The sequence below is a fragment of the Cryptomeria japonica genome, chromosome 6 (assembly GCF_030272615.1).
Source record: "Cryptomeria japonica chromosome 6, Sugi_1.0, whole genome shotgun sequence".
NCBI classification, from domain to species: Eukaryota; Viridiplantae; Streptophyta; class Pinopsida; order Cupressales; family Cupressaceae; genus Cryptomeria; species Cryptomeria japonica.
The window spans coordinates 86,489,494-87,066,209 of record NC_081410.1 but is presented as its reverse complement, the minus strand read 5'-3'; positions in this window follow the sequence as shown (position 1 = coordinate 87,066,209).

Below are 576,716 nucleotides of genomic sequence, written 5' to 3'. Positions count from 1 at the left end.
TTTATGTTGCTTATTGATGATTACTCTAGAATGATGTGGGTTGCATTTTTTAAAGAAAAATCAGAAGCTCTTGAGAAATTCAAAATTTTAAAAGATATGTTTGAGACAGAAATAGGATTGAAGGTAAAATGCTTAAGATCAGATCAAGGTGGTGAATTTACATTTGGTGAGTTCAACAACTTTTATGAGAAGCATGGAATCAAAAAACAATTCTCTACACCTAGAACCCTACAATAAAATGGAATAGTGGAAAGGAAGAGCATAACTATCTTAGATGCTACAAGTTCAATGATGATGTAAGCCAAATTGCCTGATATCTATTGGAGAGAAGTTGTCAATACTATGGTATACACTTTTCACAAAGTACACATAAAAGGTGATACCGGCAAGACTCCTTATGAATTATGGTTCGGTCATACTCCTATTGTCAGATATTTAAAAATTTTTGGAAGCAAATTCTATATTAGAAGAGATGATGCACTAGGGAAATTTGATCCTGGATGTGATGAAGGAATATTTATGGGTTATTCTACTAAGAGTAAAGCATATATGTGTTATAACAAAAGATTGAATAGGATAATGGAAAGCATAAATGTCAAAGTGGATGAGCAAGGTAATAATTAGATCAGATCATATGACAATGGACAGGAAGATGAAATTATCAGATCAGAACCGGTTGTGCAAGAATCAGTTCAGAGAATTGATCCAGTTTCTTTGGTTACATCATAAAATTCGACAGTGACTGTTGATGTTGATGCAAGGGCACTAGTCTAGTTCTTGCCAGTTGAGCATTTTTTAGTGGAATTGCTTGAGAGCATGGCATTTCATTGTGTTTGAGTGTTTAGCATTGTGGTTTTGGGTTTATTCCCTTGTGTTCATGGTCTTTATCATGTTCGAGTTTCATAGCATTTGGTGTTGTTTCCGATGAGATGTGGATTCCGGTATTATCTCGATTAATATGTTCTTACCAGTTAGTCTGGTTGTATGTTGAGCTAAGATGATTTCGGGTTGCAATTGATCTTCGTGGCTTGCAGATCATTGGAGATGTTGCTTTGGGACTTAGCCGATATTTCTGAAAGTCCGTAAATCATTTGAAGACAGAGCTTTGAGATTGAAGGAAGATGTAGAACTAGTTAGATTCTGATCCAGTAGCACTAAGACCGAAAGGTTGAGGTCTGGACTAGGATAGAAGTAGGAGACAAATACCGAAGGCTGACTTGATGTATAGATGATCTGTGGATCTTGTAATTGTATTGTAAGCATTGTCTATATCTTGGACTATATACCAGCATGTGGCATGTATAATGCTTCAAATTTTAATAAGATTCATTCACATTGTTTACTAGTTATGTGTTATGTGTTGTTACTGGTTGTTATTCTTGCTATTTTTGGCACCTTGTTACCGGTTACCAATATCCTTTGCATGGTTTATATTTTAAGTTGCAAGGTTGGTCCATCCTTCATTGGATCTCCCTACCTTGACTGCGTCAAATGGTATTAGAGTTGGTTCATGAACCTGTTGTTTGACAGAGTGCTTTTTGTGCACTTGTTGGTTAGAGAGAAGATTGAGGCAACTTGTGGACTTGTTTAGATCATTGAACGTGAGGCAAAGCAAGGTTTGCAGGTAAACCATCAATCCTCGAGCTTGATATTGAGGAAGTTAATGGGTGGATACTTCAATAGATCGCCAATTAAGGAAAGCTATAGTTTAGACTGGTAGATCATCGTGGAGAGGCAACCAGAAGTTGTGGTTCGATCATTGAATCCCCTGAGGAAGTTGCAAGTACCTACTAATCGATCGTCGAACCAGATCAAGTGATGGGACACACTTTCAATTAACCTCGAAAGTCTCATGCAGGAGCACTGATCTAGTTCTTACCATTGAGCAATTTTTAGTGGAATTGCCTGAGTGTGGCATTTCTTCATGTTTCAGTGTTTAACATTGTGGTTTTGGGTTTATTACCTTGTGTTTGTGGTCTTTATCATGTTCAAGTTTCATAGCATTTGGCGGTGTTTCCAGTGAGATGTGGATTTTGGTATTGTCCTGGTTGATATGTTCTTATCGGTTTGTCTAGTTGTAAGTTGAGCTAAGATGATTTTGGGTTGTGGTTTATCTCCATGACTTGTGGATCATTGGAGATTTTTCTTTGGGCCTTGGTTGGTATTCTCGAAAGCCCGTGCATGGTTTTATGATTTGGAGATTATTCTTAGTGATTTGAGCCGACATGTTACTGTTGCACATTTCATGAACCGGTTGGTCTTTGGGCCAACTTGATTGAGTTGTAATTATTTGCAGATGGTATAAATGGAATCTTGTGAATCATTTGAAGACAAGAGAGAAGTTAGAATATTGAAGGCAAATCTTTGAGATTGAGTGAAGATGTAGAACTGGCAATATTTTGATCCATTAGGACTGGGGCCGAAAGACTGAGGTACGCATTAGGATAGAACCAATAGACTGTTATCGAGCCTGACTTGATGTGTAAATGATCTGCAGATCTTGTAATTTCATTGTAAGCATTGATTGTATCCTGGACTGCGATCCAACATGTGGCATGTATAATCCTTAAAATTGTAATAAGATTCAATCACATTTTTTATTGGTTATGTGTTATGTGTTGTTACCAGTTGTTCTTCCTATTATTTCTAGCACCTTGTTACTGGTTACCGGTATGATTTGCATGGTTTATGTTTTAAGGTACAAGGTTGGGCCGTCCTTCATTGGATCTCCCTGCCCTTACTGCGTCAGATGAGCATAAAGAGTCAGAAAGTCAATATAATTCTAAGACTCTCAGGTATGTGAAGCTAAATAATTTTGAAGATCAAATCATTGGAGATAAGAGGAAAGGTGTGATGACAAGAAGAAGGTTAGCTGCCGAAGAGGTATGCTTAATTTCTCAAATTGAACTATGATTTTTTATTGAAGTAAGTAAAGATGAAAATTGGATGAGAGCTATGGAAGAAGAATTGAATCAGATAGAAAAGAATAAAACATGGGAATTGGTTCCTAGGCCTAAAGATAAAATGTTATTGGAACTAAATGGGTTTTGAAGAATAAATTAAATGAGGAAGGTCAGGTTGTAAGAAACAAGGCTAGATTGATTTGCAAAGGATATTTACAGGAAGAAGGAGTTGATTATGATGCAACTTATGATCTGGTTGCAAGGATTGAAGCAGTAAGACTATTTCTCGCCTATTCTAGACACAAGAACTACAAGGTATATCAGATGGATGTTAAATGTGCGTTTATGAATGGAGATCTTGAAGAAGGCTATGTTGAACAACCTGATGGATTTTCATTGTCAGAGGACAAGAACATAGTTTGGAGATTGAAGAAAGCTTTATATGGATTGAAACAAGCCCCTAGAGCATGGTATACTAGATTAGATAAGTATCTTTCAAATCTTGGTTTTATCAAAGGTAATGCTAATTGTAACTTATATTATAAGATTGAGCATGATGACATGCTGATAATTGAAGTCTTTGTTGATGAATATTATATTTGGAGGAGAAGAAAATCTATGCATGAAATTTGTTGATGATATGAAGAATGAATTTGAAATGTCTATGATTGGAGATGAAATTTTTCTTAGGTTTGCAGATTACTCAGACTAATAAAGGCATTTTCATTTGTCAAACTAAGTATGTGAAGGAATTTCTTAAGAAATATGGTCTTGAAAATTCAAAACCTGCTGGTACTCCTATGATATCCGATTGCAAATTGTCTAAGGAAGATGAATCTCCAAGAGTAAACCCATCTAGATACAAATAAATGATTGGCAGATTGTTGTACTTAAGTCAAACAAGACTGGATATAATGAATGTTGTATGCATTGCTTTAGGATTTCAGTCTGATCCGAGAGGAAGTCATGATATTGTTGTTACAAGAATATTCAGATATTTGGCAGGAACAACATATTATGGGTTATGGTATCCAAAGGATGATGATTTTAGATTATATGCCTATACAAACTTGGACTAGGAAAGAGACGTGGATGATAGAAAGAGCACTAGAGGTGGTGCATTCTTTCTTGGGAAGAAGTTGGTTTCATGGCTTATCAAGAAACAATCATGCACTTCATTATCTACCACTAAAGATGAATATGTAGCTATTGCAACTAACTATACTTAGATCTTATGGATGAATAAAATGTTGAAGGATATAAGGGTAAGTTATAATAAGCTTATTTTTATTCACTATGATAATACTGTTGCTATTGATATGTCAAAGAACCTCGTATTTCACTGCAAATCAAAACACATTTCTATAAGGTATAATTTCTTGAAGGAAAAGGTTGAAGGAAAGGAAGTTAGATTGGTTTATGTGCCTACTATGGAATAGATTGCAGATATTATAACAAAACCATTGCCTAAAGACTCTTTTCAGTATCTCAAAGATTAGTTGGGGGTCACCACCCCTCCGACAGAGACTTAGAGATGCAAGGATGCATCAATCCGGTGAGCTTATCAGTAACATCTTATGATCCAGGTTGATGGGATGATGCTATTGCTCAGGGGGAGGCATCAATTATTTGGTTTAGCATCAACCCTTTGTCATTTTTGTCAAAGGGGTAGATAGTGCTCAGGTGAAAATTAGAAAATCTTAGGGGGAGAGATATTTTGTTGGGTTCTTGATTGTTTGGGGAGATTGTTCACATTCCTTGGCACTTGGATTTTTTTCACATTTAGTGTTGCCATCAATGCCAAAGGGGGAGATTGTTGGAAATGTTGTTCTCAAATTCTGATTCCCTTTAAAAACCCTTATAATAAAATAATAAACTTTATATGCTGAAGAGAAATCAAAGAAAAGGAAACTTCAGAACAACATATGAAAAGGTTTTAAAACCTTCTACACTTCAAACTTATCCAAATTTCGGGCGGTTATACCTTAGGTGAATTCTTTCACACTTTTAAACAAAATCCACAGTAACCATTATCCAAAAACCAGTGGATCTTATCACCTCAAAATTAACTAAAACAAAGAAATAAAGCTTATGCTCATATTCAATATCGACCTACAAGATGTGTAAAAGATAACCACAATAGATACCAGTGCCTTATCCAGGCCACAGAGTCATCTAAGATCAAACAATAATCTCACAATTAAACATCTCCATTCATCCCATCACTTCGGCTTCTATCAAACCCCACATATGCCTGACATATATAAGAATTCACCCTCATCACAACTAGATAGCATTCATCAAATTCAAAGTCTCCCACAAGGAATTTACTGATACAAATGATTCCTGCATATTTAATTCCCCTCCTGAAGAGAAAAGCTAAGAAACACATCTATTTAAGATTGCCTTACAATCCATATTCAAATTAATAACCCTAGATTACTCAAATTGAAAACAACAAATATTTGCAAGCACACTTGAAGACAACATGGATTCTAGGCTCAAAGTTGATGGTCTGTGTATTGATATTTAATTCAGAAAATATTACAAGACACTTAAAAGTTCTCCATAAGACTCAAAGAAAGCTCAGATAAATTTCTGCAACATTTTCTTACAATTACTTGCGATCCTTTTTTAGAAGTCCTGGTATCCATTTATAATAGCATGGATGCATACAAGCTTTGGACCTTTCAAAAGAAAGTTTGTTACAAAAAACCATCTTTTCCAAGAAGTGGTTACAAGTCCTTTTCAGCATCTGCAGCTTCCTTTGCTTGTTGTTCTATTGCAACTTCTTCTAATTGCTCCACATCCATCACCGTGTAATTTCTTGTCCACTCCTGGTATACATCATCAGCAGGCCATGAGAAGTTAATCACTTTTCCCTTTGTCTTGGCTAATCTTTTCCAAGAGTTCCTCATTTTGTTAACCTTTGAATTTAGAAAACCATAATGTGACTTGATTTTCTCTATCTCTTCAATTGTTTTGACAAATAGGGAAGTATCATCTGTATTGATAATTCCTTTTATTTTTAATGATAGGTTGGCTTCTAATTCATTAAGCCATATTTGTTTGTCCTTCAATTGAGTTGGAATAGCAAAACCCCTTGGGAGTAATTCAAAAACTTGATCAGTGTACTCTTTCTTGTACAAGTTGATCTTTCTATCTGCATTATCTACTCCTTCTGCTAACTTTTCTAGATCCTTTGTTAAGCCACAAGTGGATTTGATAATGGGGTCAGCCCCTGCCTCACCATAAGATACACAAATAAGTTCTAGATCCTACTCTTTGGGTTTCCACTTGTCAAAAATAGGCATTAGAATAGCCTTGTCTCCATTGAGCTCATTCCACATGTCCAAAATTTTGCTCATGTTGTTATACATTAATGAGGACTCTATGGTGTCAGCAAAACTCAAAATTGTAGCCCTCACTCTCTCTTCATATTTCTTTGCAAACAGGGCTTGGGCCTGTTTTAGCTTCTCCAATTCATGGGGAGTGATCTCAACTGATTGGGAACTAGAAGGTGCTAGAGATGGTGGGAATTCAATAATGGGGCAAGAAGGTGGAGGCCATGTAGGAGAAGAAGTGATCATCAATGTTGAGGACTCACCTTGATGGTATTGTCCTACCAATTGGCTTTTCAACTTGGCAATGATGCTATCTTTACCCATTACCACCTCCTTGGCATTATTGTAAGCTTTTAAAACTATCTCCAACTTATCTTGGAGATCTGCCTTTTCCTTTGCTTCTTTCTCTGCCACTACAACACTGAACTTTGCAGTCTCTAGGACTGTGATTGCAGCTTCTACTACCCCTATGTCTTGGACTCTCTTAACAATCATGCCTCCAAGGTAGCTTGACCCTGGGGTATCCTTTTTCTTTCTATTTTCATCTCTTTTCAGAGACCACATGACCAGGGCAGCATTATCCTTGCTAAAGGTCACTCCTTCCATTGGCTTTGTCTCCTTCCTTACTACATCAAGAATCAATGCATCAACTATATCCCATTCAAGGAGAATCAACACACCAGCTTTATCCAACATCTCTCTTCCTTTCTTAGGAGTGATTTCTTTGAACTCCTCCATCATTTCTTTCTTAACCTCTTCCTCCAGTTGGGTTGTATCCTTGAGAGGTTGTTCACTTACCTTTTGCTCACATCTGATCTTTAATTGATCAATATTTTGCTTCCATAAAAATTGCATAAAAGCTCCTGATGTGACAAAATTACTGTCAGCTAGGAATTCTTCACTAGCTTTCTTAACAATAAGGTCCAATTCTTGGCCCTTTAACTCACCATCAATCAAATCCATTTCAGCACTAGGTGGCTCTTCGGGCATCCCCTCTTGGGTCTCCTCATAGGTATAGGCAATCTCACTGAGAATCCCTAACTACAATAATTGTTTAGCCACAGCTTGTTCATCTCCAATGTGGATAGGAGATTGAGATGGAGAATATTGAGGCTCATCAGTTTCAATTTCCTTTCCCACTCTTTGTCTCTTAGGGGAATCCTGAATGTCAATGACATCTTCAATCTTCCATTTGATAACTTAGTGATGAACAAATAGTACCAAACCGGTACTAAGAGGGAGGGGGGGTGAATCAGTACAAACAAAAAATACAGTCCTTAACCGGTTCAACAACAATTACTCCAAATGACTGGCAAACAATGACACCGGTTTGAAACAGAGTGCAACCGGTAAAATCTAGAACAACTAAAACAGTCATAAACCGGTTACTCATTAGCTTTCCACTCAACTCAAAACTACACTACCATTTCGCCCTTATGCATGAATAGGTAATCTATCATCATATCTTCACAACAGCTAGTTTAACATGTTTTATTGACAGGCATAAAACATAGAACCATCATATGCTTAACAGGCAATAACAAAGCATCACAAGATAAAAGCATCACACATGACACATATTTTTCACGTGGAAACCCAACTAGGAAAAACCACAATGGGGATGAATACCCACAAGCTTGTTGTTGAACCCTTTACAATTTTTCTCTGTTAGGAGCCTTGTCCGGTTAAAGACTGATACAATAGGTTCTGTTAGGAACCGATCCTATTAGGGATCACCCGGTTAAGGGATGGCTACAATACCCAGTTAAGGGTTAAACCCTGTTAAGGGCACCTTGTTAGAGGAGTTCAAAAACTCAATAGCTAAAGGATTTCCAGAGCTCTCTAGCTTTCCAGATCTCAGTAACTTTGAGTTACCCTATTAAGGGATTTACAGCAAGCTGGTTAAGACTACCCTGTTAGGGGATTTTCAGCCAGTTAGTTAAGGCTGCCCTGTTAGGGGTTTTTCCAACTGTTGAAGTGGTTAAAGATCAATAGGTATATCAATGACCTAATAATAGCACTCAATGCCAATGCAGATCCGCTTAAGCTCCTCTTCACCTTTTGCACTTACATTCTGCAGGTATCACTTCTCTCCTCTGGTCTAGCAAGAATCACGTATCCCTTCTCTTGGATACACACACACAACTTTTGCCAACAACACTAGAAAGAGTCACGACATCGACCTTATAGAAAATAGTTAGGTTGGAAGCATAAACCCTAAACCCTAAACCTAATAGGTTAAGGAATTCAAATGGTTCAATCCTGACCATTGAGTATACTGCATTAATCTCCATCGTTCATTTTCTGTCGTTTCCATGGTGGCTGATAACCAATCACATGTTATCATTGTTTTATAGTCTTCTCATATTCCCGAGGTAGATAGGCAAGATCTTCTTCATGCACGATCCTTCATGTACACAAGGCTTACGTGGCAACACAATCTTGTTCTTTATTATCATGCTAACTCATCACACAAAGTCACTGGTTGAGCCACACAGGCTTGAAGCACTTCAACCAGAAACCCTAAATTTGAGACTACGAACTGGTAGTCACTCAACGCTTCCATGTGTCGGTTCCCATAACCATATGCTGGTTCACCTTTGAACAAGCACACCGCTTCACTTTGGCACAAATGTCAGTTCACAGTGTTATACCGATTCTCACATATGCCAGTTCACACCTTTGCAACATATTGACATCAATGACAACATACAATGTCATTATGTCCTCATACTGGTTCACATAATGCCAACAATCTCTGTCTTTGGCATTGATGGCAATATACAAAGATATCTCTCCGCTTCACTTCTTCTCCCCAAATTTTTGCAGATATCTTCTCTGATATATCTTCTTCGCTTCACATCTTCTCCCCCTTTGACAACAATGCCAAAGTGGAGGCACAAGCTTCCCTGTTCCATTATGTTGCTCCCCCTAAGGAGTAGCATCCTTCAACACATCAATCCAAAATAAATTTGACTATGCAATACCTAACTGATGTGGAGCATATGCTTTTCGTTCACCTCCTGAAGGGGCTGTACCCCTAATTCACCTCTTAAGTGTGTAAATGTAGTCTTTGGAAGAGGCTTGGTGAATATGTCTGCTAACTGCTCCTTATTGGACACATGCTCCAGTGCAATCTCTTTGTTCTGAACCTTTTCCCTCAAGAAATGATACTTAAGCTCAAAGTGCTTGGTTCTAGAATGTAAAACTAGATTCTTGGAGATATTAATTGCACTAGTATTGTCACAAAATATACTTATCAGTTCTGATACAGGAACTTTGAAGCCTTTCAATACATTCTTCATCCAAATTGTCTAAGTGTAGTTCATGAAATTTGCAACATACTCCGCTTTCGCTATAGAGTGAGAGATACAACTCTGCTTCTTACTCATCCATGAGACCAGTCTACCACCAAGGAAGAATGCACCACCGGTTGTGCTCTTCTGGTCATCTACATTACCAGCCCAATCAGCATCTGTGAACACTTTCAAGTTAAAGTCCTTGTTATATGGATACCACAATCCATAGTCAACAGTTCCCTTTAGATACCTAAGAATCTGCTTGACTGCAACCAAGTGGGATTCTCTTGGACTTTTCTGGAACCTTGCAGTAATGCCAACTGCATGTGCAATATCCAGTCTGCTATGCACTACATAATGTAACTTTCCAATCATGGATCGGTATTCCTCATCAACCAATGCTGAGTCATCCTCTTTTGATAATTTGCAACCGGTCACCATCGGTGTACCAACTAGTTTGCTATCTTCCATGCCAAAGGTCTTCAACACCTCTTTGACATATTTGGACTGAGTGATAAAGATTCCATCTTTCATCTACTAGATCTGTAGTCCAATGAAGAACTTAATCTCCCCTATGAGTGACATCTCAAACTCTTTCTTCATCTCATCTGCAAACTCATGACTCATCTTGTCATCTCCACCAAAGATAATGTCATCAACAAATACCTCACAGGTCAGGATCTGATCTCCTTTAGACTTCAAGTAGATATGGCTATCTTCACTTGTTCTCTCAAATCCAATCTTCACAAGATGGGAATGCAAACATTCATACCATGCAATAGGTTCCTCCTTTAGACCATATAAGGCTTTATGTAGCCTACATACCATGTCACTGTCTTCAGATAGGGCAAACCCATCTGGTTGCTCAATGTACACCTCCTCTTCAAGTACACCATTTAGGAATGCAGATTTTACATCCATTTGATATACCTTGAATCCTTTAAAAGATGCATATGCAAGAAGCATACGAACTCCTTCCAATATGGCTACAAGAGCAAAGGTTTCTCCATAGTCTTCTCCTTCTTCTTGAGCATATCCTTTGCACACCAACCTGGCTTTGTTCCTAATCACTGTGCCATCCTCATTTAGCTTGTTTCTGAACACCCATTTGGTGCCAATGAAATTTTTATGCTCTGGTCTGGGTACCAAGGACCATGTACCATTTTTCTCTATCTAGTCAAGTTCCTCTTCCATTGCCTTGATCTAGTCTTCATCTTTATGAGCCTCTTTGAATGATTTACGCTCAAATTCAGAGATCATACATGAGTTTTCTCTGATCTTCCTTCTTGTAAGGATTCCTACATCCTTACCTCCTATGATCTGCTTAGGATCATGATTCAGCTTGACATACTGAGGAATAGTCTTGACTAGTTCTTCTTGCTTTTCCTCTTCATCCTCATCTTCATCAGTATCAGCATTCACCGGTTCAGGAACACTGTTACTGGTACTTGGTTGACTGACAACCGGTTCCCAGAAGGTTGCAACCGGTTCATTTACGGCTTGCTCACTGTCAGTTCCCTCTGATTTCTCAGAGGTTTTATCAACTCTCACATTGATACTTTCCATAATTCTCTGAGTCCTATTGTTGAAACACTTGAGAGCTTTACTCTTGGTGGAATATCCGAGGAATATTCCCTCATCACATTTAGCTTCAAATTTGCTCTGGTGTTCACTCCTCTTGATGTAACATTTGCTACCAAATACTCTAAAGTAGCTAACCACAGGTATCTTACTGGTCCAGTATTCATAAGGAGTTTTATCCTTACCTTTCTTGATGAGTGCCCGGTTCATTGTGTAGACTACAGTGCTCACCGCTTCTCTCCAAAAGGTGTGAGCTACCTTTCCTTGAATCAACATGGTTCAAGCTACTTCAACCATAGTCCAGTTATTCCTCTCTGCTAGGCCATTCTGTTGTGGAGTCTGGGGGGTAGACAGTTGCCTCTTGATGCCATGTTCTTCACAGTACTTGTTGAATTCACTGGAAGTGAATTCCCCTCCTTGATCAGTTCTCAGGCACTTGATCCTTTTACCGCTTTCCTTCTCCACTAATGCTCTGAAAGATTTAAACTTTACAAAGGCTTCAGACTTGTCTTTCAAGAATGTGACCCACATCATTCTTGAGTAGTCATCAATGAGAATCATGAAGTACCTATCACCCTACACACTCCTAGTTTTCACAGGACCACACAAATTAGTATGCACAAGATCAAGCAAGTTGTCAGCAATGAAAGATTTACCTTTGAAGGTTGAGGAAGACATTTTCCCCAATTGACATTCTCTGCACAAGGTATTATCCGGTTTTCTTAGCACTGGCAACCCTCTAACTACCTTGATCTTACTGGCCTTTACAATGTTATCAAAGTTTACATGGCAGAGTCTCCTATGCCATATCCAGCTATCATCAAATTTAGTCATAAGACATGTACTTATATTTTCATTCAGATGAAATAGGTTACCTTTGGTCTGCATGCTGGTGGCCACTAATTCACCATATTTTCCTTTGATTCTGCAAACTCCATTCTTAAATTCCAGAGTGAGGCCACTGTCATTCAGCTGGGCAACACTCAAAAGGTTGTGTCTAAGACCATCAACCCAATACACATTGTCAGCACTACTCTTTCCATTCAAAGAGATGGACCCTCTGCCTTTGACCATGCATGGTGCATCATTGCCAAAGTGAACCACACCACCATCATACTCCTCCAAGGATAGAAACTTTCTCCAGTCACTAGTCATATGGTGAGAATAGCCACTGTCAATGATCCACTCATTGGAATTATCAAACCAGGAGACAAGAGCCTTCTTGTCTGACACATCTTCCTTGATAGAAACAAACACAATATCTTCATTTTCTTCATCCTCTAGTTCTTCATCTGTGACACCTTCATCAACTGCCACAAAATAGTTTCTCTGGGTTCCTCCTTTGAATTTCTTGATCCTTTTTGGTTTGTCCTTGTTGTCGCCACTAGGACAATTCATAGATATATGTCCTATCCAGTTACAGGAAAAACATTTCAAAAGGAGCTTACCTCTGTATTTACTGGTTCCTTTTGGAAATTTCCTGGCAAAAAGAGCTTCAAATACCATCAGAAACTCTTCATCATCCATTACTATGCTCTGTCTTGGTTCAGCACTAGTGCTTGCTTCTTTTCCTTTCCTAGATGGTACAACAGAAGCTCTAAAAGTTGATTCAGTCTTTTGAACACTGCCATCAAAACTATTTAGCTCATAGGCTATCAACTTTGCTATGATGGAGTCTAAGGATACCTTAGTCTTGTCTATTGATCTCAGCTCCTGAATAGCAGCAACCCTTATTGCATAGATTGGCAATAGGGATCTCAGGACTTTGCTTACCATAGTAGAATCTTCCATTTTACCACCTACACTCTTGATATCTCCAACAACGGTTTTGATTCTTATTACATACTGTTTAATGGTCTCACCTTCAACCATCCGCATATCTTCAAACTTCCCTCTAAGGCTTTCTTCCTTAGCTTGTTTTACATGCTCATCACCACCATAGATATTTTCAAGAGTATCCCATACCTCTTTGGGATTTTCCTTATCTTGGACATCAATAAACTCAATGTTGGATAAACTACTAATTAGGGCTTCCATGACTTGCCCATTCTCCTGCATCTCTCTCTTTTGGTCATCAGTGAGAGTACTAGTAGGGGAAACATAGACATTCTCAACATAGCTCCAGTGTTGAGCACCCATGCTTCTGATGTATATCTTCATTCTGTCTTTCCATATACTAAAATTTTCTCTGCTAAACTTTGGACCTTCCCTCTTCATCATTAGACTGGGATCTTTACCTCAAGCGGTTAAGCTTATAACATAGAGGACTTGGAGGATGCTCTGATACCAATTGATAACTCAATGATGAAAAAATAGTACCAAACTAGTACTGAGAGGGGGGGGGAGTGAATTAGTACAAACAAAAATACAGTCCTTAACCGGTTCAACAGCAATTACTCCAAATGACTGGCAAACAGTGACACCGGTTTGAAACAGAGTGCAACCGGTAAAATCCAGAATAACTAAAATAGTCATAAATTGGTTACTCACTTATCTTTCCACTCAACTCAAAACTACACTACCATTTTGCCCTTATGCATGAATAGGTAATCTATCATCATATCTTCACAACAGCTAGTTCAACATGTTTTATTGACAGGCATAAAACATAGAACCATCATATGCTTAACAGGTAATAACAAAGCATCACAAGATAAAAGCATCACAGATGACACACATATTTTTCACGTGGAAACCCAACTGGGGAAAAAAACGGTGGGGATGAATACCCACAAGCTTGTTGTTGAACCCTTTAGAAGTTCACTTTGTTAGGAGCCTTGTCCGGTTAAAGACTGATACAATAGGTTATGTTAGGAATCGATCCTGTTAGGGATCACCTAGTTAAGGGATGGCTACAATACCTGGTTAAGGGTTAAACCTTGTTAAGGGAACCTTGTTAGAGGATTTTAAAAACTCAATAGCTAAAGTATTTCAAGAGCTCTCTATCTTTCCAGATCTCAATAACTTTGAGTTACCCTGTTAAGGGATTTACAGTAAGCCGGTTAAGACTACCCTGTTAGGAGATTTTCAGCAAGTCGGTTAAGGCTACCCTGTTAGGGGGTTTTCCAACTCTTGAAGTGGTTAAAGATCAACAGGTATATAAATGACCTGATAATAGCACTTAATGCCAATTCAGATCAGCTTAAGCTCCTCTTCACCTTTTGCACTTACATTCTGTAGGTATCACCTCTCTCCTCTGGTCTGGCAAGAATCACGTATCCCTTCTCTTGGATACACACACACAGCTTTTGCCAACAACACTAGAAAGAGTCACGACATCGACCTTATAGAAAATAGTTAGGTCGGAAGCATAAACCCTAAGCCCTAAACCTAATATGTTAAGGAATTCAAATGGTTCAATCCTGACCATTGAGTATACTGCATTAATCTCCATCATTCTTTTTCCACCCTTTCCATGGCGGCTGATAACCCATCACATGTTATCACCATTTTACAGTCTTCTCATATTCCTGAGGTAGATAGGCAAGATCTTCTTCATGCACGATCCTTCATGTACACAAAGCTTACATGGCAACACAATCTTGTTCTTTGTTATCATGCTAACTCACCGCACAAAGTCACTGGTTGAGCCACACAAGCTTGAAGCACTTCAATCGAAAACCCTAAAGTTGAGACTACGAACTGGTAGTCATTCAACGCTTCCATGTGCCAGTTCCCATAACCATATGCTAGTTCACCTTTGAAAAAGCACACTTCACTTTGGCACAAATGTCAGTTGACAATGTTATACCAGTTCTCACATATGCCGGTTCACACCTCTGCAACATATTGACATCAATGACAACATACAATGTCATTATGTCCTCATACTGATTCACATAATGCCAACAAATTTTCCCTTTTGAAGTGGAAGGCTCACCTGTCATTGGCATCATCACAGTGTACTTTGACTTCTTGCACATTACATAGTCACCAGCTGGGATAGCTCTAGAAAAGGCAGGCTTAGCCAAGACCATCTTAACCTTATTAGACTCATTTTGCATTATGGCCTCTCTCTTTTCTCTTAAGGTCTGCATGAGGTCTTCAAAATAAAGAATTAGGAATTTTATTTTCTCCTCAAATGTATTGAAGCTAGAAAGAGGGTCATAGCTAGTGTCAAATTGACGGATAAAATCAAGGGCTTTCTTATATGCAACCCACATCTCCTTCCTCAGTTCCTACTCATGTAAGCTGAGTTCATTTCTAATCAGATCTTCTGCAAACTGAAATTGATGTGGCCTACCTCTACACACTGCTCTTTTTCTGAACATGTCATTGAAAAACTCCTCAGGGTCTGCACATATTGACACTACAGTTGACAGTCTATATGGCTTTAAGAATTCTTCAAAATATTTCCATCCACCCTTAGTGATTACAAAATGGTGGGCCATGGTAATAGTTGGGATAATTGTCCCTTTACCCTTGTTAGTTAACTCAGCCTCCTGCACTCCTCCAATCTATCTTAATACTTTTGCAATCCCTATCTTTAATGGGACCTGATAGGGTAGTAAATAGGGGGTGCCACTGTAATAATAGTAGACACAGGGTACAAATATATGTCTCCCCAATTGTGAACAATCTTGATATCCTCTGCAAACTCCTTAGGTCTGAGAAACTCCAAAAGAGCCTTAGGAATTCTAGGGTTTTCTCTACATAGAATAATCCTAATTTTAGATGCAAAGCATCTATCAAACTTTAGATAACTTGCATCCTCTCTATCCCAGGATAGAATAGTACTCCACAATTGCACTGACATCTCCTCTTTATCCTTTATCTTGATCAGGTCCATTTCCTTTGCAAAGTAATCAGCACCTTTGAACAAGAACATGTGCATTAACATGGAATACCATGCAAATGGCCTATGCACCTCACCATTCTTGATTCCTACTAGCCCTTTATGAATTGCATCAGCAAGGTATGAGGCATAATCAAATGTTATCTCTAGGGAGGGGTTTAGAATTTGTGCAATCATTAACATATAATGGGTTGGCATATTCTTTTCAGCATCTTCTCCAAAGATCTGGCATATTACCCAATATATACCCTTAGCTCTCAGAGTAAATAAGTTGAGAGAGAATGGTTCAATTGTGCTGGGGCCTACAATTGTTAACCCCCCTATCTTTACAAAGAATTCTTTCAATGGGCTACTTCTCAGATGATCCCTTTGTGCATTGTAAACCTGGGCTAACGATACAAAGTCAATAGGCTCTAACAAATTGGAGGACTCACTGAGTTAAAACACTTTCCTGAATTCATCTTCATTTATCTCAATCAATACTGATCCCTTTATGTTCCTGATGCATCTTGCCATAGGGTCATAATTCTGTGCAATTAGGGCTAAAAGATCTACATCCAAAAAAACACTTGGGACCACAAGCTTTCCTACATCCTATTCCCATATGCCATTCAAAGGAGCTGGGGAATTGCTTTGCCCAAAACTGACTTTGAATAGTCCTAAGCTTGACAATCCTATTTCAGGGTCCCTCAACCAATTACCCTTATCATAAAGGCCATCTCCAATTTTTCGATGAGGGTTCTTGGGTACTAGCTCTTTGGTCTTAGCCCCAACATTGGTGGACATGGTTAATTGCTCTAAAAAATCATCACAGATATTTCGGTCCTGGTAATTCACCTTCCCTATTAATTCTCTTTTGGGTGCCATTCTAGTCAAACAATTATACCACTAGAAGCTAACACAGACCTCCAATGAATTAATTCACACACCCGTATTTGAGAACAAACCAAGAGTTATCAAGAGAAGCACAAAAAACCTTATTACTCGCCTGAAGAAAATCGCCCTGCAACAATTCGCTCTGCAAAATACTTCGATGAAACAATACTTAGCAGTCAAGTTGATGCAAACTGAAAATGACAAGTTGGCATTTAAGTTTTTAGAAATTAACTCCACATGCTTTGACTTTCTTTTCAAAATTGAATTCGCCAAATCAAATTAAAAACTAGGTCCAACGGGTCATAATTTCTCTAAGTCTTTCCTCTGTTTCGCTCTTTCGCTATTTCACAGAACATAAAACCTATGCTTTTTTCTTTCGCGAAACAACGCTAGCCATTGGATCATGAGAACTTACATCGCCTTTATCTTCATTTGATCTCTTTGCTTTAGTGTCGAGCCCTACCTCATTTTCACCACTTCGCGGACTTTAACAGTCATGCACTTTTCCTTTGCGAAGCCGTGCCAAGCGTTAGATTGAACTCGAATCACCTGGTCTTTAACTCCAATCGGGATGGTCAATCTTACTTACTAACCGTGCCTCATCTTGATGGCTAACAATTTTTGCCATTTCGCTGAAGTTAAGCTATGGGCATCTTCAGGCCACGAAACAATGAGAAGCGTTGGATCAATCTTGAGATGAATACCTTTTAAGTGGGCCCTTTATCCGAGGATTGCTTACCCCACTTGTTCTCCAGTTGATAAATGCCACATGGTAGTCAGCCATTAGCCCTAGAAACTTCTTTCGATTCCACATTTAATCCACCACGTGTTATCTTTATTACTCCCACATAACTACCGGTTACACCTAGGCGAGCCCTCAACCACCTTGTTTAAAACCACATGTCACTCGACACATCACTATCGAGCTCTACAAAAAGTGGCAGTTGTTATGCCATGTCACGCCTCTATGTGATTTCCACCTATCTTTCGTGACTTCACGAACATTATTCTTCGTTTGGCTTGCAACCATGAAACCACGAGAACTGTTAGGTGAAAACAGACTTGATCGGCTTTTAACTTCGGGCCCTGCCTATCTTTGGGCCCACCAGCCTTTTCACCACTTCGCAGGCTTTAGTTCACTAGCATCTTACCTTCGCGAATCCACATGAGCCATCAGGTCTCAAGAACCTGCTCTTTGTTTATTCCTTTTATGACAACCTTGCCCGGGCTCACTGCAAACCGCCAACTAAGTGCCTTGTCACTGCTCTATCATTGCCAACTGGACCAACCACGTTCACTACCACCTTTAGCGGGACCCTTTACCTTTTCGCTATTTCACTGAAGGTAGAACTCGTGCATCTCCCGGTCGTGAATCAACATGAGCCATTGATCCTTTTCCAACCCGATCACTCTTTAACCAAAGAAGACCGCTTGTCTCTGGGACCCGCGAAACCCTTTCGCCATTTTGCAAAGATTAAAACATGTTCAGCTTGATCTCACGAAACCACGCTGTCCATCCAATCAGATGAAACTTGATGGGTGTTTAGCTTTAGTCCAAACCTATATGCCAGGTCCACTTTCTCCTTTCGCTACTTCACGGAAGCTTAACTTTCAAGCACTTTTTGGTCGCAAATCAATGCGGGTCGTCAGATCAACACAAAGTTGCATGATGCTTATAAGGCCCGACGGACATTAGAAAAGGTAGATTAAAAATGAACAAAAATTAAAACTTTTAAAGGGACTGCCTAGGTAAATGACAAGGGGGGAACACTTTTTATGATAAATGGACCCATCACTTAAGTGACTAAAGTAACGCCAAATTAGAAATTAGAAGGGGTTTTTCTCAGATATTGAAACGACTTTAAAACCTAAACCCTAAACCCCTTAGGACTCAAAACAAATTTTAAAGAACATGGGCGAAACCTGACTCAAAAACTTCATAAACTTAGCTAATTATGGGAAAAGAATACCCATTTTTTGAACAGTGATAACAGTGGCTCTGACTGGGATGGTTGATTGCAAGATCAACACAAGAAACTCAAAAAAGTCAGGAGAAACAGACCAAAAACAAGCCCAAAAAAAACCACTAAAGAAAACCTAAATATATACAAACACGGACCTACTGTGCATGGACTTCAAGAAAAGTAATGCTTCAGGAATTGTCCATGCACTAGAAATTCTTGTACTTCATCATTCATATTCTTTAGAAAGTATGAGTCTTTTCCATTCACATCATAGAGCACAGAGGGGCCGATCCATAATGACTCAAACTTCTTATGCTTTCCCTTGTCTTGTCCTTTTGCATTCCACTGAAGAACAACATCACCGATTTGAAACTTTCTCAATGATGTCCTTTTGTCAAACAGATACTTAGACTATAATTGGATCTTCAAATTTCTCTTATGGGCTAAAGTTCTGATTTCTTCCACTTCCACCATCTGAATCATTCGGTCCTCCATAGGCTCAGACAACTCCATGGCTTTAGCTTGCAAGAATTTATATACTGGGAGAAGATTGTTTACTGGCCCTCTAGCTTGTGTACCATAAACCAGTTCAAAAGGTGGCATTCCAATGGCCTTCTTGATAGTAATTCTATCAGCCCACAAAGCTAATTTCAACTTTTGATCCCATGACCTCTTGTTCTCTTCTAAGATTTTCTTAATAATGTTCAAGAGGCTTTTATTACTGGATTTAGCTTGTCCATTCCCTTGAGGATGATAGGGTGAAGAGTAGGACATAATTATCCCATGACTAGTGTAAAATGTAACAAACTCTTCAGACCTAAAACTCATAGCATTATCCATTAATAATTTTGCAGGGACTCCAAATCTAGTTATAACACTATCTATCAGGAACTCGATGACAACTTTACTTGTAGCTCTCCTGGTGGGTATGGCCTTGATCCATTTAGTAAAATAGTCAGTTGCTACTATAATCCACCTGTCGCCTCTTCCTGATCTTTCAACAATTTCTCCAATAAAATCAATGCCCCACTAGACAAAAGGGGCTTCCACTGTTACCAGATTTAAAGGTAAAGTTCCTTCATATTTTAGCTTGGATGAAAATCTTTGGCATGGGTCACATTTCCTAACATGTTCATGAGCATCTTTAAATAAGGTAGGCCAATAATACCCAGCCCTGACTATCTTTCCAGCAGTTGTCTTAGCAGAGTAATGACCTCCGCATACTCCATCATGCATTCAAGTCAACACTTTCTTGGCCTAGAATTCATCTAAACACATTAGTAATGCCCCATATCTATTTCTCCAAAAAAGGTCACCTTGAATGAGAACATATTTTTGAGACTTAAGCTTTAGTGTCCTTTTCTGATTTTGGGTCATCCCTTCTAAAAATGTAGCATCTCTCAAGAAATGTACTACTTCTGAATACCAGGGTTGCTTTTCAATGCTGGTGACTACAATGTTTTCAACTTCAACATTGTTTATTTCAACACCAAGAAGATTGGATTCAGCCATAAGCTTTGCCAGGCCTAAGCCTCTCACCAATTTGGTGATCTTTATTTCCAAATCAAATTCTTGGATTCTGTTAATCCATCTGCACATTTTGCCTATGACCTCAGATTGGAATAAAATGTCCTTGACTGCAGCATGTGGAACATAAGCAACTACTTGTGCATTTACAAGATATGGCCTGAAAGCCTTGACAACTTTAACCAAAGCATATGCCTATTTTTCCATGATCTCATACCTTAATTCTGCTACTTGTAAAGACTTTCTATAGAAAGCTATGGGAAGTTCAAATCCCTCATTATCCTTTTGCAACAACACTACAGCAACTATATGATATGAAGCAAAAGAGAACAAAGAAAAGGGTTTACTATAATCTGAGGATATCAACACAGGTGCTCCCTGAATAGCTCTTTTAATCTCAGCAAAAGCCTTTGAAGCTTCTTGATCCCAACAAAATTTTGTATCCTTCTTGAGTAGTCTAACACTGGGCTTTACCACCTCTGTAAAGTTTGCAATGAATCTTCTAACAAAATTAACTTTGCCTAAAAAAGACTGAATACCTTTAACACTCTTTGGTTTAGGCACATTGTTTATTGCTTCAATTCTTTCAGGATCTATCCTTACCCCTTCCTTGGTGACAATATGTCCCAGCAACTTCCCTTCAGTAACAACAAAATGACACTTCTTGGGGTTTAATGACACACCAAATTCCAAAGCCTTACTGAACACTTGTTCCAAATGTCTACATTGGTCATCAGCCCTTTTGGAGAAACATGTTAAATCATCTTGGTACACAACCATGATGATGTTGATAAATTATTTGAAGGCTACATCCATTGCTCTTTGAAATGTAGCTCCAACATTTTTTAATCTAAATGGCATCCTTACATAAACATATGTTCCCCAAGGGGTGGTGAAAGCGGTTTTGAATTTCTCAGATTCCTTCACTAGCACCTGATTATACCCTGAGAAACCGTCCATCATTGACAAAAGATCATAGCTAGTTACTCTCTGCAGCATGGCTTCCATATTGGGAGAAGAATAATTATCCTTCAGGGGAGCAACATTTAAATTTCTAAAATCAACACACAATCTTATGTCCCCATTTTTATTTCTAACTGGGACTAAATTGGAGACCCATGAAGAATGTCTTATAGGTTTAATAATCCCCCCTTCTCTTAGCTTAGTCAATTCTTGCTGCATCTTGGTTTCTAGTAGGAGATTAATAGGTCTCTGCTTTTGTCTGAAAGGCTTAGCATCTAGAAGTAAAGGAACTTCATGCTGAAAAAGGTCTTGTCTATATGCCTTTAGGTCTTCATAGGACCAAGCAAACACATGCTTATATCTTTTCAATAAATTAATAAGATTAGTTCTGACATGAGGAGACAAGTTTTTTCCAATGTATACCATCTTAGGGGATAATTTGGTCCCCAAGTTTACTTCCTCCAATTCTTCTAACTTGGTAGTAGATTACTGGTGTAGGTGAGTGTCATTATAGCTAAACATGCCCTCAAGCTCTACCAACCCTTTCTGTATCTCATTTGTTTCCAACTGAACCAAGTCATTACCGAATACTCTCTCTGTTGTCAATAACCTCTACTAATGCATTGCAGTCAATTTTCTATCCATCATAATCATCGATGCATTGTATGAACCTAAGAATATCTTCATCATCAGCAAAAACTTGCCAATTATACACATTATCAAGGATGGCAGGCCTAGATTTTATTTCCACGGTGGATATTCCGGTTAGTGTTGCATCATCATTTTTCAATGCAACATTGGCTAAAAAGTCTACCATGATATTCTTTGATCTCTCTATCCAATTAATAGAAAAAGCACAAAAATGCTCAATGATATCCCAAACTGCATGCTTATATCTTTTCAATCTATCATTTTTTGATGCATATTTGGATCTTACCTAAGAGATAACCAATTCTGAATCTCCTAAGACTTTCAATAGTTGTATCCCATGCCTTTTTGCAACTTCAAGCCCCAATAGCAGAGCTTCATATTCTGCAGTGTTATTTGTGCACTGAAAGGCTAATAAAAAAGAATATTTAAAAGTCATACCTAATGGGGATACAAAAAGAAATCCTACTCCAGACCCTTCTTTGGAGCAAGCTCCATCAAAATACATTTACCATAGACCATGTTGTTGTGATTCTAATTCAATCACAATAGAGTCAGTATTTTTTAACTGAGGTAAAATTGGTTGTACTCTAAAGTTGTCAAGATCCACATCAATCATACAATTGAGCATGCTAGGATCCACATTTTCAATTACTCTAGGAGCATGTGGTTCTCTATATAACTTGACTTGACTGCCATTTATTGGGATGGTAGCATAAGATAAATCCAATTGGACATTTCCACCTACTGTTGCTGCCCACTGCTTGGATAATAACATGCCATAATGAGGCTTAGTGTCAGTGACAATAACATCCATCTTATAGGTTGCTTCAGGGAAGGCTGCTATCTTCACTTCAACATCTTTCATTGTACCTATTACAGGAACTTCTCTGTTATCCATAGCATAACATTTCCCATATACCGTAGTCACTGATAGTCCTAATTCTTTCATAACACCATAAGGCATTACATTAGCGGTAGCACCTGAATCTATCATACATTTTTTTATCAACCAGTTATTTACTAACAAAGTGACATAAAAAGGATCTAAAGGATCTTGAGTAATAGTTGTTCCAACATAAACCTCTGGGGTTTGGAACTTTTGATCCTTTCCATTTTTAACTGAATCGGTGGGTAGTATTGTGTTACTGTCAGATATATTAGAAAACAAAGGCAAGGCAGCTTCTGTATGTTCTTTTATTTTTAGTAACTCTATTAATGGGACAGTAACTTTCATTTGTGTAAAAGCCTGAGCCATGTCAAATGCGGAATTGCTGCTCAACTCAGTATTAGCTTTAACTGTTTCTACCTTAGGCTAACTCACCTTCTTTGTCGTGGCAGCTCCTTATGTATCATTTGTATTTTTATCATTTGTACTCTTGGGTACATCTTTAATTTGTTCTTTCTTTTCTTGACCCATTTGAGGGGTAGCAGCACTACTTGTTGCCCTTTTATGAAAAACCTCTTTTATAAACATAGAACCAGGTTCACCCTTGATCACTATCCTTTTTGGTGCTCCTCAGGTTATAATTGTGCTTTGCCTTAGCTATAGCACCCTTGGTGAGATTTTTCACTTCTTCCTCACTAGGCCTTCTAAGATGAACTTCTTCATCTTCAATGGTTACCACATTCAAAATAGGATGCCAATCATGTGTTAGTTGCTCTTGAAAGGACCTTTTACTGTCCAACACATCACTAAATTCACTTTGTACAGATTCCTCATCACTTTCTACAATGGTTTCAAACATATTAATATCAGGCTCGGCCTCTTGTCTCATGGACTCTTCTAGGGCTTGAGCAACTACACACTGATGAGGAGAATGTGGCCCATCACAAGCAATACACCAAGGAGTGTTCTCTATGTTGTGAATGGTTTTTCCTTTTAAGGGATCAAGGGTGTCTTGGCTCTAAACATTCTTAGGCTTCTCGTTCTGAGGTTTACCATCCTTCCAATTGGTATTATAAGGCATATCATGCAATCTGGGAGGTCTATCTTGCCAATTGTAATGAGGCTTATCACTTTTATTTACCTTATCAGTTAGATCCTTCATAGCAGTGACTAACTTTTCTATCTTATCTTCCTCCTTAGCAACTTTGTTTGGTTGCTATTTTGTTTCCTGCCATAGCCTACCATCAGTTCTTCTTCCTAATTTTCCAGATGCTTTCCTATTGCTCTCCACATTGACAGCAATTCTGAATGCATCGCTCAGGCTATGTGGATTCTTATCCCTTAAAATATAAGCCATTTTGGAATCAAATACATTATACTAAGTGTTCAGGCACATGTTATCATCTAGTCTCATCACCTAATACAACCTATGCATGGCTTTCTGAAATCCAGCATTGAAATTGGTGACCATTTCATTATCAGATTTTATAATATTATTGAATTCATTTAACATGAAACTCACATTTGTTTTGTCACCATATTATTCTTGAAAGAAATTTTTGAAATCCTCCCAAGACCCAATGCTATTAATAGGGAGACCTCTATACCAATCTCTTGCATCATGTATTAGGGATTGGACAAATAATTTCATTATGACATCTTCATCTTCTATCTCATAATCATTTATCAAGTCACCAAAAGATTTTAAATGCTCCTCTACACTAATTGCATTATTTCTAGCAAACTTAGGAAGTCTATCTCTTAACTCAATAGGAACATGGTTGGGATATCCTGGGATTCCATCAAAAAATAACTGTCTATACTGTTCTAAGTTGACAGGTCTCCTTTGGAAAGGGTTAACAACATTGTTATTACCCATGTTCATTCTCACAGTAGGGATTTGAGTCTGAGAGATTTGATTATTCTGGTTAATTACAGGGGCTTGACTGGCTATTGTTGTGTTGACAAGCAAAGTGGGATGAAATTTAACAGCGGGGAGGGAAACTTGCTGAGGAACAGGCTTATTGAGATCTTCGGATGGGAAAATGATAGGGGGAGCTTTTAGATAATCAATTTTTCTTTTAACTTCCTGGTTAGCTGCCTCTAATTCAGCTTTCTCTAGCTCCATTTGTAGATCTTATTTCTCTTTCCTCATTCTTTCCATTTCCCTTTCATGTGCTGATAATCTATGAGAAATGTCCACTATAGTCTTTGATCCTGACCCGCCTTCCATGCATTTTTTCTTTCCTTTACCAACCTCATTTCCAACAGGTTGTGGGTCACTAAAAACCTCCTTATTCAGTTGGATTACTGACTTATACGCTGGTTTGGCTTTGGGGACTAGAATTTCCCTGATCACAGGACCTCCATCATCACTCTTTTCCTTTTCTTGGGCCAACAATTCAAGATCAGCAATCTGCCTAAGAAGCCTATCTCTTTCCATCAGTTTTGCTTTGACTTCCTTCTCCCTATTTGCTTCCTTTTGGGCTCTTAAGGAGATTAAGTGATGAACCTTTCTATTTAGGTCTTCTATTTCTTGGGACACTTCATCTTCATCAGGGAAAATCTCCTCAGAGTCAGATATGTTAACTTGGTCTATATCAATCAAGCTGAGGTTTCCATCAACTGTTCTAGGCATAGAATGTCTAACTACATTAGAACTACTTATGTCTTTCCCAGAAAAACTAGCATGAGATATATCTTGATTTAAAAATTGAACATCATCTATATTTCCAAATAATCCAGAATGAAAACCTAAAACATCATGTTTAGATTCTCGGGAAGAAGAATTAGATTTCGTATATACAAGTCTATCAGATACCTTACTAGTATTGTTACCTTTTTGCACCCATGCAACATTTGATGGCTCATGTAATACTGATCTTTTCTAACCTCTTTGTGACTATTCAGGTAATCCCTCCTGCAACGTCTCACTAGGATTTTTCTTCATGAATGACCTAGTGTTCTTTCCTCCTTGCATTATGCTTGTTTCCTTTCAGAATTTTCTTATTTTAAAAGGACTAGTTGAACTAACAGAGTCGCCACCCACAGATCTATGGGAAATATGAAAACAAGCTTTGAACAAAATACTGCAAATCATTAGACCAACATCACATATCAAATATCATGTAAATTTCTTTAAATGAATATATCAAGACATCACCGATATTTTATTTTAAACACCAATCTGCATCTGGATTCATAGTATGACTCAATCCCCAGCAGAGTCGCCACTTTTGTTGTTCTCAAATTCTGATTCCCTTTAAAAACCCTTATAATAAAATATTAAACTTTTTCTGCTGAAGAGAAATCAAAGAAAAGGAAACTTCAAAACAGCATATGACAAGGTTTTAAAACCTTCTACACTTCGAACTTATCCAAAGTTCAGGCGGGTATACCTTAGGTGAATTCTTTCACACTTTTAAACAAAATCCACAGTAACCATTGTCCAAAAACCAGTGGATCTTATTTCCTCAAAATTAACTGAAACAAAGAAATAAAGCTTATGCTCATATTCAATATCGACCTACAAGATGTGTAAAAGATAACCACAATAGATACCAATGCCTTATCCAGGCCACAGAGTCATCTAAGCTCAAACAATAATCTCATAATTAAACATCTCCATTCATCCCATCACTTTGGCTTCTATAAAACCCCACATATGATTGACATACATAAGAATTTACCCTCATCACAACTAAATAGCATTCATCAAATTCAAAGTCTCCCACAAGGAATTTACTGATAGAAATGATTCCTGCATCTTTAATTCCCCTCCTGAAGAGAAAAGCTAAGAAACGCATCTATTTAAGATTGCCTTACAATCCATATTCAAATGAATAACCCTAGATTACTCAAATTGAAAATAGCAAATATTTGCAAGCACACTTGAAGACAACATGGATTCTAGGCTCAAAGTTGATGGTCTGTGTATTGATATTTAATTCAGAAAATATTACAAGACACTTAAATATTCTCCATAAGACTCAAAGAAAGCTCAGATAAATTTCTACAGCGTTTTCTTACAATTACTTGTGATCCTTTTTTAGAAGTCCTAGTATCCATTTATAATAGCATGGATGCATACAAGCTTTGGACCTTTCAAAAGAAAGTTTGTTACAAACAACCATCTTTTCCAAGAAGTGGTTACAAGTCCTTTTCAACATCTGCGGCTTCCTCTGCTTGTTGTTCTGTTGCAACTTCTTCTAACTGCTCCACATCCATCACTGTGTACTTTCTTGTCCACTCCTAGTATACATCGTCAACAGGCCACGAGAAGTTAATCACTTTTCCCTTCGTCTTGGCTAATCTTTTCCAAGAGTTCCTTATTTTTTTAACCTCTGAATTTAGAAAACCATAATGTGAGTTGATTTTCTCTATCTCTTCAATTGTTTTGACAAATAGGGAAGTATCATCTACATTGATAATTCCTTTTATTTTTAATGATAGGTTGGCTTCTAATTCATTAAGAAATATTTGTTTGTCCTTCAATTGAGTTGGACTGGCAAAACCCCTATGGAGTAATTCAAAAACTTCATCAGTGTACTCTTTCTTGTACAAGTTGATCTTTCTATTTGCATTATCTACTCCTACTAACTTTGCTTGATCCTTTGTTAAGTCACAAGTGGATTTGATAATGGGGTCAGTGTTGGCATTATGTGAACCAGTATAAGGACATAACGATATTGTATGTTGTCATTGATGTCAATATGTGAGAAGAGAGAACCGACATATGTGTGAACCGGTATATATGACAAAGTGAAGCAGTATATTTGTTCAAGATGAACCGGCATGTCAAGGTGAACCGGCACATGGAAGCACTATATGACTACCGGTTGGTAGGTAGTTTCCACTTTAGGATTTTTGGTTGGAGTGCCTCAAGTCTATGTGACTCAATCAGTGATATTTGAGTTAGCAGCATAACGATGAATAGATCGTGTTGCCACGTAAGCTCTATGCACGTGAAGGATCTTGCATGAAGAAGACAATCCCTATCTACCTCGGGAATGTGTGAAGTTTTGTCAAACAGTGTTAACGTGTGATGGGTTATCAACCGCCATGAAATCGGTGGATAATGGATGATGGAGAATGTCTTGAGATCAATTCAAGATTGTTGCATTTAATGCAGTATGATTCAACAGTCAGGATTGAACCACTTGAATGGCTTAACCTAACAGGTTTAGGGTTTATGGTTTTTGCTACCGACCTGTCTGTTTCCTATAAGGTCGATGTTGTGTTTCTTTCTGAGGTTGTTGGAAAAAGTTGTGTGTGTGTATCCAAGGGAAGTGATATGTGATTCTTGCCAGACCAAAGGAGAGAAGAGATACCTACAAAGTGAATGTGTAGAAGGTGAAGAGGAGCCAAAACAGATCTGCATTAGAATTGAGTGCTGTTACTAGATCATTGTAATTCTTGTTGATCTTTAACCACTTCAACAGTTGTGAAATCCCTTAACAGGGTAGCCTTAATTGGCTTGATACAAATCTCCTAACAAGGTAGCTTTAACCGGCTTGATTAAAGTCCCCTAACAAGGTAACTCGAAGTTAATGAGTTCTGGGAAGCTATAGAGCATTGGAGATCCTTTAGCTATTGAGTTCTTGAAATCCTCTAACAAGGTACCCCTAACCAGGTTTAACCCTTAACCAGGTGATCCCTAATAGGATCAGTTCCTAACAGAACCTATTGTAATGTTTTTAACCGGACAAGACTCCTAACAGAGCGGACTTCTAAAGAGTTCAAAAGTAGCTTGTGGGTATTCATCCCCACCGTGGTTTTTCCCAGTTGGGTTTCCACATGAAAAATATGTGTGTCATGTGTGATGCTTTTATCTTGTGATGCTTTGTTATTACATGTTGAGCATATGATGGTTCTATGTTTTATGCCTTTCTATAAAACATATTGAACTAACTATTATGAAGATCTGATGATATTTTACCTATTCATGCATGAGGGTGTAATGGTACTATAGTATTGAGCTAAGAGGAAAGCTTAGTGAGTGATCGGTTTATGATTGTTTTAGTTGTTCTGGGTCTTACCGGTTGTACTCTGTTTCAACCACTATCCCTGTTTGACAGTCTTTTGGAGTATTTGTTGTCAAACCGGTTTTGGACTGTATTTGTGTTTGTATTGATTCACCCCCCCTCTCAGTACTAGTTTGGCACTATTCATTCATCATTGAGTTATCAGTCAGCCCCTGCCTCACCATAAGATACACAAATAAGTTCTAGATCCTGCTCTTTGGGTTTCCACTTGTCAAAAATAGGCATTAGAACAGCCTTGTCTCCATTGAGCTCATTCCACATGTCCAAAAATTTTCTCATGTTGTTGTACATTAATTAAGACCTTATGCTGTCAGCAAAACTCAAAATTGTAGCCCTCACTCTCTCTTCATATTTCTTTGCAAACAGGGCTTGGGCCTGTTTTAGCTTCTCCAATTCATGGGGAGTGATCTCAACCGATTGGGAACTAGAAGGTACTAGAGATGGTGGTAATTTAATGATGGGGCAAGTAGGTGGAGGCCGTGCAGGAGAAGAAGTGATCATCAATGTTCAGGACTCACCTTGATGGTATTGTCCTGCCAATTGGCTCTTCAACTTGGCAATGATGCTATCTTTACCCATTACCACCTCCTTGGCATTATTGTAAGCTTTTAAAACTGTCTCCAACCTATCTTGGAGATCTTCCTTTTCCTTTGCTTCTTTCTCTGCCACTGCAACACTGAACTTTGCAGTCTTTAGGACTATGATTGCAACTTCTACTACCCTTGTGTCTTGGACTCTCTTAACAATCATGCCTCCAAGGTAGCTTGACCTTGTGGTATCCTTTTTCTTTCTATTTTCATCTCTTTTCAGAGACCACATGACTAGGGCAGCATTATCCTTGCTAAAGGTCACTCCTTCCATTGGCTTTGTCTCCTTCCTTACTGCATCAAGAATCAATGAATCAACTATATCCCATTCAGGGAGAATCAACACACCAGCTTTATCCAACATCTCTCTTTATTTCTTATATGCAACCCACTTCTCCTTCCTCAGTTCCTGCTCATCTAAGCTGAATTCATTTCTAATTAGATCTTCCGGGAACTGAAATTGATGTGGCCTACCTCTACACACTGCTCTTTTTCTGAACATGCCATTGAAAAAGTCCTCAGGGTCTACACATCTTGACACTGCAGTTGACAGTCTATATGGCTTAAAGAATTCTTCAAAATATTTCCATCCACCCTTAGTGATTACAAAATGGTGGGCCATGGTAATAGTTGGGAAAATTGTCCCTTTACCCCTGGTAGTTAACTCAGCCTCTTGCACTCCTCCAATCTGTCTTAATATTTCTGCAATCCCTATCTTTAATGGGACCTGATAGGGTAGTAAATAGGGGGTGCCACTCTAAAAATAGTAGACACAGGGTACAAATATATGTCTCCCCAATTGTGAACAATCTTGATATCCTCTGCAAACTCCTTAGGTCTGAGAAACTCCAAAAGAGCCTTAGGAATTCTAGGGTTTTCTCTGCATAGAAGAATCCTAATTTCAGATGCAAAGCATCTATCAAACTTTAGATAACTTGCATCCTCTCTATCCCAAGATAGAACAGTACTCCACAATTGAACTGACATCTCCTCTTTATCCTTTATCTTGATCAGGTCCATTTCCTTTGCAAAGTAATCAACACCTTTGAACAAGAACATCTGCACTAACATGGAATACCATCCAAATGGCCTATCCACCTTACCATTCTTGATTCCTACTAGCCCTTTATGAATTGCATCAGCAAGGTATGAGGAATAATCAAATGTTATCGCTAGGGAGGGGTTTAGAATTTGTGCAATCATTAACATATAATGGGTTGGCATATTCTTTTCAGCATCTTCTCCAAAGATCTGGCATAATGCCCAATACATACCCTTAGCTCTTAGAGTAAATAAGTTGAGAGAGAATGGTTCAATTGTGCTGGGGCTTACAACTATTAACCCCCCTATCTTTACAAAGAATTCTTTCAATGGGCCACTTCTAAGATGATCCCTTTGTGTGTTGTAAACCTAGGCTAATGACACAAATTCAATAGGCTCTAACAAGTTGGAGGACTCACTGAGTTTAAACACTTTCCTGAATTCATCTTCATTTATCTCAATAAAGACTGATCCCTTTATGTTCCTAATGCATCTTGCCACAGGGTCATAATTCTTTGCAATGAGGGCTAACAGATCTACATCCAAAAAAACACCTGGGACCACAAGCTTTCCTACATCCTATTCCCATATGCCATTCAAAGGAGCTGGGGAATTCCTTTGCCCAAAACCAACTTTGAATAGTCCTAAGCCTGACAATCCTATTTTAGGGTCCCTCAACCAATTACCCTTATCATAAAGGCCATCTCCAATTTTTAGACGAGGGTTCTTGGGTACTAGCTCTTTGGCCTTAGCCCCAGCGTTGGTGGACATGGTTAATTGCTCTAAAAAATCATCACAGATATTTCGGTCCTGGTAATTCACCTTCCCTATTAATTCTCTTTTGGGTGCCATTCTGGTCAAAGAATTATACCACTAGAAGCTAACATAGACCTCCAATGAAGTAATTCACACAGCAGTATTTGAGAACAAACCAAGAGTTATCAAGAGAAGCACAAAAAACCTGATTACTCGCTTGAAGAAAATCACCCTGCAACAATTCACTCTGCAACAAACTTTGATGAAACAATACTTAGCAGTCAAGTTGATGCGGACTCAAAAGGACAAGTTGGCATTTAAGTTTTTAGAAATTCACTCCGCATGCTTCAGCTTTCTTTTCAGAATTGAATTCGCCAAATCAAATTCAAAACTAGCTCCAACAAGTCATAATTTCTCTAAGTCTTTCCCTATTTTGCTCTTTCGCTATTTCGCAGAACATAAAACCTATGCTTTTTTCTTTCATGAAACAATGCTAGTCGTTGGATCACGAGAACTTACATTGCCTTTATCTCCATTTGATCTCTTTTCTTTAGTGTCGGGCCCTACCCCATTTTCGCCACTTCGCGGACTTTAATAGTCATGCACTTTTCCTTCATGAAGCTGCGCCAAGCGTTAGATTGAACTCAAATCACTTGGTCTTTAACTCCAACTGAGACGGTCAATCTTACTTACTAACCACGCCTCATCTTGATGGCTAACGGTTTTCGCCATTTCGCTGAAGTTAAGCTATGGGCATCTTCAAGCCATGAAACAAAGAGAAGCGTTGGATCAATCTTGAGATGAATGCCTTTTAAGTGGGCCCTTTATCCGGGGATTACTTACCGCACTTGTTCTCCAGTTGATAAACGCCACATGGTAGTCGGTCATTAGCCCTAGAAAATTCTCTAGGTTCCACCTTTAATCCGCCACGTGTTATCTTTATTACTCCCACATAACTGGCGGTTACACCTAGGTGGGCCCTCAACCACTTTTTTTAAAACCACGTGTCACTCAACACATCACTATCGAACTCTACAAAAAGTGGCAGCTATTATGCCATGTCACGCCTCCATGTGATTTCCACCTATCTTTCGCAACTTTGTGAACATTATTCTTCATTTGGCTTGCATTCATGAAACCACAAGAACTGTTAGATGAAAATAGACCTGGTTGGCTTTTAACTTCAGGCCCTGCCTGTCTTTGGGCCCACCGGCCTTTTCGCCACTTCACAGGATTTAATTCACTAGCATCTTACCTTCACAAATCCATGCGAGCCATCAGGTCTCAGGAACCTACTCTTTGTTTATTCCTTTTATGACAATCTTGCCCGGGCCCACTGTAGACCGCCAACTAAGTACCTAGTCACTGCTCTATCATTGCCAGCTGGACCTATAACATTCGCTGCCACCTTTAGTGGGACCCTTTACCTTATCACTATTTCGCTGAAGGTAGAACTCGTGCATCTCCCGGTCATGAATCAACATGAGCCATTGATCCTTTTCCAACCTGATCACTCTTTAACCAAAGAAGACCGCTTGTCTCTGGGACCAGCCAAACCCTTTCGCCATTTCGCGAAGGTTAAAACACGTTCAACTTAATCTCACGAAACCACGATGTCCATCCGATCAGATGAAACTTGATCGGTGTTTAGCTTCAGTCCAAACCTATATGTCGGGTCCACTTTCACCTTTCGCTACTTCGTGGAAGCTTAACTTTTGAGCACTTTTTGGTCGGGAATCAACATGGGCCGTCAGATCAACAAAAAGTTGCATGATGCTTATAAGGCCCGACGGACATTAGAAAAGGCAGATTAAAAATGAACAAAAATTAAAACATTTAAAGGGACTGCCTAGGTAAATGACAAGGGGGGAACACTTTTTATGATAAATGGACCCATCACTTAAGTGACTAAAGTAATGCCAAATTAGAAACCAGAAGGGGTTTTTCTCAGATATTGAAACGACTTTAAAACCTAAACCCTGAACCCCTTAGGACTCAAAACAATTGTTAAAGAACATGGGCGATACCTGACTCAAAAACTTCATAAACTTAGCTAATTATGGGAAAAGAATACCCATTTTTTGAATAGTGATAATAGGAAATATGCTTAAATTTTTTATGTGTTGTCATTGATGTCAACATAGTGCTCCAGTTGGATATGGTTCTTTCCTAGTTGGTTACTGCTATCCCAGTTGGACTTGGTTTTGGTCTGATTTTGATCTGTTATGATTAGATTGGTTGTGTCATTTTTTGGATGATTATTCAGGATGATTATATGCTTGTCACATTCAGTTGGTTCAATATTTGGTGCTCTGGAAGCTATTGCTTATGTTCTGGATTACCAGTTGATATTTCCTGGTACCAATTGGCTTTACCAATTGGTGATATTCAATGATTTGGTTAATTGATTTTGGTCTGGCTTATAGAAATGGTTCCTCATGTGCTGAAGGAATTCTTGATCATGTCCTAATTGTTTGTTGGCTTCATATTAGCTGGCATGATGATTTGGTGGTCCTATTTGGATCCGATTGGTTATTCTGTGTTATTGCACTAAGGGTTTCTACCGGTTGGTGAAATGTGCTGATATAGGTCTTAGCGGAATTTTCGGCAAATATAATTGATTGGGAATCAGGATTAGGTCCATGATATGTAATGTAAATCATAATATTCGTCTAGTGGTATCGTGTGATGTAATTTTTATAATTATGGTTTATGGGTTTAGGGTTTAGCCGACCTTGTTATCAAGGTTGATGATTTGTATTTATAGGTGACTTATTCATGCAATTTAGATGTCGGTATGGTTATTTCTACATTATCAGAGAGAGGTTTATGTGCGAACAAGATGTGTCATTCAATGAAGGTTTGAGAAGGTTTTATTTTTGCAGGGTAGATATTTGTGCTTAACCGAAACTGTATCAAGCATTAGGAGATGCTACTTTCATAGTTCATTTTCTTCGGATTGTAATCCGATGTCTATGTAAGTCAGTGAGAATTGTTTTTGTGATGAGTAGTGAGATCTAAGTGGTTGGCCTAATTGCAAGTGAAATCCCCATTGTAATAATTTCACATATTACTACAAAATTATTTTCTGACTGTGGGTAGGGTTTCCCACTGTGGTTTTTCCCTTTACCGGGTTTTCCACGTCAAAAATATTGGTGTTGTGTGTCATGTGCTTTCATGCTTTGTCTTTCACTATGATGTTTATATTATGCTCTAGTAAATGGTTTATAATTTGCATTAATTTCTTATAGTTGTGGAAAACTTATTCACTTCCCCCCCCCTTCTTAGTTTTCCTCCGCTATCAAAGATTCTAACAGTTTCTGCATTGTAACTTGCTGGAATCCCTTCCCAACCCTGTTTTGAATGCACTCTGAAAAAAATAGAAAATGATGTCATGAATAGTTGGAACCTTGCATATGAGATCATTTGGATACAAGCAATCACAAGAACCACCTGGCTTGATGAAACAATAATCTGTGAGTGAAATATAAATGCTCAAAGTGAGCTCTCTCGAAACACACTTCAGTGTGCAATCCGTAGAACTTAACAAATTTCAAATGGTTTGATCTTGGTAAATAGGTCAAATGAGGTCCTGGGAATCTACAAGGGGCACACAAAATTGCAAGGAACATAGGGGAATGGGAATTTCCTCGTGATAATAAACCAGGTGTGAGATTCAAGCCTCCAAAGTAGGCTACTTAGGATTTTCTGAACATATGCACTTATGAACCTTTGTTGATCCCTCAAATCAGGTGCTTGAAAAATGCATCTAATCTAATCATGGGAAGCTACAACATGATCAATGTACTTACTGAAAGGTATCCAACACCTTCCCATAGGCATTTTGCATAATAATTATGGGGCTTCAAAATATATCTCTCCAAAGTGAGCTACTTGGGCAAGTTTTTCAAGGGTACCTTTGAGTGCAAAAGGCAAAAATTTTACATGCGTCCACAAAAATTATCCAAACTTTGGAGGTCCCAACACCTAATACTTATACTTTATTACTTAATCCACAAACTCTTTAAACTTATTTTTATCAACAACAATGAAAGATATAATAGTTAATCACAATGTAGAAGAGAACATTAGATTTACTTGGAAAACCCAAATAGGGAAAAACCATAAGGAGAGTCAACACACAATATATGAAATGATTACAATATAGTTTTTAGGTTCACTATCAAGGAAACTCATTTCTCCCTGGACGAATTGTAGGGTAGAGAACACAACTCTAGGGCAAGATACAAGGCTTGCAATCGAAAGATCACTTCTCTAGGGTAAGATACAATGAATATATGAATCAACAACAAGTATGTGTTGAATAATATTGCCTCTAACAATATTTAAACATAAATTTTTCCTTGAATCTTCATCTCAAGTGTTGAACTCTATAGAAATCACCACACACTGACCATGTCACAACTAACTTTTGTAAATGATATAATAATGTAGGCATATCACACTCATTTTACACACACACACACATACACACTCTCATACATTCAAAATCAACTTTATCTTCTATATATATCTTCTTCTTCGTTGTAAAAATCAATTAGGCTGGCCAAAATAAAGGACAAGCATAAATCCTATCAAATTAGCCATCAAAACATAATTTTGGTGAAAATAGTTTAATCCAAAAGATAGGGAGGAATTAAAAACATCTTAATACTTCTTTCTGATGAATACTAAGAGGGGGGGGTGAATTAGTATGCCTAAGAACTTAACCAAACTCTTAAACAATTTTCCAGTAGACTGGTGTAGTAATTTAAACAACAAACTAGTTAAAACATAAATAAGCCAAATAGAAAATAGAGCATTCACCCACAGAAGCACAATCACCATAACACAAGATATTTTGACATGGAAACCCAAATGGGAAAAACCATGGTGATTAAAACTCACCAGTCAACTATCCGCAGAATAGTAACCAGACCAGTTAAGGCCTTACAATGTTCTTCACTAGAATAGATCTTGTTAGGAATCCAGATCTCTGTTAGGAGATAAGTCTTGTTAAAGACTACCCTGTTAAAGGATTTCAGATCCATGACTGTGAACCACCTTGTTAGAGGATTTACAATAGGCTTGGCTGCGCCTACTCGGTTAAGGGTTTCAGACTTGTCGAAGAGATTAGTAATCAACAAGTGAATGATCTAGAAGATAGCATAGAATGCTTGATTAGATCCTTGGCAGTTCTTCGTTAATGCATTACAACATTACTTTAGTCTTCTATCCTTTGCACTCACAAGCACTGTAGTGAGATACCTATTTCGCACAAACCTAATATGCTCTACAATACTCGCACACATCAATCCTTCAAAACCCTAGACATGATGTCCTCATATAGGAATCTGATTTCATGTCAGTCCAATAAGATTAGACTACAATTTCCTAGGTACAATGCATCTAGACATATTTGGTAACACGACACAGAAACACCGCTAAAGTGTCGGTGGATGATAACTCATCACACTTTACAATTATACCAGTTTGGCACAGTATACCAATTACCGGTTTAATGAATAAGACTGGAAAAATGGAACATAATGTTCCGATCAAAAGATTAACTACCTCTAGGGGTCTTCGTTCTGCTTGAGGTTTTCATATCGCTATGACCAGTAAGCTTCTTCTTCAAAACACCGATAGTCTTCAACAAATAAAGACTATACATACAATGGCATTTAATATCAATGTGAACAACACCACATATTACTAGTGGAGAATAACTCATACATAAAATAAGTGTGTGTCCATCAATGACAATCACAGATTAGACATCATCAAAATCCCAACAATCTCCCCCTTTGGCATTTATGGCAACACTTAGGAAAATTTTGACATCTAAGTGCTTACAAAACAAAAACAGATGCCATAATCAAAATTACTCCCCTTAAGCATATACACTACTCCCTTTGCAAAAATTACAAGTATGTGCATGAAATTTTCAATACTACTCCCCCTTTGCCAACAATGACAAAGTAATGCAAACACTCCCTGTTTCACCAAAATTTACCATAGTGTTATTGCATAAAACAGAGTATATGTTCATGGCAATAAAGAGTAAAACTTCTCAAAAAGAGATTTAAAGTTTTTCAGAAAATTCTTCATGTCTGAAGACCATGAATCAAGAAGTGAGGTAGAAATTTCACTCTCTGTCTTCATCTGGAAGGCTAATTCTTCCATTGCATATATGGTGCTCATCTCCTATGTTACAGTAATGGCTTCCAAGTTCAGGAAGCACTTCTGAAGAACCTGCAATCTTTGTAATAGAAGCAACTGGAGCTCCCACAGATCTTGAGTCCGCTTGCAGATCTCGGATTCAATCTTTGCAATCTGACGCTGGTGAGTGTGAACGAATCATATGGAAATTTGAAGTTGTCGATATACTTCTTTAACTCCGATTGGAGTCGACTCTTCTATTGCAGAGCATCTTCACAAAATAGGTGAGGTTGGCAAATTTTTCTCAAGAGTAGGTTGCCTTCACCCATAGCTAAAATTATATCATACTTTTGCTTAAGTAGTTTTTCTCTATCTACATCCATTTGCTTTACTAATGAATCTTTTAGAGCTTTTTCATGCTTCTTCTCTACAAAAACCTGGGCAACATATTTTAAAGATTGTACTTGATCATCTACCACCATGCAAAGAAGTTTTAACTTGGCCAGCGAGGAATCGGTACTGGGAAGGTTAGTACCAGGAATTAGATTGGAAAGAGTGTCAACAGAAAACTGAATGACATCATGTTCTTTCTTTTTCCTCAGATCTTCCAATCTGACCTACGCTAGTTGAATGCTCCTCAGTAGCTCACTTTCATCAACCGATTGAGTAAGACAGTCAAGAGTCAAATCGATGGGACCAGTCAGATCAACCTGCTTGGCTTGATCTCCAGTTGCCTTAGGAGTTTGTCCTCCTTCCTTTTCCTTGATCTCCTCTGGTCTTTTCTTCTCCTCTTCTTCTTTTTCCTTGACTACCTTGGCGACCTTCTCTCTCTCCTCTTCCTCTCTCTTCTTCTCTTCTTCTTTCTTTCGCTTTTCTTCCCTCTTTTTCTCTTCTTCCTTTTTCTTCTCTTCTTCCTTCTTCTTCTCCTCTTCCTCCTTCTTCTTCTCATCTTCTTTCTTCTTCTCCTCTTCCTTCTTCTTCTTTTCTTCCTTCTCTTCTCTCTCTTTCTCTTGTCTCGCTTTCTCTACTTTCTGTTTCTCTTGTTATTCTTTCTACACTTTCTCTTTTACTAGTTTCTCTTTCTCCTATTTCTCTTTTTCTAGTTTCTCTTTTTCATGTTTCTCGTTTGCCGCATTCTCATCCTTTTCTTTCTTGACTCTCTCCTTTTCATCTTTCTCCTTCACTGGATTGGTATCCTCAACATCTAGTGCATCAACATCAATGGATTCATTTTGAACATCAATTGGTTCATTTTGATCTGCTATTCTTTCACCCAGACTGTCAAAGATTTCATCTAGTTTGGTTGTGGATAGGTCAGGCTCTTGCTCAGCCAGTCGATTAGCTTTAGATACTTTCTGCATTTTGACAACTTCTTTAACCTGTAGATGAGTGTCTTTTTCCACTTTAGAGGTTTTACCACTAAGTAGCTGAAGTCTTCCTTTTCGCATGAAAAAGATGCCTTTGTACTGATTAAAAATCTTATATAATTCTGAATTAGAGGCATTAGGAAAATATTTCTTCCCTAATTTCTTGCTCCTTTTCAATGACAATGCGCCATTTATTATCCAAATAATTATACAAAGAATTAGGAATAATAGGTTTAATGTCAATTGGAGACCGATCATTACCACACAAATATTTAATGACCTCTAGCTCTACTTCTTCCTTTTCACTATCGATAAGATCATCAAAATAATCCTTTAGATCATCAAGTACTTTCCTTTTAACATTCTTCATAAATCTTTGAAAGTGAGTCATAGGCTGGTAAGAAGCAACATGTATATTTATCGGTGTAGAGGTTGCTGGTACATTACCAATGGACTCGTCTTCTTGCTTTATTGCCTTGTCTTCTTCATTTCTACCTTCAGTTCAATGTCTTTTGAATCCAATGAATTATTCTTGGTTTTTCTCTTCCTTTCGAATACCTTTGGCAGAATAGCCTACAGTTTCTTTTTAGCTAGTGACCTCTTGGTCACTCTAGGACTGGCAATAGATGTAACCGGTGTCGATGCCGATGACACTGCTTTACTCTTTTTCTGCTTCAGTACTTCAATATATTTGAACCTCTTAGAGTAAGTACTGGTCCTCTTCTTCTTTTGGATCCAGTGGTGAATCAAGTGGGGTAGAGGCATACCCTATGAGTATATCATTTACCAATTCATAGCCCATAGGCTCAACTTCATCTTTTCTAGGCTCAACTGCTTCCATTATGTAGTGATCTACTTTGCTTGTGAAACAGATATCCTCTTCATACTTTTTAATCAGATCACCAGATATTCTCATTCTCTGGTTCATCTTTAGTTTTAACTCATTAAAATACTTGTTCAGAGTCTCCGGATATGCAATTCCCACTACTTGCAAAATCTCCTTTATTTGTTTGGAAACTGGTAGGTCACTCAACCATTGAACATCACCAACTCCTGGAAAATATCCTTGAAAATAGAAAAACAAACTGACAAGCAGTTGACCAAACTTAAACCTCAGAGTTTTGTCCACTTTGATGGACTTTAGGTTCTCCATGAGTTGTTTCTGCATGCAGGTACATAGGTCACATTTTGTATTCTCCTTGATCATCCTATAAGCGGCATGCACTACAGCTGTAGGAACATAATTCATTTTGCTAGCATAGAATACTCTATACCCAATTACCATGCACGTATTTTTCACCAAGTCATCTTTAATGGTGTTTACAGTCATTACCTATTGGTTGCTCATAGAACTGGTGAGCTCTGTCACTTTGGTTTTGATGATCTTGCGAAGAACGAGAACTTCCCCAACATTGCAGAAACTGGTCACGGCATGAATTGCCTCTAGTGTAATATCATGGGTTTGCTCAAGGTACATCTTATCACCATGAAACCTACTAAGAATAATCCTAATGTGTTCTTCTGTAAAATCCTCGAGAAAATATACTGCATTGTGAGGTTTCTTCTTCTTGATTATGTTGTACTCAAGTTTAATCTTATTATCATTTCCACATAACAGACTCAGCTGGGAGTGAATCACTAGAGACCCTAGGTCTTCTAGTTTGCAATCAATATATCCTAAAACATCCCCTTCAACAATGACTCTGACGGGAATTTGAGATAGGGCATTGTACTTCACCTTCCTCCTAAGAAACTTAGATGATTCCTCAGGTTCTATAGAACTAGAAGGGATTTCAGATGTAGAAGCCATATCAAGATAATTACAAATGATGAGAGCGATTCGACGAAAAATACCTTATTATTCCAAACCAGGGTTCGCCGATATCGAACTAGGGTACACTGATGTTGAACACAACACACTTCTCCAAAAGCTTGTTTACCACTCTGACCTCCACTCTAAATGACTGCAAAAATCTTGTGCCAGATATCTTCCTGAATTCTTTTGAATGCAAGATGAATCTTTCATGTTTCTCTACTCAAGCTAGAGAAATTCTTCTTTGAAAATAGGTAAGTAAAAATGATGACGAAAGTCACTTTTAAATATGCTCCTACCTACCATAATAAATGCATCACCGTTAGGGCACAAACCCTAACTTTTCCTTTTATCACTTCATTTCTTCTTTCGGTCGACAGGTAACCAATACCGATAAAGGCACTTTACCAATATACTCCAGGGGTTTGAGACATTGTTACCAATATGTTCCCCCTAAGCTTTTCGAAGCTCAGTTTGCTGGTTCAAGGATCTCCACACTAGGTGCAGATACTGGTACATCTTGTGGCTTCTCTTCAGATTTCTTTTTCCAAGTTTTATCCATACCCACCTGAACAGTTTTAACATCGATCTTCCCTTCTGGGTCGACCAGTATGTCTTCTGATGGATTCTTTCTCAGTCTGCATGCTCTGGCAATGTGTCCTAGTTCGTTGCAATGATAGCATACCATACTAGGTATTCTCCATGGTCTGGTGTCCACATTTCCATCCTTCCTTTTGCATGTTGCAGCAGTGTGACCGCTACCACGACAGATCAAATAGGTTGCTCTCCAACTATTTGCTGTTACATAACCATTTGACCAATGGTCATAGGTTCTGGATCATAGGAGGTTCCGGGACAACTCCTTTAGATCTTGGTGCATAACTTCCAGAGTTGTTCATAACCGACCTGCACTCAAAAGCTCTATGCCCAAACTTGTTGCATGCATAACAGTGACCATTAAATGTACCAGTTCTAGCCACATTGTTTTGTATGTAGGGAAAATTATTGTTAGCCTTGATCCTACATACATTGGCAGTATGTCCTTCCTTATGATAGTTGAAGCATACAGGTTTAAACTTTGACTTACCTTTGCTCTTGTTGTTGTTCTTAGGTGTTGATTGCTCCTTTGGTGCATCACTCTTGGCTCCAGAGGTTTCACCTTCCTCATATGCAAAGAAATTAAGTCCAGTGGTATCCTTTGATGGATTCACTGATTCCAACATTTGTTCTAGTTTAGCAACACTCCGGTTGAACTTTGCAAGTATCTCCTTTTATTCAGAAAGTTCCTTGGAAAGAGCATCATTAGTTTTCATAAAAGTTTCATTTTGAGAGATAGCAGCATTGAGGTCTGGTTGTATTTCTTCTTTCTCTTCATTACCCTCTTGTAGATGAGCGGTGATGGTACCAATCTCTTGTTTCAGCTTAGAGATCTCACGCTCCCTGTCCTTCACTAAATCTTTAGCTTTTCTTCTATTTTCTAGCTCATGACTCATTTTGATAGTCAATCCTTCCAATTCCCTCCTTAGGGTAGTTTTGGATTCATTTAGTTTCTCCACTTCTTCAACTAGGGCCTCCATGTCTACTTCATTGGAAGAGCTATTTTTAGCAAACTCCATCAATTGCTCAGCAAGTTCTTTTCTTGTGGCTAAAGAGGCTTTATACTTGATTTTGAGTTCATCATAGGCTCTCTCAGACTCAGTCAGACGGTGTGTGAGTTCCCTCATGTTGTATTCCCCCATATCTCCTTCCAAGTGGTTAGACTTATAGAAAGGTTGGCTCTGATACCAATTGATGAATACTAAGAGGGGGGGGTGAATTAGTATGCCTAAGAACTTAACCAAACTCTTAAACAATTTCTAGTAGACTGGTGTAGTAGTTTAAACAACAAACTGGTTAAAACATAAATAAGCCAAATAGAAAATAGAGCATTCACCCATAGAAGCACAATCACCATAACATAATATATTTTGATGTGGAAACCCAAATGGGAAAAACCACGGCGAGTAAACCTCACAAGTTGAATATCTGCAGAATAGTAACCAGACTGGTTAAGGTCAGACCGGTTAAGGCCTTACAATGTTCTTCACCAGAACAGATCCTGTTAGGAATCCAGATCTCTGTTAGGAGATAAGTCTTGTTAAAGACTACCCTATTAAAAGACTTCAGATCCACGACTGTGAACCACCTTGTTAGAGGATTTACAATAGGCTTGGATGGGCCTACCGAGTTAAGGGTTTCAGACTTGTCGAAGAGATTAGTAATCAACAAGTGAATGATCTAGAAGATAGCACAGAATGCTTGATTAGATCCTTGACAGTTCTCCATTAATGCATTACAACATTACTTCAATCTTCTATCCTTTGCACTCACAAGCTCCATAGTGAGATACCTATTTCGTACAAACCTAATCTGATGTACAATACTCGCACACATCAATCCTTCAAAACCCTAGACATAGACATGATGTCCTCATATAGGAATCTGATTTCATGTCGGTCCAATAAGATTATACTACAATTTCCTAGTTACAGTGCATCTACACATATTTGGTAACATGACATAGAAACAACGCTAAAGTGTCAGTGGATGATAACTCATCACACTTTACAATTATACCGGTTTGGCACAGTATACCGATTACCGGTTTAACGAATAAGACTGGAAAACTGGAATATAATGTTCCACTCAAGAGATTAACTACCGCTAGGGGTCTTCGTTCCTCTTGAGGTCTTCATACCGCTACGACCAGTAAGCTTCTTCTTCAAAACACCGATAGTCTTCAACAAATAAAGATTATAAATACAATGACATATAATACCGATGTGAACAACACAACACATATTACCGGTGGAGAATAACTCATAGATAACATAAGTGTGTGTCCATCAATGACAATCACAACTTAGACATCATCAAAATACCAACACTTTCCAAGCAGGTGTGAACAATTCACATGCTATCAATCATCCTCCAAAGGTCAACGACAAAGTTATGTGTAGATATACCAAAAAATATGCTACAAGTTGGCCCTGAATGCATCTTCCAGATGGACAAGCTCAATGTGAACCCTCGCATACCAAGGTGGGACCCAGAATTAGTGCAACACAAAATTTGAAGCAATCAAAGATACCCAAGTATTTACTGCACACCAATGAATCAGATTGGTCAAGTGACCCAAAGCAGTTATCTTGAAACATAAATTGCAATCACCATGTTTCATCTAATAGACCTTCTAACCTTATGTGGAGAACACAACGATGTTCCTTGAACATCTAGAAACATTCTCAAATCCTTCCTTCACTTCTTCATATCAAGATCTTACTAGTACATAACAAATACTGAATACTTCATTATGTAGAGCTAGTCAAACATAGAACACAATATCATTACTTGCAGAACAAAACACCATTTGATAATTGAACTAAGACACAAAATATACATTGTAAACATGTCCTCAAATCCACAACAACAAAATATCAATGCGAAGAAATGCAGAGCATTTCTTGGACCACTTCTAATAGAGAACCAAACTATCGGTCAATACTAAATACTAACCTAACTAGTTTCCACACCAGGGATCTGAAAAGATAGGAGTGCAATTTCCAGAAATCATAAAGATTATATCCATGTCCTCATGACAATATCCACAAATGTGCAGGAATGCAAAGCATTCTTCTAGGCACACATCAGTACATACTACTTATACTAACTTGCTCCCTCAAGCTTCTAGGGACCAAACTATCATAGAAAAAATAACTTCTCATTTAGTACATTATATTCATTATATTGTCATGAATCTAATTCTCATGTTAATATCTGAACATCAGCATACCATTACTACCATTAGTATTACCAATAATTTAAATATAGTCACCTCAGTGCAAACATCATACAACAAGGAGGTTGACATCCACAAACCATCTCCAACCAATATCTTTTTGTTCCTCTCATCAAGCTCTTCATACTAGGTAAGAAAATCATGACAACAATAGACAATGTTGTCTCATCATCTCATAATCAATGATCTACTCAATCATACATATCAATACTCATGTCAGTCATGACACTACTGTCAAGAAACACTTCCTCAATAATTGCAACAATCATTGCTTACTAGTGCACTAGAATCATCTCTATATTGTTGCATGTGTGATAAGATAAATGTTAACATCATATAAGAAAAAAATATTTCATCAACTCTCTCCATAGAGAAACATCCAAATATCAGTATTGTCAACCTTGTTACCAAAGTATGTTAAATATCAACACCAAGATGGTGGACATCAAATACAAAGCATCTGCTCAACACATCCTTGAGACCCTTTACAATTTGTAATGGAACATATCAAAAACACACTGTACTATCCATAGTCTTCCTTCAATAATTTCTTATTCAACTACACCATGTGACAAAACTTAGCCAGCAACATCAGCAACAAGCAAGTAGGTAACTACCATAGAGAACCATCAATCAAAATCAATGTAGACACCATACAACTTCACCATTACTATAGAAAGGAAGCCAACAAGTAGTTAGTAACAATTAACATATCCACAAAGTCACCTTAACATCGAACAGTAGACAACCGCAATCACCATATCCACAAAGACACCTTAAAATCTTAACATTTGTCACCAGTTAGGAACCACACCATCAAAGACACCTCAACATCCATTACCAGGAAAGGACCATATATACAATATATGTTGTTGGACATCAGGATGACAATAATGACAATACATATTGCTAACAATATCAAGTATATATAGGGATGAAGTAGCAACAATATCATTTTTACATGCCACAAAAGATATGTCTGCATAAAGTGTAGTAGCATAAGTAATGTGAGAATATATAGATGCTAATATAATACATTAAGAAATAGTATGGTGAAGGGTAATAAATCTTAACTAATAAATAAATGTAAAAAATATTGTAAAACAAAAACTTTAAGGCCAAATCTAGATTATTTTGTGTGTATGTGTGTGTGCACTCATGCTTCTACATGTGTGCCCAAAAAATTAAAATTAGGATATGGCAATGAAGCACAAGGATGAAAATGGGATATAAAATTGAAAGGAAGGTGCAAAATTAGAAAAATGTAGATCTAGAAACCATAACTAGAATAATAAATCCTAGAAAGAAATCAAGGTCGTGTAGGATGAAACAAACTCATCAAAATGTAAAGGAAAATAAAATTTCATTAAATGTTGAACTTGGGTCAATTTTTTAGTAGCAACCAATTAAATATAAATAAATAAAAAATAATTAATGTCAGTTGGGAAGAGTAAAGAAATTTCAACATACTTGTTCTATTGGAAAGGTAAGTGCATAGAAGAAAGGTGTTTAGCTCATTGATTGGAAAATACATGGCTTTGATGATGATTTTGAACCTTGATTGCTTTAGTTCTAAAAATAGGATCTCTCTATCAAGATAGAAAAATAAATGTCATTATTTAGTTAGAATTTAAATTTAAATTTATGAAAAGGAAAGGATCAAGTCCATGATTGTAGACTCAACCTTGCAACTCTAAGAAAACGATCCTTGACAAACAAGCAATCAAATTTACATGGATAATGTTTATCGTATAGAATGTAATATATGTCACGCTTAGATAAATAAATTGAATTATATATAAAGATCTAAGTGAAGGTTAAAGAAACCAACCCATATATGTGTATACACACACACACACATATATATATATAAAAGATATTTTATAAGGTTAATGTCTATAGAAAGATTTTGGTGTTATACTTAATGCTTTAGTCATTATTGATGTTGTTTTCATTTCAGAATTGTTTCAATGTTAAAACAGTTAAAATCTTATTATTGAATTCACTATTCCTACCCATTTTAATAAGGACAGGTCTAATCTCCACACAAAATGGAAGTCCCTATAAATTCAAAATCTGCAAAACGTCATAGATTTTCACCAACCCAATTCTTATAACTAACCTTCATGATACTTTTAAAACCAAAAATATTTAAACAAAAAACCGTAGATTTATGGAGAATAACCGGAACGTTTTAATGAATGGTTGCAGATTTTTGTGTACTAAATGAATTCCTCGACATATAAAATCAGTACTACCGTTTGTTCCAACAAGTATTCAAGTGTACGAGTGGAGAAGAAATTCAAATAAATGCTAGTGCAGGACGAAAGCAACGTCTGTGGCTGAAGATGAACCACATTGCAGAATTATGTTCAGACGTACTTAGTGAACTTACTCACCATACTTATTCAGCATGATAATGACTTCAATCCAACCTCTTCTTTTGGTGTGGTTGTGCTTAAAGCTCAGAGAAATTGTATGAAAATGACAATTTTGTACATGAGAGCATTGCTATCGTTGGAAGTAATATCATTTGAAATATCTAAAGGGTACAGATAATGAAATTTAGTGTCCGGAAGCTTTTGATGCATCCACGCCTCAAAATGCCAAGAGGCCATTATTCGGTTGTTGGTCATAATTGAACAAAAACAAGGACATTCGTTTTAGGGTTTATGATGGCACAGTTGTAGACTTTTGTTTGCACTAGACTATTCTTTCTCAAAGAATATGATGTATGATGTCTTGTGTCTTTTACTAAAGACAAAGTTATTTTGAGCTTTATTTAATGATTTTAAAAGAATTTCATATGAATTATTCTAGCTGTTCATTATTATAATTTTTTTATTGAGGATTATTTGTTGAATATATTCTTTTTTTTATTGTTTAGTTTTTATTATGATTTGTTGTGTCTTTTACTCAAAAGACAAAAAAAAATCATTTGATTGATTTTATTTTAGTTTTTTAGCTATTAATAATTATAATTTTTATTGAGGATTATATGTGGAACATGTGTTTGTGTATTGTTTACCTTTTTATTTTGTAATTCTTTAGGATATAGTTTTATATTCCTTCTTATCTATTATACATTTGTAATAATGAAAATTGTTTCTCTCCATATTTTTCAATTGTTGTGCACTCACTTTTAGTCAACTATCCTCATCACAACAAAAAGAGTACAAATGTGATAATTTCTACTAAGGAATGACACATATCCCAAGACTTATTTGATTCCATATGCAATCATTTCGAGAGATCAATCTTTATCCTTACTGTAATGTACCATTTCTAGATGCAAATATTAACCCTCATCAATAATTCATACATAATGACAAGTGTTCTCATCCTATGCTTTGAGATAGAAAAACTCATGATCGAAGAATAAAAATGCACTTTCCTAAGTTTACCTTTAGTGCCATACAGTAAAATGGGGAACCTAATTAATTAATGAAGTCATTTTTATTTTTATTTTGACTCTAACACCTCCTTTATTACAACATAAGGATAAGCTAAATATCAAATGATGAATGCATGGATGGATGTATAGATGGATGATTTCAATACTTGATTATGTTCCAATGTAGAAAAATATAAATCTCATAAGCAAAGAGAAGGAGAAAACCACATGGGAAAAAAATCATCTTCAAAAGAGAAAAAATTAAATAAATGTGTAGTAGTAAAATAAGGAAAGGAGGACTCAATATGACCCTCAAAGGACTACTTTTGTCATATAAGTACATTTAATCTACCCCTAAAAGAAGAAAGAATATGGGAATATGAGTCCCCCACATGAAGAAGTGGCTCATATGCTAATTTTTATTGAGGATTATATGTGGAACATGTGTTTGTGTATTGTTTATTTTTTTATTTTGTAATTCTTTAGGATGTAGTTTTATATTCCTTCTTATCTATTATACATTTGTAATAATGAGAACTGTTTCTCTCCATATTTTTCAATTGTTGCGCACTCACTTTTAGTCAACTATACTAATCACAATAATAAGAGTACAAATGTGATACTTTCTACTAAGGAATGACACATAGCCCAAAACTTATTTGATTCCATATGCAATCATTTTGAGAGAACAATATTTATCCTTACTGCAATGTACCATTTCTAGATGCAAATATTAACCCTCATTAGTAATTCATAGATAATGACAAGTGTTCTCATCCTATGCTTTAAGACAGAAAAACTCATGATCTAAGAATAAAAATGCACTTTCCTAAGTTTACCTTGAGTGCCATAAAGTAAAATGGGGGACCTAATTAATGAAGTGATTTTTAATTTTATTTTGACTCTAACACCTCCTTTATTATAACTTAAGGATAAGCTAAATATATAATCATGAATGCATGGATGGATGTATAGACAGATGACGTCAATACTTAATAAGGCTCTGATGTAGAAAAAGATAAATCTCTCATTAGCAAAGAGAGGGAGAAAACCACATGGGAAAAAAATCGTCTTCAAAAGAGAAAAAATAAAATAAATGTGTAGTAGTGAAATAAGGAAAGGAGGACTCAATATGACCCTGAAAGGATTACTTTTGTCATATAAGTACATTTAATGTCCCCCTAAAAGAAGAAAGGATATGGGAATATGAGTTCCCCACATGAAGAAGCAATTCATATACTAATTTTTATTGAGGATTATATGTGGAACATGTGTTTGTGTATTGTTTATTTTTTTATTTTGTAATTCTTTAGGATGTAGTTTTATATTCCTTCTTATCTATTATACATTTGTAATAATGAAAATTGTTTCTCTCTATATTGTTCAATTGTTGTCCACTCACTTTTAAATTCAACTATCCTCATCATAATAATAAGAGTACAAATGCGATAATTTCTACTAAGGAATGATGCATAGCCCAAGACTTATTTGATTCCATATGCAATCATTTCGAGAGATCAATCTTTATCCTTACTATAATGTACCATTTCTAGATGCATATATTAACCCTCATTAATAATTCATAGATAATGACAAGTGTTCTCATCCTATGCTTTCAGACAGAAAAACTCATGATCTAAGAATAAAAATGCACTTTCCTAAGTTTAACTTGAGTGCCATACAGTAAAATGGGTAACCTAAATTAATGAAGTCATTTTTATTTTTATTTTGACTCTAAAACCTCCTTTATTACAACTTAAGGATAAGCTAAATATCAAATGATGAATGCATCGATGGACGTATAGATGGATGACTTCAATACTTAATGAGGTTCCGATGTAGAAAAATATAAATCTCATAAGAAAAGAGAAGGAGAAAACCACATCAGAAAAAAATCATCTTCAAAAGAGAAAAAAATAAATAAATGTGTAGTAGTGAAATAAGGAAAGGAGGACTCAATATGACCCTCAAAGGACTACTTTTGTCATATAAGTAAATAAGTAAATTTACTCTCCCCCTAAAAGAAGAAAGAATATGGGAATATGAGTCCCCCACATGAAGAAGCAGCTCATGTGCTAATTTTTATTGAGGATTATATGTGGAACATGTGTTTGTGTATTGTTTATTTTTTTATTTTGTAATTCTTTAGGATGTAGTTTTATATCGTTCTTATCTATTATACATTTGTAATAATGAGAATTGTTTCTCTCCATATTTTTCAATTGTTGCGCACTCACTTTTAGTAAACTATACTAATCACAATAATAAGAGTACAAATGTGATACTTTATACTAAGGAATGACACATAGCCCAAAACTTATTTGATTCCATATGCAATCATTTAAAGATCCTTTTTTATCCTTACTGTTTAATGTACCATTTCTAGATGCAAATATTAACCCTCATTATTAATTCATAGATAATGACAAGTGTTCTCATCCTATGCTTTGCGATAGAAAAACTAGTGATCTAAGAATAAAAATGCACTTTCCTAAGTTTACCTTGAGTGCCATAAAGTAAAATGGGGGACCTAATTAATGAAGTGAATTTTATTTTTTATTTGACTCTAACACCTCCTTTATTATAACTTAAGGATAAGCTAAATATCTAATCATGAATGCATGGATGGATGTATAGACAGATGACTTCAATACTTAATGAGGTTTTGATGTAGAAAAAGATAAATCTCTCATAAGCAAAGAGAAGGAGAAAACCACATGGGGAAAAAATCGTCTTCAAAAGAGAAAAAATAAAATAAATGTGTAGTAGTGAAATAAGGAAAGGAGGACTCAATATGACCCTCAAAGGATTACTTTTGTCATATAAGTACATTTAATGTTCCCCTAAAAGAAGAAAGGATATGGGAATATGAGTCGCCCACATGAAGAAGTAACTCATATGCTAGTTTTTATTGAGGATTATATGTGGAACATGTGTTTGTGTATTGTTTATTTTTTTATTTTGTAATTCTTTAGGATGTAGTTTTATTTTCCTTCTTATCTATTATACATTTGTAATAATGAAAATTGTTTCTCTCTATATTGTTCAATTGTTGTGCACTTACTTTTAACTTCAACTATCCTCGTCATAATAATAAGAGCACAAATGTGATAATTTCTACTAAGGAATGACACATAGCCCAAGACTTATTTGATTCCATATGCAATCATTCCGAGAGATCAGTCTTTATCCTTACTGTAATGTACCATTTCTAGATGCAAATATTAACCCTCATTAATAATTCATAGATAATGATGAGTGTTCTCATCCTATGCTTTCAGAAAGAAAAACTCATGATATAAGAATAGAAAAGTACTTTCCTAAGTTTACCTTGACTGCCATAAAGTAAAATGGGGGGCCTAATTAATTAATGAAGTGATTTTTATTTTTATTTTGACTCTAACACCTCCTTTATTATAACTTAAGGATAAGCTAAATATTGAATGATGAATGCATGGATGGATGTATAGATAGATGACTTCAATACTTAATGAGGTTTCGATGTAGAAAATGATAAATCTCTCATAAGAAAAGAGAAGGAGAGAACCACACGGGAAAAAAATCATCTTCAAAAGAGAAAAAATAAAATAAATGTGTAGTGGTGAAGTAAGGAAAGGAGGACTCAATATGACCCTCAAAGGACTACTTTTGTCATATAAGTATATTTCATGTCCCCCTAAAAGAAGAAAGAATATGGGAATATGAGTCCCCCACATGAAGAAGCAACTCATATGCTAATTTTTATTGAGGATTATATGTGGAAAATGTGTTTGTGTATTGTTTATTTTTTTATTTGGTAATTCTTTAGGATGTAGTTTTATATTCCTTCTTAGCTATTATACATTTGTAATAATAAAAAAAATTTCTCTCCATATTTTTCAATTGTTGTGCACTTTCTTTTAGTCAACTATCCTCATCACAATAATAAGAGTACAACTGTGATAATTTCTACTAAGGAATGACACATAGCCCAAGACTTATTTGATTTCATATGCAATCATTTCGAGAGATCCATCGTTATGCTTACTATAATGTACTATTTCTAGATGCAAATATTAACCCTCATTAGCAATTCATAGATAATGACAAGTGTTCTCATCCTATGCTTTGAGACAGGAAAACTCATGATCTAAGAATAAAAAAGTACTTTCCTAAGTTTACCTTGAGTGTCATAAAGTAAAATGGGGGACCTAATTAATTAATGAAGTGATTTTTATTTTTATTTTGACTCTAACACCTCCTTTATTATAACTTAAGGATAAGATAAATATCTAATGATGAATGCATGGATGGATGTATAGACGGATGACTTCAATACTTAATGAGGTTCTGATGTAGAAAAAGATAAATCTCTCATAAGCAAAGAGAAGCAGAAAACCACATGGGAAAAAAATCGTCTTCAAAAAAGAAAAAAGAAAATAAATGTGTAGTAGTGAAATAAGGAAAGGATTCAATATGACCCTCAAAGGATTACTTTTGTCATATAAGCAAATTTAATGTCCCCCTAAAAGTAGAAAAAACATGGGAATATGAGTCCCCCACATGAAGAAGTAGCTCATATGCTATTTTTTATTGAGGATTATAAGTGGAACATGTATTTGTGTATTATTTATTTTTTTATTTTGTAATTCTTTAGGATGTACTTTTATATTCCTTCTTATCTATTATACATTTGTAATAATGAAAATTGTTTCTCTCCATATTTTTCAATTGTTGTGCACTCACATTTAGTCAACTATCCTCATCACAATAATAAGAGTACGAATGCGATAATTTCTACTAAGCAATGACACATAGCCCAAGACTTATTTGATTCCATATGCAATCATTTAGAGAGATCAATATTTATCCTTAGTGTAATGTACCATTTCAATATGCAAATATTAACCCTCATTAATAATTCATAGATAATGACAAGTATTCTCATCCTATGCTTTTAGACAGAAAAACTCATGATCTAAGAATAAAAAAGAACTTTCCTAACTTTACCTTGAGTGCCATAAAGTAAAATGGGGGACCTAATTAATTAATGAAGTGATTTTTTATTTTTTATTTTCACTGTAACACCTCCTTTATTATAACTTAAGAATAAGCTAAATATCTAATCATGAATGCATGGATGGATGTATAGACTGCTGAATTCAATACTTAATGAGGTTCCAATGTATAAAAAGATAAATCTCTCATAAACAAAGAGAAGGAGAAAACCACATGGTAAAAAATCGTCTTCAAAAGAGAAAAAATAAAATAAATGTGTAGTAGTGAAATAAGGAAAGGAGGACTCAATATGACCCTCAAAGGATTACTTTTGTCATATAAGTACATTTAATGTCCCCCTAAAAGAAGAAATAATATGGGAATATGAGTCCCCCACATGAAGAAGCAGCTCATATGCTAATTTTTATTGAGGATTATATGTGGAACATGTGTTTGTGTATTGTTTATTTTTTATTTTGTAATTATTTAGGATGTAGTTTTATATTCCCTCTTATCTATTATACATTTGTAATAATGCAAAATGTTTCTCTCTATATTTTTCAATTGTTGTGCACTCACTTTTAGTCAACTATCCTCATCACAATAATAAGAGTACAAATGCGATAATTTCTACTAAGGAATGACACATAGCCCAAGACCTATTTGACTCCATATGCAATCATTTCAAGAGATCAATCTTTATCCTTACTGTAATTTACCATTTCTAGATGCAAATATTAACCCTCATTAATAATTCATAGATAATGACAAGTGTTCTCATCCTATGCTTTGAGATAGAAAAACTTGTGATCTAAGAATAAAAAAGCACTTTCCTAAGTTTACCTTGAGTTCCATAAAGTAAAATGGGGGACCTAATTAATTAATGAAGTGATTTTTATTTTTATTTTGACTCTAACACCTCCTTTATTACAACTTAAGGATAAGCTAAATATCTAATTATGAATGCATGGATGGATGTATAGACGGATGACTTCAATACTTAATGAGGTTTCGATGTAGAAAAAGATAAATCTCTCACAAGAAAAGAGAAGGAGAAAACCACATGGGAAAAAAATCATCTTCAAAAGAGAAAAGAAAAAATAAATGTGTAGTAGTGAAATAAGGAAAGGAGGACTCAATATGACCCTCAAAGGACTAATTTTTTCATATAAGTACATTTCATGTCCCCCTAAAAGAAGAAAGAATATGGGAATATGAGTCCCCCACATGAAGAAGAAGCTCAAATGCTAATTTTTATTGAGGATTATATGTGGAACATGTGTTTGTGTATTGTTAATTTTTTTATTTTTTTATTCTTTAGGATGTAGTTTTTATATTCCTTCTTAGCTATTATACATTTGTATTAATGAAAATTGTTTCTGTCCATATTTTTCAATTATTGTGCACTCGCTTTTAGTCAACTATCCTCATCACAATAATAAGAGTACAAATGCGATAATTTCTACTAAGGAATGGCACATAGCCCAAGACTTATTTGATTCCATATGCAATCATTTTGAGAGATCAATTTTTATCCTTATTGTAATTTACCATTTCTAGATGCAAATATTAACCCTCATTAATAATTAATAGATAATGACAAGTGTTCTTATCCTATTCTTTGAGACAGAAAAAATCATGATCTGAGAATAAAAATGCACTTTCCTAATTTTAGGTTGAGTGCCATAAAGTAAAATGGGGTACCTAATTAATTAATCAAGTGATTTTTTATTTGTTTTACTCTAACACCTCCTTTATTACAACTTAAGGATAAGCTAAATATCTAATGATGAATGCATGGATGGATGTATAGATGGATGATTTCAATACATAATGAGGTTATGATGTAGAAAAAGATAAATCTCTCATAAGCAAAGAGAAGGAGAAAACGACATGGGCAAAAAATCGTCTTCAAAAGAGAAAAAATAAAATAAATGTGTAGTAGTGAAATAAGGAAAAGAGGACTCAATATGACTCTCAAAGGACTAATTTTTTCATATAAGAACATTTAATGTCCCCTAAAAGAAGAAAGAATATGGGAATATGAATCCCCCACATGAAGAAGCAGCTCATATGCTAATGATTAAATCCCGAGGATAGAATATGATATGTTGCAATCAAATAACATTTCTCCCCTAGGAATAAATAGAGAAAGTAGTTATTGGAGAAGCCATTCCCATGAGATAGACAAATAGGGAATCCTATGTTGCAGATATAGAGAAATATGTTTTCATTGATCCCAGCCTATGTTGTACTCTTATATGCTAACCAAAGATACACTTGTATGACTAAGAGAGTTAAGTGCATATATGGTTGTTGGATACAATGGATCACTGAGAGGGGGGTGAATCGGTGATTTAAACACTTCTTCTATAATAAAGGATATAACGGTACTATATAAAATAGATAGAGTGCTGATTAGTAAGCCAAAAAATGCAAACTAAGTGTGTGAAAGGATTTGCTATAACATCAAAATAACACAAATACAAGAATGCATCACATAACACCAAATATATGAGGAAAACCCAATCAGGGAAAAACCTCGATGATAATAGCTGATGGAGATCTTCTGCTCCAATTCAACATCATAATGAAAATGATCTGATTACAATTTTAGGACACCAACCCAACGAACACCAACCCCTCATTTATGAGAAGCGACTCAAAGGAGCACCAACCTCTGAACAATTTATAGGCTACAACCTAAAGGAGCGACAACCCCAACACTAAGCACCTACTCAATGAAGACAATATGAAAATTCAAATACATAAGTGAATTCCCTATTGCAAATAAAGTTTTGCAACCCTCTAATATTCTTTTCTACCAGTTTCAATCTTACTGGTCTGTGAAACTTCCACCCACACTACAACACTGCCTTTATGCTGCTCCTTACTCTATTGAAACTTCTCTCCCGCTAACTGCTGGATTCACTTCGCACTTGCCCACACTTTGCCAAGTTTTGTCTCTGCCAATTTGTTCTCTTCCGATTCACACACACCTTACTGGTTTCTCCTTCAACACATAATCACTTAAGATTTTTCTTGTTTTTCACTCAAACAATGTTTTCTCCCTTACCTTCACTCACCAGCACCATCACATATCATTTAGCAACAACATCCTCATCGATTTAGACTTTTATATTGGTAAGCAAGTCTTCCCGCCAAAAACCAATTCAAACTTCAGGCGGTTAGGGTTTCTTTCCTTCAATCAAAACCATATCCAATCTGATTCGATCTTCCTTGGATCATTCACCTACTTTGGGGAGATGAATTTGTACATGTTTTTATTCATCCAATGCATGTTTTCTAAAAATAGCAAACTTCACCTTGCTTTACGGCCTTGATCTTTGTTGACCTCATTTCACCTAGCTATTTCTAATTGAAGGTCAATCTGCATTCGGATTTCGTGCCTTGATCACAATGCCAACAACTGCCTGATCATTCTCTGATGTCCATTATTCCTTGAGTTGCATCAGTTTGTCACTAACCCGTGATTTATATTTTTATCATTTAATGACCACCTGCTACACAGAGAACCATGTCGATGAACATTTCATTGACCTCTGCATGTTTTCCACCTCATCTCCATGGGGCACACATCAACATACATTCAACTCATTGACAAAGAGTCGGTTCAAACTAGAACATCTCTATCAGTACAAACCCTTACCGGTATGTCCAACACACTGATCAATCACTCTTATTGGCCACACATCATCTTGATAGTTCATCTTGCCTTCTGGTATATCTTCATGCTATTGATTATGTTCTGCTCACTGGGTGTTGTTGTGATTCATCAACATTCTGCCTCTTCATGAGAAAAAAATAAGCAACCTTCATACTGGTTTATGCCTTATTGATTATGTTAGGATTCCTAAAGATACTGAGAGGGGGGGTTGAATCAGTATCTAACCGATTTACATATTTTCTAACCTTATTAAGTAATTCACATTCCAAAACAATGTACTGGTAAACAATAATTAATACAGTAAATATGAATAATAAACACAACATAGAAAGAACACCATAACACAAGATTTTTGGCGAGGAAACCCTGTGTGGGAAAAACCTCGGTGGGATTTGTGACCCACAATATTCACTCACTGGCCAATGAATGGATATTACTTGCAATAGTGTGCCTGCACATGCCAAAAGGCCAACTGCCTAGAGCTCACTACTCAAATACAAAAGGAAGTCTCACTGACTTAAAAAATGGAATATGAGAATCCAATATAATGTACTGCTACAAAAAGCATCTGCTATGCCAGGTTCAATATTGGTTGAAGCTCATACAATAACCATAAAGCTTTCTACAAGATCTACCTTAGTATTTTCTCTACATATCCATCCTATCATCTCATTACAAAATTATCTACAAGATCTCATACTTATATATGAGTCTTATTACAATATGTCATGTCAGCTTAAAAAAATAAATTACAATTAAATACAATATATAATAAACAAAGTCCTATCGGCTAGGGTGTCGGTAAACATCCTTGTCACTGCCGATGAATTATCTGTCGGTGTAGAGTCTACCAGTGTCGGTGCCATAAGATTTCAAGGTTGCCATCAATGACAATACCTTGAATCACCTACAATTCTCATTGGAGTGTGCAATGCCAGCAATCTCCCCCTTTGGCATTGATGGCAACACCCATGAGAAAAATTCAAAATTGTATCCAAAAATTGAAGTCCAAAAATCTTACCAAAACTGTGTGCTCGCCCTAAGCAGATGATCTCTTTAGTCAATCATTTTTCTCTTCTCTACTACTCCCCCTTTGACATGAATGACAAAGGCTGTCAAAATGTCAACTAAGTGTAGTTTTAGCTCAAACCTTGTAACCGATTGGTTACAATCTGAAATAGGTCTGCTAATACCAAATTTAGGCTCTGAGTGAACCTGTCATTGTCCTTCAATGCTTCCTCTATTCTTTGAATTGTATTGGTGAGGTGATGCATTTTCTCTTCTGGTGTCTTTTCTCTCTGAACAAGTGCCTCTGAGATCTCTTTCTGTAAAGAGATGAGGTTATCCAATTTAGGACTAAGCCTACATTTAAGATCTTTTGCCTTTCCTTTTATTCTTTCCTTTTCTTTCTCCAATTTCTCAAGTTTCTCCTCAAATCCAGCTATCTCTTGTTCTATAACTAATATTGGTTCTGATGAACCAATGATATTGTCAGCTATATCATTTTTTTCTTCTTGTACTTTGTTGATCTCCTTATCGATCCACTATCAAAAGATTTGTCTTACATGTATCTCTATATAGTTCCTTAAACTCCATTGATGTTTTACTCAGTGTCGGTAAGAGGGTATCAATGTGTCTCATGCACTTCTTTATTGTCTCATCAAAGAATTTCTCTTTTTCCTTATCCATTTTCTCTTTAAATGTCTCTTCATTTATTTGATCAAAAGTCAATATGTTGCCAGTGATATACTTAGACAATGTGTCTAATTGACTCAAGGAATCTATTTTCTACATTGCACTTGGGTGCAATCAATTTAAGAATGGGGATGGTATCATCTATAGCCTTATATGCCAGTGCATTACATTCAGTAATCTTCTTAATGGAATCCAATAATACCTCAGTTACATTTGTTGGTCTGAATTTAGTCATGGAAGTACCAGATGACTATCCAACTACCTTAACAATCTCTATGCTACCAATGTGAGTAACCACTTTTCTTTCCTCGACCTCTGGTGGGCCAGTTTGTTTCTACATTTCTATCAGCAAAGGTTTAGGCTTCTTAGCTATTTTCGGTGGCACTGTCTCTGTATGTACCTGTGACTCAACCTTTTTCTCTGCTTTATTCTTAGTGGGTTTCACTGTGCTCTCTACTACCAGTTTTTCTGATTGTTTATTTGTGGTATCCACTATCGGTTTCTCTATTTGCACCTCTGCACTATCCACTACCAGTGATTCAATAGGTTTCTCTTTATTTTCTGTGGTTGGTTGCTCAACTTGAATCCCAATCTCAATGTTATCAGTTGGTGTTTCAACTGCAATATTGTCACTCTGTGGCTCAGTAGCCACATATTTCTTCTCACTAGTGGTCTCCTTATCAACCACAATATTGACCTCTTGAGTATCAATGTTTATTGTATACATGATTTCTAATTTAGGATTTGTATCCTCATGTGGAGTCTCCACATCCTCAATAGTCGGTGTGGCATCTGTCTGAACCAATGGAGTAACAAAAGGAGGTGGCAAATTGTCTGTCACTTTTATATTTGGCAGTCCACCTACCTTGCCTTTACCTTTTTCCTTATCCTTTTGGTATACCTTAAAATCTTTAGGTCTTTTCAGCTCTTCTTGTTTCTCCTTTTCCACAAAGAAGATGTCCCATTTATCTGTTGTCTCTTCTAATATCTCATTAACTCTGCCGACCATTAGACTTACATGCCAGTGACCACTAGAAAATACTGTCCTGTTAGCCTCACTTATCAACTCATCAATTTCTTCTACTGATTTCACATGGTGAGCAACAAGTAGCTTCTCAATTTTTATTTTCTTGTCTAGTTCCATAATAGCTAGCCTTTTAGCATCAAGTCGCCTATAGAAATCACTAGGTAAGTCATCTACCACCTCTATCAAAACTTTCTTGTAAATATCTAGGTGTAAGATGATACTATTTTCTATGCTTTCCTTTTCTTCATTGGTAAATGTATCATACAATTTACTAACATTTGATAAATTTCCATCATCTGTTATTTCATTTAGTAGATTGTCAAGAAGAGGGATAACTTGTTTTTCCTTTTTCTTCATTGGTGACATATTTTTAGCTAGGGGCCTTACTACCTATTGTTTCTGCCTTGTTGTCCTAGTTTTCTTGGGAGGAGGAGAGGGTACCGGTGAAGGTTTTCTCTTCCTATCTACTCTTTTAAACTCAGTTGGGATATCACTTTCTAATGAAGTTCCAACCGGTGAGATGTGAGCTTCCGGTTGTAACCCTTCCCAGTCACTTTCCTTGATACCAGTGATATTCATTACATTTTACTTTATCTCTTTAACCTACTTAGATGCTTTAGATATATTTCTCCCTTCTCTTTCTCTGTTTTAGTGTTTGCACCCCACTTTTAATGGTTTTAGCATTACCAAACACTTTTCCTCTGGTTCTCTAGGGGCTTCAAGTAGGGCTTTGAAATATGTCTTAATAATGTTCACATCAGCCTCATAACCCATCTCTGACACCCAAATAGTTCTAGGAAGAATTGCTTCCATCCAGATCTCATCCTTCTTAATCACAAAACAAATTTCTTTCTGATATTTTTCTACAATACTTTGAGGTAACCTTTCCCTAGTCTTCATTTTAGCCTTAAATGCTTGGAAATATTCAATTATTTTGTTTTCCCATGTCGGTGAAGATATCCAACAGTTGTTTACCTACTAGTATGTCATAACCAAAGTCTTTTTTGCCTATACTGGGAACTTCTTTTGTAATATATAGCATTAGGCATACAAGAAGATTGCCAAATCTGGAAGTACCTTTCTTATCTCCTTTTATTTTCTTCAAATTATCAATTAACTCATCTTTTAACCACTCACTTACATCTATTTTAGCATCATTGTTGACCATATCATATGCACTCTTGATACATAGACTGGAAACTAAGTTCAGTCGGTTATCATGTGTGATTTTGTATCCTAAGATCATGCTAATGGATCTAACATTGTCATATTTCATATCATTAACTCTTAGGGATCTGGTGTCATAGGTTGCACCAGTTAAAGTCATCACTGTGTTGTTTGGGACTTTCTTGGTCTTATCTGGCCTGCTATCGGTGGAAGGTAAGCCATTCACAGGATTAACTACTTCTCTTGTGATCTTATGGATAGAGTCTAACCAAAATAATTCTCCATGGAATCTACTGAGTACAATCCTCACAACTTCCTTAGGAAATTCCAGGATGTCAAGGATTTCCACAAAATCTAGGGTTTTAATAACCTTATGTTCTAGTTTTACAATTCCACTTTCATCACAAATCACATTTTTGTACATTTTCACGATTTCATCTGAACCTAGTTCCTCAATATGGCAATGTATGTAAATACCTGAGTCTTCTGCATATGCAACTCCTTTAGGGATTTTAGAAAATGCACCTAGGGTATCATTCTATTTTGCTACTTCAGGAATAATCTTGAATACAGGTCTAGGGCATTTAACCACTTCAATAAAAATAGGGTTTGCAATGAATTCAGGAGTAGAGGAGGAAGCCATTGATAAATGCCTTAATCTGCCTTTTAGGTTTGGATGCTTGAAATATTTTGCTTCACTTCTCGTTGTGAATGCCTTTGCTTGGGTTTTTCGTGCTCTTAGGAAATTTGAATGCTCAGTGAATGAAAAAGAGTGAAAAACACTGATTTATAATGTCTTTTCCTTCAACTACCACAATAAATGTCTGCAAGTTAAGTGAAAATTAACACATCTGTCGGTAATTAAGAAGTTCATCTTCTCACCATCAACTGAGGGTAAACTTGCATGATTTTCAATTTGATGCCATACCCCCAAAATGTTTCTTTTCAGTTAGATGAAGAATCTCCTTTCGGTGGAGTAATACTCTATTCTACTGGTGAAGGAATAGTCTCATCAACATTCTAATCTCTCTTTCTAATCCATTGTTTTGAAAATTATTGCTTTACCTCATCAACCTTCTCTTTTCCTTTCAAACTGGGTCCTTTGTTATTTTTCGGTGAAGTCTTACTTCTACAAAAATTTTCAATATGTTCAATCTTGTTACAAGCATAACATGTCACATTGTTCTTTTGAATATCCTTTCCATATCCTATGTTGGTTTGTGTTCTGCATTGATTAGATAGGTGTCCAAATCTTCCATAAACATAACATCTTACATTCATTCTGCAATTTTCTGAATTATGACCAATTTTGTTGCATTTAGAACATTGATCGATGGGTGCATTAGTGTTTTGATAGTTTCTAGATCTACTCTAATTTTCTCTATGACCATATTTGTTACAGTTAAAGCATTTCCCATTAAATTTGTAGGCATTAGGTTGTCTTACCGGTTTGCTGTGATCATGATTGTTTGCAGTACCAGAGCTTTCACCAATTTCAAATCCAAGTCCATTAGTGTCTCCATTAGGTTTCTGAATTTTCAACATATCATCAAGTTCTTCTGAAATTTTATTGAATTTCTCTTTGTGTTTATTTGCAGTAGCCAACTCATTTTCCAAAAAATCCTTCTATCTTATAAGTTCAGTTTTATCATGTTCCATGTGAATCAAATCTGTCTTCAACACATCATTTTCATGACTGAGTCTTAGATTTTCATTTCTAGCATCATTGAGTCTCCTAGTCAAGTCATCTTTATTCTTCTTTTTGTCTTCAATGTCTTTACAAATCTCATAGTCATGTCTTGCATCTCATTCCTCAAGGTCATGTTTTCTTGCCTCATCTTGCTTACAAGATCATTAAGAGTTTCCTTTTCATCATCATCATTTTGTATCTTCTCATAAATTTCTCTTCTTTTGTTTATAGCAATAGTGAGATTCTCCTGAGGTCCTTGAATGAATTCATGTGTAGTCTTTAGATCATCTTCAAGTTTGAAATTTTTTATTTTTTTGCATCAAAGTCTGCAAGAGCTATTCCCAATCACTTTCTTAAGTTTTCCATCTGTATCGGTGTCAAAATCTTCCTCAAGCTATTAGACTTTTGAAAATAGAGGACCAAGCTCTGATACCAATTGTTAGGATTCCCAAAGATACTGAGAGGGGGGGTGAATTAGTATCTAACTGGTTTATAGATTTTCTAAACTTATTAAGTAATTTGCGTTCCAAAACAATGTATCGGTAAACAAGAATTAATGTAGCAAATATGAATAATAAACACACCATAGAAAACACACCATAACACAAGATTTTTGGTGAGGAAACCTGGTGTGGGAAAAACCTCAGTGGGATTTGTGACCCACAATATTCACTCATTGGCCAATGAATGGATATTACTTACAATAGTGTGCATGCACATGCATGAAGGCTAACTTCCTAGAGCTCACTACTCAAATACAAAAGGAAGTCTTGCTGACTTACAAAATGGATTATGAGAATCCAATATAATGTACTGCTACAAAAAGCATATGCTATGCCAGGTTTAGTATTGGTTGAAGCTCATACACTAACCATAAACCTTTCTACAAGATCTGCCTTAGTATTCACTTTACATATCCATCCTATCATCTCATTACAAAATGATCTACAAGATCTCATACTTATATATGAGTCTTATTACAATATGCCATGTTGGCTTACAAAAATATATTATAATTAGATACAATATATAATAAACAAAGTCCTATCGGCTAGGGTGCTGATAAACATCCTTGTTGCTGCCGGTGAACTATCTATCGATGCCGATGCCATAAGATTACAAGCTTTCCATCATGACAATACCTTCAATCATCTACAATTCTCATTGGAGTGTGCAATGCCAATAGATTATAACTCAAGTATGCCAACTCAATCCAACATCTCACCTCATACTAGTGGTATCATCTATCAACTCATTAAATACTTCCCTTCTTTGTATCGGTTCAATCTTCTTCATACCGGTTGACACACTCTACTAGTAACTTGCAATACCGGTTGACATCAATGACAACTTAATGCCAACAATCTCTCCCTTTGGCATTGATGTCAACACTTTCTGTTCTGATTTCTCTCACCCTTTGACAACAATGGAAAAGGGAACCTTAGTATGACACCAATCATACTACCAGAGTCTAGCCATTATCTCTCCCTTATCTTCAACTAGTAGGACACATTCTCCCCCTTTGTCCATGGTTCATTATTCAAGAGTCATAAGATAGTAATAATTGTTGACTCCCCTTGAACCATACAACTCCCTACACATTTAAGTGTTGCAGGATGGTTGGACAACTCCCATCTTTTTTCTCAAGTACTTAAATGTGCCCAAAGGAAGTGGCTTGGGAAATATGTCAACAATCAACTCACCAGTTCAAACATATTCTACTATGACCTCCTTGTCTACTACCTTCTCCTTCAAGAAGTGATACTTGATTGCAATGTGTTTTGTTCTTGAGTGCATTACTGGATTCTTGGAGATGTTGATTACACTTGAGTTATCACACTAGATTGGAATAGGTTCCGGTATCTCCACCTGTATGTCCTTTGGTATTTGCTTCATCAATAATATCTATGAACAACGTGTAGCAACTTCTATATACTCTGGCTCAGCAATAGATAATGACACTGAATCTTGCTTCTTGCTGTGCCATGATACCAACCGGTCTCCTAGGTAGAAAGAACCTCCACTTGTACTCTTTTGGTCATCAATACAGCTTGCCCAATCTACATCAGTATAAACCTGCAAAGTGAAGTATCCTTTCTTTGGGTACCATAGGCCATAACTAATTGTTCCTTGTAGGTACCTAAAGATTCTCCTGACTACATTTAAGTGAGACTATTTAGGAGTAGCTTGGAATCTTGCAACCATGCAAATTGCTTGTAAAATATCTAGTCTAGATGCTATTAGGTATAACAAACTACAAATCATAGACCTATATAGTGTCTGCTCTACTTCTAGTGACTCGTCTTGTTTTCTCAATTTACAACTGGTAACCATGGGAGTACTTACCAGTTTGTTTTCCTCCATTTGAAAAATTTTCAACATGTCTTTAACATACTTAGTTTGTGAGATGAAAATTCCTTTCTCCTACTGTGAGATCTACAAACCAAGAAAATAGGAGAACTCACCCAGCATAGACATCTCAAATTTTGTCTTTATCTGATCTGCAAATTCTTTGCACATGATTTCCTTGTCTCCACAAAAGATAATGTCATCCACATATACAACAACTATAATCATATGATCTCCTTTTACCTTAATATACAATTTGATGTTTGCATTCCCTTTTCGAAATCCTTTCTCTTTCAAGTATTTTTCTAACTAGGAATACCATGCTCTAGGGGCCTGCTTCAAACCATACAAGGCTTTCTTGAACCGACATACAAAATTGTCATCATCATGTAATAGATATCCTTCTGGTTGTTCCATATACACTTCTTCTTCAAGATTACCATTCAAAAAAGCAAATTTTACATCCATTTGGTAAACCTTTTTATCCTTTATAGGCAGAGAAAGATAAAACCATTCTTATTGCCTTTAATCTAGCAGCTGGTACAAAGGTTTCTTCAAAGTGAATACCTTCCACTTGAGAATACCCTTTGCAAACTAACCTTTCTTTATACTGGATTATCTTGCCTTCTTCATTCATTTTGTTCTAGTAGACCCACTTGGTACCTATGACATTCTTGTCTGCTGGTCTAGGAACAAGTTCCCAAGTTTGATTTTTCTCAATTTTTTTCAGCTATTCATCCATGGCATCTCCCCACTTTTCACTTTTGCAAGATTCATCAAAAATTTTGGGCTCAAGTTCTGTTATGACACAAAAATTTACCTGCTCATCATTCTAGGATAGTCTCCTTTTGGTTTGCACACCTTCATTTTTATCTCCTATGATCTGTTCTTCCAGATGGTTCTTCTGCACATACCGGTTGGGGTTCTTGCTTGGTGCTTCTTCTACTGGTCCATTGTCAGATTGTTCTTCATTTTCAATGTCTAAATCACCATTGTAGGGTGCCAATGTAGATATTCTCTGATGTAGGTCTTCATCTATTCTCACATTTATACTATGAACCATTTTTATTAATCTCTTGTTGTAGCATTTGTAGGCTTTTCTATTTGTTGAGTAACCTAAGAATATTCCTTCATCACTCTAGGAATTCAAACTTCCTAATCCATTAGCATCTCTTTTGATGAAATACTTACTTTCAAACACTCTAAAATGCTTGAGTGATGGTTTCTGATCATACCATAACTCATAAGGAGTCATTCTACTGTTCACTCTTAGCTATACCTAGTTTAATGTGTAGACAATAGTATGAACCACTTCCTTCTAGTATGTATTTGGTATGTTGGCCTCATTCAACATTGTTATAGCCATCTCCTTCACTTTCCTATTCTTCATTTCTACCACAACATTATGATGTGGTGTTCTTGCTATTGAATACTATCTTCAAATTCCATGTTTCTTACAGTAGTCAATAAACTCATTTGAAGAATATTCTCCACCCCCGTCTGATCTTAAGCACTTTAACCGATGTCCACTATTATTTTCAACCATCCTTCTAAAAATATTGAATCTTTCAAATGTCTATGATTTTTCATGCAAAAATGTCACCCAAGTTGTCCTTGAGTAGTCATCAATGAATAGCATGAAGTATCTCTCACTAGTCAGAGCCCTTGTCCTTGTTGGTCTACACAAATCTGTATGTACTAACTCTAGAGGTCTTTAGGTATTGTACTCTTTTATTTTTCAACTCACTTTGATTTTCTTGCCTTTGATGCATTCATCATAAAATGTACTTGTTGGTTTAGTTATTTTTGGAATATTTCTTACATATTGGTTTTTTCTTATCTTCACTAGATTGTCAAAGTTCACATGGTCTAATCTTTGGTGCCACAACCAACTTTCATCAACCTATCCCATCATGCATTGGGACTCATAGCATTCCTTTAGATTGTAAACATTAGCATATGTCCTCTTTCCTTCTACCACAACTTGTTTGGTACTTTTATTGCTTATTTGACAACCAGTAGAGTCAAATGTGAACTTGTACCCTTTGTCACACATCTAACTTACACTCAGTAGATTATGCTTCAGTCCTTCCACATAGTACACATCATGAGCCTTGATATTTTCATAAATATTTAAGTACCACGACCCTTAATCTTGATGGAGGAGTTGTCACTAAACCAGACAAAACCACCATTCCAATCATAATGCTTGATAAACTTTTTCTTGTCTCTCATCATGTGATTTGAGCAACCACTATCTACTACTCATGGATTCCTCCTTTCAGTAGGTAGAGTAGTCTACATAATCAATCTTGACTCTATCTTGTTCTTCTCCTTTTCTACCCAGACCCATTTCTCATCTATCTATTCCTCTTCTGCCATCTTGTGTTCTGGTTTTGTCTCTTTCTTCTGATCCGATACTATTTTCTTTTGCTCATTAGTTCTTAGTTTACAATGCCTTGCTATGTGACCCAAATTTTGGCACTTATAATATTTCACATTAGCATTGAAAGATGTATTCAAGGCATTCTTGTAGGACATCTACACATTTTGCCTACACTCATAACTTTTATGACCAAACTCATTGCAATTGTAACATGTGACATTTGTACTTTGTAATGCAGCAAATGAGTGTATACTTTGAAAACCGAGGTTTACATTTATCTTCCTACAATCTGCCATTCTATGACCAAACTTATTACAATCATGACAATAACCATGAAAGTTTGGAACATATCAGTTCGGTTACTTTTATCCTGCAAACAACTTCCTCACTGGCGGTCTTCCTTTCATGCTGCTAACTTTGGTGAATCCTTCATGATCAATTCTTGCATTTCCCCTTGGATTTGCATGTCGGTGCATTGAGTATGGCCTCTAGTTCATTGATTATGTATACTAGTTTCTAACTGCATCTGCATATGTCTTCTTACTGGTATCCTTATTTACCATGAATGTCTTCTTCTCTTCACCTTCATTTGTAGAAGTGAACCATATCTCCTTACCAGATGTGTCTCTATTTTTTAAAATTTGTCCTTCTTCAAATCCTAAGCCACTGGTATCCTTTCAAGACTTTTGCTTTCTCAACATTTTATCTAGGGCCTCTATGCTGCTTTCATACTTGGTTCAAATCATTAGTTCATTCTTGCTCTTCTTCCAGATTATGATGCTCCTTCTCTTTTTCACTCAAACCAGTACTAGTAGCTTCACAGATACTCTTGGCCTCTTCCAACTGAAGTTTTAGATCTGCAATTGTTTTCTAGGATTCTTCATGAGATTTATCCAACATCTCTTGTTATTCTGCTATAGACTTTTTCACCTTCTTTAGATCTCTTCTTGTTTTCTTCAGATCTTCCAAGGCATTGATGAGATCTTCTTCAAGATCTACTTCTCCTTCTTTCTCTTCTTATTCTCCTTCTTCTAGTACCAAGACCTCTTGAGACATAAAAAGATTCGCTTTGATTTCATCTTCACTGCAGCAGTCATCTAAGGCACTCTCCTCATCTGTGGTATCATTTTCTGTTAGGTCCCAGAGCCAAATGAGAGGGGGGGTGAATCAGTTGTCTAATAAATTCAAACCAAAACAACTTAACCAACTTATTGATTAATACCGGTAAACCAGTCTTTTATACCAATAGACAGTTTTATCAGCTAATTGCAATACCGGTAAAGATTAATGCATGAAACAAAAGACAAAGTCATCCACAACACATAAGACCAATATTTGTACGTGGAAACCCTGTAAGGGGAAAAACCATGGTGGAAAACCTTACCCACAATCAGATGATACTACTACAGATAGTAAGTGTATACAAATGGGGTCTGCACATGCAGAAAGGCCAAGCACCTAGAGCTCACTACTCAAACACAAAATAGGAGTCACATTGACTACAATTGGATGGTTAAATGCAATAAGGATGTACTTCTCAAAATAGCAACTTCATATGCTGGATTTAGTACCGGTGTAGTTCTTATATGCTTTCACAAAAACCTTGCTTCACCTTCAAATGATGTCTACATGTATAGCTCTACTTATTCTTATATATACCTTCACACAATTCTTCTTCACATTCCACATCCGATCTTACATACAAGATCTTACATTTATATCATAACCTAGGACCAATTTTAGTAGGTCGGCTCTAAAGGATATTACAATAAATCAATTTACAAATAAAACAATATCCGATGCAATACCAATTCAACATGTCGGCTTGATGCATTTACAACAATAATAAATCATCTCTATAGCATGCCATGTTGATCTGGAAAAGATAATCCTACCGGTGTATAATATGAATATGCCAATAAACAAATCTTAAAGACAAAGTGTCCAAATGATGTCTTCGACATAATCAATTGTTTTCCATGCCATTCCAAGTGTCGGTGATCATTATATCCTTCCAGTGTACCAGATACCAGTGACTGTGCATGATTCATTTGCTTGTTGGTGAATGTTGTCGATTCTCCAAAGTGTTAGAGTTGATAAGTGTTAGTAGGTGTTGACATCAATGACAAAACCATACCAAAATACAAACAATCTCCCCCTTTGGCATTGATGGCAACACAAGATGGAAAACCATCAAAGTGCCAAAATAGAAATAGCAAATACCAAAAGCCAACAAAAGCCAACAATCTCCCAAAAGAGATCATAACCATAAATAAAAAATTCAGATATAAATAATCTCTCCCAAAGTAACAATCTATCCCCCCGAGTGTGACATGTGTTTCCTTGTGTTTTTCCATACCAATCTCTCCCCCTTTGACATCAATTGCCAAAGTGAAAACTTTTTTTAGATACAAAATACCAACCAATTCAGTATACCAACTACTCCCCCTGAGAAGTAGCTTCCTCATCAAAGCCAGAGTAAAAGATTTCTCTTTTAATTCTACCAGTTGATGACAAACATCAACTTCCTAAGTATCTACCAGTGGGGCTATGACCCCAAGCTAATCTCTGAGATATTCAAAAGTCTCCTTAGGTAGAGGTTTAGTGAAAATATCTGCAATCTGCTCTTTAGTATTCACATAAACCAGTTTTATTTCTTTTGCTTCAACATTCTCCCTTAGAAAATTCAGTTTGATAAAAACATGTTTGGTTTTAGAATGTAGTACCAGATTCTTAGATATATCAATTGTCACAGTGTTATCACAATAGATAGTAATAGGTTCCTTGCATTTTACCTTTATGTCTTTCAACATTTGTTTAAGCCATAGTACCTGTGTATAGTTAGTTGCTGCTGCAACATATTTTGATTCTGTTATTCATAAGGATGTACAACTTTGTTTCTTACTCAACCAAGAAACTAGTCTACTTCCAAGAAAAAATGCTCCACCGGTGGTGCTTTTTCTATCATCCACATCTCCTACCCAATTTGCATCTGTTTATGCACATAATTCAAATTTTTCATCTCTAGGATACCATAATCCAATATTTGTTGTGCCTTGCAAGTACCAAAAAATCCTTTTTACTGTTGATTCATGATTTTCTCTAGGATTACTCTGAAATCTTGAAACAATACATATTGCACTCATGATATTAGGTCTTGTTTGTGTCAAAAACAGTAAACCTCCTATCATAGATTTGTATCTAGTCAGATTAACAGGTGTAGATTCATCCCTTAGTGATAATTTGTCATTTGTAGTCATAGGTGTTCTTACCAGTTTAGAGTTCTCCATCCCAAATTTCTTTAGTAACTCATTCAAGTACTTGGATTTACTCAAGAATATACCTTTATCAGTCTGTGAAATCTGCAATCCTAAAAATAATTTTATTTCTCCAATCATAGACATTTCAAATTCTTGCTACATTTCAATAGAAAATTCTTTACATAATTCATCTTCTCCTCCAAAGATTATATCATCAACAAAAACTTCTATAACCAAGATGTCATCATTTGTCACTTTATAATATAAGTTGATGTCAGCATTACCTTTAGAAAAACCAATCTTCAAAAGATACTTATCCAATCTTGCATACCAAGCTCTTGGAGCTTGCTTCAACCCATACAAAGCTTTCCTTAACCTACAAACCATATCTTTGTTATCTATCAAAGAAAATCCATTAGGTTGTTCAATGTAAACTTCTTCTTCAAGGTCTCCATTAAAAAATTCACATTTAATATCCATTTGATATACTTTGTAGTTCTTATGTGCTGCAAAAGCCAAAAATAATCTGACTCCCTCAATTTTAGCTACCAGTGCAAAGGTCTCATTATAATCGATTCCCTCTTTCTGAGAATATCCCTTACACACTAGTCTTACTTTATTTCTGATAACCTTACCATCTTCATTAAGTTTGTTTCTGAATACCCATTTGGTTCCAATTACATTTTTATCTTTAGGCCGGGGAACTAATATCCAAGTGTTATTCTTCTCAATTTGCTCTAATTCTTCTTCCATAGCTTTAATCCAGTGTTTATCTTCACATGCCTCATTAATTGATGATGGTTCAATTTGAGAAATAAGACATACCTCATCATTTGCCAATCTTCCTCTTGTCATAACTCCTTTATATTTGTTTCCAATTATCTGATCTTCAAAATGATTCAGTCTTACATATAGAGGTGTCTTTGTTTGTTGTTGTTCCTTAGTTACAGTGGAATTTTCAAATGATACCGGTGTAACTAGATCTTCATTCTGTACTGGTGGGTTTAGTGTAGGTTCATTTGTCAGAATTTCTGTTGCCGGTTAGAATCTTTATACCTTGAAGTTCCTCTGAATTGTTCATCAATCTTCACATTTGTAATCTCAACAATTTTTTGCAATCTTTTGTTAAAACATCTATATGCCTTACTCTTAGATGAATAACCAAGAAATATTCCTTGATCACTTCTAGGATCAAATTTCCCAATATACTCATCTCTTCTAATATAGCATTTACTTCCAAATATTCTGAAATATTTAAGAGTAGGAGTAATACCAAACCATAGTTCATGAGGGGTCTTATTGGTTTCACCTTTGATGTGAACTTTGTTGAATGTGTAGACTGTTGTACTTACTGCCTCTCTCTAGTACACATGTGGTAGATTTTCTTCTGATAACATACTTCTTGTTGCATCCAAGATAGTTCTATTTTTCCTTTCAACATCTCCATTCTGCTGTGGTGTCCGAGGTGCTGATAGTTGTCTTCTGATTCCATTCACTTCACAGAATGCATTAAATTCTTTAGATGTAAATTCTCCTCCTTGATCTGATCTCAAACATTTGATTTTCTTACCAGTTTCATTTTCTACCATTGCTTTGAAAAGTTTGAACTTTCCAAGTGCTTCTGATTTTTCTCTAAGAAAAGTAACCCAACACATTCTAGAGTAGTCATGAATGATTAGCATGAAATATCTATCACCTTGCAAACTTTTAGTTCTAGCTAGACCACATAAATAAGTATGGATTAAGTCAAGAGCATTATTTGATTTTTTTGGAATACTTTTAAAAGTAGCTCTAACTTATTTTCCAAATTGACATTCCTTACATATTGTATTTTGAGGTTTGACAATTTTAGGTAAATCTCTAACTTCCTTAGTAGTACTGATTTTTACCATGCAATCAAAGTTTACATGTCAGAGTCTCTTATGCCATAGCCAGCTTTCATCAATATGTGCAATGAAGCATGTCTTTTCACTATTATTCAAATGAAAGATATTACCTCTATTTTGATTATCAGTTGCAATTTCCAAACCAGTTCTATTCATGATTTTGCATTTTCCATTTTTGAATTGTAATTGAAATCCTTTTTCAACTAATTGACCAACACTTAAAAGATTATACTTTAAACCTTCAACATAGTAAACATTGTCAGTATTGTGCTTACCATCAAGAGATATTGTACCTTTACCTTTGATCAGACAAGATTTATCATCTCCAAATCTTACTAAGCCTCCATTATATTCTTGAAAGTTCAAGAATTTACTTTTATCTCCAATCATATGATGTGAGCATCTTGAATCAATGATCCATTCATCCTTTACTTCAACTTTAGCTGTCAGGGCCTGCTCTACCAGTTGAATGGTAGGTGTCGGTTGGTCTTTTGTTATAGCAACAAAAACCCATCCATTGTCTATCAGATCCTCATTAGAATCATCAATCACTCCTACATCAACAAGATAACAAGATTTGTCTTTATTCTTCTTAAATCTGTATCTCTGATATTCAGGGTTAGGCTTGTATGTTTTTCTAGCTTCTTCTCTTAGTCTAGCATGTCTATCAGGGCATCTTGAAGCCATAAGACCAATCTTATTATAGTTAAAACATTTAAAGGGTTCTTTACCTTCATACTTACTTGCAATTGGACCTTTAGGCATTTTTCTTGCAAATAGTGCTTCAAGTTCTTCATTTTCTCTCCTGCTTTCCTCAAGTTCTCTTGCATAAAAGGCTTACCAATCAGATTTGTCAAATGATGGTGCAGATGATGTTGATGCCTTAAAAGCTAAATTTGTCTTTATAGTAGCAATAGGACCAAATTCCTCAATTTCAAAAGCTGAGAGTTTTCCAATCAATGTATCCCTAGTTACTGATGTATTAGGCATTGTTCTTAACTCATTTATAGTAGTAACCTTCATTTTATATGTCATTGGCAATCCTCTTAAAACTTTTGAAACAATTTCATATTCACTTAAGGTTCCTCCACAACATTTAATACCCAAAACAATTTCATTAACTCTTTCCATAAAAGCAGAAATCCTTTCATCTTCTTCCATTTTCGGATTTTCATACCTGACCTGAAAGATTTCAAGTTTTGCAATTTTGATTGTGGAATCTCCTTCATTTAGTGTTTCCAAATGATCCCAAATAGCTTTAGTAGTGGATCTATCTGATAATCCCATGATTTGTTGATCTATTAATGCGCTCAAAAGTGCTTCTCTTGGTTTGCAGTCATTTTCTTCATCTTTAGCCAAGTTTAATGGATTAGGCTCACTGGTTGTAGGAGTTGTATAGCCATTCTTTGTAACATCCCAGATGTCCTTTCCAATGCAAATCAGATGTGTCTCCATTATGATCCTCCATATGCCATAGTTGGTTCCATCAAGTTTAGGACTGTCCTTCCTGAAATAGTTAGTAGACATTAGATCTCCTCAAGTTGTTAAAATTTTGCAAAAGAGGACTAGGCTCCGATACCTATTGTTAGGTCTCGGAGGCAACTAATAGGGGTGGGTGAATCAATTGTCTAATAAATTCAAACCAAAACAACTTAACAAACTTATTGCTTAATACTGGTAAACTAGTCTTTTATATCGGTAGATAGTTTTATGAGTTAATTGCAATACTGGTAAAGATTAATGCATGAAACAAAAGACAAAGTCATCCACAACACATAACACCAATATTTGTATGTGGAAACCTTATAAGGGGAAAAACCATGGTGGGAAACCTTACCCACAATTAGATGATACTACTATAGATAGTAAGTGTATACAAATGGGGTGTGTACATGCAGAAAGGCCAAGCGCCTAGAGCTCACTACTCAAACACAAAAATAGGAGTCACATTGACTACAATTGGATGGTTAAATCCAATAAGGATGTACTGCTCAAAATAGCATCTTCATATGTTGGATTCAGTACTAGTGTATTTCTTATATGCTTTCACAAAAACCTTGCTTCACCTTCAAATGGTGTCTACGTGTATAGCTATGCTTATTCTCACATATACCTTCACACAATTCTTCTTCGCATTCCACATCGGATCTTACAAATAAGATCTTACATTTATATCATAACCTATGACCAATTTTAGTAGGTCGGCTCTAAAGGATATTACAATAAATCAATTTACAAATAAAACAATATCTGATGCAATATCAATTCAACATGTCGGCTTGATGCATTTACAACAATAATAAATCATCTCCATAGCATGCCATGCTGATCTGGAAAAGATAATCCTGCTGATGTATAACCTGGACCATTTTTTTGGTAACAACAAATATGCAAATACGAATATGCCAATAAACAAATCTTAAAGACAAAGTGTCCAAATGATTTCTTCAACATAACCAAGTGCTTTCCATGCCATTACAAGTGTCGATGATCATTATAGCCTATCGGTGTACCAGATACTGATGATTATGCATGAGTCATTTGCTTGCTGGTGAATGTTGTTGATTCTCCAAAGTGCCAGAGTTGATCAGTGTTAGTAGGTGTTGACATCAATGACAAAACCATACCAAAATACCAACATTTTCATGTGTGTAAAGACTTCTCTGCTTCTAGTTGTCTCTTCTACCATGCCGATAGATGTTTTTCTTCTTGTCTTTACCGAATGATCTGCTACCACTTGATTGAACATCTTTATCCTTATCATCAAATGGACATTTGGTAGCAAAATGTCCAATCTTTCTACAGTTGAAACATTTCAAGGGCAGCTTGCCTTTTTATTTACTGGAAACCCTCTTGAGTCTTCTGACAAAGTCTGCCATGATATCATCAAAATCTTCACCGGTTATATCTTGAGTAGAATCTTCTTTTCCTTTCCTTGATGTTTTGAATGTGGCTTCTTTCTACACAACCTCAGTACTGACAATCCTCATCTCATAAGAAGTTATGGAAGCATATTACTCATCCATTGTAAAGGTTTTCAGATCTTTTACTTCTTCTATTGCTGAAACATTTGTATCATACTTAGATGTGAGAGATCTAAGTACTTTCCTCACTACCACCTCATATTTTATTTCTTCTCCATGCCTTCTAATGGTGTTTGTTGTTTCATCAACCCTTTGGAGATAGTCAACAATATTCTCTTCATCTCTCATCTTCAAGCCCTCAAGATGTGTTCTCAAAGTTTGTATCTTAGGTTCCTTGACTTTAGTATCACCTTCAAATATTTTCTACAACTTATCCCAAGTCTATTTGGCAGATGAGAAGTGCATAACCTTAACAAACTCATTATTAGATAACCCACTAAGAATGCCATTTTTAGCTTTAGCATTGTTCTCATATTCCTTCTTAGCATCTGGATCAGTAGGGGGATTATTAGGGACTGTATACCCATTCACAACCAACATCCATACATCAAAACTTAGAGAGGACAAATAGGTTTCCATTCCTCTACTCCAAAATGCATAGTTGACACCATCAAACATAGGACCTTTTGAGGAGGCGGATTGATTCCTTGCCATCATGAACACTTGATAGGATCTACCCAAGCTAGAGAATTCTTTGACAAAACAATGAACCTAAGCTATGATACCAATTTTTGGACACAATGGATCACTGAGAGGGGGGTGAATCAACGATTTAAACACTTCTTCTCTAGTAAAAATATATCGGTACTATATAAAATAGACAGAGTACTGACCGGTAAGAGAAACAATGCAAACTAAGTGTGTGAAAGGATTTTCTATTAAATCCAAATAGCACATACACAAGAATGCATCACATAACATCAAATATAAGAGGAAAACTCAATGTGGGAAAAACCTTGGGGTGAATATCTGTTGGAGATCTTTTTCTCCAATTCAGCCTCACAATGAAAAATGAAACCCCTGATTTATGAGCACCAACTCAAAGGAGCACCAACCCCTAAAGAATTTATGGGATACAACCTAAAGGAGCTACAACCCCTACACTAAGCATTTTTTCAGTGAAGATAATATGAAAATTCAAATACATAAGTGAATTCCCTATTGCAAATGAAGTTTTGCAACCCTCTAATATTTTGCTCTACTAGTTCCAATCTTACCGTTCTATGAAACCTCCACACACACTACAATACTACCTTTATGATGGTCCTTACTCTATTGAAACTTCTCTCCCTTTGACTTCTAGATTCACTTCACACTTGCCCATGCTTTTCCAGGTTCTGTCTCTACTGGTTTTTTCTCTTTCGGTTCACACACACCTTACTGGTTTCTCCTTCAACACACAGTCACTTAAGAATTTTCTTGTTTTTCACTCAAACAATCATTTCTCCCATAATTTCACCTACTAGCATCATCACATATCATTTATCAGTAGTAGCCTCATTGATTTAGACTTATATATTTGAAAGGAAGTCTTCCCACCAAAAACCAATTCAAACTTGAGGCGGTTAGGGTTTCTTTCTTGTTGGCATTTTGGTACTAATTTTATTTTGATGTCAAATGACTTGATGGAGATCTAGTGAGCATAAAGAATGAAGTTCTACTAGTATGGGATGCTCTATCAGTTAACAGAAGAAGAACACTCTATCAGCAAAGGGTTTCACCGAGATGTGTTTGTCGGACTGACTACATGTTGGTAGGTCATGTCTTGATCCATGTGATGTCATGTGGAGTTGAGGTGTCAAGTAGGGTGTGGTTGGTGAAGCTTCATCGATAGGGTTGATGAAATAGATAATCGCCATTAATGAAGGAGCCATGAATCATGAGATTGCATCAGATCGATTGTGGCTTGAGAAAGAAGGAATGATAGAGGAAGATCAGGGAGCAGTTGATGCTTGGATCGAAGCAAGAAGATCTGATTAAAAGAATACCTTGAGAAGGAAACAATAGAAATACTAATAGTGGTTTGATAGATGTAGATCCAAATAATGGATCATGTTTCCCTTATCTGAAAAAAGCATTTTAAAAAGGTGCACAAATGGCAAAGATGGAACAATGGCCATCAAGGTGATTAGATCATGCAGGATCTGATTGGATTTGGTTTGCCTCATAGATGGTGAGGAAACCCTAACCATCAAAACTTTGAATTGCATTTTGGTGGGAAATCACCGAATAAGAGATCAGAGCCTTTGACAGAAATGGGTTGATACAGTGAAGATTGAGTGGTCAAGAGAAGTAAGAGTGAGCAAGGAGAAAACTCTAGAAGGTGACATGAGCGAAGTTGCAGTGTGAGTGAGAAATCAAATCGGTGAGAGGATTCTACTGTTAGTGTCAGAGTCTAACAGTTGAACCTAACCAGTAAGGTGTGACAAAGTAGGAAGAATCCTAGAGTGAAAAAGTGTGTTGAGAGATTTTATGTGATAGGGAGAGAAAGATAATAGAGTTTGAGAAATAGAGATAGTGATCTCACAATCGGTAGTGTGATCTCTAGTGAAGGAGAAAATACTGTAAACTGGTAGAGAGTTATTTGATTCAAGAGTTGTAGAATTCATTTGCAACAAGAAGCCTTAACTGTATTCAAATAGTATTTCATTATATGTTGCCAATTTGAAGCTTGGTGCAGGGGTTGATGCTCCTTGGGTTGGTGCCCAAAATCTTTGTAAATCTATGTTTTACTTGTGAGGCTAGATTGGAGCAATAGTCTCCAGCAGCTCTTCTCACTAAGGTTTTTCCCATATTGGGTTTTCCTTGTAAATATGGTGTTGTGAATCTCTTGAGTGTGGATGATCTCTTTGTTCTTCTCTCTTTCATTACCGATATGACTGTTTAGTGGTTAAGTAAAAATTTGACTGTCTAGAATTGGATTGGTAAAGACTAAAGAGATAGGAACGACTCATTCACCCCCCTCTCAATGGTACTCTATGTTCAAAAATTGGTATCAGAGCCACGTTCCCAGTTGTATATGGTGAAAATGGATAACAATAATAACAATATTGAAAGGCTAAAATGAATCCAACCACTAAACCCTAGCCTAACAATGAACAAAGATCCACCATAACATATGAAGATAACCTAAGACAATGCAAAATAACTCAAAATCACAAAGATTATACCATCACATGTCCAATAGGGTTTTGATCTCCATTCTTCCTATCTCCATTGATCTTGCTTGATATATTTGCTCTCAGATTTTTATATGCACAAGAGCTCAACAAAGAACGGAATGTGGTTGCAAGTAGGATCGTAGTGTAGCCAAGTCTTCAAGATTAGTCATTAGGGTTTGACAATGAAGAAAGCATCTCCTTAAATAGAAGACACAATAAGAAATGGAGGGTTAAGATTGAGAGGTGTAAAAAGAGAGGTCGGCTAGGATTAGAGGGTAGGTAAAAGAAATACCAAAATAATGAAAGAGGTAGGTAGTGTATGAATTAAGAGATGAATGACATGTGTCATGTGTAGAAAAAGATAATGAATTAATTAAATAAATAAATATTTATTTAATTAATAGAAGAAGTAGGATAATTAAATAAATAAAATATTTATTTAATTTAGGAAAAGGATAATTTAAATAAATAAATGTATTTATTTAAATGAGAAATAAGGCTAGAAGAGGATAAATGAATTAATTAAATAAATAAAGATTTATTTAATTAATAGAAGAATTAGGCTTAGATAATTAAATAAATAAAATATTTATTTAATTAGACATGGCAATTTTGAGTGTCTACATTTTGCCCCTCTTTGAGACAATGTGGCTTGTCGCGTTGTTTCTAAGAAGATAAGATGAACTGATACAGAGTTGCCCCAGGATGGCAATGATATGACCCCTCGAGAGATTGGATGAAAAAGTCTGGAAAGATTGCAGACAATCTCTCGATAAGAAAGACGGGATAAAATGGACTGATCGGATAAAGTGACAGAGTCACGGGATGAAGAATACTAACCCGGGAAATGAAGACGAGGGCTAGGGTAGGCTATAAGATAGACCACGGGCAAAAGACATCCTCATTGTCATCCACACCCTTAGAAGATCACAGTGCAGAGCGAAAAAAGAGCAGCAGTAGTCAGCAGCGATGGCTTTCATTCATAGATTCGACCGCGTTTGCCGATTCCAGCGACCAGCAGATGCAGGAGAGCCGGTAAGTACCCGAGAACCTCCTCGTACTTTCACGCATTTCAAGTTTTGTCATTAATGCTCAATAGGTAGCAATAAATGCGCTAGGAATAGGGTAGTTAAAAAATGCAAAAACGCGCAACCGCGTCTGTGTCTGTGCCAAGCGCGTCTATGTCGGACAGGCGTGTCTGTGTCGGGTCCAGGCGCGTCTATGCCTATAACCGCGTTTGTGCTGAATGCGGACGCGTTTGTGAAATGTAGAAGCGTTTGTGCCCTGTAGGGGTGTTTATGTCATGTAGGGACGTCTGTGTTCCCTGGTCGCGTTTGTGCATGGTATAGGCACGTTTGTGTTCAGAAAGTGCGTCTGTGTTGCAGAAGCGCGTTTGTGCAGTCTATAAGCGCGTTTAGGAGTTAAAAGCGCATTTGTGAGTCAAAATGCATAGTTTGAGCCTTCTAGGTCAAATCGACAGTTCTGTGATGAACATACGCTCTCGATTGGATAAGCTGTTGAGAGGATACACTCAAGCAGGTCCTCTAGGAAGATTAGGATAGATCAAGGCACTTTGTGATGAACAGGGAGCACCAAGATAGGCAGCACTTTGTGATGAACAGGGAGTGCGAATGTGAGTAACACTTTGTGATGAACAGGGAATGTCACACACGTAGTACTTTGTGATGAACAGGGAGTACTACTAGGATAGATAGCAACACTTTGTGATGAACAGTGAGTGTCACTAGGATAAATAGCTATGTGCATTTAGATAGCGAGTAGCATTTTGTGATAAACAGTGAATGCCACTATAACTGACATGATTGATTGGTTGACTGCAGGAGTATCTGCCTATGTTGGAGTCACGGGAGAGATTCCCATCGACTCAGAGGTTGCGACCAGAGTTGTCGATTCAGGACATGATTTCTATTGAGGAGATGGGTCTCACACATGTGCTATATGTGCCTGAGTTTCGGGCAAACATGGGTTTGCTGACTGCACTGGCGGAGAGATGGCACTCCGAGACTTGCACGTTTCACTTGCCTATGGGTGAGATGATAGTGACGCTTGAGGACGTCTACAGGATTCTGCATATTCCGATCGATGGAGAGTTGATTCCATATGATCGAGATGGTGACAGGGAGGCACTGAGACAGGTATTCCAGGATCCCGGGTTGGAGATGCGAGCAGGTCACGTGGCATGGGATACCATGACCGCTACAGGTTTAGCTTTACCAGCTGTTATCGGAGGAGTCATCAGTGGGTACTTTTGTTCGGACAGAGCTACATGAGGATTGGCAGTTGGCTGGGGAGGGGCATTGGAGACACTGGTGACTGAGCACACCAGATATGCATGGGGGCCATGTGTCCTGGCACATTTATACTATGAGCTGCATCAGTTTGTTTACCACGGATCAGTGGGCTTGGGCTGTGGAGTGACTCTCCTACAGGTGTGGGCATATGAGCACCTGCCGATCACACGACCTATCCACTTCAGAGGCAGAGGGCATTGACGGAGCTTTGTGCATTTGTACGATATGATTACATCACAGCCTCGGATTGGTTGACTGGAGCATTGGAGACGCGTCATAGATGATATTGATATGGTTATCTAGAGGCCGTACCTGGGGTGCGAGGAGTGGGATGACGACGCATTGGAGCTACCCTATGCATTCAGGAGCAGGTATCTGATTGGGCGGATGCCCTATATTCTGGAGAGGTAGCTTGTTGACAGGGTATGCAGATAGTTTGGCAGGATTCAGCGGATGCCACGAGGCTCGGGCATGTATGCCCGTATAGTCAGAGATCAGGTATAGTTCGGGCCGCTGTTATCATATGATCAGGTCATGACACAACTGGCAGAGATGATGCCATTACCATGGGACATGTGGCCGGAGGTAGAGGATGCAGGGATGGATGCAGTGTACTCTGCGTATTGGGTAGAGCATCCCTTTCCGAGATTGACAGATCCAGGAGAGCTGTTGGAGGGAGAGGCTGGAGGGGATGATGATGATGATGGTGGAGGAGATGGAGGCAGGGGTCGACGGAGGCGGAGGGGAGTGGTGGGAGAGAGGCGAGTAGCACCTCGGAGGGAGGGAGGACAGGAGAGAGCAGCTCAGGTGGTGAGGGGTCGAGGTGGATTGCCCCTACAGGTACCAGCAGCACAGGGTCCTAGAGCACAGGGACCTAGACAGGTGCAGGGACAGGGATAGGCACAGGGACAGGTACCTATTCAGGCACCTAGATAGGTGTAGGCGGAGGCACAGGTACAGGCACCTACAGAGGAGGAGCCACAGGCAGAGGCTGAGGGTGGAGATCCTGAGGAGGATGAGCTGTTGGAGCTGCGAGAGATCTGTCAGGGTCAAGCAGATGAGATTGCTGATTTGGTGCGTGAGAGGGATCACCTCAGGATCAGGCTCAGGGACACAGAGCGGGAGAGAGACCAGGCCATCCAGAGATATACTGAGGCTGAGACAGCTCTGAGGGCAGGGAGGCGGGCAGCAGAGGATGTAGGGGCAGGCTACGCATATGTGCTGCGAGCCGGGGAAGAGATCGCCTACTGGAGGGATCTGTACTATGGTGCCGTGCTAGCGGATCAGCGGGCGAGGAGCTTCCATAGATCGTCACGCACAGCGACGGCTACAGGAGGGAGTCGTAGGAGGAAGGCATCCAGTGGTGGGGTCATGGGACCTCCACCACCACCAGACAGGCAGGGGGATCCTGGAGCGGGACCATCTAGAGCTCAGACTCCGTCGAGGCCAGGCGGCTCTGAGGGAGGGAGTTCATCATAGCCATAGAGGGCTCCCCTTTGTATCAGTATATGTACCATTTTTGTATTGTAGACACCTGCAGGTGATTTTGTAGCCATATGATTCTTTTGACATCATTGTATCATGACATTTTTGATTATATATGAGAGATGATCCATTTTTGCGGCAGCTATATGCATGTGTACCTTATGTGATGAAATGTTCTTATGTGATGCTTATGATATGGATGCAAATATGATGCAATGCAATATATTTTTGTTCTTTTATGTTGTATATGTGATGCATGATGCAAATGTGAATGTATGTAATGCAAATGAATATGATAATGCAAATGATTATTTACATAATGAAAATGTGAGATGTGCTAACATGTGTTGTATGCAGGATGTGATGCAATTGTGATATCTATATGTATGTATGAAATGCTTATATGTGGTGATGTAGGTGTAACTATATGAAATGCAAATGTTTTTGGTGTGTCATTATACTCAGTCATGTGATAGCGGGCTACGTGGACTCGAGAAGGACAATGGAAGTCAATCAAGAAAGGGGGATGGAAGACAGAAGACATGAAAGTGAAAGAGCTTCTTGTGCATTATCATCATTGAGCTTATTATGGCAGAATAGGTTATGACAATCGAGGCATATGTTTGACCCAGAAAGTCATTGTACCTGTTTGCATGGAGATAAGACAGTCACAAACAAGGAATGCCCCAGTTCACACTAGACTCACAGTGTCCTCATATCCTTGGACAAGTCATAGCATTACTAAAAGACAATCCACAGACAACAAATGCAAATAGGCGATGATACCCCATCCTCGCCTTTCTAGTCAAAGACATCCTGGAGATAGAATCTCTAGTCAAAGACATCCTGGAAAAGCTAAAAGACATGTCACCAAAAAGATAAAATCAAAAGAAAACCAAGACTCGACACCAACATCCACTTTAGTCCTCAAGTTTAGTGTCTCTTGTCACTTGTTTAAGTCTTATTCGATTGCGGTCACAATGTTCACTTTCACAAAAAGGATAGATAGCACTAAACCAAATGTTGTCTGAGTCTGTTGAAAGATTTGATTTTGTTGAAGCTCATTGTTGCTGCTGTGTCTCATTTGAAACTGACTGAATCTATGAAACTGATACTTTATTGCGGAGAAGACGAAACTTTATTGCGGACTGGCGATACAGATGTTGCTTTATTGCGGATTGTGCGCGAATAGACTTGAAGGAAGCTGGAAGAAACTGTACTCCTCGAAACATGTGATGTTCTCAGTTCCACACCCATTACTAGACGTAGGATTTGCCTTAGCCACAGAGAGGATCTGATTTATTATGGATGGAAAGGGAGTGAAAAGGGAGGGTTATGGATGGCTAACCAATCTTAGGTAGATCAATAACAAGCCATTATGGGAATAGGTAAGTTTATTTGTGAGTGAATAGGTTGTGAGTGTGTGCAAAGTGAAAGATGAAAGAGAATCCTGAAGGAGAGAGGAGCAAAGTCTCTACGCATGGCGCTGGTGACCCAGTTTTCACCATGGTACTTGCCCAGGGCGCCACTGAAGTGGTTTTCACCATTGGACGAAATTATTTCTCTTTACTTTTTTTTCGATTTTTCAATTTTTTTGTTGTCACAAGGCGCCTGTTTGCCAGGTTTTCACCAAGTGACGATTTTTTTGTTTTATAATTTTTTTTTGTATTTTTGAAATTTTTGATTTTTTTTTTTTTTGTATTTTCAAATTAGGATACTCTGAAGAGCTATGTGTAGAACCTGCGAAGGTGCATGCTGTTGATAGGATCCTCCAAGGGTTCACCTTCTGTAGTTGAGAGCTGATATGCCCCAGATCCATATACCGCTGTAATGATGTAAGGACCAAGCCAGTTTGGTTCGAACTTGCCCTTCTTATCTCTGTCTTGCTGATTCTTGGGGTTCTCTCTGAGTACTAAGTCACCTACCTCAAATGTGCGAGGCATAACTTTGTGATTGTAACTGCGACTCATTCGTTGTTGGTAAGCCTTGAGATGATTAAAAGCAGTGTGCCTTCGTTCCTCCAGCAGTTCTAGTTCTTGTAAGCGAGAGACCCTATAGTCTTCATCGTTGATTATGTTTCTCAAGGAGACCCGTAAAGAAGGTAGCTCAACCTCAATAGGCAAGATGGCTTCAGAGCCGTAAACAAGTGAGTAGGGTGTAGCTCCTGTAGGTGTGCGGACACTTGTGCGATAGGCCCAGAGTGCAGGATTGAGTTGGATATGCCAGTTACGGCCAGCGTTGTCGACTGTCTTTTTAAGGATTTTGAGAATTGTTTTATTAGACGCCTCAGCTTGGCCATTACCTTGGGGGTAATATGGTGTGGAGAAACGGTGAGAGATATGGAAGCACTCACAGAGTTCACGAACATCCTGATTTTTGAAGGGACGCCCGTTATCAGTAATAATGGAAGTAGGAATCCCGTATCGGCAAATGATGTAGTTCAGGATGAAGGTAGCGATTTGTTTCCCAGTAACTTGTGTGAGAGGCATGACTTCAATCCACTTTGTGAAATACTCTGTGGCTGTGATAATGAATTTATGTCCATTGGAAGAAGGAGGGTGAATCTTGCCTATGAGATCGAGTCCCCACTGACAAAAGGGCCAAGGAGATGCAAGTGGTTGTAGTTCCTGTGCTGGTGCATGTATGAGGTCTCCATGAATTTGACACTGCTTACACTTCTTGACAAACTGATATGCATCTTTATCCATAGTAGGCCAGTAGTATCCAGTCCTGATGAGTTTCTTGGCCAAGGTAGGACCACTAGTATGCGGACCACATATCCCTTCATGCACTTCTCGTAACGCAATCTGAGCTTTGTCACTCTCTAAACATCTAAGAAGAGTGCCATCTAGACCTTGTTGGTATAGGATATCTGCTAAAATGACGTATCGAGAGGATTGGCGAATGAAAGTGCGGCGTTGATTGTTCGATAGATCGGGAGGTAAGATATTGTTGTGAAGGTATGTGAATATGGAACCATATAACTAGGATTCAGGACCAACAACACATATCATTTCTGTAGGAGTGATCTCATATGACGGAATCAGCAGGTTGTCTACCAAGAATTCATAGCAGGTCTCATTTTGCAGTAGATCAATGAACGAAGCAATTGTAGCCATGGCATCAGCAGCGCGATTCTGTTCTCTTGGTATCTGCTCAAACTCTATCTTTGCAAAGTGCTGTTTCAGATCATCTACCAGTTGTTTGTAAGGCATTAGCTTTTCATCTTTTGTTTGATAATCATCAGTTGCTTGACGGATGACAAGTTGAGAATCCCCAAAAACACGAAGTTCTTGAATCTTCCATTGAACTGCAATTCTTAACCCAGTTGTTAATGCCTCATATTCCACTATATTGTTAGTGCAAGGAAATGATAAGCGGTATGACTTTGGTATAGAATCACCTTGGGGAGTTATAAAGAGTATACCTGCTCCTGCCCCGTGCTGTGTGTATGAGCCGTCAAAATATAATTGCCATGGCTTTGCAGGTGATATTGTTAGAATGGACTCATCTGGAAATTCTGACTGTAGAGGAACATCATCTATCATGGGAGCATCTGCTAGTTGATCTGCGATGGCTTGTCCTTTTATATCTTTTCTGTCCACATATTCAATGTCGAATTCACTCAAAATCATTACCCACTTGGCCAACCGCCCAGTAAGTGTAGCTTTGTTGAGAAGATATTTTAGTGGATCAATTCTGGCAATCAACTTAGTCTTGTGAGTGAGCATATAATGTCGTAATTTTTGTGAAGCAAAGACCACAGTGAGACATGCACGCTCGATTGGTGTGTAGGTTAGCTCATATCCCACCAATGTGCGACTGATATAGTAGACCGCTTTTTCCTTGCCGTCAGGTATTTGCTGTGCTAGGAGTGCCCCCAGTGCTGTCGGAGTAGCTGATATGTAAAGTAGCAATGGTTGATCTGGAATTGGTGGCATCAAAACTGGTGGGTTCAAAAGATAATCTTTGAGCGCCTGAAAAGCCTGTTGAGAGTTCTCATCCCATTTGAACTTGATGTTTTTGTGTAGCAGGTGCTGGAAAGGGTTACACTTATCTGCAAGTTGTGCTATGAATCTTCGTATGGACTGGAGTCTCCCTTGTAAAGACCGAAGTTGACTGATATTCTTGGGTGGCGGCATGTCCAATATAGCCTTGACCTTTGCTGGATCAGCTTCTATTCCTCTTTTAGCCACAATGAATCCTAGGAGCTTCCCGGAGGTTACTCCAAAGACACATTTCTTAGGATTTAGTCTTACTTTGTATTTTTCTAGCCGATCAAAGACAATTGAAAGTATGTCCAAGTGTGTGTCTCTGTCTATTGATTTAACCAAAAGGTCGTCAACATAATCTTCCACCGTTACATGCATGAGATCATGAAAGATAGTGGTCATCGCTCTTTGATAAGTGGTGCCTGCATTTTTCAGCCCAAAGGGCATAACATTCCAACAGAAGGTTCCCCATGGACAAGTGAATGATGTTTTATGTTGATCTTTAGGTGCAATCCTGATCTAATTATATCCAGAAAATCCATCCATTAAAGATAACATTTCATGGCCTGCTGTGAGATCAACAATCAAGTCAATGTTTGGTAATGGAAAATCGTCCTTTGGACAAGCCTTGTTGATATCTCTGAAGTCTCTACATATTCGAATGCTGCGATCTGGTTTGCTGACAGGTACTAAATTGGAAATCCATTCAGGATAATCAATTGGGCATATGAATCTGACATCCAATAATTTCTCCAGCTCTGCCTTGACTAGCAATGCCACTTGTGGATGCATTTTCCTTAATTTCTGCTTTACTGGTTTTGCCCCTGGTTTGACTGTTAAATGATGCATCACCAAATCCGGGTCTAGCCCAGGCATATCAGCGTATGACCATGCGAAGTTGATTTGTCGTCCCTTAAAGAAGCTTATGAATTTTTCTCTCTCAGCCTCTGTCAATGATTGAGCCAAAAATATGTTGTGTGGAACCTCTGCTGTACCAATGTTTGTCTTTATAGTCTCCTCTACCAACATGGATGATTTTTCCTCATATGATGCTGGGAGAATGTCGAGCCTTCCATCTTCGAGCACCTCAGAGAGGTTTTCACCCTCAGATACGTCCTTTCTTTTTACTTTTTTGGAGTCAGATAGCGCCACAGTGTGGTTTTCGCCATAAGACCCTTGTTTTGTTTTTATTTTCACATTTTTGCGACTAGAAGGCCCGACACCTTCACCAAAGTATGCTATGTTGTTGAGCTCTATGGCGTATCCTGCTTTGTGGTCTCTAGGGGGAAGATCATCTCAAATGCCAAGGTAGTCGATAATAGCTTCATCATTTTGAAATGTATCAAATTGTGCTGGTCCGTCATGATCCCAGTCAATGAGTTGGGGGTGGACGAGGGGAAGGTCTTTAGTGTTTACAAAGTTCGCAAGGCTAATAGTGAAGATGTGGTTATATTCAGGTATGTCAAGATAGTCATCGAGGTCATCAATGGCACTCTCCTCATCAGTTTCGATCGTGAGTGAGTCCAAATTATCATCACTAGTAGCACCCTCAGGGACAGGTGTCCTCATCCTATGTGATCTTGACCTAGGGCCTTGAAGCGAAGCTTGTGCGGGATCCTTATGGGTTGGTTCTTGACCAACTCTGAATTTTCTGTAAAATTCCTCCTCCTCTGTAGGTTCATCTGGCTCTCTGAATGTCTCTTTGAGTTCATAGTCACTGGAGGATTTGTCTGAACCCCATTCCCACTCATTGGAGTCTGTGGAATAGTAATTCTCTTGTTGAACTTCAGCAACTTTGATTCGCCATGTCTCTTTTGTTCTTTTATTATGTAGTCTGGGATTCAGAAAACCAAGCCCCTTGGAGCATTCCCTTCTTGTAGTTAGCTCAGGTTGTAAGGGCTCCATGACACCTTCTTTGCGTAGTCCGAGAGGGCTTTTTCCATCATACTCGAATCTTTGTAAAATTTTGAAGCCTTTGCCATAGTTCTCACATGGTATAATAATTTGATCCCGTGTGTCCTCTTCAACGTCCTCATATAGCATTTTATATAAATTTTCTTCTTCTAGTTCACCCCATTTTTGAAAGATGGTAGGATCCCATTTGAGTATCATGATGGAGATTTGCTTGTTAGGATGTGGCCTCCGATATTCCTTGGGAGAGGTCATGACTTGTCGTAAAAACATTGTTTGATTCAAAGTGTATTCTCCCATGCCTTTGTCTTGAAACTTGGCTCTAAGTTCACCTTGTTTGGATGTCGAGGGCTTTAATGACTCAGGATCAATGTACGCCGAAGAAGGAGTAGCCTCATGATTGCTGGGAATGATAGTCTCAGTATGTGATCTCAAGTTATTGCAATATATGAATGGATTTGGATCACCATTGACCGTTACCTCGAATCCATTATGAGGAAACTTAATGCACTGATGGTATGTTGATGGGACTGCCCTCATTTCATGAATCCACGGACGTCCTAACAATATGTTATACGTGAGATCTAGATCTAGGACTTGACAAACCACATCCTTTGTGACTGGTCCTATTCTTAGTGGTAAGGTGACTGTACCCTTGGACGAGCGCTCTTCATCATCATAAGCCTTGATGGTGATTTGGCTTGTAGAATTCACAGCCTTGTCAGAATATCCCAATTGTCTGATGGTGCTCAATGTACAAATATTAAGACCTGCTCCTCCATCTATCAGGACTCCTTTTATTCAGTGTTTCTGTATGAAGGCTTCAACATGTAGAGGTGCATTATGTGGCTGACTTATGGAGGCATCATCGGCTTCTGTGAATGTGAGGGAGTGTGGAACGGATAGGTATCCCACCATGGCTTGAAACTGGTCCACGTTCAGATCAGTAGGGACGGCAGTATCTCTCAAGGTTTTGTCAAGGATAGCTTTATGTGCAGGAGATATGCATAAGAGCTCAAGAATAGAGATGAGCGCAGGTGTCTTTCCTAGTTGTTCTACAAGGTCGTACTCAGGCTTGGTTGATGAAAGATTGGTATTCTTAGTAGAGGCACCTGGCAATGTAATCTTACCTCGACGAGTTGTAACATGACATTCAGAGGTAGATGCGGACGAAGATCCCACACCTTTTAGGACAATTTTGGGTCTTTGAGAAGAATTCTCAGGATTTTTATTTTTGATAGTAATGGTAGAAATATGATTGTCCATTGAGATGTGATTGATAGTAGAATCATAATTGTAAGGTGCTCTAGTGTAATTGGCTTGATCATCTGTGACTTTGCCTTTTCCTTTGTCATGTTTTGGGAATGGTTCCTTAAACACCTCATGCTCTTGGTTAGATGAATGTCCCTCAATCTCTATATCTCCTCTGTCAATGAGATCTTGTACAATGTTTTTCAATGGATGGCAATTACCTGTCTTGTGACCCTTGCTCTTATGAAACTCACAATACTCATCATCATTCCACCAATTTGGTTTTACCTTTGGTTCATAAGGAGGAAAGTCTGGAATTGTGATTACTTTGTTTGCTACAAGTTTTTTGAATACTGATTCAAGTGGTTCTCCCAATGGAGTGTACTTCCTTCGTGGTTTAGAAGTTGTTTGATTGTTCACTTGATTATTGGTAGAATTTGATCCAGAAAAGACGAACTTTGGTCTCACTGTGTTGGCATCAACAACACCATCATTAACCGTGTTCTTGTTCTTGTTCCAAAATTTTGGTTTGTCCTTTCCTTTGAAGTCCTCTTTGTTTTCTTTGAATAGTTTGATAACTCCTTGTTCAATTAAGACCTTTTCTGTTGCTAGGCCCTTTTCAATGACATCCTTGAATGTAGATAAACAAGCTTTTCTGAGATCATAGCCAATAGCTTTATTAACGTTTTGTGTAAACATCTCCACCATCTGTTTTTGCGGGATTTCACAAGAGCATCTGCTAGCTAGGTTTCTCCATCTCTGTAAAAATGTTGCGAAAGATTCTCCTTCTTTTTGTTTCGTATTGCACAAGGTAGTAACTGAGACATCTGTTTCAATGTTGTAAGAGAAATGCTGAATGAATGCTTCTGCTAAGTCGCCCCATGACTTAATACCAGGAGGTAATTGAGAAAACCATTCCATAGCTTGATCGCCTAAGCTCTGTGGGAATAACCTCATCAAGTATGTTTCTTCTGCCGCTACCTCAATGCAAGCTGTGAAGAATTGTCTTATGTGTGCCTTGGGGTCTCCTCTCCCTCTATATTTGTCGAATTTCGGTGTCACAAAGTGTGGAGGAAATGGAGGCATTGGAATGCTCTTATCGAAGGGATAAGGGCATATATCTCTCATAGTGTATGTAGGTTTTGATGTACTCATGTCCTCCACTTTCTTTTGTAGATCTCTAATTTGTTGCTCCAAATTATTCTTGGGAGGAGATTGATTTCTTGTTGCATACCCCATGTTTGAAACACCCATTTGAGGAGGAACTTGTTGCATGTATGGATGATACTGATCATAGACATGTCCATATGGAGGTCTATATTGTTGTGACATATATGGAGCACTTGGCATAACTTCTTGTTGGGGGACCCCATATCTGTTTTGTGTGTATAAACCATATTCAATAGGCCTTTCATTTTCCATTGTGTTGCCCCCAATTTTGACATGAGGTCTCCTTGTGTCAAAATTTTGAGGATGTCCTTGAGTATCCACTTGTTTTGATTGATTCATACCTTGAGCATGTGATTGAGCATAAGGCCTCCATGATGGTCCTTGAGTGTAAGTATCATATGTTTGAGCTTGTGTATGTGGGATTGCTGGCTTCTGAAGCAAAACTGATGGTGACTCCGGCATCATATTATTCAGTCCTCTATTTCCTCCACTATTTGGTCTTCTTTGATCCATGTTGGGTTGAGTTTGTTGTGAGGGTCGACTTTCCATAAGTTGAGATAAGTCAAAATCATGCGGTATTTTAGCTCCACTTTGTGCTATCATGTTTAAAAAGTATTGACGATCTCTCCTCATTATCTCTTCAACCAATCTATTGAATTGGGGATCCATTATGGATTCTTGTATGTCTGCTGATAGTATTGAAGAATTATCCACAGTGTCATTGTGTGTAGCATTGTTGTTTATAGTGTTTGCGCTCTCCACATTTGGATTGTGTCTATAAACATTCATGTCTGGTAATGTAGTGTGCTCAGGATTGTAGAATAGATCATTGTCATACTCATAAGAACTCATGTTTGCGGATTCTTGAGCTTCTTTAGCTATTCTCCTAGATTTTTGAAGGCGGGTTTCAACCATGAACTAGGTGTTAGACCAAGATGAGAGACTAGATGAAAAATGACAAGAGTATGGAAGACCCAGAGTTGTATGGAGCGTAAATGAATCTTGGGGTGTACTTGCAATGTCCAAAGTGTAAGACCAAGTATGTAAGTAGTAGAGTAGGTGTGACTTCCAAAGAGAGGATAGTTTCTCTTGATGAGGTAAGCTGACCTTGACTCTAAGTAAGACCAAATGAGACCCAAAGGTAAGAAACCTTGATGAGGGACCACTTAGCAAAGTGTAGTAGTATGTAGTGTGTTGAAAGAGTATAGTGAGGACAAGAAAGTGACCTTTTTGACTCAAGTTTAGACAAGTATGAATGTAAAATGAGGTATGAAGCAATGATGGACTGTGTAAAACCTTAGAACAGGCTGAATGCTAGATGAAACCTGAAGAGACAACCTAAGAAGCTCAAGTATGCCGAAACTGATTTTCTTTGTTTGCTTGACTGTTAAAATCTTCAAATCCTGACACAGACGCCTCTGTATACTTCACAGACGCATTTTCCAGACACAGACGCTACTCTGTTTGACGCAGACGCTGACAAAAACACAGACGCTATTCTGTACTTCATAGATGCGCTTATCTGACGCAGACGTGGTTTGAACAAACACAGACGTGTTTCTGTAACCTTAGTGCAATTTTTCCTATCTGTGAAATTGTTTTGTTGTAACCAAATCTGATTATTCGACTGTTTTTCGTGACAAGAGGACACAATATTGGTGACTCAATGTTTGCAAACTGTTTAGACTCCAAAAGTGTGTTGTTTGATGTAAAAAGTTTTTGCATACACTTGAAGACACAAAAGACACAATGTTTTGTTGTTTTGTCTTGAATGTTTGAGTGTTTAGCATAAGACAAGCACAAATCTTAGGGCTGACCAAGACAATAGTTGTTGATCCCACATAGGGTTTTACCCCCGGGGCTACGCTATTCAGAGCGGATACTTAGATGCTTGACCTCACTGGCTCCACCCTCAGCACTCACTTCTTAGGTCAGCCAAGCATCAGTCCCCATGAAAACTCCCCATGGCGAACTTTGTATCTCTACTAAGAACCGTATGTGTGTGGGCCGCTACCAGAGGTCCGACCTCCTGCCTCAACAACTAGAAGGATTTGGGCATCTAAAACAAAGAGGTGCTAGTAAGGGCATCCGCTCGTGTGGCCATACATGCGACACTTTCAGCTCTATAAATATAGAAGGCTCCCAGCCGGTAGGGGTTACGCCCTACAAATGATCAAATAAATTTGATCAAACGGGTTTATGGGGAGACATAGTGTCGGTATGAACTAATCAGCACACGTTATTCATAGTTTTCACCATGAATACATTTGATTATAGTGGTTTGGATGAGGTGGGTTTTCCTCGCTACCACTTGGGTCGTTCTCTTCTCACTAGTAGTCCTAATGACCACACGGGAAGACAGGCCCTCTAAAGATTAAACAAAAAGAGCCTATTGCTCAAGACACAAAAGACAATGATTCAATTTTAGTGCACCAATGGAAGTGTTTGCTAAGCTATGAAAACAAGGCACACAACAAAACTACAAAACCCTAGCCAAGGCTCTGCAACAAAATTGTTAGTAGTTTGGGTTGTTTCAAATGATCACCCCTTCCTGCAAGCACACAAGTTAGGTAAATTTTAGAAAACCCAAAAGACTTTGTGAAAAGGGGCCTTCAACAAAAACGTTTTTGCCTCCAAAGCAAGCTGCACAAAACCAGGTTAACTAGATCTGCAAGAGTTAGCCGAAAATAAACCAGATCTGAAACCCTAAGTACAAAATCCGAAAACCCGAATCAAAGAAAATTGAAAAATTTGCAAAACAGAAAGCACAGACGCTTCTATACCAGACTCAAACGCGTCTGTACGACACAGACGCTGTTCTGTGATTCACAGACACGATCAGAGGTCACAGACACGACTTTCGAATGCAGACGCGATAAGATCTAGCACAGACGCGGTTAAAATTCTCAGATGTGATTCCAGAAACCTGCAAAAAAATAAAATCTGGCAAAACACAGACGTGATTAAAGATATTGCAGACGCCTCTGAAATACAAAAACGCGACCCGAACACTTGCAGACGCGGAAAAACCTAAAATGTTGTCGAAAACTGTCCGATCTGCAACTTCAAAAATGCAAAATCTGCAACAAAATGTTAAATGCAAAGGGACAAGAGTCCCACCGGGCGTGCCAAAATGTATATGGTGAAAATGGATAACAATAATAACAATATTGAAAGGCTAAAATGAATCCAACCACTAAACCCTAGCCTAACAATGAACAAAGATCCACCATAACATATGAAGATAACCTAAGACAATGCAAAATAACTCAAAATCACAAAGATTATACCATCACATGTCCAATAGGGTTTTGATCTCCATTCTTCCTATCTCCATTGATCTTGCTTGATATATTTGCTCTTAGATTTTTATATGCACAAGAGCTCAACAAAGAACGGAATGTGGTTGCAAGTAGGATCGTAGTGTAGCCAAGTCTTCAAGATTAGTCATTAGGGTTTGACAATGAAGAAAGCATCTCCTTAAATAGAAGACACAATAAGAAATGGAGGGTTAAGATTGAGAGGTGTAAAAAGAGAGGTCAGCTAGGATTAGAGGGTAGGTAAAAGAAATACCAAAATAATGAAAGAGGTAGGTAGTGTATGAATTAAGAGATGAATGACATGTGTCATGTGTAGAAAAAGATAATGAATTAATTAAATAAATAAATATTTATTTAATTAATAGAAGAAGTAGGATAATTAAATAAATAAAATATTTATTTAATTTAGGAAAAGGATAATTTAAATAAATAAATGTATTTATTTAAATGAGAAATAAGGCTAGAAGAGGATAAATGAATTAATTAAATAAATAAAGATTTATTTAATTAATAGAAGAATTAGGCTTAGATAATTAAATAAATAAAATATTTATTTAATTAGACATGGCAATTTTGAGTGTCTACACCAGTTATCCTTAAACCTTGGGTAGATTCTAGACTTTGAGCACAATGGAAAGAAGTGAGTCTGCTTCCTCAAAAGCCCCTATGTTTAATGGATCCAGCTATGCCTTCTGGAGCAGAAGAATGGAGACCTATATTTCATCTCTTGGTTTTGATGTGTGGATGGCGGTCAGGAATGGGTATGTTGTTCGCAATACTCCTCCCACTAATTCAGATGCAAAAAGGAAGTATGAAAATAATGAAATGGCAAAACATGCCATCTTGAGTGGACTTTCCGACAATGAACTTATCAAAGTCATACACTGTGTTTTAGCAAAGGAGGCATGGGAAAAATTGCAGAGGTTGTTTGAGGGAGATGCAAAGGTCAAGAAAGCCAAGCTGCAAACATTGAGAATCCAACTTGAAAGCATCAAAATGAAAGATGGTGAAAAGATTGCAGACTATCTTCACAGATTTGATGAAATTGTGAATACTATTAGAGGACTTGGAGAAGACATCGCAAATGAAATTCTTGTCAAAAAGATACTTATATCTCTCACTCCTAAATATGATATTAAAGTGTCAGCCATAGAAGAAGCCAAGGATCTAAAGACTTTTACAATGGATGAACTATTTGGTTCCCTAACAACCTATGAGATGAGAACAACCGGTGAGACTTCTACAAGGAAAGAGGAAGCATTCAACATCACCAAAAAGGGAAAAGAAGTTGTTACTCATAAAGAATCTAGTGAAGACTCTAATGCTAAAGTAGAAAACTTTGTTACGAAGCTCAAAAGAGGATTTGACCAGTACAAGGGAAAGCTACCACTTAAATGCTTCAACTGCGGGAAGGTAGGACACTTTGCTGCAAGCTGTCCTTACAAAGAAGCTGGTGTAGATGAGTCAAGAGAGTTCAAAAGATCTACTGGCAAAGATAGAGAAAGGAATGACTACTGGCAGGGAAGAAGAGGCTACCGGAACCAAAATAGCCTATATACCATTGAGGATGACACAATAGATGATGAAGATCCACCAAAAGATGATGACCATGAGAATGACATAAAAGTAAATCTCTTCATGGCACTCGACAGAATGAAGATGACGAAGAAGAATATATTGAGGCTAAAGTGGATTTGGAAAGTGAACTTATCAGTGCACTTGAAGAATTGAGTAAAACAAGAAGGGAACTCAAGAGGGTTAAGGTTGGTGCAGTAGATGAACAAGATCTCTTGAAGTAGTCTCTGGAAGAATCCGGTTAAATCATATTTGACTTAAAACTGTAGCTGGAAGAAACTAAGAGGATCGGTGAAGCTACAACCCTTGATTTGACAAGGAAAGAAAAGGAGCATCAAGAGATGTAAGCAAAAATAATAAAGCTCAGAAAGGAGCTTAAAGAAAGAAAAGAAGAAATAAGGACAAGAAGTAAGTATGAAGGCAACACTAAGGCTTTGGATAAGATGTTAGGCAAACAAAAGCAATCCAAAGACACCAGAGGTTTAGGCTTTGAAGCTGGTCAAGGTTCAACCCACAAAGATAAATCCAACAAAGAGATAATGTTCACCTCTTCAATTGATGGTGAAGAAAAGAAGACATTCACTGTAGGCAAGGATATTGGCAAAAAGACATATGCAAATGCTGTTAGAACTCAACATCCAAACCAGTATGTAGAAATGAATCAGAGGCCATTCTTCATGCATAAATATGCAGACCCAAGAAGGAATGCCAAGATTGACCGAGAAGGATTCACTAGATTCAATAACATGAATGGAAGACACCCAATGACGCAGTTCCATTCAGGACCAAGACAACTCAACTGGTATGTATCAGACTTTCATGGTTATTGTTACTGGTGTAATAAGTTTGGGCACAAAATAGCTAACTATGGATTAAACAATAAGCACTCTATGAATTATGCAAGTAGAAATTCATTTAATGCACTCTGGGATATGGATATTGTCTGCTATCAATGCAATGGATTTGGGCATAAGAGTTTTGATTGTAGAAAGAGCAAACCGGTACCCTACAAAAATATTAAGGATGTTCCCTTTAATAAAAATATAAAATTCTATAACTATTAAGAATTTGGACACATAGAAAAGTTATGCAAAAACAAGAAGATCAAGAAAATGAAGGAAAAACTAGATCATGAACTAGTAATTGAACCTAAGCTGAATATAGCAGCTGACAAGAAGAAGGAGATCAAACTGGTTTTGGTTGAGAAATAAAAGGAAAAGGCATAATCGAGTCTCATAGTGCAGACTACCTTGCATGCTGAAAGTAAAAATCTATGGGTGGTAGATAGTGGCTGCTCAAATCATATGACTGGTGAAAAAAGGAAATTCACTAAGCTTGAAGATTGGAATGGTGGATTGGTAAGGTTTGGAGACAATTACTGCATCAAAATAAAGGGAAAAGGAACACTAAGCATTGATGGAAAACTAAAGGCACATGATGTATACTATGTGGAATGCCTCAAAAATAGTCTGCTGAGTGTGAGGTAGATGTGTGACAAAGGTTACAAATTCACCTTTGACTCAATTGGCTGCCAGATAAAGAAAGACCATACCGGTAAAGTTGTGGTTGAAGGAAAGAGAACTGATGGAAATGTTTATAATCTAAAGGAATGCTATGAGTCCCAATGTATGTTAGGACAAGTAGATGAAAGTTGGTTGTGGCACATAAGATTAAGCCACATAAATTTTGATAAATTAGTTACAATAAGCAAAAAGGAGTGTGTGAGGAATATTCCACTCATCATTAAACCGGTAAACACATTTTATGATGAATGTGTAAAATCTAAGCAAACAAAAGTGAGTTTTAGGACAAAGGAGCACAACACCTCCAAGCCACTTGAAAGTGTGCGTACAGATCTATGTGGTCCAACTAGAAGAAGAGCACTCGCCAGTGAAAGATATTTCATGCTCTTCATTGATGAATACTCAAGGATGACATGGGTTGCCTTTCTACAAGATAAATCAAAAGCATTGGAAAGATTCAAGATCTTTTGAAAAATGGTAGAAAAGGAAAGTGGGTATAAATTAAAGTGCCAAATATTAGATAGGGGTGGAGAGTTCACATCAAATGAATTTGAAGATTATTGTGAAAAACATGGAATTAGAAGGCAATACTCTTCTCCTAGAACACCACAACAAAATGGAGTGGTAGAAAGGAAGAACATGACAGTCAAAGAGATGGCCAGAATCATGTTGAATGAGGCCAGTCTGTCTGATACTTATTGGAAAGAAGGTATTCATACTGTTCCATACACTTTGAACCGGGTTCAATTAAGAACAAACAACAAGATGACACCTTATGAGTTATGGTATGACCAGAAGCCATCAATCAAATATTTCAAAGTATTTGGAAGCAAGTGCTTCATTAAGAAAGATATGGATGGTTTGGGAAGTTTTGACTCTAGGAGTGATGAAGGGATCTTCCTTGGTTACTCATCTAACAACAAAGCATACAAATGCTACAATAAAAGACTAAGAAGAGTTGTGGAAAGTGTATATGTAAGAGTTGATGAAGATATGCACAGATGTTCTCAACCACATGTTGACTAGTATGATGACTCTAGTGATGAATATTATGAAGCTTAGATAGAAACTGCACCAGACGTAGTATCCTAGAAGGTTCCCAACCAGTATGTACAGTTGAATCACCCGAAAGAGAAAATTCTAGGGAATAAGAATGATGGTGTGCACACTAGATGAAGACTTTCTCAGAATAATGAACAAGTCAACCTATGCCTCATAACTGAAGTTGAACCCAAAACTTTTAGTGAGGCTAGCAAGAGACAAGAATGGATGGATTCCATGGAAGAAGAACTGCACCAGATTGAGAATAATAAGACTTGGGAGTTAGTCCCTAGACTGGAAGACAAGAATATCATTGGTACAAAGTGGGTCTACCAAAAAAAAATGAATGAAGAAGGTAAGATTGTAAGGCATAAAGATAGACTAGTGTGCAAAGGATACTCTCAAGTAGAAGGGATTGACTTTGAAGAAACAATTACACCAGTGGCTATATTAGAAGCAATTAGGATGTTTCTAGCTTACTCTGCCTACAAGGGCTACAAAGTATACCAAATGGATGTAAAATTTGCTTTTCTAAATGGAAATTTATAAGAAGTATACATGAAGCAACTAGAAGGATTTATATTGCATGATGATGAGACATTTGTGTGTCAATTGAAGAAGGCTCTCTATGGTTTGAAGCAAGCTCCTAGAGCATGGCACTCAAGATTAGATCAGTATTTGAAGGAGAAAGGATTCAAAAGGGAAGTGTTGATAGTAATTTATACATACGGAAAGATGGGAATCACATGATTATTGTGGTTGTGTATGTAGATGACATCATCTTTGGAGGCAAAAAGGATACTCTCTATAAAGAGTTTGCTAATTAGATGCAGTCAAAATTTGAGATGTCAATGCTTGGTGAATTAACTTACTTCCTTGGCTTGCAGATATTACAGAAAGATAAAGGAATCTTTATCTCACAGGTCAGGTATGCAAAGGAGATGCTGAAGAAATTCCAATTGGAAGATTGCAAACTGGTAAGTACTCCCATGGTGACAGGTAGCAAATTGAGTAAGAATGATGAATCACCAGTAGTCGATCAGACTCTGGACAGATCCATGATAAGCAGTCTATTGTATCAGATTGCTTCAAGACCAGATATAGTTCAAGTAGTATTAATGGTAGCCAGATTCCAAGTTGCACCAAAGAAGTCACACATGAATGTTGTTAGTAGAATTTTTAGGTACCTACAAGGAACGCTCAGCTCTAGTTTGTGGTATCCTAAATAGGGAGATTTTATCTTGGAAGCATACACTAATGCTGATTGGGAAGGATGCATTGATGATAGAAAGAGGACAAGCGATGGTGCATTCTTTCTAGGTGACTGGTTGGTCTCTTGGAATAGAAAGAAGGAGGACTCAGTCTCCTTATCCATTGTTGAAGCTGAGTACATTGTTGCTGCTACATGCTACACTCAAGTGCTTTGGATGAAGAAGACTCTCAAAGATATCCAAGTGGACATCACTGATCCCATTCTCATCTGGTGTGACAATTCGAGTGAAATCAACATTGCAAAGAATCTAGTCATGCATTCCAGAACAAAACACATTGCAATCAAATATCACTTCCTAAGAGAGAAGGTTGAAGGATAGGAGGTAAGAATGGATTATGTTCCTACTGGTGAACAAGTAGCAGACATTTTCACCAAACCATTACTAGTCAACACTTTTGAGTACCTCCGACACAAGTTGGGCATTGTATCATCTTCCTAGGAAGGTCTTATGTGGCTTAGGGGGAGCCTGGTATGGATCAAAGAGGGAGTGCACAAGTACCCTTTATCATTGCTTCAAAGGGGGAGAAATGTATCGATATATATATGAAGCATGTATCGGTATATATATGAAGTGATTTGTGATCTATGAAAAGGTTGACATCAATGCCAAAGGGGGAGATTGTTGGTATTTTGGCACTAAGTTGTCATTGATGTCAACTGGCTTGATGGAGATCCAGTGAGCATAAAGAATGAAGGTCTTTCGGTATGGGATGCTCTACCAGTTAACAGAAGAAGAATACTCTATCAGAAAAGGGTTTCACCGGGATGTGTTCGCCAGACTGACTACGTTTTGGTAGGTCATGTCTTGATTGGTGTGATGTCATGTGGAGCTGAGGTGTCAAGTAGGGTGTGGTTGGTGAAGCTTCATCGACAGGGTTGATGAAACAGATAATCGCCATTAATGAAGGAGCCACGAATCATGAGATTTCATCAGATCAATTGCAACTCAAGGAAGAAGGAATGATAGAGGAAGATCAAGGAGCAGTTGGTGCCTGGATCAAAGCAAGAAAATCTAATTGAAAGAATACCTCAAGAAGGAAACATCAAAAATATTAATAGTAGTTTGACAGATGTAGATCTGAATAATGGATGGTGTTTCCCTTATCTGGAAAACGTATTTTAAAAAGTGCGCAAATGGTGAAGATGGAACAATGGCCATCAAGGTGATCAGATCATGCAGGATCTAATTGGATTTGGTTTACCTTGTAGATGGTGAGGAAACCCTAACCGTCAAAACTTTGAATTGCATTTTGGTGGGAAATCACTGAATAAGAGATGAGAGCTCTAGATAGAAATGGGTTGATACTATGAAGATTGAGTGGCCAAGAGAAGTAAGAGTGTGCAAGGAGAAAACTTCAAAAGGTGACATGAGCAAAGTTGTAGTGTGAGTGAGCAAGAAAATCGGTGAGAGGATTCTACTGGTAGTGTCATATTCTGTAGTTGAAGCTAACCGGTAAGGTGTGGCAGAGCAAGAAGCATCCTAGAGTAAAAAAGTGTGTTGAGAGATTGTATGTGACAGGGAGAGAAAGATAACAGAGTTTGAGAAATAGAGACAGTGATCTCACAATTGGTAGTGTGAGCTCTAGTGAAGGAGAAAAGACTGTAAACTGGTAGAGAGTTATTTGATTCAAGAGTTGCAATATTAATTTGCAACAAGAAGCCTTAACTGTATTCAAATAGTATTTCTTTATATGTTGCCAAGTTGAATCTTGGTGTAGGGGTTGGTGCTCCTTGGGTTGGTGCCCAAAATCTTTGTAAATCTATGTTTTACTTGTGAGGCTGGATTGGAGTAGTTGTCTCCAACACCTCTTCTTACTGAGGTTTTTCCCATATTGGGTTTTCCTCATAAATATGGTGTTGTAAATCTCTTGAGTGTGGATGATTTCTTTGTTCTTCTCTCTTGCATTACCAGTATGACTATTTAGTGGTTAAGTAAAAAGTTGACTGTCTGGAATTGGATTGATAAAGACTAAAGAGATAGGAACCACTAATTCACCCCCCTCTTAGTGGTACTCTGTGTTCAACATTTCCTTCAATCAAATATGTATCCAATCTGATTTGATCTGCCTTGGATCACTCACCTGCTTTGGGGAGATGTATTTGTACACGTTTTTATTCATCCAATGCATGTTTGCAAAAACTAGCAAACTTCACCTTGCTTTATAGGCTTGATCTTTGTCGACCTCATTTTACCCAGCTATTTCTAACTGAAGGTCAATCTACAATAAGATTTTGTGCCTTGATCACAATGCCAACAATTGCCTAATCATTCTCTAATGTCCATTCTTCCTCGAGCCGCATCAGTCTGTCATCAACCTGTGATTTGTGGTTTTATCATTTAATAACCACCTGCTACACATACAACCATGTCAATGAACATTTTATCAACCTTTGTTTGTTTTCCACCTCAGCTCAATGGGGCACACATCAACATACATTCAACTTATTGACAAAGAGTTAGTTCAAACTAGAACATCTCTACCTATACAAACCCTTACCGGTATGTCCAACACACTGATCAATCACTCTTACTAGTAAAACATCATCTTGAGAGTTCATCTTTCCTTTCGGTATGTCTTCATGCCATTCTTTCTGCTCTTCTCATTGGTTGTTGTTGTGATTCATCAACATTTTGCCTCTTCATCACAAACAATTAACCATCCTTATACTGGTTTATGCCTTACCAGTTATAACTCAAGCATGCCAAATCACTGCTGCATCTCACCTCATACCAGTGGTATCATTTGTCAACTCATAGCAGACTTCTCTTCTTTATGCCGGTTCAATCTTCTTCATACCAGTTGACACACTCTTCCAGTAACCTGCAATATCGGTTGATATCAGTGACAACTCAATGCCAACAATGGTATGCACATGTTATCTTGATGGTGTAGTTCAACCCTACAAAGATATGAAAGACAAACATTTTGCATTGTAGTGATGTGGAGGATGAGTAAGTATTTACTATACACAATTGTATTTAATCCACTAAAATTCATATCCATATTGTGTATCCTTGATGAGTTAGTGGTTTGATTAGATCTATATCAAAGATAATTAATTGGGATGTCTAAGTATTATGCGGTAATTAGTACACATGTCTAAAGTCATTTGTTGTAATCTACTATCAATTTGATAGACCACAAATAGTGACATGTTAGACAAAATATTTAAGGCATTAACATTATCTTTTGAGGCAAACACTATATTCTTGTCCACATTCTTGCACATAGAAATATATTATCTTATGGTTTAGAAGTTAAGTTTGTTGAGCTATAGAGATTTTATATTTAGAGTTTCATGCCACAACCTCTTCTAAAATGAAAGTTAGAGTTGAGAGTGTACCAAAATTTTCTATGGCAATGTAAAGGGTCTTAGAGGTCAAGATAGAATTCTCCACGTTCCACCATACTATTTGACATGGTCATGCGATTTTGAGGATATGCTTGTGGATGTATAAGGTACATTCTATTTAATTTCCAGATGTTCTAGTGTACAACAAGTTTAGCCTTCATAGTTCCAGAGTGATACAGTTAAATCAATATGCTCTACCTTTACCTATACAAATGGCTATGTACTTTCCCTAGCCTGTATTAAACATATATTAAAAGGGATGTATTAAAATTGTTTGAAAAGGGTAAAAGTATGTGTAGATTGATCTTCATAATGATATTCATCTCTCTCTGATACCACAAAATAGTCTAGTATTGTTTCTTTAGGTGTCTAATGGATAATGGGTATTATTTTAATGATTGTGCCATGTTTCTTTGTGCCTGCACCACTTTGAGAGTTTGCAATGAAATGTGTTAATGCCCAATTCAATATTTCTCTGAACAACATCATGTTATCTATAAGTTATAATTTTTGTATATACTAGTAGGATGTTTGAGAGTGGTGTAAGATCTCTAGGAGTGAAAATGCAAATTCTAGTTTTTAAAGTATTCATATAAATTTCAGATAGTCAAATTTTAGTAAGCATAATTCTTGTACCAACTATTGGTCATCTGGAGGAATTGATTATGTGTTGCATTAATGTTTTGTCATTGATGTCAATACTATTTGTTTTGGATGCTTTACTAGCACCTGCCTGGTCTCGATAGGTTGAGAGGTTTCTGGTTGGTTTGGATACGACATGATCCAGTATGCTCTAGTATGGTTTGGTTATGAAATTGGCTTATTCATGATACTCATGTTCATATTCAGTAAGTTGGTTTTGTTCTGGTGATCATATGCTATCCTTCTTGCTTGGAAGCTTGGCTTGTGGTTTCAGCGAGGGTTTCACTGACAGAGCTTTTCATGAAGATCTTTGATGATATGCATAAGTGGTGTTGGTGTTGCCTCTGATGGAGATTTAGGATGATGATGATAATAATGTTCAAGACTTGGTGGATGAAGATCATTGCTTTAGTGTGTGGACCTATATTGGGTCCTGGTTAATCTAGGTTATGGACCGACTTAATGTAATGTGTGGATTGGACCTCTCAATGTGTTTCTAGGATGTCTTATGTGTTGGATATTATTTGTTTGGTCTAAAGCCAACATGTTTTGTAATTATGTAATTGGTTTATTGTTTGGTGGCCGACCTGATTGTTTATGGTCGAGGGTTTGTATATATATGATGTAAGATCTCATTGTAGATTACCATAGGCATATGGTCATGGAATGGGATATGGATATGTAATGTGCGAATAATGTAATATCATTTAGGAAGAGGATTTGGTTGATCATTGGAGTTAGAATTGGGTTTATGTAAGAGGATTTAGTCCTCCAATATTGAGCTTAACTGGAACTGTACTCAAGCATAGGAGAAGCTATCTTTGTATTTCATTCATTATTCTGGATTATAGCCTAGATTTGTATGTAGTTAGTGAAGCTCCTTTTGTGATGAGCAGTACGCTCTAGGCTATTGTCCTTCCTGCAAGTGTAGGCCCCTCAATTGTAATTCACATACTTACTGCAGAAGTATTATCTGACTGTCTGTAGGCTTCCCACCATGGTTTTTCCCTTTACTGGGTTTTCCATGTATAAGTCTTGGTGTCATGTGGATGGTATTTATTCTCTGATTATTATTTATGATTAATTAGTTTAACTGCTATTCCTGTATTTGGTTTAAGCATTCCAGTATTAATTTTTTGGGTTTTGGTACTAAATTTTTAATTGCTAAATGTTCTGGTAATCTGTGATAACTAATTCACCCCCACCTCTTAGTTGTCTTCCGGTTATTTGAATTGTCTAACAATTGGCATCAAAGCTTTGGTCCTCTTTACAGAAATCTTAATCACTTGAGGAAGATCCTATGGTGACTAAAAGTTCAAGTTCATCCAGTTCATCTGGAAATATCTTTCAGAGACATATTCCTAGGCTTGATGGAAAAAATTACACAGTATGGAAGATTCAAATGGAGACTCATCTGAGATGTCTTGGCAAGGAGATTTGGGAGATCACATAGAATGGTATTACACCTCATAATCTGGCATCTAAAAATCCTCCTCTGACAAACTTGGATAAGGATCTTGAGAATGATTGTAGAGCAAAAGAAGCCCTCATGTGTGCACTTTTTGATCAGCAAATAATGGGATTAACCGACAAATCATCTGGAAAGGCTATATAAGATAAGTTGGAGACTCTTAATGAAGGTGACCATATAGTGAATATTTCTAAACTTGATGGTTACTAGGTGATATATGAAAACCTGAAGATGGAAGAAAATGAAAGGATTACTAGATTCATGGAATGGGTAAATGAGATTGTTGTGGGAATTCAAGGTTGTGGTGGAACTCTGAGTGAATATGAAATTGTTTCTAAAGCTCTGAGAGCTCTACCACTGACTTACAAGATGAAGGCTACTACTATTAATGAGTTCAGAATAATGGCTAATACATATGTCAACAAAGATACCTTGGTTGGGAAATTATCTTCTTTTGAGCTTGAAGAATTTGGACCTTCTGGACCTGTGAAGTCTGAACCTATTTTTCATAAATCTAGATCAGCAACTAGTAATAAATATTGGAAAGCTTTATATGGAAAGGAATTGGATGATATGAATAGAGAAGATGATGAGTTTGAGAAACTTGAAGCACTTTTTGCTAGAAGAGTACCTAAAGTACTGGTAAGAAGTAAGTCTGAAGGAAAAGAACCTTTTAAATTTTTTGCATGTAATAAGATTGGTCATTTTGCATCTAGATGTCTTGAAAGAAATTCAAGATTTGAAGAAAGAGTTAGAAGATCTTTTAAGCCTAACCTTGGTAGAACAAGTATAAGTACAGGAAAAATAGAGACAAATCATGTTACATAGTGGATGAGGAAGGCATTACTGATTCTGATGATGAATCGGCAGAAGACTTTGCTAGTGGTTCCGACAATGGGAAGGAATGGGTATTCTTGGCTATCAAGGAAGATGTGCCAGCAATGGAAGAGAATGTACCTAAAGAGAAGGAACTTCCTACTAAAATTGAAGACAAGGATGAATGGGTAATTGACACTAGTTGTTCACATCATATGACTGGAAATAAAGGTAACTTTCTATCTTTGCAAGAATTTGATGGCGATCTGGTTAGATTTGGAGATGAAAAAGCATGTATGATCAAAGGAAAAGGAACTATATCATTAGATGGTAAGAACAATACTGATAATGATTATTATGTTGAAGGTTTAAGGCATAATCTTTTGAGTGTAGGATAAATGGTAGATAAGGGATTTCAATTATAGTTTAAGGATGGGAAATGCAAAATCATTAATAGATCTGGTTTGGAGATTGCAATCGGTACATAGACAAAAGGTAATATATTTCATTTGAATTCCAATGGGAAGACATGTTTGATTGTACAAATTGATGAGAGTTGGTTATGGCATAAAAGGTTGTGTCATGTGAATTTTGATTGCATTGTGAAGATCAGTTCAATTAAGGCAATTAGAGATATACCTAAGATTGTGAAGCCCTATAATTCAATATGTAAAGAATGTCAAATCGATAAACAGGCCAGAACATCTTTTAGGAGTATACAAGATAAATCTAATTATGTTCTTGATCTTATTCATACTGATTGTTGTGGCCCTTCTAGAGTTAAAAGTTTTCAAGGTGATACATATTTCATGCTAATCATTGATGATTATTCTAGAATGATGTGGGTTACTTTTCTAAGGGAGAAATCTGAAGCATTTGAAAATTTTAAAATATTTAAGGCTAAATTCGAAACTAAAATAGGATTGAAGATTAAATGTTTGAGGTCAGATCATGGTGGAGAAGTCACATCCAGTGAGTTTAATAACTTTTGTGAGAAGCATGGTATAAGGAGACAATTTTCTGCTCCCCAGACACCTCAATAGAATGGAGTTGTGGAAAGGAAGAACATAACTATCTTGGATGTTGTTAGAACAATGATGATGGAAGCTATTCTACCTCATATCTACTAGAGAGAAGCAGTGAGCACAATGGTTTATACACTCAACAAAGTACATATCAAAGGAGAAACCGGTAAGACACCTTATGAATTATGGTTTGGCAATACACCTACAGTTAAGTATTTTAGAATTTGTTGTAGTAAATGTTATATCAGGAGAGATGATACCATTGGCAAATTTGATCCTAGATGTGATGATGACATATATCTTGGTTATTCTAATGAAAGAAAGGCATATAGATGTTATAACAAGAGATTGCAGAGAATTATGGAGAGTGCTAATGTCAAGGTGGATGAGATGAATAGAGGTCAAATTAGAGTTTATGACAAGGAACCAGTGGTGGAAATGATTATATCTAAATTGGTAGCATCTTTACCAGAATAGACTGTTGAACCAGTTACTCCGACAGTATCGGAAAATTGTATAGTAACTGAAGAACCGAGAAGAGGGACAGTGAGTCAAATGAATCCTAGGTATGTGAGATTGAATCATTTAGAAGATCATATCATTGGGGATAAGAACAATGGAGTTATGACAAGAAGAAGATTGGCAACTAATGAGGTATGTTTAATTTTTCAAGTAGAACCAATATCAATAACTAAAGCATGTAAAGATGAATATTGTTTGAAAGCTATGGAAGAAGAATTAGATCAAATTGAGAAGAACAACACATGGACTTTGGTTCCCTGGCCTAAAAATAAGAAGGTTATTGGAACTAAATGTGTTTTTAGAAATAAATTGAATGAGGATGGTCAAGTTGTAAGGAATAAGGCTAGATTGGTTTGTAAAGGATACTCTGAGAAGGAAGGAATTGATTATGGAGAGGCTTTTACACCTGTAACTAGGATTGAAGCTATAAGATTATTTATTGCCTATGCTAACCATAAATGCTACAAGGTTTATCAGATGGATGTTAAGTGTGCATTTTTGAATAGGGATCTTGATGAGGAAGTTTATATTGAGCAACCTGATGGTTTTTCACTATCGGATGATACAAACATGGTTTGAAAGTTAAGGAAAGCTTTATATGGATTAAAATCGACACCTAGAGCTTGGTATGCAAGGTTGGACAAATATATTTTGAAGCTTGGTTTTACTAAGGGTAATGTTAACAATAATTTATATTATAAGATCACTGATGATGGTATACTGATTATTGAAGTATTTGTTGATGACATTATTTTTGGAGGTGAAGATAAGTTATGCATGGAATTTTCTAAGAATATCGAGAAGGAATTTGAAATGTCTATGATTGGGGAAATAAAAAAATTTCTTATGTTTTCAGACTACTTAGACTAAAAAAGGTATTTTCATCTATCAAACTAAGTATGCTAGGGAAATGTTGAAGCAATTTGGTATGGGAGATTCTAAACTGGTAAGTACCCCTATGGTTACAAGTGAGAAATTGACAAGGAAAGATGTTTCTGCACCGGTAAATCCTACAAGATACAAATCTATGATTCGAGATCTGCTTTATTTGACTCAGACTATACCTAACATAATGACTATTGTTTGTATTACATCTAAATTTTAGAGTGATCGTAGAGAAAATCATGAGAGTGTGGTGAAAAGGATTTTTAGATACTTGCAATGTACATCAGAATATGGTTCGTGGTACCCTAAGGATGATGACTTACTTTATATGCATATACAGATGTTGATTAGGCTTGAGATGTTAATGATTGAAAAAGTACTTCTGGTGGAGCCTTCTTTCTTAGAAAGAAGTTGATTTCATTCATCAACAAGAAATAATCATATACTTCTTTATCTACTACTAAAGCTGAATATGTTGTTGCTGCTACTAATTATACATAGGTTTTATGGATGAAGCAAATGTTGAAGGATATCAAAGTGCATTGCATTGGACTAGTAGTTATTCACTGTGATAACTCTAAGACAAAGCACATATCTATCAAGTATAAATTTTTAAAGGAGAAGGTAGAAGAAAATGAAGTCAGACTAGTTTATTTGAACACTAAAGAGAAGATTGTAGATATTTTCACTAAACCTTTTCCTAAAGAACTATTTGAGTACCTGAGAGACAAGTTAGGGGTTTCTGCCCCTCTGGTAGAGAATTGATTGATTCTTTTTGGAATCAATCCGGTATGCATTATTAGAGATATTATTCATTCCGGCACTGATGTGGGGATGCTATTGCTCAGGGGGGAGTAGTTAGATTTGTTATTCAGTGGTTACTTTGATATTTTTGTCAGGTTTCTAGTATTGATGTCAAAGGGGAGAGATATTGATATGAAAAATAAAAACTCAAGGAGTTGTATACATTAGGGGGAGAGACATATGTGTTAAATACTTGATCAGTCCCAAAGACACTGAGAGGGGGGGTGAATTAGTGTTTAACTGGTGAATGAAATATTTAAACTTGTTTGTAACTTTACATCCCAAATTAATGTACCGGTAAATAAGCAATAAAGCAATAAGAGAAATAATAGTATAACCATCAATGCACACCATAACACAGATACTTTTGGTGAGGAAACCCAGTAGGGGAAAAACCTCGGTGGGATTTGTGACCCACAATATTTACTCACTGGCCAATATGAATAAATATTACTGATACAATAGGGGCTTGCACATGCAGGAAGATCAACAACCTAGAGATCACTGCTCAATTACAAAAAGGAGTCACACTAACTACAAAATTGGATAATTAAATCCAATGTCAATGTATTGCTCAAAATAGCATCTGCAATGCTGGATTCAATACCAGTTTAAGCTCTGTCAAATACCTCTACCATAAACCTTTCTTTGCTCTACTCTACTCTTATTTTCTCATCAAAAGTATTACATCAAAATCCATATACATATATTTGCTTTATTTTATCGCTTGCATTAATTACCTATACATATTTTGCATACCTTTTTACTCTTTTTCTCACTTACAAAATGACCTATAAGATCTCATACATATATGAGTCTTTACAATAAATCATGTCGTCTATACAATATAATTTCCATGTCGGCTAGGGTGCCAATAAGATCTTATGTTGGTGTAGACTGGGTGCTGGTGAGAATAATCTTGTTGTGTCTACTGGTGTTGGTAGATTATGTTTGTTGCCGGTGTAAGCTGTGAACCATGCTACCAGTTGGTTGCCATCAATGATAACATCAACTATTCTCATATAAGTGTATAATGCCAACAATCTCCCCCTTTGGCATTGATGGCAATACTCATGAGAAAAATCCAAAAACTGATATCCAAAAATAGGAGTGCTCCCCCTGAGCAAATTATCTCTTCTGTACATTTTTCTCCATACTACTACTCCCCCTTTGACATCAATGACAAAGGATGTCAAAAAGAGTCAAATAATTGAAAATTATACCTCATAGCCAGTATTCAGTTATAAACTATTTGAAAGATATCCACCAAAATCAGATTAAGACTTTACATAAATTTGGTGTTGTCAGAGATAATGGTTTCAGTCTGTTCGATCATACCGATTAGATAATGCATCTATTGCTTCGATGATCTTTCTCCTTGAATTTTTTCCTTGGATAGCTCAATCCATTGAGTTATAAGGTTGTCCAATCTAGGACCAAGTTTTTTTTTCAGCTTACATGCCTTCATTCTCATCTTTGCTTTTTCTTTTTCTAGTTTTTCAATCTTTTCCTCAAAAACTATCATTTCTTGATAAAAAACTGAGGTAAGTTCTGAAGAACCTATCATGTTGTTCGCTATATCATCAATATCTTTCTGTGTTTTGTTTATCTCTTCATCAGTGTCTTATGTCAGGTTGTGAGGCTTGCATGCTTGCTTATACAATTATTTATATTCTAGAATAGTGGAATTAAGTATCGATAATAAAGAGTCAATATGCTCAGTACAATCCTTGATAGTCTTATCAAAGAATTCACATTTTTCCTTGTTCACCCTTTCCTTAACAATATCTTCATTTATTTTATCTACAGTTAGCATATTTGAAGCAATGAATTTGGATAATGTGTCCAATTTACCTAAAGATCCATCAATATGATCTATCTTACATGTCGGTGCAATCATTTTCAAAATAGGTAGAGTATCATCAATGGCCTTAAATGCTAAGGTGTTGCAATCTGTGATCCTCTTTATTGAATCCAAAAGTACATCAGTCATATTTGTAGGTCTGTAATACATGGTGGAAGTGCTAGCTAGAGTGTGAAGTTCTGCAGTAGGTTTCTTATCATCTCCGGGTGTCTGCACATTAACCAATTCAATTGTCTTACTTCCATCATTTACCTTTTCCTTGTCCACTATTTATTCCTTTTGCTCATTTTTTGTTTCAACTTTTTTTTCATCCTTACTATCATTCTTACTCTCTGTCTTGTTGACTGTTAGTTCAACTATACTCTGTTCTTGTCCTTTTCTAGTTTCATTTTGTACTTCTATTTTTGCTTCTATCGGTTTCTCATTGTTAAGATGAGTAGCATCTGGGATGGTATTTGTTTCCCTAACTTCAACTACTATCTCAATGTTCTGAGAGTCAATAGTGTTGATCGGTGACTAAGAGATTTCAATATTTGTAGCTTCAGTTGCTTTGCCTCTATGGTTTCCTTGTCCATGACAATGTTGAAGTCCTGAGTGTCCACATTCATGGTAAAAAGAATGTTTGACTCTGGATTAGTATCATCTTGTTTCATTTCTTCTACCTTCTCTTCTAGTTGATTGTCAGGTTGTAGTAGTGCCTCTGTAGTTATTGGTGGGGTGTCCTGTGTTGGTGGAGGAAGGTTATCCTTGACCATTATATTAGGTACACTACCAATTTTACTTTTACCTTTATCCTTCTGATATACCTTTGCAAAAGACATATATTTTCTGTCTATCCTTTTCTTCTTTCTTCTCTCTTTCCACAAAGAATATGTCTCATTTGTCTATCATTTCATCTACAATTTCCTTTACTCGACCTGCCATAAGGCTAACCTATCGGTAACCACTCACAAAAACTATTATGTTTGCCTCTAAAATTAAGTCATCAATTTCATGTTTGGATTTAACAAGATGTAAAACAAGTAGAGCCTCTACTTTCAATTTCTTATCTAATTCCATTACCGACATCCTTTTAGCTTCTAACCTCAAATACAAATCATTAGGCAGATCATCTACAACCTTAATGAGAACTTTCTTGTAGATATTAGGATGTAAGATAATGCTTTCCTCTATAGTGTTTTTATTTGCATCCTTGAAAGAATGATAAAGTTTATTCACATTGCTAAGGTTACCTTCTTGTGTGATTTCATTTATCAACTCTTCCAGTGTAAGAGTATCTGGTGCGTTAGGTTCTTGTTTCTTCTTTGGAGTGACCTTCTTCTTCGGACCACTAGGCTCTCTTATAGCCTATTGCTTCTTTCTTTGTGTCCTTGACTTCTTTGGAGATGGAGTAGGTTTTGGTGAAGGTTTTCTTTTCTTTCTTTCAACTCTTTTAAATTCAGCTGCTTTATCACTTTCTATCTCAGAAGAAGTAACAACTGGGGAAACATGAGCTACTGGTGTCTACTCTAATTAACTTTCTTTCATACTAACAACAATACCGCCAAGACTCATTAAACCCTCTGTGACATCTTTTACCATTTTAGAAGCACCTTTCATGAATTTGTCTCTTTTCTTTCTCTGCTTCATCGTGGCTACATCACTTTAAATTATTTCAACACTACCAAATATTTTCTCTGATGGTTCTGGTGGACCATCTAGGAGTATTTTTGCATATGACTCCAAAATGTGAGAGTCCACCTCATAGCCCACTTCAGTAATCCATATAGTTTTGGGTCTAACTACTTCCATCCAGATTTCATCTCTCTTTACTACAAAGCATATTTGTTTATCATATTTGTCTACGATGCTTTGGGAAATCCTTTCTCTTTGTTTCATTTTAGTTTGAAAATTCTTAAAGTAATATTTAACCAACTCATCACTGTTAGCTCCCATATCGGTGATTGCCTCCTTTATCTGTTTTCTAATAGAAGTATCATAGGTAAAATCCTTATGACCTATGTTGGGGATCCCCTTTGAAAAGTAAAGCATTAAACATACTAACATATTTAGAAACTTGAATGTTCCTTTCTTGTCACCTTATATCTTATCCGAAATTTCTAGCAATTCATCCTTCAACCATTCACAAATATCAATCTTTGCATTTTTTACAATCATCTCATGTGTACTATGAATGCATGAACTAGACACAGAATTCAACCTATTTGTGTGACCAACTTTATATCCAATTATCATGCTAGTAAATTTAACATTTTTATCCTTTATGTCATTGACCCTAAGTGACCAGTTGTCATATGTAACTTTGGTTAAGCTCATAACTTCCTTGTTAGGGATTTTCTTCTTCTTGTTAGGTCTAGAACCAGTGGAGGGTAAACTAGTAACAACTTTAATAGCTTCCTTGGTAATATTAAATACTGAGTCCAACCACATAAATTCTCCGTGAACCTTGCTAAGGACATAGAAGATGACTTCATCTGAGAATTCTGGCATATGGAGGATGTCTATGAAACCTAAATCTTCAACTACCTTATGTTCCGATTTCACTATCCCATCCTTGTCAATAACTACATTCATGTACATGTTCATCAAATCTTTAGATCCTAAAATTTGTATGTTGCAATGTATGTATTCCCTAGGGTCTTCATTGAACACGACTCCCTTCAGGATTTTAAAAAATGCACCAATAGAATCATCCTATTTTTCTATCTTGGGAATGATCTTAAAAATAGGTCTACATCATTTAATATTTTGCACAATGGTAGGGTCTGCTATGAATTCAAGAACAAAACATGAAGATGCCATTGTGAAAGAATAATACCTTTTTGTTGGGACCTATAAAATCTTGAGGGTTTAGGGTTTTTGCTATTTCACAAAAACATTTGGAAAAATTAAATTTTTTTAGCGCATTATTGTAATTCATATTGAACTTGAACCCTTGAATCTTTTTGGTTCAAGGTACAAGGTTAAAACATTTCTCTTGCATGATTCGTGACTTTGTAAGGTTTTTTAATAAGCAAGTGAGAATGCATTATGTCAGTTTTGAACCATTTGCAAATCGGTTCAAGGTTCAAGGATCAAAATTTCCCTTTCTTTTGATTAAAGGTCTTTGCTCATTGCCTTTTTCAACTTAAGTGGAAGGGTTTGTGCATCATCAAGAGGGGCCCCCTTCTAAGTCTAGGCCTGGGTGGGTTCTGATAAATTTTATTTTATTTTCTAGGTCCTATGTCTTTTCCTATTTCTGGCAGTTTTTTGAACTTCTGCCTTATCGACAAGACCTACCTCGATTGGCAGGACTCATCCCGATGAGGTCATAGGTGGTGTGAGTGGAGTTATCGGGTATCGGGTTGAGCGATTTCATGCTATCCTGACCACCCAATGACATGGTACAAGTGGAGGAGGTAATATAGTGGTGACATCAGCCATCAGAATAGCTCAATGTAATGCTACCTAATGACTCAATGAAACATCATCTAGAGCACGAAGTTTGTCATCAGCCATCAGAAATTAAGTTTTGAAGTTATCTCGATGACTTAATGGATAGTGCAAAAAAGTGCGAAGCGCAGAAAGATGGCATTGGCCATCGGGTTTGCATGTTTAGAGAGATCTCGATGACTCAATGGAAGGGCCCAGGTAGCCCATTTATCCCACATTGGCCATAGGGAGGAGCATTTCAATATTTATGTGCAAGGCAGCATATATCCTAAGTGTTAAAGCTTACAAGATTTTGGCAAGTGGTAGCTTAGAAGTGGTGGCCCCCCTGTGCACATCTCAAAGCACCCAAAATTTTGCAATAAAAGGGCAAGTTAATCAATGAGTAGGTTGAATGTAGATCCACAACCATCACTATATCACCATGTGAAGGTGATTGACTATTAATGGTCATGAATTGGTGACTGATGAGGTGGCAAACAAGTGGCAGACATGTGGTGACACCATGGTATAGGATGTAGCTTCTTAGAGGGGCTAAGGTTCAAGCAGATCAAGAAAGATAAATAGTGATCAAGATGGATCCGAGGGCTGTCACTATGTCATGACATAAAAATGCTCGCCATATATCGCCTGTGACTTGGCGACAAACCACTAGTGGTGAACCATGGTTGACAATTAATGCAAGCGATTAAGGTAGGCGGTTCATTTTGGCACTTAGTGGAGGTCGTGATAAGGTGTCAGAGTATAGAACCTAGAATGAATACCCTCACAACAGGTGGCACCCAGTTGTGAACTCCAGGGCCAATCAAAGGGTGCCACATGGCAGAGTAGGTGGTATGTCATCAAGATGAATGTTGGGTAGACCTTGGTTGTGATGAACCTCTAAATGGTTTCACTGAAAGCTCGGTTCCATCGACAAGGGCACATCAAAGAAATATCAACTGATCTCGCTGATAAAATAATGGTTGTTGTACTCAAAATATGATTCCCTTCAATGTCCTTAGAGTAATATGATTTAAACAGGGTGCAGAGGAGACATCAAAAGATAAGAAAACCTCAGAGACAACATATGACAAGGTTTGATTGAACCTTCTACACTTCGGGCTTCCTTGGAGCCCAGGCGGGTATACCTTTGTGAAATAACTTCACACTTTTAAACAATAAACCCATAGCAAACCAGTCCAGAAAACCAGTGGATTTATTCACCTTGAAATCAACTAAAAAAAAAGAATGGAATGATACTTAACTTCAGCATTTTGATCAACAAAGCATGCAATAAACAACTTTGATTAATACCAGTGCTTTATCCAAGGTTACAGAGTCACCTAAACTCAAATAAACATCCTGAAACAATATATCTTTATTCTTCCCATCAACTTGGTTTCCACCAATCCTTGCATATTCCTGGCACATACAAGAATTCATTCATTTCAAACTAAACTATGGTCCTCAAAATTCAAAGTTCCTTCCAAAGAATATACTGGTATGAGTGATCTTGCGTATTCAATCTCCCTCCTAAAGAGAAAAGCTAACAAACACTTATACTGAGATTGCTTTGCAACTCCATTCAAACAAAAAATCCTGGATTATTCAGAATAAAAACAGTAAATAAATTTGTGAACAAACTTGAAGACAACACAAAGCTTTACTCAAAACCGATGGCCTGTATATTGATATTCATTTGAAGAGATGTTACAAGATAGTCTGATTCTCCATTAAACTTTGGAAAAGCTCAGATAAAGTTTTGCAGCGTTTTCTTACAAAATTTTTGTGATCCTTTTCCCTCTACTCTTGGTATCCATTTATAACAACATGGATGCACAAAGCTTCGGACTTCTCGAGGAGAGTTTGTTACAATTATTTCAAAAATTGAAGAGGTTACAATTTTTACGTAAAACAATTATGCACTCTTTTCAGCCTCTGCAGTCTGTTCAACAGGTTGTTCGGTTGCAACCTCTTCTAGCTTTTCAGGGGCGCTCTCCAACTGCTTCGGATCATAGGTGGAATATTTAACTCCCCACTCATTATATGTCTCTTCTGTCAGCCATGAAAAATTAATCACATCATTTTTAACTTTAGTCAACATTTTCCAAGAATTTCTCAGTTTGTTGACTTCTGAGTTAAGAAAACCTTAATGTGATTTAATTCTTTCTATTTCCTATATTGTTATAACAAAGAAAGAGGTGTCATCAAGATCAATGATTCCCTTAACCCTTGCTGACAATTTGACTTCTATCTCTTTGAGCCATATTTGCTTATCTTTTAGCTGATCTAGATTGGCAAAAATTCCTGGGAGCAACTCAACAACCTGATCAGTGTATTCCTTCTTACATAGATTGACCTTCCTATCCATATTATCTACATCTACTGCCAATTGCATTAAAACTTTAGCAACATCAGAGGTAGACTTGATAATGGGATTGGCCCTTGCTTCATCACAGGATACACACATGAACTCTAGATCTTGCTCCCTAGGCCTCCATCTGTCAAAAATGGGTGTCAAAATGGCCTTATCTCTGCTTAGTTCATTCCATATCTCCATGACTTTTCCCACATTGTTGTAAAGCAATGAGGCATTTATAGTATCTGCAAAACTGGAGATTGTGGCCTTTATTTTCTCCTCATATTTCCCTGCATAAAAGGCCTGAGCCTACTTCAGGTTCTCTAGTTCTTGGGGAGTAATCTCAATCATTTGGGAGCTGGAAGGTGTAGGAGATGGTGGAAGTTCAATAATGGGGCTAGTAGGCGGAGGTCTTGCAAGAGAAGAGGAAATCATCAATGTTGAAGACTCACCTTGTTGGTGTTGTCCCATTAGTTGGCTCTGCAATTTGGCAATGATGCTATCTTTACCTCTTACCTCCTCCTTGGCACTATTATAGGCCTTCAAAACTATTTCCAACTTGATTTGGAGGGCCTCCTTTTCTTTGGCTTCCTTCTTAGCCACTGCAACACTGAATTTTGCAGTTTCTAGCACAGTGCTAGTAGCCTCTACTACCCCTGTACTCTGCACTCTTTTTACCATCAATCTACCAAGGTGACTTGACCCTGCAGTGTCTTTGCCCTTTTTGCCCTCATTTCTCTTAAGGGACCACATAACTAGTGTAGCATTATCCTTACTGAATGTAACCCCTTCCATGGGTTTAGTTTCTTTTCTTACTGCATCCAGCACCAGAGCATCAGCAATATTCCATTCTAGCAAGATGAGTACTCCAGCTTGTGCTACTAGTTCTCTTCCTTGTTCAGGAGTGATGGTTTTAAATTCTTCCATCATCTCCTATTTTATTTCTTCCTCCACTGAGGCAGGATCTTTGTTGGGCTGCTCTGCCTTTCTTGTCTCACATCTAGCATTATATCTATCTATATGCTGCTTCCAAATGAATTGCATGAATGCTTCAGATGTGACAAAGTTGTCATCAGCTAAAAAGGCACTACTTGCCTTTTTTATCTCAAGATCCCACTCCTGGCCTTTAAGTTCAGTTGAGGTAATGTCCATTTCAGCTTCAATGGGCTCTTCTGGCATCCCTTCTTCCACTTCATCATAAGTGTATGCAATCTCCCCCAAGTTGCCCAACTGCAAGAGGTGTGCAGCTACTGCTTGTTCATCTCCTATGTGGATGGGGGATTGGGATGGGGAATACAAGGGTGTATCTAATTGCACTTCCTTCCCCACCCTTTGCTTCTTTGGGCTATCTTGGATGTCAATGACATTTTGTACTTTCCTCTTTCCTTTCGATGAAGAGGGCTCCCCTGTTGTAGGCACCAGCACACTGTAACCTGATTTCTTATGCAGGGTGTAGTCACCAGGAGGGATTGCTTTGGTGGAAGCTGACTTGCCCAAGATCATTCTAGCCTTTTAAGGGTTACTCTTAATCATAGCTTCCCTCTTCTCCTTCAGTGTTTGCATCACATCTTGAAAGCAAACAATCAAAAATTTTATTTTTTCTTCCAATGGGAAAAAGCTAGACAATGGGTCATAGCTAGCATCAAATTGATGCACAAAATCCAAGGCTTTCTTGTAAGCCACCCACTTTTCTTTCCTCAACTCCTACTCATCTAAATCAAATTCATTTCTAATGAGATCTTCAAGAAATTGAAACTGATGAGGCCTACCTCTGCATGCTACCTTCTTCCTGAACACACCATTGAAGAAGTCCTCTGGATCAGCACATCTGGACACTGTAGTGGATAAATGGTAGGGTTTAAGGAAATCCTCAAAGCAATTCCAACCTCCCTTTGTAATTACGAATTGGTGGGCTATGGTGGCTAAAGGGAAAATAGTTCCTTTACCTCTGCCTGTTAACTCTACCTCTTGCAGGCCACCAATTTGTCTAAGCATCTTAGCTATTCCCGCTTTCAGAGGGACCTGGTAAGGTAACAAAAATGGAGTACCCCTGAAACCAAAAACTCTAAAAACCGTGGAGACTAGATATAAGTACATGTCACCCCAGTTATGAACAATTTTGATGCTTTCTGCGAATTCTTTTGGCCTTAGGAATTCCAGAAGAACCTTGGGGACTCTTGGGTTATCAGAGTAAAGGAGAGTCCTTATTTTAGATGCAAAATATTTATCAAACTTTAGGAAACTAGCATCCTCTCTGTCACATGACAACACAGTACTCTATAATTGTACTGGCATTTTCTCTCCTTCCTTTTCCTTAACTAGGTCCATTCCACTGGCGAAATAATCACCACCTTTGAAGAGAAAAAGGTGCATTAAGAGTGAATACCATCCGAATGGCCTATCCACCTTTCCATTTTTTATTCCTATCAACCCTCCATGGATAGCATCGGCAATGTAAGAAGCATAATCAAATGTGATAGCAAGAGAAGGATTCAAAATCTGAACAATCATTAACAAGTAATGATTTGGCATATTTGCTTTAGCATCTTCTCCTAGAACTTGGCAAAGTTCCCAATACATTCCTTTAGCCCTCAAAGTAAACATACTCAATGAAAAAGGCTCTTGTGTGTTGGGCCCTACAACTGCTAACCCTCCTATTTTTAGAAAAGTTCTTTAAGAGGCCCATTCCTAAGATGACTACTCTATGCACTGTACACTTGGGCTAATTGTGTGAAATTTATGGGTTCCAGGAAGTTTGTGAACTCATTGAGCCCAAATGCTATTCTTAATTCTTCTGCATTAATTTTCACAAGGGTTTTCCCATTTACATCCCGGATGCATCTTGTGACTGAATCAGAGTTCAATGCCATTTGGGTTAGCATGTCTGTATCCATGAATACCCCTGGGACTACTAGTTTCCCAACATCTAGTTCCCAAATACTATTTTGAGGAGCAGGAGAATTCCTCATTCCAAATCCGACTCTTAAAAGCCCCAACCCGGATAGTCCAACTCGTGGGTCTCTCAACCAATTACCTTTGTCATACAATCCTTCTCCTATCTTCAGACGGGGAGCCCTGGGCACTAACTCTTTGGCCTTTGATGTCTAGTTAGTTGACAACGTCAACTGTTCTAAAAAATCATCACATACACTTCTTTCTAAATAATCAACCTTACTGGAAACTTCCCTTTTAGGAGCCATTTGAAAATGCAAGAAAATGAATACACTCTTAAACAATCCTGCAACACGAGAATGATTTTACTTTAAAACACCACACAAGAATTGCTACAAAATATGAAAGAACCTGATGCTTGCTCGAAGGAATTTTGCTCTGCAACTGAACTGCCTGCTCTGTATTTGAAAAAGATAACTCTGCGTTGCTCTTTTGCAAAATCTTTTAAAAGATATCTTTACTTGGTTGTTAGGAAATCAAATACTTGTACTCTAGGCCTTAACTATAACATTGATTACGCATGCTTCGGCCGTCCCTTTAAAATCGAATTGATACGAGAATTCATATTTTAGCTCCAATGGGTTGCAACCTTCCTGCAAGTGTCTCACTGTACCTTTTCGTTATTGACGGCTTTGTCTTTAGTCTGGGTCCCGCTCTTCTATTGGCTACATAATACCACGCGACACCCATCCATTGGCCTTAAAAATCCCTTTACATTCCACTTGATACTGACTGCATGTCTCTCTTTATACTGTGATGGGCCCACATTTTCTTCTTTGACCATGTCATCATCACGACACGTGGACGGATCTCGTTAACTCTCACTATTTCGTGGGCTTAAAGAGTGAGCATTTTACCCTTGCGAAATAGCGCGAGCCATTGGATCATCCCTCAAGTTGATCACTAATTAATCCTTTTAAAAAGGTTCTCAGGAATGGTGGGCCCACTGACTTGTCACCAACACCTGGCATCCAGTCAGCTACAGTGCTGATTTGGCGCTTTGTTATTCGCCAAAAGAAACCGCAAGGGGCCCCACTTTTGTCTCAACAGGTCTACCTCTCACGTCATCATCACGACACGTGGACAGCTCATATTAACTCTCGCTATTTCGTGGGCTTTAAAAGTGAGCATTTTACCCTTGCGAAATAGCGCCAACCATTGGATCATCTTTTAAGTTGACCAGCATTTAATCTTATGAGAAGGCTCTCAGGAGATGGTGGGCCCGCTAACTCGTCATGAACACATGGCATCCTTATCACTCACGGAGCTGATTTGTCATTTTCTTATTTGCCAAAAGGGAACCATAGGGACCCACATTTTCCTTTTAGATCGCGTGTCATCACGACATGTGGACGGTTCTTGTTCATTCTCGCTATTTCGCGGGCTTAAGGAGTGAGCACTTTACCCTTGCAAAATAGCACCGGCCGTTGGATCATCTTTTAAGTTGACCGGCATTTAATCTTATGAGAAGGCTCTCAGGAGATGGTGGGCCCGCTAACTCGTCATGAACACCTGGTGCCTTGTCACTCGTGGAGCTGACTTGTCACTCTGTCATTTGCTGGAAGGAGCCACGGGATCTCTATAAATTGTTGACAGCTGTACCTACCAAGTCATCTCCACCTGTGACCCGACTCATCTTTGGGGCCCACTTTTGAACCTTTAATCCTGACCCGCTGACTGTGGTGAATTGTGCCATGTGCTACCTTTTAATACGCCAGAAGAAAACCATGAGGCTCCAACTGCCTCTGACAGCTACACCCGTTAATTCCTCCGTCATGACACATGGACAACCCTCGTTCATTCTCTCTATTTCACGGGCTTAAAGAGTGAGCATTTTACCCTTGTGAAATAGCACCGACCGTCGGATCATCTCTTAAATTTATCGACATTTACTGGGCCCGATACTTTAGAAGGAAGCATACAAGGCGTAAAATTTTCAAATAATTAACGTAGCCGCCTAGGCAAAAAAAAAGGGGGGACACTTCTTACGACCCCACAACCCATAACTTCAGTGAATAAAGTAACAGAAGATTAGAAACCAGAGGGTTTAACACAAAAAGATAAGATCTAGAAAAATCAAAAAACCCTTAAACCCCTAAGGTTTAGAACAAAGCTGAAGCACTTGGGACTACACCCTATTTGGAAAAATTTTAAGGTACCATAGCCAATTATGGGAAAAGAAGAACCCAATTTTAAAATAGTGATAATAGCGGCTCTGACTGGGGATGGTTGATTGTGAGATCAACACAAGAAAACTCAGAAACTTTGGAGAAACAGACCAAAACACAAACCAAAACCAGGAAAGCAGGAAAGAAAACAAAATATATACAAACAAAGGACCTACCGTGCATGGACATTAAGAGAAATAATGCTTCAGGAATTGTCCATGCACTGGAAATTCCTGCATTTCATCATTCATATTCTTCAAAAAATATGAATCCTTACCATTCAAGCCACAAACCACAAAAGGGCCAATCCATAATAATTCAAACTTTTTATGCTTTCCTTTATCCTGTCCTTTTGCATTCCACTGAAGAACCATGTCATCAATTTGAAACTTCCTTAAGGATGTCCTTTTATCAAAAAGATACTTTAACTGCAACTGGATCTTCTGATTTTTCTTATGGGCAGAAATCCTAAACTCCTCCATTTCTACAATTTGGATCATTCTATTCTCCATTGGTTCAGATATTTCCATGTCCTCATCCTGCAAAAACTTATACACTGGAAGAAGGTTATTTACTGGTAATCTGGCTTGGGTACCATAAACCAACTCAAAAGGTGACATTCCAATGGATGTTTTTACTGTTATTCTATCTGCCCACAGAGCTAACTTCAACTTTTGATCCCAAGATCTCTTGTTCTCTTCTAAAATTTTCTTGATGATATTTAACAAGCTTTTGTTGCTGGATTCTGCTTGTCCATTCCCCTGAGGGTGATAAGGTGATGAGTATGACATGAGTATACCATGACTAATGCAAAAACATACAAATTCTTCTGATCTAAAACACATAGCATTATCCATTACCAATTTTGCAGGTGTTCCAAATCTAGTAATAATATTATCCATCAGGAAATCAATGACAATTTTACTAGTAACTCTTCTTGTAGGAATAGCTTCTATCCATTTGGTAAAATAATCTGTGGCCACTATAATCCATCCATGACCTCTTCCTAACTTCTGAACAATTTCTCCAATAAAATCAATGCCCCATTGGACAAAAGGAGCTTCTACAGAGACTGGATTTAGGGGTAAGGCTCCTTCATACTTGAGCTTAGAAGAAAATCTTTGACATGGATCACATCTTCAAACATATGCATGGGTATCCTTAAATAAGGTAGGCCAATAATACCCAGCCCGTATTATCTTACCAACAGTAGTCTTAGCAGAATAGTGACCTCCACATACTCCATCATGCATTTCAATCAACACCTGTTTAGCTTGAAATTCATCCAAACACATTAGTAACTCTCCATCTCTTTTTCTCCAGAAAAGATCACCCTGAATGAGCACATACTTTTGGGACTTGAGCTTTAAAGTTCTCTTCTGATTGTGTGTCATTTCTTCTGGCAGTATGTTACCTTTCAATACTTGGATTATCTCTGTGTACCACGGTTGTCTCTCAATACTAGTAACCAAAGTATCTCCAACCTCAACATTATGTACTTCTACATTCATGAGATTTGACTTAGTCATGAACTTAGCCAAACCTAACCCTCTCACCAATTTAGTGATTTTTATCTCCAAATTGAACTCCTGAATTCTATTGATCCATCTGCATCTCTTCCCAGTAACCTCAGACTGAGACAAAATATCTTTAACTGCAGCATGTGGAACATAAGCAATGATGTTTGCATTCACCAAATATGGCCTAAAAGCTTTAACGGCTTTGACTAAGGCATAAGCTTGTTTCTCCATGGTTTCATATTTTAGTTTTGTCACTTGCAAAGATTTGCTATAGAAAGCTATGGGATGTTCATATCCTTCATTGTCCTTTTGTAATAATACTGCAGCCACCGTGTGATATGAGGCAAAAGAGAACAAAGAAAAAGGCTTACCATAATCCAGGGATTTCAACACTGGTGCTTCCTAGATTGCCTTCTTAATCTCTTCAAAAGCTTTTGAAGCTTCTTGATCCCAATGAAACTTTGCATCCTTCTTGAGCAACTTGACAATAGGCTTCACTATCTCAGCAAAGTTTGCAATGAATCTCCTGACAAAATTCACTTTGCCTAAAAAAGACTGGATTTCTTTCACATTTTTAGGTTCAGACACTCTGTTGATTGCTTCAATTCTCTCAGGGTCTATTCTTATCCCTTCCTTGGAAACTATGTGTCCCAATAACTTTCCTTCAGTGACCCCAAAATGACATTTCTTAGGATTCAGTGATACACCAAATTCCAAGGCTTTATCGAACACCTTCTCTAGATGTCCATAATGATCATCAGCTTTCTTTGAGAAATAGGTTAGATCATCTTGGTAAACTACCATAATGATATTTATTAATTCCTTAAAAGCCACGTCCATAGCTCTCTGAAATGTAGCTCCTGCATTTTTTAATCCAAACAACATTCTCACATATACATAGGTTCCCCATGGAGTAGTGAAAGCTATTTTAAACTATTCAGACTCCTTTACTAGCACTTGATTGTATCCTAAGAAACCATCCATCATGGATAAAAGATCACATCCTGTCACTCTTTCTAGCATTGCTTCCATATTTGGGGATGAATAATTATCTTTTAGGGAAGCAACATTAAGATTCCTAAAATCAACACACAATCTGATGTCTCCATTCTTCTTTCTTACTGGGACCAGATTAGAGACCCATGAAGAATGTCTTATTGGTTTGATAATCCCCCCTTCTCTCAATTTAGTCAACTCTTGTTGCATTTTAGTTTCTAATAAGGGGTTGATAGGTCTCTGTTTCTGTCTGAAAGGATTAGCATCTGGAAGTAAGGGAACTTCATGCTGAAAAAGATCTTGTCTATATGCCTTTAGGTCTTCATAAGACCAAGCAAAAACATGCTTATACCTTTTCAATAAATTGATAAGGTTAGTCCTAACATGAGGGGGTAATTTCTTTCCAATATATACCAACTTAGGGAATGATTATGTCCCCAGGTTTACCTCCTCCAATTCTTCTAACTTGGTGGTAGATTGCTGGTGTAAATGACTATCATTATAACTAAACATACTTTCTAGCTCCACCAACCCTTTAGGTATCTCGTTAGTTTCCAACTGGACAATATCATTTCCAAACACTGTCTCTCTATTATCCACCACTTCCACCAATGCATTGCAATCAATCTTTTGTCCATCATAATTATCAACACATTGGATGAACCTAAGAATATCTTCATCATCAGAAAAAACTTGCCAATTATATATATTATCAGGGATGGCCAGCCTAGATTTTATTTCCACAGTGGAAATACCAGTTAGCATTGCATCATCATTTTTTAAAGCAACATTAGCTAGGAAATCTGCCATAATATTTTTTGTTCGCTCTACCCAATTGATAGAAAATGCATCAAAATATTCAATAACATCCCAAACAACATGCTTATATTGCTTCAATTTATCATTCTTGGATGCATATTTAGATCTCACCTGAGAGACAACCAACTCTGAATCCCCCATTACTTTCAACAGTTGGATTCCATGCCTTATCGCAACCTCAAGTCCTAGTAACAGGGCTTCATACTCTGCAGTATTATTTGTGCACTGTAATGCCAATAAGAATGAGTATTTGAAAGTTATACCTGATGGGGACACAAAAAGAACCCCTGCTCCAGATCCTTCTTTAGAGCAAGCTCCATCAAAATACATCTACCACAACCCATATTGCTGTGCTTGTAGCTCGACCACAATTGGGTCAGTGTTCTTCAATTGAGGTGATATTGGTTGGAGTCTGAAGTTATCTAAATCCACATCAATCATACAATTAAGCATACTTGGGTCCACATTTTCAATTACCTTAGGAGCTCGTGGCTCCCTGTATAGTTTGACCTGATTGCCACCAATAGGAATAGTAGCATAAGACAAGTCCAGTTGAACATTTCCCCCCACTGCTGCTGCCCACTGCCTAGAAAGTAACATACCATAGTGGGGTTTAGTATCAGTAACAATAACATCCATTTTATAAGTAGCTTCAGGAAATGTAGCTATTTTTACTTCTACATCTTTCATTGTACCTATCACAGGCACTTCTCTGTTATCCATGGCATAACATTTCCCATACACAGTAGTTACTGATAGCCCTAATTCTTTCATAACACCATAGGGCATTACATTAGCAGCTGCCCCTGAATCTATCATGCAATTTTTAATCAACCAGTTATTGACTAGCAAAGTAACATAGAAGGGATCTACCTGAGAAGGCTCCTGAGTGATAGTGGTTCCAACATATACCTCTGGGGTTTGGAACTCTAGATCCTTTACAACTCTATCTGAACCAGTGGGTAATACTGAGTCACCATCAGATATACCAGAGAATAAAGATAAAGCTGCATCCTTATGTTCTTTAATCTTTAGTAATTCTATTAATGGAACAGTGACTTTCATTTGAGTTAAAGCTTGGGCCATATCAAATGTAGAATTATTACATTTTTCAGTATGAACCTTAACCTTTTCTGATTTGAATTGACTGGCCTTTTTCACTATCTCTGCCTTTTGTACATCATCAGCATTTTTGGCATCTATGCCTTTAGGTAAGTCTCTAACTTGTTCCTCTTTTTCTTGACTAGCTTTAAGAATAGTAGTAACACTACTTGATGCCCCTTTCTTTGTGACTTCTTTTACAAACATAGAACTTGGTTCACCTTGGTCAGTGTCTCTCTTGGTGCTTCTCAGATTGTAGTTATGTTTTGCTTTGGCAATTGCAGCCTTAGTGAGATTTTTAACTTCTTCCTCACTAGGCCTCCTAAGATGAACTTCTTCATCTTCAATTGTTACCATGTTCAATGTAAGATGCCAACCTAAGGCTACCTGTCCTTGCACTAACCTTTCATTATCTAGGACATCACTGTATTCACTATGCATAGATTCCTCATCACTTTCTATGATGGTTTCAAACATATTAATATCAGGCTCTGCTTCTGGCCTCATAGATTCTTCCAGAGCTTGAGCCACTGCACACTGATGAGGAGAATGTGGTCCATCACAAGCAATATACCAAGGAGTATTTTCTATATTATTAACAGTTTTCCCTTTTAAAGGATCTGGTGTGTCTTGGCTTTGGGCAATTTTAGGCTTCTCAACTTGGGGTTTACCATCCTTCCAATTTGTATTGTATGGCATATCATGTAATCTAGGAGGTCTATCTTGCCAGTTATAATGGGGCTTATCATTTTTGTTGACCTTAGCAGTCAAATCTTTCATAGTAGTAACTAGTTTTTCTATTTTATCCTCCTCTTTAGCAACTTTGTTAGGTTGCTGTTTGGTTTCATGCCATAATCTGCCATCTGTCCTTCTTCCTAATTTTCTAGACGCTTTTCTATTACTTTCTACATTTATGGCAATTCTAAAAGCATCCCTCACGTTATGAGGATTTTTATCTCTCAAGATATAAGCCATTTTGGAATCAAATGCATTATAGTATGTATTAAGGCACATATTGTCATCTAGCCTTATTACCTGATACAATCTATGCATAGCTTTCTGGAATCTAGCATTGAAATCAGTGACTATTTCATTTTTAGATTTTCTAATGTTATTGAACTCATTCAACATGAAACTCACATTAGTCTTATCACCGTACTATTCTTGAAAGCAATTTTTGAAATCTTCCCATGAACCTATGCTAGCTACTGGAAGACCTCTGTACCAATCTCTTGCATCATCAACCAGGGATTGAACGAACATTTTCATAATAACATCTTCATCTGCTATCTCATAATCATTTATCAAATCCCCAAAATATTTCAGATGTTCCTCAGCACTGACTGCATTGTTCCCAACAAGCTTATGGAGTTTATCTCTTAGCTCAGTGGGAACATGATTTGGATACCCTGGGATCCCATCAAAAAACAATTGCCTATATTGTTCTAGATTAATTGGCCTTCTTTGAAAAGGGGAAATAGTACTATTATTTCCCATGATCATTTTAGCTTTTGGGATTGGAGATTGAGATGTTTGGGTGTACTGTTTATTTGAGGGTAATTGGCATACTGAGACAATATTAGCATGTACTACAGGTTGAGTATTGACCTGAGGAAAAGAGATGTGTTGGGGATTAGGCTTGCTAAGATCTTCAGATGGGAATGTAATAGGGGGAGATTTTAAGTAGTTAATCTTTCTTTTAACCTCCTGATTTGCTGCTTCTAACTCATCCTTTTCCAATTCCATTTGGAGGTCTTCCTTTTCCTTTCTCATCCTTTCCATCTCTCTCTCATGTGCTAGAATCCTATGAGAAATCCCTTCTGCAGTTTTAGACTCTACTTCATCATCTACCCATATCTATTTTCCTTTGTCTAAATTGACTTTAGGAAGTTGGGAGTTATTAGATACTTCCTTAATTAGTTGGACTATAGACTTAGAAGCCGGTCTAATCTTAGGAATTAGGATCTCCCTAATCAATGGGCCTTCCTCATCACTTTTTTCTTTCTCTTTAGCAAGCATTTCAAGATCAGCTATCTGTCTAAGGAGCCTATCTCTCTCCATCAATTTGGCTTTAACCTCCTTTTCCTTATTTGCCTCCTTTTGGGCTCTTAGAGAGATTAAATGATGGACTCTTTTGTTTAAATCTTCAATTTCTTGAGACATTTTATCCTCATCAGGGTAGTTTTCTTCAGAGTCTGATGCATTAATTTGATCTATGTCAATTAAGCTAATATTCCCATCTATTGTTCTAGGAACAGAGTGTCTAATTACATTTGAACTGGTTCTATCTTTTGCAGAAACACTAACATGAGATAGATCTTGATTTAACATAGGTGCATCATCAATATTTCCAAACAATCCTGAATGGAAACCTAAAATATCATGCTCTAAATCTCTAGAAGATGAATTTGACTTTGCATAGACAGGTCGATCAGGCATCTTACCAGTATTGTTGTTTTTCTGCACCCATGTAGCATTTGATGGCTCATGCATCACAGATCTCTTCTGGCCTCTTCGTGACTGTTTTGGCAGACCTTCTTGCAAGGTTTCACGAGGATGTTTCTTCATGAATGATCTTGTGTTCTTATTTCTTTGCATCTCGCTTGTCTTTCTTTTAGAAAATTTGTATCTCACAAGGACTGGTTCACAAGTTACAGAGTCGCCACCCACAAAACTATGGGAAAAATGAAAACAAGCAGTCTTACCCACAAACACACAATAATATTCTCCACAAGTCTCGGCATAGATCTGTGTCTATATCTTTGTTATAACTCTCCCCAAAAGAGTCGCCACTTTTGTTGTACTCAAAATCTGATTCCCTTCAATGTCCTTAGAGTAATATGATTTAGACAGGGTGCAGAGGAGACATCAAAAGATAAGAAAATCTTAGAGCCAACATATGACAAGGTTTGATTAAACCTTCTACACGTTGGGCTTCCTTGGAGCCCAGGCGGGTATACCTTTGTGAAATAACTTCACACTTTTAAACAATAAACCCACAACAAACCAGTCCAAAAAACCAGTGGATTTATTCACCTTGAAATCAACTGAAAACAAAGAGTGGAACGATACTTAACTTCAACATTTTGATCAACAAAGCATGCAATAAACAAATTCGATTAATACCAATGCTTTATCCAAGGTTACAGAGTCACCTAAACTCAAATAAACATCCTGAAACAATATATCTTTATGCTTCCCATCAACTCGGTTTCCACCAATCCTTGCATATGCCTGACATGTACAAGAATTCATTCATTTCAAACTAAACTATGGTCCTCAAAATTCAAAGTTCCTTCCAAAGAATTTACTGGTATGAGTGATCTTGCATATTTAATCTCCCTCCTAAAGAGAAAAGCTAACAAACACTTATACTGAGATTGCTTTGCAACTCCATTCAAACAGAAAATCCTGGATTATTCAGAATGAAAACAGTAAATAAATTTGTGAACAAACTTGAAGACAACACAAAGCTTTACTCAAAACCGATGGCCTATATATTGATATTCATTTGAAGAGATGTTACAAGAAAGTCTGATTTTCCATTAAACTTTGGAAAAGCTCAGATAAATTTCTGCAGCGTTTTCTTACAAAATTTTTGTGATCCTTTTCCCTCTAGTCCTGGTATCCATTTATAACAACATGGATGCACAAAGCTTCGGACTTCTCGAGGAGAGTTTGTTACAATTATTTCAAAAATTGAAGAGGTTACAATTTTTACGTAAAATAGTTATGCACTCTTTTCAGTCTCTGTAGTCTGTTCAACAGGTTGTTCGATTGCAACCTCTTCTGGCTTTTCAGGGGTGCTCTCGAACTGCTCCAGATCATGGGTGGAATATTTAACTCCCCACTCATTATATGTCTCTTCTGTCGGCCATGAAAAATTAATCACATCATTTTTAACTTTAGTCAACCTTTTCCAAGAATTTCTCAGTTTGTTGACTTCTAAGTTAAGAAAACCATAATGTGATTTAATTCTTTCTATTTCCTATATTGTTATAACAAAGAAAGAGGTGTCATCAAGATCAATGATTCCCTTAACCCTTGCTGACAATTTGACTTCTATCTCTTTGAGCCATATTTGCTTATCTTTTAGCTGATCTAGATTGGCAAAAATTCCTGGGAGCAACTCAAAAACCTGATCAGTGTATTCCTTCTTATATAGATTGACCTTCTTATCCATATTATCTACATCTACTGCCAATTGCATTAAAACTTTAGCAACATCAGAGGTAGACTTGATAATGGGATTGGCCCTTGCTTCATCATAGGATACACACATGAACTCTAGATCTTGCTCCCTAGGCCTCCATCTGTCAAAAATGGGTGTCAAAATGGCCTTATCTCTCCTTAATTCATTCCATATCTCCATGAATTTTCCCACATTGTTGTAAAGCAATGAGGCATTTATAGTATCTGCAAAACTGGAGATTGTGGCCTTTATTTTCTCCTCATATTTCCCTGCATAAAAGGCCTGAATCTGCTTCAGGTTCTCTAGTTCTTGGGGAGTAATCTCAATCATTTGGGAGCTGGAAGGTGCAGGAGATGGTGGAAATTCAATAATGGGGCTAGTAGGTGGAGGTCTTGCAGGAAAAGAGGAAATCATCAATGTTGAAGACTCACCTTGTTGGTGTTGTCCCATTAGCTGGCTCTGCAATTTGGCAATGATGCTATCTTTACCTCTTACCTCCTCCTTGGCACTATTATAGGCCTTCAAAACTGTTTCCAACTTGATTTGGAGGGCCTCCTTTTCTTTGGCTTCCTTCTCAGCCATTGCAACACTGAATTTTGCAGTTTCTAGCACAGTGCTAGCAGCCACTACTACCCCTGTACTCTGCACTCTTTTTACCATCAATCCACCAAGGTGACTTGACCCTGCAGTGTCTTTGCCCTTTTTGCTCTCATTTCTCTCAAGGGACCACATAACTAGTGCAGCATTATCCTTACTGAATGTAACCCCTTCCATGGGTTTAGTTTCTTTTCTTACTGCATCCAGCACCAGAGCATCAACAATATTCGTTTCTGGCAAGATGAGTACTCTAGCTTGTGCTACTAGATCTCTTCCTTGTTCAGGAGTGATGGTTTTAAATTCTTCCATCATCTCCTATTTTATTTCTTCCTCCACTGAGGCTGGATCTTTGTTGGGCTGCTCTGCCTTTTTTGTCTCACATCTAGCATTATATCTATCTATATGCTGCTTCCAAATGAATTGCATGAATGCTTCAGATGTGACAAAGTTGTCATCAGCTAAAAAGGCACTACTTGCCTTTTTATGTCAAGATCCCACTCTTGGCCTTTAAGTTCAGTTGAGGTAATGTCCATTTCAGCTTCAATGGGCTCTTCTGGCATCCCTTCTTCCACTTCATCATAAGTGTATGCAATCTCCCCCAAGTTGCCCAACTGCAAGAGGTGTGCAGCTGCTGCTTGTTCATCTCCTATGTGGATGGGGGATTGGGATGGGGAATACAAGGGTGTATCTGATTGCACTTCCTTCTCCACCCTTTGCTTCTTTGGGCTATCTTGGATGTCAATGACATTTTGTACTTTCCTCTTTCCTTTGGATGAAGACGGCTCCCCTGTTGTAGGCACCAGCACACTGTAACCTGATTTCTTATGCAGGGTGTAGTCACCAGGAGGGATTGCTTTGGTGGAAGCTGACTTGCCCAAGATCATTCTAGCCTTTTAAGGGTTACTCTTAATCATAGCTTCCCTCTTCTCCTTCAGTGTTTGCATCACATCTTCAAAGCAAACAATCAAAAATTTTATTTTTTCTTCCAATGGGAAAAAGCTAGACAATGGGTCATAGCTAGCATCAAATTGATGCACAAAATCCAAGGCTTTCTTGTAAGCCACCCACTTTTCTTTCCTCAACTCCTGCTCATCTAAATCAAATTCATTTCTGATGAGATCTCCAAGAAATTGAAACTGATGAGGCCTAACTTTGCATGCTACCTTCTTCCTGAACACACCATTGAAGAAGTCCTCTGGATCAGCACATCTGGACACTGCAGTGGATAAATGGTAGGGTTTAAGGAAATCCTCAAAGCAATTCCAACCTCCCTTTGTAATTACGAATTGGTGGGCTATGGTGGCTAAAGGGAAAATAGTTCCTTTACCTCTGCCTGTTAACTCTACCTCTTGCAGGCCACCAATTTGTCTAAGGATCTCAGCTATTCCCACTTTGAGAGGGACCTGGTAAGGTAACAAAAATGGAGTACCCCTGAAACCAAAAACTCTAAAAACCATGGAGACTAGATATAAGTACATGTCACCCCAGTTATGAACAATTTTGATGTTTTCTGCGAATTCTTTTGGCCTTAGGAATTCCAGAAGAACCTTGGGGACTCTTGGGTTATCAGAGTAAAGGAGAGTCCTTATTTTAGATGCAAAATATTTATCGAACTTTAGGAAACTAGCATCCTCTCTGTCCCATGACAACACAGTACTCCATAATTGTACTGGCATTTTCTCTCCTTCCTTTTCCTTAACTAGGTCCATTCCACTGGCGAAATAATCACCACCTTTGAAGAGAAAAAGGTGCATTAAGAATGAATACCATCCGAATGGCCTATCCACCTTTCCATTTTCTATTCCTATCAACCCTCCATGGATAGCATCGGCAATGTAAGAAGCATAATCAAATGTGATAGCAAGAGAAGGATTCAAAATCTGAACAATCATTAACAAGTAATGATTTGGCATATTTGCTTCAGCATCTTCTCCTAGAACTTGGCAAAGTGCCCATTACATTCTTTTAGCAATCAAAGTAAACATACTCAATGAAAAAGGCTCTTCTGTGTTGGGCCCTACAACTGCTAACCCTCCTATTTTTAGAAAAAGTTCTTTAAGAGGCCCATTCCTAAGATGACTCCTCTGTGCACTATACACTTGGGCTAGTTGTGTGAAATTTATGGGTTCCAGGAAGTTTGTGAACTCATTGAGCCCAAATGCTGTTCTTAATTCTTCTGCATTAATTTCTACAAGGGTTTTCCCATTTATATCCCGGATGCATCTTGTGACTGAATCATAGTTCAATGCCATTTGGGTTAGCAAGTCTGTATCCATGAATACCCCTGGGACTACTAATTTCCCAACATCTAGTTCCCAAATACTATTTTGAGGAGCAGGAGAATTCCTCATTCCAAATCCGACTCTAAACAGCCCCAACCCGGATAGTCCAACCCATGGGTCTCTCAACCAATTACCTTTGTCATACAATCCTTCTCCTATCTTCAGCCAGGGAGCCCTGGGCACTAATTCTTTGGCCTTTGATTCCTGGTTAGTTGACAACATCAACTGTTCTAAAAAATCATCACATACACTTCTTTCTAAATAATCAACCTTACCGGAAACTTCCCTTTTAGGAGCCATTTGAAAATGCAAGAAAATGAATACACTCTTAAACAATCCTGCAACACGAGAATGATTTTACTTTAAAACACCACACAAGAATTGCTACAAAATATGAAAGAACCTGATGCTTGCTCGAAAGAATTTTGCTCTGCAATTGAACCACCTGCTCTGTATTTGAAAAAGATAACTCTGCGTTGCTCTTCTGCAAAATCTTTTAAAATATATCTTTACTTGGTTGTTAGGAAATCAAATACTTGTACTCTGGGTCTTAACTATAACATTGATTCCGCATGCTTCGGCCATCCCTTCAAAATCAAATTCATACGAGAATTCATATTTTAGCTCCAACGGGTTGCAGCCTTCCTGCAAGTGTCTCACTGTACCTTTTCGTTATTGACGGCTTTGTCTTTAGTTTGGGTCCCACTCTTCTATTGGCTACATAATACCACGTGGCACCCAACCATTGGCCTTAAAAATCCCTTTACTTTCCACTTGATACTAACCGCATGTCTCTCTTTATACTGTGACGGGCCCACATTTTCTTCTTTGACCATGTCATCATCACGACATGTGGATGGCTCTCGTTAACTGTCGCTATTTCGCGGGCTTAAAGAGTGAGCATTTTACCCTTGCGAAATAGCATGGGCCGTTGGATCATCCCTCAAGTTGATCACTAATTAATCCTTTTAAAAAGGTTCTCAGGAATGGTGGGCCCACTGACTCGTCACCAACACTTGGCATCCGGTCACCTGCAGCGCTGATTTGCTGCTTTTTCAGTCGCCAAAAGAAACCGCAAGGGGCCCCACTTTTGTCTCAACAAGTCTACCTCTCACGTCATCATCACGACACGTGGACGGCTCATATTAAGTCTCGCTATTTCGCGGGCTTAAAGAGTGAGCATTTTACCCTTGCCAAATAGCACCGACCGTTGGATCATCTTTTAAGTTGACTGGCATTTAATCTTATGAGAAGGCTCTCAGGAGATGGTGGGCCCGCTAACTCGTCATGAACACATGGCATCCTTATCACTCGTAGAGCTGATTTGTCATTTTCTTATTTGCCAGAAGGTAACCATAGGGACCCACATTTTCCTTTTAGACCGCATGTCATCACGACACGTAGACGGTTCTTGTTCATTCTCGCTATTTCGTGGGCTTAAGGAGTGAGCACTTTACCCTTTCGAAATAGTGCCGGTCGTTGGATCATCTTTTAAGTTGACCGTCATTTAATCTTATGAGAAGGTTCTCAGGAGATGGTGGGCCCGCTAACTCATCATGAACACCTGGCACCTTATCACTCGCGGAGCTGACTTGTCACTTTGTCATTTGCTGGAAGGAGCCACAGGATCTCAATAAATTGTTAACAGCTGTACCTACCAGGTCATCTCCACCTGAGACCCGACTCATCTTTGGGGCCCACTTTTGAACCTTTAATCCTGACCTGCTGACTTTGGTGACTTGTGCCACGTGCTACCTTTTAATACGCCAGAAGAAAACCATGAGGCTCCAACTGCCTCTGACAACTACACCCGTTACTTCCTCCGTCATGACACATGGATGGCCCTCGTTCATTCTCGCTATTTCGCGGGCTTAAAGAGTGAGCATTTTACCCTTGTGAAATAGCACCGACCGTTGGATCATCTCTTAAATTGATCAACATTTACTGGGCCCGATACTTTAGAAGGAAGCATACAAGGCGTAAAATTTTCAAATAATTAACGTAGCCGCCTAGGCAAAAAACAAGGGGGGACACTTCTTACGACCCTGCGACCCATAACTTAAGTGAATAAAGCATCCGAAGATTAGAAACCAGAGGGTTTAACACAAAAAGATAAGATCTAAAAAAATCAAAAAACCCTTAAACCCCTAAGGTTTAGAACAAAGCTGAAGCACTCAGGACTACACCCTATTCGAAAAAATTTCAAGGTACCATAGCCAATTATGGGAAAAGAAGAACCCAATTTTAAAACAGTGATAACAATGTACATGATGAACTTTAAAGTGTCTGTCATTGAGATTATTGACCAAATTTTGGAGAGTCTTGTAGAGATACAAAATGAAACAAGGCAAGAAGTTGTAGCATAATAAGCTAAGATGAGAAAATGGGCATTCAATAAGGTATAATCTGTTGTTCTAAAAAATGAGTAACACAAGTTCACTTGCAATTTATCTATGAAATAGCCAATTTCAATCAATGAAGAACTTCAGGACTTGGACAACATGACAAGGATTTAAATCCGTCTACTCTTCAAGCTCTACAAAACCTAGGTGGGTATACCTTTGATGCATAGAATCAGACCCATTACACACATATGACATCATTAAAAAAGCAGATAAATCTCATTAAAGTCTCAGAACAAGGAGGGTACTATAGATGGGCTAAATCTACACATACAACTCATCTATGTTTGAGCATGAGATAGGTGGAACATTACCACATAACAGAAAAAGAAAGATATTCTAATTTGATTTTTAAATGCTGCAAGTAATCTCTAGCTATAATGGACTAGTGCCTTAACCTAGGCAAGGAGTCAAATACATAACATTATATGAGAACCTAGTTGCAAATCCGGCTTACCAAAATATCCCTGCATTAATGGCTGACATTAATACAATCTACATTCATTCATAGAACCATACATATCCAAACAATGATTCAGTTTCAGAATTTCTACTCCAAGAATTTAAATCCTTTCTGTAAAAGATTCCTAAGAATAGGAATTTCAGTCCCCCTTAGAGAGGATAAACTCAAAATCTCTTGAAAATTGAATTATATTGAAACTGGCAACAAATGCCTGAAGACAATTCTATGGCACTTTACACCTGCCTTACACATGTATGACGTGCAACTAAACCAATTACAATCTTATGCAAAATACCCAAAAACAAAACTAAAACTCTAAAAACATTATTGAACTAGAAATTCATTGCAAACTTGGAACCATTTGGAATTCTCCCTTGGAGCCATTTACCAAAAAATTGGAACCCCTACAAATGAGAAGAACTAAGAATATGAAGAAGAGGAAAAAAACCAGATTTGTATCACAAATTGCCAACTGTCATCTTTCCCTAACTGAAAATATTCTTTGCATCATTCCAATGGAAACTACTCTCAAAATATTTGGCATGTGTTTAAATTGATGATAGAAACAAACTTTTCATTTTGAGATCTTTCCAATGACATATAATATACCTATATTGGGTAAAAAATAACCCATCAGCCATTAATTTCTCTTTACAGTCAATCATTTAAATTTTTGCATTTTTTGACATAATCAGAACTATATTTTTAATTTTGATTTTTCCCTTTTTGCTATGTGTTGTTCTAAAAAATGAGCAAACCAAGTTCACCTGCAATCTATCTATGAAATAGCCAACTTCATACAATGAAGAACTTCAGGACTTGGACAACATAACAAGGATTTGAATCCTTCTACTCTTCAGGTTTTGCATTGCAAACTTGGAACCATTTGGAATTCTCCCTTGGAGCCATTTACCAAAAAATTGGAACCCCTGCAAATGAGAAGAACTAAGAATATGAAGAAGAGGAAAAAAACCAGATTTGTATCACAAATTACCAAGTGTCATCTTTCCCTAACTGAAAATATTCTTTGCATCATTCCAGTGGAAACTGCTCTCAAAATATTTGACATGTGTTTAAATTGATGATAGAAACAAACTTCTCATTTTGAGAGCTTTCCAATGACATATAATATACCTATATTGGATAAAAAATAACCCATCAGCCATTAATTTCTCTTTACAGTCAATCATTTAAATTTTTGCATTTTTTGACATAATCAGAACTATATTTTTAATTTTGATTTTTCCCTTTTTGCTGTGTGTTGTTCTAAAAAATGAGAAAACCAAGCTCACCTGCAATCTATCTATGAAATAGCCAACTTCATACAATGAAGAACTTCAGGACTTGGACAACATAACAAGGATTTGAATCCTTCTACTCTTCAAGCTCTGCAAAACCTAGGTGGGTGTACCTTTGATTCATTAACTCAGACCCATTACACACATATGATAGCATCAGTAAAAGAAGATAGATCTCATAAGGCCTAAACAACTAGGATGTTACTACAGATGAGATAGATCTACATTGACATCTCAACTAAGTTGAAGCATGAGATAGGTGGAACAAACTAAAACTACAAACATAAAATTAAATGGATATTTGATTTTAAAAATCTCTGGGAATCCCCAAAATATGCAAGACCAGTGCCTTATTCATGGGCAGAGTCATACATCAAACTGTAAATGAAAACCTCCATTGCAAGTCCACCTTCATCATTGAATATCCCTGCATTAGTGCCTTACAAAAATGCATTACTCAACTCACTCACAAAATCATCAAATCTTGAAAATATATCCCATTATCTATGATTGACTACAGAGCTTAAATTCTTCCTTGAAGAATGCCTACAAATAATCATAACAATCTCCTTGAGATTGACAAACTCCAGCCTCCTTGAGGAATTAATTTGTAACAAAGAAATATACATTTAGAGACAACTTTATGTGAATTTATGCATGCCTTACGTACATATAAATCTGCAACAAGAAACACTTACAACAAGAAAACATACTCCATTACTAGAAAAAGGACATTGTATTACAAACTTGGAAAAACTCAGAATTGGAAACCAAGATTAAGGAGAATCCCTCACAAAATATATAACCTTTACAAATGAGAAGACAAAGAGAATAAGAAGTAAAGGACCGAGATTAGATTTCATCTCTAACCAAGACAACTGCCCCGTCTTTCAGCATTAACTGCCCACACACTTGGCCTGTAGAAAATCCTCTCTTTCTGACTGAAAAATAAATTCTAAGATCCCGAGGTAACTGCCCCAAAAATACTTGTCGTGGGTTACACTTCACTACACAGATGGATTCCTCAGATCGAGAGCTTTCCAATGATATACAATACATCTATATTTGGGTAAAAATTAACCCTCAGGCGAATTAATCTCTCAGACCCTTCCAACCAACCAGTCATTCATTTCTCCTTTTTCACTATAGTCTGAAACTAAATTTTTAACCTTTGAATCTCTCAGATAGATCTCCGCCATGTGGCACCTCTAGATTGGCTCCGATGTCCTTATTCTGCCACCTTAGCACCAACTGGACTCACTGCCAGAATGAAGTCCTTTGTTTGTCCTTTCTTTGTCGCTGATCTGTGATGATTATTCATCGCACATCTCTGCATAATAGATCAGCGACCACCGTTGGATCCATTCCAAACTACCCGCTGTTTATCTTTCCTCTAAACTGTTGTCCTGCCAGGTCCCACCACTTGGTTGCTAACTCACGTCACTTAGCCATCACGCATCTTTCCATAGTGACATGGTGACCACCATCGGATCAACTCACCCGACCATTGGATCATCCTCAACTTGTTTGGCCTTTATCTCTTCTGAGTGGCTCCCTCTATCACTTTGTCCATCTGTGCCATGTGTCAATGTTTGGTTCACCTACGGATCCACCTAATCATCACATGGGCCTGCCACTAGACTTAGGCTTGCCCTGGTTATTCTTCTATACTCTGCCACGTGGCACATCTTGATTCACACTAAGCCCACCTAGATGACCACCTCAACTACCACCTGGCTAGTTGCTATGTCGCGGGGGATAATTGTTGAGCAGCTTCATCTTGCGGTATAGAGATGACCATTGATCTGCTTTCAACCTACTCGATCCTTAACACCTGAGCTACTCACTTTTTCTATATGTGCCTTGTCACCAAGTCATGAGGGATAGCTGGCAAGCATCTTTCTATCACGGTATATAGACCACCATTAGATCTCTTCACCCACCGTCCGATCTTCCCTAATCTGCCTGACCTTTACCTTGGCTGATCTACTCCCTTCTACCATGTGTTAGCCTCTGGTTCACTTATGAGATCCACCTGGGAACCACTTGTCTTTCCACCTCAGTGCCACCAGACCCACCATTCACATTTTGGTTTGTTCGACATCAGTCTTTTGGCGAAACTTCCCCTTCAACGAGCCGTTCACATGTCTCATCAAACCCATAGTTTCATCGATGCCCTTATTTTATCGACGGGACCAGTTTGGATTTCTTCAATGCACCTATGTCGATGGAACTGAGCCTTCAGAGAAACCTTTTAGAGATTCATCGCGGCCAAGGTCAGCTCACTAAGTCACCTACCATCTATTCTGCCATGTGACCGTCACTTCACCATCGCTGAACCCACCACTTGGACCTGGGCCCATCACCTCACCAGCTACTGGATCGCCACCTCATCAGTCGCCAAGTCACAGCGATTAAAAATCGAGCACTTTCGCAAAGCGGTATAGCGATGGTCGTCCGATCATCTATAACCTGCTCGCCCATGAATTTTCCCTTTTACTGCAAAATTTGGCCACTTTGAGATGCATGTGCACACGGGGGGCCCACCAACACTAAGCTGCTACTTGCCAAAAGCTCGCAAGCTTTGACACTAAGGATATATGCAGCCTTTCTTTTAAATGTGATAAATTTCCTCCACGAGACCAATGTGGGATAAATGGTCTACACCTGGCCCTTTGCTTGAAAACCCTCTGAGTCCTTTCCTCTGTTACGTGACTCTTGCCATTTCCTTCTGCCTAAAGGTTTTTGAGTCTCTTCCAGAACCACATAGGGGCACTGACTATACACCAACCAATTGCATTTACTTGGAATTTTTGCACGAGCAGAGGATGCAAACTGGGTTTTTTTTTTCCTTCTTTGAAATGAATGCCTATCGAGCTAACCCATTAGGTGGTCCTTTGATAGCTGATTCAAAAAATAGAAATGGGCCTCCCAAATTCATGAAAATTTTATGAGTCCCAACACTCTTCATTCATTTGTGCCACTTGTCAGCTCCTAGTTTACTCGTGGGTACACCTAGGTGCCACCTGACCTACCACCTCACCTTGAGCTAGACTTGCCACTAGACCCAGGCCTGCCTTGTCGTTGATTCGTGATGGGTAATTGGTGAGAAATTTCCCTTCATAGATCAGCAACCACCATTGGATCATCTAACTTGCACACCCACTAACCTCTATTTCCATCACAAAATTTCATTGCCTTGAGATGTGCGTGCATGTGTGCATGGGGTCCACTGGGTGCTGAGCCTTCTTACTTGCCAAAAGCCTCTTTTCTTTTGGACACTAAGGATGTGACTGGTTTTGTATTTGAATAATACAGAGTTCCATCTCACCACCAATGTGGGATAAAGGCTTTATGCCTATGCTAATTTCTAAGTCTCTTTTTTTTTTAGCCTGTGCATGGTTTTGCATTTATTTGGCAATTTTTTAAAACTTTTCACTTGGTAAAATAATTGCCCTGCTAGGAATCTTTATTTTGAGTAAATACACCGGTTGTTGGATTTGTTTTATCTTCTATAATAGTTTGTTAAGAGATCATTGTCACCTCTGAGTGAAAATACTTTACCACACAATCCATATACTAACCTTTTACTCATTATTGAAACATTTTCACTTTCAATTGTACAATCCCTTTTGATAGAAAATTTTACCCATACCGGTAAAATCATTAACCCTTCTATCTCTTCCTCTTTAAAATTTATGCAGATACTTCACAAGCCTTTTATCTCTTATCCATTTTTTTATATGTGAAAGTTTTTCTCTGTTGTGGGTAAAACATGTTTACCTTGTTACCCTCATTATCACCACCAGTAAAACTCTTCACCAATAATTTCTTATAAAACATATATCCACTAGTTAAATAAAATTTAGATTTGAAATATTTTCATCCTGCATATGAACTATGAACAAAAATATTATTGTTCCATAGCACACAGTTGTATTTTTCACTTTGTATCCTGTGATTCTATCACAAATATTACTACCCCCATCAAAACTTACAAACTGCTGCAGGCATGGAAGAAAAATGGCAAAGGGCGTGGGGTCTGGCTTTACTTCTGTTGGTTGCACCTGCTGAAATTTCTAAAGCCGTATTAATAAATATACATTGTTTTCCTACAACCATGGCGGTCCTGAGACTATGGAAAAACCTACATTTTATCTTGCCAAAAATTTAGAGCAAAGAAAATCCCCTTCATTGCAATGCCGCAATGAGTAATGTCCCTCCTTTTTCCATTCGCACCATCATGGTATTTCAGAGATGTAAATAAAATTGCAAGGGAGATAACATTTGATTTTAATTTTTTAACTTTCCCGAGCCCACCAAATGCTATATGCACTTTCATTTAAAATAATTATAAAATGACTTAAGTGATATTTCGAATACCAAATAATATGTTTAATAATGTTATCTCAAAACATTATTAAATAATTTCCTGAACCATTTTTCCAATTTACTCCATATGTAATTATTATTTAAATCATAATAATGATTAAAATAATAATATATTACCATTGATCTGGAACCATTAGAATATCTATTTGGATCAATCATCTGCAAAAATTTAATCATTGAAACTTGATTTTTATTGTTTTGCAAAATGATCAAAACCACCTTTGTACCCCTGGAAACTGCCTTCAAAAACCACTCAAATGGCCACTTCAGACCATGCCATCTGACAAGCATATAGACTGATATATTGTTAATCACCCTGAAAAATATATTTCCTTTAAGATTAATAAGTTGCAATATTTTAATCCCCAAAGTTCACTACTTAGCTATTTGTGCACTGAAAACTGCCAAAAACCTCTTCAAGCCTAGTTTCAAAACAATTTTGAAAACATATCAGATAAAATCATGAAGAGCTAGAAACTGGCAAACATACTCATTTAAATACAAGTAATCTCATGGACCAAGTGTTTTGAGAAAATATTCATCCAAGTGAAATATTAATACTCAAAGTGGCCCATTTACATGATGTTTCTGAAACATTGAAAAAGTCCATATGGAATGAGCCTTGAAAACTGACCAAACGAAGAGTTGGGGGGCTATAATTTGGGTAGATGGTAGAAAAAACTATAGATATTCATGGTGTACTTCCACTTTTAATTTCAGGTCAACCGGGTGTGAGATACAAAATTCCAAAAAGGGTACTAAACTGTTGTTTTACATTGTCTGATTTGCAGAAAACAACAAATTGCAAATGATTTAGCTTTGGCAAACAAGTCAAGTGAAATCATAGGAGCCTGATAAGGAGAAAGTTAGTACATAATTTTGCAAGTAACACAAGGGAACAATAATTTCTTCATGACAATCAACTAGGCATTTATTACACATATGCAAAGTGGCGCTTTGACTAGCTATTAAAATAGGGACTTATGCAAATAACACAAACTACAAATGGATTGGGCTTGCCAAACTAAGCAAATGGATTCATAGGGACTTGAAATTTGGCATTTGGACACACCTATATGTCTATAATTCAGGGGTACACTTTATTTAACATGACGATCAACTAGTCATGAAATGCAAGGCCTCAAAGTAAGTCATTTGATAAAAGCTCTACATGTGCATAAAACAACTTTCAGTCCACCCCTTGAAATGGGTACTTGACAAACTGATCTAAACTGAATTTTGAAAGTTGTAACCCATTGCATGGGCTCAATGAAAGATGTAGAACACATTTCCAAAGTGTTTTCTCATGACAATCATTGGGTTGCATTTTACATGCCCTCAAAGTAGGCCTCTCAGGTTGATTCATTAGGTGGTCATTTAAAAGTGCAGATGCAAAATTTTGAAATGCGCCTCTCAAATTTCTCAAAATTTAATGAGTCCCAATAGAATCATCAATTACAAAAGAAGGGATAGACTCTCTCAAAGATAAGAACAAAAGATTTGGACCAAATAAAGGGTGAGTACTCTAATGGGAAAGGACAAAGAGGAGATAGAGAGGATGGGGAAAGGAATAGAAGAAAAGACTATAAATATCTTGTTAGACACAATACACCACTAAGAGGGGGAGGGGGTGAATCCATGGTTCTCAAATCTTTTCCTTTTGGCTTTCTTTTGTGAGCAACATCGGTTTGTGAATCAAGCACAATGCAAACTTATCGGTTAGTAATGAGACTAACTCAAATACACACACACACAAGGAGATATCACACAACACTAGCATATACGAGGAAAACCCAAGATGGGAAAAACCTTGGTGAGAAATGTTGTTGGAGACTACTGCTCCAATCCAACCTCATAGTAAAACACAGTTACAAAGTTTAGGGCACCAACCCAAGGAGCACCAACCCCTGACTTTAGGGCACCAACCTGAGGAGCTACAACCCCTATTAGATTTATAGGATACAACCCAAAGGAGCACCAACCCCTGCACCGAGCTACAACTCAGTGTTCACAATGTAAAATTCAAATACATAAGTTGTTATCATGTTATAAGTGAATCTTGCAACCTTATCAAATGTCTTACTCTATCGGTAAAGCACTTCTCTCTTCTACCGACTCACTCTTCTTCCTGCTCTGCACTTGCTGCTACTCTACTGGATTTGCACCTCACTCTCTACACATCACCAATTTCACACTCTGCTAGTGTAGTCACTACCTATTCTTCTCTCCAACCGGTTGAAATCTTCAACCAAGTTCACTCCCCCTCTCTTGCTCGTTGAGCACTTAGCTGATCTTGTCTTTACTTGCAGAAGTCTACAACTTTGCAATAATACAATATTCTCTCTATTCTCCAAAAACAAACAATCTCTTAGGCCTTTTTACTTATAGCCCAGATTTCCCGCCAAATGCCAATACAAATTTTAGGTGGTTGGGGTTTCTTCACCATCTTCAAGACATACCAAATCCAATCAGATCTTGCAAGATCTAATCTTTCTGACATCTGAATGCATATCTCTTCCATAGTTGTGTTTCCTTGATCATGCCCTTTAATCTTGGTGATTTTCTTTTTACCTTCTCGGCAAATCCTTTGGATAGTCACAAGAGATCTGTCAGGTTGTTTCCTTCATCACCTGGATTTTCTCAATCTCTTAGCTGGCTCATAGTTGTCTTTCACACCTCGAGCCTCAAACCACTACAATCCTTCTGCAACATGCCCTATGATTTGAGTGACTTTTTATTAAAGCTAACCAACCCCTACAATAACCCCATCATTTGTATATTCTATCTTTATCCAACCGCAGGTATTCCTTGTTGAGTCCATGTTGACTATTTGCTAGCTCGACACTTCAAGTCAGTCCAAGTAGGATCATTGACCAACCACCTTACTGGTTCCTCACTTCGGTTGGTTTGCTAACCCTTCTGGTCTCAACAATTCTACTAGTTACTTTGTCATATCTACTCTCATCTTGAGCTATTGATGGAACTCTCAAACTGGGCTCCAAACTGGTAAGTCCTAAGTATGTTGATTTCCACAAATGGAAATTCTTCTGCAACAACACCTTGTATATATTACCGATGGACTCATATACTAGTTACCAATCTTGATGACATCATGTCATTAACCTTCACAAGACCCCTACCTTCTTTCAGAGAGATCAGATTCCTATACTTACATTTACACATCCTTTCTTTTTGATCAAGGATGTTCCTTCCTCTACTGGTTTGTCTAGGTGACAAACACTTCAGGCTTCCTCTAACTCTTCTCAAGATGACTGCAACTTCTTTTGGTGGGAGTCCTACTATTCTACAACCTCACAGCATACTGGTTCATTCTTCTCTTCTAGTGTTGAAGTGATTCAGATAACAGTATGCCTCTTCATCCTAGGTAACCTCTCACAACACTTCTCCACCTCTTCACACAAGTCTAGTACTAGTTTGTGTACTAATGGCCTCTGAGGTCATCTTCCTTATCTTTATCGATGTTCAACAACACAAGGTGATATCCAAGATATCACATCCTGTACTCCTTCATAACAGTGTTGTACATACATTTCTTCTACTGGTAATCATCCCATACCAATTGACATCAATGACAACACAATACCAACAATCTCCCCCTCTGGCGTTGATGTCAACACATGTAGTATCTGAGATATTATAGAATTCTTCTCCCCCTTTGACACAATGACAAAGGGTACTGTCAGGCTATTATTACTCTTTGTTTGTGTTGGTCACTGACAGAATACTTTCTTGGATGTAACACTTTCTTAGATACCACTAGTTATCTTATCACCGGTTGTTACATCTTGTCAAGTCACAACACTTGAGATGAGGAACTTAACCATCATCTTACACCAATTGAGTAAGCGAGTTTGAAGTCAAGAAAGACTGATACCAATTATTGATGTGTCAGTGAATATTTTTCTCCTATCGGTCAACTTGCAACACCTTTGCAAATCCCATCTCCTTCAGTTTGGGCAGTCAGCATTCTTACCAGTTCAAGCAAGCCATCTTCATCACGAGCACTTGAACTCCCCCTGAGTCTTGCATCTCTAGGTTCTTATTTCCAGATGGGTACCGTACCGAGATTCCAATCTTCACCATAAACTAGTTTAGTTGTTCATATGTAATCATCAGATGATCCATCAACTCCATTTTATCCAGCACAACTTATGACATGATCTTGGACTTACACAATGTCAGACAATGTTACCATCATGCCAGAAATCAATCTAGTTATCCCAAAAGAATGCATGTTTGCATGAAAAATCATGGGGCCAACATGTGTCATTCAGGTCTTTTCCAATACTACTTGATACATAAACTCAACATCCCTGCTACTGGGGTTATTGCAATGATTTTCAACTTCATTGTTTTACATAACTTGTTTTGCATACAAGCCGGTAACATCCTACATATACCAGTTAACACTTGATACCAATTGTTAACCTTTACTCATTGAATCATGTAGTGGTGATCCATCATTGATCTATAGGTGTGTAGTCAAGGAGACACCTACACAGTCTTATCTTTACATTTTCTTCCTTTATGCAGGCAACAACATGTTCTTCCATATTGCCTTCTTCACAAAGGGGGGATGAGTGATACATTCAAAGTGGTACTCCCTCTAAGATCCTACATCTCCTTTAGGCCTTAGGAGATATCACCTATGCATTTAATGCACACTACTAATCCATGGTCTTCTACCTCCATATCTACCTGGTCTCACTTTTCTTCCCCTTTTTAGTTCAGGGAGCAAGTTTTGCCTTCTTCTACTGATGGGACCTTTCTCTTTCAGATCCTTCACCATGACCAGAAATGGTGCTGTAATAGCACACAACATCCTTCCCAACCTCGTGATTGGGGAATCTTCTATCATATTAGTTTGACCATCTCCTCCTATTCATGCTACTTTGACTAGCAATAGGAACCAGTAGACCTCTTACTCCTATAGGGACATATCTCCCCTAGTTCCATGCAGATCTTTGCCTTGCATATGCTTTGTTTTCACATTTCCATAGAGCATGGCCATTTTGTTGGCCTCTATGTAGTTGCAGGTTCCTCTTCCTGCATTCAAGCTCTCTATGGCCAGAACCATTGTAGTTATGACAACCAATCTTTGCATAACCAAGAGAAGGAAAATGCATGTATCTTCTTCTAGATATATTCTTCATATCAACATGTTTTCTATGAGATCATATCTTGTCCTTTCTAGATCTCATTCTACACTCCCTTACCTTATGGCCATAAACATTACACGTAAAGCAGTAATTGCTAAATGATTGCATATGACTTACATGTTTATATTGCAATGCATGAGAAGATCTTGCCAGCTTCACATCCCCATATTTTCCTTTTTGAGAACAGGCATAAGGTTGTCTATTCTGAGCAACTCTTCCATCTAATCTCTTCTTCTTCTCCCAAACTTGCCTCTACCTATGGGTGGTAGCATTTCTTTTCCCTCTACCAGTGGAGGGTCTCCTTTGCTGCTTCCTCATCTTTCTACTTCTAGTAAGAGTTTCTTCTCCCATCTTCCCCTTACCTATGGGATCTGTATGAGAATACTTTCTTGTAGCATTGATCTTCACCTTTTTCTACAAGTCCACACCAGTTGTGGTTAGGTCAATCTATTTTAGAGGATCACTCCTAATTGGAGAGGTCTGTTCTTTGTTTTCTTCAAGCAACCATTGAAGTTTTTTGTTTCTTATTTCTTGCTGAGAGGCTAGATCTTTACACTGACGTGCTTTGGTTTCTTTTGCCCGAGTCTTTAGCTCTGAGATGCATTTCTCTGATTCTTCAAGGCATTTGTCTAACTAGTTTTGTTTCACAAAAGAAGCATTCTTGAATAGCTTGTATTCTTTTTCAACTCTATTGAGCTCTTCAAATGTATTTACAAGATCTCCTTCAAGGTCAACTTCTTCTTCTTCCTCATCATCAGAAGGATCTTGATGGAAATATCTTTTTGCCATGTCTTCCTCTTCATCATCATCACTTCTCAACTTATCTTGTTGAGGAGAGGTGGTTGCCCAACCACTTTCAGATTCTTGGGCCACTAGAAGTTGAGCACCATCTTCTTCACAGTAGCGGCTGCTGGAAGAACCATCTTCCTCATCCAGATAAATATGAGATGTATTTCTCATATCTCCTTCAAATGTAGGATCTACTGTTGAGGGTTCATTTCCATAGAGATTCTCCAATATTTCCCATAAGCTCTTTTTCATCTTACACCTATCAACCTGTGAATAGAAATCACTAGTGAGTGCACTGAAAATAGCCTGCATGTCTTCTTCATTGCACTAGTTTCTTCTTTCTTCTACGCATCCAATAGGAAAATTGATCTTTCTAGGGAGACCATCAACTACTCACATCCATACATCGAACCCTAAAGAAGATAAGAAGACTTCCATTCTACAACTCTAAATAGAAAAATTTGAACCATCAAATACTGGAGCAGAAGTAGATACTGAACAAACCATTGTGTCCTTAGGCCAGAATCTACCCAAGTTGGAGAACATTCTTCTAACTAGGAACCTACACTTCGATACCAATTGTTAGACATAATGCACCACTGAGAGGGGGAGGGGGTGAATTAGTGGTTCTCAAATATTTTCCTTTTGGCTTTCTTTTATGAGCAACACCATTTTGTGAATCAAGCACAATGCAGACTTACCAGTTAGTAATGAGACTAACTCAAACACACACACACACAAGGAGACATCACATAACACTAGCATATATGAGGCAAACCCAAGATGGGAAAAACCTCAGCGAGCAATGTTGCTAGAGACTATTGCTCCAATCTAGCCTCACAGTAAAACATAGTTACAAAGCTTAGGGCACCAACCTAAGGAGCACCAACCCCTGACTTTAGGGCACCAACTCAAGGAGATACAACCCCTATTAGATTTATGGGCTACAACCCAAAGGAGCACCAACCCCTGCACCGAGCTACAACTCAGTGTTCAAAATGGAAACTTCAAATACATAAGTTGTTATCATATTACAAGTGAATCTTGCAACCTTATCAAATGTCTTACTCTATCAGTAAAGTACTTCTCTCTTCTACTGACACTCTTCTTCCTGCTCTACACCTACAACTACTCTACTAGATTTGCACCTCACTCTCTACACATCACCGGTTTCACACTCTGCTGGTGTGGTCACTACCGGTTCTTCTCTCCAACTGGTTGAAAGCTTCAACCAAGTTCACTCTCCCTCTCTTGCTCATTGAGCACTCGACTGATCTTGTCTTTACTTGCAGAAGTCTACAACTTCACAATAATATAGTATTCTCTCTATTCTACACTAACAAACAATCTCTTAGGCCTTTTTACTTATAGCCCAAATTTCCTGCCAAATGCCAATTCAAAACTCCGGCAGTTAGGTTTTCTTCACCATCATTGAGACATACCAAATCCAATCAGATCTTGCAAGATTTGATCTTTCTAACATCTGAATGCATATCTCTTCCATAGTCGTGTTTCCTTAATCATGCCCTTTAATCTTGGTGATTTTCTTTTTACCTTCTCGGTAAATCCTTCGGTTAGTCACAAGAGATCTGTTAGGTTGTTTCCTTTATCGCCTTGATCTTCTCAATCTCTTAGCTATCTTGTAGTTGTCTTTTAGACCTCGAGCTTCAAACCCCTACAATCCTTCTGCAACATGTCCTGTGATTTGAGTGACTTTTCATTAAAGTTGATCAACCCCTGCAACAACCCCATCATTTGTACATTCTATCTTTATCCAATCACGGGTTTTCCATGTTGACTCCATGTCGACTATTTACCAGCTCGACATTTCAAGTCGGTCCAAGTAGGATCACCAACCAACCACCTTAGCGGTTCCTAACTTCAGCCGGTATGCTAACCCTTCTGGTCTCAACCATTCTACTAGTTACTTTTGTTATATCTGCTCTCATCTTGAGCTATCGATGGAGCTCTCAAACCGGTCTCTAGACTAGTAAGTCCTAAATATGCTGATTTCCACAAATGGGAAATCTTCTACAACAACATCTTGCATATATAACCGATGGAATCATATACCGGTTACCACTCTTGATGACATCATGTCATTAACCTTCAAAATACCCCTATCTTCTTTCAGAGAGATCAGATTCCTATACTTACATTTACACATCCTTTCTTCCTGATCAAGGATGTTCCTTCCTCTACTAGTTTGTCTACGTGACAAACACTTTAGACTTCCTGTAACTCTTCTCAAGATGACTACAATTTCTTTTGGTGGGAGTCCTACTATTCTGCAACCTCACAACATACTAGTTCATTCTTCTCTTCTAGTGTTGAAATGATTCAGATAACATTCTGCCTCTTCATCCTAAGTAACCTCTCACAACACTTCTCCACCTCTTCACACAAGTTAGGCACTAGCTTGTGTATTGATGGCCTCTGAGGTCATCTTCCTTATCTTTACCGGTGTTCAACAACACAAGGTGATATCCAAGATATCACATCCTGTACTCCTTCATAACAATGTTGCACATACATCTCTTCTACTAGTAATCATCCCATACCGGTTGACATCAATGACAACACAATGCCAAAATATCTTAGAGGAGATAAAGAAAGCTAAAGTGGTTCTTGAATAACAAGCTCCTTCAAATTGTTTTAATTTCTTAGATATACTTGATGTTCCCACCCAAGACAAATTTATTAACTTTTAATGTTCATATGGTAGAATATGGTGAAGGTAAAACTAATGATAAGTAGAGTGAGGAGACTACTCCTCTAGAGAATACTAGTGACAAGGTGTATAACAATAAGGTAAATTGGGTGTCCCTCCTTTGAGGAACATAAATATAGTTGAAGGGAAAAGAAATTCTCTTCCAAATAAGAAAATAGTGCATGATGAGAAGAAAGAGGATAATCTTGAAAAATTTTAGGATACTACAGAGAAGAAAGTTGAGAAGAAAGATGCTTCTAAGAGAAGTCATGAGATAGGTTAGGGATCCTCTTGTTGGGATTAAGGTACCTCAACCTTAGGAGTCCCAAGGATAATTATTTAATTCATTAAATGGATATATCTTGTTGATGTTTTTCATTCAATGATATATTATAAGTGTCCAAAGTGATATGCTACATTGTGGAACTTGATGACAATTTGAGTTGCAATTATTATTGAGGAGAGTGAGAAATTGTGACACTTGTCACAATGAGGGGTTTTTAAAGAAGAGAAATTATTAGGAGCTCCTCAAGTTCCTTCCAAGTGACATGTGGTAGTATCTTTTTCTTATCCTTAAGCATGGATTTGGAAATATTATCAGTGGGACCAAATCTTCCACTCGTATATGCCTAGAGTAAAATGGAAAGTCCTAATTTGGAAAAGGATTATTTTTCTCATATTGGATGCCTTGTATGTGAGGATTGAATAATATTTTTATTAAATATTATTTATTCAATAGTTATGCAAAACGGAGTTTCTATATTACATGTAGAAAATACATTGAATGTGAACACATTTGTAGATACATTGAATGTGGACATTTTCAAGAAGCTACTAAATTTTGCATTGTAATATTTATAAATACAAGTGTTTTGTAAGAAAATCTTAGGAGAGAGGAGTTCATTTTGTAGGGGTTATACTACCAAATTTCTTCCAAGATAGAGTAGCATGCAAATCTTCATGTAAATACTTAGATCTTGAAGATTGTATTGTAACTGTATTTTGTTGCTAAATAATACAATGGCTCTATGTTTTTGGATTGTGGGGATTTTTTTACCTAGAAGAGTTTTCCCCATGTAAATTTTGATTCTATAATGTTGAATATTAATGTATGCATCCTGTTGAAGCTATGTGATCTAACAAGAATTAAAATTGCATGAACTTCCCTTTAAGGTTTTAATCAAGGGAAATAAATTGTCTCTATTTTGCTTAATGGCATTTTAGTATCTTTTTGTATCAACATAGTCATTCATTTGTGAAGAAACAATAGATACTAGTGTAGACGTCTAAAAATGGTCAACGCTTGGGGAGTCATACTTTAACATTGGTGCATTGCCTTATTTTAGGTTTTTTTGCGTCACATTAACATTTCTTCTATGTTGTGTACTTGTTCTTTATCATTTGTGAGCATCGAGTCCTTCTTCTGCATTCTTCATTTGTCTCGCTTTCGAATTTGGTCTTGTTGATAACAATCTTCAGTCATGATTTTGGTCAATCTGTAATGCCCCGCCAGGAAAACCCTAAGGGTTTAAGTTAAAAACACTCAAATAGAGTGTAAATATATATATATATATATTTATAATAATAGTTAAGAACGTTAATAATAAGTTACAACAATAAGAAAATTTGGAGTTATCCCAATGACTATGCCCCATAACATAGCGACAAGTTAATTCCATCTAATCCATGATTACACATAATATCCATCCACAAGACTGGTTTGCACAACACAATAGGCCACATGTGAGTATGTCTAATGCTCGGTCAAAGGTAACATACATGATCCACTTCTCTATTCCTGCTCTCAGAATAAATACATGATCAACAAATGTCCAACATCTCACTCGAGGGCTTGATGGTGCTAGGGTACACCGTAGTGGTGCTACCTTCCATACAAGTCCCTTGTGAATATCCTTTGTTGTGTAAGGTGTTTAGCCTCCAAGAGATAGTCACCACTCATAGGTAGGTAGTCGATCCCAGCTGTTTCACAGCCTCACATACCCCCATCCTCAAGGTTCCCTGCATCTACTTCCTCGTATACACTCATCCAAGACTGTCTCCTACGTGCTTGGAGAGGAATTCGCATTGCAACACAAGACCAGCATACAAAAACAACAAGGATAAACCAGTTTAGCCACCAAAGTACAAAAGAATAAAGGTAATAATTGTCAATTCCAGCAATAAAACAAGAAAATAATTTCCAGATTTGCAACATCAAATCAAGTAAGATCAAGTTTGCAAGATTGTGGCTAAACTGTCAAGGTCAAAGTAAAATAAATAACTGGCCCACAAGGAAATAAATAAATAAATAAAAGAGAATCATAAGTGCACATTACATCACTACGTGACTAGTAACTAGCCACCAACGAGGAAGGAAGGAACAATCATCTAGCTATCCTAGTAGCTCATCATGTGGTGTGGCCAAGTCACACATCCGCATGGCATGGTGGTGTGCACCTCGGCATCACCCCGCATCACGTCGTCACATGGCATGGCTCTACCCTATACCTAGCGGTAGGCTGCATGGAATGTCTACTGAATCCCACATCATGTCTCAGCACGGCATGGCAATACTCCAAGTGGATAGGGCAAGCAATGGATGTATCCCACATGGCAGTGTACCTCACGGATAAGGCACGCACTGGTCACACTCCGCATAGCGATGTTCCTCTCAGGATACTCGCCGTAAGCCAGAAGTATGCATGGCTAAGGTCTACCCACAAGTCTACCAACACTAGTCAGTTGGCAACCTATGTAAGAACAATAACATGCCTCCCATGAAGACAAGGCAACAGATGCTCCAATAGAATCCATCAATTTGCTCAAAAACTATCATCTATATGCTCAAAATAAAGGATAGGAATAAGGCTGGCACACATGAACCTCGTAAATCGATTCATCACAAGGGGAAGTATAGAGTACACCTACGTTATAGTTCATTACAAAACCATACTTTTCCTTAAAATAGGGAAGCTAAAGTTGCTTCGCATCGACATTACTCGTACGCTGTTCATACTATTCAAGGAATGGTGAATTCTACTACTACCCCTTCACATACTGACTTATCAACAACCTGTGGGTTGGCACTCAGTAAGGAAACAAATAAGCAACATCACATAGATAGGTATGGTTTCCCATACTCATAAGCAAACATATCCCCCATGGTTGATTACTTCACCATCCCATGGGCACACAAAACAAGTACAGGTTTTCTCACAACACACATAGAATATCACCATTACTGGTTTAGTCACATTTACGGGGAGTACTTTACATTATGCTAACATATACTTAAGGGAAGTTTTAATTATGGTTTACACATGAATCACCAAACAAAGTTTACTCTAGATACATGTTCTGAAATTCTCAACCATTCAAATTTACACAAAGAAATTACATCATTCTAATATCTTTCTCAATCTTCCCTAAGCATTTTCATTCACATTACTAACTATGCAATTTTCCTTTTCCAAGGAGAAAAACTTTCCCCTTTCAATTAGAAGCCCAAAGCAACATACAACTTCATATGCATTATAAGAATTCCTTCCAAATCACTGCATTCTAAATAGTATTCCAAAAACAACAATTCCTATATTTTAGGCAAGAGGAGGAAGAGAGTTGGAAAATCGATTATTTCCTACGAATACACAAGAATTTCAAGATCACACCATATGCTCGAATATAAGTCTATCATTTTAGTAGCACAGTTTTCATTTCACTATCTTTTAGGAAGGTGTCAAAGCATCCTAACATGACATTTCTAGTCATTGTTGTTGCACTATAATATTCTAGTTTTCCGAACCAGAATTCAAGACAACCAAATTTTCTTTTGTAATACAAGCCTTCTTGAGAACAATCACTATTTGTAATACAATACAATACAATAACACATCAAATTTAACATTGAAATTTCATAATACGACAAGGAGGTAAATGAAGAGCTATCTACTAGATTTTACACATTTAATGCATACAATTCAACAAGTCTTTCATTTACTCCTTAAACACAATGAGAAAATTATCTAAATCCAAAGCAAGTTAAATGGTGCGTCACTTAATAGGTCCTAAATCACACTAGTTGAATAAGCACATAAAATAATCTTCCGAGGAGCACAATAATACACTCCTGAAGCTACTACGACATGTCCTCTTTTGGTATCCCCTTCACATCAAGCAATTTTCACAAAATCACTATGCGCATTTTAATGCACCTTACTTAAGATGGAATTTAATTATATTGCTCCTACCAAGCACATGGAGAACCCTTTAATGAAAACATACAATTTTCTATCATTAACCAAAAATTAACTCCCAAAACAATCCTTTTCACAATCTAAAACACAAAAACGTTATAAGGCTCACAAAAGGCTCAAGAAATATCATCCTTTCTCTTGCAATTAGAAAACTTAAATAAGAGATAACTACACATATCAATTCCTTTTAATTTACTAGAGAGAGAGAAGGAGACGAGTCATAATCACTCAATGTACTACGTAATAAGCATTAACATTAGCCATACTAGTCTTTCAAGTGGACAATGATTAAAATCGATCAATACCATAAACAAGCACATACCGTACTTTTAGATTCAAGATATTAACAACCAACCCAGATGGATTAATCAAAAGGGTAAAATAAATTGAAAATGAAGGTACATTTGAATCCCTTTTAAAGTAAGAGACATCGTAGACCAAGACCTCAATAAGCAGACAAACACCCATAATTATTCCCAAAACACCCACATCAATAAGGTGAAAACAAGGTGTGAACGCACACGTTACACATAAGTGGGGTTTGTTAAATCACACCCTCACATCAAGGAGGACAAGCATACAACATAAGATAGACACACACACAACAACTAAGGGCACAAGTGAAACCAGAGATCCTAGTGTTGCAACATGGGCTCTGATACCAAGTGTAATGCCCCGCCAAGAAACCCCTAAGGGTTTAAGTTAAAAACACTCAAATAGAGTGTAAATATTTTTATTTTTTTTATTTTTTTATAATAATAGTTAAGAACGTTAATAATAAGTTACAACAATAAGAAAATTTGGAGTTATCTAAAACTTAGATACCACAGCGGAAGGCTAAACAATCCTAAGGAGTTTCCCAATGCGATTACGTAACCTTACTCCCAACTCAACACACGTCAATTGATCCAATACACTGGATAACTTAATTACGAGATAATGCATAAGACTTGATTATACATATGTTCAATGATTTGACATCTTATAATTTTAGGAAGTGTTCCTTTACTTTGGGTGGTTAGGAGGCCATCGAGAGGTTATTTACTCAATGCACTTTAATTCATAATTTCATTAGGAGGCCTCCCAATAGGTTCAAGCATTTAATATAATGAAGTTCATTCATTGGGTTTGAGGTATTCATTCACAATTGATATCATCCTTTAATACTAAAAGTATGGCTAATAAGGTGAGATACATTCATTAAGGATTAAACTACAATTAATAGAGTGTGGTCCCTTCATTTGATTTCATGCATAGCCAACTAATGAGTTGTAGTTCTTTTATGGAGGATAAAATGTGAGTAGCCATAGAATTCATTCATTGAAGTTTTAATAATACTAATAGAAGGAGCTCGATTCATTAAGGAGAAAATGTATTAGGAACACATAAGTTCATTCTTTAAATTAGAATATAGTTAGCAAGATGAAATTCATCATTACAGGATTAAAATATAAGTTCATAGTGGTGTTCTTCCATTAGGATTAAAATACAATTATCTTATTGCATATCACTCTTTTTAGTTAAATGAAGTTAATATGAGAGAGAATCTTTTACTAAGATTTAATGTATAAACAACTAATTGAATCCTTCCCTTTTCAGTTCATTTTTAGCAATCATAAAGAAATTCATTTATTTGGGTTATAATTATGGAAGGCTAGTTGAGTTTCCCCAATTATCAAGTTAATCTTGGTAAGGATTATTGTTAAGATTAAAACATAAATAAGTAAACAAATTTATCCAATATAGTGAAGTATGATTAACATGGCGTTACTCATTTACTAAGGTAAAAAGGTAAATATCTATATGAGGTTCATCCTTTAAATTTTGACTTAGAATTTATAACATTAATTCAAACTTTGTTTCCCATTCACATTCGTTCGATTTACCAACTTATATCAAGCTAAAACAATAAAGGCATCCTAATGAGATTCATTTCTCTATTACTTCTTTATTTAACATAAACCAAATACTTTTCCATAATCATAATTTACAATGTCCTATGAATCTGATTTACTACATTCCTCAAGATGTCTGATTTTGTGCACTTTGATTTAAATTCGTTAGTTTTTCCATCATACACTTATACAAGATAACAACCATCCATGATAATTTAAAGCATGAAGCATAGGAAGTTAAAACATTGCATAACACAGATATGATCTCAGAGTTCACCCCTAAAGGGCTACATCTCCGGGTCTGCTCAACTGCAAGACCCCTTTGGTATTATATCGTTAGGAAAACATAATTTATAAGTCTTTTACATCTTGGCCACTTAGGCAAATACAATCAATATACAACAGACACCTCGGTCGGAATTTACATAATGATCCCTTTTGAAGTGGATCCAACTGAACACTTCAAGGCAATTACAAGTTTAAATGACTGACGATACTCTGACTAGAGGCGTAATCCAACTATGACCAACACAAGTAACTAGATGATAGGGTCTGAAACAAATACATCAAGGTATGCCGCCACCCTAAACAAGGCAACTACGGAACTTAAACTTACAACATTTTCTTTTTAAATCGGTACGATATCAAATTTACATGCATCCTACTAGCATATCGTTGAGGTAATAACAAAATATATGAAGATAAATTTAGATTCATATTCCATGAAAACTTCTCATTAACATGTATTACCAAACGTTAACCAGAGTACAATTATTTCAAAGATTCCCAACTAAGACCATATTTAATCTTTGTTCCAAAGAATACTCCCCGATTAGATTTGGTCCCCAAAATTTAATGTTAACTAATATAAATCTAAAAATCCATGATCAATGAATACCCCCTTTTTTATCCACAAATTTAAATATACGAACTATGTATTTAACGTGTATATATATATATATATATTTGACTTTAAAATCTACTTTCAAATAAAATGGGTCTTCCTACAAATTTATTACAACTTCCTTTATACTTTCCCATGACATTTTTCTTTCACTTTATAAATGCCAATATTATATATTATTCTTTTAACAACAACAAAAAACAATATATATATAAAAAATTTAAAACAAACTTTATTATCTTATTTTTTTAATTTTTTTTTAGGCAAACCCTAAACTTATGACGCAGGACCTGCGACCCACAATGTGGATGCAGGTTCTATGACCACACTGTGGACGTAGGCTACTGCCCACATTGTGGTCGCAGTCCCTGTGGCCTACACTGTGGACGCAGCCTGCGGCCCACATTGTGGATGCAGCCTGCGGCCCACAATGTGGTCGTAGTCCCTGCGGCCCACGTTGTGGACGCAACCTACGGCCCACACTGTGGACGCAGCCTGCAACCCACAATGTGGTCACGGGGAGGGCTGCAAACTACGGCGACACCGCGGGGAAGGGGGCGGGTTGAGCTTCGGCTTCCCCCCTCGAAACCCTAAATTTTACCCTTTTTTTTTTGTTTAATTTATTTTTTTTTGATATAAATTTTTTTAATACAGTCCAGCTCGACTCAAGCAATTTTTTTTTGAAAAAACACAAAATGAAACAACTAAAATACCATAAATCCTCCATTAACCATTTATCACAGATCCATTCATTTTCCAGATTTTACCAGAACTTCATTATGGGAAAAATATTTCCTATCAAGTTGAAAATCACAAAATCCATTAAGAACAAAGATTTGATTCAAGAAACAACCAAGTTTGAAAGAAAACTGAAACTAAACCTCAAAGAAAATATTCATGGGTAATACCCCCTTTTTTTTTATTCAATAAATAAATAAAAGAGTAGATTTGAATCCTACCTCATGACACATTCCGGGCAAGAAATTTGATGAAGAGCTCCACCTGCAACTCCAAGCAAATCCCTCATTTTTCCAAAAATTTCCCCATCTCCATTTTTTTTTTCTTCTTTCCAAAAAATGCTCTCAGGAAAGAACCACCAAAAACATTTCAAAACTAGGTTAAATGAGAAACCCTATTTTTGCCCTAATTTTCAATTTTGAATTTAGGCATTTTTTTTTTGAAAATAAAAGAAACATGAAAAATGGAAACCATTATTTTCCACTGCTCAATAAATCTAACTTGTTTTATTCTAATTAAAATTAACATGCTTCTATTTCTTATTTAATTCTAATTTTAATCTCTCAATATCAATTTAGGCCTACATTTATATTTTGAACTGTTAACAAGGGTGAGATATTTAAATTAATTTAAATCTCAAAAATCAATCCTTTATACAATATCAATTTGCAAGTAAAAAGAATAATTTCCTTTTAAATAATAAAATTTACCCTTTCTCTTCCAACATGCGAAAATGATTAATTTATTTCTATTTCTCAAATGACTTTAAATCTTTCCTTTCTAAAACGCATAGCTCATTAAATTCGTTATTATTAAATTTAACTATTAAATTGACTCGCTATAACATAATAAAGCGACCTTTTAAAATAAATGACTAATCTAATGCAAGAGTCTTATTTATTCTAATTTCTCAACTACATATGCATAAATGAGCACATTAATCCAAGTTAAATACCTTAAGCTTGCTACAATAATAACTAAAGCAATCTCTTTAAATTAATGGTTAATCGTATAAAAGAAACTACTTATTTAAATTTCTATATCACTAATGTGTACGTCTACTCATTAAATTGAATTTAATACTTAGGATAACAAACTCCACAACAAACTCCACTTACCCCGCACAAGGCATGCAAATCGAGGAAGTCCACCAAATCACATGACACGCAATCCAATGAAAAGAGGGGCCCATGAACCACACACGCGATGCTCACCTGACCATGGCTAAGGCAAGACAAGAGTTTTATGACCCCCAAATCTGAATTCTAAGGATGAAGGAGGCATACTCAACCTTGCAAATCCCAAAGGAGATGAACCTTGCCCTAAGCGGTGTTGTACCTGCAATCTCCTGCACCCGTGAATTCATACAAGCATGCATATACATATACATATTCAATGAGGGCGTTAGCTCAAGATTTATCACAAGAGTTAGGAAATAATTACATTTACACAAGAATCGATGCAAGAGAACAATAATAAATTTGAACAATTATTTATATTATCTAAACTACACATTGCATCATGGTTAACCTACCATTCAAGAATGCCACATAGGAAGTCAACCAAGGTCAAACGGGTTTTACAAGTCCAACTAGGGTAGGGGCATTACACAATCTTATCTTGTCGCATCAATGTGCGTGCTCATTTGTCATCATTTTGGACATCGTCAATCCTAATTAGGGTTTTGTCCTCTTATCAATCTTGTCATCTTGCGATCGATTTGTCATTGATCATTGTCATTTTCAATCTTATCATCATGTGATCGATTTGTCATCAATCATTGTCATTTTCAATCTTGTCATCTTGCGATCGATTTGTCATCGATCATGGTCATTTTCAATCTTGTTGTTTTGCAATCTATTTTGTCATCAATCCTTTTCCTCTTGTTAATTTTGTCATTTTACGATCGATTTGTCATTGATCATCGTCTTTCTCAATTATGTCAATTTGGATCAATTAGTCATTGTTCCTCATCAATTGGCGCATTTATCAATCAAATCATTTGTCAGCATTGGTCCTTTGTCAGTTAGAATCATGATCAAATTGAATCGACATCAAATCAATCTTACATCAAAACCTAATTATCATTCTTGCATTTTTTTAATTCATCTTCTAGGGTTTCATGATTTATTCATTTAACCTTGTTTGTCATTTCTCCCTCTAGGTTAAATTGTTTATTTATCCTAAGTCTTCTTATCATAATTAAATGTTTATTTAATTGGCTAAATAATTCTTCCCTCTTTGTGAATTAATTAATAAATGAAAAATTGTTAATTAATTCACTTAATTCCTAATTTCCTCAATTTCTAATTCCCAATTTCTAATTTCTAATTTCCTAATTTCTATTTCATCTAATTTCAATTCTCTCCTATTTTTCTCCTAATTTCATGGGAATGACATAGAAAATTTGTCATAATTTGTCATAATTGACAATCAATCAATTTTGACATAGTAATTTGTCATTATTGACAATCAATCAATCTTGCATAGAAAGTGTCAATTTGTCATAATTTGTCATAATTGTCATTCTTGATTTGAAATTTCCATTCGAATCAAATTCATGCTAATCTTGTCTTTTCTCCAATTTGTCTATAAATTGGATGAATTTATTCAATCATGCCCCCTACCTAGTCGAATCAATCACGCTTCGAGTATTCTTGGGCTACTATCTTGTCTACTTGCTTTCACATCATGCTTATGCACTAGTAGGTGAGATCCACAAACAAAACTATTTGAAGGAGAAAGAAGGACAATGGAGCCACATGAAGGAGAAATTCAAGTCTGCATTTGGTTTGCTTAGTTTTCAATCTTGAATGTCTTGTTTTTATGTTTTCATTGGATGTAATTAGGATTGATCATTGCATTTGAGCTTTCGTGATTGAGCTAGATTAATATTGCTACTTGCTTTGATGATTTCCGAATTTCCTAGCTACAAGTAGATGTACATACTCATATCAGATGACTTTCTAGGATGACCAATTTCCCATTATTTGATATCAGAGCTTTGTTCTAGGATTTGTAGGTTCCTTATATGTGTGCTATGTTAGTTGCATGTACTTGTATGGACTCACATGTTGTATGCATGTATTTCCATGTTAATAGAATGTTTTTTTTATGAGTTGCATATACTTACATGGACTTGCATGTTGTTTTCATGTGGTTGCATATCAATGCATATGAAGATCCTTTGTTTTTTGGGTTTTGGATATTCCTTCTGTGAAGATTTCTTAATCTGACAAGCTTGAGGGAATCTAAAGGAATCAGTTGAAGATTGATCGTTTGGTGAGTGGAAGTCTTACAATTGTTTTTATTTTTAGGAGATGGAAGATAATTTGAAGGATGGTGAAGACAAATAAAATGGAGTTCATCATGTTGAAATGACATCAATCTTAAGCTCCTTTTTGAGAGAAAAAAATATTGATGCATGGGGTGTGATATTTTACATTTTGTGGTGGCATGCAACAAAGTTTTCATATTAGGCATCTATGATAGGATCTCTAGTGATATGAAGAAGCTTGGTTTGTTTCAACTATGGCATGGTGTTCTCATGTTGGGTGCTTTTTTTTCTAGTATTGGAAGGTTCTTATTTTCTTACTTGAATGCATTGATATTATGGAGTTGATCATTTGATGATCTAGAAGCTTTTGAAATCTCGTCTCCCTTGCATGCATGTACTAATGGTAGTTAAGTTAACCTCCTTGGTGATTTTAAAACTTTTGAGTCTAAACCAGATGCGAAGTGGGTATGGATGTGCATGTGTGCTCTCAAACATAGTGGTTTTGCATGTTTTACATGGTCAAGAAAATTTGTGTGTTGAACTGCTATTTTCTAGACCCAAGTTCCTTTGGGTTGTTTCTAGATGATATAGTTGTAGTTTGGCATGCATGATTTATGTATGGTGAGAGGAGGTGTTATGCTTTATTTGTAAGGGGATGTCAAAATGTGATAAGTCACTCAACATTTTTATGGTGATTCTTTTTGGATTCCTAGGCTATGGTGCTCGATGTGGGAATGATTGGAAAATTGGATATGTGCTTGATTCAGTGTTTGAGTCCTATTGTCTACATGATTATTCTCTTTGAGATCTCAGTTTGCATGTCACTAATGTGATAGTCTCATGTTTTCATGTTGTAATAATTGGATCTTTGAGTTATGAAGTTGTGTGGATAGGTCACCCCTTTAATTTCAATAGGATAACTTGGATGTGGACTATCTATATCCATGAGGTTTGATTCAATTTTTATGAAAACTTGTAAGTTGGCCTTGTTTGTAGTCACTTTGTGCATTGGTCTAGTTGCTTTGAGATGAGAGAATAGATGATGGATGAATACTAGGACAATTGGTTATGGGGTCCTATTTCCTAGTGTATTTCCTTGGTTTTGAGACCTTGGTTTGACTTAGTGTGATTAGAAGTACACTTGTATATGTGTAGACTTGGATGATTTTCAGATTTGGGAGATGGTGTGTAATTCACTTTTAGAGCTTAGTATAACTATTCAATTTGTATTTTATTAGTGACTATGTATTCATCACTTTGGTGATGGATGTTCTTCTTTAGTGATGTAAATATTTTGGAGGGACTCTTAGATCTTGTTGTTGTGGAAGAGTTCCTTCACCTTTGCATGTATACTATTTGATAATGTGTAACATCTCAAGGCTATGGAGGACTCTTGGAGTCTTTGGTTGAGGTGTTGGTGGTGCTTGATAGCTGAGTTCAGTTTAGAGTATGTTGGTGTTATGTAATGGGATACTCTTATTTGTGCACTTTAGAGTTTGGAATGATACATTGATCTTGAGACCATGATATGTTCACTTGGAGCATGTGATCTCCTAAGAGGAGATGGCTAGATCATGATATCATGATGGGTTCCTAAATTTGTAGATTAGAGATTTCATAGTGATATGGTGAGTTCTCTTTGTATTGATTGCATTAGTTATGTCTTTTAGAGCTTCATAAGAATGAAATATTATATTTTGGAGCTTAGAATAGGTTTATTAGTTGTTGGTTCTCAAGTCCATACATGGAGACTTGGGTGAGGCTAGAGTTCTCTTGAGATGAGAGACATGTTCTAATATGGTTACTCTTGATGATATTTTAGTTGGAAGTCCAAGGAGCCTACACCTTGGTTGGATGTGACTTCAAAAGATACCTATGAGGATATTGTTGGCAAATGCACACTCCAATGAGACATTGTAGGTGATTGAAGGTTTTGTCATTGATGCCAACCTTACAATCCTATGACACCAGCAAGACAATTCATCGGCACCGGCAAAGACAGACTCTACACTGGCACAGAGACCATCGGCAGCAAAAGGAAGCATGCTGGCACAGGAGCCGACAAGAATTTTGTTTATAATATATTTTGTTAATTATTGTAAAATCATTGTAAGCCGACTTGGCAAGTTGTAAAATAACTCATATATATAAGAGATCATAGTAGAACATTTTATAATAGAAGAAAGAAAATATATAGGTGAAATAAGGCAGACCTATTATGCGAATTATAGGTTAAGGGTTTATGTATGAAGCAGAGCTATAAACCGGTACTGGATCTCGCATAGTAGATGCTATTTTGAAGCAGTACAAGACATTGGATTTATATAATCCATTTTGTAAGTTAGTGAGACTTCCCATTTTGTAATTGAGCAGTGAGCTCTAGGCACTTGGCCTTCCTACATGTGCAGGCCCCTCTTATATTAGTAATATTCTCTTATTGGCTAGTAAGTGAATATTGTGGGTCACAAATCCCACCTAGGTTTTTCCCAGACTAGGTTTCCTTGGTAAACTACTGTGTTATGGTGTGTTTTTCATGTGGTTACTATTATCTTTGTTTATTACATTATTTCTTGTTTACTGGTATGTAGTATTAATATGTTCTACATGTTTTAAGACAAGAAAATCTACCAACCGGTTAGATACTGATTCACCCCCCCTCTCAGTATCTATGGGAATCCTAACAATTGGTATCAGATCTTGGTCCTCTATTTTTAGAAGCCTAATAGCTTGAGGGAGATCTTGACATCGGTAGAGATGGAAAACTTGATGAAGCAATTAGAAGCAGCTCTCTCAGACTATGATGCAGAAAAATTGAAAAATATCAAACTTGAAGATGACCTAAAAGCTGCACAGGATATTATTCAAGCACTTAAAGAAAATCTTACCATTTCAAGAAACAAGAGAAGAGAACTTTTGGAAAAGATGCAAAATGAGAATGATGAAAAGGAAACTCTTAGTGATATGATGAATAAGCTAAAACAAGAAAACATGACAACAAAGAATGAGATGCAGGATATGACTATGAGATTTTGTAAAGAAATTGAAGATAGAAAGAAGAATGAAGAAGGCTTGACTAGAAGACTGAATGATGTTGCAAATGAAAACACAAGACTTAGCTATCAAAATGATATGTTGAAGATAGATCTGATACATGCACAAAATGACTTAAATGAACTCATGAGACAAAAAGGTATCTTGGAAGGAGAACTAGCTGTTGCAAATCAACATAAAGACAAATTCAAGAAAAGCTCAGAAGAACTTGGTGACTTGTTGAAGAATCAGAAATCTAATGGTGACACTAATGGTCTTGGCTTTGAAGCTGGTGAAAGCTCCGGTACTGCAAACACACAGGATCATGGCAAACTAGTAAGACAACCTACTTCTTATTAATTTAATGGCAAATGCTTTAACTATAACAAGTATGGTCAAAGAGCAAATCAATATAGATATAGAAATTATCAGAATACAAATACACCCACTAGTTAATGTTCAAAATGCAACAAAATTGGTTACAATTCAAAGAATTGCAGAATGAATGTGAGATGTTATGTTTGTGGAAGATTTGGACATTTATCTAATCAATACAGAACACAAACTGGCATAGGATATGGAAAAGCTATTTAGAAAAATAATGTGACTGTAGCATCGTAAATTGTATGCACTTGCTAGGGTGGTACAATTTCACACCTAGTTTAGCACCCGCCTTAGTGCATTTTACATTCTACATTGTATTTCTCCTTAAGCACTTAATTAATCAAATTAATTAGGTCTAAGGTCCTATTTCGTCGTCCTTTGCATCATAAAGTTGGGCCCTTTCGCTAAAGCGCGCCCTTCGCATTTTATTCCTCCAATACATCACTCAATCAAAAACCCTAATTAAGTCCTATTTCGAACTTGGGGGCTTGGTTTCGGGGTCAAAACATCTCAAAATCACCTGTAACTTCGGGATTCTCTCTAAAATCATCATATCCGATGGCCCTAAAAATTTGGTGAAAAGTTGTCAGGACCGTGGCGCCCGGAGTGCACATGGTCCCAGACATTTTTCTCAAAATTTTGGGAGTGCGATCCAATCATAAAATAAAGCTTAACCCCAAGAAATTGGTGGGATATTCAATCTCTAGGTTGGCCAAAAGATGAAATTACGATCTAGGGTTTCCTACATAAGAGCTCTCTTTCTTCATTTGAAGGGATCTGGATTTTTGTTTTCAGGAACCTCATATGCAGCGAAAGAGCAGGTCTTTGAAGACTTCAACAACATTCAACATCCTTCTATCAAGCATCTATCAATTTCATTCCTTCACTTAGGGCTTGGAAGACATTGAAGAACAATAGGAGATTACCGACTGAAGATTGGCTTGTACTCCTCCCTTGAGGGTTGGGTATGATTTCATGTTGTTTTCATGTCTTTGCATAAGCTTCAATACATCATTTATTCATGCTTTAGATCACATTGCATCTTGATTTAGAGAATTTACATTATCACTTACAAGCAATTAGGGTTTACTTTCTAGGTTGCTCTAGTTTGCTTTCTTGCATTTTAGGACCTTGCACACACACTAGGTCTGCACACACAATACATTTTACAAAACAACTTGGCTATTCATGGAGGTGGAAATCACTGAAGCGGGGGTTTGACTAAGGCAAAACCCTATATAGCCACCCATACACCCTTTTTTAGATATCATTGCAGGTTTCTGGATTCGGACGATGCCGCGGGATACAGATCCGGAGAGAGAAGGTCGAGACAGCACTCTGTATTAAATTGCAGAGAAGAAGACTGGGACAGGGGCGCTGGTCGCCCTGGTCCTACCAGGATAGGGGTGCTGGGCGCCCTGTCCCTGGGACAGAGGCACTGGGCGCCCTGGTCCTCCGAACAGACAACTTTCAGATAGCTTTCCGACAGTGTTTCAGAGTGTAGAATGACAGTTTCCGGTGCAGTTTTCAGGACAGTGGCGCCCGCGCCCCCGTCCCGAACATTTTCAGTCCGATTTTGACTCTGGGTACACATCTGCATTCTTATTTCATCCTTGTATTTACAGTTGTTCATTGTTTAATCTCAATTCTGCAATTTTGTTATTAGTTCATATTTGCACTTTGGGATTAGGGTTTGAACTTGCATTACTTGATCTTACAATTTCAGCAAGGGAATAGAAATCCTAATAGATATCCCATGGCTCTCTCTTTCACAAAAAGAAGTAGCCAATTGTGCGATATCTCTAGGCTCTTTCGTATTCCGTAATGTGTGTCAAAAGGTAGGATTAGGGCATGTTAACCTAGTCTCGCTTTTTCCCCTACACATTTTGGTGAACCCGACGTGAAACTATCATTGCTTCCTCTTGCATTGCATTTGTTAGATCTAGATCTAGATTTAGTGTGTTTTCATTTCATTTTCATTAAAAAAAAAAAAAAAGAGGAGAGTGTGTTTCTTTGCATTGTGTGTTTAAATTTTATGCAATCTTTTCAAAATGTCAGATTTTTATTTGCAAAATGTTCATGCTTTTGATGATTATTATGAGTATAGCCAAGATGAATTAGATGAAGCTTTAGATGAGTTTTTAAACCCTAAGGATGCCAAACCTTCATTTTACCAAAAACTCATAAACCTTGTTACTATGCCATTTAGGTGTGATGAGAAAGATAAGTCGAATGATTCCTCTCAAGGATACATTCCTATCCACTCTTCCCCTGAATCTAGTAACATGGTTGTTTTCAATAATCCCCTCTATGAGGAGATGTCTCCTTTTGAATCAAAAGATAAACCTTTTAACCGATATGATCATGCTTTGTTGGATGATGCTCTTGATGACTTTGTGGCTTTATCGAAATCTTTAAACAAGAACAAGACCTCTAAATTGGTTAACATGATAAACTTGAATGAACATAATAAGCCTCTCTTTGAAGTCCAAGGTGCTTATCCTTCTCCCACCTTTCAAGTTCCTAAATCACCTCTCCTTACTATCCAGGGAAGGTATGATCATGATTCCTTTCATACCCCGAATAAACCAATCATCACCGTGCAAGGAAGAAAACCTATAAGTCCTTATAGTTATGCTAAGAAAATAACTAGAGAGTTATCATGCGGTTGCCCATACTTATCACACCAGAAATAATAGGTAACCTAATCCTCCTCCTGTTATTCCAGTCTCTCTTCCTAATCCTCAACCAATTCTTCCACAAGCTCCCTGTATTTCGCAAGTTATGGGTAAGGAATATGATCTCATAGAACAACTTAAAGCTACCCCTGCTAAGATATCCCTTTGGGATTTGATTCAAACTTCTTCCGCTCATCATGGAATGTTACAAGATGCCTTGAAAGATTTTAATGTTCCTCCACCGAATACATCTAGTAATATAGCATCTTTGGTTAACTCTGTGATGAATCCTAAAGCTCAAATTGTGTTTACCCAAGATGAGTTGCCTATTAGTGAAATTCAACAACAATATGATCCCTTGATGATTGTGGTTATCATGAAAGACACTGCTATAAGATGAACACTAGTAGATAATGGCTCTGGCCTTAATGTGTGTAGCATTAATCTATTGCATAAGATGAATGTGGATACGTCTCTTATTGAGCCTGACTCTCATCCCATTCGTGGCTTTGACAATGTGGCTAAGACTTCATTAGGTATCATCACCTTACCTCTCACAGTAGGACCTGTTACTTTGCCTACTCCTATCCATGTTATGCCGGGAAATTTAACATATAACTTATTATTAGGGAGGCCTTGGATTCACAGCATGCAAGCTGTCCCCTCTACATTGCATAGACAAGTTAAATTCATTTATAACAATAAGACATATACTTTGATAGGTGATACTAATTTTCAAGCTTGTCTACAAACATCTAATTCTAAAGGAGATTCTTCTAAGCCATCCTCGTCTAGTGATGACTCTTTAAACAAGAAACCTATTGATAAGTCTTCGCTCTCTGATGATCAAAATTCTTGGGATGAGTCTGGAGCTCTTGAAGAAGATTCTTCTCGACTTGAAATAACACATAAAAAGGATTTTGATTCTGAGAAGGTTCTCGCAGAAGATGATTGGGGATCTCTTGATTTTAACCCTACTTTTGTAGGTGAATATAAGGTTCCTTCTAGAGAAATCAAAGTTGAAAAGAAGGAAGAAGCTAAAAATCATAAAGTTGAAAAGAAAGAAGAAACTAAAAATCAATCAACCTAACCTGAATCTATGAGTAATAATTTTGTGGCCGCTTCTCAAACTTCTTCTCCTCACACCTCTAATTATGAAGAATTTGATTCTTTGTCTTATGAAAAACCACCTTCTCTTCTTGAAATGGCTGATCGTTATGGTCGTGGTTTTCGCATCTTTGCTAAGCATGGGTATCATGGAAAAGGTTGTGGTGCTCATGAACAAGGGATAAGAGTTCCTCTAGAGACTAATTTTCACAATTATGCCTTTGGACTTGGCTATAATCCTTGCAGACGTACTAAAGCTTCTAAAAGACCATGCATTAGTGTTAATGCTATCTCTACATCTTTATCAATACAACACCCTGAGTATATTGATGAGGATCCTTTAGGTGATTGTGCTTTGGATATCTTCCCCACCGACGATGCTTTAGCTGAGTTCTTGGGAGCCTATGACACTCTTCCTCGTTATCATCACAATAGGGGACTCCCTTATTGTTTGAACACTGAAGCCTATTTTGGAAAAGAGATTGATAACGATGAGATTGTGAAAGAATTCCCTCAGTTAAAGGATACTCCTCAACAAAGTAATCTTCTCATAAGTGACACCACTGATGTTAAGATGGATCCTTGCAATAAAGAGAAAGTTATTAAAATTGGGAAATTTTTGGATGAAGAGGAACAGAAACAATATGAAGAACTATTGCATGAATTCCCTGAGATCTTTGCTTGAACATACTCTGACATGCCTGGTATAGATCCTAAGATCATTACTCATAATATTGTCTTTGTTCCTGATGCTAAGCCTGTGAAACAAAAGATTCAAAAAATGAATCCTAAGGTGGCTCTGCTTGTTAAGGCTGAGATTGAAAAATTATTGGAAGCTGGATTTATCCGCCCTATTGACTATTCCCCATGGATTTCAAATATTGTCGTTGTGGCTAAACCAAACAACAAAATAAGAATGTGTACTGACTTTCAAGATCTAAATAAGACTTCTTTAAAAGATGATTTCCCCCTTCCAAACATTGACATGATAGTTGATTCTACGGCAGGACATGCCTTGTTATCCTTCATGGATGGTTTTTCAGGCTACAATCAAATTTTCATAAACCCTCAAGATCAATTCAAAACCGCTTTCACCACTCCTTGGGGTACGTTTTGTTGGATAATGATGCCTTTTGGACTTAAAAATTCCGGTGCAACTTATCAACGAGCGATGACCCTTATCTTTCATGATTATATGCATAAGATTTTAGAGGATTATGTTGATGATATTTTAGCCAAATCCTTTCTTCGCATGGATCATGTTAAAATCCTTCGTCAAATCTTTGAAAGAATTCGTAAATATCACATGCGCTTGAATCCCTGAAAATGTGTTTTTGGTGTGGATAGTGGAAAACTATTAGGATTCATAGTTTCGCATCGTGGGATTGAGGTGGACACTAAGAAAATAGATGCTATTGTTAATATGCCACCTCCTAGAAATGTGTCTCAACTTAAAAGCTTACAAGGAAAGATTCAAGCTATTCGTAGGTTCGTGTCTCAGCTTGCGGATCATACCTTTCCTTTTACTCAACTTCTTAAAAAGGATATCACTTTTCAATGGAATGAGGATTGTCAGCAAGCATTTGAAGATTTAAAAGTGTATTTGGCTAGTCCTCCTATTCTTCAACCTGCCGAACCTTCTAAACCCTTCCTTCTGTATACAGCTGCTTCCTCTCATGCTCTCGCAGCATTGTTGGCACAACATGATAAAGATGGTAAGGAATGTCCGGTTTATTACATAAGTCGTACCTTACTCGATTATGAGACCTGATATTCTATGATAGAAAGACAATGCTTGGCCTTGGTATTTGCGACTCAGAAATTGAGACATTATCTTTTAAATTCAGAAGTCCATGTCATGGTAAAATTTGATCCTTTGAAGCATCTTTTCTCTAAAACTGATTTATCAAGACATCTAGCTAAGTGGGTTATGATGTTAACTGAATTTGACCTTAAAATTGTTTCACAAAGAGCAATTAAAGGACAAGCGTTGACCGATCACTTAGTTGAGGCCCCTTCACCTTTCTCCTTCCCTAACCCTGAGTCTTTTCCTGATGACTTCATTCTTTCTATAGAGAAAGATGAAACTTGGGAGTTATACTTTGATGGCTCTAAGTGTCGTACGGGATCGGGGGCAGGTGTTGTTCTGATTTCTCCTACAAAGAAACCTATTCCCTTATCATGTCGTCTAAATTTCCTGTGTACCAATAACATTGCTGAGTATGAGGCTCTTATAGTGGGAATAAAAGCAGCCTTAGCTCTGAATATAAAACACATACATATCTATGGAGATTCGCAATTGATTATAAGACAAGTAACAGGAATGTATCAAGCAAAACAAGACAAATTATCACAATATAAAGACCTTGCTATCTCTTTATTACAAACATTTGATTCTTATACCATGGAACCCGTTCCTCGAAAAGATAATCGACATGCGGATGCAATGGCATGTGTGGCTTCTCTTGTATCTTTAGAGGACCCCGTGGTCGATCTTAAATTCGTTATTCACAACCTTATTTCTCTAGCTATTGTAGACGATTCTAGCTTGGTAACATGTTGTGATTTTATAGACTCAGATGAATGGTACTCGCATATCGTAAGATATTTGACCGATGGTACCTTTCCTGATTCCGCTAATAGGAACACTAGGGCTAGAATCGGCAAGTTGTCTACTAGGTATATCATTCTTTCTAATGTCCTTTACTGAAGGGGTTATGATGGTCTTCTCCTTCATTGTCTTAACAAGTCAGAAATCCCTGTTGCTCTTGAAGAGGCACATTCAGGTGCCTGTGGGGGGCATTTTGGGGGCAAATCCTTGGTTCATAGATTGCTTCATATGGGATACTACTGGCAAACTATGCAGAAGGATTCCTTTTCATTTGTTAAAAAATGTCATCAATGTCAACAACACAATAATCTGATTCATGCTCCTGCCCAAGAACTTCATTCTCAAGTAGCTTCTTGGCCTTTCTCCGCATGGGGTTTGGATCTTATCAGAAAAATCTCTCCTCCTTCATCTCAAGGACACACCTTCATTATAACCGCAACAGATTACTCTACGAAGTGGGTAGAAGCTATTCCCCTTCGCTCTACTACTGCTGAAGTGATTTGTCAATTTCTTCTAGAAAACATTATTTCTTGATTCGGGATACCTTCCACTATTATCTCAGATAATGGGACATCGTTTAAGAACAAGGATGTGAAGAAATTCCTCGAGAAGTATCATATCAAACATCGATTTTCTACACCATACTATCCTCAGTCAAATGGTCAAGCCGAATCATCCAATAAGATAATTGAACAAATTCTTCGCAAAACCATGAATAAGCATGGTAAGGATTGGAGTAACCAGCTAATCTATGCTCTTTGGGCCTACCGAACGAGTGTACGAATTGCTACGGGAACTACTCCTTATAATCTTGTTTATGGTGCTGACGCTATTATGCCCTTAGAGTTAGAGATTCCATCACTTAGGGTTTCTCTCAAAGGTATAGTAGATGATGACTCTTATGGAGAACAACGACTTCAATAGCTTGAGATGCTTGATGAACAGCGTATACATGCTCTTGAGCATATTCAAGCGTATCACAAAACTTTACAACGAAGCTATAATGATAAGGTCATTCAACGTTCCTTCTCAATAGGTGACTTAGTCCTTTATGAGAATCAGTGCAATGTGAATGCCTTACCTGCAGAAAAGGGAAAATTTAGTCCTAATTGGCTTGGACCATATATCGTTATTGAGGATTATGGATTAGGTGCTTACAAAATAGCGGATGTAGACGGTATGCCTCTTAAAGAACCTATTAATGCTATGCACTTGCGTAGATATTATGCTTAATTCTTCAACATTGGATAATATGTTAGTATCTCCTAATTAGAGCAAAATAGAATTAAATGTTATGTTGTTTAATCTATATTGCTTCATTCCTGACAAGCATGTCTTCTTACTTTATAGTTTGTCTTGAATTCATTTATGTAAATTGTAAAAGATTTACATTCTCATTATGCTAGCATATTATACAGTGTTGTTATGTGTTAAGTAGAATCGTATCATGTTGTGTTTAAGTTCAAAAATTAAATCACATTAGTTATATGATTCTTAGACTTAATGCATATTTCTTCCTTATCATCAATGTTGTACTTGATTAAATATTTTAATTAAGTCACACATGTATCAATTTAATCATGGAGCATTGAGAAATCAATCACATGGAAATTAAATTATGAACATACATGTACATTTACCAGATGTATTAGATTTAATCAAAACAAAATATACATTGTTTTAAGCATTAAAGATAACACATTTGAGACAAAAGATAAGCATGTATATATACATATATATATATGTGTGGATCGTATACAAATATAGGTCACTGTATATCCAAAATGTGACCTCTTTTTTACATCATAAAATCATCTCCTATCCCTAGGGCTAGTGGCTGGAGAGTGTCGACTGGACGCTCCCTCCTGATCTGGCCATGAAGGTGGACCCATGGGTGTGTAGCGCGATACAAACCGTGAGTGACTCTGAGAGGAACTCCTACGATCCCTATCCATAAGGATCGCGCGATAGGTGGTAGCCTCGGCCTGAGCCGCTGCTAGATCTCGCCGCGCCTGCTGGAGGTCCTCTGATAGGACTCTCTCTCTCTGTCGTGCCTACTGGAGGTCCTCTGATAGGAATCTCTCTCTCTCCCTCCATATATCTACCTGTACTCGGAATGGGGAAAATAAATCCTCATGCTGACCTGCGTTCCCCTGAGGCCTATAGGCAATCTGTGAGGAACTCGGGATCTGTGCTATCATGGAAATGTCTGTCATTGCCTGCTGAATCAGGGAACGCCACTCCTGCACATTAGCTGTAGCAGTAGAACAGATTTTTGTTAGTACCATTCTATATCATCAAAACATTATTCAATCAATATAAACCTACTATACCTGGATCTCCCTCACGCCAGTAGGGATCATGATATGGTAGCATCTGTGCTTGGGAACCGCTAGGCTCCCCTCGCTCAAATAATCTATGCACGATGGGTGTAGGCTGGACGGTACTAGGAATAGGTCTCCATATCGCCTCATGTTCCCCCTGTTGGGGAATAAGAGGTGGATCCAGAGCTATGGTATCATCTCCTGAATGATGGGGAGTTGCATCCGACTCCTCCTCATCATCTCTATCCTCCTCCTCGTCGTCCTCCTCATCGTCCTCCTCGTCATCTCTATCCTCCTCCTCATCGTCCTCCTTGTCATCCTCATCCTCGTCCTCATCCGCTTCATCACCTACATCCTCCTCATCCTCCTCTCTATCTGTATCCTCCTCCTCCTCCTCAGCACTGGGCTGATCGCCTATAGGTGGATCAGGATCTCCTACCTCCTCATGACCCTCTCCCTCCTCTGGCTCCTCTGACCTGGATCCCTAGTCCTCATCTCGATCTCCATGTCTCCATGGGCCTGGATAGCCTGTCGGATGATTTGGTGGAAAGTGAGGACCTGGATATGATCTCATAAACCATGAGACGTACCTCCGCTACGCTCCAGGCTCTGCAGAATAATCAGTGACTACATCCTGATCAGATCCCTCTAAGTCTATTGTCTCGATGTCATCTATCGTCAGTCTCGCTACTGCTCTAGGTCTGGGAAGGACCCGTGATTGTCGAGTATAGATGGGCACATCAGCTGGAACACACTGCTCTAGCCTGAACTGCCTCCGTACTCGGTCAAAGTAGAATGGGACTATGATGTGTGAATATCATCCCTGCAGTAGGCGGTTCCTCTGTAGGCATGCTAACTGTCTCTCCATACCATCCCATCTGTGCATCCGTAGGTAAGGTCTCCACATTGTCACCTCAGCTGTCAGTCTGTCAAAAATCACTCTCTAATATAACAAATCTCCAAATCTCCACTCGCTGGTAAGTGGATAAGTGAACACCCTGGGTCGTTCACTCGCTATACTCAGTGGAAAGACAACGGGCTTGGTGCATGTGAAGTGCTCTAAAATCCACACTTGCAGAAGTGTGCATGTCATCAAACTGAACCCCTGTCTGAATACATACTCCTCAAGGTCGTGATAGAGATGTGCAAGCATACTCCGACCCCAAGCATACACTCTCCTGTGTCTCTCCATCGCTCTGATACACCATGTGAGACCCCCATGCATGTGCGTCCCTCGCCCATTAGGGCAGACGGCTAGTGCTATGATGGCGATCATAAGGCGTCTCAGAAGGGGTACCTCCCCTGTAGGATGTAAGAGCCAACTGACCATGATGCGACCTCTCGTCTCGTTCAGCATGACTCTCCCTATGCAATACACCTGCTCTCTCTGATGATCCTCCGCTGACCGATCGGTCGCGTATGTAACAGTCACTCCTCTGATAGGAAGACGAAGTATACGGTACACATCCTCGAGTGTGACTGTCAGCTCTCCTACTGGAAGGTGAAAAGTGCATGTGTTAGGATCCCATCGCTCCATCAATGCCATCAGCATCGCAGGATGGAACCGAATGGCTGGCATGAGGATCACATACCACAATCCCACAATCGATAGTGTGTCTCTCTCTGACTGAGTCAACCACGGAATCTGATCTCACAAACTGCGAAGAATATGTCCCGTTGTATGCTCTCTCATGTACGGGAGACCCTGCAACACAAAAACATAACCGTAATCAGTACTCGATCATCAAAATCGCTAATGCAAACTGTCAAACATCATGTGCTAGTCCTGAAACCCCTCGCCAAGCCCTGATTGGGGACCATGGCGCCCTGTCAGGGACCATGGCGCCCTGAGGGGACCATGGCGCCTTGAAGGGACCATGGTGCCCCTGTCAGGGACCATGGCACCCTGAGGGGACCAGGGCGCCTTGGGTGGGCCCCGGTCAGCCTTTAAGGCCCGTATACGATCACAAAAAAGTCAAAATGCGAAAAAATCAAAAGTCAAACATTCAGTCAACTCACCTCGTCTAGTGGCTCATCGTCGATCATGGCCTGGCACAGGATCTCGATCCTCGTGGGATGCTCCGGTCGTCGTGAAGGCATGATGATGGCTATGTGGGCTTTGCTACACTAAATAGTATTCTGAAATCAACAAAGTGACAAATGTAAGTGTCACTTTCAAAGTATATACTCTCATTTGTTTATCTTCACTTTTTGAAACCCTAATTTTCCTCTATCATTCATTTTATCATAACTTGGGTTTGAGAGATGCGATTTTTGAGCCATTTGTTGCGTTGGAATCATATTTCCCTTCTCTTACTCTCGGGATGTTCCAAAAAGTGCTCTGATGAAGCCTATTTAGTGAACACCCCTCATCAATACTCTCTTACACAATTTGTCGCAAGTAAACATGCTACCCTGTTTCACCTCCCTAATAAGCAAGTCAAAACAGGGGGGGCATATAGTTACTCACAGATTTCATCACTTTCCCTAGTAAGCATTAGGTGATTTTGTGATCTAATGTGTGTTTTGTAGGGTTCGGTTCCTAACTGTGTACTGCAGATACCGCTGGGGGCTTCGTCCGACAACTTATGGATATATCCTTTTTCAAATGATGTTTACTTTTCTGTACTTTAGCTTGCATATGCACGTAGTACTCATATGACCGCTAAAGTGGGGGCTAAATGTAGTGTCGTAAATTGTACGCACTTGCTAGGGTGGTACAATTTCACACCTAGTTTAGCACCCGCCTTAGTGCATTTTACATTCTGCATTGCATTTCTCCTTAAGCACTTAATTAATCAAATTAATTAGGTCTAAGGTCCTATTTCGTCATCCTTTGCATCATAAAGTTGGGCCCTTTCGCTAAAGTGGGCCCTTCGCATTTTATTCCTCCAATACATCACTCAATCAAAAACCCTAATTAAGTCCTATTTCAAACTTGGGGGCTTGGTTTCAGGGTCAAAACATCTCGAAATCACCTGTAACTTCGGGATTCTCTCTAAAATCATCATATCCGATGGCCCTGAAAATTTGGTGAAAAGTTGTCCGGACCATGGCGCCCGGAGTGCACATGGTCCCGGACATTTTCCCGAAATTTTGGGAGTGCGATCCAATCATAAAATAAAGCTTAACCCCAAGAAATTGGTAGGATATTCAATCTCTAGGTCGGCCAAAAGATGAAATTACGATCTAGGGTTTCCTACATAAGAGCTCTCTTTCTTCATTTGAAGGGATCTGGATTTTTGTTTTTCAGGAACCTCATATGCAGCGAAAGAGCAGGTCTTTGAAGACTTCAACAACATTCAACATCCTTCTATCAAGCATCTATCAATTTCATTCCTTCACTTAGGGCTTGGAAGACATTGAAGAACAATAGAAGATTACCAACTAAAGATTGGCTTGTACTCCTCCCTTGAGGGTTGGGTATGATTTCATGTTGTTTTCATGTCTTTGCATAAGATTCAATACATCATTTATTCATGCTTTAGATCACATTGCATCTTGATTTAGAGCATTTACATTATCACTTACAAGCAATTAGGGTTTACTTTCTAGGTTGCTTTAGTTTGCTTTCTTGCATTTTAGGACCTTGCACACACACTAGGTCTGCACACACAATACATTTTACAAAACAACTTGGCTATTCATGGAGGTGGAAATCACCGAAGCGGGGGTTTGACTAAGGCAAAACCCTATATAGCCGCCCATACACCCTTTTTCAGATATCATTGCAGGTTTTGGGATTCGGACGACGCCGCGGGATACAGATCCGAAGAGAGAGGGTCGAGATAGCACTCTGTATCAAATTGCAGAGCAGAAGACTGGGACAGGGGTGCTGGGCACCCTGGTCCTGCCAGGACAGGGGCACTGGGTGCCTTGGTCCCTGGGACAGAGGCACTGGGCGCCCTGGTCCTCCGGACAGACAACTTTCTGACAGTGTTTCAGAGTGTAGAACGACAGTTTCCGGTGCAGTTTTCAGGACAGTGGCGCCCGCGCCCCCGTCCCGAACATTTTTAGTCCGATTTTGACTCCGGGTACACATCTGCATTCTTATTTCATCCCTTTATTTATAGCTGTTCATTGTTTAATCTCAATTCTGCAATTTTTTTATTAGTTCGTACTTGGACTTTGGGATTAGGGTTTGAACTTGCATTACTTGATCTTACAATTTCAGCAAGGGAATAGAAATCCTAATAGATATCCCATGGCTCTCTCTTTCACAAAAATAAGTAGCCAATTGTGTGATATCTCTAGGCTATTTCGTATTCTGTAATGTGTGTCAAAAGGTAGGATTAGGGCATGTTAACCTAGTCTCGCTTTTTCCCCTACACAGTGACTTGTTATGCCTGTAACAAGATTGGACATATTGCAAAATTTTATAGAAGAAAATCCTCACCAGTAAATAACAAAGGTCCTAGTTTGAAAGGTAAAGAAAAAGTTGAAGAAGTAAATCAGGAATTCTCAAAATAATGGATCAGGAAATTAGAACTAAATGTTGATAGGAATACTCCTCCACCAACAAAATAGAGTAACACTCCATCTGTAGAACATAGTAACACTCCATTGACAGAACAAAGTAACACTCCACCAGTAGGAGACTCTTCATCTAACTGAAAAAAATTTCGTTGAGGGTTTAGCAATCAAATGTAAAACATGCTATTATTCCCTTGGTTGATGGTGAGAAGTTAGAATTACTTCTATACCAGCAAATAAGTTAAGTCATTACTTAACTGGCAAGCACTAAATGTGGTGGTTGGCAAAAATAACATTATAAATCAGTGTTTTGGCTCCAATTTCATTTCACCAAGCATTCAAACAATCAAAGAGTGTGAAAATTCCTTAGCAAAGATATTTCAAGCAAAGAAGCAAAGCAATTAAGCAAGCAATCTTTCCTAAGGCAGATAAAGGTATTTATATCCATGGCTTCTTCATTTGTTCCTGAATTCATAGCAAACCCCACTGTAGTCAAAGTGATTAAATGTCCTAGACCCATTTTTCAGTTAGCTCCCGAAATTGCTAAGAAGGATGATAATGTTTGTGCATTTTCTCAAATTCCCAAAGTAGTTTTTGCAGAAGACCCTAGAATGTACATTCATTGTCACATAGAAGAATTAGGTGATGAGGAAATCAAGAGCATATATAAAATTGTAATTTGTGATGATTCCAATAATGTGAAACCTGAACACAAAATAGTTGAAACCCTAGGATTCACTAAAATTCTCAGTATTCTGGATTTCCTTAAGGATGTTATAAGGATAGTTTTAAGTAGGGTTCATGGTGAATTCTTCTAGTTAGACTCAGTTCACAAAATCACAAAAGAGGTAGTAAAGGCTGTGACAGGGTTACCCTCCATTGATAACAGACCTGATAAGACAAAGAAGGTCTCAAATGGCCCAGTGATGAACCTAACAAGTGCAACATTTGACAAGATATCTTTAAGAGTGAATGATGTAACCGACATCAATGTCAGATTCATTAGCATGATTTTAGGCTATAAAACCATAGATGCAAATAGGTTAAACTCAGTCTCTAGCCTATGCATAAAGAGTGCCTATGATATGATCAAGGATAATGCAAAAATAGATGTGTGTGAATGGTTGAAAGATGAGCTTATTGATAATCTTGGAAAAATTAAGAAAGACAAAAAGGGGACATTTAGATTTGGAAACCTACTTGTCTATTTAATGCTGCACATAACAAAATAGGTGCCCAGTATCAGTAATAAGTATCTTGGTTTTGATATAACAGTAGGCAAATAATTATCTGACTTACTAAATAACATGGGTGAAAACAGAGAAAAGAATATAAATGCGTACTTTTAGGCATTGAAGGCCTAGATGAATACTAGAGTTAGACTTTCACAAGCAATTGTAAATAAGTATAAGGATGAAATATGCTTTGTTATTAAGAAGGATGAGATTTGGATGGAGGCAGATGTCTGAAGAACCATTTGGGTTACTGAAATGGGTTATGAAACTGATGACAACATAATTGAAACATATGCAAAATCCCTTCTGGAAGCACCTAAGGAACCTAAAGAAGAGGTATTTGGCAGTGCTGAGACTATTGAAAACCAAATCTAATCAAAGAAAAGGGTAAAGAAGGTAGAAGCAACAGTAAGAAGAGGATCTAGGCAAGAAAAAGCTATCAAAGAAGATGTACTTAAACAAACCTGTATCACTGAAGATGAGTTAGAAACACTATAGCGAAAAACTCACCTTTCACCAGTAGCAACTTCTTCGGAAAGTGACATGCCAGCTACACTTAAAAGAGTTGTGAGGAAAAGAGAACCTTCACCGGTATCTACACCTTCTCCTAGAAGAACAAGACAAAAATAATAGGTAGTAAGGCCCCCGACTAAGAAGATAACTCCAAAGAAGAAGAAGTTAACACCCAAGAAGAAGACTCATCAAAACATTGCTCCAATTGACAAACTACTAGATGAAATAATAGAGGATGGACAACTGAAAAAAATCAATAAATTATATGATTCATTATCATTTGATGACAAGGAGAAAGCTAAAAACAATGTAATTCTACACTTGGACATTTACAAGAAATTTCTAATGCAAGTTGTAGATGAATTACTGGCAGAACTGTTTAAAAGACTTGAAGCTAGAAGGCAAGTTGTTGTAGAACTTGATAAGAAAATGAAAATTGAAAAACTACTTGATGTTTATCCTATCAACTCACCAAAAGAGATAGATGATTTGATCTCAAAGGCTAACCGGTCAGTGTTTTCAATTGCACACTGGCATGTAGCACTTATGGTTGGTAGAGTAAATGAGGTAGCAGAGGAAACTACAAATGCATGGGACATATTCCTTTTAGAGAAGGAAAAGCAGGAAGAATATAGAAAACCCAAACACATCAACGTATATCAAAAGGATAAGGATAAGGGAAAAGGCAAGGTTGGTAGACCACCTAACATAAAAATAAAAGATAACTTATCCCCACCACCTCTAAATACTCCATCGATAGTGACTACTGATAATCAACCAGATAGTGAGAGTATGGACATATCAAAGGAGGACACCAATCCTAACTCTGAGGTATTATACACAGTGGACATTGATACTCACAAGGTCAATATTGTGGTAGATAAGAATACAACCAAGAAGATAGATATGTCTAATGAGCAACCGGTAACTGATGGTATAGAAGGTAAATTGATAGATGATAACACAGTGCAACAAGAAGAGAAATAGGCTCCATCATAGCAATAGGTTCACACAGAGACAGTGCCACCAGCAACAGTTGAGCAATACAATCCTTTGCTTAAAGAAATGGAAACACAAACTGACCTATGAGAGGTCACCATAAGAAAGGATATTGCTCCCACCGGCAGAATATAGAGTGTTGGCCCTTCAAGTACAGAATTCAAACCAACTAATGTAACAAAAGTTTTTTTGGATTCCATAAAGAAGATAACAGATTGTAGCTCACAGGCTTACAAGGCAATAGATGACACCATTCCAATTTTGAAAATGATAGCACCAAAATGTAATGTAGATAATAAAGATTCTTTGAGTCAACTTGACACTTTGTCTAAGGATATTACTGAAAACACTATGACAGTTGAACAAATAAAAGAGTAAGCATTCAAGGAGAGATTAGAGAAGGAAAAACACAAATTCTTTGAGGATGAAATAAAGAAGTGTACAAGGCAATTTGACACACTTCTACCGGAACTATGTAGCACATTGAAGGAATTCAAAACTTTGTACAGGGATACATGTAAAACTAACTTTCTGACAGTTGATGTAGACAAGAAAATTAGCAAGATACAGGAAGAAATAAATCAACTAGCTGACAATTTCATCAATTCATCTGATTCATTATCAGTTTTTGAGCAGAAAATAACAGGTTTTGAGGAAGAACTACTAAATTTGGAAAGAGATAAAGAAAGAATAAAAGGAAAGGCTAAAGATCTTAAATGGAGACTTAGTCCAAAATTCGACTATCTCGCCTCCTTAAGGAAAGAAATATCTGATGCCTTGGTTGCAGGACAAAAAACACCGACAGAGCAAATGCAACACCTCGCCTATACAGTTCTGAGGATAGAGGCCAAAGTAAAAGACAACAAGAAGTTCATTGAGAGCTTGAATTTGGTTTTGGCAGATCTTTTTCAGATTGTAACCAACTAGTTACAAGGATGAAGCAGGAAACCACACTCTATTGACACTTTGACAACCTTTCTCATTGATGCCAAAGGGGGAGTAGTGGAATGAGAAAAATAATCAACAAATGACTCATCAACTTAGCGGGAGCACATATTCTTTTGGTACAAATTTTTGGTAAGACAATACTAGTAGATTCTTTTTGGATGACAGTTTTTGGATTTTTCTCATGAGTGTTGCCATCAATGCCAAAGGGGGAGATTGTTGGCAAATACACACTCCAATGAGACATTGTAGGTAATTGAAGGTTTTGTCATTGATGGCAACCTTACAATCCTATGACACCAGCAAGACAATTCACCGGCACTGGAAAAGATAGACTCTACACCAACACAGAGACCACCAACAGCAAAAGGAAGCATATAGGCACAGAAGTCGACAGGAATTTTGTTTATAATATATTTTGTTAATTATTGTAAAATCATTGTAAGCCGACTTGGCAAGTTATAAAATGACTCATATATATAAGAGATCATTGTAGAACATTTTGTAATAGAAGAAAGAAAATATATAGGCGACATAAGGCAGACCTATTATGTGAATTATAGGTTAAGGGTTTATATATGAAGCAAAGCTATAAACCGGTACTGGATCTGGCATAGTAGATGCTATTTTGAAGAAGTACAGTGATTGGATTTATATAATCCATTTTGTAAATCAGTGAGACTTCCCATTTTGTAATTGAGCAATGAACTCTAGGCACTTGGCCTTCCTGCATGTGTAGGCCCCTCATGTAGTAGTAATATTCTCTTATTGGCCAGTAAGTGAATATTGTGGGTCACAAATCCCATTGATGTTTTTCCCACACCAGGTTTCCTCATTAAACTACTATGTTATGGTGTGTTTTTCATGTGGTCACTGTTATCTTTGTTTATTGCATTATTTCTTGTTTACTGGTATGCAGTATTAATATGTTCTACATGTTTTAAGTCAAGAAAATCTATCAACAAATTAGATATTGATTCACCCCCCCTCTCAGTATCTATGGGAATCCTAACAGATATTGTTATTGGATGATTCATGTTCACTTCCAAGATATCTTGGAGGAGCATTCACATTCCCCACTCTTGGTCTACTCAACAATTTATCACTTGAGAGGTATAACCCATTTCTTCTCTTAGGTTCTTTATATTTTTCTTTCATATGATTGGATCAAGTGCTACGATTAGATGGTTCTAGAGGATTCATTATGTGAGATGGACAACATAGTTATTTCCTTGGGTATATTTTTATTTATGATTATCATAGGGGATGGTTTCTAAAATAGGAAATGCAGTAGTTTGATCTTCTTTGAGAGGCTTGCATCCATGAAGATACATGATATATATGTTATGTTTTATCTCTCGAGGTTGAACAAGTTTGAATATTGTTGTATCTTTTATTTAAGGTGGTGAAGAAGTTATTGCTTGGCACAACTGACACTTAGAGGTGCATGTAGAAGGGGATTCTACATGTTTATGGTTTTAAGTTTCTCTTAGGTATTAGTGATCTTCTTGGATGTTTGTATCCACATAACATTAGATGTGAGGTTTTTTGTGTAGTTGTAATGCTCATTAGTTTGTGGTCATGTGTTATCACTTGTTTCTGAGGTGATGGCATGTAGGTTCCTATATCTCATTTTCTATCAGATGTAGAGAACTTGGGAGAGGAGTGGAGACATGTTGAGAGAGATGTTTCTTGGAACAGTATTGTTGTAGTATTTGCATATATTTGTGGATGGTCCTTGGTGCTATTGGCAATTGATACTTATCTGTGTTATAGGTGTTGTCATTGTTGGAAACACACTTAATGGGAGATCTGACAATCAAGGTAACTAGCATTCACTTCACCAGCATTCAGGGAACCGATAGGCATGTAACCAGAAACCTTGGAACCAGTGTTCTAAGGCCAACATAGGAGATTTATCTGACAAGAGTGGAAGAGGCAACAATCATATTGTTTCATGTTTATATTTTATTTGGGTTGACATGTGTCTTATCATTTGTAATATGGTTGTAAGATGACATAAGGCATTTGTGTTTATTCATGTAATTGGGTATATAAGTTAGTCCAGGTTAGGTCATTTTAAGGATATGACAGATAAGAGATGTGATAGGTTATGTGATGGTATATGAGTGAGATATTGATTGATAGAATGAAAATGTAATGATCTGCAATCGGTCTTGATTATTTGTCTAGAGGTTTGGGAAGAAATCTAATCTATCGATAAGGAAGGTTATAGTATAACCGATACAAATAGTACTTTAACTGGAACTCATCTAGCATAGCAAATGCTCATTCTGAATTTGGTTTTTGTTTGTAATCCAGTACTTTGGATCTATAGTTAGTGAGGCTCCTTTTTTTATGAGTAGTATGCTCTATGAAGTGTGCTTTCATGCATGTGCAAGCCCCTCTTGTAATATTTATTCAGTTGGCCAATGGATAGATATTGTGGGTCTCCAATTCCACCTTAGTTTTTCCTCTTTGAGGCTTTCCATCTATAAATCTCTATTTTATGGTATTGATTGATGTGGTTGCATTAATATTACTTGTTGTTACTTTATTTTATGCATACTGGTTATTAAGTGGATTTGTTAATAAGATTAAAAATATTATAACCAGTAGAACACTGATTCACCATCCCTCTCAATGTTCTTGGATTCCAACAATTGGTATCAGAGATTGGTTCCTTGGGATAAGTCTAACAGCTTGAGGAAGATCATGTATGTGGAATCCATGGAGATGAGTCTATAGAAGGAACCTGAAGTATCACTTGAAGACTATGATGCTGAAAGGTTGAAGTACTTGAAGCTGCAAGATGAGTTGAATTTTGCAAAGGAATTCATCCTTACCCTACAGGGGAGGTTATCATCTGCTCAAGCTAAAAGAAAGGAAATTTTATAAAATATGGATGATGAAGAGAAGAATTCCCTTAAGGAATTATGTCAGAAGATGAGTCAAGAGAATAATGTCATGAAGAACGAGATGCAAGCCATGACCATGAGGATATCCAAGGAAATTGAAGACCGAAAGAAGAATGAAGAAAATATTGCTATATCTCTAGAAGATAGATCTAAGGAATGCATTAGGCTAGCACATGAAAATGATGTGTTGAGAACTGAGTTGGTCCAATCACAAAACAATAAGCAAGAGCTAGAAATAATGGTGACAGTCCTAAGAAGTGATATGGATGCTACAAATGAATACAAAGAAAATTTTAGGGTTAGTTATGCAAGGCTTGATGAATTACTGAAGGATCAAAGAGACACTGGAGACACTAGATGTCTTGGATTTGACCATGGAGAAAGCTCTGGTACTACAAATTAGGGGAATCTATCAGAAAACTCAATGCGCACAAATTTAATGGTAGATGCTTTGTTTGTAATAAGTTTGGTCATAGAGAAAGTCAATGTAGGAATAGAGAAAATCAGAATCATAATGCAGTTCCTAGTCAGTGTTCAAAATATAATAGGTATGGTCATAGGACAAAATATTGTAGAATGAATGTGAGATGTCATGCATGTGGAAAGTTTCGACATATGGCTAATCAATGTAGGTCAAAGAACGATCAAGGACTCAACAAGGCAATTCAAAAGAACAATGTTACTTGCTATGCATACAATAAAATAGGACACATTGCTAAATATTGTAGAAGAAAGAATACACTAGAAGGGAATGACACATCTAATGAGAAGGGAAAGAAAAAGGTTGATGAAATCTAGAAAGCTCATTCTAAACTGTGGGTTGGAAAATCTGATGATCAACCGATAGAGGCAAATTCACCAGTTACTCAACCAATAGACAAAATGTTCCTGCACTGATAGGAAACACATCTGGTAACTAGGGGATTATCCTTAGGGGGAGGGAAATGAATGATAGATTTGACATTACCCCCGGTAGTGGTCTGAAAGCTTGTTTTAGATCTTGGTGAAATTAGCTTGGAGGATAACCGGCGCTGAGATAATGGATTTTGTATCTGATATCATATGTTGAGATGCATTAATATCAATAAGGAATTAGGGTATCATGGGATAAAAAGGATAATTTTCTTCATTTCTGATCTCACAACACTCAGAGAGAGTTTAAGGCGATTTAGAGCATTTTTTAGTATTTTTAGAGCAGATTTTCAAAGGATTTTACTAGCTTAGGTTGAGAGGTATTTTCTCTCTTTTTCATGCTACTTTTTTGAATTGTAATGGCTTTTGGATCTACTCCCACTCTGAGAGATGTGGCTACCCCTATTGTGGTGGACATTAAGGATCATCCACGTCCAGAATTTAAGAAATGCCCTCAAATTGCAAAGGGCGATGACTCAATCGATGCATTTTATAGGGTTTCTAATGGAGTTCTTTATGTGGAAGATGTGAGAGCATATATTCAATGCACTCTAGAGGATCTAGGATCATCAAAGATTAAGTCAATTTACTTGTCCACTTTTTTGAAAAAGGATGGATTGATCAAACCAAAATTTCAAATTTTGAAGGATCGGGGTTTCACTGATAATTTGGAGATACATGAGTTAGAGGATGAGATGATTCAATATGTGTTGAGATGAGTCCATGGTGAGCTCATATGGATTAACCAGCCCTACAAAATCACCAAGGAGGTGATTCATGCTATCACTAGTTTACCTTAGGTCAGATAGACACCAGGCAAGAGGAAGATTCTAAATAATGAGGTGAACAAGCTAATCGGTGCCACCTTTGACAACCAGTCGATGTGGATTAGTACCATCAGGGATAAAGATGTTCAATTTGCAAGAATGGTAATTGGATACAAGGTAACTCAATCAAACTGGTTGAACTCTATTTCTAGTTCTTGTATCTACTTTACACACAAGATGGTAAAGGAAAATGTTAAATATGATCTTTCTCAGTGGATGTGTGATGAGTTGATTTCAAATTTGGGAAAGATTAAGGGAAAAGTGAAAGGTACATTCTAGTATGGGAATCTCATCAATTGTCTTTTTAATGCTTTTCTTTTTGAATGAGATACTGGGATCCAGTAAGAGGTAATGGGCCTTTGATGTACTGGTAGGAAAATAGATTAAGGATGTCTTGAGGAATTTGGGACAGGACAGAGACTCCATTATGTGGGGTTATTTCAAAGCATTTTAGAAAGCAATGAAGAAGAGGGAAAGGATACTTAAGCATATATTTGACAAACACTCTACTGACATATGCTTCATGGTGAAAAAGAATGAAACTTTAATGGAGGCAGTGCAACCTAGAACTATTTGAGTTACTAAAATGGGCTATGAGGTTGATGCATAGATCTTGGATCTCTATGCCAAGATTCTTATAGATGCCTTGGTTGATGAGAAAGAGAAAAATTTTGGTACTACAAAGCAGAAGGAATCCGAAGTAAAGATAGGTTTTAGTAAGAAGAAAAGGGAAGGACAAATAAAGAAGGTTGGATAGGTTCTCCAACAAATGTCCTCTAAGATCAAACAAATCATTGGTTTGGTAGAGCCATCTCCTCCAACAGCTTTACAATCTTTTCTGTAAGTTGGAGCCGAAAAAGGTATATCGAAGAGGAAGAAACTAGAGACCTTTATTGCCCTTGTTGAATTTGGCTTTGAGACTGGGGAAGAAACCCCAAAGATTCCTAAGATCTACATGAGGATTACAAGAAAAAAGCCCAAGGAAGGGAAGCTGCACAAAAACAAAGTCATTCCTCTAGTAGCATAGAAGAAAATTTTGAAGGAGAGGAAACCTACTGAGAAAAGGAAACCGACCAAGGAGTTTTCTCCCACCCCCAGTAAGAAGAAGAAATTAGACCTAGATGACCAATGATCATGTCCCGAGATAAATCTACACATATTAATGATTAATTTATAGACAACAAACAAGAAAAATATCATGTTCCTTCCTTGTTCCTCTAGTCAGAGACATCCTAGAGTTACTCAGAAATCATGATAGCGAAAATCAAGATTAAAAAGTTGAACAATCATGTTAAAATCATTATCCAAATGATGTCATCCATTGAAAAGTGTGTGATGTTCTTAGACTAACTTTGTGATAGTTTGATGGTTGATAATTTGATCTCGTGTTCAACACTGGATGTGTCTCAGTTTTTGCTTGATAAGGGTTGTCTAACTGTTGTTCTTCTTGTTTGATTAAACTCAAAATAATAAAAAGAAATTTCCCCTAGCTAGGTGCAGGATTTTGCCCCAATCTTAGAAACAAATTCATTATGATATAACCAATGATCCAAACCATGGCGAGGAGCCACCCGGATGCCTGTGTATGTACAAGGCTTTACTATGGATATGAACAATGCTTAATGAATGCAAGCAGAAGGATGCATGAACTAATAGATGGAAGAGCTAGTGGACATATAGTGTCTGTTTGCTAGGTTTTTCACCATCTGATTTTTTTGCACTTTTTCTCTTATTTGATTTTTTTTGGATTTTCTGCTTTTTCACTTTTTTTTTCACTGTTTTTGGATTTTTTGCTTTTTCACTTTTTTTTTTTTCACTTTTTCACCGTTTTAGGATTTTCTACTTTTTCATTTTTATTTTTATTTTCTACTTTTTCAAGGTTCCTCAAGCTAATCCCAGTCCTGTGTTGATAGCTGATATGCTCCTAACTCAAATACTATTGTGACCACAAACAGACCTAACCATTTTGGTTCAAACTTTCCTTTCTTTCCTCGATCTGCCTGGTTGTGTGGATTTTACTTGAGTACTAGTTCCCTAACTTGAAAAACTCATGGTTTGACCCTATGATTATAACTTCGGCACATTCTTTGCTGATATACCTTTAAATAATCAAAGGTATTTTGTCTTCATTCATGGATCAATTCTAACTCTTGCAATCTAGATACTCATTGTTCTTCATCTAGGATAAAACCTTTTAATGATAATTGTAGAGAGGGTATCTCTACTTCTATTGGCAGTATTGCTTTTGATCCATAAACAAGAGAGAAAGGTGTGGTACGTGTTGGTGTATGGATACTAGTACAGTAGGCCCATAGAGTAGGGTTCAATTGAAAATGTCAATTTGTACCAACATCATTCATTGTCTTTTTTAGGATTTTCAAAATAGTTTTATTTGATGCTTCTGCTTGCCCATTTACTTATGGATAGTAGGGTGTGGAAAATTTGTGTTGGATCTTGAATTTCTCACATAGCTCTTGTAAATCCTAATTCTTGAATGGTCGCCCATTATCAATGATATTGGTCATAGGCATTCCATAGCAACAGAGGATGTAGTTCAAGATAAATGCATCAATTTGTTTTCCTATGATATTTGTGAGAGGTACTGTCTAAATCCATTTTGTTAAATATTCTGTAGCTACAAGGATGAATTTGTGACCATTAGATGAAGAAGGATTTATCTTTCCTACTAGATCAATACCCCATTGGTAGAAAGGCCAAGATGTTGCCAAAGCATGAAGTTCTTTTGTTGGTGCATGAATCAAATTCCCATGGATCTGACATTGTTTGCATGTTCTAGCTATCTGAAAATAATCTCATTCCATAGTTGTCCAATAATAGCCCAAGCATATGAGTTTTTTCGAAAGGGTAAGACCACTTGAATTAGTGCCATAAATGTCGTTAAGGACTTCATGTAAGGCCTTCTCAGATTCTTCTTGTTTGAGACATCTTAAAAGAGTACCATCTAGACCTCATTTAAATAGAGTATCTGTGACAAGAGTAAAATGGGAGGATTGGTGAATAAAGTTTCTCTTTTGATTTTTCGATAAGTCAAGAGGGAGGATTTTATCTTTCAGCTATGTATAAGTTTGGGCATAGCGGGAGGAATCATTCCCAACAAGGTGACATATAGTTTGGGAATCGAGACAATTATGAGTAGGGTAAAACAACTCTTCCACCAAGAATTCATAACACTCTTGATTTTCCTGTCTCTGAAGGAGAGAAGCAAGTGTAGCCATGGAATTTGCTGCTTTGTTGTCATTCCTTGGAATCTTCTAAAAAGTTATTTCTACAAAGCATTTTTTTATATCATCAACCATCTTTGTATAAGGCATTAACTTTTCATCCTTTGTTTGATAATAGTCTTTAATTTGATTGATGACGAGATGAGAGTCTCGAAAGACTTGAAGTTGTGTAATGTTCCATTTTATAGCCATTTTGATGCCTGTAAGCAAAGATTCATGTAGTCACATAAATCTGTCCACTTAATTAAATAAATATTTAGTATTTATTTGATTATTTAACCATCAATCAATAATTAATTAAATTAATATTTAATTAATTCATCTTAACCCTCTTCTCCTATTAATTAAATAAATTATTCAATTTATTTGATTTAATTCACTTAACCAAATTCAGACCATTAATTAAATAAATAAATCATATTTGTTTAATTAAATATTCTCTCACATTTAAATAAATTAATATTTATTTAAATCCCCCAAAATCCCACCTCTCACATTTAAATAAATTAACATTTATTTAAATCACCTTTATCCTCCACCCACTTGTATTTTCCTACAAAAGCAAGTTGCACAATTATTTTAAATAAATTATTTATTTAAATCACCCTTATCCTCCACTCACTTGTATTTTCCTACAAAAGCAAGTTGCACAACTATTTTAAATAAATTATTTATTTAAAATCATATTTATCCTCACCCACTTGAAACCTTTAATGGTTTCCCTTAAAGTCTTCAAACTTGATGGCTTCCTTCTATAGTCTTCTTAAGCCTTTAATGGTTTCCCTTAAAGTCTTCAAACTTGATGGCTTTAAAGTCTTCAAACTTAATGGCTTTCCTTAAAGTCTTCTTAAGACTTTAATTACTTCCCTTAAAGTCTTCAAGCCTTTAATGGTTTCCTTCAAAGTCTTCAAGCATTTTAATGCTTTATCTTCCTTTTTCTCATTTAAATAAATTAATATTTATTTGAATATTTACCCAAATGCAAATTACACCATTTAATTGAAATAAATGATTTTATTTTAATTGAAAATACCAAAATTTCTCCCACTTGCATTTTCCTACAAAATCCACTTGCATGCCTAAACCCCTTCTAGATTCTTCTAAACCCTTCCTAATTAACCTAATCCATCCCCTAAATATTGTCACATTCCTAAGCAAATTGGAGTCACTTCTCAAAGACTCCAAAGTCTTTGAAAATCAATTAATGCTTTGTGTGTTCAACAAATTAACCTCTAAAGTCTTCCAAACCACTTATGGCTCTTACATGACCATTAATGGTTAATTCCACTTGCACCCATGGTTAAGGACTTTGACCCCTAACTTAACCCTCATGTAACCCATGTGTGTCTTCAAAGCATTTATTTCTTTGACTAGGGTAACCATCATGTCCCCTCAAGCATTTAATGTTCCTTATCTCTCCTCTCAAGCCTCCTCATGGTGACACTTGTCAACATGGGATTGGGTTGAAAGTCTCACATGGATTGAATATCTTTCAATCCTAACCCTTGTTAAGATTACTCAATCTTAACCCTTCATTTCCCCACTTCTTCTATAAATAGAACCCTTCTCCTCAAGCAAAAAAGAGGAAGCATTAGAGTATTGTTGTTATACTAGCATTAGCATAGAGCTTTCTCATAGCATCACTATCTACACTTGCATAGCATTTGCTTATCATATTCAACCATCTTGAATCTCCATATGGCATCCATGGCTAGTGCTAAAAGCTGAGAGCTACACTCATTTGGGACTTGGAGAGGAGAGGAACAAGGGAGGAGCAACTATGAGCATCTTGATTAGCTATTTTATTCTATGTTTATATGCTTTGTATTTCATGCTTAATATCTCTCTTGATATGCCTGTTTAGGATAATCTTTTGTTGCTAACACTAACGTTTGTTTCTTGTGCTCTTGTGTGTGTTGCCATCAAACAGATTTTCTAATCCTTTTTGCAGAGCATCATTTGGTGAACCCGACGTGAATCCAAACACCAAAAAGATCAACTTTTTTTTTTAACCAATAACATGTTTGAATGTTGAAAATGTCACACAGGTTGCGTTTTTGACACTGTTTTGGCGTGTTTGACATTATTTTAGTCCTATTCACCCTGTTTCAGTGCTTTTGCCTTCTCTTGTCTTTCCCTTTCTTTTAGTGCATTTGTGTTAAATAGTGCCTCTGTTCAAACGCAGACTAGCACTATTGTAACAGAACGTTGTACAAATCACCTTGTAACAAAAAAAAAAAAAACCAAAAAATAAAAATAAAAATTAGGCTTGTAGAAGCCCACCAAATAGGTGGATTTTACTAACTATTTTTCTATTTTGTGTAGATTTAAATTAGATTAAAAAGTAGATTTATATTTTTTACTAACTTGTTTTTGAAGTTGGTTTTAAAAATGAATTCACTTTTTATTTTGGTTTAAAATTAACTTCACATTTCAAATTTGGGCTTTTAAAAAAGAATCACACATTTGTTTGGGGCTCTTAAAAAGAATTTCATTGTTCCAAGGTGTAAAGCGGAAAATCGCGGTCGAACCCTAGTTGGTCTCCCCTCTTCTAACTCCGAGGAGAGAGAAGGGAGGTTCGCTAGGATTCAATGGGTTTTCACTTAGGGGGAAGACTTTACATTCAAAAGAGGGGTTGAAACTCATAAGATCCAATCCCACACAATGTAAGGTTGGATGCTAAATGAATTTCAAGGGTTTGGAAAGCAAAGCTACCCTCTTTTGTAAAGAATGTTGATTAAGGAAATTAAGCTAAGAATGCATAGAAAGTCATAAAGATTCACTTATAAACTGAGTTCAGGTTATAGGATGAAGCTGCGGACCTGGAATTAGCAGTAAAATGTCGATACGACGCTGTCCTGCAAATTTGAGAAAAAGTTGTTGGGACGATGGTGCCTGGCGCCACGGTCCTCCAAAAAATCCGCGAAACGAAGTGGGATCGGTTCGTCTCTGCACAAGGATTCCAGATCTTCAATCTCAGCCGCGTACCTACAACCTACACACAGAAAAGAGAAGACGATTGGGGGGTTAGGGATTAGGGGTTTGCCTTTAGGTCAAACCCCGGTTTTGGAATTAACCAAGAAATGAGCAAGTGCTGTAAATGTAAATGACTGTAATGTAAAACAAGTACTAATACCTTGTTCTAAGGATGTTTGTATCCTTATGTGCAAAGGTTTAGATGTTGTATGTTGTAGTATGTAGCATGTAATAAGTGATCTCCTCTTCAATGGTTGAATCCTTGACTTGAATGCAACACTTAGCCTTGAATGGAGACTTGAAATGATCAATTGCTTGAAGGAATGCTTGAATGCTTGAGTATAGTTTCCACGTTTTTTCCGTCATGTATGTGTTCTCCCCAAATGAGAGAGAAAAATGTAGTTTATATACTTGTCAATTAGGGCTGATAGACTGATTTTCCCGACCTTAGGCCGACCAGGGAAGTATATTTCCAAATTGCAATAAAAAAGACCCGATATCACTTAGGAAACCGGCCCCAAAATAGGACCCAGGGACCAGGGCGCTGGGCACCATGGTCCTGGAGGACCAGGGCGCTGGGCACCCTGGTCTTGAAGGACCAGGGCGCTGGGCGCTCTGGTCCCACCTCCGGGACAGTGGGGTGCAAGGAGGTTCAGGCCAAGGTGCTTGAAAAATGCAGTTTTCAGTGTCGTGAGCAAGTTTTGGGGTCTCCATTCAGGTTGCGTGTTGCGTCGCCATCGTGAAGACCGAAATGCAGTCGAAATTGCAAGTGTCGCAATTTTAGGACGCTACACAAGGTAAAAAGAACCACAAACTTATACAAAACAACTTTATTTCTTGCAAGTTAGGAAACAAACTTCATTTTGGTGCTTAAAATCAACAAAACAAAATTTATTTTCTTGCATCAACTTAAAAGAAATTTACAATCAACACTTTGTTTTGGGTGATCTAAAAAGAACAAGCCATTTTTCCTTCAAGCTCAAAAACAATTTTACTTCAAGCAAGACGTGTTTTCAATTCAGATGACTAGGATTTCAAAGTTCCTAGTTTACAAAATATTTTGCCTTTGAAGTTAAAAAGAACACCATGACTATTGGAGCAACAGCTCCAAATAGTTAGATCACATTGCAATGACAGATTAAAAAGAACAAGTGTATTTTGTGTTTGGCACACTTGTGCAAAAGAGTTGGTCGAGTGGTCCCACTTCTAACACACACTATCCTCTCCCTTGGCTTTCGTGGTCCTAGGTGCAAGAGAAAAGTGTTAGTAACACTCCAATTTTATGTTTTTAAGAGAGGCCTGCCAAGGGATCGATACTCTTGGGAATGACCTCGAGCAGTAAATCTTTCGAGCTGCTATAGAAATCAGGTGAGAGCGAAAGCTGTAGCCTTGGGTATAGCTGTTCCTATACTATAACTGGCCGAAAGGACAAATGGGCCCCACCACCAGTTACAAGGCTCTTAAGTGAGTCACTGCAGAATGAACTTATGTCCAAAAACATCGAACATGACTAAACACCTTTAAGTAGTAGCCCACCCATTCTATTGATTGAGGATATTTGAGATATAATTTAGTGCAAGAGCATAGATGGTTTTGCTCCCAAGATACTCACCATACATATTTCCTTGAGTAGAAACATAGCTTTTTGAAAAGTCACTTGTGGCTTGATAAAAGTGGTGACTCCCCCATCATAGGGATCATCTATTTGTTATGCTTATGCAAGACTTAGTATATCACATCCTTACCTGCCACGATAGGATTCATAAGGTATGTAGTACCAAAGTCGAAGAAATATCAAGATGTGGGCTAAATTTATCACAACTGGCCATTTGACCTTAGGGATAAAAAGTGTTTGAAGTGTGTTCATTTTAAAGACCAAGTACAAATTGAGCCGACTTCAGGCTTTGGAAATACACCTTAAAATACATCTAAAGGAAGGGTTATATACAAGTCCAAGGATTGGGTTGATCTAGACCCATACTCATTTGTGCCTTTGGAGGCAACATTCTTGTGTTTGTGTGCTTGCTTTGTTTTCTTGTCAAAGAAAAATCAGAAAATCAATCCCAAAAACAAAGTATTCATCCAACATTTCTCAAAAACAAACAAAAATACCAAAAACAAAGTGCAAAACAAAAAAGAGTCAAAATTTTATGACCATTCTTCACATCTTGCGAAAGAAGAAGCATCATCAGAATATCAACTTGAAAAGAAGACCATTAAGCTCAAAGGCTTTGATCAAAAGAAGGAAGTTCTTCTATATAAATAGACAAATCTTTGTCTCACATAGAGTCTTTCGGCATCGCATGCGTCTCTACCTTCAAGGCAAAACAAACAAATTTGATTCAAAGACATTGAACCGCAGAGCTTTTATGCAATATAGAGCTCTGAGTTATCACAAAAACCAAGGAGGAAAGATTAATCCCAACTTCTTCCCAAACATCTATATCACATACAACACAGCTCGAGAAATACCACCAACACCCGAAAGGGAAGAGATAGAGTTTGTCCCATTTGTAACACAAAGTTTTTATTGAAGTTGAAAACATTTTCATCCATCATCTCACTCATACATCATCACTTCATCATCAATCCGTCCCAACTCTCAAAACATTAAGAGGTTCTTGTCCCAAGTTCTCTTTTAGATATTGCTTGAAATCAAACACATCACATCACTTTTTAGATTGTTTCTACATCTAGGATAAGCTCATCCTAAGAGACACATCTACTTAGGTTAAAACTAGTTCATGAGTGAATCCTCTCATTACTAGGTAGTTAAATCTATAACACATCTCAGATTTCTCTACACCTTATCACATCAAAACTTATCAAACAAACAAGCAATTCAAAGAAGGAATTTCGGTTACATCCACCTTAAAGGTGCTAGAGATCCAAGTACAACACAATTCACCAACCATCAATCTCTCATTTCATCAAAAACTCATCATCATTTTCACACAACTTCAACAAAGACTTATAAACAAAATGGCTCAAACCCGATCACGGTCAAGGCAACGAGAAATAGAAATGGAAGAAGAAGAAGAGGAAAATCTCAATGAATTTCAAGAAGCACTTGGAGGAAATGCAGATGACGAAAACCCAAGTACTCCCACTCCTGCAACGATAGAAAGGGCTCAACATAACCCTCTCTTTAACAAATTGTTTGACGAAATACTCAGGAGCAATGCGGGTGCTCACTTCTTAAAACTCGCTCAAGAAGGAGCAAAACTCCCCTCTGACTTTGATTTTACCCAATTAAGACAAGCATCAGAAAGACAAAGTTGCCATGAAGAGGAAAGAGGTAGAGATCGCATCAGATATAACATTCCTCGAGGTAACCCACCACCTCCTCCTCCAAATGAAATGGAGATGTTGCAGCAACAAGTCGAGAATCTCGCCCAACAGCTTCATAGTGGTGTCAAGACTAACCAATTCTCACTCAATGACATCTGTCCCTATCCTTTTGATAGGAATCTTTACATGCCACCATTTCCACGAGGATTTGAAACACCCAAATTTGAAAAATATAGAGGAAAGGGGGATCCCCATGATCATGTCAGAGAATTTCATTCCACTTGTCTTGAAGTAGCATATGAAGACACCTACCTAATGCACCGTTTTCCCCAAAGCTTGGGAGGAACAACCACATCATGGTTTTCTCGCTTACCAGGTGGCATTAGAACATTTGAGGAACTCATCCAGAAGTTCCTAGCACATTATTCTCATAACATTGAATGCGACATCACCATGGCTGATCTGTGCAACACCAAACAAAAACTAGGTGAACTATTCTCAGTATTCCTGCAATGATGGTGCCAAATGTCTAGCAGACGTTCTCTTCAGTTACCTGAACAAGAACTAGTGGAAATATTCATTTCCAACTTAAACGAAGAAATGGAATTTCACCTAGATGTCAAAGACACAAACTCTTTTAATGATATGATCACCAAGGGTTTAAAATGTGAATGGGCACTCATCAAGAAAGGACTCATCAAAATCTATAATGAACCAAAGGATGGTCCTCGCCCATGCTTCAATAGTGATAAATCGAGCTTCTGAAATAAAAACAAGAATATCGTCAACGATGGGGTTGTGGATGCCCGAACTATCCAAAATGCACAACCTATGGTTTGGTTTGCAGGACAAAATCCTCCACCTCAGAATAACACAAATGTTCCTTCCAATCAAGGTTGCATCACATCTCACGATGAACGTAGACCTCGTCAGCAAAAACAGAAATGCACATACACTCCCTTAGGGGAACCCATTGAAACAGTATTGCGACAACTCATTTCTCAAAATTTGGTCACTCTACCTAAACTATCAAACTATGAGCCTCAGGTCAAACCGGCATGGTGGAGAGATACTGAACACTGTGAATTCCATCAAGGAAGAGGGCACAAGACAAGTAATTGTCACCGATTGAAAGATCTCATTCAGGATCTTATTGATCGAGAAGAAATTGAAATTGAAGGACATGACCCAAAAACAACAAATAATGATCATCTGATGTTCAAAAATCCACTTCCATCACAAGATCAAAGGGGTCCTTCCACTTCTAGGCAAGGCACTGATACCACTGATTATACGCAGGCTGTGTATAATTACACTATAAATCATCTGTATTATGCCAATGAACAAGTTGCAACCATAACCTTCAAAAATCCCAACTCAAATTGCAATGTTGTTATGCGTCGCGGCAAAGTTACCATCAAGGCAGCTCCACAAGGCACCACCTCCATCCCAAAGCAGTACAATCTTGTGGAACAATTAGACAAAACCCCTATGCTTATATCCATTTTAGAGCTTTTGCGCCTATCGCCCTCTCATAAAACTATCTTGGATCAAGCACTCCAAGAGGCATCAGTCCCTACAAATCTAAATACGGACCAATTTCAAGCCATGGTTGGAAGTCTCAAGTCATCACCTTATCTCACTTTTTCTGAAAGTGACAACTCTTCCTTCCAGCAACCTCATAACGCTTTGCTACACATTGAAGGCTTTATCAACCAACACAGGATCAAGCGAGTCTTGATTGATAATGGAGCAGACCTGAACATTTGTACACTACAGTTGGTCACAGCATTTGGGCTATGTGGTAGAATCAGTGGATCCTCGTAAGAAGATCACAATCAAAGCCTATGACGATGCAGAGCGTTCATTGAAAGGAGCTGTGGTACTACCAATCCGAGTGGGCCCCATGGTAAAACACATCATTTTTCAAGTTTTGGACCTCCCTCTGCCCTACAATCTATTGTTAGGAAGACCTTGGATACATGCCATGTAAGCCGTTCCATCTACCTACCATCAATGTATCAAGTTCCCACATAATGGTGTAGAGACCACAATCTTGGGTGATGCAAATCCCTTTGCATATTGCCATAATATTAGCCATCAACCAAAAATTACCATTCCCAATAATAGAGAAGCCATTTCCTCCACATCATATATAAGTCCTGCCTCTCTTGCCCATTCAAACACCACTATACCCAAGTAAGAAAAGCTTAAGATGAAGATCGCAGAGGAAGGTCCTGGGGAATACAACTTGAGTCAACTCTTTTGTGTGGGACAAATGCCCACTTCTCCTTGAACACATGGTAAACCACAACAGTTACTCCAACAACCCATAGTCACGCCAGCATGTGCTTTGATGCCTTTCATCCTTGGAAAGAGTCAAGAAGAAGAAACCCAAGATGAGGACTTGGCGGAATGGATCTATAAAGATCCCATCACCACTGATCTACCACAAGTTAAACTTCCAATGGATCAGTATGGCAAAGGCCTCCTCATTATGCAAAGAATGGGGTATGATGGTTAGAGTGCTTTAGGATATTGTAAACAAGGACAACATGAACCTCTACTACTGGAATTAAAGCCCAAAGGTAACACAGGCCTAGGCTTTGAAAAAGAGATCTTTCCTAAGCTCAGATTCAAAGGAAAACCCAACAAACCATTTTGTCCACCTACTGCAAAGAGGACACCTTTTATAATCAAGGCACCATCAAGCACCATCCCAACTACCCCATCGAGGCTCAAAACCCCAACACAACTATCACCAATACCAATCATCCCACCAAGTGAACCAGTAATCCCATAAATAGTACCATTAGTAGCAGCAACTGTGTCAGAACCCGCAGCAGCATCTATAGCACCAGTAGTTCTAGCAGAAGCAACTGAGTCAATATTACCGATACTCCTTGTACTAGATTCCTTGATCCCCATCAATCTTCCTGCAACACCGATCACTACAAAGGTACATCAACCAATCACACCTGCAGTGTTTAACTCAAAAGACATCCCAGTATGGTATAGCAATCGGATGCTGGAAAGTGACTCAGAGACTGACTCACATGAGTGGGAATTTGATTCTGTACAGCTGAACACTTCAGATGAAGAAGACACATCACCACCTCCACCATGCAAAGACATCCCTGTTTATGGAGAAGCACAGATAAAGACCACTTGGGTTCCTAAACTGGAAACATCTTCCACAGACCCTACGTCTCATCCTACACCTGATTCTGACAGGGAGAGTACCATTAACGACCTTCACCATAATGTCTTAACCCTCACTGATACATCTAATGCACTTAACCTAATCGATGAAGTAATGCCCATTATCCACCCTGAACTCATCGAATGGAACCAACCAAATTCCCCATGCCTTGACTTCTTCCAAAACAATGAGGCCATCATTGAATTTTTGGAATTAAGGGATAACCTACCAAGCGAGGATCACAAAGCTAGATTCGCCATTGAACTTAATAGCACAGCATACTTCGGGGCGGATGCCAAACTTTTCAGCTGCAAAAATATAACAATAAAACATGGATCTTCCAATGAAAACCACACTGTGGCACTATTTGATCCGACAAAAGTAAAAAGAAAGAGCGTATCCAATGGTGAAAACCTCTCTGAGGCACCTGAGGATGAAGGGTTTGACATCCTCCCTGCTAGTATACAACAGGAACGATCAACGATTCTCATCGAGGAAACCAAAGAATACAATGTGGGGACTCTTGAAAATCCTCATCTCATACATTTGGCATCTCTTCTCATTCCAGAGGAATAGCCTAAATTTATAGAGTTCTTTCAATAGCGTCAGATCAACTTTGCATGGTCATATGCAGACATGCCTGGGCTTGATCCTGATTTAGTCATGCATCACCTCACCGTAACAGAAGGAGCCAAACTTGTCAAGCAGAAGCTTCATAAGATGCATCCCCAGATTGCAATGCTAGTCGAAACAGAACTCAAGAAACTCCTAGATGTTGGTTTCATTAGGCCAATTGTTTATGCAGAATGGATCTCCAACATTGTGCCTATCGGAAAACCAAAAGGGGGCATCCTCATTTGTACTGACTTCAGAGATTTGAATAAGGCATGTCCTAAGGATGACTTCCCCCTACCAAATATCGACATCATAGTGGATCTGACAGCAGGACATGCCATGCTTTCACTCATGGATGGCTTTTCAGGATACAATCAAATAAAGACCGCACCAGAGGACCAACATAAGATAGCCTTCACCTATCCATGGGGCACATATTGCTGGAATGTAATGCCCTTTGGTCTAAAGAGTGTAGGAGCAACCTATCAAAGAGAAATGACCACCATCTTCCATGACATGATGCATACTATGATGGAAGATTATGTTGATGACTTACTAGCAAAATCACTCACCAGAGAAGGGCATCTCCACATCTTAGATAAAATCTTTGATAGACTGGAACAATACAATGTTCGACTCAACCTAAAGAAATGTGTCTTTGGAGTAACCTCCGGGAAACTTCTACGATACATTGTCTCAAGCAAAGGCATTGAGGTCGATCCAGCAAAGGTTAAGGCAATCATGGACATGCCACCTCCAAAGAATATCAGTCAGCTAAGGACATTACAAGGGCGACTTCAATCCATCTGAAGATTCATTGCACAATTAGCTGATAAGTGTCACCCATTCACACACCTGCTACACAAGAATATCCGCTTTCAGTGGGATGCCCGATGCCAGCAAGCATTTTAGACGCTTAAAGACTATCTCATGAATCCACCATTGCTGATCCCACCAGATCCAAGTAGACCGTTGTTATTCTATATCTCAACAACAAGTACAGCATTGGGTGTACTACTGGCACAACATAATACAAAAAGGAAAGAGTGTGCTATTTACTACATCTCTTGCACACTGGTGGGCTATGAACTCAATTACACACCTATTGAGAAAGCTTGCCTAGCAGTAATCTTGGAAGCTACTAAACTGAGGCACTCTCTGTTAACACATAAAGTGCAACTCATTACAAAGATTGATCCACTCAAGTATTTACTCAGCAAAGCAGCACTGACAGGTCACTTGGCCAAATGGGTAATGATTCTAAGTGAATTTGACATTGAGTATGTAGATCGTAAAGCTATCAAAGGTCAAGTTATTGCAGATCAATTGGCCGATGCACCACTCATAGGCGATCATCCTATCATTTCCAATTTTCTAGATGAAGAGATATTCATGATCACAACAGCACAACCATAGAAATTATATTTTGATGGTTCATACACTAGGCATGGCTCGGGGGCAGGCATTCTATTTATTACACCTCAAGGTGACAGCATCCCGAAGTCTTATAGGCTCACATTTCCATGCACAAACAACATAGCAAAATATGAGGCCTTGATCACAGGACTCAGGCTAGCAGTACAATGGAAATTACAAGAACTGCAAGTATATGGCGACTCACAACTGGTCATTCGACAAGCAACTGATGAATATCAGACCAAGGATGATAAACTCATGCCATATAAGCAAATGGTGGACACTCTAAAGACATCATTTATTACTATCACTTTTGAGCAGATACCAAGAGATCAGAATTGAGCTGCTGACGCTATGGCTACCATCACATCTTTCCTAGATCTTCCACAAAATTCAACACGCTACGAGTTCTTGGTAGAATAGCTTTGGATCCCCGCTTACGATATCCCTAAATTCGAGATGATATGTTGCCTTGTCGGTTCTAAATCCCCATGATATGGTGAGTTCTACACCTAACTCCGCGATCACACCCTTCCTCCCAACCAATCAAATAACCAACGTAAAACCTTTGTTCGCCAAACTGCTCGATATACCATTATTGCCGAAACCCTATACCAACGTAGTCTTGATGGTACTCTCCTTCGATGTCTGGAACAAGGTGAGATAACAAAGGTTTTGGAAAAGGTACATGAAGGAATTTGCAGGACTCACTCAAGTGGTCCATCACTAGCCAAGAAGATCATGCGAGCTAGATACTATTAGCCATCTATGGAAAAGGATTCCTACTACTTTGTCAGGAAATGCAAGAAATATCAAGTTCACGGCGACCTGATACATGCACCAGCCCAAGAACTACAACCAATCACAATACCATGGCCTTTTTGTCAATGGGGCCTTGATCTTGTGGGTAAGATTCATCCATCTTCATCCAACGGCCATAAATTTATTATTACCACCACTGAATATTTCACAAAGTGGATCGAGGTTGTTCCACTTACCCAAGTCACCGACAAGTAGATCACCTCATTCATCCTCAAGTACATCATTTGCCGGTATGGTGTGCCCATGTCCATCGTCACAGATAACGGTCTTCCTTTCAAAAATCAAGATGTCCATGAACTCTGTGAGAAATTTCATATCCAACACTGCTTTTCCACTCCCTACTACCCACAAGGCAATGGTCAGGTCAAAGCATCCAATAAAAACATATTGAGGATCCTCAAGAAGACAGTCAATGATGCCGGTCGTGATTGGCATGTTCAATTGAATCCAGCACTATGGGCATATTGAACTAGCATTCGAACCCCTACAGGTGCAACTCCTTATTCATTGGTCTATGGTGTAGAAGCTATCTTGCCTATTGAGGTTGAGATACCATCATTACGGGTTTCCTTGCACAATCTCATTGACGATGAAGCATACCAAGTATCCCGTCTTCAAGAATTAGAATTACTTGATGAGAAGCGACAAGCTGCATACAACCATCTCAAAGCCTATCAGCAGCGCATGAGCAGAAGCTACAATCATCGAGTTAGACCTCATACATTTGAGATAGGTGATCTTGTTCTACGAGAGAATCCTCACAACCAACCAAACAAAGAACATCAAGGCAAGTTTTGAATCAAACTGGCTGGGCCCATATGTTGTCACTGCTGTATTCGGGTCCGGGCCATATCAGTTGGCTACATCCGAAGGAGAACCGCTTGCAGATCCAATCAATAGCATGCACCTCAAATGGTTTTATACCTAAGGTGTATAGAGCATTAGGCTCCCCTACATACCAAAAAATACCAAAAACATTTCAAAAAAAATATTCTGAAGAAAATACAAAAACATTCAAAAAAGTAAAGAAAAATCATGCATCCAAATGGTGAACAACCACTCCGGTGGCACCTTGGGTAAGTACGATGGTGAAAACCTGGCAAACAGGCACCACTCATAAAGGCTATGGCTCCATTGTCTTTCAGACTTGTTGTGATCATATCTACTTCATACATACATCCATCCATCCAACACCATGGCTTGTTATTCCTCTGCAATTATGATAGTACTCCATACATCTTGCATCCCGCTTTTTCATAGTCATGTCTAAAACTGGGGCAATGCCTTTAACCTATTGATGGAAGTGGATTCTACATTGTCTTATGATTCATTAAGTTCTTCATTCAAAGCAATCGTCAAAAATCCAAAAACATTTAAAAAAATATATATATCTTGCAAAAATCCAAAAACATTAAAAAATGTCTCAACAAAAATATCAAAAACATTCAAAATCAACAAAATCCAAAAACATTAGAAAACATCAAAAATCACACAAAAACATGGCAACACCTTGTACATACTCATCTGCGTAGATACAAAACAAACATTGACATAATACTCACACGATGACCATTTACTAATCGACCACACAATCAACATCCAACAAATCGGAAACTGTCTTTAAACAAGGATGCATCCTTCCTTACCAAAACAAAGACAAAAGTGATGTTTTCTTTGACAAGAAAATTATGTTGAGCTATCAAATACTTGGTTGATTTATGAGTACAATCATTTGTTTATTTGTATCGGGATCTTTCAGCATTGTTTTGTATCGTTTGCGCATTACTTCTGATGAAGTACTGGGGCATGTACTAATGGTGTCTACATGGGAAGTTCACCAAGCTACATGATCTTATGCCAAATGCAATCATAGATCATTGCAGCTTGCTGACTACAACGTATACCTCGACCATATGAGCATGAACCATTACCAAGGATCCATATTCTTTATTCTTTATGTATATATTGTTTGTTTGCAGGTACAATTCTCTTTCTTTGGTTCCTCCTACCTCATCCAAACTGGATAAAGGTTTTATCTCTTATTACGGTATGCACTTGTCTCAGGATATGATCAGCCTAAGATCAAGGAGGATGATCCAAGTCATGCATGAAAGGAGATAATCCTTGTCTGTTCTGCAAGCAATACTCAGGTCAACTTGATCCATTATATCAAGTTGCTTGTATTAACTTGCTATATCAAATCCATGTAAGAAATACTCTAGTCATCTTGAATCTTTATGTCAAGTTGCTTGTATTTTTTTACAACATTTTAAAGCTCAATGATGAAAAATAAAGCACCATGGATCATCATTCCATCTCATCTTCTTCCATAGGACTCGGTCCTAGTCCTCCATATCTTCTATCTAACATCGAATCCCCCCTCACCCTCCCTATCTTGATCATCAACATCATCCTAATCCCTTCATCGCTTCCCATCCTCACTCATCCACAAAATTAAGCCAGTTACTCTATCTACACAGATACATCGACTCCCACACACCTAGACTATCAACAGATACTCTGATCAAGTATCTTCGGGTCTCAATAGGTAATCGATCATGGTAATCCTAGACTACATCAGGCATTTATCATAATGACCTAGTCTCAACGGGGCTGCTATGATTCCCCACAATCATCCATCCCATGCACACACTATCAATTGATCAACCAATCAAACACAATCCAATGGACAATTACATCAATTGTCTAAGTCTCAATGAGTATTTTTCTTCATATACCTTGACTTCATCGGGCAATTACATCAATTGTCTACGTCACATTAGGTCACTTTGATTCACTCACTCAGACTTTATCATGTCCAAGCGACCAACTGACATCAACTGTCACGCTTTGACTTGACCGGGGCAATTAAACCGATTGCACCAAATTGTCCAACCAATTTTGATCAATTATATAGCATCAATCCAAACCCCACACTACATCTTCTATGTATCTCTTGCATGACCTCAGGGTACTCACTGGCTTGTTGTTTCTTCATATTCACTCCATTTTCTCCCATTCTTTCATCATTAGTTCTATTTTCTTCTATTCTACCTCCCCTCCACTTTTCATTCTTTTTCGAGAGATCGCCCGATTTTTCAAAAAAAAATTTGGCCCATCTCTTGAGGGGGCATACCACCCATTAAATTTACATTTTATGGGGCATTTCTTCACACCTATTTTTCTTTCTTTGAAACGATGCGATAAAACTGCACCGTCTCAAAGAGAGGCAAATGTAGTCACATAAATCTGTCCACTAAGTTAAATGAATATTTAGTATTTATTTGATTATTTAACCATCAATCAATAATTAATTAAATTAATATTTAATTAATTCATCTTAACCCTCTTCTCCTATTAATTAAATAAATTATTCAATTTATTTGATTTAATTCGCTTAACCAAATTCAGACCATTAATTAAATAAATAAATCATATTTGTTTGATTAAATCTTCTCTCACATTTAAATAAATTAATATTTATTTAAATGCCCCAAAATCCCACCTCTCACATTTAAATATATTAACATTTATTTAAATCACCTTTATCCTCCGCCCACTTATATTTTCCTACAAAAGCAAGTTGCACAATTATTTTAAATAAATTATTTATTTAAATCACCTTTATCCTCCACCCACTTGTATTTTCCTACAAAAGCAAGTTGCACAACTATTTTAAATAAATTATTTATTTAAAATCGTATTTATCCTCACCCACTTGAAACCTTTAATGGTTTCCCTTAAAGTCTTCAAACTTGATGGCTTTAAAGTCTTCAAACTTGATGGCTTCCTTCTATAGTCTTCTTAAGCCTTTAATGGTTTCCCTTAAAGTCTTCAAACTTGATGGCTTTAAAGTCTTCAAACTTGATGGCTTCCTTCTATAGTCTTCTTAAGCCTTTAATGGTTTCCCTTAAAGTCTTCAAACTTGATGGCTTTAAAGTCTTCAAACTTAATGGCTTCCCTTAAAGTCTTCTTAAGACTTTAATTGCTTCCCTTAAAGTCTTCAAGCCTTTAATGGTTTCCTTCAAAGTCTTCAAGCATTTTAATGCTTTATCTTCCTTTTTCTCATTTAAATAAATTAATATTTATTTGAATATTTACCCAAATGCAAATTACACCATTTAATTGAAATAAATGATTTTATTTTAATTGAAAATACCAAAATTTCTCCTACTTGCATTTTCCTACAAAATCCACTTGCATGCCTAAACCCCTTCTAGATTTTTCTAAACCCTTCCTAATTAACCTAATCCATCCCCTAAATATTGTCACATTCCTAAGCAAATTGGAGTCACTTCTCAAAGACTCCAAAGTCTTTGAAAATCAATTAATGCTTTGTGTGTTCAACAAATTAACCTCTAAAGTCTTCCAAACCACTTATGGCTCTTACATGACCATTAATGGTTAATTCCACTTGCACCCATGGTTAAGGACTTTGACCCCTAACTTAACCCTCATGTAACCCATGTGTGTCTTCAAAGCATTTATTTCTTTGACTAGGGTAACCATCATGTCCCCTCAAGCATTTAATGCTCCTTATCTCTCCTCTCAAGCCTCCTCATGGTGACACTTGTCAACATGGGATTGGGTTGAAAGTCTCACATGGATTGAATATATTTCAATCCTAACCCTTCTTAAGATTACTCAATCTTAACCCTTCATTTCCCCACTTCTTCTATAAATAGAACCCTTCTCCTCAAGCAAAAAAGAGGAAGCATTAGAGTATTGTTGTTATACTAACATTAGCATAGAGCTTTCTCATAGCATCACTATCTACACTTGCATAGCATTTTCTTATCATATTCAACCATCTTGAATCTCCATATGGCATCCATGGCTAGTGCTAAAAGCTGAGAGCTACACTCATTTGGGACTTGGAGAGGAGAGGAACAAGGGAGGAGCAACTATGAGCATCTTGATTAGCTATTTTATTCTATGTTTATATGCTTTGTATTTCATGCTTAATATCTCTCTTGATATGCCTGTTTAGGATAATCTTTTGCTGCTAACACTAACGTTTGTTTCTTGTGCTCTTGTGTGTGTTGCCATCAAACAGATTTTCTAATCCTTTTTGCAGAGCATCACTTCATATTCTATTATATTGTTGGTGCATGGAAAGCTTAATTTATATACTTTTGGAATTGTATGACCTTGTGGTGTGATGAATAGAATACCTTCTCCTGATCCATGTGTTCTTTTATTGATGCCTATTCCTAGACTGATATTTGGGTGATGTATTATAAGATCTATATCGAACCCTAGAATGTCTACATATGGCCAAGTAAAATTGATTTGCCTTTGTTTAAATAATTCCATACATTGTTGCCTTGCTAATTCTAATAGAGAAGTTGTTGGATATAGATCAGTTGGGCCAATGTTAACTGCCTTTATTAGTTCCATCAGGATAGATGACCTCTTTTGATAACATTTAGGTAAGGTGTCAAATCTCCCATCTTCTAGTGCTTCAAGGAGGTTTTCACCATTAGATGCATCCTTTGTTTTTACTTTTTCTTGATCTAATGTTGCCAAGAAATGGTTTTCAACATTAGACTTAATATTGTTTTCTTGATTTTCACTTTTGCAACTAGGAGATTTGTCACCCACTTGACTCAAAGATACGTTAGCTAAATCCCTCATGAAATTTGTTGTAGGTTCAATTGTATTAAGATATAAGTATATGGAATGGTCATTAGGAAAGGTATCAATGGTAGTATGTCTTTCATTTTCCTAGTTCATAGGTTCAGGAGGGATTAAGGATAAAGCATCCTCATGTTGGATAATTTCAAAGATATTAGTGGTCATTATAGAGATGTCTAGGCTTTCAGTATGTATTTCCATGTCTAGAACGATACTCTCATCAGAATGACCTTTCATAAGTAGCTCCTGATTGTCCTTGATTAAGTCCAAGTAAACCGAATGTGATTCTGATTCAAGTGGGATAGTTCCTAATGTTTGTCCTGCATATGTGTGAACTATATCGACTCCTACATCTTCTTCTTCCCTTTCAATTTGAAGTTGCTCTTGTGTTTTCTCCATGATAGAAAATATTCTCTGTTCCCTCGATCTTTTAGTTGCATTTGTTTTTCCATGTTTGACAAAATTGAGGCAAATGATTGTTCTTTGGATTGTGTCCTTCAATATGTCACCTCTCTATTATGTGAAACAATGACCTCTTGAGCTGGTTTTACATTACTACAATATTAAAATGGATTCGAATCTACTGAGATCATGATTTCCTACCCATTGTAGGGAAACTTTAACCACTAATGATATGTTGATGGAACAACTTGTATGTCATGTATCCAGGGTCTTCCCAAGAGTATGTTGTATGATAAGTCCAAGTATAGAACTTGGAATGTTGTGTCTTTCTGTAAAGGTCCCACTCTGATGGGTAACATCAAAATTCCTTTAGAGGAACATTCTTCTTCATCATAGGCTTTGATTTTTATCTTTTTCTGGGGATCAATTGCATCTTCAAAATAACCTAGAGCATGAACAAGACTCAAAGAGAAAATGTTTAACGCCACTCCCCCATCTATTAGGACACATTTAATGAGCGTTCTATGAATGAGGACTTCAATTTGCAAGTGAGCATTATGGGGATGTTGCAAGGAATCAATGCTTGGATATGAAGGAGATGGACTTTGAATAGGATCCTCTGAAATAGGTTTGATGGGTATTAAGGATATCCCTTGGGGAATTTCATTTTTGGGTGTATTGTTTGGTGATAATGCTATGGAAGATTCTTGCAAGATTTTAAGAGGTGTAGGATTAGATGCCTTTGGAGAGTCAATTTTCTTATTGGGGGATGAGCCTTGCTAGACATAGGTGCACGATTTAGATCTTCTTTAGCAAAATCCTGTAGGGATCTCTTTAAGAGTTGCATAAAAGAGCCACATTTCTTCTGAGATGTATTTGAATCCTTGTGAGATTTTGACATAGTTGTATTTTGGTTTTGGACTTGTTTGATTTCTCTGATACGTTGGCGTCTTATGTATTCTTCTTGTATTTTGCTTTGGTATTTTATGTTATTATGATCTTCAGCTATCTCAAAAGTTTTGATTTCCATCTCTACGATCTTTCATCTCTGAGCCCTAGTTAAAATGGGCATACATGCGTGTTAGATTTTGTGCTAGGATTCGATTGTCCAAAATTTATTTTGATAAGTGATCAACTATTAATGTAGATGTGATAAAGTGATATGACACGAAAAGATGATTCAAGTGTTTAAAAGTTTGCAAGTGTTTTGATCTTCGGTTTTGGAGTGCAATGATGATAATTTTGATAAAAACAAAGTCCAATAGGAACAATATATCCTATGATGTGGGACAAGGTTGTCCTAACCAAATGTTGTAGTTTCATGATAGAGGATGATAGATCCTAATGAGAAACTATATTTTGAGTGATTAGTTTATCAAAGAGGGTGATGATGCACTTTGAGATGTTTAGATCTTGAACTTATTGAAGGCAAATACTTGAAAATCTTGAGGTGTCTATTTCTAGAGTTTGATTTGACAGATGATAACTTGACCAAGAGAACCAAGAAGACAATCCAAGCACAAAATGACAGATGACAGGTGTTTATGCTCACTATAAACTGACCAAGCGAATATGATAGATCTGTAAAAGACATGCAAGAAGATAGTTCTGGATAGACAGAGACATAAATTCATACGACAGATTACATAGCACTGAATGACAATTTAGATAGGCTCATACGACAATCCAAAAAATTTGCATGACAGAAGACATAAACTTGTACGAGATTTCTCACACAACCAGATGACAAATGATGACACAAAATTCCCTACTAAACTGGCTCGTACGACAATTCTCACTTGACCAGACAATGAAAGATAACCCCATTTTTTTTGCTAAACTGGCTCGTCTGACAATTCTAACTGGACCAGACGATAAAAGATAACCCCATTTTTTCTACTAAACTGGCTCATACGATAATTATCACTAGACCATGCCAAAAATTAGATGCCTCATACGACAAAATAAAAAACTCATATGACAAAGAACAAAATAGAGACAAAAATGTTTGTTTGGCAGAATTTTGATTAATGAAGTTTGATGTTTTGCTTTTGTTTTCCAATTTTAAAGGTTTGATTTTCTATTTTAGGTATGAAGACACAACAAACATGCGATATGTTTTTCTACCTAAGGAAGTTGGCTGAGAGAGAAAACATTTTCTTGCAAGCTTAGGTACACACCCAATAGCTAATCAAAATACGGTCGTTGAGTCTCATGCAATGGATTCTCAACTCCATATTATCTGACTCCAAATGCTAATGGGGGCACGATATGGCAAGTGTCTTGGTAGAGTTACTATCTCTCTTGCACAAAGATTATCCCCCTTTCAGAAGTGAATCAGGTAGCTTCTAATTTAATTGGAACTAGTAAGGGATCCATTTGGCACGTTGGGGTATAAACTCAATTAAGAGGTCTCCCAACCTTGAAAACCAAGGTTTGATATACCTAAAGGTACGAAGGATAGATATTCTCGAGCACTGTTGTTGACTTTATTTTCATCAAATCACATTTATTTTATAGTGGGTTAGAGTACTTGGTGTTAGTCATTCCCACTTGGGTTGTTCCCCTCTCACCAACCTTAATGGCTTAGAGTTATTAGCTCCTCGGGAGGGCAGGCCCGCTAAAGATATGCACTATTGAAAGAAAAAGATGAGTCTATCTTTTTGATCACCTAAGAAAGGTGAGAGCATACTCACCTATCATCAAAACACATAATACATTATTGCTCATTCCCTTTAGCAAAAATAAGTGTGCCTAGAAAGTTTAAAGAAGACATAAAGTTTGGTTGAGTCCTCCTAGGCAACCTGTGAAATAGATACATTAGTAGTCATGATGTTTGGATGAAATGAAGCTTTGACAAGCGTAATCTTCGATAATCGTCCTGCAAAAACTAGTTAGGTTGCCAAAAAACTCACAAACAAACGAGGGTTAGCATTAGTAATAACCAAATTGAAGCATGAAAACCCTAAAATGCAATCTGTTTTGAAAACACAGAAATATAATTTCATATGATAATTCTCACCTGATCATATGACAATTCTCTCTACTCATATGCGGACACAAAGGAACTTGTATGAGGAAAAAAGGGAACTCATACGAAATTTAGAATCACACCCGACCATAAACCTGCTAAATTGGAAATTTGATGATGCTAAGAGGCCAAAAAAGAGATTTCTGACCCCACAGTGGGCGCCAAAATGTCATGCTTGTGAAGTGTGATACCTACATCTACAACACAAAAACACTCAATAGATCATTAGAAGCATGGTTTGCAAATAATAAGAAAACAAATATGAACCATGACAAAGTGACCTATCGCCTCCTAAGAGATGCGAGTATGGATTTTCTCTCAGATCTAGATTAGAAATCCTAGTGACTTGACTACACCTAAACGGAGGATTTGAAATGATAATGATATGAAAAGATGAGATTGATTAAGCTAGATTGATCCAAGAGACTAAATAAGCTAATGATATGCATGATTAAGCTATGATGATGATGCAATTAAGCTAGAAAAGAGATTGATTAAGCTATATGATTCAACAATTATGCTATAAAATGATCAAATTAAACTAAATCTAAGATGCAATTTCTTATAACAACAATGCTAAAATGATATGCCTATAGTAACAATGCCTAAATTGATAATGAGATGGGGTATGCCTATAATAACAATGCATAAGATGAAAATGAGATGGGATCTTTATTGCTCCAAAATGGGGATATATATGGGATTTCCAAGGCCAAGGGTGAGGTTGCAGGAATCAATGGTCAAGATTGAGTTTGAAGATATCAAGGGTGAAATTGGAGGAGTTGGAGAAGAGGTTGGAGGAAGAGACACTTGTCAAATCTGTGGTGACAAGTGTCAAGGAGCTTTTCTCATAAAAGGGCAAGTGTCCAAGAGAGGAGACATGTGGCCAAAGTTCCATGTGTCTCAAGAAGAAAATACCCACACCATAGGAGGTTAGGATAAGGAGGTTAGAATGTGCAAGATAGGATAGGGTTGGCTAAACCCAGGATTAGGTGGAATGGGTTAGGTTAGGTGGTTAGAAGTTAGGACTCATGGGTAATTTGAATTTAAAAATTCAAATAATAGGAAAAAATTAATTAATTCTCAACAACTCATAAATTGATTTGTTTTGATTAAATAGAGGATTAGAAGAATTGATTGAAGTGGGGGGATGATTAATCAATTTGAATTAATTAATCAAAGGGCACTATGAAATGAACTTTAATGAATAAATCCTTAGATTTATTAATAAGTAGATGAAAGGGAGAATTTAATCAAATTTCCTAATGAAATCAATTAAATAAGGAAGGGAGATTAATTAAATAATTGCTTATTTAATTAACTATTTTCAGACCATTTTTAGGTGTATACATTAGGTAATGATTAAGTAATTGGGATTAGGAACATTTGGATTGGTGTTTTTAAATGAACCTAATGGGGTTTAAATGGGTTGCATTATTAATGAAGGGAATTCATGATAGATAGATTAGAGGTTGATCCTATATATATGCATGGAAAAATTATTTGTTAGATAAGTAGATTGCATTGGATTATAGTAGCATTCATGATGTTATTTCTTATGGTAATGTTGTAGGTAATAACTTTGGGATACCCTAGGGAAGATGAATGTTGATTTGTGTTTATTTTTTCTTGTGTTATGAGATTGTATGATTATGCTTTTATGTTCATGATGGATATATGTGTTGTATTAGATGATGTTAAAAAAACAAGTCTCTAGTTGCATGTTAGTTAGCTTTATTTCTCTAGGGTATTTTGGCGGGCATTACAACATGTTTCATCTAAAATTCATCTTGAAGTTGACCTCATTAGAATTTTGAGATGTTGTGGAGGATATAAATAGAAGAACAAATTATTTTTGATATGTGAAAATTAAGTAAGATGGAGTAAGTTTGTGAAAAATGGATTGCAAGATCCACATATGTCAAATGCATCTCTTATAGCAGTTCAAGCTCATATTTTTCATTGTAATCTTTTTGTATCCTACTTTGAGATAATGAATCTCCTTCATAGGTCATTGTATCTTTCTCACCAAGTCCATCAAGGAACAATGGGCTTACTTAGGTAGTTATCCTTAAAACTATATTGTAATAATAATTCATTTATATTGTTAGATAACTCTCATCATGGGTTTTCCATGTAAAAATCTTGGTGTCCTTGAGTGGATTTGTTAGGTCCCAAAGACAAATGAGAGGGGAGGGGAGGGGGGGGGGGGGTGAATCAGTTGTCCAATAAATTCAACCAAAATTAACTTAACCAAAACTTAATGCTTAATTCTGGTAAACCAAACTTTATGCCGATAGACAGTTTTATTAGTTAATTGCAGTACCGGTAAAGATTAATGCATGAAATAGAAAGACAATAACATCCACAATAGATAACACAAATATTTGTATTTGGAAGCCCTATAAGGGGAAAAACCATGGTGGGAATCCTTACCCACAATCAAATGATACTACTATAGATAGTATGTGTGTACAATATGGAGTCTGCACATGCAGAAAGGCCAGCTGCCTAGAGCTCACTGCTCAATCACAAAATGAGAGTCACACTGACTATGATTGGATGGTTAAATCCAATGATAATGTACTACATAAAATAGCATCTTCATATGCTAGATTCAGTACTGGTTTAGTTCTGATTGCTTTCACAAAAATCTTCCTTCAACCTTCAAATGATGTCTGCGTGTATAGCTCTTCTTATTTTCACATATATCCTATTACAATACCTTTTTTTTTTAATCGCATACCAATCTTATAAATGAGATCTTACATTTATACCATAACTTAAGATCAACTGAATAGGTTGGCTCACTAAAAGATATTACAATAAAATCAATTACAAATGAGTCAATAAGCAATGCATCATGTCGGCTCAATGCATTTACAATAATAATAAATCATCTGCATAACATGTCATGCTGATCTGGAATAGATATGCTTGTCAGTGCATAACCTAGACCTATTTGCTGGTAACATCAAATATGCAAACCCGAATAGACCAATAACCAAATCGCTAAAACCAAGTGATCAAATAATGTCTTCAACATAACCAAGTAGTCTCCAAGTCATTCCAAGTGCCAATGAACAATATAACCTATTGGTGAACCAAATGTCGGTGACTATGCATAAGTCACTTGACTTGCTCGTGACCATAACCAAGGATCTGTAAGTGCTGATAAGGTTGACAAGTGTTGACATCAATGACAAAACCATATCAACATATCCAAAATACCAACAAGAATGTGATGGTGCATGCTTTTATTTTAGTTCTTCATCATATTTGATATATAATTTTTAAATAGATTGTTAAGTTTAATAAAATACTGGTTCACCCCCCTCTCAGTATTTTGCTATGTTGAACAAGAAGTAGCATTAACAAGTTATTAGAAAATTATTTGTGAGATTGTAGATATATCATTCTTACTCACATATGTGTCATGATAAAAATATGATTTCTCATAGTTCTTATTATCCATTAAACCAATTTGGATCTACAAATTAATTGAATCATAAGTTATATGATAATTTTAGCAAGTAAATATTTTGAAGGAAAATTAGTTTCTTTTGTCGGATCCTTGTATAAATAAATCTTTTAAAGATAAAGAATGATAAAGATATATCTTGAAGAATAATAATCTTATAGTTATAATTAATAATATATCTAGAAGAAAATCCCATAGGAAAATCCTTCAGGGATGTAGGATCAAGTTTTACTAAAATGTAAAGGAAAATTAAATCTCCTAAGGTAACATCCTAAGATGAAGTGCCTAAAAATAATTACCATAGCAATATTTAATTGAGATTAAAATAATTATAGTAATAAATTGAAAAAAATCCAAAAAATTATCATATAAATAAATCTACTTGGTTGAAAACATGATGCAAGTATGTTCTATGAGATGTTTTTAAGTGATTTTTTAATATGTAAAAATATTCAAGTTGTTGGAATCCAAGAGCACTAAGAGGGGACGTGAATTGGTGTTATACTAGAATGATCAATTTTAACCTTATTAAAACATGCATACACCAACTGGTATACCGATACATATAGAATTGAAAGAAGTAAAGCAACCAATAAGCCAATCACATAAATTAATACCATAACACACAAAATTATATGTGGAAAACCTCAAAGAGGAAAAACCATGGTGGGATTTGTGACCCACAATATCAATCCATCAGCCATATGAAGTGATATTACAAAATATAGGGGCCTTCACTTGTAGGAAGGATTATAGCCTAGAGCACATTGCTCAATCACAAAAGGAGCCTCACTAACTGCATACAAATCTAGACTATAATCCAGAGAAATGATTGAGCTACAAAGATAACATTTTCTATGCCTAAACACAATTCTGGTTAAGCTTTGTATGTTCCGGTCTAAAACCCCAAACCCTTACCAGAATACCCCTTACATAAATATCCTCACATACATGATCTCTATCATATGTTTAGCATCTCCTTTATTATTTCCTTCCTTATACATATTCACATGATATATCAAAATGATCTAATCAATTGACCTATATACCATTTACAATTTATCATGCCTTATGTCATTTTACAGAGATATTTACAATATGAATATACATGTTGGCTAGATAACATAAATACATGAATATCAAAAACAATTGTCGATGTCGGATCCAAAAGATGTTAGCCTCTAATACCAATAACCTAATTCTAAACCATGTCGGCCTAAATTACTGGTAACCAAAGAAAGTTGGTATTTTGTATTTGGTTTTGTATTGCTTTGGCATTTGATGTCAAAGGGGGAGAGATTGATATGGAAAAACACATGGATAAAAAATATTATTCTTAGGGTGAGAGACTATCCCTTGGGGAGAAATTATTATTTTGGAGAGATATTATGTATTTTTTTTTCTGGTTAATGATCTCTTTGGGAGATTGTTGGTTTTTGGTTTTTGGCATTTCTATTTTGGCACTTTGATGGTTTTTCCATCTTGTGTTGCCATCAATGCCAAAGGGGGAGATTGTTGGTATTTTGGATATGCTGATATGGTTTTTTCATTGATGTCAACACCTGTCAACACTTGGAGACTTTGGTTATGTTCACCGGCAAGACAGAGACTTATGCAAGACACTAGTATTTGGTTCACCGACAGATTATATTATTCACCGACACTTGAAATGACTTGGAAACTACTTGGTTATGTCGAAGACATTAATCGATCACTTGGTTTTGGTGTTTTGGTTAATTGTTTATTTGAGTTTGCATATTTGCTATTACTGACAAATAGGTCCAGGATAAGCGCCGACAGACTTATCTATTCCAGATCAACACAACATGTTATGGAGATAATTTATTATTATTGTAAATGCATTGAGTCAACATCATGCATTGGATATTGATTTGTTTGTAATTGATTTTATTGTAATATCTTTTAGTGTGCTGACCTATTCAATTGGTCTTAGGTTATGGTATATATGTAAGATCTTATTTGCAAGATCAAATATAGATAGGATTATGAATGCGAAAAGGATTGCAATAAGGTATATGTGAAAATAACTAGAGCTATACACACACATCATTTGAAGGTTGAAGGAGGTTTTTGTGAAGGCAATCAGAACTACACCGATACTGAATCCTGCATATGAAGATGCTATTTTATGCAGTACATTATCATTGGATTTAACTATCCAATCATAGTCAGTGTGACTCTCATTTTGTGATTGAGCAGTGAGCTCTAGGCAGATGGCCTTTCTGCATGTGCAGACTCCATATTGTACACACGTACTATCTGTAGTAGTATCATTTGATTGTGGGTAAGGCTTCCCACTGTGGTTTTTCCCCTTACAGGGTTTCCACATACAAATATTTGTGTTATGTGTTGTGGATATTATTGTCTTTCTGTTTCATCCATTAATCTTTACCGGTACTGTAATTAACTAATAAAACTATCTACTGACATAAAGTTTGGTTTAGCGGCATTAAGCATTAAGTTTTGGTTAAGTTAATTTTGGTTGAATTTATTGGACAATTGATTCACTCCCCCTCTCAATTATCTCCAGGACCTAACAAAGAAATCTATCCAATCTGTCGGTGTTGGTGTCGGTGTTGGTGTAGTGTTTGTGAAGTGTCTACCAGTACACAACTAACCTAAAATATGAAGTCTGAATAAATTACCATTTTCCCATCAATGACAACATAGTGAAACCAAACCAATTGAGTGTCAATTGTCGACAATCTCCCCCTTCGACATTGATGGCAACACTTATGTGAAAAATGGTCATGGTTTCCAACTGTCGATTTCAACCTAAACTTGCTCCCCTTGAGCTGAATATACATCAATACAAAATACTCCATACTTCTATAGTTTCACCTATACTCCTCCTAATGTATACAACTCCCTTTTTATTTTTTCACATCTATACCACTTCCTCTTTGATATCAATGCCATCAAAAATACCAAAAAGTACCAAAAAGCCAAAAACTAGGACAAAGAATGAAAGACTATACAATGAATATGTCCCAAAATACCTTATCAGAGCTGAATGTATTTGAAAATATCTGGATAGGCCTTCTCCAATAGCTCAAGATAGGTATCCCAACCTGATTTGAAAGTGTAAAAAATAGATACAAGTCCATTTAACATATGGGAAAATGACTCTTTCCCATTAAGCTCTACCGGTGTGGGCTTACCAACCAGATCTATACACTCCTTCGTATGTACACTAAGTGAATCCAACTAGGGAATCACCAATCCTCTAAGACTTCTAGCTCTTCTTATGATTTTGTCATTTTATTTCTCAAGAGAAAAAACTTGGGCTTCCAAAACCAAAATTTTACCATCTATAGATGTAGTTAATGGATTCAATCCATCAAAAGAATTGGGTATACCTGCGATCTCCTCCTGAATATCCTTAATCTTTTTATCTATCTAAGCTATGAGAAAACCTATATTATAGCATACTCTATAGATATTAGTACACTGCCTCAATGCATTATTTGTCAACTTCAAGTTTTCATTAATCTTCTTCCTTTCAGACTCAATCACCTGATCAAATGTAGCTCTTTTTGCCTATGTGAACCTCTCTAGTGCTTGTTGGTTTGATATTTGCTGCAAGGATTGGAAATCTTTTGAAATGTTCTTTGTGATTGTCTTAGCTTTCTGGATGGGCTCGCATCTCTGTCAAACTTTCACTCTGGGACTAGTCTATGCAAAACAGTGATAGACTGATCAATAACCCCTTTATCCATAGATCCCCCCTTCCACATTTTCTATCCAGCCATCATCATGAGTTCAATAGAACTCATCTCAGTTATGCTTTTCTTTTCAACCTATGAGGTGTCAATTGACAACAATGATGGACTCACTATCGGTTCCCTACTGGATTCCTCTTTCTTCTCCTTTGATGATTTAACCTTTATAGCTTCCTCACTTGCATTAGTGGCTTTGCTACTTGGTGCAATCTTAGTAACTGTCGGTTCTTCCCTAGGAACTATAACCTCATCCTATACATTTGTATCTGGAGGACTATTGTCCTCAACATTAGTAACCTATACATTATCAACCTTTACACTCTCAACATTTTCCTATACATTTGTATCTACTGGGGGCTCAATATCCAATATCTTAATGTTTTTCAAAATTGAGGGGAAAGTACCCATAATACCTTTACCCTTCCCTTCAACCGAAATGCCTACAGCATCTGTCTTAGATTTTGGTGAAGTATAGAAATCATGGTTCTCTTCAAAGAACTTAACCCATGCCTTGTGGGTGTTAGGGTTCCCATAGATACTGAGAGGGGGGGTGAATTAGTATCTGACTGGTAATGAAATTTACTTAAAACTGAATATGCAGAATATAAAGTAACAGTATACCAATATGCAAGAATTAATGCAAATAACAGAAAAAACATCCACATGAAAAGAACACCATAACACAAGATGTTTAACAAGGAAACTCAGTGTGGGAAAAACCTCGGTGGGATTTGTGACCCACAATATTCACTTACTGGCCAATAAGAGAATATTACTTACAATAGGGGCCTGCACATGCAGGAAGGCCAACTGCCTAGAGCTCACTACTCAATAAGAAGTCACACTGAGTTACAATGAGGATTTACACAAATCCAATATTCTGTACTGCTTTACAATAGCATCTTCAATGCCAGATTTAGTACCAGTTCTTCCTCTGTTCTTTACATATACCCTTGTCCTACAATTTGCACATTAGGTCTACCTTATAATTTATTTATGCTTCATATCCATATCCTACAAATGCCTACAATGATCTCTTTTATATACAAGAGTCATTTTACAATTTGCCAAGTTGGCTTATAATTATAAACAAAATATTACATATCAAAAATCCTATCGACCTCTGTGCCGGTATACATATTTCCTTTTGTGCCGGTGTAGATTGATTTTGTTGATGCCAGTGCACTATTTTGTTTGAGTAATGCTTTGCTGGTATAATGTCTTTCCGGTGCCATAGGATTGTAAGGTTACTTGAGTAATGCTTTGCTGGTGCTATAGGATTGCAAGGTTACCTGAGTAATGCTTTTCTGATGCCATAGGATTGCAAGGTTTCCATCAATGACAAAACCTTCAATCACACACAATGTGTCATTGGAGTGTCCATATGCCAACAATCTCCCCCTTTGGCATTGATGGTAACACTCATGAGAAATTTCAAAAAGATATCCAAAAATGTGTAGACCAAAAATGTTACCAAAAATGTGAGAGCTCCCCCTGAGCATGTGATCCCTATGTTTTGAATTTTCTCATCTACTACTCCCCCTTTGGCATCAATGACAAAAGTTAGTAGATTTTGTAGTTGTACCAATTCATAACCTCAACCTTGTAGTTGGGTAGTTATTAGCTGAAGAATATCTCCCAAAATTAAGTTTATGCCATCCATAAACTTCTTGCTCTCCTTTATTGCTATCTTAGTTCTGTATACTATACCAGTGAGATGCTGCAAGTGCTCTGCCGGTGTTTTGCTACCCTGTGTTAGTGCCACTAAGATTTCTTTCCGTGGAGATGGTAAATAGTCCAATCTTGGACTTAGTTTAGATCTCAAAAATTTTGCCTTGTTTATTATTTTCTCTTTCTCTCTTTCTAATTTGAGCAATTCTTCCTCAAAATTTGTTATCTTTTCCTCAAAAATTGATAATGTATCAGGTGAGTTAACAAAATTATTAGCAAGTTTATTGATCTCTTCCTGTAGCTTGCTCATCTTTTTGTCTACATCCATGGTCAAAAATTTTATCTTACAGGTGTCTTTACACAGAGTTTTGTACTCTTTTAATAAATTGCACAGTTCTGGTAGAAGTGTGTCAAATTCCCTATTACACTTCTTTATTCCTTCCTCAAAGAATTTCTGTTTCTCTTTTTCTACACTTTCCTTTACAATTTCTACCTTAGTTTGCTCAAAATTTCTAGAAATATATTTACAAAGTGTATCCAACTGGCCTAAAGAATCTTTGTTGGCTATATTACAATTGGGAGCTATTGATTTCAAAACTAGAATTGAATCATCTATCACTTTATAGGCTTGTGAGCTATTATTAGTTATTTTCTTGATAGATTCAAGCAATACCTCTGTTACATTTGATGGTGACCCAATAAGCTGAGTGTCGGTGGAAGTGACCATGCTGGTATTGACCTCTGGTAGGTCTGTTTGTGTCTCCATCTCTTTAAGCATAGTTTTTCTTGCATCATTTCTTACCGGTGGCATCTGTTCTAGAGCCTTTAGATCTTTTGGTTGATCTATTTGTGTTCCAGATTCCATCTTTTTCTGTAAATTTTTTGTCAGTTGCTCTTTGTTTCCTATTGCCGGTTGCTCTTTGTTATCAGATTTATCTGTGGTATCCTTATCAGATTTATCTATGGTATCCTTATCTACCACTATGTTGATTTTTTGAGTATCAACATTCACAGTATATAGGATTTCAGGATTAGGATTATTATCCTCTATGTCCATGCTCTCAGCTGCCGGTTGATCTTCTGCAGTTGTTGTTTTTACCGGTGGAGTATTTAAAGGAGGTGGGGGTAAGTTGTCTCTAATTTTGATACCTAGTGGTCCACCAACTTTACCTTTCCCTTTGTCCTTTTGATATACCAGAATGGGCTTGGGATTCCTATATTCTTCTTGTTTTTCTTTTTCAACCAAGAATGTATCCCAACCATCTTCTGTTTCCTTTGAAACTTCAGTAACTCTACCTGCCATTAGTGATATTTGCCGGTGTGCAGTGGAAAAAACTGTCCGGTTGGCCTGAGCTATCAGATCATCAATTTCCTTAGGTGAGTTGACCAGGTATACTGCAAGTAATTTTTCTATTTTAATCTTCTTATCCAACTCAACTATTCCTTGCCTTCTGGCCTCAAGTCTTTTATATAATTCGTCAAGAATTTCATTTAGGACTTGCATCAAAAACTTTTTATACATGTCCATGTGTATTATAACACTTTCCTCGACTTGTCCTTTCTCATCATCTGATAGGGTGTCATAGATTTTCCCTATATTTTTCAATTTACCTTCCTCTGTGATCTCATTTAGTAATATGTCAAAAGGGGCCAAGTCAATGTTTGTCTTCTTCTTCTTTTTGGGGTTCATCTTTTTCTTAAGTGAGGCTTTCTTGACCGGAGACCTCACAGCTTGTTGCTTCTGTCTTGTCCTTCTAGGTGAAGGAGTGGATACTGGTGAGGGGTCTCTTTTCCTAATAACTCTTTTGAAAGTTGCTGGCATATCTCCTTCTGAGGAGGTATCTACCGGTGATAGATGAGTTTCAGGCTATTGGGCTGCCAACTCTTCTTCTATTATGCCAGTTTTCTTTAATACATCTTCTTTTATGGCTTTTGCTTGCTTGGTTCCTTTCGTCAGAAATGCCTCAACTCTCTTTACTCTCTTTTTAGATTGAATTTGACTTTTGATGGTCTCAGCACTACCAAATACTTCTTCCTTTGGTTCATTGGGGGCTTCCAGAAGTGCTTTGGCATAAGTTTCCACTATCTGGTCATCTATTTCATACCCCATCTCTGTAACCCAGATTGTTCTTGGGATGACTGCTTCCATCCAGATCTCATCCTTTTTTATCACAAAGCATATATCATCCTTGTATTTGTTGACAATTTCCTATGATAGTCTGATTCTTTTATTCATTCTGACTTTTAGTGCTTGAAAATACTCATCAATATTCTTATCTCTGTTTTCACCCATGTTGTTGAATAAGTTAGACAATTGTTTTCCTACTGGTGTGTCGATTCCAAAATCCTTGTAGCCTATACCGGGAGCTTGTTTGGTTATATTTAGCATTAAGCATACAAGTAAATTTCCAAATCTAAAGGTTCCTTTCTTATCCTTGTTGATTTTTGCCAAATTGTCAATTAACTCATCTTTTAACCATTCACAGATATCAATATTTGCATTGTCCTTCACCATGTCATAAGCACTTTTTATGCATAAACTAGAAATAGAGTTAAGCCTATTAGCATGAGTTGCTTTGTAACCTAGAATCATGCTAATGAATCTCACATTTGTATCATTCACATCATTAACCCTCAATGACCTTTTGTCGGATGTTGCACCAGTTAATTTCATTACTAGGTCATTGGAGACCTTCTTGGTTTTGTTGGGTCTGGTATCGGTGGAAGGTAACCCTGTTACTACTCTCATAGCTACCTTTGTAATTTTATGCACTGAGTCAAGCCAAAAGAATGAGCCATGCACCCTGCTTAGAACTATCCTAACCACTTCCTTGGAAAATTCAAGAATGCAGAGGATTTCAGTGAATCCTAGGGTTTCAACAATTTTATGTTCAGGTTTTACATTTTTGGCATTGTCACATATAATAGATTTATACATTTTTTTGATTTCTTCATCACCTAATTCCTCTATGTTGCAATGAATATACATTCTAGGGTCTTCTGCATAAACAACACCCTTTGGAATTTGGGAAAAAGCACCTGTGTTGTCATCTTTCTTAGCTACCTCGAGAACTAGCTGAAACATGGGCCTAGGTCATTTTATAACTTTGACTACTGTAGGGTTTGCTATGAATTCAGGTGCAGAGGAGGATGCCATGATGATAAATACCTTTTTCTGCCTTTGGATGGATTGATTATTGAAGTGATTTGCCTCTTTGTTCAGAATGCCTTAGCTCAGAAATCTTCATGCTCTCTGAAGGTTTGAATTCATGGTGAAATGAAATGGAGCCAAAAACCTTATTTTATAAAGTCTTTTCTACTACCTACCACATTAATTGCTTGCCGACAATGTATTAGCTTAACTTTATTTGCCGGTAATGAAAGATTTTCAACTTCTTTTCTCTAACTGAGGGAATAATAGCACATGTGTCATTTGATTGCCAAACCCTCAAGATAATTTTCTTCAATTTGATGAAGAATATCCTACCGATGGAGCATTGCTCTGTCCTACCGGTGGAGCATCATATTGTCCTGCCAGTGAAGCATTTGTTGGTTCTACCGGTGGAGGAGTAACCCCAATATTTAGATCACCTTTTCTAATCCATTGCTTTGAAAATTCTTGCTTAACCTCTTCAACCTTTTCATTACCTTTCAAGCTAGTACTTTTGTTATCTACCGGTGTACCTTTACTTCTACAGAATTTAGCAATATGACCAATCTTGTTACATGCATAACAAGTGACATTATTTTTCTGAATAGCTTTCCCATAACCTATGCCGGTTTGTGTTCTACATTTATTTGATAAATGACCAAATCTTCCACAAACATAACATCTTACATTCATTCTACAATTTTTCAGAGTTATGACCAATTTTGTTGCATTTGGTGCATTGACTAGTGGGAGGATTGATGTTCTGATAATTCCTAGATCTACATTCATTTTTCCTATGACCATATTTATTACAATTAAAGCATTTTCCATTGAATTTGTAAGTATTAGAAGGTCTTACCAATTTGTTGTGATCCTAGGTATTTGCAGTACCGGAGCTTTCTCCAACTTCAAATCCAACTCCAGAAGTGTCACCTTTGGGTTTTTGATTCTTCAATAAGGTACCAAGTTCTTCTGAGCTTTTCTTGAATTTTTCTTTGTGTTGATTTGCAGTTTCTAATTCCCTTTCCAAGATTTCTTTTTGTCTCATTAGTTCATTTGAGTCATTCTGAGTGTGCATCAGATCTATCTTCAACATGTCATTTTCATAGCTAAGTCTTGTGTTCTCATTTGCTGCATCACTTAGTCTTCTGGTCAATTCTTCTTCATTCTTCTTTCTATCCTCAATTTCTTTGCAAAATCTCATAGTCATATCTTGCATTTCATTTTTTGTTGTCATGAGCTCTTGTTTCAATTTGCTTATCATATCATTTAGTGATTCCTTTTCATCATTCTCATTTTGCAATTTTTCACAAAGTTCTCTTCTCTTGTTTCTTCTAACAGTAAGATTTTCTTGAAGTGCTTGAATAATGTCCTGAGTTGCTTTTAAATCATCTTCTAATTTGATATTTTTCAACTTCTCTGCATCATAGTCAGTAAGAGCTCCTTCAAGTTGCTTCATTAGATTTTCCATCTTTACCAGTGTTAAGATCTTCCTCAAGCTATTAGGCTTCTAAAAATAGAGGACCAGGCTCTGATACCAATTGTTAGGGTTCCCACAGATACTGAGAGGGGGGGGTGAATCAGTATCTGACCGGTAATGAAATTTACTTAAAACTGAATATGCAAAATATAAAGTAATAGTATACTGGTATGCAAGAATTAATGCAAATAATAGAAAAAACATCCACATGAAAAGAACACCATAACACAAGATGTTTAATGAGGAAACTCAGTGTGGGAAAAACCTCGATGGGATTTGTGACCCACAATATTCACTTACTGGCCAATAAGAGAATATTACTTACAATAGGGGCCTACACATGCAGGAAGGCCAATTGCCTAGATCTCACTGCTCAATAAGAAGTCACACTGAGTTACAATGAGGATTTACACAAATCCAATATTCTGTATTGCATTACAATAGAATCTTCAATGCCAGATTCAGTACTGGTTCTTGCTCTATTCTTTACAAATACCCTTGTCCTACAATTCACACATTAGGTATGCCTTATAATTTATTTATGCTTCATATCCATATCCTACAAATGCCTATAATGATCTCTTTTATATACAAGAGTCATTTTACAATTTTCCAAGTTGGCTTATAATTATAAACAAAATATTACATATCAAAAATCCTATCGGCCTCTATGCCGGTATACATATTTCCTTCTGTTCTGGTGTACATCTTCTATGCTGGTGCCAATGTAGATTGATTTTGTTAATGTCGGTGCACTATTTTGTTTGAGTAATGCTTTGCTGGTATAATGTCTTGTTGGTGCCATAGGATTGCAAGGTTGCCTGAGTAATGCTTTACCAGTGCCATAGGATTGCAAGGTTTCCTGAGTAATGCTTTGTCAGTGCCATAGGATTGCAAGGTTGCCATCAATGACAAAACCTTCAATCACACACAATGTCTCATTGGAGTGTCCATATGCCAACAGTGGGTCTCCTTGATTATCTCATTTACCCTTCCTAACATAAGACTGATTATTCTATGCTTTTTGTTAAAGATTTTGCTATTTGCAACTTCAAGTGTCTTATCCATCTCCTCTAGATCAATAGAAACACAAACAAATAACAACTCTTGTATCTTTATATGCTTGTCTTCTTGCATTGCTGATAGTCTTCTAACATATAACATATCATACAACTATGTTGGTATTTGGTGCTCAATTTCTATAAGGGATTTCTTATAAATATCCAAATATTACAAAACTACTTCCTCTACTTCTCTTTGTTCATCATCCTCTAAATGTTCAAATAAAATTATACATTATTTAACATACCATCTTTAGTAATTTCATCAACTAACTCTACACAAGTCTTTGGTGGAATAATAGTTACATTACCAAATTCAATTGCTAGATCAATGTCATCCATTTTTTTTTACTCCTTCCAGTACCAGATGGGGCTGAAGGTGTTACTTTTGGTGCTTTCTTCTGTGTCGGTACCCTGATAGTAACTTTCCTAATTGGTTTCTTCTTAGCCTCTACCTTGGTTTCTTCAATTCTCTTCCTTATTATCCTTTTGAATGCCAGGGGTGTGTCATCATTAGATGCAGACTCTGTTGCAACAGGTTCAATTAATATTTCTGGTTCTTTTCTCTTCCTACCTTTTTTTGGGATAACATCAATCAATTCTTTGATGTCATGTGAAACTTTTTCAACAAATTTACTTGCCTTTCCTTCCTGTGTCTCTATCTTCTTGTATTTGAAATTAGTTTCAACCTCTTGTGTCTTCTTCTTAGCAATGCGAATGGTTTTTACAATTTTTTCTATCAGTGCATCAAAAATTTGTGTATCAACTTCATAACCCATTTCCTCAATCCAAATCTTCTGGGGCCTAACAACATCCATCAAAGTTTCATCTTTCTTGACCATGAAGCATATGTTGGTTGAGTACTTCCCAACAATGTGCTTTGGAACCCTCATCCTAAAATTCATAGCTTTTTGAAATGTTTTAAAATAATCCCATAGTTTGTCATCTCTTTGACTACCCAATGTAGCAATAGATTGTTTTAATTGCCTCCCTACCGGGATATCGAACGACCATTTTCTCTTCCAAAAACTGGGAGTCTCATTCTCATTGATGAAAAGTACCATTAAACAAATAGTAAGGTTACCATACCAGAAAGTTCCTTTATTTTCTTCTTTAATCCTTCCTAGGTTAATTAATAATTCATCCAACATCCAACGACATAGATCCAACTTCTCATTCACCCTCATCATTTTATGACCTGCATAAATGTAGGAGCTAGAAACAAAAATCAGTCGATTTGATTGAGTTACCTTGTAACCAATGACCATGCTACCGAATCTGATGTCTGTGTTAGTGATAGTACAGATTCTCATTTTTCGTCTATCTGATGTTGCACTGGTAATCTTGTTGACTTGATCATTTGCAACTTTCTTCTTTGTATGTTATCCGACTTGTGGTAAACTGGTGATAGCCCTAATGGCCTTCTTTGTAATCTTATATGGTCTATCCAACTAGATAAACTCTTCATGCACCTTTCTCAAAACATACCTAAAAATTTCATCTTTGAATTCCAGAATATCCAGAATATGTTGGTATTCGGGCTTAATCTTTCTAGAATCTTCCATTAACTCATTCATGTACATTCTCTTGATATCAATCATTCCTGGATCCTCAATATGATAGTGAATGTAATCTCTTACATCTTCAACATACACAACTCCTTCTAGGACATGGGGAAAATCGCCAACCGAATCGTCCAGGGTAGGAACATGTGGATATCACTTCAAAATCAGCCTAGGATAGTCCTTGACCTCAATAACAATCGGATTGAAGATAAATACCTATGAATCGCTATCAGTGAGAAATCTAAAAGACCTCTTCCAATCGATGGTGGCATCGCTCAAGATGATATCAATCCCTCTGATTCACCTTAGACTTCCTTTGAATCACTTTGAATTGCTCTGAATGCAAAGTGAATTTGACCTTTAATCCTCCAAGAAACCCTAATCTTTCATTGATATAAATGACTTCTGGTGAAAGATACTGTAGACACGTAAAATTAATATTTAATTAATTTAAGCCTATCAACACAATTAATTAATTTAGTTGTGTTATCCTTATTCCTCTTAGAATCAATTTAAATCTAAATTGATTAAACCTATCACTATTGTCCAATAATTAATTTATCAAATAAATTAATCACTCCCCTATTCCTCTAAAGTTCCCTCCAATAATTATTTCCTCTAAACCCACTCAGTTAATTAATTTCAATTAATTAACCTAGTCATCTGATTCCTACAAATCACTTTTCCTAATCCCACTCAACCTAATTAATCCTTCTAGAATCTCTCATAATCATCCTTATCATTATCCCTCAATTTTTAATTCCTAGTCATGTCACATCAACATTGAGTCTCTCAAAGAAATTCAAATTTCTTTGAATCCCTCAATGCATCCTGATTATGAAATTTTTAATTCTTCATATTTGAAATTCAAATTTCTCCCCCCTTTTCCTAGGGAATTTAATATTTCTTTTTATTTTCCCAAGGCACCCTTGATCCATGCCTTCTATCTAAAATCAATCTCAACCCTTCATGATCAAATCAATCTTGGCCCTCCATTGCCCTTCTCCAATCTATAAATTGGAGCCTATTCTCCTCACATATCATGCACTTCTAATGCATTATCATACTTCTCTTTTCTCCTCTCTATTCTTTCTTCAATCTTTCAATTCAACTCCATCCAAAATCCATCCAATAATCCTATCAAATCCATCAATCTTGTTGAGCACTTGGAGAGCATTCCACATCACAATCAGGGACCTAATCCAAAAAGGCTAAGGAGGGGCACATCCTTGGCTTCACCAATAGCTCAATCCAAAGGAGAAGGTGTAAGATTGCAAGGTATAAACAATTTGTTTATGTTTTCATATGGTTTGTTGATGTTTCATCTGTTTGATGTTTTTGAATGCTTTGTTTGCATACTAACCGTCTGACCTCACCTTGCTACGTTTTCCCCTCTTCAGATACTATTGGTACTTTTAGTTTGTTGAAATTTTACATATAGATTAAATTAATGATATGTTATCATTGATGTCAATTGAATCGGTGAATGATAATCATAATATTGCTTTTGTCTTGTAACCGGTATGATAAAATTTGTGAAAGATGATGTAAACCGGTATATGGTAGTTTGTAATTTTAGTCGATGTATAAGGTTAAACATTTCTATGTTATGTAAATCGGTAAACCCTACCAGTTGTTTTATGTTAAACCCTAACCAATCAAGTTTGTTGGTTTATGTTGAGCAGTAATGATGGAGACACGTGTGATCATTGTATGAGGATAAATTAAGATTGATTTGGTGTGTTTGTTATCTTGAAAAGGAGCAAAGTGGATTGCATCAAATGAATAATGCATGATGAGTTACAAGTATGATGAAACGATGATCATGGAGCGGTTGGAATTTTTTTGATTAATGTGAAGAGATTGTTATGATTTTTAATGGTCAAGATTGCATCGACTTGTTTGTAATCTTGATGATGAGAATTAGATTTTTGTTGTGTTATCAACCTAGTTGATTTGTATTTAAGGTCAATGAAGTTGTTTGTAAAAAATGTTGGCAAAGTTGGCAGAAATTAGTTGAGTGTGTGGTTGCCAAATAGGTGGATGGATCTGTAGTTTGTGTAAAGGTAGATTGAAGCTTAAGAAGGATCTAATCAAGCAGATGTAGTGATATTCAGATAGATCAAGAAAACCTATTGTTTTCTAACAATTATAGCAGCAATCAAAATCCCCTAACCGGGTAAGCTCTAACAAGCTTGGTTACTTATTAAATCCTCTAACAAGGTGGTCCATTAGTTTGGATTCTCAAATCCTCCAGTGAGGTTACTCCTAAAAGGGTATTGTGCTTTTCATCAAGGCATATTTGTAAATCCCCTACCAGGTGATTCCTAACCAGAATTAGTTCTTAATAGGACTTATTGTAAAGCTTGAACAGGCTTCGCTCCTAACAGGGCGAACTTCAGAATAGTTCCAATAGCTATCCTTGTGAGTCTCATCTCACTATGGTTTTTACCTATTTGGGTTTTCAATGTAAAAATATTTGTGTCTAGTGGTGAATGTTTTTGTGGTTATGATCTTATTTGTTGATTTGATTAACTACTTGACTATTCTGATAAGGCATGATAACTGGAAGCATGAGAGATGAATATGTTGATATTTGATTAAGCATTGTTGATGTTTACAAGATTGAAGTTGTTTACTGTTAAGATAGTATAATAGTCAAACCGGTTGATGATTGATTGATGTTGGTAATCTTTGAGACATTATCTTGACAGAGTTATTTGTTGACAAGTTTATTTTGAGATTGGGAGTTTATTATTAGTTTTTTAGTATACTGATTCAACCCCCCCCCTCTTAGTATTCTACCAGATCCTTATTATTTTATCATATCATCAATTGGTATTAGAGTGTCTCAAGTACTCTTAGATCTCTAAACCTAACAGCTTGAGGAAAAGATCCTATAGATCATGATGAAGAAAGAAGGTCCTAAGTTCAACAAAGATAACTATAGGATATGGAGCAATAAAATGAAGATTTACATTAAGAGTTTAGGAAGTCAGTATTGGGATTGTGTGGGGGAAAAAGTGACACTAAGCAAACATGCCCTAATCTCACTTTCAACCACACACTTGTGGAATACGAAAGAGCCTCGAGGTATCATACAATTGGCTACTTCTTTTTGTGGAAGAGAGAGCCATGGGCTACCTATTAGGATTTCAAATCCTTTGTTGTAATTCAAAGATAAAATGATGCAAGTTCAATCCCTAAACCCCAAGTGCAAGTATGAACTAATAACGAGATTGCAGAATTGAACTTAAACAATGGAAAGCTGTAAACACAAGGACAAGACAAGAATGCAAATGCATACCCGGAGTTAAAATATGAATGAAAATGTTCGGGACGGGGGTGTGGGTGCCACTGTCCTGATTCTGCCCCTGAAACTGCTCCAGAAACTGCTGTTTTGCAACCTGAAAAGCTATCAAAAATGCTGAAAATTGTTGTCTGACAGAAGGACTAGGGTGCCCAGCGCCCCTGTCCTGGCAGGACCAGGGTGCCCCATGCCCCTGTCCTGGTCTTTTGCTCTGAAACTTGGTGTGAAGTTTTGTCTCCGTCTGCTTCTTCCGGATCTACAACCTACGGCGTCGTCTGAGTCCCGAAACCTGCACTTATATCCAACCCTCAAGGGAGGAGTACAAGCCAATCTTCAGTCGGTAATCTCCTATTGTTCTTCAATGTCTTCCAAACCCTAAATGGATGAATGAAATTGATGAATGCTTGATGGGTGGATGTTGAATGTTGTTGAAGTCTTCAAAGATCTGCTCTTTCACTGCATATGAGGTCCTTGAAAACCAAAAATTTGGATCCTTTCAAATGAAGAAAGAGAGCTCTTATATATGAAACCCTAGGTCTTAATTTCAACTTTTGGCTGACCTAGAGATTGAATCTCCCGCCAATTTCTTGGGGTTAAGCTTTATTTTATTATTGGATTGCGCTCCTAAAATTTTGGGAAAAATGTCCAGGACCGTGTGCACTTGGGGCGCCATGGTCCCGGCAACTTTTCACCAAATTTTCAGGGTCGTCGGATATGATGATTTTAGAGAGAATCTTGAAGTTACAGGTGATTTCGAGATGTTTTGACCCCCGAAATCAAGCCCCCAAGTTCAAAATAGGACCTAATTAGGGTTTTTGATTAAATGATGTATTGGAGGAATAACATGAAAAGGGCACACTTTAATGAAAGGGCCCAACTTTATGATGTGGAAGATGATGAAATAGAACCTTAGACCTAATTAATTTGATTAATTAAGTGCTAAAGGGGAAATGCAATGCAAAATACAAAATGCACCAAGGCGGGTGCTAAACTAGGTGTGAAATTGTACCACCCTAGCAAGTGCGTACAATTTACGATGCTACATTTAGCCCCCACTTTAGCAGTCATATGAACACTATGTGCATATGCAAGCTAAAGTACAAAAAAGTAAACATTATTTGAAAAAGGATATATCCATAAGTCTGTCGAACAAAGCCCCCAGCGGTATCTGCAGTACACAGTTAGGAACCGCACCCTACAAAACACATGCTAGATCACAAAATCACCTAATGCTTACTAAGGAAAGTGATGAAAATTCGAGGGTAGCTATATGCCCCCCCTGTTTCGGCTTGCTAATTTTAGTGAGTTGAAAAAGGGTATCATGTTTACCACTTCGAATTGTTAAAGAATACTGATGACAAATGCTCACAAGAAGATTTGATATGAGATCAAAAACTAATGGAGAATCATTTGGTAAGAAAGAGGACTAAATCTCAATTCCAACACAACAAAGAGTGTGAGGATTTGAGAGTTCTCTAACACAAGATGAAGGATGTAAATGGAAACACATGAGAAGAATAGTGAGAGAGAAAACATGGACTTCTCTCCCCTAGATCTTGTCTAGGTGATCCATGGGAAAAAGGACATGGAAAACTAGCCCCTAGAGTCTGTCTAGGTGATCCATGTAAGGGAGGAGAGTGAGAAAGTCTAGCCTTATGCCGCTAGTTCCACTCAACCTCGTGCATGTGTGTGTAAGGGAGGTTAGAAGCACCTCATAGGAGTCTATGCCCGAGTATGCTACAACCTGTATATGTATAGTACAAAAGCGTGACATCTCGCTCTAAGAGTCTGTGCTCTGGTTTCGAGAATAATCAGCTTGCATAAAAGAAAAATGGAGACATCTCGCTCTAAGAGTCTGTGCTCTAGTTCCGAGAATGACCCATTGCTCAAAAATTGTAATGTTTATGTCATAAGAAAAGTAGAACAAGGATACCTACCTTCATCACAAAAGAAGATACCCCAAAAATGCAATAATGTCATAGATCCAAGCAAGGGAGTTTTTGCACTCTTTAAGCAAGGATAAGATAGTTGAAAAGGGATATCTTGTAGTATGTGTAAAGGAGATCCTTAGAGGAGAAGAGATCTTTGTACAAAAGACACCTATCCCCGAGAAGAATTGTCTTAGACAAATATAACATCTTCTAGAATAAGACAAAGAAGAGAATAAGAATGCAATACTTCCTTCTTTTGCAAGGTGAAAGTGATTCTTAATGAAGGATGATGCTCCTTTTAACCCAATTGGGAGAGTGAATTCATTATGGATGTATTTTACCAAGTGCAAAAGAGGTTGTAGTCAAGGACTTACACCTCTTGTAAGAGAGAATCCTTGAACAAACAACAACAAATGCATACAAGGAATAACATCAAGTAATGAAGTTCACACCATCCACGAAATAGGAAAAAGTGGATCCTTAGATAAAATAAGGAAAGATCATTGCCTCCCAAGGATAAGGATAATGAGAAGGACTTACACAATATTCTAGGGAGAGATTTAGACATAAGCAAAATGTACTACATACTCACATGAGTTCTTGCAAGCAAGACATTAGTGTATGTAAAATGCTCCCCACAAGAAGTGGGTAGGATAAGAAAGAGAATATCTTCTCCCATATCTAGGAAAAGAGGATTCTAAAGAAAAGATGATCAATATTTTCACACTAGTACCCCAAAGGGAAATTTTAACCATAAAAAGAAGAGATGTATGAAATCACTCTTGTCCCCATAGGAACAAGAGATAACATAGAAAATTAGGCTATTATGTTGCTTCAAAAATATGATTGCACTTGAAATTGTACCATCATGAATGACAATGAGCCCCCAGTAAATGAGCTACCAATGTCACATAATGATGAGCAACATAATAGCCATCAATGTTATTTAAAGACACGATCGATTGAATAAGGTATTTGAATATGACATGCTAAATGCTCAACTATAAGTGAGATCAAAAACATGTACAAAATGATAAAAATTGAAGAAGAAAAGTCACAAGAAATCTTAGAAGAGGGATGAGTGTAATTTATTCGGGCCTTATCCCTGGGGGAAAGGACTTTATGATGAATAGGAGATAAAGATTCATAAGTGGAATTAGAAATTTGAGGGGAGTCATAAAGAGATTTTTTCATCGCGAAGATTTCCTTATGAGGGGAATGAGAGTTGATAGAAGTAGAAGATGATTTAGTTGAAGTGAGATCATCATCGCTACTAAATATAGCATTCACATTGAGAGATGGTCTTTTAGATGCTTTGGTGGGCTTAGAAAGATTATATCCAAGTCCAAATGAATATTCATGCATGTTATGTTCTAAAGGAACTTTAATTCCTTGTTCATTTGTGCCACAACCATTTCCACTATAGCCACTCTTAGCCAAAATATGAAAACCATGACCATAACGATTAGCCATTTCAGAAAGAGAAGGTGGTTTTTCATAAGACAAAGAATCAAATCCTTCAGAATTAGAGGTGTGAGGAGAAGAAGTTTGAGAAGCAACCACAAAATTATTGCTCATAGGTTCAGGTAAGACTGATTGATCTCTAGTTTCTTCCTTCTTTTTAACTTTAAACTCTCTAGGAGGAAATCTATACTCACCTACAAAGGTGGGATTAAAATCAAGAGATCCCCAATCGTCTTCTACGAGAACCTTCTTAGGATCTAAAGCCTTTTCATGTATAGACTCAAATCGAGAAGGATCTTCTTCAGGAGCTTTAGACTCATCCAAAGAATTTTGATCATCAGAGAGTGAGGATTCATCCATAGGTATCTTGTTTAAAGAGTCATCATTAGAAGAGGAAGATTTAGAAGAACTCCCTTTGGAAGTAGATGTTTGCAAACAAGCCTGAAGATTAGTATCACCTATCAAGGTATATGTCTTATTGTTATAAATAAATTTAACTTGTCTATGCAATGTAGAGGGGACAGCTTGCATACTATGAATCCAAGGTCTCCCTAATAACAAGTTGTATGTTAGATTTCCCAACATAACATGGATAGGAGTAGGCAATGTAACAGGTCCCACTGTGATGGGTAAGGTGATAATACCTAATGAAGACTTAGCCACATTATCAAAGCCTCGAATGGGATGAGAGTCAGGCTCAATAAGGGATGTATCCACATTCATCTTATGCAATAGATTAATGCTACACACATTAAGGCCAGAGCCATTACCTACCAGTGTTCATCTTATAGCAATGTCATTTATGATAACCACAATCATCAAGGGATCATATTGATGTTGAATTTCACTAGTAGGAAATTCATCTTGAGTAAACACAATTTGAGCTTTAGGATTCATCACAGAGTTAACCAAAGACACTATATTACTAGATGTATTTGGTGGAGGAACATTCAAATCTTTCAAGGCATCTTGTAACATTCCATGATGAGTGGAAGAAGTTTGGATCAAATCCCAAAGGGATATCTTAGCAGGGGTAGCTTTAAGTTGTTCTATGAGATCATATTCCTTACCGAGAACTTATGAAATACGTGGAGCTTACGGAAGAATTGGTTGAGAAGGAGGAAGTGAAGTTGGGCTAACTGGAGGAGGATTAGGTTGCCTATTGTTTCTTGTGTTATAGGTATGAGCAACCGCATGATAACTCTCTCTAGTTAATTTCTTAGCATACTCATAAGGGCTCTTAGTAGAGTAACCTCCTTGCATAGTAATAACAGGTTTCTTAGGAGTGCAAAAAGAATCATTAAAATAACCACCTTGAACCACTAAGATAGGCTTTTTTAAAGGTTGAGAATTTTGAGAAGGACAAGCACCTTGGATAGTGAAGAGAGGTTTGTTAGGTGTCTCATTCACATTTATGAAATTGATTGAGGATGGTTTAGAGGAATGAACAAAAGTGTTGGAAGAATTGTTGATAGTCTTCTCTAGCACTAAAATCTCATCATGGATTAAATCAATTTTAGGAGAGAGACAAGGGATAGGCATTGATGTTCTAGTAGGAAAAGTAATACTAGGAAAGGTCATATCATCCTCTATCATCAAAGGACCTACATGGGGAATAAACTCTCTAGGAGAAAGATCAACATTACTCTCTAAAGTCTCACTTTTGAGAGGGAGATCTTTGAAAGAGATGTTAACCATCTTTCTTTGAACTAGGGTATCCTTATGAGTAGAACCAAGTTGAGGAGAGGGAGATGCTTTATTTTTAGAGGGAGAATAATTGAGATTCAAGGAAGGTGAGAAATTATCAAGGGAGAGAGAATAATCTACACCTTCTTCTAATGGTTCATCCCAAATAGTGAGGTTGTTGAAAGGAATGTTTGAAGTATTGTTAATTTTGAGAGAAGAGATAACATTATTTATTAATTCCTCATCCTTAGGAGGGAGAGCATCAATAGATGTGTTAAACTCATCCTATTTCCTCAAAATATGTTCAATATGATCTTTAGGGGAGAGAGAATTAAGGAAATTGCTTATTATTTCATCTTCTTTCTCTAAGGGATGCTTATGGGTAAGACAAACTTTAGGAGAAGGGTAAGCATTTATCATTAATTCATCATCTCTAGTGGGAATTTTGTTGGAAAAGGAAATGCCATCACTAGGAAATGTAGGGATAATGTCATCTTCTTGCACAAAAGGATCCTCATGAAGGGAGTGTTTTTTAGGAGGAACATGAACATATTTCTCCAAAGATTCATGCTTAGGAGGGAGATCTTTGAAAGAAGTGTTCATAACCTCTTGTTGCACTAACATGCCCCCATTGGAAGGACCAACTTTAGGAGAAAATAATTCAATGTCCATCAATACCTTTTCACTTAGAGAGGCATCCTGTAGGGAAGGTGAAGTAAAATTAAGAAAGGTGTTTATGATATCATTCTCTTCCTCTAGGATAGCTAAATAGGAAGGGCACATTTTAGGAGAATTGTCAAGATCACTCTTAAAGTCTTCATCCTTAGAGCATGGGAGAGTCTCAAAGGGATTGGTAGAAACTCTTTTAGGCACTAAAATGTTGTTATAGATGGGAGGAGGTTCTTTAGGAGAAGGAAAAATTGAAACAAGGGAAGCTAACCCATTATCACATCTATGAAATGAATGCATCATGACAACAATTTTCCTCTTTCAAGTGATAACACATGCAAAATAGAAGGAAATGTTTAATTTTAACCAATGCAAGCACTTAGAATGTAGATTTAGAAAATGAAATTTATGATTCAAATGAGTTCCTAAATCAGATTTGAAATTATTGATCCCAAATAAGCTATCCACAAGTTCAACTTTGAATTGAAAAATTAGGGTTTTAGCAAAAATTTCCTCTAAATTTTTGAATCTTGCAAGAAATTAAGACTTGTAAATACAAATTTGAATTTGAAATAGCATAAACACTCAAATTTGAAAACATAAATCAGAATTAGAGAAGATTGGAATTCACGTTGGGTTCACCAAAAATGTGTGGGGGAAAAAGTGACACTAAGCAAACATGCCCTAATCTCACTTTCAACCACACACTTGTGGAATACGAAAGAGCCTAGAGGTATCACACAATTGGCTACTTATTTTTGTGGAAGAGAGAGCCACGGGCTACCTATTAGGATTTCTATTCCTTTGTTGTAATTGAAAGATAAAATGATGCAAGTTCAATCCCTAACCCCCAAGTGCAAGTATGAACTAATAACGAGATTGCAGAATTGAACTTAAACAGTGGAAAGTTGTAAACACAAGGACAAGACAAGAATGTAAATGTGTACCCAGAGTTAAAATATGAATGAAAATGTTCGGGATGGGGGTGTGGGCGCCACTGTCCTGATTCTGCCCTTGAAACTACTCTGGAAACTGCTGTTTTGCAACCTGAAAAGCTATCAAAAATGTTGAAAATTGCTGTCTGACAGAAGGACCAGGGTGCCCAGCACCCCTATCCTAGCAGGACCAAGGTTCCCCATGCCCCTGTCCTAGTCTTTTGCTCTGAAACTTGGTGTGAAGTTCTATCTCCGTCTGCTTCTTCCGGATCTGCAACCTGCAACGTCATCCGAGTCCCGAAACCTGCACTTATATTCAACCCTCAAGGGAGGAGTACAAGCCAATCTTCAGTTGGTAATCTCCTATTGTTCTTCAATGTCTTCCAAACCCTAAATGGATGAATGAAATTGATGAATGCTTGATGGGTGGATGTTGAATGTTGTTGAAGTCTTCAAAGATCTGCTCTTTCGCTGCATATGAGGTCCTTGAAAACCAAAAATTTGGATCCTTTCAAATGAAGAAAGAGAGCTCTTATATATGAAACCCTAGGTCTTAATTTCAACTTTTGGCCGACCTAGAGATTGAATCTCCCACCAATTTCTTGGGGTTAAGCTTTATTTTATGATTGGATTGCGCTCCTAAAATTTTGGGAAAAATGTCTGGGACCGTGTGCACTCCGGGCGCCATGGTCCTGGCAACTTTTCACCAAATTTTCAGGGCCGTCGGATATGATGATTTTAGAGAGAATCCCAAAGTTACAGGTGATTTTGAGATGTTTTGACCCCCGAAATCAAGCCCCCAAGTTCAAAATAGGACCTAATTATGGTTTTTGATTAAATGATGTATTGGAGGAATAAAATGAAAAGGGAACACTTTAATGAAAGGGCCCAACTTTATGATGTGGAAGATGATGAAATAGAACCTTAGACCTAAATAATTTCATTAATTAAGTGCTAAAGGGGAAATGCAATGCAAAATACAAAATGCGCCAAGGCGGGTGCTAAACTAGGTGTGAAATTGTACCACCCTAGCAAGTGCGTACAATTTACGACGCTACAGGGATCATATAGAAAATAATTTTATTATGTTAGGATTCCCAAAGATACTGAGAGGGGGGGTGAATTAGTATCTGACCAGTAATAGTATTTTCTTAACTTATAACATGAAAAGCATATTGAAACTCTATACCGGTAAACCAGAAATAATGCAGCAAATAAGAATAACAACCACAACATGAAAAACACACCATAACACAATATTTTAATGAGGAAACCTAGTGTGGGAAAAACCTCGGTGGGATTTGTGACCCACAATATTCACTTACTGGCCAATAAGGGAATATTACTGCTACAATAGGGGCCTGCACATGCAGGAAGGCCAAGTGCCTAGAGCTCACTGCTCAATTACAAAAGAAGTCACACTGACTTACAAAAATGGATTATACTAATCCAATGTCTTGTACTGCTTTAGATTAGCATCTGCTATGCCATATTCAGTACCGATTTAAGCTTTGCTACATACATAAACCCTTATCCAATAATTCACATAATAGGTCTGCTACCTTCTATTCATATTTCACATCATACCTCTTACAAAATGATCTACAATGATCTCATACACATATGAGTCATATTATAATCCACCATGTCAGCTTATAAAATATTTTACAATTAATTAAAAAATACACTAACACAAAATTGGTGTCAACCAGGGTGCCGGTAATCTTCCTTATTGGTGTCAGTGTTCTGTATGCCGGTGTAGAGTTTGTCGGTGTTGGTGTCGGTGCCTGTCTACCGATATCACATGATTGTAAGGTTTCCATCAATGAAAATACCTTCAATCACCTACAATATCTCATTGGAGTGTGCATTTTCCAACAATCTCCCCCTTTGGCATTGATGGCAACACTCATGAGAAAAATTCAAGAATGTATTCAAAAACTGAAGTCCAAAATTTTTTGCCAAGAACTGTATGTCCAAAAATGTGTGCTCCCCCTAAGCAGATAATCTCTACTTCCTTCTGACCTTTTTTCTCATCACACTACTCCCCCTTTGACATCAATGACAAAGGTTATCATTCACTATCATTGGAGTCCTGCCTGGATTCTTGTAACCGGTGGGTTACAATCTAAAAAATATATGTCAAAATCAGATTTAAACCATTACTCAATGATTTGCTATCTTTTAGTGCCTCTTGAGTTCTCTACACTATACCAATAAGTATGTGAATTTACTCTTCTGGTGTCTTAAGTTTGGGAACTAGAGCCTCAGATATTTCTTTTCTCAAAGAAATGAGGTAATCTAGTTTGGGACCAAGTCTACATTTCAAGTCCTTTGCTTTATCCTTTATTCTTTCTTTGTCCTTCTCTAACTGCTTGATTTTCTCTTCTTGCTCTACAATCCTCTTCTCTATCTCCAAAAATTAATCCGATGTACCTATCATATTGTGAGCAGTATTGTTAATCTTATCTTGTTCTTTGTTGATTTCCTTGTCTAGATCTTCTCTTAGAATGTTTGTTTTACAAGTGTCTCTGTACAGTTTCTTGAAGTCAAGAATTATCTCTCAAGTTCCAGAAATAGGGTATCCATTTTCTCTTTATTTTTCTTCACAATTTCCTCAAAGAATTTCTCTTTTTCTTTAATCATTCTTTCCTTGAATGTATCCTCATTTATTTGATCAATAGTCAATATGTTGCCAGAGATGAACTTAGACAATGTGTCTAGTTGACCTAAAGAATCTTTGTTATCTACAATGTACTTTGGTGTTTTCAATTTAAGAATTGGAATTGTATCATCAATAGCCTTATAGGCTTGTGCATTACATTTTGTGATCTTCTTTATTGAATCCAATAAGACCTATGTTACATTTGTAGGTCTAAATTCTACCATAGAAGTACCAGATGTTTGTCCAACTGCCTTCACAATAGCCATGCTATCGGTGGTGGTAATCACCTTGCTTAATTCAACCTCTGGTAGGTCAGTCTGTGTTTGCATTTCTACAAACAAAGGTTTAGGCTTTTTAGTTTGGGCCGGTGGCACTGTCTCTGTCTAAACCTATGCTTCAACCTATCTAGGTTTCAGTTTCTCTATCTATGTCTTAGAAGGTTTCTCTGAGCTTTCAACTATTGGTTTTTTAGATGTAATCTTAGTTTGTACCTCTATGCTTTCCTTAGCTAATTCTTTTGATGGTTTTTCAGTTGTATCTATCGGTTTCTCAATGGTATCCTCTACCGGTTGCTCTATTTGTGTAGGTTTTTCTATGCTTATATCAAGTTCTACAGCTGGTGACTCAATAGTCACATATGTCCTCTTGTCCTCAGTGGTTTCTCTGTCAACCACAACATTTACTTCTTGAGTATCAATATTTACAGTATACAAAACTTCATTCTCTAGATTTGTATCCTTTAATGGAGTCTCCATACTCTCAGTAGCCAGTTGATTATTAGTAGTACCTACCGATGGAGTATTTAAAGGAGGTGGGTGTACATTGTCATTTATCTTAAGGCTTGGAGGACCAACTACCTTACCTTTCCCCTTATCCATGTCCTTTTGATATACTTTAATAGTCTTTGGTCTAAGTAATTCTTCCTATTTTTCTTTTTCCACAAAGAATATATCCTATGCATTAGCTGTTTCCTCAAAGACTTCATTTACTCTACTTGCCATCAATGCTACATGCCAGTGAGAAGTGGAGAATATTGTCTAGTTTGCTTCACTAATAAGTTTATCTATTTCGTCAGTTGAGTTGACTGGATGTACTACAAGTAATTTTTCAATTTTGATTTTCTTGTCTAGCTCAATGATTGCTAACTTTCTAGCTTCTAATCTCCTATATAGATCATTTGGTATTTCATCAACAACTTCCATCAAAAATTTCTTATAAATATCTAAGTGTAAGATTACATTGTTCTCTATGTTTTCCTTGTCATCAGTTGATAGTGTATTGTATATTTTGCTGATGTTCTTAAGCTTACCATCCTCTATGATTTCACTAAGAAGTTTTCCCAATGGAGCAATATTCTATTTTACCTTCTTTTTCTTAGGAGTCATTTTCTTTACCAGAGGCCTAACTACCTATTATTTTTGTCTAGTTCTCCTAGGTGTAGGTGAGGGTACCGATGAGAGTTTTCTTTTTCTTTCTACCCTTTTAAATACTGCTAGCATGTCACTCTCAGAAAAAGTTCCAATTGGTGAAAGATGAGTTTCAGGTTGAAGTGTTTCCAACTCACTTTCACTTATACCAGTTTGCTTCAAAAAATCTTCTTTAATTGCTTTAGCTTGTCGGGTTCCTTTTCTTACTATTGCTTCAACTTTCTTAACCCTTTTCCTAGACTAAATTCCACTTTCTATTGTTTCAAAATTTCCAAAAACTTCCTCAGTAGGTTCTTTGGGTGCTTCAAGGAGGGCTTTTGCATAAGTTTCAATAATTTTGTCATCTGTCTCATAGCCCATTTCAATTACCCAAATAGTTCTAGGGACAACTACCTCCATCCAGATTTCATCCTTTTTTATTACAAAACAAATTTCTTCCTAATACTTGTCCACAATTGCCTGTGACAGTCATATTCTAGTTTTCATTTGAGCCTTTAATGCTTGAAAGTGTTCATTTAAGTTTTTCTCCCAGTTTTCTCCCATATTGCTTAATAGATCCAATAGTTGTTTTCCTACCGGAATGTCAAAACCAAAATCTCTTGCACCAATACCAAGTACTTGTTTACTTATGTACATCATCAGACAAACAAGTAGATTTCCAAATCTGAATGTTCCTTTCTTATCTCCTTTAATTTTCCCCAAATTGTCTATCAATTCATCTTTGAGCCATTCACATGATAACACAATGATGAACAGTGAGTACCAAACCGGTGCTAAGTGGGGGGGGGTGAATCAATGTAGGTACAAAAACTTTTCCTAAACCGGTTTGATTGAAAACAGTGAACTTGATTGGCAATCACTAACACTTGTCATAAACCAAATTACTACCGGTTAAGCACAATGAGATTGTGAAAGATATAAACTGGAAAAACTTAACTTCCCACACAACCTATACCATTGTTTCCACATTATCCTTGTGCATAAATAGGTATTCTATCATCAGAAATATAATAACATGCTAGATCAACATGATTCACTACTTGACAGAAAACAACAAAGCATCACATGAAAAAGACATCACATATGACACACATATTTTTTACATGGAAACCCAATTGAGAAAAACCATGGTGGGGATGAATACCCACAAGCTATTTTTTGAACTCTTTAGAAGTCCACTTTGTTAGGAGCCTAGTTCGGTTAAAGACTGTTACAATAGGATGGCTAGAATACCTGGTTAAGGGTTAAACCCTGTTAAAGGTTACGTTGTGAGATGATTTTATGAACTCAATGGCTTTGAGTCACCCTATTAAAGGATTTATAGCAAGCTGGTTAAAGCTACCTTGTTAAGGGATTTTCCAACTATTGAAGTGATTAGAGATCAATAGGTATTACAATGATCTGGTAATAGCACTCAATGCCAATGCAGACCCACTTTAGTTCCTTTCTTCTGCATACACACTCTATATGTATCAACCCTCTTATCTAGTCTAGCAAGAATCACGTATCTTTGCACTTAGATACACACACAACATTTGCTAACAACTTCAACATGTAACAAAACATCGACCTTATAGGAAATAGATAGGTCGGTAACATAAACCCTAAACCCTAAACATTTAGGTTGAGCAATTCAGTTGATTCAATCTTGACCATTGAACACTTTGCATTTGAATACAATGGTCTTGAGTAGATCTCGAGACATTCTCCATCATTTGTTCTTCACTGCTTCTTGGAGGCGATAACCCATCATGCATTCTCCACCATTTGCAGAGACTTCGCACATTCCCAAGGTAGATAGGATCAATCTCCTTCATGCAAGATCCTTCATGTGCACAAGGCTGATGTGGCAACACAATCTAATGTCCATTACAATGCTAACTCATCACACAATGCCATTGGTTGAATCACATAGGCTCAAAACACTTTAACCGGAAACCCTGAAGCTGAGACTACCAACCGGTAGTCATACCATATTAAACCTTGAAAGAAAACATTCCATATATTGGTTCACTTTACCAATTGCTTAACTTCAATAAACTGGTTCACTCTTCAACATATTGCCAGTTCACTCTTTAGCATATTACCGTTTCTCTCTTCAGCATATTGACATCAATGACAAAACAATATCATCATGTCAACATATTCTGCACATATGCCAACAATCTCCCCCTTTGGTATTGATGGCAATATACAAAGATATCTCTCTTTCTGCGTCACATCTTCTCCTTAATACTGCTGATATCTTTTGCACTTCACATCTTCTCCCCCTTTGACAACAATGCCAAAGTGGAGGCACAAACTTCCCTATTCCACTATGCTACTCCCCCTGAGGAGTAGCATCCTTCAACACATTAATCCTAAAAAGATATAACAAAGTAAGATCTGACTGATGTGGAGCACAAACCTTTAGATTACCTCTTGAAGGGGCAGCACCCCTAATTCACCTCTCAGATAGGTAAAAGTAGCCTTCGGTAGAGGCTTGGTGAATATGTATGCTAACTGCTCCTTACTGGAAACATGTTCCAATACCACCTCTTTGTTCTGAACCTTTTCCCTCAAGAAATGATACTTGAGTTCAAAGTGTTTGGTTCTAGCATGTAACACTAGATTCTTGGAAATGTTAATTACACTTGTATTGTCACAAAATATACTTACCAGTTTAGATACAGGAACTTTGAAGCCATTCAATACATGCTTCATCCAAATAGTCTAGGTGCAGTTCATAAAAGCTACAACATACTCCACTTCTATTGTAGATTGAGAGATACAACTCTACTTTTTACTCATCCATGAGACCAGTCTACTACTGAGAAAGAATGCACCACTGGTTGTGCTCTTCCGGTCATCCACATTACTATCCCAATCAGCATTTGTGAACACTTTCAGGTTGAAATCATCATTGTATGGATACCATAATCCATAGTCAATAGTTCCCTTCAGATATCTAAGAATCCGCTTGACTGCTATCAAGTGGGATTCTCTTGGGACATTATAAAACCAAGCGGTAATACCCACTACATGTGCAATGTTCGGTCTGCTATGCACTACATAATGCAACTTACCAATCATTGATTGGTATTCCTTCTCATTTACCAATGCTGAGTCATCCTCTTTTGATAGTTTACAACCGATCACTGGTTTGTCGTCTTCCATCCCAAAGGTCTTCAACACCTCTTTGACATACTTGGACTGAGTAATAAAGATTCCATTTTTCATTTTCCGAATCTATAGTCCAATGAAGAACTTAATCTCCCCTATGAGTGACATCTCAAACTCCTTTTTCATCTTATCTGCAAAGTCATGACTCGTCTTGTAATCTCTACCAAAGATTATGTCATCAACAAATACTTCATAGATCAGAATCTAATCTCCTTCTGATTTCAAGTAGATATTGCTATCTTCACTTGTTCTTTCAAATCCAATCTTCATAAGATGGTAGTGCAAGCATTCATACCATGCTTTAGGTGTCTGCTTCAGTCCATACAAGGCTTTATGTAGCCTACACACCATGTCACTATCTTCTAATAGGGCAAACCCATCTGGTTGCTCTATATACACCTCCTCTTCAAGTATTCCATTTAGAAATGTAGATTTTACATCCATTTGGTATACCTTGAATCCTTTAAAATTTCTAAGTCCTATTGTTGAAGCATTTGAGAGCTTTGTTCTTTGTGGAATACCTTAGGAATATTCCCTCATCACATTTAGCATCAAACTTGCTCTGATGTTCACTCCTCTTGATATAACATTTACTACCAAACACTCTGAAGTAGCTTACCACTAGTGTCTTACCGTTCCAGTACTCATAAGGAGTCTTATCCTTTCCTTTCTTGATGAGTACCTGGTTCATTGTGTAGACTGCAGTTCTCACCACTTCTCTCCAAAAAGTGTGAGCGACCTTTCCTTGGATTAACATGGTTCTAGCCACTTCAACCACACTCCAGTTGTTCCTCTCTGCTAAACCATTCTATTGTGGAGTCTGGGGGTGAGAAAGTTGCCTCTTGATGCCATTCTCTTCACAATATTTGTTCAGATCACTGGAAGTGAATTCCCCTCCTTGATCAGTTCTAAGGCATTTGATTCTTCTACCGCTTTTCTTTTCTACTAGTGCTCTGAAAGCTTTGAACTTTCCAAAGGCTTTAGACTTGTCCTTCAAGAATGTGACCCACATCATTCTTGAGAAATCATCTGTAAGAATCATAAAATACCTATGTCCCTGCACGCTCCTAGTTTTCATAGGACCACACAAATCAGTATGCACAAGATCAAATAAATTATCCCCAATGAAAGATTTACCTTTGAAGGTTGAGGAAGACATTTTCCCCAGTTGGTACTCTCTACACAAAGGATTTTCTTGTTTTCTCAGCACTGGCAATCCTCTAACTACCTTGACCTTATTGGCCTTCACAATATTGTCAAAGTTTACATGGCAGAGTCTCCTATGCCATATCCAGCTGTCTTCAAACTTAGTCATAAGACATGTACTGACATTATCATTTAGCTGAAATAGGTTACCTTTGGTCTACATGTCAGTATCCATTAGTTCACTACTCTTTCCTTTGATTTTGCACACTCCATTTTTGAATTCCAGAGTGAGTCCATTATTATTTAGTTGAGAAACACTCAAAAGGTTGTGCCTTAGACCTTCTACCCAATAGACATTGTCAGTACTACTCTTTCCATTCAGAGAGATGGACCCTCTACCTTTGACCATACATGGTGCATCATTTCCAAAATGAACCACACCACCATCATACTCTTCCAGAGAAAGAAACTTATTTTGGTCACCAGTCATATGGTGAGAACAACCACTATCAATAATCCACTCATTGGAATTATCAAAGCGGGAGACAAGGGTTTCTTGTCTGACACATCTTCCTTGATTGCTACAAACACAATATCCTCATTTTCTTCATCTTCTGATTCCTCATCAGTGACACCTTCATCAACTACTACAAAACAATTTCTCTAGTTTCCTCCTTTGAACTTCTTGAACCTTTCTAGTTTGTCCTTGCTATCACCATTAGGACAGTTTACAGCAATGTGTCCTATCTAGTTACAAGAAAAGCATTTCAAAGGGAGCTTACCTCTATATTTACTGGTTCCCTTAGGAAGTCTCTTGGCAAGAAGAGCTTCAAATTCCATCAAGATCTCCTCATCATCCATTTCTTTGCTCTGTCTTGGTTCACCACTGGTACTAGCTTCTTTGCCTTTTCTAAATGGAGCAGCAGATGCTCTAAAGGCTGATTCAATTTTCTGAACACTGCCATCAAAACTATTTAGCTCATAGGTTGTCAACTTTCAATGATGGAGTCTAGGGATACCTTATTTTTGTCTATTGACCTCAACTCCTGAATAGCAGCAACCCTTATTGCATAGACTGGTAATAAGGATCTCAAAACTTTGCTAACAACAGTGGAATCTTCCATTTTACCACCTACACTCTTGATGTCTCCAACAACATTTTTGATTCTTATTCCATATTTTTGAATGGTCTCTCCTTCAACCATCCACATGTCTTCAAACTTTCCTCTAAGGCTTTCTTCCTTAGCTTGTTTCACATGCTCATCACCACCGTAGATGTTCTCAAGATTATCCCATACTTCTTTGGGATTTTCTTTATCCTAGACATCAATAAACTCAATGTCAGATAAACTACTAATTAGGGCTTCCATGACTTGCCCATTCTCTTGAATCTCTCTCTTTTGGTCATCGATGAGAGTACCGGTAGGGATAACATCAACATTCTCAACATAGCTCCAATGTTGAGCACCCATGCTTCTGATGTATAACTTCATTATGTCCTTCCATATTTTAAAGTTATGTCTATTGATCTTTGGACCTTCCCTCTTCATCATTACAATAAGATCTTTCCCTCAAGCGGTTAAGCTTACAACATAGAGGAGCTGGAGGAGGCTCTGATACCAATTGATAACACAATGATGAATAGTGAGTACCAAACTGGTACTTAGAGGGGGGGGTGAATTAGTACAGGTACAGAAACTTTTCTTGAACTGGTTTGACTACAAATAGTGAACTTGATTGGCAATCACTAATAGTGGTCATAAACCAAATTACTACTGATTAAACATAATGAGACTATGAAAGATATAAACCGGAAACACTTAACTTACCACACAACCTACACCCTCATTTCCACATTATCCTTGTGCATAAACAAGTATTCTATCATCAGAAATATAATAACATGCTAGATCAACATGATTCATCGCTTGACATAAAAAACAAAGCATCACATGAAAAAGACATCACATATGACACACATATTTTTCACATGGAAACCCAACTTGGAAAAACCACAGTGGGGATGAATTCCCACAAGCTATTTTTGAACTCTTTAGAAGTCCGCTCTGTTAGGAGCCTAGTCTGGTTAAAGACTGTTACAACAAGTTCTATTAGGAACCAATCCTGTTGGGGATCACCCAATTAAGGGATGGCTAGAATACCCAGTTAAGGGTTAAACCCTGTTAAAGGTTACCTTGTGAGAGGATTTTATGAACTCAATGGCTTTGAGTCACCTTGTTAAAGGATTTACAGCAAGCTAGTTAAAGCTACCCTGTTAAAGGATTTTCCAACTGTTGAAGTGATTAGAGATCAACAAGTATTACAATGATCTAGTAATAGCACTCAATGCCAATGTAGACCCACTTTAGTTCCTTTCTTCTACATACACACTCTGTAGGTATCAACCCTCTTATTTAGTCTGGCAAGAATCATGTATCTTTGCACTTAGATACACACACAACATTTTCCAACAACTTCACCATGAAACATAACATCGACCTTATAGGAAACAGATAGGTCAGTAACATAAACCCTAAACCCTAAACATTTAGGTTGAGCAATTCAGTCAGTTCAATCTTGACCATTGAACACTTTGCATTTGAATACAACAGCCTTGAATAGATCTCAAGACATTCTCCATCGTTCGTTCTTCACTACTTCATGGAGGTGATAACCCATCATGCATTCTCCACCGTTTGTAGAGACTTCGCACATTCCCGAGGTAGATAGGATCAATCTCCTTCATGCAAGATCCTTCACGTGCACAAGGCTGACGTGGCAACACAATCTGATCTCCATTACAATGCTAACTCATCACACAATGCCATCGGTTGAATCACACAAGCTCAAAACACTTTAACCAAAAATCCTAAAGTTGAGACTACCAATTGGTAATCATATCATATTAAACCTTGAAAGAGAACATTCCATATATTGGTTCACTTGGATAAACATACCACTTCACCTTTTTCACCTATACTAGTTCACTTTGCCAGTTGCTTAACTTCAATAAACTAGTTCACTCTTTAGCATATTACCGGTTCTCTCTTCAGCATATTGACACCAATGACAAAACAATATCATCATGTCAACATATTTTGCACATATGCCAACATCACATACATCTATTCTTGCATTATCATTAACCATATCATAGGCACTTTTAATACATAGGCTAGAAACTGAGTTTAACCTATTTGCATGTGTAGCTTTGTATCCTAAGATCATACTGCTAAATCTGGCATTTATGTCCTTTACATCATTTACCCTTAGAGACCTTTTGTCGAATGTTGCACCGGTTAAATCCATCACTGTGCCATTTGAGACTCTCTTTGTTTTGTCAGGTCTGCTACCGGTGGAAGGTAGCCCCATTACTATCTTGACAGCTTCCTTTGTGATTTTATGAATTGTATCCAACCAGAAGAATTCACCATAAACTCTACTTAGCACAATCCTTATAATATCCTTGGAAAAATCCAGGACACTAAGGATTTCAGGAAAACCTAGGGTTTCCACTATCTTATGTTCCGACTTGATATTTCCAAATTAATCACAAATCATAGTGCTATACATGTTTTTGATTTCATCATCACCTAATTCCTCTATATGATAATGTATATACATCCTAGGGTCTTCAACATATACTACTCCCTTAGGAATTTGAGAAAATGCACCTATGCTATCATCCTTCTTCACTATTTCAGGAACCAGTTTGAATACGAGTCTACGGTGCTTAATTACTTCAACAACAATAAGGTTTGCAATAAAATCAGGAGTGGATGAAGATGCCATGATTATAAATACCTCAATTTGCCTTTAGGAAGAATGCTTTGATGAACTACTTCACTTCTTCGCTAAGAATTTCTTTGTTCGGGAATTTTTGTGCTCTCGAAGATTTTAATGCTCGGTGAATGAAAAAGGAACCAAAAAACTTGCTTTATAATGTTATTTTCTCCAACTACCACATTAAATGTTCACCGGTTAAGTCACAACTTAACTCATGTGCCGGTATAGAAGCAATTTCAACTTCTCATCATCAACCGAGGGAATAATAGCATATTTTTCATTTTGTTGCTAAACCCCCAAAGGATTTTCCTTCAGTTAGATGAAGAGTCTCCTACCAATGGAGTGATACTTTGTTCTACCAATGGAGGGGTATTCCCTTCAACATTCTGATCTAACTTTCTGATCCATTGTTTTGAGAATTCTTTCTTTACCTCTTCAACCTTTTCTTTACCTTTCAAACTAGGACCTTTGTTATTTGCTGGTGGGGACTTGCTTCTACAGAATTTTGCAATATGTCCAATCTTGTTACAGGCATAACAAGTCACATTGTTCTTCTGAATAGATTTCCCATATCCTATGCCAGTGTGTGTTTTGCATTGATTAGATAAGTAACCAAATCTTCCACAAACATAACATCTTACATTCATTCTACAATTTTCTGAGTTATGACCAACTTTGTTGTATTTAGAACATTGACCGGTGGGTGTATTAGTGTTCTAATAATTTCTAGATCTACATTGATTTTCTCTATGACCATACTTGTTATAGTTAAAGCATTTCCCATTGAATTTGTAAGCATTAGGTTGTCTTACCGGTTTGCTATGATCATGATTGTTTGCAGTACCAGAGTTTTCACTATTTTCAAAGCTAAGGCCATTTATATCACCATTAGGTTTCTAATTCTTCAGCATGTCAACAAGTTCTTTTGAACTTTTCTTGAATTTCTCCTTATGTTGATTTGCAGCAGTCAGTTCATTCTCCAAGATTCCTTTCTGTCTCATGAGTTCAGTTCTATCATTTTGTGTATGCATCAGATCTATCTTCAACATATCATTTTCATGACTGAGTCTTGTGTTTTCATTTCCAGCATCATTTAGTCTTCTAACCAAGTCTTCTTCATTCTTCTTTTTGTCTTCAATTTCTTTAAAAAATCTCATAGTCATATATTGCATCTCATTCTTTGTTGTATTGATTTCTTGTCTTAGCTTGTTTACCAGATCATTAAGAGTTTCTTTTTCATCTTCCTCTTTTTGCATCTTCTCACAAAGTTATCTTCTTTTATTCCTTGCTATAGTGTAATTTTCTTGAAGTGCTTGAATGATATCCTGAGTAGCCTTCAGATCATCCTCAAGTTTGATATTCTTCACCTTTTCTGCATCATAGTCTAAAAGAGTTGTTTCTAATTGCTTTTTCAAGTTTTCCATCTCTACCGGTGTCAAGATCTTCCTCAAGTTGTTAGGCTTCTAAAAATAGAGGACAAAGCTCTAATACCAATTGTTAGGATTCCCAAAGATACTGAGAGGGGGGGGTGAATCAGTATTTGATTGGTAATAGTATTTTCTTAACTTATAGCATAAAAAGCATATTAAAACTGTGTACCGATAAACCAGAAATAATGCAGCAAATAAGAATAACAACCACAACATGAAAAACATACCATAACACAATGTTTTAATGAGGAAACCCAGTGTGGGAAAAAACTCGGTGGGATTTATGACCCACAATATTGACTTATTGGCCAATAAGGGAATATTACTGCTACAATAGGGGCCTGCACATGCAGGAAGGCCAAGTGCCTAGAGCTCACTGCTCAATTACCAAAGAAGTCACACTGACTTACAAAAATGGATTATACTAATCCAATGTCTTGTACTGCTTCAGATTAGCATCTGCTCTGCCAGATTCAGTACCGGTTTAAGCTCTACTACATTCAGTACGAGGGATAGCTAGTGAAATAAAAAGTGTACAAGGGAAAGTGGAAGATTCCACAGTTGTCAATAAATTACTGAGAACCTTGCTATCAGTCTATGCTATTCGAGTTGCAACTATTCAGGAGCTAAAATCCATTGACAAGACTAAGGTAACTCTTGACTCTATTATTGGCAAACTTATTGCTTTTGAGATAAATGGATATGATGGTAGTGTACAAAAATTAGAATCTGCATTCAAAGCTTTTGTATCTAACCCATCTGTGAGAAGAAGTAGAGATATCGGCCATAGCTATGAATCTAGATCCAGTAGAGATGTTGATGATGAAGATAGTTTAGTGGAGCTTGAAGAATTGCTGGCAAAATGACTGCCTAGAGGCACTGGTAAATACAAAGGTAAGCTACCATTGAAATGTTTTGCTTGCAATAAGATTGGTCATTTAGCACCTAATTGCCCTAATAGTAAAAATGAATACAAGAGAGACAAATTTATGAAGTATAAGGGCAAAGGAAAGAGAGATTGTCTTGTAGCTATTGACAGTGGTATTCATGATGATGAATCTGATGATGATACTAGTGAAGATGTTGTGTTTGTGGCTATTAAGTAAGAGACAACTGATCAAAAGGCTCTAGTATCCAGGATGGATAACTCTGATGATTGGATCATTGATATTGGTTGTTCACATCACATGACTACTGATCGGAGCAAATTTATTTCCTTGAAGGAATTTGATGGCGGTGTTGTCAGATTTGGAAATGACTCACCTTGTATGGTTAAAGGTAAGGGAGTTATTTCTCTTAATGGGAAGAGAAGTGCTGACAATGTCTATTGGGTTGAAGGTCTTAAGAATAATCTTCTGAGTGTGGCACAACTGAATGACAAAGGATACCCACTGGAATTTAGAAATGGCATGTGCAAAATATTTGACAAAAAAGGTGAATTGATTGCAACTGGCAAACAGACCAAAGGTAATCTATTTCATCTTAATCCAAAAGTTACCAACTGTTTGATTGCAAAAATAGATGATAGCTGGCTTTGGCATAGAAGATTTTATCACATAAATTTTGACAATATTTTTAAAGTGAGTAAGTCTAAGATAGTAAGAGGTCTACCTCAGATAGACAAACCGGTTAATGTTCTTTGTAAAGAATTTTATTTAGGGAAGATGTCTTCTTCTACCTTCAAGAGAAAGTCTTTCTCAACAGAGCACTTGTTAGATTTGGATCATATGGATCTATGTGGACCAATAAGAAATAGAAGAATTTTAGGTTGTAGATATTTCATGATCTTCCCTGATGACTCTTCAAGGATGATGTGGGTCACATTCTTTAAAGATAAGAATGAAGCTTTTGGTAAATTCAAGGCATTCAGGGCCTTAGCAGAGAAAGAGAGTGGCAAAAATATTAAATGTCAGAGAACAGATCAAGGCGATGAATTCACTTTTCTAAAGTTCACTAAGTACTATGATGATAATGGTATCAAGAAGCATCTTTCTGCACCAAGGACACCATAGTAGAATGGTATAGTAGAAAGAAACAACCGGTTAGTGGTTGAAGCAGCTAGAACTATGTTGATACAAGGAGGTGTGGCAAAAACATTTTGGAGAGAAGCTATATGTACAACAACCTATACAATGAACCGGGTTCTAGTGAAAAAAAGGTAAGGACAAGACACCTTATGAGTATTGGTATGGAAGGTCACCTAATGTTAGTTATTTCAAGATCTTTGGTAGTAATTTTTTTAATCAAAAGAGGTGATTACATTGGCAAGTTTGAAGCTAAGAGTGATACATGCATATTTCTTGGCTATTGCACCAAGAGTAAGGCCTACAAATGTTTCAATAATCAGACTCAGAAAATTTTTGAGAGTGTTGAAGTTCATATAGATGAATGTCTTGAAGTTTTAGAAGCAACTAGTTCAAAGAGAAAGGATAAAGATCCTTTTATTTTTCTTTTAGAACCTGAAATAGTTAAATTTGAAAACAGGTAAGGCAAATCCTGATGTACTTGTTCAACTAGAATAGATAATTTTAGTGGAAGAATATGATGAAGAAGCTAAACCTGAGGAGAACGATCATGTTATTCATAGATATGTGAGAATTAATCATAGTCTTGAGCATATTATTGGGGATAAGGATGTTGGAGTACTTACTAGAAGAAGAGTTAGAGAGAACTCTTGCATGATCTCCACCTTTGAACCTAGAAGTTCTAAGGAGGCTTTTGGTGATGATCATTGGGTGAAAGCAATGGAAGAGGAATTGGATCAAATTGAGAAAAACAACACTTGGACCCTAGTACCCCAACCAATAAACAAGAATGTCATAGGTACTAAATGGGTGTTCAAAAACAACTTAAATGAGGATGGTGTTGTATTTTGCAATAAGGCAATATTAGTATACAAAGGATATGCATAAGAAGAAGGAGAGGATTATGGAGAAACTTTTGTACTAGTAGAAAGACTAGAAGAAGTAAGAACATTACTTGCATTTGCAACTCACAAGAAGTTCAAGGTATACCAGATGGATGTCAAGTCTACATTTCTAAATGGGATATTGGAAGAAGAGCTATATATAGAACAACCTGATGGCTATGCATTGATAGACAAAGAAGACATGGTATGAAAATTGCATAAAGCTTTGTATGGATTAAAGAAGGCACCCAAAGCATGGTATGAAAGGCTTCATACACATTTGATGAAGATAGGATTTGCAAGAACCAGTGATGAGATCAACATTTATCTCAAGTCTTAAGGAGATAAAATACTAGTTAGTAAAGTATTTGTTGATGACATTATATTTGGAGGTAATCATGTCATGAGAAACAAATTTGCAAATGAAATGAAGAATGAGTTTGCAATGTCATTAGTAGGGGAAATAAAAAATTTCATAGGCTTGTAGATACAATAGATGAAGAATGGTATTTTCATTACTCAATCCAAGTATGTGAAAGAAGATTTGAAGACTTTTGGCATGAGTGACTATAAAACTATTGGAACTCCAATGATTATAGGTTGTAAATTGTCCAAAGAAAATGCATTTAAGTCTATAGATGAGAAGGGGTACAGTTCAATGATTGAAAAATTACATTATGTTGTTCACAGTCGATCGAATATTGCTCATGCAATTGGTATTGTTGCTAGATTTTAGAAAATTCCAAAGGAAGCACATCTGATAGCAACCAAGAGAATCTTTAGATATCTGAAAGGCACAACTGACTATGGGTTATGTTATCCATATGGTGGAAACTTTCATTTCAAGGCATACAGTGATGTTGATTGGGGAAGAAATATTGATGACCAGAAAAGTACTACCAGTGGAGCATTCTTTTTAGGAGGAAGGCTAGTTTCATGGAGTAGTAAAAAGAAGAGTTTTACTTCACAATCTACTACTGAAGCTGAGTATGTAGCAACTTATATGAATTGCACACAAGTTATTTGGATGAGACACATTTTGGAAGGTTTTAAGATGAAGATCTCAGAACCTATCAAGATTTTGTGTGATAATACGAGTGCAATTAATATTTTTAAGAATCTTGTTTTGCACGCCAGGACTAAGCACATTGAATTGAAGTATCACTTTTTGAGGGAGAAAGTTCAAAGTAAAGATGTTATCTTAGAGCATGTCTCTACCCAAGAGTAGCTTGTAGATATATTTACCAAACCTCTTCCTAAGACCACTTTTGAGTATCTTAGAAGTTAGTTGGGGGTTATCCCTCTTCATGAAGTCAGTTGAGCATGATGTTGATTACATTAGTCCTTGAAGCACTTGCAGAATTTTTAGATCTCGATAAAACATTTCCATACTAGATAAGCATCTCCAATGTCTGGAATATCTTCCAGAACCTCTTCCTAGGGCATATGCAGCATCTTCATGAATTCTGCCTACCCCTAAGGCATCTGCCTTAGATACCGGATGAGTTACCTCCCGGTGTAGGAGAAACCTCCTCTACTAGATAAGTAACTAGTGTATTCCTATATATAGACTGATCTTTTGACTTCTTGACCCATCTCTAGGTATGATCTCACCAGATTTCATTAACCTATTCTTTCCCTTTCTTATTTGATCCTCCAATACCAACTAGTGGATATGTGCTTCTATAGAATTTAGCAATATGTCCAACCTCATTACATGCATAATATGTAACATTGTTCTTTTGAATTTCTTTTCTAAAATGGTATAATTGCTTGACTTGCACTGATTAACCATATGTCCAAATTTTCCACATGCATAATGTTGGTTAATAGATTTTCCTTTTACAAATTCTAATTCTTTAACTTTTGCATGCCTATAAACAAAAGACAAAAATACACCAACAGTTGGATAACTGCTTAAACAGTTAACCTCTGTATATGGGTACAACTCCCCAAGAATGATTTTCAATAAGCTTAAGCTATGACAATTTCTATGCACACTTTTTACCAGAAAGAATTAAAGGTATTTAAGCATTCATATGTCAACACAAAATGAACATTGTGATGTTTTCAAGCACAAATTTCTTCTAAAAGCTCATAGATTTTCATTTTTATAATCAGCAAGATAGACATTTCAAAAAATTTCCTTTTGCACACTCATATACACTATATTAGAAAGATAACAAATTCCACAATTGAATCAAATCTTCATAGAGATTTACATTTCAATTCATAAATGCATATATTTATAAGATGAAAAATGTTGCAATTTCATTCACAAATCAAATTGTCTTCCTTTCAGAGTACATAGTATTGCAAAAATATAAAGCTTTATGTTCTATCTTAACCCCCAAAATTATCGGGCCTTCTACAAGGATTTTAATCAAGTATATATAGCTTCCAAGCTATGATAGTTTGTTACAATTAAACCAAAGTAAAAAAATTAACTGTCTAAGAGAGTTAAAGAAGTCTATCCTTAAAACTGAAAAACAACTACTAAACAGGAAAAGTGGTATAAGTTGTGAGTAACGGTGATACGATCAAGCTCCTGTAAATGACATGGCCTCCACCTATTGATCCTGAGGTGAAGGAGTGCTTAGAATATTTCACCATTCCAAATGAGCTAAGGAGAAGTTGAGAATAAGATGATAAAATGGAAGACTGATATGAAGTATTTGTTGCTTCCAGACTTCCTTCTTTTTGCTCACCTGCACAACCTTACCCTTATGTGTCTCAAGATGATTGAAGAAAATCACTAGCATGGATTCAATCCATGCAATTTTTGAGAAATCCTCTATTGTGAAGGATTTTGCTTTCTAGATTTGTTGCACTTGATCCTTGAATGCTTGAATCATATCAGATCAATCTTCAAGCATCTGCTTATCTTCTTTTAGGAGCTGAATATCTATGCACTTCATATCTTTCTACATAGTATTAATCAGTTCTTTTAAGTCCTTCAAAATATTTATGGATTCTTTCTTAGATTCAATGATAGTCCCAAAGACATTGAGAGGGGGGGTGAATCAGTGTCTAACCAGTGGAATGATCATTTAAACTTATTTATAACTTTGCAACCCAAAAATAGTGTACCGGTAAACAAGAATTAATGCAGTAAATACAAATAACAGAGACAACATAGAAACACACCATAACACAAGATATTTAATGAGGAAACTTGATGTGGGAAAAACCTCGGTGGTATTTTTGACCCACAATATTTACTCACTGGCCAATGAATAAATACTACTTACAATAGGGGCCTGCACATCCAAGGAGGCCAATAGCCTAGAGCTCACTACTCAATGAAGAGTCTCGCTAACTACAAAATGGATAATTAAATCCAATACAATGTATTGCACAAAACAACATCTCTAATGCTAGGTTCAGTACTGGTTTAATCTTAGATAGATACCTTAACCAAAAACCTTTGCTACCACTACACAATTATATTCTACCATACATATCATTACAAAATGATCTATAAGATCTCATACATATATGAGTCTTTTACAATATACCAAGTCAACTTACAAATAGTTAATTACATTTACAAAACAATTCACATAAACAAAACTTTATCCCATGTTAGCCTAAGTGCCGATATACTTCATTTCTGGTATAAACTAGATGTCAGTGAAAGTGTCTGTCGGTGCCTGTCGATGCATGTAGAAACCTATTTTCGGTTGGTTGCCAGTTGGCTATTAGTTGGTTTCCATCAATGACAACATCAACTATTGTTATATGTGTAGAATTCCAACAATCTCCCCATTTGGCATTGATGGCAACACTCATGAGAAAAATCAAAACTGTTATCCCAAAATTGAAATCCAAAAAGATATGCTCCCCCTGGGCAAGTGATCTCCTTTGTGCATGCATTTTTCTCTCTACCACTACTCCTCCTTTGAGATCAATGACAAAGGGTGTCATAAATAATTAAAAGAGTACAAAAATGCTACCTCAAGGTCTATAACCAGTTGGTTACTATCTGAAAAATGTCCACCAAAACTAGATTCAAACTCTGCATAAACTCGTTGTTGTCAGTTAGAGTTGCCTGAGTCTACTAGATCATACCGGTGAGATAGTGCATTTGTTGCTCCAGTGATTGTTCTCTAGTAACTGTTTCTTTATTCATTTCATCTCTCTAAGTAATCATACTATCTAACCTTAGACCAAGTTTATTCTTTAGTTCCTGGGCTTTGGACCTTATTCTTGCCTTTTCTTTCTCAAGTTTCTCCAACTTCTCCTCAGAAACTGCCATTTCCTGCTCAAAAAATAAGATAAGTTTAGATGAATCTATCATATTATCCGCAATGTCATCAATATCCTTTTGTGTCTTCTTCATCTCTTCATCAATGTCCTCTGTCAAATAGTGAGGTTTACATGCTTCTTTATATAACTCCTTATACTCCAAAATTGTAGAATTAAGTACCGATAAAAATGTGCCCAAGTGATCAGTACATTTCTTTATAGTTTTCTCAAAGAATGTATTTTTCTCTTTGTCAACTCTCTCCTTAATGGTATCCTCATTCACCTTTTCTAGATTTATGACATTATCAGTAATGAATTTGGACAATGTGTCCAATTTACCTAAAGAATAATTAGAGTGTTATATCTAACAATTAGGTGCAATCATCTTCAGGATAGGTAATGTGTTATCAATTGCCTCAAATGATAAGGCATTACAATTTGTTATCCCCTTGATGGAATCCAATAGAACCTTTGTTATGTTAGTAGGTCTAAATTCACTTGTAGATGTGCTCAATTCTTCTACGAGTTTCTTCTCAATAGATGTTTGTCCAATTAATTTCATTATATCCTCTTTATTTCCATTAGATGCACCCACTTTACTTACATTTTCTTCTAGTGGATTTGTTTGTGTATGTGCCTCTTCCTTTGATGGTTTCTTAGTTTGATTAAGCACCTCTGCAACTATCGGTTTCCTAGACTCAACATGAACCTCTACCTCAGATTGTTTCTTAGTTTGTACAACTATCAGTTTCTCTGATTCCGGTTGCCCTGTGTTAGTTGTCTTATCCTTTGTAGGTTTATCAGTTACCAGTTGCTCTGCTTGGGTTAGTATCTTAGTGTTTTGAGAATCAGTAGTGTATCTCAGAGACCTTGCTATCTTTGACATCATCAGCCTTAACCTCTATAGTTTCTTTGTCCAAAACAATGTTTATATCTTGAGTATCTATACTCATAGTAAAAAGTATCTCAGACTCTAGGTTAGTATCATCATGAGTTATACCTTCAGTAGCCATATCTAGTAGAATAGCTGTATGTACCGATGATTTTGAAGTTAATGGAGGGGTGTCCTGAGTTGGTGGAGGGATGTTATCGGTTACTTTTATAGAAGGTACACCACCTACTTTACCTTTTCTCTTATCTTTCTGATATACCTTGAATGTCTTTTCCACTTTTGGTATGTTTCTTTCCTCCTGCTTTTCCTTCTCAACAAAAAATATGTCCCATTTATCTGTAGTCTCACCTACAATTTCCTTAACCCTTCTAGTCATCAGGCTTACTTGTCAGTGTCCATTGACAAATACTGATTAGTTTTCTTCAGATATAAGCTCATCTATCTATTCTTTATATTTTACCGGATGTACAGCCAAGAGTGCTTCAACTTTCAACTTCTTATCCAGTTCCATCACAGATAGTCTTTTAGCTTCTAATCTCATGTATAAATCATTGGGTAAATCATCAATTACTTCTATCAAAACTTTCTTGTAGATATCCAAATGTAAAATAATGCTTTCTTCAATAGTTTGTTTGTCAGAATCCTTAAAATAATTCTACCATTTATTTACATTTACCAGATTACCTTCCTGTGTATTCTCATTTAGTAGATCATCCAATGTAGGGGTAACTAGTGTCTATTTCTTCTTTGGTGTAAGCTTCTTATGTGGTTCCCTAACTGCCTATTGCTTTTTCCTTAGTGTCCTTGTTTTCTTAGGAGGAGGAGAAGGTACCAATGGGGTTTTCCTTTTCCTTTCCACTCTCTTAAACTCAACAGCCTTGCCACTATCAGTATCAGAAGATGTTACAATCGGTGAAACATGTGCTTCCAGTTGCAGTCCTTTAAGCTCACTAGCTAATATACCACTGATATTCATGACATTTTCCTTAATTTCAATGGCCTTATTAGAGGCATCTCTGATAAACTTGTCTCTTTTCTTCCATTCTTTATGCATAGATACATTACTTGTAATGGTTTCTACATTACCAAGTATTCCTTCAGATGGCTCCCTAGGTGCATCAAGTAGGGCTTTAGCATATATTTCCAGAACAAGTAGGTCTACCTCATAACCCATCTTAGTAACCCAAATAGTTCTAGGGCTTACTACTTCCATCCAAGTCTCATCTTGCTTAATGGCAAAACATATTTTCTTGTCATATTTATCAACTATGCTCTATGGTAATCTCTCTCTTGCTCTCATCTTAGTTTGAAATGTTTAGAAGTAATATGCAATGTTGTTATCACAGTCAGTGCCCATACTAGTGAAAGCTTCTTCTATCTATTTTCCTATCAGGATGTCATAACCAAAATCCTTGTGACCTATGTCGGGTATCTCTTTGGTAAAGTATAGCATTAAGCATACTAGTAGGTTCCCAAAATGGAAAGCACCTTTATTATCTCCCTTAATCTTCTTCAAATTGTAAATTAGTTCATCTTTAAGCCATTCACAAACATCTATCTTAGCATTATTGTTCACCATCTCATATGCACTATGAATACAAAGGCTAGAAACCGAATTCAGTCTATTGGCATGTGTTTCTTTATATCCAAGTATCATACTAACATATCTCATATTTATATCCTTGACATCATTAACTCTAAGTGACCTGCTATCAGATGTGGCTCCAGTTAAGTTTGTCACACTCTTATTAGGTATTTTCTTGGTTTTATCAAGCCTACTACCGGTTGAAGGTAAACCAGTAACTGCCTTAATTGCTTCCTTATTTATCTTGCAAACTTACTCTAACCACATGAACTCTCCATGGACTCTGCTTAATACAAGTCGCACAACTTCCTTTGGAAATTTGGGAATGTTCAGTATTTCTACAAAATCTAAGTCTTCCACAATCTTATGTTCAGGTTTAATCAAGCCTTTTTCATCAGTAATAACCTCATTAAACATTTTCTTCAAATCCTCAGTACCTAGGTTTTCTATGTTGCAATGTATGTATATTCTAGGGTCTTCTGCAAATGCTAAACCCTTCAGAATTTTTGAAAAAGCTCTGACACAATCATCCTGCTTTGCAATCTTGGGGATAATATTAAACATGGGTCTAAGGCATTTGAAGTTTTCAACAATGATAGGTTTTGCAATAAACTCAGGAAGAGAAGATGAGGTTGCCATTTTGATAAATACCTCTTAACTGAAGTTCACTGAATGCCTGAAAATCACTTTGCAGCTTTGCCTTAGGATGCCCTTGCTTAGTTTCATGCTCTTAGATTGTTTGAATGTTTGGTTATTCGAAATGCAGGTTTATCAATGCCTTATATGTAGTGCCCCTACCCTAGTCAGCTTTGTAAAACCGATTTGACCTTGGTTGACTTTTTTTATGTGGCATTCTTGAATGGTTGATTTACCGCGACGTAATGTTGTAGTCAAATATTATGATTATTGTGCATACCTATTAATGTGCTTTCGCATCAATTCTTATGTAATTTTAATTGTTTCCCCAATTCTTGTTATTGATCTCGAGCTAACAGCTTCATTAAATATATATATGTGTGTGTGTGTGTGTGTGTGTGTGTGTGTGTGTGTGTGTGTGCTTGTGTGACTCTTGGTTGCAGGAGATTGCAGGTACAGTACCACCATGGTGTGAGGTTCATCTTCACCTAGATTCGCAGGGTTGAGTATACCTCTTTCGCCCTTAGAATTTGGGTTAGGTGGTTGTAAAACACTCATTTTACCCTAGTCATGCTCAAGTGAGTGTCACCTATGGTCTGTCAGTTTCCCTTTTCATTTGGGTTTGTGGGTCGTGTATTTGGTTGGCTTTCTTGGTTTGTGCGCCTTGCGTGTGGTAAAAATTGAGTATTTTGTCCTAAGTATTTAGTTTGATTTAATATGTTCATTTACGCATTAGTAATTGAGGAATTAAAATAAATAGGTTCTTTTATGTGATTAATCATTAATTAAAAAGATCACTCTATATATGTTGTAGCAAGTTTAATTTAATGGTTAATTTAAAATTGTGAATTTATTTAGTTTATGCATTTTTAAAAGGGAAGATCTAAAGTTATTCGAAATAGAAATAATTTAATCCCTTTTTGTTTTTTGAAATAGAAAGGTTAATTTTAATTATTTAAGAAAATCAATTTTTATTAGAAAAGAAAGTTTAATTTATATATATATTTGATATAGTGTGAAAGATTGATTTTGGGAATTTAATTTAATTAAAATATTTTACCCTCATCTATACTGCAAAATATAAATGTTAGCTTTGTTAATATTGAGAAAATTAAAATTTAATGAGAGAGAAGCATTTTAATTTTAATTAGAAAAGCAAGTTAGATTATTTGAAAAGTTGAAAAGAATGATTTTTCATTTTCTTTTATTTAGAAAGTGTTTAAATTCGAAATTAATGATTTTACATTTTCTTTTATTTAGAAAGTGTTTAAATTTGAAATTAGGGGATTAGGTCAAATTCTATTCCATTTAACCTCGGTGGGAAAATATTTTTAGGGTTGTTGATTTTTTTGGGAAAAAAATATTTTTGGATGGAGAAAATTGAGGATTTTGGAGGAAAGGCGGGTTTTCTTGAGTTGCAGGTTGGGCTCTCCATCGGATCTTGCCAGCAATGCGAAGAGAGGTAGGATTCTTATTTTGTTTCCTTTGTTGAAAGAAGAAAAAAAAAAAAAAGGAAGAAAATGAAAATAATGAAAATAAAATTTCTGGTTGTTTTCCTTTGAAGAAATTTATTGATTGAAATGGGGTTTGGGTTGTAAATCTGTGCATTTTAGTTTAAAGTTTGGAAATTTGATGGATTCATTGTTTGAGAAATGATCTTCTCTATGCCCAAAATTTGTAATTTATTTGATGAAATTTTGACTAATTTAGGCTTGGTTATTCTGGAAACTGTTTGAAGTCTTTATTTGAGACTGTGAATATTAAATCGAACTAGGGTTTGTTCTTTTTTTGTAAATCTATTATTAAATGTATAACAAAATATCAAAAAAATGAAAAAATTGCAAACAAAATTTTAATGGCGGATTTTAGGGTTGCAGGGCCGAGGAGCTGAGGCTCAACCCGTGCCCCCTACTCTCCATAGAGCCCTGCGACCCCATGGCGGCCACAAAGACCCGCGACCCCATGGCGGCCGCAGAAGCCTGCGACCCCATGGCAGTCGCAGAGGTCTACATCCACCATGGTGGCCGCAGAGTCATGTGCCCACAACGTGGAGGTCGTGGGTCTGCGTCCACCATGGTGGCCGCAGCCTTCGCGATTACGGTACAACCTCCACTCCCATGGAGGGAGGTGGGCCCCTCAGTTAGTTATATAAAAAGTTTGTTTTCATATTTTATTAAAAGTTTTAAAGTAGCATTTTTTTAAAAATCATTAATTATTAATAAGTATGTATGGTATTAATTGGGAATTAATATATATATATTAATTAATACTTAATTTGTAAGGTTATTGTTAATTATTAATTAGTATATATTTTATTAATGGTGGATTAATATATATATATATATATATATATATATATATATGTTAATTAATATTTAATTGATATTTTTCCTATATGTATGCAAGGAGGTATCAATTTATTTGGGGAAATGATCATCGACTTTATTTCTTTTAAAATTTATATTTCCATTTTTGGAAAGTCTATATGTGTGTTACAAGATATGAGATTTGATTATCGTTTTTGATCAAAATGGAAATGATGTTTTATTTGAAAATGCATATCGTATTTTTAGTTGATCAATGTTTATTTAATTAAATTCTTGTGATTGTTGTTTGGAAACTCATAATAATGTAATTATGTTATTGTATGATGTTAATGAAATATAGTGAGTTAGTAAACCATAAATGTCATGTTTTTAGACAAGTAGACAGATAGAAAACAACTTAGATCTATTAGAAAACTGGATCGAATGTAATGTTTAAACAATGTGGAAGTAGATGGTCATTTTCGATTCCTGCACTTGAATGTTTAATTTTTTGTGTTTGCATTTGCTTAAGAAATGGCAAATCTATGATTTTGAATTGTTGGACCCTATCTTATGGATTGAATTGGGGTACCTTCTTTTGCCCTCGGTCTCAAGTTGACCTTTGTTTGTGATGGTGTTATATCTGGTCTTGTCCTTTATGTGGGTGTTGAGTGTTTATTTGTGGTTGACCATAGCGGGTCAGGTCTCTAGTTAGAGTACTGTCAGGAAATGGACCTTTTTATTTGCTTTTAATATATTCAGTTGGGTTCGTTTCTATGTAGGGATCATTATGTTTTGATTGACCGAAGTGGTCTTTTGTATATTGGTTATGTTCGCCTAAATGGTAGGATTGTAAATGACGTGAACCTTATGTATTCTTAACTTATTTAATGATCATAGGGGTCTTGCAGTCGAGTAGACCCAGAGATGTAGCCCTTTAGGGGTGAACTCCGATATCAATTTGGTGTTATGTGATTCTTTTGTCCTTATGTTTCATGATTAGTGTTAGCATGTGTGGATGGCATTTTGTTAGAATGTATAAGTGGATTAGATGAGATTTATCGTACATGCATGTATGCAGTTGTCTCTTAAATGCAATAAATTGGGTCATAAAGGAATATATTCTTTTAATGTTAATGAAAATTGTAGACACCCAAAATTGTCATGTCTAATAAAATAAATATTTTATTTATTTAATTATCTAAGCTTAATTCTTCTATTAATTAAATAAATCTTTATTTATTTAATTAATTCATTTATCCTCTTCTAGCCTTATTTCTCATTTAAATAAATACATTTATTTATTTAAATTATCCTTTTCTTAAATTAAATAAATATTTATTTATTTAATTGATCTCATTTCTTCTATTAATTAAATAAATCTTTATTTATTTAATTAATTCATTAGCCTTTTTCTACCCATGACACATGTCATTCATCTCTTAATTCCTACACTACCTACCTCTTTCATTATTTTATTATTTCTTCTACCTACCCTCTAATCATAGCCGGCCTCCTTTTACACCTCTCAATCTTATCCCTCCATTTCATATAGTGTCTTCTATATAAGGAGATGCTTCCTTCATTATCAAACCCTAATCATTCATTCTAATCAATCATGCTAATCGTTCTATGCATTCTAATCATCTTTTATGCAATTGACTACACTACGATCCTACTAGCAACCACATTTTGTTCTTTGTTGAGCTCTTGTGCATATAAAATCTAAGAGCAAATATATCAAGCAAGATCAATGAAGATAGGAAGAATGGAGATCAAAACCCTATTGGACATGTGATGGTATAATCTTTGTGATTTCATTTGATTTACATTGTCTTAGGTAATCTTCATATGTTATGGTGGATCTTTGTAGTTGTTAGGCTAGGGTTTTGTGGTTGAATTCATTTAGCCTTTCAATATTGTTATTATTGTTATCCATTTTTACCATACACAAAAATAAGTATGCATGAAAAGACCTCATTAGTAATGATAAAATTATAGTGCGTTTTGGAACAAGATGTATGGCATGTGTTTCATGTAAAATTGAATGTAATGAATGGTTAAAAACTATTGGATGAACTTGTCATATTTCCTAAATTGTAATTCTAATGGATGTACTTCATTTGACTACCTACATTTTAACCTTAATCAATGAACTTCATCTTATTAGCTATATTTTAACTATAATGGATGAACTCATTTGGTTATTTACATTTTAATCTTAATCAATGAACTTCATCTTATTAGCGATATTTTAACTATAATGGATGAACTCAATTGGTTATTTACATTTTAACCTTAACAAATGAACTTCATTGTATTAGCGATATTTTAACTATAATGGATGAACTCAATTGGTTATTTACATTTTAACCTTAATAAATGAACTTCATCTTATTAGCGATATTTTAACTATAATGTAGGAACTCATTTGGTTATTTACATTTTAAACCTAATAAACGAACTTCATCATATTAGCTATATATTAACTAAATTGGATGATCTCATCAAGTTAACTATATTTTAACTCTAATGGATGAACCTCCACATGTTATCTATGTTTTAACTTTAATGGGTAAATTTCCTCATGTTAGCCTCATCTTCAACCTTAATGGATGAACATGTCCTATTATCTATAATTTTAATTTACTGAACAAATTATATCCATGTTTTAAGTAATAACCTGTAATTAAGATATCCTGCTTAATTGGATTAGATGTCGCGAGTTGAGTTAGGTGTTAAGTTACGTAATCACATTGGGAAACTCCTTAGGTTTGTTTAGTCTTCTGCTATGTTATCGAAGCTTTAGATAACTCCAATGTATCTTAATGTTGTGTCTTATTATTAAAAAAATATATATATTTGCACTCCATTGTGTGTTTTAGCTTTATCCCTTCGGGGTTTCTTGGCGGGGCATTACACTATAGCCAAAAAAGGTTCTTTAAAACCACATTAAATGCTCACCAGTTAAGTGAAAACTTAACACATCTTACTGGTAAAGAAGAAATGTATCTTCTCACCATCAACCATGGGTAAAATGTATGATTTTCAATTTGCTACAATACCCCCTAAGGATTATTCCTTAGTTAGATGAAGAATCTCCTACCGATGGAGGGTTACTCTATTATACTAGTGCAGAGATAGATTCATCAATTTTATGATCTGCCTTCTTAATCCATTGTTTTGAAAAATTTTGCTTTATTTATTTTACCTTTCCTTTTCCCTTCACCCTAGATCCTTTATTGTTCATTGGTATAGTCTTTCTTCTACAAAATTTTGCAATATGTCCAATCTTGTTACATGCATAATAAGTTACATTATTCCTCTAAATAACTTTTCCATATCCTTGACTAGTTTGTGATCTATATTGATTAGATAAATGTCCAAATCTACCACAAACATATCATTTCACATTCATTTTACAATTTTCTGAATTATGACCAACTTTGTTGGATTTGGAACATTGACCGGTGGGTGAGTTTGTATTCTGATTTTTTCTAAATCTACACTGATTTTCTCTATGACCATATTTGTTGCAATTGAAACATTTCCGATTAAATTTATAAGCATTAGGTTGTCTTAGCGGTTTTTTTTTATCTTGATTATTTGTAGTACCAGAACTTTCTCCAATTTCAAATCCAAGTCCAATTGTATCTCCATCAGGTTTCTATCTCTTCAGCATGTCATCAAGCCTTTCCAAACTTTTCTTGAAATTGTCTTTGTGTTCATTTGTAGTGATCAACTAATTTTCCAAAATTCCAACTTGTCTCACAAGCTCATCTTTATCATGTTGCATGTGAATCAAATTCATTTTTAGCATATCAATTTCATGACTAAGTCTCATATTTTCATTTCTTGCATCATTAAGTCTCCTAGTCAAGTCTTCTTCATTCTTCTTTTTGTCTTCAATATCCTTACATAACCTCATAGTCATATCTTACATTTCATTCTTCATATTACTATTCTCTTGCCTTAACTTATTTGAAATGTCTCTAACAGTTTCCTTTTCATCATCATCATCATTCTACATTTTCTCATGAAGTTCCTTTCTCTTATGTTGTGCTATAACCACGTTCTCTTGAAGTCCTTTAATGAATTCCTTAGCAGTCCTTAGATCATCTTCAAGTTTGATATTTTTCAATTTTTCTGCATCAAAATCTTCAAGAGCTCCTTCCAACTATTTTCTTAAGTTCTCCTTCTGTACTAATTTCAGAATCTTCCTCAAGTTGTTAGGATTTTGCAAATAGAGGACCAGGCTCTGATACCAATTGTTAGATTCAATGACAGACCCAAAGACATTGAGAGGGGGGGTGAATTAGTGTCTAACTAGTGGAATGAATATCTAAACTTATTTATAACTTTGCAACCCAAAATAGTGTTTTGGTAAACAAGAATTAATGCAGTAAACACAAATAACAGAGACAACATAGAAACACACCATAACACAAGATATTTAACAAGGAAACCCGGTGTGGGAAAAACCTTGGTGGGATTTGTGACCCACAATATTTACTCACTAGCTAATGAATAAATACTACTTACAATAGGGGCCTACACATGTAGGGAGGCCAACAGCCTAGAGCTCACTACTCAATGAAGAGTCTCACTGACTACAAAATGGATAATTAAATCCAATACAATGTACTACTCAAAACAACATCTCTAATTCTAGGTTCAGTACCAGTTTAATATCAGATAGATATCTTAACCAAAAACCTTTGTTGCCACTAAACAATTATCTTCTACCATACATATCATTACAAAATGATCTATAAGATCTCATACATATATGAGTCTTTTACAATATACCAAGTTGGCTTACAAATAGTTAATTACATTTACAAAACTTTATCCCATTTCAGCCTGAGTGTCGGTATACTTCATTTCCTATGTAAACTGGATGTCAGTGTCAGTGCCTGTCAGTGCATGTAGAAACCTATTACCGGTTGATTGTCAGTTGGTTGCCAATTGGTTGTCAGTTAGTTGCCAGTTGGTTGCCATCAATGATAACAAAAAATATTCTCATATGAGTGTAGAATGCCAACATTCTTCATGTCCCTATTCAATAATTTAGTTTCTCCATTCAATATTTTCTTTGCATATGAAAAGAATATTATCATCAAGATAATTTACTAGATTTTCTACCAAGAAGTTCATGACTCCATACCTCTGGGTATTCCTCATTTTATTCAATACAACCACCCATTTTCTTTTCTCTTTTTCCCAAGAAATTATTTATGTTTCTAACTCCTTGCCTATAGACTCTGCATTTTCAAATACCTTAACCAAATCATAAATGTAGCTTGTACCTTGCTGGGCAATTATTTTCATCCACTCACTAAAGACGTCTGCTATCATTCAGCTTCTCTAAACTTGATCAAGCAGTCTCTAGTTCATTGGTGATCTTGGATCAAATGACAAAGGAACATGAGAAAGTGGTTGTGGATTACGATCTTGTATGGCATTGATGTACTCGGCCATTTGCATTATGATTTGTTTGATTTCATTTTTATCCTTTTCATCTTTCCAAGACCTAGTCAGAATTCTCTTGGTGGAAGTCTCTAGGTGTTTAGCATCTTCATCTCGAGAGGTCACCCCTAAATCAATCTTCTCAATAATGAAGTCCTTATCAATGATATTATCAGCATCTTTATATGTTGGGGTTTTGGCTACCTCTGTAATCTAATGCCCTTTTTGGTTGTCCACATCTATCAACGCTTTAGTTTTAAGTCTCTTGGACTTTGATGTTCTCCCCAGACACTTACTGACCATGTCCTCCATTGGAATTGAGATTGGAATTACATTTCTTTTCTTGGTAAGTGAAGCACTTAACCATTTGGGAATAGTAGATGTTTCCCTGGGTGGAGGTGATTGCTGGTTAGTGATAACAATGACCATGGTGTTAACAAAATCCTGAGCTTCTTGGGTTTCCTTTCCCTTATCAGAAACACCAGTAATGAGCTTGTCCTACATCTAAGCATCCATCATCCCTTGAGTTTCTTCTTCGAAATCCAAATCTACTACAAGTGGACTTGTAAGGAGTTTCTAACTACTTTTCTTACTACAAGATCTAGTAACACTAGTAGGGGAGGAACTCAGAGAAGATTCTCCTAAATTTGCAATTTTGATTTTCTCGCTCCTTTGTTTCTCATTACCTGCAATATCAATAGAAATGTTAGAAGGGGGAAGAGATACTTGAGAGTTTGCACAAGTTCGACCAAATTTTCTACTCGTAGGTGCATACATGGGTTGTTGTCCAAAATGATGATCTTTCAACCATCTTTCTGTCTGTCTAATCACATTGAAGGTTCTAGCCTGAATGTTGTCATTCCCTTTTCTATCCCAATCAACTTTTGGAATAGACTGCACGTATATCTTCTCATTAAACTTAGGATCAAAAACTTCCTTTCCTTCGTCTTCTTGTATGTCAGAGATATTCATGGACAAACCCATTGTCACAATTTGTTTTTGATTAAGGAAAATTAGGTTTTAAGGGACCTGAAACCTGCTTACATAACGAGGAGATAAGAAAAAGAGAAACTAGAAAGAACAAAACAAAGAGAGAAAGGCTGCAAAAGAACAGTAGAAAGAACAACACAAGGCCAACGAGAGACTGGCAGCTTAAAATCAGATTACATATCAGATGAAAATCTTTATAGTCTCTTCCGCATCCTTGAGCAACATCATCATCGCATTAGCTGCCTCTTTCAGTTCTTTTTTTTCCTGCATCTATTGATTGTCTTTGGTCTTCAACTCTAGCTCACTAATATTTTGCCTGGTTCTGCGTCTAGAGGAGTGTAGAATAGAACTAGAGGTCGACTCATCATCAATGATCACTATTTCTTTATTCTTCTTGTTCTTCTCTAGGCAAGCAACCAATGCTTTCATGTTTTGAGAAGACACCTTCAACACCGCTAGACTATGCTCCATGAATTTCTTCAAAGCATTCTCAATTTTTTGAATCCGATTGTTTATCAGACTATTATCAACCTCACCCTTTTCTTTGATATTTCTCACCACATCTTCAAGATGCTTCAAATATCCCTTAATAATGTCTTTTTCTGGCCAGTCCAAAATTTCTTCTTCATCCTCTACATCACTAGTATCCTCCGCATCATCCTCTTTACCTTTAATGTTGGTATCCTTAATCAAATTCTCAATTTTATAATCTAGGTCTCTCTGTTTATTCTAAATGCTAGAGATGTTATCAATCACCCATTTCTGAAAATTGAACATTTCTAGGGTACTATTTCTATCAACATTCATAATGGATTCTATGTTCTCCATAACCGAGGTAGAGTCCACAAACCTAGGGTTTCCCTCCTCCATGATGTGTTGAACATCATCCTTGTTATTCAAGACATAGGGATTATCCTTCACCTCTGGCTCTTCAACATCCTCTTTTCTCTACTCATCCCCTTCCTCACCCTCAACCTCCTTCTCCTATTCATTCTCTACCTCTTCTTCCACCTCCTTCCCTTGTTCCTGCTCAGAACTAGCATCCTCTTCCATGTCTTCTTTAGCTTCATCACTAACCCTCAATTTCTTATGCAAAGGAAGATTAGAAGAATCTTCATCAGAATCAGAGCCATCATAACCCTTGGAAATGTGGGCATTCTCCACAAAGGGGTCATCCTTATTAGCCCCATCTTTACCCTTCAGATGCTCATATATTAACAAAATAAGGCCTTGATGAGAAATGGGGTAGGATTTAGGTTTCTTGGCATGGTTGGCTAGGCTATCGTTAAGGGAAGAGGCCAAATAGAAGGGCAACAAAATCTTTGATCCATGGAAAAAATGGTTAAGGATGACAAAGTGGTAATTGTAAACTTTCGAAAACCTTCCATCAACTGTAAGGTATTCCATTAAAACTTTCAACATTTTATGCCAGAAATATTTTACCTAGTTAGGGAGGTAGTAGGATGCATTGTCCTTCTTAGTGAACTGAGCCCTTTCTTCTTCATTTTTTGGGAAATTCTTGGTAGCTTCCACTAAGAACTTGTGGTCTCTGTAGAATTTGATGCCTTCCTTCTACAAGCCGGTAACCTCTGCCACCAAATATTCATCCAACTTCCATGTCTGGCCAAACAGAGTAACTTTATTATTGTTCCAGTCCTTGGCAAAACCATGCGAAACAAACTTCTTGCTCCCGTGCAGTTTCTCCATGTAATCAGTGAATCCATATCTATACAACCTTCACCATATTTTCCTTTCACTTTTCCAGCTATTACAGTTGGAAGGCTCATTGCGATTAATATTTCCCCCCATAATGTAATTGTTGTTCAAGTCGAAATCCTCAACAGAGCACAGCATAACCAAATGCTAAAGAAACAAGATGTTGTAATCGAAAACAAGGTGATTTTCTTGTTGTTCAAATAGCCTTTTAAGACATTCAAAATAAACTAGCACTTAATATGATAAGGCCTATCACATTGGTGCTTATTATCACGATGCCCTAAATAGGTAATCAACTAACACTCTGCATCACTCCAATATCTATCATTGAAATCCAAACCCAGAAAGGTAATAATGAAATTAACATGTACCATGGACTCTATCAAATAATATATGCTCATGAACTCCATTCTTACATGATACTTCTCTGATATACTTAGCATCCTCTGCTAAAATGACCCCCTCATTGGCTAACGAATCAGCTACCTTGTTACCTTCCCTAAAGGTATGGGTAATAATCACACTATCATAGGCATCTAACAATTTTTTAGCATTATCAATGATATTATGGATGTTCCAAGAAGGGGAACTAATACCTTTAATACCCTGAATAATATTGAGAGAATCCCTCTCCAACCATATTCTTTTAAAATTAAAACTCTCAGCAAGCTGGAGACAATTTAACATTGCCGGAGCTTCTGCCACATGGTTGTTTTGAACTCCAAAGGGAGAGGCAATCGCAACAACACAAAATCCATAAGATTTTCTAATGACTCCTCCCCCTCCAGCCTTCCCAGGATTACCTTTAGCTGCACCATCAAAGTTCACCTTAACCCAATCATGAAGAGGGAACCTCCACACAACATTATCTCTCCTGCTCTTCATATTGGATTTGCAGACCTTGTGTATCAAATTTCATTCTGTTAGGATGCTTTTCTCATTATCAGTCATGTTAATATAACTACATTGCTTGTTATTTTTGTGAATGGTATTGATGGTTTCTTTAATAGCCCTACAAATCTTTTCAAAAACCACCTGAGAAGAACACTTAGCCTCCCTAAAAAATTCTATTGTTTCTCTCCTTCCAGATATGCCAATAGCTCATAGGAAGGACAAAGGACTAGAGGGTCTTAATCACAGGAAGCTTGGTAGGGAAGATCCATTGCCAGATGACTTCCTTAGAACTATTGTGCATTACCCAATAAACTTTCCATTGCATCCAGATCTCCCAGGTAAAAGAACAATGAATAAACAAATGATCCACAGATTCAACCTCTTTCTGACATAACTCACACCTATTAGGAATCATGAATCCTCTTTGAGCCAGGTTATCAATGGTAAGAATCTTGTTGTGAGTTGCAAACCAAAAAAACATGTTAACTTTAGGAATGAGGAATCTATTCCAAATTTTAGTCCATATTGGGTTGCAGTCCTGAGTAACAATTTTTTTATAAGAAAAGGCAACAATAAAATTATCGCTAGGATTACTCTTCCATAGGAACACATCATCAGAATCTTTATTGATAGAAAAGGACAACAAATCATGCTGGAGCAATGAGAATCTAGCATAAACTATATCAATTATGACCCATTTATTCTCCTTCCAATAATTACAGACCATAGAACCATACCTCCTTTTTACATTCTTCTATGAAATGGCTGAAATCCTATTTAAAAAGAGGCTCATCTGTAATCTAGACATCCTCCCAAAATTTGATTTTATCACCTTTTCCAAGGACCCATCTAGCTCCATCTTTAGCAACTTTTATATATTTGATCATACTATTCCATATAAAAGATCCAGCAGGGATATCTTCAGAATAGAGAAGAGAATGAATTGTTTGATTATGTATGTATTTATCAAACCACACCCTACTCCAATCTTTCATAATACCATATGCCCTCCAAATATGTTTAGCTAACAAGGTTTTGTTGAAAGGTTTGAGAGCTTTAATACCTAAACCCCCATTGTTTTTAGGAGTACAAACTTTATCCTGGGCAACCAAAGCAATCCTTTTCTTATCTTCTACACCAAACCAAAGAAATCTTTTCTAAATTCTTTCTAAAGCTTCAACAAATTTGACCGATATACTAAAAATTCTAAGAGCATAAACAAGCAGATTCTAAAGAGTAGCTTGAACAAGCTTAAGCTTACCAGCCTGAGATAGCATCGATCCTTTCCAACCTACCAATTATTTATTGGGTTTAGCAATTAAATAATTCCAGAAGGAGTTTGGAAGAGCCAAACCAACAGGGAAACCCAAATAAGTAGAGGGGACAAGCTCCACCTTACAACCGATTATGTTAGCAATCCTCTACTACCTCAACAATGGGGTATTGATGAAGTAAATAGAAGATTCCTCCCAATTAACCTATTGCCTAGTAGCAAGGGAATAAGATCTAAGAGCACCTTTAAAGGTAGCAGCTTCACTAACAGAAGAATATCCCAACAAAATTGTATCATCAACAAACTATTGATGTGTGCAGAAGACATTAGCAGAAGAGGGTTGCAACCCTTTGATGGTTTTATTCATTTTCAAATTTTTAATCAGTCTGCTCAAATATTCCACCAGGATAGTGAAAAGAATAGACGAAATAGGGTCTCCTTGCCTAAGACCCGTAGAAGATTTAAAAAATTTGGACGGAGATCCATTAATAAGAATAGAAATTTTTTGTGTAGATATCAATTCTCTAGTAATTTTAATAACCTTCTCATCAAATTCAAAGGCCCCCATGACCCTGAAAAGAACCTACCATTCCACTCTATCATAGGCTTTTGTCAGATCTAGATTTATAAGAAATCTTTGTTTGCAGCATTAAGAGAGTGGATATTCTCATGCACAAGAATAATAGAATCCAAAATCTGCCTGCCTAGGATAAATCCTTTTTGCTCCTCAGAGATAACAAAGGGGAGAACATCTAGCAATCTAGAAGTTGGGACTTTTGAAATAATCTTGTAAAAATAATTACAAAGACTTTTTGGCCTAAACTTTCCCATAGAATCAACTCCAGCCACCTTAGGAACTAGAGCAATAAAAGTAGATTTTATTTCTTTAAGAATTCTTCTAGATCCAAAGAATTCTTTGACAATATTGGTCATGTCTTCCCCAACAATATGCCAATATTCCTGAAAGAAAAACATAGGAAAGCCATCCGAGCCTGAAGCCTTATCCCCGTCAAAGGAGAAAACAAATTTTTTAATTTCATTAGTTGTAGGGATAGCAGATAATATCTTATTCTGATAAGGTCCAATAATCTTAAGAATGTTATCAACCAGGTCTTGTTTCTTAACAATGTCAATTTCCTTACTACTCATTAGGAGGTTAGAGAAGAACCGAATAGCTTCATCACCTATGTCATCATCTTTGAGAAGAATTTTATCATCAACAATTAATCTCGAAATTCTGCTAGAAGCTTTATGCTTCATAGATGTCATATGAAAGAATTTAGTGTTTCTATCACCGACTTCTAACCAAATAGCCCTAGATCTCTGCCTCCAATAAATTTCTTCTCTTGATATAGTGTTGTGTAATTTGGCTAGAATCTCATCTTCTTTAGCCTTGGGGAACATCTCTAACCATCTTTCTGAATTGAGTTTTGAATCTGTTCTAATTCCTCCTTCGGCTTCCTCTTGGATTCAAAAATATCTCCAAAAACCTTTTTGTTCTAGATCTTAATGTTATCTTTGGTATTTCTTAATTTTTTAGCAACTTTGAACATGCCATATCCATCTACGGTAATATTCCACCATTTGGAAATGGAAGTTTCCAAGGAAGGGTATGAAATCCACATTTTTTCAAACTGAAATGGAAAACAATGTTTGTCCTTAATTGAATCAACAACAAAAGAAATGGGATAATGATCCGCTCCTATTTTGTTAATAATAGACAAAGAGCATCTATACTTAAGGACCTAGTTAGGAGTGATAAGGGATCTATCTAGCCTTACCTAAATAAGATCTTCTCCATCCCTTTGGTTAGACCAAGTGTAGGAAGCTCCAGAAAGATCAACATCAATTAGGGCATTGACATTGATGAAGTCCATAAGATCAATCCTGCTATCTAGTTGAGCTTGAGTTCCTCCAAATTTGTTAATCTCTTGCAAAGGGGTGTTGAAATCTCCCATCAATAGCCAACTGTCCTAAGAAAAAAAACCCCTTTTCTGTTAGATTTTTTTTCAAAACTTACTCCTAGCAGCTTTAGAATTTGGAGCATAAATGTTGGTAACCACCCATTGCTATCCTTTAGTAATGCATTTAACTCTCATAGAAATGATATTACCATCTTCATCAATCAGATCTCCATCAATAGTTTTCTTATTCCAAAATATGGCCACCCCACCTGATGCCCCATTCAAACTACTATCACAAACACCCCCCTGTTTAAAGAAGTTTAATTTTTCAACTTTTTCCTTACTCATTTTAGTTTCCTGAACCAGGATGATGTCCAACTTATGATCTCTAATAAAATTCCTTAGTACATCCTATTTATGGAGACCATTTAGGCCTCGTATGTTCCAGGAAATTACTTTCATTTGGAAACCTGGGATCAGGATTCATAAATGGTTCCCTATCTTCCATCAGCTATGTTTTGTTTACTCTCCTAGTCCTTGTGCCACTTCATGGTTTTATGTCCCTATAGGGATTTGGAAAGACCAATATCCGTCTTAGACCTAGTTCTAGTTTTAACCCCATTAGAGCAACCTGTCCTCTTGTTTTTCTTTTTTCCCACTCCTATTATCTCTTCATCATCTTCATATTTATATGCAGAATGCTTATTATTCCAAGGTTCTCCTATTCTCTAAGAAGAGGTGGGCGATTCAGTTCCAACACTCTGAAATAGAGAGTTAAGGTTAAGCTAAGGTGATCCAAACTTGGTCTTTTTTACAATGATAACATCTGGACCTTCAAATTCCTTTGGAAACACTTTATTACTTTCTTTTTCTGTATCTTTTAGAGCCTTGTGTTGTGATTCATTTATGTCGCCAATCTCACCATCTTCAAGAATTTCTTCTATACTTACATTCTCTTCCTCCTGAATCTGTAAAACTTCAAATCCATTGATTGTTTTGACTTCAAATACATTATCTTCATCCTTTCTAACTTCCTTCTGAAGAGTATCCTTGGAAGGACTAGCTTTCCTATCATCCTTTGTTATATCTTTTGGGTTACTATGAAGTCCACTTCCTCCTTCCACTCTACCATCCTCATTTTTGTTAATCTTCTCTTTCCAAATTTGTTTAACATGATTTTTATTCTTCTAAGCATTCTTGGGGTTACTTGGGCAAGCCTTTGCCCAATGTCCAGCTTTCTTACAAGAGAAACACGCAAAAGGGAGGGATTCAAACTCTATAGATTGTTCCCACTTCCCTAGCCTAGAATTTATTTCGATAGAGCTAGGAAGGTCAATATTCTGTGAAATATTAGCACATATACTCGTATACAACACCCTCTTTTATGCTACTATCATAGAATCTATAGCCACAAGCTCCCTGAAGGAGTTAGCAATGCCTGAGAAAACATCCTCCAGTCAGAATTCAAATGGCAAACCAGGCAACTGTACCCAGACCGAAGAAGATTCAAAAAAGGAGTCATTGAGCTCCATATTTGGAGACCATTTTCTTAAGGATAAAGAAGGTTTCCCAAACATACAGGGTCCTCCACTCAGAGCCATTTCCAAATCTTCCCCACAAGAGAAGGAAAAGACAAAGAAACCCCTTGATAGGGCTGAGACATCAACCTGTCCTTTCAACCTCCATTTTCTCTTAAAAAATACCTAATGACTTCAATATTAGGTCTTGGTCCAACAAATTTTCCCACTAGAGAAATCTAGGTACAAACTTCCATTCAACATGACTTGAATGTAGAAATACATCCAATCTTCCCAATAAAAGGCATGAGCATTTCCCTTCAATCTATTCGACATAACAACAATATCCCATACTTTTGTTATGAAATGCTCTTTGGTGAGTGGCCTTGATAACCTGCAACCTCCTTTTTGAATCTTCAATAAATAGTTTCTAGCAATTACACTTCTATAAGTTCTCTTCTTCTTAGAAAAGGAGCATGAAGTACCAATGGTCCAATCTTCATACGACTCCTTATGAGGAATGCCCATGGCTTCTAGTATGGTCTCCCTAACAATTTTCAATAGCACCTCACAATTGATGGCCCTAATACACCTATGTTCTACATCATACCTGTTCATGCATTCTAAAACTATCTCTGGGCATGGTGCAGCAACCTCAATTAGACCACTTCTTACAATTTTCTCCATCATAGAATTTTGGGTTGGATTCTTAACTCTTTCAAGGAAATCAGTGAGGTCTATTTGTGCTAGTGAAGTGTCACCCATCTCTGGAAGTGAGCTAACCAAGCAGGAAGTATGCCCCAATTTCGGTAGAGTTGGCCTCATGATGGCCCCTCTCATATTTATCAAATATTTTTAGGAATAAAATGAATTCCTCTATACAGCAAAGGGAATGAACAAAAACTAGCTTTTGAATAATAAAATATAGCAGAAGAAGAAACAATTGCAACTAACTTGATCCTGACAACAAATTCTCGAAAACCTTCTGAATGCAGATACAATACCTCCAACTTCCTTTGCTTTCACAACTATTGAGAAGGTACTAGAAAGATTGCTCTCTTTTGCAACAAAAATGAATAAAATCTCACTCAAATCCTAGCTAGTTGTACTAATTCAGTAAGCTTGTGTGAATTGACACTTGATTTGATGGATATCTGGCATGCATTTAATTTTGGGTCTTTCCATTACATGACACATCAACTACCATGATTATTTTCCATAATTAGAAACTAACATTATGAACTACCTAGAATATTCCCCTTTCTCATCGCCATTTTTCCTCCATGATATGCACACCATTTCTAAATGAAGCCTTGGACTATGAATTTTGAACTTTGAACAATGAACCAAGAATCAAAAGGTTCAAAGGTTCAAGTTAAACTTTGAGAAATAATATAGAACAAAATATAAAATAGTCTTCACAACATAACAATAAAAGGACAACGAATGAGCAAAGACATAACTGACGCATGATCAAGTTTGAACCTTGAACCTTAAACTGAAAGGTTCAAGTTCAATATAAATTTTCAACAAAGCACTTGCCTTTACCAGGAAACAAATGCATGAAAACAACTATCTTTAAAGTGATTTTTGAACTTGAACTTTGAACTAAAGGAAGGTTCAATGACTTGAGTTCAAAGGGAAGAAATAAACAACTGAAAAGGGAAAACAAAAAAAATAAAGGGCGACCTTCAAATTAAAACTCAAAGAAAAGAAGGTGGGACTAACACATAACACTTAACATTCATTCTGTAATCTTCTGTCTTATGTCCATACTTATTACATTTAGAACATTGACCTAGAGAAGAATCAGGGTTTTGATTTCCTCTATTTCTACATTGCCTAGTCATGCGACCAAATTTATTACAAACAAAGCATCTACCATTAAATTTATAAGCATTAAACTACCTTACCAGTGCCTTATGATTTTGATCTTCATTTGTAGTACCGGAACTTTGTCCTTGTTCAAATCCAAGTCCACTGGAATCTCCATTTTTCCTTTGTCTCTTCAATAACTCATCTAGCTGTGTTGAACTAATCTTGAATTTCTCTTTAATCTCGCTTGCAATAGATTGCTCATCTCTCAGAATTATCATTTGTCTCTCAAGCTCTTGTTCATTACTTTGGGATTCTACTCAATCAGTTCACAACATATCATTCTCATGAACTAACCTAACGTATTCTTCAAATTTGTTCTTTAGAGATACAACAAGGTTTTCTTCCTTTTTCTTCCAGTCTTCAATATCCTTAGACATTCTCATAGTTATAGCTTGCATTTCATTTCTCATAACCATTTTCTCCTGACTCGGCTTCTAACATTGTTCCTTAAGTGCATCTTTCTCACCGTCATCCTTATTCTACAAAAGTTCCTTCCTCCTAGCTGGAGTAGATGACAGCCTCTCTTGTAGGACAAGAATGAATTCCTGAGTAGAATTCAATTCATTTTGTAGCTTCAAGTTCTTTATCCTTTCAATATAATAATCTTCAAGTGCCACCTCAAGTTGCTTTTCTAAACTCATAGCCATGGATTCTGGATTCAGGATCTTCCTCAAGCTGTTAAACTTCCTCCGAGGCACAAGGCTCTGATACCAATTATTGGAATCCAAGAACATTGAGAGTGGGGGGTGAATCAATGTTCTACCGGAATGATCTAACCTTACTAAAACATGCATACACCACCTAGTATAATGATACATATAGAATTGAAAGAAGTAAAGCAACCAATAATCCAATCACATAAATGAATACGATAACACACAGAATTATGCGTGAAAAACATCAAAGAGGAAAAAACACGGTGAGATTTGTGACCCACAATATCAATTCACTAACCATATGAAGAGATATTACAAAATATAGGGTTTGCACTTGCACAAAGGCTTACAGCCTAGAGCACACTGCTCAATCATAAAAGGAGCCTCACTGACTACATACAAATCCATACTACAATTCAGAGAAATGATTGAACTGCAAAGATAACATCTTCTATGCTTGAATAAAGTTCTGGTTAATCTTTGTCTGTTCTTGTCTGGAACGCTAAACCCTTACCAGAATACCCCTTACATAAATATCCTCACATAGATTATCTCTCTCATATGTCTAGAATCTCCTTTATTATTTCCTTCCTAATACATATTCACATGATATATCAAAATGATCTAACAAATTGACCTATATACCCTTTACAATTTATCAAGCCCTATATTGGCTTACAAAGATATTTTCAATATGAATATACATGTCGGCTAGATAACATAAATACATGAATATAAAAAAAAATTGTTGATGCCAGATCCAAAGATGTCACCCTCCAATACCGATAACCTGATTTTGAACCATGTTAGCTTGCATTGCCAGTAACCAAAGAAATCTATCCAACCTGTCAGTGTCAGTGACGGTGCCAGTGTAGTGTCTGTGAAGTGCCTGCTGGTACACAACTAACACAAAATATGAAGTTGGAATAAATTAACATGTTGCCATCAATAACAACATAGTGAAACCAAACCAATCGAGTGTCAATTTCCAACACATGCTTGATCAAGAAAATGCATTAGCATTTGAAAAGTCACCATTTGTTGTTCTTGTGTATTTTTGGAACGATTGAAGAGATCTAAGCAATTGTGGATTTGACTTCAATTATTGTTTGAATTTTGGTACATAGAGACAATCTACAGTAAGCTTCATTACCAATTTTTAACTTATCCTAATGCATGTTATTTTTATTAGCTAACTACTGATGTTTACGAACAACTTTCCAAGGTTTAATAATTTGTGATTGATTATTTTTTTGTCAAATCCATAGGATACCAATTTAATAGCATTTGAGAAGATAAAATGTATAAGAAATTATGTGGAGGATTCCCTAACTATTGATGTAAATAGATACCATATTAATGTTTCTTTTATTATGTAAAGAGGTGCTTCAAATGTGTATCATATATTTAGATGTTAGGTTTACATTCAAATGCTTTAAAATATACTAGAGTTAAACTTCAATAAAAAAAATTTAAGACGATAAGTGAAGGCATTTTAGACTTCATGTGATACATAATAATTAAATTAAAAGATCTTAATTTTAAATCAAATATTTTTACTTTTATAAAATGTAAAATAAACATATATCATCTCACAAATTATAAATTTGAACTTATATAATAATAAATTAATTAAATATTAAGACAAATCCCTGAAATAAATGAAAAAGATTGATATTAAACTTTAATTATATCAGAACTTCTAAGACAAATTATACACATTATATAAGGATAATCATATAAAAAAAATTTCTTATCATGGTACAATTTGAGCTAAAAGATGGAACATTTGTGCTTGAATGTAATATACATAGTTAATAAATTTTAAGAGGAGAAAGTAGGTTAGGAATTTGACAAGTGAGCTTTAAAAGGGAAATTGTAGGCCGTATTTTTAAGGAAAATCAAATCAAACATCAAAGCTTGGACCACATGACTTAGGAAAGTGCTCAAGGATACTCATGCATATCCCAAACTCTCATATCCAGCCAAAAAGTTTTACATATTCCCATTGAAAATCCAACAAAGTCACATTATGATGGCATTTTATTAGAAAAATATTTCAGATGCAATAATTGTATTCCAACTTTAAAATAAAGTTTTTCATGTGTTGCATAATAGAAATGTAATATTAAGAGACGCGAATTGTTAGAAAATAAAATTAATTGTGTGTAGATTATGATATCAACATTAGATTCTAAATTTTGTGGTCACCTACGGTAGGTCGGAGATAATTTTCATGATTTTAATTCACAAATTTTCATCAAATACATTAATGTAATTCTTTTATTTTATGTTTTGAAAAATTAAATTTTAATATCATGTTATAAAAGTGAAAACATCTCAAATTTTGAGGATGAGGCATTCAATGTGGGAATGTATGTTGCTTTTGTAGGTCGTATTTTTAAGGAAAATCAAATTAAAAGTTTTAGACTTCACGTGATACATAATAACTAAATTAAATGCTCTTAATTTTAATTCAATTGTTTTTATTTTTATTTAATGTGAAATAAACATATATCATTTCATGAATTATAAATTTGAACTTATGTAATAAATAAATAAATAAAATATTAAGACAAATCCTTAAAATAATTTTACAAAATAAATATTAAAACTTCAATAATATACGAACTTCTAAGACAAATCATACACATTATATTAGAATAATCATATAAATTTTATTTGCATATCATGGTACAATTTGAGTTAAAAGATGGGCAACATTTATGCTTGAGTGTAATATACGTAGTGTTAAAGTTTAAGAGGAGAAAGAAGGTTAGGGATTTGACAAGTGAGCTTTAAAAGGGCAATTGTAGGCCATATTTTTAAGGAAAATCAAATCAAACCTCAAATCCTCAACCACATGACTTAGGATACTCATGCATATCCCAAACTCTCATATCCAGCTAAAAGGTTTTAGCTATTCCCATTGAAAATCAAACAAAGTCACATTATGATGGCATTTTATTTGAGAAATGTTTCAAATGCAATAATTATATTCCAGCTTTAAAATAAAGCTTTTCATGTGTTGCATAATTGAAATGGAATATTAAGAGACGTAAATTGTTAGAAAATAAAATTAATTGTGTGTAGATTATGATATCGACATTTGCTTTAAGAAGAAGCTCTAAGGTGTAAATTGAGGGAGACCTTAGAATCTGAATTTTGTGGTCACCCATGTTAGGTAGGAGACAATTTTCATGGTGTTGGTTCATAAATTTTTATCAAATACATTAATGTAACTCTTTTATTTTAAGTTTTTTAAAACTAAATTTTCATATCATGTTATCAAAGTGAAAACATCTCAGATTTTGAGGATGAGACTATTAAGTGGAAATGTATGTTTCTTTTGTCGTTTTGGGGCTTAGCATGTTAATGGTTTGGTTTAGACAAAGATGATAATGGGGTTTCCATTTTTCTTTTTGAATGGAATGACCATAAATAAAAAGAAAAAGTATTTCTGTATTTTAATATAAATATATTATGTGATGTAGTTTATCAAGCAAAAAGAAAAAGAAAAAGAAAAAGTGAAAACATAAATAAATATTTTATATTGTAATTTATTATAATTAAATAAATGTAGATTTATAAATAGATTTAGTTTTATAGTTTCTTATATTAGTTTAAAATATTAATTGGTTTTATGAATGTAGTTTTGTTGCAAGACATAAAAATGTTAAATAAGATAAAAAATTGAATTTTTTTCCTATTCAAATTATTCTTGATATTTTATGTAATGTTTTAAATATGGCATCATGTTTCAAGTTCATAAGAGAAAGTTTCATCTCTTGAAAGGATGTTGTATAAGTGGATGATGTATTGTAGATGTGCATAGTTTTCTTCCTTTTCCCATTCATTTTATTTTTTATGGTTTCTTCTATATTCTTAATGTCTTGTGCATTTATGTACATTACATATGGGTCATGCACTAATAACACATGAGAGTCATTTATGAGTATGTATTGAATGTAATATCAAAAATCACATCTTGTACAATTCATTGCAACAAATGGTGCCTTCATCCACATCATCAGAGGTCGAGTATTGCCCCTCTTGTCTTTTTGTCCACCTAAATCGCTTCATCAACTCCGAAACAAACTCCTACCAACTCTATCAACCTGTCATTCTTGGGACATTAGTCTGACACAAAGATGTCTGCATGATGCGCTAATGTCCCACGAATATGACAATCTGTAGGTGGTCGTTTGAGCGTTACACCTACACTTGGAAGGAATTGTAACACTTTTGCATGCATCCATCGACATCGGGTTTTCTCCTAGAAGCTATATCTCTCCCATTTGAAGGTATTTAGAGGATCTTTTGGTATTTTTTTATCACTTCTTGCAGGTTGGAGCTCTTAGTGATCATCTTGGGCAATACTTACAAGTTATCACAAGACCGCCATCATTGCGACCTTTTGAAGAAATCATGGTGTCCTCTTCATGAGTGTTGAAGGGAGTTTCTCTTACTTTTCTTAATTCATTTGTGCATCTATAATCTCTCACTTTCAATCCATTTATTATCTTGATCATATCTCTTTTATCTTTATCACTTTGATTTTGCCCATTGCTACTATCTAGGTTGTTTGTGGAGGTGGAAACACCAAAACAGGGGTTTGACTAAGGCAGACTCCAAAACACAACCCCCAACATTTTCTATTCTCGTTTGTGTGTAGGCTTACAGTGGTGAGAAAGCTATCATCTTCGGGGAGGCTTCAATCGAGGACCGGTTGTGAGCTTCTATCATTTTCCTTCATTTTACTCTTTTATTTTGTATTTTGTCATATCTTGTTTATTTCATTTTTTTGCATTGATTATTTACTAGTTTAGTCACTTTTGTCACTGTCATATGGATTTTGTACTCTGTCTGTATAGGAAGACAACATGTCGTGCTAGCGTCCCAATTCTACGTGCTCATCCTGTAGAGACCAAGCAGAATCGTCTAACAGTTTCGTTTATTCTTTGATAGCTTAATTCTGCATTTTATCCCTCGGCTCACCCTTAGTGCTAGTTTGAGTGAGGTATCAACATATAGGTTTGTTCTCTAGGATTTGTCATCTTAGAGGTAGCAAATCTCCTCTACATTGAACAGTATGAAATAGTTATTATTTTTTTATATTTTTTAATGTCTTCATTCTATTCTAAGGATTTTGCTACATATTAATCCTTAATATATGTTATCTATTAAAATAGTAGATACAAGCATCTATGATAAAATAAGAGAATTATCAAATATAGATTTAAAAATATGCATTTGTTCATAAGCAATATAGGAAAGATACATAGCAAAATTCAACACTATTTTATGCCATTGTGGATTAAAAAATTGGAAAAATTATACCTCTTATGCTTTCATCTAAAATAGAGTAGGTGGTTAGAGACATCCTATATTAGTGCCTATTCATATGTATAGAGTCAACTGACAAATAGAGAAATAATGCAATATTCTCTTACATCTAGCATATTTAAGTAACCTAATGCACTAGATTTTCTCTTTTAAGACTTAGGCTATTGGAATCTACTCAACCTAAAATATTTGAGTTCTACTTAGTAATCCCTCAAATGGACTAATTAAATCTTAGGCTCTATTAGAGAGGTTTCTCATTAGGAAAAATCCTAAATAAAAGTTTTACGTTTTTCCTAAGAAGTAAGTAATAAAATAATGGAGATAATTTAAATAATTGAAACAAAACTAGATGTCTTATACTAACTTCCCAAAAATTGAAAATTAAAAACTGGTAATAGAATTAAAATTTGACGCAAACATAGAATTCTTTGTTTTTCTTAAAATAGATTCTATTACACCTTTCTCAAATCCTACAACTAACCCTTTACACAAGGTATGAAACTTCTAATAATATAAGAGTGACAATGTCCATCTTACATAGATAATTAACACCTATTATCTCTTATTATGATTTATTATGGAATTAGAATTTTTAAAAGTTTTTCTTGGATCCTCTTTTTCTAATATCCATGGATTAGTTACATAAATAGTTTCATCGAATTAAGACTACACTAATTATAGTGAAAGAAGATACTTATCTTTATCCTTTTTATCTCTTGAGCATTTTTTATGCTATAGATAAAAGAAGATAATTTTAATAATACAATAAAACCCATCCGATTTCAATATTGAAAACTAAAAGTATCTTGAAGTTTAATCAAAGACTTATTTCAATATGAAAGGGCTAGTGACTTTGGGTGACTATCTTGCATGATTTGCATCTATAGACACCTAAAATTGTCCTATCCTAATTAAATAAATATTTTATTTATTTAATTATTTTATCCTAAGCCTTCTATTAATTAAATAGATTTTTATCTATTTAATTAATTCCCCAATCCTCTTCTAGCCTTCCCTATTTAAATTAATATTTTTATTTATTTAAATTATCACATTTCTAAATTAAATAAAATTTTTATTTAGATAATTGGCCTCCACCTCTTCTATTAATTAAATAAATCTTTATTTATTTAATTAATTCATTACCTTTTTCTGCTACATGACACTTGTCATTCATCTCTTAATTTACCTTTAACCACCTCTCTAATGTTTTCCTATTTCCTATACCTACCCTCTAATCTGAGTCGACCATTTATCCCTCCACCTCTTAATCCTAGCCCACCATTTCTAGCGTTTTCTTTATAAAGACCTCTTCTTCCTTCCTTTCATATATAATTCAAGCATAAGCACCTACACTTTGTCAAATCACATCCACAACCACAATCCATTCTCCATTAAGGTCTTGTGTAATAGCAACCATAACATATCAGAAAAGATCGAGGGAGATAGGAAAATAATGGAGATCAAACCCTAGGAGAATGTGAAGGAAAAAGAAAAACCACATGATGAATATAAGGAGATAGAAGAAAAGAATAACAACTTCATGCAAGTTGAAAACTAGAAGAACTTTAGAAAGCCTACACCCAGACAAATTGCTCCAACCAAGTATTCTCAATATTTCAATAGCAATTTCTATTCTTATAATAAGGTTGCACATAAGGCTATTGGTTGTGGGAGAAATATTAGTAAGAATTCATTTAGGCTTCCAAGATATAATGCTATGAATTATTAACCATTTCATGGTCAGTGTTATTCTTTCAATACGTTTGGTCATAAGTCTATTAATTGTAAAATTAATGTGAAGAGGAATAGTTACATGAGAAAGATCAATAGTATGACCTCTCAGTCCTTCTATTGATTTCTACTACACATGCAACAAGTTTTGTCATAGGACTACTAATTGTAGATCCAATATGAGAAGAAGTGGCTATCCTCCACAACATGGTACACTTTCTATAATTTTATTAAATAAGGACATATTGCAAGGTTCTGCAAGGGGAATACTAAGAGACATTCTGCTTCCCAAAAGAGGATTGATCCAATTCAAAAAATGATGAAAATGGATAATATATCCATGATAAAGAAGGAAGAGAATGAAATGAAGGATGGTTGTGTACCTCTACCTAGTGTAGAAGAAAACCTCTTGAAATTATAAGAAAGTATTGGTGGAAATATTTCAAACCCTTGGGAAGCATGAGATGTTGAAGCCTTCAGTATAAATGGTGACATCCATATGCTTGGCTAGTGATATTATGGCATTTTCTGAAGTTTTTGGAGCAAGTACTCTCTCTATGGAAGTTCGTTGCATGATCATCAATCTTTGATTTCCAAGAGTACTAAAAAGCTAGTAGGAACAAAATACATTTAGTGTAGAGTATTTAGGCCAAGTGTGAAGTATATTTATTCCCTACTTGAACAAATCTCATCTCATTCAAAAAATTTCAAGTGTGTGCAAGAGTTGAGGAAGAGAAGATGGTTTTCAAGAGTTCTTGTATTCTAACCCTAATAGAATTAAGAACCCTAAGTTTCATGAAGGATAATCATGCCAGCATCTAGAGTTATTGAGATTTTTGAGAATCCAAGGCCCAAGTTTAAGAAAAATCTATACAAGTTCAGTAAGAATGATAAGGATGAAGCATTTTTTTGCATTTTGATCAATCTCCTACATACTAAAACTTCCCAGATCTATATTCATTCACCACTATGAGTATAATCATATAAAGTTGGAAGGGTACAAAAGGAATTAGTTATTGGATGAGAACTTCTTTCTCAAGTTGAAGTATGCAAATGTTGAGGCAAAACACTTGGACGTGTGGAAGGGTTTTCCCAACTTCTTCTATGAAAATGAATGGATTAGAATCATTTTGAGCCAAATCCATGAAGACTTTATATGCCTTGATCAATCCTATAGAATCACCAAGGAAGCAATTAGGGATGTTACTGGTTTATGCTCCACTTGACTTGTACCAACACTAATTTTTGTGAAGAATGATGAGGTCATAAGACTTACCAAAGCATGATTTGATAAAAAGAACCCTAAGTGTAGATGATATTATTGATCTAGGATTTTGGTATGCCTCAATTGGTATTTCTTGTAATATTAACTACACAAATAGAGAAGGGACTGCTACAATCACTACCATATACACTTCTCATTAGATGGTAAAGGAAGGTTAGAACTCTAACCTTCATGATCTCTTATAAAAATAGTTGATGGAGAACTTGCAGAGAAAAAGGGAGACATGATACAACTTTTGGTATCGCACCTTGATTATCTATCTCATGTTCTATTTCAAAATGTATTACCTATTTTGAATGATGTGATTTGGTAAAGACATAATCCAATTTCTCCACAAATAGAGATCATATGTGAAGATTTTCAGATACCAAACAATGTGACACTATGTATAGTTATTTCTTTAAGACATTTCAAAAGGAAATACAAATGATATAAAGAATACCCTCATAAGTCGTGGAGAACTATAAGAGAGTTATTATTTTCATGGTGGATAAGGATAAATGCTACAAGGAGGTTGTTGAACCAAGGACAACATTGATTCCTAAGTTTCCTTATGAGGTCTCTAGATGATGTAGGAGCATCCCTGGTTCATGACAATCTTGCATCAACCAAAAACATTTTCTTTCAGTTTGTTTTGTAGTTCAACATTTCTTCTGCATTTCTATGCATTTGATCACTGAATCTTACGGAGCTGGATTTTGATTGTGGACATGTTCATCTACCTTATCCTAAGTCTGTAGGATGTTTGGACCTTTTTCTGACAAGTTATCACTTCTGGTATCTAAGACAGTTTTCTAGCTTAGAGCACCATAACTACTTGGACCTATTTGCTATTGCTGAATCTTGCAGACCACTTCCATAGCTTATGGAGCTTCAATTCATTGTTACCAATGTTTCTTGGTGTGTGGATGACCTTACCTTTGGTTTGCACTTCATTCTATGGATTTTCTAGAGGGATCTCTTTAGCAGAGGCCAACCTTGTTTTTTTACACATTTCGCCTTGTTCATCGGCATTTGTTTCATCTTGGGCCAATCTAGATCATTCTTGATCATATAAATCAATATAATTAAGCACTTAGAAATCAATTTTAAGAACACAAAAGATAAATCTAAAGGTTAGGAGATCTAGAGCTAGCTTGCATTCTTTCTTGAGCCCAAATATTGTATTTGAGCATGTATGTAATTAGTCCCATGTGCCGAATCTTGTAATCCCACATGTTGCTGACAGTTTGTAATTGATTTTTATGATTTAATAAAGTTTGTTCTACATTGCCTCCATCATGATTGTGTTGTTTCTACTGTGTAACTCTTGTTGCATGGTCTGGACTGTTCTCTTTGAAGGCTCTCCTACCATGACTACACTAAGTTGTATTAGAGTGAGTTTTCATTCTGGAGATTCTAGAGTCCTATAAGATTTTGTTATGGGGTGGTGGATTGTGGATCTATCATGTAGATGCAGATGACTAGCATAAAGATGGCACAAAGAGGAAATGTTAGAGCTGGTATTTCACTTTCAGAGGAGGTAGCAACTGGTGAAGGATGTGCTTCCGGTTGTAGTCCTTCCAAGTCACTCTCCTTAATACCAGTTTTATTCAATACATCTTCCTTTATTGCTTTTGCCTACCTTGTTCCTTTTCTAACTATTTTCTTAGTTTTGTTTATTCTTTTCTGAGATTGAATATTGCTTTCAATTGTTTCCGCATTGCCAAATACTTTTTTTGTTGGTTCTTTAGGAGCTTCTAGGAGGACTTTTGCATAAGTTTCAATTATGTTCTCATTTGCCTCATATCCCATTTTGTAACCCAAATAGTCCTCGGGACTACTGCCTCCATCCAAATCTCATGCTTCTTTATTACAAAGCATATCTCCTTTTGATATTTGTCAACAATAGCTTGAGATAGCCTTATCCTTGTTTTCATTCTAGCCTTTAATGCCTAAAAATGTTCATTTATGTTCTTTTCCCTATCATCTCCCATTTTGTTTAGAATGTCCAATAGTTGTTTTCCTACCGATATATCAAAACCAAAATCCTTTCTACCAATACTGGGTACTTCCTTGGTAATATACAACATTAAACACACAAGTAAGTTGCCAAATCTAAAAGTCCCTTTCTTGTCCCCTTTGATTTTCTTTAGATTGTCTATTAGTTCATCCTTCAACCATTCACATATGTCAATCTTTGCATTGTTGTTTATCAAGTCATAAGCACTTTTGATACATAAGCTAGAAACAAAGTTTAATTTGTTGGCATGAGTAGCCTTGTATCCAAGAATCATGCTAATGAACCTTACATTGATATCCTTTACATCATTTACTCTCAGGGATCTTTTTTCAAAGGTTGCATAGGTTAGGGTCATTACAGTGTCATTTGAAACCTTTTTAGTCTTGTCAGGCCTGCTACCGGTGGAAGGTAAGTCTGTCACTACCCTAACTACCTCTTTGGTTATCTTATGAATTGAATCCAACCAAAAGAACTCCCCATGAACTCTTCTTAACACAATCCTTATAACATCCTTGGGAAAATCAGGAATACTAAGAATTTCCACAAAATCTAGGGTTTCAACTATCTTGTGTTCTGGTTTAACATTTCCTTTTTCATCACATATAACAGTCCTGTACATGTTCTTAATTTCATCATCTCCTAGTTTTTCTATATGACAATGTATGTAGATTCTAGGATCCTTAGAATATACAGCTCCTTTAGGTATTTTTGAGAATGCTCCTAGGGTATCATCTTTCTTCGCAATTTCAAGAATTATCTTAAATACGGATCTAGGATGCTTAACAACTTCAATTATAGTAGGGTTTTCAATGAATTTAGGTGCAGAGGAGGAAGCCATTGTTATAAATACCTTAATCTGCCTTTAGGTAAGAGTGCTTGAATGATTTGATTCACTTCTCCCTATGGATGCCTTCACTTAGGATTTTTGCACTCTCAGGAAATTTGAATGCTCGATGAATGAAAAAGAGCCAAAAATACTTTCTTTATAATGTCATTTCCTTCAACTACCACATTTAATGCCTTTCGGTTAAGTGAAACTTAACACATCTGCCTGTAAAGAAGTATTTCAACTTCTCACCATCAACCGAGGGTAAATTAGCATGTTTTTCAATTTGATGCCATACCCCCAAAGGATTTCTCTTTAGTTAGATGAAGAATCTCCTATCGGTGGACTAATACTCCATTCTACCAGTGAAGGAATAGCTTCACTAACACTCTGATCTGACTTTCTAATCCATTGCTTTGAGAATTATTGCTTTACCTCTTCAACCTTTTCTTTACCTTTCAAGCTAGGTCCTTTTTTATTTGTCAGTGATGCCTTACTTCTACAAAATTTTGCAATATGTCCAATTTTGTTGCAAGCATAACAAGTCACATTATTTTTCTGAATAGCTTTTCCATATCCTATGCCGGTATGTGTTTTGCATTGATTAGATAGGTGTCCAAATCTTCCATAAACATAACATCTTACATTAATTCTACAATTTTTTGAGTTATGATCAATTTTATTGCATTTCGAACATTGACCAGTGGGTGCATTGGTGTTCTAATAGTTTCTAGATCTACACTGATTTTCTCTATGACCATACTTATTACAGTTAAAGCATTTCCCATTGAATTTATAAGCATTAGGTTGTCTTGCCAGTTTACCAATTTCAAAGCCAAGGCCATTTGTATCTCCATTTGGTTTCTAATTTTTCAACATGTCATCAAGTTCTTCTGAACTTTTCTTGAAATTCTCCTTGTGTTGATTTGTAGTAGCCAACTCATTTTCTAAGAAATATTTTTGTCTCATGAGTTCAGTTTTATCATTCTCCAAGTGAATTATATTTGTCTTCAACATATCATTTTCATGACCGAGTCTTGTGTTTTCATTTCCAACATCATTTAGTCTTCTAACCAAGTCATCTTCATTCTTCTTTCTATCTTCAATGTCTTTACAAAACCTCATAGTCATATCTTGCATCTAATTCTTCATTGTACTATTTTCTTGTCTCAATTTATTCACAAGGTCATTAAGAGTTTCTTTTTCATCATCATCACTCTGCATCTTCCTAGAAAATTCTCTTCTTTTGTTCCTTGCAAGAGTGAGATTTCCTTGAAGTCCCTGAATGATTTCCTGTGCAGCCTTCAGATCATCTTTAGGTTTGATATTCTTCAACTTTTCTACATCATAGTCTGAAAGAGCTGCTTCCAATTGCTTTCTCAAATTTTCCATCTCTATCGGTGTCAGAATCTTCCTCAAGATGTTAGGCTTTTGAAAATAGAGGACCAAGATCTGATACCAATTATTTGGATTCCCAAAGATACTGAGCAGGGGGGGTGAATCAGTATCTAACCAGTTAATGGATTTTATAAACTTATTAAATCAAATTTCATTCCAAAACAATGTACCAGTAAACCAGAATTAATGTAGTAAATAAGAACAATAAATACAACATAGAAATCACACCATAACACAATATTTTTAACAAGGAAACCCGATGTGGGAAAACATTGGTGGGATTTTTGACCCACAATATTTGCTTACTGGCCAATAAGTGAATATTATTGATACAATAGGGGCCTCCACATGTAGGAAGGCCAAGTGCCTAGAGCTCACTGCTTAATTACAAAAGGAAGTCTCACTGACTTACAAAAGTGGATTATATAAATCCAATATCATGTACTACTTCGGTTCAGCATCTGCTATGCTAGGTTCAATACTGGTTTAAGCTCTTGCAATAATCATAAACCTTATTCCACAATCTGCCTCAATATTCACACATAATATCCATCTATGCATATTCCTAATACAAATGTTCTACAAGATCTCATACTTATATATGAGCCTTATTACAATATGCCATGTCGGCTTATAAAAAGATATTACAATAAAATGCATTATGTAATAAACAAAATCATGTCGGCCAGGGTGCTGATAATCATCTTTTCACTATCGATGAACTGTATGTCAGTGTAGAGTCTACTGGTGCCAGTGCCATAGGATTGTAAGGTTGCCATCAATTACAATACCTTCAATCACCTACAATTTCTCATTGGATTGTGCATTTGCCAACAAAATATTCTAGTAATTTGTGAAAACTAAATCACCCCACCTCTCTCTCAGTTGTCTTTCAGTTATTTGAACTATCTAACACTTAGTTGGAGAGAAAACTAGAATTTGGGACTTGATTCTTGCACAAGAAGAATTTGCCTACAATAATTCAGTGAACTAGAGTATTGGAAGAACATTTTTTGAGATTGTTACAGAAGCATGCCCTAGAGGCATATCATAACTGAGAGACATCAACAAAGAAGATAAAAGGAGTGCCAAATAAGAGGAAGTTGAGCATATGAAGACAATTTATACTTGGGTCAAATAGCATTTGGAAGACATGAACAACAAGTATGAGGAGAAAGTAGATGGAAAGAGGAGACATATGGAATTTGAAGTTGGAGATGAAGTAATGATGTATATGAGAAAAGAGATATATACAGTTGGAACCTATAACAAGTTGAAGATGAGGAAATTTGGACTGTGTAAGATCTTGAAGAAGTTCAGTTCTAGAAATTCATATGAAGTGGAGTTACATGATACTTTGGAAGTTTACCTATATACAATATTGTAGACCTAAATTAGTATCATGAGACAAAATTCAATGAAGATGGTATAGTAAACTTGGAGAAGTAGATACCCCTAAGGTAACATGATTAGATTGAAGACATTTTGGATAGTAGGATTAAGCATATAACCCAGAGCAACTAGTACAGAGAGTATCTTGTGAAGTGGAAAGGAAGACCAGTTGGAGATTCATCATGGATTTCTTAGGTAGAGGTAGACTGTCTTGGTTTTCCTCTCACCCTAGCAAAGTGATAGACTCACTTTTTCAACAACCCCAGATGTCTGATGTGGGAGCATCCTTGATTCATGGTAATCCTGCATCAACCTAAAACATTTTCTTTCAGTTTGTTTTGCAGTTCAACATTTCTTCTTCGTTTCTATGCATTTGATCACCAGATCTTATGAAGCTGGATTTTGGTTGTGGATATGTTCATCTACCTTATCCTAACTCCACGAGATGTTTGGACCTTTATTTGACAAGTTATCGCTTCTGACATCTGAGATAATTTTTTGGCTTAGAGAACTAGAACCACTTGGACCTATTTGCTATTGGAAAATCTTGTGGATCAGTTTCTTAACTTGTGGAGCTTCACTTCATTGTTCCCAATGTTCCTTAGCCCATGGCTAACTTTCCCTTGGGTTTGCACTTCATTCTATGGATTTTTTGGAGGGATCTCTTTGGTGGAGGTCGGCCTTGTTGTTTTACAGGTTTCATCTTGTTCATCGGAATTTATTTCATCTTGGGCCAACACAGATCATTCTTGATCATATAAATCAATGAAATTAAGCATTTAGAAATCAGTTTTTAGAACACAAAAGATAAATCTAAAGGTTAGGAGGTATGGAGTTGGCTCGCATTCTTGCTTGAGCTTGGATATTGTATTTGAGCATGTTTGTAATTAGGTCTATGTGTCGAATCTTGTAAGCTCGCATATTGTCGATAGTTTGTAATTGATTTTTATAATATAATAAAGTGTTATGCATTGCCTCCATCATGATTTGTTGTTTCTTCTATGTAACTCGTGTTGCATGATATAAATAGTTCTCTTTGAGAACTCTCTTGCCATGACTAAACCACTAGACCTAAATGGATCGTATATGTTGATTTTCTCTCAAAAAACCTAAGTGTCTTATTATTGAGAGATTTTTCACATATAATTACGTAAACAAAAAGATGAACAAGTGAGTATAGATGAAATAATTTAAAAGATCAAATGATAACTAGAGAGACAGTTAGGCATCCCATCAAAGAGTACATCTAATGCCACTATGATAGTACCACAAGTTGCCTCTTGCACTCTACAAACTCCACAAGAACCTAGAGGTAAAAGTAGGTCTTCTTTCGCTACTAGTACTCCTTGTAAACCTTGTAAACCTCCCAAAAATCCTCCTAGCTAAATAAGTGTTGCTACTAAAGTACCAACACAAATAGATCCTGGAAATAAGAAGAAGCAAAGGATTAAGTAGTATGTCAAAAGGGAGAAGATCAAACTAGTAATTATAGATGATTATGAGGAAGGATTAGAAGAAGAGGAATATTATAAATTGAAAAGAAGAGAGAAGAGAAAAAGACAAGGAGAAAAAGAAGGAATATCAAAAGGAAAATGCAAAAAGAAGAAAACTAAGAAAGATCCTATTAAAGAACCTACACATGAGCCTCTATAGATTGATGAAACATTTAATATCATTGTATAGTTTACAACCCTACAAGATATTGTAGAAATTTATCTTATTATGTCTCCTATTGACAAGGCCACAATAGAAAAGGCCATAGTTATGCACATGATGAACTTTAATGTGGCTCTCAATGAGATTATTGACCAACTTTTGGAAAGTATTGTAGAGATACGAAATGAAAAAAGGCAAGAAGTTGTAGCATAAGAAGCCAAGATGAGAAAATGAGCATTGGATAAGGTAGAATATGTTGTTCTCAAAAAATGAGTAACCCAAGTTCACCCACAATTTATCTATGAAATAGCCAATTTCAAACAATGAATAACTTCAGGACTTGGACAACATGATAAGGATTTAAATCCTTCTACTCTTCAGGCTCTGCAAAACCTAGGTGGGTATACCTTTGATGCATAGAATCAGACCCATTACACACATATGACAACATCAAACAAGTAGATAGACCTCATTAAAGTCTCAGAACAAGGAGGGTACTAAAGATGGGCTAAATCTACACATACAACTCAGCTATGTTTGAGCATGAGATAGGTGGAACATTACCACATGATAGAAAAAGAAATACATTCTAACTTGATTTTAAAATGTTGCAAGTAACCTCTAGTTGTAATGGACTAGTGCCTTAACCTGGGCAAGGAGTCAAATAAATAACATTTTATGAGAACCTAGTTGCAAATCTGGCTTACCAAAATATCCCTACATTAATGCCTGACATTAATACATTCTACATTCATTCATAGAACCATACATATCCAAACAATGATTTAGTTTCACAATTTCTGCTCCAAGAATTTAAATCCTTTCTGTAAAAGATTCCTAAGAATAGGAATTTCACTCCCCCTTGGAGAGGATAAACTCAAAATCCCTTGAAAATTTAATTATATTGAAACTGGAAACAAATGCCTAAAGACAATTTTGTGGCACTTTACACGTGCCTTGCACATGTATGACCTACAACTAAACCAATTACAATCTTATGCAAAATACCCACAAACAATTCTAAAACTCTAAAAACATTATTGAATTGGAAATTCATTGCAAACTTGGAACCATTTGGAATTCTGTAGAGCCCCTCCCCAATCAAGCTCTCGTTAACTTAGTTGACCATATTAATAAATGCAATAATTCAATAGGATGAGCTATGTTAGATGGATAAATAAGTGAGAAAAGTAATTAAACCAGGTTATGGAATCATTTTACCTTGCGGTGCACATTTTGATGTGTTATGGATTTAGATCCTATATGATCCACTGATTTGATAATCTTGATATGACGTATGTCAACTATCCCAAAATTTGCAGTACTTCTTTTTGATATTTGAAATTATGGATGCATGCTCTATAAATTATTTAATTCCATGTTTATGAGGATGGTGCCATTTAATGGATGATTGTAGGTGGATGATTATCAGATAATTAGATACTTGATTTTAATAATTGAAATTTTATGTGATGTCTGAATTGTATTCTTTTTGATAATATTATATGTGAATTTTGGAATTACTAATGTGCAAGTGAGATGTGCATGAAAATTATTCCATGTGACCATGGAAATTTTTTGGAGAATCAAGCCTAGGCCTATGTGTGATTGTGAAGCCAGGGGTTGTCTATTTGGAGAGACAACCCCTTGTTTGTAAATGTGTTTTGATTTGTAAATTTTATTCTTGGATGAGTGTTTAATTTGGAAATTGGTTTAATTTTTAAATTTCAAAAAGGGACATTTGCCATGTCTGTTTTAGTGATGTGTATTTATTTTTGTAGTGTCACTTGACACATGGGTTGTAAGATGAGTTGGCATTGTCATGTCTCCTTTTGAGAAAATTTATTTTACCAATGCATATATTTTCAATTATCCTAAAATGGTCCCAAGTAAACCTAGGATAGGGAGCCATTAGAAGGGTCAACTCAGGGTTGACCCGTAGGCAAACTTTGGGTTGATGTCCAAGGGGTTAAACTAACTCCTGGGGTCAAGTTAGGGGTTTTTTTAGTGGGCCATATGATGTACCTATGGATGAAGGCAAAATTTAGCCATGTGTCCACTCCCTAGGGCTTGTTTAACCTCCCCAAAAAGTGAGTTTCCCAAGTTGGCCGAATTTCATCTTTAAAAGAGTCTTCCTAAGTTAGATAACCCACTTCATGAGTGTCATTTCTCTTCTCCATTCCATTTCCCATTTTTGAGGTGCCTTGGTTAGGGAGTGTGTAAGGTTTTGGGAAGACCAACCAATGAGAATCCTTCACCCTTTCCAAGTGGGTTGGGAAAAGTGAGGTGTGGCTTCATAGGGAATAGTTTGGGAGGGAGAAGTTTGATCACCCACTCTCCATTTTGGAGAATGAAAATTTTTAGAATTTTTGGCAAGTATTGGGAAGATTTTTGCTAAGCTTTGAAGGAGAAAGAGTTGTGGATTAGGGCAGCTCTGCTACAAATTTTCTTACCTTCTTTTTGGCAGATTAAGGTTGGTTGAATTGCTATCTTTTGTATGTTGATGTTATGGGAAAGATTGTTGTTGCATTGTTTTATTTGTTGTTTTTCATTGTTGTTTTTGAAATCCTTCCATATGTGATTTTGGTTAAGTTTTTATGTCATTATTTTTGGGGAGTTTTCAAGGCCAAACTCACCCTTGGGAGGGTAGAGTGGCCTTGGGGTGAAGGGCTATTTGACAACCTTTGAGTGAGAGACTCTCTTTGGAAGAAAGTGATTCTCAAGGTTTTTTTGTGACCCTTGTTGCATAGTATTGTGTTTATGCAAGGGGGGTCATAAGGGGATTTGTTGGCCTGTATGCCTTGGGGGTCCTAGGGAATTATAGGGACAAGTTTTGAACTTGTGGATGTGTTATATTTGCATCCTTGTTATGGCATTATGGTCATTATTTGCATAAATTTTCTCAAGGGTACTTCGTCCACCTTCACCCCACTTGGAAAGTCACATAAGTGACATTGTTTAAACCTTGGGTTGGGAGTGTTTTTGTTGTTATGAGTATGTAAATGTATGTGTGTTTCCTGTCTAGGCTTGATTCTCCTAGCTCAGGGGTGGCTTCTAATAAGCCTAGGTTGGGAGGTGAGCATCCATGGTTGCAACCTCAAGCTTTTTATTGCAGGTTTTTGCTTGGAAAAAGATTGGAAATAAAGATTGGAATAAACCTATTTTCTTATTAAATTTAGTTGCATAAAAGAGCATGTATTTGGCAAGCCCTCATTTAGTAGAAATGAAAGGCTTGATTTTGTTATTTACCTATTTGTATAAAAGAAATCATGATGTAATAGATGCATTTAACTTGATTAGTTTATTCAAAGAAATAAAGAGAAGGGGAAAGGCTTTTGAATTATTTCATTGTATTTGTTATTGCCTCAAAAGATGGAGGAAATTTGTTTCTATTTTATTTAGTTAATAAAGGATGAATATATTGGAAATGGAAGAGAAAAATAGTCATACAAATTAAGTAGTTTCATTCTGGGTATTTATGTTAATCTGCAAAAAAATAAATACTATTTATGTCTATAGTTTTGCAGAGGAAATGTAGAAAGAAAAATAACTTTTAAAAGTAGTTGTATTTAAATCTTCTTAAAGTTTGTATCTAGCTCTTTTATTTATCAAATGAAAGTGGAAGAAATAATGTAGTTGTTAAATAATTTTACTTCTGTTATTTGTACTTATTTCTAAATTTGTGTAACAAAAAGTAAAAGTGTAGATTTAGAAATATTAATACATTTAAATAAATATATTTGCATGTAGGATCAGTTAATCTAAAAATCTACTATTTTGCATCTCTCAGCTATGCTACTGTAAGAAGGATTTAAAGAAATAAGTGTTGCATCTCTTAAGCATGTAAAATTGGATTTATTCTACTTTTAACAAAAAAATATATATATAAATAAATAAATGAATATAGATTATTAAATCTGTGTATCTATTTTGTAGCATTTGTATAAGCTGGTTAGATAGATCATAGTCTTTGAATCGGATTAAATATATGGGTATGAGTATATTTATATAAAAATATATAAATATATATATGAACATATATAAAACACATATATATCTGATATATATACTACATGCATATATATATATATATAAAACTGTTGTTTTGAAAAGAAATAAATAAATAAATAAATAAATAAAGAAAAAAAAAAGTATTTCAAATCCCATTGTTACGGAGACGAAGCTCCTGGTTCCCCCACCCATTGGCGGCTCAGGCCCCTCTATGGGTCGAGACCCACCGGGGCGCCACTGTGGGCCATGACCCAAAGGGGCGGCCTCGGCTGCCATTGCTGGCTGAGACCTGTAGGGACGCCCGTGGCACCATTGCGGGCTGCAACCCACAAAGGTGGCCTCGGCCACCACTGCGGGTCGAGACCCGCAGGGACACCGTGGCACCACTGCGGGTGGTGACCCCCAATGGTGGCCTCGGTCGCCACTGCGGGTGGCCACCACAATGGTCTATGGCCACCGCCACCCTCCTTGACCCTGCGGATCCCCCATGTTTTACCCCGTCACCATCTCCTTATCACCTGTACACACACACAAAATAAAATATGCGAATTAATATGAAACCCTAACCCGAACCCATATTCGGTTTAAGGTAAAATGAAAATGAAAAGAGAAAAGAAAAGAGGGAATAAGACTTAGTTATAAAGATATACAAACCCTAGTTAAGGTTGTAAAAAGATAATATTATTAAAATAAATCATAAAGAGAGGGAATGCCATTTCAAATTTTGAAATGAGAGATTCTCTCTGGGTAATGGTTAGCAAGTTAATTCTCCTTTGATATAGGGGTAATTCTTGCTTTATATGTAATCTTATGTTTTGGGTCATTAAATATAAGTTTATATATATATGCAAATTAGCATATATAAATATGTAGATGTTTTTAAGTTAGATTTCTTTTGTAAATTTTAGTATTGAAAACAATTGAAAAGTAAAATGGATATACCATAGGGAAAATATTGGTGTAAGATTTAATAATTGGTATTTAATAATCTTAGGGGATTAAATTTGACTTTTATGGGAAATGAATTTTATTAGGCAAATATTATATTCGTTTGTGATAACTTTATTAGTCTAATTTAAAAGCTTTATTTTCATTCGCTCTATTGATTAACGTCAATACTTTGAACTAGAAATAATATACCCATTTTGAGTAAATGTATTATAGAGGTCTACTAACGTGAATTTTATATAAGTTAATGATTAAAATAATACCAAGAGGTAAATTAAATATGGATTATTAAATATTTAATATTTAATGTTTGGAGGGTAATATATAACAACTTGATTTAAGTTTTTTTAAATACATTTTGGAGAATTTAATGGTATAAATTAAAATGGAGTAATTTAATATAGGTTATCAAATAATGACTATTGATTTAGTGAGAGGGTAATACATTGGGTTAATATACTTTTCTAAAATAAGTTAATGGACTTGTTCTTGCATACTTATTTAACCCTAGTGGAACCTTTTATTAAATATTTTAATTATTATAATAACGTTTGGCTCTTTAATTTTATTTGCTCAATTAATTAATAATAACACATTGAAATTGTGTTAATATTGAATTAATACGTTTAAGAATTATTTAAGTTATAAATGAAGAGATTGTAATATCAATGAATTTGGAAACTTGATACTAGACAAATAATAGATATTGATTTAAGAAATTGTATTAATGTCAATTTAATAAGAATTGGGTTATGTAAATATTTTAAAATGTAATTAAAATTGAAGGGGTCTTTCAGCAAATATATTTAATAGCTAAAAGGATATTGTCCTTGTAAAATTATTTATTCTATTGATAATAGGAGTTATCATAATGGTTACATAAGTAAAATCTAATCCTATTGCTTAGGAGTTAAAATTGGAAACCTAAGACTTCTAGTTAGATTTTAATTCATTGCTCACTTTAGAAACCTATTTTAATATCAATTAAGATTTCATTTGGAACAACCTGTTGAGTTGTCACATCTAGTTAAGTATTGGTTGCATGTAATTAAGTGTTATAGAAAAAAAAATTGTTGTTGTGTTTTTTGCCCAAAAAATTGGGCATGACATTTTGGTATCAGAGCCCTAGGTTGATACACTGGTGAACATGTGCTACATTCATAACTTAGTATGAACCAAACTATGACTTCAGAGTATAACACCTAGGTAGAAACTTGCAAAATAACAAAGTGAAAACATAAGTGAAGATTCTTTTTGTAGCGTCGTAAATTGTACACACTTGCTAGGGTGGTACAATTTCACACCTAGTTTAGCACCCGCCTTGGCGCATTTTGCATTTTGCATTGCATTTCCCCTTTAGCACTTAATTAATTAAATTAATTAGGTCTAAGGTCCTATTTTATCATCTCCCATATCATAAAGTTGGGCCCTTTCATTAATGTGTGCCCCTTTCATTTTATTCTTCCAATACATCATTTAATCAAAAACCCTAATTAGGTCCTATTTTGAACTTGGGGGCTTGATTTCGGGGGTCAAAACATCTCGAAATCGCCTGTAACTTCGGGATTCTCTCTAAAATCATCATAGCTGACGGCCCTGAAAATTTGGTGAAAAGTTGTCGGGACCATGGCGCCCGTGCAACATGGTCCCGGACATTTTTCCCGAAATTTTGGGAGCACGATCCAATCATAAAATAAAGCTTAACCCCAAGAAATTGGCGGGACATTCAATCTCTAGGTCGGCCAAAATACGAATTTACAACCTAGGGTTTCATACATAAAAGCTCTCTTTCCTCATTGGAAAGGATCCGATTTTTGATTTTCAGGGCCTCATATGCAGCGAAAGAGCAGATCTTTGAAGACTTCAACAACATTCAACATCCATCTATCAAGTATTCATCAATTTCATTCATTCATTTAGGGCTTGGAAGACATTGAAGAACAATAGGAGATTACCGACTGAAGATTGGCTTGTACTCCTCCCTTGAGCGTTGGGTATGATTTCATGTTGTTTTCATGTCTTTGCATAAGCTTCAATATATCATTTATTCATACTTTAGATCACTTTGCATCTTGATTTAGAGCATTTACATTATCATTTACAAGCAATTAGGGTTTACTTTCTAGGTTGCTCTAGTTTGCTTTCTTGCATTTAAGGACCTTGCACACACACTAGGTCTGCACACACAATACATTTTACAATACAACTTGGCTATTCGTGGAGGTGGAAATCACCGAAGCGGGGGTTTGACTAAGGTAAAACCCTATATAGCCGCCCAAACACCTTTTCAGATATAAGTGCAGGTTTCGGGACTTGGACGACGCCGCAGGTTGCAGATCCGGGAGAAGCAGACTGAGACCGACCTTCCCACCAAATTTCAGAGAAAAAGACCAGGACAGGGGCGTGGGGCGCCCTGGTCCTGCCAGGATAGGGGCGCTGGGCGCCCTGGTCCCTTCTGAGCACCCTGGTCCCTACTGGGCGCCCTGGTCCCTAGGACAGGGGCGCTGGGCACCCTGGTCCGACAGCATTTTCAGCATTTTTGACAGCTTTTTCCAAAGTGCAAAAACAGCAGTTTCTAGAGCAGTTTCAGGGGCAGAATCAGGACAGTGGCGCCCGCGCCCCCGTCCCGAACATTTTCAGTCAGATTTTAACTCCGGGTATGCATTTTCATTCTTGTCTTATCCTTGTGTTTACAGCTTTCCATCATTTAAGTTCAATTCTGCAATCTTGTCATTAGTTCCTACTTGCATTTTGAGGTTAGGGATTGAACTTGCATCATTTTATCTTTCAATTTCAACAAGGGAATAGAAATCCTAATAGATATCCCGTGGCTCTCTCTTTCACAAAAAGAAGTAGCCAATTGTGCGATATCTCTAGGCTCTTTCGTATTCCGTAATGTGTGTCAAAAGGTAGGATTAGGGCATGTTAACCTAGTCTCACTTTTTCCCCTACACATTTTGGTGAACCCGACGTGAATCTTTCATTGCTTCCTCTTGCATTGCATTTGTTAGATCTAGATCTAGATTTAGTGTGTTTTCATTTCATTTTCATTAAAAAGAAAAAAAAAAAGTGTGTTTCTTTGCATTGTGTGTTTAAATTTTATGCAATTTCAAAATGTTAGATTTTTATTTGCAAGATGATCATATTTGTGATGATTATGAGTTAGATGAAGCTTTAGATGAATTTTTGAAACCTAAATATACCAAACCTTCATTTTACCAAAAACTCATAAACCTTGTTACTATGCCATTTAGATGTGATGAGAAAGATAAGTCAAATGGTTCCTCTCAAGGTTACATTCCTATCAACTCTTCCACTGAATCTAGTAACATGGTTGTGTTCAATAATCCCCTCTATGAGGAAATATCTCCTTTTGAATCAAAAGATAAACCTTTTAATAGATATGATCATTCTTTGTGGGATGATTCCCTTGATGCCTTTGTGTCTCCTAAAAAATGCTCCCTTCATGAGGATCCTTGTGTGCAAGAAGATGACATTATCCCTACATTTCCTAGTGATGGCCTTTCCTTTTCCAACAAAATTCCCACTAGAGATGATGAATTAATGATAAATGCTTACCCTTCTCCTAAAGTTTGTCTTACCCATAAGCATCCCTTAGAGAAAGAAGATGAAATAATAAGCACTTTCCTTAATTCTCTCTCCCCTAAAGATCATATTGAACATATTTTGAGGAAAGAGGATGAGTTTAACACATTTATTGATGCTTTCCCTTCTAAGGATGAGGAATTAATAAACAATGTTATCTCCTCTCCCGAAATTGACAATACTTCAAACATTCCTTTCAACAATCTCACTATTTGGGATGAACCATTAGAAGAAGGTATAGATTATTCTCTACCCCTAGCCAAAGGGGATGAAATCAAGATTGGAAACTCCCTTGATAGTTTCTCCCCTTCCTTGAATCTCAATTATTCTCCCTCTAAAAATAAAGCATCTCCCTCTCCTCAACTTGGTTCTACTCATAAGGAAACCCTAGTTCAAAGCAAGATGGTTAACATTTCTTTCAAATATTTCCCTCTCAAAAGTGAGACTTTAGAGAGTAGTGTTGATCCTTCTCCTAGAGAGTTTATTCCCCATGTAGATCCTTTGATGATAGAGGATGATATGACCTTTCCTCTTCCTACTAGAACATCAATGCTTACCCCTTGTCTCTCTCCTAAAATTGATTTAATCCGTGATAAGATTTTAGTGCAAGAGAAGACTATCAATAATTCTTCCAACACTTTTGTTCATTCCTCTAAACCATCCTCAATCAATTTGATACATGTGAATGAGACACCTAACAAACCTCTCTTCACTGTCCAAGGTGCTTGTCCTTCTCAAAATTCTCAACCTTTAAATAAGCCTATCTTAGTGGTTCAAGGTGGTTATGCTAATGATTCTTTTTGCACTCCTAAGAAACCCATTATTACTGTGCAAGGAGGTTATTCTTCTAAGAGCCCTTATGAGTATGCTAAGCAACTAACTAGAGAGAGTTATCATGCGGTTGCCCATACCTATAATACAAGAAACAATACGCAACCTAATCCTCCTTCAGTTATCCCCACTTCACTTCCTCATTCTCAACCAATTCTTCCGCAAGCTCCACGTATTTCACAAATGCTTAGTAAGGACTATGATCTCATAGAACAACTTAAAGCTACCCCTGCAAAGATATCTCTTTGGGATTTGATACAAACTTCTTCTGTTCATCATGGAATGTTACAAGATGCCTTGAAAGATTTGAATGTTCCTCCACCTAATATATCTAGTAATATAGTGTCTTTGGTTAACTCTGTGATGAATCCTAAAGCTCAAATTGTGTTTACCCAAGATGAGTTGCCTACTAGTGAAATTCAACAACAATCTGATCCCTTGATGATTGTGGTTATCATAAATGACACTGCTATAAGTCGAACACTGGTAGATAATGGCTCTGGCCTTAATGTGTGTAGCATTAATCTATTGCATAAGATGAATGTGGATACATCCCTTATTGAGCCTGACTCTCATCCCATTCGAGGCTTTGATAATGTGGCTAAGTCTTCATTAGGTATTATCACCTTACCCATCACAGTGGGACCTGTTACTTTGCCTACTCCTATCCATGTTATGTCTAGAAATCTAACATACAACTTGTTATTAGGGAGACCTTGGATTCACAGTATGCAAGTTGTCCCCTCTACATTGCATAGACAAGTTAAATTCATTTATAACAATAAGACATATACCTTGATAGGTGATACTAAACTTCAGGCTTGTTTGCAAACATCTACTTCCAAAGGGAGTTCTTCTAAGCCTTCCTCTTCTAGTAATGACTCTTTGAACAAGATACCTATGGATAAATCATCACCCTCTAATAATCAAAATTCTTTGGATGAGCCTAAAGCTCCTGAAGAAGATCCTTCTCAACTTGAGTCTACACATGAAAAGGCTTTTGATCTTGAGAAGGTTCTCGCAGAAGACGATTGGGGATCTCTTGATTTCAATCCCACCTTTGTAGGTGAGTATAGGGTTCCTCCTAGAGATCTTAAAGGTAAGAAGAAGGAAGAAACTAGAGATCAATCAGTCTTACCTGAATCTATGAGCAATAATTTTGTGGCTGCTTCTCAAACTTCTCCTCCTCACACCTCTAATTATGAAGAGTTTGATTCTTTGTCTTATGAAAAACCACCTTCTCTTCCTAAAATGGCTGATCGTTATGGTCGTGGTTTTCGCATTTTTGCTAAGCATGGGTATCATGGAAATGGTTGTGGCGCTCATGAACAAGGGATAAAAGTTCCTCTAGAGACTAATTTTCACAATTATGCCTTTGGACTCGGCTATAATCCCTGCAAACGCACTAAAGCATCTAAACGACCATCTCTTAATGTGAATGCTATATTTAGTAGTGACGAATCATCTTCTACTTCTTTCAACTCTCATTCCCTTCATAAGGAAATCTTGGCGATGAACAAATCTCTTAATGACTCCCCTCAAATTTCTAAATCCATTTATGAATTTTTATCTCCTATTCATCATAAAGTCCTTTCCTCTAGGGATAAGGCTCTAATAAATTACACTCATCCCTCTTCTAAGATTTCTTGTGACTTTTCTTCTTCAATTTTTATCATTTTATACATGTTTTTCATCTCACTTATAGTTGAGCATTTAGCATGTCATATTCAAATACCTCATTCAATCTATCATGTCTTTAAATAACATTAATGGCTATTATGTTGCTCATCATTATGTGACATTGGTAGCTCATGTACTGGGGGCTCATTGTCATTCATGATGGTACAATTTCAAGTGCAATCATATTTTTTTGAAGCAACATAATAGCCTAATTTTCTTGTTCTTATGGGGACAAGAGTGATTTCATACATCTCTTGTTTTGCTTATGTCCAAATCTCTCCCTAGAAGATTGTGTAAGTCCTTCTCATTGAGGCAATGATCTTTCCTTATTTTTATCTAAGGATCCACTTTTTCCTATTTTGTGGATGGTGTGGACTTTATTACTTGATGTTATGCCTTGTACGCATTTGTTGTTGTTTGTTCAAGGATTCTCTCTTACAAGAAGTGTAAGTCCTTGACTACAACCTCTTTTGCACTTGGTAAAATACATCTATAATGAATTCACTCTCCCAATTGGGTTAAAAGGAGCATCATCCTTCATTAAGAATCACTTTCAAATCGCAAAAGAAGGAAGTATTGCATTCTTATTCTCTTCTTTGTCTTATTCTAGAAGATGTTATATTTGTCTAAGACAATTCCTCTTGGGGATAGGTGTCTTTTGTACAAAGATCTCTTCTCCTCTAAGGATCTTCTTTATACATACTACAAGATATCCCTTTTCAACTATCTCATCCTTGCTTAAAGAGTGCAAAACTCTCTTGCTTGGATCTATGACATTGTTGCATTTTTGGGGTATCTTCTTTTGTGATGAAGGTAGGTATCCTTGTTCTACTTTGCTTATGACATAAACATTACACTTTTTGAGCAATGGGTCATTCTCGACACAGACTCTTAGAGCGAGATGTCACCTTTTTGTACTATACATATACAAGTTGTAGCATACTCGGGCATAGACTCCTATGAGGTGCTTCTAACCTCCCTTACACACACATGCACGAGGTTGAGTGGAACTAGCGGCATAAGGCTAGACTTTCTCACTCCCCTCCCTTACATGGATCACCTAGACAAGATCTAGGGGCGAGAAGTCCATGTTTTTTTTCTCTCTCACTATTCTTCTCATGGATCACCAATGTGTGTATTCATGCCTTTTTTTTCTTTCTTTCTCTTTTCATTTTGTTTCCATTTACATCCTTCATCTTGTGTTACAGAACTCCCAAATCCTCACACTCTTTGTTGTGTTGGAATTGAGATTTAGTCCTCTTTCTTACCAAATTATTCTCCATTAGTTTTTGATCTCATATCAAATCTTCTTGTGAGCATTTGTCATCAATATTCTTTAACAATTCGAAGTGGTAAACATGATACCCTGTTTCAACTCACTAAAATTAGCAAGCCGAAATAGGGGGGGGCATATAGCTACCCTCGAATTTTCATCACCTTCCTTAGTAAGCATTAGGTGATTTTGTGATCTAACGTGTGTTTTGTAGGGTGCGGTTCCTAACTGTGTACTGCAGATACCGCTGGGGGCTTCGTTCGACAGACTTATGGATATATCCTTTTTCAAATAATGTTTACTTTTCTGTACTTTATCTTGCATATGCACGTAGTGTTCATATGACCGCTAAAGTGGGGGCTAAATGTAGCGTCGTAAATTGTACGCACTTGCTAGGGTGGTACAATTTCACACCTAGTTTAGCACCCGCCTTGGCACATTTTGCATTTTGCATTGCATTTCCCCTTTAGCACTTAATTAATTAAATTAATTAGGTCTAAGGTCCTATTTTATCATCTCCCATATCATAAAGTTGGGCCCTTTCATTAAAGTGTGCCCCTTTCATTTTATTCTTCCAATACATCATTTAATCAAAAACCCTAATTAGGTCCTATTTTGAACTTGGGGGCTTGATTTCGGGGGTCAAAACATCTCAAAATCGCCTGTAACTTCGGGATTCTCTCTAAAATCATCATAGCTGACGGCCCTGAAAATTTGGTGAAAAGTTGTCGGGACCATGGCGCCCGTGCAACATGGTCCCGGACATTTTTCCCGAAATTTTGGGAGCACGATCCAATCATAAAATAAAGCTTAACCCCAAGAAATTGGTGGGACATTCAATCTCTAGGTCGGCCAAAATACGAATTTACAACCTAGGGTTTCATACATAAAAGCTCTCTTTCCTCATTGGAAAGGATCCGATTTTTGATTTTCAGGGCCTCATATGCAGCGAAAGAGCAGATCTTTGAAGACTTCAACAACATTCAACATCCATCTATCAAGTATTCATCAATTTCATTCATTCATTTAGGGCTTGGAAGACATTGAAGAACAATAGGAGATTACCGACTGAAGATTGGCTTGTACTCCTCCCTTGAGGGTTGGGTATGATTTCATGTTGTTTTCATGTCTTTGCATAAGCTTCAATATATCATTTATTCATACTTTAGATCACTTTGCATCTTGATTTAGAGCATTTACATTATCATTTACAAGCAATTAGGGTTTACTTTCTAGGTTGCTCTAGTTTGCTTTCTTGCATTTAAGGACCTTGCACACACACTAGGTCTGCACACACAATACATTTTACAATACAACTTGGCTATTCGTGGAGGTGGAAATCACCGAAGCGGGGGTTTGACTAAGGCAAAACCCTATATAGCCGCCCAAACACCTTTTCAGATATAAGTGCAGGTTTCGGGACTTGGACGACGCCGCAGGTTGCAGATCCGGGAGAAGCAGACTGAGACCGACCTTCCCACCAAATTTCAGAGAAAAAGACCAGGACAGGGGCGTGGGGCGCCCTGGTCCTGCCAGGACAGGGGCGCTGGGCGCCCTGGTCCCTTCTGAGCGCCCTGGTCCCTACTGGGCGCCCTGGTCCCTACTGGGCACCCTGGTCCCTGGGACAGGGGCGCTGGGCGCCCTGGTCCGACAGCATTTTCAGCATTTTTGACAGCTTTTTCCAAAGTGCAAAAACAACAGTTTCTAGAGCAGTTTCAGGGGCAGAATCAGGACAGTGGCGCCCGCGCCCCCGTCCCGAACATTTTCAGTCAGATTTTAACTCCAGGTACGCATTTTCATTCTTGTCTTATCCTTGTGTTTACAGCTTTCCATCATTTAAGTTCAATTCTGCAATCTTGTCATTAGTTCCTACTTGCATTTTGAGGTTAGGGATTGAACTTGCATCATTTTATCTTTCAATTTCAATAAGGGAATAGAAATCCTAATAGATATCCTGTGGCTCTCTCTTTCACAAAAAGAAGTAGCCAATTGTGCAATATCTCTAGGCTCTTTCGTATTCCGTAATGTGTGTCAAAAGGTAGGATTAGGGCATGTTAACCTAGTCTCACTTTTTCCCCTACACACTTTTAAACCAAAGGATCAACATATAACAATTCAAGGGGCTCCAAGGGTCACCAAAAGCCCTGAATTTTGAAACTTATTAGTCATAATGTGGTGCAGGGGCACAAGCCTCAATTTCATAATTTATTATTTGAAAACTTAATTTTTTTGATAGCAAGGGGTTGGGAAGGATCAAAGAATCCTTTGTTTATGTTTTGTTTTGTAATAAGGTCCTAATTGTCCATTTTGTAAGGCCTAGTGGCCTAGGGTGCATTATAAACCCTATGCTCAACTATGGTCAAAGGGACTTAGGATGAGTAGATTTAGGGATTCAAGGTTTTTTTGGTCTATTTATATCCATTTCAACATGTTTATGTCCCTAGGTTGATGATAAAATTAGTTTGAACGGCAAAATGCAAAAGTTGTCAAAAATTGTCAAAAATTGACAAAGTTGTCAATTTGTAAAGCAACTTTTCAAAAAGTTCTTGTAATTAGTTTCCCAATGTTCATAACCATCTAAAATAAGTTTTAACATGTTGGGAAAACTATAAAATTCCTCAAAAAACTCATTTGGGGGTTGGTGTGGTCGAAATTTGTGAAACTTGACATTTGAAATCAATAAAAAAACTATATTTTCCAGAAAATTTGTTGTTCTTTTGGTTGGTACGGAATTTATCGACCTCCAAACTGAAACATTATTTCATAGGTAGATAGAGGGGTGAAATAAATTTCTTTTGAGTCCAACCAAATGTTCTGAAGTGGATTTTTGAGCGAGTTATTGTGTAACAGTCCAAAACAGCCTGTGAAAAGGGCATAAACCAAGGGTTTCATCTTTTCTTTCCCTTTTCTTCCAATCTAATCATGGAAAAAGTCTAAAACTTGGTTGGATGGAAGATCTAGGAGTGTACTATGATATTTAAGAGGTTTCATACCAGGAGAATACACTTGGAGATTATTTTATTCAATTTTGAAGCCAGGCATCCACATGTGACTGGCATACGGTGGTGAAGAAGACTTTGACATTTCCCCATAATTTTTTTATCAGATGCAAACCAAGACTTGTAACTTTGGATTTGGTGTTTTTTTGAGTTCCCCAAGGTGTTCCAATTTCTTCCCTTGAGAAATTTCCAATTTTAAGGGTAGTTCCTTTGTTAAAGTGCTCATTTAGCCCCATTTAGCCTAGTTGAGGGTTTACTAGAAATGGTATTTGTAGAAGGTTCCAGATCAAACCCTTTTGGAAAAAGTTCTATCCTAGGTTGCTAATGATAAATATAATATAAAATTTCTGGGTCCTTTGTAGTTTTTGGGAGAGAAACCAAAAAGTCACTTTTGAGGGCTAGTTGGCTAGAATAGCCATTTTGCACTTTGACCCCTTTGAGACTTGATCAACCCAATCTGAGGGTTGTTTACCATCATTGGAGGTTATTGGATCCTAATAAACTTGATTTGAGTCTTTGTGGACTTGTAGAACAATTTTGGATGGGTGTGAGCCATTTGAGCAACTTTTGAGCACTTTGCCTGTGGGGTTGACAAACCAAAGTTGATAACCTTTGTAAAATGTCTCAGTGGGGAATTATGGGGATGAAAACAATTGAAATGAGACATTGATTTGTTTCTTGTTAAGGTGTGAGGTCTAGTAGGAAAAATCCCAATTGAAAGGGATTGGGTTGCCAGTTGAGCAAGTGAGCAACTTGGAGCATTTTCAAGTTGTTGGAACCATACCTCTACATCAATTGGTATCAGAGCAAGTGTGATCCTTAGGAGAAGGATTGTTTCAGTTTAGCCATGTTAGGGGAAGAAGAAGAGGGTGAGTTTTCCTCAAGGATGACTAATGCATGGATAGTGAAGTTTTTGAAGGATCAAAACTTAGTTCACAAGATTGATTCCTTGAAGAAGGAGGTTGATAGACTTAATGGGGAACTTCATAAGAAAAGTGGTGGAAACTATGATGTTGTTGAAGAGGGGAGTGATGAGGAACCCCTTGAGCAGGAAGAAGAAGAAGAAGTGCCTACTGATCAGAGACTACTTGTGAAGACCCTAAAGGCCATGGAGAGAAGGACCATGGATGTTAGGTTGGACCTACCCTCCTATAATGGAAACTTGAATCCAGATGCTGCTGTGGATTGGATTGATGCCCTCAAAAGCTTCTTTGAATGTGAAGACATACCTAAAAGTCAAAGAGTTAAGATTGCTAAGTCTAAGTTGAAGGGACCAGCCCTTACATGGTGGAATTTCACTCAAGATGATAGGGTGAAGGAGAAGAAGAATCTAGTGACCACTTGGAAGAAGATGGTTGCATTGATCAAGGATGCATATGTTCCTGATTTTTTATGAAGTCCAACTTCATAAGAGGAGAATGAGTTTGAGACAAAAGGAGATGAGTGTCTCAGATTATACTCAAGAGTTCCATAAATTGGTGACGAAGTCCAAGGTAGTGGAGCCTAAATGTGTGAAGCTTGCAAGATATTTGCAAGGGTTGAGAATTACCATTCAAGATGAACTCAGTCTAAGCAGCCCTCCCACAGTCCAAAAATGCTTTCAACTTTCTTTGAAGGTTAAGGAGAAACTCAAGAGGAAGAGTGATCAAGGTGGAAGAGGGAGAGGGCAAAAAGACTTTGGAAACAGGGGCAGAAATATGCCTCAAGGAAGAGGACAAGGTTCCAAAGACCTTGGTGAATCAAGTCAAGGAAATGAACAAGGGGAAGGCAGATCTAGAGGATCTTTTAGAGGATGAAGAGGAAACTTTAGAGGAAGAGGTAGTGGAAGAGGCCTAGAAGGCATAAAATGCTATAGGTGTCATCAAATGGGGCATGTTGCATCCAAATGTCTAGAGAAGGAAAACAAACAAGGTGAAAGGAAAGAAAATTTGGTGAGAGATGAGGACACACATAGTGTTCACTCTCATGGATCCTTTGTGCAACCTGAACAAGGAGAGATCATGATGATGAGAAGGACATTGATCAAAGCACCTAGTCCACCAGAGCCACCCCAAAGGAAGGCACTTTTTAGAACTACTTGTAGAAGTGGTGACAAAGTATGTAGTGTGGTGATTGATTTAGGTTCTACTGATAATTTGTTTTCCATTGAGGCAGTAGAGAAATTGAAATTGAAGAGGATTAAGCATCCAAGACCCTACAAGGTATCATGGCTTACAAAGGAGCAACAAACCATCATTGAAGAACAAGCATGGGTGGAGTTTTCTATTGGCAAGTACAAGAACAAGGTACTTTGTGACATTGTATGCATGGATGCATGCCATTTCCTACTTGGAAGGCCATGTAAATATTACATGAAGTCAAGGCATGATGGTGAGAAAAACACATACACCATCTGGTATAAAGGTGAGAAGGTAACTTTACTACCCCTACCTGATAATGGCAAAGAAGAAAAAGACTCTAAGTTTTTGTTTGTAGGAGAGAAAGACTTTTTAGAATGCTTGAAAGAGGAGGATAATCCTTGTTATTCTTTGGTTGTGTTGCCAAAACAAGAAGAAAAGAAGGTGCACAAAAAGAAGGAAGAATCTAGGAGGGTAGGACCAAAGGAGGTGGCTGATTTTCTTGAGACCTACAAAGACATTGTAATGAAGGAGTTACCTGATTCCTTACCTCTTATTAGAGAGATTAGCCATAACATTGATATGATTCTAGGGGGTACACTTCCGAATAAGGCTGCCTATAAGTTAGCACCCCAACAAAATGAGGAAATGGCAAGACAAATCCAGGAACTCTTAGATAAGGGTTTGATTTCTAAATGTGTGAGTCCATGTGCTATTCCAGCCATGCTAGCACCTAAAAAAGAAGGTACATGGAGGTTATGTACAGACTCAAGAGCCATTAACATGATCACTATCAAGTATAGGTTCCCTATGCCTAGGATTGAGGACTTGTTGGATCATCTAGGGGGTGCAAGGTGGTATTCAAAGGTGGATTTGAAGAGTGGGTACCATCAAATCAAAATAAGGGTTGGAGATGAATGGCAGACAGCCTTTAAGACCAATGAAGGCCTTGATGAGTGGAGAGTGATGCCATTTGGCTTTTCCAATGCACCTAGTACATTCATGAGACTCATGAATGAAGTTCTAAAACCTTTCCTTGGTAAATTTGTTATTGTTTACTTGGATGATATTCTTATTTTCAGTAAGAATAGAGATGAACATATGCAGCATTTAAATTTGGTCCTTAAGAGATTGCAGGAAGAAAAGCTCCTAATCAATGTGGACAAGTATCTTTTTATGCGGGAAGACTTGGTGTATCTTGGTTTCATAGTTTCAGGTGGGAGCATCAAGATGGATCCTGAGAAGGTGGAGAGCATCTTGAATTGGCCTTCTCCAAGGTCAATGACTGAAGTTAGAAGCTACCATGGCTTGGCTTCCTTTTACATGAAGTTTATAAGAGGTTTTAGCCAAGTTTGTGCACCTATCCTAGATACAATCAAGGGAGGACAAAAGTGCAAGTTTGTGTGGACCAAGGAGATGGAGGAGGCTTTTCAAAGTCTCAAACAAAAGGTAGCAAAGCAGCCTATACTTGCTTTTCCAAATTTTCAAAAGGTTTTTACTATTGAATGTGATGCATCTAATGTTCCAATAGGGGTTGTTTTGAGTCAAGAGGGTAGGCCCATTGCATTCTTTAGTGAGAAAATTAATGTGGCAAAGAGAAATTATTCCTCATATGATTTGGAAATGTATGCACTTGTACAAGCTTTGAAAAATTGGAGGCATTACCTCCTTCCAAAAGAGTTTGTTGTTTTTACAGACAATCAGGAACTTAGCTTCTTAAATAGCCAGGAGAAGTTGAGTCACAAGCATATGAAATGGGTAGAATCTATCCAAGCATATACCTTTACAATCAAACACAAAAAGGGAGTTGCAAACAAGGTGGCAAATGCCTTGAGTAGAAGATCCTTGACAGTGCAAGAGGTGAAGTTGCAAAGTGTGGGGATTAACTCCTTGAAAGTTATGTATGAAGGTGATGAAGACTTTCATGAAATTTATAAAGTTTGTTCTAATTTTTCTGAAGCATACCATGTTGAATATGTTGATTACTTGATCCAAGATGGTTTAGTGTTCAAAGGACATCAACTATGCATTCTTAGGTGTTCAATGAGGGAGAATATTGTGAAAGAAAAGCATTGTGGAAGCATGAGTGGACATTTTGGGTTGGATAAAACCCTTGAATAGGTAAGAAGACATTATTTTTTACCCAAGATGCAAAGTGATGTGAGAAAATTTGTTAAAACATGCACTATTTGTCAAAAGGCCAAAGGTACTTCCACCAATGCAGGTTTGTATCAACCATTACACATACCTACAAGGCCTTGGGAAAGTTGTAGTATGGATTTTGTAATGGGATTATGATGCAGAGGATGGAGGATCTAGTTGCAATCTTGCAAACTAAAGTATAATATGGACCCAAACCCCAACACTCCTATGGTGTTTCAAATGCTCAAAGTGCCTCAATAGGCTCAAAACTTGTCTTCACCTTAATCAAGTGTTTCCTCCACCTCAACACACATCAAATAAACTCACCTAACATGTCTCCAAGGTTTTAAAACCCTCAACTCATCAAATGATACAAAAACCCAAATCTAGCCCTTCACTAGGCCTAGTCTCCTAGTAGCCCTACTTGCGTTGTTTTATGCCTATTTCATGAAATTTTCCCAAAAAACCAACAAATTTTTTGACTATTTTAGATACCCATTATCAACCCCTATCAACACGCAAAGTTGTACCTATGCTTGTTTTGGAACAACTCCTTCAAAACCCTGCTGTCCCTAGTCACCGTGAGGGCTAATTAGGCCTATTTTGTTAAGGAAGTACCCTTCAAACTCATCCTTGGGTCTAACCCTTCTGTACAGTCTCTAATTATGATGCCAAACCAAGGATTTTCAAGGTATTAAGGTTTATTTACATTCCTAAATACCCAAACTCCAAAACCCTCATTAAATCACCCACAAACCAAGGGCTTGCTCAAAATCACTTCAAAACTCACTTCCAAAATCAAAAAAAGGTTGATTCACCCAAAATTTAACATGTCTTTACTAATTCCATCATAAAAGTATGACCTCCTTAAGTCCAATCCTCTGTTGCTACACCTATGGCATCAAAACCATGTGTTTTCAGTAATCTATCTCAGTGTACACCTGCAAACTCCAACTTCTTATCATCAAAATTTTAGGAACATCTATTGTACATGTTAGAAATGAATCCATCATATGATAATCAGAATAGGCATTCAAAGGATGGATCCAAACATCCTTAAAAACTATCAAAACAAATGGACACTTCATAGTCTGTTCTGGGACAGTCAGCAGCAAAATGGAAATAATATTATTTCAGAACTTCACAATGTCTCTATATTGCAAGGATAAATCAAATAAAACCCTTAGAGAATGATGGACATGATAGTATTACTTCCAAAGCAAAGTAAAACAAACAATATTCAGAAAATGCAGGAAATAAATGTGTCTTATTGCTATTCCAGAATTACAAACTGTCTAACAGACTTCTCCAGACTTCCTTACAGACTTCTTCCAGACTTCTTCTAGACTTCTTCACATACACTAATGCTTGCACAGACTTTATAGGCATCTAGAAAACCACCATAACCGATCCAAATCAGTTAGAAGGAACTAACAATGCCTAAAAGTATGATTTTCACATTCCCACCATTTTTACATACTAACCGTTGTAATTCAAATATTTGAATTTACAACTTATTGATTTTGTAACCTATGACACTTTTAATTTATTTAAGTCATAATTTGACACTCCTAGAGATAATTAAACTAATCTAGAACCTCATCAAACCAAACTTGTTCTCATGGACACTATTGGCCCTTATTACAATAATTTTATGCATAGGAGCATCATTAGGACACATAAGGTCTTTACACAAACACATCATCTTTAGCATAAGAAACCACAATGGGCTTCAACACCTCCAAGTTGATCTTTATTGATGTCATGATCCTTCCTTCACTCCTGTGAAACAAGTTCTTGCCTTCTGGGATGCTCCTGCATCAGATTGCCTAGGACTCAAAAAGGCTTTGATAGCATCTTTGTTGTTGTAGATAGGTTCAGCAAGATGACACATTTCTTGCCATGTAAGAGTACAAGTGATGCAACCTATGTAGCAAATTTGTTTTTCAAAGAGATTGTAAGGATACATGGAATTCCTCTAACAATTGTGTCTGATAGGGATGTGAAATTCATTGGCCATTTTTGGAGAACCTTATGGAAGAGGTTGGGAACAAACTTGAACTTTAGTTCAACCTACCATCCACAAACAGATGGGCAAACTGAAGTTGTGAATAGGTCCTTGGGAAACCTATTGAGATGCTTGACAAAGCAATATGGAGAGAAGTGGGATGTTGTACTTCCACAAGCTGAATTTGCATTCAATGATTCTATGAATAGGAGTACAGGAAGAAGTCCATTTCAGATTGTGTATGGGCAGAATCTAAGAGGCATCTTGGAGTTGAGAGACCTTCCACATGATGGGCAAACAAGTGCTCATGGTGAACAATTTGCTGATAGAATGAAGGAAGTGCATGATCAAGTAAGGCTAGCCCTCCAAAAGAGTTCACAAAGGTATAAAGAACTTGTTGATAAGAAGAGGAGGGATGTACAATTTTAGATTGGTAATATGGTGTGGGTGTACTTGAGGAAAGAAAGATTACCAAAGGGGAAGCATACAAAGTTACTCATGAAGAAAGTGGGTCCTTGCAAGGTTTTGAAGAAACATGGGTTGAATGTGTATATGGTGAAAATGGATAACAATAATGATAATATTGAAAGGCTAAATGAATTCAACCACAAAACCCTAGCCTAACAACAACAAAGATCCACCATAACATATGAAGATTACCTAATACAATGCAAATAAAATGAAATCACAAAAATTATACCATCACATGTCCAATAGGGTTTGGATCTCCATTCTTCCTATCTCCATTGATCTTGCTTGATATATTTGCTCTCAGATTTTATGTGCACAAGAGCTCAACAAAGAATGGAATGTGGTTGCAAGTAGGATCACATATGCCAAGTAGTCAATTGATCAAGTAGTCAAGTCATTAGGATGATTGATTAGGGTTGATAATGAAGGAAGCATCTCCTTATATAGAAGACACAATATGAAATGGAGGGATAAGATTGAGAGGTGTAAAAGGAGGTTGGCTATGATTAGAGGGTAGGTAAAAGAAATAATAAAATAATGAAAGGGGTAGGTAGTGTATGAATTAAGAGATGAATGACATGTGTCATGGGTAGAAAAGGTTAATGAATTAATTAAATAAATAAAGATTTATTTAATTAATAGAAGAAGTGGGATAATTAAATAAATAAGATATTTATTTAATTTAGAAAAAAGATAATTTAAATAAATAAATGTATTTATCTAAATGAGAAATAAGGCTAGAAGAGGATAAATGAATTAATTAAATAAATAAATATTTATTTAATTAATAGAAGAATTAGGCTTATATAGTTAAATAAATAAAATATTTATTTAATTAGACTGGACAATTTTGGGTGTCTACATTTTGCCCCTCTTTGAGACAATGCGGCTTGTCACGTTGTTTCAAAGAAGATAAGATGAACTAATACAAAGTTGCCCCAAGATGGGAATGATATGCCCCCTTGAGAAATTGGATGAAAAATGTCTGGAAAGATCACAGACAATCTCTCAATAAGAAAAATAGGATAGAATGGGTTGACCGGATTAAAGTGACAGAGTTACGCGATAATGAAGACTGACCCGGGAAACGAGGGCTAGGGCTAGGGTAGTCTATAAGATAGACCACGAGGGAAAATAAATCCTCATTGTCATCTACACATCCAAGAGATCAGAGTGCAAAGCAAGAATAGAGCAGCAACAATCAGCAGCAATGGCCTTTGTTCATAGATTCAATCGCGTTCGCCGATTCCAGAGGCCAGCAGAGACAGGAGAGCCGGTAAGTACCACTAAACCTCCTCATACTCTGTTGCATTTATTGTTGTCATTAATACATGCTAGATAGGGCAATAAATGCACTTGGAATAGGGTCCAAAAAATGTCAAAAATACCCAGGCATGTCTGCGTTGGTGCTAGGCATGTCTATGCTCGCTAGGTGTGTCTGTGTTTGTGCCAGGCGCGTCTGTGGTGGAAAACACGTCTGTGCTGAATGCGACTGCATCTGTGCTATGTAGGCACGTCTATGCCAAGAAGGCATGTCTGTGTCGCCTAGGCACATCTATGCAGAGCATAGGCATGTTTGTATTCTTCAGGCGCGTCTGTGTAAAATAGGCATGTTTATGTCAGGAAAGCGTGTTTGTGTCCAAAAAATGTGAATTTGTGTCTTCTAGGTCAAATCGGCAGTTCTGTGATGAACATATGCTATCGATTGGATAAGCTACTAAGAGGATACACTCAAGCAGGTCCTCTAGGGAAAACTAGGATTACAAATAGGGCTAGGATTGACAATTCTGTGATAGAACATATGTTGCCAATTAGGAAACTACTCAAGAGGATTCACTCAAGCATAGGCCCTAGGATAAGATAGATCAAGGCACTTTGTGATAAACAGTGAGTACTAAGATATAGTACTTTGTGATGAACAGGGAGTACTAAAATATGAGCAGCACTTTGTGATGAACAGTGAGTGCAAATGTGAGTAGCACTTTGTGATGAACAAGGAGTGCCAAACACATAGTACTTTGTGATGAACAGGGAGCACCACTAGGATAGAAACAACACTTTGTGATAAAAAGTGAGTGTCACTAGGATAGAAGCAACACTTTTTTATGAACAGTGAGTGTCACTAGGACTAAGATGATTGATTTGTGTGACTGCAGGAGTATTTGCCTATGCTGGAGTCACGGGAGAGATTCCCATCGACTCAGAGGTTGCGACCTAAGTTGACAGTCGAGGACCAAGCTGCGATTGAGGCTATGGGATTGAGACATATTCTGTATGTGCCTAAGTTTCGAGCGAACATGGGATTGCTAACTATGCTAGTTGAGAGGTGGCACTCTGAGACTTGCATTTTTCATTTGTTGATGGGGGAGATGACAGTCACCCTGGAGGATGTATACAGGATTCTGCGGATATAGATCGATGGGGAGTTGATTCTGTACGATCGAGATAGAGATAGGGATGCCCTTAGACGAGTGTTTCAAGATCCAGGACTGGAGATGAGGGTGGGACATGTGGCATGGGATACCATGACATGGACAGGATTAGCACTATCAGCGGTGCTGGGAGGAGTGATCAGTGGGTTCCTTTGTATCAGTTTTGTACCATTTTGTATGATGATGTAGACACCTTCAGGTGATTTTGTAGCCATATGTATTTTGACATCATTTTATCATGACACTTATGATTATATATATAAGATGATTCATCTTTGTGACAGCTATATGCATGCGTACCTATGTGATGAGATGTTTCATGATGTATGTTTCTATGTGATGGTTATGATATGGATGCAAATATGTACATGATGAAATGCAATATTTTTTTTGTTCTTTTATGTTTTTAATATGTGTATGCATGATGCAAATGTGAATGTATGTAATGCAAATGAATATGATAATGCAAATGTAAATTGTGCTAATAGGTGTTGTGTGCAGGATGTGATGTAGTTGTGATATCTATATGTATGTATGAAATGCTTATATGTGGTAATGCAGGTGCAACTACATGAAATGTAAATGTTTTTGGTGTGTCATTATACTCAATCATGTGATAGCAGGCTACGTGGACTCGAGAAGGATGATGGAAGTCAATCAAGAAAGGGGGATGGAAGACAGAAGATATGAAAGTGAAAGAGCTTCTTGTGCATTATCATCATTGAGCTTTATTATGGCAAGTAGGCTATGTCAATCAAGGCATATGTTCGACCCAGAAAGTCATTGTACCTATTTGCATGGAGATAAGATAGTCGCAAACAAGGAATTCCCCAGTTCACACTAGACTCACAGTGTCCTCATGTCCTTGGACAAGTCATAGCATTACTAAGAGTCAATCCACAAACAACAAAGAAAATAGTTGACAATACCCCATCCTCGCCTTTCTAGTCAAAGACATCCTAGAGATAGAATCTCTAGTTAGAGACATCTTGGAAAAGCTAAAAGGCATGTCACCAAAAGATAAAATCAAAAGAAAACCAAGACTCGACACCAACATCCCTTGTAGTCCTCAAGTTTAGTGTCTCTTGTCACTTGTATAAGTCTTATTTGATTGTGGTCACAATGTTTACTTTCACAGAAAGGATAGATAACACTGAACCATATGTTGTCTGAGTCTGTTGAAAGATTTGACTTTGTTGAAGCCCATTGTTGTTGCTATCTCATCTAAAACTGACTGAATCCATGAAACTGATACTTTATTGCGGAGAAGACAAAACTTTATTGTGGATTTGTGATGCAAATGTTGCTTTATTGCGAATTGTGCGCGGATAGACTGAAGGAAGCTGGAAGAAACCATACTCCTCGAAACATGTGATGCTCTCAGTTCCACACCCATCACTAGATGTAGGATTTGCCTTAGCCATAGATAGGATCTGATTTATTAAGGATGGAAAGGGAGCGAAAAGGAATGTTTATTATGAATGGCTAACCAATCTTGGGTAGATCAATAACAAGCCATGATGGGCATGGATAAGTTTATTATGAATGAATAGGCTGTGAGTGCATGCAAAGTGAAAGGATGAAAGTGAATCCTGAAGGAGGGAGGAGCAATGTCTCTATGCATGGCACTGGTGACCTAGTTTTCACCATGGTACTTGCCCAGGGCACCACCGAAGTGGTTTTCACTGTTGGACAAAAATGTTTTTCTTTACTTTTTTTATTTTTTCAATTTTTTTGTGTCACAAGGCGCCTGTTTGCCAGCTTTTCACCAAGTAACGATTTTTTTTATTTTATGAATTTTTTTTTCTTTTTGAAATTTTTTTATTTTTTTTTGTATTTTTTGAATTAGGATACTCTAAAGAGCTATGTGTAAAACCTGCGAAGGTGCATGCTATTGATAGGATCCTCCAAAGGTTCACCCTCTATGGTTGAGAGCTGATATGCCCCAGATCCATATGCTACTGTAATGATGTAAGGACCAAGCCAATTTGGTTCGAACTTGCCCTTCTTCTCTCTGTCTTGCTGATTTTTGGGATTTTCTCTAAGAACTAAGTCACCTACCTCAAATGTGCAAGGCTTGACTTTATGATTGTAGCTGCATCATTCCTTGACTGAATGATGTGTAGCTTTAGTGACTGTCTTCCTTGATAAGGGAACTAAGATAGAATTACTAGCGTGTGGACTACACAAGCCCATATGCGTGTCACCTAAAGAAGTTTGGGCATCCCTGATAACAAAGCCCTTTGAGGAAGCTCCATTAAAGGTCCATGATGTATCGCCAGAAGGGAAAGGATGTGTGAAACAAGTGGATGAGTTATGAAGGCTTATGATTGCGAAAAGAAGTGAAAGTAGGATAGCATGATGGAGACTTAGGATCAACAAGTATTCTTTTTGACTTGAAATTTTAGAACTTTTGCCCCCAGTTATTTTGATATTAGGGGAGATCATCTCTTGCTCTTTTTTGTTCATAGGATTTTTATCCTTGACTTTGGTTTTTGTAGAGTCCAATAGCTTTATATTTTGATTTGGACTAAAGGACTTTTCTTTATTTTTGACTTTTAGATTTTTCTTTTCAAATCTTGATTTTTGATCCCCAATAAGTGAGGGCTTTTGTAATTCTTGTTGATCCAAGTCTGGGAGAGGAGTGAAAATGGAATGAGTGGATGATATGGTAAAGCTATGTGATTTCTCAAGAGGGTTGGTGATACACTCAATAGATTCTTCGCTGGGACCACTCTTAGGACTATTGATATCAAGAGTTGCTTGCGCCACTAGAGGAGATTTGCATTCAGACTTAGTAGCCACAACACTAGATGGTTCACACCCAATTCCTTGCAAATTGTTTATACATCGTGTTGTTCTCAAAATCTGATTCCCTTCAATGTCTTTAAAGTAAGATGATCTAGAATGGGTGCCGAGAAGACATCAAAGATAAGGAAATTCCAGAAACAACATATGACAAGGTTTGGTTAGACCTTCTACACTTCGGGCTTTTCTTGGAGCCCAGGTGGGTATACCTTTGTGAATTAACTTCACACTTTTAAATAATAAACCCACAGCAAACCAGTCCAGAAAACCAGTAGATTTATTCACCTCGAAAGCAACTGAAAACAAAGCATGAAAACTATACTTGAGTTCAGCATTTTGATCAACAAAGCATGCAATAAAAAACTTCCATTAATATCAGTGCCTTATCCAAGATTACAGAGTCACCTAACTCAAATAAAACTCCTGAAACATAATATCTATATGCTTCCCATCGGCTCGGTTTCCACTAATTCTTACATGTGCCTGACACATACAAGAATTTAATCATTTCACACTAAACTATGGTCCTCAAAATTCAAAGTTCCTCCCAAAGAATTTACTGGTGTAAGTGATCTTGCATATTTAATTTCCCTCCTAAAGAGAAAAGCTAAAAACACTCATACTGAGATTGCTTTGCAATTCCATTCAAAAAGAAAAATCCTGGATTGTTCAGAATGAAAATAGTAAATAAATTTGTGAATAAATTTGAAGACAACACAGAGTTTTACTCAAAAATTGATGGCCTGTATATTGATATTCATTCGAAGAGATTTTACAAAAAGTTTTTTTTCTCCATTAAACTTTGAAAAGCTCAGATAATTTTCTGCAGCGTTTTCTTACAAAATTTTGTGATCCTTTTCCCTCTAGTCCTGGTATCCATTTATAACAATATGGATGCACAAAGCTTCTAACTTTTCGAGGAGGGTTTGTTACAAGTATTTCCAAAATTGATGTGGTTACAATTTTTACGCAAAGCAGTTATGCGCTCTTTTCAGCTTCTGCAGTCTGTTCAATAGGTTGTTCGGTTGCAACCTCTTCTGGCTTTTTAGGGGCACTCTCCAACTACTCCGGATCATGGGTGGAATATTTAACTCCCCATTCATTGTATGTCTCTTCTGTCGGCCATGAAAAACTAATCACATCATTCTTAACTTTAGTCAATCTTTTCCAAGAATTTCTCAGTTTGTTGACTTCTGAGTTAAGAAAATTGTAATGTGATTTAATTCTTTCTATTTCCTGTATGGTTATAACAAAGAACGAGGTATCATCAAGATCAATGATTCCCTTGACCCTTGCTGACAACTTGGCTTTTATCTCATTTAGCCATGCTTGCTTATCTTTCAGCTGATCTGGATTAGCAAAAATTCCTGGGAGCAACTCAAAAACCTGATCAGTGTATTCCTTCTTACATAAATTGACCTTCCTATCCACATTGTCTACATCTGCAGCTAATTGCATTAAAACTTTAGCAACATCAGAGGTAGATTTTATAATGGGATTGTCCCTTGCTTCATCACAGGAAACACACATGAACTCTAAATCTTGCTCCCTAGGCCTCCATCTGTCAAAAATGGGTGTCAAAATGGCCTTATCTCTTCTTAACTCATTCCATATCTCCATGACCTTTCCCAAACTATTGTAAAGCAGTGAGGCATTTATAGTGTCTGCAAAACTAGAGATTGTGGCTTTTATTTTCTCCTCATACTTCCCCGCATAAAAGGCCTGAGTTTGCTTTAGGTTCTCCAATTCTTGGGGAGTTACCTCAATCATTTGAGAGTTGGAAGGCGCAGGAGATGGTGGGAGCTCAATAATGGGGCTAGTAGGTGGAGGTCTTCCAGGAGAAGAGGCAATCATCAATGTTGAAGACTCACCTTGTTGGCATTGTCCCACCAGCTGGCTCTGCAATTTGGTGATGATGCTATCTTTGCCTCTGATCTCCTCCTTGGCACTATCATAGGCCTTCAAAACTGTTTCCAATTTAATCTAGAGGGCCTCCTTTTCTTTGGCTTCCTTTTCAACCACTGCAACACTGAATTTGGCAGTCTCTAACACAGTGCTAGCAGCCTCTACTACCCCTATGCTCTCTACTCTTTTAATCATCAATCCACCAAGGTGACTTGTCCCTGAGGTGTCTTTACCTTTCTTGTCCTCATTTCTTTTGAGGGACCACATGACTAGTGCAGCATTGTCCTTACTGAATGTAACCCCTTCCATGGGTTTAGTCTCTTTTCTTACTGCATCTAGCACCAGAGCATCAGCAATATTCCATTCTGGTAAAATGAGCACTCCAGCTTGTGCTACTAGATCCCTTCCGTGTTCAGGAGTGATGGTTTTGAATTCTTCCATCATCTCCTACTTTATTTCTTCCTCCACTGAGGCTGGATCTTTGTTGGGCTGCTCTGCCTTTCTTGTTTCACATCTAGCATTATATTTATCTATATGCTGTTTCCAAACAAATTGCATGAATGCTTCAGATGTGACAAAGTTATCATCAGCTAAAAAGGCACTAGTGGCCTTCTTTATCTCAGGATCCCACTCCTGGCCTTTAAGTTCAGTAGAAGTGATGTCCATTTGTGCTTCAGTGGGCTCTTCTGGCATCCCTTCTTCTACTTCATTATATGTGTATGTAATCTCTCCCAAGCTGCCCAACTGCGAGAGGTATTCAATTGCTGCTTGTTCATCTCCTATGTGGAGAGGGGATTGGGATGGGGAATACAGGGGTGTATCTGATTGCACTTCCTTCCACACCCTTTGCTTCTTTGGGCTATCCTGGATGTCAATGGCATCTTGTACCTTCCTCTTTCCTTTGGATGAAGAGGGTTCCCCTGTTGTAGGCCCCAGCACACTGTAACCTGCTTTCTTATGCAGGGTGTAGTCACCAGGAGGGATTGCTTTAGTGGAAGTTGACTTGCCTAAAATCATTCTTGCCTTTTCAGGGTTACTCTTAATTACAGCTTCCCTCTTCTCCTTCAATGTTTGCATCACATCTTCAAAGCAAACAATCAAAAATTTTATTTTTTCTTCCAATGGGAAGAAGCTAGACAATGGGTCATAGCTTGCATCAAATTGATGCACAAAATCCAAGGCTTTCTTGTAAGCCACCCATTTTTCTTTCCTCAACTCCTGTTCATCTAAATCAAATTCATTCCTGATGAGGTCTTCAAGAAAGTGGAATTGATGAGGCCTACCTCTGCATGCTACCTTCTTCCGGAACACACCATTGTAGAAGTCCTCTGGATCAGCACATCTAGACACTGCAGTGGACAAATGGTAGGGTTTGAGGAAATCCTCAAAACAATTCCAGCCTCCCTTTGTAATTACAAATTGGTGGGCTATTGTAGCTACAGGGAAAATAGTGCCTTTACCTCTGCCTGTTAGCTCTGCCTCTTGTAGGCCACCAATTTGTCTAAGAATCTCAGCTATTCCCACTTTGAGGGGGACCTAGTAGGGTAACAAAAATGGGGTGCCTCTGAAACCAAAAACTCTGAAAACTGTGGAGACTTGATATAAGTACATATCACCCCAGTTATGAACTATCTTGATGTTCTCGGTGAATTCTTTTGGCCTTAGGAATTCCAGGAGAACCTTGGGGACTCTTGGGTTGTCAGAGCAAAGGAGAGTTCTTATTTTGGATGCAAAATATTTATCAAACTTTAAGAAACTAGCATCCTCTCTGTCCCATGACAACACAGTACTCCATAGTTGTACTGGCATCTTCTCTCCTTCCTTTTCTTTTACCAGGTCCATTCCACTGGCGAAATAATCACCACCTTTGAAGAGAAAAAGGTGCATCATGAGTGAGTACCATCCGAATGGCCTATCCACCTTTCCATTTTTTATTCCTATCAACCCTCCATGGATAGCTTCGGCAATATAAGAAGCATAATCAAATGTAATAGCAAGAGAAGGATTCAAAATTTGAGAAATCATTAACAAGTAATGGTTTGGCATATTTGATTCAGCATCCTCTCCTAGAACTTGGCAAAGTGCCCAATACATCCCTTTCGCCCTCAAGGTAAACATACTCAATGAAAAAGGCTCTTGTGTGTTGGGCCCTACAACTGCTAACCCTCCTATTTTCAGAAAAAGTTCTTTAAGAGGCCCATTCCTAAGATGACTCCTCTGTGCACTGTACACCTAGGCTAATTGTGTGAAGTTTATGGATTCCAAGAAGTTTGTAAACTCACTGAGCCCAAACGCTATTCTCAATTCTTCTGCATTGATTTCCACGAGGGTTTTCCCATTTACATCCTGGATGCACCTTGTGATTGAATCATAGTTTAATGCCATTTGGGTTAGCAAGTCTGCATCCATGAATACTCCTAGGACTACTAATTTCCCAACATCTAGTTCCCAAATACTGTTTTGAGGAGTAGGAGAATTTCTCATTCCAAATCCGACTCTAAATAGCCCCAACCTGGACATTCCAACCTGTGAGTCTCTCAACCAATTACCTTTGTCATATAATCCTTCTCCAATCTTCAGACGGGGATCCCTGGGTACTAACTCTTTGGCCTTAGATGCCTGGTTAGTTGACAGCGTCAACTGCTCTAAAAAGTCATCACATACACTTCTTTCTAAATAATCAACCTTGCCAGAAAATTCCCTTTTAGGAGCCATTTGAAAATACTACAAGATGAATATCACTTCTTAAACACTCCTGTAACATGAGAATAATTTCATTTATTACACCACACAAGAATAGCTGCAAAATAAGAAAGAACCTGATGCTTTCTTGAAGGAATTCGCTCTGCAACTGATTCACCTTCTCTGTATTTGAAAAAGATAACTCTGCGTTACTCTTTTGCAAAATATTTTTAAAAGATATCTACACTTGGTTGTTAGGAAATCAAATGCTTGTACTCTGAGCCTTAACTATAACATTGATTTCGCATGCTTCGGCTGTCCCTTCAAAATCGAATTCATACGAGAATTCATATTTTAGCTCCAACGGGTTGCAGCCTTCTTGCAAGTGTCTCACTGTTAATTTCATTTTGACGGCTTTGTCTTTAGTCTGGGTCCCGTCTTTCTATTGGCTACATAATACCACGCGGCATCCGACCATTGGCTTAGAAAATCCCTTCGTATTCTATTTTGATACTAGCCGAATGTCTCTCTTTATACTATGGTGGGCCCATATTTTCCCCTTTTGGCCATGTCATCATCATGACATGTGGATGGCCCTCGTTAACTCTCGCTATTTTGTGGCCTTAAGAAGTGAGCACCTCACCCTTGCGAAATAGCGTGGGCCGTAGGATCATCCTTCAAGTTGATCACCTTTTAATCCTTTGAAAAGGTCCTCAGGAATGGTGGGCCCGCTGAGTCGTCACTAACACCTGGCACCTAGTCACCTACTGTGCTGATTTGTCACTCTGTCACTTGCCAGAAGAAGAACCATGGGGGGTGCCACTTTCATCTCAATAGGTCTGTCTCTTATGTCATCATCAAGACACGTGGACGGCTGATATTCATTCTCGCTATTTCACGGGTTTAAAGGGTGAGCACTTTACCCTTGCGAAATAGCACTGACCGTCAGATCATCTCTACAGTCGATCGGTATTTAACCCCTTAAGAAGGCTCTCAAAGATGGTGGGCCCACGGACACGTAATGGACACCTGGCGCCTCATCACTTTCGGATCTGACTTGTCATTCTGTCATTTGCTGGAAGGAGCCACGGGGTCTCAATAAATTGTAAGAGTTGTCCCTGCCAGGTCATCTCCACCTGTGAACCGACTCATCTTTGGGGCCCACTTTTGAACCTTTGATCCTGACCCGCTGACTGTGGTGACTTGTGCCACGTGCTACCTTTTAATGTGCCAGAAGAAAGCCACGGGGCTCCAACTACCTCTGACAGCTATACCTTTTACTTCCTCCATCATGACACATGGACGGTTGACATTCATTCTCGCTATTTCATGGCTTTAAAGGGTGAGCACTTAACCCTTGCGAAATAGCGCTGACCGTCGGATCCTTTCTCAAGTTGATCAGCGTTTACTGGGCCCGACACTTTAGAATGAAATAATACAAGGCGAAAATTTTTCAAATAATCAACGTAACCGCCTAGGTAAATAACAGGGGGGGACACTTCCTACGACCCCGCGACCCATGATCTAAGTGAAATAAAGTAACGGCAAAATAGAAACCAGAGGGTTTAACACAAAAAGATAAGGTCTAAAGCTTTAAAAAAAACCCTTAAACCCTCTAGGTTTTAGAACAAAATCAGCTGAAGCACCTGGGACTACACCTTATTCGAATTTTTTTTAAAAAACCAAAGCCAATTATGGGAAAGAAAAACCCAATTTTAAAATAGTGATAACACATCATTCTTGTCAACTGAATGTCTTAGGAGATAGTGGGAGTTGATCAACATGAAAGATATACTCACCATATCCCATGTCTTTAATATTGAACTTTTCTTTGATCTCTGCTTGTTTTGATGTAGAAGCTTTCAATGATTCTGGATCCACATATGCTAAAGATGGAACAACTTCTTGATTGATTGGGATTGTTATTTCTGATTGAGGTTGCAGCTTGTTGCAATATACGAATGGATTTGGATCAGCTTTGATGGTCACTTCAACTCCATTATGGGGAAACTTGATACATCGATGATATGTAGATGGTACTGCACCAATCTCATGAATCCATGGATGTCCTAGCAATATGTTGTATGTGAGATCCAGGTCTAGGACTTGAAAAACCACATCCTTTGTAACTGGCCCAACTCTGAGAGGCAAGGTGAATGTACCTTTGGATGAACGTTCTTCATCATCATATGCCTTGATGGTAATTTTGTTTGTAGCATTCATAGCTTTTTCAGAATATCCAAATTGTTTAATAGTGCTCAACATACAATTGTTTAGACCTACTCCTCCATCTATCAGGACTTGTTTTATTCGATGTTTGTGTATGAAGGCTTCAATGTGTAAAGGTGCATTATGTGGCTGACTTACAGAGGCGTCATTGGCTTCTATGAATGTAAGGGAGTGTGGAACAGAAAGGTATCCCACCATGGCTTAAAACTGGTCCACATTTAAATCAGTGGGGACAACAATGTCTCTCAAGATTTTATCAAGAATGACTTTATGTGCAGGGGATATGCGTAAGAGCTCAAGGATTGAGATAAGCGTGGGTGTCTTCCCTAACTGTTCTACAAGGTCATACTCAGGCTTGGTTGATGAAGAAGTAGTGTTTTTGGCTGGAGCACCTTACAAAGTGAATTTACCTTGGTGGGTTGTAACATGACATTCAGAGGTAGGTTCGGAAGAAGATCCAACACCTTTCAGAATGATCTTGGGTCTCTGGGTAGAATTCTCAGGGGTTTTGTACTTGATGATAATGGTAGAGACATAATTATCCATCGCGATGTGATTGATGGTTGAATCATAGTTATAAGATGCTCTGGTATAGTTGGTTTGGTCATCTGTGGCTGTAGCTTTTCCCTTGTCATGCTTTGGGAATGGTTCCTTAAACATTTCATGTCCTTGATTGGATGAGTGTCCTTCAATCTCAATGTCACCTCTATCAATGAGATCTTGTATGATGTTCTTCAGTTGATGACAATTTCTTGTCTTATGACCCTTGCTCTTATGAAATTCACAATATTCATCATCATTCCACCAATTTGGTTTCACCTTTGGCTCATATGGAGGAAAATCTAGAATTGTGATTACCTTGTTTGCCACTAGCTTTTTGAAAACTGACTCAAGTGGTTCTCCCAATGGAGTGTACTTCCTTCATGATCTAGAAGTTGTTTGAGTACTCACTTGATTGTTTGTAGATCTTGATCCAGAAAAAATGAATTTGGTTTGCACTGTATTGGCATCAACAACACCATCATTGACTGTGTTCTTGTTTTTGTTCCAAAATCTTGGCTTGTCCTTTCCTTTAAAGTCATCTTTGTTTTCCTTGAATATCTTAATGACTCCTTGTTCAATTAGGACCTTCTCTGTTGCTAAGCCTTTTTCAATGATGTCCTTGAAGGTAGACAAACAATCTTTTCTTAGATCATAGCCAATGTCTTTGTTAACATTTTGGGTGAACATTTCTACCATTTGTTTTTGTGGAATTTCACAAGAGCATCTGTTGGCTAGATTCCTCCATCTTTGTAAAAATGATGCAAAATACTCTCCCTCTTTTTTCTTGGTGTTGCACAAAGTAGTGACTGATATGTCTGTCTCTATTGTAGGATCAATGTTGAATAAATGCCTCTGCTAAGTCACCCCATGACTTAATTCCAGGTGGAAGTTGGGAGAACCATTCCATAGCTTGATCACCTAGGCTCTGTGGGAATAATCTCATCAAATATGTCTCTTCTGAAGCTACCTCAATGCAAGTTGTGAAAAACTATCTTATGTGTGCCTTAGGATCCCCTTTTCCTCTATACTTATCAAACTTAGGCGTCACAAAGTGTGTAGGAAATGGAGGCATTGGAATGCTCTTGTCAAATGGATAAGGACATATGTCTCTCATTGTGTATGTTGGCTTCGGTGTGTTTATGTCCTCCATTTTCTTTTGTAAGTCCTTGATTTGTTGCTCCAAATTGTTCTTAGGTGGAGATCAAATTCTTGGACCATACCCTATGCTTGAGGCACCAATTGGAGGAGGAGCATGTTGCATATATGGATGATATTGATCATACATATGTTCATATGGAGGAGGTCTATAGTGATGCTGCATATATGGACCACTTGGTATAGATTCATGTTGAGGAATGAAATATTTGTTTTGTCCATGTATACCATACTCTACAAGCATGTCATGTTCTAATGTGTTGCCCCCAAATTTGACACGGGGTTTCCTTGTGTCCAAATTTTGAGCATGCCTTTGAATATCCAATTGCTTTGGTGGTTGATCCTTAGCATTGGTATGAGATTGAGCATATCTTTCTACATAAGACTTCCATAATGGTCTGCGAAGGTGAGTATCATATGATTGACCATGTGTATATGTGACCTCTAGTTTTTGAAACAAAGATGATGGTGATTCAGGCACCATATGTGGTCCTCTATTGCCTCCACTATTAGGTCTCCTTTGATCCATGTTGGAGTGAGGTTGTTGCAAAGGTCGATTTTCCATTATTTGAGACATGTCAAAATCATGAGGTATCTTGGCTCCACTTTGTGCCATCATTTGTAAAATGTATTGTCTATCTCTCCTCATTATTTCCTCAACCAATCGATTGAAACGGGGATCCATAATGGATTCTTCCACATCTGCTGAATGTACTGAAAAGTTGTCCATATTGTCATTGTGTGTATCATTGTTGTTTGTAGTGTCCATGTTCTCAACATTTGGAATGTTTCTATAGGTATCGATGTCAGGTAATGTGTTATGATCAGTATTGAAAAAGACATCATTGTCATACTCATAGACACTCATGTTTGCGGACTCTTGAGACTCTTTAGTTTCTCTCCTAGATTTTTGAAGACGGGTTTCAACCATGAACTAGGTATTGACCAAGATGCGTTAGACTAGATGAAAATGAAAAAAGTATGGAATACCAAGAGTTGGATGTAATGTAAATGAATCTGAGGTGTACTTGCAATGTCCAAAGTGTAAGACCAAGTATGTATGTAGTAGAGTAGGTGTGACTTCCAAAGAGAGGATAGTTTCTCTTGATGAGGTAAGTTGACCTTGACTCTAAGTAAGACCAAATGAGACCCAAAGGTGATAGACCTTGATGAGGGACCACTTAGCAAAGTGTTGTTGTATGTAGTGTGTTGACCAAGTATGATGAGGACAAGCAAGTGACCTTTTGACTCAAGTTTAGACAAATGTGAATGTAATGTAAGGTGTGAAGCAAAGATGGATTGTGTGAGACCCAAAGACAGGTTGAATGCTAAATGAAACCCTGGAGAAATGACCTAGGAAGCTCAAGAATTCTGAAACTAACTGTGTTTGCTTGCTGGACTGTAAAAGTTTTTCAATTCTGAACACAGACGCACCTGTATACTGCACAAACGTGATTTCCTGACATAGACGTGGTTCTGTTTAACACAGACGCATTTCTGAGATTTTTGTAAAGTGCACTATTGATTTTGGAAACACAGACACATTTCTGCCCTTCACAGATGCAGTTATACAACACAAACGCTATTATGTTGGACACAGACACATTTTTGCAAAATTTGTGCAATTTTTTCCAATCTGTGAAGTCATTTTTGTTGTGACCAAAGCTAACTATTCGACTATTTTTCATGACAAGAGGACACAGTGTTGATGAAGACCCAATGTTTGCAAGTGTCTAGACTCAAAATGACTCCAAGAAAAGTGTGTTGTTTGATGTAAAAAATGTTTTGCATACACTTAAAGACACAAAAGACATAATGTTTTTGCTATTTGGTCTTGAATGTTTTGAATGTTTAAAATAAGTCAAGCACAATTCTTATGGCTGGCCAAGACAATAGTTGTTGATCCCACATGGGATTTTACCCCCGAGGCTATGCTATTCAGAGCGGATACTTAGATGCTTGACCTCACTGGCTCCACCCTCGGCACTCACTTCTCAGGTCAGCCAAGTATTAGTCCCCATGAAAACTCCCCGTGGTGAACTTTGTATCTCTACTAAGAACCGTATGTGTGTGGGCCGCTACCAGAGGTCCGACCTCCTGCCTCAACAAATAGAAGGATTTGGGCTTCTAAAACAAAAAGGTGCTAGTAAGGCCATCCGCTCATGTGGCTATACATGCAGCACTTTCAGCTCTGTAAATATAGAAGGCTCCCAACCGGTAGGGGTTACACCCTACAACTGATCAAATAAATTTGATCAAATGGGTTTATGAGGAGACATAGTGTCGATATGAACTAATCAGCACACGTTATTCATAGTTTTCACCATGAATATAGTTATTTATAATGGTTTGGAAGAAGATGGCTTTTCTTTTGCTACCACTTGGGTCATTCTCTTCTCACTAGTAGTCCTAATGACCACGCGGGAAGACACACCCTCTAAAGATTAAACAAAAAGAGCCTGTTGCTCAAGACACAAAAGACAATGATTCAATTTTAGTGCACCAATTGAAGTGTTTGTTAATCTATTGAAAACAAAGCACACAATAAAAATCCAAAAAAAACCTTTGCCAAGGACCTGCACCAAATAGTTGTTAGTAGTTTGGATTGTTTCAAATAATCACCCCTTCCTGCAAGCACACAAGTTAGGTAAATTCTAAATCCAAAAGACTTTGTGAAAATAGGGGCCTTCAACAAAACGATTTTGCTTTCAAGACAAGCTGCACCAATTTCGTTAGCTAGATCTGAAAATGTTAGCTCAAAATAAACCAGATCTGAAACCTTAAATGCAAAAACCCAAAACTAAATCAATAAACTCAAAATTGAAACCGGTGCACACAGATGCGATTACCTTTGACACAAACGTGACTTCCTGAACTAGACGCGGTTCTGTGAGACATAGACGCGACTCCAGAACCCAGACGCGACTTCTGGACACAGGCGCGTCTAAAAACACCATAGACACGACTGAGGAACACAAACATGGTTTTCAGAATCTACAAAATAAAATACTATCGATAACATAGACATGATTCCAGATGTCACAAACGCACCAGAAAATCAAAAACGCGAACCGAAACTACGCAGATGCGAAAATATCAAAATGTCATCAAAAATGTCAGATCTGCAACTTCAAAATACAATATCTGCAACAAGGATGTTAAATGCAAAAGGGACAAGAGTCCCATCGGGCGTGCCAAAATGTATATGGTGAAAATAGATAACAATAATGATAATATTGAAAGGCTAAATGAATTCAACCACAAAACCCTAGCCTAACAACAACAAAGATCCACCATAACATATGAAGATTACCTAAGACAATGCAAATCAAATGAAATCACAAAGATTATACCATCACATGTCCAATAGGGTTTGGATCTCCATTCTTCCTATCTCCATTGATCTTGCTTGATATATTTGCTCTCAGATTTTATGTGCACAAGAGCTCAACAAAGAATGGAATGTGGTTGCAAGTAGGATCACATATGCCAAGTAGTCAATTGATCAAGTAGTCAAGTCATTAGGATGATTGATTAGGGTTGATAATGAAGGAAGCATCTCCTTATATAGAAGACACAATATGAAATGGAGGGATAAGATTGAGAGGTGTAAAAGGAGGTCGGCTATGATTAGAGGGTAGGTAAAAGAAATAATAAAATAATGAAAGGGGTAGGTAGTGTATGAATTAAGAGATGAATGACATGTGTCATGGGTAGAAAAGGTTAATGAATTAATTAAATAAATAAAGATTTATTTAATTAATAGAGGAAGTGGGATAATTAAATAAATAAGATATTTATTTAATTTAGAAAAAGGATAATTTAAATAAATAAATGTATTTATCTAAATGAGAAATAAGGATAGAAGAGGATAAATGAATTAATTAAATAAATAAAGATTTATTTAATTAATAGAAGAATTAAGCTTAGATAATTAAATAAATAAAATATTTATTTAATTAGACTGGACAATTTTGGGTGTCTACAGAATGCCTATGAGATATCTCTTCCCTCTAACCTTGGTATTTCTCCCATCTTTAATGTATGTGATCTAACACCCTATAAAGGGCATGTTGCTACAAGTATAGACTTTCATGTTGAGGAGATTCAAGAGGACATTGCTGATATACCTCCTCATGAACCAAAAAAGCCTGAAAAGATCATCGATCAAAGGGTTATTAAGAAGACTAGAAATAAAGAATACAAACAATAACTTGTGAAATGGGTAGGAAAACTTGTTGAAGAGGCAGTATGGATGGATGAGGCAGAAATTCTGAAGCATGACACTTCATTGGACCAACTTATCTCATGTGGAAATGAGATCAGCCCACCCCGGGAGTATGGTGTAGGGGCACAAGCCTCAATTTCATAATTTATTGATTGAAAACTTAATGTTTTTGATAGAAAGGTGTTGGGAAGGATCAAATAATCCTTTGTTTATGTTTTGTTTTGTAATAAGGTCCCAATTGTCCATTTTGTAAGGCCTAGTGGCCTAGGGTGCATTATAAACCCTATGGTCAACTATGGTCAAAGGGAATTAGGATGAGTAGATTTAGGGAGTCCAGGTTTTTTTGGTCTATTTATATCCATTTAAATGTGTTTAGGTCCCTAGGTTGATGATAAAATTAGTTTGAATGGCAAAATGCAAAAATTGTCAAAAATTGTCAAAAATTGACAAAGTTGTCAATTTGTAAAGCAACTTTTCAAAAAGTTGTTGTAATTAGTTTCCCAATGTTCATAACCATCTAAAATAAGTTTTAACATGTTGGGAAAACTATAAAATTCCTCAAAAAATTCGTTTAGGGGTTGGTGTGGTCGAAATTTGTGAAACTTGACATTTGAAATCAATAAAAAAACTGTATTTTTCAGAAAATTTGTTGTTCTTTTGGTTGGTATGGAATTTATCAACCTCCAAAATGAAAAATTATTTCATGGGGAGTTATAGGGGTGAAATACCTTTCTTTTGAGTCCAACCAGAGGTTCTGAAGTGGAGTTTTGAGTGAGTTATTGTGTAACAGTCCAAAACAGCCTGTGAAAAGGGCATAAACCAAGGGTTTCATCTTTTCTTTCCCTTTTCTTCCAATCTAATCATGGAAAAAGTCTAAAACTTGGTTGGATTGAAGATATAGGAGTGTAATATTATATTCAAGAGGTTTCATACTAGGAGAATGTATTTGGAGATTATTTTCTTCAAGTTTGAAGCCAGGCATCCCCATGTGACTGGCATACGGTGGTGAAGAAGACTTTGACATTTCCCCATAATTTTTTTATCAGATGCAAACCAAGACTTGCAACTTTTTATTTTGTGTTTTTTTTAGTTCCCAAAGGTTTTCCAATTGCTTCCCTTGAGAAATTTCCAATTTTAAGGGTAGTTCCTTTGTTAAAGTGCTCATTTAGCCCCATTTAGCCTAGTTGAGGGTTTACTAGAAATGGTATTTGTAGAAGGTTCTAGATCAAACCCTGTTGGAAAAAGTGTTGTCCTAGGTTGTTAATGGTGAATATAAAATAAAATTTCTTGGTCCTTTGTAGGTTTTGGGAGAGAAACCAAAAAGTCACTTTTGAGGGCTAGTTGGCTAGAATAGCCATTTTGCACTTTGACCCCTTTGAGACTTGATGAACCCAATTTGAGGGTTTTTTACCATAATTGGAGGTTTTTGGATCCTAATAAACTTGATTTGAGTCTTTGTGGACTTGTAGAACCATTTTGGAGGGGTGTGAGCCATTTGAGCAAGTTTTGAGCACTTTGCTTGTGGGGTTGACAAACCAAAGTTGATAACCTTTGTAAAATGTCTCAGTGGGGAATTATGGGGATGAAAACAATTAAAATTAGACATTGATTTTTTTCTTGTTAAGGTATGAGGTCTGGTTGGGAAAATTCCAATTGAAAGGGATTGGGTTGCCAGTTGAGTGAGTAACTTGGAGCATTTTCAAGTTGTTGGAACCATACCTCTACATCATAATGGTTATGGCATAATGAGACCCCAAAGGCTACAAAAATTTCAAATATATATATATATATATATATATATATATTTAAATGAAAATATTTTTGATGTTGAATAACAGAATTTAGATCATTAGTACATATGAGGTTTCCATTCAATTGGAACCTAATTGCAACAATTACCCTAATCAAATCAAGTATGAGGAGTTAATTCTAAGATAGAATACCTCTGATGGTAACTAAGGCAATACCATTCATTGGGATATGTTTGTTATGTGCAAGTCAATCAAGCTAGTTAGACATGAGATGAAGGTGCAGTAAACAAGATAATTGAGATAGAGACGGCTCAAGTTTAACTTTTTAAGCTATGCGAAATTACGGTGGTTCGAGAACCAGGACCGCCATTTGAGGCACCAATGAAGAAGAGTTAAGATGTACTCTTACAATCTTGGGAAGAAACATTAAACTAACCTAATGAATAGGTACCTTAAGCGTGTGGTCATGCTAGGTTGCTTATTAAGAACATTGTTAGGGAATTCTCGTACCAATGCAAGAAGCTAGTGTTGGATAACCTTGAAGATAAGGACTGACATGGTGAATGACAATCTCCTTGATAAGTGAACCCTAGTAATACTATAGATTAATTGAGATAAGAAGAAAGGAGATAGGAACCTCTTGGGTTAAAACACATAATTTCAATAAACCCTAAGTTCTTCCATAAGTTAGATAATCTGGGAAACAAGAAAAGTATAGTCACAACTAGTTCCTTTATGGGAAGATAATTCTTGAAAGGACTAAGTAAATAGAGAAAAGGGTAGAGATGATTTGGGAACCATTCAAAATCCCTATTAAAGTACATAGAGTATAGAAGAATCGTGATCTAATAACCAAGGAATTATTAACTTATATTTGTTCAAAATCTAAGGAGAAAAGTGCAACCCAATCATGACTAGTAGCTAGATGCAAGATAGTATGGAACTCAACTCAACTGCTTGAATCAACCAAAGTAAGTTTGTGGAAATCATGGCACTCAAGTGTGAAAGTATGAGAATCATTAAGTATGGCTAAGACAACATGCAATTGGATAAGGCTTATGGAAGGATAGTATAGCAGTGTTATAATACCAAGGTTTTAATGAGAACTAGATAGCAGTATAAAATATTTTATGATAACAATGATAAGGATCCGAATTATGTGGTTAGCTAAGGGAGAAATTCGAAATTATGGGAATCTTAAGACATTGATAATTATTGGATGCCTTTATGTTATGTCTTAATTGGGTAACTTGATGTTATGATGATAGGGTGGTTTATTTGGATTGAAGATAATCAAAAGTTGTGATGTGCCGGAATCAGCTAGCAAGTAAATATTAAATAAGTAATATGGAAAGAGGTAATTTATTTTAGATTTAAATTAAAAAGGTGGGTGTTGGTTTCTAAATTGGTCACTTCTTGAGGGCACACCCCCTTGTTTCATAGTTCCATAAGTGGAGTAGGAGAGAATAAGTCAACTCTCTGCATCATTCAAAATAGTGTGTAGGGAGTAGGAATTAGTTGTCGATTGTTATTATTCCACCCTTAATTGTCCTTAACCATGAGTGTTAGTAATTTGCCAGCATGCTCCTTGTTGATGGGAATAGATGGATGGTTAGAAATGAAAATACAAGAGCTAGAAAAAGGTGTTAAGAGAATAGATGATGTCCCTAGTGAAATTATGTAATTGCATTATATGAAGCCTAAGTGGTTCTAAGTATACAAGTATCGCTTTTGTACCCAACTATCCACCCCACTAGTAAGAGAGTCATAAAAGTGTCGATGCATGAGTTACCACATATCGTTGAACCAAGAATTAACATATCAAGATATTTAATGGAAAACCTAGAAGAATTGACGAAAAGTGGTAGAGTTAGTGCAATCACCTGTTAGAATATAATTATGGATGTTAATAACCCTAAATGGATAGTGGATTATATCAAAAAGTGCTGCTTGTAATAGCAATTGTGTGAAGGTTAAATGGAACATGATCTATAAAATGATTTCTATCTCTTGTGTATAAGATATGTCATAATAATAAGGGAATATAAATGATCTAAAAACCTTAAGAGTCTAATAATCACTTCCTAACGCACTCAGGACATGTGATCTTGAGTAATGTGTTGCAGTTACTTCCTATAGTGTGGCTAGGATGGTCACCTTGTTTTGAGTTTTGATTCAACAGTGTTTTCGACTTTCTTTGAATAGTATATTGTGACTTTGTGGCTACTACTTTCTTTTATAATCTTTTTTTTATATGATGGAAGGACCACTAAATTTATGTTTCTTTTCATTGGAGCTATGGCACTTGCCATGTTGCTAATTTTAATACTTTTTAATTGCCGACATTTTTCTTCTTTTGATTAGATTTGTCAAGTGTAACTTTTACTTTGATCTTTTAAAGTTTCAAGTGGTCATTTTGAATGTTCATATAGCTAGCCCTAGTGATGTGTTTTGAATAATGTCTATCATGTTCATTGAACCACTGATAGTGTGTCAAGGGAGAATATCGCAAGGAGTGATATTAGGCACAAGGAATAAATAAAGAGTATTATATCAAATTAGGATAAAGTAAGGAATATCCTATTAAACGAAATTTCCTTACGAGTAAGCTAAGCAAGAAAATTAATAATGAAGTGTGATATAGACCTAATAAATTATGAAAGTATTGATAATTATAGATTTGCTAATTTGGCATGTGTATGGAGATGACTACGTGGGTGATATCTAAATTAAGTATAATTATTTTTCATTACTCCCTTAGAATGGGATTGTTATATACCTTAATATTTGGGTTTGTGATTTATGTAACCTATGCAACTTAAACCTTGGTACCTAAAAGTCTAAGCATTGTAAACCTTGAGGTAGAAAATTCCCCTAATTATGGGCAGATTGGAAGAACTTAAACTTGGATATACCTTGTTGCCTTATGATGTGGGAAGAAATCATGCACCTAGGGTGGTTTAACAAATATGAAATTTACACCCTTATGAGGCACCTTGAAGTAAATAAGAAAATTATTTATGGATGAAGTAAGTTATGGTGTCATTTTTCTTTAGTATCATGTAATGAATGAGAATTGCAGTGGGATAAACATGTCTTTAAGAAAATCATTAACAAAATATGATTCCTAGAAATTTTATAAGTAACCTAATATGTGTAACCTAGATCATGGGAGTTGATGTGTGGTATTGATATGATTTGGATGGTGTATTAATGTAAAGTAAGTAAGGAATGTGTAAGATAGAATTTATAAATGCCTACCTGAGGTTGAGGGGAAATGTAATAAAAATGCTAGATAATTACCTTATGGAAGAAATAAGCTATTCGAAAGAAGGATGATTTAAGTATTGCATCTTTCTAGTAGGCAAGATAAGATTTAGAGTAACCTAGTGAAATTGTGGGAAATGATATGTCCCTAATTTGTATCCTAGTCATGTGACTTCCAGGAGTAAGTTGAACCCTGGGGGGGGAGGATGTAGAGCCCCTCCCCAATCAAGCTCTGGTTAACTTAGTTGACCAATGTTGACCGTATTAATAAATGCAATAATTCAATAGGATGAGCTATGTTAGATGGATAAATAAGTGAGAAAAGTAATTAAACCAGGTTATAGAATCATTTTACCTTGTGGTGCACATTCTGATGTGTTATAGATTTAGATCCTATATGATCTATTGATTTGATAATCTTAATATGACGTATGACAGCTATCTCAGAATTTGCAGTACTTTTTTTTGATATTTGAAATTATGGATGCATGCTCTATAAATTATTTAATTCCATGTTTATGAGGATGTTACCATTTAGTGGATGATTGTATGTGGATGATTATCAGATAGTTGGATATTTGATTTTGATAACTTAAATTTTATGCGATGTCTGAATTGTATTCTTTTTTATAATATTATATGTGATTTTTGAAATTACTAATGTGCAAGTGAGATGTGCAGGAAAATTATTCCATGTGACCATGGAAATTTTTTAGAGAATCAAGCCTAGGCCTATGTGCAATTGTGAAGCCAGGGGTTGTCTATTTGGAGAGACAACCCCTCATTTGTAAATGTGTTTTAATTTGTAAATGTTATTCTTGGATGAGTGTTTAATTTGGAAATTGGTTTAATTTATAAATTTCAAAAACAGACATTTGCCATGTGTGTTTTAGTGATGTGTAATTATTTTTGTAGTGTCACTTGACACATGTGTTGTAAGATAAGTTGGCACTGTCATGTCTCTTTTTGAGGAAATTTATTCTACCAATGCATATATTTTCAATTATCCTAAAATGGGCCTGTTGTTCACCAAAAGTGATAACCCAAGTATACCTGCAAATCTATCTATGAGATAGCCAATCTCAATAAATGAAACACCTCAGGGCTTGGACAACATGACAAGGATATGAATCCTTCTACTCTTCAGGCTCTGCAAAACCTAGGCGGGTATACCTTTGATGCATTTAATTAGATCTATTACACATAAGACTGCATCAATCAAAAGCAGATGGATCTCAAAAGGTTCAAAAACTAAGAGATAACTGCAGATGGGCTAGATCCACACTTGCAACTCAACATTTTGAATCATGAGATGGAGGGACACTTCCACATAAAATATAAAAAGATATTCTGATTTTGGATTTTTAAATGGTGTTTTGACAACCTTTAAATATTACAAAAGACCAGTGCCTTATCCAGGCCACAGAGTCATGCATAAAACTGGAAGAGAAATCTCAGATGCAAGTTCTTTTCAGTATTAAATTTTCATGTATCAATGCCTTACATTAATACAATCCTTTGCTCTATCACAAAACCATACTTATATGTAGATATCCAATATGCATTCAAAATCATTAATGCTGGGTTTTAGGATTTAAATCCTTCCTTGAAGAATACCCAAAAAACAACATTACACTCTTAGAAGAATCTAAAAGAGACAACTCAAATTATCCTTGATAATATGAAATTATATGAATCTGATTACATTTTGGAGACAATTTCATGGAAACTCACACATGCCTTGCATATGTGTGAACCTGCAAACTGAAACTAAACCTACAGTAAAGACAACACTGAAAACATAGACGAACACACTGTCATTTGCATTGATAAAAGGATGCCATCACTAGAACCTGCAATTTCGGATTTCTCCCTTGGAGCAAATCTCTCAAAAACTGGAACCCCTACAACTGAGAAGAATGGGGAATAAGAAGAGGAGGGAAGAGAATCAAATCTACAACTGAAAATTGCCAAGTGTCTCCCCTCTAACTGAATTTTGTTCCCATGGATACTGCTCCCAAAATATCTCACAGTTGTCAAAATTAACCTCATAATCGGATTCCTCACTCCGAGAGCTTTCCGAAAACATACAATACTTTATACTTTGGCAAAAAATTGAGCCCTGGGCGAATTAATCCTCAACATGGACCCATCATTTAAATTTTTTGAATTTCTCTATAGTTTAAACTATATCATTTAATCATTTTAAATTTGATTTTTGCCTCCATTTGTGCTCTGACGCCTTGCCACGTGGCAGGATCTCATTGGTCGATGGGGTTGACCGGATGCCACCTGGGATGACACCTCATCTTTTGCCACTTGTCAGCCACGTCACCACCACTGGGCTGCTTGTTTGTATGCCACGTCATCGCCACTGGGTGCCACCTCACCGGGACCCGCCTGCTGGACCGCTGACTGTACCCGCCACCTGTGTGCCACATGGACGGCTCTCGTTCACTTTCGCTATTTTGCGGGGTTTAAACTACGTGCATCTCCCTTCGCGAAATAGTGCGAGCCGTTGATCTCTCTCGAACTTGCTCGCTTGTTAACCCGGCCTTCGTCTGCAAAATTTTGCCTCTTTGCCTCGAGAAATGTGCCTGCATGGGGTCCACTTGGTCTTCGTCCAATCAACTCCTCCATCACCTCGGGAAGCATGCTCGCACATGGGCCCGCCTTGGGCGCCCATAGGCACCATCCGTCAAAAGCCTTTAAGGCTTAGACATTATATTACTATGGAGCTTTGCATATAAACATAAAAAATGTCCCTTTCCCAGTCAATGTGGGATAAAACGTTATGCCTGTAGCTGCACTTTGGAGTTTTTCCCTACGACTTTAATGGTGTTTTATGTGCATTTGATTGGAAATCAATGGTCTTTCTTCTCCATTTTCACACGAGGATGATGTTGGAGACCTACCAATTGCATTTGCCACGTTTTATATACCTTTCAGCACCTTGACCATGCAGCGAGGAAGAGAATTTGCATTGGCTGTGAGTTTTCAACGCTTTACCAGAGGCATCATGTGAGGGAGAAGATGATAGTGTGGAGTTTGAAGACCACCACACAAGCTGCTGTTAAACCTTTCAATCGCTACACGGGAGGAATGAATTAGCTGCCAATTACATTTGTTTAAAAATTTCTTTAGCTTTTCAACAACAACCTTCTCTGCAGCCCCAAATTCCACTCCATGTTGGCATTAATTTGTCTCTATAGCCTCTTTGCATATCATGTAAACTGCTGGGAAGAACGTTGGGGGGCACATGAAGGTTATTGGTTTTAATTGGCATTCATTTGCCAAAATGCAATTACTTAAGAGTTTCTTAATTTGTTGTAGCTTCACGTGGGGAGTTGCCACCAAATTCATTTACCATTGGAGCTTTTCTTGTCTTCAACACCTTCTTCAACCTTCCACGCCCAGCCAATACATTTTAGTGATGGTTCCACGTGGAGAGAGGAAACTGATTTGTAACTGAGAATTGCATTTGGTCTGCTCTTGCCAGTTGCCATTTGTTTTAGTTTTTTGACTTCACTCCCCAAATGCCATATGAAGAGGGATCGTGCAGCTGGTTTAACATTTGCTTGAAGTGTTAATTCCTTCTCACATGCTCTATTAAATTGGGCATTTCAAATGCCCATTGCTGGATTTTTTATGCCTTGCAATGTTTCACATGAAGAGGCTGCTGGAGAATTCATAGAATTTACTTTAAGCTGCCAAGGCATTTGTATTAAGAGGTTTTAAACGCCTTTTCATCATGTTGCCTATTGCCAATTTATTTGGAGGGCTCTTTAAAACCTTTTCTTTCCATTCAAAGCATTTAATCCAAATGCCATCATAGCCCTTGTTCTCTTAAAAAAAAAAAACATATTCAGTGCATTTGCTTGAATTGGGAAGGCACCATCTGTTTCAACATTTCATGTGTGGGATGATAGGCATCTTGGAACATACAATATTCTTCATTCCTCATGAACTCCTTAATACTTAAATCATATAACATATGATTTTAAAAAAACAATTTAAACCTTGCTTGAAAAGATGCATGAAGTGGCAAGCCAGGTCGGGCCCCAAAGTGGTCTGACTAAAAAAAAATTCGTTTTCAAGCTACTGGCCTTTGGAATATCTTCACAGACCTCAAACATACCTCTAGGAACGATCGGCATCATTTTCGGATCATCAATCCGCATTTTACAACCTTCAGGCAATTACGCCACAATTTTCGCATTTAATCGCGAAGACGTAATTTTCAAACGTGTCAAAACACCTTTTTGGAGCTCCGCATCTGACAGGCATGTACCTTGATATACAAGGATGACTTCTACCAAATGGTTTGTCAAGATGAGTCCCGAGCGAAGAGATATTAATTTCCGAAAATGGCCAACTGGCTTTGTCGACACTGCGGACCTGATGAAGTCAATGTTCTGGCAACACATGATGCCTTTCTCAAAAATATCAAACGACCTCCGTAGGCTCTCAAATTCGGAACATAGGTACCTTTAAGTACATATTAAATCTTTGAATTCTCATTTTGATCACCCGACTAACAGGATGCAAACGGCGCGCTCACCAAAACGGCTACATTAATTGATCTAACACTGGAAGTGCGGATAACTAAATTTGATGGCGAAATGAGTCCTTTTGAAAACCGATCAAACAGATTGATAAAAGCTTGAAATTTGAAATGTAGCTCACCATTTATACCAACATTAGCCCGGAACAAACATTCTGACATGACGCTCACCGGGACATTTTTACACTTGTACAAACATCACAAACTACAAACGGATTGAGCTTTGAAAACTGAGCAAACGGATTCATAAGGACTTGAAATTTGAAACGTAGCTCACCATTTATACTAAAATCAACCTTGAAGAAACACTTTGGCTTGATGCTTACTGAGGCAAGTTTTACAATTGTGCAAAACAAGGCTCCGACTAGCTGTCGAAACAGGGACTTGCCAAAACACACAAACCGCAAACGGATTCGGTTTTGAAAACTGAGCAAATGGATTCGTCAAGACTTGAAATTTTGCAGGGTGACTCATATTAATGCATACAATTGAATCCATTTTAAATTTTTTCATGACGAACAATAGGGCAAAAGATGTAATCGCTCAAAGAAGGCTACTCCATAAAATCTGCATTTGTGCCTAGAATGCACTTTCAGCTCACCCCTCGAAATGGGTACCTAGTAAACTTATCCAAATTGAATTCTGAAAGTTGCACATCACTGAATAGGCCAAATGAAAGGTGTGGGACATGAATCCCGAGCCTTACCCTCTGAAAATCAACTGGCTCCATTTTACCCCCTTGCTAACCAGGCATTCAAACTGACTTATTTAGGTACTTTTCTGACATGCAAAGCCTAATTTTGAAATAGGCCTATAAAATTGACTCAGTTTTAAATACTCCCAACAGGGCCCAAGTAAACCTAGGATAGGAAGCCATTAGAAGGGTCAACTCAGGGTTGACCCGTAGGTAAACTTTGGGTGGACTTCCAAGGGGTTAAACTAACTCCCGGGGTCAAGTTAGGGGCATTTTTAGTGGGCCATATGATGTACCTATGGATGAAGGTGAAATTTAGCCATGTGTCCACTCCCTAGGGCTTGTTTAACCTCCCCAAAAAGTGAGTTTCCCAAGTTGGCCGAATTTCATCTTTAGAAGAGCTTTCCTAGGTTAGATAACACACTTCATAAGTGTCATTTCTCTTCCCCACTCCATTTCCCCTTTTTGAGGTGCCTTGGCTAGGGAGTGTGTAAGGTTTTGGGAAGACCAACTAATGAGCATCCTTCACCCTTCCCAAGTGGGTTGGAAAGAGTGAGGTGTGGCTTCGTAGGGAATAGTTTGGGAGGGAGAAGTTTGATCACCCACTCTCCATTTTGGAGACTGAGAATTTTTAGAGCTTTTGGCAAGTATTGGGAAGATTTTGGCTAAGCTTTGAAGGAGAAAGAGTTGTGGATTAGGGAAGCTCTTCTACAAATTTTTTTTACCTTCTTTTTGGCAGATTAAGGTTGGTTGAATTGTTATCTTTTGTATGTTGATGTTATGGAAAAGATTGTTGTTGCATTTCTTTCTTTGTTGTTTTTCCTTGTTGTTTTTGGAATCCTTCCATATGTGATTTTGGTTAAGTTTTTATGTCATTGTTTTTGGGAAGTTTTCAAGGCCAAACTGAACCTTGGGAGTGTAGAGTGGACTTGGGGTGAGGGGTTGTTTGACAACCTTTGAGTGAGAGGCTCTCTTTTTTGAGAGAGTGATTCTCAAGGGATTTTGTGACCCTTGCTGCATAGTATTGTGTTTATGCAATGGGGGTCATAAGGGGAGTTGTTGGCTTGTATTCCTTGGGGTTCATAAGGAATTATAGGGACAAGTTTGGAACTTGTGGATGTGTTATATTTGTAGCCTTGTTATGGCATTGTGCTCATTATTTGTGAAAATCTCCTCAAGGGTACTTGGTCAACATTCACCCCACTTGAAAAGTCACATAAGTGACATTGTTTAAACCTTGGGTTGGGAGTGTTTTTGTTGTTATGAGTATGTGTATGTATGTGTGTTTCTTGTATAGCCTTGATTCTCCTAGCTCAGGGGTGGCTTCTAGTAAGCCTAGGTTGGGAGGTGAGCCTCCATGATCGCAACCTCAAGCTTTTTATTGTAGTTTTTGTTTGAAAAAAGATTGGAGATAAAGCTTGGAATGATCCTATTTTCTTATTGAATTTAGTTGCATAAAAGAGCATGTATTTGGCAAGTCCTCATTTAGTATAAATGAGAGGCTTGATTTTGTTATTTACCTATTTGTATAAAAGAAATCGTGATGTAATAAATGCATTTAACTTGACTAATTTATTCAAAGAAATAAAGATAAGGGAAAAGGCTTTTGAGTTATTTCATTGTATTTGTTATTGCTTGAAAAGATGGAAGAAATCTGTTTCTATATTATTTAGTTAATAAAGGATGAATATATTGGGAATGGAAGAGAAAAATAGTTGCATAAATTAAGTAGTTTCATTTTGGCTATTTATGTTAATCTGCAAAAGAAAAAACAATACTATTTATGCCTATAGTTTTGGAGAGGAAATGTAGAAAGAAAAAATACTTTTAAAAGTAGTTGTATTTAAATCTTCTTAAAGTTTATCTGGTTGTTTTATTTATCAAATGAAATTGGAAGAAATAATGTAGTTGTTAAATAATTTTACTTTTGTTATTTGTACTTATTTCTAAATTTGTGTAACAAAAAGTAAAAGCGCAGATTTAGAAATATTAATACATTTGAATAAATATATTTGCATGTAGGATCAATTAATCTAAAACTCTACTATTTTGCATCTATCAGATATGCTACTATAAGAAGGATTTAAAGAAATAAGTGTTGCATCTCTTAAGTATGTAAAATTAGATTTATTCATACTTTTAACCAAAAAAAATTATAAATAAATAAATAAATATAGATAGTAAATCTATGTATCTATTTTGTAGCATTTGTATAAGCTAGTTAGATAGATCATAGTCTTTGAATTAGATTAAATATATGGGGATGAGTATATGTATATAAAAATATATAGATATATGTATATATACATTTATATAAATATATATATATATATATATATATATATATATATAAACATATATAAATTACATATATATCTGATATATAGTACATGAATATATATATATATATAATATATTAAACTGCTATTTTGAAAAAATAAAAAATAAACTTAAAAAAAAAGTATTTCAAACCCCATTGTTATGGAGCCGAAGCTCCTGGTTCCCCCCCCCCCTATTGGTATCTTGGGCCCCTCTGTGGGTCGAGACCCACAGGGGCGCCCACGACACCACTGTGGGCCGTGAACCATAGGGGTGGCCTGGGATGCCACTACAGGCCGAGACCCGCAGGGATGTCATGGCGCCATTGCGGGTGGCAACCCCTAGTGGTGGCCTCGGCTGTCGCCGCCTTCCTTGACCCTGCGAATCCCCCTTGTTTTACCCCGCCACCACCTCCTTATCACCTACACACACACAAAATAAAATATGTGAATTAATATGAAACCCTAACCTGAACCCATATTCGGATTAGGGTAAAATGAAAATGAAAAGAGAAAAGAAAAGAGGGAATAAGACTTAGTTATAAAGATATACAAACCCTAGTTAGGGTTGTAAAAAGATAATATTATTAAAATAAATCATAGAGAGAGGGAATGCCATTTCAAATTTTGAAATGAGAGAATCCCTCTTGGTAATGGTTAGAAAGTTAATTCTCCTTTGATATAGGGGTAATTCTTGCTTTATATGTAATCTTATGTTTTGGGTCATTAAATATAAGTTTATATATATATATATATATGCAAATTAACATATATAAATATGTAGATATTTTTAAGTTAGATTTCTTTTGTAAATTTTAGTATTGGCAATAATTAAAAAGTAAAATGGATAGACCATAGGGAAAATATTGGTGTAAGATTTAATAATTGGTATTTAATAATCTTAGGGGATTAAATTTGACTTTTATGTGAAATGAATTTTATTAGACAAATATTATATTCGTTCATGATAACTTTATTAGTTTAATTTAAAAGCTTTCATTCACTCTACTAATTAACATCAAAACTCTGACCTGGAAATAATATACCCATTTTGAATTTTATATAAGTTAATGATTAAAATTATACCAAGAGGTAAATTAAATATGGATTATTAAATATTTAATATTTAATGTTTGGAGGGTAATATATAACAACTTGATTTAAGTTTTTTAAAATACATTTTGGAGATTTTAATTGTATAAATTAAAATGGAGTAATTTAATATAGGTTATCAAATAATGATTATTGATTTAGTGAGAGGGTAATATAGTGGGTTAATATACTTTTCTAAAATAAGTTAATGGACTTGTTCTTGCATACTTATTTAACCCTAGTGGAACCTTTAATTAAATAATTTAATTATTATAATAACGTTTGTCTCTTTAATTTTATTTGCTCAATTAATTAATAATAACGCATTGAAATTGTGTTAATATTGAATTAATAGATTTAAGAATTAATTTTGTTATAAATGAAGAGATTATAATATTAAAGAATTGGGAAACTTGATACTAGATAAATAATAGATATTAATTCAAGAAATTGTATTAATGTCAATTTAGTAGGAATTGGGTTATGTAAATATTTTAAAATTTAATTAAAATTGAAGGGGTCTTTGAGTGAATATATTTAATATCTAAAAGGATATTGTCCTTATAAAATTATTTATTCTGTTGATAATAAGAGTTATCATAATGGTTACATAAGTAAAATCCAATCCTATCGCTTAGGAGTTAAAATTGGAAACCTAAGACTTCTAGTTAGATTTTAATTCATCGTTCACTTTACAAACCTATTTTAATATCAATTAAGATTTCATTTGGAACAACTTGTTGAGTTGTCACATCTAGTTAAGCATTGGTTGCATGTAATTTAGTGTTATAAAAAAAAAATTGTTATTGTGTTTTTTGCCAAAAAATTTGGGCATGACAAATTCTCCCTTGGAGCCATTTTCCAAAATAATTGGAACTCCTAAAAATGAGAAGAACTGGGAATATGAAGAAGAGGGAAAAAACCAAATTTGTATCACAAATTGCCAAGTGTCCTCTTTCCCTAACTGAAAATATTCTTTGCATCATTCCCGTGGAAACTTCTCTCAAAACATTTGACATGTGTTGAAACTAATGATAGAAATGAACTGCTCATTTTGAGAGCTTTCCAACGACATATAATATGCCTATATTTGGGTAAAAAATATCCCATCAACCATTAATTTCTCTTTACAATCAATCATTTAAATTTTTGCAATTTTTGACATAATCAAAACTATATATTTAATTTTGATTCTTCCCTTTATGTTGTGTGTTGGTCTAAGAAATGATCAAACCAATTTCACTTGCAATCTATCTATGAAATAGCCAACTTCATACAATGAAGAACTTTAGGACTTTGAAAACATAACACGGATTTGAATCTTTCTACTCTTTAGGCTCTGCAAAACTTAGGTGGGTGTACCTTTGATGCATTAACTCAGACCCATTACATACATATGATAGCATCAATAAAAGCAGATAGATCTCATAAGGCTTAAACAACTAGGACGTTACTGCAAATGGGCTAGATCTACATTGACATCTCAACTAAGTTGAAGCATGAGCTAGGTGGAACAAGCTAAAACTACAAACATAAAAGTAAATGGATATTTGATTTTAAAAATCTCTAAGAATCCCCAGAATCTGCAAGACCAGTGCCTTATTCATGGGAATAGAGTCATACATCAAATTGTAAATGAAAACCTCCATTGCAAGTCCACCTTCATCATTGAATATCCCTACATTAGTGCCTTACAAAAATGCATTACTCAACTCACTCACAAAATCATCAAATCTTGAAAATATATCTCATTATCTATGATTGACTACAAAGTTTAAATTCTTCCTTGAAGAATGTCTGCAAACAATCACAACAATCTCCTTGAGATTGACAAACTCTAGCCTCCTTGAGGATTTAATTTGTAACAAAGAAATATACATTCAAAGACAACTTTATGTGAATTTATGTATTCCTTACATACATATAAATCTGCAACAAGAAACACTTACAACAAGAAAATATATCCCATTACTTGAAAAAGGACATTGTATTACAAATTTGGAAAAAAACTCAGAATTGGAAACCAAGATTAAGGAACCTCACTCACAAAATATTGAACCTTCACAAATGAGAAGACAAAGAGAATAAGAAGGAAAGGACTGACATTATATTTTATCTCTGACCAAGACAACTGCCCACACACTTGGCCTGCAGAAAGTCCTCTCTTTCTGATTGAAAAATAAATTATGAGATCCTAAGGTAACTGCCCTAAAAATACTTGTTGTGGGTTACACTTGACTAAAAAAATGGATTTCTTAGATCGAGAGCTTTCCAACGATATACAATACATCTTTATTTGGGAAAAAATTAACCCTTAGGCGAATTAATCTCTCAAGCCCTTCCAACCAACTAGTCATTAATTTCTCCTTTTTCACTATAGTCTGAAAGTATATTTTAAACCTTTGAATCTCCCACATAGATCTCCGCCACATGGCACCTCTAGATTGGCTCCGGAGTCCTTATCCTACCACCTCAGCACCGACTAGACTCACCACTAGAATGAAGCCCTTTATTTGTCCTTTCTTTTTCGTTGATCCATGATGATTATTCGTCGTGCATCTCTGCATAGCGGATTAGCGATCACCATTGGATCCTTTCCAAACTACCTATTGTTTATCTTTCCTCTAAACTTCTCTCCTATTGAGTCCCACCACTTGGTCACCAAGTCATGCCGCTTAGCCATCGTGCATCTTTCCATCGCGACATGGCGACCACCGTCGGATCAACTCACCCGATCATTGGATCATCCTCAACTTGTTCGGCCTTTATCTCTTCTGATCAGCTTCCTCTATCACTTTGTCCATCCATGCCATGTGTCAACATTTGGTTCACCCACAGATCTACCTAACTGCCACATGGGCCTACCACTAGACTTGGGCCCACCCTGGTTATTCTTCTACGCTTTTCCATGTGGCACATCCTAATTTGCACTGAGCCCACCCGGACAACCACCTCAACTGCCACCTGGCCAGTCGCTATGTCGTGGGGGATAACTATCAAGCGTCTTCATCTTGCGGTATAGCGACGACCGTTGATCTGCTTTCAACCTGCTCGATCCTTAACACCTGAGCCGCTCACTTTTTCTGCACATGCCTTGTCACCAAGTCACAAGGGATAGCTGGTGAGCATCTTTCTATTGCGGTATAGCGACCACTTTTAGATCTCTTTGCCCACTGTTCGATCTTCCCTAATCTGCCCAACCTTTACCTTGGCTAATCTGCTCCCTTCTACCATGTGTCACCACATGTCAGCCTCTGGTTCACTTATGAGATCCACCTAGGCACCACTTGCCTTGCCACCTCAGTGCCACCAGACCCACCATTCACATTTTGGTTTGTTCGACATTAGTCTTTTGGTGAGCTGTTCACATGTCTCATTGAACCCACTGCTTCATCGATGCCCTTATTTTATTGGTAGGACTAGTTTGGATTTCTTTGATGCACCTATGTTAATGGAATTGAGCCTTTAGAGAAACCTTTTAGAGATTCATCATGGCCAAGGTCTGCTCGATAAGTCACCTGCCATCTGTTCTGCCGCATGACTGCCACTTCACCATCATCAAACTGACCACTTGGATCTGGGCCTGCCACCTCACCAGCCACTAGACCACCACCTCACTAGTCGCCAAGTCGCAGTGATTAACAATCGAGCACTTTCGCATAGCGGTATAGCGATGGTTGTCTGATCATCTGCATCCTGCTCGCCCATTAATTTGCCCTTTTACTACAAAATTTGGCTGCTCTAAGATGTGTGCGCATGCAGGGGGCCCACCAACGCTAACCTGCTACTTGCCAAAATCTCGCAAGCTTTGACACTAAAGATATATGTGGCCTTTCTTTTAAATGCGATAAATTTCCTCCATGTGACCAATGTGGGATAAATGGTCTACGCCTGGCCCTTTGCTTGAAAACCCTCTGAGTCCTTTCCTCTGTCACGTGACTCCTGCCATTTGCTTCTACCTGAAGGTTTCTGAGCCTCTTCTAGAACCACATAGGGGCATTGGCTATACACCAACCAATTGCATTTACTTTGAATTTTCACATGAGGGGAGGATGCAAACTGGGTTTTGTTTTTTTTTCTTTGAAACGAATTCCTATCGAGCTAATCCATTAGGTGGTCCTTTGAAAGATGATGCAAAAAATAAAAATGGGCCTCCCAAATTCATCAAAATTTTATGAGTCCCAACACTGTGCATTCATCTTTTCCACTTGTCAGCTCCTGGTTTGCTCGTGGGTACACCTAGATGCCACCTGACCTGCCACCTCACCTTGAGCTGGACTCGCCAATCAACCTGGGCCCGCCTTGTCATTGATCCATGATGGGTAACTGGTGAGAAAGTTCCCTTTGTGGATCAGTGACCACCATTGGATCATCTAACTTGCACACCTGCTAACCTCTATTTTTGTCACAAAATTTAGTTGCCTCGAGATGCGCATGCATGTGTGCATGGGGTCCACTAGGCGCTGAGCCTTCTTACTAGCCAAAAGCCTCTTTTCTTTTGGACACTAAGGATGTGACTAGTTTTGTATTTAAATAATATAGAGTTCCATCTCACCACCAATATGGGATAAAGGCTTTATGCCTGTGCTAATTTCTAAGTCTCTTTTTTTTTAGCCTGCGCATGGTTTTGCATTTATTTGGCAATTTTTTAAAACTTTTCACTTGGTAAAATAATTGCCCTACTAGAAATCTTTATTCTAAGTAAATACACCAGTTATTATATTTTTTTTATCTTCTGCAATAGTTTGTTAAGAGATCATTTTCACCTCTGAGTGAAAATTTTTTACCACACAATCCATTATTAGGGTTTCAAGTAGATCCGAAGAAAATATGAACTAACAATCATATTCAGATTTAAATATAAAAGATAAATAAATAAAACAGGACACAAATAACACAGAGATTTAATGTGGTTCACCTAGAATGGGTTACGTCCACCATACACAGTCGTCCAATCTTTCTTATTATCTAGCAAAAATAGTACATCAACCTTACAATGCCTTAAGCATCCCAGCCACTTATAACATGTGTTTTAGGGAAACAAACAAAGTCATCTTTTTTTAGGGTTTTTATTACAATGTTAGTTTTCATCAACAAAAAAATGGCAAAATTTTTTTTCTAAGGGGCTATCACCCCTGAACCCCCGCAGTGGGCTTTGCCCACTTTCCCGAGGCCTGGCCCAGCCCTAGATCCCGGTGAGAATACATGCTAAGTGTATAGTACTTTGTTGATCAGTTGCCACATATCAATAATCTCCCACTTAGAGATTGATCAGGCTCCACACCAAACAATCTCCCACTTGGAGACTGATACTAGATGACACCACTGTACTTGCAACATCCACTAGATAAAACACTAGGACTCGACTGGTATAAATTCCACAATTATCAATCAAGAAGACCAACAAAAACTGATGAAGAAATCAGCTTCTCCTGTGGAACTCCCTTCATGAACATATCGGTAGGATTCTCACTTGTGTGAATCTTCTCAAGCCATAACTGACCCTCCTCCAAAACAGTCTGGATGAAGTGGTACCTGAGCTAAATGTGCTTTGTCCCTGAATGAAAAGCAGAGTTCTTTACAAGATGAATGGCACTCTGGCTATTAGTATACAATGGGTGATACTCTTGTCTCTGACCCAATTCCTCCAAAAAAATTGTAACCAAATCATCCTTGCTGGCTTCTGTAGTAGCAACATACTCAGTTTCAGTGGTTGAAAGTGCAACAACCTTTTGCAGCCTAGAAATCCAATTGATTGCGGTTCCCCCTATAATAAAAACATACCCTATAGTACTCCTCCATGAATCAATATCATTTGCCAGATCAGAGTCAACAAATCCACTCAGAGCAACATTAGATCCTTTGAAACATAATGCCTTCGTAATAGTTCCTTTCAGATATCAAAGAATCCATTTCACAGCATTCCAATGTTCCATACCCAGATTACTCATAAACTTGCTCACAAATCCCACTACATGTGTGATATCTGGCCTTATGCAAACCATTGCATACATCAGACTACCAACAACTGATGAATACGGGATGTTAGACATTTTGTTTACCTCTTCCCGTGCCTTTGGGCACATCTCCTTAGTCAATTTGAAATGACTAGCCAAAGGTGTACTAACTGCTTTTGCATCCTGCAAGTTAAATCTTTTCAACACCTTCTTTATATACTCACTTTGGGACAAATTCAAGGTTCTATTTTTCCTATCCCATGTAATCCTCATACCCAGATTTTGCTTGGCTGCACCAAAATCCTTCATAGCAAATGACCTGGCTAATTTATGTTTAAGATCATTTATGTGTTGCATGTTAGACCCAACAACAAGCATGTCATCAACATAAAGCAACAAGAAATATAATTGTCATTATCCAACCTCTTAAAATATACACAATGATCAGAATGACATCTATGATAACCATGTTTAGCCATAAAACTATCAAATTTTAAATACCATTGTCGGGGTGCTTGCTTTAGGCCATACAAACTTTTCTTCAACCTTCACACCAAACTCTCCTTACCTTTCACCTCATATCCCTGTGGTTGCAACATATAAATTTCCTCCTCCAAATCTCCATGGAGAAAAGCTATTTTCACATCTAATTGTTCAAGATGTAAATCATCTGTAGCCACAAGACTAAGTACAGTTCTAATTGAAGTCATTTTTACAACTGGAAAAAATATTTCATCATAATCTATACCTTTTTTCTGTGCAAAACCTTTTACCACAAGTCTGACCTTATATCTTTTCTGACCTCCTTCCTCCTCCTTTAGCCTATAAACCCATTTGTTAGGCAAGGCTCTTTCTTCTGCAGGTAAAGGGACTAAGTCCCAAGTCTTATTTTTCATCAAGGAGTCCATCTCCTCTTTCATGCCTAGCTCCCACTGATGTTTGGCATCCACCTGCATTGCTTCTTCATATTCTTCTAGTTCACCAGAATCAGTTAATAATATAGAATACAAAGAAGGAGAAAATATTTCAAGGGGTCTACTTGACCTCGTAGAACATCTAACACTTGCAGGATTTTGTGGGACATTTTGTTGTTGCTGAGCATCAGGTACCTATGGCATTTCATTTTCAAGAATCTCATCCAACACCACATATTCTTGTTTGTCCTGTTCATGCTTCTTTTCCTACATCTGTTCTTTATACATAACCTTCCCATTGAATATAACATCTCTACTTCTAATTATTTTCTTATTTTCAAAATCCCATAACCGATAGCCATATTTATCTATCCCATATCCAATGAAGGTACATTTATAAGATTTAGCATCAAGCTTGGTTCTGTTTTCTTTATCAACATGGACAAAAGCTTCACAACCAAAGGTTTTCAGAAAAGAATAATTGACCTTTTTACCAGTCCATGCCTCCTTTGGAATACCACCATCCAAAGGGGTTGAAGGTCCTCTATTTATCAAATAGACAGTAGTATGTACAACATCTGCCCAAAAATGTAAGGGCAATCCAACATACAATCTCATGCTCCTCGTGCGTTCCATGATAGTCCTATTCATTCTCTCTGATACACCATTTTCCTGTGGAGTTCCTGGAACTGTCTTCTACTTTCGAATCCCATTTAAGGAGTAGTAATCTTCAAATGCTTTGCTGAAATACTCACCTCCATTATCCAATCTGAGACACTTCAACCTTTTTCCTGTCTCATTCTCAACCAAAGCGTTTCATTTCTTAAAAGTTTCAAAAACATCTAATTTTTATTTTAGGAAATATACCCATGTTTTTCTAGTTGAGTCATCAATAAAAATAACATAATAACAAGAGCCACCAAGAGATGATACTTGAGTCGGTCCCCATACATCTGAATGCACAAGCTCTAACTTCTCACTCTCCTTCTCTTTCCCAACCTTGACAAATCTGACTCTTTTCTGTTTACCATAAACACAGTTTTCACATACCTCTAAATCAATATTCTTTAGTCCTGACAATATATTTTTGGAGTGAAGGATTTTCATCCCTTTCTCACTCATGTGCCCAAGCCTATGGTGCCACATTATAGAATCTGTTCTTGCAACATTTATTGTTGTTGTCCCTATAGTAACTTTATCTGTAGCAGCTAAGGTAGAGTAAGTGTTACCAGTACATAGATATAATGTGCCTACCTTCGCACCTTTAGCTACTACTAATGATCCTTTAGTGACCTTCTAGATACTATCTAAGAAGGTAACCATGCAACCTTCACTACCTAGTTGCCCTACAAAAATTAAATTTCTTTTTAAGTTAGGAACATGTCTTACCTCCTGCAGAAACTAGTCATTGCCATTCTGTAACTTTATCTTTATCTTTCCTTTTCCAACAATTTGACATGGCTCATCATCACCCAAATATACCTGTCCAAAATCACCTTGAACATAATCTAGAAAATATTTTCTACGGGGCGTAGCATAAAATGAAGCTCCATAATCTATTACCCAGGAATCATTAACGTTATCCAAACATAAGATTAAAGCATCTTGTAAAGTATTACTTGCAATATTAGCTTCCTTACTATTATTTTCATTTTTGTTTCCTTCTTTGTTTTTCTGAGACCAACAGTCTTTCTTTAGATGACCAAGCTTTCCATAGTACCAACAATCTTTCTTTCCTCTAGATTGAGAGCATCCTTTCTTTGACTTCCCTTGTGATTTCTCATTCCAAGGGCCTTTTCCTCTTTCCTTTGATCTTCCTCTGTTCTCCACATTCAAAACACTACTTGATGATGTTGAAGTCTCACCTATGCTTTTCATTCGCATTTCCTCGCTTAGGATAACACCAACAATATCATCAAATATCAAAGTATTTTTACCAGAGACAGAGTTACTTACAGCCATAACCAAGCTATTCCAGCTTTCTGGCAAAGAACATAAAATCAAGAGAGCCCTAACCTCTTCTGCAAAGGTAATTTTTACCGAAGACAATTGGCTGGTAATTGTATTAAATTCATTTAAGTGCTCCGCTACAGATCCTCCCTCACTCATTTTCAAATTAAACAAACGCTTCATAAGAAATACCTTATCCGAAGCTGAGGGTTTCTCATACAACTTAGCCAATGTCGCCATCAAATCTATAGTCATTTTTGCTTCTGTTATAATGAATGCTACAGCTGGCACAAGGCACAATCGAATGGATCCCAGTGCCTTTCTATCTAAAATGTTCCACTTTTCATCTCACATTGTGGTCGCTTTCTTTGCCTTTCCTTCCAATGGCCGCCACAAATCCTTTTGATATAAGTAATCCTCCATCTGCATTTTTCATAACTGATAATTATGGCCGTTAAACTTTTCAACCTTGAATTCAGAATCCTCCATTTCTCCCACTCAAATCTGAGAGTCTTGCCAATTTACAGAATACCTCACTCTAATACCAATTGTTAGGGTTTCAAGCAGATCCGAAGCAAATATGAACTAACAATCATATGCAGATTTAAATACAAAAGATAAAAAAATAAAACAGGACACAGATAACATAGAGATTTAACATGGTTCACCCAGAATGGGTTACATCCACCATACACAGCCATCCAATCTTTCTTATTACCCAGCAAAAACAGTACATCAACCTTACAATGCCTTAAGCATCCCAGCCGCTTATAACATGTGTTTTTAGGGTAACAAACAAAGTCATCTTTTTTTAGGGTTTTTATTACAATGTCGGTTTTCATCAACAAAAAAATGGCAAATTTTTTTTCAAACCTTGCATAACTAACCTTGAAATACAAGAATACGTGCTGAGTGTACAATACTTTGTTGATCAGTCACCACATATCAATATCCATATACTAACCTTTTACTCATTATTGAAACATTTTCACTTTCAATTTTACAATCCCCTTTGATAGAAAATTTTACCCATACCGGTAAAATCATTAACCCTTCTATCTCTTCCACTTTAAAATTTATGCAGATACTTCACAAGCCTTTTATCTCTTATCCATTTTTTTATATGTGAAAGTTTTTCTTTGCTGTGGGTAAAACATCTTTACCTTGTTAATCTCATTACCACCACCGGTAAAACTCTTCACCAATAATTTCTTATAAAGCATATATCCACTGGTGAAATAAAATTTAGAATTGAAATATTTTCATCCTGCATATGAACTATAAACAATTTTTTTTATTGTTCCATAGCACACAGTTGTATTTTTCACTTTGTATCTATTTAAAAAAATCACAAGCCCAACTTGTGATTCTATCACAAATATCACTACCCCCATCAAAAATTACAAACTGCTGCAGCCATGGAAGAAAAATGGCAAAGGGCATGGGGTCTGTCTTTACTTCTATTGGTTGCACTTGCTGAAATTTCTAAAGCCGTATTAATAAATATACATTGTTTTCCTGCAACCATGGCTATCATGAGACTATGGAAAAACCTACATATTATCTTGCCAAAATTTTTAGAGAAAATCCCCTTCATCGCAATGCCACAATGAGTAATGTCCCTCCTTTTTCCAATCGTGCCATCACGAGATTTCAGAGATGTAAATAAAATTGCAAGGGATATAACATTTGATTTTAAATTTTTAACCCGGGCCCACCAAATGCTATACACACTTTCATTTAAAATCATTATAAAATGACTTAAATGATATTTTGAATACCAAATAATATGTTTAATAATGTTATCCCAAAACATTATTAAATAATTTCCTGAACCATTTTTCCAATTTACTCCATATGTAATTATTATTTAAATCATAATAATGATTAAAATAATAATATATTACCACCAATTTGGAACCATTAGAATATCTATTTGGATCAATCATCTGCAAAAATTTGATCATTGAAACTTGATTTTTATTGTTTTGCAAAATGATCAAAACCACCTCTGTACCCCCCGAAACCGCCTTCAAAAACCACTCAAATGGATACTTGAGACCATGCCATCTGACAAGAATATAGACTGATATATTCTTAATCGCCCTGAAAAATATATTTCCTTGAATCTTAATGAGTTGCAATATATTAATCCCCAAAGTTCACTACTTAGCTGTTTCTGCACTAAAAACTGCCAAAAACCTCTTCAAACCTAGTTTCAAAACAATTTTGAAAACATATAAGATAAAATCATGAAGAGCTAGAAACTGGAACACATACTCATTTCACTACAAGGAATCTCATGGAGCAAGTGGTTTGATAAAATAATCATCCGAGTGAAAGATATTAATTCTCAAAGTAGCTCATTTACATTTTGTTTCTGAAACACTGAAAAAGTCCATATGGAATGAGCCTTGAAAACTGACCAAATGAAGAGATGGGGGGCTATAAATTGGGTAGATGGTAGAAAAACCTATAGATATTCATAGTGTACTACCACTTTTAATTTTAGGTCAACTGGGTGTGAGATACAAAATTCCAAAAAGGGTACTAGATCATTGTTTTACACTGTCTGATTTACAGAAAACAACAAATTACACATGATTTAGCTTTGGCAAACAGGTCAAGTGAAATCATAGGAGTTTGAAAATGAGCAGGGTAGTACATAATTTTGTAGGGAACACAAGGGAACAAGGATTTCTTCATGACAATCAACTGGGCATTTATTACACATGCAAAGTGGTGCTCTAACTAGCTGTTAAAACAGGGACTTATGCAAACAACAGAAATTGCAAATGGATTATGCTTGCCAAACTGAGCAAATGGATTCACAGGGACTTGAAATTTGGCATGTGGACACACCTATATGTCTACAATTTAGGGGTACACTTTATTTAACATGACGATCAACTGGTCATGAAATGCAAGACCTCAAAGTAAGTCATTTGATAAAAGCTCTACATGTGCATAAAACAACTTTCAGTCCACCCCTTAAAATGGGTACTTGACAAACTCATCTAAACTGAATATTGAAAGTTGTAACCCACTGCATAGGCTCAATGAAAGATGTAGGACACATTTCCCAAGTGTTTTCTCATGACAATCATTGGGCTGCATTTTACATGCCCTCAAAGTAGGCCTCTCAGGTTGATTTATTAAGTGGTCATTTAAAAGTGCAGATGCAAAATTTTGTAATGGGCCTCTCAAATTCCTCAAAATTTTATGAGTCCCAATAGAATCATCAATTACCAAAGAAGGGATAGACTCTCTCAAAGACAAGAACAAAAGATTTGTACCAAATAAAGGGTGAGTACTCTAATGGGAAAGGACAAAGAGGAGATAGAGAGGATGGGGAAAGGAATAGAAGAAAAGACTATAAATATCTTAGATGAGATAAAGAAAGCTAAAGTGGTTCCTAAATATCAAGCTCCTTTGAATTTTTTTAATTTGCTAGATATACTTGATCTTCCCACCCAAGCCAAATTTATTAACTTTTAATGTTCATATGGTAGAATGTGGTGAAGGTAAAACTAATGATAAGTAGAGTGAGGAGACTACTCCTCTAGAGATTTCTAGTGATAAGGTGTATAGCAATAAGGCAAAGTGGGTGCCCCTCCTTTGAGGAACATAAATATAGTTGAAGGGAAAAGAACTTCTCTTCCAAATAAGAAAATAGTGCATGATGAGAAGAAAGAGGATAATCTTGAAAAAGTTTAGGATACTACAGAGAAGATAGTTGAGAAGCAAGATGCTTCTAAGAGAAGTCATGAGATAGGTTAGGGATCCTCTTGTTGGGATTAAGGTACCTCAACCTTAGGAGTCCCAAGGATAATTATTTAATTCATTAAATGGTCATATTTTCATGATGTTTTTCATTTAATGATATATTATAAGTGTCCAAAGTGATATGCTACATTGTGGAACTTGATGACAATTTGAGTTGCAATTAGTATTGAGGAGAGTAGGAAATTGTGACACTTGTCACAATGAGGGGTTTTTAAAGAAGAGAAATTATTAGGAGCTCCTCAAGTTCCTTCCAAGTGACATGTGGTAGTAGCTTTTTCTTATCCTTAAGCATGGATTTGGAAATATTATCAGTGGGACCAAATCTTCCACTCGTATATGCCTAGAGTAAAATGAAAAGTCCTAATTTGGAAAAGGATTATTTTTCTCATATTGGATGCCTTGTATGTGAGGATTGAATAATATTTTTATTAAATATTATTTATTCAAGAGTTATGCAAAAGGGAGTTTCTATATTACATGTAGAAAATACATTGAATGTGAACACATTTGCAGATACATTGAATGTGGATATTTTCAAGAAGCTACTAAATTTTGCATTGTAATCTTTATAAATACAAGTTTTTTGTAAGAAAATATTAGGAGAGAGGAGTTCATTTTGTAGGCATTATACTACCAAATTTCTTCCAAGATAGAGTAGCATGCAAATCTCCATGTAAATACTTAGATCTTGAAGATTGTATTGTAACTGTATTTTGTTGCTAAATAATAAAATGGCTCGATGTTTTTGGATTGTGGGGGTTTTTTTACCTAGAAGAGTTTTCCCCATGTAAATTTTGATTCTATAATGTTGAATCTTAATGTATGCATCCTGTTGAAGCTATGTGATCTAACAAGAATTAAAATTGCATGAACTTCCCTTTAAGGTTTTAATCATGAGAATATAAATTGTCTCTGTTTTTCTTTATGGCTTGGTAGTATCTTTTTGTATCAACATATTGTCATTCATTTGTGAAGAAACAATAGATACTAGATGTACATACTCATATCAAATGGCTTTCTAGGATGACCAATTTCCCATCATTTGATATCAGAGCTTTGTTCTAGGATTTGTAGGTTGCTTATATGTGTGTTATGTGAGTTGCATGTACTTGTATGGACTCACATGTTGTATGCATGTATTTCCATGTTGATAGAATGTGTTTTTTATGAGTTGCATATACTTGCATGGACTTGCATGTTCTTTTCATGTGGTTGCATATCAATGCATATGAAGATCCTTTGTTTTTTGGGTTCTGGATATTCCTTCTGTGAATATTTCTTAAACTGACAAGCTTGAGGGAATCTAAAGGAATCAGTTGAAGATTGATCCTTTGGTGAGTGGAAGTCTTACAATTGTTTTAATTTTTAGGAGATGGAAGATAATTTGAAAGACGGTGAAGACAAATAAAATGGAGTTCATCATGTTGAAATGACATCGATCTAAAGCTACTTTTTGCGATAAAAAAATATTGATGCATGGGGTGTGATATTTTACATTTTGTGGTGGCATGCAACAAAGTTTTCATATTAGGCGTCTATGAGAGGATCTCTAGTGATATGAAGAAGCTTGGTTTGTTTCAAATATGGCATGATGTGCTCATGTTGGGTTCTTTTTCTTCTAGTATTGGAAGGTTCTTATTTTCTTACTTGAATGCATTGATATTATGGAGTTGATCATTTGATGATCTAGAAGCTTTTAAAATTGCTTGTCTCCCTTGCATGCATGTACTAATGCCAGTTGGGTTAACCTGCTTGGTGATTTTAAAACTTTCAAGTCTAAACTAGATACGAAGTGGGTATGGATGTGCATGTGTGCTCTCAAACATAGTGGTTTTGCATGTTTTACATGGTCAAGAAAATTTGTGTGTTGAACTGCTATTTTCTAGACCCAAGTTCCTTTGGGTTGTTTCTAGATGATATAGTTGTAGTTTGGCATGCATGATTTATGTATGGTGAGATGAGGTGTTATGCTTTCTTTGTAAGGGGATGTCAGAATGTGATAAGTCACTCAACATTTTTATGGTGATTCTTTTTGGATTCCTAGGCTATGGTGCTCGATGTGGGCATGATTGGAAAATTGGATATGTGCTTGATTCAATGTTTGAGTCCTATTGTCTACATGATTATTCTCTTTGAGATCTCAGTTTGCATGTCACTAATGTGATAGTCTCATGTTTTCATGTTGTAATAACTAGATCTTTGAGTTATGAAGTTGTGTGGATAGGCCACCCCTTTAATTTCAATAGGATAACTTGGATGTGGACTATCTATATCCATGAGGTTTGATTCAGTTTTTATGAAAACTTGTTAGTTGGCCTCATTTGTAGTCACTTTGTGCATTGGTCTAGTTGCTTTGAGATGAGAGAATAGATGATGGATGAGTACCAAGATAATTGGTTATGGGGTCCTATTGCCTAGTGTATTTCCTTGGTTTGGAGACCTTGGTTCGACTTAGTGTGATTAAAAATACACTTGTATATGTGTGGACTTGGATGATTTTCAGATTTGGGAGATGGTGTGTAATTCACTTGTAGAGCTTAGTATAAGTGTTCAATTTTAATTTTAGTAGTGACTATGTATTCATCACTTTGGTGATGGATGTTCTTCTTTAGTGACATAAATATTTTGGAGGGACTCTTAGATCTTGTTGTTGTGGAAGAGTTCCTTCACCTTTGCATGTATACTATCTCAAGGCTATGGAGGATTCTTGGAGTCTTTGGTTGAGGTGTTGGTGATGCTTGATAGGTGATTTTAGTCTAGAGTATGTTGGTGTTATGTAATGGGATACTCTTGTTTATGCACTTTAGAGTTTGGAATGATACATTGATCTTGAGACCATGATATGTTCACTTGGAGAATGTGATCTCCTAAGAGGAGATGGCTAGATCATGATATCATGATGGGGTCCTAACTTTGTAGACTAGAGATTTCATAGTGATATGGTGAGTTCTCTTTGTATTGATTGCATTAGTTATGTCCTTTAGAGCTTCATAAGAATGAATATTATATTTTGGAGCTTAGCATAGGTTTATTTGTTGTTGGTTCTCATGTCCATACATGGAGACTTGGGTGAGGTTGGAGTTCTCTTGAGATGAGAGACATGTTCTAATATGGTTACTCTTGATGATATTTTAGTTCGAAGTCCAAGGAGCCTACAGCTTGGTCGGATGTAAGTTCAAAAGATACCTACCAGGATATTGTTCTTGGATGATTCATGTTCACTTCCAAGATATCTTGGAGGAGCATTCACATTCCCCACTCTTGCTCTACTCAGCAATTTATCACTTGAGAGGTATAACCCATTTCTTCTCTTAGGTTCTTTATGTTTTTCTTTCATATTATTGGATCAAGAGCTACGATTAGATGGTTCTAGAGGATTCATTATGTGAGATGGACAACATAGTTATTTCCTTGGGTAAATTTTTATTTATGATTATCATAGGGGATGGTTTCTAAAATAGGAAATGGAGTAGTTTGATCTTCTTTGAGAGGCTTACATCCATGAAGATACATGATATATATGTTATGTTTTACCTCTCGAGGTTGAACAGGTTTGGATAGTGTTGTAGCTTTTCTTTAAGGTGGTGAAGGAGTTATTACTTGGTACAACTGACACTTAGAGGTGCATGTAGAAGGGCATGCTACATGTTTATGGTTTGAAGTTTCTCTTAGGTATTAGTGATCTTCTTGGATGTGTGTATCCACATAACATTAGATGTGAGGTTTTTGTGTAGTTGTAGTGATCACTAGTTTGTGGTCATGTGTTATCCCTTTTTTCTTAGGTGATGGCATGGAGGTTCCTATATCTCATTTTCTATCAGATGTAGAGAACTTGGGAGAGGAGTGGAGACATGTTGAGAGAGATGTTTCTTGGAAAAATATTGTTTTAGTATTTGCATATATTTGTGGATGGTCCTTGGTACTGTTGGCAATTGAAACTTTTCCGGGTTATAGGTGTTGTCATTGTTGGCAACACACTTCATGGGAGATCCCACAATCAAGGTAGCCATCATTCACTTCACCAGCATTCAGGGAACCGATAGGCATGTAACGAGCAACCTTGGAACTGGTATTCTAAGGCCGACATAGGAGATTGATCTGGCAAGAGTGGAAGAGGCAACAATCATATTGTTTCATTTTTATATGACATAAAGAATTTGTGTTTATTCATGTAATTGGGTATATAAGTCAGTCCAAGTTAGGTCATTTTAAGGATATGATAGATAAGAGATGTGATAGGTTATGTGATGGTATATGAGTGAGATCTTGATTGATAGAATGTAAATGTAATGATCTGGAATCGGTCTTGATTATTTGTCTAAAGGTTTGGGAATCAATCTAAGCTACCGATAAGGAAGGTTATAGTATAACCGGTATAAATAGTGCTTTAACTGAAACTCATCCAGCATAGCAGATGCTCATTCTAAGTTTAGTTTTTGTTTGTAATCTAGTACTTTGGATCTATAGTCAATGAGGCTCCCTTTGTGATGAGTAGTATGCTCTATGAAGTGTGATTTCATGCATGTACAAGCCCCTCTTGTAATATTTATTCAGTTCCCCACTGGATACATATTGTGGGTCTCCAATCCCACCATAGTTTTTCCTCTTTGATGTTTTCCATGTATAAATCTCTTTGTTATGGTATTGATTCATGTGGTTGCATTAATATTACTTGTTGTTACTTTATTTTATGCATACCAGTTATTAAGTGGATTTTTTAATAAGGTTAAAAGTATTATAACCAGTAGAACACTGATTCACCCCCCCTCTCAATGTTCTTGGATTCCAACAATGGTATCAGAGCTTGGTTCCTCGGAATAAGTCCAACAGCTTGAAGAAGATCCTATATCCAGAATCCATGGAGATGAATCTATAGAAGGAACTTGAAGTAGCACTTGAAGACTATGATGTTGAAAGGTTGAAGAACTTGAAGCTACAAGATGAGTTGAATTTTGCAAAGAAATTCATCCTTACCCTGCAAGGGAGGCTATCATCTACTCAAGCTAAAAGAAAGGAAATTTTACAAAATCTGGAAGATGAAGAGAAGAATTCCCTTAAGGAATTATGTCAGAAGATGAGTCAAGAGGATAATGTCATGAAGAATGAGATGCAATCCATGACCATGAGGATATCCAAGGAATTTGAAGACCGAAAGAAGAATGAAGAAAATCTTGCTATATCTCTGAAAGATAGATTTGAGGAATGCATTAGGCTGGCACATGAAAATGATGTGTTGAGAAATGAGTTGGTGCAATCATATAACAATAAGAAAGATCTAGAAAGAATGGTGATAGTCCTAAGAAGTGATCTAGATGCTACAAATGAATACAAAGAAAATTTCAAGGTTAGTTATGCAAGGCTTGATGAATTACTGAAGGATCAAAGAGACACTATAGACACTAGAGGTCTTGGATTTGAGCATGGAGAAAGCTCTGGTAATGAAAATTAGGGGAATCTACCAAACAACTCAATGCACACAAATTTAATGGTAGATGCTTTGTTTGTAATAAGTTTGGTCATAGAGAAATTCAATGCAGGAATAGAGAAAATCAGAATCATAATGCAGTTCCCAGTTAGTGTTCAAATTTTAATAAGTATGGTCATAGGACAAAAGATTGTAGAATGAATGCGAGATGTCATGCATGTGGAAAGTTTGGACATATGGCTAATCAATGTAGGTCAAAGAACGATCAAGGAATCAACAAGGTAATTCAGAAGAACAATGTTACTTGCTATGCATGCAAAAAAATAGGACACATTGTTAAATATTATAGAAGCAAGAATACACTAGAAGGGAATGACACATCTAATGAGAAGGAAACAAAAAGGTTGATGAAATCCAGAAAGCTCATTCTAAATTATGGGTTATAAAATCTAATGATCAACTGACAGAGGAAAATTCACCGCTTACTCAACCGGCAAAGCAGAATGTTCCTGCACCGATAGAAAACACATCTGGTAACTAAGGAATTATCCTTAGGGGGAGGGAAATGAATGTTGGCATTCTAGACTCTAGTGAGAAATGATGGTGTTGTCATTGATGACAACCTACCGGCAACCTTGTGGATACCTTCAAGCTGATATTCATCTAGTAAAACCACCAATAGGCATCGACACCGGCAGACACTTCACCAACAGTGACAACAATGTATACCGACACTCTAGCCGATAGGAAAAAAAATTTGTTTATTGTATTTAATTGTAAATATCTTTTGTAAAGCTGACATGGCATATTGTAATAGACTCATATATGTATGAAATCTTGTAAATCATTTTGTAAGGATGGACATATAATGGATATGGTAGAAGTGATGAGCAAATATTAATGCAGATTTTGTATAAGGTTTATGGTTATAGTATGAGCTTAAACCGGTATTGAACCTAGCATAGTAGATGCTGAATTGTAGCAGTACATTATATTGAATTCTCATAATCCATTTTGTAAGTCAATGAGACTTCCATTTTGTAGATTGAGCAGTGAGCTCTACGTAGTTGGCCTTCCTACATGTGGAGGCCCCTCATTGTAAGTAATATCCATTCATTGGCCAGTGAGTGAATATTGTGGGTCACAAATCCCACTAAGGTTTTTCCCATACCGGGTTTCCTCATTAAACATCTTGTGTTATGGTGTGTTTTCTATTCTATCTTTACTCTTCCTATTTACTGCATTAATTCTTATTTACCAGTACACTATTTTGGAATGCAAAATACTTAATAAGGTTAAATATTCTCTTAATCGGCTAGATACTGATTCACCTCCCCCCCTCTCAGTATCTTTGGAACTATCATTAATCCTAACAATTGGTATCAGAGCCTAGTCCTCTATTTTCAAAAGCCTAATAGCTTGAGGAAGATTCTGACACCAGTACAGATGGAGAACTTAAGAAAGAAACTAGAAGGAGCTCTTGAGGACAATGATGCAGAGAAGTTGGAAAATATCAAACTTGAAGATGATCTAAGGATTGCATAGGAATTCATTCAAGGACTTCAGGAGAATCTTACTATTGCAAGAAATAAAAGAAAAGAACTTCATGAAAAGATGTAGAGTGATGATGATGAAAAGGAAACTCTTAATGATCTTGTGAACCAATTGAGGCAAGAAAACATGACTATGAGGAATGAAATGCAAGATATGACTATGAGATTTTGTAAAGACATTGAAGACAGAAAGAAGAATGAAGATGACTTGACTAGGAGACTCAATGATGTTGGAAATGAAAATCTAAGACTCAGTCATGAAAATGATATGTTGAAGACAGATTTGATGCACATGCAACATGATAAAATTGAACTTATGAGACAAAAGGAAATTCTTGAAAATGAGTTGGCTACTGCAAATCAACATAAAGAGAAATTCAAGAAAAGTTCAGAAGAACTTGATGATATGTTGAAAAGTCAGAAACCTAATGGAGACACTAATGGACTTGGATTTGAAGTTGGAGAAAGTTCTGGTACTACAACCAATCATGATCATAGTAAACCGGTAAGACAACCTAATGCTTACAAATTTAATGGGAAATGCTCTAACTGTAACAAGTATGGTCATAGAGAAAATCAGTGTAGATCTAGAAACAATCAGAACATTAATGCACCCACTGGTAAATGTTCCAAATGCAACAAAGTTGGTCACAATTTAGAAAACTGTAGAATGAATGTAAGATGTTATGCTTGTGGAAGATTTGGGCACTTATCTAATCAATGCAGAACACAAACCGACATAGGATATGGAAAGACTATTCAGAAGAACAATGTGACTTGTTATGCTTGTAACGGGATTGGACATATTGCAAAATTTTGTAGAAGCAAGACTTCACCGGCAAACAATAAAGGACGTAGTTTGAAAGGCAAAGAGAAGGTTGATGAGGTAAAGAAAGAATTTTCAAGACAATGGATTAGAAAGATAGATCATAATATTGATGAGACTATTCCTTCACCGGTAGAACAGAGTATTACTCCATTGACGGGAGATTCTTCATCCAACTAAGAAGTAACCCTTTGGGGGTATTGCAGCAAGTTGAATATCATGCAAATTACTCTCAATAGATGGTGAGAAGATGGATTTCTTCTCTACCGGAAGATGTGTTAAGTTTCACTTAACTAGCGAGCATTTAATGCAGTTGTTGGAAGAAAAGATATTATAAATCATTATTTTTCCCTCTTTTTCAATTCATCGAGCATTCAAACTTTCAGAGAGCATGAAATACGAGTGAAGGCATCCAAGGAAAAGAAGTGAAGCGATTTTTCTCAAGCACTCAACCATTATCAGGCAGCTCAATGTATTTTTAATGGCTTCCTCCTCTGCTCCAAAATTTATTGCAAACCCTACTATTATGGAAGTTGTGAAATGCCCTAGGCCTATTTTTAAGATCATTCCCGAGATAGTGAAACAAGATGATTCCATAGATGTTTAAAACTGTTATCTATGATGAAAATGGAAATATCAAACCCGAACAGAAGGTAATTGAAACTTTAGGTTTTGTGGAAATCTTGGACATCCCTGAATTTCCTAAAGAGGTAGTAAGAATTGTCCTTAGCAAAGTTCATGGAGAATTTCTTTGGCTAGATTCAATTTCCAAAATCACTAAGGAAGCAATTAGGGCAGTGACAGGTTTACCCTACACCGATAGCAGGCCAAATAAGACTAAGAAGGTTCCTAATAACACTATCATGACATTAATAGGAGCAACATATGATAGGAGATCCCTGAGAGTAAATGATGTCAAAGATGAAAATGTTAGATTAATAAGCATGATCCTAGGTTATAAGACCACACATGCAAACCGACTTAATTCAATTTCTAGTCTTTGCATTAAAAGTGCATATGATATGGTGAATAATGATGCAAAAATAGATGTACGTGAGTGGCTAAAAGATGAATTAATAAACAACCTGAAAAAGATAAAAGGAGATAAGAAAGGAACATTTCATTTTGACAATCTTTTGGTATGTCTTATGTTATATTTCGCAAAAGAAGTTCCTGGTATTGGAAAGAAAGATTTTGGATATGATATAACGATAGGCAAACAATTGCTAGAAATATTCACCGACATGGGCATTGACAAGCAAAACAATATAACATAATACTTCAAAACTTTCAAAGCAAAAATGAAAACTAGGGTGAGACTACCACAGAGTATAGTAGACAAGTACAACAAAGAAATATGTTTTGTGATTAAAAGGGATGAAATTTGGATGGAAGCAGTTCTTCCTAGAACTATATGGGTAACTAAAATGGGGTATGAGGTAGATGTAAACATTATTGAAACTTATGCTAAAGCCCTATTAGAAGCACCTAGAGAACTAGAAGAAAAGGTTTTTGGTAGTGCAGAATCAATTGAGAGTGATGTACAAACATTGAAACAAAGGAAGAAAAGAGAAAAGTACATAAGGAGTGCATCTAAACAAGTAAAGGAAATAAAAGAAAATGTCATGAACATAACCAGAATAAAGGAAAGTGACCTAGAAGGATTACAACTAGAAGCACACATCTCACTGGTTGGTACATCATCTGATAGTGAGATACCTACTGAGTTTAAGAGAGTTGATAGGAAGAGAAAACCTTTACCAGTACCCTCTCCTACACCTAAGAAAACAAGAACAACAAGGCAGAAGCAATAGGCAGTAAGACCACCAGCAAAGAAGTTGACACCTAAAAAGAAACAACAACATGTTATACCACCTCTGGAATTCTTATTGAGTGAAATCACTGATGAAGGGAACTTGGCAAATGTTAGCAGACTATATAATACATTCACTAATGAAGAAAAGGAAAGTATTGAGAACAACATTATTCTACATCTTGACATTTACAAGAAAGTACTAATAGAAGTTGTAGATGATTTGCCTAATGAATTGTATAGAGGGTTAGATGCTAAAAGGATTGTAGTTATGGAGCTAGATAAAAAACTCAAGATTGAAAAACTTCTAGTAGTACATCTGGTTAACTCTGTAGAGGAGATTGATGAACTTATTAGTGAAGCTAACAGATCAGTTTTTGCTTGTGGACACCAACATGTAAGCCTAATGGCTGGTAGAGTAAATGAAATTGTAGAGGAAACAATAGAAAAATGGGATATCTTTTTTGTTGAGAAGGAAAAACAAGAAGAGTTGAATAGACCAAAGAAAACTTTCAAAGTTTATCAGAAGAGCAGAGACAAGGGGAAAGGTAAAGTAGGTGGAATACCCAACATAAAAGTAACTGAAAACCTACCACCACCTTTGGTTACTCCACTGGTACAGACTAATGACTTACCAGCTACTGAAAATGTTCACTCAACACATGAGGACACTAACCCTGAGTTAGAAATTTTATACACAATGAACATTGATACTCAGGAAGTGAACATAGTAGTGGACAAGGATAGCACTGAAGTGAAAAATAATATTGCTAACACTAAAAAAATTGAGCAACCAATAGGAAATATTGAGATTGGAATACAAGCAGAGAAAATAGAGAAAATAATGCATACAGAGCAACCTTTGGATAGTGAAACAAATACTAGTAATGTAGATGTTGGCATAGTAAAACCGATAGAGATAGAGATACCGACCATGGATAACACAAAGATACCATTAGTAGATAATACGAAGAAACCAACAGATGCACAGGTATATGTTGAGATAGAAAAACTGGTAATCACTGAGAAACCATTGCTAGTTGAAATGCAAACTCAGACTGATGCACTAGAGGTTGATACAAGCAAATTGGTTACTCCCACTGGAAGCACTGAGATAGTAAAGGTAGTTGGTCAGACATCTGGTACTTCACTGACCTAATTTAGACCTACTAATGTGACAGAGGTACTTCTGGACTCAATAAAGAAAATAACTAATTGTAATGCATTGGCCTATAAGGCAATTGATGAAACTATTCCTATTCTTAAGATGATTGCACCAAAATGCAATGTAGATAATGTAAAGGATTTTTTAAGTTAGTTAGACACATTGTCTAAATATATTACTAGAAATATACTGACAGTTGATCAAATAAATGAGGAAACATTCAAAGAGAAATTGGAAAAGGAAAAAGAAAAATTCTTTGAGGAATCAATAAAGAAGTGCACGAAACACATTAACACACTTTTACCGGCACCGAATACAACAATTTTGGAGTATAAGGAACTGTACAGGGATACATGCAAGACAAATATGTTAACAGTGAACATTGATAAGGAAATAAGAAAAGTTCAAAAGGAGATAGATGATATAGCTGATAATATCATTGGTTCATTTGAACCTATATCAGTTATTGAACAAGAGATAGCAAGATTTGAGGAAAATTCGGAAAAGCTAGAGAAAGAGAAAGAAAGGATCAATGCAAAAGCCAGAGAGCTTAAGCATAAACTTAGTCCTAAATTAGACAACTTTATATCTCTGAGGCATTAATTCAAGGTCAAAAGTCACTGGAGGAGCATATGCATCATCTCACTGATACAATCCAAAGAACTGAGGCAACCATGAAGGACAACAACAGATTTATACAGAGCTTAAACTTGGTTTTAGCTGACATATTCTAGATTGTAACCAACCAGTTACAAAGTTCAAGGTGAAATTTTGCACTCATTTGACAATTTTTGACAGCCTTTGTCATTGATGTCAAAGGGGGAGTAGTGGACAAAGAAAAATGGCTAATCAGAGGAGATCATCTACTCAGGGGGAGCACATTTTTTTTGGTAACCTTTTGGACTTCATTTTTGGAAGCAGCTTTTGGATTTTTCTCATGAGTGTTGCCATCAATGCCAAAGGGGGAGATTGTTGGCATTCTACACTCTAGTGAGAAATGATGGTGTTGTCATTGATGACAACCTATCGGCAACCTTGTGGATACCTTCAAGTAGCCAACTGACATTCATCTAGTAAAACCACTGACAGGCACCGACACTGGCAAACACTTCACCGACAATGACAACAATGTATACTGGCACTCTAGCCGATAGGAACAAACTTTTGTTTATTTTATTTAATTGTAAATATCTTTTGTAAAGCCAACATGGCATATTGTAATAGACTCATATATGTATGAGATCTTGTAAATCATTTTGTAAGGATGGACATATAATGGATATGGTAGAAGTGATGAGTGAATATTAAGGCAAATTTTGTATAAGGTTTATGCTTATAGTATGAGCTTAAACTAGTACTGAACCTAGCATAGAAAATGCTAAATTGTAGTAGTACATTATGTTGGATTCTCATAATCCATTTTGTAAGTCAGTGAGACTTCCATTTTGTAGATTGAGCAGTGACCTCTAGGTAGTTGGCTTTCCTGCATGTGCAGGCCCCTCATTGTAAGTAATATCCATTCATTGGCCAGTGAGTGAATATTGTGGGTCACAAATCCCACCGAGGTTTTTCCCACAATGGGTTTCCTCGCTAAACATCTTGTGTTATGGTGTGTTTTCTATGTTATCTTTACTATTCCTATTTACTGCATTAATTCTTATTTACCAGTACACTATTTTGGAATAAAAAATATTTAATAAGGTTAAATATTCTCTTAACCGGTTAGACACTGATTCACCCCCCCCTCTCAGTATCTTTGGAACTATCATTAATCCTAACAATGAATGATAGATTTTGCATTACCCTTGATAGTGGTCTGAAAGCTTGTTTTAGATCTTGGTGAAATCAGCTTGGAGGATAACCAGTGATGAGATAATGGATTTTGTATTTGATATCATATGTTGAGATGCATTAATATCAATAAGGAATTAGGGTTTCACGGGATAAAAAGGATAAGCTTCTTCATTTCTAATCTCACAACACTTAGAGAGAGTTTAAGGCAATTTAGAGCATTTTCCAGTGATTTCTAGTATTTTCTGAGCAGATTTTGAAAGGATTTTACTAGCTTAGGTTGAGAGGTATTTTCTCTCTTTTTCATGCTACTTTTTTGAATCGTGATTGATTCTAGATCTACTCCCACTCTCAAAAATGTGGCTACCCCTGTTGTGGTGGACATTAAGGATTGTCCATGTCCAAAATTTAAGAAATGCCCTCAAATTGCAAAGGACGATGACTCAATCGATGCATTTTCTCGGGTTTCTGATGGAGTTCTTTATGTGGAAGATGTGAGAGCATATATTCACTGCACTCTAGAGGATCTAGGATCATTGATGATTAAATCAATTTACTTGTCCACTTTTTGGAACAAGGATGGATTGATCAAACTAGAATTTCAAATTTTGAAGGATTAGGGCCTCACTGATATTTTGGAGATACCTGAGTTCAAGGATGAGATGATTCGATATGTGTTGAGCCAATTCCATGGCGAGTTCATATGGCTTGACTAGCCCTACAAAATCACCAAGGAGGTTATTCGTGCTATCCCTAGTTTTCCTTAGGTCAGATAGACACTAGGCAAGAGGAAGATTCTAAACAATGAGGTGAACAAGCTAACCAGTGGCACCTTTGAAAACTAGTCGATGTGGATTAGTACCATTAGGGATAAAGATGTTCAATTTGCAGGAATGGTAATTGAATACAAGGTAACTCAATCAAACCGGTTGAACTCTATTTCTAGTTCTTGTACCTACTATACACACAAGATGGTAAAGGAAAATGTGAAATATGATATTTGTTAGTGGATGTGTGATGAGTTGATTTCAAATTTGGGAAAGATTAAGGGAAAAGTGAAAGGTAGATTCTAGTATGGGAATCTCATCAGTTGTCTTTTTAATGCTTTTCTTTTTGAATGAGATACTGGGATCTGGTAAGAGGTAATGGGCCTTTGATATACCAGTAGGAAAATAGATTAAGGATGTCTTGAGGAATTTGGGATAGGACAAAGACTCCATTATGTGGGGTTATTTCAAAGAATTTCAAAAAGCAATGAAGAAGAGGGAATATTTGACAAACACTCTACCGATATATGCTTCATGGTGAAAAAGGATGAAACTTTAATGGAGGTAGTGCAACCTAAAACTATCTGGGTTACTAAAATGGGCTATGAGGTTGATGCATAGATCTTGGATCTCTATGCCAAGATGCTTATAGCTGCCCTTGTTGATGAGAAAGAGAAAAACATTAGTACTGTAAAGAAGAAGGAATCTGAAGTAAAGATAGGTTTCAGTAAGAAGAAAAGAGAAGGACAAATAAACAAGGTTGGATAGGTTGTCCAAAAGATGTCCTCTGAGATAAAAAAAATCATTGGTTTCGTAGAGACATCTCCTCCAGCAACTTTACAAGCTTCTCTGGAAGTTGGAACCGAAAAAGGTATATCGAAGAGCAATAAACTGGAGACCTTTATTGCCCTTGTTGAATTTGGCTCTAAGACTGGGGAAGAAACCCAAAAGATTCCTAAGATCTACAAGAGGATTCAGAGGAAAAATCCCAAGGAAGGGAAGCTATAGAAAAACAAAGTCACTCCTCTAGTAGCATAGAATAAAATTTTGGAGAGGAAACCTACTGAGAAAAGGAAACCAACCAAGGAGTTTGTTCCCACCCCTGGTAAGAAGAAGAAATCAGACCTAGATGAAACTCTTGAATTTGGTAAAAGTGTTAAGGTTATTTCTCCTCTTTTTGTTGCTGAATTAATTGATGAGATCACAAAAGATGGTATTTTGAGTAACATACAACACTATTATAGTGATATGGATGATAAGTAACAAAAGGAGATTGAAGAATCAATTTTGTTATACTTAGACATATATAAGAAAGCCTTACTTAAGATTGAAAATCAAATACTGACATATTTGTATAACAAGTTAGATGTTAGGAGGTTATCGGCTATTGAGGAGGATAAGCATATTAAGGTTCAGGAATTGTTAATTGTTTGTGGTGCTATAACTGATGAAGAGATGCAGCAGTGTCTAGAGTTTGCAAACAAAACAATTTTCCAAAGTAGACACTAACATATAAGTCTTATGGCAGGGAGAGTAAATGAAATTGTGAATGAAACACATGAGGCTTGGGTTAAATTCTTTATGGATAAACTAGGTTTCTTTACATCACCAGATATTTTGCCTAAGTCTGACATTATAGACATCCCGGTTGAAGCTACAGGTAAAGGTATAGTAGGTGTGGATCCATCAGTTTTGGAATGGAAAACAACTGAGGATATTCCTCTAGTAGTAACACTTGTATGGGATGTAGAGATCAACATACTGGTAGAAGACAATCCTCCTCTAATGATTGATGTTGATACAATTGAAATTCATGAGGTAGAGGCTACATAAATAACTGCACCAAGTGGCAAAGCCACCGGTGTTGAGGAGAAGATAAAGGATGCAGTTGAATTGAAGGCAAAGGAGAAAGGTTAGGATGAACAGACTGAGGTCAAGGTACATGCACCCTCACCAACTGTTGGTCCCTCATTGTTGGCATTTGACTCATCCAGTCAAGAAGATTTTGGTCATTTTGGGAATAAGAACATTGAGTAGTTTTGAATTGATGTTTGTTGTAGCTCAGCAATTAAAGAAGGAAGGTTCAGAAGATAATCAGGTTATTGAGCAAGCTATTCCAATTTTGCAACAACATGCACCAGAATGTAAATTTGATCAGGTACCTAGTCCATCTGGTAAGTTGAAAGACTTGACTAAGCATATTGCAAAAGAGTATAAAACTCTTCAACAAGTGTCAAACTGACAATTAGTGGAAAGGTATAATACAACTAGAAAGGTCCCCTATGATAATATGATTACATCTGACAAAGCTAAGCTGATAGAAGAGATGACAAGGATTGATGAAGCTCTTCATCAATGTAGTCACATATATTGGTCTTGCAATGACACAACAAAACTTATAGTAGACCTGGATAATAAATTTAAGGTGGATAAGGACAAGATGGAACAACTTGTAGTCACTTTTGATGGTACTAAATCATTGACTAGCTATGTTGATGGTCAAATTTTTCTTTTTTAGTCTAAAATTTCATCCCTAGAGAAGGAAAAGGACAAATTAATCTAGTGGGTCAGAGAATTGAGAGGTTTGGTAAGTCCCTGAATTAATACCTTGTTACTTCATAAATGAGAATGTATGGACCAGATGAGTATGCTCACACCGTCAACCCTAACAGAAGAAGAACTGCACGCTTACATTCTGAATGGGTTTGTATCAATTATGGGAACTCTAAAATCTAGCTGGAATACTTATTTAGAATTTTTGAAGAGTGCTTATCTAGATATTTTCAAGTACATTTAGATCTGATATTCACAATTTTGCTTTGTACAAAATTTCATTTCCTTTTTTTTTGTCCCGGTCTTTGGCATTGTTGTCAAAGGGGGAGAGATGGATGTGAAAAATGTCAAGGGACATAAGAAGTAATGTATAGCTCAGGGGGAGAAGTCTTTTGAGATCATTTTTTGGATAGGAACCTATACAACACTTCAATGATCTATTTTTCACATGAGTGTCACCATCAATGCCAAAGGGAGAGATTGTTGGCAATTGCCACTCATTCAGATTATAGGTGTTGTCATTTCTAGCAACACACTTCATGGGAGATCCGGAAATCAAGGTAATCGATAGACATGTAACCGGCAAACTTGGAACGAGTATTATAAGGCCGACATAGGAGATTGATCTAACAAGCATGGAAGTGGCAATGATCATATTGTTTCATGTTTATATTTTGTTCAAGCTAACATGTGTCTTATCATTTGTAATATGGTTGTAAGCCAACATAAGGCATTTGTGTTTATTTATGTAATTGAGTATATAAATTAGTCTGGGTTAGGTCATTTTAAGGATATGATAGATAAGAGATGCGATAGGTTTCTCTTATGGTATATGAGTGAGATCTTGATTGATAGAATGCGAATGTAATGATCTACAATTGATCTTGATTATCTGTCTAGAGGTTTGGGAAGCGATCTAAGCTACCTATAAGGAAGGTTACAGTATAACTGATATAGATAGTGCTTTAACTAGAAGTCATCTAGCATAGAAGATGCTCATTCTGAGTTCATTTTTTGTTTTTAATCTAGTACTTTGAATCTGTAGTCAGTGAGGCTCCTTTTGTGATGAGCAGTGTGCCTTCCTGCATGTGCAAGCACCTCTTGTAATATTTTTTCAGTTGGCCAATGGATAGATATTGTGGGTCTCAAATCCCACCATGGTTTTTCCTCTTTGAGGTTTTCCACATATAAATCTTTGTGTTATGGTGTTGATTCATGTGGTTGCATTAATATTACTTGTTGTTACTTTCTTTTATGTAGACCATTTATTAAGTGGATTTGTTAATAAGGTTAAATATTATATCCAACAGAACAATAATTCACCCTCCCCCTCTCAGTGTTCTTGGATTCCAATAGGTACTACATGGTTACACTTTATATGTGTTGTGATTAGTAGAGTCAATATTCCTTTGATCTTTTTAGATTTGGCATTACCCATGCAATGGGAGTTCCTAGATATGTTTTCTCTTTATCGACTAGTTTGCATATGGAGATTGTGGTTGCAATTTTTTGGTTGTTTGTGCTAGTGGTATGAGTTTATGTATGTTGGATACCTTCAAGGTATTATTGATTAGTTTCATTAGCACTATTCATGGATTTTATTTTTATTCATATGGGTTTATCAGTTGGATAGGAGCATTCAATTTGATTATTGTTATGGCTAATGTTCTATCTTATTTTTTGGATGATTACTTCATAGTTGTGTTTTGGTTATGGGCTTTAAAGTTTATTTTGTTGATGTTTCTATAGAGGATGGGATTTTTTACCTCTAAGATGATGAATCTCAAAGAAAAAACCAACCACGTGCGTCTACCTCACTTTACTAGCAATAAAGGTGAGCTAGGGGATTAAAATATAATAAATGAATAACCACTAAACTAATTAAACTATAGAGTATTAAAGTATATAAAAAATAAATGAAATGTATTTATCAAAGAAATACATAAGCATAGAACAAATTATACTAGATAACCCTCTTAGTCTCAGATTCTAGACACTAGTGTGTTGTGGGGATGTCTGTGCACCACACTATCGTCCGTACAAACAGAAACCTAAAAAATATTCTCTAAGAATCCCAAAATCCACTCTTATAAATGTAGAGCCTATTCAATACATGTGCACATGGATATGGAGGAAAATTTTGGGTCTATATAGGGGTTTACCTTAATCAAACCTTTGCTTTGGTGTTTCCACTGCCACAAATAGCTAGATAGATAGACCAGATAAAAGAGATAACTATAATATAAACTAATCTTTCTTAATGGAGGAAAACCCCTACTACATAAGATGCAAGATAAATGATAAATGCAATAGAAATAAAACTTTCTTAATGAAGGAAAACCCCTATTGCAATAGATACAAGATAAATGATAAAATGATAGACTAAATGCACCTAGACAATAGATACATTTAGAGATACAATCTTCCAAAACATGCAATGTTAGAGATGAAGAGATAAGAGAAAAGAGATAAGAGAGAAGACAAATATTTATATCCAAACCCCTCTCTTGATATGAGAGCATTACAAAGCTCGATATAGTCATGTTGTTGTAAGGTAGTAGCCAAGTAGTCACAATGAGAACCAAAACATGAGAGCCAAGATCGTGAGAGAGTAATTCCTTAGAATGATTAGAGATATATTTTCCAAGAGTGTCTATAGCTCACAAAGAGTAAAAGGATGGGGTTTTTATTCAAGGAAATGGGTAGGAATATAGTTACGAATGTGCTCAAGTGAAGGGATACGTATCGGGGAAGACCTAATGTAGGATATGTGATTTTGTATTAGGGAATCTGTTGAGATGTCTATGTGTCATGCAAATGTCTGCATGTTGCACTACCTTCTAGACTAAGATAGTCCCAAATAGACTTTTGGGGTGATTGTGGACACTTTTTTCTTTTAAGTCCCTGTTATCAAAGTAGCGAAATCCTTAACATGGACCTTGTCATAAATGCACTGGGCACAATGCCTAAGTGTCATATATGTGCTATCTGCTAGGCCTAATTTAGGATACTACAGTTTCTATATATGTCATGAGAATAGTGGAGTGGTGGTAGTATCCTATATCCTTTGACATCACTAGGATCTTATTCTTGTGATCTTTAGACTGGTGCATATTCACCTTGGTTTGTTACTTTCTTTCATAGGTGGCACATTGGAGGATGATGGGGCTTTCTTCCTGAGATGGTATACATCTTGGATGTTGTTCCTAGTTTCTTGTTGGAGAATGAGAGCATGGTCTATATCTATGTGGTATCATGGATGTTAGTGATGATATATTTATCATTGGGTGGCACTAGTATTGTAAATCTTAGTGTTTCCAGTTACTCCTATAAGGTCTTTTTCAAGTGGGAGATTGTTAGGATTAAGGTGCCTCAACCTTAGGAATACCAAGGATAATTATTTAATTAACTAAATGGTCCTATGTTTCTTATTTTATTCATTCAATGATAGATTATAAGTTTCCATTTGAACTATTATGCTACATTGCAAAACCTGATGGCAAGTTGATTTATAATTAGCATTGATGAGAATGGGAGATTGTGACTCTTGTCATAAGTAGGGAATTTTGAAGAGGAGCTCTACTTAAGAGATCCTCAAAGTTCCTTCTTGACATGTAGCAGTATCTTTGTCTTATCCTTGAGCACAAATTTGGAATGATTCTCAATAAGACTAAATCTTCCACCTAGATAGGCTTGGAGTAAAATGCAAAGTCGTAATTTGACAAAATAATTTTTTTTCTCATATTGGATGTCATGCATGTGAGGATTAAATAATACTTAATAAAAATGTTATTTATGCAGGAGCTATGCAAAAATGAGTTTCTATATTACATGTTGAAGATACACTGAATGTGGACACATTTGAGAAGCTGATACTTTTTGCATTATAAGCTCTATAAATACAAGTGTTTGTGATAAGAGATTAGGAGAGAGGAGTTCATTTTTTAGAGCTTATGCTACTAGATTTTCTTCTAGATGGAGTAGGATGTAAATGTCCATGTAAAGACTTAGAGCTTGGAGTTTGTATTATAACTATATTCTATTAGTGAATAATACAATAGCTCTATGTTTTTGGAGTGTGTTGTTTTTTTACTTGAAAGTGTTTTCCCCACATAAATTTTGTGTCCTTATATATTCTCTCTTATTCTTTTCCGTTTATTGATTTTCTAATGTTGAATCTTAATGTATGCATGTTGCTAAAGCTATTTGATCTATCAAGGTCTAAAATTGTATGCAGTTTCCTTTAAGGTTTTAACTGTGAAAAATAAATCATGTCTAATTCCACTTTTGACATGGTGGTATGTTTTTGTATCAACACATTTTCATCTATTTATGAAGAAACAATAGATACTAGATGTGCATATTGATCTCATATTGCTTTTCTGGGATGCCCAATTTTCCCCCACCTTTTCTCCCTTAGCAAACTCATTCAAGGACCTATTAATTTTGTAGATGCATTTTTAACCTCTAGTGACACCTCAATTGCTACAAACTCGAACTCATGTAGGACAAGTTGACTTGTCAAACATATCTACCCTTCACAAGTTACAACTTAGAGACATATTGTACTCATCAACATGAAAATAAATGTTGTAACAACACTTGGAGAAGACTAGGTCAATAGATGATGTAGTGAAGATCATTCAAGACAGTTTACCTAAGGCAAAACATGATTCTTCTCTACCTCTAAAATAAAATTTGAAACTCTTGATGATTTTTTTCAAAGATCATTCTTCTCATATTGAACAAAAGGAAAAGCAAGAGGATTTGACAAAGATAAATGATAAAATAATGGTTAAAGCCTTTGACTGGATTGCTTATGTACATAATAAGTTGCAAGAGAATATGAATTTTTTTGGGGATGTGTAGATGTATTCACTTCTTTATATCAATTTTGTCTAGAATGGCCAAATTCCACAAGGAGCATAAATGATCAGATTGACCCCATTGAGTGACAAATAACACAAATGAATAGGATATATGATCTAGGGTAAGTGCATCAAGTTGTTGTACCAAAAAGGTGTCAGTTTTTATCTTTTCATAAAAATGCATCATTGGCATGAAAAGGTCGTCCAAACCTACGGGTTGGATGCCCAAGGAAAATCCAACCCAAAGGGTTGGTATTCTACCAAGAAAACCATTTGGCGAGAGCCAAATATGGCGCTCGCCCTATTTCGCACTCGCCAAATACAAAATTTTGATTTTTCACATTTGGCGTGCGCAAAATTTGGCGCACGTCAAATGTGCAAAGTCAATTTTTTGCATTTGGCGAGCTCCAAATTTGGCACATGCCAAATGTGAAAAGTTAATTTTTGCATTTCGTGAGCACCAAATTTGGTGCAGACCAAATGTTTTGCATTGCCTAATGTGAAGGTTTTGTGAGTGTGTAGATTTTCCAATCTGGGCACAAGTTATATCCACCCCTGAAGGAGAATAAATACATAAAATATAACATTTAAGTATAGCTCTATAGGACTTATAATGTAGATTCTAGTTTTTAGAGGATCATATAAAATTTTAAACAGTTAAATTTCAGTAATCAGCATGTTCCTAGTAGCATTCTTTAGCTATGTATCTCACTCTCTTTATCTTCCCCAAACTCTAGACCTATCTCTTTCCCTCTCTTGTCTCTCTCACTTCTCTATCCTTGACTCTCTCCCTCTCTCTTCTCTCTCACTCTCTTATTGTTTCTCTCCCCTCCCACTCCTTTCTCTTGGTCACTACCTATCCCTTTTATCCTCTCTCTCACCATATCTAGGGTTGTCCCTCCCTCCCTATTCACCTCACTACCTCTCCCTCCCTATATTATTACCCACATTTCTTTCCCCCTCTAGGTTTATCACTTATCTAATTGTCCACCCTCTAGTTCTCTCCCTTCCTCTCTATCTTTCTCTCCCTTCTCCTTACCTCTATCTATTTATGCACTCTCTCCCTCTCTGCTCTCTCTCTATAAACCTATCTATCTCCTCATTCACTAGGTTTCCCACTTCCTCCATGTCTACCTCTATTGTATTACTCATCTCCTTGTTCTTATATCTCTTCTATTCTCCCTCCTTCCCCTCTCTTGGTCTCTACCTTCCATTCTTCCTCTCTCCCTCTCTGTCTCCCTCTCCCACTCTCTCATCTTCTCTCTTCCTCTCTTATTCTCTATCTTCATTGTCTAGGTCATTACCTCTCTATCCCACCCTCTCTCCCCTCTCTAGGATTCTCCCTCCCTTCCTCTCCTTCTATCTACCTCTGCATATAGGTCTCGTTACCCTCCTCTCTTTATCCCCCTCTATCTATCTCACTCCTCTCTAGCCATCCAGGTCTCTCACCTATCTATATTCCTCCTCTATAGTTCTATTTGTCCCTCTATACTTCTCTATCCCTCCTCCTTAACCCTATCCCTTTATGAACTCCTACCTTTTTTATTCCTCCCCTAACCTCTTTATCTCCTCATTCCATCTAAGTCACTCACTCCCTCAATGTCTACCTCTCCATCCATCCCCTCTTACTCCTCTCTTTGATATTCTATCTCTTCTCTTCTCCCTCCCTCCCCTTTCTAGGTCTCTCCCTTCATTTCTTCCCCTATCCCTCTCTACCTCCCCAACCATACATACCCCCATATATATCTCACTCCCCCACTTTTTAATTCTCTCTTCCTCTTTTATTCTCTCTCTCTCTACATTCTAGGTAATCAACTCTCTCTCACCTCTCTAGGTTTATCACTTCCTTCTTCTCCACCTATCTACCTCTACATCATGTCTCATTACTCACCTCTCTCTCCCCCCCTCTATTTATCACATTCTTCTATCTTGTCATCTAGGTCTCTCATCTCTCTTTCCCAATATAGTTCGCTCACCTATCTATTTTTCCCCTCTCTAGTTCTATCCCTCTCTCTTTCCCTCTATCTCCCTCCCCCTTTACCCCTATTTATTTTTTAACTTTCTCCTCCTCTTCTTTCTTCCCCCCCACCTCTCTATCTTCTCCTTCCCTAGGTCTTGTAGTCCCTACATGTCTACCTCTCCCTCAATCCCCTCATACTCTTCTCTCTCTTTATTCTTTCATCTCTCCTCTTATCCCTCCCTCCCATTTATAGGAATATCCATTATTTTCTTCCCCTCTCCCTCTCTCTCTCCCTCTCCCTCCTTATCCCCATCTTAGTCTCCCTTTCCTACTAATTCTTATTCTATCTTTATCATCTACATCATCAGCTTTTCATCACACACTCTCTACCCCTCTCTAGGTTTCTCCCTCATTCCCTCTCCACCTCTCTACATCTCCATCCATAACTCATTATCAACCTCTCTCTATCCCTCTCCATCTATCTCAACCCTCTCTCTCTCTCACCCTATCTTTGTCTCTCACGCATCTCTCCCCCTCTAGGTATGTGCATGAGCATGGTGGGCCATATGACACCTTTGGAAACCATTACTATCTATCTTAGCACATCATATGACCTCTTAGGATAAAATATGGTGTTGTAACAAGTCATATGGTGTGATAAGGGGTCATATGGTGTCATTATGGGTCATATGGTGTCCTACAGGGTCATATGGTGTTCTATAACCCCTTAGGATACCATATGATCTCTTAGAACACCATATGAGCCCTAATGACACCATATGGTGTCCTAAGGGGTCATTTTCTATTTTATGACCCCTAAGGACATCATATGACCCCTTAGCACACGATAAGACCCCTAATGACACCATATGACCCATAACGACACCATAGAGTGTCCTAAGGGGTCATATGGTGTTTTAGGACCCTTTATGAAACCATATGACCCATTATGACACCATATGGTGTCATTAGGGGTCATATGGTGTCCTAAGGGGTCATATGGTGCCCTAATGGGTCATAGAATACCATATGACCACTTAGGACACCATATGTTCCCTAACGACACCATATGACCCCGTAGAATACTATATGACCCCTAACGACATCATCTTATGTCTTGAGGGGTCATATGGTGTCACAAGTGGTCATTTCATGTACTAGGATGTTAAAAGAGGTCATATGGTGTCCTAGGGGCCCTTAGAACACCATATGACTGCTTAGGAAACCATATGGTGACATTAGGGGTCATATGGTGTTGCTAGGGGTCATATGGTGTCCTAAGGGGTCATATGGTATTCTATGACCCATTAGGATGCCATATGACCCCTTAGGACACCATATGACCCCTAATGGAACCATATGGTGTCACTAGGGGTCATATGGTGTCCTAAGGGGTCATATGGTGTCATAAGGGGTCATTTGAAGTTCTATGGCCGCTTAGGACACCATATGACCCTGAAGACCACCATATGGTGTCCTGAGGGGTCATATGGTGTCATTAGGGGTCATATAGCATTGTTAGGGGTCATATTGTGTCCTAAGGGGTCATATGGTGTTCTATGACCCCTTAGGACACCATATGACCCCTAAGGACACAATATGACCCCTAAGGACACCATATAACCCCTAAGGACACCATATGACCCCTCAGGACACCATATGACCCCTTAGGACACTATATGGTGTCGTTCGAGGTCATATGGTGTCCTAAGGGGTCATATGGTGTCGTTAGGGCTCATATGGTGTCCTAAGGGATCATGTGGTATTCTATGACCCATTAGGATTCCATATCACACCTTAAGACACCATATGACCCCTAACGACACTATATGGTGTCGTTAGGGGTCATATGGTGTCCTAAGGGGTCATATGGTGTCATAAGGGGTCATATGGTGCTTTATGACCCCTTAGGACACCATATGACCCCTAAGACCACTATATGGTGTCCTAAGGGTCATATGGTGTCGTTAGGGGTCATATGGTGTTGTTAGGGGTTATATTATGTCCTAATGTGTCATATGGTGTTCTATGACCCCTTAGGACACCATATGACCCCTAACGACACCATATGGTGTCCAAAGGGGTCATATGGTGTTCTATGACCCCTTAGGACATGTCATATGGTGTTCTATATCCCCTTAGGACACCATATGACCCAATACAACACCATATGACCCCTCATGACACCATATGGTGTCCTAAGGGGTCATAGAACACCATATGACTCCTTAGTACACCATATGACCCCTAACGACATCAGATGACCCCATAGGACACACTATCATGTCGTTAGGGGTCATATGATGTCCTAAGGGGTAAAATGGACTTAGGACACCATATGACCCCTAACAAAACCATATGACCCCTTAGCACACCATATAGTGTCCTTATGGGTCATATGGTGTCCTAAGGGGTCAGATGGTATCCTAAGGGGTCATAGAACACCATATAACCTGTTAGGACATCGTATGATCCCTTAGGATACCATATGACTCGTAAAAACACCATATGGTGTCTTTAGGGGTCATATGGTGTTCTAATGGGTCATAGAATACCATATGACCCCTTAGGACACCATATGACCGCTAATGACACCATGTGACATGTCCTAAGGGGTCATATGGTGTCTTAGGAGGTCATACAACACCATATGACCCCTAAGGACACCATATAACCCCTAAGGACACCATATGACCCCTTAGGACACAATATGGTGTTGTTAGGGGTCATATGGTGTTCTGAGGGGTCATAAAACACCATATGACCCCTTAGGACACAATATGACCCGTAACGATACCATATGACCCCTCAGGACACCATATGATGGTCTTAGGGGTCATATGGTATTCTATGATGCATTAGGATGCCATATGACCCCTTAAGACACTATATGACCCCTAATGACACCATATGTTGTTGTTAGGGGTCATATGGTGGTGTATGACCTCTTAGAATACCATATGACCCCTAAGAATACCATATGGTATCGTAAGGGGTCATATGGTGTCGTTAGGGGTCATATTGTGTCCTAAGGGGTCATATGGTGTTCTATGACCCCTTAGGACACCATATGACCCCTAACGACACCATATGGTGTCCTAAGGGGTCATGTGGTGTCCTTAGGGGTCATATAGTATTCTATGACCCCTTGAGACACCATATGACTCATTAGGACATGTCATATTGTATCCTAATAGGTCATATGGTGTTCTATGACCACTTAGGACACCATATGGTATCTTGAGGGGTCATATGGTGTTGTTAGGAGTCATATGGTGTTTTTAGGGGTCATATTATGTCCTAAGGGGTCATATGGTGTTCCATGACCCCTTAGGACACTATATGACCCCTAACAATACCATATGGTGTCCTAAGGGGTCATATGGTGTGCTTAGGGGTCATATGGTGTCCTTAGTGATCATATGGTGTTCTATGACCCCTTGAGACACCATATGACCCATTAGCACATGTCATATGGTGTCCTAAGAGGTCACATAGTGTCCTAAGGGGTCATATGGTATTCTATGATCCCTTAGGATACCATATGACCCCTAACATCACCATATAGTATCCCAAGGAGTCATATGATTTCCTAAGGGGTCATATGGTGTCCTAAGGGGTCATATAGTGTTCTATGACCCCTTAGGACCCCTAATTACAACATATGGTGTCCTAATGGGTCATATGGTGTTCTCTAACCCCTTGGGACACCATATGGGCCCTCAAGACACCATATGACCATTAAAAACACCATATGGTGTCCTAAGGGGTCATATGATGACCCCATACGACACCATATGACCCCTCACAACACCATATGGTGTCCTAAGGGGTCATATGGTGTCCTAAGGGGTCATAGACCACCATATGACTCCTTAGGACATAATATGACCCCTAATGATGTTGGATGACCCCTTAAGACAACATATGGTGTCATTCAGGGTCATAGCTTGTCCTAAGGGGTCATATAACACCATATGACTCCTTAGGACACCATATAACCCATAACAACACCATATGACCCCCTAGGACACCATATAGTGTTGTTAGGGGTTGTATGGTGTCTTAGGGGGTCAGATGGTGTGCTAAGGGGTCATAGAACATCATATAACCCCTTAGGAAACTATATGATCCCTTAAGACACCATATAAACCCTAACATATGGTGTCGTTAGGGGTCATATGGTTTCCTAATGGGTCATAGAATACCATATAACCCCTTAGGACATAATATGACCCCTAACGATACCATATGACATGTCCTAAGGGGTCATATGGTGTCTTAATTGGTCATAGAACACCATATGACCCCTAAGGACACCGTATGACCCCTTAGGACACCATATGGTGTTTTCAGGGTTCATATGGTTCCCTAAGGGGCCATAGAACACCATATGACATGTTAGGACAAAGTATGACCCCTAATGACACTATATGACCCCTAACGACACCATATGACCCCTTAGGACACCATATGGTGGTCTTAGGGGTCATATCATGTCCTAAGGGGTCATAGAATACCATATCACCCCTTATGACACCATATGGTGGTCTTAGGGATCATATGGTGTCCTAAGGGGTCATAGAACACCATATGACCCCTTATGACACCATATGACCCCTAACGACACTATATGGTGTAATTAAGGGTCATATGGTGTGCTCAAGGGTCATATGGCATCCTAATGGGTCATAGAATACCATATGATCCCTTAGGATAACATATGACCCCTAATGACACCATACGACCCCTTAAAACACCATATGACCCCTAATGACACCATATGGTCTCCTAAGGGGTCATATGGTGTCCTAAGAGGTCATATGGTGTTCTATGACCCCCTAGGACACCATATGACCCCCTTTAATATCCTAGTACATGACATGAGCAGTTGTGACACCATATGATCCCTTAAGACACAATATGGTGTCGTTAGGTGTTATATAGTGTCTTAAGGGTTCATATGGTGTCGTTAGGGATCATATGGTGTCCTAAGGGGTCATATGGTATTATATGACATATTAGGACACAATATAGCCCCTTATGACACAATATGACCCATAACAATACTATATGGTGTCATTAGGAGTCATATGGTTTCCTAAGGGGTCATATGGTGTCGTTAGGGGTCATATGTTGTTCTATGACCCCTTAGGATACCATATGACCCCTAGAGACACCATATGATGTCTGAAGGGGTAATTTGATATCATTAGGGGTGATATGGTGTCCTAAGGAGTCATATGATATTCTATGACCCCTTAGAACATGATGTCCTAAGGGGACATACAACACCCTATGACCCCTTAAGACACCATATGATGTTTTTAGGGGTCATATGGTGTCCTAAGGGATCATATGGTGTCCCAAGGGGTCATAGAACACCATATGACCCCTTAGGATACCATATGTTGTCATTAGGGATCATATGGTGTCTTAAGGGGTCATAGAACACCATATGAACCCTTAAGACACCATATGGTGTTGATAGGGATTATATGGTGTTTTATGTGGTTATATGGTGTCCTAAAGGGTCATAGAACACCATATGACCCCTTAGGACACCATATGGTGATGTTAGGGGTCATATGGTGTCCTAAGGTTTCATATAATACCATATGACCCCTTAGAATACCATTTGACCCCTTAGGACACCATTTGGTGTCGTTAGGGATCATATGGTGTCCTAAGGGGTTATAGAACACTATATGACCCCATAGGAAACCATATAACCTCTAACAATACCATATGACCCCTTACGACACCATATGGTGTCATTGGGGTCATATGGTGTCGTGTGGGGTCATATGGTGTCCTAAGTATCAATACAACCACTACCCACAACCCTATCTACCCTCAACAATGTTCCATCAATATTTTACCGCATACCATAAACCTTATATCCTACAACCTATTATCTAAATCCTATATAGTGGAGGGATAAAAAAGAGGGGAAAGGGAAGAATAAAGAGAAAGAGAGATCTATGAAGAAAGGAAGAGGTGGGTATGGAGTGGTTGAGAAACCTAGAGAGGGAAGAGTAGATAGGTGAGGGAGAGAGAGAATAAAATAAGAGAGATAAGTGCACAAAGAGAGAAAGAGGGGTAAGGAGGTGAAAAGGAAAGAATTAGCAAGGAGAGAGATATAGAGCCTAGGAAGAGAGAGGTGAGAGACCTAGGGTGGAAAGATAGAGGTAAAGGAGATACAAGGGGATTAAGAGACAAAGAGGGAGATGTAGATATGTAAAGATGGAGGGAAGAAGAAAAATCAGTATGGAAAGAGCAGTTAGGAGGGAGAGGTATTCATTAAGAGAACACAAAGAGAGTGAAGAGAAACAATAAGAAGAGAAGAGATATGGAGGGAGGGAAGGTGAGAGAGAGAGGGAGAGAGTATAGGAGAGACATAGAGAGGGGAGAGAGAAAAAATAAAGAGAAGAAAGGGGGAGTAATAGGTCTAGATTTATTGGTAGATAAAGAGCTGGTGAGAGAGATAAGAGAAAGAGAGAGTTCATAAAGGGATATGGGCAAGGGGTTATGGAGAGCGAGGTGGAGAGGAAGGGAGAGAACTAGAGAGGGGATAAATATAGAGATGAGATATCTAGAGCATGAGGGAGAGATTAAATACCTAGATGGGAGAGATAGAGGAGAGATAGATAGAGGGGCTTAAAGATAGGTCCCTAATGAGATTAGTGGATAAGTATAGAAGTGGAGAGGGAATGAGGGAGAAACCTATAAATTTGAGAGAGGGAGGTAGAAAGAGTAGGAGGGAGAGGTGACAACCTAGACAATGGAGAGAGGGAATATATAGAAGAGAAAAGAGATGACTAAGAGGGGATGGATGGAGAGGTAGACATGGATGGATTTAGAGACATAAGGAATGAGGAGATAGATAGGTTTGGAGAGAGATAATATAGGGAGACAGTTCATAAATGGATAGGGGTAAGGGAGAGAGTGATAAATATGGAGATGGGGGGAGAGAACTAGAGGGTGGACAATTAATTAGGTGAGATACCTACAGGGGGAGAGAGAGGTGGGTAATAATATAGGGAGGGAGAGGTAGTGAGGTGAATAGGGAGGGAGGAAGAGACCTAGATATGGGGAGAGAGAAGATAGAAGGGATAGGTAGTGACCAAGAGAATGGAGTGGAAGGGGAGTGAAATAAGTAGAGAATGAGAGAGAAGAAGAGAGAAGGAGGGAGTCACGGATAGATATGGTGTTAAGGAAGGAATGAAAGGTAGAGAAGTTGGGTTTACCTAGAGAGGGGAGAGAGAAGTGAGAGTGACAAGAGAGGGATAAAGATAGGTCTAGAGTTTGGGGATGATAAAGAGAGTGAGATACATAGTTGAAGAATGCTAATAGGAGCATGTTGATTACTGAAATTGTGCATTTGGCACTCGCCAAATGGTTTGGATTGGAAACCACCAACCCTTTGGGTTGGATTGTACTTGGGCATCCAACCCAAAGGGTTGGATGACCATTTCAGGCCTGAGACATGTTTTTATCAAAAGATTAAATTTTTTTACATATTTTTGGTCGTGCTCTCCATCGGGTTTGCACATGTTTCAATGAAATTAAAAAAAAAACATAGCAACCTCAATCTCTCTCTTAGCTATCCAAGCATGTAATTTTGTTCACATTTTGATTTCATTAAGGCTTTCATCTATAATTTTTTTTGTTAGTGTGCCCATTTTTGATCAAAAACCAACATGCACTATTTTGGGTATAGCTTTTTACACGTTCATTGGATTTTGAAGAAACTTAAATGTTTAGAAACTAGACTCCATTATACATAATTTTAAAAAAAAGTTTTGATTTTTGATTAGTTATCAAAGATTGTAGGGGGGATAACCCTCAAATTTTTGTTTTTCAGGATGTGTCCACTTTGAAAGCTAGTAAAAAATCATATACTCATTAAAAAATTAGCTGAAAAATATGGCATAAACTATAAGGTGTTAGCTATTTTCTCATTGAAGCGGTTTTAAAAATTCAAAAAAAAAGTTAACATTTTAGGGGGGGCACAATGGACACTATATTATGTTTTTTGCATAAAAATAGGACCACTTTTTGTGGCCTCCTTTTTTAAGCCCTTAATCTCCACCATTTTCAAAACACATTAGTAGTTTAGAAAGTAGAATCAAAGCACTTTGACTCTTGTTCTTGTTGCATCTTCAAATTTAGAGTGTAACTATCTTCAATTTGTCATTGAAGTTCAGGCTTTGCTGATTTTAGACAAAAATGGCATCTTAAAACCCCCTTTTGGTACCACAACTTGGTACACATACCCTCTATTAAAAGACAAGGATGGATCAACTAGAGCTGAAATAGAAAATGTCCATTCACAACTATCATTGCTTCAAGATGAGAGAGAACAAATAAAGAATCACTTCAATCAACTAAGGCAAGTAGTCAACCTAAAAATTGAATCATTATCTAGAGTACTAGTTGAAGTAGAGATGATTGACCAAAATATGAAGGATCACAATAGTTTGGATGAGGCAGAGGACTTATACATTTAATTTTAATATTAGAGTCACTTTCTTTCATTGGCTAATGCAAACTGGGTATCAACTCTTATTCAAATCAAGATACTATACAAGAGTATTATACCATCTAAGTTATTTGTAAGGGTATTATAGATCAAAATTTTTTGGATTTGTATAGACTTGTAGATACTTACAATATCAATTTTTATTTTTTGTTCAAAATATTATGTATATAGAATCAATTATTGGGGCATCTCCATCTTGGAGAGAGTTTTTTTGGTAAAGATCATACAATTAGGGGGAGTGCATGCCCATTTTGGTTGGAATAAGTAGGAGATATTATGCCCTTTGTCCTCGATGTCAAAGGGAGACATAAGACTTACAAATAAATGTGTATTTCCATCAATGACATAGGAGGAGATTGTTGGCAATATGTGCAATATATGTTGTCATTGATATCAAATTGATGACAACTTGATGTCCTATCATACTTGTATAAAGAAGGATTGATATAGTTGAAGGGGCTGAGAAAAGATTTGATAAAAGCATGTTTGTGAGAACAATATATTTGATAGATATGATTTGTCACAAATAGGGACATGAGATCAACATGAATGAGGACAAGTAAGACAATCCAAAAGACCAATAGATTTATTCATGACTTAAGCTGACAGTAAGATAGTTCATAAGTATGGTATGTGCATGGTCAAGCTAGTTACACATTTTTTATGCTTTTATGAGGAATGGAATCACGTTGATTGGTTATTGATTTTTTTAAGGAGTTAGATGAATGATTGTTGAGTCATTTCTCATACTTGTCTTGTTCAGAAAAGTTGTCTAAGACAAATAATATATCTTCATAAGACAGAATGTTTGTGTCTTGGTTCATATTCCACCACATTACAAAATTTTGCCTTGTAGTTATAGAGGTAATATTTCAATTATCAAGGAGGTTGTTCCCATATTTTGATGACTTAGCATCTTCTATAGTAAAAATTTGAAGTAATTGTTCTTCAAATTTCAATATAACAGGGATAAGTATCTCAAATGTTCACTATAATGCTCTAATTCCTCCATCATGATTGATATGATTGTGTGGATATGAGGATATCGTCAGAGTGGTATAAGGGTTCACCCATGCAATTTTGAGATGTTTTGATGTACCACAGTGCAATATCTAAAGTGTTAAAGTGTTAAAGGTAGTCCATGATGCTCTCTTTTTATCTATTCAATGGGTTTCTCCACTTGTGATAGCATTTAAAAGTCAAATACTTTATAAGAATGATGTAGGTATATTGTGCATAGTCTGTAACATTTCTCATATATTGATTGGTTCAATGTTCTTGGACTCTCCCCTGTGGCATATAGGTGTGCAATTGACAATTTTCATGAAGCTACTTATGATGGGACAACAACCTTGTTTCCTTCACTTTTGGTTTGATCCTAACATATTATATTTTCTTTGGATGATGTTTTTGAATGTTTTTGTGCCCAGTTATACCTTTGGTTGATCCACAACTCCTTCTATTTCATTATGCATGTGTTTGGAGTTAACCTATGTAGTATCACATGTTTCATCTAAATGTCATCTTGGAGTTGACCTAATTTGAGTTTTGAGATGTCGTGTAGGATATACATAAAAAAACAACATTTGTGATATGTGAAAATTTTGTAATATGGAGTAAGTTTGTGAAAAATAGATTGCAACATATACATATGTCAAGTGCATCTCTTATAGTAGTTCAACTTCATATTTTTCATTGTAATCTTCATGTATCCTACTCTAAGATATTGAATCTCCTTAATTGGTCTTTGTACCATTCTCAACAAATCCATCAAGGAGTGATGAGCTTACTTAGGCAACAATCCTTAAAACTATATTGTAATACTTGTTCATTTATATTGTGAGATAACTCTCATTGTGGTTTTTTCCTTATTGGATTTTCCATGTAAAAATCTTGGTGTCCTTGAGTGCAATGTTGTGGTGCATTCTTTGCTTTCAATTCTTCATTAGATTTGATATATAATATGCAAATGGATTGTTCTTAATTTTAATGACATATTGATTCACCCCCCCTCTCAGTATTTTGTTGTGTTCAACAAGAAGTACCATTAACAAGTTATTAGAAAATTATTTGTGAGATGGTAGAAATCTCTTTCTTACTCACATATGTGTCATGATCAAAATTAGATTTCTCATAATTCTTATTATCCATGAAACCAATTTGGATTTGCAAATTAATTGAAGCATAAGTTATATGATAATTTTAGCAAGTAAATACTTTTGAAGGAAAATTACGCTTTTTTATTGGATCCTTGTATAAATAAATCTTGAAATGATAAAGAATAATATAGATAAAATACAAATTATAATCTTAAAGTTATAATCAATAGTAAAACTAGAAGAAAATCCTCTAGGAAAATCCTTAATGCATGTAGGATTGAGTTTACGAAAACATAAAGGAAAATTAAATCTCCTAATGTAACATTCTATGATTAAATGCCTCAACAATTACCATAGGAATAAATTGAAAAAAATGTAAATCTACTTAGTTGGAAGCATGATGCAAGTATGTTGTGTGAGATGTTTGTAAGTGATTTTTTAAAATGTAAAAATATTCATGTTTGATCAAGAAAATGCATTAAAATCTAGAAACTCACCATTTGATGTTCTTGGTTATTTTTGGATTGATTGAAGAGATCTAAGAAATTGTGGATTTGACCTTAGTTATTGTTTGAATTTTGGTACATAAAGACAATCTATAGTAAGCTTCAATATTAATTTTTAACTTATCCTAATGCATTATTAGCTAACTGATGATGTTTAAGAACAACTTCCCAAAGTGAAATAATTTTTGATTGATTCTTTTTTTGTCAAACCCCTAAGATACAAATTTAATAGTATTTGAGAAGATAAAATGTATAAGCAATTGTGCCTAAATATTGATGTAAATAGATACCATATTAATCTTGCTTTAATTATATAAAAAGGTGCTCCAAATGTGTATTATATATTTTTAGATATTAGGTCTACATTGAAATGTTTTAAAATCTACTAGAGTTAAACCACACACTTGATTTTCAAGATGGTAAGTGAAAACATTTTAGACTTCACGTGATACATAATAACTAAATTAAATGCTCTTAATTTTAATTCAATTGTTTTTATTTTTAATTAATGTGTAATAAACATATATCATCTCACGAATTATAAATTTGAACTTATGTAATAAATAAATAAATAAAATATTAAGAAAAATCCTTGAAATAATTTTACAAAATAAATATAAAAATTTCAATAATATCCGAACTTGTAAGATAAATCATACACATTATATAAGAATAATCATATAAACTTTATTTGCTTATCATCGTACAATTTGAGCTAAAAGATGGGCAACATTTATGCTTGAGTGTAATATACATAGTGATAAAGTTTAAGAGGAGAAAGAAGGTTAAGGATTTGACAAGTGAGCTTTAAATGGGCAATTGTAGGCCGTATTTTTAAGGAAAATCAAATCAAACTTCAAAGCCTGGACCACATGACTTAGGAAAGTGCTCAAGGATACTAATTTGTGTGGAGGCCTAGTAGACATGACCAAAGTATGATGAGTCACCATGAAGCTAATAATACCAATTCCCATCAAAATTTTCTTGATGTGTCTAATGATGTGATCTCTATTACTACACAAAAATAGACTTGGTGGACCATGTGGAAAAATTGCCATTCTTCCTTAGCATTGATTGAAAAATATTCTTGTGCGTCTACCCCTAAAAAAGCACATCTTTATCCCCCATGGACAAAAATGTTTCATGCACAAGAGACAAATTTGACAGATCCTTAATCTTATGTTCTGTTCATGAAGCAAAATTGGAGGCATGATTACAAAAAAAAAAGACAGAGTGGAATCCGACTATTCTTCCATGGCTACTGGAGCCACATAATGCACATTTTGTTTCTCTTGAACACCTTCTATAGGTGTATCTCTATCTTGTAAATCCTCTTAGCCAAGTTGGGGATCCCCCAATCTTGGCATAACATTGAGATCAGGGATACTTTATTGTTGAGGTTGAACTACTACTCTGGACCCTTCATTACTTAGCAACGTTAACAGAGCATTAATTTTTTTCTTGGTGGGGTCAACTAAATCACAACCATAGGTTCTATGGTATCTATCCAGTGTCATTTGGAGAAACCTAAAATTCTCCAATTTCAGGGAGTTTTTTATGCTATCATATAGTACAATATAAGCATGCCCATTTTGAAGTAAAAACCTAGGAAAAAGTCCTCCTATTTCAGCTTCACCCTCCCACATGTCATACTTTTGAACGACAAAAATTAACTTGTTTGCAGGAAGAAAAAAATTACAAACCACTATGTCTGCTAAAATCTCCAGTAATTCTAATGACTATAGGAGGTGTAGCGCATTAGAGGGAAAAATTGATAGTAATTATGAGGGGAAGATAAGTCTACTTGCCTGTGGAAAAATGATTTCTTCTCCTAAAATCCTTTTCACACTTCTCCTAATGTGGTTATTTTGAACATGAAATACTTGTCCCAATATTTCATCAATGATGTGACCATAAAATGGATGCTCCCAATCCACCACCGAGATCCTGACTCTGTAGTTTCGTGGCTTATAGTCCATATTGCACTTACACTTTCTAAATTGAAGCTTCTCAATGTATGGTGATTTGAGAACTATATGGGTCTGTTCGGCTACCCCCTCAACTCTTTGTTTTCCCCTTATGTTAATTTCTTAATACCCAGAATTTGTTGGCATGTGTGCAGAGTATGTTGATATGGTGATATTGTATGTTGTCATTGATGTCAATATGATGAAGAGTGAACCGGTATGATGTTGTGAACCAGTATACATGAAAAAGTGAAGCGGTATGTTTGTCCAAGTGAACTGGTATGTTGAAATGTGAACTGATATATGTGAAAAAGTGAAGCGGTATGTTTATCCAAGTGAACCGGTATGTTGGAATGTGAACCGATATATGGAATGTTTTGTATCAAGGTTTCATATGGTATGACTACCAGTTGGTAATCTTAGCTTCAGGGTTTCTAGTTGAAGTGCTCTATGCCTATGTGATTCAACCGATGACATCGTATGATGAACTAGCATTTTAATGAATAACATATTGTGTTGCCATGTTAGCCTTGTGCGCATGAAGGATCTTGCATGAAGGAGATTGATCCTATCTACCTCAGGAATGTGTGAAGTCTCTGTAAACGATGGAGAATGCGTGATGGGTTATCAGCCTCTAATAAGTGGTGAAGAATGAACGTTGGAGAATGTCTTGAGATCTATTCAAGACTGTTGTAATCAATGCAATATGATCAACAGTTAGGATTGAACTAACTGAATTGCTTAACCTAAATGTTTAGGGTTTAGGGTTTATGCTACTGACCTATCTATTTCCTATAAGGTCGATGTTGTTTTTCATGTTGAGGTTGTTGGAAAATGTTGTGTGTGTATCTAAGTGCAAAGATACATGATTCTTGCTAGACCAGATAAGAGAATAGATACTTGTAGAGTGTGAGTGCAGAAGGAAGGAACTAAAGCAGATCTGCATTAGCATTGAGTGTTGTTACTAGATCATTGTAATACCTGTTGACCTCTAACCAGTTCAACAGTTGGAAAATCCCTTAATAGGGTAGCTTTAACCGGCTTGCTATAAATCCTTTAATAGGGTGACTCAAAATCATTGAGTTCTTAAAATCCTCTAACAAGGTAACCTTTAACAGGCTTTAACCCTTAACCGGGTATTTTAGCCATCCCTTAACTGCGTGATCCCTAGAAGGATCGGTTCCTAGCAAAACCTATTGTAAAGTCCTTAACCGAAACAGGCTCCTAATAGAGAAGACTTTAAAAGGGTTCAAAGAACAACTTGTGGGTATTCATCCCCACCGTGGTTTTTCCTAGTTGGGTTTCCATGTGAAAAATATGTGTGTTATGTGTGATACTTTTCATGTGATGCTTTGTTATTCTTTGTTAAGCAGTAAAGCATGTTGAACCAGTAAGTCTTTACATTTTTGTTGAAGTATTACTGGTGTATGCATATGGGTGAAGTGGAAATAAGATGTTAGATTGTGTGGAAAGTTGAGTTACCGATTTATGTCTTTCACTGTTTTTAATTGGTAGTAATTTGGTTTAGACCTATGTTATTGCTTGCCAATCAAGTGTAGTGTTCTTAGTCAAACTGATACAAGGAAAAGTGTTTTTCTTAGTATTGATTCACCCCCCCCTCTTAGTACCATTTTGGTACTAATTTTTCATCATTGATTCATCAGAATTGCCCCTTCTCAGTAGCTCAGAAAGCCCTTCCTTCACTTAAATTATGATTGCAAGCAACTTCAAAGGGCTTTCACTATTTCTAGTGATATTGTGGATACAATAGTAGGTACCAAGCCTTGTTATTAATATTAAATGGATGATAACGAATGTACGAAGGATCCACCACATGTCTACGAACTGGTACATGTGAGAAAGGTGAAGCAAATGGCCTTCAAACTAAGAAAACAACTGTAGCTGTGATAAATCATTTTGCATGTGTGTTATAGTGATCCTAACCAAAAGTTGATGCTAAGATCCTGCCACAAGTCTGCAAATTAAAACATGTGAATGGTGAGATATTTAGCCTATAGTCCACACGAGTAATCATAACTATAAAGTGAGCTCTCGTAGGTGGGTAATAATTAGCCTTTACAATAGTAGATATAGATTCACACTTTAAATCAGGGTTAATTGTAAATAACACTTAGTGATGATGAGAGATTAAATTAACATCAATACTCTCATTAATAAATTTGACTTCACATAGATACCCCCCAATTTTCTAGCCCGACTGCCAATTTGTATCCTTCTCTAAATCACCTCACACATACTAAACCACATCACACATATTAACCTTTTCTTTGTGAATAGTTTCTTCTATTAATAGAAATTTTTCTAGGTTGTAGTTTGGATTAGAAGAGTCCACATTTGTCTTATCACAACCCATATTTTCTAGGAGGTCTACTAGTACGTTGCCTTCTCTGTATGTATGAGAGATGAAACATTTGATGAATTGATCGAGTAGTGACCATATTTGCTTGAAAATGTAAGAAATCTTCCAATTGGAGGATTGTCTATTGATGCATACATTAACTATAACAGTTGAATCTCCTTCAATATGCAATTTTTTAAATCCCATCCTTTTTTCTATTGTTAATCTAGTAAGGAGGGCTTGGGCTTCGCCTATGTTGTTTGTACCTAGTGGTATGGCTATAGATTTGAAAGCCTTCAAATCTCCCAGGTAATCTCTGATACAAACTTCCACACCTGATTGCCCCAAGTTGCCTCTAGAGGAGCCATCAAAATTAAGCTTCACATAATCAAAAATTGGATGATTCCATTTGATGCTTTTTCTATCAAATGCTTGGGGAATTTGATTATAAGTAGAAAAATAGGAAGGGATGGTCAGACCATTCCAAGCTCTTTTAATGGTATCATCCCAAGGGGAATAATGATATTGACCTCTAATGTTTTTAATGTTGGCATTAACCAACTCTGAGATGGATTTTTCTATTGTCTCCAAAACTTTGTGTAAAGGGGTGAAAATTTTACTAAATATCCATTTGTTTCTTTCCCACCAGATTCACCAAATTACTGTGGCTAGAGTGCACTTCCAAATACCTACCAACATCGAGGAAGAGAAAAGAGTAGGCCAAGATTGGAACATATCCCATAGTGAATTAGGGAGTGGCATTGTCAAATTTAGTTTATTCGTGATGAAGAACCAATGGTCTTGATAGAAAGGGCAATTAAGAAACAAGTGATCAACTACTTCATTTTATTCATCACATAGGACACACTAGAAAGAATGAGCAATATGTAGTTTCTCCATCTTATCACTTGCTAGTATCCTTTTTCTTAATGCTAGCCATGCAAAACAACCCGCTTTGGGTAAAACTGAGTTATTCTAGCAGAATGAAAAGGCTTTGTTTTTCATCATTTGGTTTTCCAATTGCTGGGAGGCCTGATAACCTACTTTGATTGAGTAATTCCCATCTTTTGAAGCAACCCATATTAGTTTATCTTGGCCATTTAAAATGAAAACATTTCTCTTTGAGAAAATATTTTGTAGAGAATCCTTTTGGGTATCTAGTATCTTGTGTCCAACAATTGGTATCAGAGCCTCAGTTCCTGGTTGATAAGCTTTCTCCAGCTTGGGTAAATTCTGTCTTAAGGACACAATGGTCTATTTAGTGTCAATCCCTACTCCGGTATTTGATGGTTCAAACTATTCCATATGGATTTGTAGAATGGAAGTCTACTTATCCTCTCTAAGGTATGATATTTGTATGTCAGTTGTTAATGGTCTCCCTAGTCATGTCAGTCCTCCCACCGGTCTTGAAGAAGAAAGAAGATCTAGGTGAAATGAAAAAGCCATGAAAGCTATATTTAGTAGACTATCTAGTGATGTTTCTTCAAAGGTGGATAAGTGCAAGTTTACGAAGAGCTTGTGGGATAGATTGAAAAAGCTCTATGGTAATGAGCCTACCACTGCTAGATCAAATTGTGAAAGCAAGAAGAATAGTCTAGCAGATACATGTGTAGGTGTAGAAGGCAGATCAGTCAACAGTTGCAGTAATGATGATGAAGAAACTCATCTCTTCATGCACCAAGAGACAAAAAGTTAGGAACACACATCTGAAAGTGATAAGTAAAATAGATCCCACCAACAAGATGTGTTTGGTAGTGATAGTGAAGGTGAAGAAGAAGAAGAAACAAAAGTAGATCTTGAAGGAGAACTTGTAAGTGCACTTAAAGAACTTAGTAGACTGAGGAATGAGTACAAGTTATTCAAGAATGTTGCAATTATGGAGCAGAACTAGTTGATCAGATGCCTTGAAGAATCTAAGAAATATGTCTCAAAATTAAAGACTCAACAAGAAGACACCAAGGTGTGCCAATGTAATGATCTAGCATCTAAGCTAGAAGTCAAGGATAAAGAATATCAACAGTTTCTAGGAGAAATGGAGATTCTTTGAAATGACCTTGAGAAATGTCAGGATAAGCTCAAGGTAAGAATCCAGTTTGATGGCAGCAATGATGCCCTGGACAAAATGTTGAAAAAGAAAAAGAATGCCAAGGATACCAGGGGATTAGGAAGTGGTGTCGGTGAATGCTCCACTAGCATGAATGTCCCCCATAATGACATTATGTTTGTCTCCTTAAATGAAGATAACATGGGTAAGACCTTCATAGTTAGAAATGTTCCCTAAAAGAAAGTTGATCTAACCACAGCTGGTAAAGACATGCAGACAAGGATGGAGACCAATACTACAAGAAGGAGAAACAATTCAAATCCCAAAGGAAAAGGGAAGATGGGATAAGGCAGCTTCACCAGAAACAAGAACATGATAAGACAACAAAGAAGACCTCCCACCGGTAGAGGACAAGAAAATGCTACCGCCCACAAGTCAAGGCAAGTGTGGAAGAAGAATAGACTAGATGGAAGAAATGCAATGAGTGGACAACCTAGGGTCCATCCCTAGAGAAGTAGAAATGGGGATGCCAAAATGATAAGATCTCCCCATGCATTGCAGAATAAGTGTGTAAGTTATAAACCTTCCTTCTTTGGTTATTGATTTGCATGTAATGGTTATGGCCATAGGGCAAAAGAATGTAGAAAGTGATCTAGAAGGAACAATCTAGGATCTCATAGATATCATGCATATGTGCAAAATGTATCAAGGAGTAGAAACATGCATATTTCCTCTACCGGTTATGCAAATAGGGTTTGTTATAACTGCAATAGATCTGGCCATAGAAGTTATGAATGCAAGAATAATAACTCATAGTTCTATGGTAAGTAGAGGAATAATCATGCTTAGTATAGAGGTAGCAATGAAAGAAATGAGCAACAAAGATCCCCATGGAACAGGATGAATAGAGTTCCTGCACATGCAAGGAATCTATGGAGACCGATAGCTAGCTACAATGGCATAATCAAAAGAAGAAGTGTAAACTAGTTTAATAAGAGATCTCCCACTTACTCCTATGGCATGGAGGTTTTGTGATATTACAACAATGTTTATAGTACAAGGGAAAATCAGCAAAAGAATGTAACACTAGCTCCTAAGACTGAAATTGGGAAGAAGAATGATACCATGCAGGTATGGAGGAAGAAGCAAGAAGATGCAACCATGGACGGACATTGCATATTGAATGTACAAGTGATATATCCTAAGTCTTAAAGGAGATGCATGACCTTAGGGGGAGTTACTTATTGATTACATTATTCACCCCCTCAGTGAAAATGGGCAGTTAAAAGGATTATTTGTTGTCGATATGAAGGAAGGAAATGAGATGGTAAGTGTGTGTAGTGGATGCCTTGGCTACACACCTACAAATCAGAGATGGATCACTGCTACATGTGTCAATGGTTGGAAAATTTGCAATTGGCATCAAATGAAAATTGACACAAGAAGACAAGAGTTATAGGAAGGTGCTCTGGTAGTGATAGACCAGTACAAGAAACCATTATGTGCAGCATGTTACCAGTATGAATTCTAACAGGTACTTGTAGTTTATGTAGGACAATGAGGTTCAAGATCATTGCATTAGCCTTGATAGCATGAAATGAGGAGTCTATGTCTCAGGTGGTATTGGAGAAGACCTGAATGACATGTGATGGCTCAGTTGTTGATTATGTATGCATACATCCTTTATGGGCTAACCAGTTTGATTTATGGCATGATGATGATATTGTATGGTATTGTGTACACCTAGGATCATGTCATATGTTGTGGTGGAAATTGTGGAGATGATAGATCGTTAGATTGATCACATATGCACAAATCAACTAGTATATGGTGAAGATTGGAGCTCTGGTTTTTTACCTGACCGACAATGTCGATTGAGATGCATGACTCAGGGGGAGTTGATAGCCATGTTTTCTAACTAGTATCATACTTGTTGGACATAGAGGGTGTGCAAGTGTCTATTGCTGTATTGGTATGTTTGTATCTTTGGAGGTATTCAGGATTGTGAGATATTTCAATGCCTATTCAATTGAAATCACAACTAGATCATCAGGAGTGTTGCTTGCTAAGAGGGAAACTTACATGCACAAGAGAACATGCATTTGGTATTGAAAGAGATACAATTGGTATCAGTGTTAGCCTCAACACTTGATATCAACATTTTGGGGTTAGAATAAACTCTGCATGTCAAGGGGATATGATGCAGCTTGACCGATAGGTATGTTGTGTTCACTGACACATGGGCCTTCAATTGGTTTCATACTTGTATATGCATGTGTTTTCAACTTTCATATAGAGTTGGTTGTTGAACAATTGGTGTCAGTTAGTGGTTGACCCCTCCATCTCAAGTATTATGACTTGAGAAGATGTAACAAATGATGATTAAAGAAGAAGATACATCCAGTAGAGAAAAAGGGGAGAAAAATCTATCAGTGCCCGGTAGACACAAGGGGGAGAGAAATTATTTCAGTACCCTTTTCCATTGTTGTCAAATGGGGAGAAAGAATTTGTAGTATGCCAGATACTACATGTGTTGACATCAATGCCAAAGGGGGAGATTATTGGTATTGTGTTGTCATTGATATCAACTAGTATAGGATGGCAATGGGTATGGGAGATGTATGTACAATACTATCATTGATGCATACCAAATGTGATGTCCTTGATGTCACCTATAATAATGGCCATTGGAGTCACCGATACACAGGTTAGTGTTTGACTTGTGTTAAAGATATGGATAGGAGACTTGTATGATATAACAACTGGTAAATGGTGACATCTATATGTGGGCAAGATGTTGGGTTGTTGATTGTGATGAAGAGGGGGAATTTTATCAAGAATCACATCAACACCAAAGGAGAAGTATGTGCAGGTCACTAGTATGCTATTGGATGCCAATCTACAAGACTCACACTGGATGAAGAGAAGATTGACAATGAGAGTACCCAAACCAGATCACATGTGCCTATTTGAAGATATGCTGCTCAAACAAGGAAGCCACATTGGTGTAATGCAGGATATAGATGACATAGATCTAATCCCACCGATGAGTGTAACTTGTCTCACCATATGCATGGAATGCATCATATCCCTCTGAGAGAAGGAAGTTAGAGGAAGAAAAGGTAGGAGATTGGTTGCATAGACTGGATGACAAATGTGAATGATGAGGGAGCCTCCTCACCTTAAGATCTATTGGTGAACAGATTTGTCTCTCATAATTTATTTAATTTTTATACTCTTTAGCCCAAGAAATGAAAGACTAATTTCACCAAATAGTTGGAAAATCGTTATATTGATTAACCTTTGAATTAAGGTACAACTTGTTGTTCACCAAAAGTGATAACCCAAGAACACCTACAATCCTTCTATGAAATGGCCAATTTTAGTCTACAAAACACATCAGGGCTTGGACAACATAACATAGGACCCTAATTGATCCTCCTGCACTTCAGGTTCTACTAGACCTAGGGGGGGACACCCTTTGATGCTTTGAATACAACAATTACAAACACACAACTGAATCAACTATAAGCAAATAGATCATTTCACGAGCTCAACAGGTTAGGAAACACTACAGATTGGCTAGATCTGTACAAACAATAAGATGAAATAGAGCTTGGAAAGAATGGAACACAAACCCCTAAACATAAAGGGAAATAGATTTATCTTTTAAAATGTATATCTGAAACCATCCCCAAATCTGTCAAAGATCAGTGCCTTGTTCATTGGGCAGCAGAGTCACACAAAGAACTACAAATATAAATCATAGATGCAAGTTTGTTTTCCTTAAACAAGATACTCATGCATCAATACCTTATATTAATGCACTATTTGATTCATTCACAAATTTATCAGATCTAGATACATATTTCATCATTTATGACTGACTACAGAATTTAAAACCTTCACTGAAGGATACCTATAAATAGCCACAACAATCTCCTTGAAATTGACAAATTTCATCCTCCTTGAGGATTCAATTTATGATAATGAAATACATACCTAGAGACAATACTGTGTGGAAATTACTCATGCCTGACACAAGTAAGACCTACAACTAAAACCACATTTACAACACTGCACTACAACCTCTATACCCTGAAATAAACCATAGAACTTACAAACTTGGGTCAAGATTTTTAGAAAATGGGAGCCATCAAATCTGGAGCATTTCTCCAAATTTCTGGAACCCTTACAAATGAGAAGAATTGGGAATAAGAAGGAGAGGGAAGAAAATCAAATCTGCAACTGAAATTTGCCAAGTGTCTCCTCTCTAATTGAATTTCATTCCCATCAAAATTTCTCCCAAAATATCTGATCTTTGTCAAAATTGACTACATAATTGGATTCTTCACACTGAGATCTTTTCGGAAACATATAATAGTTCATATTTTAGCCAAAAATATAGCCTTGGGTGAATTAATCCTTTATGTGTGCACATCATTTAAATTTTTGAATTATTCATATAGTATACACTATGTAATTAACATGATTTTAATTTTGATTTTTGCCTCCCTTTTGGCCCGATGCCTTGCCATGTGGCGGGACTTGATTGGCTGATGGGGTCCACTGGGTGCCACCTAGGATGACACCTCGTCACTCCACCACGTTTCCGCTTTCTTGTCATCCACCTAGGCACCACCTCTATGCCACATCATTGCCACCTGGCTTTCACCATTTTGCATTTTGCCTTTCACCATTTCGTGGCCTCTAACGTTCGTGCATCTTCACCTCACAAAACTGCGCGGACTGTTGGATCAACCCGAACTTGCTCAATCTTTACCACTACTGCATTTTTGCCAACTCGCTTTCGCCATTTTGCAACCTCTAACGTTCGTGCATCTTTGCCTCATGAAACTGTGTGGACCATCGAATCAACCCGAACTTGCTCAATCTTTACCACTGCTGCATTTTTGCCAACTCACTTTCGCCATTTCGTACCCTCTAACTGGTGAGAACCTTCAGCCTGCTAATCAATGCACTTCGTCGGATCCTCTACAACCTGCTCACTAGTTAAGCCAACCCTTCTCTACAAAATTCACCCATTTGCCTCGAGAAGTGTGCATGCGTGGGCTCCACCTATTATCACCTATCACCTCCTCTAGTCGCCTAGGGATCCATGCCTGCATGTGGGCCCACCTTGGGCATCCAATGAGCACCGTTCGTCAAAAGCCTTGATGGCTTTGACATATTAGATATGTAGAGATTTGGTTATAAATATCAAAATACCCCACTTCCTAGTGAATGTGGGATAATTCATTTTGCCTAAAACTGCCAGTTTTGAGGGTTCTCTCTGCAACTTTGCATTCATTGAATTATTCCAAATACCCTTTTAGAAACACCATAGCCGGGAACAATGCTGGAAAGGTCGTGGAAGCAAGATTTACACCTGCCAATGCTATTTACTCAAAAGCTTTGTGTTTTAACATTGCCCATTCTTCCACACATGGAGGAGTTGGATGCATGGCATGGAGATTCTTGCTGAAGGAGGAAAACTAACTGCAAATTTGCATTGGTCCTAAGTTTTATTGTTTCCTTACCACATGCTCACACAAAGGATAGCTCTAGCAATTAATTTTCTTTGAGTTTCTTAACACTTCACCATTCCATGTAGAAACCCACGCAGAGGGAAGATGGGATCATAGCGTGGAGTTTGAAAACCTTTACATAGGATGCCAACTTCCATTTGGTGCACATTGAATGTGGCCTCCAAACAACCATTTGTATTTGCTTGAGAGTTTCAACACTGTCTGTCACCATGCCACGCACAACAAGGAGGGAGGCTTTGCCAAATCACATCATGCTTCACATTTTCTACAACTCATGAAATATTTAGAATGCTTTCACTTTAAAAAACCCCTTTTCTGAAAGCAATCGAAAGTGTCAACAAGTGTCTCTTCCAGCTTTGTGAATTCCAACCCCAATTCCTGCAATTTTCTACTCGATAATCTCACAATTTCTAATTTTTCTGAACCTACATCCACAAATTTTTTGGGATAAGTATATTGTGGGTATAGCTTCTGAAGAATGCCAGCCAGTTCCTCGGTTGTAATTGCATTAGTTGAACATAGATATCATTCTGTTGCAACATGAGTTTCATAAGAAAGTAAGTGAGCTTTTGCACAATCTCGAACATCTATAATATTGCTTATTTTGTTATCACGTGTATCTGAATCACCAGTCATAAGCTTGACAACAAAAGAGAACTGGCATTGATAGTTGGCTGTAACATGGGTCCCAAAATCAAAGATGGACAAATAGTGACAAGGTCAATGCCAAACTCCTTTGAAAAGTTCTAGGCATTCTTTTCTGAGACCGTTTTTGCCATAAAATACCAATTCTGGGTTGCCTCACAATATTCTGGATCAGACCAACAGCTTTCATCTACCAACATATCTTTAGATCTATTTGAGTTCATAATAACAACAGCTATAGATGATGTCATAATTACACGCCTCACTGTGGCCACTGAACATGCCTTTTCAAATGTGCATTCTTTGTATCCCTATAAATGAAAATATACACCAAGTTTTATGCCTAATGAATGATCATATATTCCCCAAACACTCATTAACCATCCTTTTCCTAACTTTTGACTTGGTGATTTGCATCATTATTTGAGTGTTCTGAAATTCCTCCAATAAGCAAAAATCGCCAATAAAAACAATGCATGGGCATAGGCTAGGTCGGGCCCCAAAGTGGGTATGACTAAAAAATTTTTTGTTTTCATTCAACTGACCTTTGAAAAGCTTCAGACACCTCAAACACACCTCTGGAAACAATTGGCAACATTTTTGGATCACCAAATCGAGTTTTGCAACTTTCAAGCAATTACGCCACATTTTCGCATTTAATCACGAAGACGTAATTTTCAAAGTGGTCAAAACACCTTTGTGGAACTCACCATTTGACAAGTGTGTACTCTAATATACAAGGATGAATTCTGCGAAGCGGTTTTTCAAGACGAATCTCGAGCGAAGAGATATTAATCGGCGAAAATGACCAACTAGCTTTGTCGACACTGCGGACCTGATGAAGTCAATGTTTTGGCAACATATGATGCTTTTCTCAAAAATTTCAAACGACCTCCATAGGCCCTCAAATTTGAAACATAGGTACCTTGAAGTACATATTAAAACATATAATTCTTAGTTCGATCACAAGACTGACAGGATGCAAATGGTGTGCTCATGAAAATGGCTACATTAACTAATATAACATTGAAAGTGCGGAAGACTGAAAATGATAGTTCAATGAACCCTTTTGCAAACTGACTAAACGGATTGGTAGAGGATTGAAATTTGAAACATAGCTTTTCATTTATACCAGCATTAACCCAAAATAAACATTTTAGCATGACACTCACTGAGGCAAATTTTACACTTGTGCAAAATAGGGCTCCGACTAGCTGTCGAAATAGGGACTTGCCAAAACATACAAACTGCAAACGGATTGATCTTTGAAAACTAAACAAATGGATTCATAAAGACTTGAAACTTTTTAGGATGACTCAAATTTATGCATACAATTGAATCCATTTTGAAATTATTCATGATGATCAACAGGGCAAAAGATACAAACACTCAAAGTAGGCTACTCAATAAAAATTGCATTTGTGCCTAAAATGCACTTTCAGCTCACCCTCGAAATGGGTACTTGATAAAATTCTCCAAACTGAATTCTAAAAGTTGCACATCACTACATAGTCCAAATGAAAGGTGTAGGACATGTCTTTCGAGCCTTACCCTCTTAAAATCAACCGGCTCCATTTTGACCTCTAACAAACTAGGCCATTCAAACTCACTTATTTGGAAATGCAAAGAAAAAATTTGAATTGGGCCTCCAAAATTGACTCAATTTTAATGAGTCCCAACACAACTCCCTTTAATAAATATTCAGTCAACTCCAATTTATGCAAAACCAATATTATACTTTTCACTAGAAAGCATAGAAAGGTAATTACATTCACCAGTCAACACCAAATGAATGCAAGCATTGATTCATATATAATTCTTTGTATAAAGCTGACAGACTTCACATGTACACTAAAACAAAATGAAAAAGCTTAAAAGATGAATTCCATTGATATTTTCTGCATACATAGAAAGTTATGACAAATCCTTTCTTGAAATAGATTCTCACATAAATCAAATTTCAAACACCAAACACATAGATTTGAAGTCAAAGATAACTATCATTTGATTTTCATTCATAAATGGTCCTCAACTTTCCACATACACAAATTTTTCAGCTAAAATTAAATAGATAGTTTTTTCAAAAACTTAGTGAACCTAATCAAAGTCATTACAAAGCCTATAAATAGGTTGCCAGACCAATAGTTTCAACCAAAAGTAAAATTAACTCGAAAGAGTTAATGAGAAACTACCCTAAATTCATAACTAAAAATAAGAGACAACTAGACTCGCTGGTAAACAACTGCCAGCAGTGCTAGTCATGTTGTCGATTCTGTTTCAGTTGGATTGCCCAGGTTGTTATTCTGGACGGACACCATAATCACTTTCACTGCGCTTCACTCTCGATGAACCTTCGAGAACTCATGAATTACCACTACATGTGGTAGGCTAATGTGTATTACCCTTTGCTTCCAGAGTTCTTTCATCCTTTTCACCATCTGTACTTTATCCCTGTGTGAATCCAAGTGATCTAGGCAAACTGTGAGCATTGACTCTACTTTGGAAATTTTCGTAAAATCTTCCACAGCTAAGGATTTCTCCACTTTAATTTTCTTAATGTGACTGCTAAATTGATTGATCATTTTTGTTGTATCTTCCAAAGTATGGCTTTCCTCCTTAAGAAACTAGACATCTACGTAGTGCAAATCCTTTTGCATGGTTGTTCTTAGGCTTGTTAGTTCGCCTCGTAGACTGGCAGATTTTCTATGACCTTGCTCGATGATTTGGTTATGCCACTCTATGATTTCTTTCAATATGAACATTATGTCTTCATTTAACCCTTGCACTTGTCTTTCGGCAAGAAAATTCATCAAGCCATAGCGCTGAATATCGTGCATTTGCTTTGAAATCACTGCCCATTTAATCTTTTCTTTTTGCCATGAGATTAAGTCGGCATCCAATTCCTTGGTAACTTCATTAGCATCTTTGAAAATTTGAACTAAATCGGGTATATAATTAGTTCCTTGATGCACAATCGATGTGAGCCACTCAGAGAAAATCTCTGCAATCATCTTGTTTTGTTGAACCTCGTCAAAGAACTTCTGATTACCAGGGGATTTTGAACTAAAGGGAATAGAGCTTGGGACAATGGTAGTGGAATATTCTACAGAGCGTGAATGTATTAAGCCATTTGCATTAAACTTTGCTTGAACTCTACTTTATCTTTTTCATCCATCCAAGTGCGAGAGATAATCCTTTTGGCTAAAGTCTCTAAATGTTTCACATCAACTGCTTTGGTTCCTACCACCAAATCAACTCACTCAATAGTATAATCAGCCTCTAAGGAGGTGGCAGCATTCTTATCAGATGCTGGTTTGGCAATGTCTGCGGTCCAATGTTTTATGCCTTCATCAAAACCAATCATGGTCTCCATTTTTAGCCGCTTAGGCTTTGTTGCTCTTCCCAAACATTTACTCACGAGATCTTCCATTGACACCAAAATAGGCACCATATTTCTTTTCTTGGTAATTGAATCACTTAACCATTAAGGAGCCACAATCAGATCCTTGGATTGCATGGGCGAAGGCCCTCCTGAAGGTGACAATGTAGCATTATCCACATTAGACAAAACATCAAGCACCCGTGAATCCTGGATAGCGGCATCAGAATCAGCTAAGACCTTGTTAGCAATAGAAATAGGGGTTGTCATATTTCCCTGTACTTCCTTGGAGTCCAAATCAAGAATGAGATGAGCGGCATGTGGCTGAAAATTCTTCTTGTATCTTGACCTGGTCACTTGGCCACCAATGGAATGTGTAGCTTCAGAGTCAAGTTTTTCTTCTTTAATCTTAGCTTGCTTCTTTCCATCCTCTGTCATCTGCAAAACCCTTGTCATAGTCTATTTTCCTCCTGCTCCAAAAACTCTTCTAAAAACTTATTCACAAATGACAATCTCGACAAGACAACTGCTCAATTTAAAATAGTCGAGAAAATCTTACCCATGATTACCACAAATTATCATCATTAATCTTCACTCATGTGGCATCACTCTGATATGATCACAATCGAGCATGCATTTAATAACAAGTCCCTTCATATTTGAAAACACAGATTTCCACGCCATACTTGCTATAAATGACAACTTTCAAATTATTAAGAAAGAATATTCCCTTTTTCTATTGTCGTCAACCGTATCTCAAAATCCATGCTGCTACATCATGAAAAGTCACATGATTTCCAAGAAATCAAATATTGAACTTTGAACCTTGAGGAACAACCACAACGCAAAAACATAAACATGACAAATATTGAACTTTGAACCAAAAGGTTCGAGTTCAAGGTTCAAGCAATGCTAAACATTGACAAAGACTAAAGAAGACTTATGAAGCCGTGTAGGAAAATAAACTTTAACACGACGCCCGTTGAACTTTGAACCTTGAACCAAAAAGGTTCAATTTCAACATAGTGAAACTTAAAGAAAACAACAAAGATTGGATTACAGAGAGAATTCAAAGCACACAACGCGACCAAAGGACTAGATAGGGACATGACTCAATAAGGCGACATATAGAATGGAAATTTTTTATATGTACTACCAACCGTGGCTCTGCATGGGGATTGGAACTGTAAAATACCAAGCAATGAACCTCAGAATCCCTAGTTTCGCAAAATGACTTAAAACAAAGGCCTGAATAAATAAAACTCACACACCTAAACTAAACACAACAAAACTATATGTAAAAATAGACAAGGTACACCTACTTACAATGGATACAACTTTAAGTCCTACCCATTATAGGACATAGGTAATTCAAAGCCATCCTGATAAGAAAGTTTAAAAGAATTGGGACCTCTTACTTCATGAATTACATAAGGTCCTTCCCACAGTGACTCAAATTTGTTGTGAGCACCTTTCGACTCCCTCCTTTTATCCCATAATAACACTAGATCACCTTTCATGAACTTCCTGGGTCTTGCCTTCTGATCAAAAATCTTTTTCACTCTCATCTAATGTTCTGTGATCCTATCAACCAACATTTCCCTTTCTTCCGCAATCTTAGTTAAGTACATGATTCTCTTTTCAAAAGAGCTCTAAAAGAATGCATCTTCTACTACAGTCTACAATTTGGAAGCCGCTAACTCTAAAGGAAGAGAGAGTTGGGCACCAATGCCATATACCAACTCAAAAGGAGACATGCCTATGGCTCGCTTAGGTGAAGTTCGATCTACCCACAGTGCTTCATGTAACTTCTTATGCCAGTCCCTGAAACTATCACTAACCAACTTCCTCATGATGTTGATTAAGTTTTTGTTACTTGATTCTGCTTGATTGTTACCTTGTGGGTAATAATCAGAAGCGTGTGCCAAAGAAATTCCTTGATCATAGCAAAATAAAACTAATTCGGATGAAGAGAAATTTGATGCATTATCTGTGACTATTTTCTGAGGAACCCCGAACCTGACAAGAATATTGTCTTTAAGGAATGCACACACAACCTCTGTAGTGGTCTTTTTCACAGGGATAGCTTCCACCCACTTAGTGAAATAATTCGTTGCTGTTAATATGTGAGTATGTCCTGCATTGGAAGTTGGGTTCAGAGGACCAATGAAATCCAATTCCCATTGTTTAGAGGGTTCCTCAATCACTACAGGTCTCAAAGGTAAGGCAACCAATTGGGGTTTACCTGTGAACAATTTGCACTTCTCACACTTCACCACCCAAGAATATGCATCTCTAAACATTCCTGGCCAATAGTAACAATTTCTCAAGATTTTATATGCAGTAACCATAGAAGAGAAATGACCACTGCACGCCTCATCATGAAAGGTTTTTAGTAAAGCTTCTTGATGCAGCTTATCTACACACTTGAGAAAAGTGCCATCCAAACCTTTCTTGTACAGTATGTTATAAAAAATAATGTACTTTGTATCTTTCAACTTCAAATTCCATTTTTCCCTAGGAGAAAGATGATCTAGATAGTCTCCATAAGTGAGATAATAGGCAACATCAGTGAACCAAGAATCCTGATGACTAACAAATAGAGTTAAGGGAAGACTCTCCTCCTCTTCAAACTTGTTCTCCGCCATTAGTTTACAAAGGCCTTGTCCTCTGACTAGCTTAGTGGGCTTAATATCTAGATTGAACTCTTGAATCTTGGAAACCCAAGATGCTCTATTATTGATACCAACATCTTGCTGGGTTAGAACACTTTTCATTGTAGAGTTCAGAATAAAGACAGTTGCATGTGAATGAAGTATATAGTACCTGAATTATTTCACAACTTTCACTATTGCATAAGCTTTCTTTTCTATCTGTGAGTATTTTAACTTGTGCTTCTTCAGAGGTACACTCATGAAGGAAATTGGAACTTCCTCATTACCTTCACTTTTCTTCACTAAAATTCCAGACATAGTATGTTCTGATGAATAACAATAATAAAGTCTTTACTAAAATCTGGATTAACTAGAGTAGGTCCATGTGCAATTAGCCTTTTTATTTCTTCAAAAGCCTTTTTACCTTCCTCATTCCACTTAAAAACTACTTTCTCACTCATCATATTTACAATATATTTAGTAGTCTCAACAAAATTGGGAATAAAATGCCTTAGAAAGATCACCTGTCCAAAGAAGGACCTCACTCCATTTCTGTTGGAAGGAAGACTGAGTTGTTGTATTGCCTTTACTCTCTATGGATCTACCTTTACTCCCTCCTATGAAACAATATGTCCAAGAAGTTTTCCTTATGTGACACCAAAAATAGACTTTTTAGGATTTAATGAAACTCCATGCTCTCTACATCTCACCAAAACTTTCCTCAAATCCCGTACATGATGTTTCCTCTTCCTAGAGAACACAGTCAAATCATATAAATATACCACGATGATCTTATCCCTCAAATGCCCAAAGGAAAGATCCATCGCTCTCTGAAACATTGCCCCTACATTAATCAATCCTAAAGGAATTCTATTATATGCAAAGGCACCCCAGGGAGTTATAAAGGCTATCTTGTGTTGATCTTGCTTCGAGACACTGATTTGGTTATACCCAGAGAAGCCATCCAACATGTACGTCATCTTTGACCCTGAAATGGTTTGTAAAATATGATCCATTGCTGGTAGAGGATAATTATCCTTCAGGCTTGCTTGGTTTAAGTTTTTGAAATCAACACAGATGTATATTTCACCATTTTTCTTCTGAACAGGGATGATATTAGCAAACTAGGTAGAATGATGCAAAGGATAAATAATCTGGACTTTCAAAATATTTTCTACCTCAGGAAAGATTCCTTCAGCTACCTTTGGATTAAAGTTCCTTAACTTCTATCAAAAAGGATTGACACCTGGTTTCAAAGGAATGTGATGTTGGAAATTACCATCCCTAAAATTCTTTAAATCATCGTAACTCCATGCAAAAAAATCTTTGAACTCAACCAACAAGCTGATGAACCTTCTTTTCTCCTCTTCGGAACAACATTTTCCCAAATTAACAAATTTAGGGTCTTCCTCAGTACCTATGTTGATTCATTCATACTCACCAGAATTTTGAATTACAAGAGTCTCTTTCTCCCCTTGCTTAACATATCCATCCTTTCTATCAAAAAGATGTTCAAGAGAAACTAAACTCTTTGGGATTTTATTTCCTTTCAACTGTAACACCCCATCATGCAACCCCTCTGGTGAATAGGGAGAAAACTCTTTACAACTCGCCTCTGATCCTTCATAAAACAAGTAGGTGGAAATCTCAGCACACTATGAATAGTTTTGAATTTGTTTATCATTTTCAAATACCTGCTAGGATTCAAAATTGTCAGGCATGCTGGGTTTATAAACTAATTCTACCCTGTAGGTATCAGTTGTGAAATCAGGATGAGGCACTAATAAAGTTGTAGATACTACCAAAGAATCAACCTTCAAGTTAAACTCCCTTGGTACTGCTTCAATTGAGAAAGCATCGAATTCTTCAATCTCATCCTAGACACAATTTTTGTAGTGTCTCAATCTCTCATTTTTAACAGCAAATAAACCTCTCACTTGCTTTACAATAAGTTCAACAACACCTCTAACTTTCAACATTTTGATCTACAATCTCCTCGCTTCAGCAAGACCTAATAACATAGCTTCATATTTGGTCATATTATTAGTGTTTTGGAATTCTAGTTTGAAAGCATAAGGAATAACTTTACCTTGAGGAGGTATTAATACAACCCCAGCCCCTGAACCAGAAGATGAACAACTCCCATCAATTTCCATAGACCAGAGTTCATCAAACATACTTGAATCTATGGCCTTATCCACACCTTGAGGATCAGTTGATATCATATAACTTCCAAAACCACAATCTTGATACAAAAATTGAGCTTTTGGATCATCTGAAGGAAAGACTGTGTGTTTAGATGTTGTTTGAAGATGTAGAATGACTCTTTGTTTTCCAACTATGATCATTTCCTGAGACCAATCCATTCTAATTTCCCCGCTCATATCTTTACAGAAGGTACAACTCAACAACATACCATAACTAGTGGGGATGTCAGCCACCAGAATCGTCAACTTGATTCTCTTGTTAGGATGTGCTACTAAGGCAACCTATGCATCTTTAATTTGCCCTAACAAAGGAACTTTCTTTGAATCCATGGAATAACATTTTCCAAAGGTCTTTGTTAAGGTTAAGCCTAAAGCTTTTGCTACTACTGAGGGCATGACATTGTCTGATGCTCCAGAATCTATTATACAATTACTCAATGACAAGTCAAAATTTCCTTACCTTTTACAGTGCTATGGATGGCTGTTACAACATCTTGAGACTTCAATTTTTTTTTGAGTTCTAGTAAGAATTGCGTATGAGGAATCTTCCAAAGAGACCAACATGTTTGCTCCCCTTTCCAAGTCAGAGACATATTCCATATAATGAATTTAAGAGCCGCTAGACATACTTTCGGAACCTCCTTCATCAGCTTCTAAGATTGTTTCTCCTTTAATGATCATTTGAGAAAAATGAATAGTCTCTGGACTTGAAGAACCATCATGTTCATCAGTTAAATGAAACACACATGTATTTGTCTTAGGAGGTGGCGCTTCAATAGAAATTCTTTGTTGCATGGGAGGTAATTGTAATTGTTTTCCTCCATTTGCTCCCTGTTGATTAGGATATTTTCTAGGAATGTCTTGGTATAGTCAAGAATATGAAGTACTTGCTTTAGGAGCCTACCTCTTTAGGGAAATCACATCATTCATTAACTAGTGGATGACAAGATCAAAAGAAGTTGAAGGTTGAGCACTAGGTGTTTGTACTTCTCTTTTCCATTTACCTGTTGTGATTAAATCATCTTCTAATTCAACTACAAGAGTTTTAACAACATTTAAATTTGCAACCCTTTGCCTACGAATCATAAAACCTATTTCAAAAGGCATATAATTAATGAAGAAACACTTAAGATTGTCATCTAAGGGCTTTTGATTAACTATAATCTTGTGCAAGATCCTATCAAATCTTGCCACAAAGTCCCTCATAGATTCAAGAATTTATTTTTAACTAGGATAATTGGGCTAAGAGGGAATGTTCATCCTCAGCTACTTTAAATCTTGCTTCAAATCTTGTCTTCAGATCTTGCTAGGTTGTTATCACACTATTCGGTAAGTGATAAAACCAATCGACTGCTACCCTTGTTAGTGTCTGGACAAACAACCTAACATCAACGTCCTCATGTTGAACCGCTATTACCCCACATGCTACACTAAAGGCATTCTAGTGCTCATCAACGGTGATCATTCCATCCCCACTAAATTTTGGCAAATGATCCCTAACACCTTTTGGCAAAGGGTTAAGATTCAAACCTAAGTTCAATGGGCCCACAACAACCCCCCAAGTTTATTCACTACCATTGGGAGTATGATATTGAGAGGGGTCGGGTTGAATATATTCAACAAGGCAACACCATGTAGGGTCAAAGCTTGACAAATTGAGGACACGGGTGATGATGGAAATGGGGAAGGAGGTCTACTTCTTGCCCTTCTTTGAGGTGAGAAGGTAGGTTAAAAATTTAAGTTCTGCAACTCTTCAAAGATAGGATCAAAAACCCCCTCCCTTCTTTGGGATCTAGTATAAGGCTTAGAGTCTAGTGTGGAACAATAAAGGTAACAAGCATCTTGGATTTTGTAATTGATTATTAGGGACTTGAATAAAGAAAATTCTAGGAACAATCACCCTCTCAAAAACCAACACAGGATTACCTACTTGTCATTCTATTTTATCGAGGAAAGCACTTATTCTATCATATTCACCTCGACTTCTTCTATGTCTCTAGGCTAGAGTATCTAACTTAGAGATAATGTTACTTTTCTCTTCTTGCACCCAATTTAAATTTGGTTGTAAAATAGGTAAAAACCCTTCATGAGGCAGCACCATTTATAAAGAACAAAGCATCACCATAATGATGACTTTGTTTTTTTTAAAACCAAGTTTCTCATTCTCCCTAGTAGAGTCACAAAAAATTTGTTGGTAAACATATTTGTCTCTCACAATTTATTTAATTTTTATACTCTTTAGCCCAAGAAATGAAAGAAAAATTTCACCAAACAGTTGGAAAATCATTATATTGATTAACCTCTAAATTAAGATATAGCTCCCTTTAATAAATATTCAATTAGCTCCAAATTACGCACAACCAATATTATACTTTTCACCAGAAAGCATAGAAAGGTAATTGCATTCACTAGTCAACACCAAATGAACACAAGCATTGATTCATATATAATTCTTTGTATAAAGTAGACAGACTTCACATGTACACTAAAACAAAATGAAAAATCTTAAAATATGAATTCCATTGATATTTTCTGCATACATAGAAAGTTATGATAAATCCTTTCTTGAAATAGATTCTCACAGAAATCAAATTTCAAACACCAAACACACAAATTTGAAGTCAAAGATAACTATCATTTGATTTTCATTCATAAATGGTCCTCAACTTTCCACATACACAAAGTTTTCAGCTAAAATTAAACAGATAGTTTTTTCAAAAAATTAGTGAACCCAATCAAAGTCATTACAAAGCCTATAAATAGGTCACCAGACCAATAGTTTTAACCAAAGGTAAAATTAACTTGAAAGAGTTAATGAGAAACTACCCTAACTGCATAACTAAAAATAAGAGACAACTAGATTCCCTGGCAAATAACTGCTAGCAGTGCTAGTCATGTTGTCGATTCTGTTTTAGTCGGATTGCCTGGGTTGTTATTTTGGACAGACACCATAAATGCTTTCCCTCCACTCCACTCCTGATGAACCTTCGAGAACTCCTGAATTACTGCTACATGTGGCAGACTAATGTGTATTACCCTTTGCTTCTAGAGTTCTTTCTTCCTTTTCACCATCTGTACTTTACCCCTATGTGAATCCAAGTGATCTAGGCAAACTGTGAGCATTGACTCCACTTTGGAAATCTTCATAAAATCTTCCACAGCTAAGGATTTCTCCACTTTAATTTGCTTAATGTGGTTGCTGAATTGATTGATCATTTCTGTTGTATGTTCCAAAGTTTGGCTATCCTCCTTAAGCAACTGGACATCTACACAACACAAATCCTTTTACATGGTTGTTCTCAGGGTTGTTAGTTTGCCTCATAGACTGGTAGATTCACTATGACCTTGCTCGATGATTTGGTTATGCCACTCTATTCTTTCTTTGCATCTGAACATTATGTCTTTATTTAACCTTGGCACTTGTCTTTCAGCAAGAAAATTCATCAAGCCATAGCATTGAATATCATGCATTTGCTTTGAAATCACCATCCATTTAATCTTTTCTTTTTTCCATGAGATTAAGTCAACATCCAATTCCTTGGTAACTTCATTAGCATCTATGAAAATTTGAACTAAATCAAGTATATAATTAGTTCCTTGATGCACAATCGATGTGAGGCACTCAGAGAAAATCTCTGCAATCATCTTGTTTTGTTGAACCTCATCAAAGAACTTCTGATTACTAAGGGATTTTGAACTATTGGGAACATAGCTTTGGGACAATGGCAGCGGACTATTCTGTAGAGCATGAATGTATTGAGCCATTTGCATTAAACTCTGCTTCAACTCTACTTTATCCTTTTCGTCCTTCCAAGTGCAGGAGATAATCCTTTTGGTTGAAGTCTCTAAATGTTTCACATCAACTACTCTGGTTCCTACCCCCAAATCAACTCACTCAATAGTATAATCAGCCTTTGAGGTGGTGGTAGCATCCTTATCAAATGTAGGTTTGGCAATGTCTATTGTCCAATGTTTTGTGCCTTCATCAAAACCAATCATGGTCTCCATTTTTAGCTGCTTTTGTGGCTCTTCCCAAACATTTACTCATGACATCTTCCATTGACATCGAAATAGGCACCACCTTTCTTTTCTTGGTAATTGAATCACTTAACCATTTAGGAGCCATAGTCAGGTCCTTGGATTGTGTGGGCAAAGGCCCTCCTAAAGGCGACAATGTAGCATTATCTACACTAGACAAAACATCAAGCACCTTTGAATCCTAGATAGCAGTATCAGAATATACTAAGACCTTGTTAGCATCAGAAATAGGGGTTGTCATATTTCCCTGTACTTCCTCAGTGTCCAAATCAAGAATGAGATGAGCGGGAGGTGGCTGAAAATTTTTCTTGTATCTTGACCTAGTCACTCGACCACCAATGGAATTTGCAGCTTTAGAGTCAAGTTTTTCTTCTTTAATCTTAGCTTGCTTCTTTCCTTCCTCTTTCATCTATAAAACCCCTGTCACGGTCTATTTTCCTCCCACTCAAAAAACTCTTCTTAAAAATTATTCACAAATGACAATCTTGACAAGACAACTGCTCAATTTAAAATAGCCGAGAAAATATTACCCATGATTACCACAAATTATCATCATTACTCTTCAGTCATGTGACATCACTCTGAAATGATGGTGATCGAGCATGCATTTAATAACAAGTCACTTCATATCTAAAAAAATGGATTTCCACGCCATACTTTCTATAAATGACAACTTTCAAATTATTAAGAAAGAATATTCCCTTTTTTTGCCACCGTCAACCTATCTCAAAATCCATGCCGCTACCTCATGAAAAGTCACATGATTTCCAAGAAATCAAATATCAAACTTTGAACCTTGAGGAACAACCGCAATGCAAAAACATAAACATGACAAATATTGAACTTTGAACCTTGAACCAAAAGGTTCAAGTTCAAGGTTCAAGCAATGCTAAACATCGACAAAGACTAAAGAAGACTTATGAAGCCATGTAGGAAAATAAAGTTTAACACGACACCCATTGAACATTGAACCTTGAACCAAAAAGGTTCAAGTTCAAGGTTCAAGTTTAACATAGTGAAACTTAAAGAAAACAACGAAGACTAGATTACACAGAGAATTCAAAGTACACAACTCAACCAAAGGACCAGATAGGGACATGACTCAATAAGGCGACATATAGAATGGAAATTTTTATATATGTCACCAACAAGATCAGAGATGTGTACCAGATCTGTAAAGGTAGACATGTTGAGTGGCTAGTATAGAGAAGGAAGGATATGTTTGCCATCTTTGCAAATGGGTTAAGAGGAGAACCAGTCAAATGATGAAGAAGGGAAAGTTGGAATAGCTATAGACATAGGACATTGCTAGATTGAAGATGGAGTTTATTGAAGGTTGATGACATGGTGTCATCAAGGTGGTTACCATTAAGTATGTCCACTGGTAAAGCTGACAAGGTGCATAGGTGTTAGGCTCTCATCTGTTGAAGATGTGCATGAGGTAGGTTGGTGAGTGTGTTGACTAGTTTAGCTGCTCCACTGAAAGAGAAGAAATGTGCAAGGTTGATGACAAACCAGTTAGGGTATAACTGGCAGGGTTTGTAAACCAGTAGATTAACCCAGTTTTGTGGTTGGTCGGTGATCTTGACCAAACCGAGATAGAGGTCTAGCTAAGGTGGATACCAATAGTAATGTCACGTGGAGTTGAAGTGGCAAGCATGGATGCACATGTCAATGTCGCATGTCAGCGAAGTGTCTATCGGTGAGGTAGATGTTAGAAGAGGTTTTTAGCTTGAGGTCAAATGGACAATAGAGATCCAAGACAAACTGATTGAGTAGATTGAAGCAGGGGAAGGAAACCACCAAACCATTCTTGGTGATCGACTAAGAGATCCGCTAACAGAATAAATGTAGATTGCTAAATATATAAAGCGTGTTTTGGAAGGCATGACAATGGTGGTGCTAATTGATGAGATGTAGATCATCAATCAATGAGATCATATTTGATGAGATCTAATTGGATTTGGTTTTCCGTGAGGTAGATGAAGAAACCCTAACCGCCTAAAGTTTGAATTGGTTTTTGGCAGGAAGACTTGTTTAGAAATATGCAAGTCAAAATTGCTGAAATGTGTTGCTGCTATATGAGAGAGTGAAGAAGTGAAGAGAATCATTTTTAGTCAAGTGCTCAATGTAGATTAGGGAAGATACCGAGTGGGTGAGAGAATTGGGTTGAAGAGTTCAATTGACGAGAGTGAGGCAATCAATGGAAGGGTTTAGCAGAGATTTAACTGGTAAACTACAAAAGTGCATTAGTGAAGACAACCCCTAGTGTTAGAGCTAGCACAAAGGTAGCTCAGAGTGGAGCAGTTATGTGTGAGTGTAGAAGAGAAGTAGTAGACATAGAATAGAGAAAGGGTAAACTAGTAAGCTAAGTAACCGGTAGTCAAGTGAAAAGTCCGTAAGATAAACAACTGGTCGAGGCTAAGTTGGCAAGAGAGAAACAAAGATAGAAGGAGGCAATAGTGAATGGGACAGAGTGTAATCTGGCAGAGAGGAGGATGAGTGGAAGATAGAACACACCATTGGAAAAGTTGATGAGAAGGGAAACTGACAGAGAACTTAATCATTAGTGGTTATAGAAATCCTTTATAACTAGGCTACTATTTTTGTTATGATATCATGTATTGTGGTCATTGAGTTGATGCTCGATGTAGGGGTTGTACCTCCTTTGGGTTGGTGCCCATAAACTCTAAGGGTTGGTGCCCTAAATCAAGGGTTGGCATTCCTTGGGTTGGTGCCCAAAACATTGTAATCAGATTTTCATTGTGAGGCTAGTTTGGAGCAGGAGACTCTAGCAGCATTTCTCATCGAGGTTTTTCCCATCTTGGGTTTTCCTCGTATATACTAGTGTTATGTGATGTACCCTTGTGTATGATTGCATTGAATTGTCTTGATTTATCTTACCAGTAGGCCCACTAGGTATTAGGATGTTAACTGATACTCATACCTAGAAGATTAAGGGTGAAGAGATTGGAAATAATTGATTCACCCCCCTCTTAGTGGTATCATGTGTGGAACATTTGGGGCCAAAAGTACTGTTCACTCACTAATGCAATTGATTTATCAATGCCAAAGTGTCCAGCTAAACCTCCACTATGCTTCTCTTTTATCAAATTCTCTCTCATGGAACTCCTAGGTATGCATAACTGAACTCCCTTGAATAACATCCCATACTGAATGAAATAATCCAACCATTTTCTCCTATCAACCATAACAGGTTCTCTACATGCTTTCCAAGGTTCTGTAAAATCCAGGTCTTCACCATACAAGGTCTTCAAATCTTCAAAACCTAATGTTGTCACTCTCATCTTTTTCAGCAAATTCCTTCTCCTACTCAATGCACCAACAACTTTGTTAGATTTCCCACTTCTATGCTTCAACAAAAAGGTATAGCTCTCCAAGAATTCTACCCATCTCATGTGTCTCTAATTCAACTTACTCTGACTATTCAAATTCTGCAAAGCTTGATGATCTATATACAACACAAACTCCTTAGGCAACAAGTAATGTCTCCATTTCTTCAAGGCTTGAATTTTGGCATAAAATTCCTGATCATACACTGAATATCTCTTCTGTGCATCATTCAATTTCTCACTGAAATATGCTACTGCTCTCCCTTCTTGACTCAAAACTACTCCTATTGTTGTTCCACTTGCATCACAATCCACTTGAAATACCTTATTAAAATTCGATAAAGCCAACATAGGCTGCTCAGTCACATTCTATTTCAACAATTCAAAACTTTTGTTTTCTCTGGTGGTCCACTTGAATTCCTTCTGATCTCCTCTCATGATCTTAGTCATAGGGTTACAAACTGAACTGAAACTTTTGATAAACTTCCGGTAAAAGATAGCCAATCCATGAAATGACCTTACCTCTCCAATTCTTTCTGGTGTAGGCCACTCAACAATGGTTTTCACTTTTTGAGGGTCCATCTTTGAATCATCCTCAAATATAACAAATCCTAAATACACTAACTCATCCTTCATAAAAGTGCACTTCTTGATATTGATCAACAACTTTTCTTCTCTCAACCTCTGTAAAACTTGTCTTAACTACAACAAATGATCTTCTTTTGTCTTACTGAAAATCAGAATGTCATCCAAATACACAATAACAAACTTACCCAAGAATTTCTTCAATACCTCATTCATTAGCCTCATGAAAGTTCTCGGTGCATTAGTCAATAAAAAATGCATCATGAACCATTCATATAGTCCTTCATTTTTCTTAAATGTTGTCTTCCACTCACCACCTTCTTCGATCTTGATCTGATGATATGCACTCTTCAAATCTATCTTTGTAAAGTATTTTGATCCACTCAAACAGTCCATTATATCATCCATCCTAGGCAAAGGAAACTTGTATTTCACTGTGATCTTGTTTATTGCTCTTGAATCAGTACACATCCTCCATTCTCCATTCTTATTAGGTGCTAATACTACTGGTACTGCACAAGGGCTTAGACTCTCTCTGATCAAATCTTTCTTCAATAATTCTTGCACTTGTCTATTCAGTTCTTCATTTTCTGCTAGTGTTAACCGGTGTGCAACTTTGTTAGGCAAACTAGCTCTAGGAACAAAGTCCATGCAATGACTAATACTTCTAATAGGTGGAAATATTCCATCAAGTAAATTATCTGAAATGATGTCCTCATATTCTGTTAGCAAATCTCTTATCTTTGTCGGGTGTTCTCCTTCTGGTTCAGGTCTCTTAGTCTTCTTAGAAATTAAGGCAAAACACACATTCTCATGTCTCAGTCCATCCATGAATTTCCTTCCATCTACTAAATAGATTTTGGTATTTGTATAGACTTCACTCTTCAAAGGTTCCTCCAAAGGTAACAAGGTTTTCTTCATCCCATTGACCACAATAGTGTATGTATTCTTCGTCCCATCATGTATCATCTACCTATCAAACTGCCAAGGTATTCCCAATAAAAGATGACAAATATCCATAGGCATAATATCACACAAAAATTCATCATGATAATTCCCAATTTTGAATTTTCCTAAGCACTTTTCACTTACTAACAACTTATGTTCATCCTAAATCCATGCTATCTGAGAAGTCTTAGGGTGTTTCAATCTCTCCAATTTCAAATTATTCACCATCTCTTCTGAAACAAGATTATCTGAACTACCACTATCAATAACAACTTTACAACACTTACAGGATACCTTACATCTGGTCTTTAACAGGTTCTTCCTCTGCAAGGGTCCTTCATCTCCTCCAGTATGACACAAAGCTCTCCTCATCATCAACAATTCTTCATCTTTTGGTTTATTGTCTAATCTGGTGGGGTTTTCTTCCACCACAGTTGCTCTTCTGGTAGCCTCTATCTTCTTACATTCAAATGCATAGTGTCCTTCTCCTCCACACTTAAAGTAGATTCCTCTAAATTTCCTCTTGTCTTGTCTTCTAAAGTTCTCATTTCGGTAACCATCTAGTTCTCTCCTTCGGTAGAAATTTGTATCATCATTATGGTATGAATTACCTTCTTTTCTCACTTCCTTGTCCTTGTTCTGATCTGTACTAGTTCATCTTCTTCCGGTATATCCTTTTCCTTTGGCAAACCTTCTAGCTCTACCTCTGTGTCTCTTCTCATGCCTTTTTTTCAATTTCTCTTTAGCCTTTAGTGCATACTGGTAAGCCTCTTCAACACTCTCTAATTTAATCATACCGAGTTCATCTTTTATAGACATCTGCAATCCATTCAAATATCTTTCTATTTGTTCAGCTTCGTCATCAACATGTTTGGATTTGATTTTCAATTTGTAAAATTCTTTGGTGTACTCCTTCACACTAGATTCCTTTTGTCTTAGATTCTGCAATTTCTAGAACAAATCCACTTGATAATTTTTTGGGACATACTTTGATTTCAAGTTAACAATCATCCTATCCCAAGTCTTAATCTTTTCTTTACCTCTTCTTTGTCTATCAACTTGAAAATGCTCCCACCAAAGAGATGTTTCAACCAAGTATAGGCATATTTTACCTTCCTCTCTTCTATAGTGTTTTAAAAATTAAAATACTTCTCCATCTCCGAGTTCCAATCCATCAATTCATCTAAATCTAACTTCCCATCATATTCTAGTGGCTTCTTCTCCTTCATCTTCGCTCACATCCTCAATATGTTGGCCTCTTCTCTGGGTTGTCTCCATGACTTCTAACTAAGCTTCTATTCCTTGCAACATCTCCATCACAACAGGGTCTACATTCCCATGTGCTCCACCATTCCTATTTCCTCTTTGCATCATTGATTCATGCTAGTCCTCTGCAATTGCAGGTCAGATCCACAATCTACCACTCGATAACAAAATTCAGGACACACAACATCCATAATGAAACTTTTCTCTAATACCACTTGAAGTAGTCACTAGTAAGGAGGGACCTCAAGGAGATCAATCCAAACCGCATCTCATTTGGACCACTTTCCGGCAAGATATCGCTACCGGTTTCCATGATAGTTTCTTGTTATCGATTGTCCCTTTCTTATCGGTTTCCTGAGACCTATTTTGGTGATCTACCAGAACCCCTTCCAAAGCTTGTGGAGCCTTGGACATTGATCTTGATGTTTCTTGGTGTGTGGTCAACCTTCTACATTTCATCCTTTGGATTTTCCAGAGGAATCTCTTGGCAGAGGCAGATTTTGTTCATTTTGCATGTTAGGTCTTGTTCTTCGGGTTTTGATCCTTTTGGGCTGATTGGATCCTTTGGATTGATATATATATTTGTAATCATGGTTTAGAATGAAATCAATTGAAGATCAATTAGAATCAGCTAGAGATAGATTGTGACTAGAAGATAGATCTTTCGATTCAAGGTCCTGGTGTGACCTATTCTACTAGGCCTATGTGTCGGTATGTTGTAACTCGGTTGTTACCGATTAGATGTAATCAAATTTTCATACAATAAAACTATTTGTTCTGCATTGCCTCCATCATATCTATGTGTTTCCATTGTGTTTACTCTTGGTGACTAGTTTGGACTAATCTCCTTGAGCTCTCTCCCCACTGGTGACTTCTTCATAATGTCAAGGTGGATGACCAGTATAGAGGTCAAATCAGAACTTATGAGAGAGAACCGGAAGTGGAAATGATCATAACTGAATTGGTAACACCTGTCCTAGAACAAAATGTTGAAACAATTACTCTGGTAGTATCATAAAATTCAACAATGACTGAATATCAGAGCTGAGAAATAGAAAGTCAGAAGACTCCTAGGTATGTAAGGTTGAATCATTTAGAAAATCAGATCATTGGAGACAATATCAAAGGAGTGATGACAAGGAGAAGGTTGGTAGCTGAAGAGTTATGTTTAATATCTCAAATTGAACTGGCATCAATAGATGATGCATGCAAGGATGAGTGTTGGATGAAAGCTATGGAAGTAGAATGGGATCAGATAGAAAAGAACAACACATGGACTTTAGTTCCTTGACCTAAAAATAAGAATGTTATTGGAACTAAATGGGTTTTTAGGAATAAATTGAATGAAGATGGACAAGTTGTGAGGAATAAGACTAGATTGGTATGTAAAGGATATTCTCATAAGGAACGAATTGATTATGATGAAACTTTTTCTCCGATAGCTAGGATTGAAGCTATGGGATTATTTCTTGCTTATGCTGCCCATAAGAAATCCAAGGTTTATCAGATGGATGTGTTGGCATTGCATGAAGATTGCATTGAAGAAGTATAGTGTTGTCATTGATGTCAATTGCAACTGGTAATGAAGCAGTGAAGATCAACCAGTAACAATAACAATTTGAGAAGCATAACCCTAACTGATTAAACTTGGAGAGTGGTTGTGATGATTTATGATTGAATGATGATCAGTGATGAAGATGCCATGTAAGCATGTTGCATGTGATGAGTTTTGAAAAGGTTTTGGCACATAAAGATAACCATTTATCTTGGGAATGATCAAATTCATAGTATGAACTGAAAAATGTGTGATGTGTTACAAGATTCAAAGTATGATGATCCAGGAGTGGTTGTAGATGCCTAGAAGAATGTGAAGTTGATTGCATATAATCTAATGGTCAAGATTGAATCGATGTGTTTGTAATCTCTATGAGATTTGTAGGTTTTTTTTTGTATTACTAACCTAATGTATTTATTTTTAAGGTTGATGGATTGTTTGAATGTGTGTTGGCAAACTTGATTAAGTGTGAAAGAGATTGTTGTTGAACTAGGAGGTGTGTCTGTGAAATGATGTGAAGGCAAAAAGGAATAGTAAAGGATTTGATTCAGCAAGGAAGTGCTATTTCTAGATCAGTCAAGAACCTATTGTTCTCTAACCATTACAACACTAAAATCCCTTAAATGGGTAAGCTTTAATAGGTTTTTATTGAAATCCTCTAACCAGGTGATCCATTAGCTTGGATTTGAAATCATCTAATGAGGTTACCTTTAACAAGGTATTTGTAGTCAATCCCTTAACCCGGTGGTCCCTAACTGGATCTGTTCCTAACATAACATTATTGTATAAGCTTCTAACAAGGCTTGGCTCCTAACAGGGAAAACTTCAAAAGAGTTAAAAAAATACTTGTGGGTATTCATCCCCACTATGATTTTCCCATTTGGGTTTTCACGTGAAAAATCATTGTGTCAAGTGGTGAATGACTTTGTGGATGTGTTTTTGGTATGGTTGATATGAATGATTGGTAAATCTACATAGATATATCTAAATGATTTGAAATGATCTAAAATGTATTATTATTGGTATTAGTGAATTGGTTTAAGGTTTTGGTCAAATGGTATTTAATTTTTAGATTTGTTGCTTTATATCACTGAAGTATTAGGTCAACCAGTAAGGTTTAACAGAGCACCTACAAATTTGTTAAAGTGTCTAAACCGGTAAACTTTGTGAATTGTTTTTGAGTTGGAAATAAGTTTGGTGAAATTTTAGTTTATTTTCTATCTACCGATTCCCCCCCCCCCCCCTCTGAGTAGTTGACCGTATCTTTATAGTTTCATCATATTATCAATTGGTATCAGAGCATTCTAGGTCCTCTTGAGTATAAGCTTAACAACTTGAGGAAAAGATCTAGGAGAAAATTATGAAGAGAGAAGGTCTGATGTTTAATAGAGGTAACTATAGAATCTGGAGTGATTGGATGAAGATTTACATTAGGAGCTTAGGAAGTCATTATTGGGATCAGGTTGTTACTAAGTATAACTTGCCTAGTGGAAATTTGACAAATGATCAGAAGAAGGAGCAATAGGAGAACAACAAAGTATTGGAGGATATCATCAGTACCTTTTCAAATTCAAAATATGTTGATGTTCATGGTTTGGAGACTGCATATGAAGTTTTGTAGAAATGAGAAGAAATCTATGGCAGTGATGAGCATGTAAAGATAGCCAAGGAAGAGAGTCTCAGAGGAAAATTTGATGACATGAGAATGGCTGAAGGTGAAAACATTCAACAATATGTTCAAAGAATCAAGGAGATAGTTGGAGAAATCAAAAGTACTGGAGGTATAGTGGAGGATGCCACTGTGGTTAGAAAGGTATTGAGAACCCTTCTACTAGTCTACACTATCAGAGTTGCAGCCATTCAAGAACTCAAATCTATTGACAAGACAAAGATAACTCTTGACTCTATCATTGGTAAATTAACTTCATTTGAATTAAATGTTTTTGATGGAAGTGTTCAGAGGTCAGAATCTGCATTTAAAGCCTCAATCTCAACTCCACCAGTAAGGAAAAGAAGAGAAGTAAGTTACAGTCATGAGTCTAGATCCAATAGAGAGGTAAATGATGAAGAAAGCCTGATGGAACTTGAAGCATTGTTGGCCAAGCGGTTACCTAGAGGTACTAGTAAGTATAGAGGTAAATTACCACTAAAATGTTTTGCATGTAACCAAATAGGACACATTTCTGCTAACTGTCCTAATGGAGATAACGAGGAAAAATGAGAGAAATATAGGAAGTTTAAAGGAAAAGGAAAAATAAATTGTCTCATTGCAGTGGATGGAGGTATTACTGATGAATAATCTGAGGAAGATACAAATGAGGACATTTTCTTTGTTTCTATCAAAGAAGACATATCAGAACAAAAGGCATTGGTCTCTCACTTGGATAGTTTAGATGACTGGATTATAGACAGTGGTTGTTCACACCACATGACTGGTGACCGGAGCAAGTTTCTAACACTGAACGAATTTGATGGAGGTGTTGTTAGATTTGGAAATAATTCTCCCTGCATGGTGAAAGGCAAAGGATCCATTTCCCTAAATGGTAAGAGTAGTGCAAATGATGTCTACTAGGTTGAAGGTATGAAACACAATCTTTTGAGTGTTTCTCAACTCAATGACAAAGGTTACCCATTATAATTCAAGTATGGAGTTTGAAAGATCTATGGAAGAAAAGGTGAATTGATTGCAACAGGAAAACAAACCAGAGGTAATCTTTTTCACTTAATCTCTAAAATCAATAGTTGTTTGATTGAAAAAGTAGAAGATAGTTGGATTTGGCATCAAAGGTTTTTCCATGTGAAATTTGATAACATTGTAAGAGTCAGCAAGTCAAAATCAATAAGAGGATTGCCACAGTTGGACAAACCAGTGAATGCTTTGTGCAAGGAATGTCAGTTAGGGAAAATGACATCCTCAACCTTCAAGAGAAAATCTTTTTCAAATGAACATTTGCTAGATCTAGTTCATACTGATCTATGTGGACAAATGAGGACTAGGAGTATTCAAGGAGATTGATACTTCATGATATTTACTGATAAATGCTCAAGGATGATGTGGGTCACATTCTTGAAACATAAGACAAAAGAATTCAGAGCTTTGGTTGAGAATGAAAGTGGAAGGAAGCTGAAATGTTTAAGGACTAATTAAGGTGGTGAATTTACTTCTAAGGAATTCACTAGATACTGTGAAAACAATGGGATCAAGAGGCAGCTATCTGCATCGAGGACACCACAACAAAACCATATTGAAGAAAGGAACAACCAGTCAATGGTTGAAGCTGCTAGGACTATGTTAATTCAAGGAGGTGTAGCTAAGACATTTTGGAGAGAAGTTGTCAACACATATGTTTATACAATGAACCAGATACTGGTCAAAAGAGGTAAGGTCAAAACACCCTATAAATACTGGTATGGTAGATCATGAAATGTCAGTTACTTCAAAAATTTTGGTAGTAGATGTTTTATTAAAATAAGTGATTATATTGGAAAGTTTGATGCCAAAAGTGATGAAGGCATATTTCATGGTTACTCCACCAAGAGCAAAGCTTACAAGTGCTACAATAACTAGACTAAGAAGATCATTGAAAGTGTCAATGTACAAGTAGATGAATTTCTTGAAAAATATGAATAAACCAGCAAGAAGAAGGAAGAAGAGGAACCAAACACGTTGTTTTTGCAATTAGAACCAGTAAAGCCAGAAGTTGGAGAACTAAACACAAAATCCCTAGTTCAACTAGAACAGGAAGGTCTAGTAGAAGATGAAGATAGTGAAGAAGAAGAACCTAAAAACCAAGATCAAGTTATTCCAAGATATGTCAGACTCAATCACAATCCTGATCATATTATTGGAGACAAGAATGCAGGCATGTTAACTAAAAGAAGGCTAAGATAAAAATCTCATATGATCTCCACCATTGAGCCTAGAACAACAAAAGAAACCTTTGCAAATGAAGACTGGATCAAGGCAATAGAAGAAGAACTTGATCAGATAGAAAAGAATAATACATGGTCATTGGTACCCAGACTGGAAAAAAAGAATGTAATAGGAACGAAGTGGGTAATTAGAAACAAATTGAATGAAGATGGAGTAGTGGTCAGGAATAAAGCTAGACTAGTATGCAAAGGATATGCACAAGAGGAAGGTGAAGATTATGATGAGACATTTGCACCAGTAGCAATATTTGAAGGAGTAAGGATTCTACTTGCATTTGCTGCATACAAAGGATTTAAGGTATATCAGATGGATGTTAAATCAACATTCTTAAATGGAATATTGGAAGAAGTCTACATAGAACAACTAGATGGTCATGCATTAACTGAAGAAAAGGATATGGTGTGCAAGCTTCATAAGGCACTATACGGATTGAAACAAGCACCAAGAGCATGGTATGAAATAATGTACTCTCACATAGTAAAGATAGGTTTTCAAAGAACCAGTGAAGATAGTAACATATATCTCAAGATAGAAGGAGATAAAATACTAGTAAGTGAGGTATTTGTTAATGATATCATTTTTTGAGGTAATGATGATGTGTGTCATGATTTTGCTAATGAAATGAAGAATGAATTGGAGATGTCATTGGTAGGTGAGATAAAAAAATTCATAGGTTTGCAAATCCAATAGTTGAAGGAAGGAATCTTTATTACACAATCCAAGTATGTGAAGGAAGTGTTGAAAACTTTTGGAATGGGAGATTGTAAACTAGTTGGAACACCAATGGTTATAGGTTGTAAATTGTCAAAGGAAGATGATTCTACACCAGCTAATGAAAAAGAGTATAGATCCATGATAGGTAAGATACATTATGTTATCCACAACAGACAGAACATTGCTCATGTAGTAGGATTGGTTGCCAGATTTCATAAAAATCTAAAGGAGTCACACATGATTGCAACCAAAATAATTTCTAGATACTTGAAAGACACAATAGATTATGGATTATGGTATCCATATGTAGGTGACTTTGAATTAAAAGTTTATACTGATGCAGATTGGGCAGGCAATGTTGATGACATGAAAAGTACAACCAGAGGATCATTTTTCCTTGGAGGCAGATTAGTGTCTTGGAGGAGCAAGAAACAAAGTTGTATCTCTCAATCAATAGTAGAACCTGAGTATGTTGTGGCTTACATGAATTGTACCCAAGAAATTTGGATGAAACACATATTGGAAGGTTTCAAGATGAAAATATCAGAACCAGTAAGAATTTTTTGTGATAATACAAGTGATATAAATATTTCTATGAACCTCGTGTTGCATTCTAGGACAAAGCATATAGAGCTGAAGTATCATTTCTTGAGAGAGAAAGTTCAAAGAAAATATGTGTCACTGGAGCATGTTTCCACTAAAGAATAGCTGGTAGATATTTTTACTAAGCCTCTACCTAAGGATAGATTTGAATATCTCAGAGGTGACTTAGGGGTTCTACCCCTACATGAAGTCAATTAAGTAGATGTGGAAGACATCAATCCTGGAGCCTATTGAAAATCTTGAAGAAGGATTGGTGAAGAATGGAGCTACTCCATAAGGGGAGCAGCTAATTGCATATTGATGATGCATGGATAAGAAACAAAATGGTTTCCCTTCACTTTGGCTTTGCTGTCAAAGGGGGAGAAGAAATGTATATGATTGATAGCCTTATATGTTAAGGAAAGAAGACAGATTGCAGACCAGTTACTAGCTGAAGATATGGAGATACAGTTGAAGGATAGTATATGTTGAAAATGTAAACCAGGATTCCTATACCTGTGTGTGTTTTATTTACTCTCAATCATGAAAATCAATTGGTATTGATATTTGTATTGCCATCAATGCCAAAGGGGGAGAATGTTGGCATTGCATGAAGATTTCATTGAAGAAGTATAGTGTTTCCATTGATGTCAATTGCAACCGGTAATGAAGCAGTAAAGCAACTAGTAATGAAGTAGTAAAGAAATTGGTAGTGAAGCAGTGAAGATCAACCAGTAACCCTAACTAGTTGAGAAGTAGAACCCTAACCGATGAAGCTTGGAGATCGGTTGTGATGACTTATGATTGAATGATGATTGGTGATGAAGATGCCACATAAGCATGTTGCACGTGAATAGTTTTGAAAAGGTTTTGACATGTAAAGATAACCGTTTATCTTAGGAGTGATAAAAAAATCATAGTACAAAGTGAAAAATACGTGATGTGTTACAAGATTCAAAGTACGACGATCTAGGAGTGGTTGTAGATGCCTAGAAGAATGTGAAGTTGATTGCATGTAATTTAACAGTCAAGATTGAACCAATGTGTTTGTAGTCTCTATGAGATTTGTAGGTTTTGTGTTGTGTTACCGACCTAATGTATTTATTTTTAAGGTCGATGGATTGTTTCAATGTGTGTTGGAAAAATTGATTAGGTGTGAAAGAGATTGTTTTTGAACTAGGAGGTGTGTCTGCAGAATGATGTGAAGGTAGATAGGAGCAATAAAGGATCTGATTCAGAAAGGAAGTGCTATTTCCAGATCAGTCAAGAACTTGTTGTTCTCTAACCATTACAACACTAAAATCCCTTAATCGGGTAAGATTTAACAGGCTTGTTGTTGAAATCCTCTAACTAGGTGATCCATTAGCTTGGATTTGAAATCCTACATTGAGGTTACATTTAATAGGATATTTGTAGTCAATCCCTTAACCGGGTTGTCCTTAAACGGATTTGTTCCTAACAGAACATTATTGTATAAGCTTCTAACAAGGCTTGGATCCTAACAGGGTGAACTTTAGAAGAGTTCAAAAATACTTGTGGGTATTCATCCCCACTGTGGTTTTTCCCATTTGGGTTTCCATGTGAAAAATCATTGTGTCAAGTGATAAATGACTTTGTAGATGTGTTTTTGGTATGGTTGATATGAATGATTGGTAAATCTACATAGATATATCTAAATGATTGGAAATGATTTGTGTATGTAGGAAATGTGGAAATCATCACAAGGAAATCAATACTAATCTAGCTCAATCACAAAAGCTCAAATGCAATGATCTATCCTAAACACAATCAATAAAGACATGAAAATCAAAACATTCAAAACTAAGAATTAAGCAAACCAAATGTAGATCTGAATGCTTCCTTCATGCGGCTCCATTGTCCTTCTTTCTTCTCCAAATAGCCTTTGTTTGTGGATCTCACCTTCAAGTGCATAAACCTAATGTGAAAGCAAGATTGACATTGGCACAAGAGTACTCAAAGTGTGATTGATTAGACAAAATGATGAGAAATTCGATAATCTGATTCGAAAAAAATGATTATTCAATATTGTGATTAGTTGGGATTGAAGAAATTCATCCAATTTATAGACAAATTGGAGAAATGATCAAATTAGCATGATTCAATTCAAATGGAAATCGCAAAGCAAAAATGCCAATTATGACAATTTATGACAAATTATGCACTTTCTATGCAAAATTTGATTGATTGATAATTCATGACAATTTATGACAAATTTCTATGTCAAAATTGATTGATTGTCAATTATGACAAATTTTGACAAATTGAAATGTCATTCCCATGAAATTAGGAGAAAAATAGGAGAGAACTGAAATTAGGAATTAGAAAATTAGAAAATTAGAAAAAGAGGAAAATTAGGAATTAGAAATTGATGAAAAATAGGAAATTAGGAATTAGGTAAATTAATTAATAATTTGTCATTTATTAATTAATTCACAAAAGGAGGAATAATTAGCCAATTAAATGAATATTTAATTGCGATGAGAAGACTTAGGATAAATAAATAATTTATTAATCCTAGAGGAGGAAATGACAAACAAGGTTAAATGATTAAATCACGAAACCCTAGAAAATGAATTAGCAATGCAAAGATGACAATTAAGTCATGATGAAGGATAATTAATGTCGATTTGATTTGATCATGATTCTGATTAACAAAGGACCAATGTGATAAATGATTTGATTGATAAATGCGCCAATTGATGAGGAACAATGACTAATTGATCCAAATTGACATAATTGAGACAGACAACGATTGATGGCAAATCGATCACAAAATGACAAAATTGGCAAGAGGACAAGGATCGATGACAAAATAGATTGCAAGACAACAAGGTTGAAAATGACCACGATCGAGGACAAATTGATTGCAAGATGACAAGATTGAACATGACAACGATTGATGACAAATCGATTGCAAAATGACAAGATTGAATATGATAAGAATTGATGACAAATCGATCACCAGATGATAAGATTGATAAGAGGACAAAACCCTAATTAGGATTGATGATGTCCAAAATGATGACAAATGAGCACGCACATTGATGCGACAGGATAAGATTGACCAAAATCATGACTGAAGATTGTTATCAACAAGACCAAATTCGAAGTCAAGATGAATGAAGAACGCAGAAGAATGACTCGATGCTCGCAAATGATAAAGACCAAGTGCGTAACATGGAAGAAATGTTAATGCGATGCAAAAACCTAAAATGAGGCAATGCGCAAATGTTAAAGTATGACTCCGCAAGCGTTGACCATTTTTAGACGTCTATAATCTGAAATATGTTATTATTGGTATTAGTGAAGTGGTTTAAGGTTTTGATCAAATGGTATTTAAGTTTTAGATCTATTGCTTTATATCATTGAAGTATTCGGTCAACTGGTAAGGTTTAACAAAGCAGCTGTAGATTTGTTAAAGTGTCTAAACCGGTAAACTTTGTGAGTTGTTTTTGAGTTGGAAATAAGTTTGGTGAAAGTTTAGTTTATTTTCTATCTACTGATTCACCCCCCCCCCCCCCCCCACCTCTTAGTAGTTGACTGGATATTTATAGTTTCATCATATTATCAAGATGTTAAGTGTGCAATTTTAAATGGAGATCTTGAATAGGAAGTCTACATTGAGAAACCTGATGGATTTTCACTTTCAGATGACAATAACATGGTTTGTAGATTAAGGAAAGCTTAATATGGATTGAAGCAAGCACCTAGAGCTTGGTATGCTAGATTGGACAAATATCTTTTGAATTTTTGTTTCACTAAAGGTAATGTTGACACTAACTCATATTATAAGATCACTAATGATGACATATTGATTATTGAGGTCTTTGTGGATGATATCATTTTGGAGGTGAGGAAACGTTATGTATGGAATTCTTTGATAATATGAAGAATGAATTTGACATGTCTATGATTGGAGAAATGAGATTTTTCTTAGGTTTGCAGATTACTCAGACTGATAAAGGTATTTTCATATGTCAAACTAAGTATGCTAGAGAGTTGTTGAAGAAATTTGGTATGGAGAATTCTAAACCGGTTGGTACTCATATGGTTAGAAGTGAGAAATTGAAAAAGAAAGATGTATCAACTCCTGTAAATCCTACAAGGTATAAATTTATGATTGGAGGTCTATTATATTTGACTCAGACTAGACTAGATATAATGAATGCAGTTTGTATTGTATCAAGATATCTAAGTGATCCTAGAGAGAATCATGAGAGTGCAGTGAAAATGATTTTAAGATATTTATAGGGAACAACTAAATATGGTTTGTGGTATCCTAAAGATGACGACTTTACATTATGTGCATATATAGATGCAGATCGGGTTGGAGATATAGATGACCGGAAAAGCACATCTAGTGGAGCTTTCTTTCTTGGAAAGAAACTTGTTTCATGGATCAACAAGAAACAGTCATGTACTTCTTTATCTACTGTTGAAGCTGAGTATGTTGCTGTAGCTACTAGTTGTACACAAGTTTTATGGATGAAGCAAATGTTGAAGGATATAGGGGTAGATTGCAATGAATTGATAGTTATTCGCTGTGACAACTTTGCTGCTATTGGCATATCAAAGAATCTGGTATTTTATTCTAAGACAAAGAACATATCAATCAAGTATAACTTTCTCAAGGAAAAGATGGAAGCAAATGAAGTCGGGTTGGTTTATGTGAACACTAAAGAGCATATTGCATATATCTTCACTAAACATTTGCCCAAGGAATCATTTGAGTATTTTAGAGATAGATTGGGGGTCTCTTCCCCTCTGGTTGAGACTTGAGTGATGTTGATTGACATCAGTCTGGTATGCATTATTAGAACTATCATTCATTCTAGATTGATGAGATGTTGCTACTACTCAAGGGGAGTATTCATCTATGTGGTTTAGAGGTTTTATGATTTTTCTTTGATGTTTATGTCAGATTTCTGGCATTGATGTCAAAAGGGGAGAGACATACATGTGAAAAATAGAGCTTAACAGAGATATCAGTAACAGGGGGAGTTTGGTCTCTGGTTTGGTTATTTGGTTCAGAACTTCATTGATATATCATCTGGTTGGATGTCTTCCATTGGGGGAGACTTGTTTGGCACTTCTTGGCACTTGGATATTTTTCATATCTAGTGTTGCCATCAATGCCAAAGAGGGAGATTGTTGGCAATTTGGAGGAATTGATTATGTGTTGCATTAATGTTTTTCATTGATGTCAACACTAGCTTCTTTGGTTGTCTACCGGGTTCCAGTAGAGTGGTTGGACTTTGATGATGATCAGGAGATTTGTCTCTGGTATATTCTGGTTGGTGGAATTGGTTTGGTTTGGTCATTCATGTTATTCAGATGCGTGTCACATTCAGTTGGTTTGGGATTTGGTGATCCGAAAGCTATCATATGTTCTAGTAAGCCTTTTGGTTACCAATAAGGGTTCTACCGACAGAGCTTTGTTGAAGATATTTTGGTGGATTTGATAAGTGGTGTTGGTGTGACTTCTAGAAGGTTTTCAGGATGCTGATGGTTATCATGTTCATGTTCTAGTTGATTGGTGGTATTTCATTTGGTTTATGGTGACCTATTTTAGGTCCAGTCTTATTCTACTAGGTTATGAACCGATTTATGTAACATGTTGGTGGATGAACCTGATGTCTTACCGGTTGGATTTATTGTTTGGTTAATGTTGTTTCAATCTTAGAACGACTTGGATTATCATTGGTTTGCAAGTTTATGTGATGGATTTATTGTATTATCTTTTAGGTGGCCAACCAAATTGTTTAGGTCCTAGGTTGGTATAAATATGGTGTAAGATCTCCCTGTAGATCATGGTATCGATCGAGGTTATGAGATTATTTGTGTGCGAATAAAGTTGTAATCATATGTAGAGGTTTTGTTTGATCATAGGTGATTGAATTGGGTTTGTGTAAGAGGTTTAAGACCTTTGGCATTGAGATTAACCAGAACTGTACTCACACATAAGAGATGATGTTCTTGCAGTTCATTCTTATTTTTGGATTCTAGTCTGGCTATCCTTTGTAGTCAGTGAGGCTCTTTTGTGATGAGAAGTGCGCTCTAGGATGTTGGCCTTCCTACATGTGTAAGTCGCTTATTGTAATCACATACTTACTGCAAAAGTATCATCTGACTATGGGTAGACTTCCCACCATGGTTTTTCCCTTTACCAGGTTTTTTACGTACAAATCTTGGTGTTATGTGTTGTGGATGCATGGTATTTGGTTTATGGTTTATGTTTGTGCTTAATTGTTATATCTTCTATTCTGGTATTTAATTTATGCATTCCAGTAAAAGGTTTTGTGTGCTTAAAATTTCATAATCTATTAACAACTGATTCAAACCCCCCACTCTCAGTTGTTCACCAGTTATCCTAACAATATCTACATTGAAATATTTTCCACTTCTATATTATATTAGATTTTTTATAAAATAATATATATTTTGGAAATTGATAATAAGATATAAATTATTACATGACACAATTAATCTCTTTATAATCTTGTATCATACATATAATTTATCCAAAATGAAAAATTGGAAAGATCTATTGAATAATTATTTTTATTATTTAGTGATGATAAAATATTTGGAGTAATACTTGATAATATTTCCAAGCTTATTAGTCATCGGAAAGTTCATGGTGTTAATAAAAATGAGATTGAATTCATATGTTTCTAATGAATAATGATGAACAACAAATACCCTAAACGGTACTGAGGGGGGGTGAATCGGTACATACAAAAACTTCTCTGCAACTTATCAAATTAAAACAATGATAACCGGTTGTCTTCATCACTAAACTTAACCATGGCAATACTAGTTAAACACAGTAAGACTTCAGACAGTTAAACCAGTAAAACTGATTACTTCAAATAGCATTCAACACTTGATAACTACTTCACCAATATACTCATGCACATGTGTTGTATCAGTAATACCATAACCATTAGCTTTGCATGCATATTCAACTAAACAAAGACTGCTCAATCATCACATGAAAAATGCACAACTCAAGACCCACAGATTTTTCACGGGGAAACCCAAATGGGAAAAACCATGGTGGGGATGAATACCCACAAGCTTGTTTTTGAACTCTTTTGAAGCTCTCTTTGTTAGGATCCTAGCCCAGTTAAAGACTTCACAATAAGGTTCTGTTAGGAGCCCATCTTGTTAAAGATCACCCAGTTAAGGGATGGCTATATACCCTATTAAAGGTTGAAACCCCATTAGAGGTTACCTCACTAGAGGATTTGAAGAACTCAATGATCTTGAGTCACCTAGTTAGAGGATTTGCAATAAGCCTGTTAAAGCTACCCGGTAAGGAGATTTTCCTACTATTGAAATGGTTAGAAGACAATAGGTAAAGCTCTAATCTGATAACAACACTACATGCTAAGGCAGATCCTTTTTAGCTCCTCTACTCTGCAATCACACTCTACAGTTTTCCACTCATTGGTCTAGCAAGTATCTCATCACTCGGATACAAAACATGACATTTGCCAACATAAACAATAACAAACATCATCGACCTTATAGACAACAATTAGGTCAGTAGCATAAACCCTAAACCCTAAACCCTAAACATTTTAGGTTTACAATTACAAGCAGTCCAATCCTGACCATTCAAACACTTTGCATAGAATAAAACAATCTCAAATAGATCACAAGTCATTCTGCATTGTCCATTCTTCACCACATATGGAAATCAGTAACCCATCATGCTCTCTTCACATTCTGCTAAGAAGAATGTTCATTCCTGAGGTAGACAATTAATGCAATTGATCTTCACATGCAAGATCCTCAAGGAAATCCTTCATGTGCACAAAATTGATGTGGCATCTTGATCTCATCCTTATCTCCTTGCTAACTCATCACAGAATGTCACCAGTTGCATTGCACCAACTAGATTGTCAAACCAAAAACTCTAGAGCTGAGACTACCAACCGGTAGTCACACTTAGTGAAACCTTGACGCCGATCCACTTCATCTCTTCATAGCAGTTCTCCTACTTGAACATCAATAACAACTTTTTCCAATCTTCATACCGGCTCACTTGCACTTATTGACATCAATGACAACAGACTTTGTCACCGCTTCATCATATGCCAACAATCTCCCCCTTTGGCATTGATGGAAATACTCAATGTATCATTGCTCAGTATCTACATCATCAGATATCCTCTCCCCCATACATCAGATATCTTCTCCCTCATACATCATCAGATATCTTCTCCCCCTTTGACAACAATGCCAAAGTGGAGGCACAAGCTTCCATTCTCCACTATGATGCTCCCTCTATGGAGTAGCATCCTTCAACACATCAATCTTGAAATATTTGACACTACAGTATCTGATGGATGTGAAACACACAACTTTAGTTTACTTCATGAAGGGGCAGAACCCTTAATTCACCTCTCAAATAGGTAAATTTAGTTTTCAGTAAGGGCTTAGTGAATATGTCTACTAGCTGCTCCTTACTAGAAACATGTTCTAATACAACCTCTTTGTTTTGAACCTTCTCTCTCAAGAAGTGATACTTGAGCACAATGTGCTTAGTTCTAGCATGCAATACCGAATTCTTGGAAATATTTATTGCACTTGTGTTGTGACAAAATATACTCACCGGTTCAGATATGGGTACTTTGAAACCATCCAATATATGTTTCATCCAGATTGCTTGAGTGCAGTTCATAAATGCTGCCACATACTCCTCTTTAGCTGTAGACTGGGAAATATAGCTCTACTTCTTACTCGTCAATGAGACTAGTTTTCCACCAAGAAAGAACGCTCCACCGGTTGTGCTCTTCTAGTCATCCACATTACCTGCCCAATCTGCATCGATAAATACTTTGAGATTAAAATCACCATTGTATGGATACCACAATCCATAATCAATAGTCCCTTTCAGGTATCTAAGAATCCTCTTGACTGCTACCAAGTGGGATTCTCTTGGACTTTTCTGAAAAATAGGCCACAATGCCCACTACATGAGCAATATTCAGTCTACTATGTACCACATAGTGCAGCTTACTGATCATTTACTAGTACTCCTTCTCATTCACCAATGTTGAATCATCTTCCTTAGTCAATTTGCAGTTGGTCACCATCGATGTACCAATTGGTTTTCTCTCCTCTATGCCAAAGGTTTTCAATACCTCTTTGACATACTTGGACTAGGTAATAAAGATACCCTCTTTCATTTGTTGAATCTGTAGACCAATGAAGAACTTTATCTCTCCAATCAGAGACATCTCAAACTCTTTCTTCATTTCATCTGCAAATGCATGGCTCATTTCATCATCTCCTCCAAAGATTATGTCATCTACAAACACTTCACAGATCAAAATCTGATCACCTTCAAATTTTAGGTAGATGTTGTTGTCCTCACTTGTTCTCTGAAATCCTATCTTCAGAAGATGAGAGTGTAACCATTCATACCATGCTCTTGGTGCTTGTTTCAATCCATACAGGGCCTTTTGTAATCTACACACCATGTTACTATCTTCTGATAAGGCAAACCCATCCGATTGCTCAATATACACTTCCTCTTCTAGGATTTCATTCAAGAATGCAGACTTCACATCCATCTGGTATACCTTGAATCCCTTAAATATTGCAAATGCAAGTAGCATTTGAACACCTTCCAGTCTAGCCACTGGGGCAAAGGTTTCTCCATAGTCTTCTCCCTCTTTCTGAGCATATCCCGTGCATACAAGTCTTGCCTTGTTCCTTACAATTGTGCCTTCTTCATTTAGCTTATTCTTGAAGACCCATTTGGTACCTATGACATTCTTGTGTTCAGGTCTAGGTACCAAAGACCATGTTGCATTCTTTTCTATCTAGTCCATCTCCTCTTCCATTGCCTTAATCTAGTCTTCATCTGTTAGTGCCTCTCTAGTGGTCTTAGGCTCAAATTCAAAAAACATGCAAGAGTTTTCTTTCACCTTTCTTCTTGTGAGTATCGCTGTATCTTTATCTCCTATGATTTGCTTTGGATCATGATGTAGTTTCACATATCTAGGAATGACTCTAGCTAGTTCTGCTTGCTTTTCCTCTTCTTCTTCTTCTTCTCCATCTTCTTCTTCAGCTACTGCAGCTTCCACTGGTACAGGAACACCGAGGTATTTGTTTGTTTTTTTCTTAACCAATTCCCAGAAGATTACACCATGTTCATCTTCCACTTGCTCGCTACTAGTTTCCTCAAGTTTCTCATGGGATTCATCAACCCTGACATTGATACTCTCAACCATTTTCTGAGTCCTATTGTTGTAGCACTTGAGAGCTTTGCTTTTAGTGGAATATCCCAGAAATATTCCTTCATCACATTTAGCATCAAGCTTCCTTAGATGCTCACCTCTCTTGATATAGCACTTACAACCAAATACTTTAAAATAACTCACAATGGGAATCTTTTCGGTCTAGTACTCATAAGGGGTTTTATCTTTACCTTTCTTGATGAGTACCTGGTTCATAGTATAGACTATAGTGCTCACCGCTTCTCTCCAAAAAGTGTGAGCAACCTTTCCTTGGATCAGCATTGTTCCGGCCGCTTCAACTACAGTCCTTTTATTCCTTTCTGCTATGCCATTCTATTGTGGTTTCCTTGGGGTAGACAACTACCTCTTGATACCATTCTCTTTCACAGTACTTGTTGAATTCATTAGAAGTGAATTCATCTGCTTGATCAGTTCTTAGGCATTTTATCCTTTGGACACTTTCCTTCTCTACCAATTCTCTAAAGGCTTTGAACTTTCCAAATTCCTCAGACTTGTCTTTCAAGAATGTGACCCACATCATTCTTGAGCGGTCATCAGTAAGAATCATGAAATACCTATCTCCTTGAATACTTCTAGTTTTCATTGGACCACAGAGATTGGTGTGCACAAGATCAAGTAAGTTCTCTCCTAAAAAAACTTACCTTTTAAAGTTGAGGAAGACATCTTCCCAAGTTGGCATTCTCTGCACAAAGAATTCTTTGGTTTGTTCAGCAAAGGCAATCCTCTTACTTCCTTGATCTTATTGGCTTTTACAATGTTGTCAGAATTCATATGACAAAGTCTCCTATGCTATATCCAACTGTCATCAAACTTCACCATTAGACACTAACTAATCTTTGCATTCAACTGAAACAAGTTACCTCTAGTCTTCTTACCAGTGGCAATAAGTTCACCACTCTTTCCAATTATATTGCAGACTCCACCTTTGTACTCCAGAATGAGTCCTTTGTCATTTAGCTAAGAAACTCTCAAAAGGTTATTCTTAAGACCTTCTACCCAGTAGACATCATCTACATTTCTCTTTCCATTCAGTGAGATGGATCCTTTACCTTTCACCAAGCATGGTACATCATTAAACTAGACAACACCTCCATCATATTCTTCTAGAGACAAAAATTTTCTCCGGTCACCAGTCATGTGGTGAGAACACCCACTATCAATAATCCACTCATTAGAGTTGTCAATGCAAGAGACAAGGGCTTTCTTGTCATACACTTCTTCCTTTACAGCTACAAACACTATGTCTTCATTCTCTTCATCTTCAGATTCTTCATCAGTAACACCTTCATCCACTGCAACAAGACAATTTCTCCTACCTCCTCCTTTATACTTTCTAAACCTCTCTGGTTTATCCTTATTATCATTGTTAGGACAATTACCAGCTATATGTCCTATCTTATTGCAGGAAAAACATTTTAAAGGAAGCTTACCTCTATATTTTTCGGTGCCTTTTGGAAGTCTCTTGGCAAGAAGAGCTTCAAACTCCATCAGAATCTCTTCATCATCCATATCTCTGCATTGTCTGGATTTATAATTGGGACTTACTTCTTTTCCTTTTCTAGTTGGTGTAGTAGATTCTCTAAAGGCTAATTTAGTCTTCTGAACAGTGCCATCATAGCTATTCAACTCATATGTAGTCAACTTTGCAATGATAGAGTCTAAGGATACCTTGGCTTTGTCGATAGACCTTAACTCCTGAATAGAAACAACTCTGATTGCATAGACCGGTAACAATGATCTCAAAACTTTACTGACAATGGTGGCATCATCAATTGTTCCACTAGTGCTCTCGATATCTCCAACCACAGTCTTGATCCTTATGCCATATTGTTGAATGCTCTCTCCTTCAATCATCCTCATGTCTTCAAATTTTCCTCTAAGGCTCTCTTCCTTAGCTTGCTTGACATGCTCATCACCACCATAAATGGTTTCCAGAGTGTCCCATACATCCTTAGGATTGTCCTTATCTTGTACATAAATGAACTCAATATCGGATAGGCTGCTAATAAGGGCTTCCATGAATCGCCCATTTTCTTGAATCTCTCTTTTCTGATCATCGGTTAGAGTGCCAGTGGGGATAACATAGACATTCTGAACATAGCTCCAGTGTTGAGCACCCAAAATATTGATATAAATCTTCATTCTGTCCTTCCATATTTTGAAGTTATCTATATTGAACTTAGGACCTTGCCTCTTCATCATTAAAGTAGGTTCTTTTAGCTCAAGTGGTTAAGCTTATATCACCGAGGACCTAGAGTAGCTTTGATACCAATTGATTAATAATGATGAACAACAAATACCCTAAATGGTACTGAGAGAGGGGGGGTGAATCAGTACATACAAAAACTTCTCCACAACTTATCAAATTAAAACAATGATAACCGGTTGTCTTCATCATTGAGCTTAACCATGGCAATACCGGTTAAACACAGTAAGACTTCAGACAGCTAAACCAGTAAAACTGAATACTTCATATAACAATCAACACTTGATAATTACTTCACCAATATACTCATGCATGTGTTGTATCAGTAATACCATAACCATTAGCTTTGCATGCATATTCACCTAAACAAAGACTACTCAATCATCACATGAAAAATGCACAACTCATGACACACAAATTTTACACATGGAAACGCAAATGGGAAAAACCACGATGGGGATGAATGCCCACAAGCTTGTTTTGAACTCTTTTGAAGCTCGCTCTATTAGGAGCCTAGTCCGGTTAAAGACTTTACAATAAGCTTTTGTTAGGAACCGATCCTATTAAAGATCACCCAGTTAAGGGATGGCTATATAGCCTATTAAAGGTTGAAACCCTGTTAGAAGTTACCTCGCTAGAGGATTTGAAGAACTCAATGATCTTGAGTCATCTGGTTAGAGGATTTGCAATAACCCTGTTAAAGCTACCCGGTAAAGGGATTTTCCTACTATTGAAATGGTTAGAAGACAACAGGTAAAGATCTAATTTGATAACAGCACTACATGCTAAGGCCGATCCTTTTCAGCTCCTCTACTCGGCAAACATAGTCTACAGTTTTCCACTCACTGGTCTGGCAAGTATCTCATCACTCGGATACAAAACACAACATTTGCCAATAGAAACAATAACAAACATCATCGACCTCATACACAACAATTAGGTTGGTAGCATAAACCCTAAACCCTAAACATTTTAGGTTTACAATTACAAGCAGTCCAATCCTGACCATTCAAACACTTAACATAGAATAAAACAATCTCAAACAGATCACAAGTCATTTTGCATCATCCATTCTTCACCGCATATGAAAATCAGTAACCCATCACGCTCTCTTCATATTCCACTAAGAAGAATGTTCATTCCCGAGGTAGACAATTAATGCAAGATCCTCAAGGAAATCCTTCACGTGCACAAAACTGATGTGGCATCTCGATCTCATCCTTATCTCTTAGCTAACTCATCACATAATGTCATTGGTTGCATCGCACAAGCTAGCTTGCCAAACTGAAAACCCTAGAGCTGAGACTACCAACCGGTAGTCACACTTAGTGAAACCCTGACATCGGTCCACTTCATCTCTTCATACCAGTTCTCCTACTTGAACATCAATAACAACTTCTTCCAATCTTCATACCAATTCACTTGCACTTATTGACATCAATGACAACATACTTTGTCACCGCTTCATCATATCCCAACATTTTCATTTCATTCATTATAGAATGTTCCTTCTATATGCTATATGATTACACATTTCATCTTGCATCAATTTTGCAACACCTTGTATTAATTGAGATCATTCTATCATTTTATCACTATATAAACATCTTTTATAAGCATTTCAAACCATCATTACTTTTAATAAATGATTTAGTAAGGGATCATAATTCATAAACAAGGCTTAGCATTCAATATCATATCTCAATCATTTTAATGTCATATTTATATAGTTTACACCTAATTGTGTCCATAATCTTAGAATTTAAAGGCCTTACATAATATACTATAATGCAATTCATGATTTTGAATTAATAAAAAACCTATTTCTATTTATGTGTTATATCCATTTATATCTATTAAATTCATTTTTTTATGTTTTTGCATTGGTCGTCTAACCATGACTAAAATAGTACAATACCTTTATTATTTTTGAAAAATAGCAACACTTTAAAATGAATTAAAACTAAGGGTTTAGAATATGAAGTTGACACAAAGATGAAAAATCTACACTATTGGGTTTAACATATTCATTCTTTATTGACTTGCCATCTGGTGTTTCTAACCTAATTCAAGATTTTGAAAAAACATGATATACAAATTAACACTTCAAAAAATACCTACTAAAACCTCACAATTTGCACCTTGGTGGCAGTTTCACCAAGTAAGTGTTTTAAACACTAAACTTCATGGGTCACTCTATCATAATAAGCAATTTTAAATAAATACTTCTAAGTTAATTATTCATAACAAATTTACAATATTATTAGCTACACATGAGAACATCTACTAATTGAAATTGAATTTCACATTTTGTACAAAAGCTACATCATCATTAATTATGACTACATCAGGTATGAACAAATAAATGTTTGGCTTGCTTCCTTGTGATTGTTACTACGTTACATAAAAATATACATGAATAGTGTTCGATTTGTAATTTTGTAGTTTGGTTTGATTATTATATAGTCTATATTCATTGTCCTTTTTTTTCTAATTTTGTTTTTATTTTGATGTGATTGTCACTATTTTACATAGTAATAGTGGTGTCCCAATAATATATAATAATATTGTTGGATTTGTATTCTTGTAGTTTGGTTGATTATCTGTATAATGCTTTTGGCTGACCTACTTTTGTCATTTCCAATTTTGTTTGTTCTTGTTTTCATGAAATTTTCACTACCTTTCATAAAAATAGTGGTGTTACAATAAAATACAATAATAGTGTTCCATTTGTAATTTTCTTGTTTGACTTGATTATCTCTAGAGTTCTTTTGGCTGCCATCTTGTAATTTTGAATCTAGTTTTTTCCTATATCAGTGTGATTCTCACTACCTCACATAATAATAGTAGTATCACAATAATATACAAGTGTAGTGTTGAATTTGTAATCTTGTAGGTTCTCTTGATTATTTGTATAGTATTTTTGAACACCTTGTTGTAATTTCCCATTTTGTTTGTTTTGTTTTAGTATGATTATCGCCACCTTTCAGAAGAATAGTGGTATTACAACGAGATACAATGATAATGTTTGACTTGTGATCTTGTGATTTGACTTGATTACGTGTCTTCTTATAATTATCAACTTTGTTCAATGAAAAAGAAAAAGTAATGCTTGTTTTTTTATAAAAATATGTTTTGAAAAAGGAGATAATTCACTGATATATAATAAATTGTTCACTGTTGTTATATTAATTAAATTTGGGTTAAGTTTTATGGGTTTTCCTGCTGGTTGTTTTCTGTAACAGCTTGCTTTACTCTGTTTTTTTTGCTTCTTTTTGTGACTTTTAATTTTGTTATTTTTACTTTGGTGAGATTCTCACTATCTTACATCAAAATAGTGGTGTCACAACAATATGTAAGAATAGTGTTGGATTTGTATTCTTGTAGTTTGTATTCTTGTAGTGGTGGCACAATAATATACAATTATCTGTATTGTGTTTTTCCCTGCTTTCTTCTCATAATTTTCAGTTTTGTTTGTTCTTTGTTTTTGTAATCTTATCATTTGGCTTGATTATCTGTATGTGCTTTTCATCTGTTTTCTTATAATTTTTAGTTTAGCTTGTTCTTATATCAATGTGATCTTCACAACCTTAGATAATAATAGTGGTGTCACAGCAATATACAAGAATAATGCTGAATTTGTAATCTTGTAGATTGCCTTGAATATCTGTATAGTATTTTTTAACACGTTCTTGTAATTTTCAATTTTGTTTATTCTCATTTTAATATGATTCTCGCCACCTTACATAAGAATAGTAGTGTTCATTTGTAATCTTATAACTTGACTTGATCATAGGTCTTCTTCTATTTTCAACTGTGTTTAATACAAAAGAAAAAGTAATGCTTATTTTTTGAAAAATAAAAAATAAAAATTTACTGATATGTAATAAACTGTTCATTGTTGTTTATTGGTTAAATTTGTATTAAAATGTATCAGTTTTCCTGCTGGCTGTTTGCTGTTTGCTGTCACAGCTTGATTGCCCTCCACGCCAAGTTCTCTACTGAATACTTTCAGTGGCTTTGCATGTTAGTAATGGCTGAAACTATGAAATCAATTTACCGTTACGTAGCGCGATAAAATTGATTCTATGCAAATAATCGTACACAGTTTAATAATGGACAGTAGAAATTTTGGAATTTGTTACGTTGATTGTAAATGATCCCCACATTTAAGGGCTCCGGGTATTCTTCTTCAATACGAAATAAAGTCCACAACGGTCGGTACAATAATTTGTGGAGGTTGCTTTCGAGGAAGACAACATGGGTCGAATTGACAATGGCGAAAATGAAGGAATTTTATTTTTTTGTGCATTTTTCCCTTCTTTCAATTCTCGGTGCAATACAGTTTTGACAGTATTTGTATTGTGTATTGTTTTAATCGAATAATGTGAAAATTGTTAGAGATAAAAAGTGTTATTAAGGTTGGGAAGAATTATAGTGTTAATTAGGGAGGATTATCAGTAATTCTTATATTTCAATTTCATGTATCTTAAGTTTTTAAATAATATACAAGAATTCAATAATTTTTTTGTTGTCTTTGTATACGATTTATCTACTTATAGCTATTGTTCTGGCTTCTAGATAGTAAAGATGAATGTTACGGGATCCTTTATGCATCGAGGGTCAAAAAGTTGTGCTTTCGATGGCTGAAAAAATTATGCATGCAAGGTTCATTTTGAGGTACATTTTGAAGTACATCTTATAACATTACCATTGAGAAGAACAACAATCATGAGGGGATCATATTGATTCTAATCTTATACACGAGGCAATTCATGTTGAGAAAATGCAATATCATCTTTAGTTGCCTGCATACATTCCAATAGAGAAGTCACATCACTAGGTCTTATAGGATGTTGAGAGTCTATCTTCTTTAAAGCTTCTTGCAGCATTTCATGATATGTAGGTGACGTTTGAATCGAGTCCCAAGGGGAGATCTTAGCTGGGGTGGCACGAAGCTACTCAACAAGATCATACTCCTTACTAACATGTTGTGAAAGATGAGGGGGGAGGAATGAAAGGCTGGGTAGGGGGAAGGACATTAGAATATTGCTTCTTGTTTCAAGTGTTGTATGTGTGAGCTACTACATGATAATTGGGTTTATGGTTTGCTCCATCTTTAACAACAAGCACCCCATCTTTAAGAATAAGCACTTCTTTGTTTTGAGGTTTAGAGAAGTCTTGACAAAGGTGGACAAAAGTTCCAGGTTTCTCATAACTAGCAATATGAATATTATTGAGTTGATCTTGGTTAGGCTCTTTGTTGGCCAAGGGTTCACTTTTAGGAGAGAGATCATTGGAAATATTAGTGGCATTATTTTCTTGCACCAAAGTATCTTCATGAGTAGGACTAATTTTGTGAGAAGGATAAGAAAAACTCATCAATGATTCATCTCTAGAAGGAAGGTCATTGAAATGGAAAGGAGGTTTGGTATCACTAGGAAAGGTAGCCGCCATATCATCCTATTGCACCAAATGATCCTCAATGGAGAGGTATATAAACTGATCCAAATGTTCCACAATTTTCTTTACAAAGACATAATATAAAAGTAAATTTTAGACTATTTATTCAAATTGACTCACAAATTTTTAAATTCATTGTAAAAACAATATCAACAACATACTATGCATAAACAAAATATTTTAGATCATTTTAGAACTATCATTAATTCCATATGAACAAACTAAATCTAATTTATAAGAAAGTTAAGATTATAAAAATTCAACCATAACAATAAGCAATTAAATAACTTCTATGTTAATTGGAAATAACAAATTTATTATATTATTAGCTACGCACAAGCACATCTACCAATTGTTATCTTCTATGTTAATTGGACATAACAAATTTATTATATTATTAGCTACGCACAAGCACATCTACCAATTGTTATAGAGATTCAGATTCTGTGCAAAATAAATGTTTGGCTTGCTTCCTTGTGATTGTTACAGCAATAGTGTTCGATTTGTAATTTTGTAGGTTTGTTTGATTATTATACATTGTATTTTTGGTTTGTGATTTTTAATTTTGTTTGTTATATTTTGGTGTGATCCTTACTATCTTATTCAGTAATAGTGGTGTTATTCAGTAGCTTTTCATGTTAGGAATGGCTGGCCTGTACAAAATCTTTATGGCTGAAACCATGAAATCAATTTACCATTACGTAGGGCGATAAAATTGATTCTTTGCCAATAATTGTACACACTTTAATAATGGAGAATAGAGATTTTGAACTTTATTACGTTGATTGAAAATGATCTCCACATTAGGTCTTCGGATATTCGTCTTCAGTATGAAAGAAACTTCACAACGGTCAAGACTCCGTACAATAATTTGTGGAGATTGCTTTTGAGGAATATAACATGGATAGAATTGACAATGGCGAAAATGAAGGAATTTTACTTTTTGTGCATTTTCCTTTCTTTCAATTCTCAATGCAATACAACTTTGACAGCATTTGTATTATTTTAATCAAATAATCTGAAAATTATTAGAGAAAAAAGTGTTATAAAGGCTGGGAAGAATTATAGCGTTGATTAGAGGAAAAGTATTATGCACATTATAATTTTTTTGTTGGATTTCATGTGTAAAATAGTCAAAAAGTTGTGCCTTCCACGGTTGAAAAAATTATGCATACGAGGTTCATTTTGAAGTGCCTTCCAGTTGCTTAAAAAGTTGCGCAATTGATCCAATACTTCAACTATTTTTCCAGAAGATAAATGTTTATTGATCCATGAGATAACTTTTTAGTAGATTTTTAATTAAACAAATCCAATAGACAGTTCTTCCTCTATTGAAAATAAACGAACAAAATTAATAAAAAAAATTTCAAAGATAATAAAGATTAATATACAGTTTATAATTATATTCCTTTTCCATATATCTTTGAGTGTGGAAAAAGATTACAGTAAATTTGCGATGACGTTGCAGTATACATCACTCTTTTATTTATGATTAGCTAATTCATTTAGAGTCCGCTGATTTGAAATAAAATTAGTACTCAAGTATACTATAAGACTTTTTGGAAGAAAACAAAAAAAACAAGGAATATTTTAGCTTTGCTCATCTTCATCTTTTGGAAATAGTGTGGTGCAAGAAAAATTAAAGTAGTCAATTTCTTGATGAGAGTAATGCTTTTTGATGTAATGAGATTGACATGATTTTGGTTCATTATTTGATGGGTTTTAAAGGAATGAAAAGACTTTCCATTGTCTCTTAGAAACTTGGAAGAAGCTTGGCAAAGAATAGGTGCCCCTTTCGTCTCATAATTGCTTGTCATGTCTTCGTTTGGTGTTTTTCTAATGTTGATTGTGCTTTATGATGCAGGTCGAATTCATTGCTTTCATGCATATATTTCCATTCTACACCTAATGATTGCGAAACCCAATCAAATACTTTTGAATGTAGCCTAGTTCATAGGCATGGTAGATGGGAAAAGAAGTATAGCTGAAAATATATATATTTAAGTGAATTTTGTGTATATCTTACATAAATTGTTGATATCATTTTGAAGTTTGTATAGTATGTGTCAATAATTTGTTGTGTAAATTGTCTTTGTTATTTTTGGAAAGCTAATATTTTTGTCTTTTTTAAGATATTTTGTATAATAATATTTGTTTGTTACAATCAATACATCAATTTTTCACAAAAAGAAAAAGATATTGGTAAGTGCACCAAGTGGTGGTACCAAAAAGGTGCCACTTCTTACTTTTTCATAAAAATGCGTCATTGGCATGAAAAGGTCGTCCAAACCTATGGGTTGGATGCCCAAGGCAAATCCAACCCAAAGGGTTGGTATTCTCCCAAGCAAACCATTTGGCGCTCACCAAATGCAAAAATTTGAATTTTCACATTTGTCGTGCACCAAATTTGGCACTCGCCAAATGTAAAATTTGAATTTTCACATTTGGCGCATGCCAAATTTGGCATACGCCAAATGTGAAAAGTCAATTTTTTGCATTTGGCGAGTGCCAAATTTGGCGCTCCAAATGTTCTGCATTGTCCAATGTGAAGGTTTTGTGAGGTAGTAGATTTTTCAATCTTGGCACAAGTTAAATCCACCCCCAAAGGAGAATATATACATGAAATATAAAATTTAAGTATATCTCTATAAGACTTATAATGTAGATTCTAGTTTTTCGAGGATCATATAAAATTTCAGACTTAGTCAAATTTCAATAATCGACATGTCAAATTTCAATAATCAACATGATCCCATTAGCATTCTTTAGCTATATATCTCACTCTCTTTATCTTCCCCAAACTCTAGACCTATCTCTCTCCCTCTCTTGTCTCTCTCGCTTCTTTATCCTTGACTCTCTCCCTCTCTCTTCTCTCTCACTCCCTTATTGTTTCTCTACCCTCCCACTCCTTTCTCTTGGTCACTACCTATCCCTTTTATCCTCTCTCTCCCCATATCTAGGGTTGTCCCTCCCTCACTATTCACCTCACTATCTCTCCCTCCCTATATTATTACCCACCTTTCTCTCCCCCTCTAGGTTTTTCACTTATCTAATTGTCCACCCTCTAGTTCTCTCCCTCCCTCTCCACCTTTCTCTCCCTTCTCCTTACCTCTATCTATTTATGAACTCTCTCCCTCTCTTATCTCTCTCTCTCTCCAAACCTTTATGTCTCCTCATTCTCTAGGTCTCATAGTCCCTCCATGTCTACCTCTCTATCCATCTCCTCTTACTCATCTCTTTGTTCTTCTATCTCTTCTATTCTCCCTCCCTCCCCTCTCCAGGTCTATATCTTCCTTTCTTCCTCTCTCCCTCTCTATCTCCCTCTCCCACTCTCTCATCTTCTCTCTTCCTCTCTTATTCTCTATCTTCATTGTCTAGGTCATTACCTCTCCATCCCACCCTATCTCCCCTCTGTATGTTTCTCCCTCCCTTCCTCTCCACCTATCTACCTCTGCATATAGGTCTTGTTACCCACCTCTCTTTATCCCCCTCTATCTATCTCACTCCTCTCTGGCCATCTAGGTCTCTCATCTATCTATATGCCCCATCTATAGTTATCTATGTCCCTCTCTACCTCTCTCTCCCTCCTCCTTAACCCTATCCCTTTATGAACTCCCTCCTTTTCTCTTCCTCCCCTAACCTCTTTATCTCCTCCTTCCATAGGTCTCTCACTCCCTCCATGTCTACCTCTCCATCCATCCCCTCTTACTCCTCTCTTTTTTTTCTCTATCTCTTCTATTCTCCCTCCCTCCCTTCTCTAGGTCTCTCCCTTCATTTCTTCCCCTCTTCCTCTCTACCTCCCCATCCATACATACCGCCATTTATATCTCACTCCCCCACTTTTTTATTCTCTCTCTCTCACCTCTCAAGGTTTGCCGCTTACATCTTCTCCACCTATCTACCTTTGCATCATGTCTCATTACTCACCTCTCTCTCCCCCTCTCTATCTATCTCATTCCTCTCTCTTGTCATCTAGGTCTCTCATCTCTCTTTCCCAATATATTTCTCTCCCTCTCTCTTCCCCTATATCTCCCTCCCCCTTTACTCCTATTTATTTTTGAACTCTCTCATCCACTTCTTGCTTTCCCCCCACCTCTACATCATCTCCTTCCCTAGGTCTTGTAGTCCCTCCATGTCTACCTCTCCCTCAATCCCCTCATACTCTTCTCTCTCTTTATTCTTTCATCTCTCCTCTTATCCCTCCCTCCCATTTATAGGCATCTCCATTATTTTCTTCCCCTCTCCCTCTCTATCTCCCTCTCCCTCCTTATCCCATCTCTCTCTCCCTTCCCTACTAATTCTTATTCTCTCTTTACCGTCTACATCATTAGCTTTCGATCACACCCTCTCTAAGCCTCTCTAGGTTTCTCCCTCATTCCCTCTCCACCTCTCTACATCTTCATCCATATCTCATTACAAATCTCTCTCTGCCACCCTCCATCTATCTCAACCCTCTCTTTCTCACCCTATCTAGGTCTCTCACACCTCTCTCCCCCTCTAGGTATCTTATATCTTTATATAACCTATCTGGGTATGTGCAGGAGCATGGTGGGCCATATAACCCCATTATGACCTCTTAGGACAACATATGGTGTCGTTACAAGTCATATGGTGCCCTAAGGGGTCTTATGGTGTCACTATGGGTCATATGGTGTCCTATGGGGTCATATGGTGTTCTATGACCCCTTAGGATACCATATAATCTCTTAGAACACCATATGAGCCCTAACAACACCGTACAGTGTCCTAAGGGGTCATATGGTGTCCTAAGGGGTCATTTGGTGTTTTATGACCCCTATGGATATCATATGACCCATTAGGATACCATATGACCCCTAACAACACCATATACTGTCCTACAGGGTCATATGGTATTTTATGACCCCTTATGACACCATATGGTTTCATTAGGGGTCATATGGTGCCTAAGGGGTCACATGGTGTCGTTAGGGGTCATATGATGTCCTAAGGGGTCATATGGTGCCCAAATGGGTCATAGAATACCATATGACCCCTTAAGACACCATATGTTCCCTAACGACACCATGTGACCCCTTAGGACACCATATGACCCCTAACGACACCATATTGTGTCTTGAGGGGTCATATGGTGTCACAAGTGGTCATGTCATGTACTAGGATGTTAAAAGGGGTCATTTGGTGTCCTAGGGGGTCACAAAATACTATATGACCCCTCAGGACACCATATGACCCCTCAAGACACCATATGACCTCTTAAGACACCATATTGTGTCATTACGGGTCATATGTTGTCTTAAGGGGTCATATGGTGTTGTTAGGGGTCACATGGTGTCCTAAGGGGTCATATGGTATTCTATGACCCATTAGGATGCCAAATGACCCCTTAGGACAACATATGACACCATATGGTGTCGTTAAGGGTCATATGGTGTCCTAAGGGGTCATATAATGTCATAAGGGATCATATGATGTTCTATGACCCCTTAGGACACCATATGACCCCTAAGACCACCATATGGTATCCTAAGGGGTCATATGGTGTCGTTAGGTGTCATAAGGTGTCATTAGGGGTCATATTGTGTCCTAAGGGGTCATATGATGTTCTATGCCCCTTAGGACACCATATGACCCCTAAAAACACCATATGGTGTCCTAAGGGGTCATATGGTGTCCTTAGGGGTCATATGGTGTTCTATGACCCCTTGAGACACCATATGAACCCTTATGATATGTCATCTGGCATCCTAAGGGGTCATATAGTGTCCTAAGGGGTCATATGGTATTCTATGACCCCTTAGGACACCATATAACCCCTAACATCACGATATGGTGTCCTAAGGGGTCATATGGTATTCTATGACCCCTTAGGACACCATATGACCCCATACACCATATAATTCCTAACGCCACCATATAGTGTCCTAAGAGGTCATATGGTGTTCTATGACCCCTTGGGACACCATATGACCCTTAATGACAACATATGGTTTCCTAAGGGGTCATATGGTGTTATATGACCCCTTGGGATGCCATATGACCCCTCAAGACACCATATGACCCCATACAACACCATATGACCCCTCATGACACCATATTGTGTCCTAAGGGGTCATATGGTGTCCTAAGGGGTCATAGAACACAATATGACTCCTTAGGACACTATATGACCCCTAACGAAGCCAGATGACCCCTTAAGACACCATATGGTGTCATTAGGGGTCATATGGTGTCCTAAGGGGTCATAGAACACCATATGACCCCTTAGGACACCATATGACCCCTAACAACGCCATATGACCCCTTAGGACACCATATAGTGTTCTTATAGGTCATTTGGTGTCCTAAGGGGTCAGATAGTGTCCTAATGGGTCATAGAACATCATATAACTGCTTAATACACCTTATGATCCCTTAGGACACCATATGACCCTTAACGACACCATATGGTGTTGTTAGGGGTCATATGGTGTCGTAATGGGTCATAGAATACCATATGACCCCTTAGGACACCATATGCCCCTAACGACACCATATGACATGCGCTATGGGGTCATATAGTTTCTTAATGGGTCATAGAACACCATATGACCCCTAAGAACATCATATGACCCCTTAGGACATCATATGACCCCTTAAGAAACCATATGACCCCTTTGGACACCATATGGTGTAGTTAGGGGTCATATGGTGTTCTAAGGGGTCATAAAACACCATATGACTCTCTCATATATATTCATTACTCTCTTATTGTCTCTCTCCATTCTCAAGTTCACCATCTCTCTTTCTATTCTTAAGGGGTCATATGGTGTCATATGACCCCTTAGGACATGATATGACCCCTTAAGACACCATATGGTGTCATTATGGGTCGTATGGTGTCATAAGCGGTCATTAGGTGTCTTATGACCCCTTAGGACACCATATGACCCTTTAGGTGTCTTTAGGGGTCATATTGTGTCCTAAGGGGTTATATGGTGTCCTATGAACCCCTAGGACACCATATGACCCCTTAAGTGTTGTTAGGGATCATATTGTGTCCTAAGGGGCCATAGGGTGTCATATGACCCCTTAGGACACAATATGATCCCATAGGACACCATATGGTGTCTTTATGGGTCATATGGTGTCCTAAGGAGTCATATGGTGTCAGATGAAGGATACCATATGGTATCCTTTATGGGTTGTATGGTGTGTTAAGGGTTCATATGGTGTTGTATGACCCCTTAAGACACCATATTGTGTTGTTATGGGCTATATAGTGTTTTAAGGGGTCATATGGTGTCCTATGACCCCCTAAGGGGTAGTTAGAGGTCTTATTGTGTCCTATGACCCTTTAGGACACCATATGACCCCTTAGGATATAATATGGTGTCGTTATGAGTTGTATGGTGTCTTGAGGGGTCATATGGTGTCTGATGACCCCTTAGGGCACCATATGACCCCTTAGGATACAATATGGTGTCGTTATGGGTCATATGATGTCCTAAGGGGTCATATGGTGTTATATGGCCCATTAGGACACTATATGATCCCTTAAGATACCATATGGTGTCATTATAGGTCGTATAGTGTGCTAAGGGGTCATATGGTGTCATATAACCCCCTAAGGGGTTGTTAGGGGTCATATTGTGTCCTAAGGAGTCATATTGTATCCTCTGACCCCTTAGGACACCATATGACCCCTTACGACACAATATGGTGTTTTTATGCATAGTATTATGTCCTAAGGGGTCATATGGTGCCCTATGACCCCATAGGACACCATATGACCCCTTAGGTGTCATTAGGGATCATATTGTGTAATAATGGGTCATATGGTATCCTATGACCCCTTAGGACACCATATGGTGTAGTTATGGTTTGTATGGTGTCCTAAGGGGTCATATGGTGTCCTATGATCCCTTAGGACACCATGTGACCCTTTAGGATACCAGATAGTGTCATTATGGGTTATATGGTGTCCTAAGGGATCATATAGTGTTCTATGACCCCTTAGGACACCATATAACCCCTTACATGTCGTTAGGGTTCATATTGTGTCCTAAGGGGTCATATGGTGTCTTATGACCCCTGAGGACACCGTATGACCCCTTAGGTGTCATTAGGGGTCATATTGTGTTCTAAAGGGTCATATGGTGTCCTATGACCCCTTAGAACACCATATGACCCCTTAGCACACCATATAGTGTCAATATGGATCATATGGTGTCCTCAAGGGTCATCTAGTGTCTTGTGACCCCTTAGGACACCATATGGTGTTGTTATGGGTTTATGGTGTCCTATGACCCCTTAGGATGTCATATGACCCCTTAGATGTCGTTAAGGGTCATATTATGTCCTAAGGGGTCATATGGTGTCATATGACCCCTTAGGACACCATATGACCCCTTAGGTGCCATTAGGGGTCATATTGTATCCTAAAGGGTCATATGGTGTCCTATGACCATTTAGGACACCATATGACCCCTAAGGATATCATATGGTGTCGTTATGGGTTGTATTGTGTCCTAAGGTGTCATATGGTGTGCCCTTAGGGCACCATATGACTCCTTAGGTGTTGTCAAGGGTCATATTATGTCATATGGGGTCATATGGTGTCTTGTGACCCCTTAGGACATGACTTGGTGTTGTTGTGGGTCGTATGTTAAGGAGGAGGGGGAGAGAGATAGAGAGGGAGAGAGAGAACTATAGAGGGGACATATAGATAGGCAAGACACCTAGATTTCAAGAGAGGAGTGAGATTGATAGAGGGGGATAAAGAGAGGTGGGTAAGGAGACCTATATGCAAAGGTAGATAGGTGGAGAGGAAGGGAGGGAGAAACCTAGAGAGGGTGGGTTGGAGAGTTAATGAACTAGACAATGAAGAGAGAGAATAAGAGAGGAAGAGAGATAATGAGAGAGTGGGGGGAGGATATATAAATGGAGAGGGGAAGAAAGGAAGGGAGAGATCTAGAGAGGGAAGGGAGAGAGAAGAAAAGAGATAGAAGAACAAAGAGATCAATAAGAGGGGATGGATGGAGAGGTAGAAATGGAGGGAGCGAGAGACCTAGAGAATGAGGAGATGGATCTAGGTTTGGAGAGAGAGAAGAGAGGGAGAGTGTTCATAAATAGATATGGGCAAGGGAAAGGGGGAGAAAGGTGGAGAGGGAGGGAGATAACTAGAGGGTGGACAATTAGATAAGTGAGAAACCTAGAGGGGGAGACATAGTGAGGTGAATAGGGAGGGAAGGAGAGCCCTAGATATGGGGAGAGAGAGGATAGAAGAGATTGGTAGTGAACAAGAGAAATGAGTGGGAGGGGAGAGAAATAATAAGAGAGTGAGAGAGAAGAGAGAGGAAGGGAGTCAAGGATATAAATTAGGGTACAAGGAAGGGATGAAAGATAGAGAGGGTGGGATATACCTAGAGAGGAGAGAGAGAAGTGAGAGAGACACAAGAGGGAGGGAGATAGGTGTAGATTTTAGGGAAGATAAAGATAGTGAGATACGGATCTAAAGAGCGCTAATAGGAGAATATTGATTACTGAAATTTGACTAAGTATGAAAGTCAATATGATCCTTTAAAAATAAGAATCTACATTACAACTCTTATAGAGTTGAAACCACTCTCAAACATCCTACTAATATATACATGAAATATAACTTAAAGTGACTTATACTTAAATATTATATTTCATGTATATATTCTCCTCTCATGATGGGTATAACTTGTGCCCAAGTTGAAAATTTTGCATCACAAAACATTCAAATTGGACAATGCAGGACATTTGGTGCGTGCCAAATTTCGTGCTCACCAAATGAAAAAAATTGACTTTTCTCATTTGGCGCACGCCAAATTTGGCATGCACCAAATGGGAAAAGTCAATTTTTTTCATTTGGCGAGCGCCAAATAGGGTGAGCACCATATTTGGTGCTTGCCAAATGGATTGCATTGGTAACTACCAACCCTTTGGGTTGGATTGTACTTGGGCATCCAACCCTTGGATGACCATTTCAGGCCTGAGATGTGTTTTTAACAGAGGATTAGAAAATTTTCACATATTTTTGGGCATGATCTCCATCAAGTTTGCACATGTTTCAATAAAACTGAAAAAAAATACCATAGAGACCTTGATCTCTCTCTTATCTATCCAAGCATGTAATTCTTTTCACATTTTGATTTTGTTAAGACTTTCATCTATAATTTCTTTTGTTAGTGTGTTTGTTTCTTGTCAAAAACCAACATGCACTATTTTGGGTATAGTTTTTTACACATTCATTAGATTTTGAAGAAACTTACATTTTTAGAAACTAGACTCCTTTCTACACAATTTAAAAAAAAAAAAAAATTGATTTTTGATTAGTTATCAATGATTTTAGGGGGGAGCACGCTCAAGTTTCTGTTTTTTAGGATGTGTCCACTTCAAAAATTAGTGAAAAATCAAATGCTCATTAAAAAATTAGCTGAAAAATCTAGCATAAACTGCAAGGTGTTAGCTAATTTCTCACTGAAGCGATTTTAAAAATTCAAAAAAAAAGTTAACATTTTAGGGGGGCCATGACAGATGCTATGTTATGTTTTTTGCATAAAAACAGGACCACTTTTTGTGGCCCCCCTTTTTGAAGCCCTTAATCTCCACCATTTTAAAAAAAAATTAGTAGTTTAGAAAGTAGGCTTGAAGCACTCTGACTCTTGTTGTTGTTGCATCTTCAAATTTGGAGTTTAACTATCTTCAATTTGTCGTTGAAGTTCAAAATTTGCTGATTTCAGAAAAAAGTGGCATCTTAAGACCCCCTTTTGGTACCACAACTTGGTGCACATACCCATATATGAATTAATATTGATGTCGTCGATAGTTTATAAAGAACAATGTCATGTATTGTTATTATTATAGACATTAGACATATTGGTTGTTTCCTAAATAATGTATTATTCCATTTTAATTTAGTATATTTTATTTTTGTTTTTTCCATTAATTAAGTTTCTCAATGTATATATTGAACGAAATAGAAAAAAAAAGTACAATGATGAAATGATGTGAAAGCATATCTTCCAAATTTGAAGGGACATAGGATATGCATACCCTTGTTATGCAAATGAAATATATATATATATATATATATATATATATATATATATATATATATATATATATATATATATATATATATATATATATATATATATAGTAGACACCTAAAAATATCTCGTTAATTATACACTAATTATTTGTCTATTTAATTAAGTAATTGTTTAATTATTTGATTAAACTAACTATTTCTTCTAATCATCACCCTTAACTTCTAATTACTCTATTTCTATTCTCAAATCATTTTAATCAGTTAATCCTATCTCACTTATTAATTAAATATCAATTATTTAATTAATTCAATCTTCTAAGTTTAAATAATTTCATTTAAATTATTTAAATTAATTAATTAAATTCCTCCAAATCCTCAAATTATAATTCCAATTATTTCTATCTAATTTCATTTCACATTTTCTTCAAATTCGAATTTCATATCATTTCATCTAATTTCACATTTCCAAATTCACATTTCACCGAATCTGAATTTCAGTTAATTTCATGTGCATTCCAACATTCAAATGACCAAATTCAAATTCAATTTTAAGTTCCTATAACACATGCTAAATCAAAACTAATTGATCAAATCAGTTGTCTAATTAGTTAATTCAATTAACTCATTAATCATCATTTTTAACTCAAAATCAACTTTTTATGACTAATCCATCAATTTAGTCATCTCCCTAGTCTATTCAGTCTACTGATCAATCAAATGAGTTTACTAGCCAATCTATTGAGTTCTGTCTCCAATCAATCCTATTAACACATCAATCAAATGAGTTAACAAATCAATCATGACTAGTTCACTAATCAATCAATTTTAGTTATCTATCAATCAACACTTGAGTTCTATTTCTCACCCCCTTTGTGTTGAAAATATATAAATTAAGTATCATTTTCATCAATTCAATCTAGCTTTTTCCGAATCACAGTCTTCAAAGTATTTGTATGCAGGAAATTGGTGCAATACTTGAGAGCCACCAACCACTCAAATTGGAGAAGCACAATGGAAGCAAAGATGCAGAATGAGAGAGATCTTATTTGAATTCATTCCTTATTTCGTATTGATTTTCATTGATTATGTTTGTTTGTTTGTTAATTAGTTAAGAATTGGTGATTCATTCTTACTTGCTAATTACCTTAATACACATGACATTCAGGTGTAGAAACAATGATCAACCTAACGTGAATTAACAACAAATTGAAATTTTGTGTATGTCTGCAGGTTTCAATTTTTGAAAGGTTTCCATTTCTGGAAAGTTTCTATTTTTGGCAGGTTTCCATTTTTAGACAGTTTTTGTTTTTGCAATTTTTCATTTTTGGAAAGTTTCCATTTTTTGTAGGTTTCCATTTATGGAAATATTCCATTTTTGGTAGGTTTCTATTTTTGAAAAGTTTTCGATTTTTGCAAGCTTCCATTTTTGGAAAGTTTTCATTTTTGACAGGTTTTTGTTTTTGGAAAGTTCCCATTTTTGGCAAGTTTCCATTTCTGAAATTTTTTTGTTTTTGCCAGGTTTCCACTTCTAGAAAGTTTCCATTTTTGGCAGGTTTCCATTTCTGAAAAAAATTCTATTTTTAGTAGGTTTCCATTTTTGGAAAGTTTCTATTTTTTGTAGGTTTTCATTTCTGGAAAGTTTTCATTTTTGGTAGGTTTCCATTTCTATAAAGTTTCTATTTTTGACAGGTTTCTGTTTCTGAAAAGTTTTCATTTATGGAAAGTTTCTATTTTTGGCAGTTTCCATTTTTAGCAAGTTCCTCATGTTAAAAAAAAAAAAAAACCTCTCTATTCCTTTTTCTTAAATTCTAGTCTTTTAGTGTTCTATTTAAATAACAGATCATTGATAAACACTGAAGTAGATTTTTGTAACCAAAGGAAGGAAATTAGGCTAGGTAGTCCACCATGTGTCTACTAACGTTATTTTTTCTGCAGGGCTAGAGTAGAGAACTTCTTTTGGTGCTTTTAAAAAGAACAAAATCAAATTCTTTCATGTTCTTTCACAAATTGCTATGAAGGTAAAAAATGAACACCATGCCTATGTGGAGCAACATCTCCACCTAGAATAGAAAATCATTGCAAAGGAAGGATAAAAGCAAATTTTGTTTTTTTGTGTCTTCAAAGGGATAGGTATTATGCTCTCCCCTTCAATGGGTGATCAAAAAATCAAACAATCTTCTTCCACGCTTTCATTTATTTTTTGCAATTAAATCTTTTAGAAGACTTGCCTTCCCGAGTTGCCCTTAGGGCGTCATTAAGGCTGGTGAGAGGGGAATGACCTAAGTGACAACGAATAAAGCTAAGTAATCCAAGCCACTATAAATAAATGTGTATATGATGAAAATCATATGCGACGAGTGTTACATGTTGTCACAACGACGTTATGCCTCCCTCAATGCCTATACGGTACGTTAAAATCTATAGAGCGTAACCTCTACAGACTGGAAGACCTCCCTCAATGGAGTGTAAAACGCTACTGATTGTGACCCCTCGAATGGAACCCTATCTAAACACCATAGAAATTAGAAGCCAAACTGAGTCAGTAACCAGACACTTGTTTTATCACAGTGCAAGGGTGGGGAAGAATCTGTCCCCAAGACACTCACCATATATCTCCCAAGATAATGGACCAATTGAGGAGCAATATTCTTTGGTTTAATTTTTGGAAAAAGGCAAAAAAACAGGCGCACCCAACGGTGTGACAGGGTTGTTTGAGCTGATGGAGTATCAAGATGTGGGTTGTGGTAATACTTGTGACCTTTTGACCTTAGGAGAGTTTGTTTGATGTGATATCGAATTGCCCCAATATATCGAGAATAAAATGAGATCTTGAAAAATATTCCAACATTCATGAAAATTTGAAAAAATTCCTTAAACAAATGTTTTTTTCATGGTTTTATTCTTTTAATGTGATTGTTGGGTCCTTTGCTACACTTCAACAAATTCAAAACATTATAAGAAACAAATCACAACCTCAACAAAGTCAAAGTCTCAGTGTTCAACAAGATCAAACAAAACCTCAACAAAGTTAAGTGTCAACATTAACACCAACATCATATCCAAACCTTTTGCACAAATTCAAAGATGATATACATGTTACTTTCAAGTGATTCTAGGTCCTAGGCATTCAATTCATGTAGAAGTACCATTAGAATCATCACACAAAGTCCTCACACAAGTCATTTTACCAAATTGTTTTTCACTCACTTAAGATTTAGTGTTGCATTAGAGTGTAGGAATCATACCTAAGTTCATGGGTATCAGAGGAGACAGAGAATTCCCATTCAAACAACCCAATCTTGGGCCAAACAATGACCAATTACAAATAATTGATGGTTTAGATAACCTTGCTTGAGAAGTAAGAGTCAATCGTGCCTAATATTACACAGTTGAGGTCGTCATAGATGATGAAATTTGAAAGTCTATTCGTCTTGATGAGAAACTAAGGAAAAAGATACAAAGAGAAGCTCAAAAAGAAGCCATTAGACAATTGGTAGAAAAAACCATAGAAACATTTCTCAAACCACGTTAAAAGAGCAAGGTGTCAATCAATTTTTAGGTGTCCATCATTTTTAGGTGTCAATCATTTCTAGGGTTTGCATCATCTGCATAGTAGTCTTCAACGTATGGGTCTAAAACGAAATGATAAATTCCCATTTGAACAACCCAATCTTGGGCCAAACAATGTTCAATTAGAAATAATTGACGATTTGAATATCCTTGCTGATGAATTAATAATTGATCAAGACCAATACGACATAGTCCAAATTGTCATAGATGAAGAAGTTTGGAAGTCACTACAAATAGATATAGACCTCAAAAATTGAATCAAAGAAGAGGTAGAATTTGAAGCTTTTTGACAATACAATGAAAATCTTGTGTTAGAATTTCAGAATCCTTGATAGAAAGTCATCATCCATAGATTGCATTGTTTGCACTTTAGTCTTTAGGAATTCATAGAAACATATTTAGTTGCATTTAATCGAGTCTTGCATACACATCTTAGAGAATCAAGATCACTTCAAAACAATATTCATGCCATTAACGCATGCTCAAAAGGCAAAACACCAAATGGATCCTAACAATGATGCCTTCGTTAGCCCAATATGGAATATGGATCTATCCACACAACAACAAACACAAACAAGATTCCTTCCATTGATGAAATACAACATAATTTGACAAAAAGAAGAATTGGAAGCAGCCAAACAAGATCCTATGACACTAATGATTCTCAACGCTCTCATCAATAATGATAGAGACATATATCTCACTCTCTTAGTCCAAAATGGGGCCAAGTTACCTCTAGAGCTATGCTATTTCAACGATATTGCTGCAAGGTGTGACATTAAATCAAAATATACCTCAAATGCCTATTGCAATATAGACACAAGCAACAGTTGCTACATCAATGCAAGGTATATCTCAAAATGCCCATATGGCTACAACCTTAGCATAGTCAACAGTGACATCAACAAGTACCAATCTTATACCGTTGGCAATGCACAACATGATGATGCAAGCTCCAATGGCTCATAATGCTACCTTGGAAAATATAACTCAACCCATAGATTCAGTTTGTTCCACCCACAATAGTCAAAATGTGAATCAAGGGACAACTAGCTCAGCTCAGCTAAATGTCAGTCCGGAATTTGCATACTTTACACCACCTAGTGGAACTTCTGGTGCACAGTTACCTAGTCAGTCTACATTTCAACAAGCTCAAAGGTACTCAAATACTATCCCTTTTGTGGGAAACACTCATCAAGTAAATACACCATTGACCCAAACAGAGATTCTGACCCAAGAAATGGAGAATCTTCAAAACCAAATGGCCAGGATGCAAGCAATTAACTATAAAAAGAGCTACACAATGGAGGACCTATGTCCGTATCATTTTGACAGAAAATTATACATGCCACCATTTCCCCCACATTTTGAAACTCCAAAGTTCGACAAGTATAGAGGAAAAGGGGATCCTCAAGATCATATCAGAGAATTCTTCACGGCATCTATTGAAGTAGCTCACAATGATACATACTTAATGAGGCTATTTTCAAAGAGTCTTGGAGGGAAAACATTGGAATGGTTTTCACAGCTTCCACCCAAAGTTACTTCATGGAGAGAATTGCCTGAGTTATTTATATCCAACTTTTCCTTCAACATAGATAATCCAATTAACTTAATGGATTTATGTGCAACAAAGCAAAAAGAAGGTGAAACTTTCACCACATTCTTGCAAAGATGGATAGGCCTATATCTCATATGTCTTAGTCATATCCCTAAAGTGAAGCAAGTAGACATCTTCAATGAAAAATTTTGTGCCTCCAATTAAATATCCATTACAAATGCAGTGCCTGAACAATTTTAAAGACATAATAGAAAAAGGCATCAAATGTGAGAGAGGCCTATTAGAACAAGGGATATTGAAACACCACAAGGATAGTGGACCGACCACTAGTACAAACAATGAAAGGCCAAAATTTTGGTCTAGAAAATAAATGTCACAAATGATGGATTTATTGATGCATGTGTTGTAAATAGAGCTCAACCAGTAGTATCTCTACAAGGACCAACTAATTTTGCCAATAAAAACCAGTCTCAGACAAAAAACACCAATGCACTACAGTCAAACAACCCAAGGCCACCAAGGATAGGTGCACCTAGAAGAAACTTTACACCCCTTGGTGAACCTATTGAATCAGCATTGAAAAAGTTGATACAGAGCAATGCCATAACTTTACCAAAAGCTAGGTCATATGAACCAGGGCCATTTAAGCCCACCTGGTGGAATGACAATGATTTTTGTGAGTATGACTGCAATAAGGGTCACAAGACAATAAGTTGCTACAAATTGAAGATCCTCATCCAAGATCTCATTGATCAAGGTGATATTACTATGGATACTAATAAGGCACCAAACACAAATCATATTGTTTTTAAGGATCCTTTCATCAAACATGACAAAGGAAAAGCTTCTAGTTCTAATGCAAAAAACAATATTTCTAGTTATACCAATGTCACATTTGACTATGCCATTAACACACTAAATGCAGGAGATGAAATGGTAGCTACAATCACAATGAATCCTAAAAGCAGAGGTTGTGTTGTCATCACTAGAAGATCAAAGGTCACATTACAAGGGGTGCCTTCAAACCCCCCTTCAATAACTAGAACCTACAATATGGTGGACCAGTTGAAATTAACTCTAGCCCAAATTTTACTATTTGAGTTATTGCGCATATCATTGGCTCATAAGGCAATCTTGGATAAAGCCTTACAAGATTTGGTTATTGCTAGAGATATTGACAAGAACACATTCCAATCCATGGTTGGAAACTTGGCAGCTTCAAAGGCTGCATTCACTGAACAAGATGTACCTCCAAACCGACCCATGCATAATGATCCCTTACACTTGAAATCATTGGTTGATCAAAAAAAAGTTTGAAGAGTACTTATAGATGGTGGAGTTGGCCTTAACATATGCACACTACATTTGATCAAAGCTTTAGGATATTCTGAACATTATATTGATTCTATCAAGAGAATCAATATCAAAGCCTATGATGATGAAGAACACCCCTCTAAGGGTGTGGTGACTTTACCAGTACAAGTGGGACCAGCTACAACGAACATCACCTTTCAAGTCCTAGATAGAGAATCAGGGTATAATATGCTATTAGTTCACCCATGGATACATATAATGCAAGTAGTACCATCAACTTTTCACCAATGTGTAAAGTTCCCATACAATGGCATAGAGATCACTATCCATGGTGACCCAAACCCTTTTCAACACTGTAATTATTTAAGGGCAAGCACAAACAATCAAGTACCAAACAATTAGGAAGCCCCACTTCACTTACAAATGGAATCATTATCACTTAGAGAAACAAAGAAAAAGACACCAACCACATCATCTTTGCAGATTGAGGAAGCTGGTTGAGGAGAATATTCTATTTCGAGTACCTCAGATGGCAAACAATCATCTTTTTCTCCTAGGTCTTTTGGGAAGCCTTAGAACACAACAATGAATCAAGATAAAGGAAAAGAGATAGTGAAGTATTCAGATTCATGCTCTTTCATTAGATGGGGAGACTTACAAGAAGAATCTCTAAATGAGGATATCAGTCACTGGATATGCAGAGAAGAAGATGACATGATAGTACCTAGGTTACCTCTACATCAATATGGCAACGACTTCAAGATGTTATAAAAAAATGTGTATGATGGCACCACAGGATTTAGACTAGAAAAGAAAGGAATATTAGAACCTGTTTTGCCACATGAAAACCTAAATAATCAAGGCTTGGGATATAAACATGTGCCACAAATAACAAAATCCAAACAACTTACATTGGATATAATGAACAAGCCTAGGTTACCCTTAGAATACATACCTCAGAATAATTCATCAATAAAGATGTATTTCTCTTCACCTCAGAAAAGAAAGAGAGCACTAACATCTCCTATCATGGAATCAGATGGTAAAGACATGAGGAAAATTATACCAAAAACTATCATAGAGACATCTAGCAGTACAATGCCTGAAACATCTGCACAAACAAACATGGTAACATATATAGGCTTAACACTAGTAGATGAGGAAAATCCTTGGTTACTATCAATACTTTTTCCAAGGGAAACAACTTCAACTCCTCCATTTGAGTTAGATAAAGAAAGACTACAAAGACTGATAGCGGGCTTAAGAAGGGTATCCACAATACAAAGAAGATCCACTAATTTACAAAAAACTCAGTTACAAGAACAAGAGAAGATGAGTGACACATAATTACAAAGTGAAACATACATAGAAAGCGTCACAAATTCTCATGACTATGAATTTCCATCTGATAATGAAGACAACCCACCACCAATTTATGATGAAGACACATCAGGTCATAACCAAGTATGCATGATATCAGGATCTTCTAAGACAACAGGAGACAAATAATTACCCCTTATGCATCCATGTTTAATTGACCAGGGGCAAAAAGGAAAGCCACAATTAGATTGGTTTCAAAATGATGAATCCATAGCTGATTTATTGGGTGCAAGGGACAAATTTCCTTATAATGATCACAAAGCTGGCTATGCAATAGATTTGGACAAAACTGCATATTTTGGAGAAGCAAGCTCCTTTCCTAATCACGACAATGATAATAAAGAAGAATACATAATGGATTCTCTACCTATTGATAAAGAATAGTCAACATTATTGGTAGAAGAAATTGAGGAAATCAACATTGGTGATGCTAAGAAAGTTCCTAACATTCACCTAACAAAATCCCTAAATCCAGTAGAAAAAGAGAAATGTATCAAATTATTTAAGAAAAGAACAATCAATTTTGCATGTTCTTATGCAGATATGCTTGGATTAGACCTTGAATTAGTCTTACATCACTTGTTGTTGCTTCTAGGAGTAAAATTATATAAGCAGAAGCTTGGGAAGATGCACCCTCACATAGCCTTGTTAGTCAAAATTGAGCTACAAAAATTGTTAGATGTGGGTTTCATTAGGCCCATAGACTATGGTGGATGGATTTCAAATCTAGTCCTAGTATCCAAGCATATTGGAGGTATCAGGATCTGCACTAACTTCAGAGATCTCAACAAGGCTTTCCCAAAAGATGACTCTCCACTCCCTAAAATAGACATCATAGTGGACTTGACAACTAGAAATGAAATTCTATCACTCATGGATGGTTTTTCTGGTTATAATCAAATCAAAATTGCACCAAAAGACCAACCTAAAAAAGCATTCACTTGTCCATGGGGAACATATTGCTAGAATGTGATGCCATTCGATCTGAAAAATGTAGGTGCCACTTATCAAAGTAAAATGACCACCTTGTTTCATGACATGATACAAACAATCATGGAAGATTATGTAGAGGACTTGCTAGCAAAGTCTAAAACAAGGGATATTCATTTAGACATATTGGCTAAGATCTTTGATAGACCTGAGCAATAAAATGTAAGACTCAATCCAAAAAAATGTGTCTTTGGAGTAACATTCGACAAACTCTTGGGCTTCATTGTATCCAATCATGGCATTGAGATAGATCTAGAGGAAGTGAAAGCTATTTTAGACATGCCATCACCTACTACGCTCAAACAACTTATTGGGTGAATATTTTGTCTCTAGCAATGACAAAATATATAATTCACACACAACTATGTCAAGAAATTAATCTCTCCTCTCATCAAGGGGAGGTTCCCTTTGAAATTTCTTCTCTGATTAACAAGAAACTAAAATTTGTGGGTAAGTTTTAGGCATATAACTCTTTTTTTTAGAGTTTATGTATTTTCCCTCCACTTGTTACAATTCTCTATCACTTATGATACTTAAAGAAATGAAAAAACTACTCCAACAAATTACACCAAAACTTACAATCAAGAAACATGACGTATTTCTTGAATGTAATTCTAATTAAGCTAATGATTACAAATGATAAGAAATTTAACTTGCAGCTCAAAGTCTTCAAGTATAAATTCTCAATTCTTTAAACTACAAGTAACAACAACAATAAAAAGCCTACTATTAATCACTTAAAATCAGGAAATTTCCATCACAACACTTAAACTAACAATAAGGGCTTTGTAAGCATGCCATCAAATTGAAGAGCAAATGGAGGGAATAGCACAACTAGAGGGAAATTTGAATTCTGTGAATGGAGGGAACAATGCGGCTGGTTCCTCTGGTTCTGTTGCCTTTGTAGCTCAAGGACAACTTGTCTCTTTGGGATCTATGGTGGATGATGAGGATGGTTGAAAGGATGGGGACCCAAGACATCAGGACCCTCCTCTTGACTCTAAAAATATGGAAGATTCTTCAAACTTGGGTCCTGAGAACTTGAACACTGAGTTGGAAAAGATGGTTGAAGTGAAGGTTCTCAAACCCTAGAACAACTTATTTGCAAACAAGCCCATTGGTAAATGAACTTTTCCCTCTATGGAAGATATTTCTGATAGAAAGGTAGGTAGATTAGCTATTGCAGTACTAGATGTGGTCATAGACCACAATATTTCTCTAATGGCTTTTTCTCTAGCGGAAAAATTTGTTGGACCAAGACCTAATATTGAAGTTGTTAGGTCTTTTGTGAAGAGAAAATGGAGGATGAAAAGATAGGTTGATGTCTCAGCCCTGTCAAAGGGATTCTTTGTCTTTTCCTTCTCCTGTGGGGAAGATTTGGAAATGGCTCTAAGTGGAGGACCCTAGATGCTTGGGAAATCTTCTTTACACTTAAGAAAATGGTCTCCAAAAATGGAGCTCAATGACTCCTTTTTTGAATCTGCTCTAGTCTGGGTGCGGTTTCGTGGTTTGTCACTTGAATTTTGGTTGGAGGACATGTTCTTAGGCATTTCTAACTCCTTCAGGGAGCTCGTGGCTATAGATTCTATGACAACAACATGAAAGAGACTGGTGTATGCGAGGATATATGGACCTTCCTAGCTCTATTGAAATAAATTACAAGATAGGTAAGTGGGAACAAGTTATATAGTTTGAATCCCTCCCTTTTGTGTGCTTATCTTGTATGAAAGCTAGACATTAGGCAAAGGCTTGTCCTAGTAACCACAAGAATGCTCAGAAGCACAATAATCATGTCAAACAGATCTAGAAAGAGAAGATGAACAAAAATGAGGAGGGTAGAGCAGAAGAAGGAAGTGGACTTCCTAGTAACTCAAAAGATATAACAAAGGATGAAAGGAAAGCTAGTCCTTCCAAGGATACTCTTTAGAAGGAAGTCAGAAAGGATGAAGAGAATGTATTTGAAGTTAAAACAATCAATGGTTTTGAAGCTTTACAAAGTCAAGAGGAAGAAAATGTAAGTATAGAAGAAATTCTTGAAGATGGTGAGATTGGTGACATAAATGAATCACAATATGAGTTTCCAAAAGATACAGAACAAGAAAGTAATAAAGTGTGTCCAAAGGACTTTGAAGGTCCGAATGTTATCATCGAAAAAAAGACCCAGTTCAGATCACCCGAAGTTAACCTTAACTCTTTATTCTAGAGTCTTGGAACTGAATCACCCACCTCTTCTCAGAGAAAAGGAGAACCTTGGAATAGTAAGCATTTTGCATTTAAAGATGAAGAAGATTAAGAGATAATAGGAGTGGGAAAAAAGAGAAACAAGAGAATGGGTTGTTCTAATGGGGTTAAAAATAGAACTAGGTCTAAGGCAGATATTGGTCTTTCCAAATCCCCACAAGGATGTAAGACTATGAAATGGCATAGGGACCAGGAGAGAAAACAAAATATAGCTAATGGAAGGTAGCAAACCATTCAGGAATCCTTCTCTTAGGTTTCCAAATGAAGGTAATTTCCTAGAACATACAAGGCCTAAATGGTCTCCATAAATAGGATGTCCTAAGGAATTTTATTAGAGATCATAAGCCAAACATCATCCTGGTTCAGGAAACTAAAATGAGTAAGGAAAAAGTTGAAAACTTAAAATTCTTTAAATAGGGGGGTGTTTGTGGTAGTAGTTCTAATGGGGCATCTAGTGGGGTTGCCATATTTTGGAATAAGAAAAATATTGATGGAGATTTGATTGATGAAGATGGTAATATCATTTCTATGAGAGTGAAATGCATTGCTGAAGGATAGGAATGGGTGGTCACCAACATTTATGCTCCAAACTCTAAAGCTGCTAGGAGTATGTTTTGGGACAAAATCCAACAGAAAAGAGGGTTTTTTTCCCAGGATAGTTGGTTGTTGATGGGAGATTTCATCACCCCTCTATAGGAGATTGACAAATTTGGAGGAAATCAAGCTCAACTGGATAGTAGGATTTATCTTATGTACTTCATCAATACCAATGCCCTTATTAATGTCGACCTTTCTAGAGCCTCCTACACTTGGTCTAATCAAAGGGATGGAGGAGATCTTATTCAAGTAAGGCTCGATAGATCCCTTATCATTCCTGACTGGGTCCTTAAGTATAGATGTTCTTTGTCTATTATTAACAGAATAGGATCATACCATTATCCCATTTCTTTTGTTGCTGATTCTATTAAGGGCAAACGCTGTTTTCCATTGTGGTTTGAAAAAATGTGGATTTCACACCCTTCTTTGGAAGCTTCCATTGCCAAATGGTGGAATATTATTGTGGATTGTTTTTCCATGTTCAAAGTTGCTAAAAAATTAAGAAATATCAAAGACAACATTAAGATTTGGAACAAAAAGGTTTTTGGAGATATTTTTGAATACAAGAGGAAGCTTAAGGAGGAATTAGAATAGATTCAAAACTCTATTCAGAAATATGGCTATAAGAAGTTCCCCAAGGCTAAAGAAGATGAGGTTCTAGCCAAATTACACAACACTATCTCAAGAGAAGAAATTTACTATAGGCAGAGATCTAGGTCTATTTGGTTAGAAGCTGGTGATAGAAATACTAAATTCTTTCATACGACATCAATGAAGTATAAAGCAACTAGCAGAATTTCCAGATTAATTGTTGATGACAAATTACTATCAAAGATGATGATGTAGGTGATGAAGTTGTTAGGTTCTTCTCTAACCTCCTGATAGTAGCAAGGAAATTGACATTGTTAACCAGCAAGATCCGGTCGATAATATTCCCAAGATTATTGGACCTAATCAAAATAAGATATTATCTGTCATCCCTTCAGTTGATGAAATTAAAAAAATTGTTTTCTCCTTTCAAGGGGATAAGGCTTCAGGCCCGGATGGCTTCCCCATGTTTTTCTTTTAGGAATATTGGCACATTGTTGGGGCTGATACAACCAATGTTGTAAAAGAATTATTTGGATCTAGAAGAATTCTTAAAGAAATCAACTCTACTTTCATTGCTCTAATTCCTAAGGTGGCTGGAGCTGATTCTATGGGTAAGTTTAGGCCAATAAGTCTTTGTAATTCTTTTTACAAGATAATCTCAAAAGTCTTGACTTCTAGACTGCTGGTTATTCTTCCACTTTTTATCTTGGAGGAACAAAAAGGATTTGTCCCAGGCAGACAGATTTTGGATTCTATAATTCTTGTGCATGAGAATATCCACTCTCTTAATTCTGCAAACAAAGAGGGATTTCTCATTAAGCTGGATTTGGCAAAAGCTTATGATAGGGTTGAATGGCAGGTTTTTTTTAGGATCATGGAGGCCTTTGGATTTGATGAGAAGGTGATTAAAATCACTAGAGAGCTGATATCTACACCAAATGTTTCTATTCTTATCAATGGATCTCCGTCCAAATTTTTTAAATCTTCAAGGGGACTCAAGTAAGGAGATCCTATCTCGCCTATTCTTTTCACTATTTTGGAAAAATGTTTGAGTAGACAGATTCAAAAGTTGAAAGAGAATAGAACCATCAAAGAGTTGCAACCCTCTTCTGCTAATTTCTTCTGCACACATCAATAGTTCATTGATGATACAATATTGTTGGAATATTCTTCTATTACCGAAGCTTCTACCTTCAAAGGTTCTCTTAGATCTTATTCGCTTGTTACTGGACAATAGGTTAATTGGGAGAAATCTGCTATTTATTTCATCAATACCCCATTGTTGAGGCAGTAGAGGATTGCTAACATTATTGGTTGTAAGGTTGAGTTGCTACCCTCTACTTATTTGGGTCTCCCTCTTGGTTTGGCTTCTCCAAACTCTTTTTGGAATTCTTTAATTGATAAGCTCAACAAAAAATTGGCTGGTTGGAAAGGCTCTATGTTATCATAGGTTGGTAAGCTTCAGCTTCTTCAAGCCACTCTTCAGAATATGCCTATTTATGCTCTTAGTTTGTTTAGTATACCGGTCAAATTTGCTGAAGCTTTAGAAAGAATTCAGAAAAGATTTCTTTGGTTTGGTGTGTAAGATAAGAACAGGATTGCTTTGGTTGCTTGAGATAAAGTCTGTTCTCCTAAAAGAAATGGGGGTTTAGGTATTAAATCTCTTAAACCTTTCAACAAAGCTTTGTTAGCCAAATAGATTTGGAGGGCTTATGGTATTAAGAGAGATTGGAGTAGGGTGTGGTTTGACAAATACATACATAATCAACCCATTTATTCTCTTCTCTATTCTGAAGATATCCCTGTTGGATCTTTTATATGGAATAGTATGATCAAATCTATTAAAGTTGCTAAAGCTGGAGTTGGATGGGTCCTTGGAAAAGGTAATAAAATCATATTTTGGGAGGATATTTGGATGAAAGATGAGCCTCTTTTTAACTAGGATTATAGCCATTTCATTGAAGACTGTAAAAGGAGGTTTGGTTCTATGGTCTGTAATTATTGGGAGGAGAATAAATGGGTTAGAATTGATGTAGTTTATGCTAGATTTTCTTTGCTCCAACATGATTTGCTATATTTTTCTGTCAGCAAAGATTCTGATGATGTTTTCTTATGGAAGAGTAATCCTAGGGGTAATTTTACTATTTCCTCTGCTTATAAAAAAATTGCTACTTAGGCATGCAACCCTATATGGACTAAAGTTTGGAATAGATTCCTCATTCCTAAAGTTAATATATTTTTGTGGCTTGCAACTCACAACAAGATACTTACCATTGATAACTTGGTTCGAAGAGGATTCATGATTCCTAATAAGTGTGAGTTATGTCAGAAAGAGGCTGAGTTTGTGGATCATTTATTCATTCACTATTTGTTTACCTGGGAGATTTGGGGTAAAGTATGGACACAATGGAAAGTTGATTGGGTAATGCAGAATAGTTTTAAGGAAGTCCTTTGGTAATGGATTTTCCCTACCAAGCTTCCCATGATTAAGACCCTCTGGTCCTTTGTCCTTCCTATGACTTGTTGGCATATCTGGAAGGAGAGAAAGAATAGAATTTTTAGGGATACTAAGTGTTCTTCTCAGGTGGTTTTTGAAAATATTTGTAGGGCTATTAAAGAAAACATCAATACTATTCACAAAAGTAACAAGTAGTGTAGTTATATTAACATGACTGATAATGAGAAAATCATTCTAATTGAATGGAATTTGATACACAAGGTCTAGAAATCTGATGTGAAGAGAAGAAGAGATAATGTTGTGTAGAGGTTCCCTCCTCATGATTGGGTTAAGGTGAACTTTGATGGTGCAAATAAAGTAAATCTTGGGAATGTTGGAGGGGGAGGGGTCATTAGAAACTCTCATGGCTTTTGTGTTGTTGTGATTGCCTCTCCCTTTGGAGTTCAAAACAACCATGTAGAAGAAGCTCTGGCAATGTTAAAATGCCTTCAGCTTGCTCAGAGATTTAATTTTAAAAGAATTTGGCTAGAGGGGGATTCCCTCAATATAATTCAAGCTATTAAAGGTATTAGTTCCCCTTCCTGGAATATCCAAAATATCATTGATAATGCTAAAAAAAATTTAGACACCTATGATAGTGTGATTATTAACCATACCCTTAGGGAAGGTAATAGGGTAGCCGATTTGTTAGCCAATGAGGGGGTCATTTTAGCGAAGGATGCTAATTATATTGGAGAATTATCATGTAAGAACAGAGTCTAGGAGAAATTATTTTTTGACAGAGTCTATGGTACATATTAATTTCATTATTACCTTTCTGGGTTCAAACTTCAATGATAGATTTTGGAGTGAGGCAGATTGTCAGTTGATTACCTATCTCAAGCGTCACGATAATGAGTACCAGTGTGAAGGGCCTTATCATATTAAGGGTTGGATTAATTTGAATGTTTTAAAAGACTACTTGAATAACAAGAAAATCATCTTGGTTTTCGATTCCAACATCTCGTTTCTTCAACATTTGGTCAGTTTTTGCTCCTTTGAGGGTTTTGACTTGAACAACTATCACATTATGGGAGGAAATTGCAACCACAATGAGCCTACCAGCTGTGATAGCTGGAAAGGTGAAAGGAAAATTTGGTGAAGGTTGCATAGATATAGCTTTACTAATTACATGGAGAAATTGCATGGGAGCAAGAAGTCTATTTCCCGTGGTTTTGCCAAGGGCTGGAAAAATAATAAAGTTACTTTGTTTGGCCAAAATTGGAAAGTGGATGAAGACCTTAATGATAACCTGGATGACCATGCCAAGAAACCTAATTCCCACCCCATTTCTCACCAAGGCCTTATTTTGTTAATATATGAGCATCTGAAGGGTAAAGTTAAGGCTAATAAGGATGATCCCTTTGTGGAGAATGCCCATATTTCTGAGGATTATGAAGGCTCTAATTCTGATGAGGATTCTTCTAATCTTCCTCCGAATAAGAAATTGAGGGTTAGTGATAAAGCTAAAGAAGTCACTAAAGAGAATTCTTGTTATGAGCAGGAGAAGGAGAAGGAGGTGGAAGAAGAGATGAAGAATGAGCATGAGAAGGAGGTTGAGGGTGAGGAAGGGGAGGAGCAGAGAGAAGAGGATGTTGAAGAGTCAGAGGTGAAGGATAATCCCTATGTTTCAGATAACAGGGATGATGTTCAGCATAACATGGAGGAGGGAAACCCTAGGTTTGAGGACTGTGCCCCAGGTTGGAGAATGCAAAATCCATTCTGAATGCTGCTAGAAATAGCACCCTGGAAATGTTCAATTTCCAGAAATTGGTGATTGATAACATCACTAGAATTCAGGAAAAAAAGAGAGAGCTATATTTTAAAATTGAAAACTTGATTAAGGATATCAACATTAAAGGTAAAGAAGATAATGTCGAGGATACTAGTGCTGTAGAGGATGAAAAAGAAATTCTAGACTGGCCGAAAAGTGACATTATAAAGGGAGATTTGAAGCACCTAGAGGATGTGGTGAGGATTCTCAATGAAAAGGGTGAGGTTTATAATGGTCTGATAAATAATCAGATTCAAAAAACTGAGAGTGCTTTGAAGAAATTCATGGAGCATAGTTTGGCTGTGTTGAAGGTGTCCTCTCAAAACATGATTTCATTGGTTGCTTGCCTAGAGAAGGATAAGAAAAATAAAGAAACTATGATTATTGATGACAAGCCAACTTCTAGTATTGTTCTACACTCTTCCAGACATAGAACCAGGCAAAATGCAAGTGAGTTGGAGTTGAAGAGAAAAGGAAATCAACAAATGCAGGAAAATAAAGACGTAGTTTTGGTTGCTTGCCTGGAGAAGGATAAGAAAAATAAAGAAACTGTGATTATTGATGATGAGCCAACTTCTAGTTTTGTTCTTCTAGTTTGGAGAACACAAAATCCATTCTGAATGCTACTAGAAATAGCACCCTGGAAATGTTCAATTTCTAGAAATGGGTGATTGATAGCATCACTAGCATTCAAGAAAAACAGAGAGAGATGGATTTTAAAATTGAAAACTTGATTAAGGATATCAACATTAAATGTAAAGAAGATAATGTCGAGGATACTAGTGCTGCAGAGGATGAAAAAGAAATTTCGGACTGGCCAAAAAGTGACATTATAAAGGGAGATTTGAAACATCTAGAGGATGTGGTGAGGATTCTCAAAGAAAAGGGTGAGGTTGATAATGGTTTGATAAATAATCAGATTCAAAAAATTGAGAGTTCTTTGAAGAAATTCATGGAGCATAGTTTGGCTGTGTTGAAGGTGTCCTCTCAAAACATGAATGCGTTGGTTGCTTGCCTAGAGAAGGATAAGCAAAATAAAGAAACTGTGATTATTGATGACGAGCCAACTTCTAGGTTTGTTCTACACTCTTCTAGACGTAGAACTAGGGAAAATGCAAGTGAGCTGGAGCTGAAGACCAAAGGAAATCAACAGATGTAGGAAAATAGAGACCTAAAAGAGGCAGCTAATGCGATGATGATGCTGGTCAAGGATGCGGAAGAGACTATAAATATTTGCACCTAAAATGAAATTTTATTTTAGGTGTGCTAGTCTCTCACTAGCCTATTGTTGTTCTTTACTTTGGCTGTTGTTTTTTATGTTGTTCTTTTGCAGCCTTTCTCTCTTTGTTCTATCTTCTCTAGTTTCTCTTTTGCTTATCTTTTCATTATGTAAGCGGGTTTCAGGTCCCTTAAAACCTGATTTTCCTCAATCAAAAACATAAAAAAATTTCCCAAATATTTAAACAACACAAAGTCTATTTCCACAATTAGAAAGCTCTTTCATAAACTTTCACAATTTCACCAAAAGATTCGAGATCATAAATAATGATTATGAGAACTAAACATTGTTAGGATAAGCGGTGAGCAACGAAGAGAGGGGGGGGTGAATCAATTGTTAACAGATTATAGTTAAACCACTTAGTAACCTTTAACCAAAGCACATTAACATTGAATACCAAAATAGCATAAATAGATATCGGTAAGAAATAAAACTTAAGAATGAAACAGAGAATTAACACAATGCAACCATACCACATAACACTATGATTTATACATGGAAAACCCAATAAAGGGAAAAACCACGGTGGGAAGCCTACCCATAGTCAGATGATACTTCTGTAGAAAGTATGTGATACAATAAGGGGCCTGCACATGCAGAAGGGCACACTGCCTAGAGCATACTGCGCATTACAAAAGAGTCTCACTCATTACAAAGAGGTTATAACCACCTCAAGATATTTGGACAACAATCCAGAATAATGAATTGTCAGAGATAGCATCTACCATGCCTGATTATAGTCCTAGTTAGGCTCAATACCGAAGACCTTTGACCTCTTACTTAAACCCAATTCGATCACCTATGATCAACCAAATCTCCTTCACATATGATATTACATTTCATGACCATGATCATTACATTTCCATTCCCATACCATTCCATGACCTACAATGAGATCTTACATCAATTTATACAAACCCTAAGGCCTAAACCAATTAGGTCGGCCACCTAAAAGATATTACAATAAGATTATTACATACATCCATATTAAAATGATATGCCATGTTGGCTTTAGACTAAAACAACAATAACCAATCCATAAATCATCTTGGTAACGTGTAGAGAACACATTAACATGATACTGGTCCATAACCTAGATAGGTACCAGACCTAATCTGGGTCCACCATGCCAAAGCGATGTCTTCAATCAGTTGAGGCATGATCAAGGATCACCTTCCACATCCTAAATTCCATCTAGAAGCCACACCAACACCACTTAGTATTCTGTCAAGGTTTCTTAGTGAAATCTTTGTCGGTTATACCTTAAACCCATACCAATAACACAAGATCTTCTACCAGTAACCAAAACCTGTCTGGCGGTAACCAACCATAACAGATAGTGTTGACATCAATGACAAAACATCAATGCAACACATAATCAATTCATCCATATTGCCAACAAACATAAGAATGATTCCAATCACAATCACAATCTTTAGTCCAACACAAAGTTTGGAAACTATCGGATTGCTATCTTTATTTCCTTGAATCCACTTTTTTACATCAAAAGCACAAAGTCTTAATTGAGATAAAAATTTGGCAAAGTTTTGCAAAGCATATTAAAAGATAAATATGTACAAATGAGGGTCCTCCTTATATAGGAAAAGAGTGGAGAAAAATATGCGCAAAGTTGACTAATTCAACTACATAGTCCCACTTGACTATAACTACAACAGAAAGAAAATATGCAATTGCGAGAAAACTTGCAGCATCTAACAATGCAACTACATGAAAAGAAAGCATCAAAAGGTGACTCTTTATTCATTTTTCTCCTCCTCATTTGATCTTTTGAAATTCCTTGAACTTGACCAGAATAGCTTCCATCTCAGCTTTGTCCGTCATTGGGGTAGAGTTGGTGATGATGCAAACATGGGAAACTGCATATTTAGCCTTTATGTATTTCATTTTTTCATCTTTTAACATTGATAAGGAATTCAAAACTAACTTGTATTTCTAGCAATTTATCGAATGCATTCAATGAGAAATCATTTTTTGTATAGTGATCCATTAAGGAAAGAAATTCTTGTATGATGGCATCACTGGTCACAAGGTTTTGATTATCATCATACAAATAACAAGGAATATCAACTATTCTTGCTGAAATAAGATCGATTTCATCATCACCTTCCTTCTTTTCTTGATCCAGCTCCATAATCATTGACCTTATTGTTTCTTTCTTGTGAGACAATAATGACAGAATATGGATATATTTCTCTCTTATTGGAATTACCTTATTCTCCATGAGGATGTCAATTCCAAAATCCTCCATTTTATCCCAAAGAGTTGCACTTCTTTCAATATCTTCTACTTCTTGAGATAAAGAAGTTTTAACACCTTGCATTTGACTTTGGATAATTTCAAAATAAGCCAACAACTTAATTGTTGAATCAAGAAGATGAGAACCTTATTATTTCAATCGAGCAATCCACTTGTCCACTACTCAGCCTTTGATGCCCATATGTTCTACCTTCTTGAGAGCCTCAGTATCCATTAAGGAAACAATTGGCTCAATTTCCTAGGAAGATTGTGTGACTTTGAGAAGCACACTGGTCAACTACTCACATTTCTGCTTTAATTCATTCTTTTCATCTCTTTCTTGATCAAATCTTCACACCAAACAATTAAAAGAAGTTTGGGAGTGTAACTTGACACTTTCATGTGTCTCCACTCCAATCTCTACAATCTGCATAATATAATCCCTAATTTGTATATTATCCTTATTCTTGTCTGAAGAGGGCACCATAACCTCAACATATTTCCTTTTGGTAGTCGGATCCACTAGTATCCAAGAAACAGTCTTTGGTCTTTTAGTGCCTTTGGATCTGGCAGGAGCCAACTATTCAAAATAAAATTCATCTAGTGAAATTACCTGTTTCTTTCTTTTGAGTGCTACTACATCATCCATGGTGGTAATTCTGTGTTAGTGAATGGATTTTTGGCCTCCTATTGAGTATCAATCGATATTTGAGGACCATTTTGACTTGAAGTTGCAGTAGTTATAGATGCAATCATTGGTACCAAGGCTGTAGTGTCCAATGATATGTCAGTTGATGTAACAATAGTAGCTGCTATTGATGCCTCCTTTGTAACAACTATGGATGGAAGAGTGGATGGTGCACTAGTGGTAATCACACTAATCACACAAAGTGGAACTTTAGCCATGCTTGTTGTGGAAGGTAAAGGCACCATCTCTTGTTCTACAAATGTTTGCTCCATAGTTTCATTAAAATCCAAAATTGATGATTCAATAGTGGATGAAGGAATATCATCCAAATTGGAGAAATTAGAAAATGTCAAATATTGTTGAGCACCCTCCGATTGTGGTATTTCCATATTCAACTCTTCATCATTATATTCCTCAGCTTCTTGATCCGAGTCAGATTCAATAAAGTGAATACTAACCTGTGTATGAGTTTATACACGTGAAGTAGTGGGAGTATTGCTCTCTCCTTGATGAGCCGGTTCTTCAACCTGTATTTCCTCTTTACAAGGAATTTCCCCTTCTTTTGGTTCTTTTTCTTTCTTAGTTTCTTCAATAGATTGTTGCTCTAGCTCCTTTGTTGGTGTATCTTGTACTTCTGAAGAAGATTCACCTTTCATAGACCCTTTGATTGTGAATTTGATTTTAGGTCCTTTTCCCTTAGATGGTGTCAAAGGGATTGATAGTGGTGTTTGCATATTTTCTTTTCTTTTGGTCCTCATTTTAGCTGTAGCTATTTTACCAACTGGACCATCACTATTATCATCATCACCAAAATTTGCAAGAAGTTGTTTCATCCTGATCTTCTTGTTTAATAACCATGCATTAGTATTGGCCAAAATAGGAGAAATTCTTTGAGTAATGGATTTACTTTACTTTTTTGACCATTGAACAAGCGGTAGTGGGGAATCAACAATCTTTCCTTAAAAATAGACTAGGTCTATTATGTCATCAGTATCCTCCCATCATCATTGGTACACACCTTGAAGGGTGGTGGAGTTGTGGTGGAGAGGATTTTAAAGTAGATGGAGGATTAAATATGGTTTTTGGGATATGAGGACCCAAAATAGATGAAGGGGATGATGGACTTAAGATTGTTGATTTTGGGACATAAGGACCCAAAATGGATTTTGAAAATGGAGGATTGGAGGACTTATGAGGTGAGGGAGATTTTTTATTAGCAAGTTTGGATGCCAATTTGGATTTTACTTTAAGATGCATTTCTTGTATGAGTAGTTTGAGAATCCACATAGTTTTTAATTTATTTTTTTTGGGCCTTTGTGGCCTTTTGGATTTTTCTTTCTTTTGGATCACATTTTTCTTTTCTTGAGCATGTCCATTTGAGGGGACATGTTGATCCTTGGATTTTTCTGGATTTCTAGTTGTATGCATTTTATATTTGGCATCCAAATTGCTTCCAATAGAAATGGTGTGGGTGCATGAGGATAGATGACATATATTTTATGGATGGGATGATGGAGGGAGAATTTTGGAAGGAATTCAAAGATGCTTTGTTGATATTTCTTAGGGATATTTTGAGGTGATGGAGTGGTGCATGGAGGCATGTAAGGACCCAAGATGGATAGAAGGGAAAAAGGGCTTAGCTTTGTAACATAAGGACCCAGAATGGATGTGGATGATGAAGGAATGGACTTTTGGACATAAGGGCCCAAAATGGATGTGACAGATAAGGGATGGTGTGATTTTGATTTATACATAGGTATTTTGGATTTAGGAGGAATGAAAGATATACCAACATCTTGAGCATGAGATTTGTAGCCAAGGCCATATGAAGTTTCATTTTCTTTGATTTGAAGGGGTTCCAATATGCCTTGTTCATGGAGGCCTAAATCTTTGCCTTGATAATTTATTTTTTCACAAATTCTTTTTCCAATAAAATAATTATTATTTTGGAAACAAGATGTGGGTCCATTTTGAGGGGGGTGGGAGGTGGAAGGAATTGCAAGCTCTATTAGACAGATCTGATATTGAGAGTAAAATGAGAGGGGGGAGTGAATTTTCAGACTTTTGACTTTCTCCCTAGACATTTTAGTTTCTTGAATCAAAATAATATTTGGGTTTTTGTCTCTACTCATACTTTTTATTCAATCTTGTTTATGAGGATTATTCAATCCTCGTATATTCCAAGAAACAATCTTTATAATTTTTTGGAAATACCTGCTTCAAAGATGGTTCTTTGAGTACCATCTGCTAGATTCTTTTTGTTTTCCATGGTCCTCTTCTTTGTATTTTAATATCTTCTAGGTGATGTGTGCTGAGCCTCCACATCCCCTAGTCTATTTCTAGTGTTCCTGGTAGTCAAATGGTTATTATTACTATTTTTTTTTATTCTTGCCCTTTCTTTTGTCCTCCAATATTTCTTCCTCCTCATTTTTTGTCCCACTCTTTCTCAAAGCCTTTTTTAATGTCTTCTTCATTTCCCCATATTGGAGCATTGTCCTCTAGGAAAGTTAGCTTGACTTGGGCCGGAGAAGCCAGAGATATCTCTGAGAGCCCTTGCTCTAGGGTATTATCATGTTGAGCATCTTGAAACTAGCTTACTCCATTTTTTGACCCAGAAGAAATTTCTTTGGAGTTAGGAACATCTCCCTCCTCCTTATTGTCCTTGGTTTTACTATCTCCCTTATCCATCTGACTACTTTCCCTCTTCTCATTCTCAACTATATTTTGATTTGTTGTGCCCTTTTGGTTATTTAGGTAGTTGCATTATGAATTTTTCTCTCCATCCTTAGAATCCCTTCCACTTTTCTCCTACTCATTTTCCTCCTCAAAAATCTTATCTTCCACTCCATCCACCATTTCATTTCCTGATTCCCTGGCTAGCTCTTCCTCATTTCTTCTAATCTGGGATTGTTTGTCCTGATCTGAACCATCAAAAGGAAGAGCTTTCAAATATTTTTCTATATTATTATCTAGATTCATTTCCTCCTTTTTCCAAACCCTAGTTTGGGTTTGAGGTTTGGATACTTTGTTTGGACATTTTTTAGCCTAGTGCCCAACTCTCTTACAGTGAAAACAAGCAAAGGGAATAGATTCATAAATGATTTTTTGCATCAATTTTCCAAGTTTTGAATCTATCTCTATCTCCCTTGGCATATCGATATCAGGCCCAACCCCTACACAGATTCTGGCATAAATGAGTCTTCTTCTGGATACCGTCACTGAGCCAATGGAGAGAATCTCCCCAAAAGCATTAGCTATCCCAACAAACACATATTCCTCCCAATATTCCATTGGAAGACCTAGAAGCTTTATCCATATAGGCACTTGGACCACAAACTCATCATCTAGAACAAGGTTAAGGTACCATTTCTAGATATACATTATATATTTATCTATCATCCAGGTTCCATTGCAGAGGATTTGCCTGTGGTCTTCCTCACATGAGAAGGAAAAGGAGAGACATTTTAATCATAGCTACCACATCCACTTGGCCTTTCAGATTCTATTTTCTCTTAATGAATCTGCAATATTATCATCTATAATTTGATTAGGAATGGATATGGCATACTTTCCCTGAAATATTCAAGATATTTTTGACAAGAGGCAAATTCGACTGACCTTTGGGTTTGATGCCAAATAGAGAAGACCATTTACCGATCTTCTTAAGCCTGTGTCCACGTGATCTGGGACCCCCACCTAGGTCCCCCGAATCCAAAGGGGCATTGGGTTCCAAACCATCTGATCCATCCCCCTCCAAAGGGCCGGAGAGTTCTCCTACTACCTGTTGTCTTGATGCTGCTCCAGGTCTCGTGCCCAAAAAAAATGAATTTTGGGCCTGACCATTCCCCTTTTCTGCTCCATTTCTTAGTTACTTTATCAAGTTATTAAACTTTATGGTTATAAACATCAAGTTAACTTAATTTGTTTCCAAATCATCTAAAGTTTTAAAGGAACTTCTTTCCAAATAATCATGTTTAGAGTTTCCTTATCCAATTGTTTATTTCAAAGCAAATGATTTAATATTTTATTTAAAATTGTTCTCATTTAAGATTATTTGTTAATATTTCATGTAAGTTACACATTTAATTATTATCATGCAAGTTATATATTTATTTGTTATCATGCAAGTTACACATTTATTATTATCATGCAAGTTACATATTTATTTCATCATGCAAGTTACATTATTGTTGTTATCATGCAAATTATGTTTTAGAAGCTTGATTTAATAACCCTTCTCAAACTGAATATTAATCTTCTAGTAGTAATAGTGATTCTCCATTTTCATAGAATTAGTTATTTATTTATTTTTAATTTATAATTCCTTGTAAATAATGTTCTCAATTTTCAAGTTGCAATAGGATGATGATTACTTAAGCTTTCAATAGAATACTAGTTTCTTTCATAAGTTGTTTTAAGCTTTATGAGTTACTTAGTTAGATAACTAAACAAAGAGGAGTTGGAAAACAAAAAACTTAGTAGTGTTTGATATCTATGGTGCCTCTCAGTCACGCTTATGGGTAATGTTGTTGTGTTGAACTACTGCACTTAACGCCTAATAAAGCTGGAACAATGACATATGTGGCATCATCCCTATAAATCATCGAGGAATAATAAGGCTCATATGGAAGTTAAAATCCAAGGGCCAGGTAATTCCCCTTGGATCAATAATCTAAAAAGATAAATTTTAAATGAATTTACATCTGCTCAGTTAAATCTTAGAAAACCACATTAGGTTTAGTTGAGTGAGGCATTTTTTGAAATTTTATTTTATCTTGATGATTTTTCTGTTGGCATATTAGTATAACTGATAATGAGAATGAATATTGGCATAACTACTGATGATATTGATGAACCAATATAAGGATTGTTGGTGATGATATAGTTGAGATGTTGTTTGATGACTTGATGATCAGTTTGTGTTGTCATTGATGACAACAATGGTTACATTATTCTATCACATTATCTAAGGCGTATATGATTGACCAGAAAGCTATGGAATGGATTTGACAGTTAACTGGCAAATAGGACTTTAACCGGTAAATGTGAAACTGTGTTATGCTTAAGTAATTGGATGTAGAGATTGATGAAGAATTTGGACATTGCAGTTTGGAATATGTGTTTGTAACATTGTAATGAGGTTATGACCAGAATCGCATCATGTTTTGGATACCAAAAATCATGTTTCTGATTGACTGATGTATTTTTGTAAGGTTTTAGTAGGGTTTAAGAACTGGTATTCAAATCTTATAATCGGTAATGATTTTGAGTTCGACTATATATTATATTATGTTTATAAGATGGTGATGACGTGGCTGAATCTGCATGAAGTGTTAAAATGTTGTTTTGGCACAATTAAAGATGAAATCTCTTGGGAAACAAATAAGATCATAGAAGAATATTTTAAGGGCTTGATTACTTATTAGATCGAAGTGCAGTGATGATTTATGATCATTCAATAATTGTAATTGATTTGTAAAGATCTGTGATGATCTATGATGTAAATCTTATTACGAGGTTAGGGTTTTGTAACCGACTAAGTTGTAAATTCTATTTAGGGTAAGTCTGTGATGATTTACTATTTTTGTGATCAAAAGAAGAGTGTGTGGTCGAACTAGTGTGTGTCCGCAAGAGAGAAGTAGATTGGAGTAGAAAAGGATTTGTACAAGCAAGCAGAGAGTTCTATTTTTATATCATACGTCTATTGTTCCCTAACAATTGCATCAGACTCAAAATCCCTCAACCAGGTAGGTCCTGAGAGGTTTGATTGTATAAATCCCTTCATCGGGTGACTCATTAGCTTGGGTTCTAAATCCTTTCACAAGGTTACTCTTAACAAAGTAAAGCTCCTAATAGGGCTAAGGTAAATCCCTTAACAGGGGCACTCCTAATAGGGTCTTCTCCTAACCGGGCATAATTGTAAGCTCCTAATCAAGCCAGGCTCCTAACAAGGTGCATTCCAAAAGAGTGTAAAAATATTGTGGGTACCAATTCCCACCATGGTTTTCCCATTTGGGTTTCCACATGAAAATCTTGGTGTGTTGGTATTATGAATCACTTCGTCATGTGTTGCATTGGTTTTGTCATTGATGTCAACACTTGTCTTCTTAGAAGTCTACATTTTTGTTTTGGTATTATGATTACATTAGTATGTTGTTGAACTGGCAATATGGTTCACCAGTATGGTTAGTGGCTTATGCACAGTCACTGATATATGTTCACTCGTAGGTTATATGGGTCACTGATAGAGATGATAACTTGGAGATCATTTGGATATGTTGAAGACATGGATTGGAAGTTTGGTTTTCAAGTTTTTCTTATTGGTATAATCGGATTGATAGATTTTCCTTTACTGGCAAATAGGTATAGGTTATGGTCCGGTACTCCAGATCATCACAACACATCATGGACAATGTTTTATTGATTGGTTATTATGGTAAATGTATTGAGCCGACATGTTGTATCGCATCAAGACTCATTTTGTAATTGATTTTATTGTAATATTTTTCATGAGCCGACCTATACATTTGGTCTTAGGTTTTGTATATATGATTGTGAGATCTTATTGAAGATCGTGATGTCATGAGTGAGTGTGGATATTCAAGAGAAAAAATAAGCAGATCCCTGTACGAATCATGTAGACATTATTTGAAGGTTGAAGGAAGGTTATGGAGATGTTTGTGACATTCATGTTCAGAGCTTAACCGATACTGAATCCAACATTAGAGATGCTATTTTGAGCAATACATTATCATTGTATTTAACCATCCAATTGTGTAGTTAGTGTGACTCCTATTTTGTGTTTGAGCAATGAGCTCTAGGCAGTTGGCCTTTCTGCATGTGCAAACCCCATTTGTATACACATACTATTTGCAGTAGTATCATCTGATTGTAGGTAAGGTTTCCCACTATGGTTTTTCCCTTATCGGGTTTCCATGTCAAAATTCTTTGTGTTATGTGTTGTGGATGTTGTTTCTCTTTATGATTCATGCATTAAGTTAAACTAGTAGTTCTATAAATGTTAATCTATTTTACTGGCACTTAACTTTGGTTTACTGACATTAAGTTTAATTTGAATTAACTTGCATTTGGATTATAAATTAGTGACAACTGGTTCACAACTAATTCACCCGCCCCTCTCTGTTGTCCTTCTCGGGACCTAACAATTGGTATTAGAGCGTAGTCCTCTTTTTGTAGAAGCCTAATAGCTTGAGGAGATCCTATGGCATCAAATATTTTCAAGAAGGACATGTTAGGTCCCGAAAAAAACAACTTAACCAACTTAATCAAATAAATTCAAACCAAAAACAACTTAACCAACTTAATGCTTAATAATGGAAAACTAGTTTAATATGCTGGTAGACAGTTTTAACAGTTAATTGCTATACCGATAAGGATTAGCAAATGAAAAATAAACACAAAGTCATCCACAACACATAACACCAATATTTGTATGTGGAAACCTTGTAAGGGGAAAAACCACGATGGGAAACCTTACCCACAATCAGATGATACTACTGTAGATAGTAAGTGTACATAAATGGGGTCTGCACATGTAGAAAGGCCAACCACCTAGAGCTCACTGCTCAATCACAAAATGGGAGTCACACTAATTACAGTTGGATGGTTAAATCCAATAAGGATGTACAACACAAAATAGCATCTTCATAGTTGGATTCAATACTGGTGTAGTTCTGATTGTCTTCACAAAAACCCTCCTTCAATCTTCAAATGATGTCTACATGTATAACTCTTCTTATTCTCACATATACCTTCACATAATCCTTTTTTGCATTCCACATCTGATCTTACAAATAAGATCTTACATTTATACCATAACCTAAGACCAATTTTAGTAGGTCGGCTCTACAAGATATTACAATAAAAATATTTTACAAACAATACAATATCTGATGCAATAACTGATTCAACATGTTGGCTTAATGCATTTACAATAATAATTAATCATCTCCATAGCGTTCCATGCTGATCTAGAAAAGATAAACCTACTAGTGTAACCCTAGACCTATTTGTTGGTAACAACAAATATGCAAATATGAATATACCTATAAACAAAACTCTAGGACAAGATGTCCAAATGATGTCTTCGACATAACCATGTGTTTTCCATATCATTCCAAGTGTCGATGATCATTATATCTTGCCGATGTACTAGATACTAGTGACTGTGCCTGAGTCACTTGCTTGCCAGTGAATGTTGCTGATTCTCCAAAGTGCCAGAGTTGATAAGAGTTTAGTAGGTGTTGACATCAATGACAAAACCATACCAAAATACCAACAATCTCCCCCTTTGGCATTGATGGCAACACAAGATGGAAAAACCATTAATGTGCCAAAACAGAAATGCCAAATACCAAAAACCAACAATCTCCAAAAAAGATCATAACCAAAAATCAGAATACAGATATAGAGAGTAATGATCTCTCCCAAACAATAATTTCTCCCCCTGGGAGCAACATGTGTTTTCTTTGTGTTTTTCAAAGTTTTTCCATACCAATCTCTCCCCCTTTGACATCAAATGCCAAAGTTACAATAAAAACCAAGTTCATATACAAAATACCAATTGATTCAATATACCAACTACTCCCCTTGAGAAGTAGCTTCCCATCAAAGACCGGAATAAAAGTTTTCTCTGTTAAATCTACTAGTTGATGACAATCATCAACTGTCTAAGTCTCTACCAGTGGTGGTATGACTCCAAGATGATCTTTGAGATATTCAAAAGTCTCCTTAGGCAAAGGTTTAGTGAAAATATCTGCAATCTGTTCTTTAGTATTCACATAAACCAGTTTTATCTCCTTTGCTTCAACATTTTCCCTTAGAAAATTTAGTTTGGTAGAAACATGTTTGGTTTTAGAATGTAATACTGGATTCTTAGATATATCAATTGTTACACTATTATCACAATAGATAGTAATAGGTTTCTTGCATTTTACCTTTATGTCTTTCAACATTTGCTTAAGCCATAGTACCTGTGTATAGTTAGTTGTTGTTGCAACATATTCTGATTCTGCTGTTGATAAAGATGTACAACTTTGTTTCTTACTCAACCAAGAGACTAATCTGTTTCCAAGAAAGAATGCTCCGTCGGTGGTTCTTTTTCTATCATCCACATCTCCTGCCCAATTTGCATCTGTGTATGCACATAATTCAAAGTTTTCGTCTTTGGGGTACCATAATCCAAGATTTATAGTGCCTTGTAAGTACCAAAAAATCCTTTTTACTACTAATTCATGATTTTATCTAGGATTACATTGAAATCTTGAAACAATACATACTCCATTCATAATATCAGGTTTGGTTTGTGTTAAATATAGTAAACCTCCTCTCATAGATTTGTATCTAGTCGGATTAACAGGTGTAGTTTCATCCCTTTGCGATAATTTTTCATTTGTTGTCATAGGTGTGCTTACTAGTTTAGAGTTCTCCATCCCAAATTTCTTTAGTAACTCTTTTAAGTACTTGGATTGACTCAAGAATATACCTTTATCAGTCTGTGAAATCTGCAATCCTAAAAAGAATTTTATTTCTCCAATCATAGACATTTAACATTCTTGCTGCATTTTAATAGAAAATTCTTTACATAATCCATCTTCTCCTCCAAAGATTATATCATCAACAAATACTTCTATAATCAAGATGTCATCATTAGTTATTTTATAATATAAATTATTGTTTGCATTTCCTTTAGTAAAACCAATCTTTACAAGATACTTATCCAATCTTGCATACCAAGCTCTTGGAGCTTGTTTTAATCCATACAAAGCTTTTCTTAACCTGCAAACCATATCATTGTCATCTGTCAAAGAAAATCCATCAGGTTGTTCAATGTATACTTCCTCTTCAAGATCTCCATTTAAAAATGCACATTTAATATTCATTTGATAAACTTTGTAGTTCTTGTGTGCTGCAAAAGCCAAAAATAATCCGACTGCCTCAATTCTAGCTACCAGTGCAAAGGTTTCATTGTAATCAACTCCTTCCTTCTGAGAATATCCCTTACACACTAGTCTTTCTTTATGTTTGACAACCTTACCATCTTCATTAATTTTGTTTCTAAATACCCATTTGGTTCCAATTACATTTCTATCTTTAGGATGGGGAACTAATGTCCAAGTGTTGTTTTTCTTTATTTGTTCTAATTCATCTTCCATAGCTTTAATCCAAAATTTATCTTCACATGCCTCATTAATAGATGATGGTTGAATTTGAGAAATAAGACATAGCTCTTCATTTTCCAATCTTCCTCGTGTCATAACTCCTTTAAACTTATTTCCAATTATCTGATCTTCAGAATGATTCAGTCTTACATACCGAGGTGTCTTTGTTTGCTGTTGTTCCTCAATTACTATGGAATCCTCAGATGATACTAGAGTAACTAGATCTTCATTATGTACCGGTGGATTAAGTGTAGGTTCATTTGTCAAAATTTCTATTGCCGGTTCAGAGTCTATATACCTTGAAGTTCCTCTGAATTGTTCATCAATCTTTACATTTGTACTTTCAACAATTTTCTGCAATCTTTTGTTAAAACATCTATATGCCTTGCTCTTAGATGAATAACCAAGAAATATTCCTTCATCACTTCTAGGATCAAATTTGCCAATATACTCATCTCTTCTGTTATAACATTTACTTCCAAAAATTCTGAAATACTTAAGAGTAGGAGTATTACCAAACCATAGTTCATGAGGGGTCTTACCGGTTTCACCTTTGATGTGAACTTTGTTGAATGTATAGACCGTTGTACTAACTACTTCTCTCCAATATACATGTGGTAGGTTTGCTTCTAATAGCATACTTCTTGCTGCATCCAAGATAGTTCTATTTTTCCTTTCAACAACATTCTCCTGTGGTGTCCGAGGTGCTAATAGCTGTCTTCTGATTCCATTCGCTTCACAGAATGTATTAAATTCCTTAGATGTAAATTCTCCTCCTTGATCTGATCTTAAACATTTGATTTTCTTACCGGTTTTATTTTCAACCATTGCTTTGAATAGTTTGAACTTTTCAAGTGCTTCTGATTTTTCTTTGAGAAAAGTAACCCAACACATTCTATAATAGTCATCAATGATTAGCATGAAATATCTATCACCTTGTAAGCTTTTAGTTCTAGCTGGACCACATAAATCAGTGTGAATCAATCAAGAGCATTATTTGATTTTTCTGGAATACTTTTGAAACTAGCTCTAACTTGTTTTCCAAATTGACATTCCTTACATACTGTATTCTGAGGTTTGACAATTTTAGGTAAATCTCTAACTGCCTTAGTAGTACTGATCTTTACCATGCAATCAAAGTTTACATGATAGAGTCTCTTATGCTATAACCAACTTTCATCTATATGTGCAATTAAGCATGTCTTTTCACTATAATTCAAATGAATTATATTACCTCTAGTTTGATTACCGGTTGCAATTTCCAAACTAGTTCTATTCATGATTTTGCATTTTCCATTTTTGAATTGTAACTGAAATCCTTTCTCAACTAATTGACCAACACTCAAAATATTTTGCTTTAATCCTTCAACATAGTAGACATTTTTAGTGTTATGCTTAGCATCAAGAGATATTGTACCCTTACCTTTGATTGAAGAAGCTTTGTCCTCTCCAAATCTCACTAAGCCTCCATTGTATTCTTGAAAGTTTAAGAATTTACCTTTGTCTCCTGTCATATGATGTGAGCATCCTGAATCAATGATCCATTCATCCTTTACTTCAATTTTAGCTACCAAGGCCTGTACTACCAGTTGAGCAGTAGGTACCGGTTGATCTTCTGTTATAGCAACAAAAACCCATCCATTGTCTGTTGGATCCTCATCAGAATCATCAGTCACACCTTCATCAACAATGTTAGAAGGTTTATCTTTATTCTTCTTAAATCTATATCTCTGATATTCAAGGTTAGGCTTGAATGTTCTTCTAGCTTCTTCTCTTAGTCTAGCATGTCTATCAGGGCATCTTGAAGCCATATGACCAATCTTATTGCAGTTAAAACATTTAAAGGGTGATTTACCTTCATACTTACTTCCAACTGGACCTTTAGGCATTTTTCTTGCAAATAGTGCTTCAAGTTCTTCAAGTTCTTCATTTTCTTTCCTACTTTCTTCAAGTTCTCTTGCATAAAAGGCTTTCCAATCAGATTTATCAAATAATGGAGCAGATGATGTTGGATCTCCTCAAGCTGTTAAACTTCTGCAAAAGAGGACTAGGCTCTGATACCAATTGTTAGGTCCCGAAGACAACTGAGAGGGGGGGGGGGTGAATTAGTTGTCAAATAAATTCAAACAAAAAACAACTTAACCAACTTAATGCTTAATACAGGTAAACTAGTTTAATATGTCGGTAGCTAGTTTTAACAGTTAATTGCTATATTAGTAAAGATTAGTGCATGAAACATAAACACAAAGTCATCCACAACACATAACACCAATATTTGTACATGGAAACCCTATAAGGGGAAAAACCATAGTGGGAAACCTTACCCACAATTAGATGATACTACTACAGATAGTAAGTGTACATAAATGGGGTCTACACATGTAGAAAGGCCAACCGCCTAGAGCTCACTGCTCAATCACAAAATGGGAGTCACACTGACTACAGTTGGATGGTTAAATCCAATAAGAATGTACTGCACAAAATAGCATCTTCATATGCTAGATTCAGTACCGATGTAGTTTTGATTGTCTTCACAAAAACCCTCCTTCAATCTTCAAATGATGTCTGCATGTATAGCTCTGCTTATTCTTGCATATACCTTCACACAATCCTTTTTTGCATTCCACATCTGATCTTACAAATAAGATCTTACATTTATACCATAACCTAAGACCAATTTTAGCAGGTCATCTCTACAAGATATTACAATAAAAATATTTTACAAACAATACAATATCCAATGCAATAACCGATTCAACATGTTGGCTTAATGTATTTACAATAATAATTAATCATCTCCATAGTGTGCTATACTAATCTGGAAAAGATAAACCTACCGGTGTAACCTTGGACCTATTTGCCAGTAATAGCCAATATGCAAATATGAATATACCTATAAACAAAACTCCAGGACAAGATATCTAAACAATGTCTTCGACATAACCATTTTTTTTCCATATCATTCCAAGTGTCGGTGATCATTATATCTTGTCGGTGTACTAGATACCGGTGACTGTGCATGAGTCACTTGCTTGCTAGGGAATGTTGTTGATTCTCCAAAGTGCCAGAGTTGATAAGAGTTTAGTAGGTGTTGACATTAGCGACAAAACCATACCAAAATACCAACAAGATAGTCCAAAGCTTGATGGAACTAACTATGGCATATGGAAGATTAGAATGGAAACACATCTGAACTGCATTGGAAGAGATATATGGGATGTTACAAAGAATGGCTATGTTGCTCCTATTCCGAATCAACCTCATCCACCAACATTGGCTAAGGACATGGATAATGATTGCAAAGGAAGAGAAGCACATTATCAGATCAACAAATCATGGGATTATCAGAATGATCTACTGCTAAAGCTATTTGGTATAAACTGGAGACATTGAATGAAGGAGATACCACTGTCAAAATTGCAAAATTGGAATGTTACCAGGTTAGGTATGAAAATTTGAAAATGGAAGAAGATGAAAGAATTTCTGCATTTATGGAAAGAGTTAATGAAATTGTTCTAGGTATACAATGTTGTGGAGGATCCTTAAGTGAAGATGAAATTGTGTCTAAAGTTTTAAGAGCTTTACCACTAGCTTAAAAAATGAAAGTAACTACTATTAATGAAATGAGAACAATGCCTAATACTTCAGTTTCTAAAGATACTTTCGTTGGAAAACTTTCAGCATTTGAGCTTGAGGGATTTGGTCCTATTTCTACTGTAAAGAATGATTTAGCTTTTAAAGCATCATCATCATCAACAACATCATCATCATCTAACAAAACTGATTAGAAAGAACTTTATGCAAAAGAACTTGAAGATATGAGAAGAAAAAATGAATAAATTGAAGAACTCGAAGCACTATTTGCATGGAAAATGCCTAAAGGTCTAGCAGGAAGTAAGTATGAAGGTAAAGAACCTTTCAAATGTTTTAATTGCAATAAAGTTGGTCATATGGCATCTAGATGTCCTGATAGACATGCATGATTAAGGGAGGAAGCAAAAAGATCATATAAGCCAAACCCTAAATATTAGAGATATAGATTCAAGAAAAACAGAGATAAGTCATGTTACTATGCAGATTTAGGTGTTATAGATGATTCAGATGAAGATCCAATAGATAGCGGATGGGCTTTTGTTGCAATAAAGGAAGATCCATCAGCACCTATTGTCAAAATGATAGAGCAAGCATTGGCAGCTAAAATTGAAGAAAAAGATGAATGGATTACAAATTTTGGATGCTCACATTATATGACTGGTGATAAAAGCAAATTCTTATCTTTTCAAGAAATTCATGGAGGTCTAGTAAGGTTTGGAGATGATAAAGCTTGTTTAATCAAAGGAAAAGGTACTATATCTTTGGATGGTAAACACAATATTGACAATGTTTATTGTGTAGAAGGTTTAAAGCCTAATCTTTTGAGTGTTGGTCAGTTAGTTGAGAAAGGATTTCAATTACAATTCAAGAATGGAGAATGCAAAATCATAAACATAACTAGATTGGGGATTGTAACTGGTAATCAGACTAAAGGTAATATCTTTCACTTGAATACTAGTGATAAGACATGTTTAATTGCACACATTGATGAAAGTTAGTTATGGTATAAAAGACTTTGTCATGTGAATTTTGATTGCATTGTAAAGATCAATTCAACTAAGGCAGTAAGGGATTTACCTAAGATTGTGAAACCTCATAATCCGGTATGTAAGGAATGTCAAATGGGAAAGCAAGTTAGAACAACATTTAAGAGTATTACTAAGAAGTCCAATAATATTCTTGATTTAATTCATATTGACTTATGTGGTCCAACAAGAACAAGAAGTCGATAAGGAGATAGATACTTTATGCCTATAACTGATGATTATTCTAGAATGTGTTGGGTTACTTTTCTCAGGGACAAATCATAAGCATTTGGAAGATTCAAGATATTCAAGGCAATGGTAGAGAATGAAACCAGCAAGAAAATCAATTGTCTAAGATTAGATCATGGAGGAGAATTTACATCTAGAGAATTTAATGCATTCTGTGAAGTGAATGGAATCAAAAGACAACTATCAGCACCCTAGACACCCCAGTAGAATGGAGTTGTGGAAAGGAAGAACATAACTATTCTAGATGCAACAAGAACTATGTTAATGGAAGCAAATCTACCTCATGTGTACTGGAGAGAAGCAGTAAATACAACGGTTTATACTTTCAACAGAGTTCACATCAAAAGTGAAACCAGTAAGACCCCTTATGAACTATGGTTTGGTCATATTCCTACTCTTAAATACTTCCGAATATTTGGAAGCAAATGTTTTTGATTGAGGAAAATCTGGTTTTAAGGGACCCGAAACCCACTTACATAACAAAGGATAAGCATGAAAGAAACAAGAGAAGACACGAAAAAAATAGAAAAGCTGCAAAAAGACCAGCAGAAAACCTAGCAGCTAGAAACAAAATAGCACAGAGCCAGTGAGAGACTGGCAACCAAAGACCAACATTACATATCAAATAAAAACTTTTATGGACTCCTCTACATTTTTAACCAACAGTATCATAGTCTTTGCAACTTCTCTCAGATCTTTGTTTTCTTTCTTTAGCTGAATGTCTTTCATATTTGTCTCCAAATCATAGGTCATCTGACTGGTCCTTCACCTAGAAATTTGGGGGGTAGAGCTAGAGGTTAGCATATCATCAATGATAACCATATCTTTATTTTATTGTTTCCTCTCCAAACAATCCACTAGGGCATTCATATTTTGAGATGAGATCCTCAAGACCTCAAGACTGTGATCCATAAAATTCTTCAAAGCCTTTTCAGTTTTAGCCACCTGGTTGATGATGGTATCATTGTCAACCTCAGCCTTATCTTTGACAATTCTGATCACATCCTCCAAATGTTTCAAATCACCTTTTATAAGTTCTTTTTTCGACTAGTCTTGCATCTCAACTTCATCCTCAGCTTCGCTGGTTTCCACCTCTGCACTCTTTTTCCTAGAATTAGTATCCTTAATCAAATTGTGAATCTTATCCTCCAGATCTCTCTGTTTACTCTGAATGCTGGTCATATTTTCAACAACCCATTTCTGAAAATTGAAAGATTCCAGAGTACAGTTTCGGGCTACATTCAAAATGGAATCCGCCATATCCCTTCCCTGCTCAAAGCTCACAGATTTAGGGTTAGCTTCCTTCGTAGAATTCTGGACAACATTCCTGCTATCCAAGACCATAGGGTTAGAATCAGGCTTTTCAGCTTAAACATCTATTTTCCCCTCCTCCTCTTCTCCAGCATACTCACTCTCCGCTTCATTGTCAACCTCCTTCCCCTGTTCGTCCTCCATTCCAGCTTGCATATCCCTATCCACTTTATCAGTATCAACCCTCCCTTTTTTATGAATAGGAACGTTTGAGAAATCATCATCAGACTCAGAATAATTATGACTATCTAAGATATGAGCATTTGTCACCAGGTGATCATCCTGGCTAACCCTAGTTTTTTTCTTTAAGTGTTCATAAATGAGCAGAATAAGCCCCTAATGAGCTATGGGATAATATTTTGGTTTTTTGGCATGGTCTACCAACCTCTCATTCAAGGAGGAAGCTAAGTAAAATGGAAAAGAAATCTTAACCCCATGATGGAAATGGTTAAGAATTGCAAAGTGATAATTATAAACTTTTGTAAATATTCCATCAACAGTCAGGAATTCCATCAAAGCCCTATGCATCTTTTGCCAGAAGGACTTTACCTAATGAGGGACGTAGTAAGAGATGTTGTCTTTCTTGGCAAGACAAGCCTTCTCATCATCAGTTTTGGGAAGTTTTTAATGGCTTCAACAACAAACTTTCTATCTTTGTAGAACTTGGTGCCCTCCTTCTGTAATCCTGTCACCTCCACAACTAGATCCTTATCAATCTTCCAAGTCTCCCCAAACAAAGTAACTTTGTTGTTATTCCATCCTTTAGCAAAGCCTTGAGACACCAATTTTTTTCCTCCATGAACCTTTTCCATGTAATATGTAAATCCATGTCTATGGAGCCTCCTCCACACTTTCTGCTCACTTTTCCAATTCTCACAACCAGAGGGCTCATTCTGGTTTAGGTTACCTCCCATGTTGAAATGTAGGTCAAAGTCTTCAACTGTATAACTCACAATTTGCAGACCTAGACTTAAGCAAAGGATCTTGAGAAAAATATAGGGTTCACAAAATAGAGTGCCTTCCTTGAATTTAAAAAGGTTAATAATAATCATCACAAAGATCTAGCACTTATTATGATAACCCCCGTCACACCAGTGATCATAATAACTATGCCTAAAAAAAATCATTACCTGACACTTCACATAACCCCAATCTTTGTTTTTGATATCCGAACCCAAGAAGGTAATTATGATTTTAACTTGAACCATTAACACAATCAAATAATAATTTCTCCCTAGCATTCTTTTTACATTGGGCTTCTCCAATATAATTAATGTCCTCCTCTAAATAGACCCCTTCATTGGCTAAAAGGTCTGCAACCTTATTGCCTTCCCTAAGAGTGTCAGATATGAGAATACTAGCATAGTCATTTAAAATATTTTTAGCACTTTCAATAATATTGAATATATTCCAAGAGGAGGAGCTAGTACTTTTAAGAGCCTGAATGATATTGAGGGAATCCCCTTCCAACCATATTTTTTTAAAATTGAAGCCCTAAGAAAGCTGGAGACTTTTCAACATGGCCTGAGCTTCAACAACATGATTATTTTGAACTCCAAAGGGAGAAGCAACAATGACAATGTAGACACCTTGAGAATTTTTGATGACTCCTCCTCCTCCTGACTTCCTAGGGTTGCCTTTAGCAACCCCATCAAAATTCACCTTAACCCAGTCATAATCAGGAAATCTCCAAACAACATTTTCTCTCCTAGTTTTATTGTCAGATTTGCAAACCTTGTGAATCGAATTTCATTCAGTAAGGAAACCTTTCTCAATATCATTCATGTCAACAAAAAACCATTGGTTGTTGTTTCTGTGATGAATATTAATGTTTTCTTTTATAGCCTTGCAAAAATTTTCAAAAACCACCTGACACATGCACTTAGCTTCTCTAAAGATTCTGTTATTTCTCTCCTTCCTGATATACTAGCAGGTCATGGGAAGAATCAAGAACCAAAGATTCTTGATTAGAGGAAATTTAGTGGGAAATATCCATTGCTAGATAACTTCCTTGAGACTATTTTGCATGACCCAATCAACTTTCCATTTCACCCAAAATTTACTCCAGATTTCCCAAGAGAAGGAACAATGGATAAACAAGTGATCCACTGATTCTTCCTCTTTCTGACATAGCTCAGACCTATTAGGAAACATGAAACTTCTCTAGACCAAATTATCAATAGTAAGAATCATGTTTTGAGTAGAAAGCCAAAAAAACATGTTAATTTTAGGAATAAGAACTTTATTCCAAATTTTAGCCCATATTGGGTTGCTGATCTGAGTAAAAGTGTTTTTATAGGCAGAGGCAATAGTGAAGTTACCCCTAGGATTACTCTTCCAAAGAAACACATAATCAAAATCTTTATTAATAGAAAAGGATAGCAGATTCTACTGAAGCAGCGAAAACCCAACATAAATAGCATCCAGCCTTACCCATCTGTTCTCCTTCTAGTAGTTACAAACCATAGACCCAAACCTTCTTTTACTTTCATCAATGAATTGACTGCAGTCTTGATTAAAGAGAGGTTCATCTTTAATCCAAGCATCCTCCCAGAATCTAATTTTGTCACCTTTGCCAAGGACCCATCCAGCTCCAGCTTTGGCAACTTTTGTGGATTTGATAATACTATTCCATATGAAAGACCCAACAGGGATGTCTTTAGAGTATAGAAGATAATGGAGAGGTTGGCCATGAATATATTTGTCAAACCACACCTGATTCCAATCTTTCTTAATGCCATAAGCCCTCCATATCTGTTTAGAAAGTAGAGCCTTATTAAAAGTTTTGAGAGCTTTAATACCTAAACCTCCCTTGCTCTTAGGCTTACACACTTTGTCCCAGGCAACCAAGGCAATCCTTTTTTTTTCTTCTACCCCTGACTAAAGAAATCTTTTTTGAATCCTCTCTAGAGCTTCAACAAACTTAGCCGGAATACCAAATAGACTGAGAGCATAGATAGGGAGATTTTGAAGAGTAGCTTGAAGGAGTTGCAACTTGTAAAGCCCCTACCCTAGTCAGACTTGTAAAACCTGTTTGACCTTGGTTGACTTCCAATGTGGCATTCTTGAATGGTAGGTTAACCGTGATGCAATGTGTATTTTAGATAATATAAATAATCGTGCATACCTACTATTGTGCTTTTGCATCGATTCTTGTGTAAATGTAATTGTTTCCTAACTCTTATAATAAATCTTGAGCTAACGCCTTCATTGAATATGTATATGTATATGTATGCTTGCGTGATTCATGGGTGCAGGAGATTGCAGGTACAACACTGCCTAGGGCGAGGTTCATCTCCTTCGGGATTCGTAGGTTTGAGTAAACCTCCTCCATCCTCTGAATTCGGATTTGGGTGTCATCAAACTCTCGTCTTGCCTTAGTCATGGTCAGGTGAGCATCGTGTGATTTGGTGGACTTTCTTGGTTTGCGTGCCTTGTGTGGGGTAAGTGGAGTTAGTTATCCTAAGTATTCAATTCAATTTAATGTGTGGATGTACGCATTAGTAATGTAGAAAATTAAAATGGGTAGTTTCTTTTATATGAATAATCGTTAATTTAAAGAGATTGCTTTAATTAAAATTGTAGCAAGCTTAAAGTATTTAACTTAGATTAATGTGCTCATTTACGCATTTGTAAATGAGAAAATTAGAATAAATAGGTCTCTTTCATGAGATTAGTCATTTATTAAAAAGGTTGCTTTATTATGTTATAGCGAGTTAGTTTAATAGTTAATTTTAATAATAACGAAATTCAATGAATTATGCATTTTAGAAGGGAAAGATTTAAAGTCATTGGGGAAATAGAAATAAATTAATCATTTTCGCATTTTGGAAGAGAAAGGGTAAATTTTATTATTTAAAGGAAATTATTCTTTTTACTTGTAAAGCTGATATAGCATAAAGGATTGATTTTTGAAATTTAAAGTAATTTAAATATCTTACCCTTGTTAATAGTTCAAAATATAAATGTTGGCTAAAGTAATATGGAGAAATTAAAATTAGAATTAAATAAGAAATAGGGGCATTTTAATTTTAATTAGAAAAGCGAAAGATGTTTTGAATAGTGGAAAGAAATGATTTCCATTCTGATTTTCTTTTATTTAAAAAAAATAAATGCCTAAATTCGAAATTGAAAATTAGGTCAAAAAAAGAGGTTTCTCATTTAACCTAGTTTTTGAAATATTTTTGGGGGTTCTTTCTTTTTGGGGTTTTTGGGAAAAAAATGGTTTTGGGGGAAAGGAAGATGGAAAGATTTTGGAAGCATGGATTGTTCTACAGGTGGGCTCTCCTTCAAATTCTTGCCAAGAATGCTAATGGGAGGTAGGTTTCTTGTTTATCTTATATTTCATTTTAAATCAAAAGAAATGTGTTTGATTCTTCCTTAAAAATGTGAGTTCTAGTTTGAAATAATGGTGGACATTGGATCAAGATTGTTGTTACTGCCTTATGATTTAGCAAATCTTACCTAACTGAGAGTTATTGTTTCTTTTTTTTTGGGGGGGGAAAAATCATGAGCTTTTATTTGGAAATTTTTCCCCATTCTGATATTTTGGTCATTCTGGAAAAATATAGGCCTGTGATAAAGGAAAAAAAAAAAAAAAAAATAAAATGATGGGAGATTTCGTTTCTTTTTTTTTATAGATATATTTTTAAAGATTTTTATTGATTAAATCCAGACTGTAAATCGGATCATGTAATTAACTTAAAAAAAAAAAATATTATTGGGGGTTTCGAGGGGGGAGCCAAAGCTCAACCTGCCCCTCCCCGTGGCGCCGCCGCAGCTCCACTCGGTGCCCACACACAGTGGGGGTCGAAGGGGACTGCATCTCCCATGGAGGCCGCAGCTCCTCCCGGTGCCACTGTGTGGGGAGCCGAAGGGCCTGCGACCCCCACGGCAACTGATGTACCCTCGTCTCCACTGTAAGTGGAGGCCGAGGGGCCTGCATCCTCCGTGGAGGCTGCAGCCTCTTCGGCTAGGGCACGACCACCTTAGGGTTTGGCCGCCCTCTATTTTTTTTTTAAAAAACATTTTTTTTTATCATTACTTAGTATTTTAAGTATAGTTAAAACTTGATTTTTGGGGTTTTCATTGTAAAAAAAAAAGGGGGAGATGCTTATTAATGTAAATTTATTTTAAGTAATATTTGTGTTTTAAAAATGAGTTGGGATTTTTTATTTTAGTAAATAATGTTTTAAAGAAAGAAAAGGGATAAATGTACATATTAAAATATATGCTAATATAGATAACATCTATTTAGCATATATTATTAATTATATATATAGATTTTTTGGGCTTTAATATAGCAATGACTTTCATTGTATTTTTAAATCGAATGATAATTAATTATATGATAATGAGTAAATCAAATGGAGGTAATGGTCTTTAATTTTAAAATGTATGCAATAGAAGCTTGATTTAGCTCAGAAATGATTTTTCCATTTCTTCATTCACTCTTAATGTAATTTGTTCTTTATAGTAAAAGGGTAATTTTTGTGTCGTTAGAGAAGGGGCTAGATTATTGTTGTAAACCAACTTGTCATTAGTGTTTATCTAAGGATTAATTAATCTGTTTAGATGCTTAAGTCAACTTGAGAAAATTTTGTAATTACCCATTAATGCTAGAGCATGGCCTATTATTTTGGTAATCGATGCGTCTGTTATAATAGCACATCTTGATAGGTATGTTGGGTCCATGTCGTTTGATTTCTTTTGTCTGACCAACGTCGGTCAAGTCTCCATTTAGGGTACCGACAGTTAAGAAATCCTTGTTTTTGCTTTCATGTATTTGGTAGGATCCGCTTCAAAAGGGATCATTATGTGATTTTCGTCTGAGGTGGCTGTTGTATATTGGTTGTGTTCGCCTAAGTGGCAAGGATGTAAAAGACATGTAAATTATGTATTCCTAATGAAATTAAATGCCAGAGGGGTCTTGCAGTTGAGCAAACCCAGAGATGTAGCCTTTAGGGGTGAACTCCGAGATCATATCTGTGTTATGCGATGTTTTAGCTTCTTTTGTTTCATGCTTTAAGTTATCATGTATGGTTGTTATGTTGTATAAGTGTATGATGGGAAATTAATGAATTTAAATCTAAGTGCATAAAATTATTCATCTTGATAAATGTAGTAATTAGGTCCATAAAAGATTGTAATTAAGATTATGGAAAAGTATTCTAATAATGTTAATTAAAAGTAGTAATAATGGAAAGAATCTTGCTAGGTTACCATCATTGGATTAACTTGTTATTAAGCATGTAAATTGAATGAATGTGAATGGAAAACAAAGTTATAATTAATATTATAATTCCTAGATTGAAATCTAAAGGATGAACATCATATAGGTATTTACCTTTTTATCTTAGTAAATGAGTAATGCCATGTTAATTATGTTTCACTATATTGGATGAATTTGTTTAGTTATTCACATTTTAATCTTAACAAATAATCCCTACCAAATTAACTTGATAATTGGGTGAACTCAACTATTTATCCATAATTATAAACCTAATAAAAGAATCTCTTATGATTGCTAAAATTGAACTAAATGGGAAGTATTTGTATAGTTGTTTATATCTTAATCTTAGTAAATGTATCTTTTCATACTAACTTCATTTAACTAAAAGGAGTGACATGCAATAAGATAGTTATATTCTAATCCTAATGGAAGAACATCACTATGAACTTATATTTTAATCCTGTAATGATGAATATCTTCTTGCTAACTATATCTTAATTTAAAGGATGAACTCATGTGTTCCTAATACCTTTTCACCTTAATGAAATTAGTCCATTTATTTGCATTATTAAAACTTCAATGAATGAACTCTATGGTTACTCACATTTTATCCTCCATAAAAGAACTACGACTCATTAGTTGGTTATGCATGAATTCAAATGAAGGAACCTCACTCTGTTAATCGTAGTATATTCCTTAATGAATGAATCCCATCTTATTAACCATACTTTTAACTATAAAGGTTGATAACAATTGTGGGTGGTTACCTTAAACCCAAATGAATGAACTTTTTTATATTAGTCACATTGTACATTAGTGGGTGGACTCTTAAGTTAATTATATTTTAATGTGCATTGAGTAAATAACCTCGTCTTGGCCTCCTATCCATTCAAATTAAATGAAAGCTTCCTAAAATTCTATGATGTCAATTTATCAAACATAATATATATCCATGTCTTAAGTATTAACATGTAATTAAGATATCCAACTTAATTGGATCGATTGTCGCGAGTTGAGTTAGGTGTAAGGATACGTAATCACATTGGGAAACTCCTTAGGTTCATTTAGTCTTCCGCTGTGTTATCTAAGTTTTAGATAACTCCAAATTATCTTAATGTTGTAACTTATTATTAACACTCATAATTAAATATTATTATAAAAAAAATATTTACACTCTATTTGAGTGTTTTTAACTTAAACCCTTAGGGGTTTCCTAGCGGGGCATTACACAACTTTCCTACTTGAGATAACATGGAAACTTTCTAGCTAGCCATTTTTTTGTTGAGTTTGTCAATTAACAAATTCAAGAATGAGTTTGGAGGAGCTAAACCCAGAGGGAGACCCAAATAAATGGAGGGGAGCATTTCCACCTTGCACCCAATGATATTAGCAATTCTCTGCTACCTTATAATAGGAGTGTTCATGAAAAATATAGCAGACTTCTCCCAATTAACTTGCTAACCTGTCGCCAAAGAATAAGAGCTAAGAGCACCTTTGAAGGTAGCAACCTCCCCAATAGAGGAGTATCCTATTAAAATTTTATTATCAACAAACTATTAATGAGTACAAGACACATTGCTAGAGGAGGGTTGAAGGCCTTTAATAGATTTATTCACCTTCAGTTTTTGGATCAGTCTGCTCATACTTTCTACCAAGATGGTAAATAGAATGGGAGAGATGGGATCTCTTTGCCTAAGCCCCCTAGAAGATTTAAATAATCTAGATAGAGTCCCATTGATGAGAATCAAAAACATTGGGTTGGATATCAGCTATTTGGTAATTTTGATCATCTTCTTATCAAATCCAAAGGCCTCCATAATTATGAAAAGGGCCTACCATTCCACTCTGTCATATGCTTTAGCCAAATCCAATTTTATCAGAAAGCCTTCTTTATTGGTAGCATTAAGAGAATGAATATTCTCATGCACAAGGATGATAGAATCCAAAGTCTTCCTACCAGGGATAAATCCTTTTTGCTCCTTTGAGATGATAAAGGGGAGGATAGTCAAAAGTCTGGAAGTTGTGACTTTAGAAATAATCTTATAAAAGGAGTTACAAAGACTTATTGGCTTGAATTTTCTCATGGAATCAGCCCCAGCCACCTTAGGAATTAAGGCAATAAAACTAGAATTGATTTCCTTAAGGATTTTTCTTGATCCAAAAAATTCTTTAACAACATTGACCGTGTCTTTTCCCACAATATGCCAAAATTCCTGAAAAAAGAACATGGGGAAGCCATCAAGTCTCGAAGCCTTATCCCCTTAAAAAGACAAAATTGCTTTTTTGATTTCTTCAGCAGAAGGGATAGCAGAAAGGGCCTTATTCTAGTGAGGTTCAATAATTTTGGGAATGTTATCAACTAGGTCCTATTGCTTAGCAAAATCAATCTGCTTATTGCCAGTGAGGAGCTGGGAGAAGAAACTAATAGCTTCATCCCCAATGTCATCATCCTTAAGAAGAATTTTATCCTCAGTAATTAATCTTGAAATTCTATTCACAACTTTATGTTTCATGTAAGTCATGTGAAAAAATTTAGTATTTCTATCCCTAGCTTCCAATCGAATAGGCCTGGATCTCTGTCTCCAATAGATTTACTCCCTTGATGTTATGTTGTGAAGTTTGACTAAAATATCATCTTCCTTAGCCTTGGGATACTTTTTATAGCCATCTTTCTGAATAAAGTTTTGGATCTATTCTAATTCCTCCTTCAACTTTTTTTTTTTTTCAAAAATATCACCAAAAATCATCTTATTCCAGATCTTAATGTTATCTCTAATGTTTCTAAGTTTTTTAGCAACTTTGTACATGGTTGTTCCATCCACATCAATATCCCACCATTTGGCAATGGATTTTTCCAAGGAGGGGTGATAAATCCATATTTTTTTAAATCGGAAAGGAAAACACTTTTTACTCTTAATAGACTCAGCAACAAATGAGATGGGATAATGATCCGAGCGAATTCTATTAACAACTGATAGAGAAAATCTATGTGAAAGGATCCAATCATGAGAAATAAGGGATCTATCAAGCCTTACCTAGATGAGGTCTTCTCCATTTGTTCGATTAGACTAGGTGTAGGAAGCTCCAGTGAGATCAGTATCAATAAGAGCATTGGCATTGATGAAATCCATCAAATCAGTTCTGCCATCTAGTTGGGATTGAGATCCCCCAAATTTTTTAGTTCGTTGCAAAGGAGTATTGAAATCTCCCATCAACAACTAGCTATCCTGAGAGAAAAAACTTCTTTTATACTAGATTTTATCCCAAAATTTACTCCTAGCCACTTTCGAATTAGGGGCATAAATCTTAGTGTAGCATAGGAAATAGGAATCATCACAAAACAATATAAACATACTAATCATTGTCTAATCACAAAAAAAGCACAATGCAATGATCTATCCTAAGACACATTCAATAGAGACATGAAATCAAAACATTCAAAATTAAAGACATATGCAAACCAATGGAAGATTTGAATGCTTCTTCATGCGGCTCCATTGTCCTTCTTTCTTCTCCAAATAGCCTTTGTTTGTGGATCTCACCTTCAAGTGCACAAACCTAATGTGAAAGCAAGATTGATATTGGCACAAGAATACTAGAAGAAGTGATTATTTCTCATTATCTGATTCTGTGATTATGTGATTGCAAAAGTGATTACCAATTAGCCTTGATTGATGAAGATCATCCAATTTATAGAAAAATTGGAGAAAAGACAAATTAGCATGAAATGGATATTGGAAGCAATTAATTTCAAAAATGGCACAATTGAGTGGAAAGAAGAAGGTTATGACACCTTCTATGTCATGAATTATGACATATTTCCAATGGAAAGACTAGAGAACTAGAACCTTATGACATCTTGCTATGCCAAGAATATGATGCATGAAGCACAAAAATAGGGAGAACTAGAGACAAGTTAATTAGGTGGAAATTAAAATTAGGAAATTAGAAAATAGGAATTAGGAAATTAAGAATTAGAAATGATGAAATTGATGAAAAATTAGAAAATTAGGTAAATTAATTAATAATTTGTCATTATTAATTAATTAACAAAAAGAGGAATAAGTTAGCCAATTAAATGAACATTTAATTGTGACAAGAAGACTTAGTATAAATAAGCAAATTATTTAACCTAGAGGGAAAATGCCAAACAAGATTAAATGAACAAATCATAAAACCTTGGAAGATGAATTAGAAATGCAAGGATGACAATTAGGTCTTGACAAAGGATAGTTGATATCGATTCGATCATGATTTTGAATTGATAAATGATTTGATTGATAAATGCGCTGAGGAATAATGACAAATTGATCCAAATTGACATGATTGAAGAGGACAAGGATCGATGACAAATCAATCGTAAAATGACGAGATTGACAAGTTGATAAGAGATTGACAAGATCGACCAAAATCATGATTAAAGATTGTTATCGACAAGACCAAATTCGAAAGTGAGACAGATGAAAAATGTAGAAGAATGACTCGATGCTCGCAAATGATAAAGACCAAGTGCGTGACATAGGAGAAATGTTAATGCTACGCAAAAACCTAAAATAAGGCAATGCACAAATGTTAAAGTACGATTCCGCAAGCGTTGACCATTTTTAGATGTCTACATTTTGCCCCTCTTTGAGACAATGCGATTTTAAGCGTTGTTTCAAAGAACAATAATAAAAATACCCTGGATGCTGACAATGACATATGAAAATGCCCCAGAAAATAAGAATGACATATGAAAATGCCCCAGAGAATAACAATGACATATGCATGCCCCCTCGAGGAATTGGCTGGAAACATGCAGAAAAGAGGCCAATTGATCGATAAGAATGATAGAAAATGATAGGATCAAATGGACTGCCAAGACGGACCGAAGAAATGTAAGTAAGAAGAAATTAGACAGAGGACAGGTAGAGATGAAGAAATACTTGCTTTCACCAATGCACAAAAGTAGGTGAGAACCTTTATTCGATATGGCAAAATGGATGCGACACTACATGGCAATGAAGGCCAGAGCGCTAATGCAATCCCTTTGCATAAGACAGACACATCGCAGACAAACAACAATCACAACAAAAAGAAAAAGGACCATGGGCCATCCTGGTCACTCTAAATCACTCAGTGACATCATCGAGCAACATAGGAACATGATCGAAGCCAAAGATAAATCAGTAAAAAGATAAGATGTACAAATTCCAACAAATCAAACAAACATCTTGATCTTCATTGTCAAAAGTTGAAAGTGCTGATAGGACGATCATGCTGTTTGGTTTCAGGACATGTGGTACCCCATCTAAGACAGGACACAATCTGGTTTCGAGTATACCACACCCTGTATAAGACCCATGATAGTAGAGACAAGGACAAATGATTTTGAGTTTGATTGATATGACAATTTTTGATCAGTTTGAATGTTTGGTTTGATGGAAAGAGTTCATCTGTTTAAGCGTGATTTCATTAAAGCGCAGTGTATGATTGCGAGTCATTGGATGTATACTCAGTGAGCTGTTTTATGGACCAAGAGGAGTTATTTATGGTGAAATGCTTGTTTTTGTTTTTGTTTTTGAGTTTTTACAATTTTTTTGTTCATTTTTTCAGAACTTTATTTGATTTTTTTGGATTATTTCAGGACATTTTTCAAATTTTTAAGAGATTTTTTCAGGACATTTTTCAATTTTTATGATTTTGCCCCCAGTGTCTAGCAAGGCAAGGAATATGACAGGTGAATAAATAGGCTTTCTAAAATGTTGGTGGATAGAGGGAAGACAAAGGCCTTTTTATTATGGAGACAATGGGACAAGAGACTGGATATGACAATGTAAAGCAGTGACATGGCATGAGGGACATGTCAAGAGGTTTTTGAAAAATATGTTTAAATTTTGCGTCCTTATGTAAGATCAAGATCAAGGAATGAAACAGAGTGTATGGATAGTGATAAGATATGGATAGGATAAGCAAGACCAAGAATGGATAAGGGACATGGACTAAAGGTCGGGATTGGCTAAGGGATAGTGGCAAAAAGTTGCAATAAGACAAGGAATATGGATGAAAAGTTATAATAAGCAAATGGATAAAGACCAAAAGCTATGATGGACTAAAAGTTGCAAACAAGATACATGATGCTCATGACGATCCTTAGCCTTGTCAAGATCAAAAGTGGAAAGGGAAACTAGACATGAGGGACAATAGGATAATGGAGGGTAATGATAGGGGTGCGATAGGATAATGAAGGAGGAAATCTTCCCCCAATTGTGGTGTGCAAGAAGTTCATAGATTACACATGATGCCTGTTTGCCAGGTTTTCATCATGGTACTTGCCCAAGGTGCCTGTTTGCCAGGTTTTCACCAATGGATGAATTATTTTTTTTTCTTTTTCTTTTTTGTATTTTGACTTTTTCAATAGAAGATGGACACATGATAGGGGATGGAAGAAGGACTCAAGCATCTTTTTTTTTTTGGATAGTAGCCTTGAAAAAAAAAATGGACCATGACCTTGAAAAGTATGCTCAAAGATGTTGGTAGGATAAGGACATGGAAAATGAGATGGAACTAAGGCGAGGATTTATGCAAAGGATTGGATCAAAGGGATGGAAGGATGGAAAATATGCATTGGATAATAGGTAGGGTATTGGAAGAATTGGGCTTGAGTGGATGGAAATGAAGGCAAGATTGACATTGGCACACACCTTGAGGGGTGATGGACTGATGGAGGAAAGATGTATTTTGGATATTGAAATTTGGATGGAGGAAAGGCTATGGATTGTGGGACATAAGGGCCCAAAATGGATAAGGAAGGTGATGGAGGAATAGACTTGGAATGTTTGGATGGAGGAATAGAAATTTTGGATGCCAAGTTGGATGTTTCTTTAGGCTTTTGTGCTTCAAGGAGCCGCTTAGGGATCCACATGGTTTTTGATTTTTCATGCTTTTGTGGTTCCTTGGAGTGCATTGCTTGCACAAGGGATTTAGGAACCCATATATATTTTGACTTTGCTTTATTTTGCTCAGTGGGCCTTTGTGGCCTTTTGGATATTTCTTTTTCTTTATAGATCATATTGTTCTTTGCTTTGACATGTCGATTATATTGGACATGTCGATCCTTGAATACATGTGGATTGCTAGACTTATGACTTTTACGCTTGGCATCCAAATTTCTTGGAGGAGGAAAGGAATGCATGGATGGATATGAATGAAATGGAGTTCTTTTGGATGGATGAAATTTACTCAAGGATGTGTGCCTTTGCTGACCTTGCATAGAGGATGAAGGGATATAAGGAACTAAGATGGATGGAAGGTATGATGGGGAAGGTGTATGTTTGGATTTTGAAGGGATATTGGATTTAGTAGGCGTACCAACATCTTGAGGAATTTCACTGAGGCCACGACCCTTAATATTTTCTTTAATATGGAGGGGTTCTTTCTCATGAAGATCTACTCCTTTGCCTTTATGAATATCTTGACTTGTAGGATACTCTTTTCTTTGGGACGAAGACGCGAGTCCATTATGAGGTGGATATGATATGAGAGAAATAATGAGATCTTGAAGTGGATCAGATTGTACCCAAGTGGAAGAACCCATTATGCATGTTGAGGGTTCATGAACATCTTGCACTGGCACGTTAGAATCATGAGGGGGATTAGGATCATGAGGGGGACTAGGATTGTGTTGTGGACATGGTTCAATGACAGGCTCTTCAAGAGATGGAATGGGAGAAATAATGGGATCATCAAAAGAAATGAGATCTTGGAGTGTATATGGAGCATTAAGACAAGGAGATGGAGGAACAAAAAGATCTTGTGGAGGATTTAAAGGAATAATTTGATCTTGACAAGGAGGAAGATCATTGGAATCCTCTTTAAAGGTGCTTTGCTCTTGACTTTCAATGGGATCATCATAAAGGATGGAAAGGATATCTTGATCTTTCTTAGGAAGTGGAATGTCAATGGGATTTGAAAGGACATTGTGTTCTTGGATGGAATGGACAGGAATAATGGAATCATCATGAGTGTCTGGGAACATGAGATCCTGGTCAACAATTGGATGGGATGATAAGGTTTCAGGATCTTGATCTTGATTTTCTTTAGGACTCATTTCTTCATGCTCTAATTTATCCTCTTGACATGGGGTTAGACTTTGGATATGAATGGGGGATTCTGAAAAGGAATCAATGTTTTGGCATGAAGGAAATGCACTTTGAACATTTGTGATGGATTCTAGCAAGGAATCAATGCTTGAACATGAGGAAGTGGGACTTCGAATGGGGTCCTCCAAAATAGGTAATGGCAATAAAGTGCATGGTGGCCTTGGGTCTTGTATTTCTGAAACATGACAAGGATGTGCATCATGACTTGGATTATCTTGAAAATCAATTATGGAAAGCCCTTGGATAATTGCATCCTTGGGTGTATTTTTTGATGAGGACAATATGGAAGGTTCTTGTGAAACTTCTAGAGGTGTAGGGACAAATGCCACTGGAGAGTCAATTTTCTTGCTGGGGGATGAAGCATTGCTAGACATAATTGTATTATCTTGATCTTCTTCAAAGAACTCACTTGGTAATTTCCTTAAGATCATTGCAATAAAGCCACCTTTCTTTCAAGGTTTTGACATAGTTGTATCTGGAATTTGAACTTCTTTTTGGTTTGATGTCATGTTTTGATATTGGACTTGGTTCAATTGTTTTGACATGTTTAAAACTTGGCTTGGTGTGTGCTGCAACCTTTGTTTTTGAATGTTTGGTTGTGATTGTTGACATTGATATGTTGATTGAACTTGTTGATATTCCACCATTGGTTGAACCATTTGTTGACATTGTATAGTTGGTTGGACATATTGTTGAAATTGAACCATTGGTTGTATTGGTTGAAAATCTGATTGATAGTAAACACCTTGTTCTTGTTGTGGAGGCACATAATGTTGAAATTGATGTTGTCTCTTTTCTTGAAATTATTTCATCATCTCTATTTGGGAGAGGAGAGCTGGTATGTCTGATCGTTCAAGAAGAGATCTTACATCAATTGGCTCAATCTTTGGATTTTGACCTGGAAGTTTTTGAAACATTTTGGACATTTGTGATCTATTCTTCGCAATGTTTTTCACTCTTTGTTCCAAAATCTCTTGTTCTTGAGACAACTTCTCCTCTAATTTTTGTATTTGGACATTTACATCATCATGATAAGTTTGATCTAAGTTCTGAGACATGTAGAGATTGGATTGACATGATTGATTGCTCAATTGTGATGACATGGCTTCGTAAGAAGGTTGAGACCTCATTTCAACAAACATGTCACTATGCAATGGAATTTTTTTTGGAATTTTTCAAGGATAATGTATGATATGCAACTAAATGCAAACTAAATAGATGAAAATGCAACCTATGGAAAGAATGCAATCTATGTTTTTGGTTGTTTTTTGAAGATTTTGACAAACTTTTTGGAATGCAAATCTAAAAGAGACCCTTAGGAAATTGAAATGATGTCTAGACCTCAAAGGACAAAAGGACCAAGTGACAAAAGGACAAATGACAATGTCTCCCCTATATGCTTGGATACTAAGCTAGGTTTGACCAAATAACATTGATGACAAAAGGACAAAAGGTTTGATAAGGTCTAGACTTCCTAACAATGACTTAGGGTTTATCAAAGATTTGGACTCCTCAAGTATGACAAAACCTAGTTTTTGAGACTATATGCAAAGGGACAATTACTATGCAAATGACCTTAATATGATATAATATTAACCTAAACCTAATGAAGAGACTTAGGGTATGCAAAGTATGACAACGGTATGACTTTAATGCAAGAGGACACATGCAAATGGGTGACTCTTATTGATATGCAAAGGAGTATGACTTAGGTGAAACCTAACCTTGGTACTTGACAATGAGCTTTGCAAAATGGACACCTAGGATGAACCTAGATCTAAGTGATATGAATGTTGAGACAAGAATTTGAAAAATGTTTGACAACCATGTTTGAAGATGTTTTGAACTTTGTTGGATGAAATACTCTTGTGTTTAACCTTGTTTTGAATCAATTTGTCTTGTTTTTGAAATGAGATGCAATTCAACTTTTGACACACAAAGAAGACAAGATATTTCAACTTAGACTCAATACAATCATGCTCATTCACACATTTCTTATGGTAGGCAAGAACATTAGGTACTTGAGAGGTAGACTTGTTATGAGATTCAAGGAGAATACATAGATGCTTGACCCCACGGGCTCCCCTCCATGGCACTCACTTCTCAGGGTAGCCAAGCATCAGTCCCCATGGAAATCTCCCCATGGCGAACTTAGTATCTCTTCCAAGTATCCGAACTTGTCCTTCTCAAGAAACTAGAAGGGTTTTTGGCCTCTAAAACAAGGTGTTTAGTAAGGATTTCTGTTAAGTGTTACCCCTTGATGTCATGCAAGCATGATTGAGACATTAAGCCCATCAAGATACCAAACAAATGTAGTCGCACAAGCACGATTTAGACCAAGAGGCCCTACTTAGATGTTGATATGAGAAAGAGTTCAAGGGTCATCACTTCCCAAGTAACTGCAATTCCCATGTAACCCTTCCTTCAAAGCTTTTGCTCATCAGGTATTTGTTTATAGTGAGTTAGAATGCCAAGGTATTCTAGCCATACTCACTTTGGGTTGTTCCCTTCTCACGATTATCACTTACTTGCAAAAGCAAATGGTCGGGAAGGCAGGCCCTCTAAAGGTGACACACAATCAAAGACACAAGCATGGTATCGAAGATCTAGATTTCTGATCACCCTAAGAAGGATGAGAGCATACTCTCCTACTCCAATATCACACTCAAAAATCAAAGAAAAAACATGTTCATTCCAACCTATTTAGAAATCACTAGGTGCCTAAAACATTAATGACAAACACCAAGTTTAGTTGTTTCTCCAAGGCAACCTGCAAAACCCAAGTCAGAAGTTTGATATGCTTAGTCTTTGACTATCGAACCTGCACAAAACGTGTTAGTAGTTTCATTTATTGCCTTTGTCATGCATATGCCAAGATGTTGCACAGATAATTAGTACCAAAAACCAAAAAACAAAAAACAGAATGCAAAAACAAACAATTTTCAAGTAAAACACTACATTTTTACATCTATTTCTGGACTTTACATAGGCACATAACTCATGACACATGCGCAAAACTCATAACACAGGTGCAGGATTACACACGTGCAGTTTTTTTTTTTTTAACACAAGCGCAGAATGCATTGACACATGCGCAGAATGCATAAAGATGCCTTACATAGGTGCAAAAGTATCAAGAAAACCCTGCACGACCCTGTTTTTGGGTTTTTGGCTTGCAAATCAACTTGAAAGCACTCAAAAGCACCATAAAGGGGTTAGATGGTTAGTGTTCACGTCGAGTTCACCAATTAATGTAGCATAGGAAATAGGAATCATCACAAAACAATATAAACATACTAATCATTGTCTAATCACAAAAAAAGCACAATGCAATGATCTATCCTAAGACACATTCAATAGAGACATGAAATCAAAACATTCAAAATTAAAGACATATGCAAACCAATGGTAGATTTGAATGCTTCTTCATGCGGCTCCATTGTCCTTCTTTCTTCTCCAAATAGCCTTTGTTTGTGGATCTCACCTTCAAGTGCACAAACCTAATGTGAAAGCAAGATTGATATTGGCACAAGAATACTAGAAGAAGTGATTATTTCTCATTATCTAATTCTGTGATTATGTGATTGCAAAAGTGATTACCAATTAGCCTTGATTGATGAAGATCATCCAATTTATAGAAAAAATGGAGAAAAGACAAATTAGCATGAAATGGATATTGGAAGCAATTAATTTCAAAAATGGCACAATTGAGTGGAAAGAAGAAGGTTATGACACCTTCTATGTCATGAATTATGACATATTGCCAATGCAAAGACTAGAGAACTAGAACCTTATGACATCTTGCTATGCCAAGAGTATGACGCATGAAGCACAAAAATAGGGAGAACTAGAGACAAGTTAATTAGGTGGAAATTAAAATTAGGAAATTAGAAAATAGGAATTAGGAAATTAAGAATTAGAAATGATGAAATTGATGAAAAATTAGAAAATTAGGTAAATTAATTAATAATTTGTCATTATTAATTAATTCACAAAAAGAGGAATAAGTTAGCCAATTAAATGAACATTTAATTGTGACAAGAAGACTTAGGATAAATAAGCAAATTATTTAACCTAGAGGGAAAATGCCAAACAAGATTAAATGAACAAATCATAAAACCTTGGAAGATGAATTAGAAATGCAAGGATGACAATTAGGTCTTGACAAAGGATAGTTGATATCGATTCGATCATGATTTTGAATTGATAAATGATTTGATTGATAAATGAGCTGAGGAACAATGACAAATTGATCCAAATTGACATGATTGAAGAGGACAAGGATCGATGACAAATCGATCATAAAATGACGAGATTGACAAGTTGATAAGAGATTGACAAGGTCGACCAAAATCATGATTAAAGATTGTTATCGACAAAACCAAATTCAAAAGCGAGACAGATGAAGAATGTAGAAGAATGACTCGATGCTTGTAAATGATAAAGACCAAGTGTGTGACATAGGAGAAATGTTAATGCTACGCAAAAACCTAAAATAAGGCAATGCGCAAATGTTAAAGTACGATTCCGCAAGCGTTGACCATTTTTAGATGTCTATAGTTAGTAACCACCCATTCCTTTTCTTCATTGATACTTTTGACTTTTATAGATATAATGTTACCATCTTCATCAATGATATCTCTTGAAATGGTTTTCTTATTCCAGAAAATAGCCATCCCACCTGAAGCCCCATTCGAGATACTACCACAGACTCCTCCATTTTTAAAGAATTTTAAATTCTCAACTTTCTCCTTACTCATTTTGGTTTCCTGAACAAGGATGATATCTGACTTGTGATCTCTAATAAGATTCTATAATATATCATGTTTGTTGAGACCATTTAGGCCTCGAATGTTCCAGGAGATTACCTTCATTTGGTAACCTAGGAGAAGGATTCCTGTATAGTTCACTACCTTCCATCAGCTATGTTTTTCTTTCTATCTTGGTCCCTATGCCATTTCATGGATTTACGACCCTGCAAAGATTTGGAGAGACCAATATCTTCCTTGGATCTAGCCCTAGTTTTAACCCCGTTAGGGCATCCTGCCTTCTTATTTTTCTTTTTTCCATTCCCTATTATTTCTTCCTCATGTTTGTCTTTGTGATCAACTTGCATGATATTCCATGATTCTCCTCCTTTGTGGGATGAAGTGGGCATGTCAGGGCCAACATTCTTAAATAAAGAGTTTAGGTTAACTTGAGGTGATCCGAACTTGTTTGTCCTGCCACCGTTAATTTTAGGATCTTCATAGTCATTTGGCAAGTTAACAAAAGGTAATGTTACATTAGAAGAGATGAGTATGTTGGCAAGTTTGATCCTAGAAGTGATGAAGGAATATTTCTTGGTTATTCTTCTAGAAGTAAGGCATATAGATGTTGTAATAAAAGGTTACAAAAAATCATTGAGAGTACTAATGTGAAGATAGATGAACACTTTAGAGGAGATTAAAGATCTATGGAACCGACAGTTGAAATGATCATAGATCAACTGACACAGATTGCATTGGTATAGAATGAAGACCCAGTCACATCGACATCATTAGAAAACTCAATAGTGACTAAAGAACATCAGCCTGTGAATGTTAATCAGAACAAACCCAGGTATGTAAGATATTGAATCATTCAAAGAATCAGATAATTGTAAAGGTGTTATGACTAGAGGAAGACTGGCAAATGAAGAGGTATGCTTAATTTCTCAATTTTAACCAGCATCTATTATTGAGCATGTAAAGATGAACATTGGATAAAAGCAATGGAAGATGAACAAGAACAAATTGAAAAGAACAATACTTGGACATTGGTTCCCCGACCTAAAGACAAAAATGTAATTGGAACTAAATGGGTATTTAGGAATAAAATTAATGAAGATGGAGAAGTAATCAAGAACAAAGCAAGATTAGTTTGTAAAGGTTATTCACAGAAAGAAGGAATTGATTATCATGAAACCTTTGCACCGGTAGCCAAAATTGAGATGGTTAGACTATTTCTTGCATTTGCAGCTCAAAAGAACTATAAATTTTATTAGATGGATGTAAAATGTGCATTTCTAAATGGAGATCTAGAGGAGGATGTTTACATTGAATAGCCTAATGGATTTTCTTTCACAGATAATAAGGATATGGTTTCCAAGTAAAGGAAAACTTTATATGGATTGAAGCAAGCTCCCAGAGCTTGGTATGCTAGATTGGATAAATATATTTTGAAGCTTGGTTACACAAAAGGTAATGCTGAAAACAATTTATATTACAAGGTTACCAATGATGATATTTTGGTTATTGAAGTCTTTGTAGATGATATCATTTTTGGAGGTGAATATGGATTATGTAAGGACTTTGTTAACAAGATGCACGAAGAATTTGAAATGTCTATGATTGGAGAGATAAAATTCTTTTTAGGTTTGTAGATTTCACAAACAGGTAAAGGTATATTCATATGTCAAACAAAGTACTTGAAGGAACTTTTGAAGAAATTTGGTATGGAGAATTCCAAACTGGTAAGCACTCCTATGACTACAACTGATAAATTGGTATTGAAGGATGATTCAACTCCTATTAATCTAACAAGGTACAAATCTATGATTGGAGGTTTACTATATTTGACACAAACAAGATCTGATATAGTGAATGCAATATGTATTGTTTCAAGATTTCAAAGGAATCCTAAGGAATATCATGAATCAACAATTAAAAGGATTTTCCGGTACCTACAAGGCACAACAAATCTTGGTTTATGGTATCCTAAAGATGAAATTTTTTATTTATGTTCATACACTGATGCAAATTGGGCAGGTGATGTAGATGACAGAAAGAGTACCACTGGTGGTGCATTATTTCTTGGTAGTAGATTGATTTCATGGATAAGCAAGAAGCAAACTTGTACATCTTTATCAACAGCAAAATCAGAATATGTTGCAACTACAACTAATTGTACTCAGGTATTATGGATCAAGAAAATGTTGAAGGATATAAAGGTAAAATGCAAAGAACCAATAATCATTTATTGTGATAATTCAGCAGTAATTGATATATCAAAGAATCTGATATTTCACTCTAAGACAAAGCATGTTTCTATTAAGTATAATTTTCTGAAAGAGAATGTTCAAGCAAATGAAGTGAAATTAGTTTATGTGAATATTAAAGAGAAAATTGCAGATATCTTTACAAAGCCTTTGCCTAAGAAAACATTTGAATATCTTAGAGAGCAGCTTGAAGTAAATTTCCTCACCAGTAGAGACTTAGATGTTGAGGATTGGCATCAAATCGGCACAAACAAACAGAAAAATCTTTTTTCAACTTTGATGAAGGAGAGCTACTTCTTAGGGAGAGTAGTTGGCAGAATGTTATGTTTTGTTTCTCAACTGCTTTGGCATTTAATGTCAAAAGGGGAGTGATATCTATGGAAAAACTTTGTATTTGGGGGAAAGATATACTTTTGGTTTTGGTTTCTATTTCTATTACAAAATGTATTGATCTATCTTTGGGAGATTGATTGGTTTACTGGTTTTGGCATCCTGTTTTTGGCACTTAGATGTTTTTCCATCTAGTGTTGCCATCAATGCCAAAGGAGGAGATTGTTGGTATTATGGATGACATTTTCATGTGTTGCATTGGGTTTTTCATTGATGTCAACACTTGTCTTCTTGGAAGTCTACATTGTTGTTTTGGTACTATGGTTACAGTGGTATGTTGTTGAACCGACAATATGGTTCACCGTTATGGTTAGTGGCTTATGCACAGTCACCAGTATATGTTCACCAATGGTTATATGGTTCACTGACACCGATGATAACTTGGAGATCATTTGGTTATGTCGAAGACATGGATTGGAAGTTTGGTTTTGGTGTTTTTCTTATTGGTCTAATCAAATTGACAGATTTGCCTTTAGCAGCAAATAGGTCTAGTTTATGGTCCAGTACTATAGATCAGCATGGCACATCATGGATAATATTTTATTGATTGGTATTGTGGTAAATGTATTGAGCTGACATGTTGTATTGCATCAAGACTCATTTTGTAATTCATTTTATTGTATTATCTTTAGTGAGCCGACCTATACATTTGGTCTTAGGTTTTGTATATATGATTGTAAGATCTTATTGAAGATCGTGATGTCATGAGTGAGTGTGGATATTGAAGAGAAAAAATAAGCAGATCTTTGTGCAAATCATGAACATTATTTGAAGGTTGAAAGAAGGTTATGAAGATGTTTGTGACAGTCATGTTCAAAGCTTAACCAGTACTAAATCGAGTATTAGAGATGCTATTTTGAGTAGTACATTATCATTGGATTTAACCATCTAATTAAGTAGTTAGTGTGACTCCTATTTTGTGTTTGAGTATTGAGCTCTAGGTAGTTGGCCTTTCTGCATGTGCAAACCCCATTTGTATACACATACTATCTGTAGTAGTATCATCTGATTGTGGGTAAGGTTTATTACCATGGTTTTTCCCTTACCAGGTTTCCATGTCAAAAAACCTTGTGTTATGTGTTGTGGATGTTGTTTCTCTTTATGTTTCATGCATTAAGTTAAATCGGTACTGCTATAATTGTTAATCTGTTTTACCGGCACTTAACTTTGGTTTACTGATATTAAGTTTAATATGGAATAACTTGCATTTGGATTACAATTTAGTGACAACTAGTTCACAACTGATTAACCCCCCCCCCTCTAAGTTGTCCTTCCCGGGACCTAACATGGTGTTCATATGGTGATTGATTTGTGTTTGTGTTAATTTGATATCTTTCTATTGCACATGCATGATATGGAACACTTAAATGAGCAGTTTGATAAATCTGATTAGTAGATTGATTTCGGTGGCTACCAGTACTCATTATAATCTGTTTTGGTGAACTATTGATTAGTTTGGTTTATATTTTAGTTTGTTGTTAATACTAATTCACCCCCCCCCTCTTAGTATTAACTGGATCCTCTAATTAAAATTTTTGATGCTTGATAATGGGTCAAGGGTGGCTTTTATGATAGGAAATATGAACTAGATGTTTTAGGTTGTTGGTATTATGGATGTGTTGCATTAGTTTTGTCACTGATGTCAACACTTATCCTTCTGGAGATCTATGGCTATGTTCACTAGAAAGGTTAGTGACTTATGCACAGTCACCGGTATATTGTTCACTAGCAGGTTATATGGTTCACCGACACTGATGATGACTTGTTATCATCTGGAGATCACTTGATTATGTCGAAGTCATGGTTTGGATACTTGGTTTTGGTGTTTTGGTTATTGGTCTAATCGGGTTGACATATTTGTTGTTACCAACATATTGGTCTAGGTTATGGACTGGTATGCGTTATCTATTCTAGATTAGTACGACACATTATGGAGATGATTTATTGATTGAATATTGTTATAATTGTATTGATCCGACATGATGCATCACATCAAGACTTATTTGTAATTGATTTAATTAAAATATTCTTAGTGAGCCGACCTACACATTTGGTCTTAGGTTTTATATATATGTAAGAACTCATTTGTGAGATTAGATATGGTATGTAGGGTTATGGTATGGTATTGTAACATGGTATGTGTGAATATTGAAGATCATATGAGCATACCATAGAGAAGGTTAAAGGAAGGTTTGAAGGTGTTTATTAGAGCTTAACCGATACTGAATCCAACATTGAAGATGCTATTTTGAGTAGTACATTATTCTAGGGTTTAATCATCCTACTATAGTCATTGTGACTCCCACTTGAGTAGTGTGCTCTAGGTGGTTGGCCTTTCTGCATGTGCAGACCCCATTTGTATACACATACTATCTACAGTAGTATCATCTAATTGTGGGTAAGGTTTCCCACCATGGTTTTTCCCTTTACTGGATTTCCACATCAAAATCTCCATGTTATGTGTTGTGGATGTTGTTTCTCTTTCTGTTTCATGCATTAAGTTTCATCGGTATTAATATTCACCGTTAATCTGTTAACCGACATTAAGTTTGATTAAGTTATAATTGGGTTGAAATTCATTGACAACTGATTCACCCCCCCCCCCCTTAGTTGTCCTTCTAGTTCCTAACATAGACCACAAGCAGTAGGCCACCTTCAACCTTTTTCTTAGATCTAGCATCATGGGTAGCGACTGCAGGGAAACTATCTGGGACATTGACCCTATAAAGGGCTGTGTACCCACAAAAATAATTTACAATAGACCATAGTTAGAAAATAGAACAACATACTTTGCGCCTTGATCCCGTACCGAAATGGGTATGTAGAAGTCTAGGGATGGATTTGTCCCTAGTACTCAGGAATTTGGGGATGGGATCTAGGATTTGGGTTAAAGGCAAGTAGATGGCTTTTCAAAGTCCCTTGGTCTCTAAATCAAAGGGTATAGAATTACTGATTGGAAGACTAAAAATACTTCAATGCATACTTGGAAGGATTCCAGTATGGATTCACTTTACTTCCTAAGGCTTTAGGCCGATTCTAAGGCTAAACTCAAGCTTATATTACATTATCTTATTTACTCCTAAGGATAGAGACCTCTGTGCACCCCTAGTAGAGGAATGCAGTTCTTAGAGAGTGACTCAGGACCCAAATGGTCTCGATGATTCAAAGTCTCTGGCCAGAGCACTTCCTATCCTGAATTGGATAGATGCCTACCTCATTTGGGTAGATGCCTATCCGAAATTGGATAGATGAAACATCATATCCCATATATATATATTGCTAACCCATATGGTTAGATGCGTGTCCAGGTTGGATGGATGCCTATCCCATCTGGATGGATGTACCTAAGTATGCGATTGAACCAAATATAGTTAAGAATAAATAAATAAATAAAAATTAGTCAAACATTTTGGGTTAAGTAGAGTGGGTTATTACATGTGGTATTAGAGCAAAGGTTCAAGTCTAGGCCTTGAGCTCACTTCAACTTGCACAATCTAAAGGTTTATCTTGTAAGTAGTAGTGATAAAAATTTTATATCTTAAATCAAGAACTAACTAAGAAATTTAAGTTTCATGAAAAACCTAGATGGTAAGAGGCAAAGAAAGACGTGCTACCACTACTAGGAGACAAAGGGAACCTATCCATGAAGAAAACCATGAAGGAAATAGACAACACCACTTGAGGGAATAATGAAGATGAGGTTGAAGCTTTAATCAACTTGCTAACCAAACAAAAGGATAAGATCAACTCCTTGGAGCAATTAATATAGGACCTTAGGGAAAGGAAGAATGACATAAAAAATGGAAGTAGAATTGAAAATGGGAACCTTGGCAACAATCGAGGGAATGAGATAGACAGTGGGAGGGAAAATAATATGTTGGAGCTATCTAAGGATTTGAAGAAAATCACCCCACCTAAGTTTGATGGAAAACAAATTGGCAGATTAGCTAAAAATTGGTTGAATGAAATAGAAAAGTACTTTTAACTAAGGGACTTTAGTGAAACAACCAAGGCCTTATGGGGTTCCTATCAACTCACAGGGGAGGAAGCTAGTTGGTGGACTAACACAAAGGAACAAAATGGGTATAGTAGGGATACAATAATAGGGGATCAATTTGTTCAACATTTTCGTAAAAGGTGGTTGCCACAATTGTTCTTTCATGTGAAGGCATCAAAATTCCATAATCTTCAACAACGGTCTTTGATAGTCCAGCAATATTGGGATAAGTTTAGTAAATTGCTTAATTCTGTACCCATGTATTAGAAGGATAAGAAAGGTCAATCTAGGCTTTAAAGCATGAAAGAAAGATTCAAGCCCTAGCAGTAGCAAGGCAAAATTTTAATGGGAATCACTCATTTAAAAGGAAGCATGAATGTAAAGGAAGCACAAAATTCAAGAAGAATCAAAGGAACAATTCATTTGAAAGGAGGCCACCTCCTAATAAATATAAAAGGGATGGAAATAATAATATTAACTGGGGAAATTACAAGAGAAATTACTAGCACAATAGGAAAACCTATCCACCAAGGCCCAATGAAGCAATGAAGAATCCTTGTAGGAATCAAGTAATGAAAGGACCACACGGTGGGTATTTTATGTGTGGAGGGAACTATTTTGCTAGAGAATGTCCAAGGATGTAAGGTCAAATTAGGTCCAACCAACCTCAACAGAGGCATCAATAAAGGATTCATGTAGTAGTTAGGAACTGAAGAAAAAGGTTCCAGAATGTTCCCATGGAAACTACAGGTACACTATTTGAACTTGACCAATTTTATTTCTAATTGACACTGGGTCATCTAAATGTTTCATTTCATCTGAATTAGTAAGAAAATTTACATTAAGAGTTAAACAAATGGAGTCATCATGGATGGTTCATTATTGGGATAAGGCAACTAGGAAAGTAACGAGTGTTTACCAAGAGCAAGGGTACAATTTCCCAAGTTTGAAATAAGGGTAGATCTCTATGTGGCACCCCTAGGGTTATATGACATAATTATTGGAATGAGTTGGCTAACAAATCATCAATCTAGTGTGGATTGATACAAAAAAGTGGTTACGTGTTTAGATGATGGGGGAAGAAGGGTCAAAATTCAAGGAAAGTTTAAACCTATTAACATAGAAACCATATCAGCTATGAAATTAAAGAAGGAAAGGAGAAAAGGGAAAATAATCTATATGGTTGGAATTGATGAAGGAGAAGAGGAAAATACTCTCCCTTTTGAAAAAAAATCCCTTACAAGAATTCAAGGATGTATTTCTAGAAGAATTACCAAGCTTACCCCCTAAAAGGAAGTTTGACTTTTCAATCGACATTTTGCCAAGAGTTGAACCAGTATCAAGGGAACCTTACCGAATGAACACAACTAAATTACAAGAACTCAAAATGCAATTGGAGGAACTCTTAGCTAAGGGATTAATAAGTCCAAGTGTATCACCATGGGGAGCGCCAGTCTTATTTGTTAAGAAGAAGGATGGGACCTTAAGACTATGCATTGACTATAGGATGTTGAACAAGGTCACAATAAAGAATAGGTACTCCTTACCGTGAATAGAGGATCCTTTTGACCAAATGAAGGGAGCAATAGTGTTTTCAAAGATAGACCTCCAATTAGGATATCATCAACTTAGGATTAAGGAAGAAGACATTCCTAAGACTATCTTTAGGACTAGATATGGGCATTATGAATTCATAGTAGTACCTTTTGGTGTAACCAATGCCCTAGCTTCATTTATGAACCTGATGAATAGTGTGCTTCATGAATACTTGGAAAAATTTATCTTGGTATTTTTGGATGACATCTTGATTTACTCTAGAAATAAAGAGGAACATTTAGTGCACCTACAATTGATCTTGCAAAGGTTAAGGGAACATAAGTTATATGGAAAACTGTCAAAATGTGCCTTCTTTGAAGAAAATATTCACTACCTTGGGCATATCATATTAAAGAAAGGCAATGCAGGAGCATCCTCGGTTTGTGGCAATCTTGCATCAACCAAAAATATTTCCTTTCTGTTTTGTTGTTTTGTGGTTTCAGCATTTCATTCTGCATTTTCTAGCATTGGCTCACCAGATCTCGAGGAGTTGGATTTTTTCTTGAAGACTTGACCATCTACCTTATTCCCAAACCATGGAAGATTTGGATCATTTTCCGGCAAGTTATCGCTACCAATTTTTGAGATATTTTTCTCATACTGGTTGCCTAGACCTATTTGCATTTGTGATCTACCAGACCCCCTACTGTAGCTTGCGAAGCCCTGAGCGTTGATTCTGATGTTCCTTAGTGTGTGGCCAACCTTCCCTTTGATCCATACTTCATCTTTTGGATTTTGAGTGAGGAAGGGAGAGGGAGAGCAATAGCTTATTTCAGTGATAAATTGAATTATGCCCATGTTGAGATCCAAGAACACTGAGAGGGGGGGTGAATCAGTGTTCTGTTAGAATGAACAATTTTTAACTTTCTAGACCATGCATATATATACTGGTAAACAAATAAACATATAACAAGAAGCAAATAAACCATCCACATAAATGAACACCATAAAACATAGAATTTATACGTGGAAAACCTCAATGAGGAAAAACCACGGTGGGATTTGTGACCCACAATATCAGTTCACTGGCCATATGAAAATATATTACATATAATAGGGGCTTGTACTTGTAGGAAGGAACACTGCCTAGAGCATACTGCTCATCACTAAAGAGCCTCGTTGACTACAAGTTTTTTGCCAAAGTAAATTACTAAAAATGAACTCAAGAATGCATCTGTTATGCCAAATAGAGTTCTGGTTCTAGTTCTGCTCTATATCTAGTTCATAAACTCTAAACTACTACAGGTATCTCTTCTCCCCCAAGAATTATTTCCAAGCTATCTACAGATCATTGCATGATATAGTATTCGCATACAAAATGATCTCCATACATATATTTTGCATCATACAGTTACAGTTCTTCTATATTCTTCCATATCCGCACTTTTCATCTATCACATCACTTTATAAAATAACCTAGCAGACTGACCTATATACCTATTACAAATGATATGCCTTATGTCGGCTTACAATAAATTTACAAAAATGTCAGCCTTGACAATAATAATTACAAAATGATTTAAGTAAATCCTCCTTGATGTTGACTTCCAAAGAAGTATTGATGTTAGTGTCAGTGCCGGTGTAGCCCTAAATCCTCCAAAGCTAGTATCTACTGGTATATTCTTCCTAGTGCCAATTTATGACTTCCATCATATCTTGTTGCCATCATTGACAACAAAATGAATCCAATGAGTGCCAATTTCCAACATTCTCCCCCTTTGGCATTGATGGCAATCCTCATGTGAAAAATGGATTCCCTGCCGATATGCTCCCCGTGAGCAATACACTCCATCTGAAATGTGTTTTCTTGATATTTTTCACATATGAACATACTCCCCCTTTGACATTAATGCCAAAGAATAAAATAATACTGTTAGTTTCACTATAGCTTAGTCATCTTTAAGATTTCTACGTATGCCTTTTGCAATAAATGAAGATATGTATCCTAGGTGGATTTGAAAGTATCAGCAATAGATGCAAGTCCACTTAGTAAGTGGGAAAGTGTTTCTTTCTCTTGGATATATGCCAGTGTGGGTTTAGTTGTCATATCCATGCACTCTTTCTTGTGAACACTCAATGAATTTATTCGAGGACTTACTAATCCTCTCAAATTTCTTACTCTTCTCATTATTTTATCTCTCTCCTTCTCAAAAAATTTGATTCTTCAAGGACAAAATTTGTCCATCAACAGATGTGGTTAGTGTAGTCAATCCATCAAAAGAGTTAACAATTTTAGCCATCTTATCATATAACTCCTTAAATCTGCTATCTACATTAGCTATAAGACTTTCTATGTTACAACACACTCTCTAGATATGTGTACATTGTTTTAAACAAACCTCAATAGGGATAAGTTTGTCCTCAATTTTCTTCTTCCCTATTTCTCTAAGCAGATCAAAAGATGTTCTTTTTGCTGCTGTGAAATTGTCCAAATCCTGTCGATCTACTATCTTCCGCAGAGATTGAAAATTGTTGGATATGTGATCTGTTAGAGTCTTGATCTTCCCAGAATGGCTTGCTCCATCTTCAATCTGATAGTCAGGTAATAATATGTGTAATACAGAGACTGATTGATCAATTAGTCCTTTATCTATAGTAACTTCCTTTAGTAATTTCTGAGTAGCCATCATTAATTCAGTTGGACTCAACTTAGGGACTAATTTCTTCTCAACCTAAGAAGTATCAATTGCAAAAACCTTTGCTGGGGAATCAGTTTTACTTGCCGGTATGGACTCAGTGACTTTTACCTTGTCCATCTCAACCTCTATTGCACCAGTGGCTTCACCACTTGGTGCAGTATCAGTTACTGCCGGTGGAGTATTATCCATAGAATTTCCAGTGTCCTGTACATTCCCTTGCTAAAAAATGGTATATCCCAATATAGACTATACACTCTCCTGCTATACCAAAATATTTATCTTATCATCTAATGGGGCATCTAACAACATCATTGTATAGGGTTCAAAAATGTTATCATCCACCTCATATCGAATCTCAGTAATCCATATTTGCCTAGGTTCAACTACTTCATAAGAGTTTCATCAGTTTTTACTATGAAACAGATATCAGTGGAATACTTCTCCATAATGTTCTTTGAAATTCTCTCCCTTTTCCTCATGTTTTCTTGAAAAGTCTTAAAATACCCCCAAAGTTTCTCATCTCTGCTAGTACTAAGACCAGTGATAGCTTTCTTGATATGCATACCTACTGGTATGTCATGAGCCCAATGCTTCTTCCCTATACCGAGTAGCTCATTTAGAAAGTAAAGCATTAAACAAAGAATCAAGTTTCCATATCTGAAGGTGCCTTTCTTGATTCCTTTGATCTTTCCAAGGTTTAACATCAACTCACTCCTCATCCACTCACATAAATCATATTTCACATTATTCCTCATCATCTGATATGCAACATGAATGCATGAACTAGCAACAAAATTCAATCGGTTGGAGTGAGTTACCTTGTAACCTATGATCATGCTTGCAAACTTTATATTTGTGTCGGTGATTGTGCTTATCCTCATTGATCTTCTATCAGGTGTAGCACCAGTGAGTTTTTTGACATCTGTGTTGGAAATTTTCTTGCCAGGTTCTTGTTCGACCCTAGGTAAGCCGATGACAACTTGAATTGCCTCCTTTGTGATCATGTAAGGCATATCTAGCTAGATAAATTCATTGTGAACCCTTCTTAGAACGTATCTGGTCACCTCATCTTTGAATTTTGGTATGTACAGAATACCACTTAACCCTAGATCCTCAATTTCTTTGAATTTTGGTTTGATGCTTCCAGAGTCTCCTATTATCATGGATTGATACATTATTTTTATGTCTTCAGTTCCCAAGTCCTCAAGGGTGCAGTGAATGTATGCCCTCACATCTTTGACATACATTACGCTGTCAGGAACCCTAGAAAATGCTCCCGTAGAGTCTTCTTTTTAGCAATTTTGGGAACCTCTTGAAATACTGGCCTTAACCTATCCTTGGTTTCGACAATGGTGGGATTTGAAATAAAAGTAGGAGTTGAAGATCTAGATGCCATGTCGAAAAATACTTGAAAGTGAGTGTTAGTGGAAGGTTGATAACTGCTCAAAAGCTTTTCACAATGCTTCTGCTTGCTCTTGACTCACCTTTACTTCACTCTAAATGCTTGAATGCTTGGTGAGTGAAAATGAATTCACTTACCCTCCTTTATTAGCAAATAAAATCCTAACTTTTTGTAATAAATGCTTCACCAACAACCCTACGGATGTCGGTTTCATAATTATGTGCCGGTGAACCTTCGTTGATGATGAACATAATTCTCCATATCACTTTCCAGATCTCCTTGGATCTCTTCTAGGGTAATATGCAAAATTTAGCAATGAATTTGCCAACCCCTAAGGCTTATGCCTCAGTTACTAGTGGAGGAATACTCTGTTCTACCGGTGGAGTTACCAGTATAGATACATCTCCACTTGATTATTCAGATTTTCTAACCCATCTCTTGGTGTGATCTTGTTGTATTTCATCTACCTTCTTCTTTCCTTTCTCATTATCTTTATCAATATTAACCGGTTGAGTCTTGCTTCTGCAATACTTAGCAATATGACCTATTTTGTTGCATGCATAACATGTAACATTGTTCTTCTAAATTGCTTTGACATATCCAGTATCATTTCTTGACCTACAATGATTAGCAAAATGTCCAAACTTTCCACATGCATGACATTTAATATTCATTCTGCAATCTTCTAATCTATGACCATATTTCTTATAGTTTGTGCATTGACCGAGAACATAATTGTAGTTTTGATTTGCCTTATTTCTACATTGTTTATCCATATGCCCAAATTTATTGCAAACAAAACATATACCATTGAATTTATAAGCATTATATTGCCTTACTGGTTTCCTTTGTTCTGATGAGTTCTGCATACCAGTTGTTTGATCTTCATTTGCAGTACCAGAGCATTCACCTTGTACAAATCCAAGTCCTCTAGAATCATCAATCTATCTTTGTCTTTTCAATAAGTCATCCAACTATGCAACACTGATCCTAAACTTTTCTTTATACTCACTTGCAGTGGCCAAATCATCTCTCAGAGTGGTTACTTGTCTTCCAAGTTCTTGTTCATTGCTCCGGGAGTGTGCCAAATCAGTTCTCAACAAATTATTCTCATGAGTCAAGCTACAACATTCATCAAATTTGTTCTTCAAAGATATAACAAGATTATCTTCCTTCTTCTTTCTATCCTCAATATCTTTTGATAACCTCATAGTTAGATCTTGCATTTCATTCTTCATGAGCATGTTTTCTTGACTTAGTTTCTGACATTGTTCCTTAAGAGCATTTTTCTCATCATCCAGTTGTTGCAAAAGTTCTTTTCTCTTGGCTTGAGTAGATGATAACTTTTCTTGCAGGATAAGAATGAATTCATTTGCAAAATTCAATTCTTCTTTCAATTTCAAGTTCTTCATCCTTTCAGCATCATAATCCTCAAGAGCCATCTCAAGTTGCTTCTCCATAGACATGTTGAAAGATTTTGGTTTCAGGATCTTCCTCAAGATGTTAAAATTCTTCTAAGGTACTAGGCTCTGATACCAATTGTTGGGATCCAAGAACACTAAGATGGGTGGGTGAATCAGTGTTTTGTCGGAATGACCAGGTTTTAACTTTCTAGACCATGCATATATATACCGGTAAACAAATAAACATATAACAATAAGAAAATAAACCATCCACATAAATGAACACCATAACACAAATAATCTATACATGGAAAACCTCAATGAGGAAAAACCACAGTGGGATTTGTGACCCACAATATCAGTTCATTGGCCATATGAAAAGATATTACATATAATAGGGGCCTGCACTTGCAGGAAGGCATACTACATAGAGCATACTGCTCATCACTAAAGAGCCTCCTTAACTACAAGCTTTTTGCCAAAGTAAATTACTGAAAATGAACTCAAGAATGCATCTGCTATGCCAAATAGAGTTCCAATTCTGGTTCTGCTCTATACCCAGTTTATAAAATCTGAATTGCTACTGGTATCTCTTCTCGCCCAAGAATTCTTTCCAAGCTATCTATAGATCATTGCATGATATAGTGTTTGCATAGAAAATGATCTCCATACATATATTACGCATCATACAGTTTTTCTATATTCTTCCATATCCACACTTTTCATCTATCACATCACTTTCTAAAATAACCTAGCAAACTGACCTATATACCTATTACAAATGATATGCCTTATGTCGGCTTTGAAAATAATAATTACAAAATGATTTAAGTAAATCCTCCTTGATGTCAACTTCCAAATAAGTATTGATGTCGGTGATGGTGCCGGTCTAGCCCTGAATGCTCCCAAGATGGTATCTACTGGTATATGCTTCCTAGTGTCAGTTTATGACTTCCATAATATCTTGTTTCCATCAATGACAACAAAATAAATCCAATGAGTGTCAATTTCCAATAGCACAGAGGAGATATTCAGTATATGACCAAGAATTTTAAGCCATAGTTCAAGCCTTGAAGAAGTGGAGACATTACCTGTTGCTTAAGGAGTTTGTGTTGTATACAGATTATCAAGATTTGCAATATTTGAGTAGTTAGAGTAAGTTGAATCAAAGAGATATGAGATGGGTAGAATTTTTGTAGAGTTACACCTTTTTGTTGAAGCATAGAAGTGGGAAATCTTACAAAGTTGCTAGTGCATTGAGTAGAAGAAGGAATTTGCTGACAGAAATGAGAGTGATAGTATTATGATTTGAGGAGTTGAAGACCTTGTATTATGATGACCTGAATTTTGCAGAAACTTGGAAAGAATGTAGAGAACCAGTTACGGTAGATAGAAGCAAGTGCTTGGATTAGTTCATTTATGATGTGATGTTATTCAGAGGAGTTCAGTTGTGCATACCTAAGAGTTCTATGAAGGAGAATCTGATAAAGGAGAAACATAGAGGAGGATTAGCCGGACACTTTGGTGTTGATAAAACATTAGTAGTGGTTAGTGGGCACTACTTTTGGCTTAGATGCATAAGGATGTTAGGAAATGTGTGCAAAGTTGTAGATTTTATCAAGTTGCAAAGGGTAGTAGTTAGAATGTGGGATTGTATAAGCCCTTGACAGTACCAGAAAGACCTTGGCAAGATATAAGAATGAATTTCATACTTAGATTACCTAAAACACAGAGAGGGAATGATTCTATATTTGTGGTAGTGGATAGATTATCGAAGATGGCTCATTTCATAGCTTGTAAGAAGACATCAGATGTAGTGCATATAGTTGACCTATTTTTCAAGGATGTGGTGAGATTGCATGGATTTCCTAAGAGCATAGTTTTAGACAAAGATACTAAGTTTGTTGGTTATTTTTGGAGAACACTTTGGAAGAAGATGAAGACATTTGAAGTTCAGTTCTACTTTTCACCCACAGACTAAAGGACAGACAAAAGTAGTTAACCGGAGCTTGGGAAATTTGTTAAGATGCTTAGTTGGAGACAAAATCTGAAGTTGGGATTTGATTCTTGCACAAGAAGAGATTGCCTACAATAATTTAGTAAACAGGAGTACTAGAAGGAAATCTTTTGAGATTGTTACTGGAGTACACCCTAGAGGTATATCAAAATTATGATATTTTAGAAGTGAAGACTAGAGAAGTTCAGAGGTAGAAGAATTTGTAGATCACATAAAGGACTTACATATTCAAGTTAAGTAGCATTTGGAGGACATGAACATCAAGTATATGGAGAAAGAAGATGAGAAGAGGAGACATAAGGAATTTGAAGTTGGCGATGAAGTGATGGTGTATCTGAGAAAAGAAAGATTCCCAGTTGGAACTTATAACAAGTTGTAGATGATGATGTTTGGACCTTGCAATATTTTGAGAAAGTTTAGTTCTGGAAATGTATATGAAGTGGAGTTAACGGATAGTATAAGTATTTCACTTGTATTTAAAATTGCAGATCTAGATCAGTATCATGAACCAAAATTCAATAAGGACAGTATTACAGACTTGAATAAATGGTTGCCCCAAAAGGAAACAGATCAGATTGAAGACATTTTGGATAGTAGGACTAGGCGTAGTACCTGGAACACTCATTATAAGGAGTATATTGTAAAGTAGAATGACAAACCAATTGAAGAGTCATCATGGATTTGTCCTATAGAGGTAGACCGACTTGGTTTTCCTCTCACCTCAGAAGGAATAGCATTGGATCCAGATAAGATAGAGGCAATAGTGGAATGGTCAATCCCTAAAAAATGTTTAAAAGGTAAGAATATTTATGGGGCTAGAAGGGTACTATAGGAGGTTTTTGGAAGGATTCTCTAAGATAAAAAACCCTATCACATGTTTGCAAAGGAAAGTAAAAAGTTTTTGTGGATAGAGTAAAGTGATAAAGCATTTCAAATTTTGAAGGAAAAACTAACTATAACACCTATCTTAAGGATCCTGGATCCAAAGGGACACTTCACAGTTGTAACAAATGCTTCTATTGAAGGTTTAGGAGTACTTATCCAAGATGAAGGGGTTCTAGCTTACAAATCTAGGAAGTTAAAGACTTGTGAAGTAAATTATGCACCCCACAACTTATAGTTAGTAGTAAATGTGTATGTCCTAAAAAAGTGGAGACACTTCTTACTTGGGAAGCCCTTTGAGTTAAAATCTAATAATGGACTTTACATTTTTCCTCATCCCCACTTAAATGCTAGAAAAATAAGGTGGTTAGAATTTCTAAGTGAATATGATTTTGAAATAAAGGGTAAGAAAAATACGGTGGCAAATGCTTTGAGTAGAAGGAGGCACTTGATTACTATGGCAACATTCAAAACCACCTTTAAGAAGAAAGTAATGGAAGAGAAAGAACATGATCCATGGTATGAGAAAGTCAAATTGACTTTAGAGTATGACCCAAAAAATCATAAGGTTGAAGGGTAAACGTTGGGAAGAAGGATTACTAAGATACAATAACATAATCTATGTTCGAAATTCAGGGGACTTAATGAATTTATTATTTTCTAAGGCCCATAATACTCCTTACTTAGGACACCCGGGTTTAATAAACATTATGCAGACCTAAAGAATCTATACTTTTTGCAAGGGATGAAGAATGACATAGTTAAGTATGTGGCTAAATGTTTGGAGTGTCAAAGGGTAAAAACAAAACATAGACATTCAGATGGACTATTACAGTTACATGACATACCTCAACACAAGTGGCAAGTTATTAGTATGGACTTTGTGAGAGGGTTTCCCATGTCACCTTCTAGGTATGATACTATAGTGGTGGTAATTGATAAACTCACAAAGGTGGCACACTTTATACGAGGGAACTTAACTGATGATGCACCTACTTTGGCAAGGAACTTTGTTAAGGAAAGATTTAGGTTACATGGAATGCCAGATAAAATCATATCTGTTAGAGATGCTAGATTCACTTCAAGGTTTTGGGCAACTCTTCAAATAGAATTGGGAATTCAACTAAAATTTAGTACTGCATACAATCCTGAAACTGATGGTCAAACAAAAAGGACAAATTAGATTTTTGAATCTGACCTACTTCGACTGTGTGGCATGGACCAATAGAAGAAATGGGAAGAGTACCTAATGTTGGGATAACCGGTGAAAAACTAAAAAGAAGGGGTGAATAAGTTGTTAATAGATTATAACATTTAATCCACTTACTAATCTTAAACTAGATTAAGTACTGGTAAAGCAGAAACCGATACCGGTAAACAAGGCAACTTAACAATTAAATAGATAATCAATGAAAAGAAACTAGACCAAATAACACTATGATTTTTATGTGGAAAACCTGGAAAAGGAAAAACCATGGTGGGAAGCCTACCCACGGTCAAGTGATACTTCTGCAGTAAGTATGTGATACAATAAGGGGCCTGCACATCTAGGAAGGCACACTTCCTAGAGCGTACTGCTCATTACAAAAGAGTCTCACTAACTACAGAGGTTAAAACCACCTCAAGATATATATGGACAACAATCCAAAATAATAAACTACCAGAGATAGCATCTACCATGCCTGATTACAGTCCCGAATTAGGTCAATACTAGAGGCCTTTGACCTCTTCCTTAATCCCAATTTGATCACCTATGATTGACCAAATCTCCTTCACATATGATATTATATTCCACGACCATGAACACTTATTAGAATGAGACCTTACATCATTTTATACCAACCCTAAGGCCTAAACCAATTAGGTCAGCCACGTAAAAGATATTACAATAAGATCATTACATAAATTCATATTACAATGACATGCCATGTCAGCTTAAGATCAAACAACAATAACAAATCCATAAATCATCCCGAAACATCTCGGTAATGTATAGAGTACACATTAACATAATACTAGTCCATGACCTAGATAGACACCAGACCTATCTTGGGTCCACCATGCCAAAGAAATATCTTCAAGAAGTTGAAGCATGATCAAAGAACATCTCCAACATCTTGAAATCCATCTAGAAGCCACACTAACACCAATTATGCATCCTGTCAAGATCCATCAATAAAAGCTCTATCGGTTAAACCTTAAACCAATGTCGGTAAGGGTTTACAAGACTGTATGATAGGATCTGATTACCAAGTCAATACCAACTAACCAAAACATGCTCAAGGAACATGTAACACATGAAATAAAACATACTCCATTGATCCAAACATGTCGGAAGTGTCCAACAGATAGGCTCTTCTTCCTGTAACACTAGATCTTCTACCGATAACCAAAACTTGTTTACTAGTAACCAACCATAACAACTAGTGTTGACATCAATGACAAAACATCAATGTAACACATAATCAATTCATCCATAATGCCAACAATCTCTCCCTTTGGCAGTGATGGAAACACTAGATGTGAAAAACATCTAAGTACCAAGATATGCCAAACAAGTCTCTCCCTATGAAAGACAACTAACAATATCAGTAACTCTCCCCATGTGAATGATATCTCTGTCAGGTTCTGAACTTATTTATTTTCACATCATTGTCACTCCCCCTTTGACATCAATGCTAGAAATCTGACAAAAATATCAAGGCAATAATGTAAATATTTGAATCTCAAAGATGACTACTCCCCTTGAGTAGTAGCACCACTCATTAGTGTCAGAATGAATAATATCTCTGGTAATACATGTCGGGTTGATGATAAACTGCATCAATCAAGTCTCTGTTGGAGGGGCAGAAACCCCTAAACTATCTCTCAAATACTCAAATGATTCCTTAGACAATAGTTTAGTGATTATATTTGCAATCTATTCTTTAGTGTTCACATAAACCAATTTGAATTCCTTTCCTTCTACCTTGTCCTTCGTAAAGTTATACTTTATTGATATATGCTTAGTCTTAGAGTGAAATACCGGATTCTTAGACATGTCAATAGTTGTAGAGTTATCAGAGTAGATAATTACCTGTTCACTACAATTTACCCTAATATCCTTCAACATTTGCTTCATCCACAAGACTTGAGTGCAATTAGTTACTGCTGCAACATACTCAGCTTCTGCATTAGATAAAGAAATGCATGACTATTTTTTGTTGATCCATGACACCAGTTTTTTTTCAAGAAAGAAAGCTCCACTAGAAGTTCTCTTCTTGTCATCAGTATCTCCTGCCCAATCTAAGTTAGTATATGCACATAAAGTGAAATCATCATTTTTAGAATACCATAAACCATATTCTGTTGTTCCTTGCAAATACCAGAATATTCTCTTTACTGCACATTCATGATTTTCTATAGGATTACTTTGATATCTCAAAAAAATACTTACTGCATTCATAATATTTGGTCTAGTCTAAGTTAAATATAACAGACCACCAATTATAAACTTATACCTTGTAAGATTTACTGGTGTAGAAGTATCTTTGATAGATAATTTCTCACTTGTCACCATAGGAGTACTTACCGGTTTGGAATTATCCATACCAAACTTCTTCAACAATTTCCTTAGATACTTAGTTTGTCAGATAAAAATCCCTTTGTCAGTTTGACTAATCTACAAACCTAAGAAAAACCTCATTTCACCAATCATGGACATTTCAAATTCATTTTGCATATTAGTAGCAAACTCCATGCACAATTTATCTTCTCCTCCAAAAATGATATCATCAACAAATACTTCAATAATCAAAATATCATTATGAGTGATCTTATAATATAAATTACTATAAGCACTACCTTTAGTAAAACCAATCTTCAAAAGATATTTATCCAACCTTGCATACCAAGCTCTAGGAGCTTGTTTCAATCCATATAAAGCTTTCTTCAATCTGCAATTCATATCTTTATCATCTATAAGTGAAAATCCATTAGGTTGCTCAATGTATGCTTCTTCCTCAAGTTCCCCATTCAAAAATGCACATTTGACATCCATTTGATAAACCCTATAGTTCTTGTAAGCTACATAGGCAAGAAATAGTCTAACAGATCCAATTCTATCTACAGGTGCAAATGTATCACCATAATCAATTCCTTCTATTTGAGAATATCCTTTACAAACCAATCTAGCTTTGTTTCTTACAACTTGACCATCCTCATTCAATTTATTCCTAAAAACCCATTTAGTTCCAATAACATTCTTATTTTAAGGATGGGGAACTAAAGGCCAAGTTCCATTCTTCTATATCTGATCTAATTCATCTTCCATAGCCTTTAACCAATGTTTATCCTTACAAGCTTCAATAACAGTTGCTAGTTCAATTTGACAAATAAGACATACCTCTACATTTGCCAATCTTCTTCTTATCATAACTCCCTTGTTCTTATCTTCAATCATTTGATCTTCAGAATGATTTAATCTTACATACCTTGGTGTCTTCTAAATTTCAGGTTCACTGCTTTGATCATTAGTCACAGTTAAATTTTCTGATTATGCCGATGTAACTGTCTTAGTTTCCTATACCGGTTGAGGCATTGGTAGTTTAGTTATGATCATTTCCACTGTTGGTTCCCTATCATATGATATAGATTGATTTTTTACTGCTCATCTACTTTCACATTAGCACTCTCCATAATTTTTTACAATCTTTTGTTATAACATCTATATGATTTGCTTTGAATTGAATAATGAAGAAATATCTCTTCATCACATCTAGGACCAAACTTTAAAATTGAATCATCTCTTTTGATATAGCATTTACTTCCAAAAATTCTAAAATATTTAATAGTAGGTGTATGTCCAAACCATAATTCATAAGGGGTCTTACCAGTTTCACCTTTGATGTGAACTCTGTTGAATGTGTAGACTACTGTACTCACTACTTCTCTCTAGTAGATATGAGGAAATTTGGCTTCCATCATCATAGACCGTGTTGCATCCAAACTGGTTCTGTTCTTTCTTTCCACCACTCCATTCTGCTGAGGATTCAGAGGTGCAGATAATTGTCTCCTGACTCCACTTGTCTCACAATAATTGTTAAATTCATGAGAAGTGAACTCACCACCTTGATCTGATCTTAGATATTTGATTTTCAATCCAGTTTTTGTTACAACCTTTTCTTTAAATATCTTGAATTTATTAAAGGCTTCAGACTTCTCCCTAAGAAAAGTCACCCACATCATCCTAGAATAGTCATCAAAATGAACATGAAATACCTATCACCTTGTAAGCTTCTAGTCCTTGCTAGACCACATAAGTCAGTGTGAATCAAATCAAGTACATCATTATTTTTATCATGTATGCTCTTAAAAAAATTTCTAACTTGCTTTCCCAATTGACATTCCTTACATACCAGATTATGAGACTTCATAATCTTAGGTATATCTCTAACTGCCTTAGTTGAACTGATCTTAACAATACAATCAAAATTAACATGACACAACCTCTTATGCCATAACCAATCTCATCATTATGAGCAATAAAACATGTCTTATTACTAGTATTCAAGTAAAATATATTACCTCTAGTGTGAATGCCGGTTGCAATCTCCAAACCAGTCTTGTTAATGATTTTGCATTTTCTATCTTTAAATTGCAGTTGGAAACCCTTGTCCGCCAATTTACCAACACTCAAAACATTATGCTTTAAATCTTTTTACATAATAGAAATTATCATTATTATGTTTTCCATTCAAAGAAATAATACCTCTACCTCTGATCATGCATGCTTTGTCATCTCCAAATCTGACTTGACTGCCATTGTATTTTGTAGGGACAAAATTTTTCTTTTATCACTAGTCATATGATGTGAGCTTCCACTATCAATTACCAATTCATCCTTACCTTCAAGTTTTTCTACTAGAGCCTTTTCTTCATTTTTGATAGCCGGTTCCAGTTCATCTTCCTTTAAAGCATAGAACACCCATTCCTTTCCATTATTAGATCTACTAGCAGAGTCTTCTATAGGTTCATCTCCAGAGTCATCACTTACTCCTTCCTCATCTGCTATGTAGCATTGTTTTCTTTTCTTGAATCTATATCTGTTCTTCTTAGGCTTAAATGATTTCTTAACTCTTTCCTCAAACCTTGCATTCCTTTCATGACATCTAGATGCAAAATGACCAATCTCGTTACGTGCAAAACATTTAAAAGGTACTTTTCCTTCATACTTACTTCCTATCGGACCTTTATGTACTCTTCTAGCAAATAAGGCTTCAAGTTTCTCAAATTCTTCATCTTGTTTCCTCATATCCTCCAATTCTTTTGCATATAATACTTTCCAATCACTTTTTCTGGTGGATGATGATGATGATGCATGAAAAGCAGGTTTAGACTTTACAACTCTAGAAGATCCAAACTCTTCAAGCCCAAAAGCAAATAATTTCCCAACCAAAATGTCTCTGTTAACTGAAGATTTTGCCTTCATCTTGTAAGTTGGTGGAAGGACTCTCAAGACTTTGGAAACTATTTCATCTTCACTCAGAAATCCATTACAAAATTGATTCCCATAACAATCTCATTTACTCTTTCCATAATCACAACAATTCTTTCATTGTCTTCCATCTTCAAGTTTTCATATCTTACCCTGTAAGCATTAAGTTTAGCAATTTTGATAGTAGGATCTATTGGGACTGATTAAAATTGAGTCAAGTTTAGAGGCCCATTTCAAAATTTTGCTCTGTATGTCAGAAAAGTACCCAAATGAGTCAGTTTGAATGGCCTAGTTGGAGAGAGGGAAAGTGGAGCCGATTGATTTTCAGAGGGTAAGGCTCGGGATTCATGTCCTACACCTTTCATTTGGCCTATTCAGTGATGTGAAACATTCAAAATTCAATTTGGATAAGTTTATGAGGTACCCAGTTTGAGCGGTGAGTTGAAAGTGCATTTTAGGCACAAATGCAGATTTTATTGAGTAGCCTACTCCGAGCGATTACATCTTTTGCCCTGTTGATCATCATGAAAAAATTAAAAATGGATTCAATTCTATGCATAAATTTGAGTCAGCCTACAAAATTTCAAGTCCTAACGAATCCATTTGCTCAGTTTTCATAGCCAAATCCGTTTGCAGTTTGTGTGGTTTGACTAGTCCCTGTTTCGATAGCTAGTCGGAGCCCTGTTTCGCATAAGTGTAAAAGTTGCCTCAGTAAGTGTCATGCCATAATGTTTGTTCCAGACTGATGTCAGTATAAATGATGAGCTATGTTTAAAATTTCAAGCCTTTATCAATCCATTTAATCAGTTTTCAAAAGGATTCATTTAGCTATCATTTTCAGTTATCCGCACTTCCATTATTATATCAGTTAATGTAGCCATTTTTGTGAGCGTGCCATTTACATCCTGTCAGTCTGGTGATCGAACTGAGATTTCCAAGTTTCAATATGTACTTAAAGGTACCTGTGTTTCAAATTCGAGGGCCTACAGAGGTCGTTTGGTATTTTTGAGAAAGGCATCATGTGTTGCCAGGACATTGACTTCATTAGGTCCGTAGTGTCGACAAAGCCAGTTGGGCATTTTTGGAAATTAATATCTCTTCACTCGAGACTCATCTTAAGAAACCTTTTGGTAGAAGCCATCCTTGTATATCAGAGTACATGCTTGTCAGATGGCAAGCTCCAGAAAGGTGTTTTGACAGGTTTGAAAATTACATCTTCGTGATTAAATGCAAAAATTGTGGCATAATTGCTTGAAGGTTGTAAAATGCGGATTAATGATCCGAAAATGATGCTGATCATTTCCAGAGGTATGTTTGAGGTCCGTGAAGCATTCTAGGGGTTAGTTGTGTGAAAACGAAAATTTTTTTAGTCGGACCCACTTTGGGGCCCAACCTGGCTTGCCACTTCGTGCATTTTTTCAGGCAAAGTTTAATTGTTATTTTTTGCAATCATATATTTATATGATTTAACTATGAAGGAATGACATTTATATCATTGAAAAGCAGCGATTTGTGGAGTTTGGGATAAGTGTTCAGCGACATTATTTAAAAAAAAATGCAATTTTACCAGAAGATGAAATGGTAGCTACCAAAAGAGCTCAGCAAGGCTCAGTGGTTTTTTGTACCGAGCAGCGAGAACAAATATTGGTATATGAATATATGTCAAATGGAACTCTAACAAAAAATCTCATTGGTGTAAATTTAATTCCACAAACCTTTGCCAGTTCCCAGCCATGAAATGGAGGGCGATGGTTTAAAGAAAACTTTCAGCAAAGTGCACAATATAAAGTTGTTAATAATGCATTTGGAAACCCTCAGGAAAATTCCAATTGATATGTGTATTGCACCAATCCTCCCAGTGGCAGATGGAGTGATAATTGAAAGAGAATAAGAGTTTAAACTATGCAATTTTGTGCCCTTAAAAACAAATATAATGGCAGCCCTCCCTGTGGGTTACCATTTGAGCTAAAAATAAAATAAAATGGGCTGCATGGTGTTTTGGGAGTGCATTGAAACTCCATAAAAAATATTTTTGGCAAGTGTGAAGCCTAGCCAACACCCACTTCTCCCCTCTATGTGGTTTTGGTAGCAGAGTAGAAGTAACAACAGGCAGCGTGGAGTTTAGAAGAGTGCTGGTTGGGAGGTAGCAGGTATAGCAGATTACCTAAGCAAGTGTGCCAGCAGGAAACCACTCCTCATGTGCTCTCCCTCTAGCAGTAGATTACTCCCAATGTGGAGGCCAGTGGAGAATGGGGAGAGCTGAAGGTAAATTAAATAGCAAGTGTGCAGCTATGAATCGTCCCTTGCTGTGCGTGGCTTTTGGTAGAAGCTTTAAACTCCAAGAAAATTACTCTCTGTTGTAGCATGGAACAATGAAACAAATGCAAATTGGCTGGTTCAAAGGCATAAACCCCTCTTTCACGTGGAGTATGGTTTTGGCAAATACATTTGGGGGTTTTTCAATTTTTTTATAAAACTCCAGATTTACATGGAATTGGCAGCAACATGAGATTTCCAAGCGAATTCTAGTAACTCCTCCTTCTATGGTGTTGAAAAGGACCATCAAAATCTTCAGCAACATCCAAAATCGCCATTGAAAGTTGTAGAGAGAGTTTTAACATGCAGCTACAGGCAAATCTCTTTATCCCACATGTACGGGGAAGTGGGATATTTTAATGTTTATAAGCAAATCCTTATTGTAGTAATATGTCTAAGCCATAAAGGCTTTTGATAGATGGTTCCTATGGGTGCCCAAGGTGGGCCCATGCGCAAGCATAGATCCCGAGGTGATGGAGGAGGTGACTGAGCGGTGACCAGGTGGACTCCACGTAGGCATGCTTCTCGAAGCAGATAGGCAAAATTTTGCAGAGAAAGGCTGGGTTAACGAGTGAGCAGGTTCGAGATGGATCAACGGTGCATGCTATTTTGTGAAGGGAAGATGCACGCTGGATAAACCCTACAAAGTTGTGAAAACCAGGTGGCACACAGGTGGCGGGTATAGTCACTAGTCCAGCAAGCAGGTCCCAGTGAGGTGGCGATGACGTGGTCGACAAGTGGCAAAAGATGAGGTGTCATCCCAGGTGGCGTCCGATCAACCCCATCAACCAATCGGATCCCGCCACATGGCAAGGCATCAGAGCACATTCAGAGCAAAAAATCAAATTTAAAATTGTTTATTATATAGTTTAAACTATATTAATAAATGAAAAATTTAAATGATGGTGCACATTGGGGAATTAATTCGCCCAGGACTTAATTTTTGGCCAAGGTATAAAGTGTTATATATTTTCAGAAATCTCTCGGAATGAAGAATCTGATTATGAAGTTAATTTTGGTGAAGATCAGATATTTTGGAAGCAGTTTGGCTAGGAGTAAAATTTAGTTAGAGAGAAGATATTTGATATTTTCAATTGCAGATTTGATTTGGTTCCCTCTCCCTTTTATTCTCAATTCTTCTCAGTTGTAAGGGTTCCAGAACTCTATGAGAATGGCTCCAGTTTTCATGGCTTCCAATTTTGAGTATTGTTGAAGATTGTACATTGCAGGGCTTTTCCTTCAGTAATGGAGTTCAATTCTTGCTATAGGTGTTCTTAGTTGTAGGTTCTTGTGTATGTAAGGCATACATAAATTCACACAGGATTGTCTCTAGATTTGTGTTTCCATTTTATCAAATCAGATCCTCAAGGAGGATGAAATTTGTTATCTCAAGGAGATAGTTATGATTGTTTGCAGGGATTCTTCAAGGAAGGATTTAAATTCTGTAATAAATCATAAAAAATATAATATAATTTCAAGATCTGATGATTTTGTGAATGATCTTAGTAGTGCATTTATGCAAGGCATTAATGCATGAATATTTAATAATGAAGATGGATTTGCAATCGAAGCTTTCATTTATAGTTTGATGTATGACTCTGTTGCCCTTGGATAAGGCACTGATCTTGCAATTAAAGGGGTTCTCAAACCAATTTAAAATCCAATCAGAATACCTTTAGTTTATGTTATGTTTTGAAATGTTTCATCTATCTCATGGTCAAGCATAGTTGAGTTTTATGTGTAGATCTAGCCCATTTGAAATAAACTACTTGTTTTGGAGCCCTGGTGAGATCTATCTGTTTATGTTGATGCTGTCATAGGTGTGTAATAGGTTTAATTATAAGCATCAAAGGTATACCCACCTAGGTTTTGCAAAGCCTGAAGAGTAGAAGGATTCATATCCTTGTCATGTTGTCCAAGCCCTGAAGTTCTTCATAGATTGAATTGGCTACTTCATAGATCAATTGCAGGTGTTCTTGGGTTATCACTTTTGGTGAACAACAAAAATGATGACTCTGCTGGGGAACAAATGAACTGTCAAGAGCCTCTGGTTAATAAAGATTTAATTCATATAAGGTTGAGATTATCCCATCCAAGTCACCACAATAAAAAAGGTGACTCTGCTGGGGAAGTGTTGTAATAACTCATGTTGAATCGAATCCCAGAGTTGTGCCATATCCATTTGAGGAAAGAGTCATAAAAGTATTATAAATCTGAAAGCATTTTCAGATCTGTAGTTATGTGCCTGGTAGTGTTCTGTGCCAAGTGTGGAAAACTTGTTGTCCTTTTATCTTTGTGTGTGTTTAGATCTATTCATGTTCTACAAATGATTTTATAAATTCTCACAGCAGTGAGTGGCGACTCTAAAATATCTTTGCACCAGTGTTCATTGTGGTAAAAGTTTTAAAATATTTGGTGAACTTGCATCAAAGATTTAGCAACTGCTTGGGGTTTTATGATTGTAGATCCCAACAAATCTATTGAAGATATTTTCCTCCGTGAAGGAGGTGGCAACTCTGTACGAAGATCAGTGTATAATGTTAGAATATCTCAGAGAGATCTTACTGAATATCAGAGCAGCAATAGCAGCAACAAATTTACTCTAGGTATTCCTCAAAGTATTAAATGAGACAATTCATGCTCCTTATGAGGTGAAAAAGTCACCGTTAAAAGGAAAAGAAATTTACAATTTACATACTTCATTGAAATAAGTTTTTAGTTAGAAATATGGTGAGAAGTGTGTATGATTCCGAAAATTAGTGACTGCATATGTTTTTGAATAAATTTATGACACAATAAGATGCATGGTCAAAAACAATGGTTCAGTGACTGTTATAAAACTTGATGGATCTAGATGTAGTTCCTAGATCCGTGAATCCTTTGTCAAATTTGAAAGAGATCAATATAGAAATTGAAAAATGTCTTCAAATGATCCAAGAGAGATTTGTCTAGTTGTTAAAATGGAAAGTAGGGCTAAGAAGTAAAGGAGAATCATCATATGTCTTCTATGAAGGATTTTTAGCTGCATTGAATGAGCTTTCAACTGATAATAGACCCCCAGAGTCTATTTTAATTGAGATATTCTTAGAGCTTTATGAGCCTAACTCAGTTAATTGGTCTACTGCCTTCAAAGAAGAATGTGTTGAATCTATTAAAGAATGGATAGATATGATTGAAAGTAACCAATCTGAAAATATACACAAGATTAAAAAATATGAGGGAGATGAGTCTGTGAGTGGATATACCTCCTATGATGTTGAATGTGATTATTCTCATCATGAAAGTTCAGATGTGTATTCAGAGTGAGAAGAAATTTGTGAGAACAATGATTGTTCAACTAATCATGAGCCCGTTGAGGTTTCAAATGCTAATGATGTAGATCACCTTATTGTTGATTTCAATCCACAATATGTTTGCAACCCCAGTTATGAAACTATGTTGCAACATGTAGCAACACATTATGAGTAGCATGATAAAGGATATGATGCAGATGCAAGTTGTTGTGATGATGAAATAAATGCGCATAGGGACATGAACACTGCAGATCTAATACCTTTATCAAATTGGGACAATTATCAGATTGGGACAATGTTTACAGCTCAGGTGATGAAGCCAAGGAAAATGAAAATGAAGAAGGAGGTTCACTATGTAGTGAGCAAATTTCAGAACTCCTAGCTGCTGATTTTCAGAGATGTGGATTCAAAAATGTGCCCAATCTTTCATACCCACTCAAGATATGTTTTGATTATGATGATGTTTTTGAGGGTGTAAAAAATGATACATATGATGTTGATTCTCTTCCTATGTTTGATAGACAAAATGATAATGCATATATGGTTGATAGGTATGATAATGAAGGTTCATATGTTGATATGAATTCTAGCTTTGATATGCATTATGAGGATCTATCTTTTAGAAGACATGATAGATCTGGGGTGTTTTTCTCAGATTTGCAAGGAGGAAATGAACCATTGCCAAGTAAAAATCATGTATTTTCATGTGTGCAAAGTGCTGATAGAAAATGTGATTAGCAAGTGGAAGTGCAGTCATGTTATGAGGAAGTTTTCTTCTCTAGTTTGCAAGCCATCATTGTGGAGGAGTGTTCATCATTTGAGCAAACTAGTAATATAGATGCGCCTGATATTTTCAACTTTCAGAATGAGTTAGACTACTTTTCGTTTCAGCTGGGAAAAAATGGTAAAGAGTATGGCACTCTTATGTCACCTAGTGATCAGTCCTTTCAGCATGTGTTTGATTTTCAGAGATATCATGATTATAAACATGCTGCTGATTATGTTTTATGTGACCAGCTGATTAGAAGTGGAAGTGTTTTTGATCAGGCAAATTGGAATGATGATTTCAACTTACCTCTGGTTAGTGGAAACAAGAATCATGTTTTTGACAGAGGTAAGAATTGCTTTCAGTTTTGATGGCCTAGGGCCATTTATAAGTTGTATATTTTGTACAGTCACTTTTCTTTCAGTTGTGTGGTTTTCAATAAAGTGCCCTACTGTTTGGGTAGAATAAGGAAGCCCTGTTTTTGAAATGAGAAGGATTGAGAGAAGAGTGATCTATTTTTGGGTGGTCTGCTTAACCAAAGATATCTGGATTCTTGTGTTGATCTTGCAATCAACCATCCCCAGTCAGAGCCACTGTTGGGACTGATTAAAATTGAGTCAAGTTTAGAGGCCCATTTCAAAATTTTGCTCTGTATGTCAGAAAAGTACCCAAATGAGTCAGTTTGAAAGGCCTAGTTGGAGAGAGGGAAAGTGGAGCCAATTGATTTTCAGAGGGTAAGGCTCGAGATTCATGCCCTACACCTTTCATTTGGCCTATTCAGTGATGTGCAACTTTCAAAATTCAATTTGGATAAGTTTATGAGGTACCCAGTTTGAGGGGTGAGTTGAAAGTGCATTTTAGGCACAAATGCAGATTTTATTGAGTAGCCTACTTTGAGTGATTACATCTTTTGCCCTGTTGATCGTCATGAAAATTTTTAAAATGGATTCAATTCTATGCATAAATTTGAGTTAGCCTGCAAAATTTCAAGTCCTAACGAATCCATTTGCTTAGTTTTCATAGCCAAATCCGTTTGCAGTTTGTGTGGTTTGACTAGTCCCTGTTTCGATAGCTAGTCGGAACCCTATTTCGCATAAGTGTAAAAATTGCCTCAGTAAGCGTCATGCCATAATGTTTGCTCTAGGATGATGTCAGTATAAATGATGAGCTACGTTTAAAATTTCAAGTCTTTATCAATCCATTTGATCGGTTTTCAAAAGGATTCATTTAGCTATCATTTTCAGTTATCCGCACTTCCATTATTATATTAGTTAATGTAGCCATTTTTGTGAGCATGCCATTTGCATCCAGTCAGTCTGGTGATCGAATTGAGATTTCCAATTTTTAATATGTACTTAAAGGTACCTGTGTTTCAAATTTGAGGGCCTACAGAGGTCGTTTGGTATTTTTGAGAAAGGCATCATGTGTTGTCGGGACATTGACTTCATTAGGTCTGTAGTGTCGACAAAGCCAGTTCGGCATTTTCGGAAATTAATATCTCTTCGCTCGGGAGTCATCTTGAGAAATTTTTTGGTAGAAGTCATCCTTGTATATCAGAGTACACGCCTGTCAGATGGCGAGCTCCAGAAAGGTGTTTTGACAGGTTTGAAAATTACGTCTTCGCGATTAAATGCAAAAATTGTGGCGTAATTGCCTGAAGGTTGTAAAATGCGGATTAATGATCCGAAAATGATGCCGATCATTTCCAGAGGTGTGTTTGAGGTCCGTGAAGCATTCCAGGGTTTAGTTGCATGAAAACGAAATTTTTTTTAGTTGGACCCACTTTGGGGCCTGACCTGGCTTGCCACTTCGTGCATTTTTTCAGGCAAAGTTTAATTGTTATTTTTTGCAATCATATGTTTATATGATTTAAATATGAAGGAATGACATTTATATCATTGAAAAGCAGCGATTTGTGGAGTTTGGGATAAGTGTTCAGCGACATTGTTTAAAAAAAAAGCAATGTTACCAGAAGATGAAATGGTAGCTACCAAAAGAGCTCAGCAAGGCTCAGTGGTTTTTTGTACCGAACAACGAGAACAAATATTGGTATATGAATATATGTCAAATGGAAATCTAACAAAAAATCTGATTGGTGTAAATTTAATTCCACAACCTTTGCCAGTTCTAGCCATGAAATGGAGGGCGATGGTTAAAGAAAACTTTCAGCAAAGTGCACAATATAAAGTTGTTAATAATGCATTTAGAAACCCTCAAGAAAATTCCAATTGATATGTGTATTGCACCAATCCTCCCAGTGGCAGATGGAGTGATAATTGAAAGAGAATAAGAGTTTAAACTATGCAATTTTGTGCCTTTAAAAACAAATATAATGGCAGCCCTCCCTGAGGGTTACCATTTGAGCTAAAAATAAAATGAAATGGGCTGCGTGGTGTCTGGGGAGTGCATTGAAACTCCATAACAAATGTTTTTGGTAGGTGTGAAGCCCAGCTAACACCCACTTCTCCCCTCTATGTGGTTTTGGTAGCAAAGTAGAAGTAACAATAGGCAACGTGGAGTGTAGAAGAGTGCTGGTTGGGAGGTAGCAGGTATAGCAGATTACCTAAGCAAGTGTGCCAACAAGAAACCACTCCTCACATACTCTCCCTCTAGTAGTAGATTACTCCCAATGTGGAGGCCAATGGAGAATGGGGAGAGCTGAAAGCAAATTAAATAGCAAGTGTGCAGCTATGAATCCTCCCTTGCTGTGCATGGCTTTTGGTAGAATCTTTAAACTCCAAACAAATTACTCTTTGCTGTAGCATGGAAAAATGAAACAAATGCAAATTGGCTGGTTCAAAGGCATAAACCCCTCTTTCACATGGAGCATGGTTATGGCAAATACATTTGGGGGCTTTTCCGATTTTTTTATAAAACTCCAGATTGACATGGAATTGGTAGCAACATGAGATTTCCAAGCGAATTCTAGTAACTCCTCATTTTGTGGCATTGAAAAGGGCCATCAAAATCTTCAGCAACATCCAAAATCACCATTGAAAGTTGCAGAGAGAGTTTTAACATGCAGCTACATGCAAATCTCTTTATCACACATGCACTAGGAAGTGGGATATTTTAATGTTTATAAGCAAATCCTTACTGTAGTAATATGTCTAAGCCATAAAGGCTTTTGACGGATGGTGCCTATGGGTGCCCAAGGTGGGCCCACGTGCGAGCATGGATCCCGAGGTGATGGAGGAGGTGACTAAGCAGCGAGTAGGTGGACCCCACACATGCACGCTTCCCAAGGTAGACAGGTAGAATTTTGCAGAGAAAGGCCGGGTTAACGAGTGAGCAGGTCCGAGATGGATCAATGTTTCATGCTATTTTGCGAAGGGAAGATGCACGCTAGATAAACCCTATGAAGTTGCGAAAACCAGGTGGCACACAGGTGGCAGGTATAGTCAGCAGTCCAGCAGGCGGGTCCCGGTTAGGTGGCGATGACGTGGCCGACAGTTGGCAAAAGATGAGGTGTCATCCCAGGTAGCATTCGGTCAACCCCATCGACCAATCGGATCTTGCCACATGGCAAGGTGTCAGAGAACATTCAGAGCAAAAAATCAAATTTAAAATTGTTTATTATATAGTTTAAACTATATTAATAAATGAAAAATTTAAATGATGGTGCACATTGGGGAATTAATTCACCCAGGACTCAATTTTTGGCGAAGGTATAAAGTGTTATATATTTTCAAAAAGCTCTCGAAATGAAGAATCTGATTATGAAGTTAATTTTGGCAAAGATCAGATATTTTGGAGGAAGTTTGACCGGGAGTCAAATTCAGTTAGAGAGAAGATATTTGATATTTTCAGTTGTAGATTTGATTTGGTTCCCTCTCCCTTTTATTCTCAATTCTTCTCAGTTGTAAGGGTTCCAGAATTCTATGAGAATGGCTCCAGTTTTCATGGCTTCCAATTTTGAGTATTGTTGAAGATTGTACATTGCAGGGCTTTTCCTTCAGTAATGGAGTTCAATTCTTGCTATAGGTGTTCTTAGTTGTAGGTTCTTGTGTATGTAAGGCATACATAAATTCACACAGGATTGTCTCTAGATTTGTGTTTCCATTTTATCAAATCAGATCCTCAAGGAGGATGAAATTTGTTATCTCAAGGAGATAGTTATGATTGTTTGTAGGGATTCTTCAAGGAAGGATTTAAATTCTGTAATAAATCATAAAAAATATAATATAATTTCAAGATCTGATGATTTTGTGAATGATCTTAGTAGTGCATTTATGCAAGGCATTAATGCATGAATATTTAATAATGAAGATGGATTTGTAATCGAAGCTTTCATTTATAGTTTGATGTATGACTCTGTTGCCCTTGGATAAGGCACTGATCTTGCAATTAAAGGGGTTCTCAAACCAATTTAAAATCCAATCAGAATACCTTTAGTTTATGTTATGTTTTGAAATGTTTCATCTATCTCATGGTCAAGCATAGTTGAGTTTTATGTGTAGATCTAGCCCATTTGCAATAAACTACTTGTTTTGGAGCCCTGGTGAGATCTATCTATTTATGTTGATGTTGTCATAGGTGTGTAATAGGTTTAATTATAAGCATCAAAGGTATACCCACCTAGGTTTTGCAGAGCCTGAAGAGTAGAAGGATTCATATCCTTGTCATGTTGTCCAAGCCCTAAAGTTCTTCATAGATTGAATTGGCTACTTCATAGATCAATTGCAGGTGTTCTTGGGTTATCACTTTTGGTGAGCAACAGGATCACCTTCATTCAGAGTTTGAAATTTATCCTACATAACCTTTGTCGATGATTTATAATTCAATCCCATGATCTATTGATTAGTAAGTGCACACAAGAGGGCTTCTCTATCTCTGCAATCATTTTCAATATTCTTGTCCAAGTCTGCAAGAGAAGGATTGCTAGACACTGAATCATAAGGTATGTATAATTTCTCAGTGATCTCCCAAATATCCTTGCCAAGATATCTAAGATGAGTCTCCATTCAAATTTTCCATATCTCATAATTTGTTCCATCAAGCTTAGGAATTTCTCTTCTAAAAATAGTCGCCGATGGATTTGAAGTGTTAGCTGCCATAGGATCTACCTCAAGCAGTTAAGCTTCTACAAAAGATGACCAAAGCTCTGATACGAATTTTTAGGATATCCGGTGAACAACTGAGAGGGTGGGGTGAATCATTTTTTAACAGATTATAACATTTAATTGACTTAATAACCTTTAACCAGATTAAGTACTGGTAAAGAAGAAACAGATACCAGTAAACTAAAAAGCTTAACAATTAAACAGATAATAAATTCAAATAAACCATACCAAATTACACTATGATTTGTACATGGAAAACCCGGAAAGGATAAAACCACGGTGGGAAGCCTACCCATAGTTAGATGATACTTCTGCAAAAAGTATGTGATACATTGAGGGGCTTGCACTTGCAGAAAGGCACACTGCCTAGAGCGTACTGCTTATTACAAAAGAGTCTCATTGACTATAGAGGTTAAAACCACCTCAAGATATATGGACAACAATCCAAAATAATGAACTTCTAGAGATAGCATCTACCATGCCTGATTACAATCTCGATTAAGCTCAATACCAGAGGCCTTTGAGCTCTTCCTTAATCCTAATTCAATCACCTATGATCGACCAAATCTCCTTTGCATATGATATTACATTCCATGACCATGAACACTTATTACAATGAGATCTTACATCATTTTATACCAACCCTAAGGCCTAAACCAATTAGGCCGGCCACCTAAAATATATTACAATAAGATCATTACATAAATTAATATTACAATAATATGCCGTGTCGGCTTAAGACCAAACAACAATAACAAATCCATAAATCATCCCAAAACATCTTGGTAACATGTAGAGTACACGTTAACATGATATGGGTCCATAACCTAGACAGGCACCGGACCTATCCTGGGTCCACCACACCAAATTAATGTCTTCAAGCAGTTGAAGCACGATCAAGGAACATCTTCAGCATCCCGAAATCCATCTAGAAGCCGCACCAACACCAATTATGCATCCTATCAAGATTCCTCAGTAAAATCTCTATTGGTTAAACCTTAAACCAATGTTGATAAGGGTTTACAAGAGTGTATGAGAGCATCCAATTACCAATTCAATACCAACTGACCAAAACATTCTCAAGGAACATGTAACACATGAAATCAAACATAGTCCATTGATCCAAACATGTCAGAAGTGTCCAATAGATAGTCTCTTCTGTTGGTAACACTAGATCTTCTACTGGTAACCAAAACCTGTCTGTCAGTAACCAACCATAACAACTAGTATTGACATCAATGACAAAACATCAATGCAACACATAATCAATTCATCCATAATGCCAACACCTACCACTAGTAGAGTTTATTTACAATGACACTTCTCAAACATCTATGGAAATGGCACCTTTTGAAGCATTGTATGGTAGACCATGTTGAACACCTTTGAGTTGGGATAGTCTTGGGTATAGAGTAATAATTGATCCAAATATGTTGAAGGAAATGCAAAGGAAAATTAAGGAAATCAGGCAAAGGTTGAAGGAAGCCTTAGATAGGTAGAAAAGTTATGCAGACAAGAACAAGACACCAAGGGAGTTTGAGGTGGGAGGAAAAGTCTTCCTAAGGGTTATGCCACACAAGAGTTCCATAAGGTTAGGGAAAAAGGATAAGCTTGCTCCTCATTAAATGTTGGACCTTTTGAAATCTTGGAAAATATTAATCAAGTTGCATATAGGTTGGCCTTGCCTTTCCAGTTAAGCCAAATCCATGATGTCTTCCATGTGTCACTTCTTAAAAAGTATGTTCCTAATGAGAAACATATTTTCAATTGGGATGCCTTATAGGTCTAGGAAATGAGGGGAATAATGACAGAGTCATTTAGAATCTTGGAGAGGCACCAGTATCAATTGCGCAATAGAGAGGTTGATCAGTGCAAGCTACAACGAGATCAATATGATGGGAAGAATGCCACTTGGGAGGACACTATTGAGATGCAGTAGATGTTTCCTTTTTTGTTTTAGAATTATCATGAACTACAAACTCTTATATGGTTACATTAAATAAGCGCATCGAGATGATGCACAATTTAAGGGGGGAAGGATGTCATAACCCTCTTTCTCTAAATTGATAAAAAATTGCTACTATTATTGTTATTGTTATATTTCATATCATTTTGTGATTATTATTAGTTAGAAATGTTTTATTGATTAAGGTTGAAATTATTTTTAGAAAATAAATTAAATAGTGGACACACACACACACAAGATCATAAATTTAATTGGAAAATTATTTATTTACTCAAAATACCAATTGAGCACATGTTGTAGGAGGAAACGAGAAGCTTTTAGAAGTAATTTCAAAATCCCATATTCTTGCATGTAACTCCTCCACTATGTCAACAATCAATTTTGCATGAAGTCAATTTTGGAAAAGAATCTCCATTTTCAATTAATTCTTTTGATAGTGGAAATGATGCATCTTTTCTATATATTGGATTCAAGTTCTTTGAAAAGGGAGTCGATTACTTTGGATGAAAAATAATTTCTTGAATTCTTGCCAAAACATGTTAGTAGTAGGAAGATTTTGTAGACAAACTATATTGTAGGAGATAGGTTCTTTTTCAAGATTTTCAAGGAGATCTTACCAAGCTACAAGGGAGGATTGAAGAAGGTTAGCTAGGAGAATTGGAGAGGATTCAAAAAAAAGTTCTCCATTCAAATCTAGGTTGCCTAGCTTGTCTACTCGCTTGTTTATTTATTTGTTTTTCTTTAAATTGAAAAGCGAGGGGATTTCAATGATGGTAGAAAATTGTAGGGAATGGATATTTTTACTTACATGCATATGTTTTTCTTGCAATTAAATTTATGTAGTTGAAGAAAGAGGGAATTTTATTCACTTGCATGCATTCTTCTTTCGTAAATCTTTGTAGTCAAAATAATATTTGCATATCTTTTTTAAAAATATATATAATATAAAATCCTTTCCTTGATTCATTTTTTGTAAGAGGATATTTTTATGCATATAGGAAATAAAACTTGTAGTAGACTTCATTTCAAATTAAACATGTAATGTGATTATTATATAAATTCATCACCTTGATTTTTTATTGTTTCTTTAAAATTTCTTGATTACAAAAGAAAAGGGATGAAATATACGAGGAAACCAAAAATAAATATATAATATAGTATGTTTATCACTGTGTGAAAATTATCTCTAAAATTATTTTTTTCTCTTGTGAAAGTATTTGTGAATATCCATCTTTGGGAAATTTATCTTTGAAATATATTTATCCCTATGAAAGCCTCTGTGAATATATATATATATATATATATATACCTCTGTGTATAGTTATCTCTGTGAAAATTTAAGATTATTCTCATGGACATGTCTATGTACATTTACCTCTGAAATATAATTATCCCTACCAATATCCATCTATGTGTGTATATATACCTATCAGAAAATTTATATCTAATGTATTTATCGCTATGAATAATCATCTCTGAATTTGTTCACTTCCTCTGTGTATATGAATAGATGAATAAAACACTAGATTTTATATATGTACACATACATACATACATACATACATACATACATACATACATATATATATATATATATATATGTATATGTATATATATATATATATGTATGTATATATATATATATATATATACATACATATATATATATATATATACATATACATATATATATATATGTATATGTATATATATAAATATATATGTATGTATATATATATATATATATATATATATATATATATATGTATGTATGTATGTATTTATGTATGTATATATATATGTATGTACATATACATATGTATATGTATGTACATATACATATACATATACATATATATGTATGTGTACACACACACACACATATCAATTTTAACAAGTTTCCATATTTTTTTAATTTACTATTAAGGGCGGGAGTGGTAAATTTATGGACTAATTTGTAACTAAATTTATATTTTGGGGATCGTTAGGTTATTTAGTTGGTAATTTCAATTCATCATGAATTATTAAACTTTATAGTTATAAACATCAATTTAACTTAATTTATATCCAAATTGTCTTCATTTTTATTTTCTCTTGTAAAAGTCTGTGTGAATATCCATCTCTGGGAAATTTATCTTTGAAATATATTTATGCCTGTGAAAGCCTCTGTGAATATATATATATACCTCTATGTATAGTTATCTCTGTGAAAAATTATAATTATTCTCATGGACATCTCTGTGTACATCTATCTCTGAAATATAATTATCCCTGCCAACATCCATCTATGTGTGTATATACTTCTGAGAAAATTTATCTTTGATGTATTTATCCCTGTGAATAATCATCTCTGAATTTGTTCACCTCCTCTATGTATATGAACAAATGAATAAAACACTAGATTTTATATATATATGTATGTATGTATATGTATATCCATCTATGTGTGTAATTATCCCTACTCAAAATACCAATTGAGCACATGTTGTAGGAGGAAACGAGAAGCTTTTAGAAGTAATTTCAAAATCCCATATTCTTGCATGTAACTCCTCCACTATGTCAACAATCAATTTTGCATGAAGTCAATTTTGGAAAAGAATCTCCATTTTCAATTAATTCTTTTGATAGTGGAAATGATGCATCTTTTCTATATATTGGATTCAAGTTCTTTGAAAAGGGAGTCGATTACTTTGGATGAAAAATAATTTCTTGAATTCTTGCCAAAACATGTTAGTAGTAGGAAGATTTTGTAGACAAACTATATTGTAGGAGATAGGTTCTTTTTCAAGATTTTCAAGGAGATCTTACCAAGCTACAAGGGAGGATTGAAGAAGGTTAGCTAGGAGAATTGGAGAGGATTCAAAAAAAAGTTCTCCATTCAAATCTAGGTTGCCTAGCTTGTCTACTCGCTTGTTTATTTATTTGTTTTTCTTTAAATTGAAAAGCGAGGGGATTTCAATGATGGTAGAAAATTGTAGGGAATGGATATTTTTACTTACATGCATATGTTTTTCTTGCAATTAAATTTATGTAGTTGAAGAAAGAGGGAATTTTATTCACTTGCATGCATTCTTCTTTCGTAAATCTTTGTAGTCAAAATAATATTTGCATATCTTTTTTAAAAATATATATAATATAAAATCCTTTCCTTGATTCATTTTTTGTAAGAGGATATTTTTATGCATATAGGAAATAAAACTTGTAGTAGACTTCATTTCAAATTAAACATGTAATGTGATTATTATATAAATTCATCACCTTGATTTTTTATTGTTTCTTTAAAATTTCTTGATTACAAAAGAAAAGGGATGAAATATACGAGGAAACCAAAAATAAATATATAATATAGTATGTTTATCACTGTGTGAAAATTATCTCTAAAATTATTTTTTTCTCTTGTGAAAGTATTTGTGAATATCCATCTTTGGGAAATTTATCTTTGAAATATATTTATCCCTATGAAAGCCTCTGTGAATATATATATATATATATATATATACCTCTGTGTATAGTTATCTCTGTGAAAATTTAAGATTATTCTCATGGACATGTCTATGTACATTTACCTCTGAAATATAATTATCCCTACCAATATCCATCTATGTGTGTATATATACCTATCAGAAAATTTATATCTAATGTATTTATCGCTATGAATAATCATCTCTGAATTTGTTCACTTCCTCTGTGTATATGAATAGATGAATAAAACACTAGATTTTATATATGTACACATACATACATACATACATACATACATACATATATATATATATATATATATATATATATATATGTATATGTATATATATATATATATGTATGTATATATATATATATATATATATATACATACATATATATATATATATACATATACATATATATATATATATATATGTATATGTATATATATATGTATGTATGTATTTATGTATGTATATATATATGTATGTACATATACATATGTATATGTATGTACATATACATATATATGTATGTGTACACACACACACACACATATCAATTTTAACAAGTTTCCATATTTTTTTAATTTACTATTAAGGGGGGGAGTGGTAAATTTATGGACTAATTTGTAACTAAATTTATATTTTGGGGATCGTTAGGTTATTTAGTTGGTAATTTCAATTCATCATGAATTATTAAACTTTATAGTTATAAACATCAATTTAACTTAATTTATATCCAAATTGTCTTCATTTTTATTTTCTCTTGTAAAAGTCTGTGTGAATATCCATCTCTGGGAAATTTATCTTTGAAATATATTTATGCCTGTGAAAGCCTCTGTGAATATATATATATACCTCTATGTATAGTTATCTCTGTGAAAAATTATAATTATTCTCATGGACATCTCTGTGTACATCTATCTCTGAAATATAATTATCCCTGCCAACATCCATCTATGTGTGTATATACTTCTGAGAAAATTTATCTTTGATGTATTTATCCCTGTGAATAATCATCTCTGAATTTGTTCACCTCCTCTATGTATATGAACAAATGAATAAAACACTAGATTTTATATATATATGTATGTATGTATATGCACATATACATATATACATGTATGTATGTATATATATATGTATATATATATATATATATATGTATACATATATATATATATATACATACATATATATATATATATATATATATATATACATATACATATATACATATGCATATATATGTGTGTATATATATACATATATATGTACATATATATATACAGTATGTGCATATATATATATATATATATATATATATATATATATATATATATATATATATATATATATATATATATATATATATATATATATATATATATATATATATATATATATCAATTTTAATGAGTTTCCATTTTTCTTTTACTATTAAGGGTAGGGAGTGTAGGATGGGGGGGAGGGGGCGTAGTTTCCATATTTGTTTAGTTTACCATTAAGGGGGGAGTGTGGTAAATTTATAGACTTATTTTTAACTAAATTTATAATTTGGGGATTATTAGGTTATTTAGTTGCTAATTTCAATTCATTATGAATTATTAAACTTTATAGTTATAAACATCAATTTAACTTAATTTATTTCCAAATTGTCTAATGTTTTAAAGGAACTTCTTTTCAAATAATCATGTTTAGAGTCTCCTTATCCAATTGTTTATTTGAAAGAAAATGATTTAATATTTTATTAAAAATTGTCCTCATTTAGGATTATTTGTTAATCCTTCATGTAAGTTACCTATTTAATTGTTATCATGCACGTTATACATTTATTTGTTATCATGCAAGTTACACATTTATTATTATTGTGCAAGTTACATATTTATTTCGTCATGCAAGTTACATAATTGTTGTTATCATGCAAATTATGTTTCAGAAGCTAGTTATAATAGCCCTTCTCAAACTTAATATTAATTTTCTAGTAGTAATAGTGATTCTCCATTTTCATAGAATTAGTTATTTATTTTTTTAATCTATAAGTCCTTGTAAATAATGTTCTCAATTTTCAAGTTGCAATAGGATAATGCTTTTTTAATATTTCAATAGAATAATAGTTTCTTTCATAAGTTGTTTTAAGCTTAGTATTACTTAAGCTTTATGTTACTTAAGCTTTCTAAGTTACTTAGCTAGATAACTAAACAAAGAAGAGTTGGAAAAAAAAAACCTTAGCAGCATTCAATATCTATGGTGCCTTTGGGTCACGCTTACGGGTAATGTCATTGTGTTGAACTACTACACTTAATGCCTAATAAAGCTGCAACAACTGTGTTTGTCACATCGTCCCTATAAATCGTTGCGAAGTAATAAGGCTCATATGGAAGTTAAAATCCAAGGGGTGGATAATCCCCCTTGGATCAATAATCTAAAAAGATAAAAGTTTAAATGAATTTACATCCACTCAGTTAAATCTTAGAAAACCTGATTAGGATTGGGTGAGTGAGAATTTTTTGTTTATTTTATCTTGATGTTTTTTCAATGCTTATGATAGGAAATAGGAACTAGATGTTTTAGGCCGCAAGAAATAGGCCCCACCTTAAGCCTTTTTCTTAGAGATACCATTTTGGGTAGCAACCGCAGAGAAACTGTCTAGGACATTGACCCTAGAAAGGGTTGTGTACCCACCAATATAGTTTACATTAAACCATAGTTAGAAAACTTAACTACATACTTTACGCCTTGATCCCATGCCGAAACGGGTATGTAGGCGGTCTAGGGATGGAGTTGTCCCTAGTACTCAGGCGTTAGAGGATGGGGTCTAGGATTCGGGTTAAAGGTGAGTAGATGGCTTATCTAAGTCCCTTGGTCTCTTAATGCAAGAGCATCCCCGGTTCACAGCAATCTTGCATCAACCAAAAAACATTTTTCTTTATGTTTTGTTTTCTATTTGTAGTTTTAGTTTTCCTTTCTATGTGTCCCGGTTTTGGCTCACTAGATTTTGTGGAGTTGGATTCTACTTGAAGACTTGATCATCTTTATTACTTTCAGACTGCATCACATTTGGATCACTTTTCAACAAGATATAGGTACTGGTTTTCATGACAGTTTCTTGTTATCGGTTGTTCCTTTGTTACCAGTTTCCTAAGACCTATTCTAGTGATCTATCAGAACCCATTCTGAAGCTTGTGGAGCCTTGAGCATTGATTTCTATGTTCCTTGGCATGTGACCAACCTTCTACATTTCATCCTTTGGATTTTCTAAGGGAATCTCTTGGAGGCTGACCTTTGTTATTTCCATGTTAGGTCTTGTTCTTCAGTTTTTTGTCCCTTTTGGGTCGACTAGATCCTTTGGATCAGTATATATATATATTTATAATTATTCTTTAGAATGAAATAAATCAGAGAATTAGCTAGATAGATTGTGCATAGAAGATAGATCTTTTGATTCAAGGTCCTAGTTGTTACCTACTCTACCAGGTTTGTGTGTCAGTATGTTGTAACTCACTTGCTATCGGTTGGATGTAATCAAATTTCATGTAATAAAACAGTCTGTTCTTCATTGCCTCAATCATATCTTTTTGTTTTTGTTGTGTTTACTCTTGTTGACCAGTACAAATTAATCTCCTTGAGGTCCCTACTTACCGGTGACTACTTCAAGCAGTATCAAAGCGAAGTTTCGTTCCAAAGGTTGCGTGTCCTGAATTTTTGTTGTAGGGCGGTGGATTGCAGATACGATCTTCAATTGTAGAGGACTAGCATGAATCGATGGCGTGAAGAGGAACTAGGAATGGTGGAGCACATGGGAATGCAGACCTTGCTTTGATGGATATGTTGCAAGGAATAGCAACTGTATTAGAAGCTGTGGAGATAGCCGATAGAACATGATGACATATTGAAGATGTAAGTGAAGATGAAGGACAAGAAGCCCTAGTAGAACAAGTAAACCTACCGGCAGTTGATATAGATGAAGAAATATTTTTAAGGGTTTTGAGTAGGGCGAACACTAAACCTCTCTTTGTGATGCAAAGGTTGGCAATAGTAGGGTGATAAACTGACCCACACACCTTTGGTCTTATTTTTTAAGTTATGTTTCACACCTCAACTGTGTAATCAGCTTCTTACCACTAACTTTTTTGACTCACACTCTTGCCCACTTCCTAAGACCTATCAAGGTCTTCCATAATGCTCACTTGAAACACAAGACAAGTATTGGGTTTAGAGGACTAGACAAGCCAACCAGTATAGGTCTACTCATACAGGTTTCACAATTTTGCTGATACCGATTTCACAGTTTTACCGATACCAGTTTCATAGACTTACCGACACTAGTTTACCAGTTTAGTAGCCCTATTTCCCTATCTTTTGGGACTTTTCTCCAAATGAAACCAAACAGCACTTAAACCAAACTTATGTTTCAGACACCATTTTGGGACCACTACTAGATTTGAATTGATTGGATTTCCACCTTATTCTTGCACTCTTCAACACCTACTTGGTTATAGGCCTAATTGATCAAGTTAGACCGGTCTCACAAAAGAGGTATGGAGAATGGGATGATAGGAAGGTTCCAAATTTCTAGGAAGTTACTCCTCTATTCAAATACCCAGTTTTAGCACTTCAACTCATCTTCTCATCATTGTTCATTATCTACTCAAAGAAACTCATCTAATCTAATCTAAACCCTCAACCAATTTAGACTAGGGCTTGGTGGTATTGTACCAAACAACTCCTCAGATCTCACCCCTCTGGAATCTCAAAATACACATCCCTAACTAGAATTCTACCCATGGCCATTGGATTCCAATGAGTAGAATGCAAGTTAGGGTCTTACTTGCATTATAACCCTTGAAAATGGAGGGTTTCAACCTGCAAAAAATAAACGTTTGTAACTTCTACTAGACTTTACTTTGAGAGGTCAAACCTGGTGCATTGGAAGGGTGTTTTAGAGTTACTCCTAACTGGATCAAAGCTTCATCAAGAATCCACACACTCTATATGAATCATACAGAAAAATCTCTATATGGCAAAAATCAAATTTGTCTTATTTACTTTCTCCACCAAACTTTAGAAAAGCTTCGACACACCTTCCTATGGTAGTCCACATATATATAAACCTCTTCCAATGTCCATAACCAACTTTTGAATAGTTAGGACCATTGGATAAGTAGTTGTCATCCTACCAACAACGTTGAAAAGTTGCTTGACAAAAAATGCAACATTTTGCAATTTTGCAATTTTAGAACAACACCAGTTATTAACTACCTAGACCTTATGGAAACACAACCAAGGTCATTATTTACTCAAACAGTTAAGACAACATCCTAGACATACTAACTTTGACAAAATCCAAATTCCAAGCCTTCATGGACCTCTAGGTTTATATGCTCACGTAAGAGATTATTGACCATACAAAATAGGCATTCAATTACATCAAGGTTGATCATTGATCTAACCCACAATTACAACATAAATGAACCCATAGACAACACCATATGCTTGAAAGTTAGCTATGAAATGAAATTTTCTCTACACCATACTCCCAGGCCCAAAAGAAACTCAAGTCCCTTGAGTTGGGATGTCAGTAAAGCAAGTTTTGGTATCCTTAATGGCCTCATAAGTCATCCATGTAGTATCCTCTAAAAGTTGATTCTTCCATTTGACTAGGTACTCCAAGTAAGTCTTCCTCCTGGTTTGCTTGCTGACCCTTTGATCCAAATACATTCAAATCAGATTTGGGTTATTGGGAAGTCCTTCTATCATGTCAGGAATAGAGGAATCAAATTGACCTGCTGTAAAGCAAAAAATCATGATCGAACCCTAAGTGTTCTCCCTCACTCCAAGGAGAAAGGGGGTCACTAGGGTTGACCGTTTTCACTTAGGAGAGACTTTACATTCAAAAGAGGGGTTGAAACCCACAAGATCCAATCCTAAAGGACCAGGGCACTGGGAACCATGGTCCTAAAGGACCAAGGTGCTGGGCACCATGGTCCCACCTCCAGGGACAGCAGGGTGCAAGGAGGATCAGGCCAGGGTGCTGAAAAATGTAGTTTTTGATGTCATGAACAAGTTTCGGGGTCTCCATTCAGGTTTAGTGTTGCATCACCATCATGAAGACCCAAATGCAGTCAAAATTGCAAGTGTCACAATTTTAGGATGCTACATTTAGCCCCCACTTTAGCGGGAGTATAAGCGTACGCCCATACTTTTGGTAAAGTACAAGGAAACAATATTGAAAGACTTTCACCACGTCAAGGAGGCAAGACACACCAAGCCCCTAGTGGACTAAGGATCTTATGACTTTGATTGACAAAGTAAAAGGGAAGATCATGAGGGAGAACCATGACTATCAGTAGTAAGGTTCCCTCACTATGAGTCATGTAAGAAAAATACCAAACATTTTCAAGGCAAAGCTAAGTTCGCCAAGAAATTTTCAAGTATCGTGAAGGGATAGACGAGGTGTATGCCCCCCTATGTTAAAGTGATCACGCACACCTCAATGGGGGTGATTGCTTTAAGGTAGTGATACACATAAGAAATGAGAAGGGAAAGGAGCATGCTATCGCAAAGATTTAGCCCCCAAGTGTGAGATAAACCCAAGGATACAAAACACAAAGCACGAGGTGACTTCGCTTTCCTCGGGGTCAGTATGCTGTATGATAATTCATGTATATAATATGTATGTATGCATAATTGTTCTTCATTCCCCAATCAAGGAAGGTCACGTAGAAGAAGGGAACACATGTGTCTTTTGAGTCAACATGAGAGAGACCAAAAGAGATCTCAATGCTTTGCATCGTCCTCAAGTAGACAACACTAAGGACAAAAAATAGAAGAGTGAGAATAACACATAGAAGAAGTAACAAAAGAAAGAGAGGAGGAGAGAATCTGCTATGCTAATGAAACTAGTCTAGCACGTCATCCACCCCCCGATCTTGCTGATCAATATTTTAGGAAGGCAGGGAACATGCTAGAGGAGGAACATCCAACACAATAGATGGAGCTATCACAAGATCCAAACAAGGGCTATGTTTATGTTCCAAGCCACGTTGTTCTTGTCTAGGAGCTAGGATAAGTGCTTTAGAAAATTCGTTAGATAGATGGTTATCAACATCAACAAATTCATATTCACTATCAGAAGCAAGAGAAGTAACATTTTCATCATGAATAACATTTTCATCTATATCATCATCAAGATTTATAAAAATAGGATCTTTAACTCGCACAGGATCAAAACCATCATGCATCTTATGTTTAGGAGATTTTGGAGAAAATGGAATAATGCTTGTTGAAGGTGTTTTTTGAGATTGCAAAGTTTGAGAAGCAGCTGCCTGAGCTCTAAGATGACGCTTTTGTCGACGTTCATGTGCAGAACAATTTTGTCTAGTCTTAGTAGGAAGTGGAGAAGATTGAGGAGGAGGAATGTTCTCATCCTTATCACTTGGGTGTTTAGGTTGTGGTCTCCTAGGCTGGATAATAGGAGAAGAAGAAGGTCTCTTCTCTCCATAAGAGGAAGGAGGAGGAACTGCTCCATATAAAGGAGGAATATTTGGTTTAGGAAGGAGACCAAGTCCATCATGACGAGGAGGTATAGGCCTGCTTTTAGAAAGTTTATCAGACATAGACATAGTCACATCCATAGGAATGGGTTGGGAATCTTCTTGAGGAAAGACATTAGTTTTATCTTTCAAAGGAAGAACTTCCTTCTCAAGAACGATAGGAATATCAAGTTTGGGTGTTCTAGGTTCACTTAGAGATAGGATCATATCTGTTTTCCACTTTTGATAAGATTTGAAAAGATGATCACTTCGCGGAGGAAGAGATTGGAATTGTTTAGGCCAAAAATATTCAATAGGAACGCTAGAAGTTCTTTCAACTGGTTTAAAGAGACTATGATTGACAGTAACAACCTCACCATTATGGGGAAATTTCAAACATTTATGAATAGGAGAAGCAATAGCTTTCATGGAAGAGCCAAGGATAACCTAGCTTCACACGAAATTGTTTAGATGAAGGAATAATAGCAAAGTTCACATCAAGGGATTTGTTATGGACCTCAATAGGTAATGTAATAGAACCAATTGCAGGAGAAGAAAATGCATGAAATAATTTCACAATCACATCTATTTTGTCATAGATCACTTGATTCAATTGCAAAGTAAAGAGAAATTCTTTAGTAATAACATTAACCATGCAAGAAGAATCAATAAGCACTCCACGGCAAGGTGTATTCTTGACTTTTGCAACTATGTATAAAGGACCATCAGGTGCCCTAATAGTTTCACTAGAATCAAATGTGATGGAAGGTTCTTTAGGGTTTTCTTGCTGCTCTACAAAGTTAATCACATTCGGAGTCATAGACACAAGACCATCAGATGAGAAAGAGGAATCATTAGCCTCAATCCCATTAGAGGTATGAGAAGGTAATGGATCAGTAAAAATCTTAAGATTTTGGTTAGGAGGAGCTATAGATGTATGGCCTTTATCATTCACTCCTGAAACAGAGATAGTATTATTATCAATCAAATCTTGAATTTTACCTTTTAAAGCAAAACATTTTTCAGTATCATGCCCAGGTTGACGATGAAATTGACAAAAAGATTTGTTATCAAAATAGGGTGAATTAATCTTTGTAAGATCGATTTCCTTTATAGGAGGGAGAGTAAGCACATTTTGTTCCAATAACTTATTCATAATACTATGCAATGATTCATTCAAAGGAGTAAACTTTCTTTCTTTCTTGAAAAACTTAGAAATAGGAGGCACACCTGATGCTGCACTCACATTTTTGTTGATGATGTTTTCATTGAACTTAATGGACTCTCTGTTCAGTTTAAACTTTCCAAATGGTTGTTGACTACTATCACCCTTATCATTTGGAGCCATAGGATTTGCTTGTTCCATTTGACTCACAATCAGTTGATAATTGCGAAGAGTTGCACACAACTGTTGGAAAGAAGTAAACTCAGAAAATAGAAGTTTTTCTCTAATATCTTTTTGTAAATTAGAAATAAAGATTCTTTGAATATCATTTTCAGATACTGGAAAAGAGATTTGAGCATACAAATGCTTATATCTACCAATGAAATCAGTCACTTTTTCTTTAACACCTTGTTTACAATGCATTAAATCAATCAAAGTAACTTTAGGACTTATATTGTTTTGAAATTGTTGAATGAAAGCATTTGCAAGTTGTTTGAAAGAAGTAATAGAATAAGAAGGCAACGAGCAATACCATTGTAGGGCTTTATCTCTTAACGTCCTAGTAAACAGTTTTGCAAGCAACCTTTGGTCATAAGCAAAATCAGTACATATTGTTTGAAAAGTCTTAACATGTGTTAGAGGATCACCTTTACCATTATAAAGCTCCAAATGTGGGATTTCAACATGTTTAGGAGGAATAGCTCGAACAATGTCAAGAGAAAGTGGGCTCACAACATCAAATGTGGGCACACTAAACTTAGATTGATTCATAGAGGCAATTTGTTGTTGTAAAGAAGAGACAGTTTGTGCAAGATTGTTAATGGTCGCTTCAGTCGAAGAATTCATATTAGACATGTTAGATTGTGATGGAGGTATTGTGTTATTGAAAGAAGGTATTGATTGAGAGTAAGGTGGTGGGACACTATGATAGTTAGTCATAGGAGATGATTGGAAAAGAGGAGCACTACAAGGAGGAATGGAATGGTTGAATGAATTGCCCCCTTGCGCCAGGTTCATTTGTGGAGATATAATAGGAACACTCATTGAAGGAATGAATGAAGAAGTTGGATTAAATGAAGGAAGAGGGTTAATTGAAGAAGAAGGATTGCCCCCATGACTGGTGATCATAGGCGGAATGTCTTGTATAGAAGTAGTCATTATGTTTGATGTAAAGGTAGGTATGCTAGCAATAGAAGTTGTCAACGGAATAGAATGATTGACTTGAGTGGGAGGTTGTGTATAACCTAAAGTTTCAGCACAACTCTTCATAGGCATCACATTCGAATCCACAATGTGTGCAATACCACGCAAAATATCAATTCCATTCTTATCACTTTGAACCATACGTTTTAGACCCTCAATTAATGAAAGAGCTTGACTATCGGGATACTCTTGAGACATCCATTGCTGAAAATCATCAAATTGGTTATCCAATTTTGAAAGTTGTTCTACAGAAACCTCATGGAGAGATTCTTCATCATTAGGAGGATTAGAGGAATTACCCGTGTCCTCATTAAAAAGGCTATTCAAATTAGGTTCCATCTCCTCAGTAATTAAACCTTGGAAAGACTTAATTCTATGGCTTCGTCTAACGGGAATAGTGTAAGTAGGGCTTATTGTTGTAAAACTCATGCACTAGAGAGAGAGAGAGAAGATTTTGAATTTAGAGGTAGCAAATTTCAATAAAATCAGCCAATCTCCTAGATTTAGGCTGTTAAATGCAATCACGACAATCTCCCGAAATTTTGGAAAAAATGTCAGGGACCGTGGCGAACGGAGTGCACACGGTCCTCGCAACTTTTTTCAAAATTTTTAGGGATGAAAGTTATGATGATTTTAAAGCTAATCTGAAAAAATTGAGTGATTTTATGATCTATAGATAGGCCAAATTAAAGTTGCAATCTCAAAATTGAATCCTACCAAGATTGTTGAAAAATGCAAAATTTGAATTTTGAAAAAGAGAGGGAAACTGAAATTTTGAATTTTATGATTTTAGAGGGAATACTAAGAGCAATGCAAGCTTTGAAATTTAAAATTTGACTCAATTTCACGCAAAATTCAATTTTGAAAGTGGAAATCAAAGTTGGTATAATTAAACACTTAATTTCAAAAGTCACAAATTGCAAGAATTTGAATAAAGCACTGAAATTTCGAATGAATGCCGACACACTTTTCAGATTTAGGACAGTAAGAACACAATTTTGACATGAATTTCAATTTCAATAATTTTTGAATGATTAGAAGCCTCAATCCAAGCAATCCCTAGACCAACTTTGACTTTAATTTTGAAAGTGTTAGAATTGATGAAATCAGCCAAAATTATGGATTTTAGCAGAAAAATATAGTAAGATCTAGCTCCCAAAATTTTAGAAAAAATGTCAGGGACGATGGCGCTCGGGGTGCACATGGTCCTCGCAACTTTTTTCCAAATTTTCAGTGATGAGAGATATTATGATTTTGTTGCGGAATCCAAAGTTACAGCCGATTTGGAGGTGTTTTGATTAGTGAAATCGTCGGTCAAAGGTTGAATCAAGAGGATTTTAAAAATTAGGGTTTTGACACTTAACCACTTAATTTTCAAAATTTAAGCACAGATATGATTTGATAATTTGTAGTAGGAGGGTAGATCTAAAACAAGCATTAACAATTAAACATTTCACAAGCTCAATTACTAAAAAGAAAATTTAGGGTTTTTATGCAATTGACCTCTAAAATTTGCAAAAGATCAAACATGGAAATGTAATTAAGGAAGCAAAAAATTTTAGATCTAACCATGAATAATCAGAATTAGGATGTTCACGCCAGGTTCACCAAAATGTAAAGCAGAAAATCACGATCGAACCCTAAATGTTCTCCCTCACTCCAAGGAGAAAGGGAGTCACTAGGGTGGACGGTTTTCACTTAGGAGAGACTTTACATTCAAAAGAGGGGTTGAAACCCACAAGATCCAATCCCACACAATGCAAGATTGGATTCTAAATGAGTTTCAAGGGTTATGACAACAAGGCTACCCTCTTTTGTAAAGAATGTAGATAGAAGGATTGAGCTGGGAATGCATGTAAAGTGAGAAAGATTCACTTATAAACAGAGATAGGAATATAGGATGAAGCTGCGGACCTGGAATTAGTAGTAAAATGTTGAGATGACGTTGTCCTACAAATTTGAGCAAAAGTTGACAGGACGATGGTGCCCAGCGTGCACACGGTCCTCCGAAAAATCTGTGAAACGAAGGGGGATCTATTCGTCTCTGCACAAGGATTCCAGATCTTCAATTACAGCCACGTACCTGCAACCTATACATAGAAAAGAGAGGATGATTGGGGGGTTAGGGATTAGGGGTTTGCCCTTAGGTCAAACCCCAGTTTTGGAATTAACCAAGAAATGAGAATGCTGTAAATGTAAATGTTTGTAATGTAAACAAGTACTGATACCTTGTTGTAAGAATGTTTGTATTCTTACATGTGAAGGTGTAAATGTTGTTGTATGTTGTATGTTTTAAGTGATCTCCTCTTCAATGGTTGAATCCTTGTCTTGAATGCAACACTTAGCCTTGAATGGAGACTTAGAATGATCAATTGCTTGAAGGAATGCTTGAATGCTTGAATGTTTGAATCTTTGAGTGTTTTAATATCGCTTCCGCGTCTTGTACACATATGTCCTTCCTCCTCAAAATGGGAGAGGAAATGTAGTTTATATACTTGCCAATTAGGGTTGAAAGACTGATTTTTCTGACCTTGGGCCGACATAGCAACCTTATTTTCCAATTTGCAAACTTAAAGACCCGAAGCCCCATAAGAGACCGGGCCCAAAATAGGGCTAGGGACCAGGGTACTGGGCACCATGGTCCTGGGGGACCAGGGCGCTGGGCGCCATGGTCCCACCTCTAGGGACAGTAGGGTGCAAGGAGGATCAGGCCAGGGTGCTGAAAAATGCAGTTTTTGATGTCATGAACAAGTTTCGGGGTCTCCATTCAGGTTCAGTGTTGCATCGCCATCGTGAAGACCCAAATGCAGTCGAAATTGCAAGTGCCACAATTTTAGGATGCTACACCTGCATCACAAATATCAACAACAACACCCTTATATGTATATATATTAGAAACATTAAATATAGGTGACAGTCCCTCTTCTGGGGGTAGGTCTATTTTGTATGCATTTTTCCCACATCGTTTGAGGACCTTAAAAGGACCTATCTTCTTCATGTGCAACTTGGTGTACTTCTCCTTAGGGAGTCTTTCTTTATTGAGATGGATCATTACCAAATCTCCCACTATAAATTGAACATCTCTCCTTTTGAGGTCTGTTGCTTTCTTGTATATCCTTCATGACAACAAATTCATCTTTTTGAGCACTTCTTCTATCTATATTCTTCACATCTCTAAGTTCAAGAATACCACTGAGATGTGTACCATACACAATTTGGAAAGGACTTAACCTGGTACTTTTGTTCATAGAGTCATTATAGGAAAATTTTGTCTGTGGAAGAATGGTATCCCAAATAGTTCCATGCTCCTTGGTCAAGCACCGTAACAAGTTTCCAAGGCACCTATTTATTACCTCAGTCTGCCCATCAGATTGAGGGTGATAAGCAGAAGAGAAACACAAGTTAGTCCCCATCTTATGCCACAAAGTTCTCCAAAAGTGTCCTAAAAACTTAGAAACCCTATCAGAGATAATTCTCAAGGGTAACCCATGAAGTCTGACAATTTCCTTGAAGAATAAACCTGCAATATTAGAAGCATCATGTGTAACCTTGCATGGTAAAAAATGTACTATCTTAGAAAATTGGTCTACCACAACATAGACACTACAATAACCTAATTTAGTCCTAGGAAGGCCTAAGACAAAATCAATACTAACCAAATCCCAAGGTTTGGTAGGGATTGGTAAAGGATTATAAAGTCCTGCATTTGAACTTTTACCTTTTTCCTTTTGACATAACACACATTCTGAAACAAATTTCCTCACATCTCTTTTCATTCTAGGCCAAAAATAAAACCTTCTAACCAACTCAAGTGTCTTATCTAGTCCAAAATGTCCCAACAAACTCCCACAATGTTTTTCTTTGACAATATTCTCACTCATTGAGCAATTAGGAATAAAAATCTAACTACCCTTGAAAAGTAAACCTTCTTGAAGCATATACTCAAAAAAATCAGTATGATACCTTTCATTCATAGCTTGACAAACCTCATAAGCCTCCTTCAAATCTGCATCTTCTTGATAAATGTCTTTCATAGCATTGATTCCTATACTTTCTAATTTAGTCTTTTGGATTGCCAAGTTTCTCCTACTAAGGGCATCTGCAACTTTGTTGGCCACTCCCTTCTTATGCTTGATAGTGAATGTGAAAGCTTGAAGGTACTCCATCCATTTCATGTGTCAGTGATTGATCTTCTCCCATCGGTTCAAATAAACTTAAAGCATGGTTGTCAATGTAAACAACAAATTCCATCGGTAATAGATAATGCCTCCATTTCCTAAGAGATTTTACCAAGGGATACATCTCTAGATCATAGGTTGAATATTTATGTTTTGCTTCATTTAATTTCTCACTAAAAAAGGCCATAGGCCTACCCTCCTGACTCAAGACCCCTCCTATATCTTTCTTAGATGCATCACATTCAATAGAGAATACCTTATGAAACTCAAGAAGGACTAAGATGGGTTGTTCTGCAATCTTTGTTTTCAAATACTCAAAAGACTTGTTGGCTTCATCATTCCAAGCAAATTGACACTTTCTTCCACCCTTAATGGTATCTATCATAGGAGCACTAACCCCACTAAAATTTCTTATAAAATTCCTATAAAAACTTGCTAAGCTATGGAAACTTTTTACCTCACTTGTAGATCTAGGTGTGGGCCAATTGAGGATTGCCTCCACCTTCGATGGATCCATTCTCATATTACCTTGGGAAACAACAAATCCAAGAAACAACAATTCCTCTTGCAAGAAGACACACTTGTTCAAGTCGACCATCAACTACTCCTCATGCAACCTTTTCAATACCAAATCCAAGTGCATCAGATGTTCATCTTTATCCTTATTGAAAATCAATATATCATCCAAGTATACTACCAAAAAATGATTTATAAAGGGTTTAAGAACCTCATTCATTAACCTCATAAAGTTACTAGGGGCATTGGAAATCCAAAATGGAATTACCATCCATTCAAACAAGCATTCATTAATTTTAAATATTGTCTTCCATTGGTCTCCATTTCTGATCCTAATTTGATGATAGCCACTTTTCAAGTCTATTTTGGAGTAGTACTTGGACCCTCCTAGACAATCCATCAAATCTTATATTCTTGGAATTGGGAACCTATATCTGATTGCTATCTTATTGATAGCCCTGGAGTCGGTACACAACCTCCATGTCCCTTCTTTCTTAGGAGCTAACACTGTCGGGACTGCACATGGGCTTATACTCTTTCTAATGAACCCTTTCTCAAGTAACTCTTGGATCTGTCTTGCAACTTCTGTATTTTGTTCAGGGGTCAGTTTATAGGTTTCCTTGTTAGGTAGGGTAGCACTTGGTATAAGGTATATGCAATGACTGATTTCTCTTTGAGGTAGTATAATATCTATGGTACTTTTTGCAACAATTCCTTTGTACTTATCCAGTAGGTCTTGAACCTCCTTAGGCCCTACTTTCCCTTTTTCGTCATGGCTCCTAGAATTCTTCTTAGGTTCATCCCTAGGCTTGACAATTATGGAAAAACAAGGAGTATCCTTCTCCTTCAAATCCCTCATGAATTCTTTCTCATCTACCAATATGACACTAGTCACAATGTGTTTGTTCTTACTGTCATCCGGGAGAGGGGTCATGGTAAAATTCTCTACATTTTTGGTGATGGTGTAGACATTCTTTCTACCTTCATGCCTAGCATCTACATCATATTTCCAAGGACTACCAAGTAACAAATGACAAGCATCCATTTCTACCACATCACACAACACCCTATCATTATATTCACCAATTGAAAAATCTACCCAAACTTGTTCACTAATCAACACTTGTTGTCCTTTATTCAACCAAGATACCTTATAGTGATAGAGATGAGGTATTTGTTGTAAGTTCATATTAGTAACCATTTCAATAGAAGCTATGTTATCTGTGGATTCTGAATCTACAATGACCTTACAAACTTTACCTTGTACCTTGTACCTTGCAGGTGGTTCTGAAAAGAGACTTCCTTTGAGGTGGTTCTTTGCTGATTGGTTCCTTCAAGAGAGTCCTTTTTATCATCAAGAGCTCTCCTTGCTCTAGGTTTGTAGACTTTGAAGTTGATGTGTGGAAGGAGGTCATGCTCTGACCATCTTCCTCTTGAATTAAATGTGCTCTCCTTTCACCCCCTTCAACACCATTTCCTTGCTTCTCTGGACACCAAAAGGATTGATGTTCCACCTGGTTACAAGAGAAACACCTACCGGTCAAAACACTAGGTCCTCTTCCATTTCCTCTTCTCCCTATAAAACTACCATTGTTCCCTGACTCTCCCTCATGTTCCTGATTGCTGGTTTCTCCTTGGGTTGTAGGGTATGATCCTCTACCATTGAATCTGCCTTTACCTTTGAAATTTATACCCCTTCCTCTATTATGGTGTTCTCCTCGCCTTTTTTGCTTCTCCTTAATCCTAAGTGCCATTTGATAACACCTATGCACTGATGCAGGATTAAACAAACCAAGTTCATCTTGAATGTTAAACTTAAGGCCATTCATGTACCTTGCTATCTTTTGTGTCTCACTCTCCAGTATCTTTTCTTTGAGTGTCATTCTGTGGAACTCCTCGATGTAGGCACTAACATTCAGATATTTTTGACTCAAATTTTGTAGTTTCTTATGTAGGATTATCTCATAATCCTCAGGGACAAACTGCTTCTTAACTTTTGACACCATCCTCTTCCATGAAGTGATGGGTTTCTTACCTTCCACCAATCTTTCCCTTTGTAGGACATTCCACCAACTAAGGGCTAGGCCTTTCAATTTTGACTTAGCCACCTTTACTCTTTGGTTATCCTTCACCTCCTTATATTCAAAATAGTTTTCTAAGGCCTCAATCTAGTTCATGCACTCCTCTAGATTCATCTTCCCTTGAAACATAGGTAATTATGCCTTAGTGTCTCTTCCACCTACTTTCTTAAGGGATTCAATGAATTGCCTTTGATCTGTCAGTACAACTGGTTCTTCTCCTTGTTCTTCTTGTTCTTGTTCTTGTTCTTGTTCTTGACCTTGTTCTTGTTCTTGTTCTTGTTCTTCTTGTTCTTCTTGTTGTTCTTGTTCTTCTTCGCCAACTTTTTTCCCATCCTGATCCTTCTTCAACTTTGCTAGTTCCGCTTCCATCCTTTTGTTCTTGGCTACATGCTCCATCACTATCCTAGCCAATTCCACATTGGTGACTCTAGAGGGTATCACTTTTTCACCTTGTCCCTCTATTCTAAATCCCATGGTTCCAAATCTTTCCAAGTCCTTCTAGAGCTCTGATACCACCTGATGCGGAGGTTGGCAATAGTAGGGTGATAAACCCACCCACACACCTCTAGTCTTCTTTTTCTGGTTATGTTTCACACCTCAAATGTGTAATCAACTTCTTACCACTAACTGGTTTGACTCACACTCTTTCCCACTTCCTAAGACCTATCAAGGTCTTCCATAATGCTCACTTGAAACACAAGACAAGTATTGGGTTTTGAGGACTAGACAAGCCCACCGGTATAGGTTTCACAGTTTGCTAATACCGATTTCAGAGTTTTACCGATACCAGTTTCATAGACTTACCAACACTAGTTTACTAGTTTAGTATCCCTATTTCTTAGTCTTTTGGGACTTTTCTCCAAATGACACCAAGCAACACTTAAACCAAAATTAGGCTACAAACACCTTTTTGGGACCACTATCAGATTTGAAAAGGTTGGATTTCCAGCCTATTCTTGCACTCTTCAACACCTACTTGGTTATAAGCCTAATTGATTAGGTTAGACCAGTCTCACAAAAGACATATGGAGAATGGGATCACAAGAAGGTTCCAACTTTCTGGGATGTTTCTCTTATGTTCAAATACCTAGTTTCAGCACTTCAACTCATCTTCTCATCATTGTTCATTATCTACTCAAAGAAACTCATCTAATCTAATCTAAACCCTCATCCGGTTTAGACTAGGGTTTGGTGGTACTATACCAACCAACTCCTCTAATCTCACCCCTCTAGAATCTCAAAATACACATCCCTAACTAGCATTCTACCCATGGCCATCGGATCCCAATGAGTAGACTGCAAGTTAGGATCTTACTTGCATTATAACCCTTGAAAATGGAGGGTTTCAACCTGTAGAAAATAAACATTTGTAACTTCTACTATAATTTATTTTGACAGGTCAAACCTGGTGCATTGGAAGGGTGTTTGAGAGTTACTCCTGACTAGATCAAAGCTTCATCAGGAATCCTCACACTCTGTATGAATCATACGGAAAAATCTCTGTATGGCGAAAATCAAATTTGTCTTATTTAATTTCTTTGCCAAACTTTACAAAAACTTTGACACACCTTCCAATGGTAGTCCACATATATATAAACCTCTTCAAATGTCCATAACCAACTTTTGAATAGTTAGGACCATTGGAGAAGTAGTTGTCATCCTACCGGCAACGTTGAAAAGCTGCTTGACAACAAATGCAACATTTTGCAATTTTGTAATTTTAGAACAACACTAGTTATTAACTACCTAGACCTTATGGAAACACAACCGAGGTCATTATTTACTCCAACACATAAGACAACATCCTAGACATACTAACTTTGACAAAATCCAAATTCCAAGCCTTCATGGCCTAATAGACCTCTAGGTTTATATGCTCACCTAAGAGATTATTGACCATACAAAATAGGCATTCAGTTACATCATGGTTGATCATTTATCCAACCCACAATTACAACATAAAGGAACCTATAGACAACACCATATGCTTGAAAATTAGCTGTGAAATGTAATGTGCTCTGGACCACTTTGGTAGGAGTATTTGAAAGTTGATAGACAA